Below are 531,543 nucleotides of genomic sequence, written 5' to 3' on the forward strand. Positions count from 1 at the left end.
CAAGCAAACATCTGTTGGTTCCCTGTGCAAGAACAGCTGATCTGGTCATAATGGAGTAGCAACTACGAGCAGTCAATCAAGCTCAAGCTCAAGCTCAAGCAATTTGATAGTTGCAACAGTTTTACAGTTATCGGACCGCTAAACTTCAAACCGATGTCAGACTCAATGACAGCTGCACTTTTATTGCATCTGGCATCGATTGACAACCGTTTGACGTCTAGAGTGCGTTGCAGTTATCAAACGGCATTCGATAACTGAAAAGTAAACTTTTTGCAGTTATCGAACGGCTACTCTACTAGGAATGCGTACTTTTACTCAGATGAGGTTGACCCGATTTTGTCACTCCCAGATTTTGTCTACCCTTGATTTTGCCTAACCAAATTTTATCACGTTTTCGACCCAATTTGCCGCAAACAATAAAGATTTTCAAGAAATAACTTTCACTGCCTGTAGCTTATTATGAATCATTTATGAGTACCTGTTAATAAGTTTGTAAGTCTCTTCGACAAAAAAAAAGGATTCCATTCACGTATTTTGCCTTGCCTTCATTACGGAGCCCACGACAATGAAAACAACTACTTAAAATACAAACATATACCATGAAGGGGTCTCACAACTTGTTTATTTTCAAATAACTGCCTCCATTAACAAGGTTGATCCATCGACCTTGACTCTATTTAATGGACTACCTGGAGCTCAAGACAACAACAAGAACTACTTGGAATACAAACATATACCAAGATGGGGTCACAAAACTTGTTTATTCTTCGATAACTGCCTCCATTACGGAGAAACCAATACGCTAGACAGGTGTTTCCCTACTAAGCTACGAAGGACCTCCGTCGTCCTCCGCAGCTTAGCGGGTACTGATGAAACCAAATTCACAGCACCGGGCATGTAGCCGAACTCTCGCAATACATTCTCAGAACTAACTCTCTCATATATGTTTTTGTACAATGTCAACCAAGTAGGATGAGTATTTAGTATTATCTGGCTCCTACACACTTGCTTCATCACTCGATGAAGTAGGGTTGTGTGAAATTGTGCCAGTTGGTCGTCAGATCATAACCCGACCACATAAGCGAAGAGAGATCGCATTTGGAGTTCAGTACATTCAAAGTTAATTGCCTATGTTCCGGGTATTGAGCCACCCGGAGTGGAAATTAATTACTATGTCTAAAACTCGATTATGCATATGCACAACATGTGATAGATTAAGTTCGAAAAAGGTATTGGAGGAAAACCGCTACCTTCCGTCCTTCCCAGTTGTTCTTCAATAACTTTATCCGTTACGGAGGTTGTTCCACCGACCTTGACTCTATGGAGTTCGTAGACTACTTGGAGCTCACGACAACACCAAGAACTACTTGGAATACAAACTTATACTAAGAAAGGGTCACGCTACTTGTTTATTCTTCGATAACTGCCTCCATTACGGAAATTGATCCGAAGATCTTGACTGTATGGAGCTCGTAGACTACCTAGAAGTCACGACAACAACAAGAACTACATGGAATACAAACATATTCCAAGAAGGGGTCACACAACTTGTTTGATATTCAAACTGCCTCAATTACGGAGGTTGATCCACAGACCTTGACTCTATGGAGTTCGTAGACTACCTGGAGCCAATGACAACAAGAACTACTTAGAATACAAACAAATATCATGAAGGCGTCACACAACTTGTTTATTCTTCGATAACTGCCTTCATTACGGATACAGATCCGAAGATCTTGACTGTATGGAGTTCGTAGACTACCTGGAACTCACGACAACAACAAGAACTACATGAAATACAAACATATACCAAGAAGGGGTCACACAACTTGTTTATTCTTCAATAACTGCCTCCATTACGGAGGTTGATCCACCGACCTTGAATCTATGGAGTTCGTAGACTACCTGGAGCCAACGACAACAACAAGAACTACTTGGAATACAAACATATATCAAGAAGGGGTCACAAAACTTGTTTATTCTTCAAACGCTGCCTCCGTTACCGAGGTCGATCCCCAGACCTTGACTCTATGGAGTTCGTAGACTACCTGGAGTCCTCGACAACAACAAGAACTACTTGGAATACACACATATACCAAGAAGGGGTCACGCAACTTGTTTATTCTTCGATAACTGCCTCCATTATGGAGATTGATCCGAAGATCTTGACTGTATGGAGTATGTAGACTACCTGGAACTCACAACAACAACAAGAACTGCATGAAATACAAACATATACCAAGAAGGGGTCACGCAACTTGTTTATTCTTCGATAAACGCCTCCATTACGGAGATTGTTCCGAAGACCTTGACTGTATGGAGTTCGTAGACTACTTGAAACTCACGACAACAACAAGAACTACATGAAAAACAAACATATGCCAAGAAGGGGTCACAAAACATGTTTATTCTTCAATAACTGCCTCCATTACGGAGGTTGATCCACTGACCTTGAATCTATGAAGTTCGTAGGCTAGAGCTAGAGCCCACGACAACAACCAGAACTACTTGGAATACAAACATATGCCAAGAAGGGGTAACCCAACTTGTTTATTCTTCGATAACTCCCTCCATTACGGAGATTGATTCGAAGACCTTGACTGTGTTGAGTTCGTAGACTACCTGGAACTCACGACAACAACAGGAACTACTTGGAATACAAACATATACCGAGAAGGGGTCATGCAACTTGTTTATTCTCCGATAACTGCCTCCATCACGGAGATTGATCCGAAGACCTTGACTGTATGGAGTTCGTAGACTACCTGGAATTCACGACAACAACAAGAACTACATTAAAAACAGATATACATATCAAGAAGGGGTCACACAACTTGTTTATTCTTCATTAACTGCCTCCGTTACTGAGGTTGATCCACAGATCTTGACTCTATGGAGTTCGTAGACTACCTGGAGCCCACGATAACAATAAGAACTACTTAGAATACAAACATATTCCAAGAAGGGGTCACGCAACTTGTTTATTCTTCGTTAACTACCTCCATTACGGAGATTGATCCGAAGACCTTGACTGTATGGAGTTCGTAGACCACCTGGAATCAATCAACAAGAACTACTTGGAATGCAAATGACCCGGAACTTATACTGTGAAAGCATTATATGCTAAGAAACCATAAAGAGCATGTACCGTTTTTGAATTTACACGACAGACCTTTGGTTACGTTAGCAGACCATAAGATCTTATTCCAGGGATTTTTTGGATGACTTAGGCCTTACTCCAAGGGTTTTTGGAGACCCAGAATATATACTGTGAACACCGACTATTCTAAGAAGCGCAATAAGCATGTAATATATTTGAGACTGGTTGATAGTCCTTCGGTTACGTGTGTAGACTCTTAAGCCTTACTTCATAGATTTCTTGTATAACCATGGACAAAAGCTATAAACCTTGACAATCAGCAAAAAGTATATGAGTTTCTGTTTCCAAAACTGTCAAAATTATCCAAATCGGTTGAAAATTGTTAAAGTTATGAAAATATCAATTTATGGGAACACGGGTACCCTGTCGGCCATCCACGTGGTAAAAAAAATCAGATGCCCCTCCCCACGTCCCTCCTTACTGTATCAACGTGATTTTCTCACAGATACTACATTTTATGGAGTTCTTAGATGTCACCGAGTTTCAGCTTTCAGCTATAAAAATTCATTGAAATATCACCACTTGAATTTGAAAAAGGAACACGGGTACCCCGTCGGCCGCATAAGGGTTAATTCCTTAATTCCTTAATTCCTTAATTCCTTAATTCCTCAATTCCTTAATTCTTTAATTCCTTAATTCCTTAATTCCTTAATTCCTTAATTCCTTAATTCCTTAATTCCTTAATTCCTTAATTCCTTAATTCCTTAATTCCTTAATTCCTTAATTCCTTAATTCCTTAATTCCTTAATTCCTTAATTCCTTAATTCCTAATTCCTTAACTCCTCAATTCCTTAATTCCTTAATCCTATAATTCCTTAATTCCTTAATTCCTTAATTCCTTAATTCCTTAATTCCTTAATTCCTTAATTCCTTAATTCCTTAATTCCTTAATTCAATAATTCCTTAATTCCTTAATTCCTTAATTCCTTAATTCCTTAATTCCTTAATTCCTTAATTCCTTAATTCCTTAATTCCTTAATTCCTTAATTCCTTAATTCCTTAATTCCTTAATTCCTTAATTCCTTAATTCCTTAATTCCTTAATTCCTTAATTCCTTAATTCTTCATTTCCGCAATTCTTCAATTCCTTAATTCCTTAATTGCTTAGTTCTTTATTTTGGTTACGAAAATCGACGGCGGCGCTCAGGCACAGTGCTTTGTCCCTTGGACAAATATAAAAAAATCGACTGTCGTACTTTGTCGAACCAAGTAGGCCATGATATTAATATATGGTTCAAATATGCTGTATGTGCATTAGTATCTTCGTGAGGTCACTGGGACGATCAAAACAAGTCGTATTTGTAAATATTTCTCTCGCTGAAAGTGGGTGATTTATTACCTCTTTGTGGTACTTTTCACTGTAAAAATCGATGTGGAAAGCGTAAAATCAAGTAGGGAAAATTACGGCTTTGACAGTTTTTGTTCTTTTATCGTCAGGGGGGTTTTCTATAACTAATTATGCTCAAATTTGGCCTAGACATTCTTTGCATATCAAGGAATATTATGGCCAAATTTCATAAAATTTGGTCAACAAAAACCCTTCGACAATAATAGCACAAAACCTGCCAAAGCCGTCATTTCCCCTAAATTAAATCCAATTCAATGTGTTGGACATATTTCGATCATTGTGATAAGAAGGGCCGTTTGGCCGAAGGCCACTAGGCCGAAAGTCATTTGGCCGAAAGGGTAATTTGGCCGAAAGGGTCGTTTGGCCGAAAGGGTCATTTGGCCGAAAAGGTCATTTGGCCAAAACTCTTGCTGGTTGTGTTAATAAAACCAAGAAAAGACGTGTTGAAGGCTTCATCAATAATAATAAACCTGAGGAGTTAGTGTTTGCGGCCAATATATCGAGTAGCTCAAGAACAAAACAGGAAAGGGTTATGACAGTGACACAAGCACTGGCGATGTACATTGACTTGGATTTATCCTAGAGAAAGCACAATCCGCTTCGAAGTACGAGATACATGCAAATCTGATTCCTAGTCTTTACGCGTTTAAAAAGGAAAATGAAAAATAAAATCATTCATAAACTGGTTTCCGCTTCTAGATCGCCCGCTTAGGTTGATTTGCAAGACCTAATGAATTGTACCTCGTTAAGCATTATGCAGTAACTTTCGGCAGAGAGCTCAAGGACGGTAAAACTTGTATTCAAACGGAAGCTCAGGACAGAGCACCAAACAAAAATTGTCAGAGGCTGAGAGTTCATTTGAGAGTCTGCTTGCCGTAGCTCTTATTTCATTAAAAATGATGGAGATTATAAACAACACTATTAACTCCGCGGCCATGTTCAACATCCTTCTCTAGACCAATCAAGTTTTTTCACGAAGGAAAATTCCCACACAATTTTAAACATCCAAACTGAAATTTAGGATAAAATCAAGGAGCTGCATAAATACTTTCACAATTATCGATAACAATGTGCAGATTGACGTCAACTTTGAATTTCTTTTGACGATGATTGACGGAAAGGTTTGCAACGTACTCTCCGGAAATAAAGGTTCTGCTAAATGACAGGTGAAAGCAACTGAGCATAAACAAATTTTCTAATGTAAGACAAAAGAAATACAGGACAAGTTCAAAACTAAGCTGGGTCTAATCGTCGTCAAGCCAAAGCCAGGATACGGTTCGAGTAACGATGGTAAACTGATTTTATTTATTTATTACCAGACCGAAGGCCGAAGTGGCCTGTGCTGAACATAAAAGTCTTCTCCATTCAGCCCGGTCCATGGCTGCACTTCGCCAACCACGCAGTCTGCGGAGGGTCCGTCCTCCACCTGATCGATCCACCTTGCCCGCTGTGCTCCTCGCCTTCTTGTTCCCGTCGGATCGTTGTCGAGAACCATTTTCACTGGATTACTGTCCGACATTCTGGCTACGTGCCCGGCCCACCGCAGTCTTCCGATTTTCGCAGTGTGAACGATGGTAAACTGCACTGCACGGACATTTTTCGCGAACCCAAAAACTAGTTTGGAAATTACAGGAGTTGACTCGGAACTCATTGGAAATTATGCAACGATTCTTCGTATTTTGTCATCATTGTCAGGATGGAAAACTGACTTGTACAAGCAGAAGTAACTGATTATTTGAAGCATATGGTAAAATCTGGCGTTTACAGAATTTATTCAATCATCTGTTCAATAAAGGTCAATTACGCAAATAGTAGTTTTATCATTCATAAGTGACAATTTGCCCGGATGGAACTCAAAACGAAGCATATTATATGTTTTGAAATTTGGCGTTTACGCTACTTATGCAAATTATCAGTTTAACTTAGGTCAATAATGCAAATAATAGTTTACTAGTTTACAAACAAAGTTAAAACGTGTAGAATGTAAGTTACTTGTTTTTGTCCCGTAGCTCTATTCGTTCGAAGCACTGTGGCGTCGGCGGCATGAGTTGGTGTGGCAATTTTTTGATTGCTACCGTTTCTAAAAAAAAAAATTTTCCTAATTTTTTCGGAATATGTTCAAGATTTTTCCAAAGTATTCATTTATACTTCCTAAATTTTTAATTAAACAGATTTGAAACTTTAACGAGAAATGCTTCGGAGTTTCTGCGAGCATTCTTAAAAATGACGGGTCATGAGTAGAACAAGTTCAATGCGTATCAATGTATCCTATCCCAACACAATTTTTGGAGATACAGAGGTATATGTGGTGTCTGGTAGCAACGAGGGTCGAACTAGCAAATCTGATTAAATTGATCTTAATTAATTATCTAAAAGATAACTCGTCTAGCTCAAACCTTTGTAGGGGTATGTGGCGGGACCATCATCATCCTTTCTTTCCTATATGACTGCGAGGACGTGGCCGGCACCGATTGAAAATTTTTGAGCTTCCAAAACGTGCACAGTGAGAATGGATAGCTGACTCTGAGCTCCATTCATTTGATTCTCTAAACAATTTCGCAAGTTCCAGAATTCTCCAAAAGTGTGGATTTGAACAAAACTTTTTTTTTATTTAAACGAAAAATTGACAAAAAGTTCCAAGCTAAATTCTTCAGAAATTTCACAGGAAATTCATTGGAATTTGCACGGGGTTTATTTTTTTAAATTTCCTTGAGGAATTTTTTGGAACTTCCATTAAAAGTGTTCAGAAATTCTTCATGATAACTGTTCGAAATTTCTTTACATTTCTAAGGAAAATATTTTGTATTGCCGTGAGAAAATTCTTGGGAAATTCCACGGGAAATGATCGGAGAGGAGAAGGATCGTTTGACCGATAATCATTCAGTCGAATACTATTTGGCCACATACCATGTTAAATAAATCATCTAGCCGAACTCCATTTAGTTGAATTGAACGTTTGGCAGAAACGTTTATAAGGTCGAAAACATACGACCGGACTGCTAATTAAGCGTACAAAGCTGTTTTTCCCAACAGATCGTTTGGCCGAAATGTCTACCTTTTCGGTTAAACGGCCAAATGTTCAGCTGAACGACGTTTTTGGCCGTATGCCGATTTCGGCCAAATGACGTTTTCAGCCAAATGACATGTTCGTCTAAAATGACCTATTCGATAAACCGATCTAGCTGTGGTCCGGTTTAATGGTTTATTAGCCCAGCTGACATATTCCGCCGAACAGCCTTGTGACCTTGAGCTAAAAAAAATTGGACGAATACTTTCAGCCAAATGGCCCTTCAAGTCGTCCGTTCGAACGCAGGCTTGTGCGCCGAATGATTTTTTTCGACGGCGGCGGTGATATGACATACAGCATAAAGTGGTATAATTTGGTTTCAAACGCACTAGCAAAACACCACATGACACTTATAATACATATGAGGGGGTTGCAAAGCTCGAGAGCCAATCCATTTTTCGATGTGTTCAATTCAATTTTGTCCAAAATGTCACTTACACCCCTTTGTTTTTAACCCCCTCATATGGTGTCCCGTATTGGCCCAAAAAAAATCTGGTCACTTTAACTTACAAATAAATCGTCCAGCTAAAATCTTTGTAGGGGTATGTGGCGGGACCATCATCACCACCATCAAAACCATTCGGGTGGATTTTTGATGGACTTCCAGGAGAAATTCTAGAAGTAGGAGAACTTTTGAAAGAAGTTTACAAACAAATTTCAACGGAATTTCTAATATAATTTCGGAAGGGAATACCCAAATAATTCTAGTAGAAATTTCCAAATCAATAAAGGCAAGGGATTTAGTAGCCTAGTTGGACTTACAAAGCCATTTTTCCACGACTTTTTTTCGCACATTTTTTGCTGGTAATCAGCTCCATGCTAGTTGCAGTTAAAGGTCGCCAATCCAATGACTTCTATTAAGACTTCATCGTAAAAGATAATAAATACTCGGGGAACTGTTCCCATTTCTAATCCATTGAACATATATTCGTCTCATCACCGAACAGAGAAATACAGCATCAATCTCGTTGGTAACATGCGTGCTCATTGCTGAAAAAAAATACAAAAATAAGAAAAAAATCAAATCTTGACCAACATTTGAAAAGGGCGTAACAGCCAAAATTTATTCCTTCTGAATCTTCGTCTACATATAAAGCTGTATATGGGGACAAGGAAGCAGCACTACGAGGAACATCTGAATGGCGCTGAGAGTACTGGCAGTGAAAGTCAAGGCAGCGGAGGAGATGACTACGTCAGTTCAGCGGACGATGGAAGCCAACCAGCCCCCACCTTGAGGGAAGTTAAGGACGCCATTCAACAGCTAAAGACCAATAAAGCAGCTGGTAAGGATGGTATCGGAGCTGAGCTCATCAAGATGGGCCCGGAAAAGCTGGCCACTTGCCTGCACAAACTGATAGTCAGAATCTGGGAAACCGAACAGCTACCGGAGGAGTGGAAGGAAGGGGTTATATGCCCCATCTACAAGAAAGGCGACAAACTGGAGTGTGAGAACTTTCGAGCGATCACCATCCTTAATGCCGCCTACAAAGTGATATCCCAGATCATCTTCCGTCGTCTGTCACCATTAGTGAACGAGTTTGTGGGAAGTTATCAAGCCGGCTTCGTTGACGGCCGCTCGACAACGGACCAGATCTTTACTGTACGGCAAATCCTTCAAAATGCCGTGAATACCAGGTCCCAACGCACCATCTGTTCGTTGATTTCAAGGCGGCATACGACAGTATAGACCGCGTAGAGCTATGGAAAATTATGGACGAGAACAGCTTCCCTGGGAAGCTTACCAGACTGATCAAAGCAACGGTGGATGGTGTGCAAAACTGTGTGAAGATTTCGGGCGAACACTCCAGTTCGTTCGAATCGCGCCGGGGACTAAGACAAGGTGATGGACTTTCGTGCCTGTTGTTCAACATTGCGCTAGAAGATGTCATGCGGAGAGCCGGGTGTAACAGCCGGGGTACGATTTTCAACAGATCCAGTCAATTTATTTGCTTCGCGGATGACATGGACATTGTCGGCCGAACATTTGCAAAGGTGGCAGAACTGTACACCCGCCTGAAACGTGAAGCAACAAAAGTTGGACTGGTGGTGAATGCGTCAAAGACAAAGTACATGCTTGTGGGCGGAACCGAGCGCGACAGGGCCCGCCTTGGAAGCAGTGTTACGATAGACGGGGATACCTTCGAGGTGGTCGAGGAATTCGTCTACCTCGGATCCTTGCTAACGGCTGACAACAACGTTAGTCGTGAAATACGAAGGCGCATCATCTGTGGAAGTCGGGCCTACTACGGGCTCCAGAAGAAACTGCGGTCGAAAAAGATTCGCCACCGCACCAAATGTGTCATGTACAAGACGCTTATAAGACCGGTTGTCCTCTACGGACATGAAACATGGACAATGCTCGAGGAGGACTTGCAAGCACTCGGAGTATTCGAGAGACGGGTGCTTAGGACCATCTTTGGCGGTGTGCAAGAAGACGGTGTGTGGCGGCGAAGAATGAACCATGAGCTCGCCCAACTCTACGGCGAACCCAGTATCCAGAAGGTAGCTAAAGCCGGAAGGGTACGATGGGCAGGACATGTTGCAAGAATGCCGGACAGTAACCCTGCAAAGATGGTGTTCGCTTCCGATCCGGCAGGTACGAGACGGCGTGGAGCGCAGCGAGCGAGATGGGCAGACCAGTTGCAGAACGACTTGGCGAGAGTGGGGCGTATCCGAGGATGGAAAGATGCGGCCTCGAACCGTGCATTGTGGCGTCAAATTGTTGATTCAGTGTTATCTGTTTAGATGTTAACTAAATAAATGAAAAATGAATGGGGACAAGGAATCAGAAAGAACAAATTTTGACTGTTACGCCCTTTGCAAATGTTGGTCTTTAATTTAATTCCTTTTCAATGCCTTGTTTTTTGATGAGGAGCATACACAGAAAAAAATAATGAAAAGTAATCAGCGCGTAAATAATAAAGACGTGGAAAATTACACTATTCTGGGCGTACATGGATCTTTTCCAACAAGTTCGCCCTAAATGTATGCCATTTACATAGCATTATGACACTTATTCGTACAAAAAGTGGCATAATGCAATACAAATTGCATACATTCAGGTGATAATATCGTTTAAATTTACGCTCTTTTTGGCATTCCCTTTATGTGCCTTACTTTCGTGTAAATTTCAACCACTTTTTCTATCTGTGTATGAAAGCGATGAGATGAAGTCCAGAACAATAACCCTATTCATAATTGTCAAAGAAACTGTTTACAAATATGTATTTTTAACAGGAGCTAGATAAAACTGAACGTAAAAATGCCGTTCTGATAAAAAGATACCTCACGGCTTTATTAGTCCTTCAGTAGCCGTCGGAGTGGTAGACAATCAGCGGCGTGGTCAATTTTCTACTAGCAGCGGCGGCGGCGTAAGAAATTCATCGATTTTGGCCGAAAATGTCATTCGACTGAAAGCATATACGACCGAAAGAAACATATGGCCAAACTGGTAATTTAACCGAAACGGTCGTTTGCCCTTACAGATCATTTGGCCGAAAATTTCGTTTGGCCGAACAGTTCATGCGGCTGAAAAAGTTGTTGCCGACTTTAACAAATTTGAATCGGAATGGAAAATTAAAGGTCAGCAGCGTGATGAATTTCAAACGGCGGCGCGCTGATGTAATAATGCAGGCGGCGCGCACACCACTAATGGAAAGGACTTACCCAGTTTTTTTGAACGCGGTTCGGTTTTAGTCAATTAAGTCCTTTAGAGTCAATGAAACAATGAGTTAATCACACGAAAAAAAATCAAAGAAAATTCAGGTGGTATTCAAAAAGCTGAAGATGTTCAGATTCCCCGAAAAAGTTAGGTATAACAAACGTGAAAAAACCTGGGTATATTAAGTTTAATGTTTTACTTTTCACCATCATATCTTTATTGATACTTTTTTAATTCTCAGACTAAAAACACCATTAATTGTTTATACTGTGCTTGTCCAAGCGGGTGCCATTTGTCCAGTTTCGCGATCTTGAACGGTGCATGTAGCATCTTTATCACCGCTATTTGATAAACATTTCTCGCTTAACTTTTCAAAAGGACCTAAGTAACATTTTTTTCATGATTTAATTTGAATACTGCAATCAATAGCTTTCATGTTGTTATGTTGATTGCGCTAGTCAAATTAATTCATGAAAAAAATGTTACTTAGGTCCTTTTGAAAAGTTAAGCGAGATTTGTTTGTGATTATATTGCCGAAAGCATTCCGATTACTTAGTCATACAATTCAACTGTTGGTTCAAATAAAGTAGAAAAAAGCCCTACATTTCCAATTCCGGTGATAATCCGAAGTTGTTGGTAGGTACTTCGTTTGTATTTCATAATTTTGGCATAATTTCATATGTAGACCCAAAAGCCATTGCATAAAGTAGTCGGAACACAGCTTCGCGATTATTTAGTTCGGGTTCCTACCTTTGGGGTTGCCCGAGTTAAATTTCAAGCTCGAGGGCAACGCCGTAATGTAAATTTAAATATTCATACTTTCGCCGTCTGGATTCAGATCGAAATCTCGCTCATCCCAGAATAAACACAGAAATTCCTTAAAGGTGCGGTGAAGATGAACCACACATTTTGGTTGACGTGGTGCGAAACATGTCTAAATGTCGAGTTAGTTGTTAAGAAAATTCACTACCAAATTGATTTTTTTTCGAGTAATTTGTTTAATTATTGAATCAGGCTAAATTCAAATTCAAAGTCAAAATTGTACAACTTTAGGAAACCCGGAGAATCGCACAACTCGGCACACCACTCCGTAGTCCGGGTGAAAATGCATCGCAGAAAATTCGCACCACACCCGTGGCATGGGTGGCATGTTGCCATTTGGGTCGGTCTGCGTCCCAGAGCCGCCCGCCAGCACAGCAGCCGTACATATTTATGTGTGCCGACACGTTTGTATCTTTTATCGACTGGTGAATAAATTATTAGATTACCGGCAGACATTTCAATATCGGAATAACTGCGTTCGCTTTTTCCGGATGAAGACCCCTCGCCGACCGACCTTCCAAGCGAGCGATCAGCGAGCCTATCTGTACGGGCCCATCGGGATTCGGCTCGTATGAAATGTGGCAAATTCAATCCTAATTTAACACATGCTCGTTCGCCTGGCTTTGCTTCGCACCGAGGAGCTGTACGGTGGAGTTCCAGAAGCTGCTCCAGGAAATGATTGTAATAATATTTTGCCCGGGACAGAACGAGTCGGCTGTGACGTTGGAGGAGCTTTGCAAACATATAAGGCGGAAATCGAACAAGTCGAGTGAAGGAAGCCATTCGTAAATGTATTAAATGTTTGACCGAAAGTTACATAACCATTTGAAAAATTAGTTGTTTTTATCGCTTTATGGTATACATTGCTTGACAATGTGGCAATTTTCATGTATATTGATTCATTAATTTATTTATTTATTTATTTATTTATTTTATTCTATTCTACTTCATCTGTCTGACACTCTCCAGCCTCAGATGTTATATTTAGAGCAATGTACTCTTGACAAAAATATAGCACTACTCAAGCGTTGTAAGAACATCTAGAACTATGAAATAAATTTGACTTCTGAAGAAAGTTGTAAATAAATGAGTCAAATTAAATGCAGGGACTCCTCCTGTTGAGAGACTTGCAGCATTTGGGAGGAGACAAATAAATAAGGTAATATAGTCCCTTTCTTCAAAGTTATGGGAGAGTTAAGTAAGCTCAGCACGCAATGGGGAGATATCCTGTTGGTCCTGGGGTCCAGGCAAAGGTTATGTACTGACGCTGTTGGCAAGAATGCTTCGGTACGACAGCCTCGGCTAAGAAGATGTTGCAAATGCTGGGGAGGCTGTCCGAGATGGAAATATGGCTTGGCGATATGGCCATTTGGCCATTTGCTCAGTCGGAAAAAAACCCCATTTGTACGCCTTCGAGATTTCGAGGACGTCACCGGGTGGAAGACATATTGTTGGAATCTTAATTGTTCGTCTGCTTCAAGCAGCCGAAGGTTACCCAGTTTGGAAGCGTGGGGGTTAGAAAGAAGGCAGCAAAGTTGCCTTGATGATGATGATAACTTATCAGTTGTACTGCATTGGTCAGAAGATTAAAAAGTGGAGATGGAGCGGTTATCCTCGGAGGTGTCTGTCTACTGTTGACGGGAGTGTCTGAGGTGTTAAAGCCCGGGTGCCCTTTAAAATGGTGTCAGGCCATTAGGCCGAAGGCCATTTGGCCGAAGGTCATTAGGCCGAATGGGCATTAGGCCGAACGATCACTAGGCCGAATGGACATTAGGCCGAATGGCCATTAGGCTGAATTTTCAGAAAGAAGCAAGCAGTGAAAAATGAGAAGTTCTCTCTACATCTTACCCCTTCTTCCTTCTTCTTTCTTCCTTCTTCTTTATTCCTTCTTCTTATTTCTTCTTCCTTCTTCCTTTTTCCTTCTTCCTTCTTCTTTTGTCCTTCTTCCTTCTTTCTTCTTCTATCTTCCTTCTTCCTTCTTCCTTATTCATTCTTCCTTTTTTCTTCTTTCTTCCTCCTTCTTCCTTCTTCATTCTTCTTATTTCCCTCTTCCTTCTTCTTTATTCTTTCTTACTTCTTCCTTCTTCTCTCTTTCTTCTTCCTTATTCCTTCTCCCTTCTTTTTTCTTCCTTCTTCCCTCATCCTTCTTCCTTCTTCCTTCTTCCTTCTTCCTTCTTCCTTCTTCCATCTTCCATCTTCCTTCTTCCTTCTTCCTTCTTCCCTCTTCCCTCTTCCCTCTTCTTTCTTCCCTCTTCCCTCTTCTTTCTTCCTTCTTCCTTCTTCCTTCTTCTTTCTTCCTTCTTCCTTCTTCCTTCTTCCTTCTTCCTCCTTCTTTCTTCCTTCTTCCTTCTTCCTTCTTCCTTATTCGTTCTCCCTTCTTCTTTCTTCCTTCTTCCTTCTTCCCTCATCCTTCTTCCTTCTTCCTTCTTCTTTCTTCTCTCTCCTTTCTTCCTTCTTCCTTCTTCCTTCTTCCTTCTTCCATCTTCCTTCTTCCCTCTTCCCTCTTCCCTCTTCTTTCTTCTTTCTTCCTTCTTCCTTCTTCCTTCTTCTTTCTTCCTTCTTCCTTCTTCTTTCTTCCTTCTTCCTTCTTCCTTCTTCGTTCTTCCTTCTTTCTTCTTCTTTCTTCCCTCATCCTTCTTCCTTCTTCCTTCTTCTTTCTTCCCTCTCCTTTCTTCCTTCTTCCTTCTTCCTTCTTCTTTCTTCCCTCTCCTTTCTTCCTTCTTCTTTCTTCCTTCTTCCTTCTTCCTTCTTCCTTCTTCCTTCTTCCTTCTTTCATCTTCCCTCTTCCCTCTTCCCTCTTCTTTCTTCTATCTTTCTTCTTCTTTCTTCCTTCTTCCTTCTTCCTTCTTCTTTCTTTCTTCTTCCTTCTTCCTTCTTCCTTTTTCCTTCTTCCTTCTTCCTTCTTCTTTCTTCCTTCTTCCTTCTTCCTTCCTCCTTCTTCCTTCTTCCTTCTTTCTCCCTTCTTCTTTCTTCCTTCTTCTTTATTCTTTCTTCTTATTTTTTCTTCCTTCTTCCTTCTTCCCTCATCCTTCTTCCTTCTTCCTTCTTCTTTCATCCCTCTCCTTTCTTCCTTCTTCCTTCTTCCTTCTTCCATCTTCCCTCTTCTTTCTTCTTTCTTCTTTCTTCTTTCTTCCTTCTTCCTTCTTCTTTCTTCCTTCTTCCCTCATCCTTCTTCCTTCCAAAATATGTTATTCTTGATGGTAATGGTTGATCAGGTTGCCGACACTTTATAGCTCGGATTCCTCGTTGTTCGTCGGGGAAGAACAAGGCGTCCCAATGTTGTCAAACATGAACCGCTTGCCTCCCACATCCTCCGGAGAGAAAGAGTCATGGAAATTTGCGCTTGCTACATTATTGCTTGCATGGGGATAATGCGTCTCTCTTCCGTCGATCTCCGGGCGCCGGGCGGTGTTCCAAAGTTTCGGTGCTGGAAAGACGTCAGAACTGGGGGCCCGACTACAGGGAATCTGAACAGGTTCTTCAAATCTGGGGGAACTTCGTCCACTGGATGCCGAGGTCGGTTCGGTAGTAAATTGCCCAAGTAGCACACGCAACATCTTCCAAAAAAGCACCTTGTTTCTATTCAGTTTCATTAAAGGCATTAGAAAAACATTAGCATTAGAAAAAGTCACGTAAAAGTTGCATCAAGATGACTAAAACGTTCGAATTGTGATCAATGTTTCATTAACATTGCAATGCAGTATGCGTTTGGCATTTGGAAACAAACAATCAAAAAATTCTGCACTGCATGTTGCAGAAACGAAACAAAATCATCAAGTTGCGTATTTTTTACCATGTAACTTCAATGCTTCTTGCAAAAGTGAATTGTTTGTTTAAATTAAGTTGCAGATATGTTGACAACTCACAATTTATTCCAGTGATGGTGCAATCAAGTAACAGGAAACTCGAGTACAAAACTTCATAATCGGATGGTTTTTATGGTGAGTCAACATGCAGTCCCTTTGAAGTGAGTACGATCGCGCGATTTGCCGAAATTTTGTGTCTTGCATTGCGCGGCCGGTAATAAAGTTAATTAGTTCAGTGCGTGTTGGCTCTTGTTTCGGACAGCAGAACGATCGCGCGATTTGCCGAAATTTTGTGTTTTGCAGATAGTTCGCGCGGCCGAGTGAGTAAACATTTGGTGCGTGATCGGACGTGTTTCAGGTAGGATTTAAAGCATTCGTAAAATCCGAGTTTTTGGTTCTGATTATAATGTTCGGTGAATAAGTATGCGTGTTTTGTATATAATGCGAAACATTTGTAAAATCCAGGTTACTTTGTCCTCCTTTGGACGGTTCGTAAGTAAATTGATGAATATATTTTATTATTTTTTCAGCATACCGTGGAGCATCGATATCCGTACACTTAAGCACCTTAGTATATGAAAAAGTCTTTAGAAAATAGGAATCGAATGTAAATAAAACGTTTGTCATTGACACAGGCGCATGAAGGCTTCTACTTTTGAAGTGTTTCACATTTACGCATTAAAAACTACGAAAAATATGATAAAATAATGAATTAAATCAACTACTCCTGACTCGAAATCCGTCCACCGTGAACGGATCTCGATTCAAAGGATCAAAATCCGTACAGCTATTTCTTAACTAAATATTTAAATTGAAACAGTCTTATTGACTATACTACCACTGTAAATAGTTCGATACGCACCTTGAGAAGCGATCCCTTCGATTTGTATTCCGCTTATCTTATGTAATGATTTGCAATTAGCAATTAAAACACAGTTACTTTTGGTGCAATTATGCTCTACCAGAAAACAAAATGGCGGCACAAATTCCGCGTTTGGTGGGTGCAGATTTGTTTTTGATTTTTGTTGGTTTAATTTCAAAGCTTTCTTTCCAATTCTATGCCTTAAAAGCTTACTATCAAGTATCTGAACAGGATAAGATTAATTATTCCTACATTAATTATTTCTAACCTCCTTTAATTTATTAATATCTCATGAGGTGGACGGATTTCGGTGCTGTACGGATTTCGGTCCCACACGGTATACTGTTATTGACAAACGCTCTATATTGTCGAATAGAGCTCCCTATTATTCACCTTACCAACTAACACAAATTTTCCTTCCAGAGACATCTATGAAGGTAGTATGGGTTCCCTGCATCTTCATTAGTAGATGTTGAACTAACATTCCTTCCCTTCCTTCCGTGATTGTAAGGACGTAGCCAGGTATACAACTGCTACTGTATAGGAAAAGGTACTAATCCCAAGTACCAATTTGTGACAATATACAGTAGATTGTTCAATTCTCGCTTGGTTTTTCAAAGGGACCTAAGTGTAGCATTTTTTGATGAATTAGTTTTAATACTGCAATCAACAGCTTTCATATTGTTTTGTTGATTGCGCTATTCAAATTGATTCATGAAAGAAATGTTGCTTGGGTCCTTTTGAAGAGTTAAGCGGGGATTGAGCATTGTACAGTCAAACCTCCATGAGTCGATATTGAAGGGACCATCGACTCGTGGAAATATCGAGATGTGGAATAGAAATTCCTTGAAAAGCTCTTTGAAGGGACCATCGCAGTAGCTCAGAATTTTTTTTTTAACATGGCATAATTTGCTTCCATGAGTCGATATCGAGTCATAGAACATCGACTCATGGAGGTTTGACTGTATAGCCACCCACGATTTGTACAATCACATACGCTATGCTATGCTATGCTATGCTAGTCAACATGCAGTCCCTTTGAAGTGTTGAATGGTGCTGTGGTAGAGTGAAGGACTATCAATCACAAGATTCATGAATCGCATCCAGTTTTGTATTTTTATTTTATTTTTTTCTGCTCTAGTATTTTGAAACATTATTGTAATTTTACCGCAATCGAATGATGTTTCCGTAAGCTCCACCCCTTGCGTTTTTTAGATTGCAAGAATGTTATATTTGATGGTACATACGCAGAGATTGTTTCTTTCCGAATAGTTGCAACACAGTGAAATGCTCAGTAGTGAAACAAGTTGTGCTGCTTGGGTGAACAAGTCGCTTAAATTGAACGCGAATTGAACATTTAAACACCTTCATTCAACTCACTTGAATGAAGAGAAAGTTGAGCAAGTGCAACTTTTGGCAAGTTAATTTAATTCAACTGAGTTGTTCAATTCACTTGCCCTGCCAAAACGTAGGACTACGATCCTGCCGCGCATTAAAAAAAAATCGGTTTTCGATGATGTTTTTGTTTAAAAAAGTATCAGTCATCAATGATTACTCATAAGCATAGCCATCTACATACAAAGTACAAACTATCGCAGATCGAGAAGTTCACAACAATTACCTCGCCATAGGGATACGGCAGATATTTCCGCCCATGCTCGTAAGGAAAAGAACCAACTAAAGCAACCCCAGTAAACCACATATCGTATAACAGGGAAGCGTCGTTATGCCGAAAGACGTTTGGCCAAATGCCACTAGGCCAAACAAACCATTAGGCCGAAGCCCATATGGTCGAAAGTCATATGGCCGAATAGATCATTTGAAAAGGTCACTGGGAAAAGTGAGTAGTGCGAAGTTGGTGGTGAGACGTCACACTACTTACTTTGCACTTCTCACTTCTTGCAGTGAGAAGTGAGAAATGCGGAGTGAGAAGTGAGATGTCTTTCTCGGTTTCCAAACGACCTATTCGGCAAAATGACACGTTCAGTCAAATGATCTAATTGGCCAAATGTTTTATTCGGATAAATGCAGCCAAATGTCCTATTCGGTCGAATGATCTTTTCGGCCAAATAACTTATTCGGTCAAATTACCTTTTTCACCAAAAAACCTATTCGGCCAAAAGTCATATTCGGCCAAATGGTTTATTAAGCCGAATATTCTCTTCGGACAAATGTCCTTCTCGGCCAAATGTCCTGTTCAGTTAAATGACCTATTCAGCCTAATGATCTGTTCGGCCAAATGATCTTTTCGGACAAATGTCCTGTTCGGAAAAATGTCCTAATTGGCCAAACGTCCTTTTCGGCCAAATGTACTATTCGACAAATGTCCTATTCGACCAAATGTCCTAATTGGTCAAATGTCCTATTCGTTCTAATGTCCTGTTGCCAAATGTCATATTCGGCTAAATATCTTATTCGGCCAAATAACATTTTCGGTCAAATGGCTATTCGGCCAAATGACCTATTCGGTCAAATAACCTATTCGGCCAAATGACCTTTTCGGCCGAATGTCATGTTTGGCCAAATGACCTATTCGGCCAAACCTCCTGTTTGGTCGAAAACCTATTTGGCCAAATGACCTATTCGGGCAAACGTCCTATTCGGCAAAATGACCTTTTCGGCTAAATAACTATTCGGCCAAATGACTTTGTTGGCCAAATGGCTTTTTCCCTCGTATAACAAACAGTAAAGTCGTATTTGCGACCATAAAAAATTTGAATAACAATGCAAACTTTGACAGATTACTGTCGAAAAATGTTGTATTGGATGCATCGTTAGCAAGGTAAAAATACCGTAGTGAAAATCAATCGTAAATGGTACGCAGCATTTTCCTTTCAAAAACTCCCAGTGCGCGTTGGTCCTCCGGTATAATAAGTATTTTGTAGATAGTCAGTTTCGCACGGCGACGAAATTTATTCAACCGGAGCGTTTTATGGAGTCCAAAGTACGTGAGATTCCCTGCCATGATGCGTCTCCGAATTTCTCTGCTGGTATCGTTATCGGCGGTCACCAGTGAGCCCAAGTACGCGAACTCTTCAACCACCTCGATTCCGTCACCACGAATACAAACTTGTGGTGGATGGCTTAGGTTGTCCTCTCTTGAGCCTCTTCCTATCATGTACTTCATCTTCGACCTGTTGATGACTAGTCCAATCCGTTTAGCTTCGCTTTTCAGTCTGATGTAGGCTTCCACCATCCTTTCAAAGTTACGTGCCATAATATCAATGTCGTCGGCGAAACCAAATAACTGGACGGACTTTTTGAAAATCGTATCACTCGTGTCAATCCCTGCCCTTCGTATTACTCACTTCAAGGTAATGTTGAATAGCAGACACAAAAGACCATCACTTTGTCGTAACCCTCTGCGCGTTTCGAAGGGGCTCGAGATTACCCCTGAAACACAAACTACGCACTTAACCCGATCCATCGCCGCCTTGATCAACCGTATCAGTTTATCAGGAAATCCGTAAAGATATAAATTGTGTAGTAAAAGCTATGTTCATTTAGAATCCGGAATAATAAAATCATCTGTATCTCGGTAACTGATTGACGTACAAATAAGGTTAATACAAGGGTAATTCACTTTACTTCAAGAAAAAAATACTGATACAAATAATTTCTTCTTGTTTCTAGTGAAAATTCGCACCTTCTTCTTTATTCCTCTCATCAAAAGTTGCACACCTCCGGAGTCAACTTGTTTGGCACATTTGTTCCACATTTTGGTCATCTGAGTCGCGTCCCGAGCTGTTTTTCCACTTTTTCCACTTTTCTTAAGCTTCCGCTTCATTACTGCCCAAAATGTCTCCATGGGCCGGAGCTGTGGGCAGTTGCGTGGATTTATGTTTTTATCGATGAAATCTTTGTTATTATCGCGGTACCACTGGATGACTTCCCGGCTGTAGTGGCAACTCGCCAAATCTGGCCAAAACTTCACGGGACCTTTATGGGCTTTATGGAAGGTCGACCGCGGTTTTTGAGACATTCCTCCTTGTACAGCTTCGAGTCCATCGTCATATTCGTCACAAACACTTAGGTCTTTGACCCACAGTTGCATATCCCTTGCCAAAATCATTCGTTTTCTTGCAAGTTTGTGCAAAAAGCAAACTTAAACTTCGCAGGAACTACTCCTCGTGCCGTCACCATGTAGAATTTTTGGCTAGGCAGCTGTCCGAAATCCATTTTGACGTAGGTTCCATCGTCGATGAGCACGATTATCAACGTGGGTGTGCACACTTTTTTTCTCTCCTTTCGGCTTCCATCTGGAATAATTTTTGACACGCTGAACGAAACTTCGCGAAATTTATACCACAGCGAGTGGGCGACTAGGTAGACAAACCGCTCTTAAAGAATTCTTGCAGCGGTCACTTTCCGTGCAGCTGCAATACAATAAATGATTCCGGATTCTAAATGGACATAGCTTTATGTTGGACTTTATGCAGTATGGTGCGATGGTACAGTATCCGCCTGCAAATCCAAGGATTGCATGTTCGAGGCTTGGTACTGGTTAGTTTATTTTATATATTTTGATGTTTAATCGTAATACTGTTCTTATGATGCCAGGAGAAATTGCAAAATAAAACTCGTATGTACCTATATCACCTCCACTTTGGTACGTATGTATCCAATCTGTGCATTATATACGATTGATTTGGTTCTTATACAATAACCTTGTTGTTTTTAATAAATGAGAAATGCATATGTACAAAGCGATTTTCACACTTTGCTGGTTGACAGAGCTAGGTTGGGCGGCGCAGAACTCTATTACCATTGCCATTCGCTCGCCAATTGTTTCAACCGTATAACTGATGTCTACCAAAGCAATCGATAGAACATGCCGAAAAGTGGAATTGGAGGTTCCCGCGAGTATGCCGGAGGTAGGCTCGCTCTCTTTAGTTGCGACCGTGGATGTACATACATCGTGTGAACCGAAAGTTTTATTTTGAGAAGTGCAATGGAGAAAAATTTACACGTGCTTCTGGGACGGTCCAACTGGCTGGAGAGCTCCGATTACTAGTCCCACTAGTTGGTGCTGGTTAATCGACAAGGAACGGAAGAGTTAACCGGTCTTGCCCAGGGTGATTTTTATCACCACGGCTCACTGTCGAAGAGCTGCACCGGTATTCGTCGCAGATCCACCTCCGCAGTGTTAACTGCGCGAATACAACATCCGCTAACCGCCAAGGACGACCGCATTTTGGAATCTCATCGTCAGTCATCTCGGATATAGGAAGCTGGCAGGTAATCTACGGATCAAGCAGATCGTCGTCCGGTAAAGTGCCTCGACGTGTGGTATAGTTTATCATCACCTTCTCATGTGGGGAAGCAAGCCAAAGTATCAACTCGACGTTTTGTAGACCAGGCCCGTTATACAGCAGCGTGCACATAACCCGCCAACGTCCGGCCGAACACCTGTGTCACAAAAATCATCTCCCGTTAACTAGAACCGGCAATTAACCTGCAAAATATTGCGCCTTCAATTCCGTAGTACGCCCTGTCAGCATCCGATCACCCCGCACAATCCGCCATCCTTTCGGCAACCCATCGTCCACCGGATTTCCATTTCCTGGCATTCCGGCATTCCGCCCGGCCGACGCCCCATCATTCGTCCGGCATTCCGCCCGGTCGACGTCCCACCGTTCATCCGGCATTCCGCCCTGCCGACGCTTCATTGTTCCGGCGACATTTCATCGCTTTGCTGACAGTCGCTCGGCCGGACGTTCGTTGTCCTGCCACCACTCCAAAGTTTCGTCACCCTGTACACCCAGTTTAAAAAGCTAACCTCCCGAACTCCAGTTACTACACCCAACCGGCGGATGTTAGATTTTCTAACAATTCTGTATAAGAATCTACCAAAACATGTATTAGAACTAGGCATATGCGAAATTGTTAGATTCTTATACAAAAAATGTAAGAAAAACTTACAAAATTGTTAGATTCTTATACAATATTTGTATAAGAATCTAGCAATTTCGCATATGCCCAGCTCTTATACAGGTTTTGGTAGACTCTTATACATAATTGTTGGAAAATCTAACAACCGCCAGTTGGGTGTAGCAAGGTCCGAAAACCTCCCGATAACCTCTACCGATCCTGGGACTCGAGGACCAAAAGAGGCCTTGCGTGCCCACCCCATAGGTTGCCGTTGGCTATAGAGCAGCTACCGGGGGCTTAGGACTGGGCCCCTTCCGGGTTCAGTTGAGTATTTCCTCGAGGGCAAGAGGCCGTACAAGGAACGGTATCAACCTATATCAAGAGTTACAGGTACCAAAATGTTGACTGGAACGTCCATTTGCTAGAACTCCACTATAGTAGAACGTTTCTGCAATCTGCATTTGAATTTTTTTTAGCCAACAGGTCAAATGGCAAAAAATGTAATTTGGACAATGAGTATTAAGACCGTAAATATCATTTGTCTGAATCTGAACAAATGATGTGACCTAGCACTTTAAAGCATCTGTAAGAATGAGCCAATTCAGATTGAGCTGAATATGTTGTTTGATAAAAAACATCACATTTCACTTTTCACTTCATAAGAAGTGAGAATTAAGAAATGATAAGTTCGAGAAAGGATTGAGAAATGTGGAGCAAAAAGTTTAAAGCGAGAAATGAGAACACGGGGACATAACGGCATACTTCAAAAAATAAAATCTACTTTTTGTTTTATCTGATCTGGACCTGATCAGCTGAATGATTTTGTCGACCAAGCCACAAGTCTATTCAGCTAAATGACATTTTCAACCAACTGACATTTCCTGCGAAACGACCATAACCAGTTCAGCCAAACGAAATGTTTTGGTCAAATGGTCAGTTCAGCCGAACGATATATGCGGCCATATGTTCCTTTAGGGCAAATGATATTTGCAGTTGTAAGACCCGTTCGACCAAATAGCATCTTATGCCGAAAAATTTGTTCGGCTAAACAGATTCTTCGCCAGAGCAGCACACATGTTGTTAACAGGTTTCTGTAGATCATATACAACCGGATTCGTTTATTTCGAGCTATAGCAACCAAATCAGCCTGAATTGTGTCTAATGGAGCGTACACACGGTCAAGCAGTTTGACCAACATTGTCTGCACCTCTCATTTATTCAAACATCCATCAAGTTTTACCAACAGCGGCACGGACAATCTATTGATTCGACCAACAATATCACCTACGAGCCACCGAAGCGCCAACTTGACCACCAACCATCAACAAATACATGGGGTGATGATGATGATGGTTTATTTTTGAGGGATATTAACTCAGGCGGTCATTCATCCCTAACGGTTGGTGTTTACAGTTGGTCGATCAAGTTGGTGTCCTTCAGGAATTCGATCAGTTTCTCTTCGTTGGGTGGCGATAAAATCTCCTCAGGCGTGCTACTCAAATTTAAAGCCAAGCGTTGCGTTGCATAAGCGTTACATTTTGATAGGATATGGGGCACAGTGAGGGGGATATTGCAAGTGGTGCATATTGGGGGTTCGGTTTTATCGAGTATGCGACGATATTTCGGGTTTTTGTTATCTGGCCAGGGTAAAGTGGATGGTTTGATTCTTCTCAAACCAACGTCTCTGTTTGAGAACCATTTGGATTCCCAATGTTCTCGAATTGTTCCCATGACCCATCTTACAGTGTCCATGGAGGGTACAGAGACCGCCTCGGGGCTGGCTTCCCGACCGGCACAAGCCAAACGGTCGGCCTCCTCGTTGCTATGAATACCGGAGTGTCCGGGCAACCAGCAGAACGCGATGTTATTGGCCACAGCCAGTCTTTCTGCCTCCTGAAGCCAGGGATGCTTTGAGGAGGAGGATTTCATCTCTTGGAGACAGCTGGCAGAGTCGCTAAATATGATAGTGGGGGGGTCGGTAATGTGGGTGGTTAGGTTAAAGGATATCATTAATGCATAAGCTTCAGCACTGAATATGGAACAGAGAGGGGGGAGGGAAGAACTTATATTGGGGTGAGTTGTTTTGCTGGAGATTCCATAGCCTACTTTGCCGTTGCACACTGAGCCGTCAGTGTAGATGTATTGGTGGTTGGGGTATTTTTCGGCTCGGAGTTTGTGGAAATGCGATTGTATAATGGCAGGGGGGTCACCAGCTTTTACTTGTTTGAGAAGTGAGAGATCGATTTTGGGGGGGAGACTGGTTCCATGGTCTATTTTTGGCTCTAGGGAGGATGGCTATTGGTGGGATTTCATTGTTTGTAAGGGATTTAAGTAGGTTATTTACTCTATTGACTAACGGGATTTCCTGGCGACCACCAAGGCTGAGCCATCTGATGGCCCTCCTCATCACGCCGACCGTCAGGAAGTGCTCGAAAGGAAGTTGACCACATTCAGATATAATGGCAGAGGTGGGACTGCTGATGAACACGCCGGAAGGCGGAAGGCTTCCCGACTAGGAGAGCATAACTGAAACTTAACACAATATTAACATATTGTGATATTTATAACTTATTTTGATAGAATTTTGTTCTTAGTAGCCATTATCTTTCAAATGTTGTAACAGGATTTTATCATAATATGATTTAAAAAATGCTTAACACCGAATTGCCCAACAGTAGGCAATTAAAATAGATGTAGCAAAGTCTTCCAGCCATATAGATATCACAACGCAAATATAATTTGCAAAGGTTGCCTTATTTGTAATGTTGTTAATTTCATGTTCTCGAAAAATATTCTTGTTCATTCAAAAACAAAAATTTCTGATTGTTGATCACAATCTGGAGACCTATCACGAGCTGTAGAAATTTGCAACTGCACAGAAATAATATATTTTGTATCTGATTCTGTTATAAATTTCTAACAAAATATGTTATTTTTATGATGAAATTGTAACAAAATTTGATAGTTTTTTGTTTCCAGTAGTGTAATTTTTGATAGAAATTTAGATATTTTAACAACATCCTGCACCATGTTTCTAACAAATTTTGTTATAAAAATTTAGTATAACATAATAACATAGGTTGATTTAATTTTGATATGACCTTCTAGTCGGGTTTGTTGTACAATGGGCGAAGTTTTTTTGGTAATGAGATCACCGCCTCTACTAATAAGTCCTACACCATAGAACATTTTGGGCAACAACCAGCCATTAATGATCCGAATGATGGTTGTCCTTTGTCCGCTTGGGATTCTAGATCCGATCACTTTAATTAATTGCAAGCGCTTTTCGATTGACTTTCTAACGGTATCGGCGTGGTGACCAAAGCTCAGAGTGCGGTCCAGGTGGACACCAAGGATTTTAAGGGATGTTTGGGATTTTATAGGGCAGTTTTTCAGGCTGAGATCGGGTAACTTGCTAACTCCTTTTCTGTTCTTGCTGATGTGGAGCAGTTGGGATTTTTCAGGGGATATTGTTAAACCATGATTATCGGCCCATTCGGAGACAGTGTTAACGGCGGATTGGATTTTCTTTCTGGCCAGTGATTTGAAATTATTGAAGGGAAGTATTATTATGTCATCTGCGTAAACAAGAATGTAGATATGGGGTGGGATGCTTTTGAATAGGGACTGCATACAGATCAGGAAAAGTGTGGGAGCTATCACCGAGCCTTGGGGAATTCCATTTTCTTGATTCCTCACCTCAGAGCGGGTGTTGCGGATCATGACCCTGAAACTCCTTCCGTCAAGAAAGCTTTGTACGTAACGACCCATGCGACCTTTGATTCCCCATTCCTCAAGAGACTTGAGGATGGGAAAACGCCCCGCACGGTCGTATGCTTTCGACAGATCAAGAGAGATAACGTCACCGTGACAACGGCAGCCCTTACTTTGCACCGTTCAATGTGGAAAAACGATCCATAAAAGAATGAAAAACGATCCATAAATAACATCTGAATATTCCATAAATCGCTACCATAAATCCATAAAATAGTTCGAGAGATTCCATAAAGAATATTTTTATGATCCATAAAACTTTGAAAAATGATCCATAAAAACTATAAATTGATCCATAAAATTTCAAATTTGCGCAATTTATATGATGATCCATAATTTCAGCCATATGATCCATAATTTTGGTCATATGATCCATAATTTTGATAATGTGATCCATAATGCTTGGAAAGAAGGCCAATGAAACTATATCAATTGATCCATGGATCAAATGGCCAGAATTATGGATCATATGACTAAAATTATGGATCATATTACTGAAATTATGGATCATCATCACGATAAAAAAAAAATGCGCAAATTTGAGGTTTTATGGATCAAAATATAGTTTTTTATGGATCATTTTCCAAAGATTTATGGATCATTTGTCATATTTTCATGGGAAAATAGCAAAAATTGTATTGTTTTTCTTGACCATGTTAATGGAACATATTTCCCAATCAATTGCTAAATTTTAGCTTAGTTATGGATCGAAAAATTATTCTTTATGGAATCTCATTAACTATTTTATGGATTTATGGTAGCATTTTAAGGAACATTCAGATGTTATTTATGGATCGTTTTCCAGTTTTTTATGGATCCGTCTTTATCGTTTATATGCAAAAGTATGTTTTGCCCCGTGACAACCCCTCTCGAGGTTGGAATCAATGATATCCTCCAGCTCAGCAAGATAGTCGTCGGGGCTTTTGAGGGGACGGAAAGCAAACTGTCTGTTGTCCAGAAGTCCCTGTGATTCCAGGAGAGAGATGAGTCGCTGTTGACCATCTTTTCAAAAACCTTCCCTATACAGTTCAGCAGGGTTATGGGACGGTAACTATCGGCGCTATGTTTGTTTTTGTCGGGTTTTGGGATCGGGACAACTAAGCCTACTTTCCAGGATGGTGGGATTTCACCCTTGTTCCAAATGGTGTTAAACATGGAAAGGAGAATCGATTTGGCAATGGGTGGAAGATTTTTGAAAAGGGGATAGCCTACGTCGTCTGGGCCAGCAGATGACCCACTGACTCTCTGTAGTGCCCATTCTAATTCTTCGCGGGAAAATTCGAAGTTGTAATCCGGGTTGTTGTCAGTATCGAAACAAGGAGGGGTGGATTCTTGGGAGGTTTTTAGGGTCAAAAACTGATTTGAATAGTTGGCTGATGAGGAAGAGAGGGAGAAGTGGTCAGCAAGGTGTTCGGAGATTAGTGATGGGTTATCGGTGATTTGATTATTGATCCGGATTTTGGTGGGTTGTTGTTTTTTATTCCCATTTAATTTATGGACCTTGTCCCACAGTTCCTTTGATGAGCTTTCTGGGTTGATGGAAGAGATGAATTCATCCCAACTATCCTGTTTGGCTTTGCTGATGACGGCTCTCGATGCATTCCTGGCAACTTGGAATTCCGCAAGTTGAACGAAACCCTTACGCTCTCATTTTGCCACCTTCTGAAGAGCACGCAATTTCTTGCGACGGAGTTTGACGGCTGCACGGACGGTTGGGTTCCACCATGGTACCGATTTTTTCCCCGGCGAGCCACTGGTTCTGGAAATGTGATGCTTTGCGATGTCAAACAACTTTCGACAAAGTCATCTGGTGAGGATGGGGCGTTCACTGTGAACTGGTCGTATACCTGATTTTGATAGCCGTTCCAGTCCGCCAACTCGTATTTCCAGCGAGGGCGGGTAGATAGTGCTGGAGGGGCTCGATTAAGAGAGAGACAAGAGGACAAGAGGGAGGTGATCGCTGCTAAAAATACATGGAGGTTTGTGCAACTTCACTATAACTAACATGTTCAGCGAACCTTGACTCGACCCCCGACAACTCAAACCAAAATCAAACCGTTTTAATTTTTTCCAACCGAGCCGCCAACTGTCAAATTGTTGTTCGAACAACTTCACACACTGTCGAACAAAGCAGCAACGGAAGCACTTTCATGGGGGCGGAGTCAATGTTGGTCCAACGTGTTTGAGCGTGTGTATACTCTACATGAGGTAAATATACATCTTATAGTCTGAATGATATATTCGGCCTAACGTAATACGTTATTCGACCACGTGGCATTCGGCTAAATGACTTCCGGCTTAACGATTCTTACCCTTTTTTTGAAACTTTATTGAATTACTTTTCCACGTGAAATTCCTCGGAATGTCCATTGTGGGGAAACTTTTCGGAAGCTTCATAAGAAATGCTTCAGAATTTGCATGTGAAATGAGAAATTCTACAAAACTTCCGTGATAGATACATTTGAATTTTCATAGACAATTTAGCGCAATTTCAACAATTATTAGTTGAATGTAGCTTTTTTATATTTTTTCACACTTTTGATATTTATTTTAATGTTATCTAATTTCGAACTGAACGGTTCCAAACAGTTTTACTCACACGAGTGATCACTTCACCCAGAATTACCCCAGGAATTAAAACCGTGCTTCGGGAATCTCAAATCGTAAACATAATCCTTGACCTTCGCCCGCCGTTGCCAGACTTTTTCTCACCATTAGACACGGGGAATTATCATCGCTGCGGTAGCGAGGGGGAGATCAGCATCCGAATGGGAAAATGATTGCAGACGTAATTCCCGAACCCAGGCGGAAGCAAGGAAGCCAACCGAAAGTTTTTCGTTTTCATTCCGTTTTTATTGCTCCGTACATGTACAGCGGCTCCGTCATGATGGGCCCGTCCAGGCCCAGAAGTCAACCAATAATGGCACACAATTTCTTCCGCTTCGCTGAAGTTTTATACCGCAGAATGGCGTGTCCTGCGGACCGAGAGGGCAGCGGTGAATCCGAGTTGAGAGCGCTGCGCTGCCGTGAACAGCACCAACCGGGTACAATCTTGCGACTTAATGAGCAGTCATAAAGAAGGAAAGTTTTCCTTGTCAGCGGCGTTGTCGTCGTCGTCGTCGGTTGTCGTCCGTTCGCTGACATCGAATTATGTGGAGTGGCATTCCCGGAGAAGGATGGAACCGTGTGGCGTGACGTACATTTTGGAAAGGAACCACGTCAATCGACGACAACCTGGGTCACGCTCGCGATTTATTCCTCTGATATGTGGTCCCGATGCGAGAAATTGAAAAAGTTCGTGGGGCTGTGTGCACGGATTTCGTGTGGCAAATTTATGGCTTGAGAATGAGATGAGAAAGAAGCCAAAGGCTGAAATTCATATAAATAAAAGAGAAAAAGGGGAAAGTCTTGCGGATCCAAATAACTAATTATGTATCAATACTCATGTTAGAACATATTCTGCTCCTATGTACATACTTCGCTCTTATTGATTGTGTTTGATTGTTTTGCTCCTCTTTGCACCAAAATCGCAACCGCATAACTCTTGATCAACGTGAATTACCCTAAAATTAATTGATGCTCGCTACAATGGCTTAGTTTTTTTTCTATTTGAACACATCATCTGGCGTGTGGTATTAATTTGATATGAGTTACTAGTTTTTCTAATAATAATGTTCAATGTATATCGCATAAATTCATTCTAATTAGTTTTTTTCTTTCTTATTTCAGGTACGTACTCTTTCTAAATGAATTAAAAAACCATGGAAATTCCGGATGGACAGCAGCTTTTATTGTTTGGATATGGAGTACTAAAATCGTCCACTTGGTAATTTGAAACATCGAATATGATTTATTATTTATTTTAAGTTCACTAGAAATGAACACCAAATTGAAAATTACGATGGTTGGAGCACATTTCTTTGAACTTCCATTTTTTTGTTTCTCGTTACTACTCTCTCGAGTCACAGCCCGAGAAAGCATTCACCCGATTCAACCGAAGATCCCGTGTGGCGACATCTAGTCAGAAGCGCCGACGACAGTGACCGCGTGTGCACAAAGACCGATAGAACCAGCGAACGTCGCCGCTGGAATTATGATTCAGCACTTAGTATAATTGAATTTTCACAAATTAAATATTCCATTCGCAGCAGTACATTCGAAGCGTTGAGGCAGAAGAGAAAAAAAATGAGAAAAAAACCTTCACTAAACGAAATACGGCATTGTATCAGATTTTTCCTCTTTTTTCCAGATGAGATGCTATATTTCCATTGCACTGCACTATAGTCGAATCGTCAAGTTTCGTCTCCAAAAAGAAACATTTGTAATTTTTCTTATTACTTCAATGTCACATTTGATTTTTGATACTTTTATCTTTTACATCAAAATTAAGATTCGTGTGAAAGACTGCCTATCTCTGCTATAAGGGGTATACACTTTTGAATAGCAAAATATTCTCTGACTGCTCATACAGTTTCAAAGATTAAAAACTAACCACTTTCATCAAATTTTCCTTAAAGGAAGATCCTTAAAGTACGGAACTCCCCCCTGAAGGGTTTACGTACTTTTGGATGCGTTAAAGACAGAAGGACGTAAATTGAAATGTTAAGTCACGAAGGGACGAACCTGAGAGTGAAGCCACCATGTTTTATTTATTTATTTGTCCTATTATTCAAACTGATCTAAGAATGTTCTCATTGATATTTTTTTTCAAACTAAAATAACTCACACTAACAGGTAAGCTACAGTTAAAATAGTAATCAATTGAATAACGGAGCGACCAGTTTTAAAGCAACAATTAAAAGATAGTTCCAATGCAAAGATCAAAAAATCTCTGAAACAGAAACTAGCTAACCATGTCGATGAAAAGAAGAAGAGCTGAAGCTGGCTCGATCCCGTTCCCATAGTAAAGTTTATTAAATTTTCTGTGAAACATTAAAAGTTTTAGTAATTTGAATTACTTTGTTTTATCCAATTTCATAGATAAAGGAAAAAATCAGCTTTTCCTTTTCAATTACCATTCCTTCTCATTGAAATTAAGAATTTTTCAGCATTCCAGCAGTTTTTTTTTGCCACAAATATGGACGATTCCTAGTTCCGTCCATAGTGGTGAGCGGCAGTTTTTTTTGCTCGTTACCCCCAATAGCTGCACGATACAATGTCAGTTCGTTATAATTCCGTTATTTGACTTCGGTTGGATTGGGAGTTGGGGTTCGAAAAGTTCGTCTTTGGAACAGTGTTTTATTCAGCTCAGCGATTCTGGCCACATATTTGAACGCTCTCCGATGGCATTTCATTCAATCTGGAAGTGCGTTTCCATGCTCTTTGGGATGACGTTTGGGTGTGGGTGGTGGGGTGAGAACTGAATTGTTAGAGAACTAAGCTGGAGGAATGTTTTATTTTCAATCAGTCAGATATTTATTACGGTACTGCTGCGTTTCAATTATATCGAGAAAAAAAAACAGCGGCTAAAGTACAAACGGACTTTTATCTTTGAGCCGCGTTCAGAGTTATAAACCCCCCAACGAAGTTTTAGCAATACTTCAACCAATCGTTCCAAAAACCACAACATGCTCCCAAAGAAACAGCGTTTGGTAATGATTAGGAAGCAGAAGTTACTTCTTAACCAAGCCCTTTTTCCATAAGCCGCACTATTAAGCTATTTTGGACGATCATCTCGTTTTGCTGAACAAGGGGCTTGACCGAACAGTTAGTCATAATTTTAGCTATTTTTATCACGTTTCATTATCGAGTTATATTTTTGTTCAATTGAAAACATAATTTATTAACGTTTTTGGAAAAACAAGATTTTTTTGTTGTTGAATATCTTGACTGTGCATATGCACAGCACATGTTTCGAAATGGACAAATTGATATGAAATTTGCGAAAAAGAATCCACGTGTCTTTTTCGCAAATTTCATATCAATTTGTCCATTTCGAAACATGTGCTGTGCATATGCACAGCCAAGATATTTAACAAAACAATGGTTTTCGTACGGCCGAGTTGCCGAATAATATGTAATTAATTGTAGAAAAAAATTGTTACAACTTTAGTTATTTCAACTACTAATGGTATATGTTTTATAACAACCGTTGTTATAAAAAAAGCTGTAACAGAATAACAAGTTTTGATATAAATTTGTTATCAACCACTGAACAGTGGGAATTAAAGGGCCTGTAACGGTACTTATTTAGATGCCGCTATTTTAGAGGTCCGATCAATTCTTATGTAAAAAATTCTAATGTAAAAAAATTCTTATGCAAAAAAAATCCGAGGAAGCGATTGGTTATATTTTCCCTGCAAACAAACTATTGGAAAGGGCCCATTTTGCCCGATTTTAGCATTAGCATTGAGCAATTCGCACAAATTCATAGGTGGCACAAGCCAAGACTATTGTATGAGAGTAGCATCACTTTCATCCGTTACCACAGATATTGATTTGGGGCTAATCACTATCTCTTAGATGGAAGCAATGCACTCTCCAATAGTCGAGATCTGTCCTGGCCACATCCTTGCGAATGCTGAGGAAGGGGAAGGATTGTTAGTTGGACACCTACTTAAGAAAGATGCAGAGAACTCTGCGACCTCTCATAAGTGCCACGGGAGGTTTTGGAATTGAGTGAGAGGTTATAACAGTAGGAATCGTTTTGGTAGAACGTGAAACACAGAAAGAATTAAGATAGAAATACAAAGTAGGACAGGGACGAGCCTGGAATTGAACCCACGACCTCCTACTTATAAGGCAGAAGCGGTAGCCACTAGACCACCGAGCTCGTCTAGAGCCCATTTTGCCCGATTTCCCCCAAAATACTTTAAAAAAGGGAATTAATCAACAGAGAATCTTATTTGCCTTTCTCGGAGAGGATTCAAGGGTCATACAAGTGTTGATACAATATTGGTGTAATGAATTGCATTGAATTCTGTGCATGACATAACTCAACATAAGCCTATTTTGCCCGATTCTCTCGTACACTCATGATTAAAATGAACAAGAAAACATGAAAAAATCACGTAAAGTGCAATTAAATACTCCAAAATCCGTTAAATGTCCAACTTTTACCAACAGAATATGTATAGTGCTTTTCTGTGGATCTATAATAAGAAGGAGAACACAACTTTAGTACAATACTTGAGAGATAAAAGCACGAAAAAACTTTGATGTATGGGGAATTGGGGCAAAACGAGCACAATAATTACACACAGAAGTGTTCCAAGTCTATACAACATAACTCACTGAGTTTCTTGGAAAACTCCCTTTCGAATAAGTCCTTAATCTTTTGTGTAAGTCGTCCGTGAAAAAAATTATCCTTTTTTGAATAAAAAATTTCATTCAATGAGCTAAATGTCCCCAAATTTTCAGAATAAATGAAAATTGCACATAAAATGCAATTTGATGCTTATTTGACCCCAAAATCCCTTAAATTTCCAACTTTTATCAGCAACATATATTTAGTGCCCTTCTGTGGATCCGCAGTGAAGAGATAAAATTTTTTTTAAAACAATGTCTTAAAGATAAAATGACAAATAGTGACGAACGGAAACCCTTTGAATACCAACGGTCGAAAACCTCCGGGAATTCCTCCAGAAATTCATCCGCGAATTCCTCCTAGAAATCCTCCAAAGAAATTCTCCAGAAGTGCCTTGGAAGAATTCCTCCAGATGGTCCCCAATAGAATTCCTACGAAAGTTGCTCAAAGGAATTGTTCAGGAAGTTCATAAGTTTTCACAGAAATTTCTTCTGAAATTCTTCTGGAAATTCCTTCGAAAATTCTTCCAGAAATTCTTTCGGAAATTGTTCCAGAAACTCTTTCGGAAATTCTTCCAGAAATTCTTTCTGAAATTCTTCAGAAAGAAATTCTTGCAGAAATTCCATGGGAAGTTTTTTTGCAGGAATTCCTTCGGAAATTCTTCCACAAGTTCTTTCGGAAATTCTTCCAGAAATTCCTTCGGAAATTTTTCCAGAAATTCTTTCGGTAATTCTTCAAAAAATGTATTCGGGAATTCTTCCAGAAATTCTTTTGAAATTCTGCCAGAAATTCCGTCGAAAATTCTTGCAGAAATTACTTCAGCAGTTGCTCCAGGAATTCCTACGGGAGTTCCCTAAGAAGTTTCTCCGGAAGTTCCTCCAGGAATTCCTCCGGAAGTTCCTCCGGAAATTCCTCCGGGAATTCCTCCGGAAGTTCCTTCGGGAATTCCTCCGGAAGTTCCTCCGGGAATTCCTCCGGAAGTTCCTCCGGGAATTCCTCCGGAAGTTCCTCCGGGAATTCCTCCGGAAGTTCCTCCGGGAATTCCTCCGGAAGTTCCTCCGGAATTCTTCCGGGAATTCCTCCTGAAATTCCTCCGGAAGTTCCTCCGGGAATTCCTCCAAATTCCTCCGGGAATTCCTCCGGGAATTCCTCCGGAAGTTCCTCCGGGAATTGCTCTGGAAGTTCCTCCGGGAATTCCTCCGGAAGTTCCTCCGGGAATTCCTCCGGAAGTTCCTCCGGGAATTCCTCCGGAAGTTCCTCCGGGAATTCCTCCGAAGTTCCTCCGGAATTCCTCCGGAAGTTCCTCCGGGAATTCCTCCGGAAGTTCCTCCGGGAATTCCTCCGAAGTTCCTCCGAATTCCTCCGGAAGTTCCTCCGAATTCCTCCGGAAGTTCCTCCGAATTCCTCCGGAAGTTCCTCCGGGAATTCCTCCGGAAGTTCCTCCGGGAATTCCTCCGGAAGTTCCTCCGGGAATTCCTCCGGAAGTTCCTCCGGGAATTCCTCCGGAAGTTCCTCCGGGAATTCCTCCGGAAGTTCCTCCGGAAGTTCCTCCGGAAGTTCCTCCGGGAATTCCTCCGGAAGTTCCTCCAGGAATTTCTCCGGAAGTTCCTCCAGCAATTCCTCCAGGAATTCTTCCGGAAGTTCCTCCAGGAATGCTTCCGGAAGTTCCTCCAGGAATTCTTCCGGAAGTTCCTCCAGGAATTCCTCCGGAAGTTCCTTGGAGAAATTCCTCCATATGTTTCCTAAAGGAATTCCTAAGGAAATTCGTTAAAGATTTCTCCGGAAGTTCCTTACAGGAATTCCTCCATGTGTTCCTTGAAGGAAATCTTCTGGCAGTTCCTTAGAGAAATTTCTTTGACCGTTCCTCAAAGGAATTCCGGACGAATTTTACCGAGGAACATCTGGAGGAATTCTTTAAGGATCTTCCAGAGGTATTGTTTTAAGGATCTTCCGGAGGAATTTCTTGGAAGAACTTTTGGATGGATTCCTTTGAGGAACTTTTGAAGGAATTTCTTTGAGGAACACTCGGAAGAACTCCCGTAGTATTTTCTGTAGGAGCTCCTGGAGGAAATCTAGAAATGGTTTCCGGCCGTTGGTATTGAAAGGATTGTTGATCTGTTAATAAGAGAACAGATGTTGATGGACTTAATACTACATACGCAGCTGTGCTGCATTACATACAGAATACCACCAAATCTGATAAGCGAAAGCGAAAGAGCAAGAACTCAAACGAAAGATACATTATTCCGAAAAGGCACCATCGGCTTTCTACCAAAATGGGGGTTTCGATGAGGTGGTTGTAAAAAGGAAAACTGCGCCATTTGCCAGTTATTAGTGAAATGAAATATGATTCCGAGACGTAAGACCGTTTCGTGAAACAGTTTCAACGACGAACGAAGCAAATTCAACAAACACAATTTTATGGCCGTTCCTTAGAGAAACTCTTCGTAACGAGAGTCGTCCGACAGCGTATTTTGAAGCAATCGTTCATGTTAATGTGTCTATGTTCTAAAACGAAATATGTTTATAGTTGTCCCTTACAAAAGGTCCAATACACGGGACCGAAACCAAATTAGCCAAATTAGCCGTCCTAATTAATTAAGACTGAGGAAGCCAACGTCAAAACATATGTTTAGAATTCTGATAGTACTTTCTCAAGAATTTTCTCAGGAGTTCTTCAGAATTTCCTACAGAAATTCTTTCATAAATTTTTCTAAGAATTCCTTTCGTTATTGCTCCTGGTTTGTTTTAGCAACTCTTACAGAAATTCCTTTAGACCTTCTGTGATTCCTTTTGAAATTCCTTCGAAATTTCTTATAAGCATTCTTTCAGGAATCTTTGCACAAAATCCTTTAGAAATTCTTTTAGGAATCCTTAGTTAATTTCATTTGGGTATTATTTTGGGAATTCGTTCGAAAAATCTTTAATAATTCCTCAAGAATTTCCTCCAGGAAAACCTATTTCATTCTTCCATGATTTTAAGGAAGAAGTCTTTCATCAAAATTGTCGGAATAATTCCTGCAGGAATTTTGAAAGGAATTTTACATTGTTTTACTAAAGGAACTTCTGGAGAAGGTCTTTCGGGAGGTTTTACGTATGGATGCCTTGTAGAATATTCTACTGAACTACAGGGGAAGTTCAATCAAAGTTAATTTGCTATTTCCGGGGGATTAAACCACCCGACTTGGACATTAATTTACAATTATTACAATTATGTGGAAGATATTGATTTGGAAAATGTATTGGAGGTAACCACTTTCCCTTCGCTGGGACTCGAACCCATGACCCTACAGTACGCTAGACCGGTGCTTTAACCAACTAAGCTACGAAGGGCCTCCATCGGCCTTCGCAACCTAGTGGCTACTGAACGAGTTCGAGATTCCCAAATTGGACGCATAGTCATATCACTCGCAATCCATTTCTCAAGCCAATACTTCCACATGTGTATCGTACACGTCCACATTAGAGGAGCGTGAGTATTTAGAATGTCTGGCGGCTATACACATTCTTCATCAGCAACTGTATTGATCAAGTGAGGTTGTTTAAGCTATTTGCCAGTCGGTCGTCAAGCTCAAACCCGACCGCATTGCGCAGGCAAGAGCACGCAACTCAGGTTCAGTTCAATCAATATAACTTTATTAACCAAGTGATACAAGAACAAGGTCCAACAAGGTTATGATTCAAGTCAATGTTCGGGCTATTGAAGCACATCACGTCTTTAACACTGACTGAATGCCTTCTGTCATCGTTGTTAACCGAATAAAGCCTTTTGGTGCAGTTATCCAGTTTTATGCCTTGAAGAGCAGCACAGGTGTTAATCAGAAGCAGACTTCGCAAAGGCAAAACTTTCAGACCTTTTCTCATTAAAGTGAAATATTTCGCTCCCGATTTTTCTGCTTTTTTTTCAAGAGGCTAACGCGAACAAAAAAAAATTAAAAATTCCATCCCAATGCCGCGTCGGTGGACGCAAATTCGTGGAACTAAATCGGCACCCGACACTAGCCTTGACATCGCACCGGTTGGTTGCCGGGGTGGAAGCTCACCTTGCTCAAGGTGTCTGGCTGAGACGGCACCCGAAGTCGGTTGCTCCCGCAACGGAAGGCAGCGCACAGAGATTGGATTCGAGGTTATGGGAGATTACTTTTTTTCGCACGCTTTCGGAAAAGTTTCTCAGTTTTCGACCCCTCGTGGAAAGTGGCAGCGAGCTTTGACATTTTAGTTATGTGGTGAGGAGAGATTTTTTTCCTCCGCAGCGCGAAGCGAAACGAACAAATCTGTGGCTTTCGAGTTTGAAGCGTAGTTTTGCTTGTTAGGCGAATTTCTAGTGGGTGGCAAACGTCAGACAGGATTTGGCGCGTACAGTGGCATCAGAAGTGAAACTTGCGAAATTGAAAGTTAAATTTGTTTGCCATTTGTCGGGAAATTTAGGGCTTCTGCTTTCAAACAAAACTTACCGGGATTCACACGTTCACAAATTGAACAAATTTGCGAAAAACTAGTTTCGCGTTTGCCCAACTCATTTGGGTTTTGCGGCTGAAATTTTTCACGCAAAAAGCAGACACCACCCAATGTGATGGATAATGTGTGGAGTAAATTGACTAATGATAACATAATTTATGTATAGTCAGTTGAATCAATATTATCAACGGAGAATTCCATATAGTTTAGATTTCAGATAAATTTTCAGAATAATTTGGAAGTCTACTTAGGTAATTTTAGTAGTAGTAGTAGTATTTTAGTAGTTAGTAGTAATTTAACTGCCAACGTAGTCAAGTAGTAATTTAACTGCAACGAGGGGAATAATGCTAATTTTTCTTGCAATGCTTATAGTTCCAAATGGAACTTGGAAAAATGATTGACCTCACTTTGTGGGAATCGTATTCCATGACTCGAACATTGCCACATCATAGCTTAATATTCATCAAGCGTTTCCACATTTGTCGAGAAAATGTTGTCCTCCAAAAATCAACTACCGCATTTTCTGCTTTTGGTTGTAACAAAACTCAGAGATTTTTTTTTTTTTTTTTTTTAATCTTTATTTCTGTGTTTTTTTAGAAAAACTCAGAGATGCCCCAATCGGGTTGTACCCAAAGGTGACGAAGGACTACGCAGCTGTATTTCTCTCATATCAACTCTCACTTTAAATGCTGGTACTGAAAAGGTTCAATTTATATTTTTTGGGAAAATCACAATTATTGAGTCTTTTGTTCTTTTGTGGTGAAACATCGAGTACCCAGTGTCGATAGCAAGTAAAATTTTCGTGCAGGATTCTGAAATCGTTTGTTTGCTGTTAGTGCTTATATAGGCGCATTCAATCGTAAAGATGTCTTCGAAAAGAAGGCAGCAAATATTTATTCTATCGATTTTGCATATGTCTCTGGCAAATGGTTTTCATCTGTGGCTCTCATATCAATTAGTTAAATAATTGTCCTGAAAGATCTGGATCTGGATCTAGTTTTTCTTCCGTGTAAATAAAGTAATATATCGCGCTCAGTTGCATAGGGGCGTAACTGTATAGATAGATTTCTCTTCAACGATGTTTTCTTTGAATAAATAATCAGGGTTGTAGCATTTGAAACAATTGAGTTATTAACAAAATATACAATCGATCAAGAGAAATCGATCAATACAGTTACGTCCCTATGAAACTAAGCGCGAGATAAGATGATAAGGAAGAAAGACAGGTCGTGGCCTGCTGTTTACTAATCAATTTTTGCCTTTCTCGTACAACTAAGTTGTACCGAAAGGCTATCATTTCACTCCGAAAACGAACTTTTTATAGAAGCCTCTGAGACCCATAGTATTATATACCAATCGACTCAGCTCGACGAGCTGAGCACATGTCTGTCTGTCCGTGTGTATGTGTATGTGTATGTGTGTGTATGTGTGTGCACAAAAGCTTTAAAAAACATTAGACAACTTTTCGTATAGAAATCCTCAGCCGATTTTCTCGCAATAAGTTTCATTCGACAGGGGACAAAGCCTTGTTGATCACTATTGAATTTTATAACGATCGGTCATTGCGTTTTGATGTTATGAAGAAAATGGTACATCGAACCATCATATAAATCCCATATAAGGTTGGTGTCTTAACTAAATGCGAGAAAGGCACCACCAACGCTAGGTGGATTAATCTGGGTTTTCTTCGTACACAACTACTCAATTGCATTGTCATCGTTAGCTAAACTGTCGTAATCTGGCAAGGTGACGTACCTATAAGTCTTTTTGACGTTTAATCATCTTTCTCTTGCACTAATTGTTGGGGCGATGAATCAAAATGCAGTTTTCGATGAGTGAAAGCTCTTGAGAATTTCCTTTCAGCCACCTGCGCTAAATGTGGAAGTGTTGTATCCAGTATAATGAAAAATTGATTATCCCCATACTAAACTCCATGCATGTTTCCATGTTTCCCCACCGAAAACATCCTGGACCGCACCGAGAATCGAACTCCATGAAGAAAGCATCTTAAGATTGGCAATCCTACGACTTCACTCGCAAGGCATGAATTTTGCCAATTCGAAAATCAATTTTATGGGTTGGATCGTTCGGAGAAAGATAGCTTGGCAAGATGTCGTTCTGTCGAATGCCACTTGGCCGAATAACACATTTTAATAGGCCGAAGTTCATTCAGCCGAATTCCATTTGACCGACTGGTATGAAACGGTTCTGTAGAAATCATAAATTTCGCCTAATAGAACAAATTGGCGATATTTGCATACCAATGGAAATCTACAGGAATACGCTAGTTACTGGAGAGACATTAGATTTATTTTAGTTATTAGAAATTTTTGACGATTTGCAGATTCAAATCTGAGACCGTTACGAAAAATGGTCAGGAAGTATCGGCTAATAACTCAGCCGTCTTTCAACCGATTTTAAAGATTTTGGTGTTAATCGATCGACGAACTCTTTAGGATTAATAAGAAAGCAGTATCGTATTTTGCTCAACTATCGAAAAAATGCATTCAAGGTGCTAAACCATTGAACAACTGAAAAATCGGTTAACCAACTAATCGCGTATGTGCATCGTAAGCACTCTTCAATTAAGTTTTCTCGGAGAGCAGACACAACGATGACGCCCGTAGCAGCAGTCTCAGTAGAACGCGTTTATTTACTGTTAGTGCCGCATTGTAAAAGAAAATCAGTTCTTCTCAGGATCAAAATTGTAATAGAAGAAAGGGTTGATTGCAAAAATGGCGTCGATTACGGTCCCCGGATACCAGTGGAGTCACTGAAAATGTTTTCTTAATAGTGGCTACTTAGCAGAAAATTATCGAATGACTGTTCGACAGCAGCAGCAGTCAAGTGAAATTTTCACGTAAGGTACGGACTATCGTTTGTTTGCAATGAGCGATTAGAAAGGCGCATTGTGGATCAAAATCAATTCTTGTCAAATCTACCATTGCTGTACGCAAGAGAAGGTAGAGGCGAAATATTTTCTTAAAAGTGCAAATCATAACCGCTTGGCGACGGTAGAAAGTTGAAATAGGTAGCAGTAAAAGCGCGGGAAGTAAACGCTGCGAATTTATTTGCAATAATGGCGTCTCATATCATTGAGATGTGTTAGTAGCAGTCAAATGAAATTTTCTCAAGATTTTGATTTCGGTATTTTTGCTGTTTCTTATAGACGAATCCAAGTAAAAATAAGAAGAAGACACACGACGGTGTTAACTTTGACAGATCCTACAGCACAGCATAGGAAGATAATTTTAAAATGCTTATAATAAATTCTAGACAAATTGTAATTAAAATCTGATTGATGTACGATACGGAAAAAGTTCTGAATTACATATTTGGAGGCTTATCTCAATTTTTTGTATTTTTTTCCAAAAATGTATCTATCGTACAGTTCAGAACTTTTTCCGTATCATACATCAATCAGATTCTAATTACATTTTGTCTAGAATTTATTAAAAGCATTTTAAAATGATCTTCCTATGCTGCGCTGTAGGATCTGTCAAAGTTAACACCGTCGTGTGTCTTCTTCTTATTTTTACTTGGATTCGTCTACTGGAAAGGCGCGTCATTGGAAACAGAATCATCATTTTACACGAGAGAAGGTTGAGCCGAGACTAAATTTTTATCAAAATGCAAATCACAATCACTTGGTGACGGACGAAATTCTTTATCGGTAGTAGCTTGCAGGGAGACGCTGCAAAACAATGTATTAGAATGGATGATGATTTGGGGCCCTCCTTAGTCGTGAGATAAGACGCGCGGCTACAAAGCAAGACCATGCTGAGGGTAGCTGGGTTCGATTCCCGGTGCCGATCTAGGCAATTTTCAGATTGGAAATTGTCTCGACTTCCCTGAGCATGAAAGTATCATCATGTTAGCCTCATGATATACGAATGCTAAAATGGCAACCTGGCTTAGAAACCTTGCAGTTAATAACTGTGGAAGTGCACAATGAACACTAGGCTGCGAGGCGGCTCTGTCCCAGTGTGGGGATGTAATGCCAATACGAAGAAGAAGAAGAAGAAGTCGTGTTCGTCTATCGTGTTCCAGCGGCAAATCATAAATTGGCTGACAGTAGTGGCATCAGTAGCTGTGAAGTGGAAATTCATTTCAAAATTTTGATTTCCTGCGTGCGCGGTACGAAAACTCCTTTCCTCTTTGAGTGGGACTGGGACCCTGGAAAGGGCCGTTTTAGTGGAGCTACGTTCTCGTTCATTCACTAGGAGCTGACTTACTTGATGACGACTTTGGAGCCCTCCGAGACGGCAGGCTTGGCCAGCTCAATACACACGAAGATGTCGTTTACAAGGCTGTTTATGATGCTCGACGCTTGATGTTTCTCTGAGCCTTGCTGCCACCGCCCGTAGCAACTATCATCGCTGTTGCCTTTTCCGCAGCCTTTACACCGCCGGTGATGTCTGGTTTGGCGCTGCAATGCAGTTGTCCTGCCGATTCTGTCGAGAAAACCAGACTTCGGCTGGTCAGAATACGTTTGCATGGAGACCGAGGCCCCGCCCATTTGGAAGCCGTATCATTGGCACCGGCTTACTTGCTCCGCCTTTCGTTCGTTTGATCCCAGTGATTTCGTACAAAACCAGGGGTGGCATTGCGCATCTCGATTCGAACGTAATTCAATCGAGCCGAACATGTTTGGCATTACGGCTTTCGATTCGATCTCGAAAACGACTCATCGTTCGAGTATGCTCGATGAGGTACAAGAATAACGAGATGTTTTGGCATTATGGAAACTCGAGAGCACACTGAACAACGGCTCAAGTCGAATGAAAAACACTCGTCACCTTTATAGTTTTCGAATGTTGTTCGAGAGAAATTTCTTGGTGAAAGTTTTTAATTACATTTGTTATTATTTCTCTTAGGGAAGAGAATAAATATTTTATTATTGTATCTTGAAGAAAAGAATGTTATTAGTATACCTACTTTTATAGTTTACAGACAATATGCGATCTCTAATTATCCCTAAATCCGCGTAAAAACGACTTCAACTATAATCGTTTTTTTTGCAGTTTTCACGTATTTCTTGGCAATTTTGAAAAACCGCGTGAAAAATCTATGAGGAAAATCTGCGTAAAAACGTATATATTCCAAAATCCACGTAAAAATAGTTGAGTTAAATAAATAAAAACGCTCGAGAGATGATCCAAGTGCATTTATCTAAAACACATGGAAACTTATAATTTGTGTCGTAACAATATCTCAATTTATAAAACATATCGTATCGGCATAATGTTTTAATCGGTTGCAACTGCTCAATAAATAATATTGGTTTCTATAATCATTGAACACAATTTTGCTTGTCTATAAATTAACTACCAATTCATGCCCTGAAGGATGCCTCTCCAACAGGCAGATGAAATTACGTTTATTTTCTCTGTTTACTCACATTCGCCATGCGCTGAAGGTTGTCTCTCCAGGGGGTGCATACTAAATACGGAGACAGCTATCTTTATTCTCTCTGTTTACATTTCGTTTGACAGAACATACTCGATTTAGCTAGTAAGCGCCACTCGAAATCTTGTACTGCGACTGAATGAAGTCGAACGAAATACATAACGCCGTATTTTTTTCGAAACGAATGCAAAAACGTACGAACGTAAGGTTGAGCCGAGACAAATGCTTTTTAAAGTTCAAATCATAAGCTTTGTGGCTGCTTGTGATTTGATAGGCGTATTGTGGATCCATTGTGGCGTATTGTGGACCATCATATGACATGGTAGAAGTTTGAACTGAGGCGAATTTTCTTCAAAGTGCAACTCATAATTTCTTGGGAGCAGCAGAAAGTAGCCATCGATAGAAAAGTCGCAAGCACTCGTCGGAGACGCTGCAAAAATTTATTCACATCATTTATACAACAACGCCTATTCCAATAAGTCTGAAAATTGCTAACAGTAGATTTCGATCGAATGTCGTCTTTAATCCCAGCACCAGCACAATCTTTATTAATGACGTCTCATATTATTGAGTTGCGTTAGTTGCAAATGAAATTTTCTCTTGATTCATATTCATATTCTTAATTTCAAAATAAAATCTTTTACACTTCACGTAATCCTACGTCCAATTGGTGGTCGTATCTTGGATACAACCTTCTACTTTTTTAAAGAAAACACGTTAAAACTTTTTAATAATAATTTGGTTATGTGTTGATTTTATGCAGTTTAGGAAAAGGGTGTGGGTTATCGGCACCCAAAAAAAAAAAAACACTAGAAACGGAAAAACATGAACTAAAGGCATTATTGCTGAACATACCAAGATTCGGTCAAATGACCTATTCGGCTAAACGTTCTTTTCGGTTAAATGTTCTTTTCGTCCAAATGTCCTTTTCGACCAAATGTCCATTTCGACCACATGTCCTATTCGGCCAAATGACATATTCGGCCAAATGTCGTATTCGGTCAAATATCCTTTTCGACCAAATGTCCTTCTCGGTCAAATGTCCTATTCGGCCAAATGTCATTTTCGGCGAAATGACCTATTCGGTCAAATGTCATTTTCGGCCTAATGTCCTTTTCGGTGAAATGACCTATTCGTCCAAATATACTTTTCGACCAAATGTCCTATTCGGCAAAATATCGAGATCAGTGTGTGTTTTCTCTTGCTTCGGACAGCAGAACGATCGCATGATCCGCCGAAATATTGTGTTCTGCATTGCGCGGCCGGTAATAAAGCTAATCAGTTCAGTGTGTGTTTTCTCTTGTGATTTGAGCAAGTATGTACAGTGCGTGGTGGTATGTGTTTTGGTCGTCGCGAAATAGTTCTGTGTTGATTTTACGATTCTGTGTTGATTTCGAATAGCAAGCAAAACTGTCGCGTGATCCGAGATATTTTGTTTTGATCTGTACGGTTCTCGTTTTTATTTGTATTTCATATAATCCCCTCCTTTAGACCGCATCACTTACCAAAGTGAATCCAGATAAAATATCCTATGCAACTAACACAATACCACATCCCGTGACAATCGTGGAGATGCAGAGGTGTTCTCTGCAGGGGGCAGCAGGGACAGCAGGGACAGCATGGACCATGTCCAAGGGCTTGACGACCCCTCCCCAGCTGTCTGCGAGTCAGGGAGAACTGCCTAGGGCGTGGTGGGATTTAGCAGTGGGCTCTGCTAAAATCCCTCCCAAAAAACCACAAGTGCCCGTAAGCGGACTCTATCAAAGCGACTGTGTGCCGCTTCAAAAGCACAAGCCCAGGGAGTGCCAATTGGCATGTGGAGTGTCCCTACTTCGGTAGGGTAGTGCGTGAGCTGCTTCGGCAGGGAGTGAGTGATCTGTTTGTGCTGAGGCAGGAGTGTCATAGCGTGTCGCCGCCGCTATTGTCACCTCGAAGCGCAGCAGAAGTCTGAGTATGGACTGCACATGCTGAGGTAGGAGTCGAGGTACCCATCGACACCTCGAGGCATTGCAGTGGAGTGTTAGAGTGAGCACCCGAAAAAGGGTCACATGGAGCGAATGGTCTTTGGAGAAGCTGCTTCGGCGGCAGGGTAGTAGTGGGTTGTACCCACACACTTACAGTTGTGCACATGTGGTGCATGGGGAGTGTCCCTGCTTCGGCAGGGTAGCGTGTAGTCTGCTTCGGCAGTGGTGTGATTGATCTGCTCGTGCTGAGGCAGGAGTGTCGTAGCGTAATATCTGTAGGCCCAGGCAGTTACCGCTATCGACACCTCGAAGCGCAGCAGAAGTCTGAGTATGGACTGCACATTAGGGTGGCTCAAAAAACACTTTTTCAAAAATGTTGATGGGCCGCCCTCTTATTCGGTTCTATTTGATGCCCTGATGCTCTAGACAAAATTTCAGCCAAATCGGTCAACGTTTGGGCGGTGCTAAACTTGTCGGAAGTTTATATGGAAAAATGTATGCAGAAACATCCAAAAACAGTGATTTGTAGTTGTACGGTACAATTTACGATCAAGAACAATGATACTCATTCAGTTCTTGTAGAATTAAATACAGAATGTAATGCTGAAAACCGAGAGAAGATTAGAGTTTATTAGGCAAAGATATTAGCATTTTACTGGAGTGTTGTAGTGGTGAATTTGTTTCTTTTCATAGGTAAAAGAAACGCAATTTGCTCAAACCCCACTACAGAGAAATGCTAATAACTTAGCCGGGCAAACTCTAATCTTCTCGCGGTTTTCTGCATAACATTCTGCATTAAATTCTTCGAGATCTGGATGAGTATCATAGTTCTTCTTCCTAAGTTGTGCCGTCAAACTGCAATTCACTGTTTTTGGATGTTTCTGCATACATTTTTGCATATAAACTTCCAACGAGTTTAGCACCGCCCAAACGTTGACCGATTTGCCTGAAAATTTGTCCATAGCATCAGGGCATCAAATAGAACCGAATAAGAGGGCGGCCCATCAAAAAAATTGAAAAAAGTTTTCCCCATACAAATTTGAGCCACCCTACTGCACATGCTGAGGTAGGAGTCGAGGTACCTTCTCGACACCTCGAGGCATGGCAGTGGAGTGTTAGAGTGAGCACCCGAAAAAGGGTCACATGAAGCGAATGGTCTTTGGAGAAGCTGCTTCGGCAGCAGGGTAGCAGTGGGTTGTACCCACACACCTACAGTTGTGCACATGTGGTGCATGGGGAGTGTCCCTGCTTCGGCAGGGTAGCGTGTGGTCTGCTTCGGCAGTGGTGTGATTGATCTGCTCGTGCTGAGGCAGGAGTGTCGTAGCGCAATATCTGTAGGCCCAGGCAGTTACCGCTATGGACACCTCGAGGCATGGCAGCGGAGCGTCCGGGAGAGCATCCAAGTAAGACTCAAATGGAGTGAATGGTGTGCGAGCACCCAAGTCAGTCTCGCGTGGGACGAGTGCCTGTGTGAGCGATAATGAGCGAGTACGCTTAGTACTGCCGTCCCCCCAGAAGTAGTACTGCGAGGTAGTTCCTGGGGGAAACGATGGTGGAGCCCAAGGGAGTTTAGTCGGTATTACCGGTATGGTCGAGTCCGACACTCCAGTACACTTCCGTGTGGTAGTTTGGCAACTACAATGCACGTGTACTGGGTTAGTGTGTAAATGCATTCTCCCTTGTAAAAAAAAAAAAAAAAAAAGAGGTGTTCTCGGTCTCTAGTAGCAACGAGAGACGAACTAACAATCCTACCTTTCCTATATGACCGTACGGACGTGGCCGGCGCCGTTATTGACTTTAAATACGTGAGCTTCTGAAACGTGTACATTGAGGATGGATAGCATATCCCATGCTCCATTCAAATGGTTCTCTGTGCAATTTCACAAGTTCCAGTCAATCACGGAGTAGCAACTACGAATTGTACGGTCATAATGCTCATGCTCATGCTCATGCTCAAATGTCCTATTCGGCAAAATATCCTATTCGGCCTAATGTCCTATTCGGCCAAATGTCCTATTCGGCCAAATGTCCTTCTCGGCCAAATTACCGATTCGGTCAAAGTCGAGTCAAGTACGAGACACTGAAGACGGCCTTACTGTTGAGGTCGAAATACGTATCTGTCAAGATACAATTAAGTGGTGGAATTCAATGGGATTGTATTAACTCGTCTTATGACAAGTGAAGACATTCCACTAAAAAGCTCAAAATAGTTTTCTTGTCATTTTCAGCCTAATATGCTTTTCGGCCAAATGTCCTTTTCGGACAAAAATGTTTTTCGACTAAATTTGCTTTACGGTCAAATGGCCTATTCGGTCAAATGTCCTATTTGGCCAAATGTCTTTTTTGGCCAAATGTCCTATTCGGCCAAATGCCCTATCCGGCAAATATCCTTTTCAACCAAATGTCCTTCTCGGTCAAATGTCCTATTCGGCCAATTGTCATTTTCGGCGAAATGACCTATTCGGTCAAATGTCATTTTCGGCTTAATGTCCTTTTCGGCCTAATTACCTATTCGGCCAAATATACTTTTCGACCAAATGTCCTATTCGGCAAAATATCCTATTCGGCCTAATGTCCTATTCAGCCAAATGTCCTATTCGGCCAAATGTCCTTTTCGGCCAAATAACCTATTCGGTCAAATGTTCAGCCTAATATGCTTTTCGGCCAAATGTCCTTTTCGGACAAATATGCTTTTCGACCAAATTTGCTTTACGGTCAAATGCCCTATTCGGTCAAATGTTCTATTCCGCCAAATGTCTTTTTGGGCCAAATGTCCTATTCGACCAAATGACCTATTCGATCAAATGTTCTTTTCGGCCAAATGTCCTATTGGGCCAAATGTCCTTTCGGCCAAATGACCTATTCTGCAAAAATGTCCTTTCGACTAAATGATCTAGCTCTGTATACATCGTTGATTCGTCCAGTCCTGTGCGGCAATGAAGCATGAACGTTAACAGATACAGACTATCAAATTCTCGAAGTGTTTGAGCGGAGAATACTGCGTGCAGCCAAATGTTGTTTTCGGCCGAATGTGCTTTTCGACCAAATGAACTATTCGGCCAAATGTTATTATCGGCCAAATGTCCTATTCGGCTATATGCCCAACAAACATTAGAAGCGGGAAAAGCGCTTATTCAGCTGAGAATAGTCTTCTTCAACTGGAAAACAAGCTTATTCAAATTAAATTGTTTATTGGGTGGCCCTTTCGGCCAAGTGGTCTTAGGTCAAAAGGCATTCGGCTTAACGGTATTCGGCCAAACGGCTCTTCCTCGCAAAGGACACGGCAATGTTATGATTATTTGCGCTATCTTCCCTTAAAATTTAAATTATGTATTACATACCAACATTAGCTTGATTTAGTCATATGAATTTGATCTTCCAAAACTCGCATGATGCTGAGTATCGTATGCTAGACCATGTTATGCACAACAAACGTTTTTTTCTCCGACGACATGCTTTTTGCAATGGTTCAGTTTGTACTAATTTAATGATCAGTACGTCCTCTTTTTATTGTTTCAAATATTATTTGCTGGGTGTTGGATTGTGACAATGAAATCGAAAGGATTCTGATAGTTCTATTTCAAAACAGTTTTCCTGATTTGAAGGAAAACATTTTAAAAATAGGTAGTCGCAGTTTTTCAAATAAATAATTCAATATATTCATCAAAACGAAAAAAAAATCACCCATTGTCCAGCATAGAAAGACATTTCATAAAGTAATTTATTTGAAGCATTCTAATAAAACATCCGATCTGTTGCGTCCATTATTTTACATGTGAGAAAAAAGCTGAGAAATTGCAAAGATTTAAGATCACTGTATTTGAAAATTTAATGCGGGTCGCGAAATTACATAACCCAGAGTTTCATCAAGTTTATTGTTAAGATGTGGTTCGCAAACGTCCATAGATAGATTTTTTGTTAGAATTCAGGATAATTACTTTTTGGAAATTCCATTATTAAGATCCTCTTGAAATAAATTAATTACTTAACTAAATTTACTTAACAAAGTTCTTAACTTGACTTACTTAACAAAGCTCCATTATACTTTATAATCTCGTTCGCCTTATAACTCCCATGGGGATTATATCAACATCAAAAGAATGAAAAACACAAGGCTTCGTTTCATATTTTAGTGGTTTCTTTTCCTTTAGAACTCTCCTACCCGTTTTGTCCGAAAGCCATTCTTAAAGTTGAGCCTGAGTTGTGGACATCGTTCTGTTGATCAAATCAAACATTCTCTTCCCACATAGCCACTTCCATACACGTGCTAATGCACGCCAGGAAGAGATTGCCCTAATCAAATAAAGATCATGGCTCCAAACAAGGCCAACTATACGCATATGCCTACAGCATCCGACTGCGACATGAAAGCCGAAATCCCACCGCTCATCGTCGTCGAGGCCTCAGTCAGGCATGAAGATAATTGAAACCGATAACATTTCCCCGGATATTGTTATCTTCTAACTCCGCTCGGCAACATCCAGGCAAGGGCCTCGAACTCTCGTCCTCGAATTTCCGCAGTTGAGTCAAAAACAACACGCCTAGTGGCTTCCCGCTATCCGCCCCGTCTCACAGTCCCTTGATCCCACCAAAACGTCAAAAAATTGAATAAACATTATGAGCACGTGATGGTACATAATTTCAAACGATTCCCCCACGGAGCCGGAGCCTGACTTTGGGCCACCGACGCAACGACGACGACGAGGAAATTTCAATCGTCGTTGCTGCCGCCTTGAAGCTCAGTCAGTGCGTGTTCAACAAGACACTCGAGACGAGCAGCCAAGCCATCCGAGCTGATGGGGAGACAATGTTGACGGTGTGGCGGCGTGGCGAAGGCGGAACTTCCACGTTTGTTTTGGCGTATGTATCATCCGATATGCGACACATCCGCCCGCGCTCGGCACTACCGAAATCCCGAAAACAGCCATCGCCGGAGAAGATCTCTCATGTGTGACAGTGCGATGTGTGACAGTTGTTTATCAACTGTGCGTATAAGATTATGTTCTCTAGACAACTTTTATATCGAACTTTTCCGCTTTGGTCTGGTGTTGTAAATGGGGGAAGAGAAAAACATCCCCCTGGGGGGGAGCTGTAATGGAGTGTCCTTTCTAGGCAAATGGGAAATCTGACAAAATGATTTTGTTATTCGGATCAAGGGAGAAGCGATTTGTCTTTAACAAAAGGATTGGAGCCATTTTCTGCAAAGAGAACATCTGGAAAATAGTCACTTGATTTTTGTGTTCATTGTAGCATGAAAATTAGACTGGGTTATGGCTTGAATGCAAATTCAAAAGTGATCACATGAGTACATTTTGTATTGTTCTGGGAAGAAACGACAAAATGTCGAATACAACACACTGATGTCCATGTTGTCAGATGCTACTAAGTGGATCATCCGAAGAATTAATAGATTTTCATGCAAATCTAACCATTGAAATTGTGTAGGGTAATATTTTTTAATGAAGGTAGATGTTTGACTATTATTTCAATTGATTCATAACTAAAAGAGCAACTGAGCGGCATAGTTGTCATTAGGCTGGCGAAATTCAAATAAAAGCCATCAAGTGTTTTTAATATGGTCAGTTGTAACTAATAATATTTCCAGCACACAAATCATTCCATTTTCAAACACACAGATTAACATTTGAACGTCAATAGTAAATACTCCGCGTATCGGTCGACCATCCATCCTGCACAGGCACCGCGCCATTCCAAACAATTCATATTTACTCGTCCGGACCTCAATGAAATTCAATTCAGTTCAATTTACGACCTCTGTCGGAATATTAAATCGCAATAACTGCAAATGCCAGCTCTTTATTCCCTTATCGATAACAGGCGAAAATGCTTCGTTATACAAACCATCCCTCAAACCATGTCATGCTTTCGCATAGTGCTGCTTGCGCTGGACGGATGTCGCCGGTCTGCCTCCCCAGGTTCGTAATATCAAATGAATTTCCCGGAAGAGCCTGCTGGTATGGCGAGGGTCGGCGATCCGAAAACGGATCGGTTCTCCACTTGTGTACATGTTTGATTGAAAATTTATGACACACAGACGTATGTATTATATATTATGGGACGCGTGCAGTGTACCCGCATCACATCACAGCCTTCCATGTGGCGCTATGTGATAACAGCGCGAATCAGCACGCCTCACCGCACCACACCGCGCACCGTGCTTACAGGGCGGCAATAAACTTGTCCGTTGAAAAGTGGCGATAAGGAGAAGGTACCGCGTCGGCAGCGGCAGAGGCGGCGGCGTCGACCACGGAACAATTTATGTCTCCTTATTGGTGCGGTGCCATCACCATCAGCCAGGCCAGCATGGCGACACGCGACCGGTGCCAAGCTTTACGACCTCCGCCGATGACTGCCTTCTGCTACGCGCACCAGCTTTCGGGAAAAGGTATTTTCGCCGTATTTTCTCGTTCACGAGATGGTAACTGATGTTGTCAGAGTCGTTTTCGAATCCTTGTCATCATTTTGGCTCGGTACAAGATGCTACACCTATAGAGGAACGTATCGGCTCCATCAGAATCTAGTTGAATGTACCCGAACATTTGAAACTCTCATCATAACTGATGTTTATTCAAACGATGTGGGTCAAAATATAGCAACTTTTTGGTTATAGTGGCTGAATTTTACTCCTACTGCTATCATGCACGGCTAAAGTTCGCGATTGGTAGTGTTTTGCGTCATGTCACGTTTTTCTAGAGTTTTATTTTCAGCTGAAAGTTCTTAAATTACATTTTGCTTTTTCCAACAACGGTTTCCACAGTTATATTAATCAATGTAGTCTCATTTTGAAATATTTTTCCAGGCCAAAATCTATATGAAATGTACTTTTGGTGTGTCCAGTTTCAGGCCAGTGACGTAATATGTTGCTGGTCACATTAATTCTATAGTAAATGGTTTTAACTCCGTCATATTATTCATAAAATTGAAGTTGGAAGAATGTCCACCGGGATTCTTTATGGTGGTGATAAGATTCATCTACACACTTCATTTTGACGTAAACTACGTCTAAGGGGAAGACTCAGATACAGGGTGTAAAACCGAAATTTCCAAATTCGAGACCGTCACGAAATTAGGATAGATTTCAAACGCTAATAGCGTCTTTATCTTTCGATGGATTTTCGACATTTGCTTATCAATCGATTCAGAAACTCTCCAGCAATTTGCCAATTCTATTGATACTATTGATTATCAACGTTAAACTATTGAAAATGTTGTTTCTATCCAAACCGGGTGAAAAATTCAATTCCGTTCATGAATCCCCAACACGGACATCAGATTGCAGTAAGGTACGGGCCTTTTGATCCACTGCTTCGTTTTCCCTGTGTATAAAAAGCGTAAATCCATTTGATATATTTGGGTTTAAGACCCCAAGTTTTAACAAAAGTTCGTCGGCATTGGCCAAAAGCCATACATACCTTTTTGACTCTGAACTCAATGTTAGGTGTCCAAGAGAGCTTGGAATCAAGAATTAGGCCCACATACTTTACCTGATTCGTTACATTGATTTCAGAGTCAAAAAGATGTAATGGGCGAATACCATTACGATTACGTTTTATCCGTGAAAAGTACAATAGATGTTTTCTTCGGATTAACCGAAAGGACATATTGGCGACACAAACTTTCACACCAAGTTCCTCCGGGAATTCCTCCGGGAATTCCTCCGGAAGTTCCTCCGGGAATTCCTCCGGAAGTTCCTCCGGGAATTCCTCCGGAAGTTCCTCCGGGAATTCCTCCGGAAGTTCCTCCGGGAATTCCTCCGGAAGTTCCTCCGGGAATTCCTCCGGAAGTTCCTCCGGGAATTCCTCCGGAAGTTCCTCCGGGAATTCCTCCGGAAGTTCCTCCGGGAATTCCTCCGGAAGTTCCTCAGGAAGTTCCTCCGGAAGTTCCTCCGAAGTTTCCTCCGAAGTTCCTCCGGGAATTCCTCCGGAAGTTCCTCCGGGAATTCCTCCGGAAGTTCCTCCGGGAATTCCTCCGGAAGTTCCTCCGGGAATTCCTCCGGAAGTTCCTCCGGGAATTCCTCCGGAAGTTCCTCCGGGAATTCCTCCGGAAGTTCCTCCGGGAATTCCTCCGGAAGTTCCTCCGAATTCCTCCGGAAGTTCCTCCAAATTCCTCCGGAAGTTCCTCCGAATTCCTCCGGAAGTTCCTCCGGGAATTCCTCCGGAAGTTCCTCCGAATTCCTCCGGAAGTTCCTCCGGGAATTCCTCCGAAGTTCCTCCGAATTCCTCCGGAAGTTCCTCCGAATTCCTCCGGAAGTTCCTCCGAATTCCTCCGGAAGTTCCTCCGGGAATTCCTCCGGAAGTTCCTCCGAATTCCTCCGAAGTTCCTCCGGGAATTCCTCCGGAAGTTCCTCCGAATTCCTCCGGAAGTTCCTCCAGAATTCCTCCGGAAGTTCCTCCGGGAATTCCTCCGGAAGTTCCTCCGGGAATTCCTCCGGAAGTTCCTCCGGGAATTCCTCCGGAAGTTCCTCCGAATTCCTCCGGAAGTTCCTCCGGGAATTCCTCCGGAAGTTCCTCCGGGAATTCCTCCGGAAGTTCCTCCGAATTCCTCCGAAGTTCCTCCGGAATTCCTCCGGAAGTTCCTCCGAATTCCTCCGGAAGTTCCTCCGGGAATTCCTCCGGAAGTTCCTCCGGGAATTCCTCCGAAGTTCCTCCGGGAATTCCTCCGGAAGTTCCTCCGAATTCCTCCGGAAGTTCCTCCGGGAATTCCTCCGAAGTTCCTCCGAATTCCTCCGAAGTTCCTCCGGGAATTCCTCCGGAAGTTCCTCCGGGAATTCCTCCGGAAGTTCCTCCGGAATTCCTCCGAAGTTCCTCCGGGAATTCCTCCGGAAGTTCCTCCGGGAATTCCTCCGGAAGTTCCTCCGAATTCCTCCGGAAGTTCCTCCGGGAATTCCTCCGGAAGTTCCTCCGGAATTCTCCGGAAGTTCCTCCGGGAATTCCTCCGGAAGTTCCTCCAGAATTCCTCCGAAGTTCCTCCGGGAATTCCTCCGGAAGTTCCTCCGAATTCCTCCGGAAGTTCCTCCGGGAATTCCTCCGGAAGTTCCTCCGGGAATTCCTCCGAAGTTCCTCCGGGAATTCCTCCGGAAGTTCCTCCGAATTCCTCCGGAAGTTCCTCCGGGAATTCCTCCGAAGTTCCTCCGGGAATTCCTCCGGAAGTTCCTCCACGATTTCCTCCGGAAGTTGCTCCGGGAATTCCTCCGGGAATTCCTCCGGGAATTCCTCCGGGAATTCCTCCGGGAATTCCTCCGGGAATTCCTCCGGAAGTTCCTCCGGGAATTCCTCCGGGAATTCCTCCGGAAGTTCCTCCGGGAATTCCTCCGGAAGTTCCTCCGAATTCCTCCGGAAGTTCCTCCGGGAATTCCTCCGGAAGTTCCTCCGGGAATTCCTCCGGAAGTTCCTCCGGGAATTCCTCCGGAAGTTCCTCCGGAATTCCTCCGGAAGTTCCTCCGGGAATTCCTCCGGAAGTTCCTCCGGAATTCCTCCGAAGTTCCTCCGAATTCCTCCGAAGTTCCTCCGGGAATTCCTCCGGAAGTTCCTCCGAATTCCTCCGGAAGTTCCTCCGGGAATTCTCCGGAAGTTCCTCCGAATTCCTCCGGAAGTTCCTCCGAATTCCTCCGGAAGTTCCTCCGGGAATTCCTCCGGAAGTTCCTCCGGGAATTCCTCCGGAAGTTCCTCCGGGAATTCCTCCGGAAGTTCCTCCGGGAATTCCTCCGGAAGTTCCTCCGGAAGTTCCTCCAGGAATTCCTCCGGAAGTTTCTCCAGGAAAAAAGTTCGAAGGGACAAAAAGCCGAAGTGACAAAAGGTCGAAAAGGACAAAAGGTCGAAAGGGACAAAAGGTCGAAAGAAACAAAAGATCAAAATTACACAATTTTTAACAATTAATTAAAATTCATTCAGTGAGTATAACTAAGAGATGGATGTTTGGGTTTTCTAAATATCTAAATATCTGTCAAAATGGCGCACGCCGCACATCAAATACTTCAATGCCCTATTTTGACAGATCGAAAACGTTGATATCCTTCTCTTATTTGCACTCATTGAATGCATTTTATTTAATTGTTAAAAATAGTGAAAAAATAAAAGGGCATTTTTTTGCCAACTGCATAGGACTGTCTTTCGACCATCTGTCATAGATTCGTTACTCATATAGGGTACGACGGTACACAGATAGAAAAGTCCACTGAAATTTAGGTTAAAAATCATGCAAATAAATGGAACGCCATTATAAGCGTAATTCCATGCGGGATAGGCCCTAAATGTATACAATGTTTAACGTGAATCATCAATATTGTATGCAAGTTGGACGCAATCTTTTTAGGAAGGGCGCCATTTCAGCGTAGAAAAGCGTAAATTTCCGCATCTCAAGTTTAACGCGCTATTTACTTTTCATTATTTTTTTCTGGGTATAATATGCCTCCCCTAAAGCAAATCCTTGACAACTTTTTACTTTTCAACGCAATTTATGCAAAATTAGTGTTACAGGTCGGACTCGATTATCCGGGGTTCGATTATTCGGAATTTTAGACTCGATTATCCGGAGTATTTTTTTCTCCGATTTATTTTTATTTAATTTTTTTAATTTCAATATTATAATACACAATACGATTATTTAAACAACATGGGACGTATCCAGGGTGTGGGAGGGGGTTGAAAAAGGGGTTGTTTTGTATATTGAAAATTGGATTTTAGGCTTTTATATCAAATTCATAAGTTCAAATGAATATATTACTATTACATTCATATAATATTTCATTATTTTAAGAAACATGAACGTAGCTGAAATGGGAGGGACTGAAGTAGGGGTGTTCTATATATTTAATCATAATTCCATGAATCAATTATTTTTTTCTAGAACATGTCCACAAACTTCTCGCTTCAAGAACTTTTCCATGGTAGTATATTTTCTTTTTCTTTTCTTCGTGATCGTTTGTCAATTAAGTTGTTGCAATTGAAACAAAATCTTAAAATTTGCCAGTTATACTAATTGTGGTTTCAAAACTGATAAAGCAGTCGCTCATTCGACAGATGAACACGTAGCCTCGCCACCATAGAACGATGTGTTTGGATATATCAAGGATTGCGGATTTCGCTCTCAATTGATAATTAATGACAATAGACGAGAAGCATAAGGCTTTTTCTATCATAACAAGACATGAAAAGAAATCGTCACCTGATACAAATTGCGAAAAAAAAGTACAGAGAAATATTTCCCAAGCGACGTTGTGATAAAACGCTTCGTTCTAGTACAATTGTCATTGAGCAACATGTGTTAAATAAGTGCAAAGAAGCGGTACCATTACAACAAAATCGCATATGCTCCTGGGATTTGCGGACGATATTGATATTATCGGAATTGATCGCCGTGCCGTGGAAGAGGCTTTTGTGCCTTTTAAGAGGAAGACAGCGAGGATTGGACTCACGATCAATACCAGCAAAACGAAGTACATGGTCGCTGGCAATCAACGTGGGTTCATTAGTGGTGGTGGTAGCGAAATGGTGCTGGATGGTGAAAAATTTGAAGTGGTAGAAGAATTTGTGTATCTTGGAACATTAGTGACGTGCGATAATGATGTTACCCGCGAGGTGAAAAGGCGTATTGCAGCTGCAAATAGGGCTTATTACGGACTTCGTAACCAGCTTAAGTCCCGTAGTCTGCGCAAACGAAAACTAAACTCGCACTGTATACTACTCTGATTCTTCCGGTGGCTTTATACGGCTAAGAAACATGGACGTTAAAGAAGGCTGATCGGAGGCTTTAGGCTTGGAGTGTTTGAGCGTAAGCTGCTGCTGACAATGCTCGGCGGTAAACAGGAGAACGGTTTCTGGCGGCGTCGCATGATCCACGAGTTGTACCAGGTGTATAAAGGGCTGGATATTTTTAGGCTTATTAAACACGGCATACTACGGTGAGCTGGTCACGTTGTTTGTATGCCGGAACAACGTCAAGCGAAGATAATATTTAGTAGAGAACCCGGAAGAGGTCGCAGACTTCGTGGAAGGCACACAATGGCTTTTTGCAGTTGAAGAGGATCTGAGGGCGCTCAATGTTCAGGGCGACTGGAAGCGATTGGCCCAGGATCGAAGGATACTCCATTTGGCTTAGGTTCATCGAGTAGCTGTAGCCCATCAATACAAATATCCCCCCTTAAAGTATAATCCATTAACGCAACAATCGGAACGCATTGACAAGATCCAACTTTGGGTTCATAAATAATGGTCAGAATACTATTTTTTGTGCAAAAAGCCTAGTAATTTTTTTGCCACATAATCTCAACAAACAAGTTGCATTTAAATGGAAATCCTGTCTTATCATTTCATATTGAAAATTGGCTGGATCAGACTATGGGCTCAAAATGTATGACAAAAATACTATTTTTAATTAATACACTAGAAAGTCGCCGATATCGCTAGGTGGATTATTCAGGGTTTTCCTTGAATAATTTCTAACTGCACCACTGCAAATAAAATAAAACATAAGCTTTTCGTCATTTAATTGCAGATTTGATTTTTTTTTCTTGCAACTCGATTATCCGGAGGATTCGATTATCCGGAGTGAAAAGAAAATCGACACTCCGGATAATCGAGTCCGACCTGTATTTGGTAGTCCATGAAGTCGCAAATGCATTGTCTGTGAGCAGCAAATGTCATCGTTTAAGCATAGGGGAGCAAAAAAGTCAAAATTTGAATCACTCTAATGTACATCCCACTATGGGGCCTCCCCGTACAAACTGGCGGCCTTTTTTCGAGTTTATAAGATATTTTTAATGTTGTCATAACAGGGAAATGTTGGTAAGTAACAATTCCAGTCATTTCGCGACTAACTTTTGGAAAATGCTTAATATTTAGACTCTTTAATCAAAAATACTTATACGGGAGTTCCAAACGACATCGAAATTTTATTCACAAAATATCAAGAACAAATAGGGAAGAACGTTTATTATAGAAGAATACAGTCAAACCTCCATGAGTCGATGTTGAAGGGACCATCGACTCATGGAAATATCGAGATGCGGAAAAGAAAATCCTTGGGAAGCTGTTTGAAGGGACCATCCTAGTAGTCCATAAAATATTTTTTAATATGGCATAATTTGCTTCCATGAGTCGATATCGAGTCATAGAACATCGACTCATGGAGGTTTTACTGTATTGTAATTTGTGTTGCTGTGATGCACACTAAGGAAAAAAAGACAAATTTTGAAGCACACGAGTTTTTTTTTAAATCGCGTTTTCTGAAAATGGCGCAAGTTTGCGCAAGATTTTCCGTGGGAATCTGAAAGTACATATCCCAAATATGATCCCCAACTTAATATCTCCGCGGGGAAATGCGGGGAAAAAAGTGGCTGACTTTTTAGGTTGAACATACCTTAAATTGTCAGTGTTTTTACGTATTTTGATTTTTTAATTATTTTCCTCCATGGTATAACGATTTTTGTTAAAATGATGAAAGCTCTTTCAATTATCTTTACAATGCTATATATAAACCTCGGTATCGTATCAGAAAAAAACTTTCAAAAACTGGTATGAAGTGAAGCAAGATTTTAAAAAGGAAAACCGCGTTTTTAACCTTTTCTCCACTTTTATAATAAATATCTCAAAAACTATAACTCGCGGGGACCTAAAATTTTGGGGGTTTCTTATCTTGTGTATCTACTTTCGAAAACAAATTGTGAAAAAATGATTGGTGAAAGTTGATTTTCCGATTAAAATCCGCCTAAATCCCCATCGGCTACTAACGGATCTTGAAACATCTGCTGGAGAAAGGTTTATGTACTAGATCTTCAGTACCCCGTAAAAAGCGTTTACTCATCATAATGAGTACTTTCTCTCTGCTATCTCTTTCTATCTTTCTATCTCCTCTTTCTCAAATTGAATACGAATGTGTTTAGTATTCCAATTAGATTTCAAAAATTTACTCATTTTGGAAGAATTGTGAATTTACATATTTGAATGGGTAGATACACTTATTCTTCCAAAATGGGTAAATTTTAATTAAATTGCCTGACTGATAGGCAGATATATCTATGTACGGTGATTCTACAAATTCGACAGGTATTAGACTCAATGTTAGTGGTATGGTAGAACCAAATACTAATTGTAGAATTTCACATCGAATGGTTGCTCCGTCGTCTGAGGAAATTATTTCCACCCAAATATGTATATTTGTTTCTAATTGGTGATTAAGAAATACAAAAGTCAAATTTTTATTCTTAATTTTTTCTAAGCCGTTCGCGTACCGATTCCCATATCAATAAACAATGTAAAAACAATTGCTGAGATACAACCTGCGTCGCGATCAGATGAGCGTAGGATGTAATTACTGTCAGATTGATTTATAGCAACCGCCATTGGGGCTAGCGTGGAAATCTGGTCTGGATACCCTCAAATTATTTCGAAAAATAACCAACGTAAAACCTTCGTTGATGGTGCTTACTGTTTATTAAACCGAAAAAAATGGAACTGAAGTTCAATTGATTCCCGATCCTTTGTTTCTGAACGTATGGCAGCCAAAATTAAAGAAGCGGAACGGTTACTTTATATGACAGAAAAGTAAGGTAATAAAATTATAAATAGCATTTTCTCAGTATGATTTCTTGACTTTGTCATATAATTCCGAATGTATCAAACGTGAAATTTACGATCCAATATTGAATTTAACTACTCCAAAATTCGTTCAAATCCAATGACTGAAACTCACCGGTCCATATGGCCAATCCCAGTGCAATCCAATTGAAATACCCAGGAACGACGAGAATAGAACTGCTCCCGAACCGCATAAACTTCGCAACAATACGCGTTTTATTTGCCGAGGTTGTATTTTATCGTCCTCCGAGCCAGCCATTTTATCGCCCTAAACAGGGTGTTTAACGGTCATGTCAGAAAAAGATTTGCCAGCCTCCCGTCAGCACACGGATGATGTCGTCGTCCGTCGCTACGGCTACCGACGCGACGCCATGAGCTCACTCGATTTCTTGTCGGGGAATGGCGTTGCTGCTGTGACTGGGAAACATGAAGCGTGGTGGAATGCCTTCGAAGAAGCATAAAAATGGTAAGTTTCGGCGATGACAATTCCCAACGGTTGCCGTAAGGAGCAACAAAACCCTTGGGATCAAGAGACATATTCCGTTAAGAAGCATGACACGAAGCAGAGCAGGGGGAGTATGAGTATCAAATCCATAAATAACTGCTCCGGGTTGTGGCGCTGTCAAATGGTATATTGCTCATTTTGCTCCAAATCGTTGAATCGAATTTTTCTCAGTACTAGGTTGGGGACGATGAAGAAACGATTAAATTATTTTATTTGAAAATGAGAAAAGCTTGAACAAACAATTGCAAATTGAATACGAGTGTGTTTGGTATTCCAATTAGGTTTTAAAATTCATTCACACATCTAAATGTAAACACAAATTTAATAGAAATAAAACTCTAAGCCTCAATCCAATGTTCAATTTGGATTGAATAATAAAATTGAAAATTAAATGGGTGCAAATGCAAGTAAAACAAACTGTCAATTCTTCTCCGCGTCTGTACACAAACTCCTTGAAAAGTTTTCCAACCGGCTTCTAACTTTCTAAACTTTCTAAACTCGTTTCCTAATTTGCAATGCTTTCTGCATCTTAACCCAAATCCTTTTCCAAACCATAATCCACAAACCAAATCCAATCCAAATCCAATCCAAATCCAATCCAAATCCAATCCAAATCCAATCCAAATCCAATCCAAATCCAATCCAAATCCAATCCAAATCCAATCCAAATCCAATCCAAATCAATCCAAATCCAATCCAAACCAATCCAAATCCAATCAAATCCAATCCACAAACCAACCAAATCCAATCCAAACCAATCCAATCCAAATCAATCCAAATCCAATCAAATCAATCAAACCAATCAAATCCAATCCAAATCCAATCCAAATCAATCAAATCAATCAAATCAATCAAACCAATCCAAATCCAATCCAAACCAATCAAATCCAATCAAATCAATCCAATCAAAGTCAAATCCAGTCCAAAACCAATCCAAATCAATCCAAATCCAATCAAATCAATCAAATCAGTCCAAATCCAATCAAATCCAATCCAAATCTAATCCAAATCCAATCGAATCGATCAATCAGATCCAGTCCAAATCAATCCAAATCAATCCAAATCCAGTCCAAATCCAAGTCAAATCAATCAAATCAATCCAAATCCAGTCAAGGTCAGTCAAATCCAGTCAGTCCAAGGTCAGTCCAGGTCAGTCAGATCCAGTTCAGATCAGTCAGGTCCAGTCCAGATCAGGTCAGATCCAGTCAGGTCAGTCAGATCCAGTCAGATCCAGTCAGATCAGTCAGGTCAAGTCCAAGATCCAGTCCAGGTCAGTCCAGATCCAGTCAGGTCAGTCAGATCCAGTCAGATCCAGTCCAGATCCAGTCAGATCCAGTCCAGATCGGTCAAATCAGTCCAGATCCAGTCCAGATCAATCAAGGTCAGTCCAATCAATCCAGATCCAGTCAGGTCAGTCAAATCCAGTCCAGATCCAGTCCAGGTCAAGTCCAGATCCAGTCAGATCAGTCAGATCAGTCCAGATCCAGTCAGGAATCAGTCAGATCAGTCAGGTCAATCAGGTCAGTCCAAAGTCAGTCCAGATCCAGTCAAATCCAGTCCAGATCCAGTCAGTCAGTCCAAGTCAGTCCAGATCCAGTCAAGATCAGTCCAGATCAGTCCAGGTCAGTCCAGATCAGTCAGTCAGTCCAGTCCAGTCGGTCAGTCAGTCAGTCCAGTCCAGTCAGTCAGTCCAGATCAGTCAGATCCAGTCAATCCAGTCCAATCATCCAGTCCAAATCAGTCAGATCGGTCCAGTCAGTCCAAATCCAGTCAAATCAATCCAAATCCAGTCAGATCCAGTCCAAATCAGTCGATCAAATCCAATCCAAATCCAGTCAAATCAGCCAAATCAAAGCCAAATCCAATCCAAATCCAGTCCAAATCCAGTCAAGATCAAGTCAAATCCAATCAAATCCAATCCAAATCCAATCCAAATCCAATCCAAATCCAATCCAAATCCAATCCAAATCCAATCCAAATCCAATCCAAATCCAAATCAAATCCAATCCAAATCCAATCCAAATCCAATCCAAATCCAATCCAAATCCAATCCAAATCCAATCCAAATCCAATCCAAATCCAATCCAAATCCAATCCAAATCCAATCCAAATCCAATCCAAATCCAATCCAAATCCTGATTCAAATCCTGATTCAAATCCTGATTCAAATCCTAATTAAAATCCTTATTCAAATCCTGATTCAAATCCTGATTCAAATACTGATTCAAATCCTGATTCAAATGCTGATTCAAATCCTGATTCAAATCCTGATTCAAATCCTGATTCAAATCCTGATTCAAATTCTGATTCAAATCCTGATTCAAATCCTGATTCAAATCCTGATTCAAATCCTGATTCAAATCCTGATTCAAATCCTGATTCAAATCCTGATTCAAATCCTGATTCAAATCCTGATTCAAATTCTGATTCAAATCCTGATTCAAATCCTGATTCAAATCCTGATTCAAATCCTGATTCAAATCCTGATTCAAATCCTGATTCAAATCCTGATTCAAATCCTGATTCAAATCCTGATTCAAATCCTGATTCAAATCTTGATTTAAATCCTGATTCAAATCCTGATTCAAATCCTGATTTAAATCCTGATTCAAATCCTGATTCAAATCCTGATTCAAATCCTGATTCAAATCTTGATTTGAATTCTGATTCAAATCCTGACTCAAATCCTGATTTAAATCCGGATTCAAATCTAGATTCAGATCCTGATTCAAATCCTGATTCAGATCCTAATTTAAATTTTGATTAATATCCGTATCCAGATTTTTATCCTATAGCAAAATAATTTGTCATTGCAAACTGAAACCGAGATCAAGTTCGATTTCCTTATTCCAAATCTGCCGAAACTAATTATTAGCATCTGAAATCGAGATTGTATTTTAGATTGAACTCGGCAGATTTAGAATAAGAAAAACAAACTCATATATGAAATTAAATGCAATAATATTTTTTTTTCCCAAAATCTATTTATATCCAGCTCCCATCCTCAATTTAAATCAGTCTAAAAATCAAATTCCTGCTCATTCTTGATTCTTTGATGTGTACGATAAGTGGCATGGCACTCATTGCAAGATAATTGTATCATGGCCCCTTCTGGAAAAGGTGAAGTCGGAATGTTAAATAGAATTTCATTTCCACATCGCCATCACATCGGCATGAAGTCTATTTTCCCATTTCTGGAACTGGCAGCTGTTTCGCCTTCACATTCAGTCGTTTTCTATTTTTAATTTCGAATCCAACCAGGGTCCATAAATTCTCCATACCACTGTTGGTTACAATTCATACAAGAGAGAAAAAAAAACATCTTTCACCCTCATCACAGATCTGGGTCACGCATGTTTACATCACAATGCGTTTTTGCTTCGTTGGGGGTTGTCAAATACTGTCATTTAGAAAAAAAAGTTGATTCATGAAATTTTATCACATTCTTTAAGTTTTCAAACACATTTTTTTTCTGTTAAATTACGAAACAATTTAAAAAATATATTTGCACTCCGTAGGCGCGTTTGCTTGATTTTCATCATTTTTAGGCTTCCTTTTAATCAGCTGTGTTAAAATTATTCAATTGATGACAGCGTTTTGTTGGAAGTTGTAGGTCTCATGCAGAGATTTTTTTTCTATTCCGTTCCTTTTCATTATCCAACATCAAATACTACTTGTCAGGTTGGACTCACATATATTTCTCTTGTCTTATTTTTACTGTTACTCAAAAAATCCAACCAAAACGGAATCGAGATCAAAGGAAATTCCTGTTTTTAATCCCAGCTCAAGTGAATTTTTTTTTTATGGGAATGTGTTTAATTGAAAACGGAATGATAACTAATTTGTTTATTTTTCTCAGGTAACCAAATGAATTTCACCTTAATTACACCATAGGGAAATGGATAACTTATGAGTCCCAAAATCAAACTAGGATAAAATCACGCTTTATATAAATGAGCGCATCGTACGAAGAATTTTGTATTAAATGGGGCAAGGATTTTAGTCTGTTATATTCTTGGTCATATTTATCGAAGCTCACGTGCTCCGGAAAGCCGATCGAACATAATTTGGCATCCAAGGGAAAATAATCGTGAATCGTGGAAGAGAGACGGCACTCTGTAATATGGACACCCTATGGAATCACGTCATTTTTACATGGAAAACGATGTAATATTGGGGACCTAAGCCACTTACGTGAATCTTTTTAAATGACGCACTACGATGTCTTGCAAGTCAATTCGGTGAAAAACAATTGGATTTTGTGATTTTTATAACGATGAAAATCAGGATGAAAAATCCCGGTTTTAAGAGTGCGGATAAAACGGACATGTTAAGAAGTTAAGCTTGAAACAAAGAACTTAGTTGATAAATCGTTACAATAGTTTTACTTTTAAGAGGTGAGCCAGCCTAGGGCTGCAAACCTCTATAATAAAGATATAAAAAAAAAGTTTTACTAAAAAAGTATTTTTCATCAATAAAACTTCTTTTAAAAGTGTCATTGGTCTGAATAAAACTCTGGAATTCGAGTTTTTTAATGAATCATTAGGACCGTTGCCCGTTTTACCACCATTTCCCCTAAATACCAGACTCAGACCGAGAGACACAAACGTGCCTAGAAAAATCCGCTGGAAATGGTATTCGACGTTTCCTATTCTATTTCCGATGTGGTCGAAACTGCTGCAGGGAAAACTGTGACGGGAATAGGGATGGTCGTTGTTTAGGGCAACCGTCGCGAGTTTCTTGTCACTGTCAAGCATAGTAGGCGATTATAGTGCTAATTGCATTCTGTGTAGTTCTACTCCAGTCCCACACCACTACCACTGTAGTCGACCAGATCTGTCTTACAAAGTACAAAGATTGAGAAAGTGAATGATATTTTTGCAAATATAAAAATGAAATTGAAAATTAATTATTTGCTTGCCTGACATGAAAATTCAGATGCGTATATATCTGTACACTGAGGAAAATGGACGTATGATTTTCAATCAAACGCCTTATGAAAATTTGCCACAAGGAATCGGTATGAATTTCAATATGTTGCCTTATGAATGATGATTTTCATTTAAAAAAAGGTGAAGTGCGGCAGACTGGATTCGAACCATGGACGTCGGGGTCGGGAGGCCTGTATGTAGACCACACGCCCATCGACGCTTGAATACTCGGGAAGGTAACTGCGTATAAGAAGCACTAGGGGAAGAGGCCCCAAAACGCCCCCCCGATGCAAAACGCCTTTTGTGGTTTCCCTCATATTTACCGTCATTAATATGTCCGTAACAAAACCAGATCTAAAATTATGTAGGATAGGCGAAGAAAGTTTCAAAATAGTGCATGGGAAGGTCGGAAAAACCGAAAATTTCCACATTTTGAAGAAACATCTAACATTTTGGCGAGGCAAAACGCCCTAGTGGTAATAACCTACAAAGTACTTGCGTCTCCACGGACTATCTATACCAGAATGCTGATTCGCCGACGCGTGGTACTTTGTTCCCTAGGAGCCGCCAGCTGAAAGGCGTTTTGCCTCATGAGTTTTCCGGCAACAAAATATCACCACTTTTTTGAAATGTGAATATTATCAATATGATTGAGATTTTTGACAATTTTTGAATGGCATCAACTAGCTATCTTGTTTAACTGATGCATAATGTAAAAATACCCATGAATAGCGTTACAAATAAGACAATAGAGCAGTGTTTGCTTAGCTAGGGCATATTGCCCCCCCTTCCCCTACTGGTGAAATAATCGGTCGAAGATTCATAAGGCGCCAGTTATGAATTTCGATAGTCCAGTTCGCTGAGTGTATGCATTTATATGATTGTCAACCATTTCAGTTTGTTAGAAAGATGTCGAATAGTAGAGCATTGGTCGTCAAACGAAGTTGCAATATTTGAACCTGATTCGGGACACGTCAAGACCCATAACCTTTGAAAATGTTTCACCTACAGAGCTTAAAACTTTGGCGACTTCGTGAGAGTCGAGATGAGATCACTTTGAGTACTTGGGAAAACAGGAGAAACCTCGACCAAGAATGAAAAAGATGGAGCTCTCCTACGGTGTAAAGCTTGTAGATAGGTGTGCATAACTTTTACATAATGCTAAGGATTATCTTATTTGATGTTACTTCCATTTATCGATGTAGTCGCAGTTTTAGCATGTGAATATGAATGCTACCGATAAAATCAAAATGGACATTCACACATAAACATTCAAAAACAAACTCTCGCGCTAAGTTTCATAGGCGCGTAACTGTATTGATCGATTTCTGTTAATCGATTTTATATTTTGTTAATAACTCAATTGATTCAAAAGCTACAACCGTGATTATTGATTCTAGTGCAAGATACAATCATCATTTATCACACCAAAACATTAAATCACCGACAAACTAGCGCAATTCGGTACAATAATAAAAAGAAAACATCGACAAAGAGAAATCGATCTATACAGTTACGCCCCTATGAAACTAAGCGCGAGAACTGTTCTTATTCACATTGTTAGAGTAAAATCAGCAGTGATTCAAATCGTTCGGGGCTGTCAGTTTGAATATGATTCTGAAACATTAATTTTCCCAGCAGCTGTTCTAGATTCAGTTTTTATACCAGTCAACTGTCAAAAAAATAAAACTGGTTTAACGCTCCGTTCTATTTAATGCAGATTTGAACCACGATTGAATCACGAGATTCAAATATTTTTCAATTGTTTTGGTGTATGGGTGCGTCATTTTATCTACAGATCAATCCACTTTGCAATTCCGGCGCCTTTCTTGGCAGTAACATAATGATTTCAATTAATTGAAAGTTTGAAAAACATGAATAGAACACTGCTGGGGAAGCCAGCGAGTTTGTTCTATTTTGCTCCAGATTCAAACTAGAATAGTGGTCGAAAATTTAGAATGAGACTGAATCACTCCTGATTTCACCCTTATAATTCTGTTCCATTTTAAAACATTCTACTCGCATCTTTATTCATGCATAAGCTCATCATATCTTTGCCAAACGGCTTCGCAAGGCCCTCGGTCGCGGCGTCCGGTGTAAAATATTTTCCATTTGTTACTCACAACAAATTGCCAATATTCTGACCGGTTTGAGCTCACTTCGCCTAAAGTTTCGTTGCCAACACCCACCACACCGGCGCGGCGCTTGGAGGAGACTTCCGTTTATTTCGAAGCACATCCGCACCGTCGTCGTCGTCCCGCAGTCAGACCCAGACAGACACCCAGGCAGCAGATAGACAAAGAATGGTACCGAGTTCCGAAAGTGGAAATAATTCAAAATTAAATTCTTCACGAAAGTTTATTATAATGTTAATTAAGCGACGCGAGCTTTCGAGCACTCGGAAAAGAGGCAAAGAGTTTTTCAAAGTTTTCAGCGGAAATCTCTGCTCGTGCAGTCTTCTTCTGGGTCGTCGTATCTCAATTATTCTTTTTCGTTCTTTCTTGCTATTAAAATGGACAACTGTGATTTCTGTTAAGAGAGGAGTTGAAAACAAAGGCGTTTCTCTGGCTCTTTGACCATTTTGCGCTTGTTTTTTTGTCGAAATTTTGTTAAAATGTCGCTACGTTCGGGAGGCGAAATTGAGTTTCCGTGTCAAGCGACCCACGTTCGTAGAGTTCACAAGCAGGAGATATTTGAAAGGTTGATGTGCCCCTTTCACCAGTTGAACTATTCAAAGCTACATTTGTTTAATTGGAAATAAAAACAAATTAGAATTGAATCCTGTCTCAAGCTTTATCTAATCTAATCTAATCTCATACATGCGTAGCCAATACTTGAAAGCATCCTGGAAAATGACGGTTTCTGAATTCCGTCATTTTTCTTTTCATATGGCCAGGCCAACTACGCAGTATGTACCGCAGAGATGACTCCTAGATATTGAGCGACTTCAGGAATACCTAAAGTCACTCAATAGCTTGGAATCGAGGGGAAAGGAAGAAAGCGTGGACCTTCCGTACCAAACGCTTCCAATAATATAGATACCTAATATATGATAAAAATCGTGTACGTGTTTTTTTGTATGATGTATATGAGCGTGTATGTGTATATCTGTATGTGTGTATATGAGCGTGTATGTGTATTTATATGTCTACACTGATAGACAAAAGTATTCGTCATGTTTTAATAGAGCTACTATGAAAACATGACGAATACTCATGTCCATCAGTATATGTATGTATTTGTGTATATGTATGTGTGTATAATGTGAATGTGTGTGTGCATTAGTGTGAGTGCGTGCGTGTTAAATTTATGGATTATCAAAACCTTACCTCTCCTCAATAAATCTGACGCTGAACATGTTTGAGCATTTACATAGGCTTGATCGCAATATTAGCAAGGGCATTGCCCTTGATAACAATCGATCAGCCTTTGCAAGCACAAACATGCGCACGTCTTCCGGATCTGCAGCACTTTTTTATACACTACACATTTGTTTCGACCGCGGTCACTGCACTGGTTCTATTGTTCTACTTTTAGGCGAATCACCGCACAAAAGTAGAGCGCAAAAACCAACCGCACTGGAAGACGGTCGAAACAAGACTCCTGAATCCTGTCTCAAGCTTTATTGATTTAAATTAGGAATCGCATTAAGATTCAGATTATTATTCTGATTAAAATTCTAAATATGATTCATACTCTGATGCGGACATTTATTCAGATTCTGTTTTATATTCCGAATTCGATGAAAATTTTGATTTTATAAATATCATAAATTCTGAATAAGAATCTGAATCTGAATTAGAATCTGAACCCGAATCTGAATCTGAATCAAAATATGAAACAGAATCTGCATCTGAATCAGAATTTGAATCTAGAATCTGATTCTGATCAGAATCTGTATCAGAATTTAAATCACAAATTGAATCATAGTGTGAATCAGAATCAGAAATCAAAATCTGAATCATAATTTGTATCAGAATGTGAATCAAAATCTGAATAAGAGCCTGAATCGGAATTTGAATCAGAATCTCTAAATCTGAATGCAAATCTTAAACCGAATCTGTGTCTTAATCTGAATCAGAATCTGGATGAGAATAGGAATAGGAATAAAAATCTGCATCGAAATATAAATCTTAATCAGAATCTGAATCAGAATCTGAATCAGAATCTGAATCAGAACCTGAATCAGAATCTGAATCAGAACCTGAATCAGAATCTGAATCAGAATCTGAATCAAAATCTGAATCAGAATTTGAATCTGAATCGAATTCTGAATTAGAATCTGAATCTCAGTTAGAATCTAAATCAGAATATGAATCTGAATCTGAATTAGAATCTAAATCAGAATATGAATCTGAATCAGAATCTGAATCAGAATCTGAATCAGAATCTGAATCAGAATCTGAATCAGAATCATAATCTAAATCAGAGTTCGAATCAGAATCTGAATCTGAATCAGAATGAGAATCTAAATCAGAATTTGAATCAGAATCTGAATCAGAATCAGAATCTAAATAAGAAGCAGAATTTGAAACTAATCAGGATTTGAATAAGGATTCGATTCAGGATTTGAATCAGGATTTGCTTCAGGATTTAAATCAGGATTTCAATCAGGATTTGAATCAGCATTTTAATCAGGATTTGAATCAGTATTTGAATCAGGATTTGAATCAGGATTTGAATCAGGATTTGAATCAGGATTTAAATTAGGATTTGAATTGAGTTTTGAATCAGGATTTAAATCAGGATTTGAATCAGAATTTGAATCAGGATTTAAATCAGGATCAGAATCAGAATTTGAATCAAGATTTGTATCAGGATTTAAATCAGGATTTGTATCAGGATTTGTATAAGGGTGAAATCAGGAGTGATTCAGTTTCATTTTTAATTTTCGACCACTATTCTAGTTTGAATCTGGAGCTGGTTTCCCCAGCAGTGTTCTATTCATGATTTTCAAATTTTCAATTAATTGAAATCATTATGTTACTGCCAAGAAAAGCGCCGGAGTTGCAAAGTGGATTGTTCCGTCAATAATATGACGCATCCACGTACCAAAACAATTGAAAAATATTTGAATCTCGTGATTCAATCGTGGTTCAAGTCTGCAGAAAATAGAACGGAGCGTTATACCAGTTTTATTTTTTTGACAGTTGACTGGTATAAAAATTGAATCTAGAACAGCTGCTGGGAAAATTAATGTTTCAGATTCATATTCAAACTGACAGCCCCGAACGATTTGAATCACTGCTGATTTTACTCTCAGAATTTGAATCAGGATTCAAATCAGTATTTGTATCAGGATTTGTATCATGATTTGAATCAGGATTTGAATCAGGATTTGATTCAGGATTTGTATCAGGATTTGAATCAGGATTTAAATCAGGATTTGAATCAGGGTTTGAATCAGGATTTAAATCAGGATTTGAATCAGAATTTGAATCAGGATTTAAATCAGGATCAGAATCAGAATTTGAATTAGAATTTGAATCAGGATTTAAATCAGGATTTGTATCAGGACTTGAATCAGGATTTGTATCAGGATTTGAATCAGGATTTAAATCAGGATTTGAATCAGGGTTTGAATCAGGAATTCAATCAGGATTTGTATCAGGATTTGTATCAGGATTTGAATTGGATTTAAATCAGGATTTGAATCAGGATTTGAATCAGGATTTGTATCAGGATTTGAATCAGGATTTGAATCAGGGTTTGAATTGGATTTGAATCAGGATTTGAATCAGGATTTCAATCAGGATTTGAATCAAGATTTGAATCAAGATTTGAATCAAGATTTGAATCAGGATTTAAATCAAGATTTGAATCAGGATTTAAATCAAGATTTGAATCAGGATTTAAATCAGGATTTGAATCAGGATTTGAATCAGGATTTGAATCAAGATTTGAATCATGATTTGGATCAGGAATTTAATCAGGATTTGAATCAGGATTTAAATCAGGATTTGGATTGGATTTGAATTGGATTTGGATTGGATTTGGATTGGATTTGGATTGGATTTAGATTGGATTTGGATTGGGTTTGAATCAGGATTTGAATCAGGATTTCAATCAGGATTTGAATCAGGATTTGAATCAGGATTTGAATCAGGATTTGAATCAGGATTTGAATCAGGATTTGAATCATTATTTGAATTAGGATTTGGATTGGATTTGGATTGGATTTGGATTTGAATTGGATTTGGATTTGGATTGGATTTGGATTGGATTTGGATTGGATTTGGATTGGATTTGGATTGGATTTGGATTGGATTTGGATTGGATTTGGATTGTATTTGGATTGAATTTGAATTGGATTTGGATTGGATTAGGATTGGGTTCAAATCAGGATTTGAATAAGGATTTGAATCAGGATTTGAATCAGGATTTGAATCAGAATGTGAATCAGTATTTGAATCAAGTTTCGAATCAGAATTTGAATCAAGATTTGAATCAGGATTTAAATCAGGAATTGAAACAAGATTTGAATCAGGAATTGAAACAAGATTTGAATTTCAATCGGATTTGAATTTGAATCAGGATTTGAATCAGGATTTGAATCAGAATTTGAATCAGAATTTGAATCAGAATTTGAATCAGAATTTGAATCAGGATTTGAATGAGGATTTGAATCCGGATTTGGATTTGGATTGGATTTGGATTGGATTTGGATTGGATTTGGATTGGATTGGATTTGGATTGGATTTGGATTGGATTTGGATTGGATTTGGATTGGATTTGGATTGGATTTGGATTGGATTTGGATTGGATTTGGATTGGATTTGGATTGGATTTGGATTGGATTTGGATTGGATTTGGATTGGATTTGGATTGGATTTGGATTGGTTTGGTTGGATTTTGATTGGTTGGATTGGTTTGGATTGGATTTGGATTGGTTTGGTTGGTTTGGATTGGTTTGGATTGGTTTGGATTGGTTTGGATTGGTTTGGATTGGTTTGGATTGGTTGGATTGGATTTGGATTGGTTTGGATTGGTTTGGATTGGTTGGATTGGATTTGGATTGGTTTGGATTGGATTTGGATTGGATTTGGATTGGTTTGGATTGGTTTGGTTGGTTTGGATTGGTTTGGATTGGTTTGGATTGGTTTGGATTGGTTTGGATTGGTTTGGATTGGTTGGATTGGTTTGGATTGGTTTGGATTGGTTTGGATTGGTTTGGATTTTGTTTGGATTGGTTTGGATTGGTTTTGGATTGGTTTGGCTTGGTTTGGATTGGTTTGGATTGGTTGGATTGGTTTGGATTGGTTTGGTTGGTTTGGTTGGTTTGGATTGGATTTGGATTGGATTTGGATTGGATTTGGATTGGATTTGGATTGTATTTGGATTGGTTTTGGATTGGATTTGGATTGGATTTGGATTGGATTTGGATTGGATTAGGATTGAATTTGAATTGGATTTGGATTGGATTAGGATTGGGTTCAAATCAGGATTTGAATAAGGATTTGAATAAGGATTTGAATCAGGATTTGAATCAGAATGTGAATCAGTATTTGAATCAAGTTTCGAATCAGAATTTGAATCAAGATTTGAATCAGGATTTGAATCAGGAATTGAAACAAGATTTGAATTTCAATCAGAATTTGTATCAAGATTTGAATCAGGATTTGAATCAGGAATTGAAACAAGATTTGAATTTCAATCAGATTTGAATTTGAATCAGGATTTGAATCAGGATTTTAATCAGGATTTGAATCAAGATTTGAATCAGGATTTGAATCAGAATTTGAATCAGAATTTGAATCAGAATTTGAATTAGGATTTGAATGATGATTTGAATCTGGATTTGGATTGGATTTGGATTGGATTTGGATTGGATTTGGATTGGATTTGGATTGGATTTGGATTGGATTTGGATTGGATTTGGATTGGATTTGGATTGGATTTGTATTGGTTTGGATTGGTTGGATTGGTTGGTTTGGATTGGTTTGGATTGGTTTGGATTGGTTTGGATTGGATTTGGATTGGTTTGGATCGGTTTGGTTGGTTTGGATTGGTTTGGATTGGTTTGAATTAGATTTGGATTTGGTTGGTTTGGATTGGTTTGGATTGGTTTGGTTGGTTTGGATTGGTTTGGATTGGTTTGGATTGGTTTGGATTGGTTTGGTTGGTTTGGATTGGTTTGGTTGGTTTGGTTGGTTTGGATTGGTTTGGATTGGTTTGGATTGGTTTGGTTGGTTTGGATTGGTTTGGTTGGTTTGGATTGGTTTGGTTGGTTTGGATTGGTTTGGATTGGTTTGGATTAGATTTGGATTGGTTTGGATTGGTTGGTTTGGTTGGTTTGGATTGGTTTGGTTGGTTTGGATTGGTTTGGATTGGTTTGGATTGGTTTGGATTGGTTTGGATTGGTTTGGATTGGTTTGGTTGGTTTGGTTGGTTTGGTTGGATTTGGATTGGATTTGGATTGGTTTGGATTGGTTTGGTTGGTTTGGATTGGTTTGGTTGGTTTGGTTGGTTTGGATTGGTTTGGATTGGTTTGGATCGGTTTGGATTGGTTTGGATTGGTTTGGTTGGTTTGGTTGGTTTGGATTGGTTTGGATTGGTTTGGTTGGTTTGGATTGGTTTGGATTGGATTGGTTTGGTTGGTTTGGATTGGTTTGGATTGGTTTGGATTGGTTTGGATTGGTTTGATTGGTTTGGATTGGTTTGGTTTGGTTGGTTTGGATTGGTTTGGATTGGTTTGGTTGGTTTGGATTGGTTTGGATTGGTTTGGATTGGTTTGGTTGGTTTGGATTGGTTTGGATTGGTTTGGATTGGTTTGGATTGGTTTGGATTGGTTGGATTGGTTTGGATTGGTTTGGATTGGATTTGGATTGGTTTGGATTGGTTTGGTTTGGATTGGTTTGGATTGGTTTGGATTGGTTTGGATTGGTTTGGATTGGTTTGGATTTTGATTTGGATTGGTTTGGATTGGTTTGGATTGGTTTGGATTGGTTTGGTTGGTTTGGATTGGTTTGGATTGGTTTGGATTGGTTTGGTTGGTTTGGATCGGTTTGGATTGGTTTGGATTGGTTTGGATTGGTTTGGTTGGTTTGGATTGGTTTGGATTGGTTTGGTTGGTTTGGATTGGTTTGGATTGGTTTGGATTGGTTTGGATTGGTTTGGATTGGATTCGGATTGGTTGGTTTGGTTGGTTTGATTGGTTTGGATTGGTTTGGATTGGTTTGGTTGGTTTGGATTGGTTTGGTTGGTTTGGATTGGTTTGGATTGGTTTGGATTGGTTTGGATTGGTTTGGATTGGTTGGTTGGTTTGGTTGGTTTGGATTGGTTTGGATTGGTTTGGATTGGTTTGGATTGGTTTGGATTGGTTTGGTTGGTTTGGATTGGTTTGGATTGGTTTGGATTGGTTTGGTTGGTTTGGATTGGTTTGGTTGGATTTGGATTGGATTGGTTTGGATTGGTTTGGATTGGTTTGGATTGGTTTGGATTGGTTTGGATTGGTTTGGATTGGATTGGTTTGGATTGGTTTGGATTGGTTTGGATTGGTTTGGTTGGTTTGGATTGGTTTGGTTGGTTTGGATTGGTTTGGATTGGTTTGGATTGGATTTGGTTGGTTTGGATTGGTTTGGATTGGTTTGGATTGGTTTGGTTGGTTTGGATTGGTTTGGATTGGTTTGGATTGGTTTGGATTGGTTTGGTTGGTTTGGTTTGGATTGGTTTGGTTGGTTTGGATTGGTTTGGTTGGTTTGGATTGGTTTGGATTGGTTTGGATTGGTTTGGATTGGTTTGGTTGGTTGGTTGGTTGGATTGGTTTGGTTTGGATTGGTTTGGATTGGTTTGGATTGGTTTGGATTGGTTTGGATTGGTTTGGATTGGTTTGGATTGGTTTGGTTGGTTTGGATTGGTTTGGATTGGTTTGGTTGGTTTGGATTGGTTTGGATTGGTTTGGTTGGTTTGGATTGGTTTGGTTGGTTTGGTTGGTTTGGATTGGGTTGGTTTGGATTGGTTTGGATTGGTTTGGATTGGTTTGGTTGGATTTGGATTGGTTTGGATTGGTTTGGATTGGTTTGGTTGGTTTGGATTGGTTTGGATTGGTTTGGATTGGTTTGGATTGGTTTGGATTGGTTTGGATTGGTTTGGTTGGTTTGGATTGGTTTGGATTGGTTTGGATTGGTTTGGATTGGTTTGGTTGGTTTGGATTGGTTTGGATTGGATTTGGATTGGTTTGGTTGGTTTGGTTGGTTTGGATTGGTTTGGATTGGTTTGATTGGTTTGGTTGGTTTGGATTGGTTTGGATTGGTTTGGTTGGTTTGGATTGGTTTGGTTGGTTTGGATTGGTTTGGATTGGTTTGGATTGGATTTGGATTGGTTTGGATTGGTTTGGATTGGTTTGGATTGGTTTGGATTGGTTTGGATTGGTTTGGATTGGTTTGGTTGGATTGGATTGGATTTGGATTGGATTTGGATTGGATTTGGATTGGATTTGGATTGGATTTGGATTGGATTTGGATTGGATTTGGATTGGATTTGGATTGGATTTGGATTGGATTTGGATTGGATTTGGATTGGATTGGATTTGAATCCTCATACAACCGTATTAAGAATCAGATTCTGGTTTTGATTCCGACTCAAATTTTGTTTCAAATTCTGATTCAGATTCTGTTATGGTTTAAATCTAATTAAGATCCTGTTTCAGATTCTTATTCAGATCAAATTTTTGATTTTGATTTAAAATAAGATTCTGAACCTTATTCTGATCTACATTTTAAGTCGGATCCAGATTCTGATTCAGACTACGACTCAGATTCTGTTTCAATTTCTTTTTCAGATTCTGATTCAGAACCTGATTCAATTTCTGATCCTGATTCTTATTTAGATTCTGATTCAAATTCTGGTTAAGATTTTGTTTCAGATTCTGATTCAGAACAAGAATCCGATTTCAATTCCGATTTTGATCAGATTTCAATCAGATTCTTTTTCAGATTCTGTTTTATAATCTGATTCAGATTTTGATTAATTTTTGTATTCAGTTTCAGATCAGATTCTCATTAAGATTCTGATTCAGATACTTATTCAGCTTTTGATTTAGATTCTTTGATCACGATCTGTTTCGAAACTTGATTTAGATTACGATTTGGATTCTGATTCTAATTTACTTTTTCAGTCATCTCTTTATTAAGATTACTATTCAGATTTTGATTCAGTTTCAGTTTCAGATTTGGATTCTGATTCAGAATATGAAGAAGAATCTGAACTAGTGTCCAAATCCTATTCTAAATCATTATTCGAGTCTGAATAAGAATCTGAATCAAAATTTGATTCAGATACTGAATTAGAGTCTGGTTCATAATTTGAGACAGAATGCGAATCAGAACTTCATTTTGAATCTAATTCAGATTCAATATATGAATCCATATCAAAATTTGTTTTAAAGTTTGATTTAGATTTCAATTTTGATTGTAATTGAGAGACCAAGGTATAACAGATTATGATTCGGATTGATTAAAGCTTGGTTTGTGGTTGTTATTTTGAGTTAAACGTGTAATAATGATGACAAACTTGAGTCGATTTTAACATCAAATAGTATCAATGAACCTTTTAAAACAGCTCCCTGAAAACGCCTCTGCCGTCAAACCACAATTGTCAACGGCGTCGAGAAGAGCGACAGAAGCCTTCCCACTCGCATCCGCCACTTGTCGAGGGGCGATTCAATGTTTGCATTTTCCGTGTTCGCCTGATGCGAGAATGAAGAGACACTACCCATTTGTGCCAGTTCTTGAAAAAAAGTTTTGCCCCTAGTAGTGGAAGATGAAAGAAAGCACCAAATTGCTCGTTCATCGCTAACGACGCCCCGGGGCATTGGGCGGCAACCGAACCAGAGCTCGAGCGGTGGGTGCTTCTGAAAATCGATTAGCTCAACCTTGAATATGCACTCAGTCGGATGAGTAGATGGATTCCAAATTGTTCACACTAGTTTGCAGAATTCGTGAATTGATTATCTAATTCTTGGTTGTTTTTAAACGGTTTATAGTTTCTCATTGTTAATCGCATTTAAAGTTTCTTAATACCACTTTTAATATATTTCAAACTATTGCGTTAACTCTTTTAGACATTCTAAGCAATACAATAAAAAATCCTAGGGGCCGACAACGTTAATTTGAATGAACTTCGGAAACTAAGGTTTACAATTTCTGATCTATTCTGTAGACTGGTGTCATCAAACGGTCAAAGCAAAGAGTTGAATGCATCGCATCGTTTGATGTTTAGATAGTAGCCAGTAGTGTGGAGCCTTGAACGTTGTGCAGTTATTGCGTGATTTGGAATTAGTTCTGTACCACGGGATTCGGATTTTTTTTTAACTTGTTTCGTTCTGCAAGTGAAATTAATCTAAGTCAAATTATTTAACTTTTTCGACGTTCCGACGGATTTTTAGAATAGTTGCACTAGGTCCAACTCGTTTAGTTTCAACATGAAGCCAATTTAAAGTTTCATCATCAACTTTTTCGTCGTAACCGATTCAAATCGGTTCCCTTGTCACAGGAACGGGTTAGAAAGCACCAGTATGAACGTTGCCTTCCGATTGCCGAGAGGAGAATTTCTGAAAAATCCAATAAATCACTTATACGGAGACAGTCCCGGAAAAATCAAATCTCATTTCCACTTTCGCTCTGCGTTGGCCAAGGATAGCGGCAACGACGTATCGGAATCGGAGTCAACGCATGTATCACTCGGTTTCGACTGCTGGTGCGGGTAGTGAGGAGGACTGGTGATGAAGCAGTGAACGATATGATAAAAGTTTTTTTTTGCCTTTTTTGCATCACACTGTATTGAAACACGCTGGGGTGTATTCGTAATGGCATCCTAGTCGGGATGGCTTTGGTCAAGCTTATGATAAAATGCAACAGCTATTATATTTGCATTAGAGCTTCTATTGCAATTCGAACAGTTGGTTCACAACCAATAGCCATCTTGATTACTGTTAACTAACCTAACTTGGATCCTACCTCCAACCAGCGATATGAACGCAATACTTGCATTCCACTCTGATTGGCTAACAAGGATGATCGGTTCCACGTTCGACACGCACGGCATGTTATGCTTCCTCCGCAAACATAGGTGTATCAAAAGATTAAGAAAGAGTCTGATATCTACTTGTCAATGGACATTTAGATACGCCATATTTAATTCCACGCGTTTATATTCTCCATGGAACTGACAATCTCATTTATAAACATATTCAAAATTAACAACGAGTAAAACCCCTTCATATCTACGCCGATGTCCTTCGCAAGCATTGCGAAGCAGACGGCGACGCAGGCCGGACTGGGACAGTTTTCTTTGCTGCATGCGATGTGACTTGCCGGTCGGTCCTTGTAGTATGAAAACTTTCGGAACAACCTGGGGGTCGCTTCGGTACACATACATTCCGGCAGGAACAAGCACCAACCGAGCGGTACGCCTCGGGGATAGGTTAGAAATAGCAAATCCAACCGATCCGAACCAGACCGGAGCGGAGAAAATGCTGCAAGAATTCCGGGGGTCCACAGATCGGGGAAATGCTCCTTATCGGAATAGACGACGGTAACGACGCCAACGACGATGAAGTCGGATGCATGCTGGATGGAATCTGAGTGGCATTTTTCAATAAGTTTCCGGTGCACTGTATTCGAACACACACACACAGACACGTCCACATGCGCCGGATGCGGGAGGAGATCCCTGGGGTTGATGATTTTTTTTCAGCTTCACCAAAACGGACGGATCACGAAGTGCTCGAAAAGGTCAGGGTGCTACATCGGAGGAAAAACTGCTGACAAGGCGTCTTTCTCTTTGAACATGTTTTAGGATGGTGAAATTCTCTCTCTTTTACAAGCTCGTTCACTGGGGTACATTATATTGGTTTTTTTTGGGACAAGAATCTTCATGGGGAATGCATGGAATGGGTTTGGAAGCGGTTTTTAGTTTTTTTTGTTCGCCCTGTTATGAAATGTCAGCATGTTTTCCGATGCAATTACTGGTCAGATAGTGGCCGCTCGTGTGGAGATGCTTTCCGGTGGTCAGGAAGTGATTTTGAGGATTTTTCTTATGTTTGGATCATGGTGTGGCTTATGTGGATGGATGGGTATGAGTGACTATAAGTTTTATTCGGCACTGATACCCCGTGTTGAACGAATAATTGTTGGATGAAGACGATAAACAAAAGTTGGAAAATAGTTCCGTACAATTTTTCTTTGGAGACGCAAAGTCCCAGAGATTTTTTAAATGTTGGAACAAAACAAGAAACTGACTTCCTTCATATAGGTGACATTCAATGCAAGTAGAGTATCAGCTATCAGCTATAAGACTTGAGCATAGAAAGTGTCAGATAGTTTCTGCATTAGATGGTCTCATAGTTTCCAATTTGGTAATAAATATATAGATACAAATGTTTTGTATTTTAAATATATTTTCATGCACATATTTGGAACTAAGGATGTGCGGTATTTCGAAAAATTTTGTTTTGCCTGATTCGAGAAGAAATTCTCCGGAATTTGAGCATGACGAAATCTGATTTTTGATTTCGTTTCGTTTCGTTAAATGTACAAAAAAAATCGCCAGTTAAAACTAGATTTTAACGAAATTAAAAGAAATTCCGCGGAACTTAGAAATAATTTTCCAACGATGCTAATTTTTTCATATTCAGAAAATTTCGGCCGCGTCGCTGAATAAAATCAAGAATACTCCAAGATCCAAGATTATACGATAAACAAATTCTTGTATTACTACGTAATCCTCTTCTGAATTCACGCACAAACGATTTTGGCAACATTTAGTTTTGGCAACATTTGATTTTGTCAACATTGACAACAAAGTCATTCAATTTTGGTAGCATTCGATTTTGACAACATTTTTTTTATTATATTTTTTTTTTAGATCTTATATTCTTTGTATAAAAAACTGGTTAAAGCCCTAAACCGGGGAAAAAAAGATCGTAAAAATTTGTGTAGAAAAAATCAGTATGATCGCTTAGATATCAAAATCCGCGTAAAAATGTCACTGTGTATCTAGTGTCACAATTAGTGAAGAAATGTGAAATATCATGAGAAAACAAAAACCATTCGATTTTGGCATCACTGCCGTAGTCTGAAAAAGTGACGTATGTGCCATTTTACAACATGCATGTTTTCCATTTTTCTGTTAAAGAGCTCGATGAATACTACTCGTTAAAACCATTTTTGGAAAATGGTTAAAACGTCACTTTTCCAGATTACGGCAGATCATGAATGTTTCGAACGTGTTGCCAAAATCGAATGGGGTCTGTATATTTCATTTTCTGCTAGTAAAACTTTGCAGTGTGTTGGCACAGTTGATGCAAAGGTATAAAATTGCTAATAGACCAATGCAAACTCTGACTTAACCTCACTTATGTTGACAGTTCACAGAGCTTGTTTACAAGGTCTTAGAAAAAAATCGATGAGGGGAGAATTAAAATTCATATTTTTGATTTAAAATTGCTGTGATCCGAATATTTCAGTGATTTTTTTTGCATTCTGCATGAAATCAATCACAAAGAACATCTACATGCGAATAAAATGAGGAAACCATTTTATCGGAAGTTTCGCCGGAGACTGTTCTGATGAAAAAGCTCTGTGAACTGTCAATCTACGTCATCATGCACTTGTCTATGTCGTTCCTGTTCGCGTGATAAACATCTAGTTTACTTCGATCTGCCATGGACTAAACCATGATGACGTCGCGCGCCGATTTTCAGTGAGAAGAAAACATCCGCTGCCGGCAAAGTTTACAAAAAATGAACCGCGACATGAACATCCGGTGAACTAAAATGCTCCGAGTTCACTGAAATACATCGGCCCGCAGTGGATGTCACTTTTCCGACAGATAAGAAGAAGAATCGTAGAAGAAGAAGACGCCATTTCCACGTCGAGCATCCGAGCGAGACGGTTGTAAGTCCGCGTACGGTCTGCTTCTCTTTTGGTTTTTTTTTCCTGAAGTACAGGTAGAGCTTTTTTTTCCGAAAGTGTTTTGAAGCATAGTGCTTGAGTGGAAGTGGTGCTTAGCTGAAGCAGTTAAGTAGCCATTTCGTTGCTTTTGCAAGACAACGCAAAGTTTTGCAGTTTCTTCGGCGTCCATCGCAGGCGCAGGCATCATCGCCCACGCCGACAGTCATCATCCATCGTGCGTCTCCACCAACGCAGACGCTGCCGTCCTGCCACCATCCATCCACCCAGTTGCAGTGTTGTCTGCGGCGAGAACACCAACAACAGCGTGGTTCGCTTTGACCGCACTTCCGGCGAGTGTCCATCCAGCCAGTGTGTGCTGCCAGAACCGTTAGCTGGCGACACAGCAGTGTTAACGCAAGTATTTGCTTGAGCTCCCTCTCTTTGTTCCCCTCTCTTCTTCATCTTATTGGAATAGTTTTTTTTCCTTTTTTTTACTCGTCTTCCCCTCTCATTTTGTATGTGTGTGTGTTTTTTCTGTCCTTGTGATAATTGTTTAGTTTTAAAATAGATTGTGCCTCTTTCGTGTCCGCAATGCGCGAAGGCGAAGTTGGCGGGAGTACTTCGTATTCCATGTCAGATGTTTCGTTGCATTCGGGTGTTTCAAACCAAAATGAAATGGACACCAGCAACGCTAAAATTTCCTCTACGAGCCCCCGTCCCAAGGTCTACCCTCACGACTCTAGTGGGCCGTATGTTGTTTTCTTTCGACCCAAAGGCAAACGTTTGAATATCAGCCAGATCAGCAAAGATCTGGAAAAGCGATTTTCGTCTGTCACGACCATTGACATGGTTGGGTCCAGTAAACTCCGTGTCACGGTCAGTGATCGCAAACAGGCCAACGAGATTGCCACCTGTGAGCTTTTCACTCTCGAATATAAGGTGTATTTACCGTCAGCAGTGTGTGAGATTTTGGGGGTGGTGACGGAGAGAAGTATGACATGCGACGATTTGAAACAAGGTTTCGGTCGTTTCAAGAACGTTTCTTTGCCTCCTGTTGCGATACTGGATTGCAAACAAATGTATTCGGTGTCGCAGGAGGAAGGAGAAGCGGATTTATTCCCCGTCTGACTCTTTCTGCGTCACCTTTTCCGGGTCCGCACTGCCTGACTACGTAGTGATTGGCAAACTTCGTCTACCTCTTCGGCTGTATGTACCGAAGGTGATGAACTGTGTTAATTGCAAGCAGCTGGGCCACACCGCTCAGTACTGTTGCAATAAACCTCGCTGTGCATCATGCGGAGAGAAGCATGTGGAGGGGGCGTGCAAGACGGCACCGAAATGTGTCTATTGTAACGAAAGCCCTCCACATGCTCTTGAAGCTTGCCCAACGTACATACAGCAGCGAATCCACCAGAAACGGTCTCTTCAGCAGCGTTCTCGGCGAAGTTACGCCGAAATGTTGAGGAAGGCCGCTTCTCCAGTCGTTTCTGACACCATCTACTCGTCTCTTCCTTTGGACGATCAATGTAGCTCCGACTCCGAAGCTGGGAATGGGGCTCCCTTTGTTTTCAATGGCTCAACGAGGAAAAGAGTAAAACAGAGCCAGCGACCCCCGAAAAAGCCAAGAAAACAGCCGCAAAGTGAGCCCCAACCCAACATGGACAAATTCAAAGCAGGTGGAAGTACTCAAAAACGTTCTACTTTTGTGATTTCACATCAGGATGATCGAGAGTTTCCACCGCTTCCGGGAACATCTAAAATCCCAGATGCCCCAATTTTTGCGATTTCTCAGCCAGAAAGAGAACATAGAGAGCGAGCAGGAAAACCTCCGAGCGCTCCAATGTTTACACTTTCTGGCATCGTGGAGCGCATCCTCAACTTCTTTGATGCTTCCGACCCCGTGAAGAACATGGTCAAAACTGTTCTTCCTATTCTGACTCCTCTCCTGAAGCAGCTGGCTTCAAAAATGCCCCTCCTCGAGTCATTTGTATCCTTCGATGGCTAACTTAGTCAATAAGGGTAACACGATTTCGATTCTACAGTGGAACTGTCGAAGCATTCTTCCAAAATTAGATATTTTTAAATTTTTAGTTAACAAATTACAATGCGATGCTTTTGCTTTATGTGAAACATGGCTAACACCAGATGTGAACATTCATTTTCCTGATTTCAACATAATCCGCCGCGATCGGGCAAATCGATATGAAGGGGTGCTTTTAGGGATTAAAAAACAGCACTCATTCTATAGAGTCGATCTTGCGCCGATGTCTGGCACCGAAGCTGTCGCATGTCAGGTGACTATTCGAGGAAAAGACCTCAGTATCGCCTCGATATATCTTCCTCCAAACACCGCGATATCTCGTAGAGATCTCTCGCACATCTGCTCGTTTATGCCCGAGCCACGGTTGCTCTTGGGAGATTTTAACTCCCACGGAACAGGCTGGGGGGAACTGTACGACGACAACCGTTCAACAATGATATACGACCTCTGCGACGACTTTAATATGTCAATTTCACAGAAAAAAATAATGAAAAGTAAAAAGTGCGTAAAACTTGCCATGCGGAAATTTACGCTATTCTTCGCTGAAATGGCCCTCTTCCTAACAAGATTGCTTACAACTTGCATGCAATATAAACGATTCACGTCAAATATTGTATACATTTAGGCTATATCCGTTGTGGAATTGCGCTAATAATGACGTTCCATTTATGTGCATGATTTTTGGCGGAAATTTCAGTGGATTTTTCTATCTGTGTTTGAATACAGGAGAAGTTACACGAGTGGCTCCTCCAGCAAGAGATAGCCGTCTAGATCTTTCCATTTGTTCGAGCTCATTATCGTTGGACTGTACTTGGAAGGTGGTCCAAGATCCCCATGGTAGTGATCATTTGCCGATCGAAGTCTCGATTTCCAATGGACGTTATCAATCTGTTTCTATCGACCTCTCATATGACCTCACGAAGCACATCGATTGGGGCACATATGCGGAGGCCATCATTGATGGCGTAATGTCGATAGAAGCACTTCCACCGCGAGAAGAGTACGAGTTTCTATAGGAAACCACCCAGTCCGTGGTGGGATGTCGAGTGTACACAACTTTATCGCAAGAAATCCGCCGCGTTCAAAGAATCTCGGAAACACGGTTCAATCGTTCTTCACAAACGGTACATCGCGCTCGAGATCCAGTTCAAGAAACTGGTCAAAGTGAAGAAACGTGGATATTGGCGCATTTTCGTTGAAGGTTTATCGCACGAGACTTCAATGAAAACTCTGTGGACCGTCGGGAGAAGAATGCGCAACGCGTCGTCCGTAAATGAAGAACGCGAAAGCTCGTCGCAGTGGATACTGGACTTAGCAAAACAAGTTTGTCCGGATTCGGTGCCGGTGAAACAAGAGCTACGTGATGCTTTTGCTGAAACTGATGACATGGATCGCCCCTTTTCGACGATTAAATTCTCGTTTGCTCTCCTTTCATGTAACAATTCCGCTCCAGGGATGGATAGAATCAGGTTCAATTTGCTTAAAAACCTCCCAGACGTCGCGAAGAGGCGCTTATTGAGCCTGTTCAACCAGTTTCTGGAGTGCAACATTGTTCCGGATGATTGGAGGCAAGTGAGGGTGATAGCCATCCAGAAGCCCGGAAAACCCGCGTCGGATTATAACTCGTATCGCCCCATCGCGATGCTGTCATGTCTTCGGAAGTTGTTGGAGAAGATGATTCTCTTCCGGCTAGACAAATGGGTTGAATCGAATAGTTTTTTGTCAGATACACAATTTGGTTTCCGCAGGGGCAAGGGAACGAACGACTGTCTTGCGTTGCTTTCTTCAGAAATTCAGCTTACTTTCGCTAAAAAAGAGCAAATGGGCTCAGTTTTTTTGGACATTAAGGGGGCTTTTGATTCAGTTTGCGTCGATGTCTTATCCGACAAACTCCACTCGTGTGGACTTTCACCAATTTTAAACAATTATTTGTACAATTTGTTGTCAGAGAAGCGTATGAGTTTTTCTCATGGTGACTCGGCAACTTCACGAATTAGCTACATGGGTCTCCCCCAGGGCTCATGTTTAAGCCCCCTTCTTTACAATTTTTACGTCAGATACATTGATGAATGTCTCATGCTAAATTGCTCGTTAAGGCAGCTTGCAGATGATTGTGTTGTATCCGTTTCGGGGCCAACCGCAGTTGATCTGCAAGGACCGTTGCAAGATACTCTGGACAATTTGTCCACTTGGGCTACGAAGCTGGGTATCGAATTCTCTCCGGAGAAAACTGAGATATTTGTCTTTTCAAAAAAACATAAGCCGGCAAAGTTCCCGCTCCAACTGATGGGTAAGACAATCACTCATAGCATGTCTTCTAAATACCTCGGGGTCTGGTTCGACTCGAAATGTACCTTCGGGAAGCACATTGTGTATCTGACACAAAAATGCCAGAAACGGATCAACTTCATGCAATCAATAACCGGAACATGGTGGGGAGCGCATCCTGAAGATCTTATGACGTTGTATAGAACAACCATTTTGTCGGTCCTCGAATACGGTAGTTTCTGCTTCCAGTCCGCGGCTAAAACACACATGCTGAAGCTTCAACGGATTCAGTACCGCTGTCTTCGTATCTCGTTAGGATGTATGAATTCGACACATACGATGAGCTTGGAAGTACTTGCGGGAGTACTGCCACTAACAGATCGTTTCGCGGAATTATCGCTCCGGTTCCTCATCCGCTGTGAGGTTCTCAATCCATTGGTCATTGACAACTTCGAGAAGCTGCTCGAACAAAACCCTCAATCTCGATTTATGAGTATTTACCACTGGTATATAACGCTGGAGGTAAGCCCATCTTTGGTTGACAACAATCGTGCTAACTTCTTAGACTCTTACAGTTCCTCTGTTACTTTTGATCTGTCCATGAAGCAGGAGGTTCATGGAATACCAGACTTTCTGTGTGCGGAGGTCATACCTCCATTATTTGCAAGCAAATACGGGCACGCCAGTGAGGAGAGAAGCTTTTTTACAGACGGGTCAAAAATGGATGACTCCACTGGTTTCGGTGTTTTCAACGTTTTTCATAACGCCTATTTTAAGCTCAAAGAGCTTTGTTCCGTGTGTACTGCTGAGCTGCTTCGCACATAGAATTTCTCACTTCTAACTTCTCACTTCTCATTTCTCACTTCCAACTACTAACTTCTCACTTCTAACTTTGCACATTCTCACTCCACACTTTTCACTTCACAATTAGAATTTCTTACTTCCCACTTTCAACTTTTCATGTCTCTATTTCTCAATTCTCTTTTTCTCACTTCTCACTTATAAATTCTTATATCTCATGTCTCACTTATCAATATCCACCTCTAAATTCTAACTTTTCACTTTGCACTTCAAGTTTCTCATTCCTTACTTCTTACTTCTCATTTCTCACTTCCCACTTCTCACTTCTTACTTCGTATTTCTCACTTGAAATTTCTCACTTCTCCTTGGCTTCATTTTCACTTCTCATTTTTCACTTTTCACTTCTCACTTATGACTTCCTATATCTCACTTCTGACTTCTATACTATATCTCACTTATCACTTATCATTTCTAATTTTTCACTTCTTACTTTTCCATTTTTCATTTATTACTTTTCACTTCTCACTCCCCAGTTCAAATTTTACGCTTCTCATTTCTCACTTTTCACTTCTTAATTCTCACCTCTCATTTCTCACTTCTTGCTTATCACTTTTCACTTCTAACTTCTATGTCAGCGGTTCGCAACCTGGGGTACATGTACCCCTGGGGGTACCTTCGCTGGCCAAAGGGGGTACCTCGGACAAAAATGCGTAATGGCGGATGTATAACAATTCCAATAAACACTTATTGATAAAGTATTGATAATTATGTAATTTTTGATACCAAAACTTTGCAGTGTACATGATATGCATGGCGATTAGTAAACGAAAACCTATTGGGGGATCCCCCAGCGCAAGACACCTCCCAATACAAATACCTAATAATCAATGATCATATTTTGTGTAAAAGGTATACAAGTAAACATAATCCGGATAACTAGAGAGTTTTTCGTTAAATGGATTATGTGCTCGGCACTGAGGGATTTCCTTCTATTCCTGCCACTACAACCATACTTTAAGAGGTCTATTGACGATGTTGATTTTTAATTTGAGAGGCATGACGACTTTTTCATAAAAGCTGAATAGCTTCGTTGCAAGCAGTGTTGGTAAAATCATTTACTAATCTCAATTATCGAGCTCTTCCACGCGAACAAACTTGATTGCGAATTAGAAGGAATGCATCACGACTGAGTTTTTAAAGCAAGTACGTATCGTTTTACTCATTTGCCAAAAAATAAGCATTTCACTCCAAAAAGCGTTCAAAATTAATTTGTTGGCAATTGATTTTTTACACACGCATTCAATAAGCATTAGCATGAGCATTATGACCGCACAATTCGTAGTTGCTACTCCGTGATTGCCTAGAACTTGCGAAATTGTACAGAGAACACAATAAATGGGGCTTGGGACTAGCTACCCATTCTCAATGTACACGTTTCGGGAGCTCAAATATCTAAAGTGAATAACGGCGCCGGCCACGTCCTTACGGTCATATAGGAAGGGAAGGGTTGTTGCTAGAGACCGAGTATACCTCTGCATCTCCACAACTGTCTTGGGATAGGATACCTTTTTAGTTACAAAGGATAATTTATCTGGATTCACTTCGGTAAGTGATGCGATCTATGGGATGGGAAAAAAAACACTAATTCGCTGTCTCGCCATGAGAAAAATGTTAAACCATGCACACCCGGTGGCATATGAAAACGAAGGAGAAATGGTTTGGACGACCGAACAAACCGACGACGGAAGGAACAAACTTTTACTTTCTGCACAAAGCAGAACAAAATTACGGCAACCGGCCGATCGTTTTGCCTTTCGCACAAAGCAAAACTAAATTTCGACGACCGGCCGATCCGCTAACTGCAGAAACACGACTCAGATTGTTTACACACGCATTCAATGCGACAAACGACTATTCATTTTTTTAACAAAAAAAGATCAAAAGAAAACCTACCATGATTCAAATAGATGATTCAACTCAACCATGAGTTTGGCGCGTTTCAACTTCAACACACTAATGAATCGTTCATGAGTTTTGAGATGTTCAATTTTTACCAACACTGCGAGTAGTGTTTTTACCAACACTTTTTACCAACACTTGCGAAAGCTTGGAAGCCTAGATGGAGCAGCCCGTATTATCTCATTTGAGAGCCTCCGAAGCCTAATTTCAAGAGGCTCGGTAGCCTCCTTTCAAGAGGCTCGTAGGCCTCCTTTAAAAAACTTGGGTGCCTTTATTCAAGTGGCTCGGAAGCCTCTTTCATGTGATCCGGGGGCCTCCTTTCAAGTGGCTTGGAAGTCTACTTCCAAGAGGCTCGGAAACCTTCTTTAAAAAGTCTCCGAAGCCTTCTTTCAACAGCCTCGGAAGCTTTCTTTCAAGAGGCTCGAAAGCTTCCTTTCAAGAGGCTTTTTTATTATTATTATTTCAGCTCTATTCGTCCCGTTGGGCACTACGCGAGCGAATTTCCTTTTTATTATCATTTCGTCATCAATTTCGACTGCAACGCTAACACTTGGCTAGTGCATAGTTTGATTTCTTTATACATATTAGATCTTTGCTTCCTATTCTATTATTAGACGCTTTGCTATTCTATTATTAGATGATTGCTTTGGATGGTTCAGTTGAATTACGGTTTGGTGATACGGCGGCTTCGGCCAATCCATTTTGATGCTGAGACTCGATGATGATATACGGGTCCGATGTTGACGCTGTGGTCTGCAAAAATGACGCTGATGGTCCGGATGTGACCACTGGGGTCTGGATGTGGACGTTGGGGTCCAATTGTGACCGCTGGGTTCCGAATGTGAAAGCTGGGGTCCGAGTGTGACCGCTAGGGTCCGAGTGTGATCGCTGGGGTCCAGATGGCGCTGCGGCCGGGAAAATTGACCATGACGGTCCGGATGTGACCGCTGGGGCCCGAATGTGGACGCTGGCCCCGACTATGGATGCAGGGTCTGGTTGTGACCACTGAAATCCGAGTGTGGACGCTGGTTCCAAAATGGCGCAACGGCCGGGTGGGATGACGATCCCTGGGGACGGATGGTACGCTCCGCTCCCCTAACAGCCCTGTGGCTCGGCACAGCGGCTTGGTTGCTTCTTCTTCGGTGATTTGTAGCAGCCCGGCTGGAACAGCAGGCTGACCGATTGAGATGCACGGCGTCCGACTAGGCAGCACGGGTTCGCTGGGATGTTCTCCAAAACGATAAGCCGAAGAAGAGATTCGATCCAGTGTCTGATGTCAGTAGCTTCCTTCTCTTCGTAGTCCAGAAATTCACTCCAGGCACCATCCTGGTCACGGCACCAATGTTTCGTCCAGGGTGGGACGACCCTACGTTGTGATTATTTTTAATGGTGATACTCCGGGCGACGAATGAAAACTACTTCTTCAACTTGACTATTGATTTATTGCCTCCGAGAGGCAGCATGCCAACTCGGAGGTTACTTTGGAGACACTGTACGATACATGAAGTGTAGAATCGCCTTTTATAGGCGACTCTTAGTACGGCAAGACAATAATTATTATATATTACGATTATTGGGGACGTGTGCACAAACATTCAAATTTAAATTCTTATTGGACTTAAAGCGCGCCTACTACTACGCACATAACGCGAGCAGTTGGCGCGAGAACAGAGAACAACAAAAAACACACATGAATAGCAGCTCACACGCTGCACTGTTTTGCTTCAACAGCAGCTACGACGGTTGGCGCAGTTCGTGATCGAACAGTGTTATCACCGACAAACCGACGTGCTTTCTCATATACAATTTTTCAAAATTCGTGGCAACTTATTCCACTAACTCCATCTGTGTGATGATTTACACAACAGTTCTCACATGTGTGTGGGCAAACTCGAGCATGCACTCTTTTATTGACTTTATCAGCCATCGAATAATAATCAATATTCGGGTTCACATTCCATCTGAGAATGTTTATCATAATGATCAATATTCATGCAAGCATTATTTTTTCAAGCTAAAACGTTTTCTGTAGTGCTAGTAAAGCATTTTAACTGACGATTATGGCATTGTGAAGATATTTTTAATTAGGGTTTATTTATATAACCTGGGTGTAATGGAAGATGTGATCCCTTCTTTAAAAATTGGAGTTTGCCACAAATGAAGCAATGGTGGATGTGATCCTTTCTTCAAAAGTAGCCGTTTGCCGTTATTAATGTAACAGGAGATGTGATCCCTTCTTTAAAATTAGGCATTTGCCAAGATTAAAAAGCTTTTTTAAAAGTAAGTGATCCCTTCTTTGAAAATAGGCGTTACCCCAGATATAAAGCAATGGTGGATATGATCCATTATTCAAAATAAGGCACTTGCTCCGATTAAGGCAAGGGTAGATGGTATCCCTTCTTTAAAAGTAGGTGTTTGCCTGTAGCTGTCTTGTATGGCTTAAAGTGATATTATCCAATTGTAGATATGATTCGATTTTTGAAATGAAGCCTGAGTCTGGAGTCCATTCGTAAACAGTTTGTTTGGTATTAGACAAATATGAATGTATTTTTTGATAAATAGTATCCATCTTTCTGAAAATTGTCTAATATGTTAAATAATCCTTTTTATGAAAATTAATTATACTGAAAATTCCTTTATTAATAAATAATGGCAAATCCAAAAAAAATATCTTCTTTATATAATTATTTTTCTTCAGCCACCAATAATAATCGGAATTTCCAGTTCTACTTTTTCTGGGGAATGGTACATTCTGGCAAATTACATTCTGGCAAATGGTCTCTTATGGGGAGTGGATTTCTGGCATATGGACCATTCTGGCAAATAGGTTTCTGGCAAATTGATTGTAGCAAATGGTTTTCTGGCAAATGTCATATAATCGTTCATATAGGTTCCATGCGCAAAAAAAAACAGTAATGTTAAAAACATTTATTCTTGCTAACCCGTTTATTAGTACTCTTGTACCCTTCAGCATTCTTTGATACCCCATCTCCTCTCCACAATGCATTTGAAGTGCTTTCAGCATCAGACATTTGAAGTGGTTCATACCCCGTGTCAGAATGAGTGCCTTTTTTGTACCAACGAGCTTGCTGATTTACTGTTGGATCCCTTAGGAAGAAACAAAATCTTTAATTTCCGAAAGGTGTAGTTATTCACTCAGTTTGATGGATACAATACACGTTTTAATGTTTCCAGTGAGCATTTCGCTCTTTGAAGGAAGCACCACACTAGAAAACATAGCAGCATGTAACGTCTAGTGGCACTTCACGAGTTTAAGTTTTGCAACTGCAGTGGGAATCGAACTTACACTATGCGGCATAATGCGGTTAAATGCCTATCGACACTAACCCATGGCTAAGAATTTCAGTTAGCGATTAAGAATGAGGATGTAAGAAATTTAACGGTAGACATGGTATCAATATTTCCTCCCTTCAAAGTTCAAAGTCTGAAGCCCAAAACGCGCAAGCACAGACCTATCACCTGCTGCATGATTCAGTCTGCTGCAATTTGTATTTTTTTTGACGCGCGATCCTCTCCTGATTTACCCGCATTACCAATTTACATATTTCCGCGCTTCCAGCACTACACTTCACTGTAATTTTCACTTAATGAAACAATTCCCTCCGTTGGAAAATCAACTCACTCACTCGCTTTTCAACTTTTGCTCCAATTGCACGGAATGGTTCATTTACGGTACGGTAACCATCATATCAGGTTCAGGGGCCATTCACGGATCACGTCGGTTTTTTGCTAGGAAGCCTCACCAAACGTTACATTGAAAATAAGTTTATCAATTTTATTTTTAGAAATACAACCGCGTTTACGTAGGTCGTGAACAACCTCCTCTGAATTGTTTAATTTCAATTAGCGTTTCCGATTCGGCGAACTGGTTGCGGTTCGAGCCCTTGCGAGCGCTGCAACTGAATTGGTGGAGCGAAAAACAAGTGCAAATTTTCCGGAAGCTCCGTCGGTGCAAATCAACTTTTCATGCCAACAACATCACCCGTCCAGACAAGCGCCGCAGAGATTTGCACGTGATGGTACTGCGAATGGACACCTCGCTGCATTATTGGTCGTTCTTTGGAGAATGGTGATTGGATGCAATCAAGCCCACTTCGTTGGATGTAGGTAATTGGTAGTTGGGGATGTGCAATACAGGGGGTGGAACATTGTCCTTTTTTTCTATTTTAGAAGTGGACAACAAAAACATTTTTCGAATCACAAAAGTTATCATACAACAGACTAGAAGCATAGATATTGATTGTTGCTAGAACTAGTTGATGATGAGCAATTTGTCATTCCTAATATTAAAATATCTACAGACTTTACTCGATTTTGGCAACACGTCAGAAACGTTTATGATGAAAAAATCAAATGATTTTTGTTTTCTTATGATACTCCACGTTTTGTCACTTATTGTGACACTAATAGCCTATTCAGATTGGGCTATTTATGACTTTGTTAAGTGAGAGGGTATCCAATTATTACGAGGTGTTCAGACTGTAGCAAGATAATATATCTTGACGTTTCCATGTTTCCTCATTTGCACGCTAATACAGGGTTGAATTCAAGGAGAGTTTTAAAATTTAATTTGCGAAATCAAGCATTTGAGTGGCGACAATCGAACATTTTTTTCTGAACAAAGTTTCCACGAAAAAAAAATATTTTAAAAAATATGAAAAGGGATTTTCGAAGAATATTTGAAGCTCTCATTAGAATAATGAGCGAAGCTACATTTATTAGTTGGGTGCACCGTTCTTCGGGGAATCAGACTATTCTTCAATTTATTTTAAGTTTAAAAAGTATTTTGATTCTGTACTATGATCGAACGGAGATTTGATAGAAAAATTTAGATACTTTTTGGAATTCTCACAAATAAATAAAAAAAGGACGATTGGACCAATTTTCAAGAAATATTATCGAACTAAAATGTATTTCCACCAGTATCTCCATGTATGAAGGGCAACTCAGTAATTTAATTTTTTTTGAAAAATGGAAACTGAACCATTGCGTTCTACTCGACAATCAATGACACAGCTTCTAATAAAATCGAATCGTGTGAATGTGATATAATTTAAACTGGATTTTGGACGAATTAATGCATTACCAATCCATGTTTTATTCAAGGTTATTCTACTTTATATATACATCCCACTCAAATCGTACAGTTGTCCCACGTGAAAAATGTTGAAATCCAAAGTATATTAAGCCATTCAAGGAGCAGAATTGAATTTATGAAATCATGTTCATTCATCAAATATATTCGTTTTACAACCATTCCTACGTTTTAAATTGTCTTCCGCATTGGCCCTTGAACTTTGAAAATTTATTCGATTTGTTCTATTAAATCTAGGTTTAAGTTAAATACTTCATGTTAATTCTAGAGAGCATCTGTTTTTTAAACAATTCATGTTGAATAAGTGGAGAATAAATAATTATCATCATTATTTTTCATCATATAAAATGCTTTCCACAAAACCATCACAATCCGAGTTATTCTTCAGGGCTCAGAAGATTTCCATCTAACATGCATTCGACCCTGCTGCGACAGAAAGAGCATGACTGTCAACTACGAAACGAAATGAAAACAGAGAGAATTTTCTCTCTGGAAAAGAGAGCGTGACGCTTGTCAGTTTTGTTTTGTTGAATTTCTCCCTGCATCCCAGTTAGAATGAAAGCTCTCTCGTAATAATTGTTCGTTATAAATTCTATATGACTCTTTTTAGCGGGTATCTTTTGACAGCGCCAAATGTATGGAATATTACGTAAATAATGACATCATAAAGCGTATTTACCCTGAAACGCCAATTATTATGTCATTAATGGCGTAATCTGAATAGGCTATAAAGCTGCTTTTTATGTGGTTTTCCAATAAATGGATTTTCTACCTGAATTTAGATATTCACGCTATTTTTTATATGGATTTCATCGACCGTACTACTGTACTACTAATGCTACTACTACTAGTAGAACTGAAAGCAACCATCTTTTAAGTCAAGATTCTTGCCAAAGAGATTAGAGTGCTACTCCGGATGACCTGCATGAACCCTTCTTGCAGCCTATCCTCATTTTCTCAGATATTTTATATTTCTAGAAACACATTAACAACTTTATTATAATCACGTGACTAAATTTAATTAAGTTTAGGGAAACATAATATAAATGGAAAACTTGTGCTTTTTGTTCAATATGTACCTCAAAACAAAACTGTTTCATAAAATTGAAACATTTTAACTTCCACAAATACTGTACGGAGCCCAGTAGTCTCTAATCCGGGTTGGGCACAACATGTTTCCTTTCCTGTTGCAAGCTGCCACAAGGGGGGAAAGAATTGCAAAGAATCAGGCTTAGAATGCTTTGAACGTCGGGGCGCTCCCAACGAAAAAGCCAACATCAAGTGCCCATGGGTTGCATGGCAGCAACAAGATTCCCGAGGAAAAATGCATCGGAATGTTCTTTCTGCTCAGCAACAATATAACAAAACGCAACACAGCAACAATGTGTTGAGTCATGTTTTATGTTTGCCTCCCCCTGTTTTTCGGTATACGTTGCTTTCCTGGCGGATGTGTTGAACAACCTTCGTTTGAGGCACGCTGCGTCCGGGTTTTCCCCTTTTCTGGGTGAACATGCCGATCTATACACGAAAACTTTTTGCTGCCAAGATGAAACGTTCAACGTGGAAGGTAGGTATGCCACATTCCTGTACGAATCGGTTCGGTAGCATGCATATCGGGTTGAACGGCATTCTTGCCTTGTTAACGGCTGCTTGAAGCATGTCTAAAGTTGGGTCGGTACATATCCGTACTCTGGATGGGAATTAATCCAATATATAGGCCATGTTGGTTTAGTTCATGGAATGATGGTAGCTCAAGGGTCATAATCCGACTATTCCATTTAGGCGATATTGGATCGATTAGATTCAAATCTAATATACTTTCTCCTATTAAGGTAATAAGGTCGTACCGAAAACAAAAACTTGCTTACGTTGGTCTACTGACTCCTATCAAGTTCCCCGAAAAGGAGAAAATTTCTTATTCAGTTTAAATTGTGTCTTTGATGACAAGAGTTTAACTTTTATTGTTCCAATAGTAATGTGTGAAATATTGAAAAGTAATAAAATAGACCTAGACCTGTACTGCCGTTCTCGGCATAACTGTCTACTGTACAAAGGAATCTAAGCGTATAAATACGCGTATCACGGCAGTATACCACCTAGTTACATTCACAGTTGTTTAAATTTTACGTACTTGTTATTTGTTTAGATGTTTAAATATATGGAGATTAGAAGAGTGAATCCTGAAAAACAGGAAAGGATCGTTTGGCCGAAAGCCATTTGGCCGAATGACATGCCGAAAGTTGTTTGGTTATACCATTTGGCCGAACAGCCCATTAGGCCGAATAGACCATTAGGCCGAAAGTCATTTGGCCAATGGGTCGTTTGGCCGAAAGGGTCATTTGGCCGAAAAGGACATTTGGCCGAATAAGACATTTGGCCTAATATGTCATTTAAAAATTGAGAAATTAGGAGTAAGAAAAGAGACAGCGAGAAGTGATAAATGAGGAGTGAGAAGTGAGACGTCTCGCTTTTTACAGTGAGAAGAGAAAAATGAAGAGTGAGAAGTGAGACGTCTCTCTTCTCATTCTCAATTTCTTACTTACTGACCAATTCGGCCTAATGACCCTTTCGGCTAAACGATCCATTCGACCAAACGACTCTTTCGGCCAAATGGCCCTTTCGGCCTCATGGCTATTATATCATCAGTAGTTATCAATAACTGACGTTATTATATTGATATATTTTTGTTTTGTCATCTTAGTCGGGTTAAATTGCCAATGTTTGGTATTGCCCCCTGATCCTCAAAATATGTCTAAAAAAATGTCTAGTCTAGTCTTGTCTACACATACACAGCCAGTTCGTAAAAAAAATCCTGCAAAGTTATAGGTTCGACTATATCTATTACTTTTTTGGGTAAAATCCATTAATTACGAAAGTCTAAAATTGGCTATTCCAACCCCTTCCTCCCTATGTCACGCTTTGTATATGAGGCATCTGAAAATTTTGTATGGATCGTCACCCTTCAGGCAACCCCACCCCCCCCCCCTCCCAGCGTTACGTTATTTTGATGTTCCCTAATCAGTATTTATATTTGGAGCACATAATAATGGTACAAACATAAAAGCGGTCAGACCTATTTACTGTGCAGCGTTGTATAAAATACTTGTGAGAAATAATTTTTAACTTGATTCCACAAATCTCGTACCAACCACTCCGTTTACATTATGAATTGATAATTGTTGAAACTTTCGGAGTGAATTAGCTAAGAGGATCAATGTCTTTGGTCTAGTGTAATGTGACCAGACGACCCGGATTCAGCCCTCTTGTACCGCATTCTCAGAAGAAAAGGGGGTATTGGGGCCGTCTAAAAGGTTTACCAAACTATGAGATAAAAAATGTTTACGCCAATGCTTTCTTCTTTCTTATGGTACTCTTCTTCCCAGTCCACTAACTTCCAGAAACTGCGAGAGTTTCTGCTCCCAAATCAAAATTTACGCCGGTTCTTTTCCCCATACTCCACATCGTCTGCTCTTGTTTGCATAACCACGCGATTTCAAACAGGTCGGAGCATACACGCAAAGATATGACAGCACAAATTGACAGTGCAGTCAAGAACGATGAATTTAAAGCCACGCTCAGCCAGCTTCCATCGACGAAATCGCCAGTTTTATAAAAAGTGACCTTCAAGATTTTTTATTCGTTTGATTACCGACTATTGTACAGTCCATAGTAGCTGAGTTGCTGAATGCATAATACCGTTTTGATTCAAATCCCGAATATAACTCGTATTCCGATAACCGACGTTGAAGCGCTCTAAAACTGAAATTTCCAATTTATGTACGCCTGATTTGAGCGTGCTTACAGCAGCACACTAGCAGGTAACTTTCTGAAATCAATATGGCGAAAGGCAACTAAGGTTTGATTTCTAAAAATTGAGCACCTTAATAAAAAAATATTTGGTAGGCGTGGTAGCAGACACCATCCTTTATAACCGGTACCAAATAGTTTTTCATGAAAAGTTCCTAATTTTCAGAAAACCCGCGTTAGATGTCTTTCGTCATACAAATTTCTGGCTGTTAACTCATGCTGGCTATTTGCACATATACGATAGTGCCTAGATGCGGAAGCCGCGGGTAGAAAATCAGCTACTGCCAATAATTCATTCCCACTACTTTTTAAAATTTATTAACGTTCGCATCAAAAACATCTTTTTTCGGATGGTGATAAAAAAACTAAGACAGATAATTGCTTCTGATAAATTTCCCATAGGAGGTTCGCCAGGCACTTTTCTACTGTTTGGCCGGTTGCACCAATCTCCTGGCCTAGCACACGCAGCGATTGAGCCACCCTCGTTCTTCCTTTTCAGCTTTCTTTAGAGCTTCGTGTCGCTCAGGGTCGTCCGGAACCGGACTTTCTTTCGATGCTCTGATTGTTAACTAATAGTGCCAAGATGTTGAAGATGCCGGCGTCCACAAAGTGCCGCACGATGTCCGTTTTCGACGCGGCAGGGTGCCGTTCTATGAACGAACGCACTTCTGAACGGAGTTGCTTCACTGTTTTTTCCACCACGATAAAACAGTCAAATTTTGTCTGCTGACTAATAGATTACTATGATTGATGCTGCATGGGTAGTTTCGTCAATGTGGGTGAAGGTAAACCCATGAAAAATCGGCAACTTTTGTCCATTTTTGCCTTTCTCGTACAACAAAGTTGTACCGAAAGGCTATCATTTTACTAGAAAACTTTTTATAGAAGTCTCGGAGACCCATGATGTCATATATCAATCGACTCAGCTCGTCGAGCTGAACTAATGTCTGTCTGTCCGTGTGAATGTGTGTGAATGTGTGTGCACATGAAACCCGAAAATTATTAGCCACTTTTTCATACAATAATTGTCAACCGATCTCGTAACTAGTTGAAATCGATATTTGTAATAAAGCGAAGCCTAGTTGATCACTATTGAATATAATCAAGATCGGTCATTGCGAACAAAAGTTATAAAGAAAATGGCATGTTGAACCATTGCACGATGGAGCAGCTAGAACAAACGGCTGGCCAAAACCCCATTTTTGATTTTGGTGCAAAAGCTTATATTACATTTTCAGAATATTGTTTAATATGGTCTTCATTATGTGTCATTGAAATGTTTACGTTCATTGCTTATTAGTATTAACGACATCCTATAAAAAAATAATGTTAATTTTATGTTTTTAGCGTGCCGCAAGACATAGCCCAAGTAACATTTTAAGTTTAACGATTAACTACAAGAGGAGATGAATGCTACATCAATAAAACCTCAGTCAAGGCTTTTGCTTCTTCAGAGTTTCCACAAAAACTTCTTGAAGAGTAGTATCTGCCTAGTTGGCCCACTCTTGCAATGGTTTTGAAGGGTGCATGCAAGACGGACTTCAAGATCGGAATATGACCGAACATGAATACGAGCTCGGCCACCAAAACCTTCCGAAAGCTCCTTGCTAACAACTACAAAAGAAAGTTGGCATCATTGAAAACCTTTTCGAAGCCACTTAATCTTGATGCCTGCGGAATTCTCTAGATACAACTTTATTCAAGTATTCACATGATTAATAAAATATCTTCAGTCTTAACAAAATAAATTAATGTTCATTGTACATGAAATCGTGAAATGTCATAATCAAATCTTCTTCTTTTTATTGGCATTACATCCCCACACTGGGACAGAGCCGCCTCGCAGCTCCGAAAATTGCCTAGACCGGCACCGGGAATCGAACCCAGCCACCCTCAGCATGGTCTTGCTTTGTAGCCGCGCGTCTTACCGCACGGCAAAGGAGGGCCCCATAATCGAATACTCAATTGCAATATTTTTAATTACAGATAAACATAATTAACGCATATTTGATGTATGGTGCGTCAATTTTTAGTGCCGAATGAGGATGACTGTGTCATATGGGGAAGGGTCACTTGGCCGAAACCCATTTGGCCGAATACCACTAGGCCGAAAGTTATTTAGCAAATATACCATTTGCCCGAACAGACCATTAGGCCGGAAGTCATTGGGCCGAATGGATCATTTGGCCGAAAGGCCGAAAAGGACGTTTGGCCGAAAAGGTCGTTTGACCGAAAGAGTCATTTGGCCGAAAAGGTCGTTTGGCCGAATGGGTCATTTGGTCGAAAGGGTCATTTAGCCGAAAAGGATCGTTTGGCTTAAAAAGTTGTTTAGCCGAAAAAGTCATTTTTCCGAAAGGGTAATTAGGCCGAAAGGGTCGTTTGGCCGAATGGTTCATTTGGTCGAAAGGGTCATTTGGCCGAAAGTGTCAAACCCCGACCCTTTCGACCAAACGACCCTTTCGGCCAAATGATCCTTTCGGCCAAATGAGCCTTTCAGCCAAATGACCCTTTCAGCTAAATGACCCTTTCGGCCAATTGACCCATTCGGCCAAATGACCCATTCGGCCAAATGACCCATTCGGCCAAATGACCCTTTCGGCTAAACGACCCTTTCGGCCAAATGACTTTCGGCCAGATGGGTTTCGGCCTAATGGCTTGTTCGGCCAAATGGCTTTCGGCCGAATGGGTTTCGGCCAAATGACCCTTCCCCCTTTTCCGAACCACCGCCAATGAAAAAGTGAAAGGTTCAAGATGACTTGGGCGGGTTTACGATGCGTGTTATTTCGTCCATCTCCATTGCCCATCGTCTCTTTCCAATATGTCACCTCGCAATTTCGGAATTGCAAATTTCGATATCGAAAACATTTACATAGTTGAAAATGTGTCAACATGAATATTGTGAGTAAGCAGGCAAGATAGTGATATTTCAAATATATATTATGTAAGAATAAGATTTTCTGCTCTAATCATTCGTCTTTACTTTCCAACTATTTTTGTTTTGTTTGCTTATTCTGTATTTCTGATAGCAATCACAAATGCCAATTGATCTCATTTGAAGCCAATTGTTTTGAAAATAACATTTAAAGTTACAGAACAACTTTAAGAAGGAATTTATGGTGACAAATAAATCAAACATCAAAATGCTCTGATGTTATTACCCAGATTGGTTTAATCAAGGAATGCAGTGCCCTAATAAATTTATTTTTTAATTTTCTAGTTTCCGGAATTTTTTTTTTTTTTTATTAGCTTTATTAAGGAGACTTGCAGCCCTAGGCTGGCTCGCCTCCGTTCCGGAATTTAGAATCTGCTTCAAAACGTATTGACAACAGCCAGAAGTGTAATCATAATGTCTTCTTGGTAAATGCTTTTCCTAAACCGAAGAGCATGTCTATTGTCGTAATAAAACCACAATAAATAACATCGAATGCAAAAGAGCTGTGTGAATGTTAAAATAAATAAACAACACAAATATTGTTAGGTTTTCAGAACACAAAACATTATTTATGCTCCACCCTTGGACCTCTATAAGTAAAAATGGGTGAAACTTAACATAAAGTTATTTTTCATAAACACTAACAGCATGGAGTATTTGACATTTTTTGTCAAACTTCATTAGTAAAAAAGTAGTATTACTCCCTCGCAGGGAATACTCTTTGTCATCAACAGAGTTTGTTACTGACAAACGCACCTAGCGACAAACCTTTATCAGAACCCGAACACAATATGACAATAATCATTTGCCTTGCATGCTCTGATATTTCCGAAAATCTTCTTCTTCTTCTTCTTCTTCTTCTTCTTCTTCTTCTTATTGGCATTACATCCCCACACTGGGACAGAGCCGCCTCGCAGCTTAGTGTTCATTAAGCACTTCCACAGTTATTAACTGCGAGATTTCTAAGCCAAGTTAACATTTTTGCTTTCGTATATCATGAGGCCAACACGATGATACTTTCATGCCCAGGGAAGTCGAGACAATTTCCAATCCGAAAATTGCCTAAACAGGCACCGGGAATCGAACCCAGCCACTACTACTACTACTAGACGACTAGTTTTTCCTTGCTTTGACACTTGTTCTTCTTTTCATCACAGTTGATCATCGATTCTCAACTATTTCCTCGAGTATTTCACCTAAATCCCGGGTAGAATCTTCTGAGCACAATAAAAGTGTTTGCAATTTACGGATTTGTAAACTTATTTTCATAAAGATTTTCCTATTGGGAATAAAACAGGTATTTAAAACTGTTCAATATTAAGCTGTCCGACTATTCTAGAATACTTTTCAAAGTGAAAAAGTACTCGTAAAACAAAATCATTCGGAATACTTTTTGAGTGTTCATTAAGCACTTCCACAGTTATTAACTGCGATGTTTCTAAGCCAAGTTACCATTTTTGCATTTGTATATCATGAGGCTAACACGATTATGCCCAGGGAAGTCGAGACAATTTTCAATGCAAAAATGGAATCGAACTTGCTTTGTAGCCGCGCGTCTTACCGCACGGCTATTGTCCTATTCGCCCAAATGTCCTATTGGGCCAAATATCCTATTCGGCCAAATGTCCTATTCGGCCAAAAGTCTTTTCCGGCCAAAAGTCCTTTTCGGCCAAATGTCCTTTTCGGCCAAATGACTTTTGACCAGATGGTTTTCGGCCTAATGGTATGTTCGGCCTAGTGGCATTCGGCCGAATGGGTTTCGGCCAATGACACTTCTTCGCCCTAGGACTATTTTCAAAACATAAATGGTTTAGAAAGTCACACAAACATTGTTGTTTTGCCTATTTTGCCTAGGAGATCACTGTGAAATGTATCTGGTTTTGTAAATTTTGCATTTGCACGTTGAAATACCTGTTTTTATGAGTAAAAACATCGAAATAGCTTAAGGGATGCATTTGGAACTGTTTGCTCCTACTCTTATTCGGTGTTGGATGCAATCTTAATTTTTAAAAACACATTAAAAAAGCTTTAAAAAAAACTACTCTTTTTCGCTAGCATAAGCGACTTTCTGTTGGCTGGGCAGGCCAGTTCATCGCGTAAATGCGTACGTTCTGTAATCCGGATATAACGAGTCCAATCCTTATTCCGGTCCGTAGCCAATGCCAAAAGAAAGGCTGAGCTTGCGTGGTAATGTATGTGTAGAACACCAAACCAAGTAAAAAACTCGGGAAAGTTAAAACAAATTCCGAACTTCGAAGATTTTTCGAAGAAATTAGGAATTCGAAAGATTTTTTCGAAGAAATTTTGGGGGAACACTGTTCGTGGCAATCAGAATAATTTCCCGTAAAAAAATTCTGACTTTTTTTAATCAGAAGGTTCTTCTGTGTAAATGCTTGAAAATTCAATTCATTCACCGAAAGTTGGATCGCTTCAGAATTTTTGGTACACATTATCCGGTTTTGAATCAAGTTGCTTTTTAAGCTAGCTTTCTTTTTTGAATCCATTCACTTTTTAAATTTTACACGCCATTGAGTCTCCAATACATTTTCCGTACATTTAATCCCGCCATGGAACTCACATCAAAACATTTGCGATTTTCTGACCTTTACAACGATAACGACAACGGCGATGACGATGGCTATGCATGAAGCGATAAAATTCAATTTTATTTTAATAAGCATCCCATCGACGACGGCACCGACGTCGTCGTCGTTTGGGTGACCTTTTGAGGGCCAATCAAAGCTTTGCTCGATTGGACGGTCGATGGACCCCACCATCGTATTAACGGCGATGCTTGTACGGAGCAGAAAATTGCAATATACTGTGGCCTGTCCGAATTCCGCAGCACAACATCGGAACTACGCTGCCAGTAGTAGGGATGATTTTATTTGAAGGGAATAGCTTACAGAGAGAAAAAAAAGTTTTGGAGTGTTCTGTGCTCTCTTGTATTCTATTCAGGGGTTGCTATATTCGTTTTGATGTGGATAGATTCCTGCACAGGATCATATTTTGAAGTCGGTTGAACGTCTAAGCGTACGAAATGTGTTGGTTCGAAGCTGCGAATAATATGATGAGAAGCTGAGTACGAATCAAACCAGGCCTGAAATTATTTGATCTCGTTGGTATACCAAACCAGTTGAACAAAACTTTAAATGCAGGAAAACAAGCAGAAACACAATAAGCTTACCTTTCCTAATGGGATATTTTCTTCCTATAGTGTCTTATCTTATTATGGCGATCTAAGCTGGGGTCTTCAGTCCCCTTAACATTTATCCGTCCTGACGACCTGAGTGAATGTAAAATGTTTGGTAAAGATTGGACCCAGCAACTGAGTAGAAACAAATCATCGTAAATAAATACTTCGTTTTAAATTGCAGTTTTGCTACGCATTCCAATTCCTTTCCATGGACGTAAGGCACGTAATAATGGAGAACAAAATGAGCGAAAACTGCGATTCGATCCATCCATGATGGGCCTTGCCATCCAAAACACTCAGCCACCCTACAAAGCAACGATGCTGTACGATTTTTTCGCCAGTCACATTACTGCTTTCGCTGTATGAATAACTTTGAAATGGGATCAGAGCAGAAATCCTTTGAATGGTTTTTGTCGCTACTGAGGCTCTGGTAATGCGCCGCATGCCTGCCCATGACCAACTTGTACCGTGGTCTGCGACGCCATATTGCGGTTCTTTGATTTCGGATTCGGAGCACTTTTTTTGGTCGTTCACTCCTTGCGGTCGCGTGCCTTTGGTGTAGCCGACACGAGTGGAGCAAAAAAGGACCGGCTCCCAAGGGAAAATCGAAAAACGAAACAAGAATGGTGGATATTACATGACCGCAGTAAAGCGAAAGGCGATTGATTTGTATGGGAGGGAGAAGTTGGTCGGGTGTTGGAGGGTTAAGGTAACTCGAGACGATTATGCCGTTCACAATGGTCGTTTTGTAAAGTTTTCTTTTTTCATATCCCCTATTGTTAGCAACGGAAGCGGAAGGCATTTGTGGGTTCAGAAAAGAAGTTCAATCAGCGAGGTCATGGGTGTCGATAGTAGACCACAGTGAAATATGTTAACAAACTAAGTTATGTCTTGAACCCAAGAGGTCATACCACCGATTGCCCTACAATCAGTTGTTAAAGAAAATGATTGAAAACCATTGTTGATGGGACACAAACCGGTGAGAAGGATATTATTTCACTAATCAGAAACAGGAAGAACTTTTTCTTCTGTAAATCAAAATATGTTTCATTTCTGCGAACTTGTTGGATACTTCCGTTTTACTTTACTCGTGTTCAGTTTCATTCAATCAAGAAGATCATTTATTCTCGAATTCACCTCAATCGTATGCTTTGAAGCACAGACCGGATAATTTCGTCTCACAATCATACCCAATAAGCAAAATTTCAGCTGATAGCACCATAATTTCATTCTCCAGTAGTTCAATCATCCGCTCATCCTCTTTGAAATCCAGCTCGAATCAATATGCGCTACCAACCAACTAGCTCCATAAAGCAATCTTTAAACCGAGAAAAAAAAACTTAAGTAGAGCAGTCGATTTCCTCGCTCTATCTACTATGTCTTGGTACAAAATTAAATAAAATTTATCGACAAATGAAATTTTCTATCTTCCTTCTGATAGCTTCTGCCACCAACGCTGCTGGCTGCTGTCCGCTCGACGGATCCTCTCCGGAGGTTTTCTCTGTTTTTTTTCTGACTGTGTTCGTTTTGCTTTCGGAGGGTCGTCGTAGTCCCGGTCGAATCCGCCGGGGTAATAAATTAAATTCAATTCCTTATTTTTCGTGTCGCTCTGTTTTCTTCCATTGCAGCTCCCCTGCATCTGGCCGAGGCGGTCCAGGGCAACACGGGCAAGCTGGAGTGCAACACCACGGCACCGCTGGCCGGTGATCGGGCGATTCTGGTCATCTGGTACAAGAACGGCCAGACGATTCCGCTGTACACGTGAGTACACTTTCGACCGTTTCAATTTCGTTCTCAGTTATTTATTTCGAGGGGTTTTTGGTTTCTGTAGGTTTTTGTTTACTCGGCCAGAGACGAGGTATAAATTCGTGTGCTAAGTATCGAGAATTAAGGGCTGTCGTGGAGAGATCTATGGCGAGTAAAAGGTAATCGGTTGTGGTAATTGACAAATTGATAGAAATAGCTCGGGCAGAATGAACAATCGTTTGTTCACATTGGACATCACTCTCCGTATTTAGTTCATCGTGCCGACCCAGTGAATAATAAAACATGTTTTTTTGGTGGATCAATTATCTTATAGTTAATTATGAATCTGAATACATTACAAGAGTGAAACCAGTTGCTATAAGAAGTTATATTATGTTATTTCTTACTTTTTAGAGAATTGAATTGAATAGTTGAAGGACACCACATAGTTTCAATCTTTTGCCTCCGGGGTGACATTTTTGATTTTCACAATTTATTTTAGAAGTCTGATTGGTCAAAAAAAGTTTATATCAACGGGTCTTGCAATTTCCGCAAATAATGTGTCATTTGTGTTTGAAGAAGTCTTAATTTTGTTTCAGTTCCTCCATACTTTGTGATACTTTCCTTATATTTTAGTTTACTGTTTTCAAAACAGCGAATGCACTGTGATTCATTAAAAAAAAATCGCATTTTAATTGAGTCATATTTAATGAGCTGAAAAGTAAATGAAGTTTCTCATATTGTATAAGAAAAATCAACTTCAACAACGTTTGTTTTGTGTTTTTATTCTTTGGGACTGAATTGACTGAATCAACAAATGAATCGCAAAGATAAAGGAACTCAATGGACCAGCTCAAACGCTTGTTCGAGCAATTGGAATCACTTTTCAAGTGCCAACCAGGCCACCACCACCTCGGAATGATTTGATGTCCAAAATACGAATTTTCAACCCTAACGTGAAATCTGTGCTGCACCGTGAAATCTGTGCTCTGTTAAAGCACCGGTCTAGCGTACTGAGGGTTGTGGGTTCGAGTCCCATCAAAGGGAAAGTGGTTACCTGCAATACATTTTTCAAATCAATATCTTCTCGTAGCCTTGCGAGCAAAGGCTTAGAATTACCATTCCGGAGATGGCGAATTCAATTCTCGATCCGGTCTAGGATGTTTTCAGGTTAGAAACTTTCTCGACTCCCTGGGCGGGCATTCATATTCACATATGAGTTTTCACAACATCTAATTTTTGTCTTTGATGTAAACTGTTTTAGAAATGCATGAAACGTCGAAATCTGGTGTTATCCGGAATTTTTTTTTTTCAAAGAAATTGACTTTTTGAGACTTTTAAAATGATTCAAAATCGATTTTGCGGTTCTCAACCTGGGGTACATGTAGCCCTGGGGGTACCTTCGCTGGCCCCAGGAGGTACCTCGGGCAAGAATGCGTAAAGGGGGATGTATTACAATTCCTATCAAAACTTATTATGATTGTTTTGATAATTGTGTAATTTTTTATTTCAAAACTTTGTCTTGTACAAAATATGCACGGCAATCAGTAAATCAAAGCCTATTGAATCCCGGCCTCCCAAACAAGCACAGTGTATGAAGGGCTGTGCGATAAATGATCAAAAGGACAAAAGGTTGAAAGAACAAATTAAAAAAATCGAAACAAAATATTGAATAATATGTTAACAACATGCTTCTGACCTAAAATCTAAAGTCTGAAGGTACGCAAAACCTTCAATTGAGATTTATGAAGGCTATTTTCTCGAAAAGCTCAGTTGCTTCGTTGCAAGAGAATTGGAAGCATCCTTCTACGCTTCTGAGAAGCCTCCATTCAAGCTGCTCGAAGCCTTTCAAAAGATTCGGAAACCTCCTTCAAGAGGCTCGAAAGCCTCCTTTCAAGAAGCTCGTAAGCCTCTCTTAAAAAAGCTCAGAAGCCTCTTTTTAAGTGGCTAAAAAGCCGCTTTTCAAGTGGCTTGGAAGCCTCCTTTCAAGAGGGTCGGAAACCTCCATTCAAGAGGGTCGGAAGCTCCTCTTCAAGGAGCTGCGAATTCTTCTTTCAAGGGGCTTAGAGGCCTCCTTTGAAGTGACTCGGAAGCTGCCTTTCAAGAGGCTCTTAAGGCTCCCTACAAAATGCTCTTGAGCCTCCCTTTAAAAGGCTCGGTAGCCTTTCTTCAAGAGACTCGGAAGCATCGTTTCAAGAGCTTTGAAGCCTTTTTGAAAACCGCGTGAATACCTATTTTCAAGGGGCTCGGAAACTTCCCTTCGAGATCCTCGGATTTCTCCAACTTTTAAATGGCTCGAAATCGCCTTTTAAGAAGCTCGTGAGCCTCCCTTCGAGATGCCCGGTAGCCACACTTCCAGAGGCTACCTTCGAGAGTTTCGGAAGAATCTCTTCAAGAGGCACGGAAGCCTTCTTTCAAGAGAGAAAGAGAAATTCTTCTTCCAAGAGGCTTGGAAGCATACTTTCAAGACGCTCAGAAGCCTCCATGTGAGTGGCTTGAAAGCCACTTTCAGGAGGTTCGGAAGGCCTCCCTTTAAGATGCTCAGTAGTCTTTCTTCAAGAGGTTCGAAAGCCGCCGTTCAAGAGGCCCAGAAACGGCAAAACATACTTTTGCATATAAACAATAAAGACGGATCCTTAAAAAAACGAAAATCGATCCATAAATAACTTCTGAATGTTCCATAAAACGCTACCATAAATCCATAAAATAGTTCAGGAGATCCCATAAAGAATATTTTTTCGATCCATAACTAAACTAAAATTTAGCAATTAATGGGAAAATATGTTCCATTAACATAGTCAAGAAAAACAATACAATTCCTGCTATTTTACCATGAACGTATGACAAATGATCCATAAATCTTTGGAAAATGATCAATGAAAAATTATGTTTTGATCCATAAAACTTCAAATATGCGCATTTTTTTGTCGTAATGATGATCCATAATTTCAGTAATATGATTCATAATTTTAGTCATATGATCCATAACTCTGTCCATCTGATCCATAGCTTTGTTCAAATGATCCATAGTTCTGGCGATATGATCCATAAATTTTGTCAAATGATCCATAGATTTTATAAAATGTGTGGATCAATTAATATAGTTTCATTGGCCTTCTTTCCAAGCATTATGGATCATATAAACAAAATTATGGATCATATGACCAAAATTATGGATCATATTACTGAAATTATGGATCATCATCAGGATAAAAATTGCGCAAATTTGAAATTTTATGGATCAAAATCCATAAATAACTATATATAAATTATTTTTTATGGAATCTCCCGAACTATTTTATGGATTTATGGTATCGTTTTATGGAACATTCAGATGTTAGTTACGGATCGTTTTCCATTCTTTTATGGATCGTTTTTGCACATTGAACGGTGCAAAGTAAGGGCTGCCCCCAGAAACCTCTCTTCAAGAAGCTTGGAAGCCTCCCTTAAAGAGGCTCGGAATTCTTCTTTCAAGAAGCCTCGTTTTAAGTGACCTGAAAGCCGCATTTCAATAGGCTCTGAAGGCCTCCCTTTAAGATGTTCAGAAGCCTCCATTCAAGAGGTTCGGAAGCCTCCAATAGACAAAAAGAAGTCATGTAGGAAGCTTTATGTTTAAATTGATGCGGAAAGGTTTGCGGTTATAAATTTGCGTTTAGTATGAACCGCAAACTCATTCCGGATGTATTGTACGTTGCTACATTTAAATGCATGTATTTTAACTATCTGTCACATTTTCGGATTGCTGTCCGGATCAATTGTGTGCCGGTCTAAATTTAAAAGATAAGCGCTAGAAGTGGATTAGACAGATTGAATGAGATATCACCATTTCGTCATCTCCAGAATGACAATCCTACGCATTTGCTCGCAAGACTGACTTGAGATCGGAGTTGGTCAGTTCACTCACCCAATATAAATTAACAAGTGTCCTCAGTGTTATTTTGCACAGTACTCACTGCACTATTGAACCCTGTTGGAGGTCAGATTACCGAGCAAATGTTTAAAAAACTGTTTGATCTATGGAAGACTTAGGCTCAATGCAATTTGAAAATTATTTGAACATGCGTTTGGATAACACGGGTTAGAGTTCGTACGGGTATAAATTATTGTGACAACATTCGTACCACTAACATTTTCAGATATCGAAATTCAACGGAAACATTATTTAAGCCAAATGTTTTGATTTTTATGTGCGCTCTTTGACGTTCCATTCAGATCCGCAGCTTCCATGTGCTTCGAAAGTTTTCAGCCCAAAGGGCTCGCCTCCCACTATAACAAATGAACGCGCGCGGCAAACAGGAAGGATGTGAATCAATAAAAATAATAATAATGATGGAGCGAAAGGAAAGTGAAAATGGGAATTGGATCCTTCGGGGCTTTCCGGATGCTTGGATTTTTTTTCTCTCTGTCTCTCAACATGAGGGTGGTCCGTTGACGCGGTCCACCAATGAAGCAGTGCGATGCGAGCTGGCTGGTAACGAACGGGGAAATTGTGTCAAACTGTCACCGGAAGCAATGAAGATACGGAACAGGAGTAGGGCTTGTTTCCAACGGTGTTTTCTTTGGGGATCTCAATCTGTGGACGTGAACTGATAGCTGTTGTGAATTTGATATCTACGTTGATGGAAGTGCGTCATTATGCCATTGAATACTTGTGGGAACTATTACAAAAGGTTTGTTGAATTTGATTCGATACTAATAGTTAATGGACAGGACGATAAGAGGTGAATGTCGTCACATGTAAGTGGACATCCCCCAGGTGTGTCAGATCAGTGTGAGGTTATCCAGGAGTGATAACAACATCACAATAAGCATAGCTGTAGGGTACTATGAAAATTTGATTTTAGCACATGCTGTGTACATATTTTAATTTTAGTGAATGCAGTCCTAATGATTCAGGCTCCAGGAGTGGCTAATACAATTGGCACTGTGGTTGAATTATGTCGATCACAATAACTGCATTGGAAAACAATGCCACTAGTGGTCTAAAATTAACATATCTGTTTAAAGCCTTCTCGCTTAATTGAGGAAATCCTTGCCTACGAAAGCCAAATTATCATTTGCAGTTCATTTGATTTGTCTGAAGGTAGTAACGAGAAACATGCGAAGTTTCGGCGCAAATTTCAAGATGTTGGAACAAAATGCACATGTACCACTAGAATGAATCCATACATTTTTTTTAAATTTTGTATAAGCTTCATTGCATCATTCGCGTTAGTTTTTTATTACCGACAACTAATCGGCTGTTCTATAAGGCTCTTTGAAATTGCCCGGAAACTTCACTCGAAATAACTATTAGTTAGTTAGAATAAACATGATCAATTATGGTTCCACTGTGTCTGGAAGAACGCGAGCAATCAACAACTTTTTGTTTTATATTGTAAAACTCAGTCAGACGCTTCAAATGATTCCAATTATCGTCACGCCAATTAATATTAAAACCACCACCACCAGATAAAAGAAATCAAGAAAAACAATAAAACGCTGGTCACTCGAACTAAGAGAATGATGTTATGAAAACTCATATGTGAATATGTACGTTATGTGGAAGATATTGATTTGGAAAATGTATTGGAGGTAACCACTTTCCCTTTGATGGGACTCGAACCCATGACCCTACAGTACGCCAGACTGGTGCTTTAACCAACTAAGCTACGAAGGACCTCCGTCGGCCTTCGCAACCTAGCGGCTACTGAACGAGCTCGAGATTCCCAAATTGGACGCATAGTCAAATCACCCACAATCCATTTCTCAAGCCAATACCTGAGTTGCGAAGACGAGTCCTTCGTTTTGTTCATTGCAGCCAGTTTTACTATATCCGAATTAAATAAAAAAAAAAAAAAACTTGTCGTTTATTTCTTATTCACTCTGTAACGAGTTACAGAATAATCGATAAAACGGAAAAATAATTTAAAAAAAAAAAACAATTAAAATAAAGTAAAACATAACTTGCATACAACTTGCTCTAGTAGCCGATTTCGCGCATCAAGTCTCTGATCTTTTCCGAGCGGTGATACGCCAGAGGGGTTCTATTCGCATCTTCGATACGCGATTACAGGTGTTCATCTTTTGATAAAGACCTCAGGAAGTGGATACCCGATAAAGGCCGAATGAAATGATCTACTTCGGGTTCGTAAAGCGGTTGTTGGCTAGACAGACTGCCATAGCTGATCCTCTCGTAGTTTGACTATCCAAGCGTTAACAGCTCTATAGCAAGTGAGTCGCAAGTTATAAGCCACGAGTTTGAGAAGCCATCGCGGTTAAAATACCAGAACAAATTTGTTAAAACCATCGAGCAAAATGCGCTGTAGTGTTGCAAGTAGCTAGGTAATTGCTAAATTTATATAAAATGCACTGTGCCCTAATGTGAAATATCCGATCTAGGACTGTTGTATTCCGACAACGAAGAAAAACGTAATAAGGAAAAGTTTCCTGTTTTGCCGCGCGAGAAAAAAATCTTTGTAAAGGTAAAATTTTTACCGTGCTCACCATAATGCCGATATACCTTAATTTGTAATTTATTTCATTCGAAGAATTCCTTCGAATGAAGGCGGCACCCCTAGGGGGAAAGTCTGGCACTCGTCGTGGTGAAACCACGCGGTAAATCGATCGTGTGACATCGACAAGACGTCATCAGTGGCCGCGCGTCATCGCGCCGCCGTGAAACTCGTTGGGGACCGTTGCAGTAATGCTATCGACAGACATATGATTTCTGTACAGTGATACACGTACCATGTTGTACGCGTACAGCAGCAGGATGACACACATATTTTTTTACCATTCGCTGCGTTACTATAGTATTATTTGCGTTACATATAGATTTTTCTTACAAAATAATAAAAATTTATTTTCCATTTTTACAGGTCATGTATAAATATATTATTAAAATGTAAAAAGGGGGAATGACGGCTTTGGCAGGTTTTGTTCTATTATTGACATGGGGTTTTTTTATGACTGACAATGCTCAAATTTGGCCTAAACATTCTTTGCATATCAAAGAATATTGTGGCCAAATTTCATAAAATTTGGTCGACAAAAACCACCCTGACAATAATAGAACAAAACCTGCCAAAGCCGTCTTTCCCCCTACATACTTTATTAAAATCCGGCCTTTTGCTGATTATTTTAAACATTTTTATTGTTGTTCAAAACACACTTGGTGAATTTTCGATTGATGTAAAGAAACACTACTATCAGGGTTTCGACTTTTCATTTCAATGAGACCAAAGCAAGCGTTTTTCGTGCCAAGGGAAAATCTTGTTTCGTTGTTTATGTTGAGGATCATCTTTCACCCATCAATCTTTTCTCTAGAATTAGCATTGGAAGATAAACGAAAATCTTGCCTATTAGATGAAAATCTTTTTTCGTTTCATTACTTTTACCTCTCACTCACTTTTCGCGAAAATTATCGCAGAACAATTACAAAATTGTATGGCCGCGCCGGGACTCGAACCCAGAATAGTAACAATAATAGCTGTGGGGATGCGCTTACTTTAGCCACCCCACCACGCTATCTGTATGAAAACGTTAAGTTATTTGTTCCACATAAGCTACTACCACGAAAAGACTAGAATATGAAAGAATAAGAGCAAACTAACGTTCAGCGGTAATCGAAGTGAGCGAAAAAAATTGTATTCACTCTCCAGGCTGTTTTTCTTTCCCGAAAAGCGATTTCTCCCCGAAAACTTTCGTGAGGGAAAATCATGTGCTCCTGAGATTGAGTGAGCATTACGAACCCTGACTACTATCTGTAAAATTGCTAAAAAGTAAATTTGTCGTTATCAAAATTATTATATTACAATATGTACAGCTTTTTTGATTATTGGGATTGAAAAAAAACGCAAAATCCCTATTTACGCCCAAACAAAATCCCTATTAAAACTGTTCCCCCTCCAATCGTGGAAACTCTTCGATATGCAAAATTTTCTGGCATTGTCCGTTGTCTTACAAAATATGTAAGTATTTATTATTATATTCTTTATTATCGTGATTTAAAAAAATGTAAGTGTTCAGTCTGAACAATCACTGTGATTTTTTTCATTCTTCGGATTTTGAAGGCGTTTTCCTAACTTTGTAGATCTTTGCTAATTTAAGGATACTCCAAAAGGATCTCTCACATTTTCTGATATCCCATTTTCTTAGATTCTAGAGCTTCGATTGGATCATTATCATGATCTTAACTTTACAAAATATCTTCAGACACGTTTAACTGTGTGAATCATACAAATTCTCAATATTCCCACATTCTTTAAGCCCTCCTGAGTAATCAAATACTTAAGATTCCTTAGATTCCTGCGTTATTCAGAGTTTGACAAGTTATTTCAATTTTCGTTGATTTTTCGATACATTTTTCTCCATTCTCCAAGTTCAGTAGACCCTCTAGAGTGTCCAAGATTTCTTTTTTCTCCTGGTTTTTCGGATGTTGACCATTTTTTTTAATCCAATTTCTTACGAATTCCATAGCTCATCCAGAATTTACAGATTTATCATGTGCAGGGTTGTTAATCGATAAATTATCATCGTTAATTTAACGCCAACTTCGATAACGATAACACTTTTACGATAATGCTTCGTTGACGATAAAATGAGCGTTGAATTAACGTTATCGTTATCGAGTATTCGTTGATTTATCGATAATTATCGAGTTAACTGTAACATGTACTACAGTTTGAAGTGCAAATATACACAAGTTGGATTTGCAATATCTATTTTAAAAATATTGTATCGCCTTAAAATATTCGAGAACGCCTTTAAATCCTGGAACTAAATTGGGATACAAGGAGGTCACCGAATTGGCCAACACATTATTTCGTTCAATCATTAAAGTTCTTACAGAGTCTCAGTTCTCCATAGTAGAGAATCTGAGAGCATTTTTAATGTCTACCTATACTTATGTTTAATCTAGCATTATTAACAAAACTTCTGTTTTGAAGATTCGGAGCACCCAGTTATATGAATATTTTATGACTCACAGTTTAGACTAAACTCCTTAGTCTAACCAAATCATAGGTGACGAGGTTAGTCCACCAATCTGTTGAGAGAATGTTCACTCTGGTGCTGCCTGGAATGCAGCACTACAGATCGTTGCATCAAATATATTTCTAGTACTTGGATCCCAATATATTGCCGATGACATCTATGCTGCACAGTGAAAATAAACGCTAACCACCAACAGAGCACCTCACTACTCATCGTTTCGTAAAGCAGCATGTATTAGGCAATAATTTTAAAGTGCCCCGCTTCAATAAAAATTAACTCTGATCAACTAGCAGCAAACAATTTGTTCCATTCTCGACTTCTGTCAAAATTTTACACCAACTTTATTCGCGTAATCTAGTAACCACATTATCGCAAAATTATCGAGTTAACTTACGTTAAATTATCGAACTACGATAATAATTCAGTTGATTCATCGTTATCGTAGCAACCGATAACGTTGATCACAATCAACTTTATCGGCGATAACGATAAATTAACGATTAACAACCCTGATCATGTGGTAATGCGGGACATTTCTCCGGGCAATTCGGATCAAGCAGGCTGAATCAGTGAATCCAGGACTGTAATATTAAAATTAGTGAAAGGATTGATGGAGATATCCGTGCTGTTAAGTATTACTTATTGTAGGCGATGAAATATTAATTTAATTGTTGGGAAATAATTAGTTCAAATATAAATAAAAAACATGTTGACGTTTCCTCTTTATAAGAAATATTTACAAGAAACTAAGATTAATCCACCTAGCGGTGATGGCGCCTTCCTCGCGCAAAAAGGTAATAAATGTAGCCTTTACGCTTACACCTCGATGATGTACAAGAAAGGCAAAACAGTTACACCGTCTAATGTTATGATAGAAAATTTACACTAGTAGACGACAGATGGCGCTGCCAAAAGTTTCTCGAATTTCCTATGTTCGAATTTTCGGACAATTTCATAGTACTATGAAAATGAACGAAGAGCATACTTACGCCTAAATGCGTGCAACACGAGCATCTTTATAGTACGATGAAACTCTTAATGGGAGCAAGCCGCGGATAAACTTTAAAAATATTCATAGATGCAAGGCATTTTTCATAACACGTTATTGTTCTATGTCACTATATCTCATCACTATTTTAATATTATCTATTTTTTGCAATTTGCAATTATTATGAAATTCAATAGTGATCAACAGCGTTTTAGTCTCTGTCGGATGCAACTTGTTGCAAGAAAATCGGTTAAGAGTTTCTATGTGAAAATTTGGCTAATGTTTTTTATGGCATTTTGTGCACACACACACGCACACACATACACACACACGGACAGACAGACATTTGTTCAGCTCATCGAGCTGAGTCGAATGGTATATAACACTATGGGTCTCCGGGACTTCTATCAAAAGTTCGAATTTGGAGTGAAATGATAGCCTTTCGGTACAACTTAGTTGTACGAGAAAGGCAAAAAAGGAAAATATATTAAGCTCGTTTAGTGGAATGTATTAAACCGTCTAAGACGAATTAAGTACTGTCCATTTAATTCCACCATTAACTGGTGGAATTAAATGGACAGTACTTAATTCGTCTTAGACGGTTTAAGAAAAAAGATCAGCGTTCCAGACTTGTCTGAAACTCAGAATTCAAAAAAGCTGATAATAGCAAAAGAAAATTATTTAAGGTCATCAAGTATAACCAGGACAAACAGTTACAATATTTTTATAAATATATGCCTACTGAACAAATCATTTAGTAAATTCAGTGATATGATGTGGCATATAAATTTGTAAAATAAGTAGTTTGAACTAAAATGGAATAGGCGAATTTGAGTAAAGCTCGTCGATCATTTTGTCATCTGGTGGTCGTCACAAGAACCACGAAAAAAGTGTCGTTGGCCTAAAAAGTGTATTGACAGCATACGGAGGGAGTACGATTTTCGCGTTTTCTGGTTAATCCAACCATTTATGGAAGGTAAAATCGTCGCAAATTGGAAGAAAATTTTGTTTTCTTTGGGATGAGCTTCCATCCGGTGGTTGCCTGCTTATTATTTTTCCGATTAAATAGCACATATTTTGCAGTGCTTCCACTGCACTATCTTGGTTATGAATTCCCGGATTTTTAATTCGCGGCTTATATGGGTGGACTTCGTCTTCAACAGCTACTTAAAGACTGTAAGAAGCCATTGCCAGTGGAAAACATATGACAATATACCAAAAAAATGAGGTAAATTTCATGTAGAAAATTTGATTTTGAATGTAGATAATCGCTTCTGACGACTTTTCTCCCAAACTCTCGCAGCACACTCTACCACTGGATCCTACTCGAATTCGCCTATATACAAATATATCGCCGACGAACACGTTCATTGGTCGTTTTCATATTCCAACAAGAAAAAACTCATTTTTCTTATTATGTTTTAACGTCAGTGATGGGTAGTGACCGCAACCAGATGGCGCCATTGTATGCGTTACTAGCATTGCTTGCATTCAAATTTGCTTTGCGCTGTAACTGTAACGTTGTATATAACGGGCGCAGAGCAGGGTATGTATCAGCGTAGAATCATCATTGCTTGGGTAATACCAACATGATTCTGGGTGACAGATATATGATTTTATGGTACATTTATGGTGGTACATAAACCATTTTTGTCAATTTTGGGTTTTTTACACCAACGGCTTCTATTTGCAAAGATCTAGTAAGGGAATAACGAAAAAGTGATTTTTGGCAACTAAATCTCGAAATATGCACATTTTATTTTCTGGTATATATCACAATGGCCATTTCGTTGCCAGAAAAAGTGGTACATGTACAGTTCCACCCACTAAAATCAGCTTATTTAAATGAAAATTCAGCAACATGACTGTTTTCACAACAGATTTTCATCCTATTCTGCATTTCAAGATAGTTTACTGCCGTTTAGAATGATTTTAAAAATGTACATGTACCACTTTAACTGTCAACGTTTTTCGGTTTCTGTTTCCTTTTGTTCCCATTAATAGTGGTACATGTGCAATTTGTTCTGATAAACTTGACGTTTGTCATAAAATTCGCTTATTTTTCACTACTATCTTTAGGCACATCAGTCATAACATGTTGGTACAGTTTAGTTGCAAAAAATTGCAAATATGAATTTATTATTCGATGTTTTTGGAAAAATGCGTCTCCTGAAAAATTTACTCAATGTAACATGTACCACTTTCGCTGGCACCGGTTCATATATCTGTCACAAGTATTATACTTGTGACACATATATGATACCAATATCACGGTACAGCATAAAATCATATGTCTGTCACCCAAAATCACGCTGGTATCACGATAGTACGATGATTTCCGTACCCTGCCCTTCGACCGTTGTATTGTACGAAACAGAACATAATTTGTTGTTTAAAATGTCAAATTCGCCGTTTGACATATGAAATTAAAACAAACATTTGCAAGCTGACTGAGTAAAAATCGTTTTTCTGCAATTCCGGATGATATTTTTCACAACATTGACATAATAATTATTCGTAAGCCCATTATTTGCTACAATTAGGCTCTGAAGATGTCTTCCTATTGATTTTGCCAGTTCTTGGGTTGTTTCCGGGAAGATCTACCGTCACTTTTGCATGATTCGATGGTTTGAATTCTGTATCGTGTGATTTCGAACATTTTGTGCAAGGATCCCATAGGTTTCGATTGGAATGAGGTCTGAAGATTGGAAAGGATGCGGGATCTTTGATTTGCCATTAGTCAGCATCTACTTTTGAACTGCTGACACGAATTCACAATTTATTAAAACAATATGTGTAACTATTGTGTAATACTCATAAAAACTATAGTAACAGTTTGATTTTTATACCGTCGTCGGGGGTGACAATGGGTCAAATGGGGGTGAGAATGGGTCACTGTTTTAACTACTTAGAATGCTTGTAGAATGGATTGAATGTATCTGAGGGCAAGAAGACTTAAATTTAAGAAACCTTTTTGAACGATTTCGCTCTACGACCTCCAGGCTGCTGGTGAGAGCGATGACCCATTTTCACCGCCCAGACCCATTGTCACCCCCGATGGCGGTACATTTTGATGAAAAATATAGTTTTGGAAAGCGAGTGAATCAGTTTCAAAACAAGCTGTCAAATAGATACAACGGTGGAAAGAAAAGATGTATGTCATCTGGTCACTGTACGCGTACAGCGTGATACGAAAATCATTGAGCGGAAATCATATGTCTGTCGATAGTATAACGTAGTCACGACCACGCAACCACAGTGAGCAAGGATACGAACTGGTTCGACGTAGTGTAGCCCAGACCCGACACTAGAGGGCCGCTACTCGTAGGCTAGACCGTGCAATCAGGTGAACCAGTACCACCCGCTAATGCACGTGCATCTTGACGCCGTTGGACGTCAAGGGAAGTCGATGGATACCATAAAGGGAATACGTTGGGGCAAGTAAACGAAACCAAAATTGTATGATACTAATCCTAGAGAATAAGAATGGAAAATTGTGAACGGGGAAATGGAGAAACTATGGAAGGAAAGATGGTTCCAAATTCTGCACTAAAGGTGCGATACCAATAGCGCCAATAAAAGGAAAAGTATGTACTAAGAGCATAATTGAGCAGATAGACTTTTTGTTCAACGCAATATTCCCTAGCAAACTATTGGAGCTGAGTTAAGGCAGTATCGGTTTTTTTTTCGTTTTGAATTTAGTATAGGCTCTGGACTTGGGTGCCTTTTCTACGGACTGGAACCAACTCCACCCTGTAATTGTATCTCATATTTTGTTCATTTAAGATTGCTCATTCTGTAGTTAGACGGTTGAAGGTTTCGGTTGTGGATTGAAGTTTGGGATTTTGGAACTCGCCTTTGAGGTCTCACCGCCGGGCACGGGATAAAAGAGAAGTATCGAGCAGCTTCACGGCAAGTAATACATGCTTGCCTGGCGCTAAAGTGGAGTTGTATGCAAACCAATCCTAATTTATCGTCTACTCCCGTTTCAACTCTTAATTGACGAGGTTTCTAAGCCAAGTTACCATTTTTTCATTCGTATATCATGAGGGTAACACGATGATACTTTTATGTCCAGGGGAGTCGAGAAAATTTCCAACCCAAATATTTGCTATACTGGACCGGGAATCGAACCCTGTCTCCCTCAACAGCAAATTTCGGATTTCTGCTATCGTAGTGTCTGCTTTTATAGAAATATTCGAGAATCTAACTTTGATTACTAAAATAGCATCGTATTCACGGAAATATCAGAGCATGCAAGGCAAACAATTCTTGTCATATTGTAATCGGGTTCTGATAAAGGCTTGTTGCGAGGTGCTTTTGTCTGTAAAAAACTCGGTTGATGACAAAAGGTATATTGTTAGGCGTTGCTCGAATATTGATTCCCTGCTAACGTCTGTTAAGTCAAATGACCATCACTTTTGATGCTGTTCATAATTATCCCAAATTTCCTTCATGCCGAAATACCTTAGGCCAAATAGTGTTATGCCAATGATCCGCTTTCTTCAGGGATATGTCATTTTCTGGGAAATGTGTTTCGGGGAAGAATCATTTTAGTGAAATATAATTTTCGTTTAAGTCCCTTTTGGGGAAATTTTATTCCCAGGAAAATGTTTTTCTCAAGGATTTGCTATTTTTGAGGAATTTGGGAAATCGTTTTCTGGAGAATTGTGCAATTTCAATGAACATCGGATAAACTAAATAATGGGGAATTTAAATTATGTCTGAAGCGTACATCCTACCCTTCTCCAAAGAGCATTCCTAACCCTCTATCGTCGTACTCTTAAGACAAAGATTGTGTGTTCCGAATATGGTGGAAATCGGTCAAGGGGTTCTAAAATTAAATTAAATTGCTCGTTTTCTTATGAATACCCCTCCCCCTCACCCCTTTCCACAGTGTACCCCCCTCCCCCCTTATCGTCGTCTCATCAGGGTAAAGAATGTATGTTCCAAATTTGGTTCAAATCAGTCAACGGATTCAGAAGTTATGCTGGAACATACATACAAATATACATACAAACATACAAACATGGAGTTTTATATTGTAGAATATTACCGTGTTTTAAGATTTCCGTTGAAAATCAACGAATTTCTCGTTGAAATAGAATTTTTAAAAGGAGAAGGGTCGTTTGACAGAAAGCCAAACGTTGTTTGGCCAAATATGGCATTTGACCGAACAAACCATATAGCCGAAGGCCATCTAGCCTAAAATTATTTCGCCGAAAATGTCATTTGGTCGAAAGGTACATACTGTCGAAAATGTCGTTCAGCTAAACAGTTCCTTTGGCTGAAAAAATCCGTTGGCCGAATTGATCAATTGGCCGAAATCGTCGTTTGACAGAAAGAACCATTTGGCCCGAAAATAACCTTTCTGAAAAACACTCCGACATTTAAGGCCAGCTGTTTATTTCGATCTAATGGCATATTCGGCTAAATGATTGTTTCGGTCAAACGGCAGTTTAAGCCTAAAGGGCCGAATTACGAGCTCTGACGAATGTCTCTTTCGGTTGTATGTTGCTTTCGGCCAAATTACATTTTCGGACAAACCATTTTTTACCCAACCACCATTTCGGACAAACGCCGAAATGGCTGTCTGGCTGAAAGGCCATTTGGTCGTTTGATCCATTCGGCCAAATGGCCTTCTCTGTCAAACGACCACTACTACCAAACGGCATTTTAGGCCTGTTGACTCATTCGGCAAAACGATCATTTCGGCCATTTAACCTGTTAGAGACAACAATTTTCCGGCCGATTGCCGGTTTGGTCGAATGAAATTTTGGTCAAGCCGTTCTTCATTTATAACCGTTTCGCACGAAATGTCTTTCCGTCGAATAATTTTCAGCCAAACGACCCTTTCCCATGTTTTAGTAATTTTCTGAAGAATTTTCGATGAGCAAAACAAAGAATGTCCCGTAGAAATCCAGAAAAATTTGTTCAACATTCCGAAAAACAATACAGCTTTTCATAAAATTTTAAAAATTAATGTTTAATTCTGGAAAGGTTTAGTGGAAATTATGGAAAAGTCCTCGTGGACACGCAGAAAAGTCTTGTACTATTGAAACAACTGTTTCGTTTGTTGCATCAAACGAAGAATACATTTTTGTTTTAATCTTCAAATTTGTTGCTTTAACACTGATTCACTGCTTTATTCAAACGAACTTCATTGTTTTTTTTTTTCAATTTCAAGAAGTGAGAAAACAAGCAAATCAACTTTTCACGGCTCTGTCAGTGAGGGATTCGTCCATATGTTTTCTCGGAAATTCTTACAGGTATTTTCCAGGGAATTGCTTCAGGTACTTATCCAGGAATTCCTTAAGGAATTTCTTCCGAAATTTTTCCGTGGAATTGTCCTGGAATGCTTTCCGGACTTCACTAGAAATTCACTCCAGAATTTCATTCGGATATTAATTTGAGAGTTGCTCCAAGATATCTTTCAAGAGTTCTTCCAAGAATTTCTTCAGAACTATCTCCGGGAATTCATTCGGGAATTCATCCGGTAATTTCTTCAGCATTTCATCTGGGAATTTCTGCAATAATTTCTCCTGGTATTTTTCCGGGAATTCGTTCAGATATTTATCCAGAAATTCCTTCATGAACTTCCCCCAGAACTAGTTCAGGACTTCCTTGTGAGACTTCTTCCGGAAGTGCTTGTGGGACCTCCTCCAGGAGTTTTTCCAAGAGTTCCTCCGGGAATCCCTCCAAGAACTTCACAGGGAAATCCAGGAGGATATATGGCAGGAATTTCACGGGAAATGGGATTTCGAAAGTTCCTCTAGAAAATCAACTCCGGGTATTCCAACGACTGTTCCTCTGAAAATTTTTCCGGGAGTTCCAGCAGTAGCTCCTCCGGGAATTCATTCAGGCTTTTTTTAGAATTTATCTACAAAATCCTCCAGAAGTTCCTCGGAGAATTTCTCTGGGAGATCTTTTGAGAACTTTTCCAGGAGTTCCTCCTGGAATTCTTACGGAAGTTCATTTGGGAGTTCATTCACGAGTTCTTAGGAGAGTTGCTCTAGAAATTCTTCCTGTAGTTCTTTAAGAAATTCCTCCAGAAGTTCCACCGGAAGTTCCTCCGAAAAATCCTCTGATAATTTCTCCGGAAATTCCTCCAGAAATTCCTCCAGGAGCTCCTCCGGAAATTACTCCAGGAGTTCCTTCTTAGAGGAACACTCGGGGGAACTGCCGTAGAAACTTCCGGAGGAATGCTCATAGAAACTGCCGGTGTATCTCCCGGAGGGATTCTCGTAGTAACTGCCGAAGGAGCTCCCGTAAGAGCTCCCGGAGGAATTTCAGGAGGAACTCCTAGCAAAATTCCTAGAGGAAGTCCCAGAGAAACTATTGGAAGAATTTTGGGAGGAATTTCCAGCTAAATCTCTAAAGAAGGACTAAATGATTTCCTGGAAGAGCTACTGGTAGAACTCCCGGAGGAATTCTTGAAATAAAGGGTGTACGGAATCAAATTGCATCACTTCCAAAAGTCGATAACATTTCGCCTCCTGGGCTGATTTTAACGAAATTTTGTGGAAGACGGCTTCAGCATGTGCTATTCACACTGCGTGAATTTTATTATGAAATTTCCAGTAGTTTCGAAAATACAGCCGAAGGAACAGGATGTGTGCAAATAAATCTTGCGCATTCACCTCCATATTCCACATCTTATTTAAAGATGTTAGTAATCCAATTTTGTGCCTTTGACCCCAATATCACCAGAATTGCGGCCGATCGAAAGATACTGGTCTGGAATGAAAACACGAGCTTCGGAGCCTCAGAAATTGATCAATACGGAACATAAAGTGTTGATTTGGCCTTTCGCGTAAACATTTCGTATTGGTTTCTAACTCCAACGTCAACATTTTCGATCATCCGACTATTACAGGTAAGCTTTCCAAACAACTTTCTGTTTTGTCGCTTTTATAGTAAAAAACCAAAATCAGAAAAATCAGAAAAGCGCTGAAATCCGATTTTGGACTTATATTTGTCAGATTTTGGGAGAGCCTCAATCTCATTGTTCAGGCCGGTTCACACTGCAGCACTTTTTTGATTTTTTGTTTTCGATTTTTGTAATAGTTAGAGGCGTCAAAAAATATGGTTTCTTTGGTAAAGTTGACTTTTTTTAAGTTAAACAATCGACTGAGACAATAAAATTAGTTAATTTTTTTAGTTGGGATGGATTGCAGGATGAAAAATGTTAGTTAAGGACATGTGCAAAATCTTATGAGTTCATTTAAGGAAAAAGCTTCAGCATTTGGATGTATTTAAGAATTAAAGTGGAACAGTTATCCATAGTCAAAGCTTACATATTGTATTTCGGTCCCTGAAAATTTCATTACAATTGGTTGATAGACTAGTTGTTGGCGAGTAGTTCAAAGTGATGCAATTTGATTCCGTACACCCTTTAACTTCCGGAGGAATTTCTGCAAAAACTCCCGTGAGAATTTTCAAATGAACCCCCGAAGGAACTACCAGTGAAACTACCAGAAGAATGCTCGGAAAAATTCTTGGATAATTCATCTTATACACAAATCTCGTCTAGCTGAAACCTTTCTAGGGTTGTGTAGCTGAGCTGGATCATCATCATCATCAGAGGACCTTCCGGAGATTACCTTCAGGAACTCCCAGAGAAATTCTCGGTGGAGCTTCAGGAGGATTTTCTATATAAATTCCTGAAGAAGCCTAAATGAATTCCAGAAAAAAAGCTTGAATGAATTCCCGGAGAAAATTCTGGAGAAATTCCCGGAAGAGGAACCCCCGTAGGATCTGCCGATAGAACTACCGGAATAATTCTCGGAGAAAATCCTGCAGGAACTCTTTGAGGAACTGCCGGTGGAATTCCCGGAGGAACTGTGGATAGCCTCGAAACTAGTATAAATCAAAAATTGGGATCCATCCGGATGGAATGCAGCTTGTTGCAAAAGAATCGGTCAAGAAATGCGATTTTTACAGCAGTTTAGATTTTTTAAAGCCCTTAAAAACAGACGTTAGGGACGGAAAGGTTAAAGCACCTTCATCTCAGCTGATATGCGATCGACCCCCGGGGTGTTGTTCGATTTCATCCTTTAGATGGCCGTTTGGATCACCAGACCTGGATCAGATCAAAGGGTTTTTAGTACCGTCCCTTTTTGGCAAGTCCCGGTACTACGGTACTGAACCCATCAGTACCGGGAGTACCAGGAAAATACCGATACTGGAAGATTTTTTTTTCGAAAATCATTAAAATCAATAAAAAGTCAGGATTTGATGGTAACGATTCAAACTTTATTCATTGCTTTGTATGTATTAAACACTTGTCTTGGGGCTTGTCCTTATCCTTGAAATATGCTTTTAAAACGCACAGCATATTCAATGTTTCGTCAGACATACGGGATCGTATTTTAGTAGCGAAGCTTCCAAAAACAGAGAAAGCACTTTCTAAGTCTAGAGAAGTAGGGCGAACTGTTGCTAGTGAATCATGAAGCATTGACAAGTATTTCCCTTTAAGCTTTTTCTGAATCGTTGTAAGTTAACTCTTGTCTTACAATCTTTACGAATCCTGGTGCAGTAATCGAATTACAGGAACACTCTTGCTTCAAGCGGGGATGATTTGGAAAAATTGTGATGAAGTGTGACGAGTTTTTTGGGATGTGATAATGTCGTTGCGGTTTGATTGTCTTGAGGTACGTCATCAGACCCCTGACGTTTGTCCTAATTGATTGTCGCTGTCGTCACTGGCGAAACATCTTTTGCTGGCAAGGTTAGGTCCCTAAATATCAACGAAGGAAAAATGAGTACGTTTTAACAGATAGGTAGCTAACATGTTTGGGGATGATAACAAAGAGAACCGCAGCGACAATCTTCCTCTATAGTTTATTAACTCTATTGTCAAGTGTTTGAAATTTTAGTAGAAAAACTAATTTCTTTCTTACTAGCTGCTGCATTCAAAAAATGTGGTTTTAACCATCGGAAGTTTTAACCAAAACTTTTTCCTTAGTACCGAAAATACCGGTACTTTCATTGAACCAGTACCGGTATTTCGGTACCGAAAATTGGTCGGTACTCCCGGGAATTCCGGTACCGGTACTCCCGGTACTAAAACCCTGTGTTGATGGTGTTGGTTTGTGTAGGAAAACTATCAGATTCGTCAAATCGACTTTTGAATCTTTATTTACAAAAGCAAACGCGTCGTTTCGAAAATTTAGTATTAATAATCAGTAACAAAAAACGAAATAAATTTGTTAATCTCTCTAACTTGGGATAGCTACCAAAAGACTTGAATCATCGCATTAACTATTGATCTAATAATCGTCAATCGAACGCCATCAGATATGCTGATATTAACAGATGCACCCGATCCAGCTCTTTCGATAAACCATACTAAACTGAGATCACTTTTTTTTGTGTATTGTTTTTCACGCGACTTTTTTTATGCGGATTTCGAGATTTACATGTTTTTCTCGCGGTACTTTTCTCCCGCGTAAAACCCAACTTCACTGTATTCGGTTAATAAACAAAATAAAAACGTGCATGAATCAGCACAGTTGTAATTAAGTCGTGAGCAGTGATTAAAGCAACATAAGCTTGAGAATATATTTAGATATCTTCTTGCCAAGGCAATAATTATAAACGAGCGAAATATTAAATAATAAATTTCATTTAATCCAGACTGAGGAGAAACGAGATGCCCAATGTGCATCGTTAAGTAAGAAAGGTTGGTTGTAAAAGATAACAACGTCTTCTGCGTGGAAGAGCCGAAATTCCATAGGCAAAAACGTGTTAATCGACGAAGGTGAATGGGAGGTGGTAGTTAAATAAGTTTTTATTCCACGGATTATTGGTGAAGTCGGAAAGCAAACCAGCCTTGGTACCCTTCTCCAAAAGTAATAACCCAATTTTAATCGGATTACTTTAACGCTTTCTTGTTTCATGCAACTTTTTCATCCCACAATCACTTAGTATTGGGATGGAATATTTTTTCGCTTCTATTTTCAACAAAATCCGGTAACTCGAACCGCCGAACAATCCAATTTAGCAAGATTCTCATTAATCATTTTCGCTGCGTTTCCCGTAGCACGGTCCAACTAATGGAACGAAACACAGATTGGAAATGGCACTTGTTCGGGTGTCGTCAGCATCTGCTCCGGTCGGTGGTGATGCTTCCAGAAACCCGACTGGACACCTTCTCTTCTCGAGTATAGTGGCGCAAAAGGAACACAGACGGCAACAATCAACAATTGTTTGCTAAAGCAATAAAACAAGAAAATTTCACGTCTTTCTGCTCACGAATAGTTGCATGCCATGGAGACGGCTCCGGTCGAATCTAGGTCGACCGGAAATTAAGCTCGGTTCCCAATAGTACAAGCCCCCAGAGGCGACGACAATGATTCAACGCAGACGAACTACACAGCCAGCGCAGTAAACATCTGGTGGACAGTGGAGGAAATTGCACCAGATAACGATACGCTTTTCAGTGCTTACATAGGAAGCAATCCCGGCTCGTGGGTGATAGAAGCCATCCTTGGACACTGGGGTTTCTTCGGCGGACTCGAAGACAGTGAAGTAGAATGATGACCATCATTTACCATCAAACTCGAGTGTATATTACACGTTGCTGCCGCCGCCGCCGCACCACACCGCCACCGGAAGCTGAATGGATTATTGTTTGAAAATGTATGTACATATGTTGATGCAAGTGTTGTGTAGTGCCGCCAGGGATGTTGTCAACGCACTTTGGCTGGCTTAGCTTGCAGTTTGTGCCGTTGTGGAGGGACATTACACTGAAGAAGAATAATGAAGATTGATTGTAATTTCTCCTCAGCAATAGATGTTTAATGACATCAACAATTTGAATTTCTGTTTGGAAGCTATAGGGAATGTGCGGTGTACACCTGAGCAGATGCACTACTGTCAGTCGAGTTGAGTCATAGGACAATATATGCAAAATTCTTTGGGCAATTCAAGTCATGTTTTCTTCTGTCTCTTACTTTCCTACACTAATGAATGCAGGTTTTCAATATCTGTTTTTGAATGTATTTTGAATTCAGTCCTAAATGAAAGCGGTAGATTGCAACCGAGTTGGCCAACCTTTTGGGGGCGCCATAATCAAGAATGAGAAATAGTAAAAAGACCCAAAGTCTATAGTATTGATATTTTCAGGAATCCAGAGCTGACAAAGCATATTTATCATACGATGTCACTGTGGGGAAATATCATACTAAAAAAATCAGTTCAGTACTAGAGATGGGCAAAACGGTTCATTCCGGTGAGCGGCTCTGAACCGAGCGTTCACTTAAATGAGCCGACTCTTTTGAACGGCTCGTTAGTTTATTCAAAAGAACTACAAGGAACTATCTATCGACATTAACTACATATTGAAAAATTGAAAATACAAAAGAATTTTTGCTGTATTATACACAATGGCATAGTTGACGTATCAATCATAGGTATCATGTTACAAAAAATCATTAATGCTGTCCAATGAGCAGCTCGAAGTAGCTCGAAGTTATTCCCTTCCCTCTCATGTCCATTTGCTGACAAAAAAAAAACGGTACAGCCGAACGAATTTTCGAAGGAACTCCTGATGAACTTTCAGCATTTCCAAAGACATTTTTAATGAAATAATAATACAATAAGTTGCAAAGGAATTCCCGAAGGAGTACTAAAAAGAGTTCCGGAATGAATTTCTTATTGTAATCCTGAAGGAATTCCGAAAGAAATTTCTATAAACATCGTAAAGGATTTTTTTATGGAATGCCTGGAGGATTTGGCAAAAGAATACCTGGAGGAATCTCCCTTAGGATTTTCTGAAAAAAAATTTCAAAGGAATATCCGAAGGGACTCTAAAAAAACCATTGGATTTCCCTAACAAATTTCCGAATATATTGCTAGAAATTTTCAAAGGTGTTTATAAAAAAAAATCGAAGGGCTCCTAAAGAAATGTTTGAAGGAATTTCCAAAGAAATTTCCGAAGTAGTCCTTGAACGAATTTGAAAAAAAAATTTCGAAGCAATTACTGCAGAAGTATTTTAATAAGCAAAAGGATTTCCAAAGAAACTCATACAGGAATTTCCAAAGGAAACCCTGATGCAAATTTGGGAGAATGTCCAAAGGAATTCTTGGGGAAATAAAAAAATCGGAAATTTCTTCAGGAGTTTCATTGCAAATTCATTCAGGAATTCCTCCTAGAATTATTATGATTCGTTCGGAAATTTCTAAGAAATAATTTCTGAAAGAATTGCTGAAGGAATTCCCGATAAAAGTGCGTAAATGAAATTTCGCGAAAATCACGACTGGAGAAAAACGCGAGAATCGCGAAATCCGCGACTGCTTTAACAGTCCTGGAACTATGAATTCCCGATGGTTTGAACGACAAATTTTTACTTTTAACTTCTAGTAACTTCTGGATATATAACTCCTTTCTAGTGGACTTTCATGCTGTTTTGTTTGATTTCGTGCTCTTTGAACGATTTACAGATTAATGGAGTTCAAATTAAAAAGTTTTCAGATAAGAACGGCCAAACATAGCTAAACTACTGTAGTAGATATTTCTTTTAAATAAAAAAGTACAAACAACACCCTTGTTTTATATCTTGCGTATTCAGCTATATTCGATTTTATGTAGAATATCATTAACAAGAAACCAACTTAAAGAAATGTCATCTCCAAATCCCTGTTTTTCAAATCGAGGATCAATACCGACTACGTTACCAGCTCGTTCATTTCAAGGCCAAAAAAGCTAAGGAATATGAACAAACAATCAGCAAATGTCAAAATTAGGCGGCTGATTGAGTGACAGTGTTTATTATTTAAGCCGTGGTTCATTTGAGAGCCGCGGCTCTAATTTAGAGAGCCGTGGTTTGAACGCTTTTTCTTACGAACCGGTTCAAACGAACGGCTCGTGAGCGTTTGCCCATCTCTAATAAGTAGCAATGCTTCGAATCGAGATACAATTATCGAACGGTTCTTACTATCTAGCGAGTTTTTATCAATTGATAACTTGAATATGTGATCGCTTGAGAGTATTGTTCATCCTCGATTATTTGAAAAAAAAAAAAATATCATCCTTTTCAAATGTTGGTCCAAAAATTATACACATCACCAGGGTTCGTAATGCTCACTCAATCTCAGGAGCACAGGATAAACAACGAAACCAGATTCACCCTGGGCTTGAAAAACGCCGGCCGGTCAGCCCAGAATCACAATTCATATGCTAAAATAAGCCTCCTGTCAAATTTTCAGCTAATTCGGATAAAATTTTGAGGTGGCTCAAGTCGATTTGGTGGTTTTTGGCTATTTTCAATTTGTTGATTTAGCTTTGCTTTGCGTCGCAGCATGCGTGAAAAAATGAAAATGACAGTTGTGTGTTGCTTCCGTATCGAGTGGTGTGCCCCCGAAAACGCGAGCACTTTGAAACTTGGATTCCGTGAGGAGTAACCTTAAAGCTTGAAAATCACTTTAACCTTGTCAAAACGTGAACTCGAACGAATCGCAATGTTCGCAAGAATTGTAGAGCACTTTCAAACTTGGAATCGTGAGTGTATTTCGTGTATTAAAGTGTGAAAAAACACTGTTTGCCTTGAAAGTTAATGTTTTACAAAATTATTTAATTAAAAATCAATAATATGCTAATTTATTATACTATTACTCCTCTTTTTTCACTGGATATTTGAGTAATATGATTGCCAATGTGCGATTTACTGTTAATTTATTAAAAACCAGAAGCTGAACATTTTGTAATAAATTTACACGTTAGGATTTCTTCAAACAAGTTGTTCAAATAAAGAAGCTTTGATTTCACTTTTTAGTACGATGCACTCGATGTTAACAGCAGACGGACATATGGTGCAATGAACCAAATCTGGAAGTCGTTTGTTGTAAGCATAAAAAATTATAGAATAAAGCCTGTCCACGTTAAATTTCGGACACCCATCATCTGATGAGATTTTTTTAAATTTTCACAAACCACTAAGGAGACCAATTTACATGACAGTTGAATCTATCCGCTTTATGTTATTTATGTTATTCTTTAGCGGGTTTTCTTTCTTGTCCAAAGAGATAAAATTGCTACAAACCAGTTGGACATTGTCTCAGTGTCCGAAATTTAACGTGGATAGGCTTTACTAATGCTTCCTTGTTCGAATAACTTGTCAGAAAAAAATCCTAACGTGTAAATTTATTTAACGGTAAATCGTACATTGGCAATCATATAACTCAAACATCCAGGGAAAAAAGAGTAGTGATAATATAATTAATTAACAAATAATTTGTAGGAAATTTTTTACCATGTAAAACGTTTTGACCATGTAAAACGTGTACGGAACGAATCGCAATGTTCACAAGACTTGTAGAACACACCAAAAGCATCCGTTTAGAGGTTGTTGCGATGATTTGTGGCGTTTATATCTCTTGTTGAATTTTGTTTTTTCAAAATTGAAAATAGCAAAAAAAACACCAAATCGACTTGAGCCACCTCGAAATTTTATCCGAATCAGCTGAAAATTTGACATGATTGGACTGCACCTTTGAGTTTTTTCAGTGTTTCTCTCCTGAAACGTCCATAATCAACCGGTTTGCCGATTTCCCTAGTGGCCCGTTAGCTTTAATGGTTGACATCGGGAAAAATCGCATTTTTATTCGATCTATTCTGAAACACCTCATGCAGTTCGAAAAAAAAATACAATTATGATTGCATTCAACCAAGCGATTGTAACCTGCCAGTAACAATCAACCATTTTTTTAGTTTCATCGTCGAGTGTATTTTGGGTAGGACTTTGTCTTTAGTCACAACTCTCTACGTACTATGATTTTGTTGTTTTGGAAGGCAACATACACCATGACTGTGTTTTGTAAATACTTTGTTAAGTTCGTTTTTTGAATTAATTCATTTTTAGATTTTGTTGTTTATCGTTTTGTTTGGTAGATTGTTAATTATCGTGCACATCTAGTTACCTTTCATTTTTTACATTGAAGTAAGAACTCCTCCCCTAGGCGAAACAGTGAAACAACATACGCAGCATAACAAGTCCAGCACAATGGCACGAGTGATGGTGTTTTGTTTGTTGTGGACTGGTAGATGACATGACGAAGCTAGGAGGAAAATTGATTAGCCACGGGAAACTGATTACGCGTTTCAATGGTTCCGCCGGTTTTTAGGCCGCAAAAAGTAAATTGTGGTGTTTTGGGTTGCTTGCATCAGCGAGATGGATAATTTACAGCAAGCCTGCCAAACCTTTTCAAGCCACGGGGCAATTTTCAGAATCAACAACTGCTGGCGGGCCAAAAAATATTCGGCAAATTTTATTTATGTATTTTCAAAATTTTCAAACATTATTTTTTCTCATTTTTCCAGAATGGCAAAAAAATCTTCAGAGAAAAACTAAACACTATTGAATTGCGCTAAAAAAATCATTATTTATGTAACTTAGATTGAAAATTCAATGAGAAACATGAAATTGTTGCTTACTCTCAAATAATTAACGCATATTGTTTTCGTAATCGGTGATCAAAATTCGAAAACATAATTCGAAGTTTTTACTGCTTTTATTCTTGAAATTTGCTGACATGAGAGATGTTTTCTTTCAAAAATTGATATTTGAACTCGTCGTCGGCGGCGTCAACAAGATGAGAGAAATGTACTAGTTTTCAGCAACAAATGTGCCAAAATGTTAACCAAAATTTAAACAATTCTGTATGAAAATCTACCAAAACCTGTATAAGAACTGGGCATATGCGAAATTGGTAGATTCTGTCTTATTAGACCTTTTGTCCTTTTGACCATTTTTCATTTCGACCTTTTGTCTTTTTGCTTTTCGACCTTTTTTCGGCCCATTTGTAATAAAAATAAAACAATGGGACACGATCAGGGAATCAATTTTTCTTGGATGCGCATGCGAAACAAGCGACAAAAGAGAACCAACGACAAAGCTTTGTTTTTGTCGGAGATTCGAAAATTTTTGTCAGAAACAAAAAAGACGACAATTTTTTTTGCTAACTTTTCAATCCGTTATTTTTCATTATCTCAGTAGCAAATTTCGGTTTTATGCTATCGTAGTTTCTGCTTTTATGGAAATATTCGAGAAAAATAGCATCATATTCTCAGAAACATCAGAGCATGCAAAGTAAATGATTATTGTCACATTGTGTTCGAGTTCTGATAAAGTCTTGTTGCGAGCAGAGTGTATGTATTTAAGAGTGGCGACACTGTCAGAATTGGAACAGAATTCATCTGTCATTCCCATACAAATTCGTGTTCCAAACGAGCAGGAGACCTGTCAAATGCGGCACATGTCGCCACTCTTAATTACATACACTCTGGTTGCGAGGTGTGTTTGTCAGTAAGGGGCCCCACACACGCTCCGACATGTTGTACAACTTTGGCTCCACCCCCAGGAAATTTGGTTTGGTCGGAGTAAAGTCGGATCGTCTGTGGGCAAGTTGTAATGTTCAACAGTCGTATAACTTGTTCACAGACGATCCGACTTTACTCCGACCGAAATAAATTTCCTGGGGGCGGAGTCAAAGTTGTACAACATGTTGGAGCGTGTATGGGGCCCCTAACGAACTCTGTTGATGACAAAGGGTATATTGTTAGGCGTTGCTCTAATATGTATTCCCTGGAAAGGATTTTGCGTAGATAAGGATGAGTGCATTAAAAATAAGTGATATTGTTAACGCGGTTTCCGTATAAAAATGTATTTTGTCTGTAAGCTCTTATCCCATATTCTGATCTAAGTTTCCAATAGAAAACAATAGAACACAATTCTGCGTCGAATGCAACTTGTTGCGAGCAAATCGGATAAGGATAAATGCCTAAAAATGAGTGAGACTTTTTGCGACACACGCACACAAAGACATCACCTCAATTTGTCGAACTGAGTCGGTACATAGCAATATGGATCTCTGGGTCTTCTATATATTTAGTATACGAGAACGGCTTTCATTTGAATAATTATTTTTCATTCTACCCCTCCCTTGACCTTTCGGAGACCAGTAGGACATAATGTTTACTAAGTTTTTGTACATAACAGCCTTTGCATTAAAAAAAATTACACACTGTACATTGGGTCCTTTTGAACCCAAAATTTCATCACGAACCCAAAATCTGAACCAATTTTCAATTTTTTGATTTATCCAAATGGACCTCTAGTCCCCGGTATGCGGCGTTGGACAGGCCTATAAACATGAACAAGTCGAATATATTGTTCCTCAGTCACATGACAGATCGTAGCAGCCATCGCATGCCTGAGACACATTCGCAACTAGTCAATTCCTCCTTCATAACGAGGTGAGTCGCGAGTGCAAGTAATGTAAACATGATGGGTGATTCATATGTGCGATGTTGAATTGCACATTTGGAGATCCTGCCAGGAGTGTGTGCTGGCGTTGCTTGTGGAATCACCCGCATCATGTTGTGTATAGATGTGTGCTTAGCAGTTTTGGAGCAATTGGAGCGGCGTAGTTTTCTATTGCATAAGTAAGGAGTAATGGTTTCATTATATTCGTGTGTATCAGAGTTTGCTGCTCTCGGGCTGGGAGCCGTGGACTCGAGATTCTAATTTTTTTTTGTTGGAAGTTAGCTATAAGATATTCAAGGAGTCGTATCGCTGTAGCCCGATTATTTACGTTTAAGGTTCTGTTTTTATATGATTCTGATTGAACATTTTTCAACATTTTGTGCCTAGAATGTAATTTATGACATTGATAATCTTGCAGCAACCAGGCAAGACTGACATTTCTAACAGAAAACTAAGGAATGCTTTGTAAACAATGAAAATGATGAAAACCTCAATAGTATGAGTTTATTTTCACGTTTACTCTCTCTGCGCTCAGAATGCTCACATCGATGCGAAGAATAATTTTTTACAGCTTACTATGGAGATTTTCTGCCAATCGTTTGGATTTTATCCACCGACCCAGCTTTTGAGTGCTGCTCTTGAGCTTGACATTTGAAAAATATTGGATGTTTGGGACGTTTATGTGCTGGCATATTGGGGTTCATACTCTTTGATTGGTATGTAAAACAGAGTAATTTGCGCAAGGCTTTCTTTAGATTAGTTAAATGGAGTAGTTTATTGAATCTGATCCCGCCGGTAGGAATTGTTTGTTGATGGATTATTCAAGTGAGCGATGGATGAAAGATGATTAACCTCAGAACAAGGCGATATGAACCGGTTCTAGTAAGGATTTTTAAATTAAAGTGCGACACACAAAATAAAGTTATTGATAAAATTTAAAGTACCATTGAAAAAGTTTAGGAGTGATTTTCAGTAAGACGTATGAAAATTTGAAATTTACTTACGAGAAGGAGTTGTTCCATAATTAACTATTTACAAGTTTCATTTTCAAAACTATGTGTTATGTTCAATGTTGTAGTTTACAGAATTTTTTTTCTTGATTACAATAGTTGAATTTACCGAAAACATGCAATCGCAATGCTCCTTGTATTTTGCTCCATTTTTTATATAGCTGAAAATTTAACTTTTACTCAAATAATCTTTATTCTCTTTAAAATCTAATAAAATATCCCGTTAGTCCGTTCTTGGGTTCTGACTACTGTAGAAGTCAGCGACGATCCTCGGCAGCGGCGTTTGTCATCATTTTGGTCGGCGAAGGCTTGGTGATTTGGCTATTTTGAAGACATTAACTTCTCCCGTTTTTATTTCGCCGGAAAAATCTAATGAACTGTTTCTTCCAAGTTTTTCGAATTTTCAACAGGAAATGCTCTAAAGTTTTCATCGGAATTTATTTGAAATTTTCACGGGAAATTGTATAGAAGTTTGCCTATGCCACCGGGCTTCGCTTTTTTTTCTTGTCGAGAATTTTCCGCAGCTTCCACTAAACAGAAGTTCATTGTGTTTTTTTAAGTTTCACAAAAATGTTTTCAACGGAATTTTAACTGAATGTTTTTCGAATTTCTTTGGATTTCTACGTGAAATTTTTTATGTTGTCCATTAGTAATTCTTCGGAAATTCTACGAGAAAATTTTCAAAAGACGAAGGGTCGTTTGGTTGAAAATCATTCGGTGGAAAGTCATTTGACCGAATACCACTTGGCCGAATAATACGTTAAGCCGAAAGCTATCTAGCCGAATTCCATTTGTTCGATACGGTCATTTGGCTGAAAAAGCCTTATGCTCTAACAGGTCGTTTGGTCGAATAGGCCTTGTAGTCGAAAATTCCATTTGACCGGAACGGTAGTTTAGCAGGAAGGGCAATTTGGCCGAAAATGTTATTTGGCTGATCGGATTATATTGCGAAAAACGTCGACCCGTTCGACCAAACGCCATTTTTGAATAAATGAGCTGTCGGAGTAAACGTCTTTCTCGGCAAAGTTATCAGTTCTGCCGTATGATCTTCACCCGTACGTCGTTTTCAGCCAAATGACATTTTTAGCCAAATCGGCCAAGCAGCATTCTCCGTCAAAGGATTTTTTTCGGCAGCTCGGACAAAAAACACTTTCGGCCAAATGGCCCTTTTATGCCATAAGACCATCTAGGCCGTTTTGGCTAAATGACCTATTCGATTAGACGACTTTTCAGCCAAATGACCTGTTCGGCCAAACGACATTATCGGCCATATGTCTATTTCGGCCAAATGCCTGTCGAGTTTCAGATTAATGACATTTTCGGCCAAACAACAAATGGCCATTCACCTAAAAAACATTTGATTTCAACGTGAAATTATGTGGATTTCAACAGGGAATCCTTGGAAATTTACGCAGGTATTTTTTTGAGATTCCCAAAGTAAATTCTTTATTATTTACCCGGGAAATTTCTGGAATTTTCACCTGGTGGGCTTTATGGCCGTGTGGTTAGTGGCGTCAGAGTATTTGCAAGCCATGGAGTGTGAGTTTGATTCCCGCCCTAGTAAGGAGAAAACATTCCGTGAAGCGGAAAACGCTCCGCTGGTTCACTGGGTGCTTTGGGAATGTCCTTTCCGTTGTCTAGTGCTAAGTCTTCAGTCTGTGCGACCTCTGGTCAAAGACGGTGATCCTGTCTTCCTTCTTCAAAATTCTACGAAAAGATCTTCAAATTTTTACTCAGAATTTCAACGGTAGTATTTTCGATATATCGAAGGAAATTCTTCAGAATATCTAATGAAAGTTTTTAGTTTACGTAAAGGTTTTCTGATTTTTCAACGAAAAATTGTATGGAATTTTCAATAAAAATAGCTTTTTTCACGAGAAATCCTCTGCAGTTACAACGGGATTGCCATAAACTGTTGGCGGCGTCGGCGCACACCTCTAACCACCGTGTGGTGCTCCGGGAAATCTGGAGGATCTCAAAAAAGCAAAACTTCTAAATTTTATCGTTAAGCACCAAGTTTTTTCAGATGCTATTGTGTATGGATCACCTTGGCCACCTCAATCCCCCCTCCCCTATATGTCACACTTTTTGTACGAGGTATCAAAAAAATTTGTATGGATCGTCACACTTCAGGAAACCCCCTTCCACCTCTAGGCGTTACGTAATTTACGGATGTTCCCTAAACACAACGATTTCTCAGGGCCATTTGCTGTTACTATGAATATAAAACTGGTGTTTTAATCCGTACATGGGCCACCGTTGGTGAAATAATTATTTTTTCATATAAATATTGAGGTGTTCACAAATTACTTAACGCTGTAAGGATAGGGAGGTGTCAAGCCGTGCGTTACGATTCATACAAACCAATTAAACCTTCCATATCCAAAATCTTCAGATTTAGCGTTACGTTATTTGTGAATGAATCCATTGCGGATATTCCGAAGGACCATTTGGTGACATGAATAACAATGTCAATGTTGTACTCAGAATGTACATACGAAAGCTGAAAAAAATGGCCAATTTTGAATGTTCTTGAATTCCGTTTCCTTAGGGTTCTTTAACAAAATCCGTAACGCTGAATTTGATAATTTTGATACCCCACCCTCCCTCTCGTAATATATGGAAGGTTAATTTTGTTTTGTACGGATCGTAACGCTTGGTCTGATTTCCTTATTTCCCCTAAAGCGTTACGTTATTTGTGAACGGTGCCTTAGGAAAGCGAGAAAGTAACTATCATTACTAGGTGTCTTGCACATATTGGATTCGTTACGGATACACAAAGATAATATTTCTATTTTTGTAAGATGGGTAAAAATATTACTCCGGATGATCGAGCCATTTTTTTCCGGTTAATCGAGCCCGGGATGATCGAGCCTCCGGTTAATTGAGCCTCCGGATAATCGAGTTCGACCTGTACAGTCGGGATTCGCTGGTTGGGATTTTAATTCTTGGGTCACTTTTAGTTGGGCCTCCGCTGGTTGGGCCATGGCCCAACTAAAAAGCAACCGTATGTCAAAATTCAATGTAAACACGGAAAATGGGATTGGGCGTCACTGGACATCATTTGTGATGTTCCAGTCGGAATACACGTGTTCAAATGACTGTCAGTTGACCCAACTAAAAAACCGGATTCGTTAGTTTGGGCCGAGGTCGTGGCCCAACCAGCGAATCACGACTGTATTTCGATTAGGTGAATTTTGTTGATGGCCTGTGTTGCTAAAATTCGTAAAAAGTACTTTTTGAACGTTGTTGATCTTTCTGTTGACTAGTTTAAGGATGCGAGTTCAGCGAGGAGTTCATTAAAGAGAGTTTTATTGGTTTAGTTAAGGATGGATCACAGTTCTGCGTGAAAAGACACCCGCGTTCAAGTGCGTTGTTGGAATGCTCGCAAGACAAATGGTGTTATTGTGGATCGGAATTATCAGAAATCTGCGTGGTGGAACGCCCTTCAGTAGATTTTTCCTCTGCGTTGGTGGGACGCCCGCAAGGAGAATAGTGTTATTGTGGATCAGAATGATCACAATTCAGCGTGGTCGGACGCCCACATTCAGTAAATTCTTCCTATGCGTTGGTACGACGCCCGCAAGAAGCATGGAGTTATTGTAGATCGGAATGATCACATTTCTGCGTGGTGGAACGCCCTTCAGTAGATTCTTCCTCTGCGTTGGTGGGACGCCCGTAAAAAGAATAGTGTTCTTGTGAATCGGAATGACCACAATTTTGGCGTGGTGGAACGCCCGAATTTAAGTTGTCTTTCTCTGCGTTGGTGGGACGTCCGCAAGAAGAGTCATATTACTACAGACCGGAATGATGAGATTTTTGTAGTAGATCGTCCGCAGGCTAGATTTTTATTTCTCCACAATGATAGAACGCCAACAAGAATTATGATTTTATCGTGGATTCGTAAGGTGCCCATGAAGATTGATTGCATTGAGAAAAAATATCCGCCCATGGTTAAAACAGTTTATTGATACTATTCCGGTTCGGTTTCTAGTTTTTGTTGTTGGTTGTCTGACATTCATAGCTACACATTTAAATAGACGTATGCGCAAAGAAGGTAAAGGTAGTATGTATTAGTATTGATGATTTGTACTAGAAGCAAAAGAGGGTTAATAAAAATGGTGTTTCCATTGCGATTTACCACTGCACGGGAATGTCTTGAGAATGATGTTCCATATTTAGGTTGGGCAACCATAATGACGGGGTATCCATAGTGTTTTTCAATTACCAAATCAGACGCTCGCTGTACAATAATGCGCCGGAAGTGATTGTTTGATTCAAGATGCCTTTTTATCATAGTGAGAGAGTAACCCCATTACTAATAATATGTCGGTAAAGTTAATTTTTTGTTTGAACATAGATGCCAACCGTTTTTTTTAGAGAAAAGGGAGGATGTGTGGCGTTGGACAGGCTTATAAACATGAACAAGTCTAATATACTGTTCCTCAGTCACATAACAGATCGTAGCAGCCATCGCAAGTAAGAGACACATTCGCAGTCAGTCAACTCCTCCTTCATCATGAGGTGAGTCGCGAGTGCAAGCAATGTAAACATGATGGGTGATTCATATGTGCGATGTTGAATTGCACACCCGGGAAACTCATACTATAGATAAAGAGATACAGTTTAAGCTTCTCGATTGGGCACGTAGTTTTGAAGTTTCGTTCTATGAAACATAAAATTGCAAACGATTATATGCTCTGATGATTACAGTTCTATTTGCTATCATATATTACTACATAATTTCTAGGCAATTTCATGTATTGCACGTTCATCAAACATTCATTGAAAAAACATTGAAATTCATCCTAGAGCTTCGTGATTTTTTGTAACTATATTCATTCCGGCGATTTGTGTGTGCCAGCAATAGCGAAAGTCTCTTGTAACTCCTAATGACAATGGGTCGTATGAATAAAAAGTAGTAAGTTCAACTTTACTACATTTTCAGTGGTAAACGTCACTTGTGGAACATGTTCGTATGAATAAAAGAGACTTTACTACACTACACATTTCGAACATACTACAAACAACTGATTCGGTATGAATAAAACAAGAGTTTACTACTGATTTCTTGTAGTCTGCTCAAGACGTTGCTACTCATGTTTCAAATGCAGATTATTCATCAGAATCGAAGCGAATCGGCTTTGTTCTTGAAAATAGAAGTCCAATTTAGGGAAAACAAACAAAACAGACATGTCTTTTGTTGATTAGCCGCAAAAAAATGATGAAATCATCATCGTCATCATGGGGTCTATTTTGTTTTGACGTTTCTCCGTGTAGTAAATGGTAGTAAACTGTAGTAAAGGCTAAGTTCGAATGTAGCATATGCCATAAGTTCGAAAATGTTTTTATTCATATCAAACATGTAGTTTTCTCTGCGGACTTTATTTTTGAGTAGATACTACAAGCGCTGAGTTTTGCTACTTTTTATTCATACGACCCATTGGGTCCTCCGGGAAATTCGGAACATCCACAAAATGGACAATCTTTCGTAAAATTGGTCAATTCCAATTCCACCGAAGGAAGATTGCCTCCAATACATTTTTCAAACTAATTTTTTTCCCTATATACCTACATAAATTTAAATCGAGTTCTCAAATATTATTCAAAAACAGTTCTTGTCGGAATTGTGTGAAATTTCTCAAACAGAAGATTCCGGTGAGATGTGCTATCCAGTTGAGTTTGTAAGGAAATGGCTGTGCGTATGAAAAATATCTGGAAGGTACCTATTTGATAATTACTTAGTTGTGCGGTAAGATGCGTGGCTACAAAGTAAGACCAAGCTGAACTTGGTAGGGTTTGATTTCCGGTTTGGTCAAGGCAATTTTCTGGTTAGAAAGTTTTTCGATTTTTTTGGGCATAAATGTATCATCGTGTTAGCCTCATGCAAAAATGGAATTCGTCTCAGAAACTTTTCAGTTAACAATCATGGAAGTGCTTGATGAACGCTTAGCTGCGAGGCAGGATTATTGTGCCAGTCGGAGAAAGAGGAAGAGTTTGATTCATTCGTCGATCTATGTTTAGTTTTCACTATCCGAGTCAAAGTTTGGTTTTCGACAGATTTTATATACAACTTTCTCTTAGGAACGAAAAAGATTAATCAAAACATGTTGAAAACTACGGTGGTTTCATAAATGGTTTATTAAATTGTAGAAGTTCTCAGAAGCTGCTTGCTCCGCCTACAGTTCACAGTTTCAAGCGGTTGAAATGAAATATTAATTTTTATTATTTTTTTCTTCTCTGAGCATTTCATTACCAAAATATGCTTTTCACAGTTCCGAGTAAACTCTAACCATTTTCGTATTCTTGTCTGTCGTTTCCAGCTTCGACGCTCGAGATTCCACGCGCGAGGGCTCGCACCGGAGCTCGAACACATCCTTCGACGGGCGGGCCAGCTTCTACCCGAGCCGGACGCCAGCGGTGCTGGAGATCCGGCAGACGAAAAACTCAGACAGCGGCGTGTATCGCTGTCGCGTGGATTTCCACAAAAGTCCCACGCGTAACACCCGGGTGCAGCTCTCCGTTATAAGTAAGTACACGTGTTTCTCGCGAATTCGTCCGCCAATCTCGGCGGATGGCAATTTAATTTGATTCATTTCATTTTACAAATGTTCTGCTGGATTGGAGTAGTTGGCTCGAAACGTTAATCGAACAAGTCGCTCGGTGCTGCAAATTGGAGCAGAACATATGTTTTCCGTTACGTTTCGGGGTTAATTCGGTGGGTATTGATATCGTTTCGTTCCGCATATCTTTTGGGTGTTTAATCTGGAATCTGGAAATTAACATATCATTGCAACAAACCTTTTGCCAAATCATTATTGATAGCTAATGGATATGTCGACGTTGTAAGACAGAACCGAACCCACCAAAGGGGGATTTACTCAGTTTTACGCCACCGCAAAATTCTTTCAGACGACCCAGTTCACAGCGTAAATCATCATAAAGTATTACCCCCGGGGGAACGGCTGGCATTCGGTTGAATTATCCTCGTTTTCCGTGGTTGGTCTGGCGCGTGGAAACGAACAGCCAACGTTCCAATCCAGTGCCTCTAATCGAATTTTTCCGGGATCGGTCGTTCCGTCTCCAGAGGGTGCCGGTTCGCTTCGCACCAGGGTGAGAGCGGTTGATAGTTTGATTACACAATGTCGGTTTTTCGAATTTGCCTGATGCATCGGAACGTAATGCAAGTTTCGGAAGAGGAACAATGTGGTTAAGATGTAATCAAGCGCACTTATATCCGGACGCTGCTGTGAACAAGCAAGACGGTATGTCTTCAACCCTCCTGGAAGGGCGCTCATGAGGAAGAGGTAAATGTTGGAATAAAGTTGCCAATTATTTTGGTTCACTGGGGTTCAATTGGAATGTGCCAGTTTGAATAAGTTTTATCGAGGGTGTGTCGAATGATGTCGTTGATTGGAGGCAAACAAGAGCAGTGATTAAATTTGCGGCGACAAAGTTGAACGTCAGAGTGCATATAAAGAAGTTAGTGTGTTTCGTGAGTTCTTGCTGAGCAATGGAGCAGATACTTTAATTGGACATAAATTGATTGCACTTTCAAGTTTTATGGCATCGTATTGACACTGGACAAGAGAAAGGAAAGTTGTGAACGCAATGTAAATTGTAGTTGATTAAAACTTCAAAAGCTTTTGTCGACCAGTAACACAGCTTGCTCATGTGTAACGGTCTAAGCAACAATTCTGTTAAATGCTATTTTGCTTACGGAAAAGCATTTGACAAATTGATTTACCGTAATACAAATTGGCAAACTTGTTTCTCTTTGAATGTCTGTAACGCACCTACCTTGTCTGGATGACCAGCGAAAAGTCATCTGAGCACTTGAAAGAGCATTTTTTCTAGCTGTTTACCACTCAGATGGTTCACGCGAGCATTAACAGAGCCGGCTACTGGATCGAGAAATGGACGCATCAGAAGCATCTTAAGACGGTTTGGTGACGGTCATACATCTTTCAGTAGACATACTTCTACTCCAAATAACCAGATGTCTGCTCATCCCACGTGGAGAATTGTTGAAAATGCCCTATAAGGAAAACTACCAGCGAGTGTGAGATTACTTCATTTCATTTTTCATTCATTTATTTAGTTAACATCTAAACAGATAACACTGAATCAACAATTTGACGCCACAATACACGGTTCGAGGCCGCATCTCTCCATCCTCGGATACGCCCCACGCTCGCCAAGTCGTTCTGCACCTGGTCTGCCCATCTCGCTCGCTGCGCTCCACGCCGTCTCGTACCTGCCGGATCGGAAGCGAACACCATCTTTGCAGGGTTGCTGTCCGGCATTCTTGCAACATGTCCTGCCCATCGTACCCTTCCGGCTTTAGCTACCTTCTGGATACTGGGTTCGCCGTAGAGTTGGGCGAGCTCATGGTTCATTCTTCGCCGCCACACACCGTCTTCTTGCACACCGCCAAAGATGGTCCTAAGCACCCGTCTCTCGAATACTCCGAGTGCTTGCAAGTCCTCCTCGAGCATTGTCCATGTTTCATGTCCGTAGAGGACAACCGGTCTTATAAGCGTCTTGTACATGACACATTTGGTGCGGTGGCGAATCTTTTTCGACCGCAGTTTCTTCTGGAGCCCGTAGTAGGCCCGACTTCCACTGATGATGCGCCTTCGTATTTCACGACTAACGTTGTTGTCAGCCGTTAGCAAGGATCCGAGGTAGACGAATTCCTCGACCACCTCGAAGGTATCCCCGTCTATCGTAACACTGCTTCCCAGGCGGGCCCTGTCGCGCTCGGTTCCGCCCACAAGCATGTACTTTGTCTTTGACGCATTCACCACCAGTCTAACTTTTGTTGCTTCACGTTTCAGGCGGGTGTACAGTTCTGCCACCTTTGCAAATGTTCGGCCGACAATGTCCATGTCATCCGCGAAGCAAATAAATTGACTGGATCTGTTGAAAATCGTACCCCGGCTATTACACCCGGCTCTCCGCATGATACCTTCTAGCGCAATGTTGAACAACAGGCACGAAAGTCCATCACCTTGTCTTAGTCCCCGGCGGGATTCGAACGAACTGGAGTGTTCGCCCGAAATCTTCACACAGTTTTGCACACCATCCACCGTTGCTTTGATCAGTCTGGTAAGCTTCGCAGGGAAGCTGTTCTCGTCCATAATTTTCCATAGCTCTACGCGGTCTATACTGTCGTATGCCGCCTTGAAATCAACGAACAGATGGTGCGTTGGGACCTGGTATTCACGGCATTTTTGAAGGATTTGCCGTACAGTAAAGATCTGGTCCGTTGTCGAGCGGCCGTCAACGAAGCCGGCTTGATAACTTCCCACGAACTCGTTCACTAATGGTGACAGACGACGGAAGATGATCTGGGATATCACTTTGTAGGCGGCATTAAGGATGGTGATCGCTCGAAAGTTCTCACACTCCAGTTTGTCGCCTTTCTTGTAGATGGGGCATATAACCCCTTCCTTCCACTCCTCCGGTAGCTGTTCGGTTTCCCAGATTCTGACTATCAGTTTGTGCAGGCAAGTGGCCAGCTTTTCCGGGCCCATCTTGATGAGCTCAGCTCCGATACCATCCTTACCAGCTGCTTTATTGGTCTTTAGCTGTTGAATGGCATCCTTAACTTCCCTCAAGGTGGGGCTGGTTGGCTTCCATCGTCCGCTGAACTGACGTTGTCATCTCCTCCGCTGCCTTGACTTTCACTGCCTGTACTCTCAGCGCCATTCAGATGTTCCTCGTAGTGCTGCTTCCACCTTTCGATCACCACACGTTCGTCCGTCAAGATGCTCCCATCCTTATCCCGGCACATTTCGGCTCGCGGCACGAAGATTACTTGGAGATTACTTGGAGGTAGGATAATTCTGTCCCAATCAACCATGAGCTGTAACAACAAAGTGTATGTAGTACTGCGGTTTACAGGATTATCTTCCATGAAACCGGGAACCGATAATCGGTATGTACAAGAAAGTGCTTCTTGTTTGAGATGTATGTGTAGTGGGGCCAAGTTGAAGAGAACCTCGAGAGCAGCCGTGTGAGTCGAAGAGAACTCACCAGTCATTGCCATTAGGCAAATTCTTTGAAGATGGCATAGTTTTGACTGAATTATCCTCACTTCACAACTTCAACATTTATGTGAACAGCAACGATGAATCCAAGTCAGTATCGTATCAAGAACGTCAAAAACGAAACACAGAGTACACTGAGAAAAACGCATAAAGCGAATCCATATAGGTGACAATTTGATGGAAAATATTTTAGAGTGTAATATGCATCACTGGAACCTTTTATTGAATACGGTTAGTTGTAAAAAATACTAAACTACAAATATTTCACTCTTTAAAGGTATACGAGCAAAAATACGAAATACAACAAAATGTTACTCAATTTTCAAATTTTTTTTTTTTTATAAATGTGTAGAACTTGAAAAATTGACTTTAAACCACATTTAACCATGCATTCAAGTTTATATTATTGATCAACATCAAAAACTTTTCGAAATATGATCAAAAATAATCAAAGTACCCCGCACGGAAGAAATAAACTACCCAATAGTGAGTTTAATTCACCCAACCTCGAACATCCGTACGGGTAGCCAAAATTGAGTAAGTAGGGTCGAAGTAGTTTGCCTTTACTCCCATGTTAAAAAAGTACCCAACGGAAAATTTAATCACCCAAATGTAAGTTTAATTCACTCAATTTCGACCTCAGGTAATAAAACTCAAAATTGGCTTCCCGTATTGAACTGGCGTCGTTGGATTGTTTGGCTCTTTTGTTTTTGACAACAAAAGAAAAAGTGAATGAAAGTGAAGAGAAAAAATCATAAGGGTTGTGTACAAGACACGACCGCCCGACGTAAACTACGTAAAACAGTTTGGTGAAATGAGAATCTAGTGCCAGTGCAAGAATACATATTTGCAGCAGCTATCTACAATACGCGCTCGTTATTCTGCTACGAACGGCAACGTAATTCGGCTACGACGTCGTACTTTGAACAAATTCGTCTCGCCTCAATCTTCCTATGTTTAAAATGGTGTCCATGAGAAGAATCGATTAATTCCCAATAATACATATTTCGAATAACGACGACTAACGACCACACGACCCACGCCATAGGCTGGAATAACAAAACCAAATAAGAATCTTGAAAGAATTAAACTTGACTGCCACTGAAGCAATCCATGCGAATACATATTTGTAGCATCTCCCTCCGACGCGCGCTCGTGGTTCTGCTACGGACGCCAGGCAACTTCATGGCGTCTCCAAGCGGTTAATTTGCACTTTGAAAAAAGTTCGCCTCGCCTCAATCTTCCTTTGCATAGAATGAGAAGAACCGATTTTTCCAATTATACCATATGTATTTGGAATAAAATTTGCTCAGCAACTCCGCCGATGCTTAGAGATGTCGTAAAATCTCGATTAATCGATTAGTAACTAATCGATTACTCTCGATTCTTGACGATTATTGAATCGATTCATCGTTGAGTAGTAATCGAATCAAAATTAATCGATTATCATAACGATGAATCGATTAATTGAAGTAATCGAAATCTAATAGTTGTCGTAAAATCCCGATTAATCGATTACTCTCGATTCTTGTCGATTATTGAATCGATTCATCGTTGAGTAGTAATCGAATCAAATTTAATCACAACAAATAATCGATTAATCGAAGTAATCGATTAATTTGCGACATCTCTACCGATGCTGGGACCGCTCTCCGCGATATTTCAAATGAAATGCCACGCGCGCGGGGTAGAGCAGTTTTCTTATAATCAATAAAGATGGCCCATTAGTCCCGCCTCTTTGTTATCCGGTATGACTGCAAATATTGTGTACCCGTCACACACTTACTAAAGGGGCGTGACTACAGGTTTAACTTTATTGATTACAAGAAACCAGCTCTTCCACGCGCGCTAGCCATTTCGTTCGGGATGTCGCGAAAAGCAGATCGTAGTCCCACCATCGGCTTCGGCGGAGCTGCTACCGGAAATTTCATCGATGGTGTGGTTCATGCGGTCGTTCGCGCTCAGATTAAATTTTCTTGTCTGAAGTACTAATGATTGGCTACCATCAGAGAAAGTAGCTCTTAAGTCACAACTTGAGGCGAGATGAATTTTGTTCAAAGTAAAACTTAATTGCTTGGTGATGGCAGATTGTTTTCCATCGGTAGCAGAATCACAAGCGCGCGAATCGTAAGACGCTGCCGATAATTATTCGCGTGAATAGCAGTAACAGTCAAGTGAAATTTCCCCTCAAGATTATAATTCTAGTAGGTAGCCTGCTACTTGTTTAAGGTTTTATTTCCGCCCATGCAAATACATATTTGCAGCTTCTTCTGAAGCGCGCTCGGACCGGCAGTAATGCTATGATTCCGCTACCGATACCAAACAATTATGCTTTGTTCTATGAAAAAAGTTCGTCTTATATCAGCTTTCTCAATCACTTGTCAATTACTGAATCATTGTTCAAAATTAAATCCACAGCAAGAAGAGTAGTTAAGTACTAGATAAACATCATATAATTGAGCTCAGAATCACGCTAGAATATTTCACTGAAGAGCGTTTGCACTATAGACAAATTATTTCAACTTAACCTTCCTCCCAAACATAATGGTGGTTCTGAAAAGATCCGATTCATTCCCAATTATGTGCCTCACCAACAACAACTACTGGACTGCACGACAGCCATCTGATGATTCGGCTCTACGCACGCCGTTAATTGCCAGATCCAAAAATGCTGCTTGTAACACGGATGTAAAGATGTACTGCTCTTCATCCGCACCACCACAGCCGTTGTCGCTAGGACCGCTTCTGGACGCCTTGTTCCGCTTTCCATGAAATCCAGAATGAAAATGACGCGCGCACGCGAAACACGGGGCTTTTTATACACAGAAAACGAAGCAGTGGATCAAAAGGCCCGTACCTTACTGCAATCTGATGTCCGTGTTGGGGATTTATGAACGGGATTGATTATTTTTGAATTTTGCACCCGGTTTGGAAAGAAATAACATTTTCAATAGTTTGCCGTTGATAATTAATAGTTTTAATACAATTAGCAAATTGGTGGAAAGTTTCCAAATCTATTAATAACAAAATCTCGAAAATCCGTCGAAAGATAAAGTCGCCATTACCGTTTGAAATCTTACATGATTTCGTGACGGTCCCCAATTTGGAAATTTTCATTTTGCACCCTGTATCCGAGGCTTCCCCTTAGACGTAGTTGTCAAAATGCGCGAACAATAAACACGTCCGTACGTGCTGCTGTCTCGAACTCGAATGGGCAACGCGCGCGCGGGAGAGCAGTTTTCTTATAATCAATAAAGATGGCTCATTAGTCCCGCCTCTTTGTTGTCCGATATGACTGCAAATATTGTGTAACCGTCACACACTCACCAAAGGGGCGTGGCTACAGGTTCAACTTTATTGATTACAAGAAAGGAGCTCTTCCGCGCGCGCGAGCTATTTAGTTCGAGATGTCGCGGAGAGTAGACCGTGGTACCACCTTCGGCATCGGCGGAGCTCCTACTATTGTCGGGGGGGTTTTTGTTGACCAAATTTTATGAAATTTGGCCACAATATTCTTTGCTATGTTATGATATGATATTTGATATGAAGTACTAACGATCGGCTACCATCAATGAAAGTGGCTCTAAAGGTGACTCGGGGAGGCACGTGTTATTTATCCTATCTTCTGTCTCTTTTTAACATTGTCACCTCGTAATTTTGGAGTGGCGTATTTCGGTTTTCAGTTGTTTGATGTAACTGTAAATGTAGCAGCATGTAGATTGCGAGTAAGCACGCGCCGGTGATACTTTTTCAAAATCATATTTGTTGTAGAAAATATTAAGCATTAATGATAATCAATAGTATCAATAGAATTGGCAAATTGCTGAAGGGTTTCCGAATCGATTGATAAGCAAATGTCGAAAATAAGTTAAAGACGCTATTAGCGTTTGAAATCTATCTTAATTTTTGTGACAGTCTCGAATTTGGAAATTTCCGTTTTAAACCCTGTATCTGAGTCTTCCCATTAGACGAAGTTTACGTCAAAAAATCTGTAGCAAACATCAATACTGACGCCATACAATGTTTTCAGTCATAATGCGAATCAATTTTTTGCATGGTCTCCTTCCGATACTTGCTTGGGATTCAACTACCGACGTTAGCGTTGCGCTTTGAATAAAGTTCATCTCGGAACTGATTTCTTTTTCAACCAACAGGAAAATACAAAATTAGTCTCGCGGGAAAATTTCATGTTGGGCCGACAACATCCAAATCGTTGCAAACGCCACGTTAGTGAATAAATTGCTGTAGCAATCTTCCGATGACAGCCTATGCTCGGACTGGCACTAATGCTATGATTCCGCTACCGATGCCAAACAATTATGCTTTGTTCTATTTAGAAAGTTCGTCTAATATCAACATTCTCAATCACTAAAATCATACAACTCCGAATTACGCTAGAAAATTTCACCGAAGAATTTTCCAGTTCCTAACGGTTGCACTTTATGAAAATTATTTCAACTTAACCTTCCTCCCAAATATAATGATGGTCCTGAAAAGAACCGATTAATTGCCACTTATGTGCAGCCACTGGGCTGCGCGACCGCCATCCGATGATTCGGCTCAACGAACGCCGTCGATTGCCAGATCCGCCGAAGATGGGACACGGATGAAAATGATGTGCTGCTGCTTCCACGACCGCCACCACCACCGACCGAAAAAATTTCATCCGCACCACCACACCGCTGCCCTGGTCCGTTCTCCGTGACATCCAGAATGAAAATGACGCGCGCACGCGAAACACGGGGCTTTATATACACAGGGAAAACGAAGCAGTGGATCTAGTAGTAAAATTCTTCTTTATTGTTTCATTTTCTGTTCTACAATTATTTTTTACATGTACAGTGCTCGGCCGGCTTGGCCCTCCAACTTCAATTTTAAATTTTTATGTTTACATTGTTATTTAAGTGTTAATATGATATATCATGACGGCCTTTAGGAGGCGCTGGTGTGTTTTTTTAAATTTGATAACCTAACTACTATGTACACTAATATTTACAATAAGAAATTTGATAACCTAGATTGGAACTAGCGCCCTAATTGGAGCCTGATCCGAATGCAAGCAACGGACCCTAAACTTTTCTTTACACTCACCAAAGCGTTCATGTAAGGTTTTATTCCGGCCAGACGGTGGACCTCGGATGTTCTTGTCCTGGGAGGTGTTGAGGATCATCCTCAGGAATTTGTTTTGGACCCGTTGAAGTTTGAGGTGGTGGGTTTTAGCGCAGCTCTCCCAGACCGGCATGCCATATTCGATCACAGGGAGGATGATTTGCTTGTAGACAGCAAGCTTATTTTTCAGGGACAATGACGACCGGCGGTTGATCAAAGGTAGAGTAGTTTCAACAAGACGTTACACTTTGTCACCGTTTTGTCAACCTGTTGCCTGAAAATAAGCTTGCTGTCGAGGGTCAAGCCAGGTAGCCGGCCTCATTGGCCCATTCCACGGTCGTGCCATTGAGGATGATTTTACAGTCCCCAGGCGGAACAAGTTTAGGGATTTGGAGTGGGGAAAATGATGACCTGGGTCTTCGCCGCGTTGATACAGATCTTCCAGCTGGTGAGGTACTCTGTCAGGGCATCCAGGCCTCGTTGGAGTTTTGCCACTAGCGCTCTGATCACTCTACCGTTGTAGACGATGGATGTGTCATCTGCGAACAGAGACAGAATGCCGCCTTCTGGAGGTTCTGGCATGTCGGAGGTGAACAGATTGAAAAGGAGGGGCCCGAGGATACTGCCCTTGTTGACGCCTGCGAAGATGTTGTGCGCATTGGAACTCGCTCCGCTGATTGAGACCCGGAATGTCCTTGCCGACAGGTAATTGTTGATGATTTTCACCAGGTAGCTGGGAAGATTGTAGCGTTGTAGTTTGTACACCAGGCCATCATGCCATACATTGTCAAATGCCTTCTCGACATCGAGTAAGGCCATGGCGGATGTTTTCGAGACAAACTTGTTCCGTCTGAGGACGTTGGTAACTCGGGTCAGTTGGTGTACAGTTGACCGACCGCGTCGGAAACCAAACTGTTCCTCGAGCAATATGTTGAGATTTTCGGCAGACTCAAGTAACCGATGATGAATAGCTTTTTCGAATAACTTGGATAACCCTGAGAGAAGGCTGATGGGTCGATAACTTTTGGGGGAGGAAGGATCCTTCCCAGGCTTCCGGATGGGGATGACTTTCGCTGACTTCCAGGACGATGGGAAGTAGCTAAGCCGGAGACACTGATTAAAGATCAGCGAGAGGTGCTCAAAGAACGGAGCACTCATGTGTTTGAGCTCGAGATTCAGGATGCTGTCGAAGCCTGGGGCCTTCATGTTCTTCGACGATTTGATATAGGCCGTCAATTCGTCAGCTGAGATCTCCAACTCCTCCGAGAAGTCGTTGGGAATCATATGGATGTTGTTAGCATGCTCGTTGACGGCTGCTTCGTGTGGACTGACGATGTTCTGCCCAAGATTGTGTGAGCTGACGAAGTGACGACCTATTTCAGCGACCTTCTCTGCAGGAGTTATCAAGCGATCCTTAGAGCCATTATTGTCTAGTGGGATCAAAGGTGGAATGGGCCGAGGCTTGGATTTTAGAATTTTGGTCATTTTCCAGAATGGCTTAGCATAATCTGGGAGAGTGCGGATCTTATTCGAGAAGTCGTTATTTTTGAGGTCCACCATTCTGGCCTTGATAATTTTTGTGATTCGATTGCAGCGTGCCTTAAGCTCAGGCAGTCCAGTACGCTGAAACTGCCTGCGAGTGACATTCCGCAATCGAATCAAATCTTTGGTGAGTGTATCGATGTTTAAGGAGTTGCTTACCTGCCGAGCCGTCGGTACGTGTTGCTCTCGGGCCGCCGTGATCGCCTCCTCGATAGCGCACAGCTGGCGGTCGATACTTTCCGGCGTCTCCGGACGCACCTCGTAGTCGACGGTGTTATCGACGCACTGCTGGAAACGCTGCCAGTTCACTCGGTGGTAGTTCCGCCGTAACTGCTGGTGCCGATTGACCGAGGAGCCCAGTTCCGCCACCACCGGATAGTGATCCGAACTGAGCTCCTGGTATACAACCGGCTGCGAGACGTGGTCACTCAGGTTTGTTACGTAGAGGTCGAGCGTTGCGTGGGCACCGGACCGACTCAGCCGAGTGGGGGAATCCGGGCTCAGGATCGTGTAGTGGCCTTCCTCCATGTCGTTGCTCCAGATGGTGCCGTTTCGATTGCCGCGACTGTTGCCCCAGGCTTGATGTTTGGCATTCAAGTCGCCGGCAATGATATACTGGCCTTGCCTCCGCGTCAGCTTGACGATGTCCCTCCGAAGGGTAGCCGATGATCCATCGCCGGCTTTGGCTTGCGTTGGACAGTACGCCGCGATGAGCGCGATTGTGCCGACCGAAGTGGTGATTTCGACACCGATGGCCTCGATGACATTGAGCTGGAAGCTTGGAAGCAGACGACAGTTGATATTGTAGCGAAGAGCGATGGCCACACCACCTCCCCTGGTCGGCCGGTCGAGTCGCACGATGCGGAAGTCCGGGATGTTGATGTTCACCTCCGGTTTTAGGTGCGTTTCGGTGATGAACGCCACGTCTATTTCCTTCTCCTCAAGGAAATCCTTCAGCTCGATTGTTTTGCTCTTTAGCGAGCAAGCGTTCCAGTTGACCAGGCCCACCCTAGCAGCCATTTTCAATGATGAACATGCCAAGTGTGAAGACCTGGTCGAATCGGGTTTGCAGCCGCGCAGTCGAGTGGCGAGCTGCGCGAAGATCGGCATCAGCTGCTCCGGAGTGTACAGCGGGGCAGATTCTTCCGGTGGGACGGCTTCGTTCTCCGACTGCCGACGGAACCCAGGAGGAGGAAGCGGGGCCATTCGCTGGTGGATGGTTCCGAAGATTGAACCGACGCAGCTGCCGCTGCCAGTCACTTATGCGGTTCTAACGGTGCGAGTATTGGAATTGCAAGACGAGGTGCCCGGATAACTGGAAAGTTTACCTCGTTGACTACAGGAACACGGTTCTTCTTCGGAAGGGTCCTGGTGGAAGCCTTCATCCGGATTTCCAGGAACTCAGCTCGCTTTGGGCAGCCCTTTGTGGTGGCCCGATGTTTGTCGCCACAGTTGGCGCACTTGGGATCGGCCACCTCCATTTTGTCGCACTCGTCAGTTGGATGGGGTTCGCCACACTTGTTGCAGCGCGGCTTCATGCGGCAGTTTCTGGTGCCGTGCCCGAAATTGAAGCAGTTGGTGCATTGCGTGACATCGCGGTGCACTGGCCGATATCGCTCCCAGTCAACGACGGTGTAATTTATAACGCCAACCAGCTTCAGGTCCTTCCAGGTAGTGGAGCCATGCTCCAGATGGATCAGGTAAAGCTGGTCGCGATATTTCCTCGCCTTGTCGTGACGAGCGATCTTGTGGACGGCTACTGGCTTCAGTCCGCAACTTTCAAGCTCTGCTTGGAGCTCTTCCTCCTTCATGTCGTGAAGTCCTCGCAGCAAAGCCTTGAGCGGCTTCGTGCCGGGGTGGTCATGAGTGTAGTACTCATACTTGTGGACCTCGAGGAACTCCACGACGGATTGATGATGGTCCCTGTTGGCCGGCATCACTTTCACGCCCTCGCTGCAGAGCCGAAAAGTACATTTCAGCCCCTTAGCGATCAGCTGGCGAATTTTTGGGCGTAAATCCGGCGGATCGCCCTTCACAAACACGGGCGGGCACTTCTCCTTCCGCTCCGGTTGCACCTGCGGCAGCTGCGATTGCTGCTTCTTCCTCTTTTCGGCGGATTGCCGGCGTCATCAAGCGGCAACGGCGAGAACACGTTGCTCTGCAAAAGCTGCTTGGAGGGGTTACCCGCGCCTCCAAGAGCAGTGCGCTTAGGCACTTTTCCAGCGACCGAATCGGCCACCGAGTCTCCCATGACGGGTCCGGGAGAAAATAACGCCAACGCGACAAGCGAAAACGTAAACAGCGAAAGAACGAGAAAAAACACTTCGAAAAAATGCGCGAGCAAAAAACACGTCCGTACGTGTTGCTGTCTCGAACTGGAATGACCTGGGTCTGCTCGCCGTGACATCCAGAATGAAAATGACGCGCGCACGCGAAACACGGTGCTTTTTATACACAGGGAAAACGAAGCAGTGTATCAAAAGGCCCTTACCTTACTGCAATCTGATGTCCGTGTTGGGGATTTATGAACGGAATTGAATTTTTCACCCGATTTGGAAAGAAATAACATTTTCAATAGTCTAACGTTGATAATCAATAGTATCAATAGAATTGGCAAATTGCTGGAGAGTTTCCGAATCTATTGATAAGCAAATCTCGAAAATCCATCGAAAGATAAAGACGCTATTAGCGTTTGAAATCTATCCTAATTTCGTGACGGTCTCGAATTTGGAAATTTTGGATTTACACCCTGTATCTGAGTCTTCCCCTTAGACGTAGTTTACGTCAAAATAACTCAAAAGTAAGTTTAAAAATACTCAATTTTGGGTACTTTTTTTCTTCCGTGCGGTCTTGGGCACTGGAGGGTTAATGTTCCACTGGTGGCAGAGTTTGACGTTCAGAGACAGCGTGAAGTTAGGGGAGCAAGTTGGCAGCGACCGACCAGCGCAGTGAAAGGTAAGGGCATGTACACGACAACAAAAAGTGGAGCAGGAATAGTAAATATGGCATTTAGTTTTGGATTTCGGGAGGCTTGTCCTTAAATTCACATCTATTCACAGTTGGTTGGACTCTCGAAATGCAATCTAAGTGTTTGCGACGCAAATTCAGTACTTTGACCATGTTGCGTGGACGTGTGAGGAGCATTGTGCAATATATATGCGCTAACTAAACATCTCCGGGTCTGAGGAAAACGACAGAAGCCGATTAGGAAGTGTTGCTCTCGCCATTGGCCATTGTGCATTACTTCTTAAAAGATTGTCCGCGTATTATTAATGTAAACAACAGCCCGTTACAATTTATGTTTAATTATTTGCTTTCATACTGTTAAATTGTATTCTCTAACCTCAATCAAACCATGTGTTTTTCTTTTTCCCAAAACTAATATTAGTGTTTGAGAATCAAGATAAAAATATGTAAAGTATTGTAAAACACAAATTCGGTTCCGTAACGCTTCACGCTTCATATTCTATGGCAAAATTTCTTACTTTCCTTGAGAAACGGAGAAATATATGATGTTGATTGTACCCCGTTTAGCATAAAGTCGTTTGGTATAATGCCTTTTTGCATAACGGACGTTTGACATTATGGTCGTATGGCATAATTGTTATTAGAGCTGTGTGATTGATGAATAACATTAACCCTTTCAGCGTCGTTATTTCTACCATGAGAGCAATAACACATGATAATTGAACGAATGATTGTGTACGACGCCGCAAATAAAGAATAGAGAAAGCTCCTGTAAATTTGGAAATATTTCAAATGTTCACACACCTACTAGCAAGATAAATCAGCTATGAAATAATCTGACATTGGTGGCTAGTTTTATTTTCCATGCAAGGGTATGCAGGAAGGCCTGCCCATTGTAAATTTCTTCCTTTTATTGGTAAAAGGATTCTTATTAGCTCATGCGTTATGATTTTTTTCTTTTTGCAATTACTGATCATAATACCTGGTTTACAGATCGTGTTTAAGTGATATGATGAGATAAAACAACCTACTTTTCCATATTAATGAAATAGGTGCTTTACTGACAGTTATGCACCACAAAATACGTCACGCTTCTATGGGGGAGGGGGGGTTCCGAGCAGCGTGACGAGTCATACAAACATTTTAGAGGTTTAATACAAAAAGTGTGACGAAGGGGGGAGAGGGTGTTAAAAATCGCCAATTTTTGCGTGACATACTTTATGGATCCTCCCTTATAACACTTATTCGGGTGCTATAATGAAAAACCAACATCAGAGCAGTAGTTACATGACTACATTTCTTTGCATTAGCAGTGTTCAAATAATGTATTCTTTGCGTCGCGTAAAAAATTTGATAGTCTGATGGACATACCATCAAGAATATCTGAAGGTAGGTTCATCTTTCGCTTCATGATATGTCGAGCTATCCAATGTGGCACGATAACATGAAAACTGATTGTTCTCTGCAGCATCATGATTTATTGGCAAGAATGTGAAATAAATTATACTGTACCTTTTTGGTACAAATAAATCATATCAAAGCTCATTTTTCGTCATTGTATAAATAGTAGTTTGTGCAACTAGTTGCAAAAAAATGATTTTTTCAGCACGAGTTGTACATTTATCCGACGAGGCTTGTCGAGTTGGATAAATACTGCGAGTGCTGAAAAAATCGAGTTTTGCAACGAGTTGCACACGCTATTTTTCGCAATGACGAAAATGGGCTTAAATATGATAGATCTGTACCAAAATGGTACAATTTTATTCACTTAACATGATTAATCTTGCCAAAAAATCATGTTGCTGCAGAAAACAAACAGATTCCATGTTATCGTGCCCCACTGTGTGCTCGACAGACCATAAGGCGATAGATAAACCAGCCTTTGGAGAATTTGATGTCATGTCCATCAAATTATTTAATTTATTACGTGACACAGAGAATACACTATTTGAACACTCATCCAAGCCAATTTAGCTAAATATAGTCATGTAACTATTGTTCTAATGCTGGTTTACCATTATAGCACCCAACTGAGTGCTTTAATGGATTTTATGCAACCCATTTGAGTTGCATAATGTTCATTAAAGCACCCATGTCATTGTATGGAAAAGTAGGCCGTTTTATCACTCAAACGCCAACTGTAAACCAGGTTTTATGATCAGGAATTGCAAAAAAAGATTTTTACAGCATTCGTAAGATACAACTTACAACTCATGCAGAAAAAAAACATCTTTTTGCAACTAGTTGCACAAACTACAGTTTTAAAGGAATCTCATACGCTCATACATAAATACATTACTTCTATTTGTCGAGCTTAATCACCATAGGCATAATATGCTTCATATCCTACTTTATCAACAACCGGGAAGATGTATTCTTTGAAGGAAGGGATCATATCTTCCTTTTCTTTAAACTGAGCAACTACCTGACTTGAAAGAAGGAAATATATCAGCTCTTGCCTTCTGCTGGGAATATGGATCATTCGAAAGAAGGTAGATATCTGCCCTTGCATTAGACCGAAAAATTTCCTGAATTGAAAGAAGGAATCATATCCTCACTTGCCTTCTGCTGGGCAAATGCATCATTCAAAGAATATCTTCCCGAAGAAGAATAAAGATATCTGAGTTGAAATAAGGAGGCATATCCTCGTATGTCTTTTCTGGGAAAATGGATCATTTGAAAGAAGAGATCAGTACTGCCCTTGCCCTAAACCGAGAAAATGCCTGAATGGAAAGATGAAATCATATTCTCTTTTGCCTTCTGCCGGGAAAATGCATCCCTTGAAGAAGGGATCACATCTAGGCGTAACTATTTCATTTATTTATTTAGTTAACATCTAAACAGATAACACTGAATCAACAATTTGACGCCACAATACACGGTTCGAGGCCGCATCTCTCCATCCTCGGATACGCCCCACGCTCGCCAAGTCGTTCTGCACCTGGTCTGCCCATCTCGCTCGCTGCGCTCCACGCCGTCTCGTACCTGCCGGATCGGAAGCGAACACCATCTTTGCAGGGTTGCTGTCCAGCATTCTTGCAACATGTCCTGCCCATCGTACCCTTCCGGCTTTAGCTACCTTCTGGATACTGGGTTCGCCGTAGAGTTGGGCGAGCTCATGGTTCATTCTTCGCCGCCACACACCGTCTTCTTGCACACCGCCAAAGATGGTCCTAAGCACCCGTCTCTCGAATACTCCGAGTGCTTGCAAGTCCTCCTCGAGCATTGTCCATGTTTCATGTCCGTAGAGGACAACCGGTCTTATTAGCGTCTTGTACATGACACATTTGGTGCGGTGGCGAATCTTTTTCGATCGCAGTTTCTTCTGCAGCCCGTAGTAGGCCCGACTTCCACAGATGATGCGCCTTCGTATTTCACGACTAACGTTGTTGTCAGCCGTTAGCAAGGATCCGAGGTAGACGAATTCCTCGACCACCTCGAAGGTATCCCCGTCTATCGTAACACTGCTTCCCAGGCGGGCCCTGTCGCGCTCGGTTCCGCCCACAAGCATGTACTTTGTCTTTGACGCATTCACCACCAGTCCAACTTTTGTTGCTTCACGTTTCAGGCGGGTGTACAGTTCTGCCACCTTTGCAAATGTTCGGCCGACAATGTCCATGTTATCCGCGAAGCAAATAAATTGACTGGATCTGTTGAAAATCGTGCCCCGGCTGTTACACCCGGCTCTCCGCATGACACCTTCTAGCGCAATGTTGAACAACAGGCACGAAAGTCCATCACCTTGTCTTAGTCCCCGGCGCGATTCGAACGAACTGGAGTGTTCGCCCGAAATCTTCACACAGTTTTGCACACCATCCACCGTTGCTTTGATCAGTCTGGTAAGCTTCGCAGGGAAGCTGTTCTCGTCCATAATTTTCCATAGCTCTACGCGGTCTATACTGTCGTATGCCGCCTTGAAATCAACGAACAGATGGTGCGTTGGGACCTGGTATTCACGGCATTTTTGAAGGATTTGCCGTACAGTAAAGATCTGGTCCGTTGTCGAGCGGCCGTCAACGAAGCCGGCTTGATAACTTCCCACGAACTCGTTCACTAATGGTGACAGACGACGGAAGATGATCTGGGATATCACTTTGTAGGCGGCATTAAGGATGGTGATCGCTCGAAAGTTCTCACACCCCAGTTTGTCGCCTTTCTTGTAGATGGGGCATATAACCCCTTCCTTCCACTCCTCCGGTAGCTGTTCGGTTTCCCAGATTCTGACTATCAGTTTGTGCAGGCAAGTGGCCAGCTTTTCCGGGCCCATCTTGATGAGCTCAGCTCCGATACCATCCTTACCAGCTGCTTTATTGGTCTTTAGCTGTTGAATGGCATCCTTAACTTCCCTCAAGGTGGGGGCTGGTTGGCTTCCATCGTCCGCTGAACTGACGTAGTCATCTCCTCCGCTGCCTTGACTTTCACTGCCTGTACTCTCAGCGCCATTCAGATGTTCCTCGTAGTGCTGCTTCCACCCTTCGATCACCACACGTTCGTCCGTCAAGATGCTCCCATCCTTATCCCGGCACATTTCGGCTCGCGGCACGAAGCCTTTGCGGGATGCGTTGAGCTTCTGATAGAACTTGCGTGTTTCTTGAGAACGGCACAGCTGTTCCATCTCCTCGCACTCCGCTTCTTCCAGGCGGCGTTTCTTCTCCTGAAAAAGGCGGGTCTGCTGCCTCCGCTTCCGTCTATAACGTTCCACGTTCTGCCGGGTACCTTGCTGCAGCGCGACCGCCCGCGCTGCGTCCTTCTCCTCCAGAATCTGTCTGCACTCTTCGTCGAACCAATCGTTCCGTCGACCTCGACCCATATACCCGACGTTGTTCTCCACTGCGTCGTTAATGGCTGCTTTGACTGTATTCCAGCAGTCCTCAAGAGGGGCCCCATCGAGCTCACCCTCTTCCGGCAACGCTGCCTCGAGATGCTGCGCGTATGCAGTGGCGACATCAGGTTGCTTCAGTCGCTCTAGGTCGTACCGCGGCGGTCGTCGGTACCGAACATTGTTGATGACAGATAGTTTTGGGCGCAGTTTAACCATCACCAGATAGTGGTCAGAGTCGATGTTAGCGCCACGATATGTCCTGACGTCGATAATGTCGGAGAAGTGCCGTCCATCAATCAGAACGTGGTCGATTTGTGGTTCTGTCTGCAGTGGTGATCTCCAGGTGTACCGATACGGGAGGCTGTGTTGGAAGTAGATGCTGCGAATGGCCATATTCTTGGAGGCGGCGAAATCAATTAGTCGTAGGCCGTTTTCGTTCGTCAGCCGGTGAGCGCTGAACTTTCCAATAGTCGGTCTAAACTCCTCCTCTTTGCCAACCTGAGCGTTCAAATCTCCTATGATGATTTGGACGTCGTGGCTTGGGCAGCTGTCGTACTCACGTTCCAGCTGCGCGTAGAATGCGTCCTTATCATCATCAGTGCTTCCGGAGTGTGGGCTATGGACGTTGATTATGCTAAAGTTGAAGAACCGGCCTTTGATCCTCAACCTGCACATTCTTTCATTGATCGGCCACCACCCGATCACGCGCCTTTGCATATCGCCCATCACTATGAAAGCTGTTCCCAGCTCGTGTGTGTTGCCGCAGCTCTGGTAGATGGTATGATTACCTCTAAACGTTCGCACCATTGATCCCTTCCAACAAACCTCCTGCAGCGCTACGATGCCGAATCAACGGTCCTTGAGCACATCGGCGAGTATGCGTGTGCTCCCGATGAAGTTGAGAGATTTGCAGTTCCACGAACCGAGTTTCCAATCGCTAGTCCCTTTTCGTCGCGGTGGTCTTCGCCGATGGTTCCGGTCGTACTCTCTTGTTGATTGTTCGTTGCTTATGTTTTTTAAAGGCTGGCTTGCGGGGCCTGACACCAAACCCCCTAAATTTCCGGAGGACCATTTCTCCTTATTCCCGGTGGACCATGGTGCACAGTTTCACTTAGAGTCCCTCGCTGGCACTCGGACGATGATCAGCCGCCTGACATGGAGAACAGACGCTGTTGTGAGCCGATCCTGACATGGAGAACAGACGCTCAATAAGATTTGCACCTCCGGAGTGGAGCAAACCCCCCTTTCCCTGTCAGCATACGACCATAGTTCCCGCCGGGGTTGGTTACCCGATCTTCCCTAAGGTTGCTCGTATCCCGGCCAGCACCGCGGGGAGGTAGGGATAGGAGTTGCTGGGTAAGAGGCTAAGGACCGCGAGATGGGGTCTATTTTATTCCTTCAGGTACGCGAAGTACCAATGGTACGCTTTACCCAGCATTTGCCGTGCCAGGCGTAACTATATTTGACCTTGAAATTTGAAACGACTCATACTCTCTCCGGACAAATGCATCCTATAAAAAAGGCGAACATACCTTCCTTTGCTTTAAAGCGAGCAAAAGCTGTAAATGAAAAAAGGAATCATATCCTCTCTTGTCTTCTGACGAGCAAAAATTTCCATCTGCAGGGAAAATGCAAATATAAAACAGCATCTCTCTTATGATGTAAAAGTGACAATAATTATAAAGAATTGAACATATTTTGCATTATCTCCGAAATCAGTTATTACACAAATATTATAACAAATGACCATTATTCCAAAGGGTCATTATGCCAAACGACCTTTACGCCAAACGACGTTATGCCAAATGACCTACCACCCCGAATTAATTTCACAGTTATTAAGCCAAATGACGATTATGCAAAAGACCATTATGTCAAACGACATTACACCAAATGACTTTTATGCTACACGGCGTTATGCCAAAGGACCTACCACCATGATATTTGCGATTGTACCGCGTTTGGCATAATGTCGTTTGGCATAAAGTCGTTTGGCAGAATGACCATTTGGACGTCTCACTTCTCACTCCTCATTTCTCACTTTTCACTGTGGAAAGTGAGTAGGGAGACGTCTCACTTCTCATTCCTCATTTCTTACTTCTTACTGTAAAAAATGAGAAGCACGAAGTGCACGAAGTACTCACTTGTCATTTCTCACTTTTAACAATGAGCAGTAAGAAATAAGAAGTGAGTAGTGAGACCTCTCACTTCTCACTCCTCATTTCTCACATTAGAAACGACATGTTCGGTCAAATTTCATATTCGACCAAATGTCCTATTCGGCCAAATGTCTTATTCGAAACAATGTCCTACTCGACCAAATGTCCTATTTCATCAAATGTCCTACTGGGACAAATTTCTTATTCGGCCAAATGTCCTAGTCGGCCAAACGTCCCTGTCTGCCGAATGTCTCTTTCGGCCAAGTGTCCCTTTCGGCCAAATGTCCTATTCGGGCAAATGTCCCTTTCAGCCAAATGTCTTTTTCGGCCAAATGATCCAAAACGACTCTTTCGGCCAAATGGCCCTTACGGCCAGAAGGGCTTCGGCCAAACGATTCTTCCCCGTTCAGAAAATTCCTAACAAACGCATTAATAATAATTCTCTTTTTAAAACTTCTTATAAATAATAAGTAATTCTTATAAATAGCTTGTAGATTTCTATTCGCATTGTAGAGCTCCATAATTGAAGGCCTTGGTTCGTCCACCACGTACACGTGACACTTCGCGAAGACGTTGCCCTTTATCTGGATTTCTGTTGAATATTGTTTTCAACATTCTTCCTTTTGACATTCATACTAAATGACCAGCGAAGTTTATCTCAGTTTTTGTATGACCCCTCAAAAGGGATGGAGATTTTCGAGAAGCGTAACGACCGGCACATAATTTTCCGAGGTTCATAAGCGTACAAAAAGCGTGTCGAAAGGACGAAGGAGTTATAAATTAACATTTTTGCGCAACGTCTCCTATTTATCTTTGCTAAATGGTTCGCTGTTTTAAATTAACTAGAAAGGCTCCAACTCCGCCAGGTGGAGTGATCTGCTTTCTTGACTTCCTGGATAAGCAAAATCATTCAACTTTGAGTTTCGGAAAACAAACCAAGAGTAGTACTGGAACGGAGACCAACATATCCATTCGACAATCAGACACTCAATAACTAAAAGAGTTAGGACAGCATCTGTCAGAGGATCAATTTGTTAGAGCCACCACATCCGGAGCTCTAGTGCAGGAAAATTGCACATTCCTCTTCATCACAGTCTTGCACATAGTTCCATTCGATTCGCCCGTCTTCAACACGACTGACCAAGAAAACAAATGATCACCTCCATACCCCCCCGTTGGCCATCCGCCGTCGCACTCGCTACGAGCTGTCATGGCCAGACCGTTTCGGGCCATAGGTTAACCAAACATAGTGTTGATGTCAAATGCCAGTGCTGGCTTTCGGATTTTCATCCCCCTTACCCTACGAACACATACATTGTGGATCGTTCATATTGTCGTCTGTCTCCGTGTGAATGCGTTTATTGTGAATCGCCAAATGGAACGGTGGCTGTTGATCGTCTCCGTTGTATTGCGACTGCCACGCGGTGGCCGAAAGTTGGGGACTCCATTTTAATAACTAAAATCTTTTTTTTTTTGTAAATTTCATATTTCATTTCTATATGCATTAGCTGTGCTCAAATTCGGCAAAACGTTAGCATGTCTGAGAATCTTGTGATAGAGTTCCAGAGATTGTTATCTATAAAGCCTTTATGATTATGTCCCTGATAGTCATTGTAATTATGCCAGTCTTTAAGTCTCCAGCATAACTTAATCCACAATTTGAATATTTCTATCCTGTGTCCGACCGACCACTGTGTCCCTTTTTCATACATAAATGCAAACTTCAACCAACATCAGTTTTGTGGCCCTCCCTATGCGAGGGGAGACAGGCTGCAACCGACCAACCGACAAGTCTGCCTACTGGCGACGTGGTAATGGTGTAAATTTATTGCAATTTGGCCTTCACGAAAGCGGGAACCGGGAGCTTTATAAAGAAAGAATGTCTGGCGTGTGCATTCGGGACACCAACTCTGCAGCAGAGTTCAGAGACCGTCAGCAACTGGTATTTTCAATTGCACACACCACTCACCGCCCATTCAGCAGCAGCAATGGCAGCGTTATAAATGGTGACGGCCTGGTGGCGGGCGGCGGCGAATGATGGTGCACCGTTACAGAAGAGTAAGCCAAAAAATTCTCGACTAAATGTGTGAATGAAATTTATTGTGAAAGTTGTTATTCTGTTTTGGCATCCTTTTGCCAGAGTTACCATTCTGTAGAAGACGATTTCAGGGGGTCCAGACCACTCGAGTGTTTATGGATTTTATACGATGGCATAATAAGCATCCTATCAGATTTTGTTATACCATATGAAATGCAACGCAGAGTGGATTTTTCGGCAGTTGTTGAACTTTTCTGAAACGATAGCCCATTGACTTATCAAACTAAAGTTTCTATGGTTCGATTTTCTATTACCAGTGGGGGTACAAAGTTCGATGAGGCGGATTCAATTAAAAGCGTAAATATTTTATAAAGCTCTATCAGCGGATTTTCCTGCGATCGTTTCAAAATGTTTTCAGCGAGCGAGTACACACACAGCGAAGAGTTAGATGGTAGAGGTAGAGTGCACCAATTCCACAAGTGTACCGTTTGCCTGACTCACGTCACGTGCTTACCAGAGCTCTACAGAGTACCTACTTGCTCATGGATAATTGATGAATACTTTCAATGCACTCCGGGAACAAGTTGAATGGGGTGAACATTTGTTGAATGGCTAATGAAATAAGCTCCTAACTCGTTTTCAATACTACTGAAAGGTGGTGATTATTATCGAGTCAATCAGGACTTGTTAATCATCGTTCGCTCAATAAAGCTCATTCCTGCCAAATCCAAATTCGAAATTGGTGAAAATGAGTGAATTGCACTACCCGTTCCCTTTCGCTTTTTTTCTATATCTATCAGTTCTTTTCGTACATATTACGTACATATATTATAAACATCAAAAACCCAAATTCAAGCAGACGAGAACAGATTGTCATAATGATACCCTTTCTTATCATTCCTGAATATTTGGGTCATAATTGTCAAAATGTATTAAAATCTGGCTTCAACATTTAGCTCCAAGTAAATTTTTACAGTGACAATCTTTCTCGATATTTTATAACATTTACTAGCTTGAACGCGATACAGTCAAGAGTAGTTGACAAATGGATGACTGCTCCAAGGGAAGCTTTATCCATCTGTTGTCATATCCATCTTATCTATCTGTTGACTCAAAATCATCAGCGTCCGTTCTTGTACTACAAAAAAAATCCATTACATACAGCTACGTAGTCCTACGTCACCTTTGCGTACAACCCAATTGCGCTGTACCTTTGAATTTTTCCTCTCAGCTAAAAATAACATCGTCACCAAACATACATGGTAACTGCTAATTACCCGAAAGTTGGTGATATGTGGCCATTTGTAGTAATTTGTAGCAAAAATTGTATGGGAAAAAATTCCGCAAATCACTACTGAGATAATGAAAAAATCATTTTTTAAAATTAGGACACAGCAATACTTTTGCTCGGGTAGCCACAATCGTAATAAAATCTCTCCTGGCCCTCGGCTACTGTGATCAACCGAAGCTACTATGTTGCCAAAAAGAACCATGTTAGCTTAGCTTAGATTGACTGTACAAATCAGTGATTGCTACTCCGTGATTGATTAGAACTGGTGCAAATTGCACTACGATCCAAATGAACAGTGGTTGGGATTTACCATCTATTCTCGAAGTGCACGTTTCAGCAGCTCGCAAAAGCTGATCAACAGTGGCTCCAGCCAAGTCCTTACAGTCAGTTGGGAAAGGGAGGGAGTTTTAGTGTGTGGTTATCGTTGCTACTGAACCAAGAATACCTCTGAATCTCCACAATTACCACGGGAAGGAAGTTGTGTTAATTGGGTGAAGTAATCAGTAACATAGATCGAGATTCACCATGGAAAGTGATGTGACCTTCAACAACAAGTTCAACTTTTGGCAAGTCAATAGGGGAGGAGCTGTCATCGAGAGAAGCAAGCTGTCAACGAGAAAACTCAAAGGTGCAGCCCAATCGGGTTGTACGCAAAGGTGACGTAGGACTACGTAGCTATTCGAAATTGATAGTCTTCTTCTTCTTCTTCATTGGCATTACATCTCCCACTGAGACATTGCCGCCTCGCAGCTGTTCATTAAGCACTTCCACAGTTATTAACAGCGTGGTTTCTAAGCCAAGTTACCATTTTTGCATTCGTATATCATGAGGCTAACACGATGATACTTTTATGCCCAGGGAAGTCGAGACAGTTTCCAATCCGAAAATTGTCTAGACCGGCACCGGGAATCGAACCCAGCCACCCTCAGCATGGTCTTGCTTTATAGCCGCGCATCTTACCGCACGGCTAAGGAGGGCCCCATCAAAATGATAGTATTTGCCATAATAATTTGTGTCGTTTTATTAACATTGAGCAAACTGCTCGGAGGCCAACTGAATCAAGAAGTCGAATAGTTGTTCCCAGTTGGATGGACTTTGAGTCTCTAACTGTGGAATTAACATGACTCATTGGCCGCTGAAACCACTCTACTGGCTTTCAGTCGGGGACATCACAATCCTTACTTTGCCACGAACGCTTACATCGCGGACGAAAACCAAACGTTGCATATAAATATATTTGCGTTTGGTTTCACGCCACTTCTGAATCTGCTTATTTCTCCTTTATTTCGGCCATTTTTGAGGATGGTGTCCTCCAAAAAGGTCTTTATGCATACAAAAGAAGGTTGATCCGACAATCCGATATGAACTTTCTTTAAAGTTTAAAACTCAATCGTAGCTAGCAAATTTGATAGCGCGGCGGAGGGAGATGATGCAATTAATTTGAACGGGTGGAATCACTAACAGCAACCAAGCTACCACACTAAACCCGATGCCGCCGAAACAATCCATTTTCGCAATTAACTCTTTCTTTCCATAAAATGCTGGTCCTGAGAAGAACCAATTTTCTTTTCCCAATGCGTCTTTCCAAGAACTAACTGCATCCAAACGCTTGACATCACCTTGCGTTGAAATTGTCCGACTGCCAACCGCCTTCGTGCTGCTGTGTCCGCTCCGCTGCATCCAATGTCGAACCGCTCTCTGTGGAATCCCGATCAAAATGGCTCGCGCGCGCCGGAAAGCAGCTTTCTTGTATTTAATAAATTAAGCTCGTTAGCCCCGCCCCTTTTTGATCTGATATGGGTATAAATATAATGTGCACTCATAAAGATTAATGAAGAGGCGGGGCTAATGGAATTATTTCATTAAATATAAGAAAGCTGCTTTTCGGCGCGCGCGAGCTATTTTGATTGAGATTCCGCAGACAACGGACCGTTCGAAGAATGACAAATTCTAAGAATCCTATAAAATTTTCTCGGTTCTGAATTTGGTTATGAGATGTAGTTTATCATAGATGCGTATTGTTGCGAGGAACGACAACAGAAATTTGACTCGAGACGAAGTTTCTTCATATAGCAAAACATTAGCTTTCGGCATCTGTCTGTCCAAGCGACGTTCACCGATGGGTGGTTGCTGTAGATAGTTTCCACTGAGGTGGCGTCTTCATTGATTTTATACAAAAGAAGGTTGATCCGACCAGGGCTGGCATACTCCTCAGAGTAGTCGAAATGTGCGTGTTTTTCGCACTCCTCAAAAAGACCGGAGAGAGTGTGTTTCGATTATCGCTCATTTTTTCTCTTCCTCAACGCAGTGAGGCCTCTTTGTGTTTTTACTCTGCAGCGAATGCATTTGTCAGACACGAAGAGTTGAGGATAAATGATAAAATAAACACACCGTGTTCCTCAATGAGTTTAGATATAACGGTGAATCGAACAGAATGAAAGTAAACATTGCTAAGTTTAACGTAGCTGTTGATACTTTTTATGCGTAATAAGATATTTTTGTTTTTGCTTGCTTTTGAGATGTCTGTGGGCAAAATATTCCGAAGCTTTTGTGTTACCAACATTATTACGTCACACCTGGCGCTTTAAAATGTGTTACTGATAATTTCTAAATACAATTTCCGTCAGGTAGTCTCAGGTGATGAAATCGAATCAAAAACAGAAAGCATGGAACTTATATAAAGTTCCATTATTTCATTTCAGTGCTCTATTTTTTCTTGATTCATTATGCCCAAAATACTCCTTCTCTAATAACGGGTTTTTGTGTGTTTTGTGTGTTTGTTCGAAATATTGATTCACCCTTGTTATTTGAACGTCACCTTAGGTGAACGACCCTAACCGCTTTTATCTAAATTGCTTCTAGAATTATTGAGAAGCGTTTTTAAAATTTCACCGTTTGCTTTCCCGTGCCATTCCTTTCATATATCATATTTTGGCTTCTTCTTCTTCTTCAAGCAACCCTTATTTGCCAATGTTTTAGCATGGAGCGCCAAACTTCATTGAAATCCCGCCGAAATATGTTTGTGTTCCAAACATTTCTGCGAGAATCAAGGAAAACAATATCATTTTAAAGAATATTGCACCAAGTGGCAAAACTTTGTGTTGGCCCAACTCTCACCAGAATAATTCTCTCACTCTTCATCTTCGTCCTCACTCATCGTGCTGGCTTTGTTACACGATGAAGATCAGCGTCACTCTCTGTGGTGTGTATTAAAATCTCCTCATTATGCACAGTGTATGAGGAAGAGATGAGCCAGCCTAGGGCTGAAAATCTCTTTAATAAAGATATAAAAAAAAAGTGTGTGAGGAAATGCCAGCTCTGGATCCGACAATCCGAAATAAACTTTCTTCAAAGTGCAAAACTCAATCGTAAATAGTGAATTTGATAGCGCGTCGGAGGGAGATGATGTAGTGAATTTTAATGGATGGAATCACTAACAGCAACCAAACTACCACGCCAAACCCGATGCCACCGAAACAGTCCATTTTCGCAATTAACTCTTTTTTTTCGTAAAATTTTGGTCCTGAGAAGAACCAATTTTCTTTTCCTAATGTTCCTTTTCAACTAACTGACACCACAATTTAAAATAAATTTTCAGAATCGGCACTGGCGGTGCGGGATCGCCACACTGCTATTTTTATGGTCAACCTTTTCTTCATATGAAATTCTGGCTCGTTGAGGTTGAATGATCTGCAGCAACACATCGAGCACTACCATCAATGCGATGAATTTCCTTTGAAAATGTTGTTAGCGCCTCCGTGATGCTGTATCCGCTCCGCTGCGATCGCTTTGATGCGTCTGCTCTGCGTAAAATCTTGTTCAAACTGAGGATTAGATCCAAACCCGCAAGTGATTGATTTTTGATGTCTGTGATAGTGATGCATGTACGTGATTGGTTGGTTGACCTATTTTGAATCTTTTTATCAATTATCGATAATAAATAGTTAAAAATCAGTATTTTCATATAAATACAAAGAAGCGTTGACTCATCCTTGATCGAATGGTCCAAAAAAATTGAAAATCCATCGAGAAACGGCTTAGATATTAAAGTTCAAAGTCTATCATATTTTCGTGACGGTCCCCGATTTTCGCAATCGTAAAGTGTACCCCAATGTAGAAAACACAGACGTAGTCCTACGTCAAAAAAAGTAGAATGATTGAAATTTCTTGGTATAGGTGGTATAGGAAATGAAGTATATTTTAGTTTTAAAACAAAAATTAAAGATGTTTCTCGAAAAAAAAAATCTTGGTTTTTTATGGAAATCACCTAATCAAGTAACGGAAAACCAAATCGACCACGTTCTAATCGAAGGCAAATTCTTTTCGGGCATCAGAAATGTCCGCACTTACCGCAGCGCGAATATTGAATCCGACCACTACCTCGTTGCAGTATGACTGCGCTCAAAACTAGACTAGACGGTAGACTAGCCCAAGACTACGCGCAGCAGCTGGAAGTAGCACTCCCAACGGAAGAGCAGTCTCTTGAAGATGGCTGGAGAGATATTCGATCCGCCATTGGTAGCACCGCAACTGCTGCACTAGGCACGGTGCTTCCAGATCAGAGAAACGACTGTTCTTTTCTTTTTTTTTCTTGAGCAAAGGTAAACGGAAATCTGCAACCAGACACCTGAGGAGGTAACTCAGGTAGTGTGGGATGGGTATATCATGTAACTCTTACCCGACCCACTAAAACCAAAACCCTTTCGCCAGTCCGTACCCCCGGCCCGCAATTAAGCAAAACATCAGGGGGGACCATTGAGAACGCTCATGCCTATGCTAACGCACTTGACGTCAATACACACAACATCGACTTCAAGGGTGGCTACCTCACCACCCGTCGATCGCAAGCTATGATAGTAACCTAGCGGTCCGTATCATAATTTCACGTTGGAGACGAGCACCCCGACAACAACCACCGCGCATGAACCGCAATGACCTCTATATCTACATACTGAAGTCCCCGCAGCCCACCCGCGACATGTTGGTTGTCGGGGTGAGCAAAGTGTTCACTGCATCACAGGTGCCCTTACTGCACTCGTTAGTTTTGTTCAAGACGCCACCACCGCTGCAGTTTCGACATAATCTGTTCAGATGCTGTGTCACCGCATTCCATATAACTTCCTCCCGGCACATCCTCTTGTGGTGTGCAAGGGACAAACCGTCTCGAGTTGAGCCATTCCTCCACTCTGCCAATCGCGTATGAAGCCTTCAGTCTGACTTCGTCGAGAGTGTCACCTGCTACTTCTAGCATTACGTCATCCGCGAAGCCTTCTATCTTCACACCGGCCGGGAGACTTAAGCGTAATATTCCGTCGTACATAATATTCCACAGAACCGGTCCGAGGATCGATCCCTGTGGAACACCCGCAGACACTACGATCGACTTTTGACCAGCATCAGTGTCGTATAACAGCACCCTGTTCTGAAAATAACTTTTCAGTGTCCTGTATCCTGAACCCTGTATCCATACTGGTTGCTGGATAAGCCACCAGCACACTCTGTATAAGCCGAAAATCTATTCAGAATGACCCTCTCTAGCAGCTTCCCAGCTGTGTCGAGTAGGCAAATTGGTCTGTATGCCGAAGGATCCCCCGGCTGTTTGCCAGGCTTCGGTAATAGCACCAATTTCTGCCGTTTCAACGATCTGGGAAGTTTCCTTCGTCCAAGCATCATTGCAGGCAGCTCCTGAACGTATCTGGATTGACAAGAATGGCGTGTTTAAGGGCCAGGTTTGGAATACCATCCGGGCCTGGCGCCTTGTTGAGCTTAAGTTTTCTTGCGGCTACGATAAGCTCTTCGTTAGTCACTAGCGGTACCACGTCAACTGACTCTTACGGGGAGCGGGCCAGTCCGACGGTTCATGTCTCGGAAACATCCCTCTACTATACCGGCTAACATCTCTGTGGATCTTTCAGGAGGAGTGCTATTGGTCCTAGACATCACTATCCTGTATGCATCTCCCCACGGGGTGTCATTCGCCATCCTGCACAGTTGTTCAAAGCAGGCTCGCTTGCTTCATTTAATCTCGTAGTTCAGAGCTCTGCTTGCTGTCTGGAATACCCCACGTCTATCGAATCGCTCAGCGTCTGTTCTAGCACGTCGCAACCTATTTTAGCTCTAAGACAGGTTCTACGAAGATATGCAATCGTGTCAGACCACCAGTACACTGGTTGTCGATTTCCGGGGGGCTGGGTTTTCCTTGGCCTCGCTATATCGCAGGCACGTGTTAGTACCTCGGTCAGTTCGCTACCGCTCAGTCCTGTAGTCCTGCTTTCCCAGCGCAGCGTTTCCTCCAACAGTTCTTGATTGAACTGTGAGGTGCGCCATCCGGGATCAGTTGCACCAGTTTTCAGGGTATACTCGACCATAAAACTACTTCCTGATGGTCGCTAGAAGTATGACCCTCGTGGACCATCCATCCTGGTTCTTCAGTTCATCCTGCGCTGCAGAAGGTGACGAAGGATACATGAATCACTGCTCGGTCCTCTAAACTTTGGCACTTGACCTTCGTTCAGCAGAACTACGTTCAATACCGCTAATGACTCTAGCAGGATATAACCTCTAGCGTTAGTAAACTGGGAACCCCAGTCCACTGCCCACGCATTGAAGTCACCTGCTACAACTACTGGTTTAAGGCCAGTTAGTTTCGCCGTAAGAATATCAACTACACTAGTGTACTGCTCTATACTCCATCTAGGAGGACAGTAGCAGCTACAAAAGTAAACACCGTTTACCTTTGCTATGACAAAAAAGGGAGTCGGGAGAAGATATTATCTTCTGGATGGGGTATCGCCCACAAGTCCAGATTCCCACCATACCAGACTTGTCCGCAATCCAGCTGCCATTTCCGGTAGGGATGCGGTATGGGTCGGACAGCAAGGCAACACCAGCTTTGCACTCGATAACCGACTGTTGTAGCAGCAGTTGGGCCGCCTCGCAGGGGTTCAAGTTTAGCTGTGTTACTTGCATGTCTGGACCCTTCTAGAGGCCGGACAGGCCTGAGCACCGGTGAGATGCCTGTTGTCTGCCCCCGGAGGACAGATCAGACATCTCGGTGCAGCCTGGCAGGTGCGAGCCTGGTGGTTTTCGGCTCCGCACCTACGGCACGGCTTACTACGGTCAGGTCCCTTACAGTGAGGGACTTATGACCGTGGACAAGGCACCTGTAACAGGCCTGATTGGGTTGGTTCCGCTTGCCGCTGCCATTGGAAGGTGCGCCCTTTTTCACACGGGCTCTACCCTTCTTAGCGGTGACCGGTTCCGTACCCTTGGTCGCACTCCTTGCGACCTGCTGACGACTTCTTTTCGCCTTTTTTGGATTCACGACCTCTGTCCATGGCGGGTCTTCCTCCCGGCGATCCTCTGGTATCTTCCTAGGTGGAGGTAACATTTTCCTCTCGGTCTTATCCACTCGGACCTTCTCTACGGCCCGTGCCGAGGCTTTATTAGCTGCTTTCAGGTCCGCCTCTTGCGTGACCTTACTTAGCTTAGGAGTTGCACCGCTGATTGCCATACGCCGTTGAAGCTCTGCAGTCTGGCTCTCCGCCAGCTGCTTTCCCTCTGGAAGGAGCCGAATCTTCGATTCAGCCTCCTTCGAGGCCTTCACTGCTTGACTAACCGCCAACTCTTTCTCCTCAGTAAGAAGACGGATATTGCCTCCTTACTGGCTTCCAGCATGGACCTCCATTCCGACTTCGCCTGCACGACTATAGCGCAGAGGGTCAGTACGGCCTGCTTCAAGTCCTTACTATAGTTCACTCGGTTGTCCAGGAAGGACATGATTACGTCCGATACGTCCGTAATCACTTCCATGGTCTGGACTCCATCCTCCCCGTGGTTAGTCATCACCGAGTTAATGACTTTGGTCAGAGTGGGGCCGTCCATCTTGACGTCCACCGGCACCTCGTCTGACCCACCATCGCCTCCCCCCGGCGACCTTTGGGGTGACCGATCAAGGCCACTGCGCCTGGCGAAAGGGTTCTCCTTGTCGCCATTCGCCTCACCTCCTTCCTTCGTAGTTTTTGGTTTAGTTAGATTACTCATTGCTATTGGATCTCCCTTGCGGCTGCTTTCGAATCCTGTTGGTGTAGTCGCCTTCGCGATCCCATGGTTATCTATACATACCTTGAGGCATGCAAGGAGGCCATGCGAGGGTGATACTTTCGTGTTCAGAGCCAGATCAGCGCTAGTCAGGAAGGAGCATCTGAGCCTACTCCCACTCAGCTACCAGCTGTGCCACAGGATTGTACCGCATACTACAAGGCCCGCCACGGTTTTAGGGGACGGAAGACAGCCTGGCCATTAGCCCATTCGCCGTTTCAGGTCGGTGTCACCCGGCCTTACTAAGAGAATAGAATAACCAGACTACCAGCCCTCGCGTTCACAATATTTCAATATCCAAATACAAGTCCAATACACGCAACCAGTACGCCATAATCAGGGTCAAAATGGTGTCAACCCTGATGTGCCAGTAGCACTCCCTGGGCTTGTGCTGTTGAAGCGGCACACAGTCGCTTTGATGGAGTCTGCTTACGGGCACTTGGGGTTTTTTGGGAGGGATTTTAGCAGAGCCCACTGCTAAATACCACCACGGCCTAGGCAGTTCTCCCTGACTCGCAGACAGCTGGGGAGGGGTCGTCAAGCCCTTGGACATGGTCCCTGCTGCCCCCAAGAAAAACGACTGGTGTGACGGCGAATGTGAGCAGTTAGCTGAGGAAAAGAATGCAGCATGGGCGAGATTGCTGCAACCTGCAACACCGCACAAGGGCGAACGAGGCACGATACAAACGGGCGAAGAACAGACAAAACTCGATTTTCCGGAGGAAAACGTGCCAGCAGGAAAATCGGGACCGTGAAGAGACGGAGCAACTGTACCGCGCTAAAAACGCACGAAAGTTCTATGAGAAGTTAAACCGTTCACGTAAGGGCCACGTGCCACAGCCCGATATGTGTAAGAACATAAACGGGAACCTTCTTACAAACGAGCGTGAGGTGATCCAAAGGTGGTGGCAGCACAACGAAGAGCACCTGAATGGCGATGTGGCAGACAACGGTGGCGGTATGGTAACAAACCTAGGAGCACGCGCGCAGGACATGCGACTTCCGGCTCCGAATCTCCAGAAAATCCAGGAGGAGATCGGTCGGCTGAAAAACAACAAAGCCCCTGGGGTTGACCAACTACCAGGAGAGCTGTTTAAACACGGTGGTGAGGCATTGGGTAATTACCAAGGTTTGAGAGGATGAGGTTCTGCCGCAGGAGTGGATGGAAGGTGTCGTGTGTCCCATCTACAAAAAGGCCGATAAGCTGGATTGTAGCAACTACCGCGCAATCACATTGCTGAACGCCGCCTACAAGGTACTCTTCCAAATTTTATGCCGCTGACTAACACCAATTGCAAGAGAGTTCGTGGGGCAGTGCCAGGCGGGATTTATGGGTGAACGCTTTACCACAGATCAGGTGTTCGCCGTACGTCAGTGATTGCAGAAATGCCGCGAATACAACGTGCCCACACATCGTCTATTTATCGACTTCAAAGCCGCGTATGATACAATCGATCGGGACCAACTATGGCAGCTAATGCACGAAAACGGATTTCCGGATAAACTGATACGGTTGATCAAGGCGACGATGGATCGGGTGATGTGTGAGTTTGAGTTTCAGGGGTATTCTCGAGTCCCTTCGAAACGCGTAAAGGGTCACGGCAAGGTGATGGTCTTTCGTGTCTGCTATTCAACATCGCTTTGGAAGGAGTAATACGAAGAGCAGGAATTGACACGAGCGGTACGATTTTCACGAAGTCCATCCAGTTATTTGGTTTCGCCAACGACATTGATTTTCTGGCACGTAACTTTGAGAGGATGGAAGAAGCCTACAGCAGACTGAAAAGCGAAGCTGAACGGATTGGACTAGTCACCAACATGTCGGAGACGAAGTACATGATAGGAAGAGGCTCAAGAGAGGACAACGAAAGCCACCAACCACGAGTTTGTATTGGTGTAGTTGAAGTAGGTGGTTGAAGTGGGGTGCAGATGGCGGACGGTACGTGGAGGAGGCGAATGAACCAGGAGTTGCATCAGTTGTTGGGAGAACCATCCATCGTTCAAACCGCGAAAACCGGAAGACTGCGGTGGGCCGGGCACGTAGCCAGAATGTCGGACAGTAATCCGGTGAAAATGGTTCTCGCCAACGATCCGACGGAAACAAGAAGACGAGGTGTACAGCGAGCAAGGTTGATCGATCAGGTGGAGGACGATTTGCGGACCCTCCGAAGACTGCGTGGTTGGCGAAGTGCAGCAATGGACCGCGCTGAATGAAGAAGACTTTTATGTTTAGCACAGGCCACTCCAGCCTTAGTCTGGTAATAAATAAAAAAGAAGGATAAAGCCTCAGCGAATACCATGAGATCTGAATTGGTGTCGTTCAAAACCCGCAATTATGGCAGATCAGGGCTCCTCATAGCGCCTGTTCGGGAAGTAAAAACAGCCGACTTTTTTAGCATAATGCTTAAAGCTCCAAATATTTATTTTATTTAATTAGAATTCATTTTTTTTACCGTTTCGTTTATTTATAAGGCTCAGTTGTTTTATATGAAAACTCTACGGAGCCGAATACAATGAAAATAACATGTACAAATCATTCTGAAGAAGTTTCAGAAGTATTCCTGCGTGAGCTCTTCTTTGGTGGGGATCGGTCTATATCGTTCCTACTGAAACTAAATGGTCCCGCCGCTGACCCGTCGACTGCGCTTGTTGCCTTCTTTCCTCTTCCTCTTTTAATTTTAGGTAGTTATCGGTGTAACCTATTATCCCCTTTTTAACAAACCTGATCCTATCTGTCTTATTTTTGAACTTCATAGTCTCCGCTAGCTTTTTCCGTTCTACCATAGAGTTGGGAATTTAGAATACTTCCATTCGCTTAGTTGAATATTGTAATTTCCTCGGATCCGTGTTTTTCTTTAGCGACTCCTGCATTGCATCCAAAGAAACGAATTTCACAAACAGCGAACGATCCATCGCCGTTTTATAAACCGTTTCGAATTGAGATACATCAGTATCCAATTGTCGAACAAACCCGGCGATCTCAACCCATGTTGGTCGGGGAGCGGTAGATGGAAAGCGAAACTGAACGGTGTTGACGATCATTTCGCACCAACCGCACGCAGCAAAGGTGCGTAACCGTGCGAACGAGAACGATCGAACAAAACGAGAAACAATGCTGTTTAGTATTTACAGTACCAGTATATACCACTGTCCGAAAGCAAACTGGTTAAACGTCCGCGCGCGACGGGAGCAAAACAACAATTGCCAGAATTCATTTTAAGAAACACAATTCCATCTTACATATTCGAATCACCCTTATATTTAAATTTCCTCGAACAAACAATAATTCATATGCCTTCTTAGCGCTATAATGAATTTGATGGAGAATGATTAGGATTTATTTAATTTGAAAAGATATCAATTCTTACTTGTTTTGCGCCAATTACTTGCGAATATGTTAATATACGGCAATGGCAAGTGTTGGCACCTAGGATCACTATGGAGACATAGCTAAATCTTTAGCGTTCTGCATTAAATAGGACAATTGTTAGCTTACCTATAATGCTAGTTCAGCATACATGTATGTATACGATGATCTTAGCTAAAATACTTCCACTAAATCGCAATCATTTTAAACCACGCATTTTCGGCACTCCAATTATTGACTTGTGCAACTATAATTCAATACTCAATAACTAAATTATTTACATAATAAAGGCACATCAAATCTGTAGCCTGCATATAAATCGTATCACTTCTAACATATTATATAAAATATTATTATTTGATGAAGTATTTGTAGATGATTAACAATTTAACCCAACACAAATCCATTCGAATGTTTAAATTCATAAATTTAAATATCAACATTTTATCCTCAGCTGTGTACTAAACCAAATGCAGCAGCTAGTTCTTGGTGACATCCTCGGTAATAATTTCGCTTTCTGTCACCACGCTGTTGAAACTGCACTGCAGCGATGTTATAAATTACTCTTCCGCCATTAGTTAGGTACTCGAAACAGCCTTCATCTTCCACGCTCTATACCATCGCTCAGCAAGAGCTTTCGTTCATAAACAAGAAAAGCAGTGAATCCCGGGGAACCGCCGAAACTGCAGCACTTCCAGCAGAAAACACACTGATCGGATACCCTCGGAAATATGTCCCGGCTGCTTGCTTCCATCATCGTGCCCCACCGAACCATGAATGGCTGTGTGGAAACATGGCTTTTGCACTGAGTCGAAGAACACCCAATAGACGAAGCCGGACGACCACCGGGCGGGAGCGGCCCAACGGAGGGAGCATCGTCCCTCATCATCCCGAGAATGTGCGCATTCAACGAAAGCGCCAAAATGTCACCGACGACCGCCCAAACACAAAGCTCGGCATTTATTCGAGCGGGAATTTTGTTCGCGTTGTCCACAGGGGGGCCTGTTTTTTGGTACGCTGGAGTGTGTTTAAATACCGGAAACAAACACAAATAATTGTTTCCATAGACGTCACGAGCAGGGTGGGCGGATGGGAGAGGACGGCCGTGGTCGTCGTTTCTTCTTTCAGTGCGGGTGAATTTTCCATTTTCCAGAATTTTCCACTGTGGGCTTTGGACTGCACCAGAATGCCTTAAAGGCTCACCATTACACACTGGACAAAACAAAACTAACAAGCTTATCAGTTGGATTTTTCCTCAATGGAAATTTTATTGCTGACAACTGGTAATAGCAGAAGATATTTTGACACCCGGAAAGTTTTACGCTTAGGAAACTGGAAATTTCAAAGGCTTTAAATTTATGACATTCACCTCTATTTGGATTTAATATAATGCTTTATAATGCAAGTGGCTCAAAATAATTTTTGTTTTTTATTCTTTTATCACAAATATAATAAGTGGTTGTAATATCTCAAGTGTAATCATAATGAATACAGATTCCTGATTGTATCTTGTTCTGATGTTTGTTCTCTCACTTTTTTTAGTCAATGTCGTTATCTGTTAGCTCTAGAACCTAACTCCCAACCAGCGGTTAGATTTTCTTATTATTCTATATAATAATGAGGTGGGGGGTTAAATGCGAAATGGTTATTATCCAGAAAATCAAATCCAAGGGCTTGTACACCAATTGTAAGAGCATGCAAATTTAAGAGTTTTATTTTTCAATATTTGTATAAGAAACTTACATTTCGTATATGCCCAGTTATTATTCAGATATAGATTGATTCTTGTATAGAATTGTAATGAAATCTAATAAAAGCTGGTTGGGTGAAGTGGTGCGTGTTCGTGGCGGCTGATTTATAATCGTTTAGGAGCTATTTTTTTGAAACATTTACTGATCCGTAATCTACCTTCATCCGATTTGTTTTTGCACATCGACGTCATACCCCTGGACTCCCATTTTCCATCATCGGGACAATGATGTGCTTCAGCACTACCAATTTATTGCTAATGTCCATTTTACATCGTTGGTTGATGATGTGCACGCTCGGTCGTCCGGTCGTCTACATGCGGCCCAAAAAGAAGTTTGCTGTCAAACATCAATACGAAAAATCGAACCTCGTCAACCCATTTGATTTCCACGTTCTGTGTCTTTAGTTAGCTTGGCGGTTTCAAATGATCGGTGTTGCATTGTTGCGTTGTGAGAACACTGCCTGTCGTCATTTGTCTAGTCTAGACCATCGAGATCGCCTTCGTTTGCTTGATGGAGTTCGGCTCCCTCGAGAGCTGGTGCGCCATCGAATGGCCAATTGTTCTTCTCGATGTGGAGTAGAAATCTGGAGTACATAAGCTTCTCAAAGAGTTTGCTGATCGACGAGAGTAGGCCGATTGGTCGATAGCTCGAGGGGTTCGTGGAGTCCTTCCATGATCTGAGAATGGGAACAACTTTGGATCGCTTCCAAGCGAATGAAAAGTATCCTATTGCCAGAAGCAAGAGGGAAACCAGTCCTAGGTTAACATTAGGCCAAACTTCTTGTTAAGAAAAATTGAAAAATTGTTGAATTGAAAAAACGTTTAGCCCAAATGGTTATTTGACCGAACGGGTAGTTTGACCGATATAGATGTTTGACCAAATGGTTTGTTTGTCTATACCGGGAATGGGTCGTTTGGCCGAAAGCCACTAGGCCGAAAGTTGTCTGGTCGAATAAATCAGTTGGGCCGAAAGTCATTTGGCCAAACAGGTCATTTGGCCGAATAGGCCATTTGGATGTATTGGTCATTTGGTCGACTGGGTCATTTGGCGAAAATGTCATTTGGCCGAATAGGCTATTTGGCTGAATAGCTTATTTGGTCGAATGGGTCATTTGGCCGAATAGATCATTTGGCCGAAAAGGTCATTTGACTGAATAGCTCATTTGGCCTAATAGGCTATTTGGATGTATAGGTCATTTTGTCGAATGGGTCATTGGCCAAATAGGTCATTTGACCGAATAGGTCATCTGGCCGAATAGGTCATTTGGCCGATTGGTCACTTGGCCGAACAAGTCAATCGGCCGAATATGTTATTTGGCTAAATAGGTAATTTGACGTCCCATTTCTCTCCAGTCCCACGGGTCTCCAGTAACCTAGCGAGCAAAGGCGTAGGAGGATTGCCAATCCGGAGATGGCGAGTTCGATTCTCTGTCCGGTCTATGTGTTTACTAAGGAAATGCTAATAGAATACTAAGTTGAAAACCAGACCGAGTTCCAGTTGGAATGTAGAGCCATTGAAAAAGAAGAAGAACGTCCCACTTCCCACTAATCATTTCTCACTTCTCATTTCTAAATGTGAAAAGTGAGTAGACGTCTTACTTCTCACTTTGCACTATTCACTTTTCGCAGTAGAAATGAGACGTCTCACATCTCACTTATAATTTCTCACTTCGCACTTCTAGTTTGAAAAGTGAGTAATGCGAAGTGAGAAGTGAAAAGTCTCACTTCGCACTTCTCACTTATCACAGTGAGAAGCGGGAAATAAGGAGTGAGTAGTGAGACGTTTCTTTTCTCACATCGAACTAATCATTTCTCATTTCTTACTATGAAAAGTGAGAATTACGAAGTAAGTAGTGAAACGTCTCACTTCTTACTTTGAACTACTCACTTTTCACAGTGAGAAGTGAGAAATTACTAGTGCGAAGTGAGAAGTGAGACGTTACAAATATTTTGCAGAACATGTTGATCTTAAACCGATTCAAGCGAATCGGTCCAGACTTTGAAAGAGGAATGTTAATGCGTTGTAAAACAAAAGAAAGTAAAATTTATTAATTTATATTTACGTTCACGCCTAAACTTGTAATTTCTGACTCCCCACTTCTCAGTAAAAAATGGAAGGGGAGAAATGAAATAACAAGCAAGAATAAAAGAGTGAGGATAAATAAATAAAGGAAATTATTTACCTTTTTGTTCTCAAAACTTAATTCTGTATCTCGCTTCATAGTTGTCATATCGCTCTTGTGACTTCGCTTTTTTCACTTCACACAATCTGCGGATTTGTTTTAACTCTTCGGCCAAACGGCATGCAAGACTATTTATTTAAAAAGCGTTAGAAAAACAGCATCAACCGAACCATGAAAAAAAAATTCTGTTTTTAATAGTCTTTCTTATCCCATTTATGAAGTAGTTAAGTTTTTTTTGTGGTTCGAACCAGTTTGGCTCAATGGTTTGGCCGACCAAAAACAAATTCGACTAAACCAAACATGATATCAGGCTATTACATTTCCCTTCTTCCGTTTTTTCTTCCTTCTTTTTTCTCACTTCTTATTTTTCCTTCTTCTTTCTGTCCTCTCCCTTTTTCTTTTTTCCTTCTTCCTTCTTTGTTATTTTTCCATCTTCCTTCTTCCTTCGTTCTTCTTCATTATTCCTTCTTCTTTTTAATTATTCCTTCTTGCTTCTCACTTCTTATTTCTTCCTTCTTACTTCTACCTTTTATATTCTTTTTCCATTCATCAATTTATTTTTCCCTGTGAATATCTCACCCGATACCTATTCAGCCTAACAGCCATTCGGTTTTAAGACCCAGCACCATACAAAATGTGTTCTTCAATTGACTTTCTCAGTCAAATGGCCCGTTCTGTCAAACGAGTCTGATAAAACAATTGTTTTCTATAACTTCTTCGGCTAAGCAATACATTCAACTGAACGATCCAACTTAATGCCTTCCAGCCAAACAGTGTTTACGTTTGTCGTTCAGCCAAGAATTACATTTGGACGTTCATGGGGTAATCTGCCGAATGACTATCCATAAATTGACCCTCTTCCACTTGGATGTGGTTGGAGTAGAGATCAATAAGTATTCATAAGACTGAGCGGTCTGCTGCAAGCGATGCTAGCTCGATTCGGACAACTTCGATCATGGATTCGATTTAGAAGTTATAAATAAATACTGATGAGTGGGGACTAAGTAGCGAAAAGTTCAATTTATCACTTCGTAATACTCACTTCAAGATCATTTCTCACTTCAAGGATGTTACCGATCATTTAGTAATTTGCGTTCGATCATTTAGTAGTTTGTCAATAATTTATTCCAGAAGCTGAATTTCAAAATGTGTTATATGGTGGACTTCTAGTGCGAAGGTTTTTCTACAACTCTGCCTAATGGTTCGTTGTTTGAATTCTGCTTGCATCTGAGTTACAGCTATAGTTTTAGTAACTTAGACTAAATGATAACGAAATTCTAATCATTTAGTTTAAGTTACTGTAACTAGCGCTATAACCCCATTATCAATTGAATTCTAACAACGAACCATGAGGCAGAGTTGTTGAAAAACCTACGCACTAGAAGTCCACCATACAACACATTTTGAAATTCAGCTTCTGGAATAAGTTATTGACAAACTACTAAATGATCGAACGCAAGTTACTAAATGATCGATAACATCCTTGATACTACTCACTTTGAGAAGTATGAAGTGAAAAGTGATAAATTATATATCTAGAAGCTTCCCATTCTCTTTTTCTTATTTCTCACTTCCCATTTCAAAAATGAGAAGTGAGAAAAAAGTACTGAGAAGTTGACGGAAAATACTGAGATCGGCGTCTCATTATTAACATCTCACTCTCGTTCTTACAGCATTTTGCTTTTCAGTGAGCAGTTGAAATAGAGGAATTGAAAGTGTTTAGTATAAAAGGAAAAGTGAGAAGTAATTAAGGCCGGAACAAATATGAATTTCTTCTTTTGTCCTGTTAGTCTTTCGAAAACGAAGAGGGTGGGAAATCAAAAGTAAATGAATAAATTGATAAAATTGGGATAAAATTGATAATGTGGGCTTCGTGGCCGTGCGGTTAGCGACGTCAATCGTCTAGACGCATGTGCTGCGGAGTGTGGGTTCGATTCCCGCCCCGGTAAAGAGAAAACTTTTCGTAAAGCGAAAAGCTCTTCACTGGTCCACTGGGTGTTGTGTAAATGTCCTGTCCGTTGTCTCATGCTAGATGTTAAGTGTTCAGTCTGTGCGACCTCTCTCTGGTCGAAGACGGTGATTCTGTCTTTTTTTTTTAAATTGCAAAACTCATCAGAACTTTCTGGGAAAACTCAATATTTTATTATTTTTCCAATAGAATTCTGAATCCCCCGTCATTTAATAAAATAAAACCACAAAAAATTAAAAGCGGAGAGACAGGAGAAGAAAATAAAATTTGTTCCGGCCTAATTAGGAAATTTTTTTTTAGAGAAGTTATTCAGCGGTCCGACCAAAAGGCATGCAGCCTAATTGTTTTTGCTGAATTGCGTTCGACCAAACTGCAGCAACCGAATCATAAATATTTAAGACTTGTTTTTAGTGTTGAATAACTCATCATTCCACCTGAATTGAGAAGTAGTAATGTTTTTTATGGTCTGAACCTGTTTAGCTTTATAAATGGGACGGCCAAGAACATTTGAATCAAAAATGGAATCTTCAGCTACGACTTTTTGGCCGAACGACCCCAACTATGTTTGTGAAACTACGACTCGTTCGCTAAACTACTCGTGCGGACAAAACAAACAGTTCGGCTAAGTGACTCGAACGCTAAACAATCTGTTCAACTTAATAATTACTCTATGACCTCTACTGCCAAATAGCTTACTCGACTAATTGACTTTATCGGCCAGACCCTCTTGTAGAACAAAGTCCATTTAGGCCAGATAGTTTTCGGGTTTGTGACCTTCGACCAAACGGTTTTCGACCCATTGACGCTTCCCTACCGGAATGTCGATCCAGAGTTCAGCCACCACGATAATTTCTAGTTTCCAGCTGTTCAGGTCGCTCTTCAGAAGCACGGAAGAGTAATATGTAACTTTGCCCTGTACCTGGCTATGCAGAGATGCAGACGATGGGTAGCTACCTACTTCGAACCTCTTTTTTTGTCTTTATTAAAAAGGTTTTTCTGCCCTTGGCTGGCTCACTCCTTAGGACCTCGGACCTATCTTTATGGCGATGGCTTCGTCGCCACTGGCCGATATAATGACTGACGATTTTATTTGGCTTGAAATGCATTTCCATTAAGATCACGAGTTAAGTGTCCTCAGATTTGAAGAAGTCTGTTCTTCGTCTGTTTTTTGCCACCGAGCTAGCTTTCCAATTACGAACCTTGATGGCCTGCCCTGCGGTAGTTCATCCGGAAGTGGAAACGCTGGTCTTAGCTGGAACTGTGCACCTGACCAGCCGCAATGTCCTGGGAGCGTTGGTTTTTTCCTGATTCGATACTGCTCCTATGTAAATGGGAGCTTTTGGGAAGGAGTTCTAAACGAGGACGATCTTCTCTTGCTCTTTCTTCAGATAGTGGTATGCTGATTAGGAGCGAAAAATCCGGCGCCTAGGTCACTGTTTACTTAGGTGGTGTGATGGAAAGAGCACAACTGCCCAGAAGCTTCTTCACGGGCGGTGTTTTTGTAGAGATTGACCGCCACGAGCGGCAAAGTTTCGAAGGGCCATAACACAGGAATCGGTGCTGAGCGAATTAACGACTTCGATATGGATTTCACGGATGGTCAAGCATATCACCAACATTCCCCAACGTTTTTCATTTTTCCTGCCAACAACTACTTCTATTGGGCCGACATAATCTACTTCAGCGTATGTGAATGGTCGAGAGAAGGCAGCCAAACGTCCTGGCGGAAGATCGGCCACCATCGTCGTTTTTGCATTTCTGGCAATTTTGGCGGACTTGATTGTAACAGGTGCGTAAACGTGGTATTTGGTATTTTTGGCGGAGCTTGTTTATGACTGTTGCATGGTTTTGGTGGTGATAGTTATCGTGGTAGTGGTGTATTATTAAGGTGGTTAAATGGTGCGGTATTGGAAGGATGATGGGATTTTTTGCATCTTCGGTGGCATACTGGCACGCAGCGATTCGCGTTTTCATTCGCATAATTTCTCGCTCGTCTATCCACGGAGATAGTGTGTAGAGCGTACTGGATTTTGAAACCGCTTTTGTAGGAGTTTCAGCCTGGTGAACTTGGAGTATGCGGTGCTCTTCCGGATATCCTTCCTGTTGGGCGATGCGTAACAGAAGGGCTTCGGCTGCGCTAAGCTCTCGACTGGTTAGTATTCCACGTTTAAACTCTTTCTTCTTTGACTGAATACGACAATTACACTAGTTACACTAGGGCCGTAACTCGTTGAAGTCTCTTCCAGTTGGAGAAATTTTGGACCCAAATCACCGGAGCCGGAGAGGTGTGGCGGACTAGCAAACTTGTCAGCAGTTCAGTATTCGTTGAATCGATACGCTTGCAAAAAACCGGCCATTTATCCACGTCCTCATATAAAAATCTGGGACCTCGAAACCATCTGCTTTCATTGGATAGATTGGGCAGCCCGTGCCATTTGGTAGCATCATCTGCTATGTTCATCTTGCTTGGTACGTAGCGCCAATCACGAGGTTCTGTAAATGCCAAGATTTCTGTCACGCGAAAACCTACAAACTAACTATAGCGTCGATGGTCCGAGTTAATTCAGCTTAAAACATCTCTTGAGCAGGACCAGTAGAACCTTTTTATGTTCCGTACGGATAGGGAATCGAATACTGTTTTGGATAGTCGTGTTCCTATGACTGCTGCCTGTAATTCAAGTCTTGGAATAGACGTCAGCTTCAGAGGAGCTACCCTAGCTTTGCCGGAAATAAGTGAACAGTAGATTTTCTCGTTTTTCTGTATTCTTAAGTAACAAACAGCCGCCATTCCGCTTTTTCCAGCATTTACTAGTTGATTACCGTTGGCTTCTTTTATTGAGTTTTTAGGGCAGAAGCATCTTGGTTTTTGAAGTTGTTCCACTGAAGGCAAGAAGTTCAGCCATTTTTGCCATTTCTCGAACACATCATTATCAACTTCGTTGTCCCAAGAGATGCCGGATCGCCAGACTTGTTGAAGCAATGCTTTCAGAAAGGAAAGAAAGTGGGCAATGAGTCCAAGCGGATCAAATATTGTCATCAGCACGCGAGCACAGTAGATCAGGGCTTTTTAAGAGAGCAGACTTAAGAGATGTTCCATGCACCTTTACCGCAGCGTCCCACACAATTCGGACCTTCCCTGGTTTGTTAGCGTTGACAACCGGGAAGATTGGCAGAAACCAAACGTCATTCGATTGTTGTTGGATCTCATTGTTGGAAGTCCTACGAATGTATCCTTTTGTCACGTATTCGTTTATCTTCTGCTGTAGCACTTCTGCGAGTTGAGGATCATTCGCCATACGTTTCTCTAAACATCTGTGACGCCGTAACGCCATTGATCGGCTGTCAGGCAGACGGAAATTTGCGTATGTCTATAGCAATCCAGTCTCGTAACGGCCTCCCGAGAAGCGCGTGAGTGACTTGAAAAGTGCTTCCGCTCGCTCATATTCGGATAAAAGTAGCTTGCCTGGGCTAGTCGCTAAACTATCTATGCAAAAATACTCCTTCATTGCCTGATGTAAGTCATTATCAGATCGTTCGCTCGATGGGCACACGTGGAAGCTGTAGTGGCTCAGTGTATTGCCAGACCCTAGGTTCCCACAAACTGTCCAACCTAATCATGTCTTGGTTGCAATCGGCTCACCAAATTCTCCTGCACGACTCTTCAAAGTCAACCCCAGCTACGCATGTTTTGTACCGATAAGGATACGAGAGCGAGCGTCATTGTACAACTTGATTGGTGGTTGGTAGCGAGATGCGGATACGATTTCTTCAGATCGTTGAAATCCAATGTCTGTTGAGGTAGTAGCAGCTCGTCGACCGTTTGTACGTCATCTAGATTAAACTTCTCAGCGCTCTCGAATTGTCCAGCAACTTGTAGTCGAATCATGCGTGAGTTCTTCTCACACCGCTCAGTGCCATCCGTCCATCGAAGGAATATTAGACTTGGTGTACCAACCAGCTGTAGCTCGTCGGCTAGATCTTGATCCAGCAGCGTAGTTCCTGATCCTTAATCCAGAAAGGCGCAGGTGCGAATTGACTTTCCCAGTCCGGATACAATCACTGGAAGGTAGCGAAATAGCACCGGACTCGACGCTGCTTGATGCGCGTTGCATCAACGCTCTGCACCGCTCGGCGATGGTGGATGTTCCGAAGATTGTCGGTTGCCATCATCTCCCAATGGATTAGTCGTTTGACGTTTCATCTTCTGTTCATTACGAAGAAGCTCGTGGTGTCTGAAGGAGCATCCATTTTTGCCGCAAGGTTTCGCTTTGCAGGATCCTTTATGTTGGTGGAGGCATGTTCGACAAAGTCCGATCTCGCGGATGACCGCCCATTTAGAATCTCTCGAGAACTCAAGAAACCTCTTGCATTTTTCCAACGACTTACAGCTCCCTTTGCACGCCGGACAGGAATCTTTTGCCTTTGCTATCGATTTCTCCAACAAGTGCTGATGCGACTTATTGTACGTTTCGTACTTTGTTGCACTTTCACTGTGGGCGTTGAGAAATGCATCTTTCTTTTTATGCCGACGAACATCGCTTCGTATTGGTTCAGGATGCATCGGTTCTATCGGAAACGTTACTGCGCTGAAGGTCGCCAAGTTGACCATAAACGGCGCCTTATAATAGTAGAAATCCGATTTGTCGTGGTAATTCATAAGTGCTCACAAAGCAGAGCAAGCACGACTGTAACCGATAACAGTACCGCCATCTGGGGTGACAATGGGTCTGGGGAGTGAGAATGGGTCAGCGCTGTCACCGGCAGTCTGAAGGTTCTATACTTTTTCCGTCTTTCTTCTCCTTTCTTCCATCATCCTTCTTTCTTCCTTCTTCTTTTATTGTTTTACTCTTGTGGACCTTTTGTCTTTTCGTCCTTTTGTTTTTCGACCATTTGTTCTTTCGACCTTTTGTCATAGATTCATATTTAATTATCTTTGATTTCCATCAATACATGCGAGCTAGTTTATATGGAATTATTATCTGTGAAATCAAATTGTTTTTCATCAGACGCATATTGTAAGGATTAGAAGAAGGTTAAATAAATTAACCGAAACGTCGGATATAGGAGCTACAAAGTATTTGCTACTTATTAAGACTGCTATCGCCAAAACAAATCAATCTTGTTAGGATTTTGTTCAGCACAAGAACAGGTTTCCGCCCCAGTGTGTGCACCGGCGGCACCATCACTGCAGCAGCAGCGTTCTGGTGACATGATAAATGAACCTTTTCACAAGCTTAACCGACGCGACACGCAGCGGGGCAACTGCTGGCGATGCGACGTTATCGCGCTGTTGCGAGTCGTGTCGGTCGTAGCGCGGTAGACATTCTCCCGCGTAACTTTGCACTTGAAGTGCTTTGGAATGGGATTAAAGCCAAGCGTTCGTCATTGGTCGGAGTGGTTCCGCGATAAAGCTAAAATTCCTTTGTTTGAAACAAATTAATGAAGCTATTTGGCAGTTGCTGAAATGTTAAATACTTGAGAATGTGGAAAGTTCACAGGAACTTTAACATTTGCGGAAAGTCCAACAGCTTTCGTTAAAGTGAATGAAGAAATTTCTAATGCAACGTCTACCAAATTTGCTTCATTACTTAATGCTTAATTTCAATCGCACTTTCTCATAGTTTCAATATTTCACAAGTTTCTTAGAACCAAATGTCACTAAGACTACGAATATGATAAGTAACTTGCACAAATGACAAACGCCTTTTCGTCACATGATGAAATGATTATCGATGAAAGTGTCCCACACAATACGTCTTGCTGAAATTTTCTTTAGACTGCTTGTCAGTTCTTCCGAAGGTCGTCACTCTAAACAATGATATTCGATGGAATGTAAGTATCATAGTCATAAATCGATATTGGATATAGACCCACCAAAGGCATGCGAATTCTGCAGAAAGAATAATGAATACGTATTTCCTTCAACGTTTCAAATTTCAACCCTTCTCAATTGATTTGGAGCCCTGGGTAGCAATCTCTCTTGAGGCCGTCAATATGAACTCCAGTCAAAAACTTCCGCCGAAAATCACACACCAACAACTAACTTTGTATCTGTTTCCTCGTCTCTTTCCAGTTCCCCCGGAGAAGCTGCAAATCGTGGACGCCAACGGTCACAGCATTCCACACTACATCCTGGGCCCATACAACGAAGGCGCTTCGGTGAACTTCACCTGTGTGGCTAGCGGCGGTAAGTAAAGAATCTCCTCAACTTCCCCTGCCCTCCGTTCTCGTGTGATAAAGCACTAAAAAAGCAGAGAAAATCTTTGAAAACTTTTCCGCCTGAATAGTGGAAGGCTGGCTGTTAGCGCTTGACTGATTAGGAAATTGGTGACAAGCTCAGCCCTCGTAAGGGAAGCCGGGGCAAAAGTATTTTCATTCGATGTGGTTCTAACTATTCCTAATCAAGGAACTTAAATGTATGCAATTTTTTGAGCACGCATTTGATTTCAGTTGGAACACAAATTAAATTACATCAATTGAAGGGTTACAGATTTCAAACATTTGACAAAAAAACAATAAGTATGAGAAAGTTATGTTTGCTGTTTTTTGTACCCCATCGTTCTTTACCGGATTCCGAGGGCAAGCCGAGTAACCTTTCCATCATTAGGTTTCGCTCCGATGGCGTTGCGAGATGGGTATGGATACCGCTGGCACTTGGAATGGAAGTGCTACTGGCGTCGCCACCAATGATGGCGGTGACATTTCCAGGTGTGAAAGTTTTCACTCTCAAGAGACCGAATGAAAAGGAACTTCGGGTGCTGGGGCACTGTCTGTGTGTGGGGGTGGGTAAAGCCGCCTGTGTGCAGCAACGCTCTGGGAAGTCATCGTTCATTTTGTCGATTCGAAGAGGGGCGAAACGAGATCTCTGATGGTGGAACTTTTTGCACTTTCGCTATCGTTCGTTGTGGAGAAGGAGGGGGGTGATGGTTCTAGTCGAAGGTTAGGGAAGTGAGTGGATCTGTAACAGTTTTCATTTTAAGAGAAAGGTCGTATTAGTCAGGAATGGAAGAATGGCGTTCTTTGTTTCGTCGCTTTCTGTTTTCACTTGAAGTGCATCATACACTTGGTTGGAGAATTTTCAACCATAGAGTGGTTACCTTAACACGGTGGCGTAGAAAAATAATCTTTGTGTCACGCGTGACAAATATTTCAAGACGAATTTTCAAATGAAGTGACAAAATGAAAAAATTGCATTGCAAAATGTAAACTTGTTCGAAGGAGGGTACTTGGGAGTCCACTTTGTCTGAATTTGTAAATGTTGTGGTAATGTGTTTCACATTTTCATTTTGCATCACAATTAAAAGAATTTTAAATTTTGATTAGAAAATTAGAAAAAGTGACCACTGTTAGTTGTGTCTTGCCTATGAAGAGGTCGGGTTTGACAGTGATACGATTTCAACAAACCTGCTGTTGTACAAAAATCTGTAAATTGGCTATCACTCATGAGTTCTTATCTGATTTCTATTAATCTGTGCTTATAAGAAAGCCAGAATGAGTTGGGAAAATGTGCTTCTGTAAAATAATGTTTTGGAGAATTTCACTTCTAGAGAAAATTGTTTCCAGTCCGTGATATGTGATCACTTCAATAAACTCTTTTTTTTAAGAAAAAAAATAAACTCTAGCTAAAATTTTGAATAGCTATTTTTGGTTTATTATCCTATTTTATTTCATTTGTGTAAAAACATTTGCAACTATAACTTAAGAATGTATCTTGATTTATATGCATAGTTAGTAATAATTAGCAGTTTTCTTTTTTTGGGTGTCGAACTGAAGCTACCTGGTAGCTTAAATTGTCAAGACTGGACCCGAACAGAAGTTTTGCTTCTACTAGGACCACTACTTAGAAGAACTAGTCTATGTTGACCACTTGAACACTATTTGTTTTAGTATTGTGAAAGCTAGCAAAATCTCAAAATTTCTGTTGTAGTATAGATTTCCCTTTTACCCTTTTCCATTGTCGTTTTCTCGTCAGTTTGTCAAGCAAATAATGGAAGTTCTAATTTAAAACGTTTTAAACACACAACGAAGGTTATCTGGCGATTTGAAATGTAAAATTTGAGCAGAATTTAAATGTGAAGTTTAGTTTATAGTTTCTTGGAGCCGACAATCAGTACCTAAAGGCAGTCTATGTTGACAACGGGTGATACCGTTGCCACCTCCAAGTAACACTTCTTGAAATAGGGATATAATTAGATGTTATGTTATTGATTATACTAACATTATTTAAATGGCGAAACACAAGTCTAGACCTTAACATAAGTGTTACCGTTACTAGTACCAATATTTAGCACAATTAGTTTATCTTTATGCGGTGAACACTGTTTGTATTGAATATCGCGTAGTAGCATATTGTCAAAATATCTGTTATTGGTTATAATTTGTATTTCGTAGTAATTTTACAGGTGTGGGGCCCTCCTTAGCCGTGTGGTAAAACGCGCGGCTACAAAGCAAGACCATGCTGAGGGTGGCTGGGTTCGATTCCCGGTGCCGGTCTAGGCAATTTTCGGATTGGAAATTGTCTCGACTTCCCTGGGCATAAAAGTATCATCGTGTTAGCCTCATGATATACGAATGCAAAAATGGTAACTTGGCTTAGAAACCTCGCAGTTAATAACTGTGGAAGTGCTTAATGAACACTAAGCTGCGAGGTGGCTCTGTCCCAGTGTGGGGATGTAATGCCAATAAGAAGAAGAAGAAGTAATTTTACAGTCTATCTATCAATTGTTAATCCGGATCAATAAATAGTTACAACGAAAGTGAATTAGTTTAACTGAAGTAGAACATAGGGTTTCTTGGATTTGACATTAGATACCTAAAAGCAGTCTATGTTGACAACGGGTGGTAATATTGTCACCTCCAAGTAACCAATCTTGAATAAAAATGTAATGAAATTTTTCAGATTGTAATCAAATCAGCGAAATTCTGCAAATTTTGTTATGGTAATAAGGTATATTCGCTCAAGAGTTTTCTTCATATTTCACACATAGAAAAAAGGTTTTGAATAATTGTGTATTTCGTTAAGTCATCCTAATATCTGAGTTCTAAGTAACGTTCGATGCTAAAGTTATATGAGTTAAATAGTCAGTATTTTTTTCAATATACCTTACCTACACTGTACATTGCCTTCGGAAATAAAAGTCCAACTTTAGCTTTTCATACACAACACAATACATAAACACTTCGGATGACATGATGTCAGTATACATTTTTGGCTTAATAGATAGTTCAATGATAATATAAATATAAACAATGTTGTTTCAAGTTACCTAGAGTTTAAATTTTTTTAATAATTTTAAAGTGTTTGTAGAATGAAAATCTTAACGATAATACCCTCTACTAAAAAAAATCGGAGATCATTACGCTAATAGAGGCAGCAAATCGACTTATTTTTTTTGCTACAAGTTACTGGTAATACCACTACAGCTACTGCTATTACTACGAAAAATATATTAACTATTAAGACAACTATCACTACTCCTAAGAGCTACAGCGGATGATCGTTAGCTTCCGAAGTCTTTCTTATTTGTGTATAAGGTTAGTAAAGACTCGTACTGGGCCCTGCCGGCTCCTCCAATCAATGCGTGTGTTCAGTGCGCATATTAGGGGCGTGGAGCGTCAAGTTTCAACTTTCAAACGATTTTGTTTAGTTGATCGATTATGATCGGTCAATGTTGAAAGAAGATGTTAGAAATCCATTTATCATCACTTGAGATGATGCATGGTTGTACAGTCTGCGAATGAACTGTACAAATTGTTCAGGAACTTTGAATTTATCGAGTGTTTCCCATAAGCGTCCGTGGTCAACCGAGTCGAAGGCTTTCTGCAAATCCATGCTGAGTAAAGCAAACTTAACTCGTTTGCTCTGCTGTGATCTTGCAACGAGTGTACGTATTTTGTCTAAATTGTGGATGCATGATTTCCCTACTAGTCCAGCCGTCTGACCTTCTCCAAGCAAAAATTCCATACAGATTTTCAACCTGCTGGCGCAGATCTTTGCTAGTATTTTATAGTCTGTATTTAACAAGCTAATTGGTCTGTAGTTGCAAATCATTTCGATCTCCAGACTTGAAGATCAACACAATAACTCCTTTCGCAAAGTTCTTCTGCATGGGAATCGAGCCATCGAAGAATCCGTTGAAAAGCCGCAAAAGATCCTCTTTCAATACTCCAAAATGTTTTTCATAAAATTCGTATGTTAGTCCATCCAGTCCTGGTGCTTTTTTCCTTGATGCGTTTTTTATTGTTGCTCATAGCTCTTCTTCTTCAATCGCTGATATCAGATTGATACCCAAGTGGGTGGGTATAATTTTTTGGATGTGCTCCAAAGCAGCGTATGCTGTCGTTTGCTGGTTTTGTGGTTTCCGGAACTGTTTTTCGAAATAGGTATGTACAGCTTGAGTTGTTGTTTGTCCATCAATCGTCCGTAAACGTATTGCTGAAGAATGTAGTCCTCGTTTAGCTACCTTCGCCACCTGGTATATGCTCAGTTTTTCGCTTTCAAGCATCGTTGATGGTTGAACCCTGCTCCGAATACTTGAAAGGCGTTTCTCTTCAATATCTACGATTGCAGATTTTACCCTACACATCCTTCAGTGAACTTCGATTCCTCTAGTTTGCAAAGCCATCAAATCGTAAAGATCTTTGTAATATCCTGCTTTCTTCCTCGAGTTTGTTATATTGAACTCGTATGTTCTAGACTTGTAGTAGTTCCTGACTTTGTTTTTGAAATCATACGACCACCATTCAGAGAAGTTTGTACCATGCTTTCGACGATTTTTTTAATTCCGTGTAAACATGAATAAATCCTTCAGACACATTGTCATCGTTGATAAGCTGGCTATTTATTTTCCAATACCCTCTGCCAAAGGAGGGGGCTACATCAGTCGATCTAATTTTGACTTTAAACATTACAGCATGATGGTCAGAAAATGCCACAGGTAGTGTATCATATTGTGTAACTTGAGTTGCAAATTATTTGTCGCAATAGAATCTGTCCAGACGAGAAGCTGAATTTTGTCTGAAGAAGGTATAACGATGATTGCTCAATCCAAGATCGTCAAGCTTGAACAGATTTACAAGCGTTGTACTGTGACCCGGAATGTCCGTACACATTAATAAGAGTCAAGCCATCAATTACAATAGATACGATACGGCCAGTAGGGCACAGCATGATATGCTCAAAATTTATTGTTTTTCGAATAAGCACTGCTGTGCCAACATTCTCACTGCTACGATTGACTAATGCATGGTGGGTAGGTATGAAACTGAAATCGTTAAAAGACACTTCTTGTAGCAGGATAAAATCAAATATATTATATTAACAATATGGTTCACTTCGAGCTTTTCCATACAACGAAATGGCGAACCATTTGCCGGTGACAACAACATCATCTAGCGAGCAAAGAGGAATCTAAACGTGTTTTCTTCTTGTTTATTCTAGCAAATCTTCCTGCCAATTTACAGTGACAGTCATACTGTTGAAAAGTTTTCATACGACAGTGCAGGGATGTCCATACTTTTCTGAATAAATCGATCATCAACAGATCGTTTTTTTTTTCTTTTACACTTTCGATAATACAGAAAAATAAAGTGTGATCCGACTGCTCCAATAGAAGCTGTTCCGCATACAAGAAAATGCTTGTGGCGCGTTAGAAAATATTGATTCAATTTCTTTTGGGTCGAAAATAATTGCAAGCATTAGCTAGTTTTTCGCCAGATTTTTTATCCATAGTTGCCAGCATCCAGGTGCTAACATATATGCGTGGAAAGCAATGTTTAGTTTTTAGTAAACCACCAGAAATTTGCATCACATGCAGGTGTTCTCAACAGTTCTTACTTTTCTCGAAAAATGTATTTGATGTTAGTTAAGCAGGAAAGTATTCGCAACTTCACCTGCCAAATATTGTTTGCCAAATTTGTTTCATTTTAATAATATAATCAATATATGTTATCGTAATATTGATTCCAGAACTAATATTTCTAGTGCCTTTCATTTAAATGCTTAAATTTCCTTTTGAGTTAGAATTTCAGTTTTATATCTATGGATGGGTTTGTATCCATGCTTTCACCGAAGGCAAAATTAATAAAAATTAGTCGAGCTTTTCTCTGCATCCTCTGCAGTGATTTAACGGATTTGCAAGATTTTTCGCGATTAATTTGTCACAGGCCTAGCAGCTTCCCAATCAGCAATTAGCAGTGAATCCAACAAGAATGTGACTAAAAATTTTGATCTTCTCCGGTATCCAAGGATGTTATCGATCATTTAGTTATATGCGTTTGATCATTTAGTAGTTTGTCAATAACTCATTCCAGAGGCTAAAATTCAATACATGTTGTATGGTGGACTTCTAGAGTAAAGGTTTATCTACAACTCTGCCTAACAGTTCGTTCAATTAATTTCACTAATAAGGGAGCTATAGCTCTAGTAGCAGTAACTTATACTAAATGATTGAAATTTTGGATAAAATGTTTTTTATCGTTTAGTATAAGTTACTGCTACTAGCGCTATAGCTCCGTTATAAGTTAAATTCAAACATCGACTTGTTAGTTGTAGAAAAACCTTCGCACTAGAAGTCCACCATACAACACATTTTGAAATTTAGCCTCTGGAGTAAGTTATTGACAAACTAATAAGTGATCCAACGCAGATTACTAAATGATCGATAACATCCTTGCCGGTATTCAGTGCTTTGAACATAAATGTTCCAAAACAAGATGAGTTTTCTTTTCGAACCCTGGCAGAACCAAAGAAATCTATTGATATTTCACAGAGTTATGGTCATTTGAATTTTGATTAAGTGTTGCCTCCACCCCCCTCCCTTTTTGTTCAACTTTTGTATGGCATAATAAAGTGCAGATTTTTTTGCAGATAAGGTAGCCATATTGATGATGAGATCAGGTCCACAATATGGCATACCACAACAAAAGGATGTTATAGCTTTATATTTTGACGTGGTGAACAAATTAGGCCGTTACAAATATTTAATTAACATTTTGTCCTACTGGTCTCCGAAAGGTCGGGGGATGGGGGGGGGGGGTAAATATTAGAATGAAAAAAAAACAAAAAACTCCTCGGATTTGCTGAAGAATGTTTTAAAAACCTCAAAATTATCCGAATTTTATTTTGTTGCCCCCTGAAAATATTATTTTTTGACAAAAAAAAATCCTTTTTTGTATCGGCCTTAAAAGAAATCATATGGACTCGGTGGCCAAACTTAGTTTCATTTACATATTGCATTATTTACTGCAATTAAAGCAATTTGGAGGGCGTTGCTTCTTAACTGTTCAAACTGATCGATTTTTTTTTTGGAAAAAATGCTTTTTCAGGATTGGTCAATGGTCATGTTAGACACTAAGGTGGCCAAAACCGGTACAATTACCCTCTATCAAAATCAATTTGATCCATTAACGAATTCCCCCCAGAAGTACTTGAATTATTTTCTACGTGTATGTTTAAACCGTGTGATCAATTTGGTTGACTGCAAACTGAATAGCTAGTTTGCAGTCAACCAAATTCCGAATTTTCATATTGCGTTTTAGATCTAACCTCGTTAGTTTCATGAACCCGTCTTTACTCAAAATTATCATTTAGGTTTTACTCAGAGTCTATTATATATAGAGTTGCTCAAAGAGTGAAGCCAAATCTACCTATTGAACTGTCAAACCGTCTACCTATCGAGCAAAGTAAACAAATGCTTGTTGGTGAGGCGGAAGTATTGTTATCGACTGATGATTATTATGGCGAATTAAAACGCATAAATTGAAATGTATTAGATTTGATCTAGAAACAGCTTCAAAAAACATCAATACATCCCCCAATAAAGTAGCAATAAGAATCTCACGTGTTTTTACTCTGTGGGTGACTAGGTTATCGAATTAAAAAGCTTTAGAAGTGAACGCTTCCGTGAAGTCACTTAAAGGGTTGAACAAAAGTGAAAATTGGCAACAGAATAACAAGTGCATCATTCAGAATAAGTGTAAGAAGATCCTCTTTGCGTAACTCTATATCAGGCCTGCCCAACCGTTTCACGCCACGGGCCAATTTTTAGAATTCACACTTGCTGGCGGGCCAGAAAATATTCGGTACATAACTTTTTTTGAATTTTCAAAATTATCAGTTTTTTTTTCATTATATTTTTCATTTGAAACATTTCAGGTAAATTATTCAAATCGGTAAACGGTGTTGATAAAATGGGAATTTCGTTACTTTACCAGCATATTTGCATGAACTGTTTCCAGCGGGATGATGGAAATGTACCATATTTCAGCAACCCACTGTGCCAAAATGCTTCATGTTCAAGTAATTGAGATGTTTGGCAATATCTGCTAGAAAATCCAAGTCACTCATCTATTCAGGATCATTCAGCTCGAGTATGAATAATGAACTTCGCAATAATACAGGAAGTCTTCGTATTCGTCATTTCCGTCAACATCATTTATAATTGGTTGGGTTGAGATCCCTAACGTTGATAACGTTGATTGTCTTAATAACAAACGTCAATACTTGAGGAATATTGATCGTTTTCGCATATCGATTCTATTGGTGAATATGCAGTATGGCAGGGAATATCGCCATATCTTTGTGATTGCTTTTCCATGCTTAGAATTGTCACAACGCCATTGTTATTTCCTGTCATTGATTGCTGGTGCTGCATCAATCGTAAGGTCACTTAAGTTTTCCAAGGAGAAAAATAGTTCCTTCGCACAGGTCATATCAGCCCTCAAGGTTTCCCGTTAGTTGTTCCCTGCATAGGGTTCGAAGCTGCCAATTTCTCTGTCATTCGAAAAAGACCATCAATTCCTCTTATGATCACAGCCAATTTTGTCACGTTTCTATTAATCTTTATTACAGAAGCTTGCAGCCCTGGGCTGGCTCACCTCTATGCCACGTTTTTCACGTCAGTATTTTCATCGTTAGCGAGAGAATGTCACGTAACGTAGCTTTCAAATCTTCTGCGAGAACTTTTACTCTTCACCGTGCTCCGCGCAAACTAATGAAGGAGGCTATTTCCTTGAGACTTACGATGTTGTAAACAACAACCGAACTGCTTTCCTTAACAAGCTCTCCATCCTGGAAAAATTTCATCCGTTTTTCCAAAATCCTACTAACAGCAAAACTGACCCGTACTGCATTTTCAGACTGCGTATTTTTTGAGTGAAGAGAGTTTTTGTTTCTATAATCCATTGTACCAATAATTAAAATCAATGAATGTAAATGTTCCCCTTCTTTTGAAGTTCTACCATCTTTTGTTTCGTACCTGAGCCTTCTCAAATATCATATTTCATAGAATGCTTGGATTCAGATTTTATTCTTTCAATATAGCAAAACTTTCTGAACAAATTGAGCAAACCGGTCTTCCTTTTTTCAACGTGAACGTAAACTACTCGTGCCAATCTTTATTGGAAACGTTTCAAGATTTGTTTTAAAACTTACGTATTAAATAATGAATAATAAAAATAAAAAAAGAGCTTCCCGAGCCAGCTAGAAAAACTGGCGGGCCGAATCTGAGTTTATTTTTCTTACGCGCCGCGGGCCACAAAAAATGAAGCCGAGGGCCGCATCCGGCCCGCGGGCCGTACGTTGGGCAGCCCTGCTCTATATAATAGACTCTGGTTTTACTGTCCTACTGTCAAATTTCAGCTGGATTACTGCCACATTCTAAATAAATTTGAGTGCGATTGTGTTGGTTTTTCACGGCTGTTGTATTTTGTATTCATATCCTACTATGGTTCAATCAGAAAAACAATCTTTGAAATGTGAGTTAAAAAGTGACAAGGGATATTTAAAATAATTTTGTGAATAAACAGATGAATAAATAGATTCAAAATGATTCATATTTGTAAATTTATTGAGTATTTTCAGAGCGTGATATCATTTTTTCTCAGTAAAAATTAACAATAAATAATTATTTTCTTAGCTTGTCACTAAGTTAACCAAAATGTTCATCGGGAGTTGATAAACGGATGATAAGCCGTGCAGACTAAATGTCATTCGACTAGCATGATAACACTACCTTTGTCAGTAGTTAGAAAATTATGTTTTCGACACGTGAAATGTCAGCAAGAAAATACAAAGACATGTCACAAGCTCGTAATCTGAACTAAATGCTCGCAAAATCCATATATGTAAATAGTAAAAATGCATGAGCTCCTGTACGATATAATATAAAAATGTCTTTTTCAAATTGATACTTCCCAAAAGTATAACCAGGGACAGAAAAAGTCATTTTAACTACACTCAAATAGTTGACATCCAACACACAATCTAGTCGCCAGTATTTCACAAATTTGAATGTGCGAATGAATAGGACGGTATGTACACGAACAGCAGGAAGCGTCGAATCTCGGTGTCAGCGTTGTTTTGTGCGGTGTCAAAATCAATCTTCAGTTTATTACATTGATATTCAATTTGAAATCTCAAAATATGAATATCATTTCATACTGCAGTGCATGGATTAAACATTTTGAAGTCAGCTTCTTAAAAGATATAAATCTGTTTAGTATATAAAGTAAAATAATAATCATTCATCGGTGCAAATCAACCGCAATTCCAAATATTCATTTCAATCCCGGTAGATATTCATTTTTTACGTTCGATTATCAATCGGCTGTTAAGAATCGGGTGGATAATTTGGTATGGAAGTTTGACAGCATGCTGCGAGATATTCGTGCCTGCATTGTCGAGCGTCTGATCAAAACGTCTATGCAACTGATAGTAAAACGAAGATTTTCGTCCTTGAGGAAAACCTTGTTTTTTTCTCTCAGTCGATTCTTTGACTTTTTTATTGTCAAATTTCCCAAAGAACCGTATTATTTGATGCCTCATGCCTCTAAATATTTTTAAAATTAAAACAACAAAAAACTAAACATCAAACGAGCTGCAGAATTGGGCCAATGTAAGATGAAAACCGGTAAAAAAGTGTGAGAACAGAGAGCGAGTATGAACCGAGATGTGAATGCAGAATATTAAGTATTAACTTCAACAGCAACCTCCTAGCTTCCCAAATGTTTCACCGTGTATCGATATGGTGCACCGGCGGTTCAACGCGCAGCATCTAATTTGTTATACATATTAGTAAAAAAATGTCTACCAAATTTTGCTACAACATTTGATTTTCCGTTGGTATTCGATTAACTTTAATCGATTATGTGCACAAAAAACATAAGACATCCCTATTTTTTGTTGTGATGACATTTTGAAATGTGTGTGTTTACCGATCCTCATATTTTGGGTAGTTTCGTTTCAGCGTGTATCGATCCTTTTGGGCACGGATGGCGCCACATGCGGTGTCGCCAAAATTTCGTGAGAGTGAATCATATTGTTAATATAGTATATTTGATAAAATCCAAGTCGTTCTGCACAATGAACTCCTTCAGCAAATTTTTCTTCGAGTCGGTGAAGATGCTGTTAATACTTAGTGTGCAAAACAATCTCACAAAATTCATTTTAGTTTTCAGTGACGGGTGCAAGTCTACGGCTGTCGATAAAGCAGAGTGTTTGCTCTGACATTAGATGTCAAACTTGTATGACTAACACATTCCTATTGTTGTATTGCCAGCACTAGCACTAACCTTCGTAACATGGCTTCTCGAACGGGATCTGTCGTAGCTGCTTTTGGACTTCGCTCCTTTGGATTTGGCGCCACCACTGGATTCCGCAGCTATAATCTGCAGCATATCCGGCTTGTCAGCTACTTCTGCACGTTTCTGCTTTCGAGGTTTCCTACTTCTGTCGACAGTGATGTACTTTTCGCCACCTTCGGACTCCGATTTGCTGCTTGAGGCGAGACTACCGAGGGGTCTTTTGTTTGACCGCTTTTTTCCCTTTTGGACAAGTTCATCATCCGATCCAGAATCCGCGACTTTGGGCATGGCAGCTGCCCCGAGATCCGGAACTTCCTCGTCCAAGACTTTAACGATAAAATCGTCATCAGCCAGGTTCTCCTGATCGCCTCCTGTTGTATGAGATGACACCAGCTTCACCATCGACAACTGCAACTCTTCACTTATATCTGCTGATGTCGTTCCAGCGACTACTCTGGAGTAGGTGCCTCTTTCGTAAGGTTTTTCGCCAGTTTCCAGAAGTGAGTGATTAACAGTTCGCTCATCTGAAATGCGTCGGTTGATGTTCTGTGGGCAGTTTACTTTGAGATGTCCTTCTTGCTTGCACAAAAAACAGCGTTGCTTCAGCCCGTCATAATAAATCCCACTTCTGCGATGCAGGAAGAAAAGACTGGACGGCATTTCCTTTTGACGTAGAACTACGTCTGTCTTTTCTATATTGGGGTACACTTTGCGATTGCAAAAAATTGAAAAACTTCACGAAAATATGATAGACTTCGATCGTCTATCGATCGACAGTTTAGCGAGTTTAGCACTCGGTTTCTGTTAATCAGTCAATCTCGTAAGTGCATTGCAAGCTTCTTCTTCCATAGCACTACATTCCAACTAGAACTTGGTCTGCTTTTCAACTTGGTAATCTATTAGCATTTCTTTAGTTATTAATTGAAAGTTTTTTATGTCTGCGTTTTCCTTGGAAAGCTTGGGGGCGTTTGACGGTAGCTTCTTGCTTACGTCTGTTGATGCCAGTAGAGGGGCTCGGAATCTTCTTCGCTGCTGCAGTGAATGCTTTCTGGTAAACTTTCTTTGTTCGGTTTTGCTGATTCGTAGGTTTCTACCGGAGTAAACGCTGACTTAGCGACGAGTCGTTAGTCTCTGTAGCAGTTTGTGTCGGTGATGGTTGCAGCTGTACACTATCAGCCAGGGTTTTGCTTTTCAAATTTTATAATCGATTATCATTTAAATGTAAACTTAACTAATACGAATTAAATGTCAACAATGAAGTTCAATCGGATGTTTGGCATTGTGTGTTGGTTTTATGTGGGAAAATAACTTAAAAAGTAGCATTTACCAATGCTTCGAGATACAATTATCGAAGAGAGTAAGAATCTCTCTAGCGAGTATTTATCAATTGGTAATTTAAATATGTGAACGCTTGAGAGTGTTGTTCATCCTCGATTATTAGAAAATTTTATTTTTATCTTCCTTTTCAAATGTTGGCAAAACTGGTTTCAAATCACCAGTTTTCGTAATGCTCACTCAATCTCAGGAGCATTGGATAAACAACGAAAGCTGATACAGCTACGTAGTTCAACGTCACCTTTGCGTACAACCCGATTGGGCTGCACCTTTGAGTTTTTGATGTCCATATAGACTCCACGGACACCTGTGAAGAGATCCAATTCCAACTCCACAGGAAATTTCTCCCTGACCATGCGCTTCACGGTTCCATACTTTCCCAGGACCAGACATACGTCTAGGTCAGACAGCTCGGGTGGAAAATCGAAGACCCGTATGTATCGGAGACATCCTCCGGCGACTGACATGCTAACCTCCACCGTTTTTCCGTTTGAGTACCAGAATGTATGCACCTCTGGGTTCTGCATTAGTGCTTCCTTCATGGCAGCTTCCAATCGAAACTTGATGCATATAACTCGCTTATCCGAAATCTTGTAACTAGATTCCATTGTTCGTTTATCAGGATCTAACGCTTTTACAAAGCGGGCGATTTCCACCAGAGTGGGTCTCGCTGCATCTTCTGGAAATTGGAAGACCAATGTGTTCTTAACGATTCCAGTTGACATCCTCTTGATTTGCTACAGAGCAGAACAGCCGATGTGGGCCACAGAGTGTATGCAAATTGAAAAAGGGAACTAAATTCTGAATTGTATCAGGCAAAACAAAAATTGCGAGCGAAAAACATGCAGACATGCAGACATGAGACATGCAATCTATTCTGCAAGCATTCTAAGTAGGTGAAACAGTGACCCATTCTCACCCCCATTTGACCCATTGTCACCCCCGACGACGGTACAGTAAAATCCAATTTTAACGAAATCATTGAAAATCTTGTCTTTGGAATAGTATTTTTATGAAAATGCATGAGTTTTTCTGTCTATTGCAGATTGAAACGCCTGTTGAAAATACTATAATTTCCGCGATCTAACTGGATCACCGTCACAAATCGCGTATCTTGTTATTATCCTTGATTTTGATTAATAATAAACAGTATCCGTGCGGTAAGACGCGCGGCTACAAAGCAAGACCATGCTGAGGGTGGCTAGGTTCGATTCCCGGTGCTGAGCAATTCTCTGTGAAATCGAAGGTCGATTTATATTGGTATTTTTTGATTTCCCTGAAATTTTGAATATACATCCTTTATGGCCAAAAAACATTATCTGCATCATTGGTTTGCCATTTTAACTCTAGGCTACCTTTTGACAAGGGCCTAAGCAAAAACACCTTGAACACTTTTAAAAAAATATAACTTGAAAACGGCTTTTCCGATCATTCTGGTGTCTTTGGCAAAGTTTTAGGTAATCAATGGGGCCATGTGAAAAAATATACACTATGGAAAAAAATTCAAACATTGAAAATAAAACTTAAAAATCGGTTTTCTCAAAAAACGAATTTTTCAATATTTTTTTATTTTTTGATATGTTGTAGCAGATAATATATGTATTTTTTTTGCACTATGGGTCATGAAGGAGGAATAATGGACAAAAAGGTTATAATTTTTTGTAATAAGTTGATTTTGGTTGAACAATGGTTGAAACATTATTTTTACGTTTTTATCAATTCGATTTTATTAAAGTACGTTAAATTTCCAATGGAGAAGGTGTACGTCAATTTTTTTCTAAGTACAGCAGCGATAGATGAAGGAGTTGGAAGTGGAGATGCAGCTGCGGAAGAAGGAGAAGGAGATGCAGCGTGCTCTAGAGCGGAAGAAGATGGAAATCTAGGATAGGATGTGACAATTGAATTGCGTCTGCCTTGTTGTTTCCTCAGTCGATTGCTTCGACGAGGTGGTGGCCAGTGCTTCCGAATATTTTTTTGGCAAAATCCGACAAATAATATATGTAAAAAAATGTTTTCTCGTTCATTCCTTCCATTATTTGTAATAAAAGATGTTACGTACTATCAGAAAAAAGTTTTTACATAGAATTAAAATGAGTTTTCCATTGAAATGGGTAAAAAGTTGGTTAATAATGCTTCTAATCGAGTGTTTTAAATAAGCATAACCCTTGAGAATCATGCATACATCATTTGCAGTCTAGCATAAATTCATTTCAACCAAACAAATTTTTTGTTATAAATTTGAATTTAATTACCCAGCAACACGGCCAAGCTAACAACAAGCTGCCTTTTTGAAAATGTGATACCGCCGATCGAAGTAATCAATTGTCATTTTCACCCAATCAGCAACCAGTACGATTTTTACATAAAATCGGTACGATTTTTAATGATTAATTGGCACATCCTATCCTAGGTGGAAATGGAGTTGCAAATGCGTCCCGAAGAAGAGGAAGAAGAGCAGAGGGCCTGGCAAGCCGAGATGCTTCAGAAGAAGAAGGAGCAGATGGATGGAATGAAGGCGAGCCAGAAGACTTTCGAGCAGCAAATGGCGCCCATGGACAAGGAGATGGCAGATCTTTCCAAGGTGCCCAAGCCGTCGCCGAAATATGTTGGTGAAGATCTACGACCGGGAAGTTCCAGCAAAATTCAACAAAATGTGTTGAAGCTGACCCAGAAGAAGGTCAAGATGCTGGCAGAAGACGACGAGGAAACCGAAGAGGAGGACGAGGATGCCGATGAGGAAGAAGAAGCGGAATCATCGAGCCGGAGCTCCGAGTCATCTCTGGAGAAGGGAGCCAAATGGCGCGATTCGCGGAAGATCAGGAAGCGGGTGGTGAAGGAAAGCAAGTTGGGCTAGAGCAACAGCAGACCGGACCGACAAAGGCGCAGTTGGCCGCGAGAAAGAGGCTAACATACAAACTCCCAAAGCTCTCGGGGAAACCAGCGCAGTGATCATTGTTCTACGCGGCCTACAAAGCGTCCAACGATGCCTATGGCTATTTGAACCTTGAAAACGTGATGAGGCTGCAGGAAGCGTTAGAAGGTGACGCACTCGAGCTGGTGACTAGAAAAGCTGCGTCGACATTACGGTCGCCCGGAGCAACTGCTCGAGAGTTTGCTGGATATGGTCAACAGATTGGACCCCCCTAAGCCGGACAACCTCCGGAGCTTTGTCCCTTTTGAGAATACTGTGGAGCAGCTATGCGGCTATCTTGAGGCAGCCGAACTGCGGCAGCACCTCATGAATCCGCTGCTGATTAAATCGTTGGTTGCTAAGCTGCCGGATCGGGAAAAGAGCGAGTGAGTACACTATAGGAGGATCCGAGGAGAGATGACGCTGCGAATGCTGACTGATTTCCTGATGGACATCGTAGCGGATGCCTGAGAAGCCAACGTAGACGTGGAATTCAAGCCGACGCATCCTCTAAAAGGAGTCCCCCATAACGGCAAAATAAGGTCGAAGGAAAGGGGAGGTCTGTATATCCACAGCGAAGCCAGCAGTTCCAATGTGACCGCAAACGAGAGACTGCTGAGACCGTGCAACTACTGTCGCGGAACGAGCCATCGGCTGCGACACTGCGCGGAGTTCAAGAAGTTGTGGTACACCGAGCAGCTGGTAAAACACGGAGGCCAGTGAAATTGCAAGATCCGCTGCAACATCGGCGAATGCAGGGAGTTCCACAATCCGCTGATGCACCCAGTCGGAAACGTGGTCGGGATGAGTGCGCATATCCGGAGAAACTGCACGGTCATGTTGATCATGAGCGACTGATCATTAGAATGATCGGAAATGTCTCGAGAGTGGAAGATACGCGGAGGATGAATCTGTGGGTGTCGGGGACGAGTACCAGTGCGGGTGGCAAGATGGCCACATCAGAAGTTGGACAGCGAAGAACTTGTTGCACAGTACGACGGACAGCTGCAGTTGCTCATTGGAGCGAACAATATCCACTCGTTTGCTCCCCCCAATGGAATCGATCGCGGTTCGAACCAAACATGGTTGGACAGTAGGGTGGCTCAAATTAGTATGGGAAAAACTTTTTTCATTTTTTTTGATGGGCCGCCCTCTTATTCGGTTCTATTTGATGCCTTGATGCTCTGGACAAAATTTCAGCCAAATCGGTCAAAGTTTGGGCGGTGCTAAACTCGTTGGAAGTTTATATGGAAAAATGTATGCAGAAACATCCAAAAACAGTGAATTACAGTTGGACGGCACAACTTACGATGAAGAACTATGATACTCATTCAGATCTTGAAGAATTTAATACAGAATGTTATGCAGAAAACCGCGAGAAGATTAAAGTTTACCCGGCTAAGTTATTAGAATTTCTCTGAAGTGGGGTTTGAGCAAATTTCGTTTCTTTTACCTTTGAAAAGAAATAAATTCACCCCTACAACACTCCAGTAAAATGTTAAATATCTTTGTTTTTTGAGCCACCCTATTGGACAGCGTATGACAATCCACCATGGTTGCCGTAGGCAACTATCTTGATTACCATCAGCGTATCACCAACGACGACCTACACACTGCACGTTGGGAGAATCGGTGATGGCGATACCACAAGAAACAGCCGAAGAGAGACGTGCTCGAGAAAAATTGGAGCGTACAACGAGATGAGTCGGTGATCGCTTCAAAACTGGCCTGCTGTGGAAGAATGATGATCCACGGTTCCTGGACAGTTTCCCAATGGCCTTGCGAAGAATGAAGCAGCTGGAGAGCAAACTCGACAAAAATACAGTGCTGCATGAGAATGTTTGCCGACAAATAGAGGAGTACCAGCAGAAAGGGTACGCACATGTCGCTACCGCCGAAGAACTGGCAAATACCCCTTCAGATTGGGCCTGGTATCTACCTCTCAATATCGTTCACAATTCGAAAAAGCCCGGAAATATCCGTTTCGATTGGGACGTTGCAGCGACGACGGTGGGAAGTGTTAGCCACTAGTACAAGTCCTTTCCGGTTTCCGAGAATGGCGGATTGCTTTCGGTGGTGACTTGAAGCAGATGTTCCACCAACTAAAGATTCGTCCCGAGGACAAGCAGAAGCAGCGTACAACATGAACGTAGCGACTTTCGTGTCGACAAGTTCCCCATGCTAGGCGCCGTTTTTTGATGAACCGAAACGCGGAGGAGTTTTCTGCACAATATCCGGAGGCATCGGCGGCGATTATCCACCGTCGTTACATCGACGACTATTTCGACAGCGTGGACAATGTGGAAGCAGCCATTAAGCTGCCGAAGGACGTTAGATTGGTCCCTCTGGAAACAGGATTCGTGATCCGGAACTAGGTGTTGAATTCGCCAGCGTTTCTACGGAGTCTGAGGGAGAAAAAGCCGGCAGCACTGATACACTTCTGCCCTGACAAGCAAACGCTGAAGGAAAGGGTTTTGGGAGTAATTTGGGACCCTAAAGCAGATGAGTTATCGTTATCGACAATGCATTGGGAAGAGTTGCAGTCGTACCTGCTGGAGGGAAAGCGACCGACAAAACGGCTTGTCGCAAGCTGTGTGATGGGATTTTTTGATTTGCTTGGGTTGCTGTCACCATTTACCATCCACGGCAAAATCATCATCTAGCATCTCTGGCGGTCGAATTGTGGATGGGACGGAGAAATTGACGAAAAATCCTGGACGTTTTGCCATGGTGGATACATTTTTTGCCGGAGGTCGAAACTATCCGGATGCCTCGCTGTCATCTCGGAGGCGCCAAGTCCGCCAAAGTCGAAGTTCACATCTTCACCGATGCCAGCAAACACGCATACTGCTGCGTAGCCTATTTGCAAGCGATAATTGAGGGTGAGGTCCGCTGCAGCCTGATGATGTCCCGGACCAAGGTGGCCCCGATGAAGCGGCAGTCGATTCCCCATTTGGAGCTGATGGGTGCGTTCTGAGGGCGCGAATGAGCCAGACAATTCTGAGCACGCACTCGTACCAGATCGCCCGCACAGTTATCTGGACGGATTCCCGCACCGTATGTAGTTGGCTCAACTCGGATCAACATCGCTACAAGCAATTCGTTGCATTTCGAGTCGGCGAGATTCAAGTGCTGATGAAGGTTGCGGACTGGCGATGGATTCCGACCAAGCTGAACATCGCAGGCGTGCTGACGAAGTGGGGTCAAGGTCCACCGTTACAAAGTGAGGGAGAATGGTTTTGCGGACCCTCGTTCCTATATCGGCCGCAAGAACTGTGGCCAACGCGCGAAGTAGGATTCGAAGAGACCAACGAAGAAGCTCGAGGTGTCTTCCTATTCCACGGGACGATCAACGTCGAACCAATATCCGGCTGAACGAAGCTACTGCGAGTGACAGCGACCGTGGTACGCCTTATCGCCAATTGTCGGCAAAAGAGACGAGGTGAGCCGATAGTTACTGCACAGGCTACAGCAAAGCAGCAGCAGATGATGAAGACGATGGCGGCAAGCTTCGAATCCGTCAAAGCGCCTCTTTGGCGCGAAGAGCTCCAGCAGGCGGAGACAATCTTGTGGCGGCAGACTCAATGGGATAGCTTTCCGGACGCGATGAGCACGCTGACCAACAATTTAAAACGACTGCCGGGAGCGCGGGTGGAAACCATTATGAAAAGAAGCCAAGTCTACAAAAGCTCGCCGGCATTAGACGACGAAGGAGTATTGCGCATGGATGGAAGGCTATCAAATTGCGCGGAAAATTTCATCGACAAACGACACCCGATAACCCTGTCGCGTTCACACACGATAACGCAGAAGTTGATGAAGCACTACCACGAGCAGTTCGGAGACTGTATTCAACGATTTCAGATCCCGAAAATGCGTCCGGCGATACAGCAGGTGTTGAGCAAGTGCATCTGGTGCAAGGTCAAAACAAGTGTCGTCCACGAACACCGAGAACGGTGCCACTACCAGTTGAACGGGTCACTTCTCATCTTCGGCCTTTCAGCTCCGTAGGGTAAGATTACTTTAGGCTTCCGGGCCTCTTGAAAGGAGGCTTCCGGGCCTCTTGAAAGCAGGCTTCCGGGCCTCTTGAAAGGAGGCTTCCGGGCCTCTTGAAAGGAGGCTTCCGGGCCTCTTGAAAGGAGGCTTCCGGGCCTCTTGAAAGGAGGCTTCCGGGCCTCTTGAAAGGAGGCTTCCGGGCCTCTTGAAAGGAGGCTTCCGGGCCTCTTGAAAGGAGGCTTCCTGGCCTCTTGAAAGGAGGCTTCCGGGCCTCTTGAAAGGAGGCTTCCGGGCCTCTTGAAAGGAGGCTTCGGGGCCTCTTGAAGGGGGGCTTCGGGGCCGGTGGAAGGGGGGCTTCCGGGCCTCTTGAAAGGAGGCTTCCGGGCCTCTTGAAAGGAGGCTTCCGGGCCTCTTGAAAGGAGGCTTCCGGGCCTCTTGAAAGGAGGCTTCCGGGCCTCTTGAAAGGAGGCTTCAGGCCTCTTGAAAGGAGGCTTCCGGGCCTCTTGAAAGGAGGCTTCCGGGCCTCTTGAAAGGAGGCTTCCGGGCCTCTTGAAAGGAGGCTTCCGGGCCTCTTGAAAGGAGGCTTCCGGGCCTCTTGAAAGGAGGCTTCCGGGCCTCTTGAAAGGAGGCTTCCGGGCCTCTTGAAAGGAGGCTTCCGGGCCTCTTGAAAGGAGGCTTCTGGGCCTCTTGAAAGGAGGCTTCTGGGCCTCTTGAAAGGAGGCTTCCGGGCCTCTTGAAAGGAGGCTTCCGGGCCTCTTGAAAGGAGGCTTCCGGGCCTCTTGAAAGGAGGCTTCCGGGCCTCTTGAAAGGAGGCTTCCGGGCCTCTTGAAAGGAGGCTTCCGGGCCTCTTGAAAGGAGGCTTCCAGGCCTCTTGAAAGGAGGCTTCCAGGACTCTTGAAAGGAGGCTTCCGGGCCTCTTGAAAGGAGGCTTCCGGGCCTCTTGGAAGAAGGCTTCCGGGCCTCTTGGAAGAAGGCTTCCGAGCATCTTGAAAGAAGGTTTACGTGCCTCTTGAAAGGAGGCTTCCAGGCCTCTTGAAAGGAGGCTTCCAGGCCTCTTGAAAGGAGGCTTTCGGGCCTCTTGAAAGGAGGCTTCCAGGCCTCTTGAAAGGAGGCTTCCGGGCCTCTTGAAAGGAGGCTTCCGGGCCTCTTGAAAGGAGGCTTCCGGGCCTCTTGAAAGGAGGCTTCCGGGCCTCTTGAAGGAGGCTTCCGGGCCTCTTGAAAGGAGGCTTCCGGGCCTCTTGAAAGGAGGCTTCCGGGCCTCTTGAAAGGAGGCTTCCGGGCCTCTTGAAAGGAGGCTTCCGGGCCTCTTGAAAGGAGGCTTTCGGGCCTCTTGAAGGAGGCTTCCGGGCCTCTTGAAAGGAGGCTTCCGGGCCTCTTGAAAGGAGGCTTCCGGGCCTCTTGAAAGGAGGCTTCCGGGCCTCTTGAAAGGAGGCTTCCGGGCCTCTTGAAAGGAGGCTTCCGGGCCTCTTGAAAGGAGGCTTCCAGGGCTCTTGAAAGGAGGCTTCCGGGCCTCTTGAAAGGAGGCTTCCGGGCCTCTTGAAAGGAGGCTTCCGGGCCTCTTGAAAGGAGGCTTCCGGGCCTCTTGAAAGGAGGCTTCCAGGCCTCTTGAAAGGAGGCTTCCGGGCCTCTTGAAAGGAGGCTTCCGGGTCTCTTGAAAGGAGGCTTCCAGGCCTCTTGAAAGGAGGCTTCCGGGCCTCTTGGAAGGAGGCTTCCGGGCCTCTTGGAAGGAGGCTTCAGGGCCTCTTGAAAGGAGGCTTCCGGGCCTCTTGAAAGGAGGCTTCCGGGCCTCTTGTAAGGAGGCTTCCGGGCCTCTTGTAAGGAGGCTTCCGGGCCTCTTGTAAGGAGGCTTCCGGGCCTCTTGAAAGGAGGCTTCAGGATCTCTTGAAAGGAGGCTTCCGTGCCTCTTGAAAGGAGGCTTCCGGGCCTCTTGAAAGGAGGCTTCCAGGCCTCTTGAAAGGAGGCTTCCGGGCCTCTTGAAAGGAGGCTTCCGGGCCTCTTGAAAGGAGGCTTCCGGGCCTCTTGAAAGGAGGCTTCCGGGCCTCTTGAAAGGAGGCTTCCGGGCCTCTTGAAAGGAGGCTTCCGGGCCTCTTGAAAGGAGGCTTCCGAGCCTCTTGAAAGGAGGCTTCCGATTTCAAAGAAACAGTAGGCTTAAAGAGTAAATCAAACCAAAATCCCGCAGAATTGCAATATTGATTGCCATCAAGATAGGGGAAATGTTCCGATCTCCATCTCACTGAACATATATTCATATTATTGCGAAACAAAGAAATACGGCACCAAATTCGTCGCTTCTTTTTTATAAACATGCGTGCTCAATACTGGGCCCTCCTTAGCCGTGCGGTAAGATGCGCGGCTACAAAGCAAGACCATGCTGAGGGTGGTTGGGTTCGATTCCCGGTGCCGGTCTAGGCAATTTTCGGTTTGGAAATTGTCTCGACTTCCCTGGGCATAAAAGTATCATCGTGTCAGCCTCATGATACGAATGCAAAAATGGTAACTTGGCTTAGAAACCTCGACTAAAACTAGATTTTTAAGGAAATTATAGCGAGTTTTAGGAGATTATCATGTTCTTCAGGTCCTAATTCCTTAGAAAACCTTTGTGTTGTCACTACTCGTTACTTTTATATAAAAGGTAAATGATTCGTCAACATAAATTCGAACAAACAATCGTTTTCGTGAATGCTGGAAGCATTACGAGCTAAACACTCTTGGAAAAATGATTCTGTCCATAAAACAACAAACAAACCACAAAGTACTCTATCATGAATTAGCTTTCATCTGGGTAGAAAAAAGGACAGGATTTTTGCCTTTCTCGTATACTAAGTATACGCAAGGGCTATGTGTTAGCCCCAAAACCAAACCTGCCCTGCGACCCGTGTTATATACTGATCGTCTCAGTTCGACGAATAGAGGTGATGTCTGTCTGTGCTCTAACACCGCTAGGCGATTAAATCTGGATTTTTTTAAAATAATTGGCTTCAGACTCCAACTCGATTAGTATTGAGTCTTAATTAGTACAAAGAAAAATAATCCAACATACGAAGCCTGTTACCATGGTAGATGGTAAAAGAGTGTATTCTAAGTCAGGTTCGCTTCGGGTGACGTTCGCCGGTTCGATTCTCCCAAAATATGTAGATATTGAAAATATGTTATTTCCGGTGCGTCTTTTTGTGCCGAGGGTGTTCAATTGTACCAACTGCAAACAGTTGGGGCACACTGCCGAGTTTTGCGACAACAAGCCCCGTTGTGGCAAATGTTTTGAAAAGCATAGGGAGGAGTCCTGTCAACAACAAGCTACAAAGTGCGCTTATTGTGGCATGGATCCTCCCCATGGTTCTGCAAGAATGCCCGGTGTACAAAAAGCGCACCCAAAAGTGAAGCGCTCGTTGGTACAGCGCTCCAAGCAGTCGTATGCGGAAATGGTTAAGTCGCAAGACACATCCGCCACAACCACCGCCACGGCTGCTATTTCAGCTGCCGTTCGAGTAAGTGATTACTACGATTCTATTGCCACTGATGAATTGGACTCCGACGTAGCTGATATGGATGATTCTTCGGAGGTACACGTGCCCGAAAAGAGGAAGCAACCGTCTTCCTCGGGATCGCGCCGTAAGAGAACAAAAGTCATCCATAAAAGCTTGCCAAAATCTGAAGGTAATGGGGGATTATTTAAAATCCCGAAGCAATCTGTCTTCACTGCTCCTTTGGATCCTAGTTGCAGCAAGACATTCCCACCATTGCCTAAAACCGATGTTTCCAAGAAACATCCGGTTAGGAGAATCAATGAAAGAAAAAATGCAATTCGCACTTAAGGACCTCGTGGACCGTTTTTTGAATTTGTTCAATATTACGAATTCATTGAGGCCACTCATTGACCTCTTTATACCAACAGTAGAAAGTTATCTGAAGCAATTGACTGTTTCATGGCCCCTTCTTGCAGAAATTGTATCTTTCGATGGATAATACAGCCATGCAAGATACAATCACTGTGCTGCAGTGGACCTGTCATAGTCTGAAAAATAAATTAGACGTGTTCAAGTTTTTGATTCGCAATTCCGATTGCGATATATTTGCTCACTGTGAAACATGGCTTTCTTCTGAAGATGAAATCAACTTCCACGATTTTAATATTATTCGCCAAGATCGGGATGATCATTATGGTGGCGTTCTTTTGGGGATCAAAAAGTGCTACTCCTTCTACAGAATTCCCATTCCGACTGTTAATGGCCTAGAGATCGTCGCTTGCCAAATAAATGTAAAGAATAAAGATATTTGCATAGCTTCAGTGTACATTCCTCCAAATGCCTCCATTAATCGTCGTCATTTTTGGAGCGCAGTCTCCCTCCTATCATCTCCAGTATTGATATTGGGTGATATGAACGCACATGGTATTGGATGGGGCGAAACGTATGACGATTATAGAGCGCCTATTTTCTATGATTTGTGTGACGATTTCAATTTGAATATTTTGAACACTGGTGAAGTAACTCGAATAGGACCAAATGGTCAACAAAGCCGTATTGATCTGTCTTTATGTTCAAATTCACTATCATTAGATTGCACGTGGAAGGTAATTCAAGATCCCCATGGTAGTGACCATATGCCGATAGTCACCACAATTAAGAGTGGCTATCAACAATCTGAGCCAGTTAATGTTCCTTTCGATCTCACGAAGAACATTGACTGGCAAAAATTTGCATCGGCGGTAAATATTGGTATTGAATCAACTGATACTCTTCCCCCTTTGGATGAATATCGATTCCTTACTGAGTTGATTCAAAAACAGCGCACTAGAAGCTCAGAAACGACGCGTCCCAAGTACATCTGTCATAAGAAGACCAGCCACTCCTGGATGGGATGATGAATGTACTAAGTTGTATTCTGAGAAATCTGATGCCTTCAAGGCCTTCCGTAAACACGGAAGGTCAGAGCTTTGAAGAGTATTTGAGGCTCGAAAGAAAACTCAAAAATATTCTCAAGGCAAAAAACGTAGCTACTGGCGACGATTTGTCGAGGAACTATCACGAGAAACCTCAATGACAACACTTTGGAAAACGACTCGCAACATGCGGAACCGCATTTCCACCAATGAGAGTGAAGAATACTCCAATCGATGGATATTCAACTTCGCAAAAAAGGTCTGCCCAGATTCCGTACCAGCAGAACCGCTATTTCGAGAATCAGTCACTGATCCCGGTTCTTTGGGTGGACCATTCACAATGCTGGAACTTTCTATGTCTCTTCTTTCATCGAATAACTCTGCTCCGGGATGCGATAACATCAAATTCAATCTTCTGAAAACCTCCCAGATATCGCAAAAGACGATTACTTGACCTGTACAACTGTTTCATGGAGTACAACATTGTGCCACCTGAATGGCGACAGGTCAAAGTAATAGCTATTCAAAAGCCTGGGAAACCAGCGTCTAATCACAATTCATACCGACCGATTGCCATGCTATCATGCATGAGAAAATTATTGGAGAAAATGATCCTTTCAAGAGTCGACCATTGGGTCGAAGAAAATGCATTGCTTTCAAATACTCAGTTTGGATTTAGAAAGGGAAAGGAACAAACGATTGTCTAGCGTTGCTTTCTTCAGATATACAACTGGCCTTTGCGCACAAGGAGCAATTGGCTTCAGTATTCTTGGACATTAAGGGCGCTTTTGATTCAGTTTCCATAGAAGTACTGTCAGACAATCTGCACAGTAATGGATTACCCGTTATTTTGAATAATTTCTTGTACAATTTGTTGTCAGAAATTCAAATGAACTTCACACTCGGCACTCTGACAACTTCCAGAACTAGTTACATGGGCCTTCCCCAAGGTTCATGTTTCAAGGGACTTATAATTTCTATGTCAAAGATATTGACAATTGTTTGGAAGGACAATGCACGCTCAGACAACTTGCAGATGATGCCGTGGTCTCTCTAAGAGGTCCATGTGCAGCTGTCTTGCAAGGACCATTGCAAAGTACCCTGGATAATCTGACTGTTTGGGCCAGACATTTAGGGATCGAGTTTTCACCGCAAAAAACTCAGTTGGTTGTGTTTACTAAGAAGCGGTATCCTGCTCAACTGAAACTCAAGCTGTTGAATGATGACATCAACCAATCTTTATCTTCTAAACACCTTGGGGTCGTGTTTGATTCCAAATGTACCTGGAAACTCCACATTGAGTATTTGATACAAAAATGCCGGAAAAGGATCAATTTTCTACGTTCTATCTCCGGAACATGGTGGGGTGCTCACCCGGAAGACCTCATAAAACTCTATAGAACGACTATTCTCTCTGTTTTAGAGTATGGCTCCTTCTGCTTCCTCTCAGCAGCTGATTGCCACCTGATCAAATTGGAACGAATTCAGTATCGTTGTTTGCGCATTGCCCTTGGCTGCATGCATTCAACGCATAACATGAGCCTGGAGGTGCTTGCTGGAGTCACTCCTTTAAAGCACCGTTACTGGGAGCTCTCACTTAGAATACTCATCAAATGTGGAACAAGTAACACACTTGTTCTAGATAACTTCGATAATATGCTTGAACTAACTTGTCGTTCAAGATTCCTGAGAGTTTATCTCAACTACATATCGTCAGATCTTTGTCTTCCGTGTTATAATCCCCCTCGAGTTCACTTCACCAATGACAGTTCCTCAATTGTATACGATCTGTCCATGAAACATGCTATTCAAGGAATACCAGATCATCTTCGACAAATATCTATTCCCTCACTTTTTCTGAAAAATATGAACATGTCAATTGCAATAACAGATACTTCACTGATGGTTCTCGCATCAACGGATCCACTGGCTTCGGTGTTTTCAATGTAACTTCAACCACCTTCCAAAAACTTCAGGAACCGTGTTCGGTTTATGTTGCTGAGCTGGCAGCAATTGATGATGATGATGATGGTCCCGCCACATACCCCTACAAAGGTTTGAGCTAGACGATTTATCTTTAAGATAATTAATAATGATCAATTTTAATCAGATTTGGCAAACAATAAACGATCCGATTATTTCCACAGATATAAATAACATTAAAATATAACATCGCTATACAGCAAAAAACATAAGTTAGTAAAAAGAAACAGTTGAATTCCACCACAGAGTTTTGCAAGCATCATCAGTGGTACAGCGAGCCCGATTAAGTTACAAAACTTGTGATACCTCTCGCATGATGCCAAAAGTTTCGTCAAGAAGCGCGTACTCAAACTATTCTCGCTAGTACCAATCAATTTAATTTACTCGAAAAAATTCAAAACTTGTGTTACCTCTCCGTAGATACCAAAAGTCTCGATAAAATCGCGTTCTATCTGAGAGCTCACTATTTTTCATAGTATCCTTCAAACAGTTCCAAATGTTTCAAGTATTGATCATAAAATCGTAAAAAGTCATTTATACCTGTATTCGCGCGCGATTCTCAAACATTTGTAGACTACACAAAAGAATGTAAAATACAAGTCAATAAATAAAATACCATCATCATCATCGAGGCGAACAAAAATAGTCTATAAGCGCCCTAATGAAATAAAAATCATTTACATTGTTCAAGAAAAGATATCCGTTATCACAAACTTCGTCAAGATACACAATTAGTCAATACCAAAACTTAAATATATGACTGTTTAAAAACAGCTTTTACGTGTGAAATACAAAGTCTCTTGAACTGTGATAGTGTCCTTGCACGCTTGATGTGTATAGGCATCGAATTGAATACGTTTATTCCTTTATAAAACAATGAATTTTGTGAAGCTCCATACAAAAAATAAGGTGTTCTTATTTCATCCGCGTTTCTAGTATTGTATCTATGAATGTCACTTCCTATTTCAATTCGATTACACAAATATCGGGGCAGCAATCCATTTATTATTTTGAAAATGAACACCATAGTTAAATAAACAATTCTTTGCTTCACTGATAACCATTGTAAAGCGTCCAACAAAAAGGAGGAGGAAGTGAATCTATTACATCTCAAAATCAAGCGCATAACTTTATTTTGCAAACGCTGTAACCTCGATATTTGTGTTTCATTGGCCAGAAATAAAATGGAGGCGCAAAAGTCCAGGTGAGGAGAGATGATTGATTTGTACAACTGTATTTTACTCGCAACAGTTAATTCGTTTTTTAATCGACATAAAATTCCATACTTCTTGGCTATTTTCTTGATGACATTGTTGATATGAGAATCAAATTTCAATTTATCATCAATAATCACGCCAAGATATTTAATTTCGAACGCGATCAAGTGTTTCATCATCAATTCTAACAGAAACATTATCAATGAATCGATTTCATGAAAATTACCATGTATTTAGTTTTACTTATATTCAACTTCAACTGTTTGTACTTCAACCATCTACTTAGAGAATGCAAATCTGTATTCAAGCGTGAAACAACATCATCGATATTTCTAGCTGCAATGAATAATACTGTGTCATCCGCGAAAAGATTAATGTTGCAAAAACGTAAGACCCGTCCCATGTCATTAATATACATAATAAATAAAACGGGCCCTAATACACTTCCCTGTGGAACACCAAGATTACTTTCCATGGGATTTGAAACACAATCATTAAAAACAGTCCTTTGGATTCTGTCAGACAAATAGCTTCTGAACCATTCATACGCAGAACCCGAAATTCCAAAGCGCTTGATTTTTCCAACAATAAGGGCCTAGAGATTGTTTCAAAGGCGCGTTTAAGATCCAAAAATACAGCAATGATAGTATCTTTACACTCCATGTTTTCTTTCCATTTGGCTAACACTAAGTTCAATGCGGTTTCACAAGAATGTCCTTCTCGATATCCCGATTGCTCTTGTATTAACAAGTTATTATTATTCAAATATGTTACCAACTGGCCTTTCACAACAAGTTCTAATATTTTATCTAATGTGTGCAACATGTTGATGGGACGAAACTCTTCGGCTTTAATCGTTCCAGCAACTTTTTGAATAGGAATTATAAGAGATTCCTTCCAAACCTGCGGCACGTGCCCGGTTCTCAAAGATTCATTAATAAGGTCCAGCAGTTTGTGTCCAATGACATGAAAACAATCTTGAATAACTCTAGCGTTAACGTTATCAACTCCAGCCGTTTTGCCCAAAGAAAAGCATATATTTTTAAGTTCATCAAAAGTAATTGGGTGAAAACAATCAAATCTACATGTACTATTAACCGGCTGTTTTATTTCATCAGGCTCATCAACCAAATCGATAGACCGATTAATCGATGAAACACTATCGATGAAATAATCGTTAAAATTGCAAGCAATTACTTGTTCTGAATTTTCTAATGTGCCATTAAAAGTTATGGACCGCGGATTGGAACTATTAGGTTTCAACAAAGATTTCAAAATTTTCCATAACTCCCTGCTGTTATTCTGATGCTGATCAATTTTCCTCTGAATATAATCACAACGCGTTTTTTAAACGATTGTGAATACGTGTTCCACGCGATCTTGTACCTTTTCCAATTGTTATAATTATGTTTTTTCAAAAATCTATTGAACAATTCATCTCTTCTACGTCTTAGACGCGAAAGATCTGAATTGTCCCAACTGTTCGAGCTATTTAAAGTTACAAATTTATGTTCAGTTAACTAATTGGTACTTGTTTTCAGAACGTTCGTTAAAACAGCTGATTTCTGATCTAAGTTTCCGGAAATATCCTGAAAATCCACGTTTCTCGCAACAACAGCTTGTTTCGAATATTTCCTCCAACACTTCAATTTAACAAAATCATTTTCAGTTATATCATTATTTTCTATATTTATGACTAATGTTTCATGATCGGTTACTTTTAAACAAATATCTGTAACTGAGTTTACAGAATCAAAGTTAGAATAAACATGATCAATTATAGTTCTACTGTGTCGGGAAATACGCGTGTAATCAACAACTTTTTGTTTCAAATTGTAAAACTCAGTCAGACGCTTTAAATGATTTGAATTTTCGTCACACCAATTAATATTAAAATCACCAGCAAGTACATTTAGTTTACTAAAATCGATAAAAATTTCTAGCCAGTTCTCTAAAATTTCAATAAAACGCTGGTCACTCGAACTGGGAGAATGATATAAAACACCATAATTACCCTTCTTCATGCCACGTGCAACTGTAATGCCTAAGAACCAATTTCCTTCACAGGCTTCGTTGATTTGAAGCTTGAATTGAACCGATTCTTTGGCATAAATAGCAACTCCGCCAGTGTGCCTTGAATGTGATAAGCAAGCAGCGACTTTGTATCCCGGTATACTGTACTGATCAAATGATTCATACTCTACAATATGCGTTTCTGCTAAAAATACCAAAAATGGACGTTTTTCTTCTACAATCGTACGTAGAGCTACGTAGTTTGTAGACAAACCAGCAATATTCAAATACAAAACATCTAATTGGTTCACATTACTACTGGAACTTGGTTGCTATTCATTGAAACGCAAGCCGCTTTTCTTTTGATCAAACAATTTCTTGTAGATCTTACACTCAGTACTAAATGCTGGATGATTGACGTCCAACTTCATGTCACGTTCCCGATTCATTTTTAAACAATTAACGCATTTCAATACAGTTGACGTGCACTCTGAAGTTTTGTGACTATCGCTGCACTTAGAGCACGCAATGTGGTTTTTACATTCTGTACTCATGTGCCCAAATTCTCCACATTGGAAGCATCTCAAAACATTAATCGCGGGTACAACAAGGCACCGATCGAACCTTACATTAATCTAATCGCGTTCAACAAACAGCTATATGTATTTTTTTTTATTCAATTACGGCACTAAATTGCTTGTACTTGAAGCGTGGATTTTCATAGATATTTACTACTTTTACATCATTTATTGCGATGTCCTCATTCTGACTTTTTAGAAAGTCGATGAAGTCATCGGAGGAATATTTATCGCTCATACCCAACACTTTCAATCTTGGCACCGATGTTGGAACAACAGCAGTGTAGTTTCCACCCAAATCGTTTTGCATGCCATTTTTCACCACATCTACATTGAAACCAATTGCACACTCTACAATAATGGAGCCATTTTTCCCGTTCCGAAAGTTACTTATCTTGTGCACTTTTGGATCTAACGTAGTATTCAAAAAATTTCGAGTGTCGTCACTACTCTGATCGGACTGTTTCGGTTTAACCACAATGACGGGCCGAGTCTTACGTTCTTTCGCCTGTACAACTTTAGTTGCTTTAGGAGCACTTTTCTTATTTTTCCTTCTAACTACCGTAACAAAAGGAACATCGTCTTCGAAAACATCGTCATTATTATTAATTAAATCATCATCAACATTAATAAAATCGTCATTACTATTACTAATTTTCCGTTTTTGCGCGAACTGCAAGTTGATTCAGAATGACTCAACCTAGACGAGTCCTTCGTGTTCTTCATTGCAGCTATTTTAACTTTATCCGAATTAAATTGAAAAATGAACTAGTCATAGTTTCCATTTTTATTAATCATTATCTCAAGTCCGTTAATCGATTCCTTAACATTTCGGACAATTTCATCCATACCGGTCATCAACGCGTTGCCTATCTGAGCAGACATTTGATCCCGAATGTCGACAATAGAGTCCGAAAGAGAAGAAATCTTCTTCATATCTTCCTCTATTTTGCCGGCATCCAGTGTCACTTTATTCTGCTCGCCACAACTTTGGCTAGACAGGCATTCATCACACTTGAAGAACACATTAACATTCTCCGTGATCAATCTTGCTGCTGCTTTATTTTCCAACGAGCTACAGTGCGCATGGCAATATCGCTCACATTGGAAGCAGAGCAAAGGGAATGCATTGATCGCTATCCCCACTTTGCACTTGTAGCACTCCATTGCCTATGCCTTTACACAGCAGTGGACGCGCTGCATGCAAAGGCACACAGAGAGACAATCAAAAACAATAAAAATTCAACCACAGCCGGCTGACGAAATCGCCGTTATGGCTTCGTTCGCTACAGCTGTGGCGCGTAAAAAACACAAAATTAAACAGATACAAGGTGTGGAGATGATTTATCTCCTACTTATCCTGTTACAAAACACTTATGGGCACACGTTAAAACAATTTTTTTCGCGGCACTTCACCAATTTCACACGTAATTAATCAAACTAAACACAGCACGGCAAAAACAAACTACTGTGCACGCCATCACCACCGTGTAACATTAACTTCGCTTTGGGGATAATTTCCAATCAGCCCGTAGAGCATTATTTTATCTTCTCGGATAGTCTTAGTTCTATCGAGGCACTCCGGTCGATGAAACCTGTTAAGCACGCATCTTACTTTCTTACAAACATAAGAGAGCAGATGCGTGTTTTGGTCGAAAGATCATTCAAGATTACCTTTGTTTGGGTCCCATCTCACTGCTCAATCTACGGCAATGAGAAGGCAGACTCGCTGGCAAAGGTGGGCGCACAGGAAGGTGAGGATTGTGATAGACAACTCTCGAGTAACGAGTTTTTCCCATTAGTCCGTCAGAGTACTCTTCAAAGTTGGCAAAGGAATTGGACACACAATGAACTCGGACGGTGGCTATTTTCCATAGTTCCAAAAGTTTCTGGGCGAGCGTGGTTCAGAGGTGAGGACTTAAGTCGAGGCTTCATTCGCGTGATGTCGAGACTTATGTCTAATCACTATTCACTAAACGCACATCTGTACAGAATAAACCTTGTCGATAGCAACTTATGTAGGTGCGGAGCCGGTTATGATGACATCGATCACGTAGTTTGGTTCTGCTCGGAAAATGACGCCTCCAGAGAGCGACTATTGGATACCCTAGTGGCCCGAGGTAAACAACCCTTCAGGGAAATTCGAGGTGTTTTGGGGGATCGTGATGCGGTCTATATGCAGGCCATTTATAGTTTCATTTGTGATTCTGACATCAAAATCTAATTTTTTTTCTTCTGTCAAAGTTTTTTTTTTTGTACTGTCTCTGTCTCTATGTTCCGTAGATCTCCGTTACTCAGGCCATCCGGAAGACGCTCCCAGTAGAACCAATCCTCGAGCACGACGACACGCCACATCGTCCCTTACGCCAAATACCCGGATGAGCAGCCGAAATTCCTTGATTCCGAATCCTAAGCCTCGTCCTTAGCCGTGCGGTAAGACGCGCGGCTACAAAGCAAGACCATGCTGAGGGTGGCTGGGTTCGATTCCCGGTGCCGGTCTAGGCAATTTTCGGATTGGAAATTGTCTCAACCTCCCTGGGCATAAAAGTATCATCGTGTTAGCCTCATGATATACGAATGCAAAAATGGTAACCTGGCTTAGAAACCTCGCAGTTAATAACTGTGGAAGTGCTTAATGAACACTAAGCTGCGAGGCGGCTCTGTCCCAGTGTGGGGATGTAATGCCAATAAGAAGAAGAAGAAGAAGAAGCCTCGTCCATCCTTTAATATTGTAAACTAACCTTGAGTCACCACGAGTACGCTGGCTCCTATCCCTCTCTTACTAACTGAAAAAAATGACATTGATTGTATATATCACAAAGAAATATGGCTCCGTAAAGTGTTAAACACGCCTGAGCCTACCAAATAAACAAACTTGAAAAAAAAAAAACATACGAAGCCACTTTCTCATTTTTGCTGAATTACGGCGTGCGTGAAGTATCATTTTTAGTAGCGTCTATCGACTATTTATTGAGACCGGCTATTTCTTGAATTCCATCGCATTCGTTCCTAACGAGTCTTGATTGAAAAAGAGTGAAAATAACAAAATAGGAGCATTACATCTGCTGTTGTCTGAATATATCACAAGATTTCACCACTTCTACGTATGCAGTTGTCCTTGTCCAAGATAGAACATTTGATGTTTATGGCATATATTTTTATTTGTCAGTAACATGTCCATTATATGCGCCTTCATTTACTTATGTTTTCTTCATTTCTGCTCGTTTTGTGTGAGTGCTGCCAATGCTCCTAAAGGCACACACTTAACGCATCTGCCGGGACGTGTCCAGCTTGACCATCTTTGGTGCTCTTCCAAAATAGTGCTTAGGATTGTCATTCGCAGCTCGTTTTGTTCAAGTCTCGTTACCATGATTATATGCCCAGTTGGTTTTATTTAGATACGAGTTTCTTAAGTCTTGTCCTACAGAATGGGATCAAAGTCGACGCAAGAACACCTGCCAGCACGCTTGCATTAAATAATCTTGACTGCCTACGTTCCATAACTGCAGGCAATGTACATTGCACAACCATACAGCAATTATTTTAATTTCAACTCAACCCACATGGGAACTGTAACACCACGTTTGCGCTACAGACACAGGAAAGTCCTACATTCGAAGGCAACGACAACGAGTCTCAGAGTTGGCGCGCTACAAAGTGCTACACAGAGTTTATTGCTTAATTGAAGCACCTTGGCTCGTGGAATCTTCCGAGTGCTTTTCCCACCCACTCGGTTAAGCACACCGTCCGTATCAGAGCAAATAGATCCACTCGCTCGTTCATCTTGTGCTCCATTCTAAACAAGATTGTTGTCGTCTGTTCAAGCAAATGTCTACCCAAACTACGGAGTGCATTGTGGTGGGCGGTTCCTAAGAAAAGTTTTTGTACTCGATTCGTCTCGACCGGAGCCGAATGGTAGCCGTCACCAACCACCCTCGGCCTCGGAGTGCTCGCAAGAGAGAGGAAAGTCTTAATTATATTTACCAAATGGATCGGAAAATCTTTTTTCGATTCGGGCGGAAATTGTTTCCCTTTTTGGAGAACTTTATCGTATTCATCGCTCGTGTACGTAATAGGTGCAGTGCAATTGGAAGACGAATTGGGGACCGCACCGGCAGGATCCCCTCGCAGGAATGTGCGAAGAAAAAGGGAAAACTTTTTCGGTATTTGGGACTTGTTTGCCCGGAGTATCCTTGTTGCGTCGCTAGTTCGAGGCCGTACAAGTAGGGCGGGAGTTTTTGCTTGTTTTTCAGTAATTCGTTTGCCCTTGGGTGCAGTGCTTTGGGATCCAGTAAATTTTGACGATTGTGCGTTCACTTTGCCTTTCTGGGGAAACGATCTTAGACAGATTTCCCGGGTGGTCACTTTATGGTTGATTGTGCGTTGTTTGTAGGTCAGTTTTTCTTTCTTTCCGCTGGTTGCCTGAATTGCGTTCATTGAGATGGGATGAAATTTCGATTACAACTTCAAGCTATTGTATTATCTCAAAATCAAACAATTGAAAAGAAATTGATTATTGAGGCTAGTCCAGTCATTTCCAATTCAGCTTAGCTTTTGAAACCTCATTTATTCAAACCGTTCCAAAGACATTTTCACGATATTTGGGAAAAAGTTACCAATTTGTGGAACCGTCATTTCCGTCATTTCATTTCAAAATGTACATATATCAGATAAATCAGGGCTAAAATATAAAATTTCCTCTGTGATTGTATTCTTGGAAATAGTATCAAAATTTACGAATATTTATGCAGTGTTTTCTTTAGTTGCCCCATAAATTTCATCCGCATCGCATCAAGGGAACTGTATCATTTACAGATAATTAAATTTTGCAAAAATAAATAAAACCATACCATGAGCGCTTATTAACCTTCGCGTGTATTTACTCACTACGGGACACTGAATTTAATTAAACGAAATGGGATTTCCTGTGCACGCGTTCTCATTCTTTTTTTTTATTATATGCTCAAACTTCTACTGATTACGGTCCTTCTCACTTTAATGATCAGTGAGGGTTATGTTTTGCGTGGCTCATTTGTTTTTCGCTCATTCATCTCAGCTAAATGACAGCGTAAAGGTCAGCGTAAAATTTAATACCATGTCCGCTCGCGCGCGAGTCCGAATGCGTCCGGCTGGATGCTGTTTAATTGCTGATTAATTGTTATGTTTTTACTGACCGTTAGTGACATAGGACAGGAGGGATGGTTATATGCATTACATAAAGAAAGTCTATTAAAAAGTGTTCAGGTTTTGCTGCCGAAAACATTTTAAAATCAAAATGCTGGGCGTTGACATTTCTCTGGGAACAACGTTTAGGCATCGACTCTTCTGGAGAAATGGCCACCTAAAAGGTTTAGCACTAGCGCCCTCACAATGCTGTCAACAATCTTCAGTTTTAAACTGTTAAATAAAAATTATCACTCTCCTAGAATACGTTTTTTACGGCCTCAAAAGATTTAGAAACAGTGCTGTCTTAGGGGTTACTCCAAGTTGCTCATTGAGTGACCAGCTCTTGGAACAAAAAAAAAAACAAATGATTTTTGCCCAAAACCGAACAATTGTAAATTACTGAACGTCATACAAAAAATAATTAACATCTGAAAGATTATCTGCTCTTTTATAGCGCTTTTCCGAGATGCTTCCGCCCTATAGCTACGGCATATCAGCCCGGTCAACACAAGATCGTATATGATGTCACATAAGATGCTAAAGTGGAGGCCATATAAGTACTTCGTCATACAATATGTACGTATATCGCCTCCACTTTAGCATCTTATTTTGCATTATATACGATTTTGTGTTGACTGGGAGAGGTCCACAATATTCTCAAAATGTATGCTCGCCCTCCTAAAATGCACTTTTCGAAACATTTTGATAACAATGAATTCCTAAGCGCTTCTAATATAATAATCATAAACCTCCGGGTGATGTCCCGTTCACCAAGATCGCTTTATTGAGAACTAACGCCCCCTATACGTTCGTCCAAGTTTTTATATGAGTGAAAAATGTTGTTGTCCTCTACAGGATTTCCGCCCTCCTGAAATGTACTTTTCGATACATTTTGCGCCCCTTCAGATTTAGGAAATGTGCATTCCAAAGCGCTTCGAATTAAAAATTACCATTCTCTGCAAGATGTGCCGCTCATCAACAACGCTTTATCAAAAAGCTTCCGCCTCTATTTATTCCAAAATTTTGATTCTACAGGATTTCAGCCCTCCTGGAATGCACTTCTTGGATACAAATTGCGCTTCCTTGAATTATAGCAGTGGTGCTCAGCACTTAAGTCGACTCAGCTCGACGAATTGAGGTGATGTCTGTGTGTGTGTTTTTTTCTTTTCTTCCTAAGCAATGGAAGGGGAATCTGCTCAACAGACATCCTGGGTTGTTAGGGACCACCTCCAACAGCAAACGAGGGAGGCAGGACTACATCCCCGACCCGCTGAACCGTTTCCATTGCCTCCAAGCCCATAGTCCCTTCGGTACAACCATAAAGTAATGCTTCAGGGGGGGGGGGGTGTCAGTGCACAACGCACCCTCGAGGTTAGCTGCGTGTCCTTGCAGCACCGAACATCGTGACTCGCTTTTTTAAAAGAACATCCTGGTATCGTGCCAGCGCATTGCCGGCTTTCCAGGTGGCCTTACCACGCTCTATGTCCTCGGAAGGTGGGAAGGATCGACTTCGCGTCTGCTTCCCTCTGCACGACTGGTATCAAGAATGATGATGCCGCGTGCACCCCAAATTGACCTCTCTGCGACAGGGTCTATTCGCCAACACACAGAGGGACTTGCTGACGCGGTGCCTACGCCTGCCCCAGCCTTGACGAGGACCCCTTTCCGTCCTCGGGCTCGGAGCCCGCCCGGTTGACCGACGCCGCGAAATGACGATACCATGTTGTTCTTCGCGCGGCCACTTGTTCGATAAAAGCATCGAGTTCGACCACATAGCATGACCACCGGTATGACCCATGAAGCCGACTCCGATCCCTTGGACCACCTCTTATTTGCGTCTGAACTAGCCATCCTTGAGTACACGCGCCACCTTCTGTGTAGCTCCGAGACGATTTGGGCGAGTTCCAGCCAACTTCATCTTTACATATCCTCCGAACTAGGTTGTCCGGGGTAGTGTCCAGATCACATGTGGCAAGCATGTGGTCACGCATTGCGCGAAAACATGAGCACATGAACAACACGTGTTCTGCCGTTTCCTCTAAACCTGTGCACACCAAACACTCGGGCGAGGCCGAGCAAGCCAGCTGCGTTACCTGCACTGTGATTTTGCAGCACGCTTAAACGCCGGGCACACCGAACACCCCATGGAGTGCTTGCTGTTCACAGCTTTGCTGGAACAAATCAAACAATTGGGAGGGTTCGTGCAGCATTGTGCCTTATGTCCCTCCAATCCGCAGCGTCGGCAGAGATTGCTTCTGTCAGGGCCTTTGCAGCCCCATTGCTTGTGCCCCGGTTCCAGGCACTTGAAGCAAACTTCGGGTTGCTCGTATATGCCCACAGGGCATACCGACCGGCTCGAGGATCATCTCGCCCATCCGGGTACGTCTTATTCGACGTACGTCGGCGCCGAGTTCACCGAGCTTGACGTCACTCCTCATCGCCTTCAAAACATCCGAGTACTTAGCCTCGTCCGCCGTGATGACTAGGGCATCGCCCCTGGAGTGATTGGCGCCTACCCTAGACTTCTTCCTACCCTCATTCGCCTGGACCTTATTTTCGGCCCTTGACGTCTTCTGTTTCCTCTTGTTCTTGACCAGGGTCCAGGAGGCGTCATCCCCCTCTATTTCCCTGGTCTGGTGCGGCTGAGAGCTATCAGCCTGCCGTAACCCCTTACCGCAGTCTTTCCTGGGTGGATGGACCTTTCCAGGTCCTTCCTTCCCCGGTATAAGAGGTACCTGGCCGGGATTCAGCTTCCCAGCCCCACTACCCTTGTTCGGGGTAGTAACCATCCGCGTTTTGGAGCGGCACCCAGGGAGCTAATCCCCTGGAGACTGTCTCCCCCGTTTTTGTGTCTGCTCCGTTGGAATACTTGAGCCTCAGTGTGGGTAGACTTTGGCACCACCGTCTTTGCTGGCACGCCCTCGGTCGATTCGACCTTGCCCAAGTCCGCGAATCCTTGGGCCTCAGTCTGGGTAGACCTCGACTCCACGGATTTCACGAGTTTACACTTGGCCGTCCCGACCGCCCTCTCCAGCTTGGCGTCCAACATCGACTTTCGAAGTTTCAGCAAACTCCTCTTGAGGTCCTAGCTGATATTATGCTTCGATGACGCAAAGTCGATGCGGTTCATCGCCTCCACAAGCCATGGGCCGTCCTTAACCTCTACCGCCGTAGCCGAGGAGAAGGTTAAGTGACCCACGTTAGCGCTGCGCACCGAGCTGCCGACTATTGCCTCTGGCCTCCTAGGTGGAGACCTGAACCTTTTCATACCAAAAGTGCGTAGAAATTACTCACTCGAAAAAAACGAGAAAGGTACCATCACCGCTAGGTGGATTAATCTGGGTTTTTCCTTAATTTGCTTCTCACAGAATAAAAATTTGCTTTGACCATACAAATTAGTACTGTGTTGAAAACTTTCAAATATACACAATCCGTACAAAACGATCAAAGCAAAGCTGCGGTCCGCTGCTTTGTAACTTTACTTTGATTAAGTCGTACGGAGTGATTGTAACACAAATATTCGTTTTAATATCCTTAGGGGCCATCCACAAAGTACGTCACGCTCCTAGGGGGGAGGGGGGTTTCCGAGCAGCGTGACAACACATATAAAAATTTTAGAGTTTTAATACAAAAAGTGTGACGAAGGGGGGAGGGGGGATTGAAAATTGCCAATTTTTGCGTGAAGTACTTTATGGATCTTGCCTTAGTTGATAGATATGATTAAAAGCTTCCGTCCAAGTACTAACTTGTAAGATGAAAACTCATTGTTATTGAGTGACAAGCAAATAAGGGGTAAAAACGTCTAAAATGCTGAGCACCACTGATTTATAGAATGTGAATTCTAAAGCGCTTCAAATAAAAAAAAAACATTTTCTGAAAGATGTGCCGCTCACGAAGAGCGCTTTAACCGTCTTCTATTATTCTCAAATTTTTCTCTACCGGATGTCCACCCTCCTGAAATGTACTTTTTGATACATTTTGGGTTTATGAAAAGTGTTGCTCTCCGCTGCGTCCTTAACTTTTCGGGTACCAACCCCAATTCTGAAAACGAAAATAAAAATCCTTATGCAATGTAATCTCCCTAACTCGATCTTCTAAAACTCGATACATATTTTCCTTTACTCGATGAAATTCAAACTCTATTGAATGTAACATAATGCGTTCCCTTCGCCTAATGTCGTTTGACCAAACGGGTCATTTGGTCGAATAACTAAAAAAACTTAAACTGCAAGTAGTGAAAAGTGAGAAATGACAAAGTGAGTAGTGAGAAGTGAGAAGTGAAAAGAGAGAAGTGGGAAATTTGAAGTGCGAGGTGAGAAGTGAGAAGTGAGAAGATAAAAGAGAAAAGTGAGAAGTGAGAAGTGAAAATTAAGAAGTGATATTAACACTTATCACTTCTTACTTTTCACTTTTCACGTGAGAAGTGACTAGTGAGTAGTAAGAAGTAGAGGAAATTCCAAAAAAGGAAAGTAAGGAGTGAGAAGTGAGAAATGAGAAGTGTGAAGTAAGGACCGATGAGTGAGAATTGATAAATGATTAGTGAGATGTTACAAGTGAGAATTGAAAATTGCTAAAGTAATCCAAATTAAATCGAATTTCTTTCTTCCTTTTTTTCTTTCTTTTTCCTTTACATTTTTCCTTCTTCTTTCTTTTTCGCTCTCTTTTTTCCCTTATTTATTCTCATTGCTTACCCCTTCCTTCTGCTTTCCAACGCTTTCTTCTTTTTTCCTCGTTGCTTCTTTTTTCCTTTTTCCTTTTGCCTTCATCTTTCTTCCTTTTTATATCTTTCTTCTTCCTTCGTCTTTCTTTCTTTTCCTTCTTCTTTCCTTCTTCTACTTTTTCCTTCTTAATTGGTCCTTCTTCCTTTCTTCTCCTTCCGTTTTCTTTCTTACTTCTTTCTCATTCCTTCTTTTTTATTCCTTTTTGGGTATATACACACTGCGACCAGTTTATTGGTCTATTGTGATATATCCCTTTTTTTGGCTGAGCTAAAATGACGTATCACTATTATTATTAAAGATCGTCATCGAATGACTTTAAAAGCATTATCCCAGTTCGGTACTACACTTCTTATGAAATGCAATACCGTATATGGATTTGATATCAAAGGGTTCGATAAGCCCTTTGCTGAAGAATTTACGTCTTTGATTAAAAAGTGCTGGACATCAGCATAATAAATGTTCAGAGTCTTCTTTCAGCATGTCACAGTGATAATGGCTCAGACAGTGACCTGTTATAAGACCTGTGCACATGTAAAGGCCTTTTTTTAGAAAAATTTATGATTTTGCGAGTCACCTTTCCTTCTTACTTCTTTCTCTTTTCTTCATTTGTATTCCATTTTCATTCTGTATTACATCTCACCACTCGCTACTCACTTCCTCATAATTCGTGTCTCCTTTCTTAGCTCTGGCTTATGTATACCTCACTACTCATCTCCTACTTCTCACTTCACAACTATCGCATCTCACTTCTCACTTCACAACTATCAAATCTCACTTCTCACCATTTATTTCTCATTTTTGTGCTTCTTCCTTTTCTCTTTCTCCTTATTACTTTTATTCTTTCTTCTTTTTTAGTCCTCCTTCCTTCTTCTGTCTTCCATCTTCTTTCTGTATTATATATCACAACTTACTACTCACATCTTAATATTTCGCTTCTCACTACTCACCACTGGCTTCTGTTTACCTAACTACTCACTTCCAACCTCTCACTTTGCAACAATCGCATCTCACTTCTCACTTCTCACCACTCACTTCTCATTTCTCATTTCTCACTATTATGTACTCACTTTTCATCACTTGTACTCACTTCGAACAGCTTATTTCTCACTTTCCAGTTCTCTTTTTTCACTAGTCACTTCGGACATCTTACTGCTCACTTCACTTGATAAGAAAGCAATTTTAACCATTCAGCTAAACGGAATTCGGCCATATTTATACATGCAATAACATATGTATGACATTTTGGGGATGATCCCTTCAATAACGAGTAAGGGAGAATGCACTGCGGCTTTTAACATTTTTTCTCGCATCTTTCACCAGAAGATATTGATTTCAATTATTGATTACCAGGATGGAGGTGAATTTGGTCATTTTCTGGAGCGCGTACTTCGGAAATGATTATAATAGATATTTTGAATGGAAACGACGCATGAACTATGCCAAATTTAATCAGGAATTCGATTGATTCCTGAACTTTATTTTATTCGATTGGAATCGGTAAATGTTTGAGACTAAAATTTATGGAAATTTTGTATTTTTTTTCCGCGGAACATTTTGTAGAAAAACAATGATTGCAATTTAATGATTGCAATTTTTGCCACTATTTTTTTTTGTTTCGTGGAAAGGGGAAGGCTCGTTTGGCCGAATGCCACTAGGTCAAACAAAGCATTAGGCCGAAACCCATCTGGCCGAAAGTCAATTGGCCGAACGGGTTGTTTGGCCGAAAGGGTCATTTGATCAAAAGGTTCATTAGGCCGAAAGGGTCATTAGGCTGAAAGAGTAATTTAGCCAAAAGGGTCATTTTGCCGAAAAAGTCTTTTCATCGAACGGGTTGTTTGGCCGAAAAGGTGAGACGTCTCACTACTTATTTCGCATTACTCACTTTTCACAGTAAGAAATGAGAAATGAGGAGTGAGAAGTGATACATCTCACTTCTCACTCCTCATTTCTCACTTATCGCTGTAAAAAGTGAGTAGTGAGACGTCTCACTACCCATTTCGCACTACTCTCTTTGTACAGTGAATAGTGAGAAGCTAAAAGAGAAGCGCGAAGTGAGTAGTTAAACGTCTCACTACTCACTTCGCGCTCCTTATTTTTTCACAGTGAGAAGTGAGAAATGAGGAACGAGAATGGAGACGTCTCTCTTCTTACTTCTAATTTCTCACTTTTCAAATGACCTATTCGGCCAAATGCCCTATTCGTCCTATTGACCTTCCGGTTGAACGACTCTTTCGGCCAAATGACTCTTTCAGCCAAATGACCTATCCGACCAAATGTCCTATTCGGCTTAATGTCTATTTCGGCCAAATGACCCTTTCGGGCTTATGACTTTTTCGGCCAAATGACCCTCTCGGCCAATCGACCCTTTCGGCCAAATGATCCTTTCGTTTACAAACAAAATAAAAATATGTTGGAGATCAGACAAGCATGCTATTTATGTTAAACTATAAAAAACCACATATATCAGACTTTTTAGAAACAGATGCCCGAGCTTACGAAAGCAATTGTTCCCACGCTGCATCAATGAGAGGCCATTAGTCATCACTCAATCTATGTTGAGGATTATGAAGACCGTAATATAATTTAAAACACATAATCAATAAAATGATCTGCCACCTGAATCATAATAAAGCGGTGGTGGCGTTGTTTGTGGGAAAAAGTCGTAATTGAACAACTGAATTAGAACTTTCCACCGCGAAACCATTCAACAATAAATAATTCATTGCCATTGTTTTTTTTTTTCTCTGTTTCCCTCCGGGCTGCACAAATCTGTTCGGGGTTTCGCGACCGTGCCCTCCATTGTTCCGCACCAACTTTTAATTGCCATTGATTAGTCAGCTCCCGGTGTCGCTGTTATCGGTTAATAGATTGGAAAACGGTCAGCAGTAGGAATACAAATTGATCCATCTGGTCAGTTCCCCCACTTCGTCAAGGTTCTGCAACCGGCCGCGGCAAATTGTTTAATGTGTTCGAATTAATTTCGATTTATCGATGATAATGTCGGCTTAAGCGCGGAAATTTACCAGAAGCAAATTTTGAAATATACATACTTGCAAATGCAATCGACCGAAAGCCGTTGTTTTGTTGGGGGGGACGAAACCGGGGACTAAAATTCAAGCATTCAATGAGCACTGTAGGTGGTCTGAGTCTAACCACTGTAGAGGACAAAAATAATGGTGAAAAAATCGATTGCAGAGACTTCAATGTTTTTAACATTGAGCATAATAAAATCTTTGGTATTGTAACATAAATATTAGAACGAAAATCTAAAAGCTCGCACATTTTTATCCAAAGCTAATTGAAATTGCATCAACTTGGATTATCAGCAATCGTAACGTTTTGCAATTAAAGTTTGCCCATGGTGCGGGGACTCAATGGCATTTATCAAATTAATGTCAACACAAACCAATTGGGGAACGGTTCCCAAAAGCTGGAATAAAAGTGTAGTGAGCACTTTTATGTCACTTCTGGGATTACGGGAGCAGGCAGAAAAACAGCTACCCCGACATCGACACCGTGTTTTTATCATTTTTAGCAGTGGCCTCGAAACCGATTGGAGCACGCGGCTACAAATTAATGGGATTCCATAAATCGCAGAATAACGCATTTTCGCTCTAATGGGGTTCGGCAAATATTACTTTGACGTATACGATGCGATGAGCGAGCCCGATCCAATACTGTTCGGCAACGAGGAGGGGGTGTCTAATTTATCACTTTGTGCTTAACACGATGGGCGGAAATTTCCATTTTCATGATTCCCATCGAACAAAACGCTCTAAATGGATTCGCATAATCAATGTGGGGAAATAATCTCGGCAAATGGGATCATTCTGATGAAACTTTGATTGCTATGCATTGTTGTCTTGCTGGAATCATTTGAAACGCAATAGAATACTAAAGAAGAATAGTTGATGATAATAAGTTGATAAACAACAGCAAAACCAGGTCAAAAATCAAGATACAAAACTGTATTCCTATTTAAAATGATTTCGGCTCCCTAACGCTTTACTTATTAGCACATAAAACTTCTAATTAAATGAATGATAATAAAACAGCAAAACCGATTACTAATTTGTTCACTGGTTAGGTAGTTTCAGTGACGTGGCCTGAACATTGTGTAACGGTCGGCTAGCTTCGCCGTCCGAATCGGTTGGAATAACTACTTCGCTTAAGCGCCAAGCAGGCAAAAAGTTTCACCTGCATGTGAAGAGGCAAGATTTGTATCCCGGCGAGACTCCTCAAGGCGAGTCCTTCAAAAAAAAACCGAACCGGCGAGTCGTACCACCTCACACTCTCCAAACTCTATTAGACGGGATGGTCAACGGGGAATCAAAATAACGCATGCAAAATTAAAAAAAAAAACTCTGTTATCGCTATTCTCTCCTCGTTCAACAGCTCGAGTGGGCGGAATGAAAATGTATTTTTGGTTTCAATAGATCGCTTAAGCTGCAGGGTTCGGCTCTTCTTTACCGACCCTTCAAAGTAATTGAGTTCAACTCTCGATTGTGGCATGTCCCTTTTTTATTGATTTAGCCTATAAGGAGCGAGCCCAGTATTCTAATCCCCCTTGGGGCGGTACCGGTGGTCAAGGATTTAAATATTTTGCAATACAAAAAAAATAGAGATCTCTGACCTGTTTATGATGGTTTGCTGAAGGATACCTGCTGCTCGATGCCATGCTGTCAGTGGTGGGTGTCTCGACTTATGACACGTGCACACCAGGGTAGTTCATTGGCGGGCCTGCTTCTTCCACTCGCGAGTGCTGCTTCGAGGCCAACAATGGAGTGTGGCCGGCTATTGACGACCGGCTGACACCCCGGAAGTAGTGGTCACTTCCGATGACCCGTAGATGCGCTGGATCACTAACAGCTGGTAGACAAGCGGATCACTAACCCGCCGCGAGACCAGCCACAAGCGGACGAGTCTTTGAACCTTCCCAGAGGCCACACGGACGAAACACCTTTGCCTGAAGGATATTTGGTCCTTGACCTCGATCAATTTCAATCACCGAATTCCGATTCGTAGATAAATAAACTTGACCTTTCGTTAATATTTTTAGTAAAAATAAATAGGTGCACTTGGGCCTTTTATTACGTCCTCAACCACTTGGAAAACTCTTGAGAAAATATAACTTGCGATTGGCTAGCAACTAGTACAATTTTGCTTCCACTATCTTCGGGACCTACGTCCGTTCACTATGCCAATCGACTCGAGAAACGACGATACTCGGACTAAAAATAGATGATCTTTACCTTGGCCATTGCATAACCGCGAGATTCCCACACATACATCTACTTCAAAATTTAGCAAATCATCTTTTTTTTCTAGACCATTGGCCATACTGTCCAATTCTGGAGCGGAGCGATGTGATCTGCTTCGCGATCCGTTAAAAATGGATGCTTCAAATTCTCGCCACCCATAGCGCTGCGGTCGATTAAAATTCTAAAATTCAAATCTAACCCCTATTTGCAAGTGTTGGACTTTCGGCTCTCTTTTAACCCGATGAATGGAAAGTCCAACCAATTTTTTTTTTATTTTAAACAATCACTGTTAAGTTTAGTTCCAAAAATGTTGTGAAACTGGTAACACTGGCAATTAAATGCATATTATATTTCAATACAGAGGCAATAGGGTTCGATTAGAATGGTTTAGAGTGGCGATGGAGCCTGTTGCTTGTAAATTTGGTGAAACTAGTTTGTAAGTTACTTTATACATATAATGAATTTAATAATAATTAGATAATAAATTACAGCTTTGAAGCTGTGTGAAATGGACACTGCTGTCAAAACGGTTTCAATCGAGCCAGGAAAATCCCATCGCAACATTCTTCAAAGAAACTATCTCTAAAGTCGAAAGGAGTCGCCATGGACGAATTGAGAAGAAAGCTCGAGCTGCTAGAGGAGCAGAACAAAGTATGGCGGGCTCAACAGCACGAACACGAAAAGAGAATCCAGCTGGATTACGAACGTAAGTTGAAGAAAGTGAATGAAGATTTCGAGGCGGCTGCAGCGAAAATTGATTCTGAATTTAGTGCAAGGAGAGAAGAAATAATACTTAAATATAGCAGGCGAAAAATCTCTGAAAAGTTGGTGAAGAAAGAACAAGATTCAAACAGTGGCAGAACAAAATCACACGATGAATTCGATGGTGCCGCAGTTTCTCATCGTAATAACGCATCAATCATAATACTGCTCGAACCTTTGTGCGCCGCACATACCGTTACGGATGTATTGGAAACTGCTACCCACCAAACACAATCCGTTTTGTTTATGTGCGTATCGGGTGAAAAAATTGAATTTGAACCGGTAGGTCAAGTGCTGCAAAGCAGTACTAATGCAGCGACGACAATCGTGCACCGTCCTGATCATCGCACACGCTCGGATGAATTCATCAGTTTGTGCACCGACGCACAGAATAAGGGCAGAAAGAAATCCATTCACACAGGGGCTAAGACCGATTTGGTGTGCAATCAGAAGCTAAGCGATTTGTTTGATGTAAAGAAGAAAAATGTTAGAGAAATTGTGGATCGTTCTGTGAAAACCATATTCGATCCAGGTGGGACTAGTTGGGGAACATTTTTTGAGAAGGTGCAGTTTAGAAATGCGTAATGTACCAGTTTGTTACTAGTTTCACGGGTGGGAGTGTTAAGTTTAGTTCCAAAAATGTTGTGAAACTGGTAACACCGGCAATTAAATGCATATTATATTTCAATACAGAGGCAATAGGGTTCGATTAGAATGGTTTAGAGTGGCGATGGAGCCTGTTGCTTGTAAATTTGGTGAAACTAGTTTGTAAGTTACTTTATACATATAATGAATTTAATATTAATTAGTTAATAAATTACAGCTTTGAAGCTGTGTGAAATGGACACTGCTGTCAAAACGGTTTCAATCGAGCCAGGAAAATCCCATCGCAACAATCACCTTCTTGTAACCTTGTTACAATTGGCTTGGGGAGAGGGATAGGAATGGTTTCTGAATTGCGTTCGATGAAGCAATGTCAATGTTTCGTCTCTGAAACTGGTTATGAATTTTGTTTCTGCATGACTTTGGGTCCCACATTGTTCAAATACGATAATCCCGAATATTTGCGGATTCTCAGCTTTTTTATAGCTCCTTCTGTAATGTTTTTTCGAATCATTACCTACCTGGATCCTGGTTGGCTACAGCGTCGATACACCTATGGCTGGCGTATTGTAGTGATCCATAATCGTCGGTCTTGGGCGATGTTCTTCCAGTTTTCTCGAACGTTTAGGGTCCCAGGTCCGATTCCACCGCGTGCAGCCAACGTGTTCGTGTCCTTTCACGAAGTCGCCGGCCTTGATACAGCTCATGATTCATGCGCCTGCGCCACACACCATTTTCTAGTTTCCCTCCGAGTATTGTACTCAGCACTTTTCGCTCGAAAACCCCGAAAGCCTTCATGTCCACCTATTTTAACGTCCATGCTTCATGTCTATAAAGGGCCACTGGTAGAATCAGAGTTTTGTATAGAGCAAATTTCGTTTCCGTCTGCATGCTGCGGGACCTAAACTGATCACGTAATCCATAAAAGGTCCTATTTGCAGCAGCAATATGTCTTTTCACTTCGAGGGAAACGTCATTGTCACATGTCACAAGCGTTCCAAGGTAAACAAATTCTTAAACAACTTCAAACACATCCCCATCAAGCATCACCTCAGCACCAACACCACTAGGTCTTCCCCTATCTCTACCTGTCACCATGTACTATGGCTTGGTAGAGTTAATGGCTAAGCCTATCCTCGCCATCTCCCTCTTCAGTGGGACAAAAGCCTCCACTACTGCTCTGCTCTGTTGAACAATAAATTCGAAAGTGCATCACCCTGCTTCAATCCGCCTTAGGTTGACGCTTTGTCTGCAATCTGAATACTTGATTTTGAGCTATCCAGTGTTGCACGTATCAGTCTAATTAGTTTCGCCGGAAAACCATGTTCGGACATTATGTGCCACAGCTCATTTATTTTCACTGAATCGTACGCTGCTTTAAAATCAATGAACAGATGGTGAGTCTGCAAGTTGTACTCCCGGAATTAATCGAGGATCATCCGTAAGTCAAACATCTGACCCGTCGTTGATTGCCTCCCACGAAAACCTGCCTGGTATTCGCCGTCGAAGGACTCCTCAAGTGGTCTCAGTCTTGTGTGTAATGAATAGAATTCTCGTTTTTACAGTGTGTAATATACATAATATTCATTGCTGATATCTTTCTTGTCGATCTGACGTCTCACGTGACACGCAATACGCAACCGCTTCTACGCGGCATAATTTTAACACTCTTGCAAAGCAACCAGTTTTTCCCCTGATTAGTTACGGACGACAAATAAGTACTATTTTGGCCCTATTTTGGCGCAATGAGGCCCCTGGTTGTTTTTCAAATTAATAAACGCGTAAAAGTGCCCTGTTCGTAATGAAATCGCAAAATATTTAGAGCGTGAGTGGAGCTCGCAAAAGTGCCCAGTGCGTATTCAAAATTGCTGAAATACATTGAGCAAAATGCAAACCCCTGGAGAATATGTTTGTGCTTGCGAGCACAGTCAACAGGAGGAAGACAGCTCTTTGAAAATCAATTCAGTAGATAATGACACAAACAAAAGAAATATACGAAAAGGAAAGGTAACTCAAAATTAAGTTGTTTTCACTCACTTAGCACTTATTGGTAGTTTGAGTTAAGCCACGAGACAAGCGAGCGTGGGCGAACTCTTTCGCCGATGAAGGAGAGAGACCATATTATCACTTTTCGCATCATTCTAGAGCAAACAAAAAAAAACCTTTCATAGTTTTGAGGGAAATGTTATACAATTTTCTCATTTGTAAGTATTTTCAACATATATGCGTAAAGAAATCAAATAATAATTTCGCAAACAAATCAAATTACAATTTTGTTTCTTAACAATTTTTGAACAGTGAAACTTTTTTATTTTTTTATTCATTTTATTATTTTTTTTTTTTCGAGAAGAGGGGAGATGTGTGTCATGAATTTATAGTTACTTGAATTCTTGACAGTGTGTAATATGCATAATATCCATTGCCGATATCTTTCTTATTGATCTTATTTCTCACGTGACACGCCATATACAACAGCGCCAACGCGGCATTATTTGAATTGAGCGTCAGTAGGCCATGACTTACAACACGATTGCAAAGCAACCAGTTCTCACACTGAATGGTTACGAACAACAAGTAAGTACTGTTTTGTCCAAGACAATTACCTAACGTATTCGGTTGATCCTTTTCCGATGGCATGAGGTCACACAAGTTTGTTGAATAGGATACGCGACAGAAGAGTGATCGCCGAGTTCAGAAGAGTGATCCCTCTGTAATTGTCACACTCTAGTCTGTGCCCTTTCTTATAGATTGGGCATATGAGGCCAGCCAACCAGCCGGCAGGCAGTTTTAAATCTGTTGACGTAGCTAGATCCGGTAGCATCTCCTATCTGCTCGTCCAGCTTCTGGTGGTACTGTTCAACAACTCGTTCAACTGACAAGCGTTGGCTATTGAAAAGCATCGTTTTGTTGTTTCGTGAATTCGTGACGTTGGTGTCGAGTCGATGTTCGGACATTGTAAGGACCTTACATCAATAACGTGGTCTATCTGTGAGCAAGTGTCTCCACTCGGATGTTGCCAGGTGTGTTTGCGGATATTCTTACGTGCGAAGTAGGTACTGCTTATTGCCATCCCTCTAGCAGCAGAAAAGGTTGCATGTCGCAGACCATTATTGGTAGCGAAATGAAGGCTTTCCGTACCAATGACAGGGCGAAAGAAACTTTATCGTCCTATCTGCGCATTTGCATTCCCGATGACAATCTTTACATCGTGTGTTGGGCAATCTCCGTAGGCCTTATCAAGGCTCTCGTAGAACTCATCCTTCACGTCATCAGGCTTATGGTTCGTTAGAGCATAGATGCTAATCAGGCTAGTCGCTTATCGGTTTCCACTGGATAACACGCTTCATTTGCTTCCCGATCACCATGAAGCCAACTCCTCAGTTGCTTGGCATCGGTCGTACACGACGCACGTGATTGCAGATGTGTTCTGCCGGAATTAGTTTTGCTTTTCAATAGTTTATCTGTTATCTTTGTACATATTCAAATACGTTAGTGGTAAAACTGTGGAGGTATGATACAATCGATCGGGACCAGCTATGGCAGCTTATGCACGAAAACGGATCTCCGGATAAACTGATACGGTTGATCAAGGCGACGATGGATCGGGTGATGTGCGTAGTTCGAGTTTCAGGGGCATTCTCGAGTCCCTTCGAAACGCGTAGAGGGCTACGGCAAGGTGATGGTCTCTCGTGTCCGCAATTCAACATCGCTTTGGAGGGAGTAATACGAAGGGCAAGGATTGACACAAGTGGTACGATTTTCACGAAGTCCGTCCAGTTATTTGGTTTCGCCGACGACATTGGTATCATGGCACGTCACTTTGAGAGGATGGAGGAAGCCTTCATCAGACTGAAAAGCGAAGCAAAACGGATTGGAAGGATAGGAAGAGGCTCAAGAGAGGTCAATGTAAGCCACCCACCACGAGTTTCTATCGGTGGTGACGAAATCGAGGTGGTTGAAGAATTCGTGTACTTGGGCTCACTGGTGACCGCCGATAACGATACCAGCAGAGAAATTCGGAGGCGCATAGTGGCTGGAAATCGTACGTACTTTGGACTCCGTAAGACGCTCCGATCGAATAGAGTTCGCCGCCGTACCAAACTGACTACCTACAAAACGCTTATAAGACCGGTAGTTCTCTACGGAGACGAGACCTGGACGATGCTCGTGAAGGACCAACGCGCACTGGGAGTTTTTGAAAGGAAAGTGTTGCGTACCATCTATGGTGGGGCGCAGATGGCGGACGGTACGTGGAGGAGGCGAATGAACCACGAGTTGCATCAGCTGTTGGGAGAACCATCCATCGTTTACACCGCGAAAATCGGAAGACTGCGGTGGGCCGGGCACGTAGCCAGAATGTCGGACAGTAATCCGGTGAAAATGGTTCTCGACAACGATCCAACGGGAACAAGGAGGCGAGGTGCACAGCGGGCAAAGTGGATCGATCAGGTGGAGAACGATTGGCGGACCCTCCGCAGACTACGTGGTTGGCGAAGTGCAGCCTTGGAACGAGCTGAATGAAGAAGACTTTTATGTGCAGCACAGTCCACTCCGGCCTTAGCCTGATAATAAATAAAATAAAGCTGTGGAGGTGTGTATGATGGTAGCGGGAGGTAATATTCGTTACCTTCGAGTGTTTGATCTGCCACCGGAGTTATCAGACAACGCACTGTCAGTGGTTCTCAACCAGTACGGAAAAGTGCATCGTACCATTCGCGAAAAGTTTCCTCCTAACCTGGGATTGGACCATGTCTGCACTGGTGTTAGAGGAAGTGCCTCCGTCAATCGAAGTTAACTGCCGAAGCGTAAAAGTTTTCCACGACGGTTTAAAGAACACGTGCTTCTTATGCCAAGCGACAGGACATCGTCAAAACATCTGTCCTTTGAGGAAAAACCGGAACCCGGCACACGGAATTAGCATCGCACCTGAAAAAAAAGTCAGAAACTGTGGAAGTGGATTTGGCGGAAGACGAAATCGTGGAATTTGAGGAAGAAATTATTGGAGATCATCAAGTAGAGGAAAAAAGTCGGAAGGAAGAAGAGATGCCAGAAAAGCAGACACCGGATATCGACGACGAATACATCCAAAGGACATTCGGAATTCCCAACTGTTCGCAGCTGGTAAACGACTTCAAGGTAATTATGAAGGAATAAACGCGGAAGCTAGAGGCAAGCCAGCTTCGAGCTCAATTCGCTTCGTCAGGATCCACCGAGCGTGCTCCGCCAAGGAAGAGTTCCGGCAAGATTAATAATTTTTTTTTTAATTGTATTCGGCTCCGTAAAGTTTTAAAAAACGTCTGAGCCTTAATAAACAAATAATTAACAAAAAAAGGCCAACTCTTCGTTCTGCTCTATCACCGCCGCTATAGTAGAAGTGGTACTAGAATGAAGTTTTCGCTATGGGATCACCGCCGGATTTCACGTTCTCCAGTTCTGGGCCACCGTATTTCCTGGATTGCTGCCACACTCACGCTGACCTTCTGCAGCTCACGAGCTAGGAGCCCAACACGTGCGGGTTCATTCAAAGTTCTCACGTTCCAAGATTCGACTTTCCAATAAATGTCCTTCATTAGTTTCCAGCTTTGTTCCCGTTCAATCAATCCGTTTGCTCTACTTTTGCCTGTCTTGGTAACTGTACATCGGTAGTGTACCTACATCGCGTTAAAGGGGCTGCCTTCTCGATGCTGACACGATGCAGCATAATGTGCACAGTTTAGCTTAGAGTCCCTCGCTGGCAGCATACGACCTGTCAGCATACGACCATAGTTCCCACCGGGGTTGGTTACCCGATCTTCCCTAAGGTTGCTCGTATCCCGGCCAGCACCACGTGGAGGTAGGAGGGTAGGAATAGGAGTTGCTGGGTAAAAGGCTAAGGACCGCGAAATGGGGTCTATTTTATTCCTTCCGATACGCGAAGTACCAATGGTACGCTTTACCCAGCATTTGCCGTGCCGGATTGCTATTTATTATTCCGTAAAACAACTGTTAATCATTCATAAGGTTTCTGAACAAACTTTTAATGAGTAACAATTTTTTTCATTGAAATGGAGAATAAACTTAAAATAATGACTTAAAAAGACTTAAAAAAGTGAGACGTCTCACTTTTCATTCCTAGTTTCTCACTTTTCAAATGACCTATTCGGCCAAATGACCCTTTCGGCCAAATGACCCTTTCGGCCGAATGTCTTTCGGCCAGATGGGTTTCGTCCTAATGGTTTGTTCTGCCTAGTGTCAGTGAGTATTTATTCATTTATTTAGCAACAACTGCCAACAGGTGAAACATACGCACCCCAATGACATACTTAACGGCATACAATAAAATAGAATGCTCTAAATCTAACACAAAATACTCTTAAATCTATTCTTATTAGTTATACGGGGAACATGAAAATTAAACACTTCGTAACACCTATTAAACACGCGACACATGCTTTTGATTGGCTCATTGATTCCGTAGTTAGTTCTAGTAGCACGAATGCACAAGAATGAGTGTGAGCGAAGATTACGATTTCGTATGTTTACTTCGATCTTTTCTAGCAGATCTGGACAATCAATATGGCCTTGAAGCAAATCTCCAATAAAACAGGCTTTTGCAACATTACGTCTAGCATTAAGTGTTTCCAAGTTTATAAGCATGCAACGGTTCACATATCTTGGTAAATTATCTTGCCAATTGATAAATCGGAGAGCAAAGCGGATGAACTTGCGCTGAATTGATTCGATTCGTTGAGTATCATTTTGATAATATGAAGCCCAGACTGCTGAAGAATATTCTAATATAGGACGGACTAATGAACAGTACAATGCTTTTAAGCAATAACCATCTCTATTTTTTTTTTTAGCAAAGCGAAAGATAAACCCTAATTGTGATGAGGCTTTGGACACAACATACGATATATGATGTTTAAAAGTCAATTTGCAGTCTAACATAATATCTAAATCTTTTACAGTCGTTTCACGTTTGATGCTACTATTATATAGAAAATATTCATGTTGATATAGAACATGCATCGCTTGGGCATCTTACGACATAAAAAAGTTTTAAGTCGTCAGCGTACGATAAAGTTAAACAGCTTAGGATAAAATTAACATCGTTCATATAAAGTACAAATAAAAACGGTCCGAGATGGCTACCTTGAGGGACGCCTGAGCTAACCGGAAACGGCGACGAAACATGATCCCCGATTTTGACAGCCATGTTGCGATCAGTCAAATAAGATCGAAGCCAGTTGAGAGTAATGCTACTTAAGCCTAGTTTTTCAAATTTAGCAAGCGCAATATCGTGGTTCATTTTGTCGAAAGCTGCAGACAAGTCTGTGTAGATGGCATCAACTTGGTAACCTTTTTCCATTTGGCTGGTGACGAACGATGTAAACATTGATAAATTTGTGGTGGTAGAACGTTTGGCGATGAATCCATGTTGGTTTTTGGATACATAATGAGCACATGTATGCACAAGCTTCTCAAGTACGATCAACTCAAATAATTTGGAGATCGCACTCAAAGCAGCTATACCACATCCTACTGAACTCAGTTTTTCAAGCGCGCTCGAGACCATGTCCGATGAAACAGTCAAATGCGAGGTGGCGAGAGAAAGTTGAGGAACGTTGTGTGTGGTGGCTTCGATGTCATGGGCACTATGCTTTTCGACAGAGAAAACGCTGCTTAGCTGAGTGCGAAACAATTAGGCGATTTCCTTCACAGTACTTGCTTGTACATTGCCGTTGGTCATTGTGGACGGCAGACCAGACTGGTGTTTTTGATTATTCACGTATTGCCAGAAGCCGCGTGGATCCGACTTGAGACGACTTTGAATTTGATGCTCGTTGAGTCTGGAATATTGTTGGTTGACTTCAGCGTAAGCAATTCTAGTTGCATTGGTGCGGTGTTTGCTATGTCTTCTCTTTTTTGGAACGTTTTAGACGCTTAAGTTTGTGGATTCGACCATTCAGGTTGGGCTGGTTCGCGACGGGTTACTTTAGGCACAAACTGTTCAATGGCGTAGGATGTTGGACAACGAAGATGCAGCATGATTGGCATCGTTGTCGTTGAGAATTTCTGTCCAATCTACATCGCGAAGAAAAGCATTTATACTTTCAAAATCGGCCTTATGGAAATAGTAGAAAATACGGATGTGCCATTGAATTGATTTTTTGATCCACTGTTCAAATTTACTAGCTCAAAGGGGGTGATCCCTTCAGTATCTTATTTACTAATGCTAACGGATCCAGCATGACAGCGTAGTTGTCACAAAAATCTTCGCTAGAAAAGCACAGATCCAGCGTTCGATGATTATCGTTTAAAGGTGAATTGAGCTGTTCGAGTCCCGCAGTACAGTATGGATTAAGAAGGCATCTAGATGCCATTGGCATAGAAGAAAGAGATGGGTCCGGAAATAGAGTACCATTTGAGCCACTCTGTCAGGTCATCCCGCGGAGGTTGAAGTCACCCACACCCACCCAGTAACGATCCATTCTAGCGACGCCAAATGTGTGTCAATCAGTGAATCGTTATTTATCATGTAAGATTGTATGATCTCTAGCGGTGATTGCAACCCACAATTGTTCAACTGCCAAATATCCGGGAGGGCAAAAAATGCGCGACTTGATGCATTTACGAACAGCAAGTAATACTCCCCCGCCAGATTTTTTCCTACTATTTGAGGATGAGCGATCATGACGATACACTGAAAAGGAACTGTGGAAGAGCTGACAAGATTTTGTATGATCGTTGAGCAATGTTTCGGTGAAAGCGTAGATGTCGTAGCTAGCATCACTGACTGCCAACTTATAATCGTCAAGTGAACTGTTGATACCTCCAACATTTTGGTAGTAGACTAGGATAGATGAAGTAGAAGCCGAAGTATTCTTAATCGCTGGCGATGGGCGTACATTCAATAATATTGATTCGAATGTTGGAGCAAACATAGCTGTGGATTCATCGATGACATCGCTCGGAATGGCGCCGTTGCTATTGCTGGAAGGGATTGATTTTACGGCAAACGAATCGTTCTTATAGTGCGCATACTTGCCTGCGTGAGGAGTTTGGAAACCCCTTTCCCTTACATCGTATACAGGACCGGGACGACTGCAGGACGCTGGCGGGATTGGCTCGACTGTAACGAGAGGGTCTGGAGTTTCCAATAGGCTTACAGGCATGCGTCCCGGAATAGAGGAAACGTTCGGTGATCGTTTTGAGCTGCTGATGAAAACGGCATCAGGGCGGGAATTGAACTTATTTTGATGGTACTTGCCTGTTTGCACAGGCTGGAAGACCCTTTCACCACACCCATACGCAGGACCAGGATGACTGTTGTACACTGGCTGCACAGTCTCGACTGAGATGGGGGGCTTCGAGGCTTCCAATGTGCTTCGTGATTTGTTGCGTCCTGGTTGTGTCGCGATCATCTCGGAGCATAAAGTTCTCGAAAAAGAACGGTTAGAAAGACTTGTAAGGTTGATGTGGGCGGCAAGCAAATGGTATTTTGTAATCAAACAGGAATTGATTAATGGTAGCTGACAGGAAGCCGCTCAATAGCGCCGTTTTTTGAGTTTGGTTCAAACTCCCACACGGTTATGCCGTCAGGCCAGTACCAGCTATCACCAACTACATTCGAAACAGTGCTACAAACAGGGGGTCCCGTAGCGTAGTTGGCTACACGTTCGCCTTATAAACGAATGGTCATGGGTTCGATTCCCAGCCCCTCCACCAAACCCTCGTCAGTCGCCGGATGCGCAGCCCATGAGGTAGCGTATTGGGAGACGCGTCTTATCGTCATGGCTGCCTGATGACGACTGACAACTTGTTCTTCTCGGAGGCATTCCTCCAACGTACCCGGATAAAATGGCAACCGAACAATGCAACGATCATTGGATGCACGACATGGACAAACGGACACAACGGACTGACGATGAGAAGAACTTGCAACGACAACAATAATGGTAATGGAAATCTAAAAATAGATTCTGTGTGGATTCTGCACAGCAGAATACCACAGTAGATATCGGCATAGTAGCGGTTAAGTAACATAGAGTGCCTGAATAAATAAAATAAAAAAAAAGTGTTACAAACCGTCACTTTTAAAGACACAAACGATAGATCCTTGATGTTTTGTTCCCTAGGAACTAGTTTGGTTACTTTCACCATGGAAGATTCAGCATTAGAAATTTCAGCAACATACTGTCTGATCTGTTCCTCACTTTGCTCGGGTGCGAAACGAGTAACATAAAATGATTTCAAACGACAAGACTCGGTCGGCCAAATGGCTTTCAGTCGAATGGGTTTCGGCCAAACGTCCCTTCCCCTGTAGATTTGGCCAGTCGAAAGTTTCTGGTGGCATGAAATGGCTTCAGGGAAGCAAGCAGTGAGTGGTCCGGAACTGGTTTGATGCCTAACGACGTGTTCGATAAAAGTCCCACTGTTGACGTGCTAAACCGTGAGGAAAAACTCGTAGCGCAACGCGGCGATGGCGTGGCGATCCGCAACGGCTTGAAAGCGGCTGAATGGCGGCCGACAGTTGGCCCAAGGATGGCGAAGGTAAGAAATGGCTTGCATGGTGGCTCGTTAGCAGCCGGCTGGTGGTCTGTCGAGATACGACGTCGAGTGGCTTGATTGGCGGCAGCTATCGAAAAACGATCGCGTCCGAAGACTTGGACGGCATCAAGTGCGTTCTCACTGTCGCCTTGACAACGATTTTCACCTCGTGGTCCCGGTGGCAATCCACTCGAACAAACTATAAAAAAACACTTTTTTCCAATTTCGCAGGAATCTCCACGAGGGCTCTGTCGACGTTCCTCTTCCACGATTCACGACCGTACCATCGTTCGGGCACACGACTAAATCAATCCCTCATCTCTTTTGTCACTTCCACCTTTTCCACAGAGCAAAATCTCCCACTCCCCACTCGGTACTCACTCTCGCTACATTCTCCCACATAGCTACCCAATTTCGCATTTATTCTGCCTCATCATCCGTTATCATTGCTTCTGGTAACCATCGTCACCGCAGCTAAACGAGCGAATTTTGAATTGCCCGTTGCTTACTATCTGAACAAAATTTAACCCTACGACCCCACACCAATTTCCTAAAAAAGGAATTTTGGTCGAATGGGACATTTGGGCAAACAGGACAGACGTCTCACTACTAAGGGTATGCGATAAAATACTTTTTCCTAACGAAACGAAACGAAACGAAATTTAAAATGTGTATGTTGATTCGAAACGAAACGAAACGAAATATAAATTATTTCCGCAACTTCGAAACGATACGAAATCAAGGTCCATTCAATTCAAAATTTTACGAAACGAAACGAAATTTTAATTTTTTTCCGCGGAATTTTTATTGAATTGATAAAGTTTACAAAATTGGTTCACACGCAATCGAGATGTATATCTCCAAAATTGAAAATTTTGTATGAAAAACTGCAAGTGGGTTTTTTATTATTCTGGTCATTGTAGTAACAAAATAAGCAGTCTGAGATAAATCGCCGTTTACAATTGGCGAAAAGGCAATACGCCAGCATTAGTGCAGTTCCTAATTTCATTTGATTATCATATTTAGGATGTGATTCCTTCTTTAGAAGTAGACATTTTGCCTAGACTTGTAGATATAATGTCTTCAATGAAAGCAAAGCCTGTCTAGGATCACTTAAAGTGGTATTATTCAATTGTAGATATGATTCAATTTTTGAAATGAAGTCTGCGTCTGGAATGGGACAAAGAAATATGAAATTCGTAAACAGTTTGTTTGGTATTAGACAAATATGAATGTATTTTTTTTTTTGATAAATAGTATCCATCTTTCTGAAAATTGTCTAATATGTTAAATAGTCCCCTTTATGAACACAGCAAGAAATTTTGAAACTTCCACGACGTGTAAATTTGCAGCGTACCGCATCAAACGAATTAACATTCGATATTCAATTAAATTTGACTGAATTTTACAAGCAAGCACAGTTTAAATTTATTTCGATTTAAAAGAATAGTGAGATCGATTGAATGTTACGTTTATTTGCATGTTCCAAATATGTGCATGAAAGTACATTTAAAATCACAAAATATTTTTATCTGTAAAAATTAATTACAGTATACCCCCGCTGATCCGACAAATGTATGGCCGGACCACAGATAACAGATATTGAGGCTGGCATCCGATACGTGTGTAAACATCCGCAACCAATTCAATTGTATTTAAAATGGGGACCGCGTTTAGTAATCGATTGGAGATGGCGCAAGGATCATTGTTATTGAAAACGCAGCCTGGTTGTTAATCCGCTGCGTTTGTATGTACTGCCGCAATCAGTTGAGTAGATGGTAGGAGTGGGCCGATGTATATCAATTCAAAAGTTTACACAGGATTTTCAATGAAATTTGCTCTAGCCAAAATATCTGTTATCTGTGGCCGGACTAACGTGGTTTCTGTCGTCAATCCGACTGTCAAATCCGTATAAATGAACCAAAACAAAATCACAGCACAAATTAGAAAACTGACAGTATAATGTATTTAAATGGGTGTTGATTATTTTTATTCCGGAAAATTCCGAATTTGCGAGATCAGAACTAACGAGTCGTCGGATTAGCGAGGTCCGGATAAGCGGGGAGATACTGTATACAGAAAATCTTTTCATTAGTAAATAATTCCAAATCCACGTTTTACAAAATTACCTTCTTTATGTAATACTTTTTCTATTCTTTAGCCACCAACAATAATCGGTATTCAGAGTTTTACTATATCTGGAAAACTGTACATTCTGGCAAATTACGTTCTGGCAATTAGGCTATCCATGAGGACATTCAGCGATGGGACTGACAATCGAAATCAAAACAAAGTGTGTATGCAGTTGAAGGCAATCCACTCCTGGTGTAAGCCGGGCTTAACAATTTTCTTTGGATTGTTCCATCAGTCCGGTCAGAATCTGTCAAAAAATCAAGGTAAACAAAAATCGTCAGCTGATCGGAGCTGTCTCATGGATTGCCTTATTGGTCAATTCTGGCATATGGTCCATTCTGGGGAATGGGTTTCTGGTAAAAACCATTGTGGCAAATTCCATACGATCATTGAGCTAACTTAAAACCAGAAAATGATAGATAGTAGATAGAGAATTGTTAATATCATACATTTGCTCGCTAGACAAATCCTCTACACCTTTCTAAAATCCTACACCTTTTTATATGAAGCTCAGAGAGTCTTATCAACTCGACGAACCAAGTAATAGTCTGTTTGTCCTTGTATATGTGTTTGTGCATATGATGCATGTAATAATCGTTGTCAAATTCATGAGTAATGGTATAAGCCGTTCACGCCCTTACAGTCAATTTGGGATTAGGAGAGGGAAATTAGTTTGACAATTATAAGAGACCGAGGAATGCTATGTATCACAGTGAGCGCCACGGGAAAGGAATCTTTGGTTTGTTGAAAAGGTAATTCATGTGAAGCCTTGGTAAGCGACTAAATATTTATAGTAAACGAAGTTATTATGAAAACTCGAGGACGAAAACCGTGTTTCAAATCAATCTAACTTCGTTTAATCAATGTGCTTCCTTTAATAATAATGTTTTCATTGGGGCCTACTTAACTGTTAAGTGGTGCTTAGTGAACCGCCTAGAGCTGGTTTGAGACATAAGAGGTGAAGAAGTCGGCCGTTAATAAGAAAGAGGCGCTTTAAAAATAATTAACAAATTCCATAAGAATTCACGCCATGGCTTTGCCTCTTTGACAAAGTTGTACTGATCAGATTCGTATCTGATTACATTTATACTCTGAGCCTGAAGTCTTGAATATTGAGGTAAAATAGTTAAAGATATTTTTCGTTTTCTGTTTGACATTTCTAACAAAACACTGAAGACGTTTTATAGATAAAAACTAAATACGTATTTGTCGACTCAGAATGGGATTATGCAGTAACCGTTAATATGAAAATTTGTATAAAATTAAGTTTTGAAAACAGCTTTATGATTTTGTTCAGCGGCGCAACCAAAATTTTTGATAATACACTACCGTACGAGACAGTATGGTTTAAGTCTAAATTTGTTTCGAAATTCCGCGGAATTCCGTTAAGTTTCGTTAAAAGCTAATTTTTTCTAGCGAAATTTTTGTGATTTTACGAAACGAAACGAAATCAAGGAATCAGATTTCGCCACGCTCAAATTCCGCGAAATTCCGCGGAATTTCGTTTCGAACCACCTGAAACGAAATTTTTCGAAATACCGCATATGCTTACTCACTACTCACTTCTCCTGTTTTACAGTAAGAAGTAAGACATGAGGACTGAGAAGTCCCACTATTCGGCCAAACGTCCTATTCAGCCAAATGGCCTATTCGGCCAAATGACCCTGTTAGAGTGCAGCAGAAATCCCTCAACCTACAGCCCTGGGCTACCCATCTCGCCATTCGGCAACATTGCGTGCTCAGCAGATAGACAGGGCCCATCGTCTGCTAAACATTGTCTACATCATCCAACCATATGGGCCATGTGGTGGTTCGATCGTTATCGAGAGATCGATTACTGGAGATTATCAACAGGCAGAAAATCATCGCAAGTTAACTCTACTGGATCGCGGTCAAGAATATGTGTTTCAGTGCCTATCGTATCGTCCCAAGTAACGGTCCTAGGGGGCCAGTCTATTTTGTGTTAGATTATAAGTACCAATTCTACGAATAAATGTTAGTCTAAAGATTCCGTAAATAAATGTGTTTCGCGTAAGTCTGTTTTTCTGTATGTCGCGAGTGTTCATTCCAATAAGGAAATATCCCGCATTACGCATGGAGTACTGAGGAATGATGAGGAACTGAAGGAGGAGACATCAGCCAGTTGGAATAACCCACCGATGTGATTACTAGGAGCTCTTTGAATACCCTCTGCGTGTCGATCCAGAGCTACCGGATTTGACAAACCCTTTCGGCCAAATGACTTTCGGCCTGATGGTCTGTTCGGCCAAATGGTATATTCGGCCGAACAACTTTCAACAAACATTTGGCCGAACGGTTTTTGGCCAAGCTGCATATGTGGACAAAGGATCAGAAGGAATCAATTTTGGCTTTTACGCCCTTTTTAAATGTTGATCCAGAAGTAATTAAATTCAATCGTGTAAATAGCGAGCTTGATGTCTAACCCAATTTTATGGTCGATTACTTAGCATTCTTCCTAGAAGCAACATTCGCATATGCCCAGAGGTGAATCAGCCAAGAGCTGAAAGCCTCTTTGTTTCCACGTTTCCAGCGAAACCTGAGAAAGTACAATGCATAAAAATGAAAAGATAACGCAATTTCCAATTCAATACAGCATTACCTTTGCAAATTCTATCTCTAACGTGTTCGCATCTTTAAACCCAATTCTAATAGCGCATTTCTGTTGTATCAATTTTCTTCCAGGTCGGCCGCCACCAACCGTCAACTGGTGGTACAACAACGAAATCGTGAACCACTCGTCGACGATCCTGTCGGAGCGCCGGGTCAGAAACACGCTGATCCTGAACCGGCTGGAGCGGAAACACCTGAAAGCCATATTCACCTGCCAGGCCTCGAACAACAACGTGACGAATCCCATCAGCGCTTCGATCCACCTCGACATGAATCGTAAGTTGACTAAAACCCAATTTGGCACAGAATGTTTCCTTTGATCTCTGATCCGAGAAATTATATTTTCTTAATTCGAAGCGCAATGGAAATGAACGCATATCCCATTATGTGACCATTAGGTGGTGACGTTTCTTTCAAACTTACACAAACTCAATCACGATTCATTTGGTTGACTGATAATCGTGATGGCTTTGGTTGTAATTCATTTTGGAAACAGGAAACATCAAAACGATTTCCTATGAATTTAAAGAATAACTAGTTGTGCTTCGACAAATCGTTACCAGTCATGAAAGCATTTGCCAGGAACATGACACATCACAGGAGTTCACCGAAAACTCATTGAATTATTCATTGTTCAACGGAATTGCTTTAATTATTGACGCTACTCTGGCTTTCTTATACTCGTTTCCATTCCGAGTAACGCAGCGTTGGTTACACCGAGTCCATGAACATAAAACTGATTATTGGCTTCTGACAAAACCGCACCCGCCACCAGGGAGAAAACGGTCGACGATATAAAAGTGATATTCTCACAAAAGTGATGCTGGGTTGCTTTCGCCAATTTGTGAACATCCGTTCGGAGAATCGCGCCAACCAACGCGCCGCCGTGTCATTCCTGTCCCACCAGCATCGTTCGCCCGGATTCGACAATTTCGATGAACTACGATGAACAATCAAAATCTAATTAGCCCATTAATGTAAAAGCTTTCGCAAATGGCGTTCGTTCGAATAGTTTGCAGCCTCAGCAGCGGTTCTGAAGTTTCAGGTCACACAGGGCAGGGGTTCGGACCTTATAGTTGGTAAAGGTACTTCATGTCGAACGATGCGATATTTTAGGCGTAACTGAAAATTGGAATGTCTCTGAGTTATCGGAAAGGGTTTTCATTGAATAACAGAATAATGAAATGGACCAAATAATTATGAAGCTGCTAAATATTTAGGATTGTTTTACATTTTGATTCTATTGCGTGTACGAACAATTCGTTTAAGGTTGCACGCGATGGAATCCTCCAATGCGATGTCCGGTTTTGCTATCACTTCGAGTTCGCAAAAAACCCGAGCAGTGATTCATAATGTGCAATCGTAGCTTACCAAAAATGAGGCTGTGTACCATAGAATAGAAACTATTTTCCTACGTGTTGGACAGAACTTCGTTCGTCATCGTCACACGTGCTCAAAAGTTTGCAAACCACTGGATTTATCCCAGATTGAGCTGTTCAGTCATTCGGTCGCTCACTAGTCACTAATGCTGTTAATGGGCTTTGTTTTCACCATTGCCAGCGCGCAGTATGACTGGCACTCCGGAAACTAAGGGAAGAAATCGCTGCTCACGAAATCGATTTTCTCCATTAAGATTGCGTTGGACGCTACACATCGCCCAGCTGCCGGCTTGGCCTGGGTTAACGGCAACGAGCTGCCAATCTTCCATCCAAGCCCCGTAAACTGAGCTCTGTGTTCGCTGGGTAGGTAGCTGCTATAGGAACGCCTGCAGCTTACGGTTTTGACACCACCCGTCACCCGTCAGACAGGCAGAACCGTTCCATTCCAGAATCATTCTTTATAATTTTTAGCAATTTGTGCAATTAATTACTTTGGAGTGTCTTAATTACAGCGTGTGAGGTCGCAGTCACACCCCGACTTGCGAGGGGGCGTGATGTCAACCTTGGGGGAAAGGAAATTCCGGAAAATAATGATGATGGTGGTGATGACGACAACGACAGAGAACACAACCGCAGAAAAATTCTCCACCCACCCCCATCCTTTCTGATCCGTGGCGTGAAAATGCCTTGAGGTGCCGTGGCACCCAGGGCGACGGGATGTTTTTGGCACATTGGGGTTTGTTTGCGTCGTTTGCGCAATAGAATTTTATAAGCTTTTTATTGGTAGCAACTTTTGTGTGCGATGAGTTTGACTCATTTTGATACAGTCGGATGATTTCGCGAGATGGCGACATAGTCGGTGTTGCTAATTGGAAGATGGGGACTGGAAAATTTACGATCCACAACGCGAATGTTTTATGAGCTAGTAAAAAGGGATTTCTTGGGATTCTGTATCGAGGCGCTGGGTGGTAGTTTAGATGAATTTAAAATAATTATTACGAATAAGCAGGAGGAGTCAATGACGACAAAAAGGATAAAGGAGACAAATGCAATCGGGTAAAAGGGTGATGAAGTCGATGCACCAGATCCATGTTGAAAACTATAGACTGTTCCAGTAATGATAAGTACACTCTGTTTTTGACGTAAACTACGTCTAAGGGAAAGGCTCGGAAACGAACATTTCCAAATTCGAAACCGTCACGAAATTAGGCGAGATTTCAAACGCTAATAGCATCTTTTTATCTTTTGGTGGATATCCGACATTTTCTTATCAAGCGACTCGGAAACCGATTATTTTTTCGTGCCATTGTAATGATCCGATTAACCGATAGCAATTAATCGATGATTCGACAAAATCGATTATTTTCAATATCATCATGTCAGATCGATTTTAACGAATCATCGATTATTTTCAAAATATCTGATAATTTCTAAAGTTAGTCGCCATTTAACATTATTTTTTCAAGTTCATAGCTTTATTTTAAACATCTCAAGAGTTATTATTTTATTTATTCAGACTAAGGCCGAAGTGGCCTGTGCAGTATATAAAAGTCTTCTCCATTCGGCTCGGTCCATGGCTACACGTCGCCAACCACGCAGTCTACGGATGGTCCGCAAGTCATCTTCTACCTGATCGATCCACCTTGCCCGCTGCGCACCTCGCCTTCTTGTGCCTGTCGGATCGTTGTCGAGAAGCAGCTCATGCAACTCGTGATTCATTCGCCTCCTCCACGTACCGTCCGCCATCTGCACCCCACCATAAATGGTACGCAGCACTTTCCCGTCGAAAACTTCAAGTGCGCGTTGGTCCTCCACGAGCATCGTCCAGGTCTCGTGTCCGTAGAGGACTACCGGTCTAATGAGCGTTTTGTAGATTGTCAGTTTGGTACGGCGGCAAACTCTATTCGATCGGAGCGTCTTGCGGAGTCCAAAGTACGTACGATTTCCAGCCACTATGCGTCTCCGAATTTCTCTGCTGGTATCGTTTTCGGCAGTCACCAGTGAGCCCAAGTACACAAATTCTTCTATCACCCCGATTTCCTCACCACCGATGCAAACTCGAGTTTCTCAAGAGTTTCTAGGAACATTATATCATAATTTTAAAAATTGTATCTGTAGAGGAAGTTCTTCCCCTGCTTTAAAGAACTTTTTCTTGTGACATTTTCCTTCCTTTGGATATAACATGGATTTTTAAATGCTGACCCTTATTTTGATTTCATGGTCGAATCTTCGCATGTCAAGTTTATTATTTTATGTTAGCTAACGCAGCATTTTATTTAATTGGTTTAATCACCGTTACATTTCGTTGGTTTAAGTAGGTAGAAATTATTAAACGAGATTTGGACACCTGCATGGCCATATTTAAAGACTTATATCTAGCCACATTTGTGGTTCTATTTTGACTGATGTTCAAGTATTCTTCGTATTTTACCATAGCAAAGTTTCGACAATATTTATTTTTTTTAAAGAAAATTATTTTGAGCTTTTTAGTGGAATGTCTTCACTTGTCATAAGACGAGTTTGTATAATCCCATTTAATTCCACAACTTAATTCCACCACTTAATTGTACCTTGACAGATACGAATTTCGACCTCAACTGTATGGCCGTCTTCAGTGTCATATTTATTTACAGGACAATCTAAATATCCTTTGTTGAGCATTTTGTGTAAAATGTGACTATTTTGCATTTGGTTACAGTTCAATTGCAGTATTATTCAATACAATACACAATACAGTTCTTGTTTCATTTTTCCTGCAATCTTAGGAGGGAATTGAATATCATATCATAACATGTTGGTCATTAAGCCGAATAGGACATTTCGCTGAATAGGACATTTGGCCGAATAGTATATTTGGCCGAATAAGACATTTGAAAAGTGAGAAATGAGGAGGTAAAAGTGAGACGTCTCATCACTCACTTCTCATTTCTCACTGCTCACTGTAGAAAATGAAAAGTGGCAGGTGAGTAATGAAACGTCTCATTTCTCACTTTGCACTAGTCACTTTTCACAATGCGAAGTAAAAAATCAGGAGTGAGAAGTGAGACGTTTGACTTCTCACTCCTCATTTCTCACTTCTCGCTGTGAAAAGTGAATAGGGAGACGTCTCACTTCTCACTACTCATTTCTCACTTCTCACTGTAAAAAGTGAGAAGCGCTTTGTGAGTAGTGAGACGTCTCAGTACTCCATTCGCGCTTCTATTTTTTAACAGTGAGAAGTAAGAAATGAGGAGTGAGAAGTGGGACATCTCACTTCCTCCTTCTCATTTCTCACTTTTCAAATGCCCTATTCGGCCAAATGACCCTTTCGGGCAAATGACCCTTTCGGCCAAATAACCCTTCCGGCCAAATGACCCTTTCGGTTGCATCGCCGCTGAAGCCACTCGTCTGGTTTTCAGTGGAGGACATCAGAATCCCACAAGACCAGGATTTGCAGAAATCACTCTCAATAGATAACGGACAACGATAAAAACGAGGCAAAAACTGTTCCGATTCGTAACAAGCCATGATATCAAATTTATCAAACTTGTATACAAGTGCGAAAAAACAGAATCGGATAGGCAGCCCCCACAGAAAAATGGTGATTCTCGCTTTGTTTTCGCTCATTTCGTGTAGGTTACTGCACAGCTGTGTAGAACAAGTCGAAATGCATCATCAGAGCCACTGCTCCTCGCATTTGGAGCTTTTTAAAGGAAATTTATCATGGGGTATAGCCTCCCGAATCAGCTCTCTATCATGGCAACTGGCGAAAAAAGTCTCTTGCGGGATGCTACATATCGTATATGTATAGGGGAAGGTGGGTAGACTTGATCCCCGGGGAGACTTGATCACCCCCTGTTTTATCGAGAATCAAAGTAGTTTTGTTCTAGCGTATTTTTTAGTGTAGATCCTCTAGACAAATGACCTTTATGTGACGAGTTATTTTTTGGATTGACAATTTCACTTATTCTGCAGGGCGGTTTGTATGTTTTGACCTTCCTAAAGATGTTTTTATTGGTCACGCAAAATTTGAATAACTTTTCATAACAATGACCAAATGCTTTCGTTTTTTCAGAGTACAAAGCCATAAATGTGCTTAATAATTTGTACTGAAATGTCAACATTCCATCAAAGTTTCAGGATATTTGGATTTGAAGTTATTGCCTCAATATGGGGACATTTGATCCCCATTAGTCACCCATACAAAATTTTGGCCATGTTCTCTAATTTTTTGTAGATTTGACGGATTTGATGGAGGGTTGGCAGGAAATATTATTTATTGCGTAGATATCATGGAAAGGGGATCAAGTCTCCCCAAATTTTAAAATTGCATGTCCTGTCGAATTCAATAGCAAAAATCGTTCATGTATACGCACAGCAATTCGAAAATCGCGCGTATTTTGAAGGAAAAATATTTAAAAAATCTGAGGGCACATTTCTAATTTTATCAAAGCAAGTTCTTGGAGAGGGATCAATTTCCCCCGAATATTTTAAAAGTAGATTTTTGACAGCACTCTAAAAAAATCGATTGTGTATCAATAACAACAATAATTTAAAGACTGTCATACATCAGTAAAGTTAAATACTATATTTCTTAGAGAGTCTGTGTGGAAATCGCGTATGTTTATTCATTTTTGGCTGTGATACATCGGAAATCAGAAAAGGGGATCAATTCTACCCAGTCTCCCCTACAGATATGATAAGTGAGAGACTTGCTCATGCTCTTTAGGATTCAATCCCTGCACAAGACAACATCCTCAAAAATGCCCGAAATAAAGGAAAAGTTAGCAAAATCGGAAGTGGCGCGAAACCAAACACATGTATATATACTTTGCGGTTGTGCCGGTGAGAGGATTGGAAATTGGAATCTCTCGACGGGGAGCCGCGGTGGCCGGCCGCACCCGAAATTGAATCTGCGTGACGTCGCGGAGCACTGGCCGATAGCGCTACCAGTCATCGACGGTGTAATTTATAACGCCAACCAGGTTCAGGTCCTTCCAGGTGGTGAAGCGGTGCTCCAGATGAATCAGATAAAGCTGGTCGCGATATCTTCTCGCCTTGTCGTGACGAGCGATCTTGTGCACTGCTACTGGCTTCAGTCCGTAACTTTCAAGCTCTGCTTGGAACTCTTCCTCCATCATATCGTGGACAGGGTTCTTATATCAGGGTTCACTCACTTCGACAGTAGATGGGAGAGAATGACGCGGAGGTGAGAAATTCATTTCCCGTGCACAACATAAACAAACTGGGTGGCTTTCCCATACAAAAATCCAAGATGGCTGAATCATGAAATTGGCATACCGCAACACCTGTTTGTATTCATCTTGATCGCGGTGTCCTCGTAGCAAAGCCTTGAGCGGGGGTCATGAGTGTAGTACTCATTCTTGTGGACCTCCAGGACGGATTGATGATGGTCCTCATTGACCGGCATCACTTTCACGCCCTCGCTGCAGAGCCTTTAGCGATTAACTGGCGAATTTTCGGGCGCAAATCCGGCACATCGCCCTTCACAAACACTTTTCTAGAATTGGAGTACAGGTCTAAAGGCCAATACGCATAACGAAAGATCTATTTGCATCTTTCAGAAATGAACGTGCGGTTAGTGATCTTCTAATTAGCATTACATATCTCTCTAGGACACTACCGACTCGCAGCTTAGTACTCATATAGCCCATCCACAGTTGTTAACTTCGAGGTTTCTAAGCCAAATTAACATTTTCGCGTTTATATATGAGGCTGGCACGATAATACTTTAATGCCTGGGGAAGTTGAGAAAAAAAAGTTTTTTATACCAGATCGGAATTCCAGCCACCTTCAGCTTCAGTTTTCTTTTGTAGCTACGCATCTTACCGCATGGCTAAGAAACACTTCACTGTTTGTGATCATTTGAATCAAATAGCATTTGACTTCATATTTAAGGCTTATGTAATTTAGTTATATGGATCACACAGAGCATGAACCATCTTTAGAGAATAAAAAGCAGGGCGTATTATATCCCAAGGAAATTTTCAGAGGATCTGGAATAATATACTTTTTGAGGGCATATCCAATTTGATTCTATAGATTACAAGGCACATTGTCAATTTTTAAAAACAGATAACAGGTGTTAGAATACCCGTGCAGAACTTTAGGCCTAAATTCCAGTGAATTATTGGATAAACTGAAATGGAAACATTGTTGAACGTTCATCCAATTCAATTAAAAAAGAACACAAACAACAAAAACGATTTAGAAAAGCAAGCAGCTCCGAAGGACGTCAAGACCTGTACTTCAGGGAATTCTTATATGGACTGGGATGCAATAAATGTTTAAGGAATATCCATTTTTATTCTATGTCGGTAGGGACGAGTCCTTTCAAATTATTCGTGAAAATTGGGGAACGGTACTTTGTGTTTATTATTTTAATTGCTCAAAAGAAGCTTAGAAAATGAAAAGATTGTGAATCATTGTATTTGAACGACGGAGGTCACAACGTCGAGCAGAATCATTACTTTTAGTTGTTTGATCAAACTCAATACAAGAGTTCCTCCCTCTCCCACAAGAAAGTTTTCTCGTTGTGCCATTAATTCACCGGATATGGTATCTTTTTTGAAGAAATCAGATTTTTTTTACTGATGACAGATATTTTGATGTAATGTGCTATCAGAAGGTGCGATACGTTGATCAGCATTGCATTTCTGGCAATGTCAAAACCAACATTGAACCATTTCTCATAGAAGAGCTAGAAAAATCAGCGAACACCTTTTTACATAACTAGTACCAAACCAGAAAATCTTCCTGATACCTTTGAGAAACCACTTACTGAAAAATGTGTTCTCTCGGAATTCTGGAAAATTCATTTCTGGAAACTACAAAAATTCTGAGGCACTACTCTCAAAGAAGTTTGAAGAATTGCCCCTTTGAGAATTTTGGAAACATCCCTTTTCCTTAATTTTGTGCAAATCCTCCCCCAGGAAATCTACGAAACATCTTCTTCGAGGAATCTGCGAAGCTCATATTACTAGAACACAGGGTTTTTCTTCTGCCTTATGAATTAAGGGGAATCTCTTCCCAGTAGTTCTGATTATGTACCCAGCACACCTTCAGATATCATGGAGAATTCTTCCTCCAAGGATTTTTGGGATCTTTGGACTCCATCAGACTGTAATTTTTCATGAATTCCGTACAAATTCTTCCTCAGGAATTCTAGAAAATTCCTGCTCCATGAATTCAGGGAAATTGATTTTCCAATCTTCTTGTTTTTTTATCCAAAAATTCATCTTAAAGAGTTCTAAGGACTTACCCCATCCGGAATTATGGGGAATTAATCAACACAAAAAATTAAAGGTCTACAACCTACCTTCTCACCTCAAACCAAGTATTCCTTTTTCTTGAATTTCTGTGGAAATCTCCCACCAAGATATGACGGAGGAATTCTCCTCTCGAGATTATAGGAGCTGCTTCTGCTTTAGAATTTTTAAAGAATTTCGTCTTCAGAACTCGGAGAATTTCATCCTACAAGAATTTCTGCTACGGAAATTTTCCGGAATACTCATTAAGAAATATTGGGGAATGGTCCCCCCAAAAGATGATGGCAATCTCTCTGGCTAGAATTTTGAGAAATCCCTTCCCCAGAAATTAAAAGCAATTTTTCCTTCAGGAATTTGGAAAAAATATATCTTCCTTTGTTTTTGGTGAATTTCGCACTATAGACCAGATATGTAATTCTTCTCTCTGATAACTTTAATGCATTTCTCTCTCACGAATTATTAAGAAATATTCTCCTATAAATTCTTACACAAGAATTACTTTGAAACTCAAGTGTTCTAGGGGGTTTTATTCTCCCTATTTTTTTATTCACTACAAGAAATCCTTACCTAGGAGTTTTAGAGATTCCCTTATCCAGAAGTTCTGAGGAATGAATAATACGTATCTTAGATTTTCTGGATAGGAAACACCTGGAAAAGCTTCCAGAAAATGTCTGTTGGATTCTCACGTGTTTCCTGCTGAAATTTTCTCATCTGAACTTTTTAGTTGGCATTACATTCCCCATTTGAAAATTGCCATGTCGCAGACTAGTGTTTATTAAGAACCTACACAGTTATTAATTAAGTTTAATTGGACTAAGTAAACTAACACGATTATCATCATAGGCACAGGGAAGTACCAGAAAACTTACAAAGAACCATGCTTAGCCTTGCTTTGTAGCCGTCAGGCTAAGGAAGCCATAATTCAGATTTGTTTTGCTAGTGTTCTCACTAGGAATTACACATACACCTTCCTGGACGAACTATTGAAGAATTCATGACGAAAATTCAAGAAAAAAAATCTGGAGAAATTACTTAAGGGAACCGTAAAGAAATTCCTGAAGAAAGTTTGAAAGAATTTTGAAGGAACCTTTGGCGACTCTTCTCATGGTGTTCCCGAAGGAGTACTTTACAGCGTATGTACAATATAAATTATACTTACTGCGATTAGAGCACGAAGAGCAAATATTCAAAGAAGTTTTTTTTGTCACCTACCGACGAAATGTTTGAAGGAAAATTTTGAACCGCGCCGATCCGAGCCGCCGCCGCCGAGAACAACCGCGGTGTGCCGCCGTTAGAAAATTGCGTTTACGCCGCCGCCGGCTCAAAGTAGATCGGCACACAGGTCTATGAAAAATGAGAAGCGCGAAGTGAATAGTGAGACGTCTCACTATTCACTTAGCGCTTTTCACTTTTTACAGTGAGAAGATAAAAACAAAGAGTGAGAAGTGAGACGTCTCACCACTCACTTCTCATTTCTCACTGCTCACTGTAAAAAGTGAGAAATTGGGAGTGAGAAGTGAGACGTCTCATCGTTCTATCGCTGTCAAAGGTGAGAAGCGCGAAGTGAGTAGTGAGACGTCTCACTACCCATCGCACTACTCATTTTTCACAATGATGAGAGTAGTAAAACATCTCACTTCTCACTCTTAATTTTTCTTTTCGCACTGTAGAAAGTGAGAATCGCGAGGTGAATAGTGAGACGTCTCACTACTCACTTCGCATACAGTGAGAAGTGAGGAATAAGGAATGAGAATTGAGACGGCTCTCTTCTCACTTTTCAAATGACCTATTCGGTCAAACATCCTATTTGGCCAAACGACCTGTTCGGCCAAATGACCCTTTCGGCCAAACGACCCTTTCGGCCGAATGACCCTTTCGGCCAAACGACCCTTTCGGCCAAATAACCCGTTCGGCCAAATGACCCTTTCGGCCAAACGAGCATTCCGGCCAAATGATCCTTTCGGCCAAATGACTTTCAGCCTAATGGTATATTCGGTCAAACAATGTTCGGCCTAATGGCATTCGGCCAAACGGCCTTTTTCCGACGTAATCAACCTATATGTCTGAACTTCAGATTTTTTTATTCATTCATTTAAGTGATTTTTCAAAAGTCCCTTTCAATTAAAAGCTTCCCCATGATTTGAAGAATTTATAAATCCTTTCTGGACATATCTTGATCGTAAATCACATGCACGGCCTCTAAAGACAAAGGGTTGCTATTTGTATTGTTCCTACTACCTAGGATAGTTGAGACCCCCGATTTGAACATGTCTAAATCATACGCGTGACCGCTTGGGACCTATATGAACACAACCTGAACACCTATATGAATATTGGTATTGTACTGAGCATAGTTGATGTGGTTGAACATTTAGGTCTGACCTCCAGGATGAGTTGAAGAGCTTACAACATCCGAGTTGGACTTATATAAGCCGTGAATCATACGCATGGTCTCATAAGACCTATATTGACAAAATAGGGTGCTCTTGGTATTGAACCGAGCATAGTTAGTGTGGTAGAAGCTTTGGGTCTGAGCTCCATAAGGATTTGGAGAACTTAGAACCTCTGATTTGGACATATTTCTATCGTAAATAATACGAATGGCCTCTAATAACCTAGGTATGGAATCAATGGAGTGCTACTGGTATTGTACCAAACGTAGTTGACGAGGTTGGACCTCTGGGTCTGAACTCCATAATGATTTGGAGAACTTAGAACATCCGATTTGGACATAACTAAATCGTAAATCATACGCATGGCCGATAGTTTCACCTCTAATTCTATCATAAACATGTACGTCTAAGTTTGTAAGATGATATTAGCATTTCCATATCAGTGTATTTATTGTTTGTTTGTTTTTAAGTATATGCAAGAAATAAGAACTTTGTCGTGTTACTCTTTTCACATATCTACCCGATCAATGCGTAATTCATGTATTTGAAAATCGCGTTTCCATTTGTCTTCTATCTCTCCGGATAACAATTACCACCAGTAGCACTAAAACTCTGTTAAAGTTTACGGCTCATGCAACGCAATATAGTCGACATTATCTGCGTGTTGCCCTCGAAGGCTACGCGAGCTGTTGACATTCCAACAAGTCTTGCCCAGTAAACACATCAATCATTAACTTCTCGCTCTTCAAAAATGCTGTCCCCCGCTGGACAAAAGGACCGTTCGGAAGCATCGTCGCTGACCCCGAATAGTAGTGGGTGGGCGTGTGTTTCTCTGCTCTTCTACCCGGCAACACGATGGCGATGGCGTCATGTTGATTTATCGCTGCTGTTGTTGCTGCTGCTGCAGAGCTATCCGATAAAGTCCGAATATCGCCCTCCATCCCATGCGAACCGAACAAACAGGAAAGATAGCTGTTTTCACGGGGATACCCATGACATGGCTGTCTGTTTTCCAAGTGCTTCATCAACTGACCGGTCGCAGCCATACATCTCCCACGGCTCGGGAAAGTTTTGCCACAGACAGCCAGCAGTTGTACGTTTCCGAAATAAATCGTCGCCTTCGGATCGATTACGATCGGTAGGAGGTCATGATGGGTATAGCAAACACGAATGGCCAACGATGAGGATGAAAGTAGCAGCACCAACATAAACGAGTCGTACACAGTCGATTCGTGGAAATACGCTTTAAGACGCAGATATTTAAGATTTAGGGTTTTCGTGAAATTTTAATTCATTCTTCCTTCAGATTTCCCACAATTCACTTACTGACGAATTACGTTTTTCTACATCTTTGAACTGATCCCCGCTCGGTTCAGAAGTGCTAAACTACCAGTCACGGTTCACCGGGAAAGTCACTTTCCCACCATAGAGTGCGCGCTGGAAATTGAGTTTTGATAGCGGTTAAAAGCTTTTTACTGCTTCCCGCCCTCACCCTTTTGCTTGCCGCGTTGCCGGAGACCATATTCCTCGCTAACGGCGTTGTCTTCTTCGTCTTTTTGCCGGGATTCCACTCAGCTTTTAGCGCTGCGGTAACAGCTGAATGTAATTGTCAATTGATGGGCGAGGGTGGGCCATCACAAACGCAGAATAAGCAATTTCTGAACTCGGTCCGTCTGCATCCCACAGTGCTGGATGAGTGGGAGGCAATCGACGGACCAAGTGATGAAATTAATCAAATCAGCATCCCTCAGAACCATCACCGCCATCATCATCATCATCATCATCGCCGTCGTCATATTGTTCATCATCGATGTTGGTGAAACCTCATCGACGCTGCCCATCCCATCGAATATGTATACAGAGGAGGAAGTTCGACTTCCAGCGTCAACAACAACCTTCCCAATCCAAAACGCGAGACGAGCTCGCACTGTCTCGAGATGGAAAAGATTTTCTCTGTTCGTTGAATCCGCGAGCCTCGCCTCACCGCGCCCAGTCAGCGCTAATAAAGTTATTATTTATGAATAAATTATCCGTTTTATATTCGAAAAGTTCGAGTTGAACCTAACATAGCCCCTCCGTTCGGTCGTTGTTGCTCCTTTCTGGAAGCAACCGGGGCGAGTTTTTAATGGGAGTTTGTTGGCATTTCCTGGTTTGTTGGGTTTTGTTCGTTTTCCGCACGGGATAGACTCGGAATGCCGGATAGACTTGCCTGGAATTGTAATTTTTTGATACGGATAGGAAATTGAATTGTAGATCGAGGTAGGACAAGCGTTCGATGGGCGAGTTTGATGATGCGACCCCGGATGAAGTTGTCGCCAGTTGAATTAATAGAAAAATTAATACAATAATTCCATCCAGTCCAGAGGCTATCGGGTTGTGCTTTCTGAGATAAGGCGTCAGTGCTTGTTTTGAAGCATAAGATTCGATCAAATGACGCTTGTTGAAATTACTTCATGAGGATTATTTAATCAAATGAGCATTTAATCGAATGTGTATTTTTTTAATCTATTACATTAAATATACTAGGTGTTAGAAGCCTTATAATATATGTACTCAGAAATTATAAACAAAAGAGATGAAACTGCCAGTACCCTTTATAGTTAGGAACAGAGGAAAGCAAAAAATATCGCTTGGTATAAGCGCCATAGCAAGCCACAGACAAACATTGTAAGAATCCACTTAGCTCTACACAATTTTCTAAATCATTATAAGAATTGGATTTGTTCGAGAGTACGCCTGCCTTCTTCGTGTAAACCCATCTTACGCACTACTATACTCCCGCCGATGAAAAGGGCAACCTTCAACACAGGGACTGTGGTACATATGAAGATATGGATAAGGACACAGAAAAACGACAACAAAAACAACAATCTAAAATCTAAAACATTGAACACGCGGTTGAATTATAAAATATTATTAATTATTTACTTGAAATCAGCTAAAATTATGTAAGTAGATATTATGAAACCTTCCTTAATTGAAATGATTAAAAACATACTATGTGAACTAACTTTAATAATTGAAATTATACAGACGAGAACAAAAGTAAACAAACAGTTGCGGACAGTTGACAGACATACTAAAATTAGGACTATTAACGTGAGTAAAAAATTATGTACCCTAGTGCTAAAATAACGAAAAATTAAAATCCGCCGCTTAAAGCATTCTTCCATTAAAACGGGTTTGCTACAGAGGCGTCCGAAAATCCTTCTGTCGTATCCGTCGCAACAAACTTTAAGGTTAATACATCGAAGTGAGTGCTACTAGCAGTCGGAATGTCGGACTCGAATAGAGTACCAGACAAGCGTCGCGGTGTCATCCGACAGCTGACGGACGAAGAAAGCTACGTAGCCGGCCGTTGCCCCTTCGGCGACCGCCCAGATGTAGCTGATAGATGGATGGTCCAATGTGATTTATGCCAACGGTGGTTTCACTTCTCATGCGCGAGAGTGTTAGAGACCGTAGTTTTGCGTGTGGCACTTGTGCACTGCGACATGGTTTAGAATCAACCCGATCAACCACGTCCAGCACCAATTCAGCGAGAAGACGGCTCGAGATTTTAAGATTAGAAGAAGAAAAGGAAGTACAGGAGAAACTGCTGGCAGAACAAGATGAAGAGGAGGCCGTGCTGCAGAAGAAGTTAGCGGAAAAGGAAAAGGAGCGTCGGAAGAGGATCATGCAGGAGAAGTTGGACATTGCCAAGCGGTATATTACCAAGAAGTACGAAGTGCTACACGAGGAAGAATTATCGAATAAAGGTGGGAGCCGGAAAAGTCATGCCAGCACTAGAAGCAAACTGAGCGATGTTGAAAGGTGGATAAATAATCAAAATTTGGCCATGGCCACTGGATCCGGGACAAACCAAGTCCCCATCGGTGCCACGGCGAATGCCGAAATTAACCCCAAAGCAACCGCTGGTAGTTCGGGTGATGGTACACTTCCGACCGTTTCGACACAGGCTGATGTCCCCTTTACGTCTATAGCAGCTGCTGGTGCGTACGACTTCAATAACATTGCGTCGTGGGGAATACTCGTACCTCGTTCTGTTCAAGGCCTAGTGAATTCAGCTTCGATTCTTCGTTCATCGCAACCAACAACGTCCAGTACTCCAGTGGAAAAAAGGCAGATTTCTCACACCACCAATCACGAAGCAGCTAACAGTTATCCCTCAGCGAGAACGAAGCCAGTTGGTCCAGCTGTGTTTGACATGGACATATCTCCACCTCACTACGGTGAAATGTCTAGAGCGGAATTAGAACGAGAGCTGCTGGAACTGCAGCAACAGTTAGCCAACCTCAAGCGATGTTCATCCGATCATTGCCCAGCCCCCGGTAACACTAACAACGTTTCATTCCCGGTAACTAGCCTAAGTGATGCGATAGGAACAGGTACGTCAAACTTGCATGTTCCCTTTCGAGTGGCCCAAGAAGTAAGTAGACACACGCAGATTCCGCGCAGTAACTCAATAGGGACTCAGGCAAATGTTAGTTTTGCTACACAATGTACCACACAAGAAACTGTTTCGAACGCTAGTGTTCTTCCTCGCTGGAACTCGATAGTATCGGACCGGTCAGGGGTTCCCAATCCGAAAAGTTCCGGACTCGTCGTGCAGAACCTTTGCAGCCAGCTACAGTCGATGGGTATGGAAACCCATTTGTCCAACCCCTCTCTACTCCAGGAACTCGTAGACAAGTTGCCGATTAACATCAAGCTGGACTGGGCTATGTATCAGCGACAAGCTCCAGTGGTAGATTTGCGTGCTTTCGGCACTCACATGACAACAATCGTGTCTGCAGCAAGCAATATCACACTTTACGTAGAACCAATGAGAAAGCCAGATAAGCCTAAGGGGAAGGAAAAGGGTTTTGTCAACGCTCATTCAACGGAAGCCCACAGGAAAACTGAACGCAACGCTAAAAAGGAGGAAGTCAACGTAAGTGTAGGTCACCAACCAAAACCGTGTCTGCTGTGTAAGAGGGATGGACATAAAGTGAAAGACTGCAACGGTTTCAAGCAGTTGATGTTGGAAAATCGTTGGAAAATCGCTCAGCAGTTGAGCCTTTGACGTCGCTGCCTTATTCCGCACGGAAAGTGGTCATGCAAGGCCACGGTTTGTGGTGTTGGAGGCTGCGAAGGACGTCATTATAAACTGTTACACCCTGGAGATCCCCAATCGTCAGCTGCAGGCGCAGTAAACCCAACGAGAAGCAATCCTACACCATCAGCCACCTTAAATATCCATCGACAGCTTCCGTGTCCGGTACTTTTCCGGATACTCCCTGTAACACTCTACGGAAAAGATTCGTCAGTCAACACATTAGCATTTCTTGACGATGGATCTTCGCACACGCTGATCGAGAAGGACTTAGCCGACGAGCTGGGCATTTACGGCGAAGTGGAACCCTTGTGCCTACAATGGACGACCGGAAACTTCCGACGAACAGAAAAAGATTCTCAGAACGTTCAGCTTGAAGTATCGGCGATTGATAAACATCGGAAGCACTCGTTGGATTATGTGCGTACGATCGACAACTTGGATCTACCTCCGCAGTCATTGCATTACGCCGAAATGACGCGAAGATTCGAATATCTCAAGGGACTTCCTGTGGACAGTTATCCTCGTATCTTGATCGGCGCCGACAATGCTAAACTGTTGTTGACACTGAAGAAGCGAGATCAAAAGTATTGCGAACCAGTCGCAGCGAAAACGAGGTTGGGTTGGACCATCTACGGCAAAGCAGATGGTCTTATTGGCTTACCGGAACATCGTCTCCTCCATATTTGTGGCCGGTCATCCGATCAGCAACTGCACGATGCTGTGAAGAATTTCTTTTCAATTAAAAGCATGGGCGTAGCTTTGGTTCCGCAAGTTGAAGACGAAGAAGATCACAGGGCACGCGCAATTCCGGAAAACAACAACCGTTCACCTGGCGACTGGGAGATTTCAAACTGGTCTGTTGTGGAAGTATGACTGTGTTGAATTTCCTAAAAACCGATCCATGGCGGAGAGACGATTGAAGTGTTTGGAACGTAGCTTGTCCAAGAAACCGGAGTTGTACGCAAATGGTCGTTAGCAGATGCTTTACTATCAAACGAAAGGTTACACGCACAAGCTAACCGATGAAAACCGTGCTAACCGCAATTGTGGTATTTGCCGTTAGGAATCGTATAGAATCCCAATAAACCCGGAAAAGTTCGGGTCGTATGGGACGCTGCTGCAAAAGCTGGTGGTGTTTCCTTGAATTCGATGCTCTTGGCGGGCCTTGACCTTCTCACCTCGCTATCATCAGTGTTGTTTCGGTTTCGTCAACGAGAAGTTGCTATTAAAGGCGACATTAAGGAAATGTTCCACCAGATCGTTATTCGGACAGAAGACCGGCAAGCTCAGCGCTTCGTGTGGCAGAACCATCCAGAAGAACCAGTGCAGGAATACGTTATGGACGTAGCAACGTTTGGGTCAACATGTTCACCATCTCTGCCCAATACGTAAAGAATAAAAACCATAATGGAGAACACCTACGTAGATGATTACGCGAACAGTTCGGATACGATTGAAGAAGCAGCTCGTGTAGCACTCGAAGTGGAGGAGATTCATGCAAGCGCGGGATTCTAAATTCGGAACTGGCTTTCGAATTCCGTACAAGTTTTTCAACGGGTCGGGGATCAAAGTTTGGATAATGCGAAAAGCTTCTCTGTGGGAAAGTCCGCCGTTGCGGAACGAGTCCTGGGTATAACGTGGCTTCCAGAAAGCGACAACCTCACATTTGCCGTCAAGTTTCGACCAGACATTCAACAGCTGCTGGAAGGAGAGATAATCCCAACAAAGCGTCAGGTCCTCAGAGTCGTGATGAGTATTTGTGACCCCCTTGGACTTGTGGCGGCATTTGTAATTCATGGCAAGTGCTTGATCCAGGACATTTGGAGAGCAGGAGTGGACTGGGATGCACAGATTCCTGCGGAGTTGGTAAATCGATGGCGGCGCTGGGTCCAAGTACTCTGTAATCTCAACCACATGAAGATTCATGTTTTCGTCGACGCAAGCGAGGTAGCGTACGCCTGCGTTGCTTATTTCCGGATTGTCGCCCGTGGCCAAGTCCGCTGTGCACTTGTTTCTGCCAAAACAAAAGTCGCCCTTTTGAAACCAATGTCGGAGCCCCGACAAGAGTTACAACCTGCGGTTATCGAAGTACGGTTGATGAATTCGGTACAGGAAAATCACACTTTATCGATCACCTGACGCGTGATCTGGGGTGATTCTAGGACAGTGCAGTCCTGGATTCATTCAGACCAACGGAAATACCGACAGTAGGGTGGCTCAAAAAACACTTTTTCAAATTTTTTGATGGGCCGCCCTCTTATTCGGTTCTATTTGGTGCCCTGATGCTCTGGACAAAATTTCAGCCAAATCGGTCAACGTTTGGGCGGTGCTAAACTTATTGGAAGTTTATATGGAGAAATGTATGCAGAAACATCCTAAAACAGTGATTTGCAGTTGGACGGCACAATTTACGATCAAGAACCACGATACTCATTCAGTTCTTGTAGAATGAAATACAGAATGTTATGCTGAAAACCGCGAGATGATTAGAGTTTGTTAGGCAAAGATATTAGCATTTTACTGGAGTGTTGTAGGGGTGAATTTATTTCTTTTCAAAGGTAAAAGAAACGAAATTTGCTCAAACCCCACTTCAGAGAAATGCTAATAACTTAGCCGGGCAAACTCTAATCTTCTCGCGGTTTTCTGCATAACATTCTGTATTAAATTCTTCGAGATCTGAATGAGTATCATAGTTCTTCATCATAAGTTGTGCCGTCCAACTGCAATTCACTGTTTTTGAATGTTTCTGCATACATTTTTGCATATAAACTTCCAACGAGTTTAGCACCACCCAAACGTTGACCGATTTGGCTGAAATTTTGTCCAGAGCATCAGGGCATCAAATAGAACCGAATAAGAGGGCGGCCCATCAAAAAAATTGAAAAAAGTTTTTCCCATACTAATTTGAGCCACCCTAACCGACAGTTTGTGGCGTTTAGAGTCAGCCAGTTTTTGGGGGCAGCAGGGACTATGTCCAAAGGCTTGACGATCCCTCTCCAGGCCATCTGCGAGTTGTGGTGCCTAGGATGTGGTGGGGTTTGACAGTGCGCCCTGTTAAATCTCTATAAAAAGCTGCATGTATCCGTAAGTAGGCCCCACCACCACAGCCCTGACACGGCGGTCCTCCGACGAGACAGGAGGTTTGCGCAGGCTCAATAAGCCGCCTGGAAAACCAATCATTACGAACAATATAAGAGATAATGCGACTCGATATAATTGGCAAAGTCCTAGGCGACGAATACAGGATCACGATTGGAAGTTTGGAACATGGAACTGCAAGTCGCTAGGTTTCGCAGGTTGCGACAGGATGATTTACGATGAATTACATCTCCGCAACTTCGACGTCGTGACGCTGCAGGAGATTTGCTGGACAGGATAGAAAGTGTGGAAAAGCGGGCATCGAGCGGCTACCTTCTACCAAAGCTGTGGCACCACCAACGAGCTGGGAACCGGCTTCATAGTGCTGGGTAAGATGCGCCATTATGTGATTGGGTGGCAGCCAATCAACGCAAGGATGTGCAAGCTGAGGATTAAAGGCCGTTTCTTCAACTATAGCATCATCAACGTGCACTGCCCACACGAAGGGAGACCTGACGACGAGAAAGAAGCGTTCTATGCACAGCTGGAGCAGACATACGATGGATGCCCACTGCGAGACGTCAAAATCGTCATCGGTGACATGAACGCACAGGTAGGAAGGGAGGAAATGTATAGACCGGTCATCGGACCGGATAGTCTGCACACTGTATCGAATGACAACGGCCAACGATGCATACACTTCGCAGCCTCCCGCGGAATGGTAGTCCGAAGCACCTTCTTTCCCCGCAAAAATATCCACAAGGCCACATGGAGATCACCCAACCAAGAAACGGAAAACCAAATCGACCACGTTCTAATCGACGGTAAATTCTTTTCCGACATCCCGAATGTCCGCACTTACCGCAATGCGAATATTGAATCCGACCACTACCTCGTTGCAGTATGCCTACGCTCAAAACTCTCGACGGTGTACAACACGCGTCGAAGTCGGACGCCGCGGCTTAACATTGGGCGGCTACAAGACGGTAGACTAGCCCAAGAATACGCGCAGCAGCTGGAAGTGGCACTCCCAACGGAAGAGCAGCTAGGCGCAGCGTCTCTTGAAGATGGCTGGAGAGATATTCGATCCGCCATTGGAAGCACCGCAACCGCTGCACTTGGCACGGTGCCCCCGGATCAGAGAAACGACTGGTATGACGGCGAATGTGAGCAGTTAGTAGAAGAGAAGAATGCAGCATGGGCGAGATTGCTGCAACACCGCACGAGGGCGAACGAGGCACGATATAAACAACAGACAAAACTCGAACAGACAAAACTCGATTTTCCGGAGGAAAAAGCGTCAGCAGGAAGATCGAGACCGTGAAGAGACGGAGCAACTGTACCGCGCTAATAACACACGAAAGTTCTATGAGAAGTTAAACCGTTCACGTAAGGGCCACGTGCCACAGCCTGATATGTGTAAGGACATAAACGGGAACCTTCTTACGAACGAGCGTGAGGTGATCCAAAGGTGGCGGCAGCACTACGAAGAACACCTGAATGGCGATGTGACAGACGAAGATGGCGGTATGGTGATGGACCTGGGAGAACGCGTGCAGGACATAATTCTACCGGCTCCGGATCTCCAGGAAATCCAGGAGGAGATAGGCCGGCTGGAAAACAACAAAGCCCCTGGGGTTGACCAACTACCAGGAGAGCTATTTAAAAACGGTGGTCAGGCACTGGCTAGAGCGCTGCACTGGGTCATTACCAAGATTTGGGAGGAGGAAGTTTTGCCGCAGGAGTGGATGGAAGGTGTCGTGTGTCCCATCTACAAAAAGGGCGATAAGCTGGATTGTAGCAACTACCGCGCAATCACATTGCTGAACGCCGCCTACAAGGTACTGTCCCAAATTTTATTCCGCCGACTAACACCAATTGCAAGACAGTTCGTGGTGCAGTACCAGGCGGGATTTGTGGGTGAGCCTTCTACCACAGACCAGGTGTTCGTCGTACGTCAGGTATTGCAGAAATGCCGCGACCAGTTTTGTTGAAGCCTTTGCTGCTTTCGGACGTGATCGCACTGAGCGCTGTGATTTGTTTCTTTCTTAGCAGTATTATCGGTCCCTCTGGTTCGGTACACGGCGACTATGGTGGTTGCACTCCGCCAGAACACGTTCAAAGTGGATTTCCGCGACTTCGAAAAACGTCCAAGCTATGAAGATGTCCATAAATTCGTTTTCGGAACTATTGGTTTACGACCGAATCAGGTTCAACGGCTGCAAATGAACCACATACAGTGTTGTGTGCATGTTAAATGCAACGATTTAGAATCTGCTCAAAGGGTGGTAGAGCAACATAATGGCTGTCACGAGCTCGAGCTGATGGTAAACAATACAAAGTGCCTTTGGCGATGAATCGTCAGAATCGAAGTGAAAGTTCACGATCTTTCTGAGAATGTGTCTAATTCAGAAATTGCTACATTTTTACAGCAATATGGAGAGGTTTTCAATGTGAAAGAAACCGTGTGGGGTAAAAGTTTTGCAGGCAAGGGCATTCCTTCTGGTGTGCGTGTTGTTCAGATGACACTGAAAGAGTACCTGAAATCGTATATCACGATAAAAAACGAAAAAACATACGTTTCCTACAATTTGCAGCCGGCTACTTGTCGGCACTGTGCCCAATTGTTGCATGCAGGCAAATCTTGTGCAGAGAACAAGAGAAGCCTACAGCACACAACATCTCATCCATCAGTGGCCTCGGATGAACGAACGTGTGATGCCCCCGTCATCGCTGTGATGCCAAAGAAAAAGAGTGACGATAAACCACAACAGCTGCAGCAAAAGCTTCAACAGCAACAGCATTTGAAACGAACAGTGAATCAAATTGATCCGTCGAAAGAGAAATCGCCGCCACGAAAGAAGAAAGAAAAAGAATCCTCAGTAGCTACCCACGGTGTAAACGAGACGGCTGAAGTTTCTAGCAGTGCAGTGATGAAATGGAGACAGAAGAAGAACCGGAATATGACGAGGATCCCAGGCCTATGCTAAGAGCTCATGTTTAGCGTAGCCAACACCAACGCCGAGCAACGTACGTCAAATCTAAAAAAGCTTAACATCATAAAACATCCAAATTCAGCTTTCTTCAATATGCAACTTTAATGGGAAATATTCATTAAATATGACTAATGAGTTTTATTGTTTCAAAACTTATCTACATGAACAATTTTGATTTTATTCTCATGGAGAACAACAATAATTTGTCTTTTATTTTACCGTGAAAAGCTTGAGCAGAATTTAAAAATAAATCCTGCTCTTTTATTGTTGTGGATATTTTTAATTATCAAGCTACAATCATTGGTGTTGTTGACGATTGTTGATATCTCATGCAACTGACAGCGGTCTATCTGCACACTGTGCCCGGGACATGGTGGCTATTTTTAGGCTAAGGGAGTTAGATAGGGATGTCTATAGCCTGGAGGATCCCGAAAAGTGGATAGTTTGGTTACAGAAGAAACAGAAGAAGAAAAAATGTAAATCGAATTGTTAAAATGATTGGGTTTTAAGAGATGAGCCAGCCTAGGGCTGCAAGTCTCTATAATAAAGATAAAAAAAAAAAAAATGCCGCGAGTACAACGTGCCCACACATCATCTATTTATCGACTTCAAAGCCGCATATGATACAATCGATCGGGACCAGCTATGGCAGCTAATGCACGAACACGGATTTACGGATAAACTGACACGGTTGATCATGGCACGCAACTTTGAGAGGGTGGAGGAAGCCTACATCAGACTGAAAAGCGAAGCTAAACGGATTGGACTAGTCATCAACACGTCGAAGATCGATCAGGTGGAGGACGATTTGCGGACGCTCCGCAGACTGCGTGGTCGGCGACGTGCAGCCATGGACCGTGCGGAATGGAGAAGACTTTTATGTATTGCAAATGCCACTCCGGCCTTAGTCTGGTAATAAATAAATAATTATCAACGAACAAATATGTGGTAGCCGAACACCTTTGTACATAACCGATTCCTAATATTTTTTCGAGGAAAGTCTCAAGTTTTGAGAAAACCTGCATAGACGTTTTTTGTGCACATTCTTTAGCGCCTGGACGCATCCTCATTTCTTCGTCCTAATTTCCCGGCGTGGTTCATTGAGTAACTGGTGTCTCTTATGATCATAGTGGTTAAAGACAGTGTGTTGTGCATCGATATGCGACCACTTAACAAAGCAATATTTCGTAAGACGCATCCGTTAGCCACGAACGAAGTGATACGCTGAAAAATTAACGGTGCCAAATGTTTCTCTCAGCTTGACATCAAGGATGCTTTTCACCAACTCAAGCTCGATGATGAGAGCAAAATGCTGACCACTTTCATAACACATCGTGGGGTTTTCCGATATAAACGCCTAGTCTTCGTCCGTCCATAGTTTTCTAGGTCTCGTAAATTATGTGGGATCCTTTATTCCGAATTTCCTGACCTTTCATTTCTCCTTCGCGAGCTAGCTAAGAATAGTGCCTTCATCATCTGGGAATTAGATCAAGAAAGAGCATTCCAGGAACTCATTCGTCTAGTCAGTAGCATTGAAACGCTGGCTCACTTCTGGCTCACTGGCTCAGCGAAAATCTAGAGTAGTGGCGGATGCATCTCCAGTAGCGAAAATCGATCAACATCGTCATTAATCTTAGTTCTTATCCATCTTTCTAATTGCGAATGACTTTTTTCTTCAATGAACATTGTTAGGCAACATCGTCGAGAATTTGTCCGAAAATATATGAAATTGTGAAAAAAGATACGTGTTGTAGTATTTATCTTCTACCTGTGATAAATAATTTGCTGTAAAAATATGTCCGTTCTGAATTCGGAAAAGTATATATGTTGGTGGTTGATTCCGGGTAAACGATAATAGCTACCCGGGATACCAAGACATGTTGGAATAGCAGGTTATCCATGCTCGAACGGTCGATTTGAGTTCAACCCAAATTAAACTTCAGTTATGATGATTTTTTGGCGATAGGTGGAATAACTCAAGCCCTCGAACCTGTTCAAGCTGCTGTCGAGCTACTCTGCCGTGAGTTCTGCACTCTATATAAAATCGACGAGGCGCTCCATTTTATGTTCGAGCAATTATCAAATCAAGCCACACAAATTGCCGCTAACTTATTCGATGCTTTCGAATCGAATCCAAGAGCAAAGATAAGATTGATACTGATTTTCGACGCTCTTGGCACAATTCGTATAACTTGCGTTGAACCCGAGAAGGGATTTTCAGTAGCTGGCAACATTTCCAACACAATCCGGGGCTAGTTAGGAGATGAATCACCGTGCTCGTTAGTTTTACTTTGCTCAGCTCAACAAGTAACGATTTAACATTTGAAGTTTGTCAATAACATTGTTTACCACCCAAAAGTTTGTTTATATTTCTGAAATTTTCACAAATACCGGTATTTGTCAAAAATGGCCAATACCGACCACTCTAATTCCGCTATTATGACGGTTATTGACCAAGCAATGACCAAGAGTAACTGTGCAACGAGCAGAATCTAGGCAGGTATACGACCCGAATCCCAGCCATCTAAAAAAGATTAGCTATGCGAATGAAGTGATTCATTTCTTTTATTTCACCACAGATGGATCACTCCGATGAGCATGTCCTCCAAGGACAAACCTGTCTTCTGTGGTAGGTCATCAAAGACCTTTCCCTAGCGACCGTTATTTTATGTTATTTGCTGGAAGTTCAGATCTGTGAAACCGTATTGACATTCAAAATTGTATTAATAGACTTTTATGAATAACACAGGAGCTGCACAGTGCTCAGACATTACGGCACAAATATGCTATTTCTGGAATGAATTCTCCACCGACTGACGAAAGCTGTTTTGACTGGCTCCTAATTACTACCCACGTCCCCATTATGATACTTCGATATCAATTTCCCACTCCGAAACTGCAAACATCCCATAAATTGATCCGAAACCTGTTCGTTCTCCTTCCCTGCATTCCATCATCTTGTTCCGGTAATAATGATGCTGACTACCAAAGGCAGAAAAAAGAACACTACACGCTGAGGAGGGAGTCACGCGAAGACGGCGAATAAAAGTTGATTAATCTGCTATCACAGAAAACAATAATAAACTTTTGCCCGGACAGACTAGGATACTTACCCCCGCACAGTACTCAGAACGTGTACCCACCCAACGGGCACTGCACATTCCACGAACTACGAGGACGCCCCCCCTGAGGCATCGCAGTCGCAATCGACGTCGTTACAGTTGCGTCTTCCTACACTGTCTGTCGGAATGGCTTCTTGGCTGCCGCGTGGTCCATCACCGCCCGACACACCGACACCGTGCAAGCAAACGCGTTCCGTGACGGAAAGTTTTACGTGCTCGGGAGTGGGAGGGGGGACCCATTGTGGTGCTGCCCACGGAAGTAACTTTATTCGTCCGTCAAGCGCCTTACCTTTTAGGGAGTGGGTCGCTTGTTTGTCGAGCTGTTATTATTATTGTTTTGCACATTTTATGTCTCGTTTTCTTGGATTTCCAACTTTGAGAAGTCATTTGATCAAGTTTGAATAAAATTGGTACATTACAAGAATAATTTGGCTTTTATGGCGCAATTGGGGGGAGGTCGTTTGATCTACTTTTTAAATTGATTTCCAGCCATTGCATATGGGATCGTAAAAATACTTTTTGGAGAAAAGGCAATTTGTTATGACTAAAGACTAATGACATTAACTGGTTCCGATGTTATGGGAAGTTGAATTAACTGGGAAATGGAGAAGGATTTAAAATAAAATATTTGAATGGTGCTAAAGCCCTATACAACTGATGAACTTTTCACTTCTTCATATAATTGTATGCAACAGGATAGATGATGATATCAATAACAAAAGTGATGAAGTCATCGTTTAAAAAAGGGGGCTCGCGAGTCACGACTTACATCCGATTCTTTTTTAATCTGAAGGAAAGGTACCGTGCAAAACAAAAATGATCAGTTCAAAATTCGAAAATCCATGTACAATAAATGCAAAATGGATTAACTTTCAAAAAACGTGTATGCGATTTTTAAACAGCCGTGTAATAAAAATCCATGTAAAAATAGAAGCGGGTGTATTATTCTTTAACGAACATATGAATAGGAAAAGAAGCCTCAAATAATTCAGTTATAAGACTATATTGTAAACTGCTCTAACCTTTAAAAAGTTCAACGAAAACGAACTCGAACATAAATTTACGTCTTTGTGCATTGTACTAACTCATCATTAAAACTCCCAACCACCCCGCATGAAGCGATACCGTTGACACAAAAGTTGGATCTTACCGCAACAAGACGTGCGACTTTATGCCTTCTGCACAGTCGTGTAGAACAGAGCAGTTTCGTAGTTTTTCGCTTTCCTGCCAGTCGCAACGAATTCATTCATAGATTTAAAATTTATGACTGGTATCACCGTTCTGCTAAACATGTTTGAAACATTTTTTCCCTTCTTTTGGAACCGCAAAAACATATGCATTTTCGCATGACTTGCTTTTTGCTTAGTTGGTGCATCTTGTTTCTTCGTTTCGCTGGAAACCGCCCGCCCAAGGAAGAATGTTTCCGGTCATGCACTCTGCACACAGTGTCTTGGTGGTTGCCATGTGAATGGGTGTCGGCCATAGATGGTGTTCTGATTATAATCGGGTGCAGTTTACCTGGATGACCAAATGATCTAAACTCCGAGATAATTTGGAGCACCTAGAAAGGGATCAGCGCTTTAATGACTTTGAAGTCATTTGTATGTTTGCATGATTGCAAGTTCAGATAAGTTAAAATAGTAAGTTATTATGAAAATTCATGTTATGGTCAAGGGCTAAATGGTCATCCCAGAGGAAACAAGGGATCTTGAAAGCTGTTCAGCAGCACATAAGCATGAAAGCATATGGAGACGCGTGGTACATTTGTGCGATGACTCATCTTGAGACTAAACTTTTTATGCAAATTTCATCACATCCATTGTATTAAATAGATAAACAAGAGTGCAAGCATTTGCATGGAACTTGTATTGTGGGAAACCGGAACCTAATTGCATGTTGACAGAACAAGTTCTTGGTTAAAATGTCGAATACTGCCATCAAAAAATCATTGGAATCATGATTTCAAACAGCACATTTTGTTCACGTTTGTCTTATCCCCCTCATCTAGTTTCCGGTAGTTTGCTAGTCTGTTATGTTCCTAGCGATTCTCATGTTTTTGCTAGATCAGCTGGAGTACGGATGCAGTCATTTAAAATGTAGAGAATTTCGATTTATCAAATTTAATACAGTATTATCCCGATTTTATCAACCCCTGATGAATTTTGGGGTGATAAAATGGAGCATGTGACAAAACCGGTAAAAAAATACGCAAGGACTCAAGGGACTTGTATGGACATGCTGGGTTGATTATACCATTTGGCCGAACAGACCATAAGGCCGAAAGTCATTTGGCCGAAAGGGTAATATAGTCGAATAGGTCATTTGGCCGAATAGGCCATTTGGACGAAAAAGTCATTCTAGCATGAGCATTAGCATGATTGACCGCCCACGGTTGCTACTCCGTTATTGCCAGGTCAGCTGTAATTACACAGAGAACCAACAGATGAAGTTTGGGACTAACAACATCTTCAATGTGTAAAAACTGGTGATGATGATGATGATGATGATGATGATGATACTACCAACTATTGTAGCAAGGCACCTGCCGATAGCACTGGCCATATCTGACAATCGATTTGATCATGATTATGCTATTGTTTGTATTTCATCAGACTCCTGTATGAAGGGCCAAAAATGGGTGGGGTGGTTCCATAAGCAAAGACGCTTATGCGAATCCACGGGAAGAATAGAGAATCTCCTTCCAGAAGAAAGTTCGTACATGCAATATTATAATCTAGCCTTCGTTTCCCAGATTGACCCAATAGATGGGGAGAAGAGCCCGCCCTTTATCCACGAAATGTTAACAATAGGAAGTTGGCGATTCCACTCTTCCTATCCAAATCGCTTCAATCGGGTGCCCTGATGGTTTTTTTTATATAATCATATGCGTTTAATATAATTTATCAATATATACAATGGAATTTTCTCACCAAAATTCTGTCCGAAAAAACTGCAGCTCCCTCGTTTGACTTGAATGGGCGAGATCCTTTCTTGAATATCAGTATGTTTTGAAATGAAATTACTTTCGACGGTATAATTCTTGAATCCTTAAAAGAGGTGATGGGAAAAAAGGAAAGGCAGTATCAAACATAACAAATATGGTATTATTTTTTAAATACCGAAATCATCATTTCGGACCATCATTTCGCACATTGTGAAACATAGCAAATTCACAAATATCGAAGCATCGAATAAAAAACTAAAAACTAATTGAACCATGTTAAAATAGGAGACCATTTAAATGACTCATAAAGCATTGTGCACCTAGAAAAAAATAAGATAAATCCGATAGCAGGGCGATGACACCAAATACAAATAAATGAATGGATTTTATAGTCTGTTTAGAAGTCGAGCTTCATGACATAATAGAGGGTATGTTGAGAGGTGAAGCATATTCCTACTTGTTGGATTCCATATCTGTATCACCTAGGTATGTCGAAAAAATGCAAAAAATAATATTTTTCCGAAAGTCAAATATTCCAAAATTTAAAAAATCTGCTGATCATTATTGTCTCCAACATCGTTTGGAAAGCCAAAAATGTTTGAACGAGGGAATAAAAAAAAAGGAACATGTTAGTACAGGGTGACCACTAAACTTCCATTTTAAAATTCCCGCATATTTCCCGACTTTTTAACGATATTTTTGAAAAATTCCCGATGCAATTTTTTAAGATTTAAATTTTTTTATTCTAATCTCAAAAAAAAATCCTGATTGATTGTCTCAGTCAATTCTTTGGCTAATTTATGCTCAATTTTTAAGGCCTCTAACAATGTATTTTAAAAATCGATAGTTCTAAATCAACATTGGAAAAGTGTGTTATAACCAAAATTTATCCTTTCAAGTTCGTTGTCTATATGCAGACGAGGAACCGAAAAGAATAAATATGACTGTTACGCTCTTTTCAAATGTTGGTCTAGAGAAGAAATATAGATATGCAAATATTTGTATCTTCACAGATAGTCAAGCGGCACTCAAAGCATTGAGTAGCTTTAAATGTACATCAAAACTTGTCTGGGACTGCATTCTTTCATTGCGAAAAGTGTGCCAAGAGAACTCCGTAAATCTGTACTGGGTTCCAGGACACTGTGGCATTGAAGGTAATGAAAAGGCAGACGAGCTTGCAAAACGAGGTTCAAACACACAGTTTATTGGCCCAGAACCTTTCTGCGGTATATCATACTGTACTATAAAAATGGAATTGAAATCCTGGGAAGCACAAAGGTTGATGACCAACTGGTTGGTTGCCGAAAAGTGTGCTCAATCAAAGAGATTTATAATTCCCAATGTTAAAGTAACCGAAAAGCTCTTGGAGCTCAGCAAGAGAGCTCTTTGCACCTTCACTGGCCTAATAACCGGACACTGCCCGAGCAGATATCACTTGAAAAATATTGGACAGATTCAGAATGATATCTGTCGTTTCTGTAACATGGAACGTGAAACCTCGGAACATCTGCTTTGCAGTTGCGATGCATTGTACAAGGGAACTACAACTTTTCGTCATTCGATGCGCCATATTTTTCTAAAATTTATTCCCGAAGACACCGATGCCAAAAAATAACACCATCCAGTGGTAAAAAAAAGTTCAAGATTTTCGCCAAACGCACCACTGTGGAACGGTGCAACACCGAGTCGCGGTCACTGTAGTCCAGTGCGCTGACCTTTCGAAAAGAATTAAATTTCAAAAAAATGGCGTTTTATTGAAATTGAAATCACACAATACTTGTTGGTTTGAAACTATAGCAGTTAATTCCAATGTAGGTAGTAACGTTGTTGACGAAGTGACATTTTCCCAATTGTAGATTCAACACACGCAAAAAAAGCGTTCCCGAATTCGTGAAATTTCGATACTAATTCGATACCAAATTTTCTTAGCTTAGAACCAATGAGCATGAGCATGAGCATGAGCATGATTGACCGCCCACGGTTGCTACTCCGTTATTGCCAGGTCAGCTGTAATTACACAGAGAACCAACAGATGATGTTTGGGACTAACATCATCTTCAATGTGTAAAAACTGGTGACCCAAAAATAAGCAATACCAGCGCCGGCCGTGTCCGAATGCAGGTCAACTGAGGAATGGGCAGGAAAATGTTGACATGATACTCGCTTTGATAGAAGCCGACGAGTCATCTGCACTTCCACGAGAAATCACTGGGATGTTGGATGTATGGGGTAGGTATTGTGGCAGGGTTCGTTTTGGTAAACGGTATGCCGTGTATAGCGTGTAGTTTAATCAATTCAAAACATAATCGAACGAACACTAATTATTTTAATTACCGACCGCACTAAGCAGCACAAAATTGTCGATGACCAGCCGATCTCTCTGCTAACCGCACAAAGCAGAACAATATTTTCGATGACCGGCCGATCGTTCTGCTTACTGACGCGAACTGCATCTTCACTTTCTAATTAATTTACTCACCCGCACAAAGCAGAACAACATTTCGATGATCGGGCGATCGTTCTGCTAACCGCACAAAGCAGAGCAAATTATGTCATGACCGGCCGATCGTTCTGCCTACTAAATAAATCACAACTGTACGTGACCTCTCAATGCTGAACATTTGTCTTTCAAGCCACGAACAAACATGATCTACTTTTTTCACTTAATTCCGACAGAAAATTTGATACTCCTAAATAAACGTCTCTTCCAAGTACAGCATTGCGATTAATAAAATCTATTCACATATCGACCGCACAAGCAGATCAAAAGGTTCTGCTTCTCGCAAACAATCTGCATATCATATAAAAACGCACTCTGATCTATTTTCTTACCAACCTAATAGGTACTAGCATTTCTACCACTCTTCAAAGAATTAGCTATGTCTTAAATGCATTTTCTACTAACAAAATGGAAAGCGAGGAAGATAGTTGACAAAAGAGATATATTTGAAATAGGCTATGAGAAGGAAGATAATCAAATAGAAGGCAAGCAAAGGCCAGAATAAATATATATTGTGATCTAGGGCTGAAAGTCTCTCTGTAAGAACTTCCGTTGGTGTTCAAACAGAACTCCATTTGGAATTCGGAAAAAATCCGTTCAAAATTCGGACAGAATTTAATTCGAAGTTCGAATAGAAAAATCCATTCAAAATTTCATAAGAGCTCCATTCGGAATTCAAACACAATTCCAATCGGAATTCGAACCAGTGCTGTCATGGCAAATCATGAGCTGGTTACTCATACATTTAAAATTTTGCGCCCCTTGGAAAATCCGCCCATCAAACTTTATTGATTTGAAAATTGCGCCCCACGCCTAAATGTGAATAAATTCAAATACTTATTCTAGATCAAACAAAACACGTAATACCACCAGTGTAACACCAGATATTAGTTTGATGCGTCATATACATCTGCATAAACAAGAATTCATATGCAAAGTATTGATGGTTTGGGTTTGAAATTAAGTTCAATTGGCATGTTAGAATGAAAGTGAAATTCTAATGAAATAGGATCTTCAAAATATACTTTGATGGAACGGAACTCCTATAGTTTTCAAAATACCAATGAAATGTCGCTTACTAAACTCATTGAGTGTAATGCATCGTATTATGATTTTTACAGGTTTATGTGCCGACTCCTTTCAAAAACAATTATGTTGATGAGTAAAACATTGATCGAAATTTCAACTGTACTTTGTATTGAATATTTCATTATTTTTTTTCTTGATTACTCCGCCCTCTGTCCAAGTCAAGTTTTTATTGTCTATTTAAAACGCCTCCATTTAATACCAATGCATTTTCATCTAAAAAATAACGGAATGTAGAGTTAAAGTTTACCATATCCCGCTATTTTGAATATCTCTTAATTTCTAACTTAACAACTTAACATCGTCTCAAAGCTTGTTGGATCAATTTTGTAAATAATCGCTAAATTCTTAAAAGTTCTTAAAAGCATCAAATCAATGGAAAAAAATACTAAGACAACCTCCACTAACTTGGTATGCTTCATAGAGACATAGGACTCCAAGATGATTTACATACGTTTTTATGTAAATAAAGTACGTTTTAGTTTAATATTTTTTTTAGACAAGAGCTTATTGTGAAATAAATAATTTAAGCAGAGATTGTCGATAATGCTGAAGATCACTATTTTATAGTGACGGCATTTTCATTCTTTCGTCCTAGAAGTTATAAAAGGTTACCACTATTTAGAATATATCAGAGTATACATAACCGAATCGGCTCGCCACAAAAAATCAAAATACATTTATCAAAATAATGTTTCACTCATAATTTTATAGAAAACTCTTACTTAATTTAGAGGTCCTACGCGCCTCGAATTGGTGACTGCCTCAACAAAGGTTGTTTTTCATACAAAATGCCTAACTTTGACAAACTAGCCTTTCTAATTACCTCATATCATTAAAAAAAAATCTAAAGGAAATTCCGCCCACTTAGAATGCTTTTTTGAAGTAGCTTCAAACCAGTATCGAAACTTCTGAAGATATTTTCATCAATTTGCAATGCTTTTAGGAAAATTTTGCTTGTTTTCACACTCCTAAGCTTTACTTCAGTAACAGTTTTACGCCCATGTGTTTTGGACGTTTAAAATGCTTCTGGGTAACTTCAATCGTCTAGTCGCATGTGCTGAGAAATGTCGATTTGATTCCTACACTAGTAAAAAAAGACAAATTTGTTATCGTGGTGTGTCACGGTAAAATGGCTTAAATTTTAATTTTAAATGTTCAACAATCGACTAAAACAAACTATTCACTATGAATGCCTTAGAGCAATTAAATTGTACTCCAATTGCTACTGAGGCCACCCTCATATGACTCACAAGACCGCCCAACTCACAATGTAGGTCTCAGAGTAACCAGTCAACTCATTATGAAGGCCTCAGAGTTAATCAAATCTATGTCCGCCCACTCAAGGGACTCAGATGATCACTAATTTCACAATGAACACCTATGGCTCAGAGTAATCAAATTGTACTCAAATTGAATCTGTGTCCGACTTCATGGGACTCAGATGATCGCTCGTTTCACTATGAAAGCCTCAGAGTAGCCGACTTGTACTCAAATCAAATTCATGTCCACCCACATGGGACTTAGACGATCACTCATTTCACTATGAGGACCTACGAGTAACCAAATTGTAATCAAATCGAATCTGAGTCATGCCCTCATGGGACTCTAGCGAGGGCTCAAGACACTATGAACGTCTCAAGGCAACAGTTTTGAACTCAAATTCATGATGTATCCGCCCTCATGGGACTCTGGCGAGCGCTCAATTCACTATAAACGTCTCAGAGTAACAATCTTGTACTCAAATTAATGTTGTTTTTCCCCTTATGGGACTCTGGTGAGCGCTCAATTCACTATGAACGTCTCAGTGCAACAGATTTAGACTCAAACTTATGCTGTGTTCGCCCTCATGGGACTCTGATAAGCGCTCAAGTCACTATGAACGAATCAGAGTAACAATGCTGTGTCCGCCCTTATGGGACTTTGGGGGGCACTCAATTCAATAACAAATTTTCAAAACGACTTATCTGGTTTTGTAAACAAAGATTCAAACGCCGATTTGACGAATCTAATGGCACTCCCACGCAAACCTACACCATCAACAGGTAGCCGAAGCCTTCACCTACGTGTAGATGGTGATGGTTAGCGTGGAAGTGCCATCAGATTCGTCAAATCGACGATTGGATCTTTATTTACAAAAGCAGATAAGTCGTTATGGAAATTAGGTATTGAATTCACTGTGAACGTCTCAGAGTAACAATTTTGTACTCAAATTCATGATGGCTCTCATGGTACTCTGGCGAGCGCTCAAGTCACTATGAACGCCGCGCCCACGCAAGGTATCCAGTATACTCGCCCAGGAACAAAAAGTTTTTGAATCCTACGCCCCCCTCCCTCGGATTGTGTCTTATGGTGAGAATATCAATCTCTCAAAATTTCTGCTCAATCGCTTGTAGCATAAGCTGCGTATTTGATTAGATATATATAGGAAAATACACCTCCGACATCATTCGATTTGGAAATTGGTTCTGATCGCTCGATTGTTGGTATGCTCCAGAACAATTTCACAGAACATTGTACGATGATTAAATGAACTTTGCTATTTTTGAACATTTAATATGCGGTTTGAGACATGCAACTTATCGATGTTACAACGGTTGAATTACCGTAGTAAATGCGCGGTGAGTTAAATTAGCTGAAATTTTGAAAGGTTATTACGTTAATCATGATATCATGGGCAGTACTGTTCACATTTTACATGTAATTGAATTTAAGAAATTTGTTTCATTCCACCCGATGATATCAGAAACAGAAAAAGTAAACCACGTAACGATAGCAGTTCGATGGGGAATTAAAAATTGGGTTGAAGGGGTTTATCTCAAAATTATGACAAATGCCTTTACCAATGATTATCGGACCGGCTAATATTTCTGTACTTGATACATATCTTTTCTTTAGAATATTTATTTTGTTTTGCGTTTAGTAACTAAATGGTGCGTGGTTTTACCTATCCACTTAATATTGTTTGTCCAAAATATTAGATACAACGTGATTCTGCCGTTACCCCCTTCTTCCCCCATATGGTTTACCGTAGTCATTTTCCATTATACCCAACCTCCCTCCCTTACCCTGATGACCACCTGATTTCTGTACTGCTCTAATGCGAAAAAATATGGCATGAAAGTACCGACAATGATGTAGTGTTACGTAATACATTCACAACACTAAAGAAAGCCAAACAGCGACCTATTAACCTCGCTCTTAAATGCTTTCTCCAATTGCATCGCTTACTATCCATTTATATGCTCCATAACTCATTGCGTTACTGCTGTTCCCGGCTCACACTCTGCTGTTATCCATATGATCTGATCGGTGATTCAGTGTTTCATTTTTTCTATCATCACTCATCAGTCATCATCATCGCACCCGATCACAAATCTCCAATTCCTGCATAGTGATGAATCGTGGCCGATGTAAAAGCAGCACGACCAACACCAAAGTACGGGAATAACTCAATAGCATTCAAACGATGGGCATCGTTCGGTTTATTCGGGATGCATCGTTTATCGTTTTTCCCCGATTCGTAACGGAGAATATGAGTGAATGTGAGTGACTTGATGCGATGCGATTGATCCAGTAAACCTGTCTCAGAGTAACAATTTCATACTCAAATTAATGATGTGCCCGCCCTCATGGGTCTCTGGCGAGTGCTCAAGTTACTATGTACGTCTCAAGGCAAAAGTTGTGTACTCAAATGCATGCTGTGTTCGTCCTCATGAGACTCCCGTGAGCGCTAAATCCACTATGAACTTCTCAAAGCAATAGTTATGAACTCAAACTTATGATGTGTCCGCCCTTATGGGACTTCGGCGAGCGCTCAATTCACGATGAACGTCTCAGTGCAACAGATTTAGACTCAAACTCATGCTGTGTTTGCCCTCATGGGACTCCAGTGAGCGCTCAATTCATTATGAGCATCTCAAGGCAAGATTTTAGAACTCAAACTCATGATTTGCCCGCCCTCATGAGTCTCTGGCGAGCGCTAAAGGCACTATGAGCTAGAGGCCTGAATAAGAGAAACGCGGATAGGTATGTGCCGCCAATCGAACCATCAAAAAACAGCAGCCAATCGAGCAGGAGACCTGTCAAGCAGCCAAAATGTTGGCTCAAATACTGAAAACGGCCAAATGCGATTTTATGCCATTTTTAAATAAATAAAATTTAATGTATTTTACATTAGTCTGCAACTGGGTGCTGCGGATAGAGCCGCTTTTCTGCTCTCAAGCGAGTAGAGGGATATTTTGAAATCAATCCCATAAGCAAAATTATTTTGCAGTTACTTGGCTGTCAAACGTTTCGCGCTCTTCCACGGGAAAAAATCCGGAGCCAAAAAGTGCCAAAATGAGTCATGATTTCAAGAAAAATGTGTGTTTTTATGTTATGAAAATACACCATGAAAAAAGGTCATGAAATCATGACTCACTTTGCTGTAACGCAAGCTTGGCGTTACGTTTTCGATATTTTATACAAAAATGTGGCAAACTGAGTCATGATATCATGAAGTGTGGACTCCGGGACCATGACCTGAAGTCATGAAAACAGAATCATAATTCATGAATCTGGAATCTGTCATTTATGGTTCCGATGAATTTGACGAAAAGTGGAAATTTGGGTCATGATATCATGACGCATACACACTGAAACCATGAACTAAGGTCATGATCGCAGATACATAATTCGTGTATCCGGCATCCGTCATTTATGATTCCAGAGTGTCAGTTCAAATCTCAGAATAAAAATCATTAGTTGAAATGGCATAACAGAGAAGTACGGATTTTTTTCAAGCATTTCTGATGGCAAACACGTCCACTAGTTCTGGCTCATTAGGCGGTTTTCTAGCAGCGACTCCATCGTCTGATCCAGTTTTAATTAAAAATTGAGTGCATTTGAGACCACGAGATTATGATGAGGTAAGGGAATTGATTATAAATCAATCCTCCAGCCACAAAGTGAAACAGGAAAATATTGGGGAAAATAATAGATGTTTTAGTTACAAGATAAAGATTGTCGCTATCATCGCAGTCCGGAACATCTTTTGCTGGCGAGGATACGGCGCTAAATGTCAATGAAGGAAACATCCATACGATTTGACAGTTTCGTGCCCAACATGTTCCGGACAGCAGCACAAAGGGAACCGAAACGACAATCTTTATCTTGTAACTAAAACATCTTTTGGGAAAATATACTGCCGTTTTTCCTCAAACTGGTAGAGATCTTGCGTTTAGCACCGGCCGGATCATCACGGACGTAACACAAAACAAATTAGAACACGAAGATCATCGTTTGCAGAAGCTAAACAGCTTCCTGGGTACGTACAGCGTAGTGTCGTAGTTCTGCGTTGGATTGTGGAACAGCGTGTACCAATCGCACAGGCGGCGCACACCGCAGGAATTGATCCACAGCTGCCAGATTGGATGAGGATGAGTTTTCCAGAAGAGTATAGTTCTAGGCACTTTTGCACTGTTTTCTGCACACTATCCCCGATGAAAACCGCGGATCCAAAATTATTAATATTTTCGTCCATAGCAAAATATTTTTGTTGACTAAATCTTATAATTATTGAACTATTTTATTATAAAATTATAACATCTGCAAGGGACGCCTTGACAGAAATGAAATGAAAAAAAAAAACAATTTGACAAGGTTGCGTAACGCTGATTTAGGTTATTTTGACATATTTTCATGACTCTTAGTCATGTTTTCATGACTCTGGGTCATGATTCCATGACTCTGAGTCATGTTTTCACGACTCAGCGTCAGTTTTCATGACTCAACTTCATGATTTCATGACTCAGAGTCATGAAAACATGGCTCAATATCATTATATTTTATTCATGAAAATACGGCTAGCATTTTGATAACGCTTCTGGCACATATGAACTTAGCTCAAGAAAAAATTCTAATGCTAATCGCTGTTTGGGTCATTATATCATGAATTGTAGTCATGATATCATGAACCAACCAGTTTTATGAAATCATGACTTTTTAGTCATGAATTCGGTTACGGATTTTTACCCGTGTCGAATTTCTCTTTCTATGTTGCATGAAAGCACACAAATGCGCGAGACGCTACATGACTCTACGATGGTTTACATACATTCCTGCTCCAATCAGCTGTTGAATCTCGTGAAATTTCGTAACGATCTGGGTGGTGCGGATAGAATCGATTTGGTTGTCAAACTGAAGCCATAATTGTCTATTGTATGTAAACCATCGTAAAGCCATGTTGAGTCTCGCGCATTCGTGCACCTTCATGCAGCATGGAAAGAGAAAATCGAAGAGCGGGAAATGTTTGACAGCCGGAGAACTGCACAAAAATTCTGCTTAGGGTGAAATCAGGAGTGATTCAGTTTGATTCTAAATTTTCGACCACTATTCTAGTTTGCATCTGGAGCAAAATAGAACAAACTCGCTGGTTCCCCCAGCAGTGTTTTATTCATGTTTTTCAAATTTTCAATTAATTGAAATCATTATATTACTGCCAAGAAAGGCGCCGGAATTGCAAAGTGGATTGATCCGTATATAAAATGACGCATCCATACACCAAAACAATTGAAAAATATTTGAATCTCGTGATTCAATCGTGGTTCAAATCTGCAGAAAATAGAACGGAGCGTTATACCAGTTTTATTTTTTTGACAGTTGACTGGTATAAAAACTGAATCTAGAACAGCTGCTGGGAAATTCAATGTTTCAGATTCATATTCAAACTGACAGCCCCGATCGATTTGAATCACTGCTGATTTTACTCTTATAGGATTGATTTCAAAATATCCCGCTACTCGCTTGAGAGCAGGAAAGCGGCTCTATCCGCAGCACCCAGGTAACGAGTACTTTTTAATTGCCTTCCTTCAAATTTTCAACTCGAAATATAATGTGAAAATATTTGTCACAAAGAATACAGAACTCAAACTAAATTTATTTTGATTTTTTTCCCAAATAATAACAATACTTATGAATATAGGATCTGAAACGAACATAACCACAATCTTCAATGTTTGGCTCCGGCACAATAGAAAAGTTTGGCTTCAGTTTGACAACCAAATCGATTCTATTCGCATCACCCAGGTCTGCAATAATATATGCAAGTCATTTATAGATTATGAAATGAAATGCCATTGTTTATTTGATTCTATTGTTATGTGATGTGGACACATAAAATAGCGGATTGTAAGATTTTATCATCATAAACCATTTCTTCCTATTCATGTGTTGTTCTTTGATGGAGAAGATTGAATGCAGTGTTGGCAGAGTCATATTTTCTATCCGCGTTTCTCTTATTCAGGCCTCTATACGTCTCAGAGTACCAAATTTGTACTCAAATTCAAGAACTCTCGCTTAACTTTTCAAAAGGACCTAAGTAACATTTTTTTCATGCATTAATTTGAATACTGCAATCAAAAGCTTTCATGTTTTTCTGTTGATTGCGCTATTCAAATTAATTCATGAAAAAAATGTTACTTAGGTCCTTTTGAAAAGTTAAGCGAGAACTGTCCGCTCTCTTGGGACTCTGACGAGTAATAAATCCACTATCATCACATAAGTGTAACCAAATTGATCTCATATCGACACTGCGACCGCCACAAGGATTCAAACAAGCGCTCATTCTACTATCATCTAAAAGAAACCAAATTGATTTAGTGAAAAAGAAATTGGTGGGTGAAAAAGAAAATTGTATTTAACTAAAAGTAATTAATAAAACATTTTCACAGATCTGATGATGGCTGAATGGAGTAAGCCGAAACGTTATTAAAAAACGGGAATTGTGTGTGTCGTTTTTTTGCGTTGCGTTGCGTTGCGTTGTAACGGAGTATTTCGTAGATTGCATACTGATAGTTGTCATGTATATTCTTTACCTTTCTTACCCCAATTGCTTATGGATTTCCATTTGGGATTCAATGGAAATCCAATTGGGGGTCCAAAATGATAAAACATGAAAGCTATCATTGCCGGCCACGCCCATCTTCTCCGTTACTAGGAAAGGGAAGGAAATGATGATATGACATCTACTTAACGAGAGGCCAGCGACTCACCGACGCCCTCATAGATGTCAAGGAATTGGATGGTGGGTAGGGTATGTGGTTTAGGAGTATCATTATAAGCAAATGATAGAAAATTTGTGGAAATACGTTGGGAGTGACTTTGCTAAGAAATTTATGTCACTCCATTATCCTTGCCGATGATTTTCCTCGGATGGGGCGAAGGTATTAGCCTTGCCCTGGCTAATAGCCTAGGTTTAAGCGCCTTTGCTCGCTCTCTGAAACGAAAAAAGAGCAAAAAGAAATTAAATTCCCCTCCCCCCTGATATGATAATGATTTTGATCAACAAATGAATTCTAAGTGGATGAATAAATGATCAAACGGCTGCAAACAAGCCTCTATCATTGACACAGGTTAGCATCGATACAGAAAATATGCTGCTTTTATAATCCATGGTTCCCTTATGAGGTTAACTAATACAGTTTTTATTCCATGGTGGCTGTCAATCATTTAGTTACGCACTATGGCTCCTATTCAATGCAATATACCTATAAGCGTTGTGCAATATAATACAACTAGCGTCACCTAAATCCAGAATTTTGGCTTGACCAATTAAATGAACCTTTCAAATATAAGGAATGAGTCAAAGATGTTTTTCACCACAAACTACGAAACATTCTCTATCGACCAGATTTGACCAGACCAGAAATTGCATGATTTTGTCACATAAAACGAAAAGAACGAACCCTGTATAGAAATATACTTTTTGGGATATATCATTGTCCTCAAGACACCTTTACCATCTGAAATGCCATCTTAAGGCCACCGTCTAGTGAGTTTGCGCTTTGAACAATTTAATGCGAGAGTATCGTAAAACTGATTTTAGAACAACAATTTTGACCAAACTGATTGAAATATTCGACCTCCGAAACAATACCTGCATCAGGAATTTGATATTCTTTGAAATGCGTGAAAAACAACGTGAAAGTTTTTCCGGGATTTTCCAGGGTACTTCGGGGACTGTCGCAAGGGTCCACCAAATTTTACCACCAAACGACTTTTCCCGCGAATTACGCAAAATTCATAGCGGTGACATATGTATTTTTATGTTGTAAACTGTTGACACAAGTCAAAAGGATGTGTATGTTCCATCACTTATGCAAATAAATTCAATTTTCCGGGAAAAACTACGAATTTCCCAAGTCAGGTCAATCAAAGGTTTTATGCGAAAAAAAATATTCAAAAAAAATTCAAAAATCATGTGGAAATGTATAATAATGAAATCAATGAAAATCTTTCACCATAATTTCAATATCTCAGAAGTTTTCCCTGGTTTTCCCGAATTTTACATAAATTAGATGGTGAAGATGGTTACGAAGCGCGAAAGAGGGAAGCGAAGTAAATATAAACGTAGCGTTCCGGTCTTTGACGATCGGTACGATACAAGGCCATCGGTCGGCGCGACCTATCTACGTATAAGAGGGGATCTTCGATAATCTTAATGGTTAATTATAGTATGTGAGCAAAAATTAAACAGGAAAAAGTTTTATAATCAATTGATATCAATATTATCATAACCTTGTCTAATTTAAAAATGGAAAAATGATTATAGTGTAAACTCAACAACAACCAAACGTACTTACCCTATTCCACATACCTACACATGACTCAATTAACATCCCCTTCAGAGGAGATCGTACCTTGTACGAAGCCCTACTTATCATAACAAATATCCAGAGCGTCAAGACAAGCATCTCTTCCCCGTTAATTCTGCTACTCAAGACATCGCCAATTCCGTCGTTCCATCGTCGATGGTGTTAATGAAAGTGCATGTACAGCCATGTAATACCAACGGATCCTTTATTCCAACTCCAAACGCCAAGTTTTGAGCTTGGTAGTTCTTGTTGTTTCCTAGGCACTGATTCGAATAAAAAGCCCGGATCTTCTAGAACGGATTGTCAGACTATCCGTTTTGTAGCTATTTCCCGTCATTGAAGCACAAGCACTTTGGGTGACAACAGTTTTTTTCTGTTATTTTTGTAGCAAACTTTTTGGAAAATCGATAAAACTGACATCTCTGTAAGAAAAATGTACTTCCGTCGGTTGTGACTGCTTAGATCGAACTCCAGGGAATTGTGTGTGTCGTTTTTCACCGAAAAAAATCAACAACCCAAAGATATAGAAACCAAATTGAACTCAAAATGCTACTGTGCCCGCCCTCATAGACTCAGACGAGCGCTAAATCCACTATAATCACATAAGTGCAACCAAATTGAACTCATATCGATACTGCGCCCGCCATCATGGACTCAGACGTGCGCTTCATCCACTATCATCACATAAGTGCAACCGAATTGATCTCATATCGACACTGCGACCGCCCCCAAGGATTCAAACGAGCGCTCATTCTACTATCTCCTTAGAGCAACCTAATTGAACTCAAAATGCTACTGTGCCCGCCCCCATGGACTCAGACGAGCGCTCAATCCACTATCATCACATAAATGCAACCATATTGAACTCATATCGACACTGCGCCCGCCTTCATTGACTCAGACGTGCGCTCAATCCACTATCATAAGTACAACCAAATTGATCTCATATAGAAACTGCGACCGCCCCCAAGGATTCAAACGAGCGCTCATTCTACTATCTCCTTAGAGAAACCAAATTGAACTCAAAATGCTACAGTGCGCACCCTCATGGACTCAGACGAGCGCTCAATCCACTATCATCATATAAGTGCAACCAAATCGAACTCATATCGACACTTCGCCCGCCCTCATTGACTCAGACGTGCGCTAAATCCACTATAATCACATAAATGCAACCATATTGAACTCATATCGACACTGCACCCGCCTTCATTGACTCAGACGTGCGCTCAATCCACTATCATAAGTACAACCAAATTGATCTCATATCGAAACTGCGACCACCCCCAAGGATTCAAACGAGCGCTCATTCTACTATCTCCATAGAGAAACTAAATTGAACTCAAAATGCTACTGTGCCCGCCCTCATGGACTCAGACGAGCGCTCAATCCACTATCATCACATAAATGCAACCATATTGAACTCATATCGACACTGCGCCCGCCCTCATTGACTCAGACGTGCGCTCAATCCACTATCATAAGTACAACCAAATTGATCTCATATCGACACTGCGACCGCCCCAAGGATTCAAACGAGCGCTCATTCTACTATCGCCTTAGAGAAACCAAATTGAACTCAAAATGCTACTGTGCCCGCCCTCATGGACTCAGACGTGCGCTCAATCCAATATCATCACATAAATGCAAGCAAATTGAACTCATATCGACACTGCACCCGCCCTCATTGACTCAGACGTGCGCTTAATCCACCATCATAAGTACAACCAAATTGATCTCATAACGACACTCAACCGCCCCCAAGGATTCAAACGAGCGCTCATTCTACTATCTCCATAGAAAAACCAAATTGAACTCAAAATGCTACTGTGCCCGCCCTCATGGACTCAGACGAGCGCTCAATCCACTATCATCACATAAATGCAACCAAATTGATCTCATATCGACACTACCCCGACTAGAAGAGCATAACAGAAACTGAACACAATTTTAACATATTCTGATATTTATAACTTATTTTGATACAATTTCGTTCTTAGTATCCATTGTCTTTCAAATGTTGTAACAGGATTTTATCATAATATGATCTAAAAAATGCTTAACACTGAATTGCCTAATAATAGGCAATTAAAATATGATGTAGCAGTCTCCCAGTCATGGATAACATAACGCTAATGTAATTTGAAAAGGTTGCCTAATTTGTAATGTTGTTAGTTTTATGTTCTTGAAAAATATTCTTGTTCAGACAAAAACAAAAATTTCTGATTGTTGATCACAATCTGGAGACCTATCACGACCTGTAAAAATTTCCAACTGCACAGGAACAATATATTTTGTAACTGATTCTGTTATAAATTTCTAACAAAATATGTTATTTTTATGATGAAATTCTAACAAAATTTGATAGCTTTTTGTTTCCAGTAGTGTAATTTTTGATAGAAATTTAGATATTTTAACAACATCCTGCACCATGTCTCTAACAAATTTTGTTATAAAAATTGTGTATAACATAATAACATATGTTGATATCATTTTGATATGACCTTCTAGTCGGGACGCCTGCCCCCAGGGATTCAAACGAGCGCTCTTTCTACTATCTCCATAGAGAAACTAAATTGAACTCAAAATGCTAATGTGCCCGCCCTCATGGACTCAGACGAGCGCTCAATCCACTATCACCACATAAGTGCAACCAAATTGAACTCATATCGACACTGCGCCCGCCCTCATTGACTCAGACGTGCGCTCAATCCACTATCATAAGTACAACCAAATTGATCTCATATGGACACTGCGACCGCCCACAAGGATTCAAACGAGCACTCATTCTACTATCTCCTTAGAGAAACCAAATTGAACTCAAAATGCTACTGTGCCCGCCCTCATGGACTCAGACGAGCGCTCAATCCACTATCATCGCAAAAAGGCAACCAAATTGAACTCATATCGACACTGCGCCCGCCCTCATTGACTCAGACGTGCGCTCAATCCACCATCATAAGTACATCCAAATTGATCTCATATCGACACTGCGACCGCCCCCAGGGATTCAAACGAGCGCTCATTCTACTATCTCCTTAAAGAAACCAAATTGAACTCAAAATGCTACTGTGCCCGCCCTCATGGACTCAGACGAGCGCTCAATCCACTATCATCACATAAATGCAACCAAATTGATCTCATATCGAGACTGCGCCCGCCCTCATTGACTCAGACGTGCGCTCAATCCACTATCATAAGTACAACCAAATTGATCTCATATCGACACTGCAACCGCCCCCAAGGATTCAAACGAGCGCTCATTCTACTATCTCCTTAGAGAAACCAAATTGAACTCAAAATGCTACTGTGCCCGCCCTCATGGACTTAGACGAGCGCTCAATCCACTATCATCACATAAATGCAACCAAATTGAACTCATATCGACACTGCGCCCGCCCTCATTGACTCAGACGTGCGCTCAATCCACTATCATAAGTACAACCAAATTGATCTCATATCGACACTGCGACCGCCCCCAAGGATTCAAACGAGCGCTCATTCTACTATCTCCTTAGAGAAACCAAATTGAACTCAAAATGCTACTGTGCCCGCCCTCATGGACTCAGACGAGCGCTCAATCCACTATCATCACATAAAGGCAACCAAATTGAACTCATATCGACACTGTGACCGCCCCCAGGGATTCAAACGAGCGCTCATTCCACTATCTCCTTAGAGAAACCAAATTAAACTCAAAATGCTACTGTGCCCGCCCTCATGGACTCAGACGAGCGCTCAATCCACTATCATCACATAAATGCAACCATATAGAACTCATATCGACACTGCGCCCGCCCTCATTGACTCAGACGTGCGCTCAATCCACTATCATAAGTACAACCAAATTGATCTCATATCGACACTGCGACCGCCCCCAAGGATTCAAACGAGCGCTCATTCTACTATCTCCATAGAAAAACCAAATTGAACTCAAAATGCTAATGTGCCCGCCCTCATGGACTCAGACGAGCGCTCAATCCACTATCATCACATAAGTGCAACCAAATTGAACTCATATCGACACTGCGCCCGCCCTCATTGACAAAGACGTGCGCTCAATCCATTATCATAAGTATAACCAAATTGATCTCATACTCACTTTAATAAAGAATTAAAAAAAAAATTGATCTCATATCGACACTGCGACCGCACCCAAGGATTCAAACGAGCGCTCATTCTATTATCGCCTTAGAGAAACCTAATTGAACTCAAAATGCTACTGTGCCCTCCCTCATGGACTTAGACGAGCGCTCAATCCACTATCATCACATAAGTACAACCAAATTGATCTCATATCGACACTGCGCCCACCCTCATTGACTCAGACGAGCGCTCAATCCGCTATCACCTAATAAGTGCAACCAAATTGAACTCCTATTGACACAGCGCCCGCCCTCAAGGACTCAGACGAGCGCTCAATCCACTATCATCACATAAGTACAACCAAATTGATCTCATATTGACACTGCAACCGCCCCCAGGGATTCAAACGAGCGCTCATTCTACTATCTCCTTAGAGAAACCAAATTGAGCTCAAAATGCTACTGTGCCCGCCCTCATGGACTCAGACGAGCGCTCAATCCACTATCATCGCATATAGGCAACCATATTGAACTCATATCGACACTGCGCCCGCCCCCATTGACTCAGACGTGCGCTCAATCCGCTATCACCTAATAAGTGCAACCAAATTGAACTCCTATTGACACAGCGCCCGCCCTCAAGGACTCAGACGAGCGCTCAATCCACTATCATCACTTAAGTACAACAAAATTGATCTCATATCGACACTGCGACCGCCCCAAGGATTCAAACGAGCGCTCATTCTACTATCTCCTTAGAGAAACCAAATTGAACTCAAAATGCTACTGTGCCCGCCCTCAAGGACTCAGACGAGCGCTCAATCCACTATCATCACATAAAGGCAACCAAATTGAACTCATATCGACACTGCGACCGCCCCCAAGGATTCAAACGAGCGCTCATTCTACTATCTCCTTAGAAAAACCAAATTGAACTCAAAATGCTACTGTGCCCACCCTCATGGATTCAGACGAGCGCTCAATCCACTATCATCACATAAAGGCAACCAAATTGAACTCATATCGACACTGCGACCGCCCCCAAGGATTCAAACGAGCACTCATTCTACTATCTCCTTAGAGAAACCAAATTGAACTCAAAATGCTACTGTGCCCACCCTCATGGATTCAGACAAGCGCTCAATCCACTATCATCACATAAATGCAACCATATAGAACTCATATCGACACTGCGCCCGCCCCCATTGACTCAGACGTGCGCTCAATCCGCTATCACCTAATAAGTGCAACCAAATTGAACTCCTATTGACACAGCGCCCGCCCTCAAGGACTCAGACGAGCGCTCAATCCACTATCATCACATAAGTACAACAAAATTGATCTCATATCGACACTGCGACCGCCCCAAGGATTCAAACGAGCGCTCATTCTACTATCTCGTTAGAGCAATCAAATTGAGCTCAGAATGCTACTGCGCCCACCCTCATGGACTCAGACGAGCGCTAAATCTACTATCGCGTTGAAGCAACCGAATTGAACTCAAAATGATACTGCGACCGCCCTCATGGACTCCGACGAGCGCTCAATCCAAAAATTATTAAACGAACGCGTCCGGAAGCATTCCCGCTGCTTTCCGGATGTTTCCCCCGTAATTTGTAAACAAAATCTTCCGGATGCATTTTTCGCTGATTCTCGCAACCCGGAACATACAGATCGCATGGTTCCCGCATTGGAACAGCCTCTGAATGCTGGGGATTATTGATTCGAAGCGTACCATCATGAAACGAACGCGTCCGGAAGCATTCCCGCTGCTTTCCGGATGTTTCCAGCGAAAAATGTATCCGGAAGATTTTGTTTACAAATTACGGGGGAAACATCCGGAAAGCAGCGGGAATGCTTCCGGACGCGTTCGTTTCATAATGGTACGCTTCGAATCAACAATCCGCAGCATTCAGAGGCTGTTCCAATGCGGGATCCATGCGATCTGTATGTTCCGGGCTGCGAGAATCAGCGAAAAATGCATCCGGAAGATTTTGTTTACAAATTACAAATTAGGGAAGATCCATTAATTACGTAACGCGAAAATTGGCCATTTTCAACCCCCCTCCCCCCTATGTCACACTTTTTGTATGAATCACTTAAAATTTTTGTATGGATTGTCACACTTCAGGCAACCCCCCTCCCCCCTCAAAGCGTTACGTAATTTATGGATGCTCCCTTAATTTGTACATAAAATCTTCCGGATGAATTTTTCGCTGATTCTCGCAGCCCGGAACATACAGATCGCATGGATCCCGCATTGGAACAGCCTCTGAATGCTGGGGATTGTTGATTCGAAGCATACCATTATGAAACGAACGCGTCCGGAAGCATTCCCGCTGCATTCCGGATGTTTCCCCCTAATTTGTAAACAAAATCTTCCGGATGCATTTTTCCCTGATTCTCGCAGCCCGGAACATACAGATCGCATGGTTCTCGCATTGGAATAGCCTCTGAATGCTGGGGATTATTGATTCGAAGCGTACCATCATGAAACGAACGCGTCCGGAAGCATTCCCGCTGCTTTCCGGATGTTTCCCCCTAATTTGTAAACAAAATCTTCCGGATGCATTTTTCGCTGATTCTCGCAGCCCGGAACAAACAGATCGCATGGTTCCCGCATTGGAATAGCCTCTGAATGCTGGGGATTATGGATTCGAAGCGTACCATCGTGAAACGAACGCGTCCGGAAGCATTCCCGCTGCTTTCCGGATGTTTCCCCCTAATTTGTAAACAAAATCTTCCGGATGCATTTTTCGCTGATTCTCGCAGCCCGGAACATACAGATCGCATGGTTCCCGCATTGGAACAGCCTCTGAATGCTGGGGATTATGGATTTGAAGCGTACCATTATGAAACGAACGCGTCCGTAAGCATTCCCCCTGCTTTCCGGATGTTTCCCCCTAATTTGTAAACAAAATCTTCCGGATGCATTTTTCGCTGATTCTCGCAGCCCGGAACAAACAGATCGCATGGTTCTCGCATTGGAATAGCCTCTGAATGCTGGGGATTATGGATTCGAAGCGTACCATCGTGAAATGAACGCGTCCGGAAGCATTCTTGCTGCTTTCCGGATGTTTCCCCCTAATTTGTAAACAAAATCTTCCGGATGCATTTTTCGCTGATTCTCGCAGCCCGGAACATACAGATCGCATGGTTCCCGCATTGGAACAGCCTCTGAATGCTGGGGATTATGGATTTGAAGCGTACCATTATGAAACGAACGCGTCCGGAAGCATTCCCCCTGCTTTCCGGATGTTTCCCCCTAATTTGTAAACAAAATCTTCCGGATGCATTTTTCGCTGATTCTCGCAGCCCGGAACAAACAGATCGCATGGTTCCCGCATTGGAATAGCCTCTGAATGCTGGGGATTATGGATTCGAAGCGTACCATCGTGAAATGAACGCGTCCGGAAGCATTCCCGCTGCTTTCCGGATGTTTCCCCCTAATTTGTAAACAAAATCTTCCGGATGCATTTTTCGCTGATTCTCGCAGCCCGGAACAAACAGATCGCATGGTTCCCGCATTGGAATAGCCTCTGAATGCTGGGGATTATGGATTCGAAGCGTACCATCGTGAAATGAACGCGTCCGGAAGCATTCCCGCTGCATTCCGGATGTTTCCCCCTAATTTGTAAACAAAATCTTCCGGATGCATTTTTCGCTGAATATAGCAGCCCGGAACATACAGATCGCATGGATCCCGCATTGGAACAGCCTCTGAATGCTGGGGATTGTTGATTCGAAGCGTACCATTATGAAACGAACGCGTCCGGAAGCATTCCCGCTGCATTCCGGATGTTTCACCCTAATTTGTAAACAAAATCTTCCGGATGCATTTTTCGCTGATTCTCGCAGCCCGGAACATACAGATCGCATGGTTCTCGCATTGGAATAGCCTCTGAATGCTGGGGATTATTGATTCGAAGCGTACCATCATGAAACGAACGCGTCCGGAAGCATTCCCGCTGCTTTCCGGATGTTTCCCCCTAATTTGTAAACAAAATCTTCCGGATGCATTTTTCGCTGATTCTCGCAGCCCGGAACAAACAGATCGCATGGTTCCCGCATTGGAATAGCCTCTGAATGCTGGGGATTATGGATTCGAAGCGTACCATCGTGAAATGAACGCGTCCGGAAGCATTCCCGCTGCTTTCCGGATGTTTCCCCCTAATTTGTAAACAAAATCTTCCGGATGCATTTTTCGCTGATTCTCGCAGCCCGGAACATACAGATCGCATGGTTCCCGCATTGAAATAGCCTCTGAATGCTGGGGATTATGGATTCGAAGCGTACCATCGTGAAACGAACGCGTCCGGAAGCATTCCCGCTGCTTTCCGGATGTTTCCCCCGTAATTTGTAAACAAAATCTTACGGATGCATTTTTTGCTGATTCTCGCAGCCCGGAACATACAGATCGCATGGTTCCCGCATTGGAACAGCCTCTGAATGCTGGGGATTATGGATTTGAAGCGTACCATTATGAAACGAACGCGTCCGGAAGCATTCCCCCTGCTTTCCGGATGTTTCCCCCTAATTTGTAAACAAAATCTTCCGGATGCATTTTTCGCTGATGGGCCAAACACAATTGGTACGTTTGCGTGCGTTTTGACAGTTTTTCCATGGGAAAACTGTCAAAACGCACGCAAACGTACCAATTGTGTTTGGCCCATGATTCTCGCAGCCCGGAACAAACAGATCGCATGGTTCCCGCATTTGAATAGCCTCTGAATGCTGGGGATTATGGATTCGAAGCGTACCATCGTGAAATGAACGCGTCCGGAAGCATTCCCGCTGCTTTCCGGATGTTTCCCCCTAATTTGTAAACAAAATCTTCCGGATGCATTTTTCGCTGATTATCGCAGCCCGGAACATACAGATCGCATGGTTCCCGCATTGGAACAGCCTCTGAATGCTGGAGAATGTTGATTCGAAGCGTACCATTATAAAACGAACGCGTTCGGAAGCATTCCCGCTGCTTTCCGGATGTTTCCCCCTAATTTGTAAACAAAATCTTCCGGATGCATTTTTCGCTGATTCTCGCAGCCCGGAACATACAGATCGCATGGTTCCCGCATTGGAACAGCCTCTGAATGCTGGGGATTATGGATTTGAAGCGTACCATTATGAAACGAACGCGTCCGGAAGCATTCCCGCTGCTTTCCGGATGTTTCCCCCGTAATTTGTAAACAAAATCTTCCGGATGCATTTTTCGCTGATTATCGCAGCCCGGAACATACAGATCGCATGGTTCCCGCATTGGAACAGCCTCTGAATGCTGGAGATTGTTGATTCGAAGCGTACCATTATAAAACGAACGCGTTCGGAAGCATTCCCGCTGCTTTCCGGATGTTTCCCCCTAATTTGTAAACAAAATCTTCCAGATGCATTTTTCGCTGATTCTCGCAGCCCGGAACAAACAGATCGCATGGTTCCCGCATTGGAATAGCCTCTGAATGCTGGGGATTATGGATTCGAAGCGTACCATCGTGAAACGAACGCATCCGGAAGCATTCCCGCTGCTTTCCGGATGTTTCCCCCGTAATTTTGTAAACAAAATCTTCCGGATGCATTTTTCGCTGATTCTCGCAACCCGGAACAAACAGATCGCATGGTCCCCGCATTGGAACAGCCTCTGAATGCTGGGGATTGTTGATTCGAAACGTACCATTATGAAACGAACGCGTCCGGAAGCATTCCCGCTGCCTTCCGGATGTTTCCCCCTAACTTGTAAACAAAATCTTCCGGATGCATTTTTCGCTGATTCTCGCAGCCCGGAACATACAGATCGCATGGTTCTCGCATTGGAATAGCCTCTGAATGCTGGGGTTTATGGATTCGAAGCGTACCATCATGAAACGAACGCGTCTGGAAGCATTCCCGCTGCTTTCCGGATGTTTCCCCCTAATTTGTAAACAAAATCTTCCGGATGCATTTTCCGCTGATTCTTGCAGCCCGGAACATACAGATCGCATGGTTCCCGCATTGGAATAGCCTCTGAATGCTGGGGATCATTGATTCGAAGCGTACCATCATGAAACGAACGCGTCCGGAAGCATTCCAGTTGCTTTCCGGATGTTTCCCCCGTAATTTGTAAACAAAATCTTCCGGATGCTTTTTTCGCTGATTCTCGCAGCCCGGAACATACGTATAGGAGATCCTGCGGAAAGTAATCCTGTAGAGGACATTTTTTTTAAACCTACCTAAGGGGGCGCAAAATAGAGTAATTCGTATAAGAGGGTGGAGATCCTGCAGAGGACGAGGGCGCAAAAAAGTTTGAGTAAAGGCTCCCCCAGACCTAAGCGATTTCATCGCCGCGACGGCGACAACTAGTCGCCGCGATTCTATCGTTGAGTCGCTGCAGGCAGTGTTCTATTTACGCTTCCATACCAACGGCGACAGAATCGCTTTCGCCAAGCGATAGAATCGCGTCGTGACTGTCGCGTCGCGACGAACCTTAAAGGTTCCCCCAAACACACGTGACGCGACAATCACGACGCGATCCTATCGCTTGGCGACAGCGATTCTGTCGCTGTTAGTATGGAAGCGTAAATAGGGAATTTCCTGCAGCGACCCAATGATCGCTTAGGTTTGGTGGAGCCTTAATACGTTCCAGGGGGCGGAAATCCCGAAGCGGACATTTTTTTAAATATACAGGGGCGCAAAAAATTTAGAGGAATCCTGCTGAGGACATATTTCTAAATCTACGGGTCGCAAAATAGAGAAATTCGTATAGGAGGGCAGCAGAGGACATATTTCGAAATCCACGGGGGCGCAAAAAGTTCAAATAATACGTTCTAGGGGAGCGGAAATCCCGTAGAGGACATATTTTGAAATCTAAGGGGGCGCAAACAAGTTGGAGGAATACGTGTAGCCGTGTAGGGAGGCGGAGATCCTGCAGAGGACATAATTCAAAATCTACGGGGGCGCAAAATAGAGGAATTCGTATAGGAGGGCGGAGATCCTACAGAGGACATGTTTCTAAATCCACGAGGGCGCAAAAAAGTTTGGACAATTCGTTCTAAGGGGCGGAAATCCCGAAGCGGACAATTTTTTTTTAAATCTACAGGGGCGCAAAAAAAAAAGAGGAATATGTATTGGAGGGCAGAGATCCTACAAAGGACATATTTCAAAATCTACGGGAGCGCAAAATAGAGGAATTTGTATAGGAGGGCGGAGATCCTACAGAGGACATGTTTCTAAATCCACGAGGGCGCAAACAAGTTTGGACAATACGTTCTAGGGGGCGGAAATCCCGAAGCGGACAGTTTTTTTTAATCTACAGGAGCGCAAAAAAGTTACAGGAATACGTATAGGAGGGCGGAGATCCTACAGAGAACAAATTTCGAAATCCACGGGGGCGCAAAAAAGTTTGAATAATACGTTCTAGGGTAGCGGAAATCCCGTAGAGGACATATTTTGAAATCTACGGGGCGCAAAAAAGTTAGAGGAATGCGTGTAGGAGGGCGGAGATCCTACAGAGGACATGTTTCTAAATCCACGAGGGCGCAAAAAAGTTTGGACAATACGTTCTAGGGGGCGGAAATCCCGAAGCGGGCATTTTTTTTTAAATCTACAGGGGCGCAAAAAAGTTAGAGGAATAAGTATAGGAGGGCGGAGATCCTACAGAGGACATATTTCGAAATCCACGGGGCGCAAAAAATTTCAAATAATACGTTCTAGGGGAGTGGAAATCCCGTAGAGGACATATTTTGAAATCTAAGGGGGCGCAAACAAGTTAGAGGAATACGTGTAGCCGTGTAGGGAGGCGGAGATCCTGCAGAGGACATATTTCAAAATCTACGGGGGCGCAAAATAGAGGAATTCGTATAGGAGGGCGGAGATCCTACAGAGGACAAATTTAGAAATCCACGGGGCGCAAAAAAGTTTGAATAATACGTTCTAGGGTAGCGGAAACCCCGTAGAGGACATATTTTGAAATCTACGGGGCGCCAAAAAGTTAGAGGAATGCGTATAGGAGGGCGGAGATCCTACACAGGACATGTTTCCAAATCCTCGAGGGCGCAAACAAGTTTGGACAATACGTTCTAGGGGCGGAAATCCCGAAGCGGACTTTTTTTTTTAATCTACAGGGGCGCAAAAAAGTTAGAGGAATAAGTATAGGAGGGCGGAGATCCTACAGAGGAAATATTTCGAAATCCACGGGGGCGCAAAAAATTTCAAATAATACGTTCTGGGGGAGCGAAAATCCCGTAGAGGACATATTTTGAAATCTAAGGGGTCGCAAACAAGTTAGAGCAATACGTGTAGCCGTGTAGGGAGGCGGAGATCCTGCAGAGGACATATTTCAAAATCAACGGAGGCGCAAAATAGAGGAATTCGTATAGGAGGGCGGAGATCCTACAGAGGACATGTTTCTAAATCCACGAGGGCGCAAAAAAGTTTGGACAATACGTTCTAGGGGGCGGAAATTCCGAAGCGGACATTTTTTTTTAAATCTACGGGGACGCAAAAAAGTTAGAGGAATACGTATAGGAGGGCGGAGATCCTACAGAGGACATATTTCGAAATCCACGGGGGCGCAAAAAAGTTTGAATAATAAGTTCTAGGGGAGCGGAAATCCCGTAGAGGACATATTTTGAAATCTAAGGGGCGCAAAATAGAGGAATTCATATAGGAGGGTGGAGATCCTATAGAGGACATGTTTCTAAATCCACGAGGCGCAAAAAAATCAAATAAAACGTTCTAGGAGGCGGATATCCCGAAGCGGACAATTTTTTAAAATCTACATGGGCGCAAAAAGTATGAGGAATATGTATAGGAGGGCGGAGATCCTGCAGATAACATACTTCAAAATCTATGGAGGCGCAAAATAGAGGTATTCGTTTTGGAGGACGGAGATCCTACAGAGGAAATATTTCTAAATCAACGGGGCGTAAAATAGAGGAATTCGTATAGGAGGGCGGAGATCCTACAGAGGACATGTTTCTAAATCCACGGGAGCGCAAAAAAGTTCAAATAAAACGTTCTAGGAGGCGGAAATCCCGAAGCGGACAATTTTTTTTAAATCTACATGGGCGCAAAAAAGTATGAGGAATATGTATAGGAGGGCGGAGATCCTGCAGATAACATATTTCAAAATCTACGGAGGCGCAAAATAGAGGTATTCGTTTTGGAGGGCGGAGATCCTACAGAGGAAATATTTCTAAATCCACGGGGCGCAAAAAAGTTTGACTAATACGTTCTAGGAGAGCGGAAATCCCGTAGAGGACATATTTTTTAAACTAAGGGGCGCAAAAAAGTTAGAGGAATGCGTGTAGGAGGGCGGAGATCCTTCCGAGGACATATTTCAAAATCTACAGGGGCGTAAAATAAAGGAATTCGTATAGAAGGGCGGAGATCCTGCAGAAGACATATTTCTAAATCCACGGGGGCGCAAAAAAAGTTCGAATAATACGTTTTAGGGGGCGGAAATCTCGAAGCGGACATTTTTTTTTTAATCTAAGGGGGCACAAAAAAGTTAGAAGAATATGTTTTAGGAGAGCGGAAATCCTCCAGAGAACCAGTTTTTTAGTCTACAGGGGCGCAAACAAGTTAGAGGAATTCATATAGGAGGGCGGAGATCCTACAGAAGACATAATTTTAAATCGATGGAAACGCATTTTTTTTAAATAATACGTTCTAGGGTAGCGGAAATCCCGTAGAGGACATATTTTGAAATCTAAGGGGGCGCAAAAAAGTTAGAGGAATACATATAGGAGGGCGGAGATCCTGCAGAGGACATATTTCGAAATCTACGGGGGCGCAAAAAAGTTTGAATAATACTTCCTAGAGGAGCGGAAATCCCGTTGAGGACATATTTTGAAATCTAAGGGGGCGCAAAAAAGTTAGAGGAATACGTATAGGATGGCGGAGATTCTGCGGTTCTGCGAGATTGAAATCTACGGGGGCGCATAAAAGTTGAAGAAATGCGTATAGGAAGGAGGAGATCCTGCAGAGGACATATTTCAAAATCTATGGGGGCGCAAAATAGAGGAATTCGTATAGGAGGGCGGAGATCCTACAGAGGACATAATTTTAAATCGATGGGGGCGCAAATTTTTTTTTAATAGTACGTTCTAGGGTAGCGGAAATCCCGTAGAGAACATATTTTGAAATCTAAGGGGGCGCAAAAAAGTTAGAGGAATACATATAGGATGGCGGAGATTCTGCAGAGGATACATTTCTAAATCCACGGGGGCGCAAAACAGTTCGAACAATACGGAAATCGGAAGCGGATTTTTTTTTTAAATCAACAGTTGCTTGAAAAAAGTTAGAGGAATACGTATAGGAGGGCGGAGGACATATTTCTAAAGCTACGGGGGCGCGAAAAGTTCAAAAATTACGTTCTAGGGGAGCGGAAATCCCGTAGAGGACATATTATGGAATCTTACGGGGCGCAAATAAATTAGAGGATTACGTATAGGATGGCGGAGATTCTGCAAAGGACATATTTCTAAATCCACGGGGCGCAAAATGTTTGAATGATACGTTATATGAAGGCGGAAACCCTGTAGAGGATTTTTTTTAATCTACAGGAGCGTAAAAAAGTTAGAGGAATACGTATAAAATTCCAAAATCTACTTGGGCGCAAAAAAATTAGAATAATACGTTCTAGAGGATGGGAATCCCTTAGAGGACATTTTTAATCTAAGGAGGCGCAAATCAGTTAGAGGAATACATATAGGAGGGCGGAGATCCTACAGAGGACGTATTTCAAAATCTACGGGGGCACAAAATAGAGAAATACGTATAGGAGGGCGGAGATCCTGTAGAGGACATTTTTCAAAATGTACGGGTGCGCAAAATAGAATAGATCGTATCGGAGGGCGGAGAACTTGCAGAGGACATATTTCTAAATCCATGGGGGCGTAAAAAAGTTCGAATAATACGTTCTAGGGGGTGAAAATCTCGAAGCGGACAATTTGCCCAAATCTACGGCGCAAACAGCTCGAATAATACGTTTTAAGGGAGCAGAAATCCCGTGGAGGACATATTTTGAAATCTAAGGGGGCGCAAGAAAGTTAGAGGAATACATATTGGAGGGCAGAGATCCTACAGAAGACATATTTCCAAATCCACGGGGGCGCAAAAAAATTCGAATAATACGTTGTAGGGGAGCGGAAACCCCATAGAGGACATATTTCAAAATCTGAGGGGGCGCAAAACGATTAGAGCAATACGTATAGGAGGGCAAAGATCCTGAAGAGGACATGTTTTTAAATCTACAGGGGCGCAAACAGTTCGAATAATACGTTTTAGGGGGGATGTTTTGAAATCTAAGAGGGCGCAAGAGGAATAGGTATAGGAGGGTGAAGATACAACAGTGGACATATTTTGAAATCTAAGGGTGCCCAAAACAATTAAAGGAATACGGCGTATAGTAGGGCGGAGATAAATAAATAAAATAGATAAATAAATTCTACGGGGCGCAAAAAAGTTCAAACAATACGTTCTTGGGGCGGGAATCCCATAGAGTACTTTTTAAATCTAAGGAGGCTCAAAACAGTTAGAGGAATACGGCGGGGGCGCAAAAAAAGTTTGAATAATATGTTCTAGGGGCGGAAATCTCGAAGCTAACATTTTTTAAATCTACAGGGGCGCAAAAAAGTTAGAGGAATACATATAGGGGTGGAGATACTACAGAGGACATACTTCTAAATCCACGGGGCGCAAAAAAGTTCAAATAATACGTTCTAGGAGAGCGGAAATCTCGTGGAGGACATATTTTTAAATCCACAGGGGCGCAAAAAAAGTTAGAGGAACACGTATGGGAGGGCGGAGATCCTGCCGAGGATATTACTAAATCTACAGGGGCGCTAACAGTTCGAGTAATACGTTTTTGGGGAGCGGAAATCCCGTAGAGGACGTATTTTGAATACGCAAAAAAGTTAGAGAAATACGTATAGGAGGGCGGAAATAAATTCTACGGGGGTGCAAAAAAGTTCAAATAATACGTTCTAGGGGGCGGAAATCCCGTAGAGGACTTTTTTTTTAATCTAAGGAGGCGCAAATCAGTTAGAGGGATTCGTATAGGAGGGCGGAGATCCTGGAGAGGACATATTTCAAAATCTACGGGGGTGCAAAATGTTCGAATAATACGTTCTAGGGGAGCGGGAATCCCGAATAGGATCAATGGAGAATATAGGAGGGAACGTTTTCAGAATGGTAGGAGCAGTAAAAGCGATCTTAGAGAGCGGAAAATTTTTCAGATGAAAATTATTTTTCTTTTCGGTGAAAAGTAAGCCAAAAAAAAATTTTTTTTTTGGTCCCGAGAGCTGGTTACTCAGTGAGTAACTTGGAGTAACCACCATGACAGCACTGATTCGAACAGTATTGCATCCCAAACTCGAACAGAAATCTATTAGAAACTAGTTGACCCGGCAGACGTTGTCCTGCATAGTAGGCGAGAATGTGCGTTCCGAACTGCCCATGCAAAGTTCGCATAGGAATCACAATTTAAGTTTTTCACGATTTGCTCAACTTTACTCGCAATTTTCGCATTAGGAAATATCATATAAACCCGTCGGAAACTATAATATATATATAACTCATTTTTATATATATCTATTAGAAATTAGAAAAAAAAACATTTAGAATTCAAACAGAAGTAAATTCGGAATTCAAAAAGAATTTCATTCGCAATGCGTAAGGAATTCCATTCGGAATCTGAACAGGACTTCATTCCGATTTCAAGAAAATTCTATTCGAATTTCGAAATTCGGACAGAATTCCATACGAAAATCGAATAGAATCCCATTCGGAATTCAAACAGAACCTTATTCGGAATTTGAATAGAATTAAATTTGACAATAGAAACGATTTTTTTTAAACTTTTACAGAATTCCATTCACAAATATTAAAGAGAACTCCATTCGGAAATCGATAGAATTCCGTTCGGAACAGAACTCCATTTGGAAAACCAACTGAATTACATTCTGAATTCAAACAGAATTTCATTTAACAATCGAAAAAAATTGGTTCGGAGTTCGAAAAGAATTACAATCAAAGATATGAAGCAGAATTCCATTCGCAATTCGAACAAAAATCAATTCGTTGCGTCCTACATTTCATTGATTAAATATAAACCATCAACTGTTGAGATTACGCTCACATTCTGGCTACAAATATTCAACAAACTTGTTGTGAAAAATATATCTTGCACATGACACATAAGCCACGCGATGAGCCTTTCCTATGTATACGAACATTACGATTATTACCGATCGGTTCAACTTTATGCAGCCGAAGATCGAAAGCGTAGATTGATATAAAACAAATAATTTCAATAATGACATGATTATTAATTCAATCTAATGTACTAATTGTAAAAGCAAATCGTAAGGCGATCACGCATAATGCAATCAATATAGATACAACTTCAATAAAAACTGAACCACAACGTGATGTGCAGAAAGCAGTGAACAACAGTAAGTTTTTGAATATGTAGATTTGTAAAAGACAAACCAGTAGGGTCTAGAATTTTGTAATTTGGAATTAATTAAAATTGTACTTAACAGACTCGATGTTCCTATCATGATCTTGATTGTCGATGATCACTACTTTCACATGCTTGTATCCTGCACACGAAGCTGTTTAAATTAAGGGGAAACTGCTTATCCCCTTTCTTCAGAGAGGGAGCTGCCATTACTGAGCCCGAAAAGTTACTCGAGGTTGATCCAGTACATTATTCGTCCAGTTTTGTTCTGCCATCAACGATTTAAAAACACACTACACACTGCTACACTGCTCTCAATGTACGAGTTTACTCCGAATTTTTGAAAATTTATTCACTGGTTTGACAACTTTTTATCGGATATGTATTTTTCACGCCCGTCTTCTGCCAAGGCATACTCCGATCTCACATTTGGACGAAAAAGTCATTTGACCAAAAAAGTCCGACCACATGACCACATCATTTGGCCGAAAAGGAAATTTGACCGAATAGGACAATTGGCTGAATAGGATATTTGGCTTAATAGGTCATTTGGCCAAAAAAGTCATTTGGCCGAAAAGAACATTTGGCCGAATAGGTCATTAGCTCGAATAGGACATTTGGCCGAAAAGGACATTTGGCCGAAAAGGTTATTTGGCCGAACAGATCATTTGGATGAATAGTTCATTTGACCGAACATGTCATTTGGCCGAACAGAAGTGAGAAAAGAGGAGTGTGAAGTGAGACGTCTCACTTCTGACTCTTCACTGTAAAATGTGAAAAGCGCGAAGTGAGTAGTGAGACATCTTACTACTCACTTCGTGCTTCTTACTTTTTAGAGAGAAGTGAGAAATGAGGAGTGAGAAGTGAGACGTCCCACTACTCACTTCTTGCTGTAAAAAGTGGGAAGAGAGTAGAGGTGTGCGCCGCCGCGCCACGCCACAGCCGCCGACAGTTTTCGGCACGCCGTTGCCGCTTACAATTTTGCATCGGCGCGCCGCCGTTCAAAAATTGTCAAGCCGCTGAAGTATGATTTTTCACGCCGACTCAAATTCGAAAGAAGTTCGCAAAATTTTCCGATAGATATCTCCAACTCATCACGTTTAAACTCCACTGAAATTTTCGTGAAAATACCAATGATTTCCGTGTTTTAGAATTTCCGTTGAAATCCAAAGAATTTCTTGTTTAAATAGAATTTGTGCACGATGAAGGCTCAATTGACAGAAAGAAATATGACCAAAAGTCAAATATTGTTTGACCAAATATGGCATTTGGCCGAATAAACCATTTAGCCGAAGCCTAAAGTTGTTTCGCCGAAAATGTTGTTTGGTCGAAAGGTACATACTGGCGAAAATGTCGTTCGGCCGAAATAGTCGTTTGATAGAAAGGGCCATTTGGCCCGGAATGGACATCTTGCCTAAACTGTCGGAGTGTTTTGCAGAAAGGTCATTTCGGCTAAATGATCTATTCGGCATAACGACATTTTCGGCCAAACGATTATTTCGACCAAACAGCAGTTTTAGTCTAAGGGTTGCTGGGTTAAATAACTTTGTTGGCCAATTTATCGTTTCGGACAAACGTTTACATAATTCCGCCAAATGGCTTACAGTGTTATTCGGCCAAGCGACATTCGAACAAATGGTTTTTCGATCGAACGACAGGAAGGGCCATTTGGTCGAAAAGTGTTTGGCCAAATAAAGCATTAGACCCATCTGGCCGAAAATGTCATTTAACGAAAATGTGTTTGGCCAAATAGGTCATTTGATCGAAAATACCGTTTGCCGAAAAGGTGGTTTGGCCGAAAAGGTCATTTGGCCGAAATGAGCGTCTGGCTGACAAACCATTGAGTCGTATGAACCATTCGGCTAAATGGTTCTTTCTGTCAAGCGACCATTATGACCAAACGGCATTTTCGGCCTGTTGGAAAATTGAAAACTTGGAAATTCCATTAAATTTCCAACAGAATTTTCAAACAGTTTTCCGCGGAAACTCTGAAGAGTTCTAAAGAGTTTTCCTTGGAAATTCTGAAGAATTCTCCAAGCTTCAAAATAGTTTCCGTGAAAAAATTCGAAAATAATTTCCAAATGAATATTTTGGAAAAACTACTGCACCGCAAATGAGCCTTCCAAATAAACGATAGATTAAAAAAAAAACTTTTATGGAGAAATATCTCTTAAAAATATAAAAAAATGCAAAAAAACTTGAAAAAATATGAATGTTATAAAAAATTGCCACGCCGATTCACGCCGCCGCCGCCGACGATTTTTGCTCACCTCTAGAAGAGAGTAGTGAGACGTGTCACTTCTCACATCTCCCTACTAACTTTTAACATTGAGAAGTGAGACGTCTCACTTCTCACTTCGCACTACTCACTTTTTACAGTGAGAAAAGAGAAATAACGAGTGAACAGTGAGACGTCTCACTACTCACATCTCATTTCTTACTTCTCGCTGTAAAAAGTGAGAAGTGAGTTGTGAAATGTCTCACTTCTCACTTCGTACTATCCACTCCCCATTTATCATTTCTCTCTGTGAATAGTGAGAATTGAGAAGTTTTTTCACAATGAGATGTGAGGAATAAGGGATGTGAAGCGAGTGGTGAGACGTCTCACTATTCACTTCTCAGTCCTCATCTCTCACTTTTCATTGTGAAAAGTGAGTAGTGTGCTTCTTTGCACTACTCACTTATAATAGTGAGAAGTGTGAGATGAGGAGTGAGAAGTGAGACGCTTAATTTCTCACTTATCACTGCTCACTGCGTGGGAAGAGCAAAGTGAGTAGGGAGACGCTTCTCTTCTCACCCATCACTTCTAGTTTCTTATGTGTCACTTTTCACAGTGGGAAGTGAAGTGTGACACATTCGGCCAAATGACCTATTTGGCTATATGACCTTTTCGACCAAACGAATTATTCGACCAAATGATTATTCGGCAAAATGTCCTATTCAGCCAAATGACTTTTTTGGCCAAATGGCCCATTCGTCCAAATGACCTATTCGGCCAAATGTCCTATTCGGTCAAATGACGTATTTGGCCAAATGAACTATTCGGTCAAATGATTTCGGCTAGGTGGTGGGCTTCGTGGCCGCGCGGTTAGCGACGTCGGTTAAGGAGAAAACTTTTCGTAAAGCGAAAAGTTCTCCACTGGTGTCATGCTAGATGTTAAGTATTCAGTCTGTGCGACCTCAGGTCAAAGACGGTGATTATATTGTTTGTCTGTTTTTTTTTTCAATTATATGACCCTTCTGGGCCAAATCACTTTTTCGGTCAAATGATCTATTCGGCTATATGACCTTTTCAGCCAAATGGCCTATTCGGCCAAATGACCTTATCGACCAAATGATTTTTTTCGGCCAAATGATATTTCCTACTATTTTCCAAATTGCAATAATGTTGCAAAATACTATAGCGGAAAAAAATAAAATAAAAATATAAAACTGGATTCGATTTATGGATCTTGTTATTGGCAATCCTTCACACTACCACAGCACCATTCAACACTTCGAAGGGACTGCATGTTGACTCACCATAAAAATCATACGATAATGAAGTTCTATATTCGGGTTTCCTGTTACTCGATTGCACCATCACAGGAAAAAATGTGAGTTCTGAAAACGTTGCTAAATTAAACATGTAGACACATTAAACTTATAAGCAACTTAATTTAAACAATCGAGTAAATTTTAAAAGACGTATTGAAGTTACACGGTAAAAAATATCCATTTTAATGATTTTGTTTCGTGTTTGCAACATGAAGTGCAGTATTTTTTGTTTGTTTGTTTCCAAGTGTCAAACACGTACTGCATTGCAATTTTAATGAAACATTGATCACAATTCGAACGTTTTTGACATCTTGATCAACTTTTTCGTGCTTTGAAGTTTTTCCAATGCCTTTAATGAAACTAAATAAAAACAAGGTGCTTTTAGGAAGATGTTGCGTGCGCTACTTGGGTTGGTCAAATGACCTATTCGGCTATATGACCTTTTCGGCCATATGACTTATTCGACCAAATGACTTTTTCGGCCAAATGACCTTTTCGGACAAATGGCCTATTCGGACAAATGACCTTTTCGGCTATATGACCCTTTCGGCCAAATGGCCTATTCGGCCATATGAACTATTCGGCTGGCTATATGACCCTTTCAGTCAAATGACTTATTCGACCAAATTACTGTTTTGGCCAAATGACCTTTTCGGCAAAATGGCCTATTTGACCAAAATAATCTATTCGGCTATATGAAATATTCGGCCAAATTACCTTTTCGGCCAAATTACTTTTTCTGCAAAATGACCTTTTCGGCCAAATGGGAGTAGCCATCGAGCAAGTAAGTGCAGTGCGTGTTTTAGTCGTCGCGAAAATAATAAAATATCTATTTGATGTTCAGTAAATCAATTGATACGCGTTTGATCGTGTTCGTGCTCGGTGTGTAGCTAGTTTATTTTCGGAGACGAGCCAGCCTAGGGCTGAAAGTCTCCTTAACAAAGACAATAAAACAAATATAATTTATTTGTTCTGCTTTGTGCGGCCGAATCATGTTTAGTTAAAATCATTGGGTAAAAAGAATGGCCCGGTCATATCGTTTATCAGAGTAAATCCAGATCCAACTACCGACTAACTAATAATCCTTCCTGTGATTTTGTGGAGACGCTGCGATAAACACAGTCTTCAAATAACAAAAGCCATCCACTAATATTCCTCCCCTCTTCCTAACTGACTACAAGGACGTGGCCGTGCAGTTATTCATCATTTGAACATTTGAGTCATTGAAACTTGCACACTGAGAATTAGGGTCTTGCCGACATTTTTCACCTATACGAACGCACGGTTCGTGATTACAAACAATCCCATTTGTTTTTGCCATGACAGCTGCTCGTGGTTGCAAACAAACTGAGTAACAGTGTGAGTGAAATATGCGTGTGCGTACACGCTCGCAGAAAGCCTAATGGTTGAACAATCCGAGCCAATAATTCAGTTGATTTGCACAATTTCACTGAATCTGGTCAATTACGGAGTAGCATAGATATGTGTGATCAGTCAAAGCTAAGCTAAGATAAGCAAATGACCAGTTCGGCCAAATGACTTATCAGCCAAATGGCCTTTTCGACCAAATGACCTATTTGTCTATATGACCCTTTCGGCGAAATGACTTATTCGGTCAAAGGCCTATTCGGCCAAATTACTTTTTCGACCAAATGAATTTTTCGGCTAAATGACTTATTCGATCGAATAACTTTTTGGGCCAAATGATCTTCTCGCCCAAAGCAAAGAAGATATCCTGTGCTCAGATGATATTACAATGCCTACCCTTGAGTCCTTGTGTAAGGTGTATGGACATGCTGGGTTGATTCCGACTGGATACCAGGCGTAGTTACCTTGTATAGCAATCGATTTAAACTCCAGAACAATTTGGAGAACCTAGATCATCTGCATCAAACTATTTTGGGCTGCACATAATACGCAAAGGGCTTGCAGGGACAAGCTGGGTTGATCTTTGTTATGTAGTTCTTCTGAATCGGTAAATTTTACTCATATTGAATTTGGTAAATCAAATTTTCTACATTTTAAATGACTGCATCCGTACTCCAGCTAATCTAGTCGTTCAATGTTATTCTTGTAAAAAAGATTTTCTGTAAAAGTGTAAAGGCGGTTCCAAAGAGCGGTATACAACGCTAACGTTTACCACAAAGGTGGAGTTTGAAATTTAAAACAGTGGTTACTAAATTTTTTTTTTTTGCAAGAATAACTTTCAAAATCAAATACAGAGAAATGTTTCTAGAAAATGGTTGTGTGATAATTTCTAGATAATGGTTGCCAAAAAACGAATAATGGGTAATGTTTGTGAAATAAGTAGACGTAGGACTTGACTAGATCATGCCTTTGAAGATAACGGTCGATTTTAGCCCTAGCATTAGTATTACATTTTTCGTGACCAATTAGGAAGAAAATATCTCAAAACGGAAAGCTATGTATCGATTTTTTATTTTCATAAAAATATGTAAGAAATTATTCTTTGATACTTCCTAAAATATTGGTGGAAAGTTTTTGATTATTCTTGTTCGACGTGGTTTTCTTTGTCGGTCGGTGAAAAGGTGGTGTCAAAGAATGGTATACAACGCTGACAAAATTTCAAAATATTGATTATGAATGACAAACTATTTTCGCTTGATGGGTCATCGTCTCTGAAAATGAAAATAATATCTTTTACATAGGTATTTTTATCAATGACATAAAAATTTAACATTACATGAAAAATCGATTGATTTATGGAATAATGAAAGTGACAGTTGTGCCTGGCTTCCGTTTTGAAAGGGGTTCCCTTGAAAACACGAGTGCATTTGAATCATTTGTTTGAGAAACTGCATAAGTCCATTTACACAATTTCGAGAAAACAACAAACAACTGTTTTTCAACAAGCTTGCACCGAATCTTTCGATTTCTTCGATACAGATCAATAGTTTTTTGCAATACTCAACACCCTGGGACACTTTCAATGCAAAAAATGTAAGCAGTACTCCACAATTGCTCTTCAAAGTACGTGGACTTATGTAGTTTCTCAAACAAACGAAAAAAATTTCATACATTCCTGAACAAAATTTTTTTTTCGTATTTTTTGCCAGAATACGTATTTTTGGACGAGGATTCAGAATATATAAAAATCTCATTTTGGCCAAAAATGTTACTTATGCAGTTTCTCAAACAAACGGTTCATTTAGTCTTGGATTCCGGGAGGCGTGCCCTTGAATGTTTTTGGAATACGTCCATAATAACACCATATGGACATTCGACGGTTAAATGATTAAATAATGTCGTAATGGACAGTAATGTAGGTGGCACGGCATTTGCGGATGCCACCCGTCTATGCAGTTCACAAGCCTCGAGCACGTGATCCAAAGTGGCGTAACTGTCGCAAAGAGGAAATCGGTCACATAGTTGCACCATGTTTTGAGAAATGCGACATCCTTGGGCGCGCGGGCGCACACAGACACACATGGCTCGTTTAGGAGACAACTTTTCGACAAAAGGCAACGACGAAAATTTTCCTTCAAACTCGAGTCTGCGAACGGGAAAGTTTTGTGCGTGTTTTGTGGAAAGAGCTGAGCAATGGCTTTAATTAGAAGACCTTCAGTTTCATCAAAGAAAACTAAGAATATTCCATTTATTAGAGATTGAAGTAGCTGCTATGAGAAGGTCAAAATATTCTTAGTCTAAAGAGCAATGAAAAAAATGTTTTGCAAACTGTCCAAGGAGTGAAATTTGCAAAACCTAGGAATGATGATCATTAGATAGTATTATAATTATAATAATAACAGAACAATTGATGACAAATAATGATGACAAAAATTAAACAGTATAGTGTGCTGCACAGAGGTCATAATCGAAAATTTAAATTTAACTAAAACACGATCAGTTAAGCCTTCCTTAAGTTCACTTGTAACTACCACAATCTTATCACCGGGATGCATAAACGGTACACACAACGTTGCCCTGAGGAGTGTTTTTCATCGTAAGATTGTGCGAAAATGTTTTCTCAACTGCAGCAACTACCAGCAGCAGCAGCAGCAGCAGTCAGGCCGGACCGATTTCAAAGTTTGTTTTTCGAAACTCGCCAAATTTAATTTCTCGCCCGAGGGGGGCGAGCCATTGAAGCTCAGCTTGACGTTAAATTTTCCGGCTGCCTTCACCGCAAAGCTTCGAGCAGCCAGTCGGTGGCATACAGAAGCTTTTAATTGAACAACTTCCAATCGGAACCGAAGCAACGAACGAGACTAACAGCCATTGGACAACCTTAATTGAATTTTCTCGCTCATCGGTAAAGTCCCGGGTTGAGGGTGGGATTTCCCGGCAATTTATATCTATTTTTACAGTGGCAAAAGTGAACTGTGCGGTTCGAGAGTTGCTGATAATGCCGCAAAGTGCCTAAAGTTGTTTACTCCTGCCTGGCTTCGTTCCCTCCCGGGTTTCGTCTGCTAAAATCAATATTATCTTTCGAAAGATCTACAAACATCCGGAACGGAACTGATCCGGGAGGCAGTCGAGTTTTTGCCATCGTGTCGCTGCCGACGTCGTCGCCGTTGCAATATCATTATCATTATTATCAGATCCATCGCCATCGACGCCGTCACCATTGTGCGGTCGAAAAGTGCTTTTCTGTGGTAAAATTGTGCTAGTGCCGTAGACGCGAACGTAGAATGATGGAACTTTTCAATTACGGTCAAATCCGTGCTACATCTCGGTGGCTATAGCGGAATGGCCAAGATACTGGTCCTGCGATTTGGGTACCCGAGTAAAACTCGTTCGAAATTACGAAATTACGCTCGAAATTTATTTTCTGCCTAGGTTCCTTAAAATAAAATAAAATAATCATATTCAGCCAAAACTATTCCAGTCAATTTAAATTACAGTCCAAAGATACAAACAATTAGCATTGTCATATTTTTAAACTGCCTAGTAAGTCTATCACGGAAGGTCACGATTAACTTCATTCTGCTCGGGTTCACACCCCGGCCCTGTAGGCCTCAACGCTTCTCAACGCCATGCCAATTGAATTATCACATTTTAGTGGATTAGGCAAAACCAACCATCCGAAGAAAGCGCGTGGCATTCGGCGTAGTTGTTCTATGAAGGAGGGATGAAAATGACGATGACGATGATGGAACGGGAGACTCAGTGTCGTAGTTGCCAAGTAATGAACTCTGACGCAGCGGGCCCAGCCGGAAAGTAGGTACCACCCCCCGTCAAAAGTACCGCCATGCCTTCGTCATGCTGAGTTTGAGAACAACTTGAGACACGTCTAGCAGAAATCCACTCCATTAGATAATCTCAATGGGATTTGTCGCAATGAGTCAGCGTCATTTGAAGATTCTGTTTCCTTTTTTCCGCAGCATCTAATTCCAGTATCTCATCTTCGCACCCAAGACAACAAAAAAGCACAATCTCACGTCAATTTTCCCCGAATATTCTTTTCCTTTTTCTTGCAGTGCGTCCGCTGTTGGTGAAGCTGCAGGGAAAGAACCGTCCACTGTCGGCCAATCATACCTACGATCTGGTGTGCGAGGTCCACGGCTCCCGGCCGGCGCCAATCGTCACCTGGTGGAAGGGAAGCACCCAGATGAAGGGTCATCAGGAAACGGTGAGTTGCGGGTTTTTCCTTTGTTTTACGCCCGGTGGCTGTTCGAAGGGTAATTGCGTGGAAATAATCAGGTTTTTGTAAGGGGTTCTTCCGAGCAGATAAATAGAGACGGCAGCAGTGCCGGGCTCTTCAGCACGATTGAATTTTTCGAAAGTTTGGCAATTCATCGTCAAATAGAAGGGCGGATAAATAGGAGCGTCGAGTCTGTAGGTATTTGAAGCTTTGGTTGCTGTAAGTAATTTATTTATTAGATGCAATGTTTTTGTTGATGTGATGAGCAATTTGAATTCGCTTGATTGGTATCTGTCAATTCTGTACTCAATGAGCAGAAGAATTTTCAATGTGGATTTTTGCATAGAAAATCCTTTGACCTTCCACAAAAAACTCACACTTACGGTGTTCGGGCCATTTAACGAAAACCTCTCTAATTATTCGGATTATGTTTACTTGTATACCATATACACAAAATATGATCATTGGTGATTAATACAAACTATATTTGATCATTTGAACACATTTTTCGATAATGTATTTTGATGATGAGTTTTTGGGAAAAAATTCACGGTTCAGAAAAGTGTCCACAAGTACCGAACACTATTGCATCATGTTTAAACATGACTAAGTTTCTGTTTCATGAGTGTAGGGTAAATGATGTATCTTGGACAAGCGCAGGACATTCATTAGAAAATATATCGAGATTGAATAGTATAAAACAATTTGAAACCACTAGGTTCATCCAAATTCATAACCTATGATTAGGTTTGTGTCTCCATTGCCCAATTTTTAAGTAAATTACGTTTACTAGGTGTAAACTGTGATATACTGCGAACTGAAATATTTTCTTTTTGGACATCAAATATATATTTTCGACATGCAAAATGCATATATTTTGGACAGAGTCATTTTCTTCTAATTTAAAAATGGCCACCTACAGATCTCAATGGTATGACTTACCTACACGTATCCACATTCATTTAAAAGCATTTATTTGCTTAACTGACATAGATTAAACCAGAAATTAACATTGTTTCGCAATCTTATCGATATCATTGAAAACACCCTGAAAGTTGGCAATTAATGGTTCATCCATGTACTGTACATGGGGTGACCAATAAATGTCTGATGAATAAAAACATAACTTCATTTTGGTCACTCCTTTTTCATCCGTCTCAAGTTCATGTTAAGCGATTGGAATATGTTAGTATCTCAATTACAATCAAACTTTGGCCGTAGGACCTCAAGATTGCCGTTTGAACCAATTTAAACGTGTTTCAGGTGCATGTTACGAAGAGTCCTATAATGCATGTTCTCCTGCATACTGGCGTCCAGCAGGTACTTTGGTAGAGAGCTTTACATTTTAGATAATTTTAAAGATAAATAATAGTTGATTTGTGAATTCTCATCAGGAGCCGCTAGAGTTGAGGTAAAAGTATGCAATGATCATACTTTCGATAAAAATTTTCCTACACATTATTTAAAATTAATCGAAGAAGCACAGGCTTGTCCAAAATATGTACATGTCCAAAATATATCATTTACCCTAGACATCGTTTAGAATTGTTATATTGTTCACTTTTTTATGGTGTCGATATTAAATTGTGTTAGAAAAGCTTAGTTGGATCTCCAGATAAAGTTCTTCAATTCTACTCCAAATTCCCACCTTTTTCTGCTTATTTTTGTGGCTTTCTGATACATCAGCAATAATAAACAATTGAATTGAAGTAAGTTTAACAAAATAGGTGTAAAGAATGGCCATTTGATCACATGATAAATTTCACTGTCCGGACTCGGGGGACAGCTAGCGAATTCAGAAATTTATTTTTCACCAAACATTCTCACCCATCTTGAAATTCATCGAATTTTTGAAACGGAATATTGAACTCCTCTGCGGTAAGTATTGAATTACATAACTTCAAGGGATTGAACAGAATATAAGGAAATGAATTGCCTCTGAAAGGTTATTAGCATTCCAACAAGTTCAATTCTTCCATTTTTGAACTATGCGGTCTTTCGTTTTACAGAACCGCTCAATCCCGCGACCATCTTTATCTGCTTGCTGCTTGCAGTTTTTAAAATACAAGGCACTAATTGCCTTAGCAAAGGTAATTAAATTTCCAATAACTTCACTCATATTTGTGAGAGCTTCACGGTCTTTCGCTTCACAGACCCTACTCATCACCATGTCTGTCTACTGATCGACCGACGTCTCAATCGCCTCAACATCAAGCAGAAGAGTCTTCTTGCGTCATTGGGGCTCATCGAGGCTTTTGTCAACAGCTACAACGAGGACACCGAGAAATCCCTGTTCGTCTTGAGAATCTCAATGCCTTATGGAACGACTTCAAGCAGGTTCAAAGTGAAATCGAGGCGTTGGATGAAGCCGAAATCGCTAGACTTGTCCAACATACAAAAGTTTTATTATCTACGCTACGGTCATCTTTAGCTAGATGCGCCCTGAATCTTGTTCAAATGATACCGATCAGTACAACCAACTATCATGTCGCTTGGAACCTACTGGTTGGTCACTTTCAGAATCCCCCTCGTTCGAAACAATCTTACCTTGATGCATTGTTTGAATTCCTTTTTCTCAAACGTGAATCATCGGTGGAACTGCACTCGCTAGTAGAAAAAATTGAGGCCAACGTCAAGGTTTTGAAACAACTTGGCGAAAAGACCGAGCATTGGGATATCTTCCTCGTTCGCATGCTGAGCAACCGTTTAGACTCAACAACTCGACGTGACTGGGAAGAATATTCGTCAACAAAGGATGTCGTTGCGTTTGATGACCTCCACATCATTCATTCAACGAAGAGTAACAGTACTACAAACAATTCAAGGAAAAGTTGCTAAAGCACACTTTTCTAACCTGACAATTCAAAAGTCATCCCAGCGTCTGGTTTCCAGTCACGGAGCTAGTCACTACAACTCCACAAGAAATTGTATTATATGTTCCGATCATCAATCACTTTATTTGTGTTCGTTGTGTTTGCTAAGCTTAAGATTGAGGCAAAGGAGAGAGAAGTTCGTCGCCATCAGTTGTGCCGTAATTGCCTTCGCAAAGGCCATCACGCTCGGGACTGTCCGTCGTCTAGTTCCTGTCGCAAATGTCGAGGTCGGCACCATACACAACTTTGCTCGATTAAGGATGCCGTCACTGTAAACTCAAGGAACATTACATCTTCTGAAATCAAAGGAAAAACAGCTACTGCGTCAAGCGTCATCCAATCCAAGATCATGTCAGTTATGCAAGCACCAAACGAGGTCAACAGAACGTACTCCTTGCTACAGCAATCGTCAAGGTGATTGATGATAGAGGAACAACTCACATTGCTAGGGCATGTTTAGACTCTGGTAGTGAATGTTGCTTTATAACAAAATCTTTCTCACAACTTATCAAGGCAAAACGCTACAACATCTGTGTTCCGATTTCGGGAATCGGAAAATCATCCACGCTTGCACGGCACAAGCTTGTCTCCACTATTCGTTCGAGGATTAGTGACTACACCATCTTAGCTGAATTTTTGGTACTGCCTAAGATCACAATAGATCTTCCGAATGCTTTATATGACACTTCTGCGTGGCAAATTCCTTCCGGGATTCAGTTAGCCGATCCGTCCTTCTACGAAGCGAATCCGATTGACATTATCATCGGTGCTGAGATTTTTTCGATCTCTTCAAAGTTTCTTGGCGTATTCAACTTGGTGAATGTTGTCCTACGTTCGTCAACTCCGAATTCGGCTGGATAGTTTCCGGAAAGGCATCAAACTGTTCTCCTATCGCTGCAATAATAGCTAATGTCGCCACGGTCGATAATGTACATCAGATTCTGGGAAGGCGATACTTTGCCTTGCTACTCTGCAGATGAAGCTGCTTGTGAAGAACACTTCCAAGGAACAGTTAGTCGCAATTCTGAGGGACGGTACATAGTTCGCTTGCCGTTGAAAGATGATTTCATAAAGAATGTGGAGGACAACCGTCGTACTGCAATTCGTCGCTTCCGGATGCTCGAACATCGTCTCGATCGAAACACAAACCTTGCCCAGCAATATCGTGACTTCATGTCAAAATATCTTGACTTGGGTCATATTAAAGAAGTCTTTGATTATCAATCACCTCAGTTTCGATGCTATCATATGTCTCACCATGCAGTGGTTCGAGAAGAAAGCTCTAGCACGAAGTTGCGAGTTGTCTTCGATGCTTCGAGCAAAGCTTCAGGATCATCCCTAAACGACGCACTTTTAGTTGGGCCCACGGTGCAACAGGAGATTCGTAAATGACTATGCGATCTAGAATCCATAGAGTTATGCTTATTGCTGACGTCAAGCAAATGGATCGTCAAATTCTAGTGGATGAGCGTAACACTCCGCTCTTGCGAATCGTGTGGTCGCCATCGTCGGGCTTACCTTTGAGTACCGCCATCGGGGGTGACAATGGGTCTGGGGTCTGGGGGTGAGAATGGGTCATCGCTCTCGCCGGGTCATCATTCTCACCCCCATTTGACCTCACCCTCGACGACGGTACCTATGAGCTCCTCACAGTAACATACGGAACATCTTGCGCCCGTTTCATAGTAACTCGAGTCTTAAACTGCCAGAGGATGAACAAGGTAGTTTTCCCGAAGCAGCAGCTGTTTTACGAAATGACTTCTATGTGATATATTTCGGGAGCAAAAAACATCGAAGAAGCGACGAGACTCAGACTTGAATCGCTTCTAGCTAAGGGCGGATTCCAGCTGCGCAAATGGGCGTCAAATGAAGAAGATGTTTTGGACGGAATTGCTCCGGAAAACAAAGCACTCAAGACTTAAATCGACATGGATCCCGGACAATGCGTAAAATCACTGGGCCATTTCTGGGAGCCTGCTTCGGATCTCTTCAAATATCGAATTGAGCTTCCAGAAAACTTTGACTCATCGCTTCTCACCAAACGGATCGCGCTGTCCCAAATTGCTCGTCTCTTCGACCCGCTAGGTTTATTGGGTCCGGTCATAGTAAGTAAGGACTATGATTGGAAACTCGGTACCTGGAATGTCAGGACCCTAAATGAACCTGGACGAGTGAGCCTTCTGGCTTGTGAACTGCAGAAGGTTGGAGTGAACGTGGCTGCTATTCAAGAAGTCCGATGGCCTAGATCCGGAGAACGTGAATTCCGAGCCGTGCACCCCACGACCAATACTGCATTCAAGTATAACATCTATCACAGCGGCGGTGAAAAAGCAGAGCATGGAGTTGGTTTCGTAGTGATGGTCAAGCAGATAAAGCGAGTGATGCGGTGGAAACCCATTAGCGAACAAATCTGTGTGTTGAGGATACGAGGAAAAATCTTCAATTACAGCCTAATCTACGTTTACGCATCGACAAACGATAAATCCGACGACGTGAAGGAAACGTTTTATGAATGTCTTGATAAAGCCTATAGAGAGTGCCCAAAGCATGACGTGAAAATTGTTATCGGAGACGCTAACGCTCAGGTCGGTAGAGAGGACTTTTTCCGTCCCATAATCGGTAGGGAGAGCCTTCATAAGCGGGCTTGGTAGTCATATGGCTACTGCTTCTGCCTCATACGCAGGAGGTCGTGGGTTCAATCCCAGGTCCGTTCCATTCTCCTACTTTGTATCTTTCTCTATATTTCTCATGTTCTAGCAATCGCTAGAACTGGAAATGGACTTCCATACCGTTTCCATTACTATTCCTATACCTTCAACTTGAGTATTCTAACAGTAATCTGCTAGAATTGAAAATGAACTATAGAGCTCGTTTCCTACATCTAATTAGAAATTCCATCAGTTGCTTTCTCCTACATATCTATCACATTGGCAGCTCGTTAACCAAGACGGACCTCTGCCTCTCGAACCTACCCCAAAAATTCCAACAAATTCCGCATGAACTCGTGGCAAGTGCAGAGGTATATTCGGCTTGCAGTGGGCAAGTGATTGCATCATCATTTCCTCCCCTTCCCTACATTGACTTGCATTCTGACGTGGCAGGCGCCAGTATGGCCTAACAAATGAGATCACCAGTACTTGTACATTGAAGATGTGTGCTAGTCCCAAGCAAACATCTGTTGGTTCCCTGTGCAAGAACAGCTGATCTGGTCATAATGGAATAGCAACTACGAGCAGTCAATCAAGCTCAAGCTCAAGCTCAAGCCCATAATCGGTAGGGAGAGCCTTCACTCCGCTACCAATGACAACGGCCTACGGCTAGTAAATTTTTCTGCTGGCAGAGGGATGGCCATCAGTAGCACCTACTTTGCACGATAGAACATCCGAAAGCACACACAGCAAAAAATATTTACATTTCAACGACATGTAAACAGGGCCAGTCGTACAAACACAGTAATTGAATTTGTTGTTTGATTGAAAATTCCATCGAAATCAATGCACATATTAAGAGCATTAAAAAAGATATAAAATTAAACGAATCATCATTCATTTTTCAATTGATATATAAATACATCGATATGCATTTAATTGTCCATCAATAAAACTTTAACTTTACACGATCGTGTAAATTTAAACGGGTTGAAACAATGCCAAAATGAATGTGAAAACAAGATGGTAGCAGAACTCGTCAAGAGTATCTGAACTGTGTCTCGAAAACGGCTAATACGTGAACAAATGTATTGTAACTACGTGAATGGTAAGAATAGTTTTGTTTAATATTATTTAATTTCAGAATAATTATTTATTTTATAAATTTCTAATTGAATATTTATTTTGCAGCCAATTCGTTTGACCTTGGGGCTCTGAATTTCGGTCTGACACCATTTCGTGGATAGATAATTGGATATTCCTGCCTGAGTTTACCGGGTCACTCCATGTCATATTGAATTGATATATTTGATGTAATTGTAAATATTTATGTTTTCCTTTAGGCGTAAAATAAAACAGTGAGAAATGCAACTTTATTCATTTTTAAGATTACCTGCCATTTCCAAGGGCAGTGGGAGCGGACGTTGGATTTTACATTCATGTAATTTTAAATGTGCCCTCCAAGCCAAACGTGTAAAATTCAACGATCTCAATTGAATTTTAAAGTGATGTAAATTTAACATCGAACTTAATTTTAGATGTAATTCGATGCTCCAAATATGTGCATCAAAATAAACGTAAATTTACACAAAAATTCTAACTGTGCACCTGGAGACACCCAAATGGTGAAACTTGCAAACAGATAGACCATGTTCTGGTGGATGGGCGCCATTTCTCGGATGTTATCGATGTGCGGACATTCAGAGGTCCGAACATTGACTCAGATCACTACCTCGTTGTCAGTAAAATTCGATCACGGTTGTCAACTGTATCGAACGAAAGATCACAGCGAACGATGCGTTACAATATCCAGCGATTGTCGGCGGAAGGAGTATCGGCTGAGTACCGCCAGAAGCTCGACGAACGGATAAGTGCAATCAACGTTAGCGACAACATCAACGATCTATGGGAGTCGATCCATGGAGCGGTGAGCACAATAGCACGAGAAGTGGTAGGCACTGCACAGAGGCGACCCAGGACGGGTGCCAGAAGCCGGATGTTGGTGTCAGGTACCCGATCGAATAGAGATCGGTAGAAGGAAGCAAGAGCAGCCGAAAAACGAATCCACCGCAGGAAGAAAAAAGAGTACGAAGAACAAGTTATTAGTGAGGCGCAGGAAAAAATGGAGCAGAATGATATGCGGAGGTTTTATGAGTCTGTCAATGGCGTGCGGAGAAAGACAGCGCCATCTCCCGTCATGTGCAACGACCAACAAGGGAATTTGCTGACAGATAAAACTGAAGTGGCTGCCAGGTGTAAGCAACACTTCGAGACTTTGTTGAATGGAGGAAGTGACGGTGCATCGGTGAACAGAATAAATATTAGCGACGATGGACAAGCTGTGGAGTCACCTACACTAGATGAGGTTAAAAAAGCTGTCAAAGAGCTGAAAAACAATAAGGCTGCAGGGAAGGACCAGCTCCCGGCTGAACTTCTCAAACATGGCAGTGAGCAGCTTTATGAAGTTCTGCACCATATTATGTCGAAAATATGGGAAGACGAGGAAATGCCTGCTAGCTGGTTGGACGGCCTCATTTGCCCTCTCTTTAAGAAAGGGCACAGACTGGAGTGCGCCAATTACCGAGGAATAACCCTCCTTAATTCGGCGTACAAAATTATGTCCCGTATTCTGTTCAACAGATTGAGACCGCTTGAAGAGTCCTTCGTCGGCGAATACCAAGCAGGTTTTCGTGAGGACCGATCAACGACGGATCAAATGTTTACCCTGAGACAAATCCTTGATAAATTCCGGGAGTACAACTTGCAGACACATCATCTGTTTATTGATTTCAAGGCGGCGTACGATTCAGTGAAACGGAATGAATTATGGCAAATTATGCTTGAACATGGTTTTCCGGCGAAACTGATACGGCTGATTCGTATAACGTTGGACGGATCGAAATCAAGTGTAAGGGTTGCGGATGAAATATCGACGTCATTTGTTACCTTAGATGGATTATAGCAGGGTGATGCACTCTCGAACCTACTGTTCAATATTGCGCTCGAGGGAGCGATTAGGAGAGCTGGTGTGCAAAGAAGCGGTACCATTATCACAAAATCACATATGCTCCTGGGATTTGCGGACGATATCGATATTATCGGAATTGATCGCCGTGCCGTGGAAGAGGCTTTTGCGCCTTTTAAGAGGGAGACAGCGAGGATTGGACTCACGATCAATACCAGCAAAACGAAGTACATGGTCGCTGGCAATCAACGTGGGTTCATTAGTGCTGGTGGTAGCGAAATAGTGCTGGATGGTGAAAAATTTGAAGTGGTAGAAGAATTTGTGTATCTTGGAACATTAGTTACGTGCGATAATGATGTTACCCGCGAGGTGAAAAGGCGTATTGCAGCTGCAAATAGGGCTTATTACGGACTTCGTAACCAGCTTAAGTCCCGTAGTCTGCAAACGAAAACAAAACTCGCGCTGTATACTACTCTGATTCTTCCGGTGGCTTTATACGGCCATGAGACATGGACGTTAAAGGAGGCTGATCGGAGAGCTCTCGGAGTGTTTGAGCGTAAGGTGCTGCGGACAATACTCGGCGGTAAACAGGAGAACGGTATCTGGCGGCGTCGCATGAATCACGAATTGTACCAGGTGTATAAAGGGCTGGATATTATTGAGCTTATACAACACGGCAGACTACGGTGGGCTGGTCACGTTGTTCGTATGCCGGAAGAACGTCAAGCGAAGATAATATTTAGTAGAGAACCCGGAAGAGGCCGCAGGCTTCGTGGAAGGCCGCGTACACGATGGCTTTTCGCAGTTGAAGTGGGCCTGAGGGCGCTCAATGTCCAGGGCGACTGGAAGCGATTGGCCCAGGATCGAGTCCAGTGGAGAAGGATACTCCACTTGGCGTAGGTTCATCGAAGAGCTGTAGCCCATCAAATTCAAATTCACATAGTAAGCGCTAAATTGTTTATGCAATCTCTCTGGTCTCTGAAGAACAAAGACGAAAATCTATGGAAATGGGACCAGGAGCTTCCAACGGCAATAAAGAATCAGTGGGAAGAATAGGGGAAGTGTACCGGTTTTGGCCACCTTAGTGCCTAATTTGGCCAACCCTGAAAAATGCATATTTTCCAAAAACTGTCGGTCAGTTTTCCACAGCGAAGAAGCGTAAGGGATATATCTCCTGTTACAGCTGATAAAACCTTCGGAAAATGCTTAATTTTCGGAGTTATGCGAGAAATTGGCCAAATTAGGAACATGGCCAAAACCGGTACAGTTACCCTACCGTTCTCAATTTCCACGCCTCAACGATCTTCGAATTGAGCGATGCATCCTTTCATTAGATCTAACCAGCGTGCAGTACCACTTTTACTCTGATGCTTCTCAGAATGCCTATGGTGCGTGTTGTTATATCCGCTCAACAGATCTTTCCGGTTCAATAAAGGTGGCACTTCTAACAGCAAAGTCAAAGGTAGCACCATTGAAGCAGCAAAGCATTCCTCGACTCGAGCTTTGTGGAGCTCTTCTAGCATCGCAATTTTACCAGAAGGTAATGGGTTCACTTAAACTTCAAGAAGAAAATTTTCTTTTGGGTCGATTCTACAACGGTACTGAGCTGGCTGGCAGCAGCGCCTTCAACGTGGGCAACTTTTGTTGCAAACCGTGTTTCTAAAATCCAAGTGGTAACTCATAACTGTTTCTGGAATCTCGTCTTTGAACACGAAAATCCTGCAGATTACATGTCCCGAGGAATAACGGCTGAAGAAATTATCGCATCCGGTTTATCCAACTATGTCGTAAGCCTAGCACCTTCAACTTTACAAACTACATTACGGTCGAGAAAAGGTAAGCAGCAGAAGCAGTTCTCATCAGGCTGATCCAATAGCAATGTTCGCCAAGGAGTTGAAGCAGCTAAAACAATCAAACACCATCTCGTTTAAGTCCCGATAACGTTGGTTCCACCCATTTCTATCAGCTGGTCAGTTACTCCGCATTGGAGGACGATTCAACCAAGCAAAACAGTCATATTATAGCAAGCACCAAATCATTATGCCTGGTTCCCATGAATTTGCAAGATTGTCGGTACGATCATATCATGGAAAGCACTTACATGCGGCATCCCAGCTTTTTGTTACCATTCTTTGCCTACTGCACTGGATAATAGGGGCCGAAACCTAGCCAAATCTATTGTCCATAACTGCATTGCATGTGTAAAAGCACGTCCTTCAATTCTGGAACAATTTATGGCAGAATTACCGGCATCCCGAATCACAGCCACTCGACCATTTTCTGTAACTGGTATAGATTACTGGGGACCGATTTTACGGCGTCCAATACACCGTAGAGCTCCAACACGAAAGGCATACGTAGCCCTTTTGGTTTGCTTTTCAACCCGAGCTGTACATCTGGAACTATTAGTCGATCTGGGCACCGCACAGTATTCGATTTCGTCGATTTCACGATCAAAATTGAATAACTTTTAAACCGTTGGATTTAGATGTTTGGTGTCTTCTAGAAAGTTTTTGGGCGTGAAAAGACGCATCTTCTGAGGTAATGAGTTTGATGATCAATCCTCCTAGAAGTGAGATGAAAATTTTCTTATCGTCAGAAAAATAAATAGAGAATTGGTTTCTTCAGCAAAGTTGTAGAGTAAGGCATTACGAGAAACTTTGTAGAACATTCCGAAGCTCTATCTATTAAAGGTAATGAAATATGAGCGTTATCTGAGGATGACCCCCTCAAAAACAGTTTTTTCGATATAACTTTTTAACGCGATTTTTTACATTTTCATGATTTTCTACAAAGTTATTCGGGCCAACAAAATACGCTTTTTGATTATGATAGAAAGTTTCTATCTCTTAAGATAACAAAGTTATTCACGATTTTCCATTTTTTCTTGGTGAACTTTCACCTTAAGTAAAAAAACACAGAAATAAAGATCAAAAAAAAAAAAAAAAAAAATTCACCTTAAGTAACTTTCTCCGGCGCAAAATGGCGCAGTCAGTTCAGGTGGTATCCGAAAGTCCTAGCTTTCTGCTACAACTGACATGTGAAACTCCTTGTAGGCAAGAGTAGGCAAGGTATGTTACATTCAGAAGAAGTGTCCAATATAAAACCAACAAAAAGGCAAATAACGCAGCTCGCAACCTACATTTGATGCTTTAAATGCATTTTCATTCCATAAAATTATAAGGAGAACTACACAGAAAAGCACTATGGGTCTCCGGGCCTTCTATAAAAAGTTTGTTTTTGGAGCGATCATATAGCCTTTACCGTATACTTAGTAATCAGCGCGTAAATAATAAAGACGTGGAAAATTACACTATTCTGAGCGTACATGGATCTTTTCCAACAAGTTCGCCCTAAATGTATGTAATTTACATAGCATTATGACACTTATTCGTATAAAAAGTGACATAATACAATACAAATTGCATACATTCAGGTGATAATATCGTTTAAATTTACGCGCTTTTTGGCATTCCCTTTATGTGCATTACTTACGTGTAAATTTCAACAACTTTTTCTATCTGTGTACTGTAAGCCCATAGAGAAGCACTTGTTGTTTTTGGTTCATTAAACACAATAAAATATTATCAGTATTGCTTTTACAGTAAGAATTGACTGAAACGCAAATAAACATAGATTCTGAAAATTCAATCAAAGTTCATTGCCTTCTTTCCGGATATTGGCCACCCAGAGTGGAAATTAATTATTATGTTTTGAAACTCAATTTGTGCATATGCACAACATGTGAACGATTTAGTTTGAAAAATGTATTTGAGGTAACCACTTCCTTCGGTGCGGTATCAACCCACGACCCCAGTATGCTATACAGATGCTTTCCCTACTAAGCCATGAAGGACCTCCGTCACTGATAAGCCCGAATTCCCAACACTATGGCTATGGCACATGGCCGAACTCTCGCAATTCAACCAATCAACGAAAAGATCATAAAAAAAACTAAAAAACGCTGTCTGGTAGTACATAGTTTCAATTGAAATAGATATACAAATACGAAGCTCTTCACATGAACTGATGGAAGATAATTTATGAGGAAACGGAAAGGGACGAACCAGTGAAAGTGAAAAAACGAGGCATGAGTTTTTCCAAGCCGAAAATGTCTATAGGATCTGTCAAAGTTCGTCATGGGTTCAACCACCACCAAAGGAAGTGGTTACCTCCAATTCATTTTTCAAACTAAATCTTTCACATGTTGTGCATATGGGGCCATCCAGAAACCACGTGGTCATATTTTTGAAGATTTTCAACCCCCCCCTCCCCCCATGTGGTCTATCGTGGTCATTTGGCAGACCCCCCCTCCCCCCCCCCCTTTGACCACGTGGTTTTTTTTTCAAGCACAAAAATTTAAAAAAAACCTATGTAACTAAAACATGGTTAATCCGATCAATTTTGAAGATGGACAGTTTCAACTGATTCAAAATCAAACTAAAACCCAGCATGGAAATTATAAATTTTCATTATTTCGAAGATTTTTATGATGTTATCATGTTGTAATGTGTATCAGGTATTAGGTTATCTAGAACTCGCATACCTTCGATGCATCAGGAGGATACCAAAAAATGCGGACTCGCGAATATGTTATAAAAATTTCGAGAAAAATTTGTAATGGTTTAGAAATTTTCCAAAATATCCCTATATTTTTTAATCTCTTTATTGGTGATTTTTTTAAATACATAATTGCAATTTTTGCTTTTACAAGTGCTAATTTATTATTGTTTTGTGGAAAATTTTCAACTGTTTATGGAAATTTTGCATTATTTGCAGTAATTCTATATTTATTTAATACTCATACCCTGATTTCTTTATTGGAAATTTCCAATTCTATTATGGAAAATTTCTATTTTTTCTCTGATAAATAATCTAGAGCTGGCTCATCTCTCAAAATTTCTAATTCTTCATTGAAATTTTATTTTGATATTGACTCGTGGAATCCAATGATGCCATACTAAACATATTTTCTCGGTCACTCTAATGTCTTTCGAATAATTTCCCAAGGAACTTCTATTCCATATCTCGAATATGCTTCAGTCAATGGTCTTTTCATAAGCGACTCATAAAAGAATGAATTTATTATAGATCAATTATCATTTTGGAGTTCGGATCATTCGATTTATCCAATTAACCAAATTATGAATGATGTATGATATAATATCCCATTAGGTCCATTGGGTTGATATGACAATTGTTATTTGTACAAGCTACTACACTGCCGTTCTACGCATAATTGTCCCATGTACATAGGAAATCCCAGCAAACATGGGACAAATATGCGTATGACGGCAGTACAGACTTTTAGTTAAAAAATTATGTTGAGCTTTTTAATGGAATGTCTTTACTTGTCATAAGACGAGTTTGTACCTTCCCATTTAATTCCACCACTTGATTGTACCTTGACAGATACGTATTTCGACCTCAACAGTAAGGTCGTCTTCAGTGTTTTGTACTTGACTCGACTTAGGTTATACAAAACTTTTAGGTTTTAAAAAACGTCCTGGAAGTCGTATTGTTTGAACTACTTAATCATCCAAGTCCGTGAACCCAGTGCTTCTAAGGCCCTACAAAAAAGGCATAGTCATTGTGCAGCTTGATGTTGACTCAAGATAATTTTGGGTACCTTGTCTCTTAGATCTCATGTTAATGGAAATTAGGATCATATGCTTATTTCATCGGATTGGGTACATACCGATGATGAGGACATTACAAATGTCATGATTGATCACACGAGAAGTCGTGGGCTGAACTTGAGAGCAATCACTGGCTTAACGTTCAGGATGACCCATCTTATCTGAGTGTTCAGAATGATTCAAACATTTCAACTTCATTTGCATGCTCTTAGAATCGAAATCTTCCCAAAGTTTCGGATAACTGAGTTTTCAGGGTCAGTCAAATTTGAGCTCCCATATTTTTTTCTGTAAAACCAATATCTAGATGAACAATTTTACTGAAGAAAATGGTGGTCTAGCTCTCTTTTGTGATTTAATAGACAATCTAAAACGCTGGGCATACATATATGACCCATCCGTCCTGAAAGGCTTGAGATTTGTTTTGGAATTCAACTTCAATCGTTATTATAACACTATTTATTACCTAGATTGTTTTAGGAATTGGAGTGTTTTTTTCTGGAACACTGCCACTTTTTTTCATATCGCCGGACTCTTCTTAGTTCTAAGACCATTTTATGAATTAAAAAAGCATTTTATTTAGAATTTCTTGTTGATTTTTTAAATGCAAACTTCTCTATGTCATAACCTTTTTCATACGCACTACTAGAATTTTGTGCATTATTGATCGAAAAATTTAAAAATGCACCTAAATGTTCTAATTAGGTGCATTATTAAATTTTTCGATCAATTAGCCTAATTATTCAATATCATAAGAACTAGGCTTCTTAATCCTAAATAATTGCCTACATGTATTGTTTGGATGAATTTTAAATTCCAAGATCTTCCTAATTTTCAAGAATAATTATTCTGGAGTTGCAAGGGAAACCCTTCAGAATAGTTAGAAGAAATTCTTCGGAGTCTCCACGGAAAAATCTTCAGTATTTCAACGATTTTTTTTTCGAAATTCTGTGGAAAAGTTCCTAAAAAAGGTTCGGTAGAAATTTTGAAGAACTAGAAGAATCCGTAGAAGGATCTTAAATGCATATTTACGATGAAAATTCCAATAAACATCAAATTCCGAAGAACTTCCGGTATAAATTAGAAAAAAAATCCAGCTTACTTTTTTACAGAATCTCTAAAGATTTTTTTCAAAATCCTGGGCAAATTTAATGAATCTTCAAAGGAAATTCTTCTAAATTTCCAATGGAAATTTTTCGTTTTCAAAAAATAATCTTAGAAATTTTTAGCAGTTTTTTAATTTCCAAAAGAAATTATTTGGAATATACCAAAATATTTCGGATGGAAATTCCTAAGATTTTCCAGTAGAAAATCGATGAAAAGTTCATCTAAAACACCAATAATGAATTTCCGAGGATGTTTCGATGTTTTTACAAGTGGAAATAACGAAAAAATTGCACTTTTGTAGTACTTGTGAAGGTTGTACTTTAGAAGCAATTCCAATAGGAATTCCTTAGAAAATTAAATCAAAATTTTAAAGATTTTCTGATGTGAAAATTCCTTAAAATTTTTAAATCATTTCTTGTGCTTCTTTGCATGGTAAAGATTTAAAGCAATGTTTAGCTGAACCTACAAAGAAATCAAAATGACTTTCCGAAGAAGAATGAATTTCCCATGAAATTTTGGAAGAATTTATGGTGCAAATTAAAAAAAACACGAACCTTGTGAATTCTAAAGATTTATTCTTTGAAAATCCAAAGTATTTCTTGAAGATAATCCATAAACTCTTCCGTGGAAATTCTAAATAATGCCTCGAATAAAAAAAATATTTGGAAAATTTAAAAAATGTGATAGAATTCACAAAGAGCGTAAAAAATTTCATTTCAAAATTCCAAATTTGAAAACAAAATCCAAAAACAAAAATCAACGGTAATATCAAAGTGTTTCATGTGGCATTGGCTATTTAATTTCTCATGAAAATTCAGAAGATTTTTCTTGAAAAATTTAGAAGTCTTCTTCTTCTTCTATGGCTCCATATTCCAACTGGAAGTTGGTCTGCTTTTCAACTTAGTTTATTCTTTTAGCATTTCCTCAGTTATAAATTGAAAGTTTTAAATGCCAGCAATTGTACGATTATATATCTTGTGTAGCAAGTACGAAGGATACATTATACCTAGGATGTCGACAATGTTTGACACCCGAAAACATCCTAGACAGGAACGAGAATCGAACTCGTCATCTCCGGATTGGCAATCCTATGCCTTTGGTCGTAAGGCTAACTGGAGACTAAACATTTTGAAGTGCACTCCCAAAATGTTCGAAAAACTTATTTTGGAAATGAAATAGAATTTCTGATGAAGATTCGAAAGAACTTGTCGAAGAAATTCAATAGAATGGAAACAAATATGAAAATATGAACATTTTTTCCACCGAAAATTATATGTATTTCCCACGAGACTGTTTTGAATTTTCAGACAGAATTCACATAGAATTTTTCTCGGCATTTACACTGGCGATATTTTGTTTTTTTTATGACCAATTTGTAGCAAAATTTACAAGCAAAATTTTCTAGAGAAAATTGTTCAAAAAACATTCTGAATGCTAGCACTTTATCAGGATTGTATGAAGTAAGGTCAAAGTTTTTACAGGAAATTTTTTTACTGGATTTTTCCTGAATATCCACAAGACATTCTTTTGAAGGTTTTTCTTGAATTATTGTAAAAACATGAACAGTTTTCAAAATTGTAGCTGTAGTCCGCTGATGCAAAAGTGTCGGCGGCGTGATGCCAAAACCATCTGCGGCGGAATTTAAAAAAATATTTTTCATTTTCTTTCCCAATTTTTTTTGGTGAAAATTGAGACTGAAACGCAATCTGCTTTTTCGTTTATTTTTTTTTATGGAAAAAGGATCTAAAGCTAAGTTGGCCAAATAACTCAGATATGCATCGGCGTTGCGACCGACGCTGCGCTACCGGGTTTTCTCGATGCTTAATGCTAAATTCTTTTTAACACTGAGTTGAAAAGACGCTACGTGGGCATCGGCCCTAAGATGCGCTTTGCGTTTAATGATTAAATCATTAAATTTTGATGATTTGTATTTTTTACACCGCTATAGTTATTTACCAAAAATTTTCGTGTTAAAAAACCACGTGGTTCGAGAGCAACACCCCCCTCCTCCCATGTGGCTTATCGTGGTCATTTTCCAACCCCCCCCCCATATGACCACGTGGTTTCTGGACGGCCCCTATGCACAAATTGAGTTTTAAAACATGATAATTAATTTCCACTCCGGGTGGCCAATATCCGGAAAGCAGGCAATGAACTTTGATTGAATTTTCAGAATCTTTGTTTATTTGCGTTTCAGTCAATTCAATTCAATATAAAAGCAATACTGATAATATTTAATTGTGTTTGATGAACCAAAAAAAACCAGTGCTTCTCTTTACGCTTACAGTAGTTCTCCTTATAATTTTATGGAATGAAAATGCATTTAAAGCATCAACTGCGTTATTTGCCTTTTTGTTGGTGTTATATTGGACACTTCTTCTGAATGTAACATACCTTGCCTACTCTTGCCTACAAGGAGTTTCACATGTCAGTTGTAGCCGTTGTAGCAGAAGGCTAGGACTTTCAGATACCACCTGAACTGACTGCGCCATTTTGCGCCGGAGAAAGTTACTTAAGGTGAAAGTTCACCAAGAAAAAATGGAAAATCGTGAATAACTTTGTTATCTTAAGAGATAGAAACTTTCTATCATAATCAAAATGCGTATTTTGTTGGCCCGAATAACTTTGTAGAAGATCGTGAAAATGTGAAAAATCACGTTAAAAAGTTATATTTAAAAAACTGTTTAGAAGGGGGTCATCCTCAGATAACGCTCATATTTCATTACCTTTAATAGATAGAGCTTCGGAATGTTCTACAAAGTTTCTCGTAATGCCTTACTCTACAACTTTGCTGAAGAAACCAATTCTCTATTTATTTTTCTGACGAAAAGTAAATTTTCATCTCACTTCTAGGAGGATTGATCATCAAACTCATTACATCAAAAGATGTGTCTTTTCACGCCCAAAAACTTTCTAGAAGACACCAAACATCTAAATCCAACGGTTTCAAAGTTATTCAATTTTGATCGTGAAATCGACGAAATCGAACACTGTGCACCGTAGGGGTTTGTGACATCTACAGCGATAATGGTTGCAATTTCATTGGAGCCGCCAACGAATAACGGAAACTTGTACGCAGTAAGGAGCATCAACAAACGATAGCCACAGAAAGTACTAAAAATGGAATTCGCTGGCATTTTAATCCACCAAGAGCATCCAATTTGGGTGGCTTGTGGGAGCGGGAGGCTGCTATACGATCGGCCCAGAAACATTTCGATCGCGTTCTTAGCATACACACCCTCTTACAAGATGACATGGAGATCTTGTCTTCTTTGGACACCGGATTGTCTCCGATGACTCTTTAGAGATGGTATTTGGTGGAGCAAACTTCTAGAGGCCACTGAAGGACCACTTGGTGGGCTAAAGTGCCATCGTATGCCTTCTTCAAGGCAATGATTGTTAACCTTCTCCCTGTAGTACTTGTCCTTCAGCATTCGTAGAAGGTCTCGAAACCGGTTCCTAACACCCACGAAAGTGGTGCCGTTATCGGAGAATACTTCCGGACACCTTTCTCGTCTGGCCACAAACCTTCGCAGTGCTTGAATAAACTAATCCGTAGGCTAACGTACATTGGACCAAAATAATTTATTCCCGTTCGCAAAACGGCCGCATTACCGTTACTCTTTCTGCTGGCAGTTCACACATGAACTGCTTCACTGGAGAAGGCTTTGCTCGGAAACACTTGTAGCTTGTAGCAGCGATGAACCACCTGCCATGCGATACTCCTACCTCATAACGGTCAGATTTTCAACCGGACAGTGCTCAGTAGTAGTTGCGGTCCAGTATGCAGCAACCGTTTATGGTAAACCTCAAACAGTAATCGAGTCAGTTGATGACCCTTCGGCAGTACAATAGAATGTTTGAAATCCTCCTACTCTGATGAATGCCGCAAAAGGGCGCCGAGGCGAATTATACACACCAGTGTAGCTGTGACTTCCGCGAAACTGGAATCCCTTCCAAGAAAACTTTTCAGTCATCGGCCAAGGTGTCTTTCTGGACTTGTCTCATCTTTACTCAGCTGTTCTGTGGTAAAAACTCCACCCTTTCGTTCCTCCTTCGGCATCTTGAGTAAATCGATTAATCGTTGCTAGATAGCAGTGCTCCGAATCAAATTAGAATAGTTTGAAAACTTGGCAACGAAGTCATCGATGAATGCGTCTATGCTAGTTGTCATGGCTGCCGTTACGGAACGGTGTTTCTCAGCTTCGGCCTTTTTTCACTTCCTGAAGCGCTGGAGGCTGAGGCCATTGCTCCTGTCCTTCTAGCAGCAAACCAGGACCATGCCACCAGAAACTGTTCTCTGTAATATTTTGCGGTGTGATTCCACTGGCGATAAGATCCGCAAGAACTTTTAACACCTGGAACATGGCGCCACTGGAAACCTTCCGTCAACCGTTGAACCTGTTTTCAACACACGAGATACAGGTAAATGGCGAAGCTGTTATCTACCGTTGCACAAAAGTAGAGTCCGTCCAGAAATAGGACACCACACAACTCTAACTTCGGGATCGTCTGGCACTACCTTCGATTTTGATGCGAACAGTTGCACTACCACCGTACCTTGGAATCCTCACTCCGAACGTAGATACAACCTCCACACGCCTTCTCCAAGGCATAAAAAAAATTGAAAAAAAAAATAAAAAAAAAGAAATAATAATTCTATGCTTGTTGTCTCCGCATCGGTAGATCCTGATCTGTTTGAGGATCGCCACATCTCACTCACCGTTTTGGGAAGTTGCTGATCCCAGTCTAGGCGATCTTGATCCTAGTTTTTCAGAGTCCACAAAATCTGCATAAACACCTTATACGCCGTAATGGCAGCACGAATAAGGCCAAGCGGATTAAAAAGGGTAGCGATAATAGACAGAACCTTGCGCTTGGTCAGTGTTTCTGATTAATCCAACGGCGAACCTGACTGATTACCTTATCTTCCTTATTTTTGAGACACAAATAACATGCACTTTACTACTTCACTAACTACTACAACAACTAACTACTTTACTACTTCGATAGGGTAGGGGAATGGAACGATGATTACTTTTCAATGTTGGACTAGGCAATTTGAGTTTTTGGTTCTTCGTTGCAATCCGGTAATGGCAAGATGCATAGTTTTTCTACTGGACTAGTCTACATACCGGACGACGTCTTCACAGTAACTAGTCGAACCACATTGTTGTTGCCAGGATGAAGGGATTGTATTCGTTCCATTTTCCACCGCATCAGAGAGGCATTGTCGTCTTGAATCACGAAAAATCTTCCTATTTCCACTGGAACTGGTGGTTTCCAACGCTTGGTTCTTGCTAGAAGTTGGCATAAATATTCCCGGCGCCAGAAGTCTTGTAACTTTCGTTGCATAAGCTGGTATTTATCAAGCCGATTTAGAGGAATGTCTTCAAGATTGGGCTCGGGTATTGCTTGAAGTGATGTTCAAACAAGGAAATGCGAGGGAGTCAACGGTTCCAAGTCTTCGGGGTCCTCCCACATATGGGTGAGTGGAAGTGAATTTAAACACCCTTCCACCTGTACGAGAAGTGTTGTAAAATCTTCAGCTGAAACGGGATTTTCGCCGACAACCTTCAAGAGATGCTTCTTCGCTGAACGAACTGCCGTTGTCGGAATAAATATCGCTGCGTTTTCCTCTCCTTGGCACAAACCGACGTAGAGCTTGGAGAAAACGTTCAGTGGACACATCTGTGACCAACTCCAGGTGCACCACCTTGGTACACATGCAAATGAAGAGGGCAACGTAGGCTTTTACTGCGAGTCGTCGTATGGCTGGACGGATGTAGACGGGTCCGAAAAAATCTACGCCAGTCCGAGAAAATGGCCTCGAAACCGTAACACGAGAGGCTGGTAGATCGCCCATGAATTGCTGGATGGCAGTTGGTTTTGAACGGTAGCATTCGTGAAGAATTTGCCTGGTAACACTGCTCCCTCTCAGCGACAAGAATCGTAGTCTGACTATAGCCAGCATAAGCTATGGACCAGCATGTAGAAGCTTTTCGTGGTAATGCCTTAGCATCAAACGAGTAAAAGAGTGTCGAGCTGGTAATGGAATGAGACCTTTGCTCTCTTCGGCTTCTTTGGATTTATTCAAACGTCCACCGACTCTTATGATTCCATCCTTTGAAAAAGCGGATTATACCACCGTAGAGGTGAATTAGATGGTAAAACGGTTTTATTGATGATCGCTTTTCATTCTCTACCGATGACCTCATTTTGAACTCTTCTGACCAATACATTTTCCGCTTGTCGTAGTTCTGCGGTGGACAAGAACGACCCATCCTTCCTCTCTTCCCTTGTTTTGCGAAGTAATTTCATTAAACGCAGCCAATATTCAGTCCGACGGATCATGTTGGTGTATGATGCAATCCTTGCAATGTATTGGTCATTGAACTCCGAATATGGTTACGTTGAGCTTGCAACTACCATCCGACGTATTTCTTCCTCTCCTTCCTTGTCTTGTCTTGTCTTGTCTTAGCACATGCACAGCCAGTATTGAAAAGCATCCTGGAAATGTCGGTTGTATTCCCGAGCATTTTCTTGTCTGCATTAATATTTGCAGCATATCATACATATGACACAAGTATTAAAACGGCCAGGCCCACCGTGCAGGCTTGAATTTGGGAGAAAATCCAGAACTCCCCTGCAATCAGATTATTTAGTAATAAATAACATGATCAACGAAGAGTTTTGAATCTACGAAAGGAAGAAACGGGGACAGCCGTACCAACCGTTTCACATTCAGGGGGAAAGATGATTGACGAATCGTTGGGAGTGACTTTGCTAAGAAGATTAATGAACACTCCATGGGTCCTCGACGTCTTGGGATGGGACACAGTTTTTAGTCTAGTGCCCTGGCTTATACACTGATGGGCAAAAGTATTCGCATAAATTCAGATAGATTACCATGAAAACATGACGAATACTTATGTACATCAGTGTACATATAGGCCTAGGTTTAAGCGCCATTAATCGCTCTCTGGAACGAGACAAAGAAAAAGAAACAAAAGCGATGAAAACAAGCGAAAACTCAAGACGTTAAAATTATACCAAATTTTTACTTACAACATCTCCATATTTTCCGTGCTTGGAAGCGTTTTTTTTTTCGTCAAAACACAATTTATTGCTTACCACAGTTTCGCGAAAAGTGAATTAGGATTGAAAATGAAGAAACGGAAGAAAAAATCATCAAGAAAGTCGATTTTCGTTTACCTCCCTTCATTCAAAAGAAAAGAGGAATGATTCAAAGATTTCTCGCTTACTTTTCAAAAGGACCTAAGTAACATTTTCTTCATGAACTAATTTGAATACTGCAATCAATAGCTTTCACGTTGTTCTGTTGATTGCACTATTCAAATTAATTCATGAACAAAATGTTACTTAGGTCCTTTTGAAAAGTTAAGCGAGATTTGTTCACCACAAACTACGAAACATTCTCCATCGACCAGAAAATTGCATGATTTCGTCTCATCAAACGAAAAGTACGAACCCTGCACAGAAGCAAATAACTCTAGAAGCTTTTTCAATAATGTATTTATATTAAAAAATGTCCTCTGCAGGTGAAAGAGTTTTCAGGTGAAACAGAATCTGGTGAGCTTAGAAAAAATAGTTACAAGACATGTTCACTACATAATAAAAATATTGCAATACCTATTGAATGACAAAAGAAGTCATAGGATCAAATGAGTAAACGATATTGATGCCCTTTCTTAATATATAGAGCAATGTTATTGTTTGAAAACTAGTAGGTACTAGAGTGTATTGCACACCTGGAAAATGTGTTTGGTTGTTGTAAATAGTCGATATCGATACGAATAATTATATGAAGTTAAATTATGGGATTATTTATCAACAATTAGTAAAACTGGTTTGATCTCACCGAACATCTGCATGAGGCCCTTTTGCGTTCCAGAATCTACACGATGCAGCAACATCTAGCTTTAAACAAGAAACTTTATGGCTTGATCATCCGATCCTTAATTCTTTCCGCATTACGCCAGTTATCAAAAAACAAGACTTAAACGAGCATCTCTCAAGTGCCGATCTTCAGTTTATGATACATATAACTTTTTTGAATATTTGTATTTTTCTTTGACAAGAAATTTTTGAGAGCAAATGCTTTCTCAATTTTTTTTACAAAAAAAAATTGAGAAAACATTAAATTATAAAAGCAACCAAACTGGTGAACATTTTCAAAATCTTTTCACGGCACTACCTCTCTCTCTGCGCCGCTCAAACATTCTAATAGCACTGCAGAATTGGTCCAAAGTCACGGTTATTTCGGTACCGTGATCCCATATGCGTTTTGACAGATGGCACTGTATCACGCTGGAATCACACTGTTTGTACACGATTTAATTTATTGCATTGTATTATATTAAGTAATATTCAGGATAAGTGAAATAGCAGTTCAAAATATGAAATCTATGTTGTGTGATCATGAAATAAAATTAAGTCAAAGCGTACTCACCTTTTCTTTTTCCAGGAAGGTACTTACCACCGCACATTTACTTACTGTCCATGTCCAAAAACCCGGGAAAATATTTGCTGCGCGCTCGATGTGTAGACCCAAATACTTCCGCCCTTCGGTTTGCTGAACAACAAGCGATAGCGATGCGAGGAGGTTCTTCTTGCGAGACAGGATTCTGTTTTCACCGGCTTCATAACTTCAGCCACAACCACTTTCCGTATTCGTCGTCGTAACCACCGTTGTGATCGTTATGATGACACCAGTAGTGGCACTGCTTGTAAGGTTGATCTTGCTGACCAGCTAGTATGGCTGCATCCTTCCGAATTTCCACCATTTCAAAAATTGAATTGTTGAACCAAATTTAAAATTTTCGAAAAACAAAGGGAAAAAATGACGCGTGAAGAAATTTTTGCGACCAATTTCTTTCATGTGCTACTTTTCCGTATTTCTTCCTCTCCTTCCTCTCCAAAACTTGTGCTTTTGGCCAAAATTCGGATCGTAGTTCCAACCACGTTGGACCCTGCCACCAGAATCGGTTTTCCACGATTTCTGCTGGCGGAATTCCCCTGGATATGAGATCAGCTGGATTGTCCACACCAGGTACGTGCTTCCAGTGACCCTTTTCGGTGATAGTTTGTATCTTCGCCACTCGGTTTGCCACGTATGTAGTCCACATCGTGGGGGTAGCTCCAATCCAACGAAGTACGCAAGTCGAATCGGTCCAAAAGTAGATGGTCATCGTACACCCAACCAGCGGATGGCAGATTTTAATACAGTTCTGCATAAGAACCATACAGAAACTGTATAATAATTGGGCATATACAATATCGGAAGATTTAAATACAATTATTGAATTAAAATAATACAGATTTGTATTATTTTAATACAATATCTGTATAAAAAGCTTACAGAATTGTATATGCCCAGATTTTATACAATAATTGTCAGATTTGTTTTATGGGTGTAGATTTTAGGGAAGATTGAACCTTCTCGTAGAGCTGAGCTGCTAGTAGTGCTCCACATAGTTCTAGCCGCGGAATCGATTGACATTTCAAGGGTGCTACACGTGACTTTGAGGTTAGAAGCCGGTCTAATACCGCTCCATCGACATTCTCACTCCTTACCTAAACACATGCTTTCAAGCTTTCTCTGACGCATCCGAGAAGCAATGTATTTCGACAGATTTCGATACAGGAATGATGACGCAGCGATCTATTGTGATCAGATTGAACGTCGGCAATTGACGGTGAAGCTTCTTCTAAGCCTCACCCACCGTGGAAGGAATTTGTCTCTGGAACCCAGGTCAGCCCTAGGAGTTTCACTGAGGAATCGAAACCAAGATTGACCTCAGTGGGATTGCCAGATCCTCAGGAGTAACAACTTCCAGTATCTTAGTATTGTTAGAAGCCCATTTTCTAAGCCGAAATCCGCCACTAGCCATCATTTCGTTAAGTTGCCTTTGGAGAATAGCAGCCGTAGCAGCGTCGCGTCGTCCGCTCCCGTGATGCCATCGTCCATGTATACATCTTCTTCAGCTGCTAATTGGAACCGGATTTTCTCATCTTGGAACAGTTGCTTGACCGTACGTGTGGCTAGAAAAGGAGCTGGCTTAGTTCCATACGTCACGGTGTTGAGCTCATATGGCCCAACTTCCTCAATCGGTGAAGATCTCCACAGAATACATAGGAGTGGTCTATCTGCTTGTTGAAGCTTGTCCGATGCCAAGGACCGAAATATCCACCTTATTTCAAGTCACGCTGGCACATCAGTTCAGTTAAAAAATTTCTCTCGGAGCCGGAATCCAGAAGAGCACGTGCAAGGTGCTGGTTACCATCGTTGTCTATCATAACGATGACTGTTGTAGCCATCAAGACTTGAAAGGAGTATTGATGTGCCGCATTTGAAACCGTTGTATTAGTGGCTGCCGTATTAGCCACTTGAGAGGAATTTACATTTGGAGCCCCTTGCCCTTCCTTGTTGGAAGAATGAATGTTGCCCTTTGCAACCGCTGTGACCTTGCCTTCACCACCCCTTTCTGGCTTAAAGCAGACCAAGGTGTGATGACGACCCTTGCAGTTTCGGCAGAGGGAGTGAGTTCTGTCCGGGCCTTCCGGCCCCGAGACCGATAACCGTTGGAAAGAGTTGCACTGGAACAGCGGATGATTTCCCGACCAAGCTATGCAGCGCCCCCCGGACGCTTGAGTCGAGGTAAAACTTGTTCGTGAAAAGGATGGCTTCTGTTTCGCTGGTGGTTGCTGTACACCACCAGTGTCCATCGATTTGGCTGGCATTGACTCCAGAACGTGTACTCGCCTTTCAAGAGGCCCGGAAGCCTCCTTTCAAGAGGCCCGGAAGCCTCCCAAGTAACATTTTAAGTTTTATAACGCTCTTGAAGACCATAACTTACTCTTCAAGAGTGTTATAAAACCACCATAAAACCAAAATGTTACTAAGGCTCCTTTCCAGAGGCCCGGAAGCCTCTTTTCAAGAGGCCCGGAAGCCTCCTTTCAAGAGGCCCGGAAGCCTCCTTTCAAGAGGCCCGGAAGCCTCCTTTCAAGAGGCCCGGAAGCCTCCTTTCAAGAGGCCCGGAAGCCTCCTTTCAAGAGGCCCGGAAGCCTCCTTTCAAGAGGCCCAAGCCTCCTTTCAAGAGGCCCGGACGCCTCCTTTCATGAGGCCCGGACGCCTCCTTTCATGAGGCGGCGAAGACTCCTTTCAAGAGGCCCGGAAGCCTCCTTTCAAGAGGCCTGGAAGCCTCCTTTCAAGAGGCCCGGAAGCCTCCTTTCAAGAGGCCCGGAAGCCTCCTTTCAAGAGGCCCGGAAGCCTCCTTTCAAGAGGCCCGGAAGCCTCCTTTCAAGAGGCCCGGAAGCCTCCTTTCAAGAGGCCCGGAAGCCTCCTTTCAAGAGGCCCGCAAGCCTCCTTTCAAGAGGCCCAGAAGCCTCCTTTCAAGAGGCCCGGAAGCCTCCTTTCAAGAGGCCCGGAAGCCTCCTTTCAAGAGGCCCGGAAGCCTCCTTTCAAGAGGCCCGGAAGCCTCCTTTCAGGAGGCCCGGAGGCTAGCTCTCGGTGGGCGCCGAAGCCTCCTTTCAAGAGGCCCGGAAGCCTCCTTTCAAGAGGCCCGGAAGCCTCCTTTCAAGAGGCCCGGAAGCCTCCTTTCAAGAGGCCCGGAAGCCTCCTTTCAAGAGGCCCGGAAGCCTCCTTTCAAGAGGCCCGGAAGCCTCCTTTCAAGAGGCCCGGAAGCCTCCTTTCAAGAGGCCCGGAAGCCTCCTTTCAAGAGGCCCGGAAGCCTCTTTCAAGAGGCCCGAAAGCCTCCTTTCAAGAGGCCCGGAAGCCTCCTTTCAAGAGGCCCGGAAGCCTCCTTTCAAGAGGCCCGGAAGCCTTCTTTTAAGAGGCCCGGAAGCCTCCTTTCAAGAGGCCTGGAAGCCTCCTTTCAAGAGGCCTGGAAGCCTCCTTTCAAGAGGCCTGGAAGCCTCCTTTCAAGAGGCCTGGAAGCCTCCTCTCAAGAGGCCCGGAAGCCTCCTTTCAAGAGGCCCGGAAGCCTCCTTTCAAGAGGCCCAGAAGCCTCCTTTCAAGAGGCCCGGAAGCCTCCTTTCAAGAGGCCCGGAAGCCTCCTTTCAAGAGGCCCGGAAGCTCCCTTTCAAGAGGCCCGGAAGCCTCCTTTCAAGAGGCCCGGAAGCCTCCTTTCAAGAGGCCCGGAAGCCACCTTTCCAGAGGCCCGGAAGACTCCTTTCAAGAGGCCCGGAAGCCTCCTTTCAAGAGGCCCAGAAGCCTCATTTCAAGAGGCCCGGAAGCCACCTTTCAAGAGGCCCGGAAGCCTCCTTTCAAGAGGCCCAGAAGCCCGGAAGCCTCCTTTCAAGAGGCCCGGAAGCCTCCTTTCAAGAGGCCCGGAAGCCTCCTTTCAAGAGGCCTGGAAGCCTCCTTTCAAGAGGCCCGGAAGCCTCCTTTCAAGAGGCCCGGAAGCCTCCTTTCAAGAGGCCCGGAAGCCTCCTTTCAAGAGGCCCGGAAGCCTCCTTTCAAGAGGCCCGGAAGCCTCCTTTCAAGAGGCCCGGAAGCCTCCTTTCAAGAGGCCCGGAAGCCTCCTTTCAAGAGGCCCGGAAGCCTCCTTTCAAGAGGCCCGGAAGCCTCCTTTCAAGAGGACCGGAAGCCTCCTTTCAAGAGGCCCGGAAGCCTCCTTTCAAGAGGCCCGGAAGCCTCCTTTCAAGAGGCCCGGAAGCCTCCTTTCAAGAGGCCCGGAAGCCTCCTTTCAAGAGGCCCGGAAGCCTCCTTTCAAGAGGCCCGGAAGCCTCCTTTCAAGAGGCCCGGAAGCCTCCTTTCAAGAGGCCCGGAGCCTCCTTTCAAGAGGCCCGGAAGCCTCCTTTCAAGAGGCCTGGAAGCCTCCTTTCAAGAGGCCCGGAAGCCTCCTTTCAAGAGGCCTGGAAGCCTCCTTTCAAGAGGCCTGGAAGCCTCCTTTCAAGAGGCCCGGAAGCCTCCTTTCAAGAGGCCCGGAAGCCTCCTTTCAAGAGGCCCGGAAGCCTCCTTTCAAGAGGCCCGGAAGCCTCTTTCGAGAGGCCCGGAAGCCTCCTTTCAAGAGGCCCGGAAGCCTCCTTTCAAGCGGCCGGCAAGCCTCCTTTCAAGAGGCCCGAAGCCTCCTTTCAAGAGGCCCGGAAGCCTTCTTTAAGAGGCCCGGAAGCCACCTTGCAAGAGGCCTGCAAGCCTCCTTTCAAGAGGCCTGGAAGCCTCCTCTCAAGAGGCCCGGAAGCCTCCTTTCAAGAGGCCCGGAAGCCTCCTTTCAAGAGGCCCGGAAGCCTCCTTTCAAGAGGCCCGAAAGCCTCCTTTCAAGAGGCCCGGAAGCCTCCTTTCAAGAGGCCCGGAAGCCTCCTTTCAAGAGGCCCGGAAGCCTCCTTTCAAGAGGCCCGGAAGCCTCCTTTCAAGAGGCCCAGAAGCCTCCTTTCAAGAGGCCCGGAAGCCTCCTTTCAAGAGGCCCGGAAGCCTCCTTTCAAGAGGCCCGGAAGCCTCCTTTCAAGAGGCCCGGAAGCCTCCTTTCAAGAGGCCCGGAAGCCTCCTTTCAAGAGGCCGCGACGCCTCCTTTCACGCGGCACGGAAGCCTCCTTTCAAGACGCCCGGAAGCCTCCTTTCAAGAGGCCCGGAAGCCTCCTTTCAAGAGGCCCGGAAGCCTCCTTTCAAGAGGCCCGGAAGCCTCCATTCCAGACGGCCTGAAACCTCCTTTCAAGAGGCCCGGAAGCCTCCTTTCAAGAGGCCCGGAAGCCTCCTTTCAAGAGGCCCGGAAGCCTCCTTTCAAGAGGCCCGGAAGCCTCCTTTCAAGAGGCCCGGAAGCCTCCTTTCAAGAGGCCCGGAAGCCTCCTTTCAAGAGGCCCGGAAGCCTCCTTTCAATAGGCTCGGAAGCCTCCATTCAAGAGGATCAGAAGACTTCAATGGTCATGAAAGTCCTGTAGGAGGCAAAAATTTTAGTAAAATTTTAGCCAACTTTTTGGAGAGCCATAAGGGAGCCGTTAGGTTTCAGGTCAATTTTTCATATATGTTATGCGTTACGCTTTTTGTTTTCATTCACAGCTAAAAAAATAGGGGGTACCTCAATTAATGAAAAAGCTCGAAGGGGTACCTCTCAAGAAAAAGGTTGAGAACCGCTGATCTAGAGAATCGGTTTCTTTGGACGATGAAAACTCTTCCCATCCCCTCCGTGTCACTGAAACCAAGCGTGACGTGAGAATATTCACCAGCAGTAAGTCCTTGTACTCCGCCGGCTGGACAACCTGGTCGAGAGTTCGAACAATTCGCTCAAAACCTTCCAACAGCGAATGTAGTTCCCCAATGGATTCCTTGGAAGGCGATGGCAACGATAGCAGCGATTGAATCTCCCGTTTCTTCAACTGGTTGCTGTTGTTGTAACGCTTCAGTAGCATATCCCATGCTACTTGTAAGTTTGCCTTGGTTACCTGTAGCGGATCGATCAAGCTTCATGGTTCCCCTTGAAGGCATCCTTTCAAGTAATGGAACTTTTCCACCTCTAGCAGGTCCGGCTTCCAATGGATGAGTGAAGTGAACAGGTCCCGGAAACTCAACCATTCGTCGATGTCTCCATTGATAGCTTTATTTTAGGCAAGCGAACGTTGTCAAGCACAGCAGGTACGGAAGTGTCAAGTACCCGGACACTCTGTTCCAACAGCAAAGGTTCCTTCCTTTCCTTCGCTTGGTCCACGGAAAAATACTTATCTTGACCGGAGCGTGTAGTGAGCATGTTAGCAGTAAATCTCGTTAATCCACGGGTTGAACAATATTGTCCAAGGTCTGAACAATTCGCTCAAAGCCGTTGACGAGTGTGTGTTGATCCAACGATGACTCCTTCGTCAAAAAGGGAAGCTTGAACGGCGCTTGTACTTGGAGCTTCTTCACATGCTTGCTGTTGTCATACTGCTTGAGTAGGAGATCCCAAGCGATCTTGTAGTTGGAACTGGTTATCGGGAGAGAATCGATCTAGTTCTTCAGTTCCCCTTCTAGACACTTATTGAGGTAGCAGAATGTTTCTTCCTCGAGGCGATCCACCTTGCCATGGATCAAGGGCGAACAAAGATCACGGAAACTAAGCTACTCTTCCACGTTCCCACCAAAAGTTTGCAGCTTGATTTGCGGTAATCTGACATGATCAAGCTTTTCAAATCCACTGGCTCCTGCTTCAGCTTTACCTGGTCCAACAAAAACGCCTTCGCTTGGTATAAGTGTTCGTTATACTCCGGCCTCTCTTTTGGTAAGGAGTTCACCTTATCTTCGTGGTTATCGTGCGTTCAAATCACTCATACCTTCTCACTCATCCATCACTTTTCACTTTTATTTTCTCACTTTTCAATTCTTACTTGTTTACTTTTTAATTATTAATTATAATCAAATAAATTATTAGTGGCACACGCCCTTATCAAACTATGACATCCGTAGTCAAGCATATCTGATTGGTGCGTTTTATCCTGCCTACAAAGTTTTTATTCAAATGTATGTTTTCTGTGATAAATGTAGTAAAGTTAACTTTTCAGTAAATTGGCACAATCTTTGCTAAATTGTTTTTCTAGACATAAGCCAAGGTTATTGAGAAAATGTTTTTATCCAGTGAAAAAAGGCCTCCAGGGAACAGAAGCTTAAATTTTATCAAATGGCTGAAAAATACAATTAGAATTTTTTTGAATTCTATTATAGATGACTTAGCCATTATTTTTAATTTGGTGATCTAAAAACATGTCTGGACATCGGTTTCATAACTCCAGAAAAAATGCAATGGCTTGTATTAGCTGATTGGCGCATTTTAAACTAAGCTCCCCTGGTTAAAGTTTTGGTTACTGAAATGTATTTATCAGATCCAAGATTTTTGTCTATGTAATGAAGAATTTTCTTGTTGATACATTTGAAATCGATTGATTGGATTGTGTAAATTTTGTACTCAATGGGCAGAAGTATTTTCAATGTGAATTCTTGCTTATAAAATCCTTATTAGATTATACCATTCTGCTAACGACATAAGCTTCTATTCACGAAAGAATCAATTGTAATACATATATGTTATAATATAGTTTGTCAAAATTCTATCAATTTCTAGTGGAAATCATGTCATACGCAGATCATTCCTTCTTGGCTGCCCAGTGGTGATGTGATTGCATGAAGCATTAATTTTACAGAATTTTCATATCCCCAAATAGTTCAATTTTCGGCCATCATTCATTCCTTCCATTTCCATGACACACCCTTAATGAACCAAACCATATTCAGCGATGAGTTTCGGTTACCACATGATGATGTAAAGTGATGACAAAGGGTGTGCCGACATCGGCATATTGCAATCGTGCGGTCATTATTGTCCGGCAAATGCGAAATCTGGCGTGGAACTACCTGTTCGATGTCGCCACAACCTGATGATTGCACCGACAACCGGCGGACACCTCCCTTGTGCAAAGTTAATCGAACGTCATCATCGTCATCGTTCGTATAGTCACATTCTATATGTGGGCTGCGCTGAGGGGCGGAAAACGAGTCGTTCCAGTCGTCAGTAATTGAACGTATGGATTTGTTTACGGGAAATGGTATCCTATTTTGCGTAATGAGCATTGAATATTCCGAGGTAGGACAAGTCAACCAAACCCACACGCAGGGAGCAACAGTTATTATCGAAATACTGTTTATCTCCGGCGAGAGGAAGGACCACAGCTTGAACCAGTTGTTCAGAATTGATTTCAATCATGCAGGCCCATGGGTTATGTAAATTGAAATTGGTCACTCAATTTATGCAGATGTGTATGGATCACATGCAACTGTGTTTGAGGCACTTTGTCATGGACTTTGTGTGAAACATTTTTAGTTCGTTCGACCAATTTCAGCGTTGCTAAATTTCAAATATTTAATGAAGTTATGGAAACAGAGATCATCAATCTCGATTGATCAAAGCACATAAGTTCAAAGGTTCCAAAGGTCGATCGATCCAATCAAGTAACACCGGAGCACTCGCACTCGAATTAGCTGTTAACTGACTGTTTCCGCCTAGCAAAGCGCAAATATTAAAATATCGTCTATTCTACACGCGGCACCCCGTTGGTTGTTCAGCGCGGCGAAGCTCCCGTGAAAATTTTCACCTGTCGGGGCACCCGTGGCTAGGCTCGACCTCGTTTGCGACAAATAGGCGAAACGAAACAAAGACTCGACGGTTCGCTCTACATCGATGCAATTTGTATGCAAATTCCTGCTAACAATATAATAACAACGCTCATAAATTTATCAACGACCAACCGTCCGACTCAGCAACGCAGCGCAGAACGGGGCCTACCATTTCGGAGAGCACGTGGTGCTGAGTACATTCCAATTGGGGTAATTTTGGGTACATTGAATCGTAATCCTTGCAAACCGACTCGCGTGCATACGATTGTGTTGGATTTGATATGTTTCACGGAAAAAGAAAAACACAACGCGGATGTAGCTACGTTAGCCAGTCTTCAAAATAAAAGATAATATTTGAAATTAATTTAAATTATCGAAAAAAACTCATATCCTGATTTTCTTATCTGCAATGATTACAAACATGATTTCGAAGAGGATTCCCTAAGTAATCACGAACTCTTTCAGACCAGGGAACGGGTAATGCAAAAACAATACTTGGCTTTAATGGTAATTTTGGTTTGAGTGTGGTAACGAAAATGTAGCTCAAATACAACGGAAATGCCGGTGTGAAGTTTATTTTTAACAAATTTATGCTTGAGAAAAATAAATGATTATCATGCTCTGAGGGAAATTTCTTGTACAATTTTTATAAGACCAATCCTATGCATGAAAACATTTGATAAGATTAGAATAATGAAAATCGTAAGAAATTATTGCGTTGATGGATAAGATAAATAACATAATTTCTTGCAGCGTTGATGGACAGTGGTATAACCAAGTGCTTCCTAACCTGGACGTCTATATTTCGAACACGGGTTACCCTTTCTTTAAACAAACTCAATAAATTCGTTAGATTGTCTCATAGAGTGCACTCCATCATTGAATCCAATGGGATTTCTTTTGGGGAAATTTCAAAACAGACTAATTTTGATTGTCATCTTAAGTCTCCAGGAAAGAAAAGTCATGTACCCTGGCTCCTATTTTTTACTGGAATCTTGAATTCCACTGTTTCTTAAAATTTCTAAACTTTTCGTGATTTAATGTAATGTAATACGGGAACCACGAATATTAATCAAATCATCATCATTTTCATCATTAACTGCATATCTTTTTTTTCCTTCAACAAATAGGAGAGCTTCATCTTATAGCTCCTATTTACATCCCATCAAAAACAAAGCAATGAAAAGGAATTTTGTTGGTTTCTTTTTTTGTTATTTTTTTCACCAATGAGCACGCGTGTTAGCAAAAAGAAGTGACACGGATGTATTACCAATCATACAACACCCGCCCTTACGAGAGGTTGTTCCATAACCAGCTAATAACGATGGGATATCAGTCAATTCCCCGTTCCATCGAATCTGCTTTAGCACCTTTTCACACCTTTTCTCTCTACCCAACTATGGGTACCTATTAGAATTGAACAACAGTCGGTTGCGTTTGAATCACTTTTACTATTTTATAATCTTCCTAAATGCTAAGCAAATTTGGATGTAATTCGATTGTGCACATGTCGTTTAAAGTTTGTATGGAAATTACTCGACCCATATGTGAAAGACCGTTCCATGAGATGGCCCCCGAACTATTTAAATACAATCAACACGTTGACTATATAGAATACTCCCTAAGCTGAAAGGCTGTTGGTTAATTCTTTTTTTAGAAATCGTCGAAAATATTTTGGATGTGAATAACCATTAAATTTATTAACAATAAACGTTTTTTTTGCATATTCAAAGTTAATTGCCTATATGCCGGGTATTAAGCCACCTGGTGTGGAAATTAATTACTATGTCTGAAACTTGATTATGCATATGTACAACATGTGATAGATTTAATTCGGAAAAGGTATTGGAGGGTAATCGCTCCTTCGGTGGGGTTTGATCCCACGACCCCAGTTTGCATGACAGGTGCTTTCCCTACTAAGCTACGAAGGACCTCCGTCGTCCATAGTTTCAGACATAGTAATTCATTTCCACACCGGGTGGCTTAATACCCGGCATATAGGCAATCAACTTTGAATTTGCTGAACTCGAGTGGTGATCTCTCTTCGCTTGTGTGGTCGGGTTGGGATCTGACAACCAAACTGGCACAACCTCACACAACCCTACTTCATTGAGCGCCGTTGCTGATGAAGCAAGTGTGTAGGAGCCGGACAATACTAAATACTCATCCTACTTGGTTGACATGTGTACAAAAATACATTTGAGAGAGTTGGTTCTGAAAATGTATTGCGAGAGATCGGCTGGCACCTGGTGCTGGGAATTTGGTTTCATCAGTACCCGCTAAGCTGCGGTGGACGACGGAGGTCCTTCGTAGCTTAGTAGGGAAAGCACCTGTCATGCGAACTGGGGTCGTGGGATCAAACCCCACCGAAGGGGCGGTTACCCTCCAATACCTTTTCCGAACTAAATCTATCACATGTTGTACATATGCATAATCAAGTTTCAGACATAGTACATTTTTTTTGGTTTGTCGTTTTAGAACAACATTGCGCATTTAAGAGTTAAATTAAATTTCCCACGATTCAGTATTTCCTAATAACTTTTCTTTCTTTCTTTTCGGGTTTAGTCTCTTACTGACTTAGATCGTTTCCATCTAGACCATCTCCATTAGCTACGCTAATCCATATACATAAAAATGAATTTCTGTCTGAATAGACTCGGAAACTACTGAGCCGATCGGCGTGATAATGTGTATGCAAGGGTTTTTGGAGCCGTGAAAGGTTCATAAGGTGGCCCTCACCGCTCTAGAAAGGGAGAGCCCCCATACAAATGAAACACAAATATCTGCATGGCTCGGGAGCTAATCAAGCAAATAGAACCAAATGTAGTATGTGGAGCTTTTTGAAGACTAGAAATGTTTCTATGTTGACCACATCTAAATAAATTGCTTTTGTAAAAAAAAACTCAGAGAATCAATCAATTTTAGTTGAGCCTCCGTAAATGAAACGAGGCTTGCAAAGACAATGCTTCTTTTTTCTTATTTTGACCCCGACCCTATTTTCATCACAGCTGCATCACATTTGACCATGGATTTTCAACTGTTGTGCTATGTTTTGACAGAGCAAGTGAGCTGAACGACTCAGTTGAATTTAATTCACTTGCCAAAAGTTGAACTTGTTCAACTTTCTTTTCGTTCAAGTGAGTTGAATGAAGGCGTTCAATTCGCGTTCTATTCAAGCGTCTTGTTCAATTCACGTTTCCTGTCTAAACGTAGCATAAGCAGCCCCCTGAAACGGCTGTCATCTGCATACAATGTGATTGAAGCCGAAAACTTGGTGCTAGCTGTCAAGTTGTGGCTTTAAGCACGGAACACAATAACGCATACGGCAATATCGCTGTGATTTTTTTATATTTCAGACTGTTGCTAAAAGAAAAAGCGGACCATCTAAAATATGTTTTAAAACTGATCGGAGGTGAACTAGCCTTGGGCTAAAAACCTCTTTAATAAAGATTATAATAATAATAATGTTTTAAAACTTTATTGCAATTATCTCTATAACAGATTCGTTCATTTCAGATACACCTAGCGCAAAAGTTATCCGCACAGTCTTTGGCACAATAACAAATATTTGTCAAGTCTGCCTGTCTGTTTGATTTGAACTTGAAAATATCTGTCATTGTTACAAATAGTGGGCTACGGGCTTATTAACATTAGAAAGCCTTTAATTCCTAATGCATCTTTCTGTTTGAAAACCAATTTTCGCAAATGAAAAAAAAAATAAGCTGCAAACCAATTGACCTTTCCTGTCAATTTTTTTGCATTTGAAAAATGGGACGTTCAAGTTTATGATATGTATTGGAATGGAAATCTAATTAACTGAAAATCTAACCTAAAAATTGCCAAAAATGGCAAAAATAATCTTTTTTGATCTTTGATAGCGACTTGCTTTATTTGAGTACAAATTAATAACGAAACTTCCTGTTCACGGCATAGCGACGACAGAATTTTCCAGTGTTTCTGTTATTCGGCCATTTCACTCAATGTTACAAAACATCTTTGCAGTTTTTCGGGTTTTCTAGAACAAACTTTCAGATTTCATTTAGTCAGCTCAAAGAACTGACAATTGAGAAACGATTCTTAAGATTAACTCATAATCGGCAAAAATACAAATGTTACTGCAACACGGGCAATATAGTTAGGTTTCTCTTCAGCTAAAAATAACTTATCTCCGGTGCATGGTAATTGGTAATTGGACATTACGTCGAATGGACATTTCGTCGAAGAAACATTTAGTCAAAAATGTTTTTAATCCACTAGACACTTCGTCGAATGGACATTTCATCGAATGAACATTTAGTCGAAATCAGAATTTAGAATCTTCGTACATTTGGTCGAATGACGTTTGGTAGAAAGCGGATTTTTTAATTAAAAATGTTGGTACATTCAGTCTAATGACGTTCCGTCGAATGACTATTTGAAAGAAAAGAACCTTAGTCAATAACAATTAAAAATAAATGATGTATTGTGGTGTTTCTAAAAGTCATATAATGATTGCTCCCATATTGTCTAAAGAATGATAGGTTCATTAAAAGAATAAATAATTCGAAAATATTCCCGACTAGATATTGGGTCGTATGAATAAGAAGTAGTAAGTTCAACTTTACTACATTTTCAGTAGTAAACGTCACTTGTGGAACATGATCGTATGAATAAAAGAGACTTTACTACACTACACTTTTCGAACATACTACAAACAACTGATTCGGTATGAATAAAACAAGAGTTTACTACTGATTTCTTGTAGTCTGCTCAAGACGTTGCTACTCATGTTTCAAATGCAGATTATTCACCTGAATCGAAGCGAATTGGCTTTGTTCTTGAAAATAGAAGTCCAATTTAGAGAAAACAAACAAAACAGACAAGTCTTTTGTTGATTAGCCGCAAAAAAAATGATGAAATCATCATCGTCATCTTGGGGTCTATTTTGTTTTGAAGTTTCTCCGTGTAGTAAATGGTAGTAAACTGTAGTAAAGGCTAAGTTCGAATGTAGCATATGCCATAAGTTCGAAAATGTTTTTATTCATATCAAACATGTAGTTTTGCTACTTTTTATTCATACGACCCATTGACTTTGGCGATCCCCTCTGACCGACTACGATGAATCTATACCGGTCTATGCAATTTTCGGTTTGGAAATTGTCTCGACTTCCCTGGGCATAAAATTACCATCGCGGTAGCCTCATGATATACGAATGCAAAAAGGGTAACTTGGCTTAGAAACTTTGCAGTTAATAACTGTGGAATAGACTGGCCCAGGAAACAAAAGGTTGTCGAATTCTACGGGGCACCCCCCAGGATTGTGCCTTTGGCTAAGAAAATCAATCTCTGAAAATTTCAGCTCAATCGCTTGTTGCTGGCGCATTTGATTTGAAGTTTGTATGATGGTTTCAGTTTCATCAATTCCACAGAACATTATAGATAATTAAATGACTTTTTATAAAGTTTCGGATGATTTATTAGGAGTTGGGTTGTGCACTTTGGAATTCATTGATTGTAATGAAAAAAGTGCGCATGTTATCAAAGGTGGCTTAGATATGTGCTGTATAGATATGTGCGCGTTCCTCTGTCCATTCGACCAAACGCCCATTCGACTGAATTTTCATTCGACTAAATGTCCATTTGACTAAATGTCCATTCAACCAAATGTACATTTGACTAGATTTTCATTCCACTATATGTCCATTCGACTAACCATCACTTCGACCAAATGTACTTTCGACTAAATGTCATTCGACCAAAGCTCAAACATTACCATTATTAAAATAGGTTGAAGATTGAAGAATCTCACTATGAAGATGGTGAGTTCGTTCTTTTTTTTACTTTAAAAAAAATATAATATCTTATTTGACTTGACATCACAAAAAATCAATGAATTTAATATCAAATACTGAAAATTTTGTGTTTGGTATTTTCTTTCTCATGTCTTCTTTTTTTAACCAAATGTCCTCATCTCCGGCACGATTTGCCCTCCTTTGGAAACATTTCATATGCAGCCGAATTCTGGTCAAAAAATATCTTGTAAGAAAAGAAATTCTCTAAGAGATTTTCGAAATTTTCTAATTTTGGAAATCCGACGAAATTTCACACTTTCGTTTGTTTGACAGATGAAAAAGAAAACTTGAATTCAAATTTCTTCGAAATTTTTTATGGAGAAATTGGATAAGAGATTTCTCATGGATGTAATTTGAAGATGTAATTGTGTCTTAACTTCCCATAATAAGTGTAAAATAATTTGGGAAATATTGTCGATTCCCTGGGCATGCATCCATTGTGCTTAATTGCCACTCAAGATTCAAACACATGCAATGGCAAACATAGAAGAGCTTTCAATTAATAACTGTGAAAATGCTTATAGAGCGCTAAGTTAAAAATAAAGCCAAGTTTCATTTGGAATCTATTGAATTATTATCTATAATTAATTAATAGAATAATATCTATTATTATCTATAATTAATTAATAGAATTAATATCTATTTAATCTATTGAAGAAGAAGAAGAAGAATCGAGTTTAATTGATTATTTGATTAATTTTTTTTCAAGGCAAACATTCTAAAACATCCAAATTATTTCAATATCATGGTATGTGCACAACCAACTATAATAAAAAAGTACGCAGATTGCAAACCAAAGCTAAAGCTAAGCTAGTAAGCTAAGAAGCTTAAAAAAAAGCTAATAAAAGCTAAGCTAAGTTAAGCTAAAGCTGTTAAAGCTAGCTAAAAGCTAAAGCTAGCTAAAGCTAAAGCTCCCAGTCTAAAAACTAAAGCTAAGCTAAAGCTAAACAAAAATGAAAATAAAAACTGTGCTAAAGCTAAGCTTGTGTTAAAGCTAGTAAACTAAAGCTAAAAGTATTAACTAAAACTAAAGCTAGGAGGCTAAAGCTAAAGTTGCTAAGCCCCGCCCCCAGCTAGCCTGTGCCCCCAACAGCCCTGGCCCCGTCCTCCGCCCACCAGCTCCAGCCCCGCCCAGCCTGCCCCCAGCTCAGCCCTGGAGCCCTAGGCCTGCCCCCAGCCCTGGGAACAGCCGGCTCAGGAGCCCAGGCTGGGGTGGGAGGCCAGCCCTGGCCCTGCTGGAGTAAATGGGAAAAAAGGCCCAGGCCTGGGAGACCAGCCTGGGCTGAGGCTGCCTCAGTCCAGCTGGGCTCAGGGAGGCTCAGCCCCTGGGGTGGTGTGCCCTGGCTCAGCTGCTCAGACAGGGCTGCCTGGGGCTGCCTGGAGTGCCCAGCCTGGGTGGGGCCTGGGGCCCAGCTCAGCCTGCCTGGAACAGGGCAGGTGGGGCCCAACAGGATGCCCAGCCTCTGCCTCGAAACAGGTGGCTGGAGCCGCCTGGAGTGCTCCCAGTTTTGGGGCTGCTCAGGAACAGTGCTCAGGAGCCTGCCTCGCTCAGCCTGTCAAAGCCTGGGAGTGCAGTTAAGCCTGGAGCTGGAACAGGGTGCAGTTAAAGCTGGGTGGGCCTGCCAAAGTGTCACCAATGGGGGTGAGCTGGAACAGTTGGTTCAACTAAGCTAAGCTAAAGCTGTTGGTGCTTGTTGTGCTAAGCTCAGTTTTGCTGTGGAACGGAAGCTTGAACAGGAACTAAGCAAAAAGTAATTAAAACTAAAGTTTTAAAAGCTTGTGGGGCTAAAAGCTGGTTGCTAAAGCTGCTTAAACCTAAAGCCTAAAAAAGCCTGCTTCAAAGCTAAAAGCAAGGGCTTAAGCAGCTAAAGCGTTGGGCTAAAAGCTAAGCTGCTTGTGTTGCTTCCAGCTGAGCTGTTTAAAAAGCTAGCTAAGCCAAAGCTGTTGAAAGCTGTTTCAAAGCTGGAAAAGCTTGGAAAAGTTGCTGGGGTGTTGGGTAAAGCTGCAAAGCCAGTTAGCTAAAAAAGCTAAAAGCTAAAGTTGCTAAAGCGCTTTTCGTTAGCTAGCTAAAGCAAGCTAGCTAAAGCTAAAGTTTTCGCTTTGCTAAAAGCTAAGCTTCAGCTTGCCGTTTTCAAAAGCTGTCAAAGCCCCTGTTAAAGTAAATGTTTGGTAATTCGGGTATGAGGTAATAATCAAACTAGAGCTACGTTAAAGTTATTTTCAGACAGTTAGGCATCACAACAATGTTGATGTTCCTGCATATTTTCATCACTAGATTAAATACTTATCATTTTCTATCCCTTCATTATTTCGGTAACAATAAGCGAAAGCAAGTTTTTTTTGCGATATGAGAATGTTTTGAACAATCAGTACGCAAATAGTTGTCAAAGACATCTAGTGTAAAATATGTGAACTATTATTTTTCTTCGCAATTTTTTTTAATTTTTTCTTTCTCTTCAAACTATCGTAATTAAGGGTATGCGATAACACATTTTTTCCTAACGAAACGAAACGAAACGAAATTTAGAATGTCTATGTTGATTCGAAACGAAACGAAACGAAATATAGATTTATTTTCGAGACTTCGAAACGATACGAAATCAAGGTCCATTTAATTCGAAATTTTTCGAAACGAAACGAAATTTTAATTTTTTTCCGCGGAATTTTTATTTAATTGGTTTTACATTATGTACGGAATTTTGATTTCACTTTTCATAGTCAAATAACTGTTTTGCGACCAATAATAGAGTCTGTGATAAATCGCCGCATTCCCGTTTATATACTATTGGCGATAAGGCAATACCCCAGCATTTGTTTTGAAAGGAATACATCGTGGAGAGTGTGCTCCCGAAGCTGATCAATCAGTTCAGTTTTATATTAGTAGGTAAGTATATAAAAATATATAAATTGTGTGATTTTTCGTTTCAAATTTCGTTAAAAACCTTATTTCACTTAAGAATTATGTGATTATACAGAAGCACCCCATATTCACTTATCAGCATGGTTTTATGGTATTGAGCTAAATTGAAATTAGAAAATAAATGCATAGATTTAATCACAGATAACAGACATCCAGGCCAGAACAAATTTTACTCAAAAAGCTGTGTAAATCAAAGTACGTTAGAACACTGACTGTGGCAATACGTCGTTTGGTGGCGCCAGGTGTCTTTCTTGACGTCGTGCGTACTAGCTGTCACATTCCACCAAACAAACATTGCGCGCCAAAATGATACCAAGCCTGCCGCCTCTTCCAGTAATAGAGGTAATAAACTATAGAGGACGATTTTCGCTGCAGTTTCCTTTGTTATCGTCCTTAAACATGTTGGGTACCTATCTGTCAAAACGTACTGATTTTTCCTTGGTTGACATTTAGTGCCCTATCCTCGACAGCAAAAGATGTTTCGCCAGTGACGGCAGCGACAATCTTCCTAGTTTATTACCTCTATTCTTCCAGTACATGCTAACTGTTGATGTTTATTTTTCATGCACTATGGAACCAATAAGGTTAAAAAACAAATTCAGCAAAACGCATTTTCGTACCTTTAAGCAAACTGATTGTATTACCAAGTAGAGTTTCTGCTATATAGCCACTTCCCATGTTGGTGAATAAATATATGCTTATAATAGCTAGTATGTTCCGATTGAAATTACTGTCGAAGAGAGACAATTATTCACTGCCGGAAACGCGAGTAGAAATAGAAATACTAAAAGGGACGTATGTAAATGATATAAAAATCATAAATATACTTGAGTACAAATTATGGTCTTTTCATCCTTTTAGTGCTTCGCTGCTGGCTTTGACGATGACTGTGGCTAATGGAAAGAAGGTAAAAATTCAAAAGAATTGAACATACAGGCAGAGGTGGTAGCTGCTTTTCACCAACGAAACATCTCAGGGAACATCCATAAATTACATAACGCTTAGAGGAGGGAGGGGGTTGCCTGAGGTGTGAAAAACAGTACCAAAATTCTAGATAACTTACACAAAAAGTGTAACAGGGGGAGAGGAGGGATCATACATGATTGTTCTGGCGTTACGTAATTAATGGATCTTTCCTCATCACAAAACAAACCATGTGCTTCTTGAAGGCAGAGAAATCGCGGGCGTTAGTGTGAGAAAGAAACATCATATATGGAATTGAAACCAGAGTGAGGAGGAGGATCTCTTGTTTATGTCCATGGTGGGTGGTGGCGCCTAAAGTTTTGACAGCTTCTTGATGAGAGAAACTATGTGATGCCAGTCCTCCACGAGATTGCCACTTGTGTTGCATTTCAAAACATCCGATAAATCCCTTACACACGATTGAGAACGGACTTGTATGTCTGTTCTCTGTGATTTAATTTTGTTATCCAGTAGGAATTGGTAATAGGGACACGGCAGGTATTTCCGTCCATCGTCGTAGGGGCTAAAACCAACGAAAGCAACGTACATTTGCTAGAACTCCACTATAGCAGAACGTTTCTCCTGACTATGACGAACAGACGAAAATACCTGCCGTGTCCCTAGCATACATTTGCTAACTAGACTTATCCTGTGAACCTTTCTAAAATGCACAAAGATATGTATGTGTTTCAGATTGTTTTTCTCAAATGTGGCCACAGAATTTTTACGGCAGCAGTTTACCAGATATGAAATAATTTAATCACAAGTGAACTATTGTCTGTTTGTCCTTGTATATGTGTTTGTGCATATGAGATATCCAATGTTGTGAAATTTTCATCATCAATCGACTTTAATTAAGTGCAAGAAACAGCTGTTATGGTCAGTATGAGCTGAAAACAATCATAAGTAAAGAACTTTCAGCAGTTTAAATGCTTCCAACCCGTTCTAGATTTTTTTTGCAAATTTAATGCAAAGATCTGAGAAATGCCCACGAATCTGCAATGTTCCATACATATCGGGAAAATAATCAAAGAAAAGCTTAGCTTAGCTTGGTTAACTGTACACATCGTTCCTAATCATGATTGGCCGAGATACAGCAAATATGCACAGCTCACAAATTGTATAATCTACTTTGGATGAAAAAAAATATTCTCATGGTACTTGAATCGGAGTTCGCATTTCATGACCAATAATGATGCCGGTCACGTGCTTACAGTCAATTTATCCCTTAGGTCCTTCTTAACTCTTAAACGGTTCTTAACTATGTGCTTAAACCTGATTTGCGGCCTAAGCGGAGATGAACAAATTGGTCATTGCCCATTGAGCTCTAAACATATATGGATACATCAGCAACATAGAGAATTTAACAAGGAAAAATATCGTCATTGTTGCTAAACGATTTGATGATGGCAACAAAAGTTATTAGGGAAATACTGAATTGTGGGAAATTCAATTTAACACGTAAAAGAATAACATCAATAATGATCATTCCTGTTTACTTTATAATTTTGCTCACAAAAGTCAGATTGCTTCGCAACAACAACTGACTTTCAGATCTCTTCTATGATGGCGATGCGTTAAATATATTCAAATAGATTCTGGGCTGCTTCACGAAACGATCCTTTACATAAGTGGCAATTCTCATAGTTATTTTCATATAACCTTCAAATGGCACGTGCACAATCAAATTACATCCAAATCAGCTGAAAATTTAGGAGGACTATTAAAATAGCAAAAACAATCGTTGAGGCACAGGGGAGTAAAAAATTAAAAATTTGAATCACTCTATTGTTACAGTAGAGTTGGGCTTAGTCTTTAAACATGCGTTTAAACGTTATTAATTAATGAATGATAGCATATGGTTCGTGGTCTGCCGGTAGGCATAGTTTAATCTTGCAGGTTTCACATAACCGTTGGACGCCTGCCATTTCCGGATAGTGCTTCTGATCCTATGGATGAGTTGCTTCGTGTATTTGGCTTTCCAATTACCTTAGTATACAATGGAGCTTAGTAGACCAAAGCTCCTTTAACAGTTTTCGGCATATTCTTCGGCAACTCGGCCGTACGAAAACCATTTTTTTTTGTTAAATATCTTGGCTGTGCATATGCACAGCATATGTTTCGAAATGTTCAAATTGAAAAAAGAATCCACGTGTCTTGGAGGGACTCGAACCCTCAACCTCCTACTCTCTAGATCGACGTGATAACCCCTACACAGCAAGACCACTTAAAGGTCACATTTGCAGAAAAAGCCATCAGAATCCGAGTACCAACCTCCACCGCGGTTAGCTCTCTTTTTTTGCAAATTGAATATCTTTCGGATGCTTGATTTGTCCAATCCCCACATGTGTTTTACTGTGCACATTGTTTATCAAACGAGAGGATCGCACTCCATGCCTCCAACAACGGGCTGGGATACATAAAGAAATATTTCTTTGAAAGCATTAACGTCCTCATAGAAAAGTATTGAAGTATTGAACTTTCCGTTTTTAGTGGCCACCCGTTGAAAATCAGGCCAAGTTCCAGTTGGAATGTAAAACCATTGAAGAAGAAGAAGCAAGCGTTAAAAAAATGTATAACATAAGGTCTTGAAAATAGTTCTATGTTTTAGTTCAGCGGCGCAGCCAAAATTTTTGATAATATAAAGTTTGGTTCAAGTTTAAATTTGTTTCGAAATTCCGCGGAATTCCGTTAAATTTCGTTAGAAGCTTATTTTTTCTAGCGAAATTTTTGTAATTTTTCGAAACGAAACGAAATCAAGAAATCAGATTTCGCCATGCTCAAATTCCGCGAAATTCCGCGGAATTTCGTTTCGAACCACCTGAAACGAAATTTTTCGAAATACCGCATATGCTTAATCGTAATACGGTATGAAGAGAAGAAATTTTTGGAAAGAGAAAGAGAATTTATAAATCTCTAATCAAAAAGAAATTTTTCAATTTTTTCTAAGTAAAACTTCTGCTTTATTAGCACATTTTTAATTGATATGGTTGCAGCAACTCTTATGTGACTCGATTTAATCGTATATTAGTCACACAAACTCGTTCATGACTAGTATGCTGTTCGGTTGTCGATATACCAAGATGAACTTCAGAGAAAATATTGCTTTTTCAACTCAACAGCATATGACAATTGTTCTGGGTCCACAATGAAATTCATTTTGATTCCAGAACGATTTTCAATGAAATTGCTTGTCGTCGGCCTGTACTAGCTCGATGCAATGCCCATTTATAGTTTTCCAATTGAAAAATTAAATTATTGAACGGTGAGCGATGGAGAAAACTTTCAATCGCTTCGAAATTTGAATATTAAATTCTAACGTGGAAACTTCGTAAGTCAGTTATTACAATTTTTCAACAATCGATGTCTATGTCCTATGTTCAGAACCTGGTGTTCCCACAACTGGATTTCAAGCGACAATATGATCAGAAGCCTATATGCATAGACATTCGAAAGCGCAAAGGAGATGAGAAAAAGCGTTTGGAAACAGAGCAGAAGAAGCCTTAACAAAGAAATAATAGATATTGATAGAAGGTCAAGGCTAAAGCGAGCATGTGGTATTATTGGGCACAAATCAGATCTGGAATCAATTTTTATTCATATTGAATATCCATTGTAATAAACGCAATAGCCTTCCAGGACAGTTGTGGAGATGCAGAGGTGGTCTCGGTCTCTAGTTGCAACAACAGTCAGACAAACAAATCTGCCCTTCCTTAATTACCGTATTGACAGGACATGTGCGGTTACTGACTGAAAAATAAGAACGTGTGATTTGAAAAAAGTTTGCCTCGATAATGAAGCATGATTTTTCAAAATCAAACTTTTTTTGGGATAAAACAAACTGCCAGTGATATGAATGGGGTGATATGACCAATACTGAGGGTAGTATGAGTAAATTGAATGATCTAAACGTTACTGATAACAGAACAAAACACTTGGATACCTTGGATACCGAACCTTTACTAATAGCTTACCCCAAGCCCTGTTTACTTCGTTCTTTAAACAATTTTAAAAGTTTTTCCTCATGCTCAATCTCATGGAAACCTGTGTATCCTCGAACAAAAAAAAATGGAAGAAACGGCAGCCCTTGGTTTGTGTGAAATCATCAAAAGGTCCTTTCAAATTCGGTAATTGAAATGTTATGAGTGGAATTAGCTTAACACTTTAACAGATCCAAGAAAGATCCTTGGTCCATAGCACTAGCAAACTGTAGGAATAATCCGATAAAATTGAAAATGTGTGTGCGAAAAACCTTTCACTGGGACTCACGAGAAGCGCAATTGATAACAGTTGTTGTTGGCAATAAATTGTTGAAGAACTTTTGTCGTAAATAATAATGATATAATTCCAATTTAATCAAAGAGTAGCATCTTGTTTAAGTACATAAATTTATGAAAGCCTATGGGAACAAAATATTAAAACCTTTTGTATCTGTAAGCTATCAATGCATAAATTACTCACTAAATGCTCCTTGTCTGCTGGGGCTCACCAACCTGAATTCGCCCTGACAGGCCACCAACTTTATGGAAACTGTTCATTTTCCTTTGTCCGAACTTTCAAACCATTTCCATTCGTTCGGGAGTTGCAAAAGTATATCCATTCCGCACTTTATTCCGGAGGCTTCTTAGAGCCGGCCAACCAACCAACCGTCATATAAAAAGAGATTAAAAGTGAACCCCCTGCCCTGGCCCCCTTTAACGAGAAGGGGCCAACTTCTTGTCGTTACCGAGGGAAAGTGTAAATTGCCACCGCGGTATTAATGGACGGAAGCTCCCATTATTGTACGCCCAGCAGGGATGGATGTTGAGTACGCGTGGCGTGCTTCTGTCTGTATGTTAGATCGTTCCCGGGGGGATCAAGCGGGATAAATGTATACGCCCCCTTGTTGGGATGGAAATTGTTCGGTTGTGGGAGAATGAGATAAATCGTTCATAGGCTTGAGATAAGGTTTTCTGACTTGTGTTCTATTTATTCTTCAAGTGATAGTTTTCCTCAATAAAGATTAAAACTCGCAACACATTTCCATTTTATTATTGGGCGTTCATTCCGACGACGGGATCCAATTGAGTGCGGGATTATTGTTTATTACCGGCAGTAATAATTTCTATTTTTCCAGAGATTAATAGCACTAGATGATGCGATGCTCGTTGCGGGGATTAGAATGGGGCTATTATGGAGTCCACAAATCATTGCCGGTGTTGAGTTCGGGAAAGTGGTGGAGTCGGGACAGGCTTGGTGAATGAAAATGCGCATTAAACTTGATTGCATATCTCTGTTAACCGCAAACCACCCTCTCGTACTGCATCGAGTTGTAATCAATTCTCTGTAAACATGATTTTTTTGTCAAACCCATAAGTGAGACGTGACTTTTACGCTCGTATTCATGCTAATTAATTATTTTGTTTTTTAATGCCAGCTGGAAGTGTTGTTGTGGTTTGAATGAAGCCATTGAATTTGTTCCGTGTTATTGCGTTTTACATTAACCAATGTTGCTAATTAGAAAGTAGCCCTTTGATGGCAATGCCAATGTTTTACTTTAATCGACGCGTCAGGCTGGCAATGGAGCCATTTTCATGGTGTCACGATTTCGAAAAAAAAAATATGCCACATCATGATATTAATTATTCAACACGTTGCTGATAGAGTTACGTGGTCCAGAATGATCCTATAGCTTATTTAACAATTCGGCGAATCGTAAATCATTAAGGCTTACATTTCCATGAATTGCAATTACGTATGATCAATTCCTTTTCGAAAAGGATTTTTTCATGTCATGGCTACAACTTTATTTCAAAAACTTCTAATCGTAAATTTCTGCAGATTGATGTATATAATTTATGAATTTAAAGGAAAGAAAGCATGCTTATGATTAAACTGCTCTGTAAACAAAATCATGACAGAGCGCAAAATCACAAGGATTTATGGCGTATCGAGAAAAAATACGGTTATAAATTATAATTGATTTCAGTGTTTTGCCTGAAAGGCCTAAATCGACAAAAGTCCAGCAGTTCTGAAACTGAAGTTCTGAAAACATTCAGTTACACAATAAAGCAACAATTTTTTTTTCGAATTCAGTATTTTTTTAAATAAAAAGCCTCCTTTCAAGAGGCTCGGGAGCCTCCTTTCAAGAGGCTCGGGAGCCTCCTTTCAAGAGGCTCGGAAGCCTCCTTTCAAGAGGCTCGGGGGCCTCCTTTCAAGAGGCTCGGGAGCCTCCTTTCAAGAGGCTCGGGAGCCTCCTTTCAAGAGGCTCGGGAGCCTCCTTTCAAGAGGCTCGGAAGCCTCCTTTCAAGAGGCTCGGGAGCCTCCTTCAAGAGGCCTGGGCCTCCTTTCAAGAGGCTAGGAAGCCTTATTCCAAGAGGCTCAGGAGCCTCCTTTCAAGAGGCTCAGGAGCCTCCTTTCAAGGGGCCCACGAGCCCCCTTTCAAGAGGCCTCGGAGCCTCCTTTCAAGAGGCTCAGGGCCTCCTTTCAAGAAGGCTCAGGAGCCTCCTTTCAAGAGGCTCAGGAGCCTCCTTTCAAGAGGCTCAGGCCTCCTTTCAAGAGGCCTGGGAGCCTCCTTTCAAGAGGCTCGGGAGCCTCCTTTCAAGAGGCTCGGGAGCCTCCTTTCAAGAGGCTCGGGAGCCTCCTTTCAAGAGGCTCGGGAGCCTCCTTTCAAGAGGCTCGGGAGCCTCCTTTCAAGAGGCTCGGGAGCCTCCTTTCAAAAGGCTCGGGAGCCCCCTTTCAAGAGGCTCGGAAGCCTCCTTTCAAGAGATTCGGAAGCCTTCTTTCAGGAGGCTCAGAAGCCTACTTTCAGGAGGCTCGGAAGCCTTCTTTCAGGAGGCTCGGAAGCCTCCTTTTAAGAGGCTCGGAAGTCTCTTTTCAAGATGCGCGGAAGCCTCCTTTCAGGAGGCTCGGAAGCCTCCTTTTAAGGGGCTCGGAAGCCTCCTTTCATGAGGGCCGGAAGCCTCCTTTCAAGAGGCTCGGAAGCCTCCTTTCAAGAGGCTCGGAAGCCTCCTTTCAAGAGGCTCGGAAGCCTCCTTTCAAGAGGCTCGGAAGCCTCCTTTCAAGAGGCTCCTCAGCCTCCTTTCAAGAGGCCCGAAAGCCTCCTTTCAAGATGCTCAGGCCTCCTTTCAAGAGGCCTGGAAGCCTCCTTCAAGAGGCCTGGAAGCCTCCTTCAAGAGGCCTGGAAGCCTCCTTTCAAGAGGCTCAGAGCCTCCTTTCAAGAGGCTCAGAAGCCTCCTTTCAAGAGGCTCAGAAGCCTCCTTCAAGAGGCCTGGAAGCCTCCTTCAAGAGGCCTCAAGCCTCCTTTCAAGAGGCTCAGCCTCCCTTTCAAGAGGCCTGGAAGCCTCCTTTCAAGAGGCCTGGAAGCCTCCTTTCAAGAGGCTCAGAAGCCTCCTTTCAAGAGGCTCAGAGCCTCCTTTCAAGAGGCCTGGAAGCCTCCTTTCAAGAGGCCTGGAAGCCTCCTTTCAAGAGGCTCAAGCCTCCTTTCAAGAGGCTCAGAAGCCTCCTTTCAAGAGGCTCGAGCCTCCTTTCAAGAGGCTCAGCTTCCTTTCAAGAGGCTCCGGAAGCCTCCTTCCAAGAGGCTCAAGTCTCCTTCAAGAGGCCTGGAAGTCTCCTTCCAAGAGGCTCAGTCCTCCTTTCAAGAGGCTCAGGCCTCCTTTCAAGAGGCCTGGAAGCCTCCTTTCAAGAGGCTGGAAGCCTCCTTTCAAGAGGCCTCAAGCCTCCTTTCAAGAGGCTCAGAGCCTCCTTTCAAGAGGCCTGGAAGCCTCCTTTCAAGAGGCCTCAAGCCTCCTTTCAAGAGGCCTCAAGCCTCCTTTCAAGAGGCTCAGAAGCCTCCTTTCAAGAGGCCTGGAAGCCTCCTTTCAAGAGGCTCAAGCCTCCTTTCAAGAGGCCTGGAAGCCTCCTTTCAAGAGGCTCAGAGCCTCCTTTCAAGAGGCTCAGAAGCCTCCTTTCAAGAGCTCAGAAGCCTCCTTTCAAGAGGCTCAAGCCTCCTTTCAAGAGGCTCGGAAGCCTCCTTTCAAGAGGCCCGGAAGCCTCCTTTCAAGAGGCTCAGAAGCCTCCTTTCAAGAGGCTCAGGAAGTCTCCTTTCAAGAGGCTCAAGTCTCCCTTCAAGAGGCTCAAGTCTCCTTTCAAGAGGCTCAGAAGTCTCCTTCAAGAGGCTCAGAGTCCTCCTTTCAAGAGGCTCTGGAAGTCTCCTTTCAAGAGGCTCAAGTCTCCTTTCAAGAGGCCCGGAAGCCTCCTTTCAAGAGGCTCAGAGCCTCCTTTCAAGAGGCCTGGAAGCCTCCTTTCAAGAGGCCTGGAAGCCTCCTTTCAAGAGGCTCAGAGCCTCCTTTCAAGAGGCTCAGAAGCCTCCTTTCAAGAGGCTCAGAAGCCTCCTTTCAAGAGGCCCGGAAGCCTCCTTTCAAGAGGCTCAGAAGCCTCCTTTCAAGAGGCTCAGGAAGCCTCCTTCAAGAGGCTCAGGCCTCCTTTCAAGAGGCCCGGAAGCCTCCTTTCAAGAGGCCTGGAAGCCTCCTTTCAAGAGGCCTGGAAGCCTCCTTTCAAGAGGCTCCGGAAGCCTCCTTTCAAGAGGCTCAGAGCCTCCTTTCAAGAGGCCTGGAAGCCTCCTTCAAGAGGCCTCAGCCTCCTTTCAAGAGGCCTCAGAAGCCTCCTTTCAAGAGGCTCAGCCTCCTTTCAAGAGGCCTGGAAGCCTCCTTTCAAGAGGCTCAAGCCTCCTTTCAAGAGGCCTGGAAGCCTCCTTTCAAGAGGCCTGGAAGCCTCCTTTCAAGAGGCTCAGAAGCCCCCTTTCAAGACGCCTGGAAGCCCTCTTTCACGAGGCTCCACAGCCTCCTTTCAAGAGGCTCGGAAGCCTCCTTTCAAGAGGCTCGGAAGCCTCCTTTCAAGAGGCTCGGAAGCCTCATTCCAAGAGGCTCGGAAGCCTCCTTTCAAGAGGCTCGGAAGCCTTCTTTCAAGAGGCTCGGAAGCCTCCTTTCAAGAGGCTCGGAAGCCTTCTTTCAAGAGGCTCGGAAGCCTCCTTCCAAGAGGCTCGGAAGCCTCCTTTCAAGAGGCTCGGAAGCCTCCTTTTTTGTCATAATTTTTTTTTTCGATATACCCAAGGCCAGATTTAGGGGTGGGGGGCGTGGCCCCTGGGCCCCCACAAATATTATGTACCAAAACAAATCTTTTTTTGTACATTTTGGGGCCCCCACAAACTGTCGGCCCCGGGGCCCCCTTCCGGCTAAATCCGGCCCTGCATGTACCTTATTTTACAAACATAAAAGTTGAAATTCACCATAAAAGATCATTAAAGCATTTTTGGAAAAAAAAAATTAAGTCAGCTACCTTGAGGATACTGAAGCTATGTAAACAGTTTGGAATACGGACAATGATAATTGAGACGTAGTTCGAAATAAACGTATATTAAACTATAGGAAATCACGTTCGTTATTCAAATATAATTTTTATTATAGTAAGAATGTGATGTGCTTTATGTGTTGTGAAGTGAATTTCAAAAGGATACATTTGTTCTAGCTTGAAATTGAGTGGAAAACATCGTCGTGAGAACAGGTGTATTATAATTTTGATGTTATTAATTTGAGACTTGTGAACTGAATTATTACTTCAACGGAATTTTAAATAATATTCCAAGCAATGAAGAATGAGGTACATTAATTATTGTGTACGTTCGATGTGAGATACTATTGTAATTAAATCGATTTTCAATTTGGTTTATTGACGGTTGTGATTAACATACGGGCTGTTATTAATATGTGAGCATTTACCCTATTTGTCGAGTCGAGTCAAGTACGAGACACTGAAGATGGCCTTATTGTTGAGGTCGAAATACGTATCTGTCAAAGATACAATAAAGTTGTGGAATGACAAGTAAATACATTCCACTAAAAGCTTAGAATGATTTTCGCATCAACAAAAACTGGCTTCTTTTGAAGTAATCGAATTATAGAAACTACACTAACAGCTAAGCATCGCGTGCGTTTGCCAGCATGATACAGTCTTTCTTCCTCAGCACACAAAGAATCAGAACCGTAGAGCAAACAGGTGAACTGATCCACTTTTCTTTGTCCATGTCCCTCGTAACGAAGCAGAATTTTTCGCTCATCATCGGCAGCTAAATGCCCTCCGGTTAAGTTTTGTCCAGAGCGTGGCTTATCACAATCAGACCCGTTGCTTATTAAGCTCCCGTCCTTTCATTCCTCTTTGTGGTCTCTTGTTCAGGAATTTTCCCGGTAACGAAAATCGATGTTCAGCGTAAACAATCTCGAGCAATGGTTTACTGAGCGCAGAAATAACGAGCCAATTTCCTCGAATAAAATAATTACCAAATATTTTCCGTTTTTTTTCTCTCCTCTTTTCAGACCGATCCGGAAGGCAACGTAACCGTGTCTATATTGACATTCCAGCCGACGATCAACGACAAAGGCAAATACCTGTCGTGCCGGGCAGAAATGGCCGTCATACCGGATGCCGGCAAGGAGGACGGCTGGAAGCTGGACATTTATCGTGAGTACTCCTCGGTCGGGAACCGAGAACTGAATAATGATGCGTTTTATGCATTTCATCGGGTGCGCTGTGTGAAAGAGCATAATGCGAATTTATGTAACTGCAGATTAAATGTTTGTGGAAACTTCTGGTGCTCTGAGATGTTCGGTTTCGCAGCAACAAAACCCTGTTGCATGTGGATGGGTTCGTTTTCCGATTATTATGGCTTATGACATAATAAAGCTCAGCGAAAGTGACGATGATGAATGCAATGCAGAAAGTAATTTATATCACAATTTGTTAAATAGGGGAACAGACGGCTTTGGCAGGTTTTGTTCTATTATTGGCAGGGGAGTTTTTGTCGACCGAATTTTATGAAATTTGGCCACAATATTCTTGGATATGCAAAGAATGTTTGGGCCAAATTTGAGCATAATCAGTCATAAAAAAACCCCTGCCAATAATAGAACAAAACCTGCCGAAGCCGTCATTACCCCTATCAAAGTTCATATCGATTTGTCCATTTCGAAACATGTGCTGTGCTTATGCGTAGATAAGATATTTAACACAAAATAATTTTCGTACGGCCGAGTTGCCGCAAATTATGCAAAAGGACAAGCATCACAGAATCCGAAACTAAATTCACTCACGTTTTCAAGGGCGGAGGCAGCGGATAAGTTTTCTGCCCATGATCGCATATTTGTAACAATTTAATTTTTTGCGATGTTGAGTTAGGCTCATGAATTGTCTTCAAATTGTTAGTTCTTTCATCTAAGTTGGTCTGAAAGTGTGTTCTAAAAATCTTGAAAAAAACTACCAAGTTGTTTTGTAACATCGAGCATATTGACCGCATAATTGTAACACTGGAAAATTATTTCACCGATGTGCCTTGTTCCTTGAACAAAAATTAGCAAATTGATTTACATTCAAATATTAAGTAATGCAGATATAGCTGCCGATGATTTTAACTGCAAAAAGTGTTTGTCCATTTTTTAGATTTTGTTTTTAAATGATTTAAATTTCCATACTAGGTAATGCATATCACAAACTTCATCGTTCCATTTCTCCCATGCCTACTTTTGTCGATTGTTACAAATATGCGATCATGTGCAGTTTTGTTTTTATTATTTCTTGCGTCGCAGCATGCGTGGAATATCGAACATGACAGTTGTGCGATGCTTTTATATTGAGTGGTGTGCCCTTGAAAACGCGAGTGAATTTTGTTTTCGATTCTGAGATGCTTGTCCTTAATTGTAACGCAATTTGTTTTTTTGCTTACATCAACAAACTCGATAGTCTCAATAATGTTTAGAAATGAACTTTAAATTTATATTAAAATAGCGTCAAGTATAAAATAATATTTGCAAGCAAATGTATTCCAACGTGATTACTTCTAGTAATATGATCGTTTTGAATCTGAGCACTTTGTAATATGTGTTATTGTGTGGAATAAGGCTAAGCAAAACGAAGCATCGTGAAACTGAACGCCGACCCGAAACTAAATATTTTAATGTAAATAGAGTTAGGTAGGACTAAAAGTTCAAATTATAGATGAATTCCGTTAAACTTTTCTTCATGTCATATGTTTCAATGAAGGTGCCTGGTGTTATGTTAATAACTGAAATCCATAGTTTAATGAAAAGGAATCCTTTTATGGTGACTTTTGAGCCATGCTCTCAAACACGTTGGAAAACTTGTCAAATGATCACCAGTGTAATATCAATCTTTGCACAGGTTTCCCATGTTGCGGTTGAGAAAATGCATTGAATGCAACATTTTTCACTGCGCATCTCTTTTTTTACACTATAGGTACACTAATGATATTCTTTCTGTATGTCTGCTTTCATTTTGTTTTCTCGAACAGACGTTCCCGTGGTAACGCTGGAGTACGGCACCAACTACAACTACACCTCGTCGATCCGGGAAGGTGCCGACGTGTACTTCGAGTGCAACATCAAGTCCAACCCGTGGGTTTACAAAGTTATCTGGCGGCATCAGGTGAGTTGACACTTATTACGACTGACGGGACAGACACAAGAAGGGCGGAGAGGAGGGGTTGGGTCCTATTTTTTATTCGTGCGAGTATACGATAAACAAATGTAGCTACATGTGTTGGAAAGTTTATTATTCTAACGGTCGTCTGATGAACCCTTTCCTTTCGCTTCTCTACTGCCCTAAGGATTTGCAACATGGCTTTCATTTGCAACTATAAAACTAATTAACCCTCGTTGCCTCCGCACGGGCACAAAAGGCAGAGTTTCTCAACGAACTTTAGATTGTTGAATTCACTATGCAGACTGTTTTGTGAAACGGACAACAGAGTAATATTGGCAATTAGTTTTTCTTGGGGGTTCGAGTAGAAAACTGTAATTGGATGCATAGGAAAATGGTTGGGGGGTCCCGTATCGTAGTTGGCTACACGTTCGCCTTTCAAGCGAATGGTCATGGGTTCGATTCCCAGCCCCTCCACCAAAACCCTCGTCAGTCGCCGGATGCGCAGCCTATGCGGTGGCGTATTGGGGTGCACACTTCACCGTCACGGCTGCCTGATGACGACTGACAACTTGTTCTTCTCGGAGGCATTCCTCCAACGTTACCTGGATAAATGGCAACCGGACAATACAACGATCATTGGATACACGACATGGACAAAACGAACACAATGGACTCACGACGAGATGGACCAGCAACGACAATAACAATGAATAATGGAAAAATCCAAAAATAGATTCTGTGTGGATTCTGGCTGCAGAATACCACAGTAGATCTCGGCACAGTAGCGGTTAAGTAACACAGAGTGCCTATCAAATAAATAAAGGAATAAAAAAAAAAAGAAAATGGTTGGATATGTCAACTGTCCTTTTTATTATTTCAGCTTTTCAGAATCACAGGAGGCGTAAAATAAAAAAAAAAATACAGTTGTGCGCTACTTCTGTACTGAGTGGCATGCCCTTAAGAACGCGAGTGATGGATTTCGAGAGGCTTGTGCTTAATGTAACTTGCTAAAGTGACCCTTTTGTGACAAGTTTCCTGGAATGCATTTTTTTTTACGTTGGACAACATCTTACCCAAAGGTATTAGGTGTCAAATCAGAATCTAAAATTGGGGACCGTCACGAAATCATGTAAGATTTTGAACGTTAATAGTGTTTTTATCTTTTGATGGATTTTCGAGATTTATATGCCTCTCCAGCAATTTGTCAATTTCGTTAAAACTTTTGATTATTTACGATAAACTATTGAAAATTTCAATTCTTGTCCTTCTTCTTCTTCTTCTTCTTCTTCTTATTCTTCTTCTTCTTCTTCTTGGCATAACATCCCCACACTGGGACAGAGCCGCTTCGCAGCTTAGTGTTCATTAAGCACTTCCACTGTTATTAACTGCGAGGTTTTTAAGCCAGGTTACCATTTTTGCATTCGTATATCATGAGGCTAGCACGATGATACTTTTATGCCCAGGGAAGTCGAGACAATTTCCAATCCGAAAATTGTCTAGACTGGCACCGGGAATCGAACCCAGCCGCCCACAGCATGGTCTTGCTTTGTAGCCGCGCATCTTAGCGCACGGCTAAAGAGGGCCCCTAACCCTAACAATTCTTGTCCTACCCAGTAAAAATATCAGAACCAACCAATCCCATCCATGCATTCCCAATACGGACATCAGAATGATGTAAGTTACGGGCCCTATGAATGTCGTTGTATGAAGAGTTTTGGTCCAAAGTGCAAATTAACCGCTTTGTGACGCAAGAAAGTTGCCATCCGTAGCAGAATCACGAGGAAGAGGCGCGTCGGAGGGATAGGCTTCAAATATTTATTCGCATGGATGATTTTTTTTGCAGTGATTGGGTAGGTATTGAAAATAGATCGATTCTCAGGATCACAATTTTCAGCCGAGACGAATTTTGTTTAGTGCTGCGACAGTGCTGTGTTTTGCGACAGCAAAATATTGCCGTCGATAGTAAAATCATCATCAAAATCAGCGAGTGTCAGAAGAAGAAGCTTCAAAAATGTATTTGCATGGATGGAAATAAAACCTGAAACAAGTAGCAGACTACCTACTAAAATTATAATTTTGGAAATTTCACTTAAGACTGCCCTCACTGATGGTAGCCAATCGCTAGTACTTCCGACAAGAAGATTTAATCTGAGCGCTGCTGATGCTGACCGCACGACCCACACCATCGGTGGGAATAAAATTTCCAGCAGGAATTCCGACGATGCCGATGGTGGGACCGCGGCCTGATCTTCAAGACATCTAGAACGAAATGATCCAGTGGCCACACCCCTTTGGTGAGAAATGCGGTTACGCAATATTTGCACTTCTTTATTGATTATTAGAAAACCGCTTTCCGGCGTGCGTGGCAAATTCGTATTTTTTTTATTTTTGTTTGTTACATTCATGTTGCATCAGATCCTTTTGAAATGTGGCTGCCTTGCCTCTTAATAGGTAGTTGAGCATCTCGAATGAATGTTTCCAAACCTCTTAAAAGGAGGCTGTGAGCCTCTTGAAGGGAGGTTTCCGGGCCTCTTGAAAGAAGGTTTCCTGGTATCTTGGATGGAGGCTTCCGGGCTTTTTGAAAGGCGGCTTTCGGGCTTCTTGAAAAAAGGCCCCCGGGTCACTTAAAAGCGGGCTTCCGGGCCTCTTGAAATCAGTCTTCCGGGTCTCTTGAAAGCAGGCTTCCAAGCATCTTAAAAAGCGGCGTCCAAGCCTTTTGAATGGAGACTTCTAATCCTTTTGCAAGTAGGCTTCTGAACCTCTTGAAAAAAGTCCAAAGAAATTATTGAAAGAGTCGGAAGCCTCTTCAAAGGATGCTTCTGGACCCTCTTGAAAGGCTTTAAAAATTCTTGAAAGGAGGCTTCCAAAATTCTTGAAAGCAGGTTACCGAATCTTTTTATAGGAGTCCTCCGAGCCTCTTGAAAGAGGCATCCAAGCCTCTTGAAAGCAGGCTTCCGAGCTGCTTGGAAGAAGGTTCTGAGAAGCGTAGAAGGATGCTTCCAATCCTGTTGCAAAGAAGCAACTGAGCTTTTCGGAAAAAAGCCTTCATGCCTCTCAAATAGCGGCTTCCTGATCTTTAGACTCAGGATTTTAGCTCAGAAACATTATCTTAACATATTATTCAACATTTGGTTTCGATCAGGTAGATAACAGGCAATCGACAACCAGTGTACTGGTGGTCTAACACGATCGCAGATCTTCGTAGAACCTGTCTAAGAGCTAAAAGAAGGCTTCAACGTGCTAGAATAGACGCTGGGCGAGTCGATAGACGAAGGGTATTCCAGACAGCGAGCAGAGCTCTGAACTACGAGATTAAATGTAGCAAGCGAGTCTGCTTTGAACAGCTATGTAGGGCGAATGACACCCCATGGGGAGATGCGTACAGGATAGTGATGTCTAGGACCAACAGCACACCTCCTGAGAGATCCCCAGAGATGTTTGTTGGAATAGTAGAGGGATTGTTTCCTAGACATGAACCATCGGACTGGCCCGCTACACCGTACGAGTCAATTGACGTGGTACTAACGAAGAGCTTATCGTAGCTGCAAGAAAACTTAAGCTGGAATTCCAAACCTGGCGCTTAAACACGCCATTCTTGCTGATCCAGATATGTTGAGGAGCTGCATCCAGGAGCTGCCATGGACGAAGGAAACTTCCCAGATCGATGGAAACGGTAGAAATTGGTGCTATTACCGAAGCCTGGCAAACAGCCGGGGGACCCTTCGCCATACATCTCAATTTGCCTACTCGACGCAGCTGGGAAGCTGCTAGAGAGGGTCATCCTGAATAGATTGTCGGTTTATACAGAGTGTAATGGTGGCTTATCCAACAACCAGTATGGTTTCCGTAAGGGTCGTTCTACCATCGAAGCAATTCGATCGGTAATGGATACGGCCAAGATAGCGAGAGGATTGAACAGACGAGGTATTAGGTACTGCGCATTGATTACACTTGATGTAAAAACGCGTTCAACAATGCTATCTGGGCAGCTATTGCTGACTCCCTGCACCGATTGAGAGTTCCGGATTACCTGTGCAGGATACTGAAAAGTTATTTTCAGAACAGTGTGCTATACGACACGAATGCTGGTCAAAAGTCGATCGTAGTGTCTGCGGGTGTTCCACAGAGATCGATCCTCGGACCGGTTCTGTGGAATATTATGTACGACGGAGTATTACGCTTAAGTCTCCCGGCCGGTGTGAAAATTGAAGGCTTCGCGGATGACGTAATGCTAGAGGTAACAGGAGACACTCTCGACGAAGTCAGACTGAAGGCTTCATACGCAATTGGCAGAGTGGAGGAATGGCCGAGGCGGTTGTCCCTTGCACATCACAAGACGAAAGTCGCCATGGGTTGCAGCAAGCGAGTATAAGAGTAGGGACCTGCACAGCTAACTCCGTGAGGTCTCTTAAGTATCTGGGCGTGATGATCAACGATAAGCTCAATTTTACGAGCCACGTCGATTATTCATGTCAGCGGGCTTCATTGATGATGATGACGATACTACCATCTATTGTAGCAAGGCACCTGCCGATAGGACTGGTCATATCTGACAAACGATTTGATCCTGATTACGCTATTGTTTGTATTTCATCAGACTCCTGCATGAAGGGTCGAAATTGGGTGGGGTGGTTCCATAAGCAAAGACGCTTATGCGAATCCACGGGATGAGTAGAGAATCTCCTTCCAGAAGAAAATTCGTACATACAATATTAAAATTTAGCCCTCGTTTCCCAGATTGACCCAATAGATGAAGAGAAGAGCCCGCCCTTTATCCACGAGATGTTAACAATAAGAAGTTGGCGATTCCACTCTTCCTATCCAAATCGCTTCCGGGTATATAATTATGGTATATAATCATATAGTTTCAATGTAATTTGGTAAATATATATAATGGAATTCTCTCACCAAGTTTCAATTCCATGTCCTGGATGAGAAAGGACCTTTCTTCAACGCCAGCTAGTTTCAGATTTATGCCTTTAGGGATAGAATACCAATAGCTCTTCAAGAAATGTTCTGATTTCGATCGGGGAATATGCTTCATTGTGGTTCAAAGATCGAGAAATAGACATCTTGATTTCTGGAAAGACGAAAAAACGAAAAAAAAAAGACGGATGATTAATATGAATATATTCTGACTTTTTTTGTCTTTCTCGTACAACGAATTTTTTGCTCGTCATGATGAATTGAAGATGAACTAAAAATATAATTTAATGAAAAATGCAACAGGTGAACTTTTTTTTATTTAATTAGTAGCCATTCGTCCTACATTTGTTCTCATTGAATTAGTTTGAAAGCTGGAAATTAAAATTGTAATAAATATATTAAATGTACACGGTAACCATAATTGTATTTAAAACATAATATATTGTTTGGAAGAATCATAACATTCAAATGTCTTTCAAATATTATAGGCAGAACGCAAAGATATAATGAATAACGTGAATATAATGTCAAAACCAGTAAGATATTTACTTTCTGCAATTCGTTGCAATTCTATATTCGGAATGGACACCATTCTAATTTAAAGCAAGCCCTATTGAAAAATCACGCCCTGCTCAATTTGTTGAACCTGAACTTGAATAGTTATCTAATTAAAACGTGTCTTATCAAGCGAACCCAAAAAAAAGACGAAAAAAAAGGGATATAAAATAGAAGAATTTAACAAAAACTTTTGAATGCGCTCTCGTTCGGCACTAATTTTCAATAATATCACCCGCATCAGCGTCTTTTATATTTAACAAACAGACAGGTTCTTGTTCCATTATCGTGTATAACTGTAAAATTCGAGGAAGGCGACGATGTCTTCAAAAACTTGGGTATTCTGAAAAGCAAAACTATTAATAACCCAAAACATTAGGACGGCTTTGATGGTTCGGACCAGGGGGAGGAGGCGGAGCACTGAATCCCTACCCCGACATGTACGACATCTGGATTTGGTTCTAAAATGTAAACAACAGTGTTAATTCTCTGGCACCTTTTTGATATGGCCAGGCAGTTTTTAGGGACTTGAATTAAAGGGACTCGAAAAAGAATTTATTTACAGTAACTAACCGAATATAAAAATGTTCGCATTAACGATTGCGCCCTAACACTGGTTCTAAGCTTCGATGCAGAGTACACGAGCTTTGTTCGCCAGTGACAGGCGTATGGGGCCCTTGGTTAGGACAGCGTATGCGTTTATATATTATAATGGTAGACGTAGGAGTGAGTGCAAGTAATGGACCCCTTAACGAGGGAAACTTACTTCAACCGCTTCGCTAGAGTAAGACTCATGACAAATTGCCATTCTGCAGCACTAGATGACAAGCAATAGGTATTAGCATCGCGTTTCGTCATAACACAGAGAAACAGAGAAACGACTGGTATGACGGCGAATGTGAGCAGTTAGTGGAAGAGAAGAATGCAGCATGGGCGAGATTGCTGCAACACCGCACGAGGGCGAACGAGGCACGATATAAACAGGCGCGGAACAGACAAAACTCGACTTTCCGGAGGAAAAAGCGCCAGCAGGAACATCGAGACCGTGAAGAAACGGAGCAACTGTACCGCGCTAATAACACACGAAAGTTCTATGAGAAGTTAAACCGTTCACGTAAGGGCCACGTGCCACAGCCTGATATGTGTATGGACATAAACGGGAACCTTCTTACGAACGAGCGTGAGGTGATCCAAAGGTGGCGGCAGCACTACGAAGAGCACCTGAATGGCGATGTGGGCTCCGGATCTCCAGGAAATACAGGAGGAGATTGGCCGGCTGAAGAACAACAAAGCCTCTGGGGTTGACCAACTACCAGGAGAGCTATTTAAACACGGTGGTGAGGCACTGGCTAGAGCGCTGCACTGGGTCATTACCAAGATTTGGGAGGAGGAAGTTTTGCCGCAGGAGTGGATGGAAGGTGTCGTGTGTCCCATCTACAAAAAGGGCGATAAGCTGGATTGTAGCAACTACCGCGCAATCACATTGCTGAACGCCGCCTACAAGGTACTCTCCCAAATTTTATGCCGTCGACTAGCACCAACTGCAAGGGAGTTCGTGGGGCAGTACCAGGCGGGTTTTATGGGCGAACGCTCCACCACGGACCAGGTGTTCGCCATTCGCCAAGTACTGCAGAAATGCCGCGAATACAACGTGCCCACACATCATCTATTCATCGACTTCAAAGCCGCATATGATACAATCGATCGGGACCAGCTATGGCAGCTAATGCACGAACACGGTTTTCCGGATAAACTGACACGGTTGATCAAAGCGACGATGGATCGGGTGATGTGCGTAGTTCGAGTTTCAGGGCATTCTCGAGTCCCTTCGAAACCCGCAGAGGGTTACGGCAAGGTGATGGTCTTTCGTGTTTGCTATTCAACATCGCTTTGGAAGGGTAATACGAAGAGCAGGGATTAACACGAGTGGTACAATTTTCAATAAGTCCGTCCAGCTATTTGGTTTCGCCGACGACATAGATATTATGGCACGTAACTTTGAGAAGATGGAGGAAGCCTACATCAGACTGAAGAGGGAAGCTAAGCGGATCGGACTTGTCATCAACACGTCGAAGACGAAGTACATGATAGGCAGAGGTTCAAGAGAAGACAATGTGAGCCACCCACCGCGAGTTTGCATTGGTGGTGACGAAATCGAGGTGGTAGAAGAATTTGTGTACTTGGGCTCACTGGTGACTGCCGAAAATGACACCAGCAGAGAAATTCGGAGACGCATAGTGGCTGGAAATCGTACGTACTTTGGACTCCGCAAGACGCTCCGATCGAATAGAGTTCGCCGCCGTACCAAACTGACAATCTACAAAACGCTAATTAGACCGGTAGTCCTCTACGGACACGAGACCTGGACGATGCTCGTGGAGGACCAACGCGCACTTGGAGTTTTCGAAAGGAAAGTGCTGCGTACCATCTATGGTGGGGTGCAGATGGCGGACGGTACGTGGAGGAGGCGAATGAACCACGAATTGCATCAGCTGTTGGGAGAACCATCCATCGTTCACACCGCGAAAATCGGACGACTGCGATGGGCCGGACACGTAGCCAGAATGTCGGACAGTAACCCGGTGAAAATGGTTCTCGACAACGATCCGACGGGCACAAGAAGGCGAGGTGCGCAGCGGGCAAGGTGGATCGATCAGGTGGAAGATGACTTGCGGACCCTCCGTAGACTGCGTGGTTGGCGACGTGTAGCCATGGACCGAGCCGAATGGAGAAGACTCTTATATACCGCACAGGCCACTTCGGCCTTAGTCTGAATAAATTAAATAATTCGTCATAACACATAGTAAAATATTCATTTTTACTACTAAAATATGTATTTTAAAATTATGTAGCCAGGTTGCCTATTATGGCTACCCCCGGGTCCATAATACGCAACATCGAGTTTGTTTACATACGTATTATGGTCCCCCCATTTGATTTACATGTTCCATTTCCACATGTTCCTGTTGCCTATTACCCAAGTAACATTTTGAGTTTTATAACGCTCTTGAAGTCCAGAATTTACTCTTCAAGAGTGTTATAATACCAGCATAAAACCAAAATGTTACTAGGGTATGGACCCCCCCTTCTGTGCTAGTAATGGACCCTCTAGCGCGTTTACATTCATAAATTAGTTAATATAACTAAATTTCAGTCTCCCAGTGGAAAACAATTGTATGAATTGTACTTGCTGATATAAAATTGATCAGATTCAGGAGCAAAAATAGTTATTTGACTTCGAAAAAGTGAAATCAGAATTGCGTAAAACCATTTTAATAAAAATTCCGCGGAAAAAAATTAAAATTTCGTTTCGTTTCGAAAAATTTCGAAATAAATGAAGCTTGATTTCGTATCGTTTCGAAGTCTCGAAAGTAAATCTATATTTCGTTTCGTTTCGATCCGAATCAACATAGACATTTTAAATTTTGTTTCGTTTCGTTTCGTTAGGAAAAAGTGTGTTATCGCATACCCTTAAAATATACCGCCAACCCCGGAACATAATGACGATCCAGCAGGAATCATGTTACGTGTTTGAAATGCAAACTGGCTCCACTAACAGTTCTCTCTCGTCCCTCAAAAATTAAAGAACAGGAAGAAAATTATGAAAGTTCGTTTCTTAATCGATGATTTCCATTTTCCTGTAGTAGAGCTTAAAAAACTATGCATGTCAGCGGTCTTCATTGGCGATAAAATCTTTATCACGAATGATGTCCAACAGATCAGCGGTGCATAGTCAAGTGCGTAGGCTGATAGCTGGCGTGGCATTGTCTATCATCCGTTATGGCGTACCGGCATGGGCCGTAGCACTAAAGGCCGAGTACAATGTAAAGAAATTGATCAGAGTACATGTGCCTACGTGTCGCGAGCGCATATCGCACCATATCATATGAGGCGGTGTGCGTTATAGCTGGCATGATGCCGATTGACATACTCCTAGAGGAAGATGTGGAGTGCTACAACGAAAGGGAATCGGTGCAAGTACGACGTGTCAAGAAAGCAGCCTCGCTGGCAAAGAGCATGGGACACCGCAGTCAAAGGTCGTTGGACCCACAGACTAATTCCGGATGTGTCCAACTGGGTTGATAGGAAACATGGTCAAGTCAACTTCCACCTAACACAGGTGTTGTCTGAACATGGTTGCTTTAAAAAATTCCTACACAGGTTTGGCTTCGTAGATTCTGCGGAATGTGTAGGTGAGGTAAAGTCGGCAGAGCATGTAATGTTCGCATGCCCGCGATTCGAGGTAGAACGCAATGCCATGCTGCTTGTTGGCGGTATGGATACAACCCAGGACAACCTCGTCGAGAGGATGTGCCAGGAGGAAGTTATATGGAATGCGGTGAACACAGATTATGTCGAAACTGCAGTGGTGGTGGCGTCTTGAACAAAACCAACGAACGCAGTAAGGGCACCTGTGATGCAGTGAACACTTTGCTCACCCCTACAATCAACATGTCGGCGGTGGTTGTTGTCGGGGTGCTCGTCTCCAACGTGAGATTATGATATGGACCGCTAGGTTACTATCATAGCTTGTGATCGACGGGTGGTGAGGTTACCACCCTTGAAGTCGGTGTTGTGTGTATTAGCGTCAAGTGTGTTAGCATAGGCGTGAGCGTTCTCAAAAGTCCTCTCCCCCTGATGTATTGCTTAATTGCGGGCCAGGGGTACAGACTGGCGAAAAGGTTTTGGTTTTAGTGGATCGGTTAAGAGTTACATGACATACCCTTCCCCACACTACCTGAGCTACCTCCTCAGGTGTCTAGTTGCAGATTTCCGTTTACCCTTGCTCAAGAAAAAAAGGTAGATAGCACTAAATATTCTTAAAATTTGTTCACTGAACGTTTTGTCCTTTTGATCTGTTGTACACAACCCTTCATGCACTAAGTAGGATTATGACACTAGGGATTTAATAGGCATTGATTTTTTGATCGCCATTATGTACGTACAAGACAACGTTATGAAGTTAAAAAAATATACTTTATCAATAAGTTTTGATTGGAATTGTAATACATCTGCCATTACGCATTTTTGTCCGAGCTAACTCCTGAGGCCAGCGAAGGTACCCCGAGGGGTACATGTACCCCAGGTCGAGAACCGCTGTCTTAGATGAAAGCAATACACGTCTCCAATAGTCTAGATCTGTCTTGGCCACGTCCTTGCGAATGCTGAGGAAGGGGAAGGATGGTTAGTTGGACACCTACTTGAGAAAGATGCAAAGAACTCTACGACTTCTCATAGATGTGCCACGGGAGGTTTTGGAATTGTTAGTGTGGAAGGTTATAACAGTATCAATAGTTTTGGTAGAACGTGAAATACAGAAAGAAAAATAACATAGGGAATGAACGAGTCTGGAGTTGAACCCACGACCTTCTGCTTATAAGGCAGAAGCAATAGCCACTAGACCAACGAGCTCGTCAGAAGGAATAAAAATAATAAAATACGGAGAAGGCGGTTTTCGTCAACAGTTTTGATAAGGCGGTCTCGTCACGTACCGGACCCTGAAAAATGCAGGTTTCGTCAGTATAAATTATGAGAATTGTATTTCAAAAGTATTGCAACGTCAACGTATGTTTGTGATTCTGCAACTTTCCGCCGTCGCCAAGTGATTATGTTTTGTACTTTGAAGACGTAAGTTTGGAAAGCACTCGAGATTGCTTTAACTGATACTTGAACTACGCGCTGCTCCCAATCCTTCGTTGTCTTTACCAACAAATTGATTGTTTCATATGCAGCTTTCAAGTTGATGAATAGGTAACGTGTGAGTACATTGTACGCGTGGCATTTAATATCCATACTACATTCTTCTAAAAACTACTTTCTTCAAATTCTTTAGGTAGGGGGAATGGCGGCTTTGGCAGGTTTTGTTCTATTATTGTCAGGGGGGTTTTTTATGACTGATTTTGCTCAAATTTGGCCTAAACATTCTTTGCATATCAAAGAATATTGTGGCCAAATTTCATAAAATTCGGTCGACAAAAACCCCCTGCCAATAATAGAACAAAACCTGCCAAAGCCGTCTGTTCCCCTACTTGAAATTATAAAATATTTTCGTTCGAGTAGCAATTAATCGAAAGGAGAGAAAGTAAATGTTTGTAAATTTGTAACTTCATGACTAGGATTTGTTTTCTAACGTTTTGTTTTGTCACGCCTCGTTATTCGCAATGAAAGCATGCTTTAAACCGGAATAACCCTAATGGAAAAAATATCCCCTTGCTGATGTGTGTTCTCTTATGACATGCCTTCCAAAGTTGGAAGTCCCTGGTGCGGATCATTCACATGAGTACTAGGCAACAACTTCTTCTCATCACACGGGGAGTCTCTTGGGAGATTCGGCGTTTTATTTTTCTCTGACATTCGGAGATGTCCCCCCCTCCCATTTCTCTTCGCTGTCTTGCAACCAACCTCTTCCTAATCGCCCCCCTCCTCACCAGCCCAGAAAGGATCGACCCTCCGACGGTTGAACCCAGTCATACTAACAAATCCTCTTGCTTATCTGATGTCGTTCCGGTTTATTGCTGCTGCTTTCACTGTGCTGGGAGCTTTCTTTTTTTTCCTGCACTGTGGGGATCTGACAAAATCCTTATCATTTCACGCGGCGTACCCACGCATATAACGGAAATAAAAGGCGGGTTTTTGTGCCGGCACTTGGCGGAAGGTGCTGCTTACATGGGTCGAGCGAGCGAACTGAGTGGCACTCGGGACAGATAGGATCGGATTACCCGATGGTGGTGTCGTGCACTAATTATGCTCTTTTATTACGATGAGTCGGATGATGCGTGTTTTTGTTTGAAGCGAATCCAAGGAGGACCGAGAACGAAAGCATAAACTAGGTTGTCGCGTGTTACTCACTGCACTGGAATTTGAATCGCCAAAGCTTGTTAATCAACTTTATTATTCATATACTGCTTGGGCAGTAGTTAAAGCCGAATGTCTGATAAAATTTATTCATATTAAATTAATATGGCAGTTAAATGCAAGCATGTATGGATTAAAACGACATACGAAGGTTCTGGTCCTTTTTGTCATCCTTAACATTTCATACGACTATTTCCTTATGAGTGATAACATCCAATGCTTGAGCCAGGTATTAACTGTTCTGCCTTAGAAAACGGTTGATCTCTGCTACCACAAGCGTAGTCGAATTTAAGTTATAACTGATAGAAGCAATAAGTAAACAATTGACTATAAGCGTGAAATTGAAACCGTACCAAATCCAAACATAAATCCATCTTGTTTGATTCTCCACAGTAATTTTATTAGAACAATTGTTTGAATTTGACCTTTTTCCTAAGGTTCCAGATAACTAATGATTGATTTCATCCATTTGGTTTAAGGACGAACACGATGAAGGCCACTAAGACAAGGTCCATTAATTCTTCTTCTTTTTCATTGGCATTACATCCTCCACTGGTACATTGCCGCCTCGTAGCTTGATGATCATGTTCCGAATATGCCATTTGGGCAAACAAATCATTAGGGCGAATCCCATCTGGTCGAAAATCATTTGGCCAAAGTGGACTATGGTCAACCAGCCAAACTGATCATTTTAGCTTAGATTAGCTTGATTGGTTTTTGCATGGCGATGGCGATGCCGTTGAAGAGGACCTGAGGGCGCTGAACGTTCAAGGCGACTGGAAGCGATTGGCCAAGCTCGAGTCTAGTGGAGAAGGATTCTCCATTCGCCGTAGGTTCATCGAGGAAGAGCTGTAGCCCATCAAGTATCAAGTAAGCTTGATTGGTTGTATACTTGTGGTTGCTAGCCGTAATTGGCCGACAAACATCAAATATGCACAGGTCACCAATTTAATAACCTTTTTGGGATTAGGAACATGCTTTGGAGCTTCATCAATTCAAAACCAATAACGATGCCGGTCACGTCCTTACAGTTAGTTTAGGATTAGGAGAATAAAATTACTTCGGCACGTATTGCTGCAAGAGACCGAGGAATCCTCTGCACCTCCGTGAGCGTCGCGAGAAAAGGATAGTATGTTAGATGAAAAGGTAATCTATGGGAAACGAAAAATAATTATTAAGTACGAACTCATATTAAGTACGAAGCATTAATGAACTAAGCTTTCCGATGATCGCGCGATCGTTCTGCGTTTAGAAGAAAACGCAAGCAAACTCACACCGATTTTTTTCTTTTTAATTATTATACTCACCAGAACTCGAAAGACGTTCTATCGCGAACCAATTGATTTTCTTTCCGACCGCACACATCAAAATTTAGCACCCGTTTCCACATTCGAAACGAAACACATTCAATCGTTTTTTGGCCTGATAACTCTTTCGGTCAAATTTAAAATTCAGATGTAAATTTGGATTGGAATTGGATTTGTATTCGATTTTGATTGGATTTGGATTGGATTTTGACTGGATTTGGATTGGATTTTGATTGGATTTTGATTGGATTTCGATTGGATTTGAATTGGTTTGGATTGGTTTGGATTGGTTTGGATTGGTTGGATTGGTTGGATTGGTTTGGATTGGTTTGGATTGGTTTGGATTGGTTTGGATTGGTTGGATTGGATTGGTTTGGATTGGATTGGATTGGATTGGATTGGTTTGGATTGGATTAGATTGGTTTGGTTTGGGATTAGATTTGGATTGGTTTGGATTGGTTTGGATTGGATTGGTTTGGATTGGTTTGGATTGGGTTTGGATTGGTTTGGATTGGTTTGGATTGAGTTTGGACTGGTTTGGATTGGATTTGGATTGGTTTGGATTGGTTTGGTTGGTTTGGATTGGTTTGGATTGGTTTGGTTGGTTTGGATTGGATTGGGATTGGTTTGGATTGGTTTGGATTGGTTTGGATTGGATTTGGATTGGATTCGGTTGGTTTGGTTGGTTTGGATTGGTTTGGATTGGTTTGGATTGGATTGGTTTGGATTGGATTGGATTGGATTGGTTTGGATTGGATTGGTTTGGTTGGTTTGGATTGGTTTGGATTGGTTTGGATTGGTTTGGATTGGTTTGGATTGGGTTTGGATTGGTTTGGATTGGTTTGGATTGGGTTGGACTGGTTGGATTTGGATTGGATTTGGTTGGTTTGGACTGGTTTGGATTGGTTTGGATTGGTTTGGTTGGTTTGGTTGGATTGGGATTGGTTTGGATTGGTTTGGTTGGTTTGGATTGGTTTGGACTGGTTTGGATTGGATTTGGATTGGTTTGGTTGGTTTGGATTGGTTGGGATTGGTTTGGATTGGTTGGATTGGTTTGGATTGGTTTGGATTGGTTTGGTTGGATTGGTTGGATTGGTTTGGATTGGTTTGGATTGGTTTGGTTGGATTTGGATTGGTTTGGATTGGTTTGGATTGGTTTGGATTGGTTTGGATTGGTTTGGATTGGTTTGGATTGGTTTGGATTGGTTTGGATTGGTTTGGGATTGGTTTGGATTGGATTGGTTTGGTTGGTTTGGATTGGTTTGGTTGGTTTGGATTGGATTGGTTGGATTGGTTTGGATTGGTTTGGATTGGTTTGGATTGGTTGGATTGGTTTGGTTGGATTTGGTTGGTTTGGATTGGTTTGGATTTGGTTGGTTTGGATTGGTTTGGTTTGGATTGGTTTGGATTGGTTTGGATTGGTTTGGATTGGTTTGGTTGGTTTGGTTGGTTTGGATTGGTTTGGATTGGTTTGGATTGGTTTGGTTGGTTTGGGATTGGTTTGGTTGGATTTGGATTGGTTTGGATTGGTTTGGATTGGTTTGGTTGGTTTGGATTGGTTTGGATTGGTTTGGATTGGTTTGGATTGGTTTGGTTTGGTTGGTTTGGATTGGATTTGGATTGGTTTGGATTGGTTTGGTTGGTTTGGATTGGTTTGGATTGGTTTGGTTGGTTTGGATTGATTTGGATTGGATTTGGACTGGTTTGGATTGGATTTGGATTGGTTGGATTGGTTTGGATTGGTTTGGATTGGTTTGGATTGGTTTGGATTGGTTTGGATTGGTTTGGTTGGTTTGGATTGGTTTGGATTGGATTTGGATTGGTTTGGATTGGTTTGGATTGGTTGGATTGGTTGGATTGGTTTGGTTGGTTTGGATTGGTTTGGTTTGGTTGGTTTGGTTGGATTGGTTTGGTTGGATTGGTTTGGATTGGTTTGGATTGGTTTGGATTGGTTGGATTGGTTTGGTTGGTTTGGATTGGTTTGGATTGGTTTGGATTGGTTGGATTGGTTTGGATTGGTTTGGATTGGTTTGGTTGGATTGGTTTGGTTTGGATTGGTTTGGATTGGTTGGTTTGGATTGGTTTGGATTGGGTTTGGTTGGTTTGGTTGGATTGGTTTGGATTGGTTTGGATTGGTTTGGATTGGTTTGGATTGGTTTGGGTTGGTTTGGATTGGGATTTGGATTGGATTTGGATTGGTTTGGATTGGTTTGGATTGGTTGGATTGGTTTGGATTGGTTTGGATTGGTTGGATTGGTTGGATTGGTTTGGATTGGTTTGGTTGGTTTGGATTGGATTTGGATTGGTTTGGTTGGTTTGGATTGGTTTGGATTGGTTTGGATTGGTTTGGATTGGTTGGATTGGTTTGGATTGGTTTGGATTGGTTTGGATTGGTTTGGATTGGTTGGATTGGTTTGGTTGGTTTGGGTTGGTTTGGTTGGTTTGGATTGGTTTGGATTGGTTTGGATTGGTTTGGATTGGTTTGGATTGGTTTGGTTGGTTTGGATTGGTTTGGATTGGTTTGGTTGGTTTGGATTGGTTTGGATTGGTTTGGATTGGTTTGGTTGGTTTGGATTGGTTTGGATTGGTTTGGATTGGTTTGGATTGGTTTGGATTGGTTTGGATTGGTTTGGTTGGTTTGGGTTGGTTTGGATTGGTTTGGTTGGTTTGGTTTGGTTTGGTTGGTTTGGTTGGTTTGGTTGGTTTGGTTGGTTTGGATTGGTTTGGTTGGTTTGGATTGGATTGGATTGGTTTGGATTGGATTGGATTGGTTTGGATTGGATTGGTTTGGATTGGTTTGGATTGGTTTGGATTGGTTGGTTGGTTGGATTGGGTTTGGTTGGTTTGGTTGGTTTGGTTGGTTTGGTTGGTTTGGATTGGTTTGGATTGGATTTGGATTGGTTTGGATTGGTTTGGATTGGTTTGGATTGGTTTGGATTGGATTTGGATTGGTTTGGATTGGTTTGGATTGGTTTGGATTGGTTTGGTTGGTTTGGATTGGATTTGGATTGGTTTGGATTGGTTTGGATTGGTTTGGATTGGTTTGGATTGGTTTGGTTGGTTTGGATTGGATTTGGATTGGTTTGGATTGGATTTGGTTGGTTTGGATTGGTTTGGATTGGTTTGGGTTGGTTTGGATTGGTTGGATTGGTTTGGATTGTGGTTTGGGATTGGTTTGGATTGGTTTGGTTGGTTTGGATTGGTTTGGATTGGTTTGGATTGGTTTGGTTGGTTTGGATTGGTTTGGATTGGTTTGGATTGGTTTGGTTGGTTTGGATTGGTTTGGATTGGTTTGGATTGGTTTGGATTGGATTTGGATTGGTTTGGATTGGTTTGGTTGGTTTGGATTGGTTTGGATTGGTTTGGATTGGTTTGGATTGGTTTGGATTGGTTTGGATTGGATTTGGATTGGTTTGGATTGGTTTGGATTGGTTTGGATTGGTTTGGATTGGTTTGGATTGGTTTGGGTTGGATTGGATTGGTTTGGATTGGTTTGGATTGGTTTGGATTGGTTTGGATTGGATTGGTTTGGATTGGTTTGGATTGGTTTGGATTGGTTTGGTTGGTTTGGATTGGTTTGGATTGGTTTGGATTGGTTTGGATTGGTTTGGATTGGTTTGGATTGGTTTGGTTGGTTTGGATTGGTTTGGATTGGTTTGGTTGGTTTGGATTGGTTTGGTTGGTTTGGATTGGTTGGATTGGTTTGGATTGGTTTGGATTGGTTTGGATTGGTTTGGTTGGTTTGGATTGGTTTGGATTGGTTTGGATTGGTTGGATTGGTTTGGTTTGGATTTGGTTTGGTTTGTTGGTTTGGATTGGTTTGGGATTGGTTTGGATTGGTTTGGATGGGGTTTGGATTGGATGATTTGGATTGGTTTGGATTGGTTTGGATTGGTTTGGATTGGTTTGGATTGGTTTGTTGGTTTGGATTGGTTTGGATTGGTTTGGTTGGTTTGGATTGGTTTGGATTGGTTTGGATTGGTTTGGATTGGATTTGGATTGGTTTGGATTGGTTTGGATTGGTTTGGTTGGTTTGGATTGGTTTGGATTGGTTTGGGATTGGTTTGGATTGGTTTGGATTGGTTTGGATTGGTTTGGATTGGTTTGGATTGGTTTGGATTGGTTTGGATTGGTTTGGATTGGTTTGGTTGGTTTGGATTGGTTTGGTTGGTTTGGATTGGTTTGGATTGGTTTAGATTGGTTTGGATTGGATTTGGATTGGATTTGGATTGGATTTGGATTGGATTGGGATTGGATTTGGATTGGATTTGGATTGGATTTGGATTAGAGGACAAACACATTTTGAAAAATCAGAAGTAAAACTTGAAGATGCATAAAAATTGTATTTTTTTTAAATTGTTTATGACTCTTTGTCAAACGTCTTCGCAGTTCAATGACGGAGGTCTCATTATGCTCTAAATTTGTGATGGCTGCATTCCTCTTATTTGGGACGCTTGGTGGCCTGCCCGTAATCAATTTCATCACATTATTTTTTCACTGCTCGAAGTATCATAAATCGTTCTTCTCCCCACAATTTTATTTTATTCATCGATTTCTGACCCGTCATGTTTCTAATTTTACCCAACACCGACCCAAACGAGAGGAGGAAAAAAATAACCATCTCAGCACCTAACGCGTATAGCGAATGAAGATGTAGATTAAGTGTGTTCCCAGGAATTAAACCGCCCACGTAAAGGTTACCGTAATTATCTCGTTTTTGCGACCCATTCAGCGACGGTCTAATCCCGGTTCTTTTTTCTGCCAACTCCCATTTGTCGGCACCATCACCTTTTTGTTGGTACTTATCCACTCTCCTATTGTTGTCTCGTTGTCTCATACATTGATAATTAAGAACCTGCCTGCCCGAATTTGTCGCTTTGTTCTCCGTTGGAAATCCTTTCGCACCGGGCGCAATTCCCTCAAATGGGGACACAAAAATCCCATTTTCTCCGAAGTAGGTACAGGGAAGAAAGGTCCCGAGCTTTTGTGCAAACCTTTCCAACAAATGAATTTCAGTGAAATTCGAAGATTTTTTGTTTTCGTCGTATTTGATGAATTACATTCCAACCAATTGTTATTAGTTTAAAGTTATTTCGCCTGACGAGTGCATTTTAGGCCATTATCTCCAACGCATACAAAGAAAAACCAAGGCAATTGAACGACGGTTCGTTCTAATGTGCGGGATATGCCGTTTCCGTTGACGTTGGGTGGGGGAGAGTAATCTGGGCGGGTGCGTTTGCTTTGGTCCTTTGTGCTAATTCGAGTTTTCCTCTCGTTTGTCCGTTTTTATGTTTCCTTGCAGGGTCGAGAGCTGTTGAACAGTCCATCGGAGGGCATAATCGTGTCGAACCAGAGCCTGGTGCTGCAGAACGTTAGCCGTTCCCGAGCCGGGCTGTACACTTGCGTCGGAAGCAATCGGGAAGGCGACGGCGAAAGCAATCCCGTCCATCTGGACATCAAATGTAAGTTTTTGATGGGGTTGGGAAAGTTTTGAATTTCAGCACTCCGAATGAGAAACGAAGTGAAGTTTGTCAGTATTATGGTAACAGCTGATGTTTGTGTTTTCTATTAAAAAATATTGGACTGGCTCCAGGTAAACTAGACCTTTATACTATTCTGTTGTTTGAGAAGATCATCATGGTCATGCTTTAGTGGGAACCCATAAAAATGATAAGTCTGAACACCTTTCGACAACCACTTCTCATGAAATCATGAAGTAGCGAATGTGTGACTCATGCACATTCAATTCCGATGATGGCGGCAATCTACCTACAATGATTAACACATGCAATCAATTCTTATTCGAAGTTCGGTAATTTCTCCAAAATGATAATAATAGATTTCACATTAATTTAACTGGCAGCAGATAAATCTGTTTATAGTTGGAATCATTTCCTCAATACCAAACATACCATCACCAACTTAAATGAAAGCTTTTATCAAGCGAAAAAGAATGCGATATATCGACTATTATCAGCGTAATTAAATGCTTATGGCAACCAATCAAATATGCGAAATACTTAATGAAAACAAATGCTTGGCCTATTTTCATGACTTTTTAGTTCCGAGCCACTACTGGTTTCCGGCCTCTCCTCTTTGAAAATTTCACCACAGGCCCATTCTTTAGGACACACGGGCTGCTTCGCAGGTACTGCCTTACACCAAGTGGGTTATTACGATTTTGATTAACTTAAAATCATTCCATCTTTGACACATTGCACAATGCTTTATTATTAGTAAAGTATGTAGTAAAAAAAAGCTCGCTGTGATAGTCAACTAAGAGCCTACTTCTAGAGCGTGGAAGGTTTACACCAGTGAAGTACGTTACGCGTTGAAGGGTGAGATGGATGACCGGTGTGTGACAATTCAAATTAAATTTATGAATTGCACACCTTCAAATATTTCCATGCATAATTCCATACTGGTTATCCAAGAGAACTTTTTATTTATTATTACTTTTTTCGTATTTTATTTTTGCAATTTATTTGAAGGTTTGTTAAATATCGCTCTTCATACAATTACACGACTCACCACCAACTGATAATCTCCAATCCTGTTTTCTGCATGCAGGATTTATCCAAGACCAGATCAAATAGATATGGTAAACGAAAATGGACTTTTAATTTACATGATAATTGGTTCACACGATTATCACGTTGATTGTATCTGACGAAAGCTCCAGAACTTTAAATAAAACCGACCATTGGTGGTTTCCATTTTCACTGTGGTTCCTACTGCATCATGGGGATTCCGACGGGCTGTTAATTTCGATTTTGGATGATAATACTGATTACGAACAGACCGAACAAAAACAGAACAAGAAGAAATAAATCCAATTTCGGGTAAAATATTCGTATCGATTTCGTTTCAGTTGCCCCCGTTTGCCGGCCCGGGCTGGTCACCACCTACAACGTCGGACGCTACGAGCAGGCCAAGATCGCTTGCGAGCTGGAGGCGAACCCCCCGGATGTGGCGTTCGTGTGGAAACACAACACCTCGGTGTCGGAATCGTTGGACATCCCGTCGACGCATGTGACCAGCGAGCACGCCAAAAGCATTTTCCGATTCAAGCCGATCAGCGAGAGTGTAAGTACCTTTGGCTCAGTAAATCAAATGGTGTGGTAACTTGATGTGGACTTTGAGTTCGGAATGCATGTGTGACAATTTTCTCTGCTGAATTCGAGCAGAAAGCATTGGGGATGTGACATTTGGATATTTCAGATTTTTTTTATATCGTTTGTATTTGAGATGGTTTTTCAGTTTCGGAATGACACGAATTTTCGATGTGAGTAAAAAGAAGAATTTTTAATAAAGAAATCAAAATGTTCCACGGAAAAAAAATACAAAATTTCCATAACAAATCAATATTAAGAATTTTTCACAAAACAAAGATTTTTTTCCACAAAAAATTAAAAACTTTCCTTGAAATAAAAAAAAAAACAATTCAAGAGCGAGGGGAAGTGGGAGTAAAACTGACAGGGTGGGTGAAAAGGAAAGGGGTCACGTTTGAGCTAAATCATTACAAATTTTGGCACTCTATCTCCACTTGATTGTTTCAAGTTATAAGTACGGCATGTTATACTACGTTCAAATAATGCAAACTTTTCTATTTCAAACTATATTTAATGTAAACTATGGCTGAAATGCCATGGTGATGTAGTTTTTGATGTGCACTATTTAAGCTTTTAAAACAGAAATCAGCTAAACTAATCCGCATGATCCTTAAGGATCTCAAATTTAGTGTATTCAAAAATTATGTACGGGCTGTATTGATGATATATTTTAAAATTCTATTTTTCAAGATTTTTTTCAAGAAATTGGATCATGGTGGGTTTAAAAAGAACACATTCTAGTGTGGATAATATGAACCAAACGGAAAATAATTTTTTTTCACCGTAGTTATATTTTGAAACTTCCGGAGGAACTTCCGGAGGAATTCCTGGAGGAACTTCCGGAGGAATTCCTGGAGGAACTTCCGGAGGAATTCCTGGAGGAACTTCCGGAGGAATTCCTGGAGGAACTTCCGGAGGAATTCCTGGAGGAACTTCCGGAGGAATTCCTGGAGGAACTTCCGGAGGAATTCCTGGAGGAACTTCGGAGGAATTCCTGGAGGAACTTCCGGAGGAATTCCTGGAGGAACTTCCGGAGGAATTCCTGGAGGAACTTCGGAGGAATTCCTGGAGGAACTTCGGAGGAATTCCTGGAGGAACTTCCGGAGGAATTCCTGGAGGAACTTCCGGAGGAATTCCTGGAGGAACTTCCGGAGGAATTCCTGGAGGAACTTCGGAGGAATTCCTGGAGGAACTTCCGGAGGAATTCCTGGAGGAACTTCGGAGGAATTCCTGGAGGAACTTCGGAGGAATTCCTGGAGGAACTTCCGGAGGAATTCCTGGAGGAATCCTGGAGGAACTTTCGGAGGAATTTCGGAAGGAACTTTCGGAGGAATTCTTGAAGGGACTTTCGGAGGAATTCCTGGAGGAACTTCCGGAGGAATTCCGGGAGGAACTTCCAGATGTATTCCTTGAGGAACTTCCAGAAGAATTCCTGGAGTAACTTCCGGAGGAATCCCTGGAAGAACTTCCGGAGGAATTCCTGGAGGAACTTCCGGAGGAATTCCTGGAGGAACTTCCGAGCAATTCCTGGAGCAACTTCCGGAGGAATTCCTGGAGGAACTTCCGGAGGAATTCCTGGAGGAACTTCGGAGGAATTCCTGGCGGAACTTCCGGAGGAATTCCTGGCGGAACTTCCGGAGGAATTCCTGGCAGAACTTCCGGAGGAATTCCTGGTGGAACTTCGGAGGAATTCCTGGCGGAACTTCGGAGGAATTCCTGGAGGAACTTCGGAGGAATTTCTGGAGGAACTTCCGCAGGAATTCCTGGAGGAGCTTCGGAGGAATTCCTGGAGGAACTTCCGGAGAAATTCCTGGAGGAACTTCCGGAGGAATTCCTGGAGGAACTTCCGGAGGAATTCCTGGAGGAACTTCCGGAGGAATTCCTGGAGGAACTTCCGGAGGAATTCCTGGAGGAACTTCCGGAGGAATTCCTGGAGGAACTTCCGGAGGAATTCCTGGAGGAACTTCCGGAGGAATTCCTGGAGGAACTTCCGGAGGAATTTCTGGAGGAACTTCCGGAGGAATTCCTGGAGGAACTTCCGGAGGAATTTCTGGAGGAATCCCTGGAGGAACTTCCGGAGGAATTCCTGGGGGAACTTCCGGAGGAATTCCTGGAGGAACTTCCGGAGGAATTTCTGGAGGAACTTCCGCAGGAATTCCTGGAGGAATCCCTGGAGGAACTTCCGGAGGAATTCCTGGAAGAACTTCCGGAGGAATTCCTGGAAGAACTTCCGGAGGAATTCCTGGAGGAACTTCCGGAGGAAATCCTGGAGGAACTTCCGGAGGAATTCCTGGAGGAACTTCCGGAGGATTTCCTGGAGGAACTTCCGGAGGAATTCCTGGAGGAACTTCCGGAGGAATTCCTGGAGGAACTTCCGGAGGAATTCCTGGAGGAACTTTTGGAGGAATTCCTGGAGGAACTTCCGGAGGAATTCCTGGAGGAACTTTATGAGCAATTCCTGGAGGAACTTCCAGTCGTTGCACATTCTAGGTCGTTGCACTTGACGTAAGATGGCGCTTTCTTCATCCGCACGCCATTGACAGTTTCTTAATACCTTCGCATATTGTTCCGCTCCATTCTATTCTGCGCCCAAGTATTCAAATTGTTCTGGCAGCGTTTTCCTCATTTGTGAATCTCTGACACTCCACACCGAACCTGGGTAGCCTCTGTGCAGGGCCTATCACTTTTCGTTCTGTTGTGTTCATCATCTTTACCGTCTGTTTCTTAGCTGTTGGATGGCTTGCTTTGATTTTCTCAACATGTGTGCGTATTGGATTCCATCGTCCGCTGAACCGACGCAGTCGCCTCCATCGCTACCTTAATCTTCACTACCCGCACTATCAGCACCATAAAAGTGATCCTCGAATTGCTGCTTCCTTCTTTCGATCAGCACACGTTCGTTCATCGAGATTCTCCCATACTTATCCCTCTTTGTCTCTTAAGGTATTCTACAGAAATCCCTCTAGCAATTACTTGGGGAAATTCCTCTTTCAGGAAGAATTTCTGAAGTTAATGAATTTGTGACTTGAATCTCTGGATATTTTTTTGGATAAATTAAAGGAATTTCCAATAAGATTTCGTGCGGTTCTCTAAGAAATTCTAGAAATAGAGGGAATCCTGGAAAAATCAAGAGAGGGAATCCGGGAAAAATTCCCAAGAAAATTTGATTTCCTGAAGAAATTATTGAATAATTCTTGAAGGAATCAGAGGAAGTTTTTTTCTATAATCATTTCACGTTGAAATGGTCATAAACAACCAAATTGCATACAAATAACATTCATTGGCTTTAAATTCCAGTCATTTTAGGCTGGAAGACAAAAAAATAAATGAATCTAATCGCTAAGAATCGAATTATTGGTCCACAAACATGACAATGTTGTATATAGAGGGAGCGAAGTGTGCCGAACATAGGTTTAGACGTCAAAATTCGGTGGCTGATATTATTTTTATCGCTGTTCGTCCGCGTTTTACAAAAGTTTTGGCTGATAGTTGCTCAGTCTACGCCACCCGAATAGTGAAGTGGTGTAGGGCAAATGATCCGATAGTCGTTGGTGTCCTATAGTTGCGGTAGTGTTGTTTTCACAAAATCTACGTATTTAACGCAGCAACCCATATAATCAATCCAGAGATTCTTAATACGTTTATTGTATAATGACATAACGTAAACTTTGTATACAACTACATATTAGGGGTATACACTTAACAGCGTAGGCTGCTGTGTATCTGATTATAGAAATGTTTCACACTCAATCACAAGGGACATATTTCAAATCGCCTGTGAAACATTTCCATAAACAGATACACAGCAACCTACGCCGTTAAGTGAATCCCCCTATTATAATTCCAACCCGGAATGTTCCGAAATATCAAAAGCCGGGGCTTAAAGGAGTTTCAGGATTTCCAGCAATCCGGAAATAGCTTGAAACGCTTTTCAAAATCACACGTCACCCTATACAATACCAATTGAGAAAAACCTTTAACGCAAAAAGTTTATTTTCAACCCCTTCTTCATCCTATGTGAAACTTTTCGTATGCAATATCTGAGCTTTCTAAGGGAACATCCATAAATTACGTAACGCTTAGAGGGGGAGGGGGGAGGGGGTGTTGAGCGAAGTATGACAGTCCATACAACAAGTTTTGATGATTCATACAAAAAGTGTGACATAGGAGAGAGGGGAGGTTGAAAATTGTCGATTTTTGCGTTACGTAATTAATGGATCTTCCCTAAGAGTGGTGCTTGCATCACGAACAGATGTTAATTCTTAGTAGTTTTTCTAACGAACAAATTTAACAGTTTATCTTCACGAGACGAGCCAGACTTGGGCTAGAAGTCCACGTGTGTGTCTTAAAAAATGCTTTACAACTGCAATAACGGGATCCATAGGGGTAAACAATTGTTGAAAAACTTAATAGAAACATACTCATAACCCTCACAAAAAAAGTAGTGAAAAATAAACGCCATGGAAAATAAACGTAAATCAACAATATATGTTAAGCTGTGCAACCTCAAATTGAGATAAAATAAGGGTTATTTAAGATTTAAGATTGACATTAGCTTTCCGATTACTATCTGTGATGTTGAACAGCCATGAATATCTCCTTATTTTCCACTTCTTTTCTACTTTCCTTACGTTAAAGAAATTATGACGCGTGCTCTTAATCCAATATCCAAATGAACAATCGCTCACTTTGAGCGATTGGTTATTTATCCTCGCGAAGGATGAACAATTGTACAAGATAAGGAAATCCTAAAACCGTTGTATAGAAGTTGCATAGGTCACATCATTTTCCATGGTGAATCCCCATCTATGTTATTAATTACCCACCCAACCTACATAACTTCCTTCCCGTGGTAATTGTGGAGATGCAGAGGTATCTAGTAGCAACAATAACCACACACTAACAATCCTTCCCTTTCCCAACTGACTATAAAGACTTGGCCGGCGCCGTTATTGATGAACATTTGCGAGCTACTGAAACGTGCACTACGAAAATAGGTGGTAAATCCCAATCACTATTCACTTGGATCGAAGTGCAATTTGCACCAGTTCGTATCAATCACGGAGTAGCAACCATTAATATGTACAGTCAGTCTAAGCTAAGCTAATATACAACATGACCGTGTTGTATATAAATCAGTATCAGTATCAGATTGACTGAAGATGTATTTCCTCCATTGTAGGAGCATGCTATTAGCAATAGAACAAATACTCTATTAGACTATTGATACAAGCTTTGCACTACCAGGAAGAAATTTATTTAATAAAAAAATGCAGTGCAGAATAATCTTCTTCTTCTTCATTGGCATTACACCCCCCACTGGGACATTGTCGTCTCGCAGTGTTCATAAAGCACTTCCACAGTTATTAACTGCGATGTTTCTAAGCCAAGTTACCATCTCTGCATTCGTATATCATGAGGCTAACACGATGATACTTTAATTCCCAGGGAAGTCAAGACAATGTCCAATCCAAATATTGTATAGACCGGCACCGGGAATCGAACCCAGCCACCCTCAGCATGGTCTTGCTTTGTAGCCGTGCATCTTACCGCATGGCTAAGAAGGGCAGTGCAGAATAATGTATAAGCTAATTCAAAACACTTGAAAATTCAGTCAGTTATAGACCACTCGCATTTCTGTTTGAAACTGATTATACTCGACTCGATGCTCGCTATTTGGTCGCTGCTATCGTTGATTCATTCCCACTCCACTCCGTGAGCATATTTCACTCAACAAAATGCCAACTCGCAACATATTGTCCCGCATGTCACTCCTGACGACGACCAGAGCTCAGAGCGGCGGAATGCAGGAACCATTTTCGTGTCGCTCTGCAAGCGTCGTCGCTCTGGAACATTGTCCTGCCAAATAATTGTCGTTCATTTATGACGGTATCCATGACGAGAAGCCGAACCAACTCATAATCATTATCATCATCCGTAGCACCAGCATCGTCATTAACATTTCTGAATGGAACATAAATGCAGACACGAAAGTACAAAGTTGAAATCGATTGGAATTTTACGAACAACCACCAAATTGGGTTGGTTTTTATGTCTTCCTGGAAATTCAGTTGATCGTCTTACCACAACTCTGTGAGCAGTAACCGGTGTTGGATAAATTATTTCTTCAAAAGATCTTCACGGTTAATGGCTCTGCCATTTGTATAACATTTTACACGAACAGCCTGACGACTCTTTTTTCCTGCCAAACATCCCACATTATCCTTAAATTGTAACCAGACCACATTGTCGAGTCAGCTATACCGTGGCTCAGAAATTGTGTCTGATTATTATTATAGTGACAATTCCGACATCTCGATCCACGGATCCGAGAAACAGCTCCACACTCCAACCATAGTACGAATATACCTTTGTAGTGACGTTTTTCTCATTACCCAACCGGTCCCGATTCACCTTGCTTCGTTACGTTGCGCTCAGTCGTATCCCACAGTTATTTATTCATGGCATTTTATCCGAAACGTATCCAAAAGAAAGACATCGGGAAACTGTCCATCAGCCCCCGGTGGCTTTCCCGCGCTATACGGAAAGTGTCCCGCTCAGTTACATGGACGGACGTGGATGGATGCCACCGACGAGCGACAACCGACTCGGTTGAAACTTCAGATCCTGGACAAAAAGAGGACACACACATCGTCCCGTGCTGCCGGAATGGACCCTTTTCTCCGAGATGATTTTTCCACACCGACCACACTCATTATTCATGGGATTCAAATATACATAAGGCAAGACATGGCAGGGCAGGGCGGGCAACGAGGAAAATGCTGATGGGATGTCACATCCCACACCGTGCCGGACTGGTTTGTGAAAGATCACAGACTACATTATGACGTGCTGCAGCAAGTGTCACGATTATTTCTTTTTTTTTTGCTCCCGACATCAACTCTAACCAGACGTCAGCTGGAGCCGGTGCGAGTGTGTCTGGACGGGGCGTGCGGTGTTGTTACACTGCTGGTAGCGCCTTTTGCGTGTTTGCCGTCAGTCGCTGTGGATGGTCTAAGGGATGGTGCAAAAATGTAACGAGGAAAAACGTGTTCTGCAATTGAGCTGACAGATTCAACAATCTGTGATCCTGCTGGAAAGGTGCGCACTTTTTTTTAGGGTTGTGAAGTTGAGTTTGTTACGACCAGGTTGATTGAGCCGAATGGTTAAAATATTGCCGAAATGGTAGAACTCGCTGACAGACCTTTACTTAGGCAGGTAAAGCAGGCAGGTGACGGTAAACATGTTTTTTTTTTTAAATTTGTTTCTTCTCTCTCTTAATTAAGTTTAAATTGAAAAATCGAGACCATTTCCAAGGATCTGATTTACGCTTAACAATTAAAAACATAGAGGAACCCTAACTAACCACGATCGAATTATTAGATGCCTAGCATCGTGCCTTGTACTTTTGTCACGCCTCACCAAAAAACTTTTCAGAATTTCCATCTCGTTAAAGCGACCGACCCAGGAGGATAGTACATTGGTTATTGGGATGAACAGGAAAACATGCTCAAAAATGTTTATTTTTTTATTTGATGGCTTACACAACTATATGTGTCTCATAAATTCATTCCTTTTGATCATACAGTGCTCCTATAATGGAAAATTGACAAATTATTAACAAGTTCAACCCTTTGAATCTTATGAAGAAAAATGTAATCTTTTCCGAACGTGTATTACACACAATATTTTTTTACACGGTTGGTATTCTTTAATTTCCCGGTGAGCCTGATTTTTCACAACTTTTTAAATACCACCTAAATTTTCTTTGATTTTTTGTGATTTTTTTCATGGGGTTAACTCATACTTTCAATTACGCTAATGTTGTTAATCAACTAAAACCCACCCGTGTAAAAAAATAACTGGGTGTAATAGAAATAATCTGTTGTCTCGAAACCATCAGAATCTCCATGAAAGCATTGGCGTGAATACAGCGGGGGAGCTTTATCGCCACCTAGAATCAAAGTACCCGTGGTGTATCGAAATCCGTACAACGAAGCACTCAATTTTATTAAAAAGGCTCTAGAAAATACGAATCGAATTCAAATAGAACTTTTTTTGTGGCCAGTTCTCGACACGGGGTTTCGGACGCTCTATCTAGCAACTCGGTTTATGTGCTGGAGTATGCTTTAAGGTATGAGGGACGCTCTCTCGCGGTAGAGCGCTTTTTTCATACGAAAATGTCTATAACTCGGAATTGGGAACGACATTCGCTTATCCCAACTGACAATATCTTTGAAATTTATCAAGGAATGTTCCTAGAAAATTTTGTGGACCTACTATTTCCCAAATTTGAATTAAGCTCTAAATACTAAACTATTGTACAACTAAAAAATACAATTAAATCCTCTCTCCGATGATTTGAAGCATAAGGGAACCGAATTTTGCAAAACAAACAAAAGTTTTTAAATTTTTCCGCGATCATTTTGATGTAATAGAAAGCATATGTGAACGCATTTAATTTTGAAGGAAGCTCTTTTTACTTTAACCAAGTTTTCCAGATTCCATACAAAAAATACTATTTCGGGAGAGTAGTCAACACCATATTTTCTTGTGGCGCCCGGCAGGAAAGGAGCGATGAGAGCGATAGGAAGTCTGTCAACTTTGTATGTAGAAATCAAACGTAGGAATGGGACGAGATAAATGATTAATGGTAAATAAGACAAGAAATCCTTCGGAAATTCCTCCAGGAATTCCTCCGGAAATTCCTCCAGGAATTCCTCCGGAGGAACCCAGGAGGAACTTCCGTAGGAATTCCCGGAGGAATTTCCGGAGGAATTCCCGGAGGAACTTCCGGAGGAACTTCCGGAGGAATTCCCGGAGGAACTTCGGAGGAATTCGGAGGAACTTCGGAGGAATTCCCGGAGGAACTTCGGAGAATTCCGGAGGAACTTCCGGAGGAATTCGGAGGAACTTCGGAGGAATTCCGGAGGAACTTCCGGAGGAATTCCCGGAGGAACTTCCGGAGGAATTCGGAGGAACTTCCGGAGGAATTCCGGAGGAACTTCCGGAGGAATTCCCGGAGGAACTTCGGAGGAATTCCGGAGGAACTTCCGGAGGAATTCCCGGAGGAACTTCGGAGGAATTCGGAGGAACTTCCGGAGGAATTCGGAGGAACTTCGGAGGAATTCCGGAGGAACTTCCGGAGGAATTCGGAGGAACTTCGGAGGAATTCCCGGAGGAACTTCGGAGGAATTCCGGAGGAACTTCCGGAGGAATTCGGAGGAACTTCCGGAGGAATTCGGAGGAACTTCCGGAGGAATTCGGAGGAACTTCCGGAGGAATTCCCGGAGGAACTTCCGGAGGAATTCCCGGAGGAACTTCCGGAGGAATTCGGAGGAACTTCGGAGGAATTCCCGGAGGAACTTCCGGAGGAATTCCGGAGGAACTTCCGGAGGAATTCCGGAGGAACTTCCGGAGGAATTCCCGGAGGAACTTCCGGAGGAATTCCGGAGGAACTTCGGAGGAATTCGGAGGAACTTCGGAGGAATTCCCGAGGAACTTCGGAGGAATTCCCGGAGGAACTTCGGAGGAATTCGGAGGAACTTCGGAGGAATTCCGGAGGAACTTCGGAGGAATTCCCGGAGGAACTTCCGGAGGAATTCCTGAGGAACTTCCGGAGGAATTCGGAGGAACTTCCGGAGGAATTCCGGAGGAACTTCGGAGGAATTCCCGGAGGAACTTCCGGAGGAATTCCGGAGGAACTTCCGGAGGAATTCCCGGAGGAACTTCGGAGGAATTCCCGGAGGAACTTCCGGAGGAATTCCCGGAGGAACTTCCGGAGGAATTCCCGGAGGAACTTCCGGAGGAATTCGGAGGAACTTCGGAGGAATTCCCGGAGGAACTTCCGGAGGAATTCCCGGAGGAACTTCCGGAGGAATTCTGGAGGAACTTCCGGAGGAATTCCGGAGGAACTTCCGGAGGAATTCCCGGAGGAACTTCCGGAGGAATTCCCGGAGGAACTTCCGGAGGAATTCGGAGGAACTTCCGGAGGAATTCCGGAGGAACTTCGGAGGAATTCCCGGAGGAACTTCCGGAGGAATTCCCGGAGGAACTTCGGAGGAATTCGGAGGAACTTCCGGAGGAATTCCCGGAGGAACTTCGGAGGAATTCGGAGGAACTTCGGAGGAATTCCCGGAGGAACTTCGGAGGAATTCCAGGAGGAACTTCCGGAGGAATTCCAGGAGGAACTTCCGGAGGAATTCCCGGAGGAACTTCCGGAGGAATTCCCGGAGGAACTTCGGAGGAATTCCCGGAGGAACTTCCGGAGGAATTCGGAGGAACTTCCGGAGGAATTCCAGAGGAACTTCCGGAGGAATTCCGGAGGAACTTCCGGAGGAATTCCCGGAGGAACTTCCGGAGGAATTCCGGAGGAACTTCCGGAGGAATTCCGGAGGAACTTCCGGAGGAATTCCCGGAGGAACTTCCGGAGGAATTCGGAGGAACTTCCGGAGGAATTCCCGGAGGAACTTCCGGAGGAATTCGGAGGAACTTCCGGAGGAATTCGGAGGAACTTCGGAGGAATTCCCGGAGGAACTTCGGAGGAATTCCGGAGGAACTTCCGGAGGAATTCCCGGAGGAACTTCCGGAGGAATTCCGGAGGAACTTCGGAGGAATTCCCGGAGGAACTTCCGGAGGAATTCGGAGGAACTTCGGAGGAATTCCCGGAGGAACTTCGGAGGAATTCCTGAGGAACTTCCGGAGGAATTCCCGGAGGAACTTCCGGAGGAATTCCTGGAGGAACTTCCGGAGGAATTCGGAGGAACTTCCGAGGAATTCCCGGAGGAACTTCCGGAGGAATTCCTGAGGAACTTCCGGAGGACTTCGGAGGAACTTCGGAGGAATTCCCGGAGGAACTTCCGGAGGAATTCCGGAGGAACTTCCGGAGGAATTCGGAGGAACTTCCGGAGGAATTCCCGGAGGAACTTCGGAGGAATTCCGGAGGAACTTCCGGAGGAATTCCCGGAGGAACTTCGGAGGAATTCGGAGGAACTTCCGGAGGAATTCCCGAGGAACTTCCGGAGGAATTCCGGAGGAACTTCGGAGGAATTCGGAGGAACTTCCGGAGGAATTCGGAGGAACTTCGGAGGGAATTCCAGAGGAACTTCCGGAGGAACTTCCGCAGGAATTCCCGGAGGAACTTCCGCAGGAATTCCCGGAGGAACTTCCGGAGGAATTTCCGGAGGAACTTCCGGAGGAATTCCACCGGAAGTTCCTCCAGGAATTCCACCGAAAGTTCCTCAAGAAGTTCTTCCAGGGATTCCTCCAAAAGTTCCTCCAAGTTCCTCCAGAAGTTCCTCCAGGAAGTCGTCCGGAAATTTCTCCGAGAATTCCGCGGGAAGTTCCTCCTCCTCCATTTTCTCCAAGAATTCTTCGGGAAGTTACTCCAGGAAATCGTACGGAATGTTCTCCAGGAATTCCACCGGAAGCTCCTAAGGAAGTTCCTTCAGGGATTCCTCCAAAAGTTCCTCCAGAAATTTCTCCAGGAATTCCTCCGGAAGTAACCCAAGGACTTCATCTGTTAATTCCTCCAGGAATTCTTCGGGAAGTTCCTCCAGAAAGTCGTCCGGAAATTTCTCCAAGAATTCCTCGGAAAGTTCCTCCAGGAAGTCTTATGGAAATTTCTCCAGGAATTCTACCGGAAGTTCCTAAGGAAGTTCCTTAGGAAGTTCCTCCAGGGATTCCTCCAAAAGTTCCTTCAGGTTTCTCCAGAAAATCCTTCAGAAATTTCTCCAGGATTTTTTCCGGAATTAACCCCAGGATTTCATCCGTTAATTCCTCCAGGAATTCCTCGGGAAGTTCCTCCAGGAAATCGTCCGGAAATTTCTCCAGGAATTCCTCGGGAAGACGAATTAAGTACTCTACATTTAATAATAAGTTGAGTCAAGTACGAGGGACTGAAAACGACCACACTGTTGTGGTCGAAATACGTATCTGAAAAAATATCGAAAATTAATTGGTGGAATTAAATGGAGAGTACTTAATTCGTCTTAGACGGTTGAATACATTCCACTAAAAGAGCAAAATATATTTTTCTGATTCCTCGGGAAGTTCCTCCATGAAGTCGTCCGAAAATTTCTCCAGGAATTCTTCCGGTAGTTCCTCCAGGAAGTCGTCCGGAAATTTCTCCAGGAATTCCTCGGGAAGTTCTTCCAGGAAGTCGTCCGGAAAGTTTTCCAGGAATTCCACCGGAAGTACCTCAAGAAGTTCCTCCAGGGACTCCTTCAAAAGTTCCTCCAGGAATTCCTCCGGAAGTTCCTTCAGAAAATCCTTCAGAAATTTCTCCAGGAATTTTTCCGGAAGTAACCCCAGGATTTCATCCGTTAATTCCTCCAGGAATTCCTCGGGAAGTTCCTCCAGGAAGTCGTCCGGAAATTTCTCCAGGAATTCCATCGGAAGTTCCTCAGGAAGTTCCTCCACGGATTCCTCCAAAAGTTCCACCAGGTTCCTCCAGAAGTTCCAACAGGAGTTCCTCCGGAAATTTCTCCAAGAAGTCCTCTGGAAGTTCCTACAGGAATTCCTCCGAAAGTTTCTTCTTGGATTATTCCTAAACTTTCTCCTGGAATACACCCAGAAGTTTCTTGCGGTATTTATCCGGTTTGTTTTCTCTGGGGTTCTGTAGAAAGTTCCTACGGAATTGACCCTGAGAATCCTTCTGAATTCCTCCGAATATGATCTGGTTAATCTGGTAAACAAATTTATTCAAACTTCAGAATAGACGAATCCAAGTAAAAATAAGAAGAAGGGACACGACGGTTTTAACTTGGACAAATCCTACAGCACAGCATAGGAAGATAATTTTGTATGATTGATTGATGTATTATACGGAAAAAGCTACGAACTGTATGATAGATATTTTTTTGGTACTCTTCCAACTATGTCTTTAAGGCATACGCAGAGGGTGGGGAGGGCAGAACTGATATTGGGGAGGGTTGTGTTGCTGAATATTCCGTAACCTGCTTTACCATTGCACACTGAGCCGTCAGTGTAGATGTATTGGTGGTTGGGGTGGTGGTTCGAAGTTGAGCGCATGCAAAGCATAGGCCTTTTTATACACAGGAAAAACAAAATAAAGAATTAAAAAGCTCGTACTTTACATCAATCAGATGTCCATGTTGGGTATGATGAACGGGATTGATTGATTCTGAATTTATTACCGGGTTTGGAAGAAATCACTTTTTCAATAGTTTAACGTTGATAATCAATAATATCGATGTATTTTTAAAATTGCTGGAGAGTTTCCGAATAGATTGATGAGAAAATCTCGAAAATCCATTGAAAGATAAAGACGCTATTGGCATTTCAAATCAGTCCTAATTTCGTGACGGCCTCGAATTTGGAAATTTCCGTTTTACACCTTGTATCCGATTTTTCTACATAGACGTATTTTACGTCAAAAAAGCATTTTTATTTAGCTCACGGGTGTTAAACCGAAACTGCCTTCTGTGTAAAGGGTAGGCTAGTTAATGATGGAAGAACAACAGCGCCCAGCAAGACTGGTTTCTTTTAAAAACTAATTGTCGTTTGTTGGGAATTTCTTACTTATTTTACAATTCGAATAAATTGATTCAGCAAATCGTTTTATCGTTTTTTTTCGAAAATGTGCGACACGGAATGCCTACCCAGTACCCACGGTTCTTGGAAGGACTTTTTGGGCAAACCTCAAATGCAGTCTGCTGCTCTAGCTAGTACTTATCCTTTGTATTTTAATTCCACGCCAGCCACTTTATCAATGCCAACGGCTTCACTGTTTTTTCCCACCAAACACTTCAAGTCAATCTCATAATTTTTCAAAGTTAGATATTGGCTTTGAAGTACCTTCCAACACCTCAAGCACTTCGCTAACAATTATCGGATGCCTCCGCTTTTTACACCACGATAAGGAAACCCCATCTGATAGAGCGGAGCGCCTTTTTTCCAACGATTGCTTCCAGTATCGTCGTCGTGTAGAAAGTAAAATAAAAAGACGAAGCCGAAGCATTACACCAAGATGCCACTTGTTCTCCATATTACATTATCCATGAAAGGGAGTAAAGATTCCTGCTCCCGTGTCGCCTTCGTTATCCAACATCTGTAGAAGACCTTTTAGCAGGTAACATCATCAGCTTCACAGCAGCCAGCAGCGCGCAGTCCTTGACGTCGACTTTTCAACTCTCGGACAAAGAAATTCCACAAGAGCATGACTGTAAACAAGAAATTATGATAATTGAAAACATAATAGCTGTTTGCTTTTTCCTCCCACCGCTCTGAGCCAGAGACGACGTGGACGAGGGCGGCGTGGCGGCCACGTCGTCAGTGGCAAAGGTGCTTCGATTCCCAGTAGGGAGCGACTTACTTTCCCCTTCATTTTTATTCCATGCATATTAGAAAGGATCCTCTCAGTAACCGACAACAGCACGGTTGTCTTCGCTTGACGGAGCTTCATCTACTTTGAATACGTGTACTGTTTTGTTACGCTCCGGCGGCCGGGGGAAGGTCGCCTCCTATCTTGGATCGCTTTTTACCGGTCCCGTTTACACACACAACGGCTCCAACCTGCTGGAAACGTGTGGATAAGCTTGTAGAAAAGTACACATTAAACCCTTGGTTCTCCTTGGCCGGTTTCCCGCCCCTTAACCACCTGGCGTTTTAAGTGCTCTATCTGGCGGTGCCGCAGCACAGTTAGATGGATCTACTTTCTTCTGGAGAAACCGACAAGCTGGGAAATTGATACGGGACTTGTGGTCCGCCGCCGACTGCTATCACCTTGACACCAAACGGACGCGTTGCGGTGCCACACAGCGATTGGCCTCCAAGAAAAAGTTGGACATTATTTGAAATGTTGGTTCGAAACGTATGCAAACTTTAATAGGAATTGGACTACAGAAGCCATGTAGGCATCTTACTGAAAATTTTAGACAAAAAAAATAAGTTAAACGAAATATCGGGGACACCCATTTTACAACTCAAAGTAGTACTGACGAGCTTCCGGCCACTGTGCAACCGTAATGGACAAAAAAGAAGGTTTTTCCACCGGTTGCGAAAGGTGTCCGGAAATTTTACCCCAGTTTGCCGTGTGCAGACCGCAAGAAAAATGAGGTCCTCAAAGTGGACCTTTTTTAGCACTTCCATCCGGCGATGAAGCCAAGCGAAATGGGTTGCACCACCATCAGCCAGCGGAAAGGGTAAAGAGTGAAGGCAAAAAAAAAAACGACCAAAGAAATGGCTCGGAGACTACAAACAATTTCCCCTCGGTAATCTGATCTCGGTTGGCATTATTTTAGAGTGAGTGTAAAATATTCAAATTGATGTCATAAATCGGACCTGGTGTGCTTGAGAGGTCCTGCCCTGGACGGGACCGTACAATGGATGGACGTTGCACAGACTGGCGGGAGATTGCTCCGGGCTAGCAATTACTGAAAAGGAGTTTTATGAAGAAGAAAGGGATCGTAAAACGGCCGACGTATGTATCTTCAGAGGACCACACGGATTCGAAGAATGTAATGGTGCATATCCACTATCCAGTGCCGGTGTGAGATGTCCGTTTTCAGATTTACATGGGATTTATAATCGAAAACATTTAATTTCCATCCGAAGGAGAGAAATGACTTATTTAGCGTCCTGAATGCTGAAAATTGAGTTTGGTTGAGATATCTAGAGCCAGGACGTAATCCCGAGAAGGTTGTGTTCATCACAATCTTTATGAGCTTGGTGACAAAACAGTGACACAAGTCTCGAACGACCATCAACAATTTGAATTTACGAAGCACTCTAAAAGACCTACAGTAAGTACCAGATCCGATAGGGTAAATCCGGGTGAGATTCCGCGTTGGTATGGATGCCGCACTTCAGAGAACGGTAGAACGGACTTGATTTATCGGCACAAATGTACGTGAGAGTGTGTTTTTTGAAGCTAAAACAAAAACCTAAATAGTAACTGCTCATTCTTATCAGTCAAAAAAAGTAGTATGATGGTTATACACTTTTATGTATGCCGCAGAGGCCGTAAAATTAAAATAAATTATTTTTATTTTTTCTGGTTACGGCAGGCTTTTCAAAGGAGTGCTGAAGTGAAATCTCTAATTGCTGAGACATTTTGTGATACAGCGTGTTTTCGAAAAAACGAAAGAACTAAACGATTGTTTATTGATTTACTTCATTGATTTTATTTCAATTTTTTTTTTGTTGAACATGTAGCTTTCTTTTATTATCATGTTATAACTTTATTCTACACTAACGTTTCAAATCAACTTCTATCGTTTCAGGACTATGGCACCCTACTCTGCTGGGGGAGCAACGAAATCGGCACCCAAACCGAACCCTGCGTATTCAGTCTGATACCAGCAGGTGGGTAACATTGCTCAATTTATCTCGACCGAACTTCACTCAATCCAACTCTATACCACAGGAAAACCCGATCCACTGTCCAACTGCACCATCATGAACCAAACGTTCGATATCCTGCAAATCGAGTGCATCGAAGGCTTCGACGGTGGTCTGCAGCAGGAGTTCCTGGCCGAGGTGTACCTCATTGGGAACCGTCATCTGTTCAGTTCCATCAAGTCAAAGTAAGAAAAAGCGTTCGATTCTTGAAATTTCAATTAAACGGCACCGTACTTTGTTTCGTCCTCCAAGGGAACCGAACTTCGACCTGAAAGGCCTGGAACCGGGTGTGGGATACAACATTTTCCTGTCCGCCCGCAACGCAAAGGGTGCCAGCGAGCAAACGTACCTGCAGGCCTACACTTTGAAGAATCCGGAAAAGCAAACCGGTGAGTATAATTACGGTTGTCATTCGACCCTCGACAGATAAATCCATCCTGGTGCAAACCAAATTGAATTTTCCCGCTGCTCGGGGCACTTGTTTTGCATCTTCGTAAATTGGCTCGGTGAAGCCTCCGAGCGAGGGGGGGTTTAGAAAAAGCACACCCTCCGAGAAACAGAAACCCGGTGGAGCCCGGTGGAAATGATCGAAGATATTGGCCAATAATCAAAACTTTTAATTGCTTCGCCCAAAACTTTTGCTCCATCCGCATCGTCTCGGGGCTTCACCGAAAAGAGGATGGTCCGGCTAGTGTTGCCACATTGTTGGGCTCTTCCATCTGCGATTAATGATTAAAAAAAAAAATCGGGAAATAAACTTTTTTTTATTGTAGGAAACACACAAAAATGGTGTTTCTTCATCTGGGGTATGACAGTAGAAGTATGCATCTGCTGGTATGACTGAAACCCAATTAGTGGATGCCGTTCGCTAATTAGGGTGTTTTGCTCTGTCAACGTTGTTACTCTTTGAACTGATCAGAGGGAAATATCATCCCGTCAAAATGTTGTCATACCGCCTAGAGCGAAATTCAACATTCGCTTCACAAAAATGTTGGTTGGTTTATTCTTCAACTATAGGAGCTTTTATTAGCAGTACTGTCAAGCCAAATTAAGAGCTGGTTTCAAAGAATTTGAATCCTGGTGCCCCTTGATAAATCCTGTTCTTAGAGTTTTTTTATATGATTTCCCGTTATAATTTTATACTAATTTTACACAACACTCAATACTGTCAGATCTATAAATATTTCGGTTTAAAACAATATTTATGTTTGTATTATGTAGTTGAATACACAACCGCATAAATACTACACGGAAGAAAAAAAGTACCCAAAATTGAGTATTTTTAAACTTACTTTTGAGTTATTTTCTCTCTTCGCTTTCATCCACTCTTTCTTTTGTTGCCAATTTTGAGTTTTATTACCTGAGGTCGAAATTGAGTGAATTAAACTTAAATTTGGGTCAATAAATTTTCCGTTGGGTACTTTTTCAACATGGGAGTAAAGGCAAACTACTTCGACCCTACTTACTCAATTTTGGCTTCCCGTACGGATGATCGAGGTTGGGTGAATTAAACTCACTATTGGGTAGTTTATTTCTTCCGTGTAGTGCATGTGGAAAATATTGTTATTTTGGATTGGAAATCTAGGTGCTGGATAGTAAGTAAAGGCGAAGTAAAAGAAGAACAATCGTCAATTAACACACGAAGGAATGTAAAATTTGAGAGCATTATGCAGCGACTATTCGCATAAGATGCATAATTTGTAGGGTGGAAATTTCTTAGAAGTGTACTCTTAGTGGATGACATTTTTTTCCGGAGAAAAATATTGCTATAGTGTACTTACTAACTCATAATGCTCCTAATCTATGGTGGACTAACATAAGACGTGTAGTCCATGAAAGCAAAATTCCTCAGAAGATAAGAATTTGAATAAGAGGGTGCCCCACATCAAATTTCACAACGAAAAAAAAAAACGCTTCAGAAAATTATCAAGTTGACCGATATTTTTCGAACGTTAAGACAATAAAATAAACCCATTAGTAAGCTTTTTGCATTCTTCTGTACGGAAACCCACTTTTTCTTCAGGTCTTCCTCAGATTTGACCTCCATACGATGCTTCCGTAGTGCCTGCTTCATAATATTTTAGTATTTTTCGATGGGCCTTAGTTTCGGTGAGTCGGAGGGGTTCATGTTCTTGCACAGAAAAAAAATATGAAAAATAAACGGCGCGTAAAACCTGACGCTAACATACGGAAATTTACGCCATTATACGCTGAAATGGTCCTCTTGCTAACAAGATTGCTTACAATTTGTATTCAATATTGACGATTCACGTCGAAAATTGTATACATTTAGGCAATATTCCGTGTGGAATTACGCTAATAATGGCGTTCCATTTATGTGCATGATTTTTAGCGTAAATTTCAGTGGATTTTTCTATCTGTGTGGGTACGGAAGTAACCCCACTGGATTCATACCACTACAGTACAACATTTGAATAGAAAAATTCTTCCAACAAAATTTCCGGAACAATTCCTGCATGCTTTGCATGGTTTTTCTAAAATGAAGTTCCGAGGGATTTCCGACGAAATTTATGAAGACCTTTCCATTGGATATTTCGAAGGAATCTCTGGACGAATAGCAAAAGGAATTGGTGTGATTTTCAAAATTATTCCTGGAAGAGTTTCCAAAAGAATTCCGGAAGAATCTTCTAAAACATATCCCGAAGAAATTCCCAAAGAAATTTCCAGAGAAATTTTCGAAGGATTTCTCCAAAAGCGATTCCTGACGCTTTTTCTAAATAATTTCTCTAGGTATGGGGTGGTTCAAAAATAATGTCACAGGTATTAGGGGGGAGGGGGTCTAAGATTTTGTGTCAGCACATGTACTTGGTATACAAAAAGCGTGACAAAGGGGGGAGGGGGAGTCTAGAAATCCAAAAAAGTAGTGGATGTCATTTTTGAATCACCCCTATTCCTAAAGGAATTTCCAAAGGATTTTTCTTAGCTATTTTCCGCTGAAATATTCAAACTAATGTCAAAGGAATATCAAAGAATTTGTAAAAGATCTTCTGAAGAAATTCCCAAAAGAATTCGTACAGAAATTTCCGAACAAATTTTTGGAAAATTTCTTTGTATTCCTTCTTTGATTTTTGATGAATTATTGGTCTTATCAACGAAGTCATTTTCCGGAGGACTTTCTAAAGAAATCCCTCTATGAAATTCTGAAAAACTCTTGTCTAGAGAAATTTTTGGAGAAATTTAAGAATGTCGAAAACTCCTACAGGAGCTCCTACGGAAACTTTTGTCATATCTACTATCATATCTACTAAAGTGACGGTGGAGCATGAAGTTGTTTTCGCAGTACTTGGCTATCAGCAGCGTCCAATCATCAGATAAAGGCCGATAAGTGATCAAATCTGCGTGTTGAGAATTAAGGTCGAGTTCTTTGACTACAGTTTGATCAATATATACGCACCAACCAACGATAAACCCGATGATGTGAAGGAAAAGTTCTAGTTTTAGACAAGACCTACTCAGAATTCCCGAAACGGTTGTTTATAGCATAGAAAGAAAGCAATGCTTTCTTTCAATGAGCGCATATGGCCGGTATAAGACAAAGTCAGGAGATATTTCCTCCTTGAAATGGACACTTTTGCCCGGTATAAAGCAAAAGTAAAAATCTTCAAATGGATGCGTCAAGGGGGGGAGAAAATAATCCCTTCATCAAAAAAGCTCGCCTGCCAGATATAAAAAAGGGTTTGTAGGAGCAATTACATTTTCGAAAATTTCTTTAATTTTGAGAGGCTTTCATCAGCCGTGCGGTAAGACGCGTAACAGCAAAGTCTGACTATGCTCAAAGTGACTGGGTTCGACTCCCGGTCCAGTCAGAAAATTGTACCGAAATTTATTTGGCCGTATAGGTCGTTCGGCCGAATATGTCAGAGAGAGACACAACTCTCTTCTTTTTTTGCTCTTCCCAATTTTCACTGTGAGAAATGAGAATTGAGACGTCTCACTTTTCACTTCAATGATAATAAAGAAATGGGAAGTGAAACGTCTCAACTCTCACTTCTTTTTAATCATTCCTCACTTCTCATTGTGAAAAAATAACATATTTGGCTAAATGACGTTTTCAGCCAAATGATGTTTTCGGCCAAATTACCCATTCTGCCAAATGATCTATTCGGCTTAATGACCTATTCGGGCAAATGATCTATTCAGCCAAATGACCTACTCGGCCAAATGACTTATTCGGCCAAATGACCTATTCGGAAATATGACCTTTTCGGACAAATGAACTATTCGGCCAAATGTCCTTTTCGGCCAAATGACCCATTCGGCCAAATGACTTATTCGGTCAAATGACCTGTTCGGCAAAATGTCCTATTTAGCTATACGAACTTCTCGGCCAAATGACTTATTCGTCAAATTAGTCAGCCTAATGACCTATTCGACAAAATGATTTATTCGGCCAAATGATCTATTCGGCCATATAACCTTCTTGGCCATATGACCTTTTCTGCCAAATGATTTTCGGCTAGATGGGTTTCGGTCTAATGGTTTGTTCGGCTTAGTGGCATTCGGCCAAATAGTTTTCGGCCGAATGGGTTTCTACCAAACGACCCTTACCCTCGAAATTTGCATCGTTCACTGACTTCCTGTTCAATATAAATATTCATTTGGCTAGTGAATGTTCAATGTGTTATGTCTGCTTCTCTGTGGTCGAGTAGTCTATAAAATAAAAATGAGATGGACTGTGTCCGTATGCGCATAACTCGTAATCGGCAGGATGGAATTTATTCATTCCTCCAGCAGATATATTCGTTATAGTTTCCGACCGGTGAAAATCACGGGTAAAATTGAAAAAATGAGCATGAGCATGAGCATTATGACCGCACAATTCGTAGTTGCTACTCCGTGATTGACTAGAACTTGCGAAATTGCACAGAGAACACAATAAATGGGGCTTGGGACTAGCTACCCATTCTCAATGTACACGTTTCGGGAGCTCAAATATCTAAAGTCAATAACGGCGCCGGCCACGTCCTTACGGTCATATAGGAAGGGAAGGATTGTTAGTCCGACTCTCGTTGCTACTAGAGACCGAGTATACCTCTGCATCTTCACGATTGTCTTGGGATGGATATCGTTTTAGTTACAAAGGATAATTTATCTGGATTCACTTCGGTGAGTGATGCGATCTATGGGATGGGAAATAACACTCTCGCTGTCTGAAACTTTCACTTTCTGATTTATTCACTCACCCGCGCAAAGCAGAACAAAATTACGACGACCGGCCGATCCGCTTACTGGAGAAACACGACCGGACAAGAAACAAACTTTCACTTTCTGATTTATTTACTCACCCGCGTAAAACAGAGCAAAATTACGGCGACCGGCCGATCGTTTTCCACGGGTAAAATTGAAAAAAATCGAGAAAAACAAAAATTTAGATTCGGGTGGAATATTTGCAAGGACATTACACAACGTGCATTCTCGCCTATTATGTAGGACAACGTCTGCTAGGTCAACTAGTTGGAAAACTTAAGGTCAACTTTCCCAAAGAACCCATATTTTTTTTATTTCTAGTCTACGCTAATTTAAAAAGTGAGAACAAAAACCGAAAAAGTGCTGCACCTGTGAACCGGTCCGAAAAATTCACCCGGGAAAATGTTAGGCCAATCTTGAAAAGCCCCATTTTTTAGATTTTTTGTTTTAAATTTTTGACGGGAAAGGTAATGAAATGTACAACGAGAAGTCAAAGTTAAAAGTAAGGAGCGAAAAGTGAGAAATTAGAAGTGAGAAGTATGAAGTGAGAAATAAGAAATGATAGAAAAGAAATGAGAGAAGAGAAGTGCGAAGTGAGAAGAGAGAGAATTTGAGAAGTGAAGAGTGCAAAATTAGAAGGGAGAGGGAAGGAAGAAATGAGAGGAAAGAAGTGACCGCATCGTGCTTTCGTGCTGTGCAGTTCTTTCTCTCTTTGCGGAAGGAAGTTTTTAATACTACCCGAAGCTACTTTAATTTCAACGGTGCTTCTTAGCGCTATTTGTACCTACTGATCCCGTTACGATTTTTGCAAGGACCCGTGCCTTCGTTTTACGTTGGACTTGTTTGCGGAAGTAAAATTCCGACAAGCGGTGGTAATCCTGCAGAGACACCGTTCTGGGGAAAAAAAACTCTTAGAAGATCACGTCTCCACGTTTAGCAATGAGTATTAACAAAAACAAGAGGAAGGGGAGTCTCTGAATTCTCCACTTCCTTCAAAGAAACAAGGTTTCAAGACCGTCCTGCCAAAGCGCGGAAAAAATAGAAGGAAGCTGGAGAATTCAGATATTCTTTCTAATTCTAATATCGGAAATAATTCTTCTCCAATCGAACTGAGCAATCAGTTCGACTTGATTAATGATGCAATTGAGCAAATCGAATATACCTCTAGCCCAGGTGATTCGATTCATGCGAAAAAGCAAAGGATTCCGCCAATTGTGGTATCTGTTGCCGAGTTTTCTGGCTTCCGGAATGAGATTTTGAGTAACCTTCAGGGGATCAAGGTTTCATTTCAGATTGCAAGGAAGGGTGACTGCCGCGTTTTGCCTGGATCCTTTGACGATCGCAAACGTCTTCTTCAGTATTTAACTGAGAAGCGCCATAAATTCTTCACATACGACGACAAAACTGAGCGATTGTTCAAAGTCGTCTTGAAAGGTCTCCCCAGTGATGATAAATCACTGGATGAGATTAAAATTGAAATTTCTCAATTACTTGGATTTTCACCAGTCCAAGTAATTAAGATGAAAAAGAAATCCCACTCTGGTACTTCCCATTTCTTCATTTCTCAAGAATTTTATTTAGTTCATTTTAACAAAAGTGAACTAAATAATATGGAAAGTTTGGAAAAGGCCTGTATTATGTCCCATGTCCGTGTTACATGGGAACATTTCCTGAGCCTGGGGAAATTTCAAAACCCCACCCAGTGCCGTATGTGCCAAAAGTGGGAACATGGAACCAAACATTGCAAAATGAATGTTAAATGCATGATTTATGTTGGCTTCTTTCACGCCAAGGACAATTGTCATGTGAGAGATGATTCCAATTTATTTAAATGTGCTTATTGTGGAGGCAATCAGAAACCTAATTTCTGGGTATGTCCTTCAGGCAAAAAAAGTTTTGAATTCCCGTGCAAAATTGATGACGGGAAATTCCAATCGGATCCCAGATTCGACGGGTAGAAATTTTTCAAACGCTCAAATTTCGAAACCGGTTACCGGTCGAGCAATTCATACCCACCACAATTCACAAACAAATTTTGCCGCTCGTTAACGGGTAGCAAGCACTTCAGTAAATTCCAATTTTTCCAATGTACCTACGTATGCAAACATCGCTGCTGGTAGACAAAATTTCTCTTCTCAAAATGAGGTTTATACCCATGTCCCAACGGAAAATAACGGTCATGTTGCCGATTCAGGTAGTATGACTGCTTCCGATTTTGATTTTTAACTGAACAATTGCATCACATGATTGATGCAATGTTCAAAGCAATACCATTCCTGAAGCTGTTCAGGTTGGTATAAAGTACACACAAAAATTGTTATCGGACTCCGTTTCAATGTGGGATCCAAATAATTGTGTGAAAGTTCTAAATTGGAATGCCCGCTCTCTAAAGGGTAAGGAAGATGAATTATTAAACTTCCTTTCAGTTCATAATGTGCATATTGCCATTATAACTGAAACGTATTTAAAACCAGGACTCTCCATTAAAAGAGATCCAAACTATTTTATCTACAGAAATGATCGTCTTGACAGCGCCTGTGGTGGGGTCGCCATTGTCATTAATAGACGTATCAAACATAAATTATTTTTTTCGTTTGAAACCAAAGTTTTTGAAACCTTGGGAGTTTCTGTTGAAACAAATTTTGGTCAATTTTCCTTCATTGCAGCCTATTTGCCTTTTCAATGCAATGGGCAGCAAAAGAATTTGTTGAAAGCTGATCTTCAAATTCTGACTCGCAACAAATCAAAATTCTTCGTAATTGGTGACTTCAATGCCAAACACCGTTCATGGAATAATGCTCAAAGCAATTCCAACGGCAAAATTTTATTTGAAGATTGTTCTGCGGGATATTATACTATTCAATATCCCAATGGCCCTACATGTTTTTCTTCCACTCGAAATCCTTCTACAATTGATTTAGTTTTAACGGATTCAAGTCAGCTGTGTGGCCAATTGGTAACTCATGCTGACTTTGACTCTGATCACCTTCCTGTGACATTTGAAATCTCACCAGAAGCCATTTATAATCCAATCAGCTCTACTTTTAATTATCATAGAGCTGATTGGGATTTATATAAAACATATATCGATAGGAATTTTGATGTTAATATTCCTTTGGATACCAAAAGTGATATTGACAATGCGCTCGTATCTTTGACAAATTCAATTGTCGAAGCCAGAGGCATTGCAATTCCTAAATTTGAATTTCAATTCAACTTCTTTATTAATGCCAACGAACTTCAGCTACTGATCCGTCTTAAAAATGTGAGAAGAAGGCAATACCAAAGAACTCGCGATCCCGCGTTGAAAGTTATTTGGCGAGATTTGCAAAATGAAATTAAAAAACGTTTCGCTATTCTGAGAAATACCAACTTTGAGAATAATGTCTCGAAGTTGGATCCCAGTTCGAAACCCTTTTGGAAATTAACGAAAATTCTTAAAAAATCTTTAAAGCCAATTCCAGCTCTTAAAGAGGGAAATAAAATTTTATTAACAAATGGCGAAAAGGCTCAAAAACTTGCTCAGCAGTTCGAGAGTGCCCATAATCTTAGTCTAGGTCTCACTAGTCCAATTGAAGATCAGGTTACACGAGGCTTCGAAGACATTCTCAACCAAGATAATGTTTTTGACCCTTCGTTGGGAACTAATTTGGATGAAGTGAGATCTATTACTAGAAAATTTAAAAATATGAAAGCCCCGGGTGATGATGGTATTTTCTACATACTTATCAAAAAACTTCCTGAGAGCTCTTTATCCTTTTTGGTTAATTTATTTAACAAATGTTTTCAATTGGCATACTTTCAAGATAAATGGAAAAACGCCAAAGTTGTTCCAATTTTGAAGCCGGACAAAAATCCAGCTGAGGCTTCTAGTTATCGCCCAATCAGTTTGCTTTCTTCAATAAGCAAACTGTTTGGAAAGATTATTTTAAACAGAATGATGGTTCATATTAATGACAATTCTATTTTTGCTGATGAGCAATTTGGTTTTCGCCATGGGCATTCAACCACTCATCAGTTATTAAGAGTTACGAACTTAATTCGGCTCAACAAATCTGAAGGATATTCGACTGGAGTTGCTCTTCTTGATATAGAGGAAGCATTTGACAGTGTTTGGCATGAAGGTTTGATTGTAAAATTGATGAATTTTAATTTTCCTCTGTACATTATTAAACTGATCCAAAATTATTTATCAGATCGCTCACTGCAGGTAAACTATCAGAATTCTAAATCTGATAGATTACCTGTAAAACTAGTGTTCCCCAAGGCAGAATACGGGGCCCCATTTTGTATAACTTTTTTACTTCTGACTTACCTGATTTACCACCAGGGTGTCAAAAATCTTTGTTCGCAGATGACACAGGTCTCTCAGCCAAAGGGCGTAGCCTTTGTGTCATTTGTAGTAGATTGCAAAAAAGTTTGGATATTTTCTCCACTTACTTGCAAAGATGGAAAATTTCCCCGAATGCTTCCAAAACTCAGCTTATAATTTTCCCACATAAGCCGAGAGCTTCTTATTTGAAACCTTCTAGCAGACATATTGTCACTATGAATGGGGTTCCAATTAATTGGTCTAGCGAAGCTAAATATTTAGGACTTCTGCTAGATCAAAATTAACTTTTAAAAATCACATCGAAGGCCTTCAAGCCAAATGTAACAAATATATTAAGTGTCTGTGTCCACTAATAAACAGAAAATCAAAACTTTGTCTTAAGAACAAACTTTTGATTTACAAACAAATTTTTAGACCTGCCATGTTGTATGATGTGCCACTATGGTCTAGTTGCTGCAATACCAGAAAGAAGGCACTTCAGAGGATTCAAAATAAAATTCTGAAAATGATTCTGAAGTTGCCTCCGTGGTATAGTACCAATGAACTTCATATAATTTCTAATATTGAGACATTGCAACAAATGTCCAACAAAATAATTTCCAATTTTAGACAAAAATCGTTGCAATCTTCTATTGCAACGATTAACTCCTTGTACCCTTAGTATAAAATAGGTTAAGATTAGTTTAAGTTGAAAACATTGTAATTCCTACATGATTCAATTCAACCAGAGGAAAAAATCTAACTGCCAGAGGCAATTGAAATGTATTAATAATAACTAAAAATATAACATAGCAGATGAGGATGATAGTGTTAAGAAAACACGGAACACCTAGTCTAAGAGATGAATGCATGTATTAGATAATTAGCAAATAAAATTTAAAAAAAAAAGAGGAAAGAGGTAAGGAATATGAAGTAAAACGTAAAATGTAAGAATTCAAAATTGTGAAATTAGTCCTTATCCCTTCCTATTTCCAAATAATCCCTCTGTTTTGTCTTTTCTGGACATAGAATTTAAAAAAAAACAGAGTGATTCTACTGCATCCGACGTTTCGACCCTTGGTTTAGGCCTTCTTCAGTAGAATCACTCCGCTTTTTTTAAATTCTATGACCAGGAAAGCCAAGACAGAGGGATTTTTTGTTATTTACACTGGTCGTTCTCAATATAAATAGCTTCCTATTTCCTTCTCCATTCTTTAATCAATCTTCTCTTTTGTTTTATCCTCCTTCCTTAACTTTTTCCTTTCTTCTTCGTTCTTGTTATTTTTTCCTTCTACTTTCTTCCGTTATACTTCTTCTACCTTCTTTTTTCTTTTTACTTTTTCCTTCCATCTTTCTTTTTTCCCTTCTTTCTCCTCCCATTTCCTTATTCTTTCTTCCTGTGAGCGTAGTGCGGCCTTGTGTCACTAGTCACTACTTTTAACTCATATGCCCTCCCATTTCCTTTTTGCTGTTTCCTTCTTCCTTCATTCTTTTTGTTCCTCTTTGCTTCGTCGTTCATTCTTTTTATTTTTATCCTCTTCTTCCGTTTTCTATACTTTCTATTTCCTTCTTCTTTCACTTTTTTTCTTCATACTTTATACTTTATCATTCTTATATTAATTACTATGTCTGAAACTTGATTATGCATATGTACAACATGTGATAGATTTAGTTCGGAAAAGGTATTGGAGGGTAACCGCCCCTTCGGTGGGGTTTGATCCCACGACCCCACGATCCTCCAATACCTTTTCCGAACTAAATCTATCACATGTTGTACATATGCATAATCAAGTTTCAGACATAGTAATTAATTTCCACTCCGGGTGGCTTAATACCCGGCATATAGGCAATTAACTTTGAATGTACTGATTCTTATATTTATTATTTTATTATATTATTTATTATATTATTATTATCTTATATTTATTATATTTATTATTCTTCCTTCTTTTTTCTTCTTTTTTACCTTTCTCGTACAAGTTGTACCGAAAAGCTAACATTTCACTCCGACTCGTAGACCCATAGTGCTATATACTAATCCACCCAGTTCGACGAACTGAGCAAATGTCTGTCCGCCCGTGCATGTGTGTGTATGTGTGTGCATGTGTGCTCAAAAGATGAAACAATTTAACCAACTTTTCATATAATAATCCTTAACCAATTTTCTCGCAACAAGTTTCATTCGAAAAATGTCGATCGCTTTTGAATTTGCTAACGATCGGCCATTGCGGTTAAAAGTTATAAAGAAAATGGTGAACTAAATCGAAAAGGTTGGTGTCTTCACACTTCTTTCTTCATTCTGGCTCTTCCTTCTCCCTTCTTCTGTATTTCTTGTTTCTTCCTGTATTCTACTTTTCTTGCTGTATTCTACCTCAACGCTCACTTCATTCTATATTCTCGCTTCTTATCACCACTTCTTTCAGCTTTTTACACTACCCCCATCTACTTCTCCCTTCTTAACCCTTATGCGGCCGACGGGGTACCCGTGTTCCTTTTTCAAATTCAAGTGGTGATATTTCAATGAATTTTCATAGCTGAAAGCTGTAACTCGGTGACATCTAAGAACTCCATAAAATGTAGCATCTGTTAGAAAATCACGTTGATCAGGGAGGAAGGACGTGGGGAGGGGCATCTGATTTTTTTTTACCATGTGGATGGCCGACAGGGTACCCGTGTTCCCATAAATTGATATTTTTATAACTTTAACAATTTTCAACCGATTTAGATAATTTTGACAGTTTTGGAAACAGAAACTCATATACTTTTTGTCCATTGTCAAGGTTTACAGCTTTTGTCCATGGTTATACACGAAATCTTTGAAGTAAGGCTTAAGAGTCTACACACGTAACCGAAGGACTATCAACCAGTTTCAAATATATTACATGCTCATTGCGCTTCTTAGAATAGTCGGAGTTCACAGTATATATTCTGGGTCTCCAAAAACCCCTGGAGTAATGCCAAAGTCATCCAAAAAATCTCTGGAATATGATCTTATGGTCTGCTAACGTAACCAAAGGTCTATCGTGTAAATTCAAAAACGGTACATGCTCTTTATGGTGCTTAGCATATAATGCTTTCACAGTATATGTTCCGGGTCATCCAATGACCTTTTCTTAAAACATGTTTGCATTCCAAGTAGTTCTTGTTGCTGTGTTGATTCCAGGTAGTCTACGAACTCCATACAGTCAAGGTCTTCGGATCAATCTCCGTAATGGAGGCAGTTAACGAAGAATAAACAAGTTGCGTGACCCCTTCTTGGTATATGTTTGTATTCTAAGTAGTTCTTGTTGTTGTCGTGGGCTCCAGGTAGTCTACGAACTCCATAGAGTCAAGATCTGTGGATCAACCTCAGTAACGGAGGCAGTTATTGAAGAATAAACAAGTTGTGTGACCCCTTCTTGGTATATATTTGTATTCCAAGTGGTTCTTGTTGTTGTCGTGGGCTCCAGAAAGTCTACGAACTCCATAGAGTCAAGGTCTGTGGATCACCTTCCGAAACGGAAGCAGTTATTGAAGAATAAACTAATTGTGTGACTTCTTCCTGAAATGTTTGTATTTCGAGTAGTTCTTGTTGTTGTTGTGAGTTCCAGGTAGTCTACGAACTCCATAGAATCAAGGTTGGTGGATCAATCTCTTTAATGGAGGCAGTTACTTGAAAATAAATAAGTTGTGTGACCCTTTCTTGGTATATGTTTGTCTTTTAAGTAGGTCTTTTTGTTGTCGTGGGCTCCGTAATGGACGTAGTTATTGGTGCCAGGTAGTCAACGGAATCACTTTTTGTGACCTCTTTTTAGGTACCCGATTTTTTGCAATCCTAGTAAATTTTGGGGGGATGAAATAGAAAAAGGCAAAATACGTGAAAGGAAACCGTAATTTCTTGTCGAAGAGGCTTACAAAATTCTTGACAGATTCTCTGTAATGATCCACAATAAACCACAGGCGGTGAAAGTTATTTCATGAAAATTATTGTTGTTTGCGGCATTATTTGACAAAAAAAATCAAAATGTTTGTGGTGATAAAATCGGGTCGAAAACGTAGTAAAATCGGGGTCGACCAAATCAGGGTAGACAAAGTCGGAGAATCAATTCTGTATATGTTCGTATACCATGAGGTGTGCTTGTTATTGTCATGGGTTCGAAGTAATCTACGAACTTCGTAGCGTCACGACCTGCTGATTAACCTCCGTGATGGAGCCATTAATCGAAAAAATAACAAGTTGTGCAACCTCATCTGAGCGAATATATGCCTTCCAAGTAGCTTTAGTTGTTTCCATGGTACTAGGAACTATGTCTGAACTCGATACAGTTATGATTTGCAGATTAACCCCAAACGGGAGGCTGTTGGTAGGGGAAATGTTCCGATCTCAATCTCACATCGCTAAACAAAGACATGCGGCACCAAATTCGTCGCTTCTTTTTGTCAACATGCGTGCTCACTGCTGAAAAAAATCACAATAATAATTATCAAACCAAATTCCTCTCCATTGCTTTGTTTTCGATGGGATGGAAATAGGAGCTATGAGATGAAGTGGCGAACCGTTCCCCTACATGTTTGCATTCCAAATAGTTCAAGTTGTGGTCATTAGCTCTAGGCAGTAATTGACAAGGTGTGCAACCTCATTTTGATATATTCGTATTCCAAGTAGTTCTTGTTGTCATGGGTTCCAGGTACAAACTTCATTCATATCACGTATGAAACTGTTTATTCCTTGGAAATGCAAAATGTGAATAAACTGGAACGAGATAACTTCACGCCAAAAACGTAAGGATGACACAGGCTAATAAAGCGAAGATCATGTACCGTGTTATTATAGTTATTCGTGTAAGCCTAGAAGCCTTACTCCATAAATTTCTAGGATGGCCATTAGCATATACCATGAACGCATTTTATTCATGGATCACAAAGGACAAGTACAAAATTCAAAACAGACTGATATATCTCTCTTAAAGCAGGTAGATCCTAACGTCCTACTTCCGGGTTTTCTTGGATGACCATAAAAATTTGAAATAACGCAATCTGTTCTACGTACCATAAAGGGCATGTTTAACTTTTAAAACAGGCCAAAAGATCTCTAGTTAAGCGTGCAGGCCTTTTCCAGGGTTTCCTTGGATGACCATCAATCTATGCTATTGACGCTTTTTATTCTATATACCACAAAGAACATTTACCGTTTTTGAAACAAGCTAAAAAATCTCTGATTACGCGTGTAGATCTAAAAGGCCTTTTCCATGGTTTTCTTAGATGATCATGAACATATGCATTGAAGGCGTTCTATTCTACACACCAAAAAAATATGAATATTACAGGTGACGTACGTGAATAAAATGACACAAAACCACATGACGTAAACTGAATCGCATATTTTTCAATGTTAGATGATTCAAAATTACATGTCATGAAACCCAAACACAGCACCCGATGCGACGCACCAAACGCTCTGGCAGTCGATGCCTTGATGCAGTGAAATACTTGTTCAGTGCAAATCGTGGAACATGCTTTACTTCGATCACCTCTCTTTCAAGAGACGAAGATAGCTGAGTGGTAACGTGTTGGGCTCTTACTCAGGGGGCTTATGTTCGATCCTCATTCTAATCCTTCAATTTTCAATTTTTTCGTCAATATAGTTGTGATGTAAAAATAAATTATAACCTAATTTTACGTCAAAAGTGACGCTCAAATATGTCGTTGTCACAGCACCTAAAATTACATGATTATTTTTAGGTGTGTATGTACCACAAAGGGCATATGCCACTTTTGAAACAATTCGAAAGATCTCTGGATATACAAAATGTGAATCAGCTCAAAATCTAATTACGTATGGCACCACTGATCTGCGGCAATTGATTCGCCTTTTTCTCGTTTCTTTCCTATCCAGACCTCTCGCTGGTGTACGCCCCGACGCTTCATCAGATTAAACCTTTCATCGGCACGTTGCTTGGCGTGGTGGCGGCCATCATCTCGATTGCTTCCATCATCGTTTGCGTCACTCGGCTGCGGGGCTCGACCGGCCGGGACCGAGAGTGCAGCAACCTATCTACGAACGATGCGTCCGGAATTAGTCAATCGCTGCCAACCGACGGCGACCTGGCCCGGGAGCAGCAGTGCAACGGCAGCATCGATAGCATCGAGAAGAATCCGGACATCATCCCGCAAGGTACGAGGGGTTGCGGCTCGATTGGGTGGGAGTGGGCTAATGGGTTTATGACGTTGCTTTTGAAGTCGGGAGGTGAATCACAATCGTCTTGTAGTTTCATCTCTGATGCATTTAGATTCAAATAGAAACTTTTTTGCATTGGCATACCCACCACATTTTTGTTACTGGAAAATAATTGTCGTTCATTTTCTTGGAAAATGATTATCTTAATAATAATTGAGCGAGGCAATTTGCCTTTTACCTCGTGTTGTATTCTTCATACATCACTTCCATGCAAGGCAACGTCTACCAATCTGTATCTCAAATGTGCCATAAGTTTCAGTCTTTCTACACCCTGCAGGGAAACTGCCGCACTTGCTGGAAGAAGACGAGAAAGCGTTCGAGTGGCTCAACAGTGCCGGAACGCATCCGCGGTTGTACGCCACGGCCGCCATGGCCGAACAGCAGCAGCATCAACAGATCGGCGTGCTGGGGCCACCGGCCGGTAATGTGGGGACCTACGACAGCCGGACGTTCTACGCCACCATGCGCGATGGAAGCTGCATGCAGCAGAACGTCTACCCGCTAGCTGATAATCAAAATTACATTCCGGTCCACAGCGGAATCATCCCGACGCCGGTGATAGGTGGCTACGGAAGCGACAGCCACAAGGTGAGTTTCGGAGTGACCGATAATTGGACTGATCCAATGCACGTTGTATCGAATGTTCCTCACATTTTTATGATGTTCATTTCAATTCTACTTTCAAGAAAGAACTAATATAAGAAAAGCTGAGAATATTTATACTCAAACCAGTTGAAACTCGATATGGTCGACCAGTGATTTTTCACAATCTTTCAAAACTTTCGAAACTAGACCTTGCGTACAAATTCAACTTTGTCGATGATTCCGGATTTAAACTGAGTTGAGTTCAACGTGAAATCCCTCATAGTTATTTAATTTTATTGCTTAGAACATGAACAATAAAAAATTAGAGTTTGAATTCAAACGGTAATCAAACGTACCACAATTACTTTCACACTGTGGTACTTGTAATAAACATTTCGAAAATATTGAATAATTATCTCGAAAGCCAACCCAATTACGCTTAAAACAACATTTTTCGATCTCCATCATTTACAACCATGCGCCCTTCGTTTCCCAGAAATTAATCTCAACCAGAAACTAATAAAGTGATGATTTTGCAGCACGACCTGACGTACGCGGATCTGACGTCGATGGCCGGTGGCCAGGTGCAACCGAAACAGATGTATGTTAGCGCCACACTCGGCCGGCCGCGGCAGTCGGACATTAAACGAAGCGAGCCTACAATCTACGCCCAGGTAATTTGTTCGGTTTGACCATGTATGGTGGTTTTGTTTACGTTAGGATGGGGGAAAAATTAATCGAGATCTGCATGCATAAAAATTCTACGGGATTTATATAATGGTAATTGAAATCCGTACAACCACACATTCAGCCAACATTGAGCAACAAAATTGTGTTTTTTTAAATCATTCAATTTTTGATTCCATGTGTAATGCACAGTGCACACATTCTCACAAATGTATTAAAATTGAGAGAAGTGGAGACCAGAAAGATTGTTAGAGCCGGAATGTTGTAACAAACTTTGTCTGCTCATAATACAAATAAAAATCGAACAATGGGTAATATTTTAAACATAACCGCAAGTAGACGTAGGACTTGTATAAATGTAACGTTTACATTTTACTTTTGAATTCATGGGTTTTGATATTAGATTTTGATATTGGAAACGGACAACTTCCATGCTGTGTAGAATTATTAAAGTCCCAATTTCGTTGCTTTTTTGCTTACATGCCCCGGGTAGGGGCGAATAACAAGTTAATAACATAATATATTAAGCAGCTCAAAGGAGCAGCCCAATCGGGTTGTACGCAGAGGTGACGTTGAACTACGTAGCTGTATGTAATGTACAGGTTTTCGACTTTTCTGTTCGATGAGACCAAATCAAGCGTTTTTCAAGCCCAGGGTGAATCTGTTTTCGTTGTTTATCCTGTGCTCCTGAAATTGAGTGAGCATTACGAACCCTGGTGATGTATATTGACGTAGGACTTACGTCTTTCTTTACTATACTGGGTGTCATTTAGATTTTTGGAAATCGAGAGCGTTACGCTGAAAGGGAAGATTTCGAACGTTACTAGCGCCTTTATCTTTCGATGGATTTTGAAGATTTATATATCAATCGACTCGGACACTCAAGCAATTTGTTAATTTCATTAAAAAAAATAATTGAAAATTCTTGTCAAAGCCAATAAAAATTTCATATATAACCAGTACCGTGCATTCCTAACGCGGACATCAGAATGCAGAACGCCACGGGCCTTCGGGTCCACCGCAATATTTTCTTTGTGTATAAAAGAAGCTGTGCCTGCCGTGTGTCAGTCATTCCAGTTTGTTACAGCAGCGCGTACTGGTCACTTTTTGCTCGCCCATTTTTTGATGATTTTCACCAAGTAGGGGGGAAGATTGTAGCGATGTAGTTTGTACCCCAGACCATCATGCCATACATTGTCGAATGCTTTTTGGACATCGAGTAAGGCCAAGGCGGATGTGTGAGAGACATCCCAGCCAACAAATTGGTCCACATAATAAACTTTTATTTCTGTTAAGTGCACTCTTACCCGATATAAAATGATTGTATAAAATGCATAGATTCCCTCTATGTGAACAAAAGTGGAGGCCATATACGTACAAATTAGTGTTATGGTACAACGAAATATACGACGTATTCTGACTTCAATTGAATATATAAACAATCAAGATGTTTTTCTTCAGAGATCGCATATGCTCAGTCATACAGTTGCATAACAAGACTGTTACAACTTTGAAATCTAGAATGGAGAAATCAGCATGTATGCTTATATATAAGTCATATTATCAAAAAAGAATTAATTGTTATTGTATACGCAATAAAAAATATTTCTTAGATCAGATCTGAATTAAATCATCATGGAAAATGTTGTGGGCTTTAATGCATATATCTATATTCTAAACTTAACCTCCAGCTCCCAGTTTCGATGCTCGGACCTTCTCATTTATATTCTAGGACGCTATCCGTTCCTCCACGTTCACGCAGCTGTAAATCCATAATTTATACTTGATGGTAATATAGGAACTACGAATATAATCTGTAACAGACAACGCATTGCACTTTATATAACTTTATTTTGATGGTTGCATCAAGCAACATATACGATTTGACTGACACAAATACAATTTCATGTTACCGTTTGAACGATTCCTGAGTTATGAACTGCAATGTTTCCAATCTATGAGAATTGTCATAAAAAATCATTTTCAAAAACACTGCACCATAAATATTTTATTTTTTAATATTGCTTTGTATACTCCATGATGTTCTGAATTAAAACCTATAAAAAAGCTCAGGGTATAAGAACTGATAGTAAACATTGGGCTGAATTTCATTTTTCTGTTATTAGAAAATGCCTTACATTGTGTACGAGCTTGCATATAACTCACAGAAGTACTCGAATTCTAAACTTGTTTATCGTGGTGAGGTATCGCGAAGTTTTTTCTGGAGTGGTAAAATAGGAAGGAACAGGTAGTTTTTTTTCTGATTTAAAATTTTGTTATAATTTCACAAATATAAAGCAGTGTATGGATTAATTCTGCACTTGTTTGAACGGTTCTTGTTTTTATTTGCCATTCAGACTTTCAACAGTTTGGCTGAAATATTGGAATGATTTATAATAAAGAACAAACGATAACAATAATGTTGTGGAAAGGTTTATTTCCAAGTGTAAAAATTTGGCCATAAAGAGTGAAAAAATGGGAATGGGTATGGGATGTCATCTAATAAAAATGAAAGTGGATAAAATCGGAGACAGATAAAATCAGGATGTTATAAATCGGGTCTGTACTGTATATCTTTTTCGTATCGGGTTGGGAGTCCACTCTAAGCTATTAATCCTAGTGAATATCAGGCTCCTTCTTAGTGCTAACCAGTGGAATTCTGGCAACTTTGTTTGTTCCTGCTCATTCACTGAATGCTCAAAAATAAACAATTAATACGCTCTTTAATACACTAAGCGACAAATAAAAGTAAGTATTGTATTGAAAATCGTGCTAAAAATCAAAACTCCAAATAGCAGAGTTGAAATATATAATATACATGAAATTATTATTACAAAGGACTTTATAATCAAGTCTTAAATGCATTATAACTTCAGATAGAATTAAATACAATAGTAGAATTATTCGCGATATGTGATTCCGTTTTGAGTTTAAATTGCAATTTATACAACTAATGATATAGATTATAATTTGATCGTTAGTTTGCACTATATGTGACCTTTGTACAATTTCCCATGACTTTCGTTTGATTCATATATGATTGCGATTTGATCTGCGAACATATATGATTTTTTTTGTACATTCATATACGACTGCTGGTTTGCTGGGATGCTTGTTCCGTCTGAGGACGTTGGTAACTCGGGTCAGTTGGTGTATGGTTGATCGACCACGTCGGAAACCAAACTGCTCATCGCGCAAGATGTTATGTTGTTCGGCAGACTCGAGTAGACGGTCATAAATTGCTTTTTCAAACAGCTTGGATAACCTTGAGAGAAGACTGATGGGACGATGGCTTTTTGGAGAGGTAGGAACCTTCCCAGGCTTCCTGATGTGAATGACTTTCGCAGACTTCCAGGACGATGGGAAGTAGCTGAATCGCATACACTGATTAAAGATCAGCGAAAGGTGTTCAAAGAATGTGTTCCAGCTCGAGATTATGGATGCTGTCGAAGCCTGGGGCCTTCATGTTTTTCGATGATTTGATATAGGCCGTCAGTTCGCCAGCTTAGATCTCCAACTCCTCCGAAAAGTCGTTTGGAGTCAGGTGGATGTTGTTCGCATGCTCGCAAACGGCTGCTTCATGTGGACTGATGATGTTTTGTCCAAGATTGTGTGAGCTGACGAAATGGTGACCTATTTCCGCTGCCTTCTCTGCATGAGTTATCAAGCGATCCTTAGAGTTATTGTTGTCTAGTGGGATCAAAGGTGGAATGGCCCGAGACTTGGATTTTAGAATGTTAGTCAACTTCCAGAACGGCTTAGCACAGTCTGGGAGAGTGCGGATCTTATTTGAGAAATCGATATTTCTGAGGTCCACATTTCTGGCATGGATAATTTTAGTCATGCGATTGCACCGGGTCTTAAGCGCAGGCAGCCCAGTACGTTGGTACTGTCTGCGAGTGACATTTCGCAGACGGATCAAATCTTTGGTGAGTGTATCAATGGTCAGGGTGTTGCTTACAGGCCGGGCTTTTGGTACATTCTGCTCGCGGGCTTGGGAGAGCGCCTCCTAGATGGCGTGCAGCTGCGATGTTCTCGTCCACGCACCGTTGGAACCCCAGTCGACTTGGTGGTAGTTTCGCCGGGTTAGCTCGATCTAACTTCCGCCATCACCGGATAGTGGTCCGAGCTGAGTTCCTGGAAGACGACCGTCTGGGAGACGTGATCGTTCCACCCCCCTGAAATGAGATGTAGTTCTTGAAGCCGTCTACCGATTGGGTGGCGCTAGTGTAGCCTTTCCTATTTTAAGCTCCGTTCATACCGCCGCGAGAACATTGGCGATTGGCGCTTTGATGTTGCATGAAGAAGCAGAAAGGTGATAATCAAAAATATTCGCACGGGAAAACATACGAAGAAATTTTTGAAACTCTTCTTCAAAATTCTAGAAGCAATTTAATTAAAAACGGTAAGCAGTACGGGGTTTTACCGCGAAAATTTTCAAATGTCATCTTTCTGCTTCTTCTTCTTTATGCAACATCAAAGCGCCAATTAATCACGTCGAAAATCACGGAACATTGCAATACATCTCGTTGAATATAATTTAACAATGCAACACATGCCGCTTACGCATTCGATTGTTCTGACTTCGTGTGTTTATTGCTTATTCGGCAATGTTTACATCCAGCACCATGTTGCAGCACCATGTTTTTGGCTTCAGGCGAGTTGTTCGTGGATGACAGCCGTTTCATGGGGTTGGATCGTTCATGTTCGTGATGAAGATGTCGAGTGTTGCATGGGCCCCGGACCGTGTCAACCGGGTAGGGCTGTCAGGGCTCAGGATGGTGTAGTGGCCCTCCAGCTCGTCGTTGGACCATACGACTCCGTTCCGGTTTGAGACGGTGTTTCCCCACGATTGGTGCTTTGCGTTCAGATCTCCAGCGACGATGAACTGCCCCTGCCGCCGAGTGAGCTACACTATATCCCTTCGTAGTTCTGCCGACGGGCCGTCGTCAACTTTGGCTTGTGTGGGACAGTAAGCCACGATGAACGTGACGACTCCGACGGATGTGGTGACTTCCACTCCAATGGCTTCGATGATTTTGAGCTTGAAATCCGGCAGCAGGCGGCAGGCGATGTTGCACCGCAAGGCGATTGCCACTCCCCCGCTGGAGCTTGTTCGCTTATCTTGCTGTTAGCGGAATCCTGGGGGAGGGAGCGGCGGACATTCACTGGTGGATGCGCTGGATGTTGCTTTGCTTGGCTTGACTTCCGGTGGGATCGAGCCAGCAGCAGCTGCAAGTCTTCTTTGCGGTTGCAGCGGCGGAAGGAACGGGATCGGCCGCCGCGGAAGCGGGATTGTCAGGAAGTTTCGTTCGTCGAGCAATGGGGGCGAGTCTCGTGCTGGACAGGCAGGCCTTCGTGGTGGCCCGATGCTTTCCCCACAGTTTGCACACTTGGGGTCAGCCTCTTCCATTTGCTCGCACTCGTCGATGCCGTGGTCTCTGCCGCACCGGGTGCATCGTGCGTTCATGAAGCAGTTTCGCGTGCCATGGCCGAAGCGGAGACAGTTCATGCACAGGCTTGTACTTTGTCCACTCGACGATAGTGCTGTTGATTGCCTTGATTTGCTTGAGGTCCTTCCTCGTGGTAATACCGTGATCCAGGTGCACCAGGTAGAGCTGATCACGGTAGGCCAGGAAAGTGTCACGCCGGCGAATTTTGTAAATGTTGGTCGGCTTCAGACCACTTTCCTCCAGATCTTCCTTCAGCTCCTTTTCGTCTATTTCGTCGAGGCCACGAAGCACGTCTTTGATAGGTTTGCTGCCGGGGACGTCGTGGGTGTAAAACTGAAACCGTTTTGCATTCAGGTACTCCAGCACCTTGTCGAAGTGAGACCTTCCCTCGGTAATTAACTTCACACCTTCGACGCATAGTCGAAAAGTGCACTTCAGGCCTCGGGCGATCAGTTTCCGGTGTTCGTCCCCTTTCACGAAAATCGACGGGCACTTCTCCTTACGCTCTGGTGATTTATCGTGGAACAGAGGCTGTTGCTTCTTCCGTTTTTTCGTGGTACCCAGCCAAATCGGGAGCAACCTCCTCTTTCTGGACGCTTTCGCGTTTTATTCGCGACCGATTTGGCCGAAGCTAAAACGTAAACACAGCGAACTGGAATGATGAAGTAATTCCTTTAGCCCCGAGTGCACATTATACATATTTACACCCATATTCTAATAATAAAAGGAAAACACTTAAAGTATTTAACGGAGGAACGATGCTGGGTCATTAGAGAGAAGGCGGTCAGTCCCAAAGGTCATTTGGCCACAGTCGTTAGGCCGAATGAGAAGCGAGAAGAGATATGTGAGAAGTGAGTAGCAATAAGCGAGAAGGGAAAAGTAAGAAGTAAGAAGCGAGAAGTGTGAAGTGAGAAGCGAGAAGTGAGGAAGAGAGAAGTAAGAAGTGAGAAGTGAGAAGTGAGAGGTGAGAACTTCTTCTTCTTCTTATTGGCATTACATCCTCACACTGGGACAGAGCCGCCTCGCAGCTTAGTGTTCATTAAGCACTTCCACAGTTATTAACTGCGAGGATTCTAAGCCAAGTTACCATTTTTGCATTCGTATATCATGAGGCTAACACGATGATACCTTTATGCCCAGGGAAGTCGAGACAATTTTCAATCCGAAAATTGCCTAGACCGGCACCGGGAATCGAACCCAGTCACCCTCAGCATGGTCTTGCTTTGTAGCCACGCGTCTTACCGCACGGCTAAGGAGGGTGAGAAGCAAGAAGTGAATAGTGAGAAGTGAGATGTGAGGGGTGACAAGTGAGAATTGAGAAGTGATGTGTGAGAAGTGAGAAGTGATAAGTAAGAAATGAGAAGTAATTTATGAGAAGTGAGAAGCAAGAAGGGAGAAGTGAGGAGTGTGAAGCGAGAAGAATTCAGAAGTATGGAAGGAGAAATGAGAAGTAACAAGTAAGAGCTGAGAAGTGACTAGTGAGAAGTGAGTAATGAGATAAACATGAGAGATGGGAGGAGTGAGAAGCGAGAAGTTATAAGTGAAAAGCGAAAAAAGAGAAGTGAGAAGCGATAAGTGAGAAGTGACAAATGAGAAATTAGATACGATAAGTGAGATTAAGATGAAAGAAGTGAGAAGCGAGAAGAGAGAAGTAGGAAATACGAAGAGAAAAATGAGAAGTTTGAAGTAAGTAGTGTAAAGTGAGGAGTAAGGAGTAAGAAGTGAATAGTGAGAAGTAAGAACTGAGAAGTGAGAAACGAGTGGTGTGAAACGAGAAGCGAGAAGGAAGAAGTAAAAAGTGGATGAGAAGATGTGCGAAGTGAGAAGTGAAAAGTGAGAAGTGAGAAATAGGAAGGGAGAAAAAAGAAGTAAGAAAACGGTAGCGAGAAGTGAAATGTGAGATTTGAAAAGTGTGAAGTAAAGAATTATATGCGGGTAGTGAAAAGTAAAATGTGAGCAGTGGAAAGTGTTTTTGAAAAGTGAGAAGTGAGAAGTTAATAGTGAGAAGTGAGACGTGAGATGTAAGAAGTGAGAAACAAGAAGAGAGAAGTGAGAAGGTAGAAATGAGAAATTAGAAGTGAGAAGTAAGAAGTGAGAAGTGGGAAGTGAATAGTGAGAAGTGAGGAATGAGATGGATATTTGAGATTTGAAAAATAACAAGTGAGAAACGATAAGTGATAAGTGAGAGCTGAGAAATGGGAAACTTAGAAGTGAGAAATTCGATACGAGAAGTGAGATGTAATATTTGAAAAGCGAGAAGTGAGAAACGAGAAGTGATAAGTGAGAGTCGAGAAGTGGGTTGGAAGCGACAAATTCGAAGTGAGATTTAGAAGTGAGAAATTCAATACGGGAAGTGAGATGTAAGATGTGAGAAGTGAGAAACGAGAAGTGATAAATGAGAGCCGAGAAGTTGGTTGGTTACCGAGAAGTTAGAAGGGAGAAGTGAGGTGTGTGATGTGAAAAGTGAGAAACGAAGAATTGAGAAGTGAGAAGTAAGAATCGATAAGTGAGAGGCAAGAAGTGAATAGTGAGAAGTGAGATGTAAAAAGTGAAAAAAATAGATAAAGAGAGATATGAGAAGTGAGAAGTGTACCACGCGGATTTGACGCCACACGTTCCATTGCTTGGATTGCAATCGTGACGTTATGCTCGTTTGGCTACACTAAGGGGCCGTACACATATTACGTAAGCACTTTAAGGGGGAGGCGGGGTCCGTCATCTTCTTTTAAAAAATTATGTGTATGAAAAAAATCTTACATGGAGGGACCCCCCGTCAAAAAAGGCAGAAAAAATGCTTACCTAATATGTGTACGACCCCTAATTGAAAGTTCATTTGGCTACACTCGTCTTCGCCTCAACTCGTCTATACTTTTCGATTTGGGTACAATATTTAGATAACTACCCCAGATGCGGGTGTTTGTCTAAAAACTTGATAACATTATCGAGTTTGCAAGCGGAAGGCAGAACATCAGTAAAGAACTGAAACACAACCTGCTGGTGCACCGCCATGCTGTTCGAGTCATAAGACAAGAACAGGACGCTTTTATTAGCCACCCGAGGGAAGCGAGAAGGTGGACAAACGTGCCACAACTGGGGCTTTCTGCTTCGTTGGAAGATCGAATATGGCCGAAGAGGCGATTGATTTCGCCCTGAAGGCCAACGAGGAAAAGACTGCGCCTAACTAAAAACAGCTCAGGCAGCAAACCGGCGAAGATGCTCAGAGCAAAGCCAAACGTTGTCTTTACGGAGCACATCGGGCTGTAGCGGAGCCCGAAGGGCGTTGACCCGAGAAGGCGACTTCTCAGCCCAAAAAGCGAAAGGCACAAACCAGACGCAAGTCGCCAGGCCGCAAGAAGGTACCTGCCGACAAGTGACCGAAAATCCTTGGCAGCTGGTCAGTAGCTCAAAGCGGAAATCAATCGAAAAGCTTTCGGCGCTGGAACAGGACGTGCGAAGCGTCAGACGCACCAAGACTGGTGAAATGATCTTTGTGCTGAAACGTAGAGCGCAAGCTATCGGGATGACAGGCCCAAAGAGATCTTGGGTGACGGCGCCAAGGTGAGGTCGTTGGGGACGGAAGTGAACTTCCAGTGCAAGCAACTGGACGAGGTCACGAACGCGGACGACGTCGTCTCTGCCGTCAGAGAGCAGTGCGGTACAAAGGTCGTTCATTTGGCACGCTTACTCAAGGAACGTCTTGGATGGCCAAGAAGTTGTTCTTTTTACGCATTCTATTCTATGTACCACAAAGAGCATGCACCATATTTGAAATAGGTCGACATACTTTTGGTTACGCGTGTAGATCAAAAGGCCTTACTCCAGGAATTTCTTGGATGGCCGAGAATTATGCTTTGTACATATTCTATTCTATGTAGCACAAAGAGAATGCACCATATTTGAAACAGGTCGATAGACCTTTGTTTACGCGTAAAAATAGCGAAAACCCGATTTTTTTACGCGGTTTTCGGGATTTACGCGATTTTTGGGATTTACGCGGACTTTTTCAAAAGTTTTTTTACGCTATTTTTTCCAAAAGGTTAAGAAACCCTTGAAAACCACAAAAAAATCGATTTTTAGTGAAATCGTTTTTTAGGCGGTTTTTTACGCGACTCCAGTGACAAGTGTTTCTGCTAAAGTTTTTTTCACACATAGGATCAATTTGCTTTCCTTTGATTCTCATAAATTTCAACGTTTTTTTCTATACTTATTCTTATTATTTTCATACATTCTCTTAAATTATCACAGACTTCCATATATTTCAAATAATCTCGCAAAAACATTTATAATCAATCATCTTGTCATAAACAATTTACCTAACCAAATGACAATTATTGATCTTAACTTTCAGAAACATTGGGTGCTTATATTTAATTTGTTTGAACGAAGATTCTGAAGCAGCATCACACTACAAGGTCTTATATAACTACAATTTATTATTTCAGAAATATGCTGCAGATTGCAAAATCAATGCAATTGTTTTGTCAAAATCTATTTATCCATAATACATTCAAGAACAAAACATCACCTTTTACAATATCAATACCAATACAAATATAATATTTACGCTTTTTCGCCAAGAAAAGCACCCATGGGTTATCCAAACTCCAACTTCAGATACCTATGAAGGTCGAGCGAGTTCTCCGCATCTTCTTGAGTAGGTATCTAATCAACACTTCCCACCCAAATCCCCACTGATCGTAAGGACCTGGCTAGGTGTTGAACAAAGGGATCGATGAATGAAAAACATGCCAAGCCCCAAGCTGTTTTTCTGGCGCATCTAACAGCCAACCCAGGATAGTGTGCGGTCAGATATGCTATGCTATACGATTGGTTGCGTGGTGTCCACTACCGCAGTTAACACACTTGGCTACCGCCACATCTTCAATGCATGGGGCAGTTTTTCATGTCGTGCTCCTGTGTTCAAATAGCGCATTGAGGCTTCACACCGCATGAACTGGGTGGCATCCTTATTTGCCCACGATACGCTTTCTAGGAGACGATGATGTCATGAATGACTTTTGCTGCCTTCAGGCCTCCGAGAGTCCGAGGGTCACTGAGCCTTTTTTGAAGGGGACCAAGTACAAGCAATCACGCCACGGTACTCTTTTTGCTTATCGTGCCGCGACATTGGAAACACCGCCAGCGGGTGCAGTTTGTAGCGCCATTCCAGGTCTTCCTTGACTTCCTCAGCGTCCATTACAGGTAGGCCGTGGATGACTGCCTTCAAGGGTTTTTTCCGACGGCATATCGAACGTGGAAAACTTCATCCTTGTTTTGCTCAGATGGGTTTTAGCTTTATAGTTATCTTCTTTTGAGAAGACGACTACTTTGATGCCAATGCGGCAGAGCTTGTATGCAGGCTTGATGGTGATTGCATTCATAGTAGGGGAACGGTTCGCCACTTCATCTCATAGTTCCTATTTCCATCCCATCAAAAACAGAGAAATGGAAAGGAATTTGGTTTGTTTATTATTTTTGTGATTTTTTTCAGCAGTGAGCACGCATGTTGACAAAAAGAAGCGACGAATTTGGTGCCGTATTTCTTTGTTTAGCGATGAGATGGATATATGTACAGTGAGATTGAGATCGGAGCAGTTCCCCTACATAGCTTGTAATTTGCCAAGGATGACACAGATTTCACCATTAGCGGAGGGATTTTTGTGCTTGGCACATGCTGTTTTGCTGTTGCTGGTCATTTGGATCGTCACCAAAATCGCCCACATCACTATCGTTGATGGCTGTGCCGCTGTGCCGATTATTTGAGAGGATCGTTTCCTGATAAAATGCTTCGTCGAACCTTCGCTGTTTCTTCGTAATCACTTCAGGAGTGCTGGTGTCGTGTCGACTGGCAGTGGGCCAGCCTTTTTGCGCCGGTGAAGCATTCCCAACCGACTATTTCAAACAAAACAAACGCGAAAACTGAACACGATATAAGCTAACATCTGCATGGTGCAGAGTGTGAAAACCAAAACTAGAGAAAAAAAATTATCACGTCCGCACGTTGGACGCATATTTTACTTTTGAGATCCTCATCTACAATGCTACCAGAAATCATGAAGAAGAGTGGGCCTTAATTCCAATCTTAGACAAAAAATAATAAAAGCATGAGGATTACTACTCCTGGCCTCGCTCATCTACACCGTAACTAGGGAGAGGAAGAAAGTGTTGATGTGGTACTTTCTTAACGAGAGGCCAACCCTTATAAGTACTACGGAGCTCAGGTCAGGATTTGCCTGTAGCTGGGAATGTAGCCGTGGTAGGTTTTACCCCGTAACACACCACGTAATGGTGTCTACCTAGCGTTACGGGTCTCATCGCTACAATCTATAACGAGGCGGCCGAATATTCAAAAATATCAAAGTTTGTTTGTTGTTTGTTGCGATCAAAAATAAGCAGAGGAGTAGATTTAGTATAAAATGTCGATTTATGAAAATTAAAAATACTTGTTTGGGTACAATCGGGAACAAGCATTATTTTACACTTTTCTTTTATTTTCTCTTCTTCTCATAACTATCTTACATCCGTCTATTAATTTTATTAATTTAGTCAGGTTAAGTGGCCCTTCAAGCTCATATACTGGCCGGCATAATAAAGCGCCCACTTGCCGTTTTCCATACAAAATGGTAAACTTCGCAGCTCTTTATCTGGGTTTTAAGTAGATTAAAATATAAAAATACATAAAACATCGCTTAAGTTGTTCAATCCAATCGGACAATAAACTAAGAACCTTGCAGAAGAATCATCAATAATCAAAAGAGGCCCGTTCTTTCGACTCATCGCCAGAGGAAAGCTGTTGCTAACAACTATATTACTTTGTGTACGGACAAGTAGAGTGGTTTCGATCGATTCGCTTTTTCAAACATCAAGCATCCCTGGGGATAATAAATGGAGCCGGCTACGTACTCGAATTTGGCAACAAAGAACCATTCCAAAGCTGGCGAGTTTTGTTACCTTCCATTGTAGGCTCGAATGAAGCTTACCCCATCCATTCATTATTGATTGCAATCGAAACAATTTGTTGTTCATTGGAGCTCGGTGTGTCTGTGTTCGGTCCTTTGTGCGGGATTTTATTTGAAATCCATTTGATTGCTAAATTTCCGAAAAGCTCTGTACAATCCGGTTGAGAAAAAGCTGCAGTTCTCGACGCTCGCAGTGGTCGGTGTTTAGATTTTCTACTAAAATATTTATTTCCATCTGTTTTTCCTTTTGCCACTGCGCTGCTAACCCCAAAACGATGACGCTTTTATGGCCAACACTAAAAACAAACTACCTCGATGTGACCACCCCTTGGTGCTCGTTTCGGATCCGATGAACGCGGCGCACGCAAACAACAAATCGACGCTACCCACCCGACGTTGGATGATCCTCTCTCTTCGCCGTGGGTTCCGGACGGCACTCAATGAAATAAAATAAAACACATTCCAGATTGATTTGGCACACCATCCATCAGTACATACAACAAATTTGGTTTATACAAACACCCGGGCCGGTATCCCGATTCCGCACACCGGCCAACAGCATCCAGCCTCGGGGATGATGCTGCCGCCACCGCCACCCACCTCGGCAGCCTCCCTCACGGAACGATTCCCTCCGCCGCCGCTGTTTGCCGGCCACCACGTCCCCGTCAGCAAAAATCCGTCGATATGTTCCAACGAAGCGGTAAGTAAAACTGCTTTCATTCCTAAATGCACCTACGTTTGGATATTTCGAAAATGTACGTGGGCCATCTCACCGCCCTGGTCCAATTACCAACTGCATTCTGTGAAATACGGTTGATAGCTAATCCCTTAATGTGTGAGAAGCTATGTTAGACGGGATGGTGTAACTTTTTGAGCGTGGAAAGTGCAATTTTCATTAATATTGTTGTTTATATAGAGGACATTGATTGAAACGTGTATATTTCTTATTACAATTAATTCTGTATGTGTATGTAATGCATAAGTCTGTTGATTCAGTTGATGGAATTTTGGAGTCAGAAAACCCTATAAGACCTCTAACCCAATATGAATGTAAACAACATAGGGGAACGGTTCGTCACTTCATCCCATAGCTCGCATTTCCATCCCATAAAAAAAAAGAAATGAAAAGGAATTTGGTTTGTTTCTTATTTTTGTGATTTTTTTTTCAGCAGTGAGCACGCGTGTTAGCAGAAAGAAGCGACAAGATTGGTGCTGTATTTCTTTATTTTGCAATGAGATGAATATATGGAGCGGAACTATTTGGGCAGCACCCCCTATTCCCGTCTGCAACGTTAATAACTCGACCGCGGTCCAACCAAATGGCTTGAATTTCTGTTCATCACTAGATATGGACAGAAAATAACCATGTAGGTACTAAGAAACAAGTAATTCGGTTGTATTGCGCTTGAGTAATGAACCTTGCGGACGGAAATAGGGGGTGCTGCCCAAATGGTTCCGCTCCCTATGTTCAGTGAGATGGAAAACGGAACAGTTCCCCTATTAGCTCGACACAAGTTGATGCAATAGACGCAGGAATCCTCTGTGTAGTGTTTTATTCAAGCGTGAGTTCTTTGGTCTCCTTTGTTAAAAAACAGTGAACCTTTGTTAAAAAACAGTGACGATTCCCGCATGAAATATTAGACACTTTTTCATGTATAAGCAATAAATTGCCCCCAAATTAATTTCGAATGCGTTTTAAACCAAAATGATGATTTGGCAAATGAGTGGAATGATGCGTTTTAGCATTGAAAATTCAAACGTGATGCATTCCTTTAAAATCGCAGACGATTTCGTTCGCACGGGAGGGCTCGTTGATTGAGATTTATGAGTGATGATGCGGATGAAAGGGGTGGCGGTCGTGGCAACAGCAGTACATCTTCTCATCCGTGTTCCCAACAGCATCGTTGAATCTGGCAATCAACGCCGTGCTGTTGATGAGGCACATAAGTGAAAATGAATCGGTTCTTTACAGGACCACCATTATGTTTGGGAGGAAGGTTAAGTTGAAATTTTTTTTTTTGGCGTAAACTACATCTAAGGGGAAGACTCAGATACAGGGTGTAAAACGGAAATTTCCAAATTCGAGACCGCCACGAAATTAGGATAGATTCCAAACGCTAATAGCGTCTTTATCTTTCGATGGATTTTAATCACTAATGATGGATTGAATCAAGTCAGAAGTCAGAAGTCAAATGATGGATTGAATCTAATGATTTTTTTCGTAACTGCTGCCGATTTAACGCAACAATCTCATGAATTTACTCTCAGTCAAACCAAATTCCTCCAATGAAAAATTAAATTCCCTGAAAAGGACAGATTTCAGATCATGCAGATTCCTAATCACCAACACAACAGCAACCATTCGATAGTCAGAATATCACAAGAGTATTTCACTCAAATGCAGATGCTGGCTCTATGATTTTACCGCTACACTGCAACAGATTGCCATCGTTGGATTCTCTGTCGCAACGATCCTGTTACGAGCGCTACCTACGCCATCGATGGGAACGAAGAGCGTGCGTCAGAAGGAGAAGCTGCAAAACTGTATTCGCATGGATGGAAATTAAACCAGAACCAAGTAGCTCTATCTCCTAAAATTATAATCTTGAGGGGAAATTTCACTGGTATTGATGTTATCTATGCGAATAAATTTTTGTAGCGTCCCTGACGCACGGTCGTGATTCCGCCACCACCGGAAACTATCAGCCATCACCAAGCGATTAATATGAACTTTGATCAACATTCATATCGCCTGAAATTATGGCTTAAGAGCTGCTTTCACTGTTGACAGCTAATCAATGGTATTTCAGACGCAACTGTTGCAGAAATATACACCACCATAGCCGCCATCGTAGATAAAAACGCAAGAAAATTGCATCTGAGTGCTGTTGATGCTGACGACGACGACCGCGCTTCGCCGATGCCGAAGGTGGTACCACGGTCTGCTCTCCGCGACATCTCGAACGAAATGGCTCGCGCGCGTAGTAGTAGTAAAATTCTTCTTTATTTACACATTTTTTGTTCTACAATTATTTTTGACATGTACAGTGATCGGCCGGCTTGGCCCTCCAACTTCAATTTTAATTATTATTATTATTATTATTTTTATGTTTCTACTTGATTTTTGAAATATTTTGTATCATGACGGCCTTCAGGAGGCGCTAGTGTGTTTTTTTTAAATTTGATAACCTAACTACTATATACACTAATATTAACAATAAAAAATTGATAACCTAGATTGGAACTAGCGCCCTAAGCGCTTCTTGGTCCGAGTGCAAGCAACGGACCCTAAACTTTTCTTTACACTCACCAAAGCGTTCATGTAAGGTTTTTATTCCGGCCAGACGGTGGACCTCGGATGTTCTTGTCCTGGGAGGGGTGTTGAGGATCATCCTCAGGAATTTGTTTTGGACCCGTTGAAGTTTGAGGTGGTGGGTTTCAGGGCAGCTTTCCCAGACCGGCATGCCATATTAGATCACAGGGAGGATGATTTGCTTGTAGACAGCAAGCTTATTTTTCAGGGACAATGACGACCGGCGGTTGATCAAAGGGTACAGTAGTTTCAACAAGGCGTTACACTTTGTCACCGTATTGTCAACCTGTTGCCTGAAAATAAGCTTGCTGTCGAGGGTCCAGCCAAGTCGGCCTCATTGGCCCATTCCACAGTCGTGCCATTGAGGATGATTTTACAGTCCCCAGGCGGAACAAGTTTAAGGGATTTGGAGTGGGGGAAAATGATGACCTGGGTCTTCGCCGCGTTGATACAGATCTTCCAGCTGGTGAGGTACTCTGTCAGGGCATCCAGGCCTCGTTGGAGTTTTGCCACTAGCGCTCTGATCACTCTACCGTTGTAGACGATGGATGTGTCATCTGCGAACAGAGACAGAATGCCGCCTTCTGGAGGTTCTGGCATGTCGGAGGTGAACAGATTGAAAAGCAGGGGCCTGAGGATACTACCCTGGGGACGCCTGCGACGATGTTGTGCGCATTGAACTCGCTCCGCTGATTGAGACCCGGAATGTCCTTGCCGACAGGTAATTGTTGATGATTTTCACCAGGTAGCTGGGAAGATAGTAGCGTTGTAGTTTGTACACCAGGCCATCATGCCATACGTTGTCAAATGCCTTCTCGACATCGAGTAAGGCCATGGCGGATGTTTTTGAGACAAACTTGTTCCGTCTGACGACGTTGGTAACTCGAGTCAGTTGGTGTACAGTTGACCGACCGCGTCGGAAACCAAACTGTTCCTCGAGTAAGATGTTGAGATTTTCGGCAGACTCAAGTAACCGATGGTGAATAGCTTTTTCGAATAGCTTGGATAACCCTGAGAGAAGGCTGATGGGTCGATAACTTTGGGGAGGAAGGATCCTTCCCAGGCTTCCGGATGGGGATGACTTTCGCTGACTTCCAGGACGATGGGAAGTAGTTAAGCCGGAGACACTGATTAAAGATCAGCGAGAGGTGCTCAAAGAACGGAGCACTCATGTGTTTGAGCTCGAGATTCAGGATGCTGTCGAAGCCTGGGGCCTTCATGTTCTTCGACGATTTGATATAGGCCGTCAATTCGTCAGCTGAGATCTCCAACTCCTCCGATAAGTCGTTGGGAATCAAATGGATGTTGTTAGCATGCTCGTTGACGGCTGCTTCGTGTGGACTGACGATGTTCTGCCCAAGATTGTGTGAGCTGACGAAGTGACGACCTATTTCAGCGACCTTCTCTGCAGGAGTTATCAAGCGATCCTTAGAGCCATTATTGTCTAGTGGGATCAAAGGTGGAATGGGCCGAGGCTTGGATTTTAGAATTTTGGTCATTTTCCAGAACGGCTTAGCATAATCTGGGAGAGTGCGGATCTTATTCGAGAAGTCGTTATTTTTAGGTCCACCATTCTGGCCTTGATAATTTTTGTGATTCGATTGCAGCGTGCCTTAAGCTCAGGCAGTCCAGTACGCTGAAACTGCCTGCGAGTGACATTCCGCAATCGAATCAAATCTTTGGTGAGTGTATCGATGTTTAAGGAGTTGCTTACCTGCCGAGCCGTCGGTACGTGTTGCTCTCGGGCCGCCGTGATCGCCTCCTCGATAGCGCACAGCTGGCGGTCGATACTTTCCGGCGTCTCCGGACGCACCTCGTAGTCGACGGTGTTATCGACGCACTGCTGGAAACGCTGCCAGTTCACTCGGTGGTAGTTCCGCCGTAACTGCTGGTGCCGATTGACCGAGGAGCCCAGTTCCGCCACCACCGGATAGTGATCCGAACTGAGCTCCTGGTATACAACCGGCTGCGAGACGTGGTCACTCAGGTTTGTTACGTAGAGGTCGAGCGTTGCGTGGGCACCGGACCGACTCAGCCGAGTGGGGGAATCCGGGCTCAGGATCGTGTAGTGGCCTTCCTCCATGTCGTTGCTCCAGATGGTGCCGTTTCGATTGCCGCGACTGTTGCCCCAGGCTTGATGTTTGGCATTCAAGTCGCCGGCAATGATATACTGGCCTTGCCTCCGCGTCAGCTTGACGATGTCCTCCGAAGGGCAGCCGATGATCCATCGCCGGCTTTGGCTTGCGTTGGACAGTACGCCGCGATGAGCGCGATTGTGCCGACCGAAGTGGTGATTTCGACACCGATGGCCTCGATGACACTGGAGCTGGAAGCTTGGGAAGCAGACGACAGTTGATGTTGTAGCGAAGAGCGATGGCCACACCACCTCCCCTGGTCGGCCGGTCGAGTCGCACGATGCGGAAGTCCGGGATGTTGATGTTCACCTCCGGTTTTAGGTGCGTTTCGGTGATGAACGCCACGTCTATTTCCTTCTCCTCAAGGAAATCCTTCAGCTCGATTGTTTTGCTCTTTAGCGAGCAAGCAGTTCCAGTTGACCAGGCCCACCCTAGCAGCCATTTTCAATGATGAACATGCCAAGTGTGAAGACCTGGTCGAATCGGGTTTTGCAGCCGCGCAGTCGAGTGGCGAGCTGCGCGAAGATCGGCATCAGTTGCTCCGGAGTGTACAGCGGGGCAGATTCTTCCGGTGGGACGGCTTCGTTCTCCGACTGCCGACGGAACCCAGGAGGAGGAAGCGGGGCCATTCGCTGGTGGATGGTGCCGACGATGCTGGAGCTTGGACCGATGCAGCTGCCGCTGCCAGTCGCTTGTGCGGCTGTAGCGGTGGGAGTATTGGAATCACACGACGGGGAGCCGGGATAGCTGGAAAGTTCACCTCGTTGATTACAGGAACACGGTTTTTCTTCAAAAGGTTCCTGTGGAAACTTCTTCCGGATTTCCAGGAACTCGGCTCGCTTTGGGCAGCTCTTTGTGGTGGCCTGATGTTTGTCGCCACAGTTAGCGCACTTGGGATCGGCCACCCATTTTGTCGCACTCGTCAGTCGGATGGGGTTCGCCACACTTGTTGCAGCGCGGCTTCATGCGGCAGTTTCTGGTGCCGTGCCCGAAATTGAAGCAGTTGGTGCATTGCGTGACATCGCGGTGCACTGGCCGATATCGCTCCCAGTCAACGACGGTGTAATTTATAACGCCAACCAGCTTCAGGTCCTTCCAGGTAGTGGAGCCGTGCTCCAGATGGATCAGGTAAAGCTGGTCGCGATATTTCCTCGCCTTGTCGTGACGAGCGATCTTGTGGACGGCTACTGGCTTCAGTCCGCAACTTTCAAGCTCTGCTTGGAGCTCTTCCTCCTTCATGTCGTGAAGTCCTCGCAGAAAAGCCTTGAGCGGCTTCGTGCCGGGGTGGTCATGAGTGTAGTACTCATACTTGTGGACCTCGAGGAACTCCACGACGGATTGATGATGGTCCCGGTTGGCCGGCATCACTTTCACGCCCTCGCTGCAGAGCCGAAAAGTACATTTCAGCCCCTTAGCGATCAGCTGGCGAATTTTTGGGCGTAAATCCGGCGGATCGCCCTTCACAAACACGGGCGGGCACTTCTCCTTCCGCTCCGGTTGCACCTGCGGCAGCTGCGATTGCTGCTTCTTCCTCTTTTCGGCGGATTGCCGGCGTCATCAAGCGGCAACGGCGAGAACACGTTGCTTTGCAAAAGCTGCTTGGAGGTTACCCGCGCCTCCAAGAGCAGTGCGCTTAGGCACTTTTCCAGCGACCGAATCGGCCACCGAGTCTCCCATGACGGGTCCGGGAGAAAATAACGCCAACGCGACAAGCGAAAACGTAAACAGCGAAAAAACGAGAAAAATGGCTCGCGTGCGCGGAAGAGCTGCTTTCTTGTAATCAATAAAGTTGAACCTGTAGCCACGCCCCTTTGGTGAGTGTTTGACGGTTACACAATATTTGCAGTTATAGCGGACAACAAAGAGGCGGGACTAATGGGCCATCTTTATTATTATAAGAAAACTGTTTTCCCCCGCGCGCGAGGCATTTCATTTGAAATGTCGTGGAGAGCGGTCCCAGCATCGGCAGATCGAATTTTATTCCAGCCCGTGTCGTGGATCGTGTGGTCGTCGTCGACAGCTCTTAGTGATTCGAAATATGAATTACATATTTTTTAGAATTAATCGGTTCTTCTCAGAGCCACCATTCTATACAAAGGAAGATTGAGGCGAGGCGAATTTTATTCAAAGTGCGAATTAACCGCTTGGCGACGACATACAGTTGCCTGCCATCCGTAGCAGAATCACGAGCGCGCATCGGAGGGAGATTCGGTTTTGTTATTCCAGCAGCACAATTACGGGCCCGCATCGTAGGTGCTGCAAATATGTATGGATGGCATCAGTTGTTGCCAAGTGAAATTTTCTCTCAAGATTATAATTTTTCAGAATCACCATCTTACACAAAAGAATTAATTTGCCAGCATTTTGACGTAAACTACGTGTAAGGGTAAGCCTCGGATACAGGGTGCCAAATGGAAATTTCCAAATTAGGGACCGTCACGAAATCATGTAAGATTTCAAAAGTTAATAGCGACTTTATCTTTCGATAAATTTTCAAGATTTTATTATCAATAGATTCGGAAACTTTCCACCAATTCGTTAATTGTTTTAAAACTATTGATTATCAACGTAAAACTATTGAAAATTTTAGTTCTTTCACGTTTGGTAAAAGATTCAAAACTAACCAACTCCGTTCATGCATCCCCAACACGGACATCAGATTGCTGTAACGCACGCATCTTTTGGCCCACCGCTTCATTTTTCCTGTGCATGGTCGTGTCTTGCGGCCATTGGCGGCCGTCGACGGGTAGTTGTTGCAGAAAATTATTCACAAAGATGACATATGTAGCAAATAAGCGGAAAATCATTGAGTGGTTGTCGTCGGTGACAGCAGAATTGTGGAAATGCAACTTTTTCCTCATTTTAACTCGCTAACGACAAACCTATTCTACTAAACAATTTAAACAAATTTTATTGAACGCTGCTGATGCTGATGACAACCGCACGATGATTTCAAGCAAAACCGCAAACGCGCCCCTTAGAGCAGCTTTTTGAATTGACTTGAAACGATGGCTGCGCCGGTAGCGGTCCAAGTAACATCTGTATGGTCATCGGTGGTGATTGAGAAAAATGTTTGTTCTGAAAACAGTTTAAGATAATTTTTGGTTGAAATTCGCTATTGTGTCATGTATACAACCTAATGTTCATATGATATTATGATTCTCATTGCACTAAGAGGTTTTACGTAGTTTACGTCGAGCGATCGTGTCTTGTACACAACCCTTCTGATTTTTTGATCCCGATCCGAGTCTCCTGAGATGTCTTCCATGGTGTTCACTTGATTTGGCAAATCGGTTTCATCATTGCTGAATGAAAGATTCAAATTTTCATTCCTTGAAAGTTTTCGAGGTTTTGCAGACGATTTGAAAAAGGGTCGTTTCTTCTGGGTGTTCTTAGAGTCTGCGACGTGGGAGGATTGGCTTTCGCTTCGCGTTTGCTGTCTGGTTTGAATGCGGGTTGGTTCGACAAAGAGTTTCTTCGATAAATGCCCATGATTGTGATGTGCTACTTCTGCACACTCTTTCTGGTCTGCAGCTTGATACTGTGTGCGTTGAGTGTAACGAGTGAACTGTTCCTGTCGTTCCTGTAGCTCAGTTTGATTTTGTAATACTTTATCCAGAGATTGTTTATGGTCAGCCACTTGTTTGCGTAAATCCTGGTTCTCCTGTTGCAGGGCCTTGTTGATTTCGTCCTTTTGTTTGATGAGTCGGGTAAGGGTCGAAACTTCATGATTTGTCGATTGCGCGTCGATTAACCTTTGCTGTAGGGCATTGGCATATGTGCCCTTCGATTGTGTAACTCTGTTCTGGTAAGCTTCCCTGGCTTCGGAGTAAGTTATTCCTTCATCAATTTTTATTCGAATGATTTCAACTTCCGTCTTGTAGACAGGGCATGAGCGGTTCGCTGGTGAGTGATGCTGTTTACAGTTTTTACAGTAGGCTGGTTTGTCACATATTACACGATCACTATCGTCCCTATGCCTTCGGTTAATCAACTGTGATAACTGCACCCACTTCTCGATATGTCACTTTGTTCACTCCAAATGTGCTTGCGATCAGCGACTCAGCATTTCCTTGATTTATATTCGCGAGGTCGAAACTCCGTAATCCCGCTGGTTCTGGGAGGAGACTGACCGTTTGCCTCTCTAATAATTTAACAAAACTAACGCGATTAATTCGATTGAAAATAGCTAGAGTAAACGCGCACGAGGGTAACTCAAGCTAGCTTAGGCTCTCACTGAATCGGCTAGATGACTTTCGACTAAAAATGTTATTCGACCAAGTGGCAGACGAACAGATGACTTTCCGTCGAAATTTTTTCGGCCTAACGACGGGAAGGACCATTTGGCCGAAGGCCACAATGCCGAAAGGTTTTCCGAATTTATCATTTGGCTGAAATCCATCCGGCGAAAAATGTCGTTTACTTATCCAAAATGTCGTTCGGCCGAACTGGCCATTTGGTCGAAAAGTCATTTGAACAAATAAGTAATTTGATCGAAAATGCAGTTAACCAAAAGTATATTTTGGCCGAGAAGGCCAAAATAATCGATAGGCAGAAAAGCCATTTTACCGAAAATTTAATTTGGCCAAATGGGTCAACATTTTCACTCATATTACCCGTTCAGCAAATTACATTTTCGGTCATAGGGTCGTAGGGTTTCCCGAACGGGTCGGGAAAACGACATTTTCAGCCAACACGTAGATAGAAGTACGGTACAAACAAACATATTTGAGGTAAATTCAAACAGAAGCTCAGTTTGTTCTAGCACCAACAATAAATTCGCAAAAAAGTAATAAATATATAATTATTTTAATATATAATACATAATTTGGGGAATTAACTGAAATAAATTTTAAAAAATACATTTCAATAATTATCAAATAATCCTGCTCACAGAGCAAGATTACTTTCAACAGATGTCGAATCATTTTTTATCGATGTCTCATTGGAATTGCTGGGTAACACCAGTAATTCTAATGACCGGGTGATGTTTTAATTTTCACTTTTTAGTTTAATTCTCCAAATGAGATAGATCCTTAAAGTTTCCCGTAAATATTTCGAAGAATTGTCTGTGTAAATTTCGAATAATATGCAGCAGAAATTCCAATAAATTTCCTATGAAAATTATGAAAAATTTCTCATGTAAATTCTGAAGAATTCCTGACACTCCTTACAGAATTCAAGTTGCAAAGTGCTCGCGTTTTCGGGGGCACACCCTTGATACGGAAGTAACGCACAACTGTCATTTTTATTTTGTCACGCATGCTGCGACGCAGCAAAGCTGAATAAAAAAATGACAGTTGTCCGCCGCCTCCGTATCGAGTGGTGTGCCCCCGAAAACGCGAGCACTTTGAAACTTGGATTCTGTCAGGAGTGACCTTAAATGACTTCGGGGTGATGCCGAAAACGCCGGCGCCGCCGACCGAAATTATGACAAACGCCGCCGGCGCACACCTCTAGGTGTGATGTCTTATGCGCCTGGTACACGGTCAAAAAACGAACCCAACCATGCATTTGCTCATCTATAGATTCTACTATCTATAGTGCTAATAAATTGAGACGGCACACTTTGCCGGGCACAGCAAACGTAAGGGGAAAAATGACTGTTTAGATTTCCTACTCAGCGTTCAAATAAATGAGACGAAATTTATCAGCACTGGAAGTCTGGAAGTCTTTTCTGCTTTTCCCGAAAGTGCATGGAGACGCGTGGTACCTCGTAAGTTAGTGAGGTGAAGGCTTTTCGCGTCGTAGTATTAAAAGGTGTAGGGAATCAAATTGCATCACTCGCCTAAAATAAGTCTATTAACCAATTGCCATGACATTTTCAGGGATTGAAATGCAATATGTAAGCTTGGTTTATGCATAACCATTTTATTTTAATTTGTTAATACATACAAATGCTGGAACGTTTTCTTAAACGGAGTCATAATATTTTGTACAACCACCGATATATCCACCAACATATTGCTGCGTTAGATCATTCCCTTCAAACAAATTAACTTATTTTATTGTCCCAGTTGATTTTTTTAAAATTTAATTAGGGTCAGCTTTGCCAAAGAACCCAGTTCTTCATGTCTATAACTATAAAAAATGCTGCAGTTTGAACCGGCCTACACAATGAGATTGATGCTTTACCAAAATGTGGTGTATATCAGTCCAAAAATAGATTTCAGCATTTTTTTGTTTTTTTTACTATAGAAGCGACAAAACAGATGGGTTTTTCAAGAAGTTGACCAGATATTAATCAAGGAATTGAAAATAGTGACGTTTTTATTAAAATAACTAATAAAAAATGTTGCCTCGCGAAACCAATTCACCATTTTATGTTCTCATATGCAAAATTTGGGATGCCTATGAAACTCTTATTTTCATTCTAGCCCAGTATCTTCGGATCGAGTGCAACTCAGATCATTAGCAACTTCACTACAACTTTTCTTTTTAAATATTTAGGTTTTTTTTAGTAGAAAGTCTTCACCTGTTGTAAGATGTAAATTGTTTAGGTGAGTGCACAAGATTATCTCGCGCACATTCTGTTTTATCGATTACCGAAATTTCTAAATTACGAAACTACTGGAAATTTTGCAATGAAACTCACGCAGTGTAAATAACACATGCTGAAGTCTCCGTTCAGAAAAAAAAATCGTTATAATCAACCTGAAAGACAAAATGTTATCGATCTTTGAAAGTGACGCAATTTGATTTCGTACACCTTTTACCGTAGATGTTTCATATAAATGATGGATTTTAATTATACTTTCATGCTTGTTATTGTAATAATTATGTTCCTAATCTTTGTAGACTATTTCTATTCGAGCACAAATTCGAAAAATTTATGTTGATTCCGAAAAGATGGTAAGGACATGTAAATGTTTTTAATGAAAAAGATGCAGTAGATTTCATATTTCGCTATTCAACTGAAACGCTCATGAAAGTAGTTAATTGTTATAGTCTTAGCCACTTGAGCCCAATCTGGAATTACTTTGCATAATGCCTACAAAAACCTTCCATTACCATCCTGAGCAATCTTACAGTTCTAAATCTCACACACTCATGTGTCGGCAATTAATCAAAATCATCAATCTCAACTCATCTGAACCCCGTCCTCGGCAGCCTTATTTCGACGGGCATCAGTTTATCGATTGTCTATTTTGCCGTAGAATCTTCTCCGTGGGAAGCAGTGTTCGCTAGGGAGGTTCCACAATGCTTAGTTTGAATTTTAAATCATAAGTTTTTATTCATTTCTACAAATCATTTTTGTTTCAATTTCAATTCAATTGCGCCTACGTTCACAACACAGTGCATGAAAAAATATAAATTTGTCTAACCACTCTTGTACTCATATTGTTACGAAGAAGCAACCCTAACCCACCAATGAGACGGCGCTGACTCAAAAAGAACATCAATTCTCTAGGGGCAACCTCATTCTCTAATGGCTTCAAGCCGCACCGAAATGGACCGTATTGGGACTTGAGCTGCTGTCGGCGGCACATTAAACTTGAAACTTTTCAACGCGCCCGCCATACATGTGAAGGGTGCGTGGCGTTCGTTACTTCGATATTGATTGATTGATCTATTTTCGATTGTGCGTGGGATAGGGATGACCGACCATCAACGCCAACGTGCTATTGTCGTTAAAATCGGAAATGCAATCGTCTAATAGACTCCCCGCCACCACGAGAAGCCGGTCAAATTGATTGATGCGCGGCCCGTTTGAGGAGTCTACCTACGGGATGATTTTGTCGAGTGGATTTGTTTAAGTTTTTTTTACTTTGATTTCTTTATGATTTATTCGTTTTTGTATCTGTTTTAGTTGCCGTCTATTCCTTTTCCTCCTCCACCGCCACCAGAAACCGATCCCGTCGCAGGACCCAGTGGAATGAATCAATTTCTCAGGACCTACGCCAGGAATCGAGTAGACGTCGACTCCTCATTGGATGATCTACTGTTCTAGCAGAGCGTGTCTTCAGCCGGAACCTAAATAGGTATGACAATTATGTATATGAAGTCTAAAATGAGCATTGATAGGTACTTTTTTCAAATAGACGCAAACCACTCGGTAAACCATTTGATTAAAACTCCAGGAGAATTTGAAGATCTTACTACGTCTCATATGTCGGCACTTGAGACATGAAAGAAAAATACTCAGAAGACATAATTGGGTTGATACGCGTCTGGGGACATTATAAAAGCCTTGGTTGATTCGGTAGACTATTTGATTCAAACTCCCGGGCTATTTGGAGATCTTACAACATATCATAAGCCCAGATTAGAGACGCAACTGAAGGACAGATACTCGTTGAACATAATTGGGTCAATGATATGGAAATGCTAATATCATCTTCCAAACTTGGACGTACATGTTCATGATAGCATTAGAGGCGAAAGTATAGAATTGATAGTTCCGTTAGGATACGGCAGGCATGAAGAATGTTTTTATAGAAGTCGATTTGAAAGCGAGCGGAGGGCAATATTTGTGATGGCACATATCACACGACCTTCCTTCTGCCAAGCTCCCGTATGACTCCCGTATAATTGGGTCGTTACCACGGCTGGGGTCTTGGTTGATTCGGTAGACAATTTGATTCAAACTCCAGTACGATTTGGAGATTTTACTACATCTCATATGTCTGGATTTGAGACGCAAGTGAAAGAAAAATACTCGAAGGACATAATTGGGTTGTTACGCGGCTGGGGACATCATGAAAGCCTTGGTTGATTCGACAGACCATTTGATTCAAACTCCAGGATAATTTGGAGATCTTAGAACAACTCATATTCCTGGATTTGAGACGCGAGTGAACGACAAATACTCGGAGGACATAATTGGGTTGATACCGCAGCTGGGAACATCATGAAGGCTTTGGTTGATTCGGCAGACCATTTGATTCAAACTCCAGGGCAATTTGGAGATCTTACAACATATCATAAGCCCAGATTAGAGACGCAAGTGGAAGACAGATACTCGGAGAACATAATTGGGTCGTTACCGCGGCTAGTGTCATCATGAAAGCCTTCGATGATTCGGCAGACCATTTGATTCAAACTCAAGGACGCTTTGGAGATTTTACTACATCTCATATGTCTGGATTTGAGACGCAAGTGAATAAAAAAATACTCGGAGGACATAATTGGGTTGATACCGTGGCTGGGGACATCATGGAAGTCTTGGTTGATTCGGTAGACCATTTGATTCAAACTACAGGACAATTTGGAGATCTTAAAACAACTCATACGCATGGATCTGAAACGCAAGTAAAAGACAAATACTCTGAGAATATAATTCAGCTGATACCACGGCATGGGGCATCATGGAAGCCTTGGTTGATTTTGTAGACGATTTGATTTAAACTCTAGAACAATTTGGAGATCTTAGAACATCTCATATGCCTACATTTGAGACGCAAGTGAAAGACAAATACTCGGAGGTCATAATTGGGTTGAAACCGTGGCTGGGAAAATCACGCAAGCCTCAGTTGATTCGGTGGACTATTTGATTCAAACTCCAGAACAATTTGTAGACCTTACAACATATCATATGCCTGGATTTGAGACGCAAGTGAAAGACAAATACTTTGAGGACATATTTAGGTTGTTACCTTGGCTGGGGACATCAGGCAAGACTTGGTTGATTCGGCAGAACATTTGGTTCAAACTCCAGGACAATTTGGAGATCTTAGAAAAACTCATATGACTATGCAAGTGAAAGACATATCAGAGGACATATTTGGGATGAAACCACGGCTGAGACGTCTAGGGAGTTCTTGGATGACCTGGAAACGAACGGCAGCTTAAGGCATATTGATATTGGTTTATTGGATAACAGCCCATCGAATACGCGGGTTGATCTCAAGACCTATACTGCAGGGAATTCTTGGATGACCTGGAACGGAATTTAGTTCAATATATCAAATAGGACATGAACCATTTATAAAAAGAAATAACAGCTCTTTCGTTACGCTTGTAGACCTTACCCAGCAAACACAAGATCGTTTATCATAGCGAATAAGTATACAAAGTGTAGGCCATATACGTACATTTTGCATGGAGTCAAATGGAGGCATGCGCCTATATCGCCTCCACCTTGTATACTTATTCGCTATTATATGCGACTTTGTGTTGTCAGGGTAGGTCCTTGGTTACGCGTGTAGACTCCAGGAAATTCTTGGATGACCTGGAATGGAACAGTGACGAACGAAGTGACGTTTAAAAAACTGCCGTAAAAAGAGGGTTGAGTGTAGTTGTTCTTATGTATGGCGACAATTGGTACACCCACCCTACGCTGTTCCGAAAGGTAACATGAAGATCTACATGGGCGTATTCAATGCGAGATCGGCTTCGAAAACACGAACTATGAGCGGGTGATGGAACTCATGGTCTTGGAGAAAAGAGTGAAACGGTGAGCTATTTACAGAATTCTGTGGCACTAATGACATGATGATTGAAGGATCGCTTTTTCCCCATTCACCAGTGCACAAAGTCACGAGGGCCTCTCGTGGTAGACATACTGAAAATCAAATCAATCACAACTGCATCAGCCGTAAAATGGAGACGGAGCCTCCTAGATGTCCACATTAAACGTAGTACCGACATCACGTCCAACCATCACCTTCTAATTGGCGAGATCATGAATGCCTTTATCGCAACAAGCGAGAACAACCTGGGTACGTAGCACACTCCGTGGAAAGAGTGGATTACGGAAGCAATCTGGCGGAAGGTTAAGGAGCGTAGAAAAGTAAAGGCTACAGAGTCCGTTTCCCGACACATTTGGAAAATCATGTTTTTTTACAAGGGAGAATGCATTTACGCCAGCTAGGAACGTTCCGATACTTCCGATATATCCGAATATCGATATATTTATATCGTTTATATAGACAAAAGTAACAATAACATTTTATTTTGTGAAAATAAACTACACATTATAAAAAAATGCAACCCTACCCAGTGAAAATCTTATTGGCATCAAATCTAAGCCAAGTTATCATTTTTGCATTCGTATATCATGAGGCTAACACGATGATACTTTAATGCCATGGGACGTCAAGAAAATCTCCATCCCAAAAGTTTCCTAGACCGGACCGGGAATCGAACCCAGCCGGTCTAGGAAACCAGTGTAAAATAGGGAAGGGTCGTTTGGCCGTAACCCATTTGGCCGAAAGAGTAATTCGGGCAAAAGAGTCATTTGGCTGAAAGGGTCATTTTGGTCGAGAGAGTCATTTGGCCGAAGGGTCATTTCGCCAAAACAGTTATTTGGCTGAAAGAGTCATTTGGCCGAAAGCGTCAATTGACCGAAAGAGTCATTTGGCCGAAAAATTCATTTGGCCGAAACAGTAATTTGGCCGAAAAAGTCATTTGGTCGCAAGAGTCATTTGGCCGAAAGGGTCATTTAGCCGAAAGAGTCATTTGGCCGAAAAAGTCATTTGGTCGCAAGAGTCATTTGGCCGAAAGGGTCATTTAGCCGAAAGAGTCATTTGGCCGAAGGGTCATTCGTCCGAGAGAGTCATCTGGCCGAAGGATCATTTCGCCAAAAGAGTCATTTGGCCGAAAGAGTCATTTGGTTGAAAGCGTCAATTGGCCGAAAGGTTCATTTTGCCAAAAGTCATTTCGCCGAAAGAGTCATTTGGCCGAAAGGGTCAATTTTCCGAAAGAGTCATTTGGCCGAAAGCGACATTTGGTCGAAAGGGTCATTTTGCCGAAAGAGTCGTTTGGCCGGAACAGTCACTTGGCCGAAAAAGTCATTTGGTCGCAATAGTCATTAAGCAGGATGGGTAATTTGGCCGAGAGAGTCATTTGGCCGAAGTGTCATTTTGTTAAAAGAGTTGTTTGGCCGAAAGAGTAATTCTCCCGAAAGCGTCATTTCACCGAAAGAGTCATTTGGCCGAAAAGTTCATTTGGCCGGAAGGCTCATTTGGCCGAAAGAGTTATTTGGCCGAAGGGTCATTTCGCCGAAAGAGTCATTTGGCCGAAACAGTCATTTGGTCGATAGAGTCATTTGGCCGAAAGAGTCATTTGGCCGGAAAGGTCATTTGGCCGAGAAAGTCATTTGGCCGAAAGCGTAATTTCGCCGAAAGAGAAAAAGTAACCCATTCGACCGAATGCCATTTGGCCGAAAGAGTAATTCGGGCGAAAGAGTCATTTGGCTGAAAGGGTCATTTGGCCGAAAGGGTCATTTGGTCGAGAGAGTCATTTGGCTGAAAGAGTGATTTGACCGGAAGCGTCAATTGACCGAAAGGGTCATTTCGCTGAAAGAGTCATTTAGCCGAAAGAGTCATTCAACCGAAAGAGTCAATTGGCCGAAAGAGTCATTTGGCCGAAAAAGTCATTTGGTCGCAAGAATCATTAGGCAGGAAAAGTAATTTGGTCGAGAGAGTCATTTGGCCGAAAGAGTCATTTGGCCGAAAGAGTCATTTGGCCGAAAGGGTCATTTAGCCGAAAGAGTCATTTGGCCGAAGGGTCATTCGTTCTAGAAAGTCATTTGGCCGAAGGGTCATTTCGTCAAAAGAGCCATTTGGTCGAAAGAGACATTTGGCCGAAAGCGTCATTTGGCCGAAAGGGTCATTTCGCCAAAAGTCATTTCGCCGAAAGAGTCATTTCGCCGAAAGAGTCATTTGTCCGAAAGGGTCATTTGGCCGGAAGGGTTATTTGGCCGAAAAAGTCATTTGACCGAAAGCGGCATTTAGCCGAAAGGGTCATTTCGCCGAAAGAGTCATTTGGCCGAAACAGTCACTTAGCCGAAAAAGTCATTTGGTCGCAAGAGTCATCTAGCAGGAAATGGTAATTTGGCTGAGAGAGTCATTTGGCCGAAAGGGTCATTTGGCCGAATATTCATTCACCCGAGAGAGTCATTTGGCCGAAGGGTTATTTCGCCAAAAGATTCATTTGGCCGAAAGAGTAATTTGGTCGAAAGTGTCATTTCACCGAAAGATTCATTTGGCCGAAAGCGTCATTTGGCCGGAAGGGTCATTTGGCCGGAAGGGTCACTTGGCCGGAAGGGTCATTTGGCCGAAAAAGTCATTTGGCCGAGAGAGCCATTTGGCCGAAAGAGTTTTTAGGCAGAAAAGGGTCATTTGGTCGAAAGGATCATTTGGTTGTAGAGTAGAGTGGGGCAAGAGTGCGCGTGGGGTGAGAGTACGTTTTCGATTTTTTGTAGTAATAAAAAAAGATAAACTAGCAGTACTACATCAGTTTGACAGGTATTCTGGCCAACTATTATCATGTGTAATTGTAAACGATTTGAATAAACAACAAGGGAGATATGAAGTTAGATAACTTTTTGGTCATTTTGCTAAAAATAATTGGATTTCCGCAACTAGTATTTCATTACCATACATACGTTCAATCAGGTGAACATTATACCATTTCGATAACCTATTGTATAGAGTACTTTATGGTACAGAACACCAATCCGGTTGGTTTTCCAACAAGTCAAAACCATTACTTGAATAGTTTTTGGGACTGTGGGGTAAAAGTACGCAGGAACCGGTGGGGCAAGAGTACGCATATGATTTTTAAAATTATGATGTCAAACCCGTATCTCCGGTCGAAATAAGACTTCTTCCAAAGCGTAAAGAACCACAACTAAGAAAAAAGGGACAGAATTCGAAATTATCACAAGATTTTAGGATAAGTTGAAGTAATTCGGCGTTAGAAAGGATTTAGCGAACAAAGCACTGAAGCGAAATAATGAAATTGTATTATGACTTGTTGTGCACCTAAACATAGTACGAAAACACAATTTCATCTAAATGATAATTTCATTTAATCAAAAGAAACATTCATAAATTACGCAACGTTTAGCTGGGAGGGGTTGCAAGATGTGTGACGATCCATATAATTTTTAGAGGATTCATACAAATAGTGTAAGATAGGGGGGAGGCGTGATGAAATAGACAAATTTTACGTTACGTGATTGGTGGACTTTCTTTAAGGAAAATGCCTTTGTATACGCCACGCGAAACCTGATATATATTTTTACCTCTGTAGTTTTTTGTATATACAAAAAAACAATGGTTTTTCGTATGAAAGTGCACATTTTTAGGACCCCCTCCCCCTTTAAGAGTTACGTAATCTTTAAACATTCCCTAATATATGCTCATTAAACATCAATTAAATGTTATTAACTCTTATTTGTGTAAATATATACTTAAAGCACATGATTGGATAAATGCGTACTCTTACCCCACCCGATGCGCACTTTTACCCCACCGGTGGGGTAAGAGTGCGTTTTTCACTTGTCTCGCAATAAGGGTTCTACTAAAACGAATCTCAATAATTTCAATATTTTTTCCATTGGGTAACATAAAGGAAGAGTATATAAATCATCGACACAGATTTAATATGCAGAAGCTTGCTTAATAAGGGCCACATGATCGATTGAAAACTAAGTGCGTACTCTTGCCCCACTCTACTCTAAGGGTCATTTGGCTGAATGGGTCATTTAGCCGAAAGAGTCATCTGGTCGAAAGGTTCATTTGGCCGCAGAAGTCATTTGGCCGCAGAAGTCATTTGGCCGGAAGTGTAATTTGGCCGAAAGGGTCATTTGGCAGAAGGGGTCATTTGGCCGAAAGGGTAATTTGTCCGAAAGGGTCATATGGCCGAAAGGGTCATTTCGCCGAAAGAGTCAGTTGGCCGAAAGGGTCATTTGGCCTAAACTTCTCACTGTTAAAAGTGATAAGTGAGAAGTGAGTCATTTCTCTCTTCTTGATGTTAAAAGTGAGAAACGCGAAGTTAGTAGTGAGACGTATCACTATCCAATTCGCAATACTCACTTTTCACAGTGAGAAGTAAAACGTCTTACTTCTCACTCCTCATTTCTCACTTCTCACTGTGAAAAATGATATGCGCGAAATGAGTGAGAAGACGTCTCACTACTCAGTTCGCGCTTCTCACTTCTCTCTTTCGGTCAAATGACCTTCTCGGTCAAATGACCTTCTCGGTCAAATGACCTTCTCGGTCAAATGACCCTTTCAGCCAGATGATCCTCTCGGCCAAATGACCCTTTTGGCCAATTGACCCTTTCAATAAAATGACCCTTTCGGCGAAATGGCCCTTTCAAATGGTATATTTAGCCAACGGTATTCGGCCAAACAGCCCTTCCCCATCTCGTTAGTGTCTCAGTAATTTTTTTTACCTCTTTTTTTTTTTGTCTTTATTATCGAGACTTTCAGCCCGATGCTGGCTCGTCTCGTAGATTTTTTTTTTACCTTATTTAAGGTTAATTTTTCCAAAGCACACATATTTTTGAGGCCTGTGACTATTAAAAATTGAAAATAAAATCCTGAACAGTAAGCCTAATGTTAGCATAAAGTCCGACAAGTGTTAGGCGAAATTTGAAAACTAGGGAAAATTCGTTTCAAATAACTTAAAGAATCAATAAGGCTTGATTTACTTGCAACAAGTTGCAAAATCGAGAAGTAAATTGTCACTCATTTTTCTGTCACTTACCGCCAACCGATTTTATCGTAACAAGTTTCATTCGACGCGAAATTCTGTCCCCTTATTTCCTATTGAGAATTGGTTTGATCGGACTCTGGACTCAGAAGTTATGACCAAAATACGTTTTGCCTTTCTCGTACAACAAAGTTATTCGGAAAGGCTACAGGATTACTAAAAAAAAATGAACTTTTGATTAAGGGCCCGGAGACCCACAGTGGTATAATCGACTCAGCTCGACGTACCGAGATGGTGTCTATTTGTGTTTATGTATGTGTGCATGTGTAAGTGTATGTGTACGAATTTTGTAGACACACTTTTTGGAGCATTATCCGATTTACTTGCAACAAGTTGCATTCGACGGAGAATGCGGTTCCATTGTTTGCTATTGAAAGTTGGCCTGGTCGGACATTGCATTTCGGAATTATTGACAAACCATTGTTTTTTCCCAAAAATCCCCCCTTGGATTTTTACCAAAAGCGCGTAAAAATTTCTCACTCATTTTTTTTGTGTTTGATCGATTTGTTCGCAACATTTTTTTATACCAAAAGTGCTTAGATATTCTTCTTCTTATTGGCATTACATCCCCATACTGGGGCAGCGCCGCCTCGCAGCTTAGTGTTCATTAAGCACTTCCACAGTTATTAACTGATACTTTTATGCCCAGGGAAGTCGATACAATTTCCAATCCGAAAATTGCCTAGACCGGCACCGGGATTCGAACCCAGCCACCCTCAACATGGTCTTTCTTTGTAGCCGCGCGTCTTACCGCACAGCTAAGGAGGGCCCCAATTAGATATTACTTACTCGAAAGAAACGAAAAAGGCACCATCACCGCTAGGTGGATTAACCTGGGTGTTTTTTTATCTATATATATAAAAATGAAATGGTCTGTGTTCGTATCCGCATAACTCGAAAACGGCTGGATGGATTTTCTTCATTCCTTCAGCTGATATGTCCGTTATCATTTCCGATGGGTTTATATGATATTTCCTCATGCTGAAATCACGAGTAAAGTTGAGGAAATAATGAAAAACTAAAATCCAAATTTGTATGGATATTTTGGATGGGCAGTTTACAACGCGTATTTTCGCCTACTATGCAGGACAACGTCTGCCGGGTCGACTAGTTATTTTATAAATTTGTTACTATTCATTCAACTAGTCTATTAACATTTTTATTTCCTTATTCCACAACGCTATATCTGTTCAGATAAACTTTCTCCGATCTCAACAGTAAGACTTGAAAAGGCATAAGAGGCCAAATTTAGTTGAAAACTGAACATTTGGACTTGTAAGGACATTCTATTTATAAGAATCAACTGTTTAGCGGCATACTTAATAACATCCAATTGATTTCAATCTCTAATTTCTATTTTGGAAAGATTTACAAATAAGTTATCGTTTGAACGTTCATTGGTTGGATTTAGGAACGTACAAGTACCGTCAATAATATGTGTAGACAGTCACGACTATTATTTATTAAATTCTGCTCAAAAAATGTTCCAGTTTCGTTTAAATCTAACCGTAGTTGGATGTCAGAACAGGAGTGTATATTTTTTCAAACAATCTAGTTTTTCAACTTGGTTAAATAATAATAAACTAGGATGTTATCACGATTTGCAAACATTTTTTTTATTTAATGGCAATGAAAATGATTAGCAATAAAAATCTGAAAAATCTATATTACTTGGACTTGACATTTTGCAATGAAAAGTTCGATACGTTGCCGAAAAATTGATCGAAGAAGACAACGATACAATGAAGAATCAGGAAATATTTGTATATGAATATTGACTAATTTGGAATTCAATTTCTGGGAGTTACAAGTGGGTCTGAGGAGAGCTAGGCCCTCCTTGCCCCCCCCCTTATTTACGCCAACGCTGATACTTGCCGTGTTCCGGCTGGGATGATCCACCATTGAATAACAGGGCAATTATCGTTTGTAAAGTCGTGAACAAACAGAAGGTTCGATTGTTCCAATTGTAGAAATCTAGCAACGTCATAAATATCAAGTTCTTCCGATCTGAATGTTTTAATCGAGCCAGAGACAAAAGTTTTGGAATATTGCATGCACGGAGACTTGTGCTCTATAGGATATGAATATCCAGCAATAGAATCTGCAAATCTGGTCATGGTTGAGCATATGAATAATTTTGTACAGTAATTGAACATTAACTTTGAATAATTCAATATGGACTACCATTGAACGTCTTCACATGTTTTCGAAACAATAAAGTACGGATTTACAGCAATTACTTATTTACCTCTTGTCTGTTTCATTCCAGCCATCGAGCCTGCTGCAAACCGTTCCCGAACTGCCCCACTGCAGCACGCCGGACTCGATTGCTTCGTCCACCCAAATGCCCCCCACCAACAACGGTGCCAGTGCCGGTGACCGAATGCTGCACAATGCAACCCGCTTCTGATAGGAAGTCAGGGCCCAGTCACGTCCCGAGTACTGAACACACTCACGTACAGCCAGCAACTACAATAAGAGGCAGAGGGAAAACAAGATGAGACAAAGCACTTTTTATTCCAAAAGAAAATCTCTAAGCCCAGCAAACCCGTTGGACGTACTTTCGAATCCAACTATTTAAAGAACAGAAATCTAATCTTAAGCTCTCCAATTTGAAGTAAAATAAAAATTGACATCTTCTACTCTTAAATAACACGAAACTACTTGAAACAAGAAATTCCAACTGTTCTTCTGAAAATGAGTGCGATTTGTTTGTAAATAGAGGAATGCAAGAGACGAATTTATTAAAATAATTGTGCATAACAAATAAACAACAGCAAACTTGTAAATGAGATGTCATTACTTTTTATATACCTAATACAAAACCATTTGGGAAACGTGACAATGTAACTAGGCTAAAGCAAAACCGAACGAAGAAACCCATTCAATTTTCAATCAAACTACTACAAGTGAGTATTTAACAAAAAATATAAGAACAAAAGGAAAGAACAGCGATGTATTTGTTAAGTTAGATAATGGCGAGGGAAACTAATTGATCTGTGTAAATAATTCAAAACATGATAATTTTAATAGGAAAAGGAAAACAAATCCATCAGCATGGGGAAAAATAAAAAAAATCGATGTAGAATATTTAAATGAAATAAGATAAATGGATGATGAAATCGAGCTAATGCATGACAAATTTGTTGAGGTAATCAAAATGACATTCCTGCAAGTTGAATCCCAGAAAGTGAAGAACGTAAAACGAAGGAAACATGTTCAAATTTGTAAATGAGAAACAGAAACGCTATTATTACGACTTATTACCAAAAACTCGTTGGAGGACGTTTGTAGGCTAATGGGTGGGGAAACAGGCTCCCCGGTGTTATACGTTTAATCATTCTTATATATGGACCGGGGAGCCGAAGGAAAGCAAGAATCATTAAAGAAAAAAAAATACTCATGATTGTTACGCGTTGAAATGTGAGGAACGAAGGGACAAGAGGAAATAAATTACATGAATAAATAATAATGCAGGGATTATTTATCGAAGGTTTCTGGATTCATTTTACTCTAAAGCTTCCGAATGTCTTAACTTGAATATTCTCCTTTAAAGTATCGAGAACGAAAGCCAATCAATTTTACTTAGATTACCTTTCAAAAGGTGATTCACAAAGGTAAGTTAAGTAAGGTAAGTAAGAACGCGTTAACAGATAAGGGGTCGTACACTTATTACGTAAGCATTTTTTCTGAGTTTTTTGAACCCCCCCATCTTTTTCATACAAATGATTTTTTATTTATATGGAACGTACGATATTGACCGACCCCCCTACCCCCATAAGTGTTTACGTAATATGTGTACGGACCCTAATGGGAAACTTGTACCACAGACCCTAATGGGAAACTTGTATCACAGACAAACAGACGTAACTCTTCGTGAAAATTGGTTGAAAAAATATCGTCTTCATTGAATGTTGCAACACTAGCGCCATCTGTTGAACAATCAACTAGAATCAGTCGCAGCCATGACGTGTGTCTTCGCACCTAATGTTTGAAGCAGTGCAGCTTCTTGGTAAAGAATATCAGTGTTGCTATGGTGCTAGTTGTTGATGTTTCTTGAATAATATTCCTTAACTCACTTTTCGTGTACTGTCCGTAGTTGTTGTTTTTGAAGTTCCGTACGAAGTTGTAAACATAGCCTCTCGCACCATGTATTAGCCACAGCACAGTAAATAGAAAGCTCGATGATTATCCAGCTCTATGTGATATAGTCCACTCTTGCCTGTCTGCATCAAATTAATCGTTCTTTTAGCCGGGCTATGTTCATTAGGGTGGTTCAAAAAATCGATTTTGCTCCACAACGCTCATCTAATTCTTTACCATGTATTGAGTGTCCTCTGAAAACTTGAGCTCATTTGGATTAAAACTGATTTAGCACAAGCCGTTTCAAGTTTGCATGTAAATTAGTATGGGGAAATTTATTTTTTCATTATACTGTTAATGACGTTTCCCCATTAAGTGCAGGTTAAAAGAAAACCTACATAGCTAAAAGGGATACTCAAAAGCTTTCACCCAACGAAAGCCGCATGTTGATTATTCATCCCAATAATTAGTTCATCCTATAGTGGCCTTTCTGTATATTCTCACAATAGGGTATATCCTGGTCAATACCCTGTCAAACCATTTCCCCGTGTTTACCAACACGTGATAATTGGATCCAAACTATACCTAAAGCTTTCAGCCCACATATAAATCGGGAGCAAAATGATTTAATAATTTTTAATGTTATGAGTTTTAATTTCATTATTGGTTGTTAGCTCAGGCTCATCTTCGTTGCTGTAGAGTAGAGTGTGAGGGTAAAACATAAGTAAGATGGACCTTTTGAGCTAAGAGTGTTACAACAAGGAGAGCTGTAGAGATTGAGGAAGTGGTAGCTGGAGGAGGGAGAATGGTGGAGAGTTAGGCGTGAGTAACGGGATGCAAAGGGTCTCAGGTGTACACCCGGAAGCGTGATATTTGTGAATAAATAAAATAACTAACGAGTTCAAATAGGTGTTGCTTATTCCTGGTGGCACGGTGGTTTCCATGAAGAAGGTAAGATTCTACAATTTGGCGCATTGTCGGTAGGATTTGATCTTATTTTTTCTTCTACTATTTGACTCGAAAAAAAAATATAATGGCCGTCATGCCAGTGTACCAGTGTGTTGGTGCAAAGCATCAACGGTTAGTGTAGCCTTATAATTATCTGAACACACTTACACATTGTAAAGTGGTTTCTGATCATCTCAACACTTACACATAGCATATAGGATCCACAATGGAGTGTATCAGTATTTGTGAGTTGATATTGCAAAGTTTGCGCGATATCGAGCCGAAGAGCATAACCCAAAGCTAGTCCAGTTAATGTACTGAAGAGTAAAAGCGAGTCCGGCCGAGTGTCGAAGCGCATGATCAAGGGCTAGTCCAGTAAATGTACTGCAGAGCGAGAGCGAGTCCGACTATAGGTCGAAGCGCATCAAAATAAAGCTAGTCCAGTATTTTACTGAAGAGCAAACGCGAGTCCGGAATTTGTACCGAAGCGCACTTTCTTCAATACTTGACAAATGAAATAACTTCTAGTGCTGATCCTTGATACTTGAGCTGTATTGAATAGTAACAGGTTTTACTATTTTAGTCAGATTTTCATGTATAGTTTTTCTACGAAAATATACAATCATTTGTTGGCAAATCATTTAAGATAAATAGTATTATTTTTCCCAGTGTAGGAAAAGGTTTACTATAGTATTGAAAATTTGGAATATCATAACTATATGTGTGTGTATGACACTCCTCTTCTGTGTAATGGTAATGGTGAGAGCTTTCAGCTTTCAGAGGCAACACATCGACAACGATATTATTTTGTGTTTACATTCTTCGAAGCTAAACAAATAGTTGCGTGAATTTTAGTTCTTATTAATCTATATTAATTCTAAATAGTTTGTACAAAAAGAAGTTGACTTAACAAGAAAAGAATCCAGGTGATGCACTAACGGCGATCAACGAAATGAATTTAACCAACGACATAATTCTATTTGTTCCACAGATGACTTTTGAGAGGAAATTCGCGGCGCTAGATCCTTTTAATGATGCCGTTGACAGTCAAGATCTTAGGCGTGAGTGGGAGGAATGGCACAGAGCCTTTGAGCTAATGCTAGAGCTGTGCAATGCCGATTCCTAGCATAAGAAGCTTGTATTGTTGTTAGCTAATGGAGGAAGAGGGTTGCAGCGAATATGTTATAATTTACGTCCAACGCCGGACGAGGTTTACCCGAGCCCAGTGAAAGTTCCACTGATGCCATTTGAAGTGCCGGAGTACGATAACGCTATAAAGCGGTTGAATCGATTTTTTATTGGAAAAAGGAATGAGAGGATCGAACTGGAAGTCTTCCGATCTATAAAACAATCGACCGACGAGACCATGAATCAATTTCTCCTGAGGCTACGGGCACAGGCGGCACAGTGTGACTTTCTCGAACGTGAAGAGAAGGAAATGATGCATCAAATAACGGTGGGCGCCCGTGATGAAAGAGTTCGCGATAAAGGGCTTGAAGATGTAATGCAACTCGATGAGCTGATTAATTACGCCATCAACAGAGAAATTTTGTCGAAACAAAAAGGAAAATCGAAACCGTTCACTGAAGATCCCCCGGTGGCATTGACAGTAAACCAGATTCAAAGCAAGAGGCAGTTACCTGATGAGAATGGCAGAAACTACGGAGCGAATGGCAGAAGTCAACGGATGACGAACAGAGGTGGACGAGTGGAATGTTCTCGGTGCGGGTCATCCAATCATACATCGGTTTCGACAAATTGCTAAGCACGAAACGCCCGGTGCAACGGTTGTGGTGAACTAGGCCATTTCGTTAGAATGTGTAGGAACACCAGAACATCGAATTCTCGAATGGATGACCCTCGCTATAAACGCCGTCGACCAAATGCTGAAGCAAATACTGTTGAGCCAAATGGTGATTTGAAGGAGGAACTACCAGAACAAACTACTGTATACCGGGACCAAAAGGCATTGATGGAGTGATCGTTTATATTGATGACATTGTTGTGTCTGGCAAGAACAAAACGGAGCATGACGATCGGTTGCGCAAGGTCTTAGCGGTACTCAAGGAGAACAACACGAAGCTTAACAATAATAAGTGTTTTTTTGGTGTAACGGAGCTTGAAATTCTTGGGTTTAGAGTAAGCGCGGCGGGTATAAGCCCAACGGAGGGAAATATTGAAGCAATCAAAAACTTCAGAAGGCCAGAAACAAAGGAGGAAGTAAGGAGTTTCCTCGGCTTGGTGAACTTCGTGGGCCATTTTAGACCGCATCTTTCAACCAGAACTGAACCCTTTTTTTTTTTTTTTTTTTTTTTACAAGGGAGAATGCATTTACACACTAACCCAGTACACGTGCATTGTAGTTGCCAAACTACCACACGGAAGTGTACTGGAGTGTCGGACTCGACCATACCGGTAATACCGACTAAACTCCCTTGGGCTCCACCATCGTTTCCCCCAGGAACTACCTCGCAGTACTACTTCTGGGGGGATGGCAGTACTAAGCGTACTCGCTCATTATCGCTCACACAGGCACTCGTCCTATGCGAGACTGACTTGGGTGCTCGCACACCATTCACTCCATTTGAGTCTTACTTGGATGCTCTCCCGGGCGCTCCGCTGCCATGCCTCGAGGTGTCAATAGCGGTAACTGCCTGGGCCTACAGATATTACGCTACGACACTCCTGCCTCAGCACGAGCAGATCAATCACACCACTGCCGAAGCAGACCACACGCTACCCTGGGACACTCCCCATGCACCACATGTGCACAACTGTAGGTGTGTGGGTACAACCCACTGCTACCCTGCCGCCGAAGCAGCTTCTCCAAAGACCATTCGCTCCATGTGACCCTTTTTCGGGTGCTCACTCTAACACTCCACTGCAATGCCTCGAGGTGTCGATGGGTACCTCGACTCCTACCTCAGCATGTGCAGTCCATACTCAGACTTCTGCTGCGCTTCGAGGTGACAATAGCGGTGACGCGCTATGACACTCCTGCCTCAGCACAACCAGATCACTCACTCCCTGCCGAAGCAGCTCACGCACTACCCTACCGGAGTAGGGACACTCCCCATGCCAATTGGCACTCCCTGGGCTTGTGCTTTTGAAGCGGCACAAAGTCGCTTTGATAGAGTCTGATTACGGGCACTTGTGGTTTTTTGGGAGGGATTTTAGCAGAGCCCACTGCTAAATCCCACCACGCCCTAGGCAGTTCTCCCTGACTCGCAGACAGCTGGGGAGGGGTCGTCAAGCCCTTGGACATGGTCCATGCTGTCCCTGCTGCCCCCTTGCGCGAATTGGTTCGTGGGGATGTGGTGACATTTGGTACGAAACAGGCTGATGCGTTCGATGATTTGAGATATGAATTGACGAAAAACGTTCGGAAATTAGGCTACTTCGACCCTACTGATGTTACCGAACTTTTCGTAGATGCTTCTCCAGTAGGTCTTGGGGCAGTGTTAGTTCAGCGATTCAAAAATGTTCCCAGGATAATCAGTTTTGCATCCAAAGGATTGACGGCAGCAGAGAGAGTGTATCCACAGACTCAACGAGAGGCGTTGGCGGTGGTGTGGGCCGTTGAAAAGTTTTATTTATATCTTTTTGGTCTGCATTTTACTATATTCACTGATCATAAAACACTCGAATTCATTTATGGGAACAAACACCAGGAAGGCAAGCGAGCTCTATCTAGAGCTGAGGGTTGGGCACTCCGTCTTCAACCATTTGATTTTGAAATCAAGCACGTTGCAGGACAGGCCAATATTTCAGACCCATTGTCACGTTTGTGCTCTCAAATTGATTTGCCATTTGATGATAATGCTGAGCATTATTTGTGCGCCTTTGGAGAAGGTCCTAGAGCCATTACTCCTCAGCATATTCAGGATGCAACTGACCTCGATGAAACATTGCGTGAAGTTAAGCTAGCTTTTCAATCAGGTAGCTGGAATCCAACGCTGTTCCGTTTTCAAGCGTTTTCGAAGGAATTGGAAAATTGCTAATCAAATGCCACCAGAACCGATGCACCGTAAGGAAATGCCGGACCGCGCATGACAACAGATTGCCATAGACTTTTTTTCGACAAAAGAATGCGCCACATTCCTTGTAGTCGTTGACTACTACAGCAGGTTTCTACAAGTAGTCGAAATGAGGAGTACAACGGCATCCAAAACGATCGAAGCGCTGGAAGAGATATTCAATCATCATACATACCCAGAAACTGTACGTAGTGACAACGGTCAGCCTTTTTCGAGCGAAGAGTTCACCAATTTCTGTTCCAATAAGAACATTAGGCTGATTCGCACAATACCTTATTGGCCACAAATGAATGGCCTTGTAGAGCGAACAAATCAAGGTATTCTTCGAACAAAGATTGGCGGAAGGCATTGAAAGAACACGTTTATATATTCAATACAACACCACATTCGGTCACAGAGAAGGCGCCGTTATAATAATTAACTGGTCGTCCGGTGAAAGATCTGCTGCCTTCCCTGAGAACGGACCCATCATGGAACCGGGATGATAGTGTAAAAGACAGTGATGCCATTAAGAAGACCCAAGGTAAAATATACGCAGATCAACGACGGCATGCTAAACCGTCCGAGATAATGGTAGGCGATACGGTGCTTGTCAAGAATTTTAATCAGGGAAAACTTGAACCTACATTTAAATTGGATAAATATAAGGTGATACAAAGAACTGGAAATGACACTGTAGTCGAGAGTGAAGACGGAGTGGCGTTACGTCGTTGTATAACTCATCTGAAAAAATATCCGGAACCTGCATCCAAAGACGAAGTTGCTCCTGCAACACAATCGCCATCAGGATTGGTCTGCTCATCACCAACGAGGGACACACATGAATTGCCGATACCTGTATCTGCGAAAAGAAAGATTTCAAGTGAGTTGCAAAGTGATCAGGAACAACTTGAGGTGAGGCGTCCTACTAGAAGCCGGAAGTTACCTCGTCGATACGTACAAGTAATAAAAGAAGGAGATTTTGATATTTTAGAGTAGAAGAAGGATGTAGAGTAGAGTGTGAGGGTAAAACATAAGTAAGATGGACCTTTTGAGCTAAGAGTGTTACAACAAGGAGAGTTGTATAGATTGAGAAAGCGGTAGCTGGAGGAGGGAGAACGGTAGAGAGTGAGGCGTGAGTAACGGAATGCAAAGTGTCTCAGGTGGACACCCGGAAGCGTGATATTTGTGAATAAATAAAATAACTAACGAGTTCAAATAGGTGTTGCTTATTCCTGGTGGCACGGTGGTTTCCATGAAGAAGGTAAGATTCTACAGTTGCGTTCGATTTTTCCCAAGCATGCTCTTTGCAGGTGCAGTGTCAGCCCAAAGTCAAACATAGAATCAAAATCCTGAACTAGTTAACTCTTTCAATTGTCATTTAAATTCAAGTTCGTAGCCCTGCACTGCCATAAATTAAGGAAGGCGAATGACACTAAATGATGAGTTTGTTATTTATTTTGTTTTCTAGTTGCGCCTCACCAAGATGCCCATTCATTTCATTTATTTAGTCTACATCTAAACAGATAACACTGAATCAATAATTTGACGCCACAATACACGGTTTGAGGCCGCATCTCTCCATCATCAAATACACCCCACGCTCTTCAAGTCGTTTTGCACCTGGTCTGCCCCCTCGCTCGCTGCGCTCCACGCCGTCTCGTACCTGCCGAATCGGAAACGAACACTATCTATGCAGGGTTGCTGTCCGACATTCTTGCAACATGCCCTGCCCATCGTACCCTTCCGGCTTAAGCTACCTTCTGGATACTGGGTTCGCCGTATAGCTGGGCGAGCTCGTGGTTAATTTTTCGCCGCCACACACCGTATTCTTGCACACCGCCAAAGATGGTCCAAAGCTCCCGTCTCTCGAATACTCCGAGTGCTTGCAAGTCCTCCTCGAGCATTGTCCATGTTTCATGTCCGTAGAGGACAACCGGTCTTATTAGCGTCTTCTACATGACATATTTGGTGCGGTGACGAATCTTTTTCGACCGCAGTTTCTTTTGGAGCCCGTAGTAGGCCCGACTTCCACAGATGATGCGCCTTCGTATTTCACGACTAACATTGTTATCAGCCGTTAGCAAGGATCCGAGGTAGACGAATTTCTTGACCACCTCGAAGGTATCCCCGTCTATCGTAACACTGCTTCCCAAGCGAATCCTGTCGCGCTCGGTTCCGCCCACAAGCACGTACTTTCTCTTCGATGCATTCACCACCAGTCCAATTTTTGTTGCTTCTTGGTTCAGGCTGGTGCACAGTTCTGCTACCTTTGCAAATGTTCGGCCGACAATGTCCATGTCATCCGCGAAACAAATAAATTGACTGGATCTGTTGAAAATCGTACCCCGGCTGTTACACCCGGTTCTCCACATGACACCTTCTAGCGCAATGTTGAACAACAGGCGCGAAAGTCCATCACCTTGTCTTAGTCCCCGGCGCGATTCGAACGAACTGGAGTGTTCGCCCGAAATCTTCACACAGTTTTGCACACCATCCACCGTTGCTTTGATCAGTCTGGTAAGCTTTCCAGGGAAACTGTTCTCGTCCATAATTTTCCATAGCTCTACACGGTCTATACTGTCGTATGCCGCCTTGAAATCAATGAACAGATGGTGCGTTGGGACCTGGTATTCACGGTATTTTTGAAGGATTTGCCGTACAGTAAAGATTTGGTCCGTTGTCGAGCGGCCGTCAACGAAGCCGGCTTGATAACTTCCCACGAACTCGTTCACTAATGGTGACAGACGACGGAAGATGATCTGGAATATCACTTTGTAGGCGAAAGTTCTCACACTCCAGTTTGTCATCTTTCTTGTAGATGGGGCATATAACCCCTTCCTTCCACTCCTCCGGTAGCTGTTCGGTTTCCCAGATTCTGACTATCAGTTTGTGCAGGCAAGTGGCCAGCTTTTCCGGGCCCATCTTGATGAGCTCAGCTCCGATACCATCCTTACCAGCTGCTTTATTGGTCTTTAGCTGTTGAATGGCATCCTTAACTTCCCTCAAGGTGGGGGCTGGTTGGCTTCCATCGTCCGCTGAACTGACGTAGTCATCTCCTCCGCTGCCTTGACTTTCACTGCCTGTACTCTCAGCGCCATTCAGATGTTCCTCGTAGTGCTGCTTCCACCTTTCGATCACCACACGTTCGTCCGTCAAGATGCTCCCATCCTTATCCCGGCACATTTCGGCTCGCGGCACGAAGCCTTTGCGGGATGCGTTGAGCTTCTGATAGAACTTGCGTGTATCTTGAGAACGGCACAGCTGTTCCATCTCCTCGCACTCCGCTTCTTCCAGGCGGCGTTTCTTCTCCTGAAAAAGGCGGGTCTGCTGTCTCCGCTTCCGTCTATAACGTTCCACGTTCTGCCGGGTACCTTGCTGCAGCGCGACCGCCCACGCTGCGTTCTTCTCCTCCAGAATCTGTTTGCACTCTTCGTCGAACCGATCGTTCCGTCGACTTCGTCCCGTATACCCGACGTTGTTCTCCGCTGCTTCGTTTATGGTTGCTTTGACTGTATTCCAGCAGTCCTCAGGAGGGGCCCCATCGAGCTCACCCTCTTCCGGCAACGCTGCCTTGAAATACTGCGCATATGCAGTGGCGACATCAGGTTGCTTCAGTCGCTCTATGTCGTACCGAACATTGTTGATGACGGATAGTTTTGGGTGCAGTTTAACCATCACCAAATAGTGGTCAGAGTCGATGTTAGCGCCACGATAAGTCCTGACTTCGATAATGTCGGAGAAGTGCCGTCCATCAATCAGAACGTGGTCGATTTGTGATTCTGTCTGCAGTGGTGGTCTCCATGTGTACCGACACGGGAGGCTGCGTTGGAAGTAGGTGCTGCGAATGGCCATATTCTTGGAGGCGGCGAAATCAATTAGTCGTAGGCCGTTTTCGTTCGTCAGCCGGTGAGCGCTGAACTTTCCAATAGTCGGTTTAAACTCCTCCTTTTGGCCTACCTGAACGTTCCAATCTCCTATGATGATTTTGACGTCATGGCTTGGGCAGCTGTCGTTCTCACGTTCCAGCTGCGCGTAGAATGCGTGCTTATCATCATCAGTGCTTCCGGAGTTTGGGCTATGGACGTTGATTATGCTGAAGTTGAAGAACCGGCCTTTGATCCTCAACCTGCACATTCTTTCATTGATCGGCCACCACCCGATCAAGCGCCTTTGCATATCGCCCATCACTATGAAGCTGTTCCCAGCTCGTGTGTTTTGCCGCAGCTTTGGTAGATGGTTTTTCCCCATAAGGTTCCCCATCTCTTATCACACGAAAGTAGATAGCCTTAAGGTGACTTGCGGTGGCACTCCGATCTCTTTGTAGGTGTACCATAAAAATCATAAACTCAAAATTGGTAGTCGTGAGAAACTTGATTACCAATCTACAAGGCAGACAAAAATAACCTCTTTTTTGTTAACATCCGATTACCGTAAACATTGCATCAATGTGAACGATTTCAGTCCGAGTTGAACAGAGGATTACTCAATACTGTTTGACTATGGCAAACTAACGAAATGTGTCCGAAAATCAACAAATTTGCTTTGATTTACGATGATATTTATGTGTTATTTTTTCATTATGCTAGCTAGCACGGCAAATGCTGGGTACTTCGCGTACCTGAAGGAATAAAATAGACCCCATCGCACGGTCATTAGCCTCTTACCCAGCAACTCCTATCCGTACCTCCTCGTGGTGCTGGCCGGGACACAAGCAACCTTAGGGAAGATCGGGTAACCAAACCCCGGTGTGAACTATGTATTGAGCTATAGGAAACAACGATACGATCGAAGATAGCGGCGAACACCCTAGCAACTTACTTGTTGGTGAGAAATAACAATTTCTCTCATTTTCTAACAAACCATTACGAAATACAGACGTTATTTTAATTGTTATTACTTCACGTAACTTATTTAACACGTACGTCCCCAACCCCCATTTTACGACAAAACTCAAAATTCAAAACCACGCAGCTCAGCCAATTTCCAACGGATTTTCAAGAAATCTTCTGGAATCGATCACAAAATTCCTATAGTTTTAGAAACCGAAGTCAATTTTTGTCCAATGTCCATGGTTCCGGATATATTCCGGGGAGTACTGGGGTTACCTCACTCCCGGAAAAAATGGTCACTGGCAGATCGGCTTCGAAATCCATCGTGCGACATGTCAAACTTCATGATTTTGCAAAACAAGTACACTGGAGTACATTTCGGCGATTTTCGATCGAATTGGCCACCCTCTGGGTACTTCCAGGGCCTGGTTCCCTTGGGGAAGTGGCCAATTTTCGTTCAATCTTGGAACCTATCTTGCTACATGTCAAACTTCGTGATTTTGCAAAACAAGTACACTGGAGTACGTTTCGGCGATTTTCGATCGAATTGGCCACCTCCGGGTACTTCCAGGTAGACCTGTGCGCTGATTGAAATTTAACCGGCGGTGGCGTGATAGATCATTTTCAGCCAGCGGCGTCACGCCGTTGGTGATTGGCGGCGGAGTGGATCGGCGTGAACCAGTTTCAAGCGCCAAAATTTATTCAGAAGTTCCTCCAGAAATTCTTTCAGAAGTTCCTCCACGAGTTTTTTTAAAAGATCGTCAAGAAATTCCTTTGGACATTCCTCTGGAAATTCCTCCAGGAATTCCTCTGGAAGTTCCTCCAGGAATTCCTCTGGAAGTTTCTCCAGGAATTCCTCCGGAAGTTCCTCCAGGAATTCCTCCGGAAGTTCCTCCGGAAGTTCCTCCAGGAATTCCTCCAGGAATTCCTATGGAAGTTCCTCCAGGAATTCCTCCGGAAGTTCCTTCAGGAATTCCTCCGGAAGTTCCTCCGGAAGTTCCTCAAGGAATTCCTCCGGAAGTTCCTCCAGGAATTCCTCCGGAAGTTCCTCCAGGAATTCCTCCGGAAGTTCCTCCAGGAATTCCTCCGGAAGTTCCTCCAGGAATTCCTCCGGAAGTTCCTCCAGGAATTCCTCCGGAAGTTCCTCCAGGAATTCCTCCGGAAGTTCCTCCAAGAATTCCTCCGCAAGTTCCTCCAGAAAATTCCTCCAGGAATTCGAAGTTCCTCCAGGAATTCCTCCGGAAGTTCCTCCAGGAATTCCTCCGAAAGTTCCTCCAGGAATTCCTCCGGAAGTTCCTCCAGGAATTCCTCCGGAAGTTCCTCCAGGAATTCCTCCGGAAGTTCCTCCAGGAATTCCTCCGGAAGTTCCTCCAGGAATTCCTCCGGAAGTTCCTCCAGGAATTCCTCCGGAAGTTCCTCCAGGAATTCCTCCGGAAGTTCCTCCAGGAATTCCTCCGGAAGTTCCTCCAGGAATTCCTCCGGAAGTTCCTCCAGGAATTCCTTCGAAGTTCCTCCAGGAATTCCTCCGGAAGTTCCTCCAGGAATTCCTCCGGAAGTTCCTCCAGGAATTCCTCCGGAAGTTCCTCCAGGAATTCCTCCGGAAGTTCCTCCAGGGATTTCTCCGGAAGTTCCTCCATGAACTCCTCTCGAAGCTCCTCCATGAATTCCTCCGGAAGTTCCTCCAGGAATTCCTCCGGAAGTTCCTCCAGGAATTCCTCCGGAAGTTCCTCCAGGAATTCCTCCGGAAGTTCCTCCAGGAATTCCTCCGGAAGTTCCTCCAGGAATTCCTCCGGAAGTTCCTCCAGGAATTCCTCCGGAAGTTCCTCCAGGAATTCCTCCGGAAGTTCCTCCAGGAATTCCTCCGGAAGTTCCTCCAGGAATTCCTCCGGAGGTCCCTCCAGGAATTCCTCCGGAAGTTCCTCCAGGAATTCCTCCGGAAGTTCCTCCAGGAATTCCTCCGGAAGTTCCTCCAGGAATTCCTCCGGAAGTTCCTCCAGGAATTCCTCCGGAAGTTCCTCCAGGAATTCCTCCGGAAGTTCCTCCAGGAATTCCTCCGGAAGTTCCTCCAGGAATTCCTCCGGAAGTTCTCCCAGGAATTCCTCCGGAAGTTCCTCCAGGAATTCCTCCGGAAGTTCCTCCAGGAATTCCTCCGGAAGTTCCTCCAGGAATTCCTCCGGAAGTTCCTCCAGGAATTCCTCCGGAAGTTCCTCCAGGAATTCCTCCGGAAGTTCCTCCAGGAATTCCTCCGGAAGTTCCTCCAGGATTTCCCCCAAAGTTCCTCCAGGAATTCCTCCGGAAGTTCCTCCAGGAATTCCTCCGGAAGTTCCTCCAGGAATTCCTCCGGAAGTTCCTCCAGGAATTCCTCCGGAAGTTCCTCCAGGAATTCCTCCGAAGTTCCTCCAGGAATTCCTCCGGAAGTTCCTCCAGGAATTCCTCCGGAAGTTCCTCCAGGAATTCCTCCGGAAGTTCCTCCAGAAATTCCTCCGGAGGTGCCTCCAGGAACTCCTCCAAAAGTTCCTCCAGGAATTCCTCCGAAGGTCCTCCAGGAATTCATCTGAAAGTTCCTCCAGGAATTCCTCCGGAAGTTCCTCCAGGAATTCCTCCGAAGTTCCTCCAGGAATTCCTCCGGAAGTTCCTCCAGGAATTCCTCCGAAGTTCCTCCAGGAATTCCTCCGGAAGTTCCTCCAGGAATTCCTCCGGAAGTTCCTCCAGGAATTCCTCCGGAAGTTCCTCCAGGAATTCCTCCGAAGTTCCTCCAGGAATTCCTCCGAAGTTCCTCCAGGAATTCCTCCGGAAGTTCCTCCAGGAATTCCTCCGGAAGTTCCTCCAGGAATTCCTCCGGAAGTTCCTCCAGGAATTCCTCCGGAAGTTCCTCCAGGAATTCCTCCGGAAGTTCCTCCAGGAATTCCTCCGGAAGTTCCTCCAGGAATTCCTCCGAAGTTCCTCCAGGAATTCCTCCGGAAGTTCCTCCAGGAATTCCTCCGGAAGTTCCTCCAGGAATTCCTCCGGAAGTTCCTCCAGGAATTCCTCCGGAAGTTCCTCCAGGAATTCCTCCGGAAGTTCCTCCAGGAATTCCTCCGGAAGTTCCTCCAGGAATTCCTCCGGAAGTTCCTCCAGGAATTCCTCCGGAAGTTCCTCCTGGAATTCCTCCGGAAGTTCCTCCAGGAATTCCTCCGGAAGTTCCTCCAGGAATTCCTCCGGAAGTTCCTCCAGGAATTCCTCCGGAAGTTCCTCCAGGAATTCCTCCGGAAGTTCCTCCAGGAATTCCTCCGGAAGTTCCTCCAGGAATTCCTCCGGAAGTTCCTCCAGGAATTCCTCCGGAAGTTCCTCCAGGAATTCCTCCGGAAGTTCTCCCAGGAATTCCTCCGGAAGTTCTCCCAGGAATTCCTCCGGAAGTTCCTCCAGGAATTCCTCCGGAAGTTCCTCCAGGAATTCCTCCGGAAGTTCCTCCAGGAATTCCTCCGGAAGTTCCTCCAGGAATTCCTCCGGAAGTTCCTCCAGGAATTCCTCCGGAAGTTCCTCCAGGAATTCCTCCGGAAGTTCCTCCAGGAATTCCTCCGGAAGTTCCTCCAGGAATTCCTCCGGAAGTTCCTCCAGGAATTCCTCCGGAAGTTCCTCCAGGAATTGCTCCGGAAGTTCCTCCAGGAATTGCTCCGGAAGTTCCTCCAGGAATTCCTCCGGAAGTTCCTTCAGGAATTCCTCCGGAAGTTCCTCCAGGAATTCCTCCGAAAGTTCCTCCAGGAATTCCTCCGGAAGTTCCTCCAGGAATTCCTCCGGAAGTTCCTCCAGGAATTCCTCCGGAAGTTCCTCCAGGAATTCCTCCGGAAGTTCCTCCAGGAATTCCTCCGGAAGTTCCTCCAGGAATTCCTCCGGAAGTTCCTCCAGAAATTCCTCCGGAAGTTCCTCCAGGAATTCCTCCGGAAGTTCCTCCAGGAATTCCTCCAAAAGTTCCTCCAGGAATTCCTCCAAAAGTTCCTCCAGGAATTCCTCCGGAAGTTCCTCCAGGAATTCCTCCGGAAGTTCCTCCAGGAATTCCTCCGGAAGTTCCTCCAGGAATTCCTCCGGAAGTTCCTCCAGGAATTCCTCCGGAAGTTCCTCCAGGAATTCCTCCGGAAGTTCCTCCAGGAATTCCTCCGGAAGTTCCTCCAGGAATTCCTCCGGAAGTTCCTCCAGGAATTCCTCCGGAAGTTCCTCCAGGAATTCCTCCGGAAGTTCCTCCAGGAATTCCTCCGGAAGTTCCTCCAGGAATTCCTCCGGAAGTTCCTCCAGGAATTCCTCCGGAAGTTCCTCCAGGAATTCCTCCGGAAGTTCCTCCAGGAATTCCTCCGAGAGTTCCTCCAGGAATTCCTCCGGAAGTTCCTCCAGGAATTCCTCCGAAAGTTCCTCCAGGAATTCCTCCGGAAGTTCCTCCAGGAATTCCTCCGGAAGTTCCTCCAGGAATTCATCCGGAAGTTCCTCCAGGAATTCCTCCGAAAGTTCCTCCAGGAATTCCTCCGAAAGTTCCTCCAGGAATTCCTCCGAAAGTTCCTCCAGGAATTCCTCAGGAAGTTCCTCCAGGAATTCCTCCGAAGGTTCCTCCAGGAATTCCTCCGAAGGTTCCTCCAGGAATTCCTCCGGAAGTTCCTCCAGGAATTCCTCCGGAAGTTCCTCCAGGAATTCCTCCGGAAGTTCCTCCAGGAATTCCTCCGGAAGTTCCTCCAGGAATTCCTCCGGAAGTTCCTCCAGGAATTCCTCCGGAAGTTCCTCTAGGAATTCCTCCGGAAGTTCCTCTAGGAATTATTCCGGAAGTTCCTCTAGGAATTATTCCGGAAGTTCCTTTAGGAAATCCTCCAGAAATTCCTGGAATTCCAGGTGACCAATTCATAAAGGCCAATAAAAATCATAAAGTTTGATATGTCGCAAGATGGGTCCCAAGAGCGAATGAAAATTGGCCACTTCCCCAAGGGAACCAGGCCCTGGAAAAACCCGGAGGGTGGCCAATTCGATCGAAAATCACCGAAATGGACTTCAGTGTACTTGTTTTGCAAAATCATGAAGTTTTACATGTCGCAAGATGGGTTCCAAGAGCGAATGAAAATTGGTCACTTCCCCAAGGGAACCAGGCCCTGGAAGTACCCGGAGGGTGGCCAATTCTATCGAAAATCGCCGAAATGTCCTCCAGTGTACTTAATTTGCAAAATCATGAAGTTTGATATGTCGCAAGATGGGTTCCAAGAGCGAATGAAAATTGGCCACTTCCCCAAGGGAACCAGGCTCTGGAAGTACCCGGAGGGTGGCCAATTCTAGCGAAAATCGCCGAAATGTCCTCCAGTGTACTTGTTTTGCAAAATAATGAAGTTTGATATGTCGCAAGATGGGTTCCAAGAGCGAATGAAAATTGGCCACTTCCCCAAGGGAACCAGGCTCTGGAAGTACCCGGAGGGCGGCCAATTCTATCGAAAATCGCCGAAATGTACTCCAGTGTACTTGTTTTGCAAAATCATGAAGTTTGACATGTCGCACGATGGATTTCGAAGCCGATCTGCCAGTGAACATTTTTTCCGGGAGGGAGGTAACCCCAGTACTCCCCGGAATATATCCAGAACCATGGCCATTACACAAAAATTGACCTCGGTTCCTAAAACTATAGGAATTTTGTGATCGATTCCAGAAGATTGCTTGAAAATCCGTTGGAAATTGGCTGATCTGCATGGTTTTGAATTTTGAGTTTTGTCGTAAAATGGGGGTTGGGGACGTACGTGTTAACCAAGACTATGATCGTATGCTGACAGGGAAGGTGGGGGGGTTGCTCCTTTCCGGAGGTGCAAATCTTACTGAGCGTCTGTTCTCCATGTTAGGGGCGGTTGGTCATCGTCCGAGTGCCAGCGAGAGACTCTAAATGAAACTGTGCACCATGGTCCACCAGGAATAAGGAGCAATGGTCCTCCGGAAAATTAGGGGGTTTGGTGTTAGGCCCTGCCAGCCAGCCTTCAAAAAAACATACGCAGTCAATAAGAGAATACGGACCGGACGGACTGCGACGAAAAGGGACTAGCGATTGGAAACTCGGTTCGTGAAACTGCAAATCTCTCAACTTCATCGGGAGCACACGCATACTCGCCGATGTGCTCAATGACCGTGGATTCGTGCCGCGTGGACCGTGTAGCGCTGCATAAGGTTTGTTGAAAGGGATCAATGGTGCGAACGTTTAGAGGTAATCAAACCATCTACCAGAGCTGCAGCAACACACACGAGCTGGCAACATTTAAGAAAAAAATGGATGACAACTTTAACGAAAATTACTTATCGAACTCTTTAACCCTTATGCGGCTGACGGGGTACCCGTGTTCCTTTTACAAATTCAAGTGGTGATATTTCAATGTATTTTTATAGCTGAAAACTCGGTGACATCTAAAAACTCCATAAAATGTAGCATCTGTGAGAAAATCACGTTGATACAGTAAGGAGGGACGTGGGGAGGGGCATCTGATTTTTTTACCACGTGGATAGCCGACAGGGTACCCGTGTTCCCATAAATTGATATTTTCATAACTTTAACAATTTTCAACCGATTTAAATAATTTTGACAGTTTTAGAAACAGAAACTCAAATACTTTTTGCCCATTGTCAAGGTTCACAGCTTTTGTCCATGGTTATACAAGAAATCTTTGAAGTAAGGCTTAAGAGTCTACACACGTTACCGAAGGACTATCAACCAGTTTCAAACATATTACATGCTCATTGCGCTTCTTAGAATAGTCGGTGTTCACAGCATATATTCTGGATCTCCAAAAACCTCTGAAGTAAGGCCTAAGTCATCCAAAAAATCCCTGGAATAAGATTTTATGGTCTGCTAACGTAACCAAAGGTCTATCGTGTAAATTAAAAAAAACGGTACATGCTCTTTATGGTGCTTAGCATATAATGCTTTCACAGTATATGTTCCGGGTCATTTGCATTCCAAGTAGTTCTTGTTGCTGTCATTGATTCCAGGTAGTCTACGAACTCTATACAGTCAAGGTATTCGGATCAATCTCCGTAATGGAGACAGTTAACGAAGAATAAACAAGTTGCGTGACCCCTTCTTGGTATATGTTTGTATTCTAAGTAGTTCTGGTTGTTGTCGTGGGCTCCAGGTAGTCTAAGAACTCCACAGAGTCAAGATCGGTGGATCAACCTCCGTGATGGAGGCAGTTATTGAAGAATAAACATGTTTTGTAACCCTTTCTTGGCATATGTTTGTTTTTCATGTAGTTATTGTTGTTGTCGTGAATTCCAGGTAGTCCACGAACTCCATACAGTCAAGGTCTTCGGAACAATCTCCGTAATGGAGGCAGTTTTCGAAGAATAAACAAGTTGTGTGACCTCTTCTTGGTATATGTTTGTATTCCATGTAGTTCTTGTTGTTGTCATGGGCTCCAGGTAGTCTACTTACTCCATAGAGTCAAGGTCGGTGGATCAACCTCCGTAACGGATGCAGTTATTGAAGAACAACTGGGATGGGACGGAAGGTAGCGGTTTTCCTTTAATACCTTTTCCGAACCTAATCTATCACATGTTGTGCATATGCATAATCGAGTTTCAGACATAGTATTTAATTTCCACTCCGGATGGCTCAAAACCCGGAACATAGGCAATTAACTTTGAATGTACCGAACTCGAAAGGCGATCTCTCTTCGCTTATGTGGTCGGGTTGGGATCTGACGACCAAGTGGCACAATCTCACACAACCCTACTTCATCGAGCGCCGTTGGTGATGAAGCAAGTGTGTAGGAGCCAGATAATACTAAATACTCATCCTACGTGGTTGGCATTGTACAAAAACATATATGAGAGAGTTAGTTCTGAGAAATGTTTACTTTTCTATGTACCACAAAGGGCATATGCCACTTTTGAAACAATCCGAAAGGTATTTGGTTACGTGTGGAGATCCTTAATCCTATTCTAGCCTTTTTCGGAAGACCATAAACATATGCAATGGACGTATTCTATTCTATGTATCACAAAAGGCATGCACCACTTTTAAAACAAGCCAAAAGATCTGTGGTTACCTATGCAGATTTGAAGGCCTATTCCAGGGTTTTCTTGGATGACCATGAACCTATGCAATGGACCCAATCTATTCTATGTACCACAAAGGGCATGTAACACTTTTGAAAAAATCTGAGAGATCTTTGGTTACGCGTGTAGATCTTAAGGCCTTTTCCAGGGTTTTTTTTTTGGATGACCATTAGGGCAGATCACATTTCAAAAATGTTCGAAAATTCCAACTTCCATATGTCTATTGGTATTAATTTGATAATTTGGGAGTCCCGGGATTTCTGGTTACGCGTTTTTTTGGATGACCATGAACATATGCAATGAAGGCGCCAGAGGACTTATCCGAGAGATTTCTTCGATAGCGCAGAACATATGTAGTGATCACATTTGATTTCAAGATGCGCAAAGAGCATGTACCACTTTTGAGACAAGTCCATAGACCCATGGTTACGAGTGTAGACCTTAGGGCCTTACTCCAGAGATTTTTTTGGATGACTCGGAACATATACTGTGAACGCATTCTATGCTAAGTACCACAAAGAGCATGTACCGTATTTGAATTTGCATAATAGGCCTTTGGTTACGCGAGTAGATCTTTAGGCTTTACTCCAGAGATTTCTCGGATGATTAAGACCTCATTTCAGGGATTTTTGCATCACCCGAAGCATATACTGTGAACACCTCCAATTCTAAGAAGCGCAAAGAGCTTGTACCATATTTAAAACTGGTTGAGTGGCCTTTGGTTACGCGTGTAGACTCTTAAGCCTTACATCAAAGATTTCTTGTATAGCCATGGGCATAAGCTTGGCTTCCCGTATTGAACTGGCGTCGTTGGATTGTTTGGCTCTTTTGTTTTTGACAACAAAAGAAAGAGTGGATGAAAGCGAAGAGAAAAAGTAACTCAAAAGTAAGTTTAAAAGTACTCAATTTTGGGTACTTTTTTTCTTCCGTGTAGGTTAGGAAAAACAAGTGTCAAAATAAAAGATTCCACATTTTGATGAAACATCTAACATTTTGGCGAGGCAAAACGCCCTAAGGGACTTACCTAAACTAACCGAACACGGTGCCCTTTTTAAACATTTTCTGCAAGCATTAGTGTTGACAGATCTTGACAGATTGGCTATTTTTTGTTGTCAGTGTTGTCAGAAATATGAAATACAAAAGATGGTTTGATAATTTTAGAAATTTTGTTCTGAGAAAAAACCTTCAAATTGACCATTTAGCATTTGATTTGAGATTTTTGCACTCAAAAATACCAAATTTGTCTCACTTTCAAAATAAAAATCTGAAAATGTTTAAATCCCAACCTTTTTTTGCTCTGTGTGGAAACCGCGCCGTCAGTTTGGTGTTGAATTTAGAGACGAAGTGTAGCATCGCTCTTCCATGGCTGATTCCATTTAGCCGTTTTCGGCTGGAATACGTCAATGTATAGTTCAGTTTTGATGGTAATTTCTTTAAGATACACAGCCCTACCATAGTAGCACAATTTAGCCCGCTCTGATAACAACCAGATTGGGTAATAACGCATCTACACCTTTCTGATTTATTCGAGTTCCATACCCAAAAGCGTAATTCATGCCTATTGTGCTGCATGTTGTCCGCTATAAAGCTTCAAGGGTTCGCACCGTTGTGAAAGCACAAGCACGCTTCTCGTTCACAACTGAAGCGGAACAGTACGAGCGATCCAGGACCATACTATTCCAGGAAGGCCACCCATTCAATTCCTTGGAAGAAAATAAGCCCGGCAAGCGAAATCAAAACAGAAACATCTTCTTAGAATATCGGGACAAATGATCTCACCCTATTCCGAAGCAGGATAGTTTCACAGACAAACAGACATAACTCATTGAACATTTACTCATCAAATTCATCGTCGTTCGAACACTAATGACATCTGTTGATTTCAGTTAGTTGGGAAAATCACGAACCAGATGGCGGTCGTGAGAAAAAAATCAAACTCGAGCAAAAACAATGCGCGCGCCGCGAGTGATCGATTGGCCAACTAATTATGATTTGAATTGACCAGTAAATCAGTGAACAATGGAAATTTGACGAGTGTTATGTCTGTTTGTCTGTGATAGTTTGATTTATTCTCATCACCAATATGAACAGCAACATCACTCATTGGCTTAGTCTACCAGGAATTATACTGGGAGCATTGATTCCCCTTTGAGACCAGCTTCAAAATATTGCAATTCGCATACCAGGGTGTAATTATATGATTTCCAGGCATTTTAGATAGTTCATCTTTTTTTGCAGTAGAGCTCGCCTACATTTGTTTCGAAACCGAAATATCGTATCTGGGAATCTAAAAATGGCTTTCTGTTTTACCCGTTTCCGCTTCAAGTCTTGAATTAAAGGCTCCCCCAAACCTAAGCGATTTCATCGCCGCGACGGCGACAACTAGTCGCCGCGATTCTATCGTTGGGTCGCTGCAGGCAATACTCTATTTACGCTTCCATACCAACGGCGACAGAATCACTGTCGCCAAGCGATAGAATCGCGTCGCGACTGTCGTGTCGCGTGTGTTTGGGGGAACCTTAAATGTGAGTAAAAACTTTATCATCAAACATTTATCTTACCATGCCGACATCACTGCTTTTAGCAAAATACCATTCTCTCTCTGTCCAGGACCAATCAAACATCCAATCAACGGCAGTTGTTAGAATGAACGGCACTAACGGCAGACTATTGGACGAAGAATGGAAACGTCAAGTTCGATCCCGATGACGCGTTGAGACCGGGATGAGTGATGGTAATCCGAACCGAAGAGCTGGCGAGTCGCACCAACAACGGCGAATGAAAAAACAAACTCTCGACTCGATGGTTCTTCCATCTTATGCGCCGCTTAGACTGGGCTGGTTGCAATTGAATTCACTTGATTCGGAAACCGTTGATCAGTGGTGTTCACACGGGCAGCGTGTAACCCAAGCTTTAGACATTAATTTGGAACGTTAACGTGAGTAGGTGGGGCACTTGCCTGCTCGTGCTAAGTAAGATGAAGGATAACGTTCCCATCGTCTGACCCACCGTCCGCGGATAGCTACCAGCGAGGCACGGTCAGAGTCACCACTGTGTGGCACGATAGATTGATGACATTCCGCCGAACCAGAGTGCCTGCTTCGAAACAGGATTACACCCAAACAGTTTTTACTACTGCTATGGATAGAGTGGCCAATGGTTTTATTGGACAGATAAATTTTCAACATTTTGCCAAAGTAGATTCCAATATAGAATTCGAAACCGAGAACTAATTTATTTTGAAATGCTCAAGAATACTCATTTTTGAATTATTCATCTCATAACTTTATCAAATTTAGGATCAATTCATTAAAATATGCATTATTCATTCAATCGTAAATATCTCAATTTCGCTTGATTTGACGTTATCCTCTTTGCCATAATTAAAAAATATAGGACTTTAAAATTAATTTATCCTAAAGTACTTCACGAGGAATCCAAGTGTTCAAGCACTCGCCGTTCGTGTACGGCTACTATTCCTCTCGTTTGTTCCTGATCGCTCCTCCGCAATGTATAATTTCTTCTTCCACTAATCAAGCCACTTTCTTCCGAAAATTGGGTCACTTTGTCACTGTGAATCGCTTCCTGATGATATTCACTTCACTCCCGTGCGCGCGTAATTAATTTTGGAACTGTTTCGGACCTTATCTAGTGATAATTCGCAGTTTGCCCTTTCGTCGACTGAAACTCGCGACGGACGATTTGTATCTCTCTTTATTTACGTTTTGCAATCTAACACATACAACAAATCCTTAATATTATACTACATTCATGTTTGGTTCATGATGTTGCGCACAGTGGGTGCGTGTGTGGAATAATAAGGTAAGTATTATTTTAGTGTTTTTTGTGTATTGCGTGTTGTGAAGTGTAAGTTATGTTTCTATTTGCAGGTTTGTGTACTCATTATTTACAATATTTACATTTATAACAATTTTCATTTTACAAGCAAAAACAAATAATTTAGTATTAAACACCAAGCATTACTCTTTTTTAAAATAAATCCACGAGGAATACCAAAAAAATATTTCACAAGGCATCCCGACAGGATTCCATCCGGTGAATTTCAAGAGGAATTCCAAAAAGAATCCCTAGAAGTTATGCCTACCTCCGTTCTGCTCATGATCTTAAGTATCTTGAGTTGTCAGCACTCATTATTATATAATGTGGGGGGCTTGCGTGAAATAGAACTTGAAACAAATGAGTGTTTAGAACAGGTATCCACTGGTTGACACTAAACGGATCAACTTAAAATATAAACTTTTGATTATGCAATCTGATAACTATTATTTATTTTTCACGCATCAATTTCTTAGGAGCTTTGTTTTAGTGGATATTACACGCAAGAGAGGGTTTAAACTCTGCGTTATATTGCATGAATTCCCCGATTCGATGCGTTATTACTACACTAATAGCTGTTTCGGGGTAGTTGGGATCGAGTTTGGATAACTAAAGTAAACATGATTTTTTTAAAGCATGTGCACGTAAATGTTCTAGTGTACTTCTACTTTCCGAACTACCGAAACGTTCCATTCACATGACAGTTGATTCTTTCAGAAACGAATGTGCTGCTTCAAATATGTTTCAATTCTCGTCAAAATTGATAAAATTACGTCGAATCCTTTGGATATAACATAAGTGTTTAATATAGACAGACTTTGGTGATGTTTAGGCAAATAATCTGGTAGCGACACGGCAAGTATTTCCGTCCATCGTCGTAGGTGCTAAAACCAATGAAAGCAACGTTCATTTGCTGGAACTCCACTGTAGCAGAACGTTTCTCCTGAGCTTACGATTTGGTACGGATGAGTTTGGGAAAAGGTGTCTCTTATATTGGTTTTCAAGACTATGACGAAAAGACGAAAATGCTTGCCTTAACCCTATAGAATAAGACTGAGTGAAAACTAATAATAATAACAATAATAGGAATGACAAAAGTTTATACTTGTTAAGGGGGTCAATTATGTGATGAGTATTTTTTTTATTTATATTGCAGAGAAACAGATGATGCGTGGAATTGGGTGATCATTTTCGGGAAACTGATTTGATTTTATTTTGTTTTAAATGTAACGTATCTTTGGAGCAGTTGTCCAGTGTTTGGAATGTTTCTTTAGTGACTTTAATATCAACAAGAACGTTATTTGGACAATAACTAATATTCCAGGGTCAAATGGCGGAGGCCCTTTTATTATTTTTGTTACAGACGACCGGCATTTGAAGAAAATGAACATTAGAGTGATTCAAATTTTGACTTTTTCGCTCCCCTGTGCTTAAACGATTGTTTTTGCTAGTTTAATAGTCTTCCCAAATTTTTAGCTGATTTGGATGTAATTTGGTTGTGCACGTGCCGTTTGAAGGTTATATGAAAATTACTATGAGAATTGCCACTTATGTAAAGGATCGTTTCGTGAAGCAGCCCAGAATCTATTTGAATATATTTAACGCATCGCCATCATAGAGTAGATCCTAAATCGAAAGCCAGTTGTTGTTGCGAAGCAATCTGACTTTTGTGAGCATAATTATAAAGAATACAGAAAGGCTCATTATTGATATTGATGTTATTCTTTTACGTGTTAAATTGAATTTCCCACAATTCAGTATTTCCCTAATAACTTTTGTTGCCAGCATCAAATCGTTTATCAACAACTACGATATTTTCCCTTGTTAAATTTCCTATGTTGCCAACGTATTCATACATTTTTAGAGTTTAATGGGCAATGATGAGGAACGGGTTTTCACAAAAGTTACTGTTTTCATAGTAATTTTCATACAAGCTTCAAACTGCTTGTGCTCAGTCAAATTACATCCAAATTAGCTGAAAATTTAGGACGATTATTAAAATGGCAAATGCCATCGTTTAAGCATAGGGGAGCAAAAAAGTCAAAATTTGAATCACTCTAATGAACATCCATATGAACAAAAAGATTATACTCCCACCAAACATAGACGGAGCTAAAGATATCGGTTGAAAGAAAGGCGTGGAATCGAACATCTAGGGATCCAAGGACTAGCATCCGTCCGTGGTGCAAAATTACCATACTAATCATAATTCATTTGTCTCGTTTCAGCAAACGCAACTCTTCTCCACTAATATTTCCCTTTCCTGTTAACTCTCTTTTCTTTAATGTATCCGACACTTGTGGGACTGGTTAAGCCCAGCGCCTGCTTGTGGTTGGGAACCGGTGTACTATACGGTCTAGCGCATGCTAACGGTGAAGGCTTGGTAGGTCTTCACCTAACTTAAGTGTAGATGGGCGGACAGTGTCTGCCAGGGTGAAGGCTGATAAATTACAATTACAATTACAATTACAATTCCAAAAAGACTCGAAAAACATCGAGAAATTCCGAGAGAAAAACAACGAGGAGTCCCGCAATGATTCCAATAGAAATTCCAAAAGGATTTGAAAAGTAATTCCGAAAGCATTTTACGAGTAATCCAAAAAAGATTTCACGAGCAATCTCGGAAAAATTCAGCAAGGAATCCCGAAAGAAAACCAACGAGGGATACCGAAAATTATGGGCTAACCGATGCTGCCGATCTGCAAGACAAAGAGAACTTCTGCAGTCAACTCAATGTCGTAGATAGAATTCCGAAGGGTCATATCAAGATCTGTTTGGGCGACTTCAATGCGAAGATCGGATCCGACAACTCGAACCATGAGCGCATTATGGGACGCCATGGTCTCGGAGAAATAAGCGAAAACGGAGAGCTGTTCGCAGAATTTTGTGGTAATAACGACATGGTGATCGGGGGATCGCTCTTCCCTCATCGACCGGTTCACAAAATCACGTGGGTCTCCGTCACTTTACGGATAATTAAATCGACTACATCTGCATCAGCCGAAAATGGAAACGGAGCCTACTTGATGTACGGAATAAGCGTAGTGCCGATAACGCGCCTGATCATCACCTCCTCATCGGCGAAATACGCCTGCGCATTGCGCGGTTTCATCGACAGGAGAAGAGAGTTGGACGACGGTTCAACAAACGCCGACTAGAAGATGCCACGGTGAAACGGTCCTTCTTTAAAGAACTGGAGACACGTGCTGCAGATATTCCAGAAGGTGTCAGCGTGGGAGACCAATGGACCAATGGTTTTGAACATAAAACCATGCCTTCATCACCACCAGCGAGAACAATCTGGGCGAACTGCGCACTCAAAGAAAACAATGGATCACCGGAGACCTGGAGGAAGATAGAGGAGCGAAGAGAAGCCAAAGCCGTGATAGAGCGATCAAAAACCAGAGGAGTCAAAGTCTTAGCCCGTCAACGATACTCGGCTCTCGAGAAGGAAGTAAAACGCTCATGTCGACGGGACAAGCGAGCGTGGGCAGACTCTCTGGCCGACGAAGGGAAGAGAGCCGCAGCAACCGGGGACATTCGCCTCCTCTACGATATCTCACAACGGTTAAGCGGGACGACGATGAATGCAACGATGCCTGTGAAAGACACGATTGATCAGTTATTGACCGACCCAACTGACCAGCTGAAACGCTGGCTCGAGCAACTTTTTCAAGTGCCAGCCAGGCCATCACCACCTCGGTATGATCTGCCTAGGATCCGACGTATAACTCGCGTCAATACCGAAGCTCCATCACTGCTAGAGATTCAAACAGCCATCCAAAGCATGGAATCGAATAAAGCCCCAGGGGTCTATCGCATATCAGCCGAGATGCTCAAAGCTGACCCCATGACATCCGCTCAGCTACTGCATCGTTTATTTCGTAATATCTGGGACACCACAACTTTCCCGTCAACTGGATGCAAGGTATCTTAGTGAAGGTGCCCAAAAAGGGTGACCTGACTGTATGCGATAACTGGCGAGGTTTTATGTTGCTGTGTACCGTTTTCAAAGTTCTATGCGAAGTAATCCTAGCCTTTATTCAGGAGAAGATCGATGCGACTCTCCGGCGCAACAAGCCGGATTCCGTGCCGGAAGATCCTGTGTGGACCATATTGTCACGCTCCGTATCATTCTGGAGCTGGAGCTGGTGTGAGGCAAGGATGTATTCTATCACCGTTACTGTTCCTCATCGTAATCGACGAGATTCTGGTGGGTGCGATTGACCGTGAACCAAACCGCGGGCTGTTATGGTAGCCTATAACCATGGAGCACCTAAACGACTTCGATTTGGCTGATGACGTTGCACTCCTCGCGGAACGGCGCTCTGATATGCAAAGTAAGCTCAATGACCTTGCTGGGCGCCAAGATCGACATAGGCGCAAGGATCAAGAAATCAACCCGAGCAACACAAGTCAGACAGAAATGGTTGCAGCAACTTGTTTGTGACCAGATCTGGTCACATAACAGTTGCAGTAGCCTATGTGAAACATGTGTGCTGCTAGGGAAGGGCTGCCTTTGCGAGTTTAAGAAATATCTGAAAAAAAAAACAGGCAAAACAGACCAATTTCCATCTATAACGTAAAATCTGTGCTGTTATACGCTAGCGAAACATGGTGTGTATCAGTGGAGAACACTCAACGGCTACAGGTGTTCATCAACAGATGCCTGCGGCATATAATTCGGGCCTGGTGGCCTCACAATTGGATCTCAAACAACGAGCTCCATCGTCGTTGTCACCAGAGGCCGATAGCAACAGAAATTCGGAATCGGAAGTGGGGCTGGGTTGGCCACACTCTACGTAGGGGCGGAAACGAAATCTGCAAACAAGCATTAGACTGGAACCCAGCGGGACGTCGCAGCAGAGGCAGACCCAGAGGCTCATGGCGGCGAAGCCTCAATAAAGAAATAAAAGAAGTCGACCGAAATCTAACCTGGCTACAGGTTAAAGCTATAGCTGGACAACGCTCAGGGTGGTGATCTTTCAAGTCCTTTTGCCCTTTGCACCACCGGAGGTGTACAGGATTCATAAGTAAGTATGTAAGATACCGAAAGGATTCCAGGTCGAATCGCGAAAGATTTCCTCGAAGAATCCCGAAAGTATTCCACGAGAAATCCCGAAAGGAAGCAAAGAGTACTTTCGAATGGATTCCAAAGGAATCTTGATAGGAGTTCACGAGAAATTCAGAAAAAATCAACGAGGAATCTCGAAAGGGTCCCACGAGGAATCTCAAAAGGCATCTAAAAGAAATCCTTATTGGATTTCACGAGAAATCTCGAAAAAATCAACGAGAAATCCTAAAAAACGAGTAATCCCGAATGGATTCCACGAGGAATCCCGATAGGATCAAAGATCAAAAAATCAACGAGAAATCCCAAAAAAAAACAACGAGCAATCTCGAAAGGATTCCGCGATAAATCCCGAAAGTATTCCACGAGGAATATGTAGGGAAGCTCACCATAATCCAGCTATTAGAAATCCTGAGAGGATTTAAAGAGAATTCCCGAAAAAATAAACAAGAAGGAAACGAGAATCCCGGGAAAACAACGAAGAGTCTCGGAACTGTTCCACAAAAAATCCCGAAAGGATTCCACGAAGAATCCCTAAAGCAGCGGTTCTCAATCTGGGGTACATGTACTCTTGGGGGTACCTTCGCCGGGCCCAGGGGGTACCTCGGACAAAAATGCATAATGGCGGATTTTAATCAATTTTAATCAAAACTTATTGATAAAGTTTTGACATATGTATATTTTTTTTATTTCAAAAATTTATCCTCCACATAATTATTATTATTGTCATAACGAGGTTTTCGGTCCTAGGCCGGTTCACTTCGAAATCTTCTACATAGTAACTCAAAGGCTATTGAATCCTTCCCTCCACAACCAGCACAGTGGATGAAGGGTTGTGGGACAAAAGATCAGAAGGACAGAACGACGAAAGAACAAATTTAAAAAATCTTCTATGCAATCTACCTGATCGAAACAAAATGTTGAATGATATGTTAAGAATTTGTTTCTGAACTAAAATTTAGAGTCTACACGTTTGGAAGCCTCCATTTGAGAGACATGAAGGCTTTTTTTTCGAAAAGCTCAGTTGCTTCAATGCTAGAGGATTGGAAGCATCCTTCTACGCTTTCAAGAGGATCGGAGGACTTGGAAACCTCCTTTCAAAAGGTTCGGAAACCTATTTTCAGGAGGTTTAGTTTAGCGAACCAAAAGCCCCACTTAAAAAGTCCGGAAGCCTACTTACTAGAGACCCAGAAGCCTCCTTTCCAAAGACTAGGAGCCCTCCTTTTAAGAGATTCGGAAACCTTCTTTCAAAAGGCTGGGAAGCCTACTTCCAAGAGGTTCAAAATCAAAACCTTCTTTCAAGAGGCTCGGAAGCCTACTTTCAAGAGGCTCGGAAACCTCTTTTCAAGTGGTTTGGAAGTCTCGTTTCAAGAGGCCCGGAAGTCTCCTTTCAAGAGGCCCGGAAGCCTACTTTCAAGAGGATCGGAAGCCTTTTTCCAAGAGGCCAGGAAGCCTGCTTTTAAGAGGCCAGGAAGCCTCTTTTCAATAGGGTCGGAAGCCTACTTTCAAGAGGATCGGAAGCCTCTTTTCAAGAGGCCTGGAAGCCTGCTTTCATGAGGCCCGGAAGCCTCTTTTCAATAGGCTCGGAAGCCTCCTTTCAAGAGGCCAGGAAGCCTGTTTTCAAGAAGTCCGGAAGCCTGTTTTGAAGAGACCCGGAAGCCTCCTTTCAACAGGCCAGTAAGCCTTCTTTCAAGAGGCCCGGAAACCTTTTTTCAATAGGCTCCGAAGCCTCCTTTCAGGAGGCCTGAAAGCCTTTCTTCTGTAGAGATCTAATGAAAGTATCACACCATTTAATCGACGTAGGCGTTAAATTCTTGAAAAATATTGGTACTCATCAAAGAAGCCTTGTTCTCGAACGTCAAAATATGCTCTGTTGATTTTTTTCTTTTCGCTACAATTATTAATGTACATATGTGTAACCATAACTTCTGAATTCAGCTAAAAAGATTTTCTCCTCGTTTTTTAATTCACCATAAAACATCTTGGAAACCTGGAAATACACCTAAGCTGGCTGATTCGCCATTAGGACGTCTTGGCGAATACTCAGACGGATTAAATGGTTATTCGAACACCAGGACATCAGAATGAGTTTGACGGACATCAAATTTTAATTCAATTAACCGGGTTTGATTTCATTTCAACGGGATTGTAAGGTTTCGATGATCGCAGATTCTTTCTCAAAAGTCATTATTGAGTTGGCGGAAAACAATTGAAAAACTGCCCAGAGATTCTGGTGTCCGGAGTCTGGACTGTCCGTCAAGTCTATCCAGTCCGTTTGACTATCCGCCAAGCTGAGTGTTTGTAATTGTAATGAGTTTTTGAAATACATCGTGACATGGCGAGCAACTGTTACTGATCATTCTACAGTCGCCTCTCCACATCTCGATATTGAAGGGACCATCGAGATAGGAAGAGATCGAGGAATGGAAGGAAAATTTAAATGGGTACTAGATCCAAAAAAGCTCGTTGCTATGAAAAACGACAACAAAACAAATGTCGTTTCCTGTTGTTGATGTGTTTGTTATTGTCCAAAGTTGGTCTAGTAGCCTAAAAAACTGACCATATCGAGATAAGGAGAGTGAATCCTGAACAAAATATGATCAGAGCCCATCGAGATAGAGAGGTATCGAGATAGGGAGGTTATCGAGATGTAGAAAGCTCAAATGTATGTAGATTGAAGGGACTGAGAAAATCATCGACATAGGGAGAGATATCGAGATATAGAACATCGAGATGTGGAGAGTCGACTGTATTTTGGCCTTAGCCTTATAGCAAAAAAATGAAATAAATATATTTAAGAGAGGGCATAAACAACAAAACATGCGAATGGGATTCTGGACTACATAAAGAAGTTTGACCATCCGATATCTACAGACAATAAGTTTATTTTTAGATTTCTATAGTGAGGTTATTCAAAACTCTTTGTCTCTAGACTCAGAAGTAAGGATAACATTCAAACAACTTTTCTGAAACACGAATTCCAACGAATCATACAATTAGATGTAATTACGTCTAGCATGATTGACATTTCAAAGTGGTGTGCTGGTGATTTTCATATTCTTCAGCTCAAAATGAAAGATGAATATTTGAAATCTAGACCAACATTTGAAAAGGGCGTAACAGCCAAAATTTATTCCTACTGATTCTTCGTCCACATATAAAGCTTTATATGTAGACAAAGAATCAGAAGGAATAAATTTTGGCTGTTACGCCCTTTTCAAATGTTGGTCTAGAAATTAGGATTAAATTGTAGGAAAAAAAATGGTTTAAACAAGTAAACGAAAGATTCTTTTTGACGTTTGTTAAGGTTCAAGGCAGAGCTGGTGAGTGCCGATATTTTTCATAAAATCCTAGACCACACTGATTATAAAACGTAAATATTTTCTACCTCTTGAATGTCACTAGGACTCACTTGGCCGCCACTATCGAGCGCAAAATACTGGATACGTAACAATCAATCCCCTTTTGTTAGGTCATACTGGTGCCTGCCACGTCAGAATGCAAGTCGATGTAGGAAAGGGGGAGGAAATGATGATGCAATCATTCGCAAACTGCAAGTCGAATATACCTCTGCACTTGCCACGAGTTCATACGGAATTTAATGGAAGTTTTTGGATTAGGTTCAAAAGGCAGAGGTCCGTCTTGGTTAACGAGCTGCCAATGTGATGGATAGGAGAAAGTAACTGATGGAATTTCAAATTGGATGTAGTGAACGAGCTTTTTAGTTCATTCTTTATTCTACCATACTGCTAGAATAGTCAAGTTGTTGGTGTAGGATAGAAATGGAAACGGTATGGAATTCATTTCCAGTTCTAGCGATTGCTGGAACATGAGGAATATAGAGAAAGATACAAAGTAGGAGAATGGAACGGACCTGGGATTGAACCCACGACCTTCTGCATATGAGGCAGAAGCAGTAATCAAATGACTACCAAGCTCTGAAGCTTCTTTCCAAGAGCTCGGAATAATGAAAATTTCAGCCAACTTTATGGAGAGTCATATATCCCGGTAATTTTCAGTTCCATTTTTCATGTATCTTATGAGTTACAATTATTTCTATTGAAAGTAAAAATAGGAATAGGGGGTACCTCAATTGATGCAAAAGTGCGAAGGGGTACCTCTTAAGAAAAAGGTTGAGAGCTGCTGCCCTAAAGTATTCCAAGAGGAATCCTGAAAGGATTTCACAAGGAATCCCAAAAAAAAATTCAACGAGAGATCCCGACAAAAACGAGGAATCCCGAAAGTGTTCCACTAGAACCCCATAAAGATTCCCGAAAGGATTTTCCGAGAAATATCCAAAAAATCAACGAGACATCTCTAATAGATTCCGTAAGGAATTTTTAAAGGATTCCACGAGGAATCCTATAAAAAATCAACGAGGAATACCGAAAGACGATGAAAGGTTTCCGCGAAGAAACCCAGAAAAGATTTAACGAGGAATTCCAAAGGATTCAGGAACAATCCAGAAAAAAAAATCAACGAGGTTCCCGAAAGAGCTAGGAATTCCGAAAGGATACCACGATTAGTCCCAAAAAAAAACGAGGGATACCGAAATGATTCCACGATGAATCCCGAAAGGATTCGACGAGGAATCTCGAAGAAAATCTCCTGTACGAGGAATTCCTAAAGTATTCCACTACGGATACCTCACTGCGACCAATCCCCTATTTTTTATAAAAATATTACAAAAAACCATTATTGTTGTTTTGATATGGTTTTGCCTTTCGCGTATACTAAGTATACGTAACTCCAAAACCGAACTTTTGACAGAAGGGTCGGAGACCCATAGTGTTATATACCAATTGACTCAGCTCGACGAATTGAGGTGATGTCTGTATGTGTATGTATGTATTGTATATATGTGGGTGTGAACAAAAAAATGAGACACACTTTTTGTATTTTCCCTTATCCGATTTGCTAGCAACAGGTTGCATTCGACGCGGAATCCTTCCTAATTTTTCGCTATTGAAAATTGGCCCAATCGGACATGCTTTCCAGACTTATTAAAAAACATTGTTCTTTTTTCCAAAGCTGCCCCCTTGAAAAAAAAAATCAAATTCGATTTTTTAAACTGCTGCAATTCACTCAAATAACCGCAAATAAATGTGAATTGATGAAAATAACTGAATCCATCTCCCTAAAGTGCAGTTGTGACCTTTGACCTTTCTTATGTGTTTTATTGATTTATAATACACGAGAAAGGCATCATCGCCGCTAGGTGGATTATTCAGGGTTTTAAAGAGCTTATCTACTCACATACAGTCATTTATTTTGAAAACGAAATTCGGTGTGCACATTTCACTGGTCACCCTATCAGACAGGGCAGCAGGGACTTTGTCCAAGGGCTTGACGACCCCTCCCCATGGCCACTGCGAGTTAGACCGGGACCATCGTCCCTAACCCCTAATCCCAAGGCGTCAAGCGACCCGTGCCGAGGGGATGCATGGCCAGGGGGTGAAATAATTAGCTAGGCCTTTAACGGAGCCTGTGGGGTACCTGGGCACCCTCCACAGTAATTGTCCCTTACCGCGTCATGCTGGGCTCTGGCGTGGTGGACCTCTTTTCCCGAGCAACTCGTGGGACATAAATGGAAAACCAAGTCAATTCTTCAATTAGTGGTAGTAGTGTAGGCGACAACCCCTTCGCAAGAGGTGGGTTGTTCAAGTCTCCCCCTAGGAGGCCAGAGGCAATAGTCGGCAGCTCAGTGCGCAGCGCCAGCGTGGGTTACTCAACCCTCCTCTCGGCTATAAAAACGCCGGTAGGGGTTATTGACGGCCCATGGCTTGTGGAGGCGATGAATCGCAAACGCGATGGGCTTTCGGCCTTCGAGGTGGCGACGGAACAGCTGGACGCCATCATCGACTTTGCGTCATCGAAGCATAATATCAGCAAGGACCTCAAGAGGAGCTTGCAGAAACTTCGAAAGTCGATGCTGGACGCCAAGCTGGAGAGGGCGGTCGGGACTGCCAAGTGTAAACCCGTGAAATCGGTGGAGTCGAGGTCTACCCAGACTGAGGCCCAAGGATTCGCGGACTCGGGCAAGGTCGAATCGACCGAAGGCGTGCCAGCGAAGACGGTGGTGCCAAAGTCTACCCAGACTGAGGATCAAGTATTTGCGGGTACGTCAGGTGACTGCTCCAACGGAGCAGGCACAAAAACGGGGAGACAGTCTCAGGGGATGAGCTCCCTGGGGTCGCTCCAAAACGCGGAGGGTTACTACCCCGAACAAGGGTAGTGGGGCTGGGAAGCTGAACCCCGGTCAGGTACCTCCAAAACCGGGAGAGGAAGGACCTGGAAAGGTCCGTCCACTCAGGAAAGACGGTGATAAGGGGTTACGGCAGGCTGAAAGTTCTCAGCCGCACCAGACCAGGGAAATAGAGGGGGTGACGCCTCATGGACTCTGGTCAAGAACAAGAGGAAACCGAAGACGTCAAGGGCCGAAAAGAAGGCCCAGGCGAATGAGGGTAGCAAAAAGTCTAGGGTTGGCGCCAATCGCTCCAGGGGCGATGCACTAGTCATCACGGCGGACGAGGCTAAGTACTCGGATGTTTTGAAGGCGATGAGGAGTGACGTCAAGCTCGGTGAACTCGGCGCCGACGTACGTCGAATACCCGAGTAGCACACTTGTTGCAAAATAGTTGTTGCAACTCATCTGAGACTAAACTTTGTTACATTTAAGTTTCTGCAACCGAATCGGTTCAAAATGTGCTACTTGGGTAAGACGTACCCGGATGGGCGAGATGATTCTCGAGCTGAAGCGGGGCGTCTCGCAAAAGGGCGCCGCCTACAAGAGGTTGGTGGAGGAGGTCCTAGGCGAGACGGTCAAGGTGAGGGCACTCACGACGGAGGTGAATCTAAGGGTTAAAGACCTGGACGAGATCACTGAAGTCGAAGAGCTCGTCACGGCACTGCGGCGACAGTGTGAAGTGGAGACGACCACCGCAGCCGTTCGGCTACGGAAAGGTCCGGCAGGGACGCAGGTAGCATTGGTTCGGCTATCTGCAGCGGACGCCTCCAAGATAGTCAAGTTAGGGAGCGTCAAGGTGGGATGGTCGGTATGCCCTGTGCGCATATACGAGCAACCCGAAGTTTGCTTCAAGTGCCTGGAACCGGGGCACAAGCAATGGGACTGCAAAGGCCCTGACAGAAGCAATCTCTGCCGACGCTGCGGATTGGAGGGACATAAGGCACAATGCTGCACGAACCCTCCCAATTGTTTGATTTGTTCCAGCAAAGCTGTGAACAGCAAGCACCCCATGGGGGGTTCGATGTGCCCGGCGTGCAGGTAACGCAGCTGGCTTGCTCGGCCTCGCCCGAGTGTTTGGTGTGCGCAGGTTTAGAGGAAACGGCGGAACACGTGTTATTCGTGTGCTCACGTTTTCGCGCAATGCGTGACCACATGCTTGCCACATGTGGTCTGGATACTACCCCGGACAACCTAGCTCGGAGGATGTGTAAAGATGAAGTTGGCTGGAACGCCGTTTTATCGGCTATCGTCCAAATTGTCTCGGAGCTACACAGAAGGTGGCGCGTGGACTCAAGGATGGCTAGTTCAGGCGCAAATAAGAGGTGGTCCAAGGGATCGGAGTCGGCTTCATGGTTCATACCGGTGGTCATGCTCTGTGGTCGAACTCGATCCTTTTATCGAACAAGTGGCCGCGCGAAGAACAACATGGTATTGTCGCTTTCGCGGCGTCGGTCAACCGGGCGGGTTCCGAGCCCGAGCACGGAAAGGGATCCTCGTCAAGGCTGGGGCAGGCGTAGGCCTCACGTCGGCAAGTCCCTCTGTGTGTTGGCAAATAGGCCCTATCGCAGAAAGGTCAATTTGGGGTGCACGCGGCATCATCATTCTTGATACCAGTCGTGCAGAGGGAAGCAGGCGCGAAGTCGACCCTTCCCACCTTCCGAGGACATAGGACGTGGTAAGGCCACCTGGAAAGCCGGCAACGCGCTGGCACGATACCATGGTGTTCTTCTAAAAAAGCGAGTTACGATGTTCGGTGCTGCAAGGACACGCAGCTAACCTCGAGGGTGCGTTGTGCACTGGCCCCCCTTTGAAGCATTACTTTCTGGTTGTACCGAAGGGACTATGGGCTTGGCAGCAATGGAAACGGTTTAGCGGGTCGGGGATGTAGTCCTGCCTCCCTCGTTTGCTGTTGGAGGTGATCTCTAACCCCGCACTTCCTGGACAACCCAGGATGTCTGTTGAGCAGATTCCCCCTTCATTGTTTAGGAAGAAAAAAAAACACACATACATACATCACCTCAATTCGTCGAGCTGAGTCGATTGATATATAACACTATGGGTCTCCGAGCCTTCTATCAAAAGTTCGGTTTTGGAGTGATCCTATAGCCTTTACGTATACTTTGTATACGAGAAAGGCAAAAACAGAAGATTTCACGAGGAGCCCTGAAAGCATACCACGAGGAGTCTCGAGAGGATTTTACGAGGAATCCCGAAAAAAAAATCAACGAGCAATCCCGGAAAAATCCAAGAGGAATCCCAAAAGATTTCTAAGAGAAATTCCGAAAGGAATTTACGCGTAATCCAGAAAGGATTTCACGAGCAATCTTGAAAAATATTAACGAGAAATCCCGAAAAAAAACAAACTCTGATTACAGAGAGGATTCCGCGAGGAATCATAATAAAACCAAACAGGAATACCGAGAGGATTCTACGAGAAATCCCGAAAAAAAACAAACTCTGATTACAGAGAGGATTCCGCGAGGAATCATAATAAAACCAAACAGGAATACCGAGAGGATTCTACGAGAAATCCCGAAAAAAAATAACGAAGAATCTCGAAAGGGTCCCGGTAGAAATCCCAAAGGATTCCACGAGGAATCCCGAAAGGAGTCCAAAAAAAGTCCTGATTGAATTTCACGAGAACTCTCTAAAAAATCAACAAGAAATCCTTTAAAAAACGAGTAATCCCGAAAGGATTCCACAAGGAACACAGAAAAAAAACAACGAGGAACCTTGAGAAAAAATCAACGGGACATCCTGGAGAAAAGCAATGAGAAATCTTGAAAGGATTCTGCGAGGCGTCTCGAAAGGATTCCACGAGGAATCTCGAAAGGATTCCAAGAGGAATACCGAAAGGATTCCAAGAGGAATCCTGAAGAGATTTCAGGAGGAATCCCGAAAAAAAATCAACGAGAAATCCTGATAAAAAACAAGGAATCCCGAAAGGATTCCACGAGAATTCCAGGGAAATTAAACGAGGAGTATCGAAAAAATTCCAAAAATCAACGAGAAACCCCGAGAAAACAACAAAGAATCTTGAAAGGGCTACGCTAAGAATCCCGAAAGGATTTCACAAAAAATCCTGAAAGAATTCCACGAAGAATCTCGAAAGTATTCCAAGAGAAATTCTAAGAAGATTACACGAAGAATCCCAAAAAAATCTACGAGAAATCCCGAAAAAAACGAGGAATCCAGAAAAACTAGAATCCCATAAAGATTCCCGAAAGTGCGGAGCCGGTTATGATGACATTGATCACGTAGTTTGGTCCTGCTCGGAAAATGACGCCTCCAGAGAGCAATTATTGGATACCCTTGTGGTCCGAGGTAAACAACCCTTCAGGGAAGTTCGAGGTGTTTTGGGAGATCGTGATGTTGCCTATATGCAGGCCATTTATAGTTTTCTTTGTGCTTCTGACATCAAAATATAATATTTTGTTTTTTTTTTCTTTCTTCAAAGTTTTTTTTGTTTAGTCTCTGCCTTTTTGTTCCGTAGAGCTCCATAGCTCTTGCCATCCGGAAGATGCTCCCAGTCGAACCATTCCTCGAGCACGACGACACGCCACATCGTTACTGACGCCAAATGCCCGGATGAGAAGCTGAAATTTCCTTATCCCAAATCCTAAGCCCCGTCCATCCTTGAACATTGTAAACTAACCTCGAGTCACCACGAGTACGCTGGCTCCTTCCCCTCTCTTATTAACTGTATAATAAAATGATATTGATTGCATATATCACAAAGAACCATGGCTCCGTAAAGTGTTATACACGCCTGAGCCTACCAAATAAACGAACTTGAAAAAAAAAAGATTCCCGAAAGGATTTCCCGAAAAATATCGAAAAAAAATCAACGGGGCATGTTGAAAGGATTCCCAAATTGAAAAATCTCTAATGGATTCCATAAGGAATTCCGAAAGGATTCCACGAGAAATCCTATAAAAAATCAACGAGGAATATCGAAAGTTCCATGACGAATCCAGGAAGGTTTCACGAGCAATCTAGAAAAGAATCAACGAGGATTCCGAAAGAACGAGGAATTCCGAGAGGATACCGCAATTAGTCCCGAAAAAAATAACGAGGAATACCGAAATGATTCCACGACGAATCTCGAAAGGATTCAACGATAATGCCGGAAAGATTCAACGAGGAATCCCGAATAAAATCTCCTCTACGAGGAATTTCTAAAGTATACCACTATGGATACCTCACTGAGACCAATCTCCTATTTTTTTATTGTTATGAAAAGATTACAAAAAACGGTTATTGTTGTTTTGATCTGGTTTTTTAAAGAGCTTATCCACTCACAGACAGTAATTTCTTTTGAAAATGAAATTCGGTGTGCACATTTCACTGGTCACCCTATCAGACAGACATCATTTTTCCAGCTGGCACACTGAACAGTAACTGTTGATGCAAAAGAAATCTAACTCGAGTAAACGCGTCATCAACCATGAGGTTCACAAGACGTTAGCTGACTGACCGCGATTTTAGTTGCTGACGGTAAATGCACAGCTTTGTGGTGTCAATCAGTGACGAAGGCGAAAGGATGTTCTCGTTGATTTGCTTGGGGACATTTAGTTTGCGTCAATTGTGAAGAGTACTGAATGATGGCTCATTTTAACTGCAATAAACGTATGTACAGTAATTTTTCACCCGTTTCAATAGAATAAAATAGCACAAAATAAATGATAATACTTGAGAAAAACCTTACCCCTGGCTACTATTTCAAATTGTTTGCCAGTTAATGTTGAAAATAAGAACAACAACTATTGGAAAATCACCTTATTGGAAAATCTGGGTTATAGTAGTTGAATTATGTTGGATAAAATTGCAAATCTCCCCGAAATTATGATAGAAAGTAGATGAGGCTATCGTACAATTTGGGAAACACCCTTTATTCCCATCCGGAACGTTTACTATTCGGGTGCTTTATAATAATTTGGTTAATTTTTGGTACATGGCTAGCATCTAAAGAAGTGATGATGATGATGATGATGATGATACTACCATCTATTGTAGCAAGGCACCTGCCGATAGCACTGGCCATATCTGACAAACGATTTGATCATGATTATACTATTGTTTGTATTTCATCAAACTCCTGTATGAAGGGCCAAAAATGGGTGGGGTGGTTCCATAAGCAGAAACACTTATGCGAATCCACGGGATGAATAGAGAATCTCCTTCCAGAAGAAAGTTCGTACATACAATAATATAATCTAGCCCTCATGTCCCAGATTGACCCAATAGATGGGGAGAAGAGCCCGCCCTTTATCCACGAGATGTTAACAACAGGAAGTTGGCGATTCCACTCTTCCTGTCCAAATCGCTTCAATCGGGTGCCCTGATGGTTTTGTTTTAATATAATTATATAGTTTCATATAGCTTCAATGTAAATTAATAATATATAGAATGGAATTTTCTCACCAAATTTAATTTTGAAAGTCCAGGACAGACAAGATCCTTTCCACACCGGTAGGATTAGAAATGAATTGCTGCCTTCAGAGATGAAAACATTTGCGGTCCGTCGAGGAATGTTTTGATTGAAAATTGAAAGACAGAGTTCTTGAATCCTAAAAGATAAGATAAGAAGATGCGAAGCAGTAGCACACATAATAACATGAGTCTTTTCGTTTAAAATACCTATGTTTTCTAATTCTTCTCATCACCACTTTGAAAAAATGTTGTAGATTGGCGAACATTAGAAGATGTGTAAACGTGGTAAAAACAAATCAACCATATTTAGTACTGTCATGGGCCAGTTGTATAGCCAGAAATCGACAATAACTATGTTGAAATTCATCTCGGTGGTGATCCGACAGTTGCATGAAGGCGTAATGGATAGATCAATGATTTGGGATACCATGTACACATTACATAAAGGCATTACATAAGCGCTTATAGAGGAGGGGGTCTGACGTTTTCTTACGAAACATATATATTAAAAATCGTGGGGGGTCGAAAATCTTGCCGAAAAATGCTTGCGTACCAACCGTACGTAGGCTACGACCATTAAGAAGGACCTACATAAGTGTCGTAAGCCTTTAATAAAACTCCTGGGAAGTGTATGAATAAATCCAACAAAACCAGTAAAAATCTAAACCATTCAATGACGTAAAATGAAGAAAAAAGAACATAAATACTAATGTCAATAACATCGTCTGGCAAGATTAACACATATTGAAAGGAATAAAAGCGAGCAATGTTATAGCCTTTACATGCACTTAGTGTGCGAGAAAGGAAAAAAGAAACAGTTCATCGTTATATATTTTAATGTATCGATTTCGAGAAAATGGGATTTTATGGAGAAATTAATACTAAAAAACAGTTTTCGTAGATTCTATCCAGAATTGATTTAGCGAAACTTTTCTGGACCTGATCATTTGTAGGACGCCGAATTTCCTTCACTTTGAATTTTGTCTTTTAAAATCAATGAAAATTTCAAAACAGATGAAACACGCAAACACAGATAAAATCAAATATTAATACAGTTAATATAGTTTGATCTCACCAAAACAGCAAAACGAAAAAACATTCCGACCATTGGAGAATACTTGCAAGTATCTAAAGAAGTGATGTACAAAAAATCAAGTCATACGGTTGGCACGCGGCCGAGTAATAAACGAATCCCTTTTTGTGCTAGTAGACCGCCAATGGGAAAAAAAATTAATCTGATCCTTTCGTAAAAAAAATACCTTTAGATAAACAAATGTGTTACATAAATACGTGTTAATGTAGAATTAACGGTTGGGGACAAGCTCCAAATTTCGATACAAAAGGGATAAGCTTCAAGTGCTATATGCCAAAGTTTGATGCCGCTAAAGACATACTGATTGCGGTGACAACGCAACGGTGGCGCATGGAAAGATGATGATGCATTTTGTTTGATGCTGTTGGCAGGAAACTATTACCTTGGTACGGCAGCCAGGAAGCAAAACTTGGATGAGGTGAAAAGTTACATACTTCTCCCAGTTGTCTTTTATCGCTCGCTACGTGTTACTCTCATTTTGATAACATTGCTTCTTTCGAGGATAGGATATTGTCAGCCCACAGTTGAGTGTTTTTCGTATACCAACGTCAGAGACAGAGAAGTCCAGAGAAGCATTCGGGATGTGTCGTCCGGACATGTCCTCCGCTCAGACCGAAAATCGAACCCAGACACCCAACGTGTGGTTTGCTTGTTGCCGTTGGGCTACGGAAGACATCATTGCACATGATGAAGTTTCCATGCAGTGCACAGATGCCGGTGCGACAGGAAGGTAAACTTAGATTATTGCTGCCGCTTTGAAAAGTTACAAAATTAATAATCAACGTTAGATTTTGTCGTCAAAATTCTATCAAACTAAGAATCCGTGATATATTGATAATCAAAAACAGTTAAACAAGATTGTAATAGTTTTATAGCAAGCAGCTAGCTCAACCCTAACTGACTTCCGTTAGGTCACCTTTTGCCTTTCTCGTACAACAAATTTGTACCGAAAGGCTATCATTTCACTCCGGAAGCGAACTTTTTATAGAAGGCTCGTAGACCCATAATATTACATGCCAATCGACTCAGCTCGACTGAGCAAATGTCTGTACGTCCGTGCGTGTATGTGTTATGCGTGTTAAGGGATAATCATTAGGAAGGTGTACTGTCATCACAGTAACCCATAAACCTTTTTTTACTATGTAATTTGCTTCCATGAGTCGATATTGAGTTATAGAACATCGACTTCTGGAGGTTTGACTGTATATAAATAAGAATGAGTGGAGGTTTCTGTTGTCTCGATTTAGCTTGCAAAAGGATTCTCCAAATAGCAATATTTTTTCTTTACTAAAGAGGCTTGCAGCCCTGGGCTGACTAACCTCTGAACAAAAAGCAACTTTTTTCATGGATTTATTCTTTTTGGGATCAGCTGAGTTTTTATATAAGCATATGAAAACATGGAACGTTCCAGTGTAAAATACAAGGTTGTTTGATAAAAGGGGCAGCAGGGACTATGTCCAAGGGCTTGACGATCCCTCCCCAGGCCATCTGCGAGTTGTGGGGCTTGCCTAGGATGTGGTGGGGTTTGACAGTGGGCCCTGTTAAACCTCTATAAAAAGCTGCATGAATCCGCAAGTAGGCTCCGCCAAAGCGACCGTGTGCCGCTCAAAGCGTACAAGCCCAAGTCCTGGTGTTAGGTGGGACGCTAAACAGCCCTGACACGACGGCCCTCCGACGAGACAGGAGGTTTGCGCAGGCCCAATAAGCCGCCTGGAAAATCAATCATTACGAACAATATAAGAGATAATGCGACTCGATATAATCGGCAAAGACCTAGGCGACGAATACAGGATCACGATTGGAAGCTTGTAACATGGAATTGCAAGTCGCTAGGTTTCGCAGATTGCCACAGGATGATCTACGATGAATTACATCCCCGCAACTTCGACGTCGTGGCGCTGCAGGAGATTTTTATGGCACGTAACGTTGAGAAGATGGAGGAAGCCTACATCAGACTGAAGAGGGAAGCTAAGCGGATCGGACTAGTCATCAACACGTCGAAGACGAAGTACATGATAGGAAGAGGTTCAAGAGAAGACAATGTGAGCCATCCACCGCGAGTTTGCATCGGTGGTGACGAAATCGAGGTGGTAGAAGAATTTGTGTACTTGGGCTCACTTGTGACTGCCGAAAATGGCACCAGCAGAGAAATTTGGAGACGCATAGTGGCTGGAAATCGTACGTATTTCTACCACCAAGATCGAATAGAGTTCGCCGCCGTACCAAACTGACAATCTATAAAACGCTCATTAGACCGGTAGTCCTCTACGGACACGAGACCTGGACGATGCTCGTGGAGGACCAACGCGCACTCGGAGTTTTCGAAAAGAAAGTGCTGCGTACCATCTATGGTGGGGTGCAGATGGCGGACGGTACGTGGAGGAGGCGAATGAACCACGAGTTGCATCAGCTGCTGGGAGAACCATCCATCGTTCACACCGCGAAAATCGGACGACTGCGGTGGGCCGGGCACGTAGTCAGAATGTCGGACAGTAACCCGGTGAAAATGGTTCTCGACAACGATCCGACGGGCACAAGAAGGCGAGGTGCGCAGCGGGCAAAGTGGATCGATCAGGTGGAAGATGACTTGCGGACCCTCCGTAGACTGCGTGGTTGGCGACGTGTAGCCATGGACCGAGCCGAATGGAGAAGACTCTTATATACCGCACAGGCCACTTCGGCCTTAGACTGAATAAATAAATAATAATTATCCTGGAACAGTGGTTCCTCCCAAGGGTTCTTCCTGGGATACCATGGTAGTTTGGTCGAAAATCCCATACATGATTTAACTCAATATTCTATCTAGACCTGCGCGCCGATTGAAATTTCATCGACGGTGAGGCGTGATAGATCATTTTCACACAGTGGCAGTGGCGTGGTGGTGATTAGCGGCGGCGTGAGTCAGCGTGAATCAATTTCGTGTATTACAAGTTTTCCGGAATTTATCTGGATGTTCCTCCAGGAATTCCTCCGAAAGATTCTCCGGGAATTCCTACGGGAGTTTTTCCAGATATTTCTCTGAAAGTTCCTCCAAGAATTCCTCTGGAAGTTCCTTCAAAAATTCCTCCGGAATTTCTCCGCGAATTTTTACGAAATTTTTCCGCACATCCATCTTAAATTACAGCAAAATATTTCTCCGTTAATCCTTCCAAATATACCCTCTATATTCCATTATTTTCTCGGTAATTTCTTCAGCAATTCTCTTAGGAATTCTCTTAGAAATTTCCATATCCCCTTTCTCAGAATTTCCACCAGAAAATCATTCAGAAACTACCATGTAAACTCCTCCGTGCATTCTCTCTGGAGTTACTCCAGAAATTCCATCAAGATCTCTCCATTAATTACATCTTTCCGGAAATTCTCATTGAATTTCTTCAGAAATTCACGTGGAAGCCCTTGATACTCACGCCCCGGGAATTCTTCCGGAAATTCCAGCAAGAACCGGAAAATTGTTCCCGTTTTTTTTCTTCGGGAATTCTTTTGGAAATTTCATGCAAACTTCGTCTGCAAATTCAAATTTCGTCAAAACCAGTGCTGGAAATACTCGCTTCACGAGTAAGAAAAGAGTGTTATTTACCAGAAATGCCATACTCGCGCGAACCTGCTGCCTGCTTTTTTTTAGCGCTTGATTTGTTTGCGTGTACGGGTAGAGCAATGGCAAAAAGCAGGGCAGTATTTTTATCACGAGTAAAAATCACGATCGCGAGTATTTGAGGTTCCTTCGAATAAAATGGATAAATTTCACTTAACATAAACACAAAAACAATGAACAAATCTCGCGCTTAGTTTCATAGGGGCGTTACTGTATTGAGCAATTTCTCTTAATCGATTTTATATTTTGTTAATAACTCAATTGTTTCAAAAGCTACAACCGCGATTATTGATTCTGGTGCAAGATACAATCATTCTTTATCACACCAAACCATTTAATCATCGACAAAGCAATTCAGTATAATAATAAAAAGAAAACATCGACGAAATGAAATCGATCTATACAGTTACGCCCCTATGAAACTAAGCGCGAGAAATATGCTCTTGCTCGAGCATCCGTGAGAATCATGTTCCGAGGTTGGTTTATGACATTTGGCAAATGACACGCGAAGCTCCAAGAACATTTTTCGAGGTTCGCTTTTCTGTTTTCTCTGCGAGTAGTAGGTAGGCAAGAAAATGCAAAACAAGTGTTCGCGAGTATTTCGCATGGCCTACTTCTTGTTTTATGAACAAGGTTCACAGATTTCCATCACTTATCAAAACTCTTTCGGAAAAACCTACAAAAATTTCCCTACAAATTCCTCTGGAAATTATTTAAGGGATTCTCCCGGAAGATCCTGCTTTGCTTAAAATTTCTATAAAAAATCAGCCAAAATGCCCTTCAGTATTTTCCGAGAATTTTTTTCAGGAATTCGCAGCAATATCTTAAAACAATAACCCCGAAAATTCTTCGACAAACTCTCTCACTTTTTCCGAGTATCCGAAAGGATTTCCTGAAGAATTTCCTAAAGTAATTTTTGAAAAAAAAATTCACGATGGATTTCATAGTTTGAGTTTGAGTTTCGAAAAATCTTGATGGATTTACCTATGGATTTCCTGGAGATATTCTCGGAAAAAAATCCTAGAAGAATATTTGAAACAAATCTATAGGAGAAATTTGAAAATAAGAAGTTTTTTAAATGAATTTCCTAAGGAATTTTCAGAGGAAAATATTTATGAATGTCAAAACAAATTTCAAATAAAGTTTTAAAATAATTTTGAATTAAAATACGAAAAAAAATCTAGTAGAATTTCAGAGGGTGTTCTTGGAGTAATTCCTTAGTTTCCTGAAGAACAAAACCACATTTTCAGAAAAAAGTATCTTTATGTTTGGCCGAGATTATGTTGAATAGTGGTCATGTTGCCAAAAATTATCCCACGTCGCACTCTTTGGCCAGAGATCCACGCTAGTTGCAGTTAGTGAGTAGATCAACACCCAATGATTTAAATTCAAATACTTTATCGACAGACACCAGTGGTACCTCAATTCATCAAGCTGATGAATCAAGTATATAAAAGTCGGCCATCCAGGCCTCCTATCAAAAAATCGTTTTTGCAGTTTATAGCCTTTTCGTTACATATTGTTGTACGAGAAAGGCATAAACGATTCTACAGACGAGAAAATTAAAATCGCTTTTGTAAGGAAACGTCAATGGAGCCAATAGAATCGCAACGACAGTGACAGTTCAGGACAACCTTAAATCTTTTCATTTACATAAGATCTATAGGTGGAATCCATAAAATACGTCACGTAAAAATGTCGTGATCTATCTCCAATCGTCACTTTTTGTAGTAATATGCATAATTATGCATGATGCGTAACATATATTTGAAACGTCACGAATATCACGTAATTTATGGATGTTCCGAAGCATTAACATACAATATTTCATAAAAACAATAGCCTAACATTTACAAGGACGATAATTTTGCGCAATGCTACATGTAGGCACCATTTCAAGAAAAATCTGAGTCATGCTGGTCCGTTGTGTACTATATCAAATTGCTTAGAATACAGAGCCTTATATCAAAATTTTGGCTTCCGAGCGGTTAACATTACATAAACATTACACCACTTCCAAATAAATAGAAAGTCAAAAAAAAATTTTTTTGTTCGGTATTTTTTGCTTTGATAGTACGTACACTAAAATTACGTAGGTGTACGTACTATCGAGGTATGCCTGTATCTGTAATGCTGTCGATGGCCTGGACCCATGGGTGCTTGTTTTGTAGGCGACTTCGAGACGACTAGTATGATTGCCGAATCAGATGCTATTAGCGTTTTTCTGGTTTTTGGAGTCGCTATCAGTACTGGAAAAGGTCATGATCGTCATAAGACAGAGAGCAAAGCGCCTTTTTCTATTTCAGGCGACCAAATGAAAGAATCGTGGGTACTTTGATCAAATTCGCATGAGAGGCAGTCATGAAAGGATGTTGTGCTTTATTTTAAAATTTAAATTTCTAAGTTATTTTAATAGATACATGCGAAAAATAGTGACTAGTCGATAAATTAATCATACTTCTTTAATTCAGCGAGTTGAAAGTGAAAATAAACACAAAAATATAGCAGGTATTGCACACTTTCATGACCTGTCACGGAATAAATATGTTGTGAGATTTTTGTAGCATGCCATTCATCCTTCGCGTTTCAATAGAATTTGAAAGGGGCAGATATGTAAACATCGCGTGACATCTCTTATTGAAAATGAGAAATTCCAGTACTGGTCGCTATGGCCTGGAATATGGCCGCAGCCTTGGCCGAGAATACGGAGCAATGATCCGACAGTCTGTAGGAAGGAATTATCTATTGTTTCGGAAGCAACTCCAACACTGAGTCTGCCAGAAGCATTCGATCCGTCAGTGAATCGTTTTCGGTGTCCTAGTATTTGGTTTGAATACGGCTTCTGAATAACGTCAGTGCTTGATTCTGGTTTGAGTTCTTCTTCAGCAATCTTTTCAACGACCAGTCCACTCTGGGGCCACATTTACTCCAGCTTCTTGATTCCAGTCGTCGAAGCCCAGCAATTTTGGGCATCTGTTTCTTGCAAAGGGCATCCCTCAGTCTGCAGCTATTATCGCTTGCTATGGTGCGCTCCATGTAACTAATCGCCTTGCTGCAGAGGGTGGCTGTGGCTTTGTACCTGAAGGGCATTTCTCCCGCCTCAGCGCACGCTGCGTCTGCCGGTGTCGATGGAAGCAGACCAGAAGTGATTCGAATGGCCCTATTGTGTGTCGGGCCGAGCGTTGTGATGAATTCCTGAGAGTTGAGGTTGACCAGTTTCTAGACCATAAAAGAGTCTGCTATTGACGACAGCATTTGCCACCCGCAGCAATGTGTGCCGATCTCTTTAAGAACGCTTTCTTGAAACGTTTTTTAACATTTCACATCCTGTTTTTTACAATCGTTCCGGATTTGGTGACTGTGGTAACCGAAACTCAATCGCCTATCCACTGTGACTCCTAGGCGTCTGATTGTCTTTCTAGTGGGAATGGGGGAGTTATCAATGGTGATGGGTCGGGATGGTGGCCGGTAATTTATGTCGCAGGTATGTGCTCTGACCAGGGAATCAATATTCGAGCATCGCCTTACAATATACTCTTTGTCATCCACAAAGTTTGTTACTGATAAACGCACCTAGCAACAAACCTTTATCAGAGCCCGAACACAATATGACAAGAATCATTTGGCTTGCATGCTCTGATATTTCCGAAAATACGATGCTAATTTGGTAATCATCGTTTGATTCTCGAATAATTCCATAAAAGCAAAAACTATGATAGCATAGAACCGAAATTTGCTCCTGAAATAATGCAAAATAAAGGGATGAAAAGTTGTCAACAAGATTGTCTCTTTTTTTTTTGTTGCTGACAAAATTTTCCGGATCTTTGTCATTATTATCTCCGACAAAAACAAAGCTTTGTCGTTAGTTCTCTTTTGTCGCTTGTTTCGCATGCGAATTCCAAAAAAATGATTCCCTGGTTCTGACGCATTTATTGGCGGACATTCTATAACCGGCGGAGCCAGCCCATTTGGCTACCCCTCTGACAGCAGCTTGGTGTTTCCTTCGGGTGGATTTAGGGTGTTTACCGTTCGCTATTAAGACAATATCGTCTGCATATACCAGTAAATTCCTTTCGCTAATCTGGCAAATACGCCGTTCATCGCGATCATGAAAAGTGTCACCGCAATGACCGATCCCTGGGGAACTCCGGTTTCTAATTTAGACAAATTTAGTCTAATTTAGTCTCTAATTTAGACTTTTGGTTGCCGACTAGAATTCTGTACGTGCAATCCTTGAAGAAATTCTTAATGATTCGCAGCATGTTCCCGGTGATTTCCCCGGATTTCAGTTTAACCAGTACTTCTGGTGTCCATGTACGACTATAGGCCTTAGAAAGATGAAGTGAAGCTGATTATATGTAGTGGGATTTATTTCTGGCTTCCTCCATGATTTCACCAAGTGCAGTGAAGCGAATGTGTTTGTACCTCTTCCTGGCCTAAAAGCATGGTGTCTGTAGTAAGGGAACCCGCTAAAGCCCCAAGCAGCTGGTCTTGAGCCAACGGCCGCTTCCGGGGTGGACACCAAAGGCCTTCTTTTTTCTCCCGGGTCCCAGGGCGGTATAAGTAGGGGAGAGTTTCGGATGTGGGGTCCTAGAACAAGTAAGAGTAAATTTGACTTACTGCTTTATTTTAACGGCAACGGTTGGTGGACGGCAGGGCGATTATCGTCGGAGTTGAAGCGTGGGGCGGCGGCGGAAAGGCGTCGGACGGATATCTTCGTAGGATCTCGTCGAAGAAGGTGACGAGGATCGGGTTTCTCAAAAGCGGCTCCACCGACAAGGTTTACAGTTGGGCGGGCCGGGTGTCTCGGCCGGCAAGATGGCGGTGGTCGTAGCAGGCTCGGCGTGCTAGCGAAGAAGGTGGCCCGGACCGGGTTTCTTGTAGTACGGGCGCCCCGGACGAAAGGATGGGCGACGACGGCAACGATTCTTTAAAAATGCACTGACCGGGTCGTCCGGAAAGATGGCGATGGTCGAACCAAGCTCGGCGTGTTCGCCGACGAAGTCGATCCAACGGTTTCCTGGAGGTACGGACGGACGCCCGGACAAATAGGTGCCGGATTTTAGCTGGGTTGGCCGATTACCCGGTCGACAGAGAGCGGACGAAAGATGGCGGGTTTTCACTCGTTGCTCCACGGTTCACCCAAAAAAAGGGCGTGCACATCTGCTTGACTCAAGTATCTAACTTCTACTACCCATCGTTCGGCGAAACCGCAACCACCCGCACTCTTTTGGCACTCAATTTTTCCATCTCGCATTTATCCGTATACGCGCATACGCTTTATCAGATCAGGTCCCTGTACACCAGCTCCAACGCTATGATATGCGTTTGATGCGTTAGGTCTCCAACCGCCCACCGAATTTGAACTGATCGTTAGCTATCTTACACAATTTTAATTACCCTACCGTCCCACATCATTATAATAACCATTGTTACCGTACGGTAACAATCTTCTATTGGCTTTCCATCACCTTGGAGGCCGCACTGGTTAGGGCAATGGGTCGGTAGTTTTCTGCCTCGTTCGATGAGCCTTGTCCTTTCGGTATGGGGACCACGTAGCTGGTTTTTCAGTCAGCTGTAAGCGTTCCATTCGATCGCTCGTTGTTTAAGGTGTCCAGTAGGGCGAGCCTACTGTTGATTGAGTCGAAGAGTTGTTTTAGTTCGTTCTGGAACCATCGGAAAACTAGCGTCAATCGGAGTTTCGGAGGCGGAAATTTCCTCAAGCACACCACTGTGAACCACTAGTATTTTTTCCTGTATTTTTACTATCCAACGATGCGGTTGTAGTTCTATAGATTTCTTGGAGCGCGATTAAAATTGGATTCACGCTAGAAACTAGTAGCTCTTAGTCGATCAGGTTGTTGTAGAACCCATTAACGTGGCGGGCTGCGTAGTTCGCCTCCGCGCGGTGCTCGCTGAAAACGATAACGTATCAACGGCAGTTGAAGGGCTAGCTAGACTAAATGAACTACAAACGAGGGAGCGCGGTAGCGCATTGAGGCTGACGCCAGTAAGGTCTCAATTATGGTTCAGGCAGGCACGTCATGGCTATGTTTATGGTATATTGTGATATTGTGAAGCGAGGGCTGGCAGTCTGACATTCTACTCTCTTAGTAGGGCCGGGTGACACCGACTCGAAAATGCTAGTGGGCTAATTGACGATTAAAGGTTGCATGAAGAAAAAGAAGTCGAAGGATGATATCTGAAAAATATTGCACGGGGAAGCATACGGGAAGTTTTTTAAAACTCTTCTCAAAAATTCTAGGAGCAATTTAATTAAAAACGGTTAGCAGTACGGGGTTGGACTTTCCTTCTACTGCATAATAAACGCAATTTTTCGATTTTAATTTTTTTTATGATATCATACTTGATACACAGTATAAGAAAAGTCCAACCCCGTACTGCATTCCGTTTTTAATTAAATTGCTTCTAGAATTTTTGAGAAGAGTTTGAAAAAAATTTCCGTATGCTTCCCCGTGCAATATTTTTCTAATATCATCCTTCGACTTCTTCTTCTTCATGCAACCTTTAATCGCCAATGGCTAGGCTGTCTTCCGTCCCATAAAACCGTGGCGGGCCTTGTAGCACGCTGCCCAATCCTGCCATCCAGTTTTGCCTACTGGGCTCAGATGCCTTTTCCTGACTTGCACTGATCTGGCTCTGAACACGCAAGTGTCAACTCTCGCCAGTGTTGGTAGAATCATGCTCAAACCTCACTCACCGGAGCCTCATGCGCGAGCTGACCCGCTTGCGATTCTGTATGGAGAGCATCGCGCATGAGTTTTTCACGCAGAATCGCATCGTTTCGCTCATTCGCCGAAAAATGATTTCGCTCCAAAAAGTGTCAATACCCAATCGAAGCGTATTTTATGTTTAGGTATGGATTCATAACCCATTGTTTTAAGCAAAGAAAGTTATTCCGATGAATTTAACGAAAAGGAACACGTAAAAATCACGCAATGATGCAAATCGTGAGTCGAATCATGGACGAGCCGGGTGAGGTTTGCTTCGCGCTTGATTTGAATCGTGGATGAAATTTGAGAATTTGAGTTTTTACCAACACTGACTCTCGCATGGCCTCCCTGCTTGCCGCACGGCAGGCATAGATAACAATGGGATCACTAAAGGCGACTACTCCAGTAGCAATGAGCCTTGAAAGACAAAAATCGTTGGAGATGGAGGTGATGGACCCCTTTGCCAAAAGGGGTCTAGCAAGGTCCCCTATTAGATAGGGGGAGAGTGGAGTGACGGTTGCTGCTATTGGCAGTACCGAAGAGTCTCCAGTGGTGGTGGGGAGTAGCCCTGCCTGCACGCCTGATGAGCCACTACCAGGGATACGGGTGGTGGCCGAGCAACTCGATGAGATCATCGAGTTCATAAGCGGCAAGCAGAACACCAACAAGGAGCTTAAGCAGAGCCTGTTGGTGCTTCGGCAAGCTGTTCGAGTCGCAAGACAAGAACAGGACGCTTATATCAGGCGTGTAGCGGCAGCAGAGAAGGTAGCCAAAGGTAACCAGACCAAGGCCCTCTCCTCCCCTAGCGGTGTTACTGCGGCGAAAGAGGCGACCGCCCTTACGGCCAGTGAGGGCAAGAAAACGCCAAGCTCGAAGCGACCCAAAAGCGCTATCATCAAGGCAAAACGTCGCCTGGATGGTGCACCGGAGCCTGAAGGGCGTGTGCCCAAGAAGGTGAAAGGCACTAGACAGGCACAAGTTGCTGAGCCACAATCTGGCCCCAGCCAACCATTGGTATCCGCCGAAGGGGATGCAAATCCTTGGCACCTGGTCAATAGGGTGCGGAAGTCGAACACCCCTCGACCTGCGAAGAAGGTGAGAGACAGAGGCGGGGCCTTGCTGGTGAAAACCAGGCAGTGTAGTAGCGTCAGGGCCGAATCTTTTGATGTGGAGTTGATCATACAACGTGGCGGATGTCAGTTCAGGTCCTTAGATTCTTTCATCATGGATGGCGTCCGGGTGTCGGAGGTTGTCCACCAGTTCCGGTTAGGGTGTAGTGGCCGCACAGACGGGGCCCCGGCTGCCCATCTGCGGTGTTGAGACTTTATTAACCAGAACTTGTATTGTGCCACATTTTTTAATTGATTCCATGCGATTGCCGACTCCTTTTTGCTGAAGGCCCCGGATCGTTCTTTTTAGGTCCTCAATTTCAGTGTCCTTACATGAAGCTGTCACCTTTGCAAAAGATTCAGCTTTGCCGAAGCCGGAGCGAGCCTCGTATTCCCGTCGTACTCGAGCGTACGTGACTCATCGGTCGATTTTCACGCGCTAATTTTCCACTTTCTTTACGTATTCCGGACATTTCGGGCTTGAGGTGAGGTGATCGTTGTTTCGGCAAAAATTGCATGCCTGTTGTTCCGTTCAGTGTAGGCTGGTTGTGGTGGAGCTCGTGTCCTCTGTGTCCATGGCAGCTTCAACTGGGTGATATTTCCGCAGATCTGAACAGCACTGGGGCACCTCTTTCCTGTGTGTCCAAACCCCCAGCATCGGAAACAGCGCATGGGGTTAGGATAGTAATTCCTAGTTTGGCACCTGGAAGATGCAAACTGAAAATGTTCCGGAATAACGGTTCCTGCGATTGTGAGCACTGTCGCTGGCGTGTTCACCAGCTTGCCTTCTGGAGTTCTTCGCTTTATGCTATGGATCTCCTTCACGCCCTGGTCCTGGAGTTCGTTCAGGAGATACTCGTCCGGAATGTCAATGACACCAAAGCAGAAGATGCGGATAGGCCCTATCGCAGAAAGGTCAATTTGGGGTGCACGCGGCATCATCATTCTTGATACCAGTCGTGCAGAGGGAAGCAGGCGCGAAGTCGACCCTGCCCACCTTCCGAGGACATAGGGCGTGGTAAGGCCACCTGGAAAGCCGGCAATGCGCTGGCACGATACCATGGTGTTCTTCTAAAAAAGCGAGTCACGATGTTCGATGCTGCAAGGACACGCAGCTAACCTCGAGGGTGCGTCATGCACTGGCCCCCCTTTGAAGCATTACTTTCTGGTTGTACCGAAGGGACGATGGGTTTGGCGGCAATGGAAACGGTTTAGCTGGTCGGGGATGCAGTCCTGCCTCCCTCATTGGAGGTGGCCCCTAACCCAGCACTTCCTGGTCAACCCAGGATGTCTGTTGAGCAGATTCCCCCTCCATTGTTTAGGAAGAAAAAAAAAAAAAAAAAGATGCGGATGTCTAGTCCCTGGAGACGCAGGACCGAACGAATTTGATGGGTCCATAAACAATGGAAGTCTTCGACTCGTAAATACACCATCCAACTGGTTGGATATTTTGCCATTATTGGGGTCCCTAGGTCCCCTAGGCGATAGAAGCGGCCCGTGGCCAACTCCATTGTCTCGCACACGCGCCGCCAACCGGCAGGGGCAGGTTTGATACTCGCGAAACAAGAGATGCACTACGTATGCACTGGTATGATGAACCACGCCGGCGGGAAAGATCACTCAGTTCTAGTTCAATACCTACAACCGTTCTACACACGCTGTGGAGAAAGGCACGCTGCCGCTGTTCAAGGTCAACACACTACCCCACAAGCCGTTTTCGATCGTCAATCGTATGACGTACCACGCGTCTCCACCGAACCGAAGGGAGAAAATTCACCGCACTAATAATTAGCAATTATTGCTAAGCATATGCGGTAGGTAATTTCGAAAAATTTCGTTTTAGGGCATTCGAAACGAAATTCCGTGGAATTCCGCGGAATTTGACTATGGCGAAATCTGATATTCTGATTTCGTTTCGTATCGTTTAAATTAGAAAAATTTCGACAGAAAAATCATTCTTTTAACGAAATTAAACGGAATTTCGCGAAATTTGGAAATGATTTTCTAATATTTCAAATTTTCATATCATAAAAATATTCCTCACTGGTCTACTGAGTATTGTCCGTTTTCAGTTGTCTTTTGAAAGTATTCAGTTTGAACAACCATTGCTTAAAAACAATGAAATGGAGATGGTGATGTTTCAGAAGTTTTCCAGATTTAGTAGATTTTTAAATCTTTGCATATTTAACAATGTTTCAGATTTGGGGAATTTCCTGATATTTCATTAACTTTAAATTCTGGAACTGATTCATATCCTTCCGATTGAGATTATTGTCATGACCTAAACTTTTATTTTCAGATATTTTCGATTCCATATGTCATGGAAATCTAGAACTTTCTCACATTTTCTAGATCCAGAAGATCCAGATTATTCAAATGCTTCAAAATTGTATCGATTTTCTGTCACAATCGTACCAGTACCAGTTTTCCGTAGGTCAGTTTGTTGTTATACGGTTTTAAAAAATTATCTTCCATTTACTTCCACTAGTTTGTTTATCGATAAACAACACACTGAAGATGTCCACAAGTAGTGGACGAAATACGTATTTGTGTAGACACGAAACAAACTAGTGGAAGTAAAAGGAAGATAATTTTTTTCTTAAAACCGTGTAACATTTTCCCCTAAGACGCTCGAAAATAATTATTAGTTTGTTGTTAGTTTTGACGTGCTGCTTGTTTTAAAAAGTAATATTTAGCAAAAACGTAAATGTCTGCGTTCGAGTTTGTTGGCTCAAAATTAGTTTATATTCAATAGCTACGGGCTTATACATTATTCTCAAGGGCTGTAAAGATTTATAACTGTTTTTTAGCAGTATATTCATTTTTTATCAAACAGTCATATTTTTTCAAGTGAAACTAATCGTAGCAATCGACGGGCGCCGTTGGTTCCATTGTTTTTCCTGTCACGTTTTTTCTTCAGTTTTCTCGAAATTTTTCGAATGTTTTAAAAAAAGGCGCGTTTTGAGTTTGGATGTGAAGAAAATAACATCATGTGCAAGTGTATTTACTTACTTACTTGATGGGCTACAGCTTTTCGATGAACCTACGCCGAATGGAGTATCCTTCTCCACTGGACTCGATCCTGGGCCAATCGCTTCCAGTCGCCCTGAACATTGAGCGCCCTCAGGTCCTCTACAACTGCAAAAAGCCATCGTGTACGCGGCCTTCCACGAAGCCTGCGGCCTCTTCCGGGTTCTCTACTAAATATTATCTTCGCTTGACGTTCTTCCGGCATACGAACAACGTGTCTAGCCCACCGTAGTCTGCCGTGTTGTATAAGCTTACTAATATCCAGCCCTTTACACACCTGGTATAATTCGTGATTCATGCGACGCCGCCAGATACCGTTCTCCTGTTTACCGCCGAGTATTGTCCGCAGCACCTTATGCTCAAACACCTTATGCTCAAGCACCAGCTCTCCGATCAGCCTCCTTTAACGTCCATGTCTCATGGCCGTATAAAGCCACCGGAAGAATCAGAGTAGTATACAGCGCGAGTTTTGTTTTCGTTTGCAGACTACGGGACTTAAGCTGGTTACGAAGTCCGTAATAAGCCCTATTTGCAGCTGCAATACGCCTTTTCACCTCGCGGGTAACATCATTATCGCGCGTCACTAATGTTCCAAGATACACAAATTCTTCTACCACTTCAAATTTTTCACCATCCAGCAATATTTCGCTACCACCACCACTAATGAACCCACGTTGATTGCCAGCGACCATGTACTTCGTTTTGCTGGTATTGATCGTGAGTCCAATCCTCCCTGTCTCCCTCTTTAAAGGCGCAAAAGCCTCTTCCACGGCACGGCGATCAATTCCGATAATATCGATATCGTCCGCAAATCCCAGGAGCATATGCGATTTTGTGATAATGGTACCGCTTCTTTGCACACCAGCCCTCCTAATCGCTCCCTCGAGCGCTATATTGAACAGTAGGTTCGAGAGTGCATCACCCTGCTTTAATCCATCTAAGGTAACAAATGACGTCGATATTTCATCCGCAACCCTTACACTTGATCCGTCCAACGTTATACGAATCAGCCGTATCAGTTTCGCCGGAAAACCATGTTCAAGCATAATTTGCCATAATTCATTCCGTTTCACTGAATCGTACGCCGCCTTGAAATCAATAAACAGATGATGTGTCTGCAAGTTGTACTCCCGGAATTTATCAAGCATTTGTCTCAGGGTAAACATTTGATCCGTCGTTGATCGGCCCTCACGAAAACCTGCTTGGTATTCGCCGACGAAGGACTCTTCAAGCGGTCTCAATCTGTTGAACAGAATACGGGACATAATTTTGTACGCCGAATTAAGGAGGGTTATTCCTCGGTAATTGGCGCACTCCAGTCTGTGCCCTTTCTTAATGAGAGGGCAAATGAGGCCGTCTAACCAGCTAGCAGGCATTTCCTCGTCTTCCCATATTTTCGACATAATATGGTGCAGAACTTCATAAAGCTGCTCACTGCCATGTTTGAGAAGTTCAGCCGGGAGCTGGTCCTTCCCCGCAGCCTTATTGTTTTTCAGCTCTTTGACAGCTTTTTTAACCGCATCTAGTGTAGGTGACTCCACAGCTTGTCCATCGTCGCTATTATTTATTCTGTTCACTTTCTCCATTCAACAAAGTCTCGAAGTGTTGCTTCCACCTGGCAGCCACCTCAGTTTTATCTGTCAGCCAATTCCCTTGTTGGTCGTTGCACATGACGGGAGATGGCGCTGTCTTTCTCCGCACGCCATTGACAGACTCATAAAACCTCCGCATATCGTTCTGCTTCATTTTTTCCTGCGCCTCACTAATAACTTGTTCTTCGTACTCTTTTTTCTTCCTGCGGTGGGTTCGTTTTTCGGCTGCTCTTGCTTCCTTGTACCGATCTCTATTCGATCGGGTACCTGACACCAACATCCGGCTTCAGGCAACGTTCTTCTCGTCTGTCACTCTCTGACACTCCACATCAAACCAACCCGTCCTGGGTCGCCTCTGTGCAGTGCCTACCACTTCTCGTGCTGTTGTGCACACCGCTCTATGGATCGACTCCCATAGATCGTTGATGTTGTCGTTAACGTTGATTGCTCTTATCCGTTCGTCGAGCTTCTGGCGGTACTCAGCCAATACTCCTTCCGCCGACAATCGCTGGATATTGTAACGCATCGTTCGCTGTGATCTTTCGTTCGATACAGTTGACAACCGTGATCGAATTTTACTGACAACGAGGTAGTGATAAGAGTCAATGTTCGGACCTCTGAATGTCCGCACATCGATAACATCCGAGAAATGGCGCCCATCCACCAGAACATGGTCTATCTGGTTGCAAGTTTCACCATTTGGGTGTCTCCAGGTGTGCTTTCGGATGTTCTTTCGTGCAAAGTAGGTGCTACTGATGGCCATCCCTCTGGCAGCAGCAAAATTTACTAGCCGTAGGCCGTTGTCATTGGTAGCGGAGTGAAGGCTCTCCCTACCGATTATGGGACGGAAAAAGTCCTCTCTACCGACCTGGGCGTTAGCGTCTCCGATAACAATTTTCACGTCATGCTTTGGGCACTCTCCATAGGCTTTATCAAGACATTCATAAAACGTGTCCTTCACGTCGTCGGCTTTATCGTTTGTCGGTGCGTAAACGTTGATTAGGCTGTAATTGAAGAATTTGCCCCGTATCCTCAACACACAGATTCGTTCGCTAATGGGTTTCCACCGCATCACTCGCTTCATCTGCTTGCCCATCACTACGAAACCAACTCCATGCACTGCTTTTTCACCGCCGCTGTGATAGATGTTATACTTGAATGCAGTATTGGTCGCGGGGTCCACGGCTCGGAATTCACGTTCTCCGGATCTAGGCCATCGGACTTCTTGAATAGCAGCCACGTTCACTCCAACCTTCTGCAGTTCACGAGCCAGAAGGCTCACTCGTCCAGGTTCATTTAGGGTCCTGACATTCCAGGTACCGAGTTTCCAATCATAGTCCTTATTTCGTTGCCGGGTCGGTTGCCAAAAATAACGTTCTCTTTTTCTTCTATCTCCATTTTTCGTGGTATTTGAGAGGCTTCAGTAAGCTACCTTACCGGGGTCGCGTTACCTACATCGCGATGATGGGGCTGCCACCTTAGGTATAGCTGACGCGATACAGCATTTCGTTAATCAGCCGCTGGGTACCAGGCAGACGCTGTTTGAGCCGCACCTCCTGGTGAACAGACGCTCGAGGCGTACCTTCTCACTCTAGCTGATGTCAGAAGGACAACAGTGCCCAGGCTGCACTACCAGCTAAGTACACAACCCTTAGCTGGCGGTCTTTTGTCATCGGACGACCCGTGGAAGCATGAGATAGGGACTTGTGGGGACCAGAGCTCTGTTGGGCGCTCCTTCCTTGATGTCAACCCACCATTTTGCAGCCCATGTGTACTACAGTGTACTACAGTGGAGGAAATAAGTATAATGGCTTTTCAAATTCTTGTATATGCCAAACAACGCCAAAATATTACATTTCAGCTGGTGTTCTGGTTATGGCGAACTATGAAGATATTGTGATCAAAGACTAATTAAGACGTTCACTGCCGCTAACCGCAAGTCGAGCTCATCTGTATATGGGGGCCCATATACAGATGTGCTCGACTTGCGGTTAACGGCAGTTCATGTCCCATACAAGAGCTCACTTTTTTAGTGCTCATGGAGTACCAGAATAGACAATTGAACAACCGCATTATGCTCTCACCTTGGCGCATGTACAGAGCTGAGTAGCTAGTACTGTTTCATGTGTTGCTACGGTAACTTCCCAAATGCTATGTAGATCAAAATGTGGCAGGAGCTGCAATTTGACTTAAAAAATCAGTTAATAATAATAAAAAAATGCCGGTTTGTTGGTTATTATTCCTCCTGCAGCGCTTTAGTTTGCCGAATCGTATTTGTGGCCGTATTTCCACAGAATTTAACAAACATTTGGGGTAATCCAACAGCCGGTGCCGTAGACTTCCAAACGTTTTGGTTTGCACTCCCAGTTCCAGGTAAACCCGTTATACTTTGAGCTGTCGTATAATAATTTCGATTGAGATGTAGGTGAACCGGACGATGTAGTCTATGGAGCTGCCCCGATCAGAGCTTTAAATATTCGATTATTTTTTATGAAGCCCATCGGCCTTCATATTGATATTCGGCTCTGCACCGTCAATTTTCAGAATGAATATGGGTCAGTGAGTATTTATTTGAATATCACAAATTATGAAATATTCGTAAAACTGAACAAATGTTTGATGATTTATCTAAATATACGCATAGATCTAATCTAATCTAATCTAAATTGAGGGCCATTTTCAGCGCCAAATGTCAATATAATCAAGGCTAATTTTGTTTTTTTTTTTCGCGCGCAGTTACCATACTCAGTGGTAATCAATTGAATGAATCTATGAAGAAGTAAACCGAGTAAGTCATTCTATGTTTTGAATAATCAAAACACGAATGTCAAAAGTCGGAGTGACTGTGCTTCATGAAAGTGAATATTTTATGCTCTGGCCCCGATAAATCGTTCAGCTTTAGCAAATTGCCCTGATCTTCAATTCGCAGTTCTTTAAAGGACTTATTTTCAAGCTCCTGCATGAATGAGTTGCAATCCTGTTGACACGTAAGACCGGTTGCCACCTCCGTTACACTTAAGCGTGATTTGAGCCGCGGCTTCAAATACTTCCTCCTAGCAATCCCACACTTTGCGCCAGTTCACAGTGGCGGAAAGCTAGACAAAACCTCAATTTTTTTCTCATAATTTTCGTGAAGTTTTGAACGCAATCTCAGTTTTTGTCCGGGATTTGTATGAGGGCCCGCCACTGTGCAGTTGTCCAAAAACCCTCTGGTCAAAGTTTGACAGGTGCTTGCCTGACTGAAAAGCGACGTCATATTTGATTCAAATAACCACCCACATGAATAAAAAAAAAAAAATACAAGCGTCGTTTTTTATTACTACTACACAATAGATATTTGTCTTTGTTCAATAGCAGTGAGGATAAGACAATTGAATAGAACATGTAGTTCCAATCTGCCACTCCAGACATTTACAGATTACAGGAAAAGAGTACGAATTTCTGGGTGGTGGCGAGCTTTTGAGTTGGTGGCTGATGAATCCCCATTCTATAGCCAAACATGGCCAGAGTGGGCTCCTGTGAAGTTCAGCGAGACTACCCTCGTTCTCAGGCTGATCCATTACCCGATTAGCTGCCACCTTGCACACGAGTCAAAAAGTGTAATCGTTTGGAATGTTAAACCACGCCCACGCCGGTTATAATTTGAAGAGCCCTCACTAAAAGCCAGGGAAAATTCTCACCGATGGCTACACATGTAAAATATGGAGAATGATAGAAGCGCTGCGTGAGTACTGCTTGTCTATCTCTGAATCGACGAATAGATATCCTCATTCTAAAACGACGCCAATTTTGGAAAATAAGAAAAAATAATAGAATAAATTTGCAATTGCATTTTGCATTGCATTGCTAAACAAAACAAAATCAAAAGTATTCTTCCAAACAAGATGTTGTTGCCATAGGCTACTAGTAACTCTATTTTATCGCAAGGTAGATAAAAAAAACTTGGGTCTGCACAGAAACGTCAAATTTGGGTACCGAGGGACCAAATGCAGTACTAGAAGCGGTCCCTCGAATCAGCTCTACAGTGACGTCTTGATTAGTCTTTGTTGTGATCGATGTTGTGACTCTCAAGTGCTACGGTGTTGAGTTTTGAAGATCGATGGTATTCATAAAACCGAACAAGTTGCGCTCGACGAATCGATGCCCATCTGAAAAATAAGACCGCCGTAAACGAAGTTGCAGCATGCATTGGGTTGATTGGACAGTTAACGTTCGGGTATTTAATTAGTCGGATTTTATATCCCTGCAGCTTACCAGTGCGGAGTCGTTTGCTATTTATTCTGTGCCGTCATAAAATTTAACTTGATCCATGACTTTATGGCGCCAGCAATGAAGTCAACACTAGTGGAGGAACTAAATCGGTGAGCACGTTCCAATTCTTTACTTTCTGGTCATTCATTTCATTGTGTTATAAACTTAAAAATACAAAAAAAATGCAACTAAATACGTACAGGGCATCGTTTGCTGCTATTGCCGCGGATATTGTGGGAGTCCCAGATATTCGGTTCACGCTTTAGTTAGCAACGGTGGCTCTTCTCGACCTTCTATTCCCTGAGTAGTTAGTACGAATAAGGGCGTCCTTGTGAAGTTTTGCTGCACCTGTTATGAACAACTAGTACATCCCATTCCCTACACTTCCTGGAGAATCCTTTCTTGCTTCAGAAGTGAATCCTTTTTGTAGTACTAGTCTTCATAACAAAAAGGGCGCCATTGCGGAGCATGAGATCTGATCAAATTATTCGTAGTACTACTTGACCAACACCCCCAGCTGGGTGAGGGATAGAGGATGACAAACACACACAACAGTCATATTGTTAACAAGTGAAATCTTTTGTGTTTGAACCTTTCGAAATAATGGATAGGAAGAATATCATTGCGTTTTGAAACATATTGTTTGGAAGGTTCTGTACCAAAAAATAATAAAGTTACACTGACGACCACCTCGTCAGAGCTACTGACCGAATAGTAACAAGGCAGTCTCGATTTAATTTCCACATCTTGTCCTAGCTTTCAGAAAACACGTACCTATTTTTATTGCTAAAACACAGCAAATAGTTTACTGTTCTTTATTTTGCTGAGCTGCAGAAATTAAAACTGACTGTGTATTCTTTAATATTGCGAAAATTGTTTAGATACTCGAAATTACCTTCATCCTATAACTTCAGTAGACTTAAGCTATCTATATTCTCTGAATTATTCAGATCTGTTACAGATTTCTTTACATTCACCATGGAATGTAGAACGTTTTCCGGGCGCCATGCAATGTGAGGCAAGTAAGCTGAGCCCGAGACTGGCCCGCATAATCCGGAACGTTTGGCCACTGTAACCTAATGCCTACATGCAGATAGCGTAATGGTGTTGCGCATCTCACGGCTATTATTGTTAAGGTTTGACTCCCACTGCAGCGCACCATAGAATTTTTCTAATTGTTTTCACACAAAGTGAGTGAGAGGTGAAGTGATGAAACGAAAAAAGGTTTTCGTCTAGCAGTCACGATATTCGATTATCTTCCAAGGCTAACTCCTTAGAAGAAAGTGATGGATAGAAAAGGCCCCTTACCATAACTAAAAAATGCTCACTCAATATATAACAGACCTCAGTTAAAAATTTAGAAAAAGTCTTGTTTTCTTTTGCAATCAACAGCTTTCATTCTGCATACTTTCATATTTGTTGAAAATACCATTTTGGAAAGTTTTACAGATTCAACAAATCTTCATGAATTTGGTTTAAAATTTGCCTAGAGACTTTATCCAAGATGTTGAATGAAATGGAGGGGTGGCACTTTGAAAATGTAATATTTTTTAAAATGATGAACAGATCCGAACAATATGCAATCTGTTGCTGGTGACTGCAGTTAAAACATCGTTTTTTTTTTATTTTCACTGAGGTCTGTTGGAAATATTAAGCTATGAATTTTTTCACGTTGTACATGGTGAAGCGCATAGTTTTGAAAATGGTGAACAGGTTCAAAACTGATCTGTTACTTTTATCCTTTTGTAAAATAAGCTAGATTCTCCCTACGGCATTTGAGTAACAATATTTCACTTTGAAAATAGTAAACAAAATTATTTTTCTTCGCATTTTTTATTCGTTTTCTGCATTATGTACATAATGCAAAGAAAAAAGTATGCAGTAAAAATTCCGTGGAAAAAAATTAAATTTTGTTTCGTTTCGTGAAAAAACGATTGAAACCTATGACGTGACGGGCCCTCAATTTTGAAACTTTCATTTTGCACCCTGTATCCGAGCCTTCCCCTTTAAACGTAGTTTACGTCAATAAAATGTTCATATCTCACTTAATTCTGGTTCAATTTATTTACTGGTTCAATTTAAAATCCTTTCGTTTGGTTCCAATCAACAAAAGCCCTAGTTTTTTGGGGTTACTAATATTAGTCGGTTTCAAACCATAACTTATTATGAGAAATTCAAAACTCTTCAGTGATTGATTTAGTTTTAACTGATTTAGGCCAATTTTGTAGTCAACTCATAACTCATGTTCAATCATATTTGAAGGAGTAATGAGTGATCAAAACGTGGAACATTATATTCGAAGATTATCTGGTCAATTGCAACCGCAATATATCCAGCAGCCATACCATCCCTATGTACATATGCAAACTACTTAGGTGAGTACCCACTGAAAATCATGCACATGCATCCACAACAACAGCATCAATGTGCAAAGCTGAAGAAACCATCATCCATGCATGCCCTTGGGGATGGACTTGAAACGCGACCAGCATGCTAACTCATCTCCTTTGTGAAAATATGAGCTCCCACTCGGTTCCCGCGATGGTGATGCACTCTCGACGATGACGAAGATGGGACCTCGGGTTCGGGTCGTAGACGTATAACACGCTTCTATCATGCATGCAGGAGGATGCAACAACTTTGTGAATCATGGGCCTTCCCCTCGGAACACGCTCCGATAAAATACTTTTCGCGTATGCAATGTTTCACATCTGAATGGTGCTGGCTCGAAGTAACCCCCAACGATGCTCGATGCTATGGTGCATCAAAGTTATGAAGATTGCATTTTATCGCAAGACGGTTGCTGCCGGAAGAGCTTATATGAATATGATCCACACACTCACAGTGCCATGCTCTGGTCGTGTCGTTCTGGTCCGACCGTTCGCCAATCCCCAGAAAACTGAATTACGACAAAGGGCGGATCAGTTTTGCCCCAGCCAGCGCAGAGGGACCGGGATGATGATCAGTGGCCAATAGATGCCTTTTTCCTGGGATTATAACTTAGAGGCAAGCTCTAGGAACGACTGGCGATGGCGAGCAACATAAAGTGGACTAAGCATGCCAACAATCGATGCGGAAGCCATGTTCGTGACATGGAAGATGATGTGTAGTCAGTCATGTTTTGTCCCATGGAGGATGGTTGGATTTCTGCGGAAGTTGAATGAAGTTCCATTATGACGACGTGAGAAAATTAAGTTGTTCTTGGTGGTAGGTAATATTCAATGTAAATGATTTTTGGCATGAAGAAGACAAATTTCAATCGTATTAAATTTCACATTAGCCTTTGCACCCCCAAACTCTTTTGTGCATCAAAATTTTGGTGATGTTTTTGCTCTAATTCATTCAATTTTTGACCGATTTGTTTGAAATTTTGAGACAAAAATTATCATAGTTTCAGAGGATCGATCGATTGAATATTTCGGTCCAATGGTTTCAGATTCATACAGAATCCCAGTGGGGTCTGTCGGGTGGCCATTTAGGACATTTTTGACTTCTATGTTTGTTATTCGTACCAATATCGTCTATTATAGAAAATGTTTCTGAACGAATTTGCAAGCATGATGGCCACACTGGAACCGGTTCCGGGGCTATAACCGGGAATGTAGACGCGAGGTAATTAATTTCGAATGAAAATCAGAACGAACTGGCAAGTTCTGGTCCGGACTAGATGCAGATACAATTCTTAAGAAAATGAAATGAAAAGTAGAGAAAAAACGAACCCTCTCCTTTGCATAACATTTTCTATGCTAAGCAGATGTTAGTTTGAGACAGCGCATGAGATAAAGAAAACACGCCCACGCAATACACACGCGTGCATAAATTATCCATCTCTCTTTATCCTTTAGCAAGGATACGTTAAGCTCTACAAATGTGTTGCAATCTTCTCCTGATCTGGAAATGCCATAAGCAAATAGGAAAATGATAATAAAATTTAGCCCTTATGAGGCCATAGTATTATTTTTAGATTACAGTAGGGAAATAGACTAAAAAGCTGGTATTGAAAGGGATTCGGAAAAATACCAGCTGAAATAAAACCATTATTTAATATACATATCGATGTTACACCATGTAGTATTAAGACCCATATTGTACATATTGCCTCAAATAAATCAAGTTCAAAACTCACTCCAGGGTTCTCGTGAATGAATCCGAACAACTCCCGACTAAGTGCAGGTAAATAGTTCAGTGTTAATAGAAGGTAATTAGTTCATTGCTTAAGTGAAAATTTCTCTCCTTGACTGGAGAAAAAAGTAGCTGAAAGCAATTCAAAAGGTCGCCGGTAGCGAAAGTGTTCTCCTTTGGAAACCAAGTAACTACTCGAGATCATTCGGCGACAAACGTTGGCCCAGGAGCTTCGATAGGCCTTGTCATCCCCAGAGGAACGGAATCAAAGGCCTTAGGAGAACGGTGGCGTCGACAGGGAACATATATCAGAATACTTCGAAATGTATCATGAGGCATACCAATCATCAGTATGTTTTGTTGAAAGTTATATTGAATCTAATTTTAGATTTCTACTATCAATTTTGATCCATTCGATCCAGTTGATCCAAACATCCCGCGACACCTGGAACCCTGTGAAAGACTTGAATCCAGTTTTTGAAAAAAAAAACCATAGCATGCGAGATATCAAACTTCAAGATTCTCCATGACAAAAATGTAGGATGATATTTTATTAGGTCTTGATTCTACTTTTGTCCACTTCCGGAAAAATCCGGAACTCGAAGCAAGCGGTTTTGAAGTTTGTTACCAAAGCTGTTAGTTGTACGCAGATTTCGCTTTTTCCAAATCAGATCGAGAAAAAAACAATTTGCCTCTAATATAATTTTGAACTTTTTTGGTTAGGTTTCGGACAACCGGAACCGGTTCCGGGGTATACCTGTGCACCGATTGCAATTTAATCAGCGGCGGCGTGATAAATTATTTTGAGTTAGTGGTGGCGGCGTGACGGCGTCCCACCATTGGTGATCGGAGGAAGCGGTGCGGAATTTCCTGCATCATTTCCTCCGGGAGTTCCTTCAGCAATTCCTCCGGAAGCTCCTTCAGGATTTCCTCCATAATTTCCTTCAAGAATTCCTCCGGTAGTTCCTTCAGAATTTCTTTTGGAAGTTCAGTCAGGAATACCTTCGGCAGTTTCTTCATGAACACCACCGGGAGTTCCTCCAGGAATTCCTACTGAAATTCTTTCAGCAATTCATCCGGAAGTTCCTTCAGAAATTCCTCCGGCAGTTCCTTTAACAATTCCTCTGGAAGCTCCTTCAGGAATTTTTCCGAAAGTTCCTCCAGCAGTTCCCGAGAAATTCCTTCAGCAATTCCTCTGGAAATTGCTTCAGGAATTCCTCCGCAAAATTATTAAAAAAACTCTTCCGGGAGTTCGTTCAGAAATTTCTCCGTAAATTCCTTCAGGTATTCCGCCCGAAAATCCTTCAAAAATTCTTCTGGAATTTCTTTCAGGAATTCCTTCTGAAGTTCCTTCGGCAATTCCTCCGAAAGTTCCTTCAGCATTCCCTCCATAATTTCCTTCTAGAATTCCTCTGGAGGATCCTTCGGAATATCTTTCGGAAGTTCATTCAGGAATACCTCCGGCAGTTTCTTAATGAACACCACCGGAAGTTCCTCCAGGAATTCCTCCTGAAATTACTTCAGCAATTCCTCCGGAAATTCCTTCGGAAGTTCCTTCAGGAATTCTTCCGAAAGTTCCTCCAGCAATTCATGGGAAAATCCTTCAGCAATTCCTCCGGAAATTCCTTCGGGAATTTCTCCAGAAAATCCTTCAGAATTTTTTTCGGAAGTTCCTTCAGCAATTCCTCCGGAAGTTCCTTCAGCAATTCCTCCGGAAGTTCCTTCAGCAATTCCTCCGGAAGTTCCTTCAGCAATTCCTCCGGAAGTTCCTTCAGCAATTCCTCCGGAAGTTCCTTCAGCAATTCCTCCGGAAGTTTATTCAGTAATTCCTCCGGAAGCTCCTCCGTCAATTCCTGAAGAAAAGCCTTCAGCAATTCCTCCGGAAGAATTTCTGACGGATTTTCCGGAGGAATTCCTGAAACATCCTTCAGAATTCGTCCGGAAAATCTCTCAGAAATTCTTCCGGAAGTTTGTTCAGCAATTTCTCCGGAAGTTCCTTCAGCAATTCCACCGGAAGCTCCTTCAGGAATTCTTTTGGAAGCTCCTTCAGAAATGCTGAATTCCTCAGGAAGTTCCTTTAGTGTTTCCTCTTATTTCCTTCAATAATTCCTCCGGAAGTTCCTTCAGATTTTTTTTTCGGAAGTTCATTCAGGAATACTTCTGGCAGTTTTCTCATGAATACCACCGGAAGTTCCTACTGAACTTCCTTCGGCAATTCCCTCCCTGTCTTTCTTGAGGATGATCTTCTCGAGCACCTTCCCCGCCGTATCAAGCAGGCATATTGGTCTATATGCTGACGGATCCCCCGGTGGTTTTCCCGCCTTTGGCAATAGGACCAAGCTCTGCCTTTTCCATGCGTCAGGGAAGACTCCCTCGTCCAGGCATCTCTGCATGACAGATCTGAACATCTCGGGAGCCTCAGAAATGGCCGCTTTGATGGCCAGGTTCGGAATACCAACCGGCCCTGGCGCCTTACCTACACTAAGGGACTGTGCAATCCCCGCAAGTTCCGCCACAGTTACTCTTCCCTCGTCGGCCACCCTGGTCCCTGGTAGCTCCACAAAGTGAGGACAGGGACTTGGGTCATGACGTGGGAAGAGCCCCGCGATGATCCTCTCCAGCATCTCTGGAGACCGCTCTGTAGGGCCCATCGCCCCACGTGTCTTGGCCATAAAGACCCTATAGGAGCCACCCCATGGATTCGCGTTGGCACTTTGACACAGGCCCTCGAAGCAGCCTTTTTTGCTTGATCTAATTTCAGTCATTAGAGTGGCTTCAGTAGCCACGAAGGCCACGCCGCAGGTTCGCAATTGCTTGAGTCCACCAGTAATCCGGTGGCCTCCCACTCCTAGGCATGGTGGCATCGCTTCCTTAAACACCTCGTCGTAGAAGTACGATGTCTTCCACATATGAGGGCTAGGCCTCGCCCTTTCTTCCGTCCGCTGAATGCTGGTCGTATAGTCGATACTGTAGCGAACCACCAGGTGGTCGCTGTGAGTGTAGCCATCATCTACCCTCCAGTTCGAACTACTCGTTTGGCCAGGGCTCCAGAACGTAGCGTCGATAATCGACTCGGCCCCGTTCCAGCTGTAGGTACTTTTGGTACCGACATTGGCAAAGTCCACATCCAACATGGCCAGTGATTCCAGCAGGATCTGCCCCCGTTGATTCGTGGAACGGCTTTTCCACTCGGCGAAAACACCAACTCTTGGACTGAGTATTTCCTCGTTGTCCATATCGCCGCCATTTTAGACCCATCCTTGACCCAATTACCGTTCCTGGCGGGTACCCGGTTCTTTTC

General features: G+C 41.8%; 1 protein-coding gene across 1 annotated transcript; it reads left to right on the top strand.

The window, feature by feature from the left end:
- The first annotated feature begins 94,956 nt into the window (after nucleotides 1-94,956).
- LOC134221816 (nephrin) lies at nucleotides 94,957-463,704 on the top strand. Its single transcript, XM_062700993.1, has 18 exons — nucleotides 94,957-95,122; nucleotides 105,119-105,251; nucleotides 140,800-141,005; nucleotides 187,902-188,015; nucleotides 250,206-250,409; nucleotides 318,131-318,282; nucleotides 370,661-370,805; nucleotides 372,649-372,782; nucleotides 391,725-391,884; nucleotides 393,294-393,508; nucleotides 409,779-409,860; nucleotides 409,922-410,081; nucleotides 410,149-410,285; nucleotides 425,292-425,570; nucleotides 425,911-426,221; nucleotides 426,758-426,892; nucleotides 439,784-440,017; nucleotides 462,482-463,704. The coding sequence occupies exons 1-18, from the start codon at nucleotides 94,957-94,959 to the stop codon at nucleotides 462,620-462,622; spliced, it is 3,108 nt and encodes a 1,035-aa protein (XP_062556977.1). The 3' UTR covers nucleotides 462,623-463,704.
- Nucleotides 463,705-531,543: the final 67,839 nt, after the last annotated feature.

The sequence above is a fragment of the Armigeres subalbatus genome, chromosome 3, assembly GCF_024139115.2.
Source record: "Armigeres subalbatus isolate Guangzhou_Male chromosome 3, GZ_Asu_2, whole genome shotgun sequence".
Lineage (NCBI taxonomy): Eukaryota > Metazoa > Arthropoda > Insecta > Diptera > Culicidae > Armigeres > Armigeres subalbatus.

Bases quoted from the DNA above. Each gene is read 5' to 3' on its own strand.
- LOC134221816 (XM_062700993.1), top strand. From the start codon at position 94,957: ATGTTTGCCTCCCCCTGTTTTTCGGTATACGTTGCTTTCCTGGCGGAT. The intron at 105,252-140,799 runs GTGAGTACACTT...TGTCGTTTCCAG, and splicing joins CAGACGATTCCGCTGTACAC to CTTCGACGCTCGAGATTCCA. The intron at 391,885-393,293 runs GTAAGTTTTTGA...ATTTCGTTTCAG, and splicing joins CGTCCATCTGGACATCAAAT to TTGCCCCCGTTTGCCGGCCC.